The sequence below is a fragment of the Tenebrio molitor genome, chromosome 4 (assembly GCF_963966145.1).
Source record: "Tenebrio molitor chromosome 4, icTenMoli1.1, whole genome shotgun sequence".
NCBI classification, from domain to species: domain Eukaryota; kingdom Metazoa; phylum Arthropoda; class Insecta; order Coleoptera; family Tenebrionidae; genus Tenebrio; species Tenebrio molitor.
The window spans coordinates 1223791-1724594 of record NC_091049.1 but is presented as its reverse complement, the minus strand read 5'-3'; the positions used below and the strand labels follow the sequence as shown (position 1 = coordinate 1724594).

Genomic DNA, 500804 nt, shown 5'->3' with positions numbered 1-500804 from the left:
AAATAAAAAACGCGTGTGCACGTCGAGGAACACCTGTTGGTTCTTGGTCGCCGGTGAAAGCTGAAATTAATAACTCCGAAAGAGGTGGGCCTACTCGTCAAACCCATAATCAAAAAACACTTAATACCGGAGTAGGTAATGAAAATAGGTAGCAACCTACCATTTAGCTAAGTGACAAATTATTATTTAATTTGCTGTTAAGAGATTCGACGTGTTCATCACAGACTCAACGAGCCATTCATTATTACGACGATAACACGCCCCACCCCAATTTACGCACCACCACCTCTCCGGTACTAATCCGGAGCTGACGCCGTGTCCGGAGCTTGGGTTTCAACACTAATACACTTTTCAGGTTCGCAGACTTAAGCTGGGATTACGGTCACTCCGACCATCCTCAAAATGGGGGGTAAATCCGATCAGGGTAAAATGGAACAGTTTCATACAATTTTCTGCGCGTTAAATGATTTGTGGATGTTGGTCGAAATTAAAAGGCCATCGGGAACGGCACAAGAACTGGTCATAATGGCGTGACGAGGGAGATAAGGTTTTCCACAGATTAAGTCCGTGTCGCATTAGCTTAAGTAAGGTTTTTCGATACTGATAAAACTAATCTCGGCAGGTTGTAAATTATAAAGTGGGCTTGGCTTGAGTTGAACAGGTATTAATAAGTGAAATTTACAGACAGGTATTTTTTCAAGTGGAAACAATTGTTTCAAAAACATTTTCAAAAAATCGGACAGTTCTCGAGATTGACTCAAGTGATTTTGATGAAATTTATACCACATATTCTTTATAATATCATCTAGGATGTAGCCTATGATTTTTTTGATTGGACGCCGCGTTCATTTTTTATTAATTTTTTTAAACTCAAAATTTTGGTAAAATCAAAATTTTCTTCACAGCTACCATTTTTAAAAAATAAATGTTTTCCCTGCGCTACACTTTAGCCATTACTTTTCTTTATAACAAAAAATATTTAAATTTTTTTTCGAACACATCTGACAGAAAAAAATTCCACTATCGGCAAGGATTTTCAAAAGAGGGATCTACTGGACGACTTACAGGGTGTCTCAAAATTCGCAAATTCCGAATTCAGAGCGTGGTAGGAAAGGACCCAGTGGAGCTCGAAAAATACTTAGAAAAAAAAATCGCGCTTCCTGAAGAAGATATACTTCAAAGAGTGGACCTTCAGACCAATGTATCTTTGTGGGGGGAGTCCCGATTTTGTTTTAATTTCGATATTTGGACTACTGAAGTGATCCTCAACAACGCTCTGAATTTGGATTCGCGAATTTTGAGACACCCTGTATATATATTTTTTGTTTTTAATTTGTTTATAAAGCTCTAATGTATTTGTGAAAAATACAAATTATTTTATAGTCGCTTGAAAAAAAATAAAACCCAGAAAGAGAGAACGAAGCATTATGATCCTTGGACAAGTCGTACCTGGAGAACACGGTTGTAGATCCTTATCTGTAAATAGTTACATTTTTATGAACTCATTTGGGATTTAAACCTGACACTGACATTTTTCACTCGGAGAATCATCTTCGATTGTCAAATCCCTCCTCCGCGCAGTTTATCTCCCCAAGAAATAATTACCAAATCCACCGTGTATATTCCCCTTGAGACTGCATTACGGCATATTTAAAATATTTGAACCGTAGATCAAGATAGTAACCGGAGATTACTGTTAAACGGCTGGTCGGGCCCGCCCCGGGCGCCCTAATCTTTTTCCCGGTTGACACATGTCATAATTGATGTATTACGAGGGTAGGGGGTGGCATTCTCGTCCGAGAGACGCGTCCGCAATAGTCCCAGTTGTGTTCAGATGTCGCGGCCGCTGACAAATAACGAAATAACAGTCTCGAAGGCAACAAAAGAAGTTTCCGAGAAGCGGCGAGATACGTGCCGACAAAATGGACAGGAAGCGCACATTTCTCATTCGGCGACTATGTGGAGTAGGTACCTAAACGGCGAGGAAGAACGATTTGCGTTCTTTCAGCGCATTCATTGACGTGAACAGGTGTTGGGACCGTTCAGGGGTGTTCCACGGGAGATTACTGTCAATTTGGTAGAAAAATGGCTTGGGTTGGTCGCTTGCGCACACGTTGGGGTCTCTGCCGGTTTTACGTCTCGCATCTGCATACGCGGAATGCAACGTGCTCAAAATTCCTGCCGAATCGTTGTGATAACGCTGTTTAAGTGGTCGATACGAAAATTACTGCTTTAAAAGCAACACTTTTTACATTAAATGGGGAATGGTACAATGCTTTTAGCTACGACTGCGTGGACTATTTGATGAAGCTTATTGTCACACTAGTGAGGTAACGAATAATAATGAGTTATTTGCCCTCCGGGCCTTCGGGTTCCTAATTACAAACATAAAAATAACAGTTCCAACCCATTTCTTTTTCTATTGTTTCCCTCCTCTTCCATATCTCTTTCATCCGTCTTCATTCAATATTTCTTCCCGTTCCTTTCTCTCCCTCTTTCCCATTCCACGTATGCTCGATTGTCTCTCTCTCCTCATTGCACATTCTGTATCTTCTTTCCTCTCCTTCCATCCAATACCTGTTTTCTCCCTCCTCGTTCCCACATCTTTTCTTTCTCTTGCATTCTCTCTCCCCAGGTACTCCGGAACTTCCTCTGTCATACACCTCTCCCACTTTTTGTTATACCTGTATTCTTTGATTTTTTCCTTTCTTTCTTGCTTGTCTGTGTATTTACCCCTTTCACTCAGCTCTACATTCATTCATCGTCCTTTTGCTCTTAATCTTTCCACTTCTTCGCTGACATACCCGTTTCTCTCTCTCCTTCTTCTCCGTGTTCTTTTTTTCTCTCAAGCATTCCGTCAGTATCCTGCACTCTTCTCTTCCATCCATTTTGCCTTCAAACTTTGCCGCTCTCTTTCTCGCTTTCACTCTCAGCCTATTCCTTTTGCACTCTTCACACATTTTGCGAAATTGCTACTTTTATAAACAACCAAATGTAACTATGACACCTGAACATATCATGCAAACGCGATTTCCAACTCGAAAAAACTTTTTTTGTGCTTAACAGGCTTTAAAATAATAATAGGGGTTGCTTTTTGTGGGTGTTAAGCGGCGAAGGTGACGATATACTCAGAGGATGAAATAGGGGTGAAGCGGCGAAGGTGAGGGTATTTCCAACTCGAAAAAACTGTCTTTTTTTTCTTAACAGGGTTGAAAATGGTAGTAGGGGTTGGTTTTTGTAAAATTAAAGTAGACAGTAATTTTCTTCTTGTTTTGAAGATCAAGTGTACAAAATTTCATCAAGATCGGGGTAAAACTGTAGATTTGCATAAAAAATATACAAACAAACAGACATATATAGATTATCAAATGGAAAATCTGTTCTTCTCCAAATGTATGAAAATGATATGCTAACATCTTAGCTTCGTCAGCAAAATTTTTCCATCGTCAGCTTCTTCCAAGAACTTGATGATATCGTGTTAAAATTTTTGATTTCGCAGGTCTGTACCCTTCTGCTTTCCTTTTCAGAAGAGCAATCAAATGACTGCATCTGCTCTTCCCACTTCTTTTGCTGCAACCTTTGAAGAATTTCTCAAGCTTTTTTGTAACGCTTTCTACTTTTTGAACCGAAGAATATTTGCAAATTTCCAATACATATGTTTTCTCACTTTACTTCAATTTCTTAATATCAAAGGAGGGTGTTTCTGTTGTTGTGTAACAATTATTGGTAGATCTTGAGCAATAGTGGGAAACGGTGCGGTGTGGGAGGACAATCGAGGTTTGCAGCTCGTTGGGCTCGGAGATTTTCTATTCAAAGAGATATACCTAAGTAGGAGTAAAAAATTGGGCACGTCTTTATAACGTACTAATACTTTTATGAGGGTTGGAAAGTTTTGGACAGCCCGTTGCTGCCATAAATAACTCAGATTATTGAAGGTTCAGACATGGGCCGTGTCAATCCTCCGCTTCCTTTCATTTTTTTTTGTCTTCTGGGTATGAGCATTAACTGCAACACACTGTAGCATTGTCATGGTTGGGTTACTACGCCACCTAATACTTTTTAAAAGTGTTCGCTGGACACATAATGGGTACCAATGATGCAAACTAACTGTACAAGACATTATCCTCGTGGCTTTAGATTGTTGAATTTTCAAAATACAAACAATTCAATTAATTCCGTACAATGCGATTTAAAACAGAATTACTTATTACTGGAATTACATTTGTACCGAGACCTACTTGTCTTGTTCCAATCGGTATATTACACAAAGCAACTTGTAATTTGTAAAATAACTGAAATTTATTATTGCAGTTGCAACTGGCTGTTTCGATTATGGTGTTGTAACTTTTCTGCTGTAGTATTATGTATATCAAAGACATTTGTAAGACCGTGCTCTACTTATTGGGTTAAAGTAACTTTTAAGAGTAATAAATCATTGTTCTTAATATTATTATCAATGCGTTTCTCGATACACAAAAAAAAATTCATCTCATTGATTTTTCAATCAGCATTTTTATATTATACAGGGTGTCGCAAAATTATCGTATTCCAAGTCGGGGGTCTTGTAGGGAAAAATCTCAGGAATCTCGAAAAAATAAAATAAAAAATATAGGGGGAGGGGGGGCGTCTTTACAAAGATATATGGGTCTGAAGATTCAAACTTTTCATCATGTTTTCTCCAAATAAAAAATATAAATGGTTGACATTCTTTTTGAAATATGGTGAGGATGAATATGTAAAATATTAAAATATAAATTAAAAGACATTTCTTGAAAAAACAGCTTTATCTCGAAAAAACATAGCTAGAATATTAATCAGGTACTTTTGAACAAATATTGGCAACTTTGATATTTTTTTCAAAGTGACAGCAATTTTTTTTTAAACATTTTTACGTGGTCAACAGGATGTCCCCTACTAAGCCCCGAACTCGGAATACGATTATTTTAACACACCCTGTATTCCTCTTTAGATTTTTTGTTTGGCGTCTTCAAGGATATCTTAGAAAATGAATCAAAACCGTAAAATAAACTGTGTATAAAATGCAACCTTGGCAACGGCAAGTGTGCTTACTATTACTCTTAATAAAACATAAAAAGAAGGAAGAAAAGTATATGGATACTGCTGGGGTGAAGCGTCTTCTCCTCCCTTGAAGGAGATCTCACTCGAGGAAGGAAACGATTATGTAGTTTGACTATTCTGAATTTTGACGCATACTAGAAAAGTGATACCAACTATGTATTAAGAACCATCAAAATGACATATATAAGAGAGGTTAGGTTTATCACAGGCAATGAATGACAGAAATGATATTTGACACTTGCCGGCGGCTTGGAGGTTATGTTTGGCGGAGTGTAGTGCGGGACCTTATCGTCGAAAGGTGGCAAACTATTTTTCCGATCCAAGCCCTCTACGTTTTTATTGTCCCACTTAATTTGCTTCTGATTTCCTCAGTTATTAGTGTTTGTTCTTTCCATTAATACTTCCCCTTATTTGTCTTCCATTATTTTCCTTTTCTATTAGTTTTGTTTCGACAGTCCGCAGCTGTCTCATTATCGCGGTTATCTCCATCTGTCAGTTTCTTATCAGTCAGCCATCTTTGGGTCCTTGAGACGTGTGCGTTAGCAAAGAACGACCGCTTCGTTGGCGGATTTATTTGAGAGCATGCATCGAAGTCTCCTTTAATTTTCTATATTTCCACGGAGTAAGCGGCAGTCGCGGTCATAAATCAAGCGATCGGTGTCAGTAAATCGACAATAAACATAGCGTTGCGCCATCGTAAATTGTTTGTGACAACAAAAGCAAATCGCAATTATTTTCTCATTAAGTGAGAATTTTCAATTAGAATTATCAATTTGCGTCGACCGTTCGAGAGGTGAGTCACCCCTCGGCAAAGGTCAAAGAGGGTGCCGCCGCCGCCGCCTCACCGGGCCCCCACGAAATCGACGATGACTAGGTATTTCGACGGACCTTGAAGTGATAAATATTATTACGATATACATCGCCGGTAACAATGTATTTAATTGTTGAGGACTCCTCGAGTCAACATCAAAACTGAAGAGCTGAGTAAATATTGTGTTAAAGTGTTCGGATGTTGAAGGAGTGAAGGAACTTAAATATTCAGCGCTTAAGTAAATAAATAATTTGAGAAATCACCAGTCATTCACATGTGGGAAGCGCGGTACAGTTGCGGCATTTTTTCACATTTAACAACCGTAAGTAAGTCATAAAGGCGAAGAACATTACTAGTGGGCCTGGCTCGTGGATTCATAAACAAACAAAAGACGAATGGAAATCGAGGCGGCGGTGTTAACGAACTCGACTGTCACTTGCGCCACCCCCAAGGATTCGGCTCCAGATGGTCGCTACAATTGACATCTCTTTCAAAGAGATTGACTTGCTGAGTGACGCACTCATTCCCGGAGGAATTCCCCGTACCCCGAGTCCGGTTTAACCGGAAATGTCAAAGGAATTAAACAGCACAAGGTCGGTAGGTCAAGTTTACAAATTATCATATTTTAACCAACTTATCTTCTTTTGTTTTTCAGTTGAACAACAATATACACAGTGAGCATCGAAAGTTTGGAATCATGAAAATATTGTATTATTTTTTTGGTCCATTCATGGCGGAGCTTTTTGTTTTTATTTTCGTTCACAGCAGACCAAAGCGTCCTAGCACCTGACCACGAAATTTCAATTGCCACTAAATCAGGCACATTAAAGTCCCAACCTACTTTTGCCGTAAGTTTTTTATGTCTTTGTTGCCTCCACGGCGACTTCCTGTTGGAGACTTGAACGCGAGCACAATACCCGAACCCGTCCGGTTCGGAATTCTTCCAAACACAATAACCACGAGGCGATCACGGTCGAGATCGGCGTTTTACACTTGTTGTATTTTGTCCTAATCCCGTCTCGATTGAAGGTCCCGGTAAAGGATCCGCTCGTGGGCGCGATCACAAAACTTAACAAACCGTAACAGAATCTGTGATCTCACTCACGATCGCTTTATCCACCGAAAAAATCCTTGTCGCTCGTTTTTCTCTTGGTCCATCGAAAAATGACAACTCTATAGCGCCGGGGTCAGATGGTTTATCCCGTTCTCACGTCCGATCTTGGCAATGGTGTAATTACATCGTCAGCGGGATTGACGTGACTGGGTCAGAGACGCCGAGGTGACCCACTGGTAATGGATTGCACAATCAAAAGAAAAAAAGAAAGAAATTGGTTTTGTACCGACAGAAGAATTAACGAGAACCAGATAGAATGACTTCTTTTGGTTTTGATAGTAGAACACTTCAAAGAACTCTTTGCAACCCATGGAATGACTCCATGGTCGATGGGTTCACTTGGCAACAGTTCACAGGAAGGGAAGATCATTTCTGCTGTTGCCGAAGAAAGTAGAATGATGGAAGATAATAGCCGAGGCACTTGGAAAACTATAAGAAATACCTGGGGCTCTGACAGGGTTTAACAGATGCCCAAGAACAACAAGACACTGAAGAAAGCAATCTATAATATCATAACATCCATTGGACCTGATTCTAGAAGGCACTGTAGATTTTCTAATCAGAACAAAAGAGCTTGAAGAAGAGCTTGGCAACGCCTCTTCTCTTCTTGGAAGTCTCGGGAACGCAACTGCGATGTCTTTTTGTTCTTCGGGTTAAAAGAAAAGAAGCCGTTCAAAGTGGTGTTTTGTTTCTGAAGTGAAAACGTGAAATTTTTTGATGAGTGAAGGTAAAAAACAAAAAATTGAAGTGATTTTGAAGGGAAAACTTTTTTAGGCGCACTGCGACGTTATTCCCGGGCAGTGAATAGTTTCCGCGTCACGCGTCACGTCACACGCTCCGAGGTGAAAGGCTCATTCGAGTCTTTTTTGTTATCGTGTATTATTTATTGTAGTTCTTTTTAATTAAGATGGTTTTCCTTCGTGACTATTTTTGATCGTGCTGTATATGTTTAATTGAATGTGAAATATATTTTTTAAACAAACAATAAACGTTGGTATGATTAATTAAAAGTAAACATCACAAGGAAGTAGAAATCATAAATGTGTAGGTCATAAATCAATAAATATAATTATGTTGTGGGAGTGGATGTCGAAGAAGTGATCCAGTAAAGCATGAGCCCAGTGTGGAACGGAAAGAAACCGGAGAGAAGCTTCCGAGAATGAGAATTCGTCGAAGAGATAAAGCGTCTGAAAACAAACATACAAGGAAAAAAAGGTCCTCGGCCTACACCGATTCCCAATTGGAATAAATTCGTTTGTCCGATCGGTTCCGGTATCGCAGCAGCTTCCAATTACAAGAGGGAATGCATCTCAGGTATACGAGCATCTAGTGTGCCTTGCCTGACGGTGGTCCCGGGTGCATTCTTTGCATAGCCAACTGGTATCGGCTCCCAAGCCCTCTCTCACCCCTCGATCAAAAACCTCCCCCTCGGGCGCCCATTTCACGAAATTATGACGTCGCCCCGGCGACAGTATCACAACAAGCAAACCAAAACCGAAAGAGAGAGACAAGACTACGAAAAAAAAAAACGAAAAACGTGAACGAACGTAAAGTTGGCGTGGTGTTCCGAAGTGCCATCGACGAAATCCAATAATAATAAAGAAAGCGTCGGTACCACGCAGCGCGCCGTCTAAGTAGGCATGGGAAAACATCTGAAGGTGCCCGCGCCCATTTATCATAAACCCACCCCGCTCGTAAACAAACCATCAAAGGACACCAAGGATATTTCGGGCCGTATTCTATCCGTTATCAAGATCTAGTCGGCTTTGATTAATATTAATAGTCGGAGGCTCACCCCGCCGCCGATTGAGATATTCACGGCCTGCGAGGGGTAATTGAATCGCGGCCTCCCCTCCCGCGGCCATTGCCCGGAAAACGGGCCCGGAAGGTACGCAACAGGTCGTAATCCGGTTAATTGAATATGACAGACGGGAGATAATATATCTGACCCCAAATTAGCCGGATACCTGTATGGTAATTAATCGAATTAATGCGCGAGGAGTGGGGGACAAGAACAAACATGGTGGATGGAGGGGGGGCCGAGTAATTACAAGTTAACACCTACTTGATTAGTTTAATTATGTGGCAGAGTTTCCGTTTTGATGAGAAACTACCGAATACGGCTCTGGACTTTAATTCTAAGTTACTGCGGGAGGCGGGGCGACCATTATGTAATGATCAAGAAGGCCGTACAAATAACACTATATTATGGTGACGTCGATACTCCGAAATGAGCCGTTTCCGACCGTTTATTTTATACGCCGTTAAGGTAAATTCACAAACGCTGCAGACTAGGGACTAGGCTACGACAAGTGTGCTCGATGTGCTATACCGGGTGCTGGTTAAAATCGCACTACTATCGATATGTATTTTTTTACTGAGTAATCGTGGTTCACAAAACTGTTTGTTTGTTTGGTTTTTTGAAAAATATTCGAATAAATTTGTGCTAGCGGGATCAGGATTTCGTGTGAAATGGTCGTACACCTGATTGCATCATATGTGAGATCATCGAGGTATCAAATTTCAAAAAGAAGAGATTTTTGACAGGTTTGAAAAAAGCTGTTGTGAAGAAGAGACATTAGAAATGGGGGAAAAAATTAATACGTCCCGATTGATAAGGAATTTCTGGTTGGTCTTGTTTTATCTCCCGATCTGATTTATATCGATATTTGTGTTAACGTGGTTCATTAGATTCGGTGTGTTCTGGATTTGGTTGCCATAAAATGTAATCGGTACCATTCCAGGGGTGCCACAAAAATGGTACCGAGCAATAAATCCGCATTGTACGTTGTTGACCTCCTAAATTCCAATTAAAGCAAGAAAACGGTAATAATTTAAATTACGAGTCGGAATTCGGTCCAACGGCGGAATCGTCTGGAAATCATTTGAAAAAAATGGAGAAAGAATCCGATCAGACAATCCGATAATCTATGAATTTATGTGACGGGCGCAGATCTCGAATCTCGAAGCGACCAGAACGTCGATTGTCAGCCGGCCTTGAGCAATTCGCTTCCCCCGCCGCGATTAACCTAATTGTCCTAACGTTATGGGAACATGTTGAGGATCGCTGGTCGCTCCGGGGGTAGCTGCGGACATCGAGCATAACTATAAGCTATTTAGAAATGTCAAAATCACATTATTCAAAGCGGCATTCCAGCGGATATGTAGCCATAACTCGTGAGCGTCATGGAGATTTCGGGCCGAGTTGTTCCTCGTCTTGGTTGCTTCTGTGGCCGACTCTGATGGGCGTAATAAAAAAATTTATATTATTATATGAGTGAGGCTACCAAATTTGGTGGCGGGAGGGGACATTTTTCACTGGGACGTGCCTACACTCGGATTCCGATTTAGAGAAATTTGACCAGAACCACGACGATAGTGCAACCTTGCTAATTAGCTAGAAAAAGAAATGGAATTTTATCAGGCGGCGACAGCAGGATATTGCTCGAACCTGCTTTCCGATCTTGCGATCCTGCAATTCTTCATATCCAGTGCGTACCTACTTGTTGGGATTTTTTGCAGGAACGTTCACAAACCGTTAGAAAGAATCCGGTTTCATCGGAAATGTTGAAACGGAGAAAAAATATATCTATTTGAATGGAGGAACATATTTTTCACTCAATGAAATCCAATAAAAACCGCTTCCAATCACGGTATTAATTCATTCTAATTAATACGAATTAAAGATGACGAAAGCATCTACTTCATTGTTGAATTTGCTTCAAATTAGGAAGATACTGGATGTCGACGCGGAGGTCCGAGTTTAGGAATTCTCTCGGTTTTGGGACATAAAAACGAATTACATTTTTAACATATTTTAACAATTAAGATTTATGGAATTTACGGGTTTATTTATTTAAGAATTTTGTTTAGAAATGTTTAACTTTGTGTTGGGTTTGTGAATGGAATTGTTGTCTAACGATCCATTAAGATACAGACTAATTCCAATAACTAACTATTTTTCTACAGCTAATTCCCCAAAGAATCTAAGAAGCACAACGGGATTATTACCATTTGAGTTTCTTCAAAATTTGTACTTCCCGGTGCGAGAAAAACGATTTCCCGCACGCGGTTGGTATTTAATGACGCAGACAGACGGAAACGTCAATTGATTTTCAACAACATGGACATCTCATATTGTACCTGACTGTTGCGGGAAGAAATTTCCCGCGTTCGCACTTTCGCTCACGCGGGAAATTTCTCTTCCCGCATACGTTAGGTAAATAACTCTTCCCGCACGTCGATTGGACCATTAAGTGCTATTATCCAGCGCAATATCCATGTCATTATTATCATTGGTGAGTTCACCCTTTTTTTATGAAAAAGTAGTCGTAGATAAATTCAGTCGCGTGTCGTGTCTACTCCGCACTCGGATAATTACAGTGCTCGCCTGCGACTCGTGCCGTCGTGCGTAATAGCCATCATTACGCGCTCGTTAAATAATATACAATTTTTTCCCATTTTTGTTTCGTTTATGACAGCGCTGCCACGTTTCACCATTTGGCATTGTTACGCAACAGCCGATCATTAATAGCAGTCGTCATTACTGCAAAGTTCCAGTTGTTTTTGGTGGTATCACGTGTCAAGCAATTTGCATGATTAATTGTCCCCCCGGTAACATTTTATTTAAACAATTAATCACAACGTTCGGGTCGAATTAATCAATTTGTTGTAACCCCGGAGCCATCGGGAGCGGTGATCGGCCCACCGGAATCCTCTCTCGGCCGGTTCCGCCCCTGTGTCTGTTGCAGGGCCCCATTCAGGAATGAGATGTAGCCATATATAATCCGTGGCGTAGCGCCGCATGCTGAGAATCACTGGTCCCGTTTCCGGCGGTCCCCAAACGTTGTGGGTTTTTCTATAAATTCCTGGGCGTTAGACGAGGACCGACTGGGCGAGGGCAATATTTTAACTTTGTCATATCGGCTATCTCGTGACCCATCTTCGAACAATGTCGTTATCTTCACGGTAGATGTACAGGGACTGCTGTTACGAAAGGTTCTGGTAAAAAATCGTCCTTTTGTCTTTCCGGTTCTTGTCATCTTCGTTATTGTCGGGTTTTTTGTCGGAGGTCCTGACGGTAATTATTACTTTTACTGCTGATTTTATTGCTTATAATTAAGGTAAATTGTCCGAAATGCGATGATCGGACTGTTAAATAAATTCCAACGGTGTGTCTGTTTTTTTTTTATCTTCTCTGCTTTATTCTCTATGCTGAATTTATTATCGAAACCCGAAACAATGTGGGTGATGAACTGGCAAAAACTAAATCCTCGACAAATGAAAAAAAATTACACCGCTTTAATTAAAATATTTACCATACTCTTGTACTCTTTTATGTTCATGTTATTCCGATACCTGTTCCTTGTTCGTGTTTTACAACTTGTCGGTGGAAATACTTCTATGTTTATCTCAAAACACTGTTGTAACCTGCGATCAAAAAGTTTCCCCCCTCACGTGACTGATTTGGACGAATCGCTTTCGATCTCTCAAACCTAACCTCCAAATTTTCAAATTGCCCTTGCTTCGACTTAGCACGATTGTAAAGAGCGTTCAAAACATTTTTATGGTCATTTACTTGTCATACAAGCATTGGTCTGATTTGTTTCTTTTGTTGGCGTTGAAGAGTCGATTGTGAACGCACAATGGATCGCGGATCGGCTGTGTCAATCTTACGTTTTTCACGAGTTGTTCACAATCGACTCTTTGACCGGAAATTTAAGTGAACACCCGATACCTACAATGAGACTTTTAAAATTGTGTGGAAGTGGAAGTATGACAATAAAATCTTCTTTTAACATTGTTTTGTTTTTGCTTCCTTTGTAGAAACAGGATAATGGTCGCCCAAGGACTAAAGAATGTACATTTTCTGAACCTATTCTTTACGTGTGGTCGTTGTCGACTTATTCTAATCCCGCCATTAGTAATCCAATATCCTTAACATTTTACATGAAATTACAGTAGCACAAGAGCTACAAATTACAAGTACCATTTTTTTTATACCGAGTGATCGAGGTTGGGCGTGCCAACTGTTTATCCTTGGTAATATGAACGATACAATTAACAGTTTTTGCAAAGCTAAATTATTACCAATTACAAATTAATAAGCGGTAGTACCATACTGCTTTTGTTTCGACGGAAATGATAACAACTTTTTCTGCCATTATATTTTTTATCTCCGTCATTTTTCCTTTTTTCCGCACATAATTTGCATAGATTTACACAGTTTTCTTTAAAACTGATATTATCATAGAAGAAACGGAAGAATTTGCTAACATACAACGCGGCCGCTAATTCTTCTTCGGATTTGCTTCTTCGACAAGAATCTCAAAAAATATTGTTTGCTTCGAAGGCGAAAGACAATTAGCACGAATGGGCTAGTCAAATATAAAGTCAGCAAGATTGCCTGATTTGACTTCTATTGACTAGTTCTTGGGAAAAACGTATAAGATGTTACCAATGAAATTAAAAGAATTTTTTTAAATACGTAAAAATAATGACAGACATTATTTAATTATTAAAACGACTTGACTTTTGCTGTATCCGGAATAAAAAACAAATAATAATAGTGATAATAATTTAAAAAAAAATAAACTAATAAAGTAGAGGTGTTGGATTTTCTCATGGGCTGTGACCTTGGAAATATCAGCGCGAAGGCGGAGCGATAAACCAGTGAAACATCTATAAATGAAAACTGAAGAAAAGAACTATGAGTGAAAAGAATAAATATTGAAGAAAGCAACGAAAGAAGAAAGCTTGAAAGTAATGCAAGTGTAATAGCAAAAGTGGTTATTGGAGTAGGAAAACTCCAAGAAATGTGTCAAAAGAACGGAAGGGAGAAATATAAGACTTTGTAAGGAATAAAGTGATGAAATATTAGCAAAAGAGTGCAAAATCATAAAAAGATGAATACATGGAGAGTAAAATAAAAAATTATTAAATAAGTGGTTGTAATTGTCAAGTTCAGAAGCAAATATGTAAAAACAGTTTAGTGGATTGAAAAAAAAAATTAAGAAAGGGAAAACAAGGTAAAAAAAGGAGAAAGAAAAATAGCTAAAAAATCTCATTTGAAAAAGAGAGCAAAATAGGATTTCTGTCAGTCGCTACAATACTTACCATCAGCAGGTTTACCAGATTTGCACCTTATCGAAAATCTATAGGGTACAAGGGAGGTACGATTAGAGGTATTGGATTCTCTCGTGGGCTGTGACCTTGGAAATATCTGCGCGAAGGCGGAGCAATAAACCAGTGAAAAATCTGTAAATGAAAACTGAAGAAAAGAACTATGAGTGAAAAGAATAAATATTGAAGAAAGCAATGAAAAAAGAAAGCTTGAAAGTAATGCAAGTGAAGTATAATAGCAAAAATGGTTATTGGAGTAGGAAAAACTCCAAGAAATGTGTCAAAAGAAATGACGGGAGAAATATAAGACTTTGTAAGGAATAAGGTAATGAAAGTTAGAAAGAGCTTATATTAATAACATAATTACATAAAAAAAATTTTTTTATAATACAAAAATGAAATAATAGCAAAAGAGTCGAAAACCATAAAAAGATTAATACAGGGAGAGTAAAGTGGATGATATAATTGTCAAGTTCAGAAGCAAATATGTAAAAACAATTTAGTGGATTGAAAAAAAAATAAGAAAGGGAAAAGAAGGTAAAAAAAGGAGGAAGAAAAATAGCTAAAAAAATCTAATTTGAATGAGAGCAAAATACACTGTAGCTTTTCTTGCGATTTATTTTCTAAAGATTTGTGGCTATAGTATATACAGGTGTCTTAAAATTATCGTATTCCTAGTTAGGAGCTTAGTAGGGGACATGCTGTTGACCAAATAAAAATATTAAAAAAAAAATTGCTGTCACTTTGAAAAAAATATCAAAGTTGCCAATATTTGTTCAAAAGTACCTGATTAATATTTCTAGCTATGTTGTACTTCCTTTTTGAACAAAAATTGGAAAAATAAAACTTATTTTTTCGAGATAAAGCTGTTTTTTCAAGAAATGTCTTCATTTATATTTTAATATTTTACATAATCATCCTCACCATATTTCAAAATGACTGTCAACCATTTATATTTTTTATTTGAAGAAAACATGATGAAAAGTTTGAACATTTAGACCCATATATCTTTGTAAAGACCCCCCCTATATTTTTTATTTTATTTTTTCGAGATTCCTGAGATTTTTCCCTACAAGACCCCCGACTTAGAATACGTTAATTTTGCGACACCCTGTATAGTGCCAGATTTGCTCATAATGAGTACGATTAAAGGTATTGGATTCTCTCGTGGGCTGTGACCTTGGAAATATCTGCGCGAAGGCGGAAAAATCTGTAAATGAAAACTGCGCAGCAGATATGCCTCATAGCCCATGAGAAAATCCAAAACCTCTAGCTGAGACTTTTATTTCGTTCAAAATGTCTGCAGATATGTCTCTCCAATTGTTATCTTCATGAAATTAAATTAAATTAAATTAATTAAAACGCCAAAAAATAATGAGCCAGTCCTAATTGGACACTTGTGTTATAATAGAATTTGTTCGTATAATTTACGCTTGTTAATTACTGTCAGTGTAGAAGATTGGCGAGACTGATGAAAGCCATTTGTTGTCTCAACTGTATAAATTTTAATTGGTAAACTAGCTTTTTAGCGGCAAATAATCCAGATCGGAGACCGGATCGTTGCGAAAGCTCATTTCGTCCTTGCATCTCTCTAACCTCTATTTAACCGAAACAATTTATCGCCATTAGCACCGACAACAGTTTGTCGACGAAATAATTTATGGATTAATTGTTGTTCCGCAATTATCGACTTTCTCTCCATTATGGCATATCTCGGCCCCAGCATTATGAGGTCTATTGTAAAGTTCAAGGCGTTTTATTGAGTTATTAGCGCCGTAAATCCGCCACAACAAACGATTTTATGTACTACTCAACATTGTTGTAAAGTACATTGTTAACGGGCCGGATTCAGGGGGCACTCCTCGAAAAACTACCAGGATCGGGACTCTACTATTTTGGCCCGGGCGATATTTACGAGATTCTTATTGCCGCATAAAAACACTTGCTTGAGTTCTTATTAACTTTATGATTTTTTATTATTTCAGGTTTCCATTGACCTCATCAGAGCGCTAACGAGCCAGGAAAAACGTTTATTAGCCATAATTTTTATTGCCGTCTAAATCTGGACGTGTCAAAATATCAGGTGGTGCTGCAAAAACCGTTTCGATGAAAAACTGGCACCGACAGGAAATCCAATCGATTGCAACGAGATATTTACATTATTTAATTAAATTATTGCAGCTCAGGGCCCCGAGAGGTATGCTCAGAACCAGCACTTTGCTCCTCTCGGGGATTTCTTGATTTTGCTACGTGATTAGCATTTTTTTAATCGATCCGACTCCACAATAATACCACAGACAAGCATTTACGACATATCAAGATGGATTATATTTAAATATTTAAAATAGATACATAAATACAATGGCACAATAGATCTATTGTCTAATAGAAGACTTTACCGGCCACGTGATTGTTAGCGGCTTGTGCTACACGAGCCCCGGGATTTTAATTATTCTCATTTGGAAATCATAATCGTGCCTAGTTTCGGATCTGGACACGTGATCAGGAAGTCGGGAATTAATCCCAGACGGGATCACTAAACTGTGAAAAAATCACAAAGATCAAAGCTCAAGCTTTTCTCAAACGTGCAGATCAAATCGATCAGATTGAACAACATCAATGTTGTTCACAAATTGAAGCTGAGGAACGGTGATTGCGAAGTGTTGATGTCATAATCGCAATCAAGGATGTTCTAAAAAACTGTTGGCGCAAGAAGTGCTCTTCAAGTTTCCTACATCTTCGTTTTGCAACGTCACAAATGTTTGGGCAAATTGTTTGAGCGTGACGTTTTTAACGTGTCGCGAACGATTTTAGCGTGTCGCGTGATGTTTTTAGCGTGTCGCGTGATGTTTTTAGCGTGACGCGTGACGTTTTTAGCGTGTCGCGCGACGATTGTGTCTTTCCAACGATTACAAAGTATCGGTAGACATTTAAATATCATTATGCGTTGGGTAACGGGGGAATGGCGTGTAGCAAGCAACGTGATGATGAAAACTATAATTATCTATCTCTGATAACAGGTAATAAAGTCGTTGCTTGTAATTAGATGTAAACACACATTGAACCGGTTTTAGCATATTCAGCATTAATTAAATTAATATTGCTGCATGGCTGTAAATGCAGTTAAAAAAACCTTGTGTGGTAATGATTGAAATTGTGTCAGTCTGATTTGGATTTGGGAAAAATAGCTTTGGCGTTTTGGTAATGATCCCTCCAGAGCGTTAGCGCGAAGAGAGACGTCTGTGTCACCGTAATAACGTGTTCCCATCGCCGATCAATCAATATCGAATTTCTTCAGCGAATTACCTTGCACTTGTCGGTCGTTTCCTCGATGTCATAATCGCAAGCCAGCAACGAGCTTATGTAAAGAGATTTTTTCCGCCTACCGATTTTCCGAATGCGGTATTTACAAGACTGGAGATTTATATGTCATTGTATTCCGATTTGTTATCCGATGACGCAAAAACAATATGGCGCGGCTCTTGAAAAAAATCCGTATGGTGGGCGTCCAAAAATAATAACGATCATATTTCATAAGAGGATTGATTTAAAAAAAATGGAAATAGTTAAAATATCTACACCCAAACAGAAAACAAAACGAAAACGTTGCACATACATATTTATAGGTGGCCCAGGTACATACGTTTGGAAACTGTTGTGTTTCTATTGTTGTGTGTGCATAAATCTCGCCATAAATAATAATTTTATACAGGAAACGTCGTGTTCTTCGGTGAAAAATGTGCGATCTTTGTTTAAACAAAATTTACATGAATAAAGGTGTTTTACACAAAACTCGTCGATATTGCATTTCAACGAGATAATTCGAATTCGGAAAGAGTGCGCCAAGTATTGTTATGCAGTCTGTGTCTCTTTCTGAATTTTTCCGAATTTCAATCGAGGTAAACAAAGTGAAGTCATTCGATTATTTAATACAGTTGAAAAAAGCGCATTTGGAATTAGATATTTCAAGAGATTTCTGGAAAGTGCCGCCGCACGTCTTGCTGCAAGAGAAATCAACGCGAATTCTCGTTTGTTGCTGCCATGATTGGAATAAATCATGTGTTTCAAACGAGTACCGAAGAGTTCTTTGCGTTTGGTTCAACTGTGACAAATTATACAGTCTCCCATGCATTTTCTACGGGACTTAGATCTGGTTTTCTCGCTGGTCATTATCTGCATTACGATGTACTTCTGTTATTGCACCGCTGCGACGTTTAGTATGCGCTTCATTGAATAAATATTGTTTTGGAAAATTTGGTCGAGAGCAGAAAAGAAGATGTAAAAAGAAAATGTAAAATAAAAATGGCGTAAATATGAAGATTGTTGTTGTTTAATTAAAATTAGATGTAGAGACAGATTTGGAAGAAATGAGTGAAAAAAATAAATATTGAAGAAAACAATGGAAGAAGAAAGCTTGAAAGTAATGCAAGTGAAGTATAATAGCAAAAGTGGTCTTTGGAATAGGAAATTTCCAAGGTCAAAAGACCTGGAGGAAGAAATATAAAACTCTGTAAGAAATAAATTGAGGAAATATTGACAAAACAGTGCAAAATTATTAAAAGATGAGTAGAGAAAGGGAATAAAATGAAAAATTATTAATAATAATAATAATAATAATAATAATAATAATAGCTTTTATTAACCCAAGAACAAAACTGTCCACAAAGGGTAACAAATAATAAGTAATGTATAGAAACATAATATTCATAGGCGTATACATAAATAACAATAAAAGAGAAAAGAAAAGGTAAAAAAAAAACAACTTAGAAAATAATATACCTAATAGAGAAAAATTAAATAAAGAAAAATTAAGGTCAAAACTAAATAAAAATAATTTAATGGATAGAAAAAAAATAAAGAAAGGGAGAAGAAGGTGACAAGAAACTGTCAGAGGAGGAAGAAAAATGGCTAAAAAAAAAGTCATTTGAAAATGAGAGCAAAATGCACTGTAGTTTTTCCTGCGATTTATTTTCAAACGATTTCTGCAGCCGCTGTAGTAGAGGTATTGGATTCTCTCATGGGCTGTGACCTTGGAAATATCTGCGCGAAGGCGGAGCGATAAATCAGTGAAAAATCTGTAAATGAAAACTGAAGAAAAAAACAATGAGTGAAAAGAATAAATATTGAAGAAAGCAATGAAAGAAGAAAGCTTGAAGGTAATGCAAGTGAAGTATAATAGCAAAAGTGGTATTTGGAGTAGGAAACTTCCAAGGAATGTTGTGTCGAAAGATCTGGAGGGAGAAATATAAGACTCTCTAAGGAATAAATTGAGGAAATATTGACAAAACAGTGCAAAATTATAAAAAGATTTGAGAGAAAGGGAGTAAAATGAAAAATTATTATTAAGGTCAGAACCAAATAAAAATAATTTAATGGATAGAAAAAAAAATAAAGAAAGGGAGAAGGTGTAAAGAAATTGTCAGAGGAGGAAGAAAAATGGCTAAAAAAAACTCATTTGAAAACGAGAGCAAAATGCACTGTAGTTTTTCCTGCGATTTATTTTGTAACGATTTCTGTCAGCCGCTGTAGTAGAGGTATTGGATTCTCTCATGGGCTGTGACCTTGGAAATATCTGCGCGAAGGCGGAGCGATAAATCAGTGAAAAATCTGTATATGAAAACTGAAGAAAAGAACTATGAGTGAAAAGAATAAATATTGAAGAAAGCAATAAAAGAAGAAAGCTTGAAAGTAATGCAAGTGAAGCATAATAGCAAAAGTGGTCTTTGGAGTAGGAAACCTCCAAGGAATGTTGTGTCAAAGAACCTGGAGAGAGAAATATAAGACTCTGTAAGGAATAAATTGAGGAAATATTGACAAAACAGTGCAAAATCATAAAAAGATGAGCAGAGAAAGGGAGTAAAATGAAAAATTATTAAGGTCAGAACTAAATAAAAATAATTTAATGGATAAAAAAAAATAAAGAAAGGGAGAAGAAGGTGAAAAGAAACTGTCAGAGGAGGAAGAAAAATGGCTAAAAAAACTCATTTGAAAATGAGAGCAAAATGCACTAGAACAATGGGTGAAAAGAATAAATATTGAAGAAAGCAATGAAGGAAGAAAGCTTGAAGGTAATGCAAGTGAAGTATTATAGCGAAAGTGGTCTTTGAAGTAGGAAACCTCCAAGGAATGTTGTGTCGAAAGACCTGGAGGGAGAAATATAAGACTCTGTAAGGAATAAATTGAGGAAATATTGACAAAACAGTGCAAAATTATAAAAAGATGAGTAGAGAAAGGGAATAAAATAAAAAATTATTAATGTCAGACCCAAATAAAAATAATTTAATGGATAGAAAAAAAAATAAAGAAAGGGAGAAGAAGGTGTAAAGAAACTGTCAGAGGAGGAAGAAAAATGGCTAAAAAAACTCATTTGAAAATGAGAGCAAAATGCACTAGTTTTTTTTGCGATTTATTTTCTAACGGTTTCTGCAGCCGCTGTAGTAGAGGTATTGGATTCTCTCATGGACTCTGACCTTGGAAATATCTGCACGAAGGCGGAGCGATAAATCAGTGAAAAATCTGTACATGAAAACTGAAGAAAAGAACTATGAGTGAAAAGAATAAATATTGAAGAAAGCTTGAAGGTAATGCACGTGAAGTATAATAGCAAAAGTGGTCTTTGGAGTAGGAAACCTCCAAGGAATGTTGTGTCGAAAGACCTGGAGGGAGAAATATAAGACTGTAAGGAATAAATTGAGGAAATATTGACAAAACAGTGAAAAATTATAAAAAGATGAGTAGAGAAAGGGGAGTAAAATAAAAAATTATTAAGGTCAGAACCAAATAAAAATAATTAATGGATAGAAAAAAAATAAAGAAAGGGAGAAGAAGGTGAAAAGAAACTGTCAGAGGAGGAAGAAAAATGGCTAAAAAAACTCATTTGAAAATGAGAGCAAAATGCACTGTAGTTTTTCCTGTGATTTATTTTCTAACAGTTTCTGCAGCCTCTGTAGTAGAGGTATTGGATTTTCTCATGGGCTGCGACCTTGGAAATATCTGCGCGAAGGCGGAGCGATAAACCATTGAAAAATCTGTAAATGAAAACTAAAAACGTCCACTACTTTATAGCCCATGAGAAAATCCAAGACCTATAGTAGTATTATCAGTATATTGCCGAAATCAGTTACTTTCCCATCTAGATCTAGTTCAGCACAACGAACGTAATAATTGTAACTGTTATAATTAAAAACAACGCAAATTTAATTAGCAATTTGCTACGTAAGAAAAATCAGTTCCACGTTGCTCGCATTTCTATATATTTTTTTTGTAATAAAATTGACGTAATCTTATCGGTTCTAATTCAACTAATTCAACATGGACAGACCTGGTGTAGATGATATCTTTATCCTTGTAGGCCATAAATCAAAAGAATGTTTGAAATTTACAATGTAATAAAACGAGAAATATCTTACAAATTAGTGTGACAGAAATAATTTAAGACTTTAAATATAAATAAAATTCAATCGTTAAATTTTGCGCTCACTAAACATGCACTAAACATGTATGGAAGACAGAGGAAGCGTTGAATGCGATGCTCACAGATGTTCGGAATTTACTATACTGGGTGTGGAGTGGAAATGGCTTGCGAGGGGGTGATCCTCATATGCAAATAATGACACGTTCACTAAATGATAGTTGTTAGTTGAAGTATCTAAAGTTACTTTAGTCGTTTCTACGGAACAAAGACAATAGGAGGAAGAAAATGAAGAAAATGTCAAAGAGAGATTGTAAAAAACAATAAGAAATGAGCAAAAAGAAATAATAACTGGAAGAAGATTAACGACAGAAGTGAAAACTTCTATGACAAACTTAGATGATTTGAGCGTGACGATTTTAGCGTGTCGCGTGACGATTTTAGCGTGTCGCATGAAACTAATTCACTGCCTAAATAAGTTTTTACATCAAAAATGAAGACAGTGAGGTGATGGTGATGGTGTCATCCTGGAATAAATTGATTTTGAAGATCGGGAAATGAAGATAAATCGGCAATTGTTTGCAAAGGTGTTGGACACACCACGGGTGGATTCCGTTGATAAAAAGTCGGTGGTTGAATGAAATAAATGACCAAGAAAGAGCTTTGTGTGCTTTAACGATTTAAGATACAACCAATTTGCACTTGGTGAATAGAATTATTGAAGAAATCAATGAACTTGCAACATCTCTTTCCACCGGTTTGTCGAGCGCATTGACGTAAAAGGTGAAGCGATTAAGAATAACAACTTTCAGGAAACAGTTTTTCAATACAGAAAGCATCTGTCTGCGCTGACAAAAACTCAAAAAATCCACATAACAAACACACAATTTGGCTTTAGTAATAAACAGTGACAGCAAACCGGCTGGAATGTTGGTAGTACACTTGAGAGATTTAGTGTGTACTCGTCACACCTCAAATCCTCAACGAGAACGGTGCACCAGAGGTGAGTTCTTTGTTGATAGAGTGATAGTCGAAGTCGGTTTAAAAAACGAAAAAAAAAATGGTGGCACATCCGGTTGGATAAATCGTGAACTGCGAACTTTCGGTGGCAGAAACAGCACTGAAAAAATTTATTTTCGGCAGATCGTAGATATGATCCGTAATTTACGGCGATTAGGACTAGTGGGTAGCGACAGTAAACTCTTGACAAATTGCCGTCGAGTAAAACCGAAATAAATAAAGAAACGATAGAAATTCGTGAAAAACCCATCCTTGGCATTTGATTCGGGGACCGCCCATATTAGAACCAGAGGCTATTGCACTTTTCGGTAGCCGACAGATAGATAAATTTCTATAAAATATTTATTATATTTAAATTAGCAGTAAAACGTCGAGCTTTACTTCCAAGAAAGACACGACTTGGGAAAAAAACATGGATGTGCCGAAGCGAAAAACTCCGATATCATGTGTATGAAAACACGTTCGACGTGTTTAATCGACGATAAAATACATGAATTATGACCGCCGCTAATAGATTAAACAATATGGTGGCCGACGCACCCGTTTTATACTCTAATTGACACTTAGTTTGTCAGCGATTTATTAATTAGACACGTGAAAATCGCACCGTTCCCGTTTTAATCAAATAAACGACACGGATCTTTTATGTCGGGACATATAAAAATTATATTTATGGCCGGGCCGGGTGGGTTACGCGACACCACACAAAATATGGTGGACTCAAATAGGGTCACTCCGACGGACGGAGGGTCGGAAATGTGCGACTTCTGTTCAATAACGACGCCATATTTGATTATGTCATGCTATTTATTTATACCTGTGCAACGTTTTTATTGCGCATTTATTAAACGTTAAACTCTATGATATTTGACAGGTAATATTAATGGCCATTAGATAACAATAATTGCCATCAACATCTCAAAGCCCAAGAGGAACTGAGGAGACATAAATATTACAATAATAGGAGATAATAATAACTTATGGCGTCCTAGAACTTACTCCATTTAAAGGTCACAGCATGGGCAAAATTATGTGCGAAAACGGATTATTTCGTTTTCCTTCGCAAAACATGTTTTCAGTTGATGATCTTGGTTTTGGAAAAATGATTATAATGTCTTTGCGATAGATAGACCTTAATCCAATAAGACTTGGCGGTGCTAATTTATACTATGATGATCCTTCTGGCGCTAATTATGATTTACATATTTAGGACAACTCTCAAGATTTTTCTAGCAGAAGTTTCAAATAATGATCTAGAGATGATATCTTCGCTTGATTAAAACTGGTTTTGCCTAAATGCACAAAACATTACAGACAAATTAGCGACAAATTGCTAAAATGGCGTGAATTCATTCGAACCTTGTTAATTAGTTTGCTTTGCAAAGTCTTGTGCTAAAAAAATCATGAACTTGTAAACACGTCAAAAAGAGTGACGAAGATATAGACACCTAAGGAGTTTTCACAGTTTGTCAAATTTATTTGGTTGAGTGTTGTAGTAGGTGTTCTAATTTACATAGTGTCTGGGGTAATTATGTCACAACTGTTTGCCAAATTGTTAACTGTTACGAAATCTCGAATGGGATATATGTGGCAAATGTGGATGAAATGATAATGAAAGCACAGAGAAAAGAAGAAAAACACGGGGAAGAAAATAGTACCAGTGAAGAAGTGGAAAGATTAATATTGTAGAGCTGAGTGAAAGACTGAAAGGGACAAAGACCCAAGACAAGCAAGAAAGAAGAGAAAGAATTAAAGAATCCAGGAGGAAGTATGAGAGACAGAGGAAATTCCGGAGTATCTGGGGAGAGAAAGTGCAAGAAATGGCAAGACATAGATGTTGGAACGAGGAGAGAGAAAACATGTATTGGGTGGAACGAGAGGAAGGAAAGCGCAAGAGATGGAGAGAAAGGAACGGGGAGAAATACTGAATGAAGAGGAGGGAAAAAATAGAAAAAGAAAGGGGTGGAAGGCATAAATAAAAAATCACAGAGAAGTTCCATGGAATATAATAAAGAAGATTTTAGAATTTCTTATTGTTTTGGTCTTGCTCTTCTACTGGTTGTAGAATCCATTCTAGAAACAAGAAATCTGTCTTATTTGAGGCCACGAAAGACTGAATTCCTTTTTTTTTTTTTTTTTTTTAAATAGCCTTTCCCCTTTCACCACTACGGGCCTATCAGGTACCTTGCGGTCGGATTTTTTTTTCTTCTCTTTTTTTTTTTCCTATGTGGTGCGGCGGGGCTCCGGGGTACTTTCCCCGGCTACCCACGTCCACCCTCTCTTCTCCTTCCTCCTTTTTCTGGACGCCACAACACGAATACAAACACAAACATCCATGGGAGGCCCATCCGGCCTGGGATTCGAACCCTGCTGACCTCGCGGTGGTGTCGGAAGAGTGTCGCTCTTCCTTCCACCACCCTACCGTCAGCCCCTGAAAGACATACACACACATCCATGGCCCGGCGGAGGTTCCTCCCTTGGAAAAAATCCTCCCCCTTCGGTGAGATTCGAACCCACTAGCGCCGGGACCGCGACCTCGGAGCACTGTCTCCGACAGCCATGCGGCCACCGAGCTACCTGAAAGACTGAATTCCTTTTGCATTGAAGTTTTTATCACAAGACAGGATTTTTTGCAACCAAATAATGAGTTGTTTCTTGATTTATGTGCCCATTTTCATCACACTTCACTCCCAAAAATTAGGCAATTAATTTCGAAAAATTCCTCAACGTATTGATGAAAATCCAGATAATATCTGCATGACTAATGGTCACGCAACCCAAATCCTCCACAACACCACCATTCTACACTTCCTATCTCTTCTAATTATCTCGTTGTTGAATCTCCGCCATATTTGATTATGTCACTGGATTACCAATTAGGATTATTAATTTATAACTTCTTCACCGTATTTTTATCGAATGTTTATTTCCTATAGATGGAATTCGTAAAAATATGGCGACTCCGGTTTTCCTTAATTCTTTGACAGTTAATAATGGCCATCAGATAAGATCAGCCATGTTGTCATAATTTCATGGTGATGATGAAAGAGCGCAAAAAATCGCCGTACCTCCTAAACACCGGAAGATTTATGAGTCGCGGTTTAGCCCCGCACCCCCGGATTAAATGTCCCATCGAAAAATTTTAATTGGTGCTTGAACAACCACCAATAAATTAAATTATTCGCGTCATGCTACGCCAATTAATTAGACATTTTTCAAGAATTTTCCGTCGTTAATTGGGGACGGGTCACAGCTGACCCGTTGGGAAAATCGGAAATGACCTCTGGTGGAATTTTCGAGTGTTGTCAACGGAAGCCGTGACATAATTGTAAAAAGGCAACGATGACATCAGGATTTGGAAAAAACATGTAAGCCGAGAAGGACCATTTATCACGGGACAAGCACGAAACAAAATAGCGAAAAGGTTAAATCATTAATAATAATAATTTGAATAAAAACGGAATGATTTGGGTAATGCCACTGATCCAGTTCAGACGCCCACGCTTTCCTCCAAATGGGCAAAAAATTCAGTAATGTACAACAACCCACCATTTCCAGTCCGCAAATCATGCAAAATTATTATTATTAAATTTATAACGTTTTTTATTGGCGACTACTTTTTTCCCAAATACTTCACCTAAATAATACTGTCACATAAAGAATATTTCTCGAGAGAATTATTCGTATTTTATTTATACTTCTCTATTTATCACGCTTTTTGCTTGAATTATTTATAAATACAGTGAGAGGAATAGAAAAAAATTGGAATGTTTGCTAAACCGATTAATTCACTAATGGCGGATTAATGAGCGTCGGTTCTAGTAATCGATGCCAATTATTGTTTTGTTCGATCAATTAAAATTAATTCAATTAGAAAATTGTTGCCTACGCAACCTGTTTAACAGATAAAAGAACAAATTGGAGTTGTTGCATTGCAATGATTGATTGATTGATTGACTTGCGTCACGACGTGGCCTCTCTATACCTGGTGGACACAAAATTATTCCACTGTTCCTGGGAATTTTGAGCTAAAAAAGAGTCAACGTGTAGGAGTCAAATTAACTTGACTAATTAGAAATGAAGAAAGTGGTGAAGAGAAAGAGAAATAAAGGAAGATTAATTGATAAAGATGATAAATTGATAAAATGAAGATTATTATTTTCTAAATGGGTATTCTTGATCTTCACATTTAAAACATTTTTGGGAAACTTGACAAATAAAGTTAATTGTCTTGTTGAAATATTCTGAGAAAGTTTTATTTATTGTTAATTAATGCTAATTCGGTCTTTTAAAATGTAAAATTATAATCGTGTTATATAAAAAAAAATATTTTTTGAATTTCAGTGGTCTTTGCTCACTGAAAATAGTGAGCAAAAATGGCAAATGAATCACTAGTGAGGAAAAATTTTTTTCTCACTAGTGAGCAAAGTGAATGTTTTGCGAGTTTGTCGATAGATGGCGCCAAATATATTGTACTGAAAGTACACTGCAAAGCTGTCACTGTCATGGCGACGTCACTAATATTTGATTTTGGAGGTTAGGTGAGACGTCTCTTGCAGAGTTCTGTATTTTGCTGTTTACAAATCAAATCATCGAATGGTCTGGGATAATAAATGACGCCACCTGACCTTCTGGCCTCAAATTGACCTAAATCCGGTTGCCCAAACCGAAAATATCATTTTTTTTGGTTACAAAACGATTACGCGACTTGACAGAAAGAGCAAACGCGGTGTTGCAAATCTCGTGCACACTTGACCCTAGTTGTCCTAGTTCTGCAAATTTCGCACCTCCCACACCTCCCTTTGTTCGGTCCTCCCTCCGGCGCCATCGTCGTCGTCAGCGCATACTTCGATTGTTCGTGACATTCTTCGATCGAAAAAAAGCGAGCCGATAACATCTCGATCGCGATAGTTCTTAATCTGAAGGCTAATTTACGATGGCCGGATAATTAGCGAAAGTTTTCCGAACTAATTCGGCCCAATCGGGAATGTGGAATATGTGGGTTAAACGGCCGATTTATATGGATGAATATTCCGTTTTATTATTTGGTCGCGCATTAAACGTCCCATAAATTATTTGGGCCCGTGTAAACACGGCTCGCGATGGTATAAACCGGACGTGTCGGGCCCAAATCGCCCCAAAAATATCAGGAGGAACTCGTTAAGTCGACGATCTACACTCACTGTCTGGGTATAAGCGAAATTCTTCTGCTTGCAGGATGTTAAGTTGAATTTAGACGTCGATGTGGTGTCAGGATTCCCATCCCACGTGCAAAGAATTCGCCGCGAGAGTCTGGTTGCAGGGGTGGAATTTTACAGGAAAATTTCAATTTCATGGTCACGTCGCGCTATAATTTAATTATGCCCATAGAAAATCGTTCGACCAATATTTTTTATCTAAATGTACACTTCTCTACAACCATTCAACACGTTTTTCTAATTTTAATGGCATTTTTAGTACAATACAGATACGAAAGATGTCTACAAAAAAAATTAGAGTCTCTAACGAGTGTTCTTGGATGTACAAACACACACAGTAATAGTAAACCTTTAAACCAAAATATGGGGTCATATCTGACCCGTGCGTTAAATGACACAATTTTGTGTGGACCCTGGTTTATTTGGACACAGCAGGATTGTAATTTTTTCTGTTTAATTTTTATCGTTGGGGTCTTATATGACCCGTGCTGTTGTGGTTGTCTCAAATACGGTGTGTTGTCGTGTGGGGTCTTATTTGCGGTAAGAAATAAACTACAAAAAATCTAAATAAAACCATTTGGAAAACAGTTGTTTTTAGCAGAGATAAAACAAATTTTAGATTTTGTGACAATTCCTTGCAACTAATGTAATCTGTCTTACATCTCACTACAATCTGAATTTCAGCTCTATCCATAAATACTAACTATCAAGGAGCAGCTTGCGGAGGTGAAGAGCAGCCGCTTACCGTCGTGGAGGGTGTCGTTCAAGCGCTGCTACAATCATCTTTTTTGACCATATTTTAATAATTTATGCCCTCACAGCTTTTCCTTTCTTTTATCTCCCGATTGTTTCCAATTTTGCCATTAGTACAACAACATTCAAGATATTATTTTTTTTCTGATGAGGCATGGTTTCACCATTATGCTCTCGTCAACTTTTATAATCCCCAGAAGTGTAAACTGCATCCAATTAAATTTGGTATTTGGGTTCCGATGCTAATTATTGTACCAATTTCCTTTGACAAAGACTCTTCTAGGTAGCAAACGACTATTTCCCACAAGATTCAGCTACTGCTCGCGCGACACGCGCAACAAATAATGATTTAGAGGAGTTCTCAGGCGGATTGATTGTGGGATGGTGGCCAAGCCCATCACCTGACTTGCTCCTCGATTTCTTTTCGTTCTTTTTCTTGCGCCGCTAACATCTGAAAAAATGTCCTTTTATGATCACTTGGTATTTACTACCAATCTTCTAGCGCTGATATGTTTCCGATCAGACAAATTAAATGATTCTACACAACGTAACATAATGTATGCAGTGTGAGAGCGTTCATTACGTTGTTAAAGTACAGGATAATAAGATAGGAAAATGAAGTAGGTACATAAATTGTGTGCAACGACGATTAGCTGACTGTCTCATTTGCCATAGTCTTTTTGTTTTATTTTAAATCGCTTACTTCGACACAGTTTTTTATTTTTACCCAGTTTATATTCAATATTTTAGACACAGTCTTTTCTTTTCACCGAAGTCGAGTTAAAACGAGATAAAAAAACTACAAGAAGTGATAGAGAAGTTTCCAAAAAAGAATTTCAATTTTGATTAGTTACTCCCATTTCACTATATCAGGTGTTCATTTAATTTCTCCTCGAAGTAGGCGTTGAAAAGTCGATTGTGAACACACCACGGGTGCAGATCAGCTGTTCAAATCTAACCTCACTTTTTGCGCCAACTTATTTAAATGTACACCTGATTCATGGTTTTAGAAGTAAAAGATTTGAATATTACTACTTTCAAGCTTTCGAAACCTCCTACACTGCCTCCTGGTAGTAAAATTCTTTGTAAACAGTCGAGGAATTTGTTGTTGTTTGTTAGTATTGTTTTGTGGTAACCGCAGTCATAACTGAATGTGTCAGTTCAGTGGTTTCCTACCAGAAACAATCTGTTTCATGTCTTTAGGCTTGATATACTCTTATTACTCTCAATTAATTTATCAAATAAGAAAATTACACTCTACTCTATTTTGTCTCACCGGTTCATTTACTTCACTCTCTTCACAGCTCAACTCTCGCTTCCTCCTTCATTATTTTCTATTCGATAACCTACATTTCTGGTTATGACACGCCATACTTTTTATCATGATTGAATACTTCTCTGACATCTCTATCTTCGATTTTCTTAAGTTGATTCTAATATCGTCAACTCGTTAACTTTTTTATAATGGTTTTATGTTCTTTATTTAACCTCCAAAACCTTTATTATCACAGAAGTTTCACTCCAATTAACTCTTAAAAAGTAACTGATAATGACACACGCGCCACACGATCATTTTTGAAAAGAACTTAAAACACGAAAAGTTCCTAAGGGAACGTTATTAAATAATGCAAAGGACGGTGCTTGTTGAATCATGTTCTGATCTTTGCAACTCACTACCATTTGAGCGCTGCCCCTAATTACAAATAGTGATGTGAACAAAAATAGTTTAGAGTGATTGACAGATAATTTACTATGAATTGAGATGAGTTCTCTTCTAGAAGTTACTTCGATCATTTTTTACTTATTTTAAAAAATTGAAAATAATATTTTTGATATCGTAGGACATGGGGTCATGCATGACCCGTGTATCAAATGTCAAAGGAAATACGATGCGAAGCATCGCTTATTTATACGTTCCAAGATTGTAATCAAATTGTTCTGTTGAGTCTTGGTTGTTTATTCATTGTTTAATTTTTATTTTTGGGGTCTTATATGACCCGTGCTGTTGTGCTTGTCTCAAATGTGGTGTGTTGTCGTGTGGGGCGTTACTTACGGTAAGCAATGAACTACAAAAAATGTAAATAAAATAATTGATGAATATCAGCAGTAATGGAGAAGACAGAAGTAAAAAATTATGGCGTAGAAAGTTGGTTCTATTTCCGATGAAACCGGATGTATGGACATTACTATAATGGGTGAGTGAGTGATTTCTTTCATTTGAAAAGATGAATGGTTGGGACATTGCTTTGGTCTGAATCACCAGGTATACTGTATTCTTCTTTTGTGGAGCTCTAGTGTTTTTACCCCGCACGTGAAGTTTATTGCCAGAGGGCCAATAATCACGTAAGGGGTAAAATATCACTTTAGTTCTGAGACATACACGCTCTTTTTTGCACTTCCCAGTAATATAAATTGAAACAATACTTAATAATTTTGATGACTTTGTTAATTATGAACACGGTGCCATTTGGATTACGCGGTAGGTATCGTCATAGCAACGGTGTCAATAAAATTTTTCAATTTAGTGCCATTTTAAGTTATTGTTGAAACGAATCGTAACTTCACAGAGTTGCCAGCTCTATTTTGGGTGTAAAATGGGGTGTTGGTGGTTCTTTGATAAAAAGCAGACTATATCAAGGGACGAAAGTGAGTGTTTTTATCCGCACGTGAATTTTATTGCTAGAGGGCTCATAGAGGGTCAATTATCACGTAAGGGGTAAAATATCACTTCAGTTCTGAGGCATATACGTTCTTTTTTGCACTTCCCAGTAATAAATTTAAACAATACTTAATAATTTTGATGAGTTTGTTAATTATGAACACGGTGCCATTTGGATTACGCGGTAGGTAACGTCATAGCAACGGTGTCAATAAAATTTTTCAATTTAGTGTCATTTTAAGTTAGTGTTGAAACGAATCGTAACTTCACAGAGTTTTATCGATAAGAAAATGAATGAATCTATAAGTTTCGATATAGATAAGGCCGCTGACGCGATTACGGAAGAATTAATACCAGAAAAATCGAGAAAAATTGACGAACAGCAGTATGAAGGTTTTGGTAAGTGGTGAATGGAGAAACGAGTGGGAAACTAGAATGAAATGTACAATGAATTGCGGAAAAACGTTTTTCTTATGTTTTTACTTTGCAACGGCCAGTTGCTTTGTAAGGTTGGTATTAAATGACGTAAGACAGACGGAAACGTCAATTCACTTTAAACAAAATGGCAGTTTCATCACATTTGGAATTATAACATTAATAACAAAATGTTTAAAGTTAATTGACTGGTAAAAAATTGCAGTTTAAAATAAATTTCGGGAAAAAAAATGTAAATAAAATAGTTTGGAAAAAAGTTGATAAAACAAATTTTATATTATGTTTTTTTTTTTTGACAATGCAACTTACACAACAAAGCTTCAAGTTCGACAGAAGAGAAATAAGATTAATAAAGCGTTTGGAAATTTTTAAAATGAATATCAACATTTATGGAGAAGACAGAAGTAAAAAATTATGGCGTAGAAAGTTGGTTCTATTTCCGATGAAACCGGATGTATGGACATTACTATAATGGGTGAGTGAGTGATTTCTTTCGTTTGAAAAGATGAATGGTTGAGACACTGGTCTGAATCACCAGGTATACTGTATTGTTCTTTTGTGGAGCTCTAGTGCCCACGGCGTTCGCAAGAAAATAACCAGACAGAAAATAGAGATATAAATTTTCCTGAAAATTATTATAATCAAAAGTGAAATAAAATAATTTGTTGTCCCAGGTGTTGGAATAAGATTTCGGCTAGTTTTACGACTCCGTCGACATTCGCAATTTGGCCGAAGAAACGAATGAAGAAAACTGTAAAATCGGACGTGTACGTCAAACCAATCACATAACTTGGTCGGAAATAATGAGTTGCGTCGGCCAGTCCGGCCCTGCAAAGGCCGACCGGTTGTTGGAATTGTGCATATATTAAGTCTCATATTAGAAAAGTGCAGGTTATATAAACACAGTCATTATAATAATTTTAAATGAGACGGGAATAAAATTATAAAGTAATGTCCAAGAGAGACAAATATTGTTTTTAATATATTTTTATGGCCGCATAAAACAATAATTGTAAATAATATTCGTCCGGAATAGAACAAGTTGCAATAACATTTCTCATTCTTCCCCTCTTCGGATTCGCACCGTTCTCCGCCCTTCATCCCCTTCTCCTGGGGATTGTCACGCCGCCTCCTTTGTCACCGGCCATGAATGACTCCAGGTACCTCGTTGAACAGATTTACGGAATTTTTCCGGAGAAACTTCGACAGGAAAGCTCAAGGACACGGCGTGAATGAGTCACAGTCGTAAAAGCCGCGGAAGCTTGTTAAATTTTGATGGCGCGTTTCGACCAACAATAAAACGGAGGGCTGTCTTAATTCGGCCAAAATGACTGAAAAATGTAGTCAGTTTATCGACGTTTTACAGCTGAGTTAGTTGGGGCGGTGCAAAAAGCTTCCCATGAGAATTCAATTGGATTCAGGTCTGGCACCCCGAAAGAAACAGACAAATAGAAGGACGAGATCAGAGACCAGAGGTGCCTGATACCAACCACTCCTCACCAACAGTTAAAACGTTTTCCGATAAAATTCTTGCGCAGGTTTCTGCACGGTTTGTGATAAAGCTGCGGGAGCTTGTTAAATTTGGGCAGTAAAACCTCAATCTTGGGTAAAAATCAGGAGATCTGAACGGTCGATCGCGACCCGAACCCACAGCTCTGGAAAAGTGAAACTTGATCGTGGCTCGGCAATTACCAAATTTATTCCCCAAAAACATAAACAAAATCCGAAAAACCTACATGAACGGTCGAAATCCGCGATTTGAATCAATTCTTTGCGTCCGTCTCGGTCGTAAAGCACAATTAAGATTTCACGTTTGGAGCGTGATTGTTGTTTTAGAGGCTGAGGAGGTGTTTGGGACCCTCGATGGACCCACATTCTTGCGAACTCGCGTGATTTTTTGACGGCTCGTATCGATTTGACGTTTAATTACTCATCTGCCATCGAGAAATTTATTTTACAAGCGCTCACCACTTAACTGTAAATCTGCGTCCGAAACTATTCGGCTGTCGCTGGAACATAAGAAAGCCATCATTCTTGCGTTTATGATATTGGCTAAATGGTTTTTTCTACCCTCGGAACTCAACAAAATGGCCTCGGCTTGACCACTCCACACCAAATTCTTTCCGCGAAGCAGATTGTGAATCTTTGGATCAAACTGTCAATTATATTGATTGGTTTTTTGTTATTACAACTTGTTCTGATCGACACTGCTTCCGGTTTAGTTTAGGAAAAGTTTTAGCAATTTCTTACACCTGTCAAAAAAATTATTACAACACCTTAACCTACAAAAAACTCGACTCGTAGACACACTCATATAAATTGTCTCAGCTGTCAACACACTGGGTCAGATCCGTCAACAAGATCTTCGCCTTTTAAGTCATTTCCTGAAATCAGGTTTTTCAAAATTGAAGTTTACGATCTTGTACTAACCTTGACTCTTCGTTTCGCCATAAATAATGTGTCAAGACCAAACATAGAGTATTCCCAAGAACTAGACTAGTTTCCAAACAATCTGTCGGGTAGATTGAAACCGAAGTGGTCCCAAAATTGTCCCTTGGGGTACGCTTGGAGCAGCGCGTCGCGGTGATTGGTGACACTTTGAAAACGGGAACTGGAGACAAGACCCAAGAAACGTTTTGCTAAGCTATCAAATCCATAAAATTAGAGATTAGAATTTTGATCGATGGTATCGAAAGCTGGGAGAAGTCAAGGACAGCAGTAGCGAGACCTGATCTCTAATAACGTGTTGCTGGAAGATTAGACAAAGATGTGACTGCACAGCAACACGATTTGAAACAGCGAGAATTGTTGTGGAAATTACAGAATGGAAACAGATTTTCCACTTGCTTGAACGTGCTCAAACTAATCAGACGCTCGGCTTCGCCTCGAGCCTGAAACCTAGTTTTCGCGCTGTACCGTACTCTAGTGTAAATAACAATTCCTCTTTGTCTATTTTTTTAATTCCGTCTAGACAGTTTCTCTCTCTTTACTAACAACAGATAGTTACATTACTTATGCATAACTCTACAGTGACAAAAATATTTTTTATTCCTCTCGAAGACGTTTACTTTTCAACTGTGCTATCCATTACCGAATCATTTTTTCCAAACAATATCATTTACAGTTGGTTTAGTTCGTTTTACTGTCTAAAATGATTGATGGAAACAGGGCCGGCTCCGAAAGAATACACAGGTATACTCACCTGGAAGCGGTTTGTGCTTTCTTTGAAATATGACGCGATAACTTAGAATCAATAATCGTAAAATAAAATACCAACGACTGAAACTATTATCCTAAGCAATTAAAATTATCTTAAGTAAAATAAACAGAAAGCATAAATCGTGGTGGATAAGCATAAATAAGTCCAATTTAACCGACATGGAACCTCCACAAATAACAAACAATTGTTCAGGAGAATTAATTGTTAATTAAATTATTTTATCAATTTCCGCGCGAGTTTTAAGAAGTTTTAGATGAAATCAATCGATGTTGAAGTTTAAATAAGTAAAAAAATAAGAAATTTTTGAAATATAGATTTTAGAATGAATTGTTTCAAATTTACGTTGTTTGGATATAATGGGAGGCCATGGAAATTTTGCATTTAACTTAGTAAAGCTGTGTGTTGAATTTGGTTATGTTTTTCTAAATTTGGGGTTATAAATAGCATCAATGTCTAGTGCATTGTTGTCAGTTTTACTAGTTTTCAATAGAATATGTTCGTTTTGATAGGTCCGCACTTTAGTGACGCGACTCAAACAGCATGTCCAACGTTAAAAAATAAATCATGGCCATTATGCCAAAACAACGTGAACGGTCTGTTTTTTAATCAAAAAACCATGATCTGTTGATGTAGGTTTGCAATAATAAAGTTTTACTAAATTTAGGGAATTTAATGATAGCTATTGGTTACATCCGCCAACTCCTGTCATTTACTAAACTCTCAAATTGGTTTTTGTCTATTGTTATTACATAATTTTATTAACATGCTGCGCTTCTAATATTTCTACATAACCTCAATTTTTATATTGTGAAAATTTTCACCCTAGATCAAAAGTATATAATTAATGTTGCCAGCTCTATTTTGGGTGTAAAATGGGGTGTTGGTGGTTCTTTGATAAAAAGCAGACTATATCAAGGAACGAAAGTGAGTGTTTTTATCCGCAGGTGAAGTTTATTGCTAGAGGGCTCCTAGAGGGTCAATAATCACGTAAGGGGTAAAATATCACTTCAGTTCTGAGGCATATACGCTCTTTTTCGCACTTCCCAGTAATAAATTTAAACAATACTTAATCATTTTGATGAGTTTGTTAATTATGAACACGGTGGCATTTGGATTACGCGGTAGGTATCGTCATAGCGACGGTGTCAATAAAATTTTTCAATTTAGTGTCATTTTAAGTTAGTGTTGAAACGAATCGTAACTTCACAGAGTTTTATCGATAAGAAAATAAATGAATCGGTAAGTTTTGATATTGATAAGGCCGCTGACGCGATTACGGAAGAATTAATACCAGAAAAATTGACGAACAGCAGTATGAAGGTTTTGTTAAGTGGTGTATGGTGAAACGAGTGGAAAACTAGAATGAAATGTACAATGAATTGCGGGAAAACGTTTTTCCCGATGCTTTTTACTTAGCAACGGAAACTGCGACCAGTTGCTTTGTAAGGTTGGTATTAAATGACGTAAGACAGACGGAAACGGTAATTCACTTTAAACAAAATGGCAGTTTCATCACATTTGGAATTATAACATTAATAACAAAATGTTTAAAGTTAACTGACTTGTAAAAAATTGCAATTTAAAATCAATTTCGGAAAATACATAACCAGAAAAAAAAATTAAATCCAAAATTTAAATGAGATAAATACAATATATTTTTTGCATATTGATGAAAGTTGATTTTTTAAGGAAAAATCGTAATGAAAGTAGTAGCTTTTTAATCATTTTATTCCATATCCTCAGAGATTATTGTCAAAGAATTTACTGCAAATTCATGAAAAAAAGTATGACTTTCATAACTAGTTGTACAGGGTGAGCGAAACTCGATGTCTCAGCTCTATTAAAAGAAAAGGAAGACGATAGAAAAAATCTGAAAAGAGGTTTTTAAATGGGATTGAATAAGGTCCATTTTAAACCAAATTTGCATATTTTTCCATATTTGGAAACTGAAATAATGACGTCATCGTTTTTTTTTTTCCAGAAACATACCTACATTTTGGCATATTTAAAAAGAGTTAATTTTTCTGAACAAATGTTGGAAAGAAAAAATTTGCTATCTTTTTTAAATCGTGACGATTGCGAATTTTTGATAATACTTTTTTTTTTACAAATTTGCTAATAATTTTTTAACGGAAAAAGAAAGCCAATTTTTTTCTTCACAAAATTTGTTCAGAAAAATTAGCTCTTTTTAAATATGCCAAAATATAGATATGTTTCTGAAAAAAAAAAAATCGATGAGTAGAGCTGAGACATCGAGTTTCGCTCACCCGCTACAATATACTAATTTGTGGAAAATAAACATTTAATTTTCTAATTATAATTCTTTTTTCTACAAACAAAAAAATATCCCACAGACCGACCACCTAATACCGCACAACAAAAAAATTAAGTCCCTTCTTCTTGAGCTTTCTTTTTACTCAGTTCTTTCTGCAAAGGATCAACAAAGATTTATATAATCTTTTTATGTATGAAATACCAGTCCAAGACACATCACTATCGTCTTCATCCACCAGTTTCGCACTAACTCTGGATTGCTTCCAGCCCAGCGACTTCTTCGCCTTCTGCTTTGGATTAAGTTTAATTTGGGCAAAGTACTAGTTCCTGTAACAATTAACAAATACTCAATTCGTATTTGCAACGAATACTTTTCTTTGCAGGCGTTTTCCTTTTTTTTCTCTCTCTCATTGTTCCTTTTTAAAACCACACCAAAGATATTAAGACATAAGAAACGTTTTCACAACAGCTTTCGCGCACTCTTCAATTTTCTATCTCAACAGATCTGTCAATTGGAGTAATGAACCCTCGGAGATGGGAGATGGTGCAATCCCCAACTCCCTTTGCAACTTTGATAACTTTTGTGCCACTAAAATGCCTGACATGCGAACCTATCAAAATGATAAGATGTTCCTGAATGTTCCACGATGTCTGATAACATTGCACTAAACATTGACGCTATTTATAACCTACCAAATTAAATGTAAAATTTCCAAGGCCTCCTATTATGCCAAAACGTGAACGCATTTTAGCGTTGCTTCAAATAAATTCGGAATTCGAGTAGGCTGTGATTTATATATTTTATCTATTTATTAACGGTTTAGCACTGACAGTTGTCACACCATAATTGCAGCAAGATTTTTTTTAAATGTAGAAGTTTTATTTTTTGATTTGCAAATATTCTGCGACTGAACCTAGAACATGTTTGTACATGTTTCTGTGCTACTGCTGAAATAGTTCGTGCCTGTGTCGAGCTTTGCAACAAGTACGCACACGTCATTATTGACATAAAAATTGAATCGTCTTGCATAAACATGTTGTACTGGATGAAGAGAATGATGCGAAGAAGTGTTTGTTTTTTGTGGCGCGTTTTACGCAACGGCCGTGACATGTGATGTACTGTTTTAGAAAAGCGGTGCCAGCGTGAAAACTCCTTCGTGGAAAGTAGGTGTATTTGAACGGTCGATAATTACTGTCAAATTCTTGGAAAAAGTCGCTAATAAATTTTGTATTCCCTAATTAGGCGTAATTAAATTTTCATAAAGATATCCTCGGAGCGTAACGGTGCGTCGGTTTCCACAAAGCTTGGAATTTTTTGGGTTTCGAGCGTCGATCTGAATGGCTTCGGCGTTCGATTCTCGTCCCGTATTATTGTAGTATCATCTTTCGTCTTTATCCCCCAAAAATGCCATATACACACACAATACGGGCCCCCTCGCCGCCGCTCCCGTCCCCGTCTATCATTTCATTGCTGCCGCGTCTCGTTCTAGCTTCAGCTTCGAGCCTCGGTCTCTCTTCAGCAAAATATGTTAGTTATTCTTCCCACTCTCGGTTATTGTTGAGGATCAAGTCGAGACCGGAGCCTCGTCGACTTCAGTGTATAAAAGAGAGGCGAACCGGGCGGACGCGAGTGTAAAAAATGATCTGACAATGTCGCCCTACACTGACCTGGAGGGCCTCGGCCCCAAGAGATCCTGCAAGAACGTGTTTGTCGCGAGCGCGGTGGCCGCCTTCGCGCTCGGCTTAACCCTCGGAGTGCTCATCGCCGTCGTCTGCCTGAAATCCCCCCAAGTGCAAGAACCCGCGTCGAGTGCGCCCCCGAACAACAGCCACGAGTACGTCTCCTTCGTGGACAACCCCCGCGACTCGATCATCTCGGGGGGTGTGTTCTGGGGGCCGCGCGTCGAGCAAGCGCTCCCCGAGGGCTACCGCGACAGGAAGCACCAGCTGTGGGACAAGTACATGGAGAAGACGGTGGCGGTGAAGCTGGAGCACGGCTGCGGCAGGATGCAGAACCGGCTGGTGGTCTTCCAGGACGGCACCAAAGGATGCGTGCGCTACCGCCAGAACACCGACCAGATCCAGGGGGAGCTGTTCAGCTTCTACCTCGCCAGGATCCTCCAGCTGCGCAACTTGGCCCCCAGCAGCGTCAGCGTCGTGGACACGAAGAGCGCGCTGTGGGCCGGCCTCGGCAACGACATCGCCGCCGCGCAGTGGAGCTCCAGCAAGCCGGTGGTGGTGACCCAGTACATCGACAACCTGGGGGTGGCGGGCATCCCCCAAGTGTTCAAACCCACCGGGCGCCACCTCAACAAGTACGACATCCTCAACATGACCTCGCGGCTGGACGAGGACGACTCGGTGAGGAGCTTCGTGGAGCTGGCCCAGTGGTCCGACCTCATCGTCTTCGACTACCTCACGGCCAACCTGGACCGGATCGTCAACAATTTGTACAACTATCAGTGGAATGTGAACATTATGGACGCTCCGGCGCACAATCTGGCCAAAAGAGCCGACTCGGACCTCCTGGTCTTCCTCGACAACGAGAGCGGCCTCCTGCACGGCTACAGACTGCTGAAGAAATACGAGGTCTACCACAACATCCTCCTGGAGAACTTGTGCGTCTTCCGGAAGAGCACGGTGGCGGCGATCAAGCGGCTCAAACAGAAAGGGGACGTGGGCGGCCTCCTGCGGGACATGTTCGAGAAGAACAGCGACGTCGTCAAGGACTTGCTGCCGATGCTGCCGGACAAGAGCGTCAAGATCCTCAACGAGAGGATCGACAAAGTTTACGGACAAATCGTCAAATGTGAGTCGATGTTTTCCGATGAGACGTAACAGTTTGTTATTTATTGTTCGATTAATTTATTCGTGCCGAAATGTGATAGCCAAATCTAGTACTCGGTGAATGTACAGTGTGATGTATAAACTAGACCAAATATTGTAAATATGTACGATAATGTAAATTGTTGTAAATATGCGACGGTCTCAATAAAAAAAAAACAATCCCCAACTGGTGCTTTATTGCTTTGCAACAATTAGAGCTTGTGCGTTGACCTCGCGTCGAAGTCTCCGATAAAATATCGCATTAGAATTAGAAGCTGCGCTCGGATCTCCGATAAATAGGCAAATTGCCTCGTCCCCGGCAATTAAACCACGTGACCCTATAATTACCGGTAATTTTCTGTGTGCTGTGAGTCGAAAGGGCCGAGTTTTCGGTGAGAATCTCCGAGAGGGTCTTCATTATGCGTATGCAAATTCGGATTTCTTTTTGTTTTCTGCAGATTTATGATAACATAACTTGTCAGTTATTTTACCTGCTCCCCGAAAAGTGCACCCACAAAACGACAACGACGACCGTGGTAAAATGATCCGCCGCTCCGGATCGGTTTAGCATAAATCCACTAATTTTATTAGGCTAATTGATTCGATAAGTCGGAGAACACGTAATGGTAATTGTGGGCGCTCCTCTGTAATTTGAAATTAGGCAGCTCGTGTTATTATCGCATTAACGGCTGCGCTCCAAAATAATCGAGCTTTAAATGAAGCCACTAAGCTCGCCGATAGGTGTTGCTTTGCTTTCCTCGATTAATTAGAATTGGCTAATTTGCTCGGGTTAGGTTTTATTATGGCCGACTGTGTCTAATTGAAATTCTTCTCTTCTACTTTGGTCATGGACGATTATGATTTTTACTTTTCGATTATGATTGCTTCGCATCTCGTTGTTACTGATTTACGATCGTGGATTCCTCATGGTTTAACCGCTTTCTCCCGCGATAGCCGTATTTGACTTCGTGATCCAAATTTTCTAATATACCCGGTGTTCCAAATATTTATTTCAAATTTTACGTTACCACAGAGGACGCCGCTCGAACCATACATCCGTGTTAAAATATTTTTAGACACTCACTGTGTATCATGCAATTTTGCAAAATATACCTACAATTCTTTTCTGCCGATTTGACAGCTACAGCTTCTGCCAAAAGAGATACTTTTCCGTCTTGGTCCAACAGAAACAAATGTGGTTTGTTAATGAGTGTTATAGAAATATTTTAAAAATTTATATTTGCATTATAATGACGGATAAACAAGCAATAAAGGTACAAAAATAGAAGAATTTATAAGCAAAATATGCAGAATATGTACAACACGTTGCGTAAAAATACGAATAAAGTTTGTACAGTTATACAGATTTAGAGACAATTTATTTCCTAAAGTTGTTAAGTCTTGTTGTTTATAAATTCATTTCTGATTGAGGAGAAGCAAATACAAAAAAATTAAGGCGGTTCGTTATTAACATAAAATTTAAATAAACTTTGGATGTCTTTATTTTTAATTTGGGCGAGAATATACAAGGTGGTTAAAAGAAAATTAACAATTTCGAGTACTTGGAATGAGAAACATGGTACAGAGTTACGGAGTGTTTCTCGATCATCTTCGAAGCAGTTTTTAGTTTCAATCTGAAAAATAATATATAGAGTGATGCAATTAAAAATATGGATTACTTTGGACCTCATTGTCGTAATACTATTTTGTTGAAGCGCAATACACATTTTTACAATTCCCACCAACTTTCAAATGTGAGTATGATATACAGTGTGATTCAATTAGAATTACAACTTATGTATTGTTTATCACCTCCTTTTTATACCCCCTTTTTTTTTCTAATGACGACATAAAATATTAAATCTGTTATATTTTCAGAGTTACTTTTTGATGCTTTAATTGTTGTTTACAAATGTCACAAAGTGGTTCTTTTTTAATGACCTTGAAGTAATGAAACATTTACATTTTTATTATTTAGGAATCATTTTTAAGATTATTTTGATATTCTGTACAAATTTTGTCGACTTTTTTCTTTGTTTAAGGCTGCCGTATCGTTTTTAGTAGATATATTTCAGATTGACAGACATGAAGTAAAGCAGAAAGAAAAAAAAAAGTAGAAAAAGTAACAGAGAATATACCAAAAAAATCAACTTACGTAATATTATGCATACAAACAATCTTTCTCATAAAATTATTTTATATTTTATTGCTTTTGTTTGTACGTATATCAAGAGTTGTGTGGAATTCGAATATACAGGGTGTCGAAAAATCAACGTATTCCAAGTCGCGGGTCTTTTAGGGAAAAATCTCAGGAATCTCGAAAAAATAAAATAAAAAATGTAGGGAGAGTCTTTACAAAGATATATGGGTCTGAAAGTTCAAACTTTTCATCATGTTTTCTTCAAATAAAAAATATAAATGGTTGACATTCATTTTGAAATCTGGTGAGGATTTTATATAAAATATTAAAATATAAATGAAAAGACATTTCTTGAAAAAACAGCTTTATCTCTAAAAAATACAAGTTTTATTTTTCCAATTTTTGTTCAAAAGGGAAGTACAACATAGCTAGAATATTAATCAGGTACTTTTGAACAAATATTGGCAACTTTGATATTTTTTTTCAAAGTGACAGCAATTTTTTTTTAAACATTCTTGCTTGGTCAACAGGATGTCCCCTACTAAGCCCCGAACTCGGAATACGATAATTTTAAGACATCCTGTATTTAATTTTTGCCGTTCTGTAGCATATTGTGGTATCATTGTATCAAGTAGAAAAATAAAGGTTATGTAAGTCCATTAATGACAGTTTTTAATGCAGACTGTTTTAAGATGAAAAGTAATTCGAAGATTTAATAATTTGAAATCTGACTGTTGACATCTGATTTGACGGCAGCCGCACAGAACTACACAGAATTCTTGATATACCTACGTTCTTTTATAGACACTTTGTAATATTTACTTTTTGTTAGGACATTCTGCTGTAGCTGTTGCTGTTATCAGATACAATAAATAATCTTTGTTATTTTGTGATAAAAATGTTTTTAGAAGCACCTATACATTCCGACTGGTAAGTATATCTTCATCCTTGTCGTGTCATTTTTTTGTTTAAAATCGAACTGCAGTTGTTTGAATTCTTTCCTAGATCCTAGATAATTTTTGAATTTATTTTTTTAACAATAAATAACAATCCAAAAAATAATGTTGCTTTGACTATAAATTTATTGAAACACTGTATAGATTTCGATTTGTGGAAAAATTAAAAAATAAATATCGCTTTTAAAAAAATAAGTGTAGCCTTGGAGACGATTCGTGTTGGTCGTGTTGCGCCACCCTGTATATATATTTGGAAATTGAATACCGTGCGTCCACTCGACGCAGTTAACTACTATTATTAATTAGTGAAGTAGTAGATGAAATAAGATATTTTCGAAAATTTCCGTCGAACTTTCCAGTGACGACGACGTTGAAGAGCGTTGAGAACACCTGACTAGACATGGCCAGCCACGGATGACTAGATCGGTAGAAGAACAAGTTTGGTCGAGTATTTATGATTTTGTCGGATGTCTCCTGTTCACTATTAAATCATCCCAAGGCGACTATGATGCACCTGAAAAATCGCTCGGTCGATTGATAAAGCATCGGCGCACAGCACACACACACAAAACCAACCAACAAGAAAAATGACGTTGGCAATAATAAAAGAGCAACGACATGGCACGGCTTGAAGAATATAACCTATGACACGCATCGACTGTTGCCATTTTACGACTGTACAAACGTAAATCAGCATATTGAAAATTTTATTATGTTTATTCGCCTCTAATCCCTCTTCTTCACCGGTGGAAATCTACCAGGATCGAGGCCTAAACCCATTAAACGTCACGCGATCGTACTAAATCACTAAATCAAAAATATTCCGTTCAGTAACGTCGACTTTATGGTGATTGCGAAGCCGTCTCGTTCTGATGGTGACGAATAAATCACCGAAACGTCGGAAGCGGGGTGTCCCGACGAAAATGGCCGCCGAGCTTTCGTTAAAACACATAGAAGGGGAATAGGTCGGAGCTGGTAAGAATAGGAGGCCATGATATATGGTCGTCATGGGTAAGGGACCTCCTGCTGAACGTCTATGGACGCGCCGCGCACATCGAGAACGCCGCCGACAAATTGCTCGGATTGAGACGGCAACACTCAGGATGCGACGGTTGCTGAAAATATTTAAGAAGACTTCAAAATTGCAACTGGCAAGTTGGGTTTTGCTCAACTCTCAATTTCAAAATTAAAAGAAACATAAAATTTCAGTTTTGGAAAAAAAACGCCAAGTTTTGAGGTTTTAACAATATAAATAAAATATGTATATAATTCGTGTGTTTGTGGTGCTTTTTTATTTTACAGCTTTTAGGCCGTTTTCCAATTCCCATTTTTTTTTTTAAATTGAGAAACACAAATAGAATGTATTTTCATTACAAAAATTACCATAAAAAATATATGGTAGGTCTTTTTAATACACATTTTTCTTTTTTTTGCTCTAAGTAGCTCCATAGATAGTCATAGCCGGCTAGATGTGAAATTTAAAAAAATCACCCTGTATAAAACTTTGAATTTTTTTTAGATATGAATAAAATGTTATGTGGACTGTTTTCACAAAATTAAAATATTTAAAGTAGTAACAATAATTTAAAATACATTTTTAATATAATTATGTACAAGAGTTTGAAAAAAATCCTTCATAATCAAGAAAAAAGGGATTTACGTTACGTTAAATTAATATGTCAGAGTTTTTGAATTTTGTTGTTTACGGAAACAGTTCTTCATTGGACGTTTAACTTAATTTTCTTCACTTTACGTCTGTTCCAGGAAACGTCGTCAGCAGTCAGTTAAAGAAGGGGTAGCAGTTCCAAGAAGCTCCATTAAACTATCATCTACACCTATCAAGCCTATCAATTTAATCCGAGCGAGAGCTAATGGATTTTAGTTTAAAACCAACAGTAAACTAATGATTTTTACGAAGCAATAAAATTCAGCAAAAATCTTCACCTAACAGGTGAACTTGTGATTATTCTGAAAGCGATTAATTGCCCTGGTGATTTTTTAAACTTGCAACAAACACAAATACAAATCTTTACTTCCTGCAACAGTGTGAACACATTGAAAAATACAATTCCATAACCGTTGCCACATTAACATGTATTCAATTTGCACAATAAATGTTTGATGGTCTGTTAAAGCCGCAAATGAAGAGCTTTCTCATTTTCCCATTAAACAGCTTTAAAACGCTGTACTGGAAGTGACATAATCATTTTCTGGAGAAATTCGCGCCACAAATGTGGCGTTCTTGTCCGAATGCGTCGTTAAGGTTAGTTGTTTTGTGACGAAAATTGGCGAAATTAGCGCATTTTTGATCCGAATCTTGAATCATGATAAGCTGCACGGTTCGGAATTTTGTGGAAGTGGTCTCGGACGGCAAGAAAAGTGTAGTCTGGTTGAAACATCTGCAAATATTGCATGCATTAACGGCCAACTTTATAAAATATCCATATTTAAATAGCTTGATGGAGGAAAGATAAATTTAACTCTGTAATAAAGTTTACGACTTGAAACGCGCCTTAAAAGCTCAATCAGAATAAATAAATGAAAAGAAATAATAAGTAAGTCGTAAACTAATTCGAAAAAACAAACGTTTTTTGGGTAAGGGACACGTGTGCGAATACAGGCTGTTCCAAGCAGAGGACTGCGATTCATGAGAATGTGGTTTAGGAAAAGTTTCGCAAAACACAACAAAGAGTATGTAAAAAAATATCCAAAATATGTTTAGACACATTTTTTTGGTTATTTTTTAACCTCAAAACCATGACAAAATTTAATTTGTGTCTGTTTAAACCAGCAAAAACTGATAAAATTTGGAACGGTTTTGAAAAACTTCATCTTTTGTTTTTCTAGATTTGAAATATCTTGCAAATTCGACCTTCTTGCTTCGTATAGTAATCCAAAATTTTAGTATTTTAACAACACATGATTTGATTGCCGCACTAGTGCGGTAATAATTTCATTATCGCACTCGTTGGGATAAGACTATTACTTCTAAAATTAGCGCGATAGATAAAACAATTCTAAAATAACTTTTGATATTCAGTTGGAATGAAATTAAAAGTTTTTATACAAATTTGAGAAAACATTAAGTGATGAAATGAAAATTAATTTATGTTTATTGCAAGAATTTACTCGATCAATAATTTATGCTTAAAATTATTTTAGTCTATTTTAAAATGTGAAACAATTTACAAAAAATCTCATTTCATTAGTTACTTAATCATTTTTAAATAGTTATTTGTACAACTAGTTATGAAAGTCATACTTTTTTTCACGAATTTGCAGATTGATTAACGAAAGGCGTAGCCCGAGTTAATCAAGCAAATAAGTGAAAAAAGGGATTTTCATAACGTGTTGTACACACTATTTTTTTGCATATCGAAAAAACTTGAGAAATTTAGTTTCAAAGGATTATGAAAAATGACAAAAAAAAAAATAGGTATGCTTTGACAATTATCTCCAAGGAGATGAAATAAAATGATGCAAAAAAATAGTACTTTCACTACGATTTTTCGTGTAAAAAAGTGCCACTTTCATTACGATATGCAAAAAAATATAGAAAAGTCTCTATTTTGAGTAGAAAATCATGTAAAAGGACATTCTCTTTTTTCAGTTAATAATGCTTAAAATTAATTAATATTAAAACAAGACCAAAGGAACTGAAGCATTGTGGAAAGACCTGCAAAGGATGTTTTTTGGGTCACTTGAATATTAATAATCTTAAAAATTAGTTCTAGGATTTTAGGATAACAGTCTAGATAAAACTGAATATTATAAAACAGAAAAAAATTCATTTGAAGAATGTTCGAGTCCTGCAACACATTTTTAACGCTAAAAACGACAGAAGATTTATGAGAAAAACCTTCCGGAATTTCTTTGGCTCATAATTTTAAAAATTTCTCATGTGAAAGTGTTGTAGTGGAAGTTTTTTATTTAACAGTTCGCACATTTTTAACTTGAAAATTATTTTTTAACAACTTCAATTTGTAAAATTGGAAAATTGGATTCCGTAAAATTTAGTAAAAAATTGATTTGAAAAAAAGGGGAAGACACCGGAACGTGGAACCGGAACATTTTTACTAACTGAGATAAAGAAGAGAAGGTGAAACGACAAAGGGAGTGAGACAGGGGTGCCCGCTTAGCCTCCTGCTATTTACGATACATGTGGCAGATATGGATGAAATGGTAAAGAAAGCACAAGCCGAAGGGAGTGTGGTAGGTAGAAACTTGGTAATTGTGGCAAAGAGTGAAAGAGAAATGAAAGAAATGATGCATAATCTGTGAAAGTATGTGAGGAAGAAAAAGCTGGAAGTGAATGTTGAGAAGACAAAAATGATGGTGTTCAACAAGAGAAAGAGGAAGAGTGAAGAGAATGAGTGAAACTGGGAAGAAACGGGTTTGCCAGTGAAGAAGCGGAAAGATTGAGAGCAAAAGGAAGATGGATGAATGTATAGCTGAGTGAATGAGACAAAGCCACAGACAAGCAAGAAAGAAGGGAAAGAATCAAAGAATCCCGATACAACAGGGAGTACCTGGGGAGAGAGTGTGCAAGAGAAAGAAAAATGGTGGCGAGATTTAGATGTGGGAACGAGGAGAGAGAAAGTAGGTATTGGAGGAAGGAGAGGAAAGAAGGTGCAGAATGTGCTATGAGGAGAGAGAGACAATTGAGCACATGTGGAATGGATGTAGCGAAATGAGAGAGAAGAGAAAGGAAAGGAGACGGAAGGTAGATAAGATGGAAGAAAGAGATATGGAAGAGGAGGGAAAGAATAGAAAAAGAAAGGGGTGGGAATTGTGATTTTTATGTTTTATATTATGTAACGGGCCAAATAAAGCATTTATACAGGATGGTCCGCGAGTGATAATGAGCCCGACGGAATTAAAAATGCAACAATAGCCAGCTTTTTTCGGAAATGTAGTGTGGGTTGCATTTTCAATTTCGTCCGGCTCTTTATTACTCGTGGACCACCCTGTATAAGTTGCAGAAAGTATTTTGAATAGCTCTGGCTTTCGGACATTTGGTGTGCACGGACAGGACCGTCTCCCGGGGCCCGTCAATTAATTATCCCAGCTCCGGTCCTGTCACTCGAATGATATAAACGCAAACAGTGATAATTGTGTGTGCGAGGTTTATTGGTCGGCCGGACGGCAACGGCCTTAAAAACTTTTGATTGGTACAAAAAGACGCCGTGAAGACACAGTTGGGCTATTATTTTTAACGAATTACAATTTATTTGCGTTCACACCGGCTCACAATCGCTTCACTTTTCACTAACTACGCGAATTTACGACCGACTTGTATTAATAACAGCGTCGTAATGAGCCGACAGTTCGGCGATAATTTGCGCGTCAAAAATCCGATCGTTTCCGCCGAAATTCCGGTAATCGCCCAATTAATCCGGCCCGGAACAATAAAGTCGCTTGTTTGTTGCTCGCTGCATTGTTTATTATGATTGCCGCGGCAGCGAAAAACGATTATTTTCTGAAATAAATGGGAGACTGCGATGCTGGTGCAAGAAACGAACCTTGAACCAGAGATGATCCCCGGAGGCCGCAGGAGACGCTCATATTCGCATTTTTTGCCGCTTGCTGAGCGCTGCGACAGGTTGGAACGTTTCATTGTGTCGCCGATCTGAATAATCCCCAGGATTAACAAACGACAATCAAACTATGAAGGTTTCGACCATGAAGGCCGGAACGAAACGTGCCTCCAAAAACAAATCAAAAAAATCTACTGCACCAGTTTTACCACCAAAAAAAAAAATACTTCACCTACATTCCTAAAACATTAAGAGTAGAAGTGAGTGTTTTGGCGCTGAGCCCAGAGATTGACGACCGAGGCGAAGTCGAGGCGAAAATATTGTTTCACCCTGTGATCTTGTCGTTTGCATTAGATAATGTGATTGAAAGATATTTCCTTGTGTACCTTGGTCGTTCAATTGATTTAGAAAGTTATGCTGTCGGACGTCTTCGGCCACCACTCTGTATAAATAACTGGTGTTAAGTGTGAAGCTTTAATTGTTTGCCAACTCACTTGGGATTCGACGTCGTCGATTAAGTGTGATCCTTCCGATATTTACTGAATGAGTTGGTGATGTTGTGAAGAGGTCGTCCCGGCAACGGCCACAATCGCTCCATAAATACTCGAAGCGAGGTGAGTCTTCGGCAACGGCCCCAACACGTGTATGTTGCTAATTAAACATAAATATCAGGTAAGTATGAGGGAATGACGACAGTATAGCGCTTTCGTGCAGGTTATGGACCGTCCATGTTCCAAAGCCAGTCTCTCTTTATTGCCAATGAGGATTCCTTATGGCCAATTTAGGACACTCGTATATTTAACACGATAAATTGGATTCAATGTTTCACATTGTGGTGCGTAACGTATCGAGAAATTTTGAAAGATGCTTCTTTCCACAGACCAAATTGACTCGAGAGGAAATTATTTTATTTCGAGGCTGATTGCTTTACGCTGCTAAAAATCGACTTAATAAGCCTCCCAATAAACATACACAGACATTACTGTTGGACTTGATGGGGCAATTTTACGAGGGGCTTGCGTAATATTAATCGCTACAAGAAACAAGGTTTATACAGGGTGTCGAAAAATTAACGTATTCCAAGTCGGGGGTCTTGTAGGGAAAAATCTCAGGAATCTCGAAAAAATAAAGTAAAAAATACAGGGGGGGTCTTTACAAAGATATATGGGTCTGAAGGTTCAAACTTTTCATCATGTTTTCTTCAAATAAAAAATATAAATGGTTGAACAAATATTATTGATATTTTTTTCAAAGTGACAGCAATTTTTTTTTAACATTTTTACTTGGTCAACAGGATGTCCCCTACTAAGCCCCGAACTCGGAATACGATAATTTTAAGACACCCTGTATACATAACTTGAGATTGTTCCTGACAAGAAACGTAAACACAACAGAAAATTAATTTTAAAAGAAATCTCTTCATTTTGGAAAATTGAAGAACAATTGAAGCAACACTGTAACAGTATGTAATGTGATAGCAGAATCAAATCCTGACGCTATCGAGGAAGAAGCGCAACGAATATTGCAACATGATAATGCAATCGATACAGCACGACCGCTAAGTGTTTAAAGAAGTCGTTTGTTTTGCAGCGGCATAGTTATTCTTTTGACCTAAAACCGATCGAGTTGGAGTTTACGGAAAGAGTAGAAGTGCGTATTTTTGTGCTGAGCCCAGAGATTGACGACCGAGGCGCAGTTGAGGTCGCCAATTGGGCGAAGCACAAAAAGACCTTCCACTCTGAATGATCACAAAAAAAAGATAATAATAAAAGATAAATTTTTATCTGTGTATTTTTTTCTTAATATTTTGGTTATTTGCACTTTTTGTGTTTCTCTTTCCAGTTCTGTACCAGAGGAAGGGTTCATTTAGTCGTGTTAATATTTTCTGTTTGGAAGTTTTCACGTTTTGGAGGAGCCTCTTCCACCCGGCCGAATTTATGACGTTATCTTAATACCGCTGCCGGAATGCCCAAGAAGTCCATTAATAAAACAAGAGAGCGACTCAGATGGTCGATAAATGCATTGTTTGAAACAAGCACACGGCCATTAACAACGGTCGTATTCCAATAGTCAGTCCGCTCTCATATGTGCCCACTTCGATTACCCTCGTTATGCGGTGTTGCACCATCTTGTCTCGCGATGCGAAGAACCGGCCGAATATTTGTCAGCATTCATTTGTATCCGTTGGGACATTAGTATGCTCGGTGTCGGCTCATTTAGCCCGGACAAAAACCGCGTCGGTACGTCAGATTCCAGTCTGGGTTATCGGCGGCGGCTTTCCCCGAATCACGTGGTGTATGGCCTGCGCCGGCGGTTTTTTTTCCACAGGAATTTTTTAAATCGCCGTCCGCCTGTTCCGCGGAAGGCATCTCGCCGATTCTGTTTTTCGATGCTAATTAACAAACATAAAGGCATTGTTTCGACGGGTTCACATACGTTGTTTCGGCGAGTTATGCATCTGTTCTTCTGCGATGCCACCAATGGCGAGCGTGCGCGACCCTCCGATTTCGCACGGAAAATTACGCCCGGAGTAAGCCCGCCGGCTCCGGGTAATGCAACGCGGCTCGACGGGATTTGACAGGTTCCAGACGATTTTCAAGCTTAATCGACCGTTCAGGTCGCTGAAGTTGCCAATTCGTGGTCGCGGCCGAAGCTTTATCGCGCCGGCATTTTTGCCTTCGGCCAAAAAAACATCGCAGACGACATCTTCCCTTCTTTCGATTTTTTACAAATTTATTTCGCACAAAAGAAACTAAAAATTCAAGTGTGATCATGACACAACATTAGAAACACAAAAATCTGGTGAAAACTTGTCATTTCTGTTCTCCTCGAAAAATAAATTAAAAAGAACACTTTCTTGTATCTCACTACAATTTCATTGCCTATATAATTATAAATACCGACGTGAAGGAAATGCGTTTGAAAAGGCCGATGCACAACGTTCTATGATAGTAGAGCAATTCTCTTCTAGGCGTTGCTTCGATGCCTTTGTTTTATTTTTTAGGTATCCAAATGTTTTTTTCATTTTCTACCACAAACCCGCAAAAAACAAAAGTGAGGTAACAAATTGGAAATACATTTTTCCAAGGAAGAACGAAACTGAACAGTCCACACAATAATTATTTGTGTATCAAGGCTAAAAAGTGCATCTTTTTTGTCCGAGTCTGGGTTTTTTAGTCGAGGCGGAGCCGAGACTTGAAAACAGGGGAAAGGCAAAGGGAATACTAAATAGACCAATAGACCAACAGATGGTGCCACGGTCCATGCCTTGAAAAGTGCGTCCGAAAAAGTGGGTACGAAAAAGTGCGTCCGAAAAAGTGTTACTCTTGTCCGCATGGGAGTACGTAAAATTACCTTTGTCATTAAGGATGCCTAAAAAAACAGAAGCGGGAGTTCCCCAGGGCTCCCTACTAGAACCAACATTATACAATTTATATACAGAGGACAAATCAAGACAAAATGGACACAGCGCTGTACATACAGTAATAAACCAAAGCAGAGCTTCTGTGAAATTGAAAGATCTCGACACTCTAATAACATGACTTTACAACTGATGCTTTGAAACCTCTATTGTGTTCCACTCAAAGAAAATGAATAAGTATCTAGGACATCCATAAAATCGAGACAGTCGTAAAATACCTCTAAACACTATTGTGTAAACGAAGCAAACCAGAAAACAAAATAAAAATGTACTAAATAATGATCTGACGACAAATTGTGTGTGGCGCTGAGATAGGTATCAATACACATTTGCAAAACATACATCAGAAAGATTTTTAAAGATTTCTGTCCAAGTAAAATTGTTTATCAGAAACTCTCAAATACTTCGGGAAGGCAATACCTTAAAGAAACAAGAACTCAGGCACATCAGACAAAATCTCGAACCACACCGACAAGACATTTCAAGCAGTTACGTAACGAACACGCAAAGACACATCCATTAAGAAGTAAAGGGGTGAGAGTATCAGCGCTTTCTGGTAGGTGTTGTGATCCAATCGTTTTTTGTTATGACGTAGAAACGGCCAACGCATATTTCTTGTATCTCACTACAAATTAATTGCACATTTAAGTATAGATAGTGGCGTGAAGGAAAAACGTTGGAAAAGGCCGATGCACAACGTTCTATGATAGTAGAGCAATTCTCTTCTAGGCGTTGCTTCGATGCCTTTTTTTGTCATTTTCTGTGTGTTTGTGATTATTTTCTGAGATTTGTAATATTACTAGGTAAATTACTATTTGTTATAGAGGATATCAATTTAATTTTTTAACACATTGTATGTACTGACAATTTGAACGTAAGTATAAAATGCGAAAAAGGATTTTAGTAGAAAGTTTATGATTATGTACAATTTTTGTCGAGTATTTTGCTGATGCAACAGAGATGTACTGTCCCACACAAAATTCCTTAAATTTAACACAAAAACCCAAATCAATAAAACCTGAAAACCTCCATGCAAGAAATAAAGCAGCTAGAGTTGCAACGTTGTGTGATAACTGATAACTCTTGTTATCAAAGGACGTTTTTTGTTATCACATTGAAACGACGAGCTCATATTTCTTGTATCTCACTACAATTTAATTGCACATTTAAGCATAAATACCGGCGTGAAAGAAAGACGTTCGAAAAGGCCGATGCACAACGTTCTATGATAGTAGAGCAATTCTCTTCTAGGCGTTGCTTCGATGCCTTTTTTTGATAATTTTGTATATGATTTTGACAATTTGCTGATACTCATTTTAGATCAACAATTAACATAATTAATTGTATATTATGCAACAAGAGTTATTAACGGCACTTTAGTCACAAATTTTATGAGGTGAGTGTTTAATAAACGAGAATCTAGAGAAGTTTATAAACGAGTTGCATACTATATTTTTTCTACGACCAAATAAACAAAATAAATAAAACAAGTACCTAATTTCTTTTTCGAATTTGCGTCTCTAATAGGTCTATTATTGTATTCAAGTCGGAGTCGTTTATGGCTATCTATTAAAGTACTCGTGGTTTAACAGATCTCTAAGAACATTTTTATCAATTTTTTAATGTATTATTGTCATTTACACCAAAAAACTTCCAATATTAATGTTCAAACTCTACGTTTTAACATCTGTTGCTGATGTAGTTCAATCCGTTACCTTGAATTACGAATTAATACAAAATTCCGTAGAGAAAAGAGGGTACAAATTTGAAAAAATAAAAAACTCGTTTTATAAGGGCATTGGCCCACTCGTCCCATAGAAAACTCCCCTACGGCTCGTTTTCTACACATGGGACACGTGCGCTTTATCAACCCTTGTAAAACTTGTTCTTTAATGTACCTTAATTTAAACATAAAATTCAAAACTGATAAACGTCAATTGACAAGTGACAGCTAGCTTGATTTTGAGTGTGCCATGATTTTTGTGACTAAAATGGTTGGAGCTAACTTTAGTCCGTGACTAAAAAGCCCGTTGCTAACTTCACCTCGTAACTAAAAAGCACAAAGTCACAGCTTGTCAAGGTGTATTTAAAAGATCACTTAACGTCATGGAAACCTATGCTATAAATGGCATTTTAAACATGGTAGTAGAAAAAAAGTATAAAAAAAAGGCATCGAAGCAACGCCTAGAAGAGAATTGCTCTACTATCATAGAACGTTGTGCATCGGCCTTTTCGAACGTCTTTCTTTCACGCCTGTATTTATGCTTAAATGAGCAATTAATTTGTAGTGAGATATAAGAAATATAAACTCGTCGTTTCTATGTGATAACAAAAAACTCCCTTTGACAATAAAAGTTATCACAGAGCGTGCAACTCTCGCTCATTTATTTCTCGATCGGATGTTTCCCGATTGGCCGATTTTCTTGATTTTGCTTTGTGTCTTAACTTTGAAGTACAAATTGGCCTATCCGAGAAATTTTGCCGAAAATAAACAACAAGAATTTAAGGAATTTTTATTCCTTTGTTTACGCTGGCACTGCGCATTATTTATACACTTTATGTGTTCAGTACATCTCTTTTGCATCACCAAAACACTCGACAAGAATTGAATTGTATATGATTATAAAGTTTCTACTCTTTTTAAAAATTAAAATTTTAAATGCTTAAATAAACAGATATCACAATGTAGAAAAATTGAGATATTTTATATCTCATTTTGAGCTGAAATATGATTTCCAATAGTTTTCTGAAGTCAGTTTATGTATTTGCATTTGTTTAGAATTTATTGGTCTTAGGAAGTTGAAATCCAGGGTCCTTGTCTCTTCTGGGTCCCAAGAAAATTCATTTTTGACAAACTTTCCATTCTGCAGAGTGGTTGAAATAAAAATAATTCATTAGTTCTTTCTCTAATATGTCACCTGCACATATAATATTAGTTTTATAAAGGGTTGATTTGGCGCACGAGTCCCAGATGTAAAAAACGAGCCGTAGGGGAGTTTTCTATGGGACGAGTGCGCCAATGCCCTTATAAAACGAGTTTTTATGTTATTTTTTCGAATTCGCACCCTTTTTTAAATTTCTAAATGAAAAAATTAAATTTTCAAATTCTAGGGAATTTGGTATTAATTGGTAATTCAAGGTAACGAACCTCTGCAACAGATGTAAAAAAGAAGAGTTTGAACGTTAATATTGGAAGTCTTTTGGTGTAAATGACAATGATACACTGAAATATTGATACAAATTTTCTTAGAGATCTATTAAAGCACTTGTGCCATAAACGACTCCAACTTGAATACAATAATAGACCTGTTACTCCTGTTAGAGAGGTAAATTCGAAAAATATATGTTTCTGTATATAAGTTGTAGTGTTGGGCCAAGTAAAGAGCCCTGGAGAACTCCTGCTTTTACCTTTTTTGTGAGGAGCGTTCATTTTTCGTTCTTCCTTGGAAAAATGTATTTCTACTAATTTCTAATTTGTTATCCGACTTTTGTTTTTTGTAGGTTTGTAGTAGACAATTAACAAAACATTTCTGTACCTAGAAAATTGCTAAAAAAGGCATCGAAGCAACGCCTAGAAGAGAATTGCTCTACTATCATAGAACGTTGTGCATCGGCCTTTTCGAACGTCTTTCCTTCACGTGGGTATTTATACTTAAATGTGCAATTAATTTGTAGTGAGATACAAGAAATATGAGCTCGTCGTTTTCACGTGATAACAAAAAGCGCCCTCTGATAACAAGAGTTATCATCACTTAACAGAGAGCGTTCAAACGTTAGCTTTTTACTTCTTGGTAGGATGTTTTCAATTTTTTTTTATTTTATTTTTTATGCTCATTTTGAAATACAAATTGACCTATCCGAGGAGTTTTGCCAAGAATAAACCACATAAATCAAAGAAATTTATATTTTGTATTTGCATATTACACGTTTGAGAGGAAAATTTACAAAAACATTCAACAAAAATTATATACAGGGTGTAATCAAAATATCTCGTATTTGATTAAAAACATTGTATTCTTTTTAAAAATTAAAATTTAAGATATTTATGTAAAACGGTATAACGCAGAAAAAGTAGGATAATAATATATGGCATTTTGTGTAACATTTTGTGCTTAAATATGATTTACAATTCTTTTCCGAATTTAATCTACTCGTTTATATTTAGAACTTGTTATTCATAGGAAGCTGGAGTACTGGATTCTTCTCTGAGTGATGCTCTTGGCGCAGAAAGTCCTGGTCCTTCTAATCTCCTTAAGATATCCTGATCCCTGTAACAGAAAAAAAAATCAGAAACTGAAAATCAGTGCAGTAGATAGATACACAAGGTACAAACTGGAGAAATAGAACAGGGCTTGTTTGTAACTTGGTGTAATTTGGAGCAGCTGTGATTAAAAAAAAAGGAAACAAATTTATATTACATATACAGGGTGTATCTAAAATGTGTGCGTTAATTTTGACATGTAGCAGAGCTCGTTAAATGAAACGTTTTTTCTATTTGATTTTTTTACGAGAAACGAATTTTGAATAAATTATCCATCAAAATGTTTGGGGGGGAAAAATCTTGGAAAACTTGCAAATTTTGTAAAATGTTATAGAGAAAATTTTAATAAATTAGCGAGGTCTTCCACTGGTTAAAATTAACACACGTATTTCAGATTCACCCTGTATATTATATTGTTTTGAAAATATCCGAGAAATACCTTTTTCTTTTTCTACTTTATATTCTGTCTTATAAGTCGCTTCTTTTCTAAGAAGAAAAAATAAATTAAGTAAATACGACCTCAGCATTCTTAAACAAAAAAACCTTGTGACATATTTAGCGAATTTCACTTTGATATTACACAATTTATTTTTCACTCCTGACAAGTCGATCGCGACTGTTACACCACAAACGTGTTCGACCCGGTTTCATTCCTTTGTCTGGAGGGTCGAATAATCTCGTGTGTCTACAAGATGTAACGTGTTCCCACACGGCATGAATTATTGTACGTTGTTCGAAAGAAGTAAACAAGATGACACTTCAATAACCTATCCAGTCACTCGATTAGAATCCAATCGAACATCTCCGGACATGATCGAATTAAGAGTGAATAGTTTGTCCCACATTGCGGACATCGCCGACTGTCAGTTAAAAGCTCAGGACGAGACTCGTAGATTGATTCGTGCCGACGAATCGATCCAAGACTCGCCTTTAGTTTTCCACGGTTGTTTTTGTTTTGTGATGTGCCAGTCTCGAGTTGACGATTTCATTGCAGCGTCCGATCCAGATGGCAGATAGGAGCAGCGACGGTCCAGATCATCGTGAAGAATGCGAAGAAGGAGCGAGCGCATTTTCCGGTGGATCTTGTTCGTCATCCTCCGGTCTCGTGGAACGCTTTAACGCGATTACCTCTCGAAAACCAAACCGATCTTTACACGGCCCATTTATAATTTGTGGCGATTAACGCCGCTTTTTCTTCATTTTAATTTCGTCGAGAGTTTACGATCGAGTCGCCGGTTGTACGCCCGCACCAGCGGCCGCCTGTCAAAAGGAAACAAAACGAAATCGCCTCGCGAGCTTTGCCCACTTATATAAATGTTTGTGCCATTACATACGCGGCTGACATATCCGCAACGGCATGAATTACGGGCCGTATGCACAGCTTAGACGTTAACAACCGAGAGCTTAGGATATTTGCATAGTGGGCTGGGCACCAGGGTGGAAACCAGGACCGGGGCAAGGGATACGCCGTTAACTGGTTCCCGGAATGGGCTTTGTGCGCCCGACTGGCTTTTATTGATTTAGAAATTGTTATGTAAATTTTACAGTACCGACAAGGTTTTTACGACACAATTTCATGACTGATATTTTTATGTTCTCACTTTGTTCTTTGTTCTTCCTTTGTGTATTAAGATCGGCTCGGAGCGACTCCACTCACTCTGACGACCAAACACTGACTTTCCAAACGCGAAAAAACACCACAACTGCATCTGCCACGACACAACTCTCCTTTTAAATAATTATTATCGATCATTCCAACAAAAATACTAATCAAAACAACTCTCATTAGTCATTACTTGATCGAAATACTCGTAACGATAAAATAAAATCCGACCTGGATCTATAAATTGATAGGAAAGTAGTAACTAAGCGCCGAGCACCGTGGCCGCGTGAGATGCGCGCCCGGCGCCCGGTTTTCTTCATTCGAGAGGTTCGGGGTTCAAATCCTTGACCGGACTTTGAAGTTTTTTTCAAAAGTCTATAGTCACGTGGACTCATACACATCAAAACAGCAAATGTTGCAACAGTGACCACATCCTTTGAAACCCCTCAATAGTGTTACACCCGCGACATCTCTCTTCACAAGGAGTCCAGTGTCTTTTTTACACGTGTGTTCCTAATAAATATGTTAAATAAAAAATCGCATTTCCAAATAGTTTTGAATCAATAGACAGTGTTACAATTTTTCCATTTTTCTTGAATATGATTTTTTTACTCAATCTGTCCGATATGATTATATTTTACTGTTAAAGGTCGTGTTATTCCCATTACACTAATTACAAGCATTTTCCACGCTTAGTTTGTTGTACAGTTAAGACTGAATTTATTTTAATCGAAGTTTATCGGTGAAGCCTGGACGATTAAGACAAACCTCGAGTCGACTCAATCATTTCAGTAATTGATTTTATTGAAACAACGGTTAACCTAAACCTCAATTGATACTTAAGGTTTATGTGGTGTCGAACGTTAATTGTCTTGTAGCCGCGTGTTCAATAATGGAATCAATATCTACTCGCGCTCGTAAAATGTTTCTTCTGAAAACAAACGTTGGACACCAAATTAAACAATAGCAACAAATTATAACAGCAATAAAATTTTATAGGGTAAATGTGGGATATGCGCCTCCGGCTCTTCATTAAAAAAAGAAAATGACTGATGAAGTCAGACTCGCTAAACTATTTGTGTACAATAAATTTGTACCAGAGTTTCATAAATTCCGGTGAGAAATGAGTCTGAAACGAGACATTTCGATTGAAGCAATTTACGACCTGAAATGTTTTGTTTAGCAAATCTGAGACTCTCTATTTTCCAAAGCAACATGTTTTTTTCTAATCAGTCGTTACATATGTAGACAAAATATTCCATTTTTAGAAGCCACATATATCAATTTTTAAATTTTAATCAGAAGGGAGAGTTCATACAGGTATCAAAACTGCATATTAAAGTTGCAGTCAATTAAAACAAAACTGAATATATTGTGTAAGGTACAACTTAAGAAGTAATAAGTAATATAAATGAATGATTTTTTCACCCTAGCAAACAGGCGTTGTGGATAAGCGTGCAGCGCGTCCACTTTGCAATCTTAAGGTCCAGGTTCGAATCCCAGAACCGACCTAAGCGGGTGTGGGTTTTTTTCTGGGATTTATTACACCATTTGACATACGCAAATATGCACATATCACAGACAAGCAAATGGTATCAGCTTTGCATTTCTACACGTCGGTACTCCATTTGTTCTCTTCAGGTAGTGACAGTTAGGGAAGTCTATAGCGCGGGTCCACCTAGAGAGAAAATGAAACGTTTTTTAACTCCCTGATGAGTAAGGTCAGAGTGAACGTAGACCAATTCTCTTCTAGAAGTTACTTCCACATGCTTTATCCATCGTTTAAAGTTACATAATGAAGGTAATTGGATTTTTAAGTGCAGGTTCTTTTGCAGGGACAACCTGGAGAAGGACAACGCAAGCACCAAAAGAACAAAGCATTGCGATGGTTCCAGAGACGCAATGTGATTTCTGTCCAGTGCTCTGAACGTCAACGTGAAGAAATTCAAGCAAGCTGGGGTAACTATGACTCTCTCTTAAACTTTGCGAAATGGACGACCTCGACGAAAAGATGTCTAGTGATCCAGTTTGGATTTGGAAGGCCCCTCTGAGTTCCTCAAACAACAAAATAAGGAAATGGCGGGAGTAACTATGACTCTTACAATGTCTGCATAAGATTCATAGGGGCCTGAACGTCCTGTGGGAGGTCGAGGCTTAACCTGCTCTCGTAACCGGGATTTTCTACAGAGATACAGAGATATGGATAAGCCAGAATAGAAGAACGTAGACCAATTCTCTTCTAAAAGTTACTTCGACATGCTTTATCCAGCTTTTAACGTCACATAATCGAGGAAAATTAGCCACTTAAAGAAACGGAGCTCAAAGCAAGGAAGTAAGCGTGCCCTTCAAATTTTTTTCGCTTTTAATTCTGATACACTAGAGAGTCTAAAGTACAAGAAACGATATATTATATTCGGCGATTGCGAAATTGTTCATTCACAAAAACCAATAGAAAACAATTAAGTTCTCAATACGGAAGCGAGACTAGGACAATGCGCCGATTGTATCACAGTCTGCAGTACCATTTAGAATATAATTGGTTTGCATATTTGACAAACAAAGGTCCTGTTTTACATAAAGTAAAAACTGGAGCGTTGTAGGAATTGTTGTAACTGACAAAAAAAAAATACAAATCTGTTTCGGGATTTAGGAAAACTAAAAAAAAACAGTGTGGGTGAAAGGAGTTTCCCTAGGAAGGACATAAAAAATTGAAGTTCCACTCAATCATGAACAGAACAGAGTGAACGTAGACCAATTCTCTTCTAGAAATTACTTCGATATGCTTTATCCAGCTTTTAGTGAAAATTTTTTGCAGAAAGTTCCGCTGCAATCTAAAATCCAAATCTAAAGCTTTTGTTTTGTTGTTTGATAAATGAAAACCTTCTTTTTATCAATTAACCATTAACGAAAAAAACTAGAGCAAGACAATCAAGTTGTAAATAGGGAAAGAAACTAGCGACAAAGCACCATTTGTATCGACGATTGCAGTACCACTTAGTACTTTGTCACTGTTTCGATTTATGATAGGCACAGTCGAACAATGATCTTCTTTTACACCAGGTGAAATGGTAAAAAAGTTAAGTGCCCGGGAGAAGTAATTAAGCAAAGACGTTTGCAAAAATGTGAGAGACTTCGACGCGGGGTGAGGCAACCAACACGCCTGCCTCACGCGGTGTCTAGAATTTTTGAGAGGAAACACAGTGGCCGGTTTTGTACAAATGTGTTGCATTTAAAGTCGGTCCATACCGGTAAAAATCCTTGGAACCGTCCCAAGAGAGACGGTAGGCCAGAAGAGAAGAATAAAAAAACCAGATGAATACAGATATCTCGTAAAGGTCCCGCGGCCACGCCACGTCCCACCAATAATATTTATAGGCGTCTAGTTGGTAAAATTAATTTTTGTGACTGTATTATTAATAATAGGAATAATAAAAAATGACACATCCTCGTCGACCTCGAAATATTTTCCTTATAAACGCGCGTTTACTCTCCTACCAGCCTCGGTAACTTGATCTTTATTATTCATAAGGCCCGAGCATTAATCCGGCGATTTTTCGGCGGAATTATGCAGGTCCCGATCGTTAAATGAATAAATCAGAATTTAAAAAATCGCCTTTTAAGTGGTTTTTATTTATTCACGGCAAAGGCCCACCGTAATTAATTTGTTTAATTAATTTGTTTTAACGAAGCGAATTAATTATTTTTTAATTGCGGGAGGCAGCGACAAAAAGACGAACATCGACGGGTCACGGTTATCAATCACGTTCGCGGCAGCCAGGGCCGGACCGGGGCGGCCGCGGGCCCCCCCTCATTTGCATACTTAATTGATCTCGGACGAAAATATCAAAACAAACAGATAAATCAACGGGAAATAATCGACGCGAATACAATTCGTGCGCGCAGATTCACGAGCTACGTGACCGCGCCGGACACTTCCAACACTCTAATTGTCGACAATTCGAACATGGCTCTTGCATTATTTATGTGTTTGTCCTCTCAGATTAGGATGCCGTTATTATTATTATCTATTAACGGCAGTCTCAAGTTTTAGTGTGGCCAAACTGTTTTCATAAATTTATGACACATTGAATTGAAAATATAGTGAAGTCTTCGGATGGAGAATGTTAAGGATCAACGACAGCCCAGAATTATGAGGTGTTAATAAATAATTTTAATATACATATTTATGCCACTGGAAAGTCGGAGATACAGTAAAATCTTGTAACGTGTACATAACATAGTTGACTAATGGGTTGGAATGGCGATGGGCCAACTGTCTGATGGGTCCCCACGGGACCACCATTATTAAACTAATCATAAAAACAAAACTAAAAAATCCTCCAACGATTTATACACTCGACGACAACGTCCCTAAGATTTTTTCGACGCGATTAACTTGGACACTTTTTTTCTCTTTAATTACCAGACGAAGGTTAAAGCTTGAAATTCAATCTATTTTGTGAGGAAACGTTTAATATTTAAATTAATATTATATTATAATTTAAATATACATTTCGAAAGAATTCGTTTAGACAGAAAAAAAACTGGACTGGAAACTGCGAGTTAAATTATTACGCTTGATGCAAGTAGTAATAGAAGGAACAAAAAATAACGAGAGAGAGAGGTGAGAATTAGCAACAAAATAGCTATTTACGAACCAAGTGCGGGAAGACGAGGTTCCCGCATGAGCGCATTTTTTAAAGCACGAGCGACGAAGGAGCGAGTGCCTTTAATTAATGCGCGAATGAGCGGAAGATGTCTTTACGCAAGTGGCTCGTACAATATTTTTTGTACGAACATTATTTTCAGTGATCAAAGACAGCTGAAATTCAATGATCATGGAAAAAAACGTTTTTGCAAAATTAAATCTCATGGTTAGCACAAGATTAGAACCTTGATAAATAACTTCTAAAGCAGAGGTTTAGCCTGCCTCAAAATCTTTCTTTAAAGATCGAAATACATTCTTCTTGGACGATTTTGTGGATTAATTCATTACTTTGACACAGAATCAAGACACCACTTCAGCAGCAGAAGAGTTATGACAATACTTTTTTGGGATTGCAGTGAAATGTATTGGTGTTATCGATTTACCTAAATAATCTGACTAAATAATTTCTTCTTTGGCTCAAAAGACAAACCACCAAACTGATTAATTCTTTAAGTCTGATTGATATTTTTATGACTCCTTTTGAATTCGAAAGAGTGGGTAATCTAGTGGCTAAAACTGCTACCACTGCCCCAATTTGGGGGGAAATAAGCCCAAAACGAAACAAAAGTAAGTCATCGAAGGACAACAGTGTTATAGATTTTAAGAAATCACCTCTTTAATGAAAGATACAAAGTTCCAAAAGGCAAATAAATCAGAGCAGGCGCTGCAAATTATCGTGTCCTAGCGGAATCGTATACAAATAAGCGTTCAATGCAATGGCGTAGATAATTTGTGGTCTCAAACGGTACTTTATAATAAATCATACCTCATGAATTTTAGACGTTGGAATTATAATTGCCCATTTTTTTATTACTATCTGATAATGGAGAAAATTTATAAAATAAACAATGTCAACGTGAAGAGATTCAAGCAGGCGCGGATAAACGGCGGGAGTAACTATGACTCTCTTATGGGGTACAAGAGACTATTATTACAAAGCATGATTACAAAATATTTTGTAAACTTTGAATATGGAAAAAATGAAAGAAAAAAATAGAAAACTAGACGACAAAAATATCTTGTTGTTGCTGAAAGGAAATGAAAAACTGAATCTCCTTCATCATGAGTAAGATGATGTGAACAGAAATCGTTCAGAGTGATTGATAGGTGAACGTAGACCAATTCTCTTCTAGAAGCTGCTTCGACATGCTTTCCGAATGACAGAAATGTTTGGAGTCGGGCGCAGTCGAGTTCCTCCGGCGGTTAAAAATATTGGGGTTTTGTAACAGGTAGTGAACAGTAATTAGGAATTATATTTCTTGGTAATTAAATGTGGATGTCACAGAGAGTTTTGTTGCAACTAATAAGTAATTAGCACCATCTCTTACCTGATGGAGTGTGGAGGGAAATCCTACTTAATAATAGGCCCATTTCAAGGTAAGAAAGTAATGAAAAAGTTTTTTATATACATATATGTATGTAAATTATATTTTCAGATATGAAAAAATTAGAAAATGCAAGAAAGAAAAATCTCCCAAAATTAGGTGAACGTAGACCAATTCTCTTCTAGAAATTACTTCGACGTGTTTTATCGAGCTACACTAGCTGCAGTGTATAGTGAACATTACGTTTACAAAACATTATAAAATCACCAAATATAATTTTTTCATCATACCAATATGCGAAGATTGTACTACTTAGGTAATATAAAAAAATATTACGTCTTAGCATCCAACATTAATGTATCGAAGGGATGAAATAATTATTTACCTAACCTAAGTTAGGTACCATATTTTTTGTAACGAATAACTCAAAAATACTTAATAATAAATTTAAAAAAGTACATATTTTAACATTAGTAACTTTTTTACTATCAGGTTGGTAGCACCTTCTGCGCTGATTACTAGATTATTAAAATTTAAAGCGTTGGCGGCATCTTCTACGATCACACAACATAATGAACACTTGAAAAACAACAATAATTATTTTCAGGGCCTGTTATAATCCTACCTTTTTGAATTGTATTCTTATTTGTTTTATAATAAAATTACTTATTTATTGTGTTGATTAGAATTAATATTACAATTGCAAATGTGACGAAACGTCCATTTTGTTTTAAGTAATTTGGCGTTTCCGTCTATCTACGTCATCAAATACCAACTTTACAATACAATTTCCCCTAGTTTCTGTTGCAAAGTAAAAAACACAGCATGCGGGAAATCGTTTTTCGCGCACTTCGAGGACAACTGGGAATAGTTATTTACGAACCGAGTGCGAGAAGACATTTTTCGCACATGAGCGCATTATTTGAGGCACAAGCGACGAAAGAGCGAGTGCTTCATTTGCGCGAATGTGCCGAATACGTCTTCGCGCATCGAGGTTTGTACAATATTTTTTGAAACGAACATTAGCATTTTTAAATTATTACCCAATAGTTCCCAATTTAGTGAACAGATGGCGCTTGCCCAAGTGTCAATCGAATTAATAGCGATTTATTTTCATTCTTTCGAAATTTTCAACATCCAAATTGAAGAAATGACGTTTTGTAAACCAGATTTTATTATTATCAAGTCAAATTATTTTCAGAGTGCTCAAAAAGGCCAATGCTTTTTGGATGATTTTGAAGCACTAGTGCGCGAAATTGTCATTTTGAAGTTAGTGAGTTCAAAAAATGTTTTGACTGGTTTTCGTTGAGTAAATCCGAGGCATTATTTCACTTTCTTGGAAGTTATGTTTGGTGTAGTGTAGTGCGGGACCTTATCGGCGAAAGGTGGCAAACTATTTTTTCCGATCCGGGCAACCCACGATACCACAATAATTTTGAAACACTTTGTATATGGAGGATATACCAGTTGATAAATTTGTAAACAATTCTTAAAGTAGGTTATTGAAATTAATAATTGTTTAAACATTTATATTGTTAATGAAAAATCACTTAATGGATACACGGTGTTACCGTTACATTTCATAGAACACCACAGTATAATTTGCAAATGAGATTTTTTTAACGTGTATCTCTTTTTAATAACCTTAGATCGTAAACTCTTGTGAAAGAAACATAATTTTTTTATTTTTCCCACATACTACGCCAGTCTACTTATGATTTTATTCCAAACTATTCGTAGTAATCTTGACATTCATCTCCATCCGTTATGAGAGGTTTCGCTGCAATCCGATACTCAATAGATATTTTTTTCTTCACAAACAGTTACTCACCTACTTTTACAAAGATCAAGCGTTCGTTATTACATTTACATAGATGTATAAAAAATACTACCAAATTTAGATTTTTTAATTTCTTGCCAACCCATTATTATTTTACTGACATTTAACTTTAAAAAAATCAAAGACATCAATCAATGTTGCTTCACGTTTTGTGACAATTTCTTGCGCAGATTTTGCTAAAAAATAACTGCAAACAGATTTGCGATTACATCTCCAATTGGAAACAGGATGTGTCAGTAAGCTATGGCGATGGTAATTGCACGATGCTCCAGAGTTTTGTACTGAGTCCACATTTTATATTTTCATGCGTGTTTTGCTCGTCTAATTGCTGCTCCTTTGTGACAAATCTCAGTTTATTAAACGCAAACACAGCTCCCGCAAGGACTAAATTTAAAGTAGGCGTTCGAGAGTCGATTGTGAACCCACCACGAATTACAGATCACGCAGCTGTTTAAATCTAACCTCACTTTTTGCGTGTTTGTGTTTTTACTCTGCAGACTGACAAGTGGTGCGTTCACAATCGACTCTTCAAGGCCAACTTTGATCTGAACACGCGATATATCACTCTACGTCACGAGAGCTTAGAGGGTCAAAATGGTCATCCTGGATGCATTTAAAGACTGAAAGTTGATAATTATGTCATTATAATGAATAAATAATTTGAAATCAATTTATTCGAAATGTTCACCGCACTCTTCTCTACAGGGTGTCTTAAAATTATCGTATTCCGAGTTCGGGGCTTAGTAGGGGACATCCTGTTGACCAAGTAAAAATGTAAAAAAAAAATTGCTGTCACTTTGAAAAAATATCAAAGTTGCCAATATTTGTTCAAAATTACCTGATTAATATTCTAGCTATGTTGTACTTCCCTTTTGAACAAAAATTGGAAAAATAAAACTTTTATTTTTTCGAGATAAAGCTGTTTTTTCAAGAAATGTCTTTTCATTTATATTTTAATATTTTACATAATCATCCTCATCATATTTCAAAATGAATGTCAACCATTTATATTTTTTATTTCAAGAAAACATGATGAAAAGTTTGAACCTTCAGACCCATATATCTTTGTAAAGACTCCCCCTATATTTTTTATTTGATTTTTTCGAGATTCCTGAGATTTTTCCCTACAAGACCCCCGACTTGGAATACGTTAATTTTTCGACACCCTGTATACATATCTACCTATAATTTTTTTCTTCAACAATTTTTTTTTTTTGAGAAGACATTTAAACAAGAACCTACGCAAGGCATTTTATTTTTTTACACATCAGATCGCAGGAAAAACATACCAAGAAGACAAGATGAATAAAATGAAGAAGATTAAAACAGCATTTCTACTCTTCTCTTGGTTATTTCCCTTCTCCTTGCTATTCATAAAAATTGACAATAAAATCGGACCCAAATGAGACCCATGTGGGATTCCCGACAAAACTGGATCATGCAACTGCATTTTGATTTAAACGATATAGTCGAGAACCTGACACTCCTACAAGCGCCAATTACTCGATTTTCCTTCGTCCGATCGGTTTAACTCTGATTTGGTTTGTCCGGAAACGACAGCAACTTCCCGTTCTGAAGCAATTAGAGCGTTCGAACCTACCCCGGTCGTAATCCTTGCAAATAAACCAGCGCCGCATAATTTATTCAATAAACGGTACAAACCGACTTGTCTCACATTTATTATAACTTGTTTATTTTCCGGGACGTTGGCTTAGCCGTAATTAAGACGTCGTTGTCATCTTTTTCAATAAATAATTGTGAATTCCATACTAGTTTACGCCAGCACGTTTTTCATGCCTTATTATGGTAAGTAACTAGCGATTTATTAAATAAAACCGATCCGATTGATTTATCGCTTTGGCTGTTTTTTCTCTCCAACGTCTTTCCATTTTTCCGTTTGTTGTTTATTTCGTGCAAGGCGCACCGACCTACATTGTGCACACACCGAAACAAGTAGGCTGTGCCGCACCACGTGACTAATGTTCGCTTCAACGCGACATGATTTAAGTTGAGACAATTCGACGCGGCGGACGTTTTTATTCCGGCCGACGTTTAGTAATGGTACGGAAAGTGGCGCCCCCGTACTTAGATATCTGACAATAATTGCCCATTTACAACCGTGACTGATGGACACGAAAGCGCCCGAGACGTTTCACAATCGCTCTTTCGGGACGATGGGCGATTTTCTAACGGGGCGACGTGACAACGCCGGATTGCAGCGTTTGTCATGGCACTTAGCAAATGTCACGTGGCTGACGGCTCGACTGACTTAAGCCACAATGGGCGTTGTCTGCGGCCTGGCGCAACTAACCTGCAATCAAAAAATTTACACAACGCGATTTTTTAACCACAAGGAAAACTCTCTCTCAATAAATTCAGATTTTGAAACCATAATTAAAAAATCCATAACTTTTGCAATTTTTGACCAACCTCAGATTTTCTACCACCATTTTGAACAGAATCTTATTCCTCACGAAAAAAGAAATAGGAAGCGTCAAGTTGGATTTTCTCATGGGCTGTGAGTCATATCTGCGCAAACGACGAATATCGGTCTCAAGTCTCAAGGTCACAGTCCATGAGCCCAAATTTGTTCCAATAAGCTACAAACAACATTCACAGGATTTATTCGTACTGGAATTCGAATTCGAATAAATCCGGCCTCGCTGCCGTGCCCCCTTTTTTGTAATAATAATAATTTATTACCCCAAGGCGTCATGTGTGGATTGAACGTTAAACTGAAACCACTATGATTTGTTTGATGTTGTACGATTTGATGTCGGCATGCCCCAGACAATTACTTTGCGCAGTAAATAGATGTCTTGTGAGGGGGAACCCCAGAAAATGAGTCTATATTTCAAAAGTGACTGCACGTGAGCGTAATAATAAAGTTTTAATACTCGGATGTCAACCAAGTACCAATGTTATTGATTGCGAAACATATTTTAGCCTAGAAGTGACAGTGGGAGCTTTAAAGTTTACTGAACTATCGCTGCTAAAGAATTGTAAGAACGGATTTAGAGCTTAATTTAATTGCGCACAACTGATTTATTTTATTTTTTGGGCAAATTGAGTGTCTAGCGCTGCAATAATTGAGCTCTCATTCGATCTAATCCAATTAGTGTTTTGTCGTTGCTCACAAATAAAAAATGGCGAGACAGGTTGCATAGAATAAAAATAAAAACTTATCTTAGTTTTCCAGGACATCGAAACATCTTTGGACGGAACTGCACTGCACAAGATGATGATGACCCCTCAAGACACTTTTACAGCAAATTGGCTTGAAAAGTGTAAAGGATTCGGTCGTGGCAGTCGAAGGCGATAATTTTTTGTTGGGCGATAAGACCAAGAAAGATTAGCGCTGGAAGGTTGCACACGCTATCTGTCAAAAAAAAGAGTAAACGAATAGTTTTTACAAGTTAGATTTTCTCAAGACGTTATATTGTTTTTGTTGCCATTGCAGAAATATTTCGAAGCGTCAGATTGATTTTCAAAATTTTATTTAAGCTCTGACTGGCAAAAACATCACTAATATCGCCTTAACAAATGTTTAGTAAAGTATTTAATAATTTTTGGACTTGTGATTTACTTCTAAATGGCACATATCTCGATAATATTAATTCAAAAAATATTTCGGAAGCATTTAATTATTTTTGGAACTGTCATTTACCTCTAAATGGCAAAAATCATAATAAAATCATATTGAAAATATTTTGGAAGCGTTCTATAGCTTTTAAAAATTTTATTTGATGTCCAAATGTAATTTTTCTTACTACTAGGTACATGTCACCTTCAAAATATTTTGAAAATATTCAATAATTTTTTTTCTCTATTAAAACACGAAAAAGCAGTATTTTAATTGAGGCTATTATTAAGGTACTGTTTTTAGAAACTTTTATTTTTGTCATATTGCCAGTATCACGCAATTTCTGTTAATGGACCTTGAATATCCAAAAAAATCAAACGTCAGTTGTCAAACAATAACAGAACAGAAGGACCAACCCAAACATCACAGATCAAGAATCCCCCGTGAGAAATGAAATTTCGTTCAAATAGAAATTTTTATAAAACTATCACAGCAAAATAGAAAAAATACTGTATTACACTCGTTTTATAAAACGTTTTGTCGCACTTGCTCCTCGTTATGCTCATCGTGCTTTAAACCCGCGCGTGTGACAATATACCGTCTTATAAAACTTGTATAATAATATGCTATTATAAATGTTATTTCAGTGTAAATGCCAAAAATCTTACTAATACCTATCATTTCAAAAATATTTGGGAAGTATTTAATTATTTGTATAACTGTCATTTACTTCTTAATGGCAAAAATCTTACTAATATTATATTAAAAATATTTTGGAAGCATTCTATGGGTTTTAAAATTTTTATGTGATGTCCAAATGTAATTTTTTTTACTAATATCACCTGAAAAATATTTTGAAAATATCTAATCATTTTTTTATACTTTGCGTCTTTAATGACTCTATTAAAACACCAGTGTTTTAATGAAGATACTGTTTTGGGAAACTTTCATTTTGATCATATCAATTTCTGTTAGTGGACCTTGAATATCCAACCAAATCAAACGTCAGTTGTCAAACAGCAACCCAAACATCACAGACAAAAAATCCCCCGTGTGAAATGAAATTTCGTTTAAATAGAAATGTTCGCAAAACTAACAGAGCAAAATAGAAAAAATACTGTATTACACTCGTTTTATAAAACTTTTTGTCGCACTTGCTCCTCGTTATGCTCATCGTGCTTTAAACCCGCGCGTGTGACAATATACCGTCTTATAAAACTTGTATAATAATATGTTATTATAAATGTTATTTCAGTGTAAATGCCAAAAATACTTGGGAAGCATTTAATCATTTGTATAACTGTCATTTACTTCTTAATGGCAAAAATCTTACTAATATCATATTAAAAATATTTTGGAAGCATTCTATGGGTTTTAAAAAATTTATTTGATGTCCAAATGAATTTTTTTTTTACTAATATCACCTTAAAAATATTTGATAATTTTTCTTATACTTTGCGTCTTTAATGAATCTATTAAAACACCAGTGTAATAATGAAGGCTATTAAGATACTGTTTTTGGAAACTTTTATTTTGATCATATCAATTTCTGTTAGTGGACCTTGAATATCCAACAAAATCAAAAGTCAGTTGTCAAACAATAACAATCAGAACAGAAGGAGCAACCCAAACATCACAGACAAAAAATCCCCCGTGTGAAATGAAATTTCATTTAAATAGAAATGTTCGTAAAACTAACAGAGCAAAATAGAAAAAATACTGTATTACACTCGTTTTATAAAACTTTTTGTCGCACTTGCTCCTCGTTATGCTCATCGTGCTTTAAACCCGCGCGTGTGACAATATACCGTCTTATAAAACTTGTACAATAATATGCTATTATAAATGTTATTTCAGTCTAAATGCCAACAATCTTACTAATATCATTTCAAAAATATTTGGGATTTGGGAAGCATTTAATCATTTGTATAACTGTCATTTACTTCTTAATGGCAAAAATCTTACTTCTTCTGTATCGAAGTTTCGTTATTTTTCTTGTTTTATATTATTATTTTATTACATCTTAATATTGTTTCTTCAATTGTTTCGTTTTAATTTTTTTGTCCCAATATAACAGGTGTTCAATTGAAAAGTTCATCGAATTGGCTTTGACTTTATTTTTTAAAAGACAATAACATCGTAAATTTAGTTGGTTAGATAAAGATAGCGACAAAGATCAAAGCCAATTCGATGGACTTTTCAATTGAACACCTGTTATTTCGTTTCACTAATATTAATCCAACATGATTCTGTCTAAAATTGAATTTTGATTTATATTCTTCTAATTTCAAATTTTTGCCAAATATGGACTACCAGATATTTGCAGCATTCTTATTAGTCATTCCCTTTTTCTTCCTCCGAAATCTGTCCATCTGTACTTGTTACCTCTCTTGCAATTCTTCGTTTTTCTTTTTATACTTAACAACACAATACTTAGACCTAGATGAACCTCTTCGGTGCTTGTTATTTCCGTAAAAACTGGCAACCTCAGGAGTGGTCCGTGCAGAGCACGAGTCCTTTGGCGACGCTCTAGAATCCTTTTTTCAGCCGAAGTAAAAACTTAACACCGCAACTACGTTGCAACCCACACGGTCAGTAAAGTTCCTAATTGAAATTCCAGTCTTCCTCATTCCTGCAATCCGACACGTTCACAGCTAGATTCAAAGATTAAAATTATTTTCCCTTGTGAAATTTTCAAAAATCGATAAATCGAAAGAAGTCCACACAGTTTTCACAAAAAGAGATTTTTTCCCAGTCGTCTATTTACCTCACTTGATTGCATTTCTGTGAAAAGTACAATAAAATCAGTTAACAATTTCCAGGGGGCTAGCATTTTTATGGAAATCACCGTACAATAGAAACCTCTTTACCGGTCGCACTATAGATAATACAAATCACTTTTTAAGGTCTCTACCCAGAAATGTACTTAATTTCTTCTACCTCACTTAGGCTTTGTCTCAATGACGTTTTAACATGTCAGGAAAGATAATTATTTTTACGTGGAAGTTAACAGCTGCAGTAAAAGATGTCTCACTAAAAAATTGTAATTCATATTCGGGGAGAAAATCTTGGTGGTAATATTTTTTACGAAAACTTCCAAAATGTCACCTCAGCTGTTGCCAACATGGCGACAAATACGCCACCTTTGATGTTTTCTGAATGAGCCGATCGGGAAAAAAGCGTCATCGACGTTATGAAAGAAAGCTTTATGGAATTTTTAACGGCAACGTCTTTTTTCGTCGTCCAACTAACAGATGCAATTTTAATGTTGGCGCGACCACAATAATAATAAGTATTCCTGTCCGTCTAGGAAATTTATGTCCATTTAATAGTCTTGGCGGTCGATGACAATTACGACTGGATTCCATAAAATTCTCGGCTAACGCCCAACAACACAGCCTTATTGGCGTAAATCATCCGCAACACCTACCAAACACATTACCTGAGTTAATTGTTTTGCGGCGGGGGGGAAAAATTAGTTTGCAGTCATTTCGCGACAAAGAAGAGCCAGCCGCGTGGCGTAATAGATCAACAAGCGGAAAAAAGGAAAACGAGATTAACACATGTCGCGGATGGAGACTTTGTATCCGATTTCATCAGCTACCAGCATTGCCACCATCTTGGATTGAGCCACCGAACATTTTAAATTACTAATAAAAGGAATGGTTTTTCAAATATCGGGTGTTCATTTAAATTTCTCGTCAAAAATGCAAAAAGTGAGGTTAGATTTAAGCATCTGAGAAATTTAAATGAACACCCGATACATTTGCTTAATTGATTGTGGCAAGAAAAATCGGGTCAAGAGTGCTTTGAACAATTTTAACAACGCACTTTTGGAAGTTTCGCAAGTTGGAAGTTTCACAAGTTTCTCCTTTTTGACAGCTGCAAAGTCACAAGCTACGAAAATGTGCACTCTTGATCAGGTTTTTATTTAGACGCCTGATAACAAAATCAAGTAGGTATACAGTAGTGGACATAAAGATATCTCTTAAGTTTGTTTACTCTAAATCTAGAACATAAAACCAAAGAAGTGACTGCAAGAGATTACAAACTGGCTTATGTATCTACGTCCTACACTGGCCACAAAAAACATGTAAGTATAACAACCTTTTAAAAAATTAATTTAACTGGTTTCGTGAACAGATGCACGCAGAACATTATTTTTATTATTTTTTGGTGCAACTGTTAAATATTATACAGGGTGTCGCAAAATTATCGTATTCCGAGTTCGGGGCTTAGTAGGAGACATCCTGTTGACCAAGTAAAAATTGCTGTCACTTTGAAAAAAATATCAAAGTTGCCAATATTTGTTCAAAAGTACCTGATTAATATTCTAGCTATGTTGTAAGTACTTCCCTTTTGAACAAAAATTGGAAAAATAAAATTTTTTTTTTCGAGATAAAGCTGTTTTTTCAAGAAATGTTTTTTCATTTATATTTTAATATTTTACACAATCATCCTCACCATATTTCAAAATGAATGTCAACCATTTATATTTTTTATTTGAAGAAAACATGATGAAAAGTTTGAACCTTCAGACCCATATATCTTTGTAAAGACCCCCCCCCCCCCTATATTTTTTATTTTATTTTTTTGAGATTCCTGAGATTTTTCCCTACAAGACCCCCGACTTGGAATACGTTAATTTTGCGACACCCTGTATAAAATAATTTTTATTTTTCACCAATACATTATAGTTTTATGAGTAAATTTAAAGAAAAAACAAACAAAGAAAATTAAAAAATGGTGGAGATATACGAGTAAGTCGTCTAGTATGACCTTCTTTTGAAAAAATACTTGAAAAATGGGGAATTTTTTTTCTGAATCAGAGATTGTCCGAAAAATTAAAAAAAATGTTTTCTTGTAAAGAAAGATAATGGCTAACGTGTAGCGCAAAGGAAAAAAAAATATATATTTTTTTGTAGAAATGACAGCCGTTTGAAAAAATCTCTGATTTTACCAAAATTTTGAGTTTTAAAAATTAATAAAAAATGAACGCGGCATCCAATCAGAAAAATCCTCGGGTACATCCTAGATAATATTACAAAGAATAGATGGTATAAATTTCGTCAAAATCGGTTGAGTAAATCTCGAGATATTTTGTCCAAATCAATTAAAACTAGTTTCCCCGGCGATCACCCATCCAAATTCGGACCACACCCGACACTGCTTAACTTCACTGAAGGAATTATAGTAGTGCTTTCATGTTAGTGGGGCCGCTGTATTATTATTATTATTATTACTAAAAAAATTTAATAATGAAAAAATTGTTAATGTACAGTTCGTTAGACGTAAATTGGTGCAGTTTAGATAAAGTAAAAGTGTTTGTAAATATTTTTGGTGCGAAGATGATAAAGTAAAGAGTCCAAGAAGCGAAGCCCTGGCAAAAAGGCAAGACAGAGCCGAAGCAAACGAATAAAAAAATAATAATGCGAAAGAGCTCAGTTATTCGCGTTGTTTTTTCCCACCAGCTCCTCATTTGAAATATTTGACGATGCAGTTTTTGACAGTCGGTATGCACGACCGCTCGGTCCAACGTGCTTGTTTTGATTAATGCCGCCGCGCATTCATTTGTTTCTGCTTATCATAATTAATTAGCGGTTTTTGGCCGTCTTAAGGACCCATTGTCCAATCCGCTCCGACCCGGCAGGGCCCTATCAAATTTTACGAGTGCCAATTTTCGACCAAATAAAGCCGGAGGTGGGAGTTTTTTCGGAAAAGTTGTGCGGGAAAACGTGTTCGGGGGCGGTGTCGTCAGTGGGGTTCGTGCCCGTCCTGTAATTGGGTACGTCTGTCATAAATGGTGGCTGCCGGACCGGCTCTAATTATATAGAAAACTGTCGAAAATATGGCCGGATGGACAAAAACTGGCCGCTCGAAGTAGCGTTGGAACAGATGAATATAGATGATTCGCAATTGTCACCCGTAATTCATTAGTTGATAATGACGGTACCAAGCTCCGCCTTTCTCTGGTCCGACAAGCTGTTGTGTGTTTTTTACAGTTGGTACCACCATTAATGCGACGGACTACAACCTTACAACCTGATCACCGAATTGTACCTACGTCACTTCCCCTTTTGTCGCCGCGAGCTTCTACAACGATTAAATGACGCTCTTATCAATTAATATCGGACCGGCTTATCGGACATGATGTTAGGGAATAGACGGACGTGTAGGGGAGACCCGCCCGAAATGGACGTCACAAGTACATATTGTTGTCGTCGGGCTGCCATTACGAAATGGCAAAACGACAAGATCTCTTATCGCGGATTCCTTATTGTCTAACCGATCGCATACCCACTCGGTGGCGCGGCATTCAGGCCAGATCGATTTAAATGTCATTACAAGTGCGTATCATGGACCACCAACTAATTTCTCTTCATTTTTACTTATTTACACGGCTAAAATACATGACTCTTAAAACGCACCTAACCTAACCTAAAACCTAAGTTGTGTTGTTTAAGTGTGCCAAAAGCCTTCAACGCACTGTTTATGTTCGTCTTTACTACATCTTTGTTAAGAAAACACTTAAATGAGATTTTTCAGTTTTTAAGAGAAGATAAAATTATTTATTGTTGTATTGTTTTGTGTCTGTTTCTAACCTTTCATTTTTAATGGGTTTAAAACCACTACAAACTGATTTATTTCATATTTTTCGATTGATGAACCTAACCTCTCTTATACCTGTCATTTTGACAGTTCTTGATAGTTGGTGTCACTTTTCTAGTATGCGGCAAAACACTCAAATTGTCAAAACCTGCTACGATACCACTTTGTAGTTTGACTGGACATATTTTAAGTTTGCAAAGAGAAGCATCTGGTGTTAAAGCGGAAGTGTTATTCTCACGTTAACGGAATTTTCTAATTAACCGTAAATTGTTGAAAAATTAATGGCCACCAAGAATATGCGGGTACCTGGCCTAGATGACCCTTCAATTTTTCCCTAGATCGTTAATAATGAACATGAAGGTTATTAAATTATAATTTATAATGCAGTTAAAGTGGTGTTACGCGGTTGCAGACGTGCCCCCCTCAATAACCGAATCAGCAACTCTGAACCCTGGAGGAGGAGGTGTTGCCCCAGCTAAAATATGATCAGGAAATTAAATTGAAATTTGCGAGGGAAATTACGACTGACAGTAACAATATTTAAAGCTTTCGCGTTGAATTGGCTATTGTTAGAGCGTGCGGTGGTCAATTCGAATGTTTATTTTATAGTTGCTTATCTTTCAGCGCAACTATTTAATTGCAAGCTTCAAAATGTGCAATTTCTTTGTTCTTTGCAGCGAAACAATTAAAACTTGTGCTCATGCATGTGCATAATACGGATACTCTGGAAGAAAGTGGAGAGCGAGACCCACCTGTTACGATTACCTCGGGTCATGGCGACCGATTATCGAAAAATTTTCTTGTTTGCCTTAAAAAGAGCGGCGAGAGTGGGCGGAAAAAGTCAGCTGGACAAAATGTCCACGTTGCCGTTTAATTAACTGTACTTTTTGGCAATTTATGGTGCAGTTATGAGAGTTGAGCGCACAAGTGCAATTAATTGTGTTGGTAAGGGAAAGTGGAGAAAACTAGACTGATGCAAAATGTTTAATTTAAAGTAGTTAAGTCTTGACTTTGAAAATAATTAAGACAAATATTGTATGTACTGAAGGAAAAATTGTAAAGTGCAATACCCTGGTGGAAATAGTAAATCGCTGACAGATGCTACAGCAATAAGCTTAATGACCCACATGGTCACAATAAATTGCTTGTTTGGTGTCGTAGACATTACATAATTCTAAACGAAAGTCATCATCGTAATAGCTTCAAAGCGCCAAAAAAGACTAGGTATGTGGAGCCCAAAAGAAGCAATAAGAGAAGAAAAAACTAAAAAAACAAAGAAAAAGAAGAGAAGAGAAAAGGCTTTTGTGTTGTTGGGAAATCTTCTGTGTTTCCAAAAGAACTGTTCACACCCGGACCCTATCATGATTGGTTTCACTCTTGCATTTTTTTTTGCATATTTTCAAGCGTTTGACATTTGACACTGCTGTTTCCCCTTCGTATATTTTAAGAATAGTGTGAATCTGTTTACATATTTTCTTTTGTTTATGACAGCTCTTCCGTATTTCTCAATAATTCAACTACAGCGTGATCAACAATGATTGAGTCTGTTGGCAATGAAACAATTGAAAAATATTGGTGTTTTTCTGTTTCGTAATTGGCACTGACCGGATGTTTTAACTTGACACGACATTAAAAAAAAAATACCTAGGTTATGTCGAGTATGTTTATGCTATTACAAAAATTACCCTTTGATGGTAAAGGTCAAATTCGCCTGTCAACTCTGTCAAAGCTGACAACCGGAAATGCGTTTAGATTACATTGCTACCAAAATCATTCAAATTTTCATTGTTACCAACAGATTCCGTCATTCTTTGATCACTTTGTACTACTTCTATGATCTTCTTACTCTCCTCCTTTCTTTTTCTCTTTCCCATTGTTTTTTAAAATTTCTTTAATTAATGTACTTCTCCCTTCATTTTATGTAATTTCCCTAACTCTGTCAACGTTTTCGTTTAAACAAAAGCCGAAAAAGTTTAGCAGGTAGCGTGGCTGATCTAGTGAAATATGTAACTAGCTGTTTCCCCTAGATCACGCACTTACGTTGGTACCTCATTGACAATTTTACTATAGATTTTACGCGAGAATCTAATTTGAATAAAGTCCGAGACTTCAATAATATCGTCTTCGACAATTCTAAACCATTCGTATTAACTTCTCCGACAAGAACTTACTCCACAACAATTTTGAGGTTATATGTATCAACCTTCTGGGGGAACTGAATCGTGTTGTCAACACTGATCGATTAGCTAATTCTGGTTATATGGTGTAAAACATTTTAAGTGTATTTATTTTATCTGGTCCTGCTTTGCATTTTTATAATTTCATTCGAACATTTACTTTTTACTGTATTCAAGTCTTACAAGACTCTCCGTTTTTGTGTCCTTCATTTCCATATTATGGCCTGGCTGGGCCCTTTGTTTTCGGGCCCTTTGTTTTCTCAAAACATTCACTCATATCGTTTAACTTTTGACCGCTTTAATTTGCGTCAATTTGCACAAAACCATCCTCATTTAATACACCGTCATCAGAAACGACTGTTTGAGTTGGCAGTACCGATTTTTTCTTTTAAATGGTATAACTGGAGTAACTTCCGGTTGTTGACGACTTCATACTGACAGTTGACAGTTCAAGTTGTTTCTTTGTACTGTTGATTTATTAAACATACGTACACTGCTGTGCAGAAAAATCGCATACACCTATTTTTTGCTGTATTAAGTCGGTCTGGATTGGTTTTGACGTTTTATTTGTCAGTGTCAAAAAAATGTTTCATTTTCCTAATAACAAATAAAATAGTAACAATCTCAGTGACAGTTTATAACCTATTTACAAATATACTTAATGTCAAAATCCACATTTACAAAGCAAAAAATACTCGAAAACTTGATTGCTTGATAGGTCCATGTTGATTTTTGAAGTAACCTAAAGTCCATTCAAAAATCAAAAAACCACCACCTGCTGCTTTAGGTTGGTAAAACTTAAAAAACCCTATGTAGATATTTTTTCATACTATGTTGGTAACTATAAATTATGACATTTATTTGATTCAAAATAAAGTTCAATTGCTTTGAATTCCGTTCATATTATTTTATCAGCAGCACGTTTCATTTATTTATTGATTCTTATTAATTTTACTAAATCATGTCCAGAAAAACAAGAGATTTAATAAACATTTAACCTCAAAATTACAATTCCCACCAAATCTTACACTAAACAGCGTTGCCGATAGTAATTATCGAGGAAAATGCGACGTTGGTGGTTTTTTGATTTTTAAATGGACTTTACAATATTGTCGCTGTTGATTTCCCGTCAAATATCTGTCAAAAGATGTATCGGTTGCAGTATTGCAAACAGCCGAATAACAAAATGCTTGTATTACCAACTTAAACAGTCATTTTTGATCACCCGGTAGATATTTCGTTTGAAAAAGTTAGTGATATAACCAGCTGTTTCCCCTAGATTACGCACTCAAGTTGGTACCTCATTCGCAACCTTACCATAGATTCTACGCGATAATCTAATTTGAATAGTCTAAGACTTCAATAATGTCGTCTCCGACGATGTCGCATTCTAAAGCATTCGTATTAACTTGTCTGACAAGAATTTGCTGCACAACAGTTTTGAGGTTATGTACGATGTTTGACAGCTAGGGGGATTGAATCGTGTTCTCCGACACTGACCGGTTAGCTAATTCTGGTTAAATGGTGTAAAACATTTTATATGTAGGTATTTATTTTATCTGGTCCTGTTTTGCATTTTTATAATTTCATTCGAACAACTTTACTTCTTACTGTATTCAAGTCATACAAGACTCTCCCTTTTTGCGCCCTTAATTTCCATATTAGGGACAAGAGACTTGCATCCCCGGCTCGGCCCTTTGTTCTGTCAAAACATTCACTCACATCTATTAACTTTTGACCGCTTTAATTTGCGTCGATTTGCACAAAACCATCGTGATTTAATATTTCGTTAAAATAAAAACCGAAAAAATGTCGCGGGTAGGGTGACCGATCTAGTGATATAACTAGCTGTTTCCCCTAGATCGTGCGCCTAAGTTGGTACCTCATTGGCAATTTTACCATAGATTTTACACAATAATCTAATCTGAATAAAGCCCAAGACTTCAGTAATGTCATCTTCGACGATTCAATTAACTTGTCCACCAAGAACTTACTACAAAACAATTTTGAGGTTATGTACGCCCGTTTGACAACTGGGGGACTTAATCGTGTTGTCCAAACTATTTCTGGTGTAAAACATTTTATATTTATTTTATCTAGTTTTGTTTTGCATTTTTATAATATCATTCGAACAACATTTACTTCTTACTGTACAAGACTCTCCCATTTTGCGCCCTTAATTTCCATAGATATTAGTGACAAGAGAATTGCATCCCCGCCTTGGCCCTTTGTTCTCTCAAAACATTCACTCACATCTATTAACTTTTGACCGCTTTAATTTGCGTCGATTTGCACAAAACCATCGTGATTTAATATTTCGTTAAAATAAAAACCGAAAAAGTGTCGCGGGTAGGGTGACCGATCTAGTGATATAACTAGCTGTTTCCCCTAGATCGTGCGCCTAAGTTGGTACCTCTTTGATAGATTTTACACGATAATCTAATCTGAAGACTTCAATAATGTCGTCTTCGACGATTCGAATTAACTTGTCCACCAAGAACTTACTACAAAACAATTTTGAGGTTATGTACGATCGTTTGACAACTTGCATTGTTATAATTTCATTCCAACAACATTTACTTCAAGTACAAGACTCTGCCTTTTTGTGCCCTTAATTTCCATATTAGTGACAAGAGACTTGCATCCCCGGCTCGGCCCTTCGTTCTCTCAAAACATGCACTCTTTCTTCCCTTTCACCTGCGCTCTTCATAAATCTTTTTCGTTCTTTTCGCCGCCGGTTCAGCGACTCATTTTCCCACATTCTCACAACTTGTCTCCGGAATCTGAGTTATGTGCTAAAACAGTTTTTTCCAAAACTTGTACCTAATGTTTTTGTTAATAACGATTCTGTCACGTCTCGTTCTATTTGAATCGTTTTGATCCTATCCCGCGATCCTTAATCCGAGTTCCAGAAGTTACAACATGATTCTGTGTAAATTTATAGTTATAATGGTGTAACGACTACTACTAATTTTATAAATGTGTTTGAAGCAAAAAAACCTATAATTCCTCATAGAACCTGCTCCACCAATACCCATATAAATTAGATAAAACCGTAGACATGACGGCAGGATGTTTTAATGCTCGGCAACACTTCCCAACATTAATTAAGACAAATTGGTGAGATTTTACAGCTTTTGACCATATTTGTTGTATGGTAATGCTCCATTATCAATCAGATTATTATTTTCAATTTGTTGAACAGCGCATTAATTGGGTGCGAGAATAACTAACAAAACTGGCTTCGATTTTATTCCGAATCAGTTGTCGATCTGATGTGGAAAAGTGCATTCCATCGAGGATTCTTGCGCATGCATGAGGTGCGTGTTGATGTTGAAGCTGTTGGCAACGTTTCCAGTAACGCGATAATTCGTAAATTATTCAGAGTGCGTTATTGTCTTGCCCATTTAACACAAACCTGGAGTTTTTTCGTGTTTCGGAATTTCGTTCTTCTGACGTAAGTACAGGCTTGGGCATAATTGACGGCCGCGTACAGTCTTGCACCGAATTAACGTCCGTCTAGTTTTTTGCGAAAAACGTCGTTTAAAATGTACCTACGCTTGGGGCAAAAAATCCGATAGAGATCGGCTCCTCGGGTTCTCTATCTGATCCAGACCTGACACAATTTCTTCGCCTCGTTAACATACATCTAAGTTGGCCGCGACTTGGCGAATATGACAGACAAGCAAGAAAACACACGGCCTCACAAAACAACCGCAAAAACTAGAATGTCGTTTGTCTTTCCGTGATTGGCATACTCGCGAGCAGTGGCGGCGGCGAGGTGCGCCACTGCATCGATTTAAATTGGGCCGGGTGGTGATTTTTTTCAACGCGCTCGCCAAGACCTGATAAAAATTTACGCGGAAATTCGAATAATTTATTCCACTCGTTGGTTCTAATAAATAATTTGATGACAATTTTACGATTTCTTTATGACATTTTTATAATCGGAGTAAGGACATAAAATTAATTATTGCATTCCTGGCTGTCTTGATCATGACCCGGACGCAGTAATGAGCACTGCGCACTCTGGCGCCATCTGGCGCATACTACTCCAAAAGTTTTACAGGGTGCTGTAACCGATGTTGTGTCAGCGCTGTAAAGCTGGTTGCGCAAAAACGTATGAGCGTATTAGAAAAAAATAAACTTTAAAAAATAAAGAAAATAGCAGAAATCTTTACAAAATTATGATTTGCTTAATTGGCAATGTGAATCAAAATATTCTATAACGAAAGAAAATGCTGAAAAGAAAACTTTTATTACGACACATTCACATCACTGAACTATCAAATTCAAGGTCGGCGAAAATGTAGTGACTACACCGTTTTTAATGCATAATTGCACTTTTGCTGAGATTGTGGTGCAAATGATTTATCTGTCACTGTGATAAGTAATAAAAAATGTCATTAAAAATGTGTGTTATTTGCATCACAATGGTTTTTTGATTTTTGAACAGCGTTTAGTAACATAAATGTCAATAAAATAATGTCACTGTGTTTGTGTCAAAATGTGAAGTACAGGTTATGAAACCAATAATAATAATTTGTTTACTCATTGAAGAGTTTCACAGTATGATCTCCACAAGTTTGTAATAATTACTAATTAAATAAGGAAGAGGATTGTGTGCAATTTTAATTTAGAGGAATTATTGCAAAAATAACATACGAAAGAAAAAATCCATTGAGAATGAATCAGTTGACGCGTCATTTGGGATTTTTATTTCTTTTAAGTTGGCGTCACTTAAAACAAATTAAAACGTGCGTCGGCGTGGCTGGCAACTTTATCACTAGTGCCAACCTAAAGGTTTTTTGACAATTCCAATCTGAATATGAAGAATGAACTTTATTGTCTGGAATACTCTAAATGAGACAAACATACAGGGCAAGTCACATAAGGTTTATTTCTGAATTTATTTTGAACGCAACCAATAATACTGATGACGCTGACTCCTTGATACTCTTTATAATGTGATTTAATTTAGTAATCAACGTAGGTATGTAATTTGACTAAAAATGTCAAAATGACGTTTTCCTGTTCTGAATAATGAAATCAAAAATTAAATTCATCAACTGTCATTTTGACATTTTTAGTCAAATTACATACCCACGTTGATTACTAAATTAAAACACATTATAAACGGTATCAAGTGATCAGCGTAATTAGTATTTTTGGTTGCGTACAAAATAAAATCAGAAATAAACCTTACGTGACTTGGCCTGTATATACTTTACGCCTGGACTATAACAGATTCCACTGAAAGCATAAGAAAGAAAGTGAAGGGAAAAAGTGCTGAAGAGGATAACATGGAAGAAGAAGACACAATTATTGCTTAAAGAAAACACAGTAATTACTTAAAGAAGACACCGTCATTGCTTATTTGTTTAATATTCAACTGACTGAATGAAAAAATAAAATCTTATCAATGTCTGGGATGTTCTTGCGCATTAGCAGCTAAAATCCATTCAAAAAACAAAAACCAACACCTGTTGCTTTACGGTGGTAAAATTTAAAAAACCCTAGGTAGATATTTTTTCATACTATGTTGGTAACTATAAATTATGACATTTATTTCATTCAAAATAAAATTCAATTGCTCTGAATTTCGTTCCAATTGTTTTAATATCAGCACGTTTCATTTATTTATTGATTCTTATTATTTTTACTAAAACATGCCCAGAAAAACGCGACATTTTATAAATACTTAACCTCAAAATTACAATTCTCACCAAATTTTACACTAAACGACGATGCGGATAGTTATTATCCAAGAAAATGCGACGTTGGAGGTTTTTTGATTTTTGAATGGACTTTAGGTGAAATAAGTTCTTTTTAGATGTAAAATCGTAACAGTTAAGATGAGAATGAGGTTGTGATAATATTATGTCTAGTATGCAGTTAGGTATTATCCATTCACGTTGGGTAGAAGTAACAAAGACGATTTTTCGTTTTTGTATACTTGCAGCAGTGTGTAATGTTACTATTTTTTTAAAAGTTAGTTACACCATTTCCAGCGGTGCAAAATTCATTGCCATATGTTGCTTAATAAGGGAGCTATGGGCGTTTAAATGATTTTCCGATGTGAAAATTATATAGAAGGGGGGGGTACGTGGTTTTTTTCGGAAATTTTTTTGTCGCCGATTCGAACCAAATTGCTGTCAGTTATTGTATAGGGTCAGTTGAATTCAGGTATAGTAAAAGTTCCGGCCATTGAACCCATTTTTTGCTGTGGGAGCCAAAAATATGGATTTTTTGGTTTTTTGCGATTTTCTCTAAAATGAAAAAATCCATGTAAATTTTTTTCGACTCAGAAGAAGCGCCTTGACAAGGGCAATCCAACGGTGCAAAATTCATTGCCATATGTTGCTTAATAAGGGAGCTATGGGCGTTTAAATGAATTTCCGAAGTGAAAATTATATAGAAGGGGGGGGGGGTACGTGGTTTTTTTCGGAAATTTTTTTGTCGCCGATTCGAACCAAATTGCTGTCAGTTATTGTATAGGGTCAGTTGAATTCAGGTATAGTAAAAGTTCCGGCCATTGAACCCAATTTTTGCTGTGGGAGCCAAAAATATTAATTTTTTGGTTTTTTGCGATTTTCTCTAAAATGAAAAAATCCAGGTAAATTTTTTTCGACTCAGAAGAAGCGCCTTGACAAGGGCAATCCAACGGTGCAAAATTCATTGCCATATGTTGCTTAATAAGGGAGCTATGGGCGTTTAAATGAATTTCCGAAGTGAAAATTATATAGAAGGGGGGGGTACGTGGTTTTTTTCGGAAATTTTTTTGTCGCCGATTCAAACCAAATTGCTGTCAGTTATTGTATAGGGTCAGTTGAATTCAGGTATAGTAAAAGTTCCGGCCATTGAACCCAATTTTTGCTGTGGGAGCCAAAAATATTAATTTTTTGGTTTTTTTGCGATTTTCTCTAAAATGAAAAAATCCAGGTAAATTTTTTTCGACTCAGAAGAAGCGCCTTGACAAGGGCAATCCAACGGTGCAAAATTCATTGCCATATGTTGCTTAATAAGGGAGCTATGGGCGTTTAAATGAATTTCCGAAGTGAAAATTATATAGAAGGGGGGGGTACGTGGTTTTTTTCGGAAATTTTTTTGTCGCCGATTCGAACCAAATTGCTGTCAGTTATTGTATAGGGTCAGTTGAATTCAGGTATAGTAAAAGTTCCGGCCATTGAACCCAATTTTTGCTGTGGGAGCCAAAAATATTAATTTTTTGGTCTTTTGCGATTTTCTCTAAAATGAAAAAATCCAGGTAAATTTTTTTCGACTCAGAAGAAGCGCCTTGACAAGGGCAATCCAACGGTGCAAAATTCATTGCCATATGTTGCTTAATAAGGGAGCTATGGGCGTTTAAATGAATTTCCGAAGTGAAAATTATATAGAAGGGGGGGGTACGTGGTTTTTTTCGGAAATTTTTTTGTCGCCGATTCGAACCAAATTGCTGTCAGTTATTGTATAGGGTCAGTTGAATTCAGGTATAGTAAAAGTTCCGGCCATTGAACCCATTTTTTGCTGTGGGAGCCAAAAATATGGATTTTTTTGTTTTTTTGCGATTTTCTCTAAAATGAAAAAATCCAGGTAAATTTTTTTCGACTCAGAAGAAGCGCCTTGACAAGGGCAATCCAACGGTGCAAAATTCATTGCCATATGTTGCTTAATAAGGGAGCTATGGGCGTTTAAATGAATTTCCGAAGTGAAAATTATATAGAAGGGGGGGTACGTGGTTTTTTTCGGAAATTTTTTTGTCGCCGATTCGAACCAAATTGCTGTCAGTTATTGTATAGGGTCAGTTGAATTCAGGTATAGTAAAAGTTCCGGCCATTGAACCCATTTTTTGCTGTGGGAGCCAAAAATATGGATTTTTTGGTTTTTTGAGATTTTCTCTAAAATGAAAAAATCCAGGTAAATTTTTTTCGACTCAGAAGAAGTGCCTTGACAAGGGCAATCCAACGGTGCAAAATTCATTGCCATATGTTGCTTAATAAGGGAGCTATGGGCGTTTAAATGAATTTCCGAAGTGAAAATTATATAGAAGGGGGGGGTACGTGGTTTTTTTCGGAAATTTTTTTGTCGCCGATTCGAACCAAATTGCTGTCAGTTATTGTATAGGGTCAGTTGAATTCAGGTATAGTAAAAGTTCCGGCCATTGAACCCAATTTTTGCTGTGGGAGCCAAAAATATGGATTTTTTGGTTTTTTGAGATTTTCTCTAAAATGAAAAAATCCAGGTAAATTTTTTTCGACTCAGAAGAAGCGCCTTGACAAGGGCAATCCAACGGTGCAAAATTCATTGCCATATGTTGCTTAATAAGGGAGCTATGGGCGTTTAAATGAATTTCCGAAGTGAAAACTATATAGAAGGGGGGGTACGTGGTTTTTTTCGGAAATTTTTTTGTCGCCGATTCGAACCAAATTGCTGTCAGTTATTGTATAGGGTCAGTTGAATTCAGGTATAGTAAAAGTTCCGGCCATTGAACCCATTTTTTGCTGTGGGAGCCAAAAATATGGATTTTTTGGTTTTTTGCGATTTTCTCTAAAATGAAAAAATCCATGTAAATTTTTTTCGACTCAGAAGAAGCGCCTTGACAAGGGCAATCCAACGGTGCAAAATTCATTGCCATATGTTGCTTAATAAGGGAGCTATGGGCGTTTAAATGAATTTCCGAAGTGAAAATTATATAGAAGGGGGGGGTACGTGGTTTTTTTCGGAAATTTTTTTGTCGCCGATTCGAACCAAATTGCTGTCAGTTATTGTATAGGGTCAGTTGAATTCAGGTATAGTAAAAGTTCCGGCCATTGAACCCAATTTTTGCTGTGGGAGCCAAAAATATGGATTTTTTGGTTTTTTGAGATTTTCTCTAAAATGAAAAAATCCAGGTAAATTTTTTTCGACTCAGAAGAAGCGCCTTGACAAGGGCAATCCAACGGTGCAAAATTCATTGCCATATGTTGCTTAATAAGGGAGCTATGGGCGTTTAAATGAATTTCCGAAGTGAAAACTATATAGAAGGGGGGGTACGTGGTTTTTTTCGGAAATTTTTTTGTCGCCGATTCGAACCAAATTGCTGTCAGTTATTGTATAGGGTCAGTTGAATTCAGGTATAGTAAAAGTTCCGGCCATTGAACCCATTTTTTGCTGTGGGAGCCAAAAATATGGATTTTTTGGTTTTTTGCGATTTTCTCTAAAATGAAAAAATCCATGTAAATTTTTTTCGACTCAGAAGAAGCGCCTTGACAAGGGCAATCCAACGGTGCAAAATTCATTGCCATATGTTGCTTAATAAGGGAGCTATGGGCGTTTAAATGAATTTCCGAAGTGAAAATTATATAGAAGGGGGGGGGTACGTGGTTTTTTTCGGAAATTTTTTTGTCGCCGATTCGAACCAAATTGCTGTCAGTTATTGTATAGAGTCAGTTGAATTCAGGTATAGTAAAAGTTCCGGCCATTGAACCCATTTTTCGCTGTGGGAGCCAAAAATATGGATTTTTTGGTTTTTTGCGATTTTCTCTAAAATGAAAAAATCCAGGTAAATTTTTTTCGACTCAGAAGAAGCGCCTTGACAAGGGCAATCCAACGGTGCAAAATTCATTGCCATATGTTGCTTAATAAGGGAGCTATGGGCGTTTAAATGATTTTCCGAAGTGAAAATTATATAGAAGGGGGCGGTACGTGGTTTTTTTCGGAAATTTTTTTGTCGCCGATTCGAACCAAATTGCTGTCAGTTATTGTATAGGGTCAGTTGAATTCAGGTATAGTAAAAGTTCCGGCCATTGAACCCATTTTTTGCTGTGGGAGCCAAAAATATGGATTTTTTTGTTTTTTTGCGATTTTCTCTAAAATGAAAAAATCCAGGTAAATTTTTTTCGACTCAGAAGAAGCGCCTTGACAAGGGCAATCCAACGGTGCAAAATTCATTGCCATATGTTGCTTAATAAGGGAGCTATGGGCGTTTAAATGAATTTCCGAAGTGAAAATTATTTAGAAGGGGGGGGTACGTGGTTTTTTCGGAAATTTTTTTGTCGCCGATTCGAACCAAATTGCTGTCAGTTATTGTATAGGGTCAGTTGAATGTAGGTATAGTAAAAGTTCCGGCCATTGAACCCATTTTTTGCTGTGGGAGCCAAAAATATGGATTTTTTGGTTTTTTGCGATTTTCTCTAAAATGAAAAAATCCAGGTAAATTTTTTTCGACTCAAAAGAAGCGCCTTGACAAGGGCAATCCAACGGTGCAAAATTCATTGCCATATGTTGCTTAATAAGGGAGCTATGGGCGTTTAAATGATTTTAAGAAGTGAAAATTATATAGAAGGGGGGGGTACGTGGTTTTTTTCGGAAATTTTTTTGTCGCCGATTCGAACCAAATTGCTGTCAGTTATTGTATAGGGTCAGTTGAATTCAGGTATAGTAAAAGTTCCGGCCATTGAACCCATTTTTTGCTGTGGGAGCCAAAAATATGGATTTTTTGGTTTTTTGCGATTTTCTCTAAAATGAAAAAATCCAGGTAAATTTTTTTCGACTCAAAAGAAGCGCCTTGACAAGGGCAATCCAACGGTGCAAAATTCATTGCCATATGTTGCTTAATAAGGGAGCTATGGGCGTTTAAATGATTTTCCGAAGTGAAAATTATATAGAAGGGGGGGTACGTGGTTTTTTTCGGAATTTTTTTTGTCGCCGATTCGAACCAAATTGCTGTCAGTTATTGTATAGGGTCAGTTGAATTCAGGTATAGTAAAAGTTCCGGCCATTGAACCCATTTTTTGCTGTGGGAGCCAAAAATATGGATTTTTTGTTTTTTTTCGATTTTCTCTAAAATGAAAAAATCCAGGTAAATTTTTTTCGACTCAAAAGAAGCGCCTTGACAAGGGCAATCCAACGGTGCAAAATTCATTGCCATATGTTGCTTAATAAGGGAGCTATGGGCGTTTAAATGATTTTCCGAAGTGAAAATTATATAGAAGGGTTTTTTTCGGAAATTTTTTTGTCGCCGATTCGAACCAAATTGCTGTCAGTTATTGTATAGGGTCAGTTGAATTCAGCTATAGTAAAAGTTCCGGCCATTGAACCCATTTTTTGCTGTAGGAGCCAAAAATATGGATTTTTTGGTTTTTTGCGATTTTCTCTAAAATGAAAAAATCCAGGTAAATTTTTTTCGACTCAGAAGAAGCGCCTTGACAAGGGCAATCCAACGGTGCAAAATTCATTGCCATATGTTGCTTAATAAGGGAGCTATGGGCGTTTAAATGATTTTCGGAAGTGAAAATTATATAGAAGGGGGGGGTACGTGGTTTTTTTCGGAAATTTTTTTGTCGCCGATTCGAACCAAATTGCTGTCAGTTATTGTATAGGGTCAGTTGAATTCAGGTATAGTAAAAGTTCCGGCCATTGAACCCATTTTTTGCTGTGGGAGCCAAAAATATGGATTTTTTGGTTTTTTTCGATTTTCTCTAAAATGAAAAAATCCAGGTAAATTTTTTTCGACTCAAAAGAAGCGCCTTGATAAGGGCAATCCAACGGTGCAAAATTCATTGCCATATGTTGCTTAATAAGGGAGCTATGGGCGTTTAAATGATTTTCCGAAGTGAAAATTATATAGAAGGGTTTTTTTCGGAAATTTTTTTGTCGCCGATTCGAACCAAATTGCTGTCAGTTATTGTATAGGGTCAGTTGAATTCAGGTATAGTAAAAGTTCCGGCCATTGAACCCATTTTTTGCTGTAGGAGCCAAAAATATGGATTTTTTGGTTTTTTGCGATTTTCTCTAAAATGAAAAAATCCAGGTAAATTTTTTTCGACTCAGAAGAAGCGCCTTGACAAGGGCAATCCAACGGTGCAAAATTCATTGCCATATGTTGCTTAATAAGGGAGCTATGGGCGTTTAAATGATTTTCGGAAGTGAAAATTATATAGAAGGGGGGGGTACGTGGTTTTTTTCGGAAATTTTTTTGTCGCCGATTCGAACCAAATTGCTGTCAGTTATTGTATAGGGTCAGTTGAATTCAGGTATAGTAAAAGTTCCGGCCATTGAACCCATTTTTTGCTGTGGGAGCCAAAAATATGGATTTTTTGGTTTTTTTCGATTTTCTCTAAAATGAAAAAATCCAGGTAAATTTTTTTCGACTCAAAAGAAGCGCCTTGACAAGGGCAATCCAACGGTGCAAAATTCATTGCCATATGTTGCTTAATAAGGGAGCTATGGGCGTTTAAATGATTTTCCGAAGTGAAAATTATATAGAAGGGTTTTTTTCGGAAATTTTTTTGTCGCCGATTCGAACCAAATTGCTGTCAGTTATTGTATAGGGTCAGTTGAATTCAGGTATAGTAAAAGTTCCGGCCATTGAACCCATTTTTTGCTGTAGGAGCCAAAAATATGGATTTTTTGGTTTTTTGCGATTTTCTCTAAAATGAAAAAATCCAGGTAAATTTTTTTCGACTCAGAAGAAGAGCCTTGACAAGGGCAATCCAACGGTGCAAAATTCATTGCCATATGTTGCTTAATAAGGGAGCTATGGGCGTTTAAATGATTTTCGGAAGTGAAAATTATATAGAAGGGGGGGGTACGTGGTTTTTTTCGGAAATTTTTTTGTCGCCGATTCGAACCAAATTGCTGTCAGTTATTGTATAGGGTCAGTTGAATTCAGGTATAGTAAAAGTTCCGGCCATTGAACCCATTTTTTGCTGTAGGAGCCAAAAATATGGATTTTTTGGTTTTTTGCGATTTTCTCTAAAATGAAAAAATCCAGGTAAATTTTTTTCGACTCAGAAGAAGCGCCTTGACAAGGGCAATCCAACGGTGCAAAATTCATTGCCATATGTTGCTTAATAAGGGAGCTATGGGCGTTTAAATGATTTTCGGAAGTGAAAATTATATAGAAGGGGGGGGTTCGTGGTTTTTTTCGGAAATTTTTTTGTCGCCGATTCGAACCAAATTGCTGTCAGTTATTGTATAGGGTCAGTTGAATTCAGGTATAGTAAAAGTTCCGGCCATTGAACCCATTTTTTGCTGTGGGAGCCAAAAATATGGATTTTTTGTTTTTTTGCGATTTTCTCTAAAATGAAAAAATCCAGGTAAATTTTTTTCGACTCAAAAGAAGCGCCTTGACAAGGGCAATCCAACGGTGCAAAATTCATTGCCATATGTTGCTTAATAAGGGAGCTATGGGCGTTTAAATGATTTTCCGAAGTGAAAATTATATAGAAGGGGGGGTACGTGGTTTTTTTCGGAAATTTTTATGTCGCCGATTCGAACCAAATTGCTGTCAGTTATTGTATAGGGTCAGTTGAATTCAGGTATAGTAAAAGTTCCGGCCATTGAACCCATTTTTTGCTGTGGGAGCCAAAAATATGGATTTTTTGTTTTTTTGCAATTTTCTCTAAAATGAAAAAATGCAGGTAAATTTTTTTCGACTCAGAAGAAGCGCCTTGACAAGGACAATCCAACGGTGCAAAATTCATTGCCATATGTTGCTTAATAAGGGAGCTATGGGCGTTTAAATGATTTTCCGAAGTGAAAATTATATAGAAGGGGGGGGTACGTGGTTTTTTTCGGAAATTTTTTTGTCGCCGATTCGAACCAAATTGCTGTCAGTTATTGTATAGGGTCAGTTGAATTCAGGTATAGTAAAGTTCCGGCCATTGAACCCATTTTTTGCTGTGGGAGCCAAAAATATGGATTTTTTGGTTTTTTGCGATTTTCTCTAAAATGAAAAAATCCAGGTAAATTTTTTTCGACTCAGAAGAAGCGCCTTGACAAGGGCAATCCAACGGTGCAAAATTCATTGCCATATGTTGCTTAATAAGGGAGCTATGGGCGTTTAAATGATGTTCCGAAGTGAAAATTATATAGAAGGGGGGGGTACGTGGTTTTTTTTCGGAAATTTTTTTGTCGCCGATTCGAACCAAATTGCTGTCAGTTATTGTATAGGGTCAGTTGAATTCAGGTATAGTAAAAGTTCCGGCCATTGAACCCATTTTTTGCTGTGGGAGCCAAAAATATGGATTTTTTGGTTTTTTGCGATTTTCTCTAAAATGAAAAAATCCAGGTAAATTTTTTTCGACTCAGAAGAAGCGCCTTGACAAGGGCAATCCAACGGTGCAAAATTCATTGCCATATGTTGCTTAATAAGGGAGCTATGGGCGTTTAAATGATGTTCCGAAGTGAAAATTATATAGAAGGGGGGGGTACGTGGTTTTTTTTCGGAAATTTTTTTGTCGCCGATTCGAACCAAATTGCTGTCAGTTATTGTATAGGGTCAGTTGAATTCAGGTATAGTAAAAGTTCCGGCCATTGAACCCATTTTTTGCTGTGGGAGCCAAAAATATGGATTTTTTGGTTTTTTTCGATTTTCTCTAAAATGAAAAAATACAGGTAAATTTTTTTCGACTCAGAAGAAGCGCCTTGACAAGGGCAATCCAACGGTGCAAAATTCATTGCCATATGTTGCTTAATAAGGGAGCTATGGGCGTTTAAATGATTTTCCGAAGTGAAAATTATATAGAAGGGGGGGTACGTGGTTTTTTTCGGAAATTTTTATGTCGCCGATTCGAACCAAATTGCTGTCAGTTATTGTATAGGGTCAGTTGAATTCAGGTATAGTAAAAGTTCCGGCCATTGAACCCATTTTTTGCTGTTGGAGCCAAAAATATGGATTTTTTGTTTTTTTTCGATTTTCTCTAAAATGAAAAAATGCAGGTAAATTTTTTTCGACTCAGAAGAAGCGCCTTGACAAGGACAATCCAACGGTGCAAAATTCATTGCCATATGTTGCTTAATAAGGGAGCTATGGGCGTTTAAATGATTTTCCGAAGTGAAAATTATATAGAAGGGGGGGGTACGTGGTTTTTTTCGGAAATTTTTTTGTCGCCGATTCGAACCAAATTGCTGTCAGTTATTGTATAGGGTCAGTTGAATTCAGGTATAGTAAAGTTCCGGCCATTGAACCCATTTTTTGCTGTGGGAGCCAAAAATATGGATTTTTTGGTTTTTTGCGATTTTCTCTAAAATGAAAAAATCCAGGTAAATTTTTTTCGACTCAAAAGAAGCGCATTGACAAGGGCAATCCAACGGTGCAAAATTCATTGCCATATGTTGCTTAATAAGGGAGCTATGGGCGTTTAAATGATTTTCCGAAGTGAAAATTATATAGAAGGAGGGGTACGTGGTTTTTTTCGGAAATTTTTTTGTCGCCGATTCGAACCAAATTGCTGTCAGTTATTGTATAGGGTCAGTTGAATTCAGGTATAGTAAAAGTTCCGGCCATTGAACCCATTTTTTGCTGTAGGAGCCAAAAATATGGATTTTTTGGTTTTTTGCGATTTTCTCTAAAATGAAAAAATCCAGGTAAATTTTTTTCGACTCAGAAGAAGCGCCTTGACAAGGGCAATCCAACGGTGCAAAACTCATTGCCATATGTTGCTTAATAAGGGAGCTATGGGCGTTTAAATGATTTTCGGAAGTGAAAATTATATAGAAGGGGGGGGTACGTGGTTTTTTTCGGAAATTTTTTTGTCGCCGATTCGAACCAAATTGCTGTCAGTTATTGTATAGGGTCAGTTGAATTCAGGTATAGTAAAAGTTCCGGCCATTGAACCCATTTTTTGCTGTGGGAGCCAAAAATATGGATTTTTTGGTTTTTTGCGATTTTCTCTAAAATGAAAAAATCCAGGTAAATTTTTTTCGACTCAAAAGAAGCGCCTTGACAAGGGCAATCCAACGGTGCAAAATTCATTGCCATATGTTGCTTAATAAGGGAGCTATGGGCGTTTAAATGATTTTCGGAAGTGAAAATTATATAGAAGGGGGGGGTACGTGGTTTTTTTCGGAAATTTTTTTGTCGCCGATTCGAACCAAATTGCTGTCAGTTATTGTATAGGGTCAGTTGAATTCAGGTATAGTAAAAGTTCCGGCCATTGAACCCATTTTTTGCTGTGGGAGCCAAAAATATGGATTTTTTGGTTTTTTGCGATTTTCTCTAAAATGAAAAAATCCAGGTAAATTTTTTTCGGCTCAGAAGAAGCGCCTTGACAAGGGCAATCCAACGGTGCAAAATTCATTGCCATATGTTGCTTAATAAGGGAGCTATGGGCGTTTAAATGATGTTCCGAAGTGAAAATTATATAGAAGGGGGGGGTACGTGGTTTTTTTTCGGAAATTTTTTTGTCGCCGATTCGAACCAAATTGCTGTCAGTTATTGTATAGGGTCAGTTGAATTCAGGTATAGTAAAAGTTCCGGCCATTGAACCCATTTTTTGCTGTGGGAGCCAAAAATATGGATTTTTTGGTTTTTTGCGATTTTCTCTAAAATGAAAAAATACAGGTAAATTTTTTTCGACTCAGAAGAAGCGCCTTGACAAGGGCAATCCAACGGTGCAAAATTCATTGCCATATGTTGCTTAATAAGGGAGCTATGGGCGTTTAAATGATTTTCCGAAGTGAAAATTATATAGAAGGGTTTTTTTCGGAAATTTTTTTGTCGCCGATTCGAACCAAATTGCTGTCAGTTATTGTATAGGGTCAGTTGAATTCAGGTATAGTAAAAGTTCCGGCCATTGAACCCATTTTTTGCTGTGGGAGCCAAAAATATGGATTTTTTGGTTTTTTGCGATTTTCTCTAAAATGAAAAAATCCAGGTAAATTTTTTTCGACTCAGAAGAAGCGCCTTGACAAGGGCAATCCAACGGTGCAAAATTCATTGCCATATGTTGCTTAATAAGGGAGCTATGGGCGTTTAAATGATTTTCCGAAGTGAAAATTATATAGAAGGGTTTTTTTCGGAAATTTTTTTGTCGCCGATTCGAACCAAATTGCTGTCAGTTATTGTATAGGGTCAGTTGAATTCAGGTATAGTAAAAGTTCCGGCCATTGAACCCATTTTTTGCTGTGGGAGCCAAATATATGGATTTTTTGGTTTTTTGCGATTTTCTCTAAAATGAAAAAATCCAGGTAAATTTTTTTCGACTCAAAAGAAGCGCCTTGACAAGGGCAATCCAACGGTGCAAAATTCATTGCCATATGTTGCTTAATAAGGGAGCTATGGGCGTTTAAATGATTTTCCGAAGTGAAAATTATATAGAAGGGGGGGTACGTGGTTTTTTTCGGAAATTTTTATGTCGCCGATTCGAACCAAATTGCTGTCAGTTATTGTATAGGGTCAGTTGAATTCAGGTATAGTAAAAGTTCCGGCCATTGAACCCATTTTTTGCTGTGGGAGCCAAAAATATGGATTTTTTGTTTTTTTGCAATTTTCTCTAAAATGAAAAAATGCAGGTAAATTTTTTTCGACTCAGAAGAAGCGCCTTGACAAGGACAATCCAACGGTGCAAAATTCATTGCCATATGTTGCTTAATAAGGGAGCTATGGGCGTTTAAATGATTTTCCGAAGTGAAAATTATATAGAAGGGGGGGGTACGTGGTTTTTTTCGGAAATTTTTTTGTCGCCGATTCGAACCAAATTGCTGTCAGTTATTGTATAGGGTCAGTTGAATTCAGGTATAGTAAAGTTCCGGCCATTGAACCCATTTTTTGCTGTGGGAGCCAAAAATATGGATTTTTTGGTTTTTTGCGATTTTCTCTAAAATGAAAAAATCCAGGTAAATTTTTTTCGGCTCAGAAGAAGTGCCTTGACAAGGGCAATCCAACGGTGCAAAATTCATTGCCATATGTTGCTTAATAAGGGAGCTATGGGCGTTTAAATGATTTTCCGAAGTGAAAATTATATAGAAGGGGGGGGTACGTGGTTTTTTTCGGAAATTTTTTTGTCGCCGATTCGAACCAAATTGCTGTCAGTTATTGTATAGGGTCAGTTGAATTCAGGTATAGTAAAAGTTCCGGCCATTGAACCCATTTTTTGCTGTGGGAGCCAAAAATATGGATTTTTTGGTTTTTTGCGATTTTCTCTAAAATGAAAAAATCCAGGTAAATTTTTTTCGACTCAGAAGAAGCGCCTTGACAAGGGCAATCCAACGGTGCAAAATTCATTGCCATATGTTGCTTAATAAGGGAGCTATGGGCGTTTAAATGATGTTCCGAAGTGAAAATTATATAGAAGGGGGGGGTACGTGGTTTTTTTTCGGAAATTTTTTTGTCGCCGATTCGAACCAAATTGCTGTCAGTTATTGTATAGGGTCAGTTGAATTCAGGTATAGTAAAAGTTCCGGCCATTGAACCCATTTTTTGCTGTGGGAGCCAAAAATATGGATTTTTTGGTTTTTTGCGATTTTCTCTAAAATGAAAAAATACAGGTAAATTTTTTTCGACTCAGAAGAAGCGCCTTGACAAGGGCAATCCAACGGTGCAAAATTCATTGCCATATGTTGCTTAATAAGGGAGCTATGGGCGTTTAAATGATTTTCCGAAGTGAAAATTATATAGAAGGGTTTTTTTCGGAAATTTTTTTGTCGCCGATTCGAACCAAATTGCTGTCAGTTATTGTATAGGGTCAGTTGAATTCAGGTATAGTAAAAGTTCCGGCCATTGAACCCATTTTTTGCTGTTGGAGCCAAAAATATGGATTTTTTGGTTTTTTGCGATTTTCTCTAAAATGAAAAAATCCAGGTAAATTTTTTTCGACTCAGAAGAAGCGCCTTGACAAGGGCAATCCAACGGTGCAAAATTCATTGCCATATGTTGCTTAATAAGGGAGCTATGGGCGTTTAAATGATTTTCCGAAGTGAAAATTATATAGAAGGGGGGGTACGTGGTTTTTTTCGGAAATTTTTATGTCGCCGATTCGAACCAAATTGCTGTCAGTTATTGTATAGGGTCAGTTGAATTCAGGTATAGTAAAAGTTCCGGCCATTGAACCCATTTTTTGCTGTGGGAGCCAAAAATATGGATTTTTTGTTTTTTTGCAATTTTCTCTAAAATGAAAAAATGCAGGTAAATTTTTTTCGACTCAGAAGAAGCGCCTTGACAAGGACAATCCAACGGTGCAAAATTCATTGCCATATGTTGCTTAATAAGGGAGCTATGGGCGTTTAAATGATTTTCCGAAGTGAAAATTATATAGAAGGGGGGGGTACGTGGTTTTTTTCGGAAATTTTTTTGTCGCCGATTCGAACCAAATTGCTGTCAGTTATTGTATAGGGTCAGTTGAATTCAGGTATAGTAAAGTTCCGGCCATTGAACCCATTTTTTGCTGTGGGAGCCAAAAATATGGATTTTTTGGTTTTTTGCGATTTTCTCTAAAATGAAAAAATCCAGGTAAATTTTTTTCGACTCAGAAGAAGCGCCTTGACAAGGGCAATCCAACGGTGCAAAATTCATTGCCATATGTTGCTTAATAAGGGAGCTATGGGCGTTTAAATGATTTTCCGAAGTGAAAATTATATAGAAGGGGGGGGGTACGTGGTTTTTTTTCGGAAATTTTTTTGTCGCCGATTCGAACCAAATTGCTGTCAGTTATTGTATAGGGTCAGTTGAATTCAGGTATAGTAAAAGTTCCGGCCATTGAAACCATTTTTTGCTGTGGGAGCCAAAAATATGGATTTTTTGGTTTTTTGCGATTTTCTCTAAAATGAAAAAATCCAGGTAAATTTTTTTCGACTCAGAAGAAGCGCCTTGACAAGGGCAATCCAACGGTGCAAAATTCATTGCCATATGTTGCTTAATAAGGGAGCTATGGGCGTTTAAATGATTTTCCGAAGTGAAAATTATATAGAAGGGGGGGGTACGTGGTTTTTTTCGGAATTTTTTTTGTCGCCGATTCGAACCAAATTGCTGTCAGTTATTGTATAGGGTCAGTTGAATTCAGGTATAGTAAAAGTTCCGGCCATTGAACCCATTTTTTGCTGTAGGAGCCAAAAATATGATTTTTTGGTTTTTTGCGATTTTCTCTAAAATGAAAAAATCCAGGTAATTTTTTTTCGACTCAGAAGAAGCGCCTTGACAAGGACAATCCAACGGTGCAAAATTCATTGCCATATGTTGCTTAATAAGGGAGCTATGGGCGTTTAAATGATTTTCCGAAGTGAAAATTATCTAGAAGGGGGGGGTACGTGGTTTTTTTCGGAAATTTTTTTGTCGCCGATTCGAACCAAATTGCTGTCAGTTATTGTATAGGGTCAGTTGAATTCAGGTATAGTAAAAGTTCCGGCCATTGAACCCATTTTTTGCTGTAGGAGCCAAAAATATGGATTTTTTGGTTTTTTGCGATTTTCTCTAAAATGAAAAAATCCAGGTAATTTTTTTTCGACTCAGAAGAAGCGCCTTGACAAGGACAATCCAACGGTGCAAAATTCATTGCCATATGTTGCTTAATAAGGGAGCTATGGGCGTTTAAATGATTTTCCGAAGTGAAAATTATATAGAAGGGGGGGGTACGTGGTTTTTTTCGGAAATTTTTTTGTCGCCGATTCGAATCAAATTGCTGTCAGTTATTGTATAGGGTCAGTTGAATTCAGGTATAGTAAAGTTCCGGCCATTGAACCCATTTTTTGCTGTGGGAGCCAAAAATATGGATTTTTTGGTTTTTTGCGATTTTCTCTAAAATGAAAAAATCCAGGTAAATTTTTTTCGACTCAGAAGAAGCGCCTTGACAAGGGCAATCCAACGGTGCAAAATTCATTGCCATATGTTGCTTAATAAGGGAGCTATGGGCGTTTAAATGATTTTCCGAAGTGAAAATTATATAGAAGGGGGGGGGTACGTGGTTTTTTTTCGGAAATTTTTTTGTCGCCGATTCGAACCAAATTGCTGTCAGTTATTGTATAGGGTCAGTTGAATTCAGGTATAGTAAAAGTTCCGGCCATTGAAACCATTTTTTGCTGTGGGAGCCAAAAATATGGATTTTTTGGTTTTTTGCGATTTTCTCTAAAATGAAAAAATCCAGGTAAATTTTTTTCGACTCAGAAGAAGCGCCTTGACAAGGGCAATCCAACGGTGCAAAATTCATTGCCATATGTTGCTTAATAAGGGAGCTATGGGCGTTTAAATGATTTTCCGAAGTGAAAATTATATAGAAGGGGGGGGTACGTGGTTTTTTTCGGAATTTTTTTTGTCGCCGATTCGAACCAAATTGCTGTCAGTTATTGTATAGGGTCAGTTGAATTCAGGTATAGTAAAAGTTCCGGCCATTGAACCCATTTTTTGCTGTAGGAGCCAAAAATATGATTTTTTGGTTTTTTGCGATTTTCTCTAAAATGAAAAAATCCAGGTAATTTTTTTTCGACTCAGAAGAAGCGCCTTGACAAGGACAATCCAACGGTGCAAAATTCATTGCCATATGTTGCTTAATAAGGGAGCTATGGGCGTTTAAATGATTTTCCGAAGTGAAAATTATCTAGAAGGGGGGGGTACGTGGTTTTTTTCGGAAATTTTTTTGTCGCCGATTCGAACCAAATTGCTGTCAGTTATTGTATAGGGTCAGTTGAATTCAGGTATAGTAAAAGTTCCGGCCATTGAACCCATTTTTTGCTGTAGGAGCCAAAAATATGGATTTTTTGGTTTTTTGCGATTTTCTCTAAAATGAAAAAATCCAGGTAATTTTTTTTCGACTCAGAAGAAGCGCCTTGACAAGGACAATCCAACGGTGCAAAATTCATTGCCATATGTTGCTTAATAAGGGAGCTATGGGCGTTTAAATGATTTTCCGAAGTGAAAATTATATAGAAGGGGGGGGTACGTGGTTTTTTTCGGAAATTTTTTTGTCGCCGATTCGAACCAAATTGCTGTCAGTTATTGTATAGGGTCAGTTGAATTCAGGTATAGTAAAGTTCCGGCCATTGAACCCATTTTTTGCTGTGGGAGCCAAAAATATGGATTTTTTGGTTTTTTGCGATTTTCTCTAAAATGAAAAAATCCAGGTAAATTTTTTTCGGCTCAGAAGAAGCGCCTTGACAAGGGCAATCCAACGGTGCAAAATTCATTGCCATATGTTGCTTAATAAGGGAGCTATGGGCGTTTAAATGATTTTCCGAAGTGAAAATTATATAGAAGGGGGGGTACGTGGTTTTTTTCGGAAATTTTTATGTCGCCGATTCGAACCAAATTGCTGTCAGTTATTGTATAGGGTCAGTTGAATTCAGGTATAGTAAAAGTTCCGGCCATTGAACCCATTTTTTGCTGTTGGAGCCAAAAATATGGATTTTTTGGTTTTTTTCGATTTTCTCTAAAATGAAAAAATCCAGGTAAATTTTTTTCGACTCAAAAGAAGCGCCTTGACAAGGGCAATCCAACGGTGCAAAATTCATTGCCATATGTTGCTTAATAAGGGAGCTATGGGCGTTTAAATGATTTTCCGAAGTGAAAATTATATAGAAGGGGGGGGTACGTGGTTTTTTTCGGAAATTTTTTTGTCGCCGATTCGAACCAAATTGCTGTCAGTTATTGTATAGGGTCAGTTGAATTCAGGTATAGTAAAAGTTCCGGCCATTGAACCCATTTTTTGCTGTTGGAGCCAAAAATATGGATTTTTTGTTTTTTTTCGATTTTCTCTAAAATGAAAAAATGCAGGTAAATTTTTTTCGACTCAGAAGAAGCGCCTTGACAAGGACAATCCAACGGTGCAAAATTCATTGCCATATGTTGCTTAATAAGGGAGCTATGGGCGTTTAAATGATTTTCCGAAGTGAAAATTATATAGAAGGGGGGGGTACGTGGTTTTTTTCGGAAATTTTTTTGTCGCCGATTCGAACCAAATTGCTGTCAGTTATTGTATAGGGTCAGTTGAATTCAGGTATAGTAAAGTTCCGGCCATTGAACCCATTTTTTGCTGTGGGAGCCAAAAATATGGATTTTTTGGTTTTTTGCGATTTTCTCTAAAATGAAAAAATCCAGGTAAATTTTTTTCGGCTCAGAAGAAGCGCCTTGACAAGGGCAATCCAACGGTGCAAAATTCATTGCCATATGTTGCTTAATAAGGGAGCTATGGGCGTTTAAATGATTTTCCGAAGTGAAAATTATATAGAAGGGGGGGTACGTGGTTTTTTTCGGAAATTTTTATGTCGCCGATTCGAACCAAATTGCTGTCAGTTATTGTATAGGGTCAGTTGAATTCAGGTATAGTAAAAGTTCCGGCCATTGAACCCATTTTTTGCTGTTGGAGCCAAAAATATGGATTTTTTGGTTTTTTGCGATTTTCTCTAAAATGAAAAAATCCAGGTAAATTTTTTTCGGCTCAAAAGAAGCGCCTTGACAAGGGCAATCCAACGGTGCAAAATTCATTGCCATATGTTGCTTAATAAGGGAGCTATGGGCGTTTAAATGATTTTCGGAAGTGAAAATTATATAGAAGGGGGGGGGTACGTGGTTTTTTTCGGAAATTTTTTTGTCGCCGATTCGAACCAAATTGCTGTCAGTTATTGTATAGGGTCAGTTGAATTCAGGTATAGTAAAAGTTCCGGCCATTGAACCCATGTTTTGCTGTGGGAGCCAAAAATATGGATTTTTTGGTTTTTTGCGATTTTCTCTAAAATGAAAAAATACAGGTAAATTTTTTTCGACTCAGAAGAAGCGCCTTGACAAGGGCAATCCAACGGTGCAAAATTCATTGCCATATGTTGCTTAATAAGGGAGTTATGGGCGTTTAAATGATTTTCCGAAGTGAAAATTATATAGAAGGGGGGGGGTACGTAAAAATCCAGGTAAATTTTTTTCGACTCAGAAGAAGCGCCTTGACAAGGGCAATCCAACGGTGCAAAATTCATTGCCATATGTTGCTTAATAAGGGAGCTATGGGCGTTTAAATGATTTTCCGAAGTGAAAATTATATAGAAGGGGGGGGTACGTGGTTTTTTTCGGAAATTTTTTTGTCGCCGATTCGAACCAAATTGCTGTCAGTTATTGTATAGGGTCAGTTGAATTCAGGTATAGTAAAGTTCCGGCCATTGAACCCATTTTTTGCTGTAGGAGCCAAAAATATGATTTTTTGGTTTTTTGCGATTTTCTCTAAAATGAAAAAATCCAGGTAATTTTTTTTCGACTCAGAAGAAGCGCCTTGACAAGGACAATCCAACGGTGCAAAATTCATTGCCATATGTTGCTTAATAAGGGAGCTATGGGCGTTTAAATGATTTTCCGAAGTGAAAATTATCTAGAAGGGGGGGGTACGTGGTTTTTTTCGGAAATTTTTTTGTCGCCGATTCGAACCAAATTGCTGTCAGTTATTGTAAAGGGTCAGTTGAATTCAGGTATAGTAAAAGTTCCGGCCATTGAACCCATTTTTTGCTGTAGGAGCCAAAAATATGGATTTTTTGGTTTTTTGCGATTTTCTCTAAAATGAAAAAATCCAGGTAATTTTTTTTCGACTCAGAAGAAGCGCCTTGACAAGGACAATCCAACGGTGCAAAATTCATTGCCATATGTTGCTTAATAAGGGAGCTATGGGCGTTTAAATGATTTTCCGAAGTGAAAATTATATAGAAGGGGGGGGTACGTGGTTTTTTTCGGAAATTTTTTTGTCGCCGATTCGAATCAAATTGCTGTCAGTTATTGTATAGGGTCAGTTGAATTCAGGTATAGTAAAAGTTCCGGCCATTGAACCCATTTTTTGCTGTGGGAGCCAAAAATATGGATTTTTTTAGTTTTTTGCGATTTTCTCTAAAATGAAAAAATCCAGGTAATTTTTTTTCGACTCAGAAGAAGCGCCTTGACAAGGACAATCCAACGGTGCAAAATTCATTGCCATATGTTGCTTAATAAGGGAGCTATGGGCGTTTAAATGATTTTCCGAAGTGAAAATTATATAGAAGGGGGGGGTACGTGGTTTTTTTCGGAAATTTTTTTGTCGCCGATTCGAATCAAATTCCTGTCAGTTATTGTATAGGGTCAGTTGAATTCAGGTATAGTAAAAGTTCCGGCCATTGAACCCATTTTTTGCTGTGGGAGCCAAAAATATAGATTTTTTTAGTTTTTTGCGATTTTCTCTAAAATGAAAAAATCCAGGTAATTTTTTTTCGACTCAGAAGAAGCGCCTTGACAAGGGCAATCCAACGGTGCAAAATTCATTGCCATATGTTGCTTAATAAGGGAGCTATGGGCGTTTAAATGATTTTCCGAAGTGAAAATTATATAGAAGGGTTTTTTTCGGAAATTTTTTTGTCGCCGATTCGAACCAAATTGCTGTCAGTTATTGTATAGGGTCAGTTGAATTCAGGTATAGTAAAAGTTCCGGCCATTGAACCCATTTTTTGCTGTAGGAGCCAAAAATATGGATTTTTTGGTTTTTTGCGATTTTCTCTAAAATGAAAAAATCCAGGTAAATTTTTTTCGACTCAAATGAAGCGCCTTGACAAGGGCAATCCAACGGTGCAAAATTCATTGCCATATGTTGCTTAATAAGGGAGCTATGGGCGTTTAAATGATTTTCCGAAGTGAAAATTATATAGAAGGGGGGGGTACGTGGTTTTTTTCGGAAATTTTTTTGTCGCCGATTCGAATCAAATTGCTGTCAGTTATTGTATAGGGTCAGTTGAATGTAGGTATAGTAAAAGTTCCGGCCATTGAACCCATTTTTCGCTGTGGGAGCCAAAAATATGGATTTTTTGGTTTTTTGCGATTTTCTCTAAAATGAAAAAATCCAGGTAAATTTTTTTCGACTCAGAAGAAGCGCCTTGACAAGGGCAATCCAACGGTGCAAAATTCATTGCCATATGTTGCTTAATAAGGGAGCTATGGGCGTTTAAATGATTTTCCGAAGTGAAAATTATATATAAGGGGGGGGTACGTGGTTTTTTTCGGAAATTTTTTTGTCGCCGATTCGAACCAAATTGCTGTCAGTTATTGTATAGGGTCAGTTGAATTCAGGTATAGTAAAAGTTCCGGCCATTGAACCCATTTTTTGCTGTTGGAGCCAAAAATATGGATTTTTTGTTTTTTTTCGATTTTCTCTAAAATGAAAAAATGCAGGTAAATTTTTTTCGACTCAGAAGAAGCGCCTTGACAAGGACAATCCAACGGTGCAAAATTCATTGCCATATGTTGCTTAATAAGGGAGCTATGGGCGTTTAAATGATTTTCGGAAGTGAAAATTATATAGAAGGGGGGGGTACGTGGTTTTTTTCGGAAATTTTTTTGTCGCCGATTCGAACCAAATTGCTGTCAGTTATTGTATAGGGTCAGTTGAATTCAGGTATAGTAAAGTTCCGGCCATTGAACCCATTTTTTGCTGTGGGAGCCAAAAATATGGATTTTTTGGTTTTTTGCGATTTTCTCTAAAATGAAAAAATCCAGGTAAATTTTTTTCGGCTCAGAAGAAGCGCCTTGACAAGGGCAATCCAACGGTGCAAAATTCATTGCCATATGTTGCTTAATAAGGGAGCTATGGGCGTTTAAATGATTTTCCGAAGTGAAAATTATATAGAAGGGGGGGTACGTGGTTTTTTTCGGAAATTTTTATGTCGCCGATTCGAACCAAATTGCTGTCAGTTATTGTATAGGGTCAGTTGAATTCAGGTATAGTAAAAGTTCCGGCCATTGAACCCATTTTTTGCTGTTGGAGCCAAAAATATGGATTTTTTGGTTTTTTTCGATTTTCTCTAAAATGAAAAAATCCAGGTAAATTTTTTTCGACTCAAAAGAAGCGCCTTGACAAGGGCAATCCAACGGTGCAAAATTCATTGCCATATGTTGCTTAATAAGGGAGCTATGGGCGTTTAAATGATTTTCGGAAGTGAAAATTATATAGAAGGGGGGGGTACGTGGTTTTTTTCGGAATTTTTTTTGTCGCCGATTCGAACCAAATTGCTGTCAGTTATTGTATAGGGTCAGTTGAATTCAGGTATAGTAAAAGTTCCGGCCATTGAACCCATTTTTTGCTGTGGGAGCCAAAAATATGGATTTTTTGGTTTTTTGCGATTTTCTCTAAAATGAAAAAATCCAGGTAAATTTTTTTCGACTCAAAAGAAGCGCCTTGACAAGGGCAATCCAACGGTGCAAAATTCATTGCCATATGTTGCTTAATAAGGGAGCTATGGGCGTTTAAATGATTTTCCGAAGTGAAAATTATATAGAAGGGGGGGGGTACGTGGTTTTTTTCGGAAATTTTTTTGTCGCCGATTCGAACCAAATTGCTGTCAGTTATTGTATAGGGTCAGTTGAATTCAGGTATAGTAAAAGTTCCGGCCATTGAACCCATTTTTTGCTGTGGGAGCCAAAAATATGGATTTTTTGGTTTTTTGCGATTTTCTCTAAAATGAAAAAATCCAGGTAAATTTTTTTCGACTCAAAAGAAGCGCCTTGACAAGGGCAATCCAACGGTGCAAAATTCATTGCCATATGTTGCTTAATAAGGGAGCTATGGGCGTTTAAATGATTTTCCGAAGTGAAAATTATATAGAAGGGGGGGGGTACGTGGTTTTTTTCGGAAATTTTTTTGTCGCCGATTCGAACCAAATTGCTGTCAGTTATTGTATAGGGTCAGTTGAATTCAGGTATAGTAAAAGTTCCGGCCATTGAACCCATTTTTTGCTGTGGGAGCCAAAAATATGGATTTTTTGGTTTTTTGCGATTTTCTCTAAAATGAAAAAATCCAGGTAAATTTTTTTCGACTCAGAAGAAGCGCCTTGATAAGGGCAATCCAACGGTGCAAAATTCATTGCCATATGTTGCTTAATAAGGGAGTTATGGGCGTTTAAATGATTTTCCGAAGTGAAAATTATATAGAAGGGGGGGGTACGTAAAAATCCAGGTAAATTTTTTTCGACTCAGAAGAAGCGCCTTGACAAGGGCAATCCAACGGTGCAAAATTCATTGCCATATGTTGCTTAATAAGGGAGCTATGGGCGTTTAAATGATTTTCCGAAGTGAAAATTATATAGAAGGGGGGGGTACGTGGTTTTTTTCGGAAATTTTTTTGTCGCCGATTCGAACCAAATTGCTGTCAGTTATTGTATAGGGTCAGTTGAATTCAGGTATAGTAAAAGTTCCGGCCATTGAACCCATGTTTTGCTGTGGGAGCCAAAAATATGGATTTTTTGGTTTTTTGCGATTTTCTCTAAAATGAAAAAATACAGGTAAATTTTTTTCGACTCAGAAGAAGCGCCTTGACAAGGGCAATCCAACGGTGCAAAATTCATTGCCATATGTTGCTTAATAAGGGAGCTATGGACGTTTAAATGATTTTCCGAAGTGAAAATTATATAGAAGGGGGGGGTACGTGGTTTTTTTCGGAAATTTTTTTGTCGCCGATTCGAACCAAATTGCTGTCAGTTATTGTATAGGGTCAGTTGAATTCAGGTATAGTAAAAGTTCCGGCCATTGAACCCATGTTTTGCTGTGGGAGCCAAAAATATGGATTTTTTGGTTTTTTGCGATTTTCTCTAAAATGAAAAAATCCAGGTAAATTTTTTTCGACTCAAAAGAAGCGCCTTGACAAGGGCAATCCAACGGTGCAAAATTCATTGCCATATGTTGCTTAATAAGGGAGCTATGGGCGTTTAAATGATTTTCCGAAGTGAAAATTATATAGAAGGGGGGGGTACGTGGTTTTTTTCGGAAATTTTTTTGTCGCCGATTCGAACCAAATTGCTGTCAGTTATTGTATAGGGTCAGTTGAATTCAGGTATAGTAAAAGTTCCGGCCATTGAACCCATGTTTTGCTGTGGGAGCCAAAAATATGGATTTTTTGGTTTTTTGCGATTTTCTCTAAAATGAAAAAATACAGGTAAATTTTTTTCGACTCAGAAGAAGCGCCTTGACAAGGGCAATCCAACGGTGCAAAATTCATTGCCATATGTTGCTTAATAAGGGAGTTATGGGCGTTTAAATGATTTTCCGAAGTGAAAATTATATAGAAGGGGGGGGGTACGTAAAAATCCAGGTAAATTTTTTTCGACTCAGAAGAAGCGCATTGACAAGGGCAATCCAACGGTGCAAAATTCATTGCCATATGTTGCTTAATAAGGGAGCTATGGGCGTTTAAATGATTTTCCGAAGTGAAAATTATATAGAAGGGGGGGGTACGTAAAAATCCAGGTAAATTTTTTTCGACTCAGAAGAAGCGCCTTGACAAGGGCAATCCAACGGTGCAAAATTCATTGCCATATGTTGCTTAATAAGGGAGCCATGGGCGTTTAAATGATTTTCCGAAGTGAAAATTATATAGAAGGGGGGGGTACGTGGTTTTTTTCGGAAATTTTTTTGTCGCCGATTCGAACCAAATTTCTGTCAGTTATTGTATAGGGTCAGTTGAATTCAGGTATAGTAAAAGTTCCGGCCATTGAACCCATTTTTTGCTGTGGGAGCCAAAAATATGGATTTTCTGGTTTTTTGCGATTCTCTCTAAAATGAAAAAATCCAGGTAAATTTTTTTCGACTCAAAAGAAGCGCCTTGACAAGGGCAATCCAACGGTGCAAAATTCATTGCCATATGTTGCTTAATAAGGGAGCCATGGGCGTTTAAATGATTTTCCGAAGTGAAAATTATATAGAAGGGGGGGGTACGTGGTTTTTTCGGAAATTTTTTTGTCGCCGATTCGAACCAAATTGCTGTCAGTTATTGTATAGGGTCAGTTGAATTCAGGTATAGTAAAAGTTCCGGCCATTGAACCCATTTTTTGCTGTGGCAGCCAAAAATATGGATTTTTTGGTTTTTTGCGATTTTCTCTAAAATGAAAAAATCCAGGGAAATTTGTTTCGACTCAAAAGAAGCGCCTTGACAAGGGCAATCCAACGGTGCAAAATTCATTGCCATATGTTGCTTAATAAGGGAGCTATGGGCATTTAAATGATTTTCCGAAGTGAAAATTATATAGAAGGGGGGGGTACGTGGTTTTTTTCGGAAATTTTTTTGTCGCCGATTCGAACCAAATTGCTGTCAGTTATTGTATAGGGTCAGTTGAATTCAGGTATAGTAAAAGTTCCGGCCATTGAACCCATTTTTTGCTGTGGGAGCCAAAAATATGGATTTTTTGGTTTTTCGCGATTTTCTCTAAAATGAAAAAATCCAGGTAAATTTTTTTCGACTCAAAAGAAGCGCCTTGACAAGGGCAATCCAACGGTGCAAAATTCATTGCCATATGTTGCTTAATAAGGGAGCTATGGGCGTTTAAATGATTTTCCGAAGTGAAAATTATATAGAGGGGGGGGGTACGTGGTTTTTTTCGGAAATTTTTTTGTCGCCGATTCGAACCAAATTGCTGTCAGTTATTGTATAGGGTCAGTTGAATTCAGGTATAGTAAAAGTTCCGGCCATTGAACCCATGTTTTGCTGTGGGAGCCAAAAATATGGATTTTTTGGTTTTTTGCGATTTTCTCTAAAATGAAAAAATACAGGTAAATTTTTTTCGACTCAGAAGAAGCGCCTTGACAAGGGCAATCCAACGGTGCAAAATTCATTGCCATATGTTGCTTAATAAGGGAGTTATGGGCGTTTAAATGATTTTCCGAAGTGAAAATTATATAGAAGGGGGGGGGTACGTAAAAATCCAGGTAAATTTTTTTCGACTCAGAAGAAGCGCCTTGACAAGGGCAATCCAACGGTGCAAAATTCATTGCCATATGTTGCTTAATAAGGGAGCTATGGGCGTTTAAATGATTTTCCGAAGTGAAAATTATATAGAAGGGGGGGGTACGTGGTTTTTTTCGGAAATTTTTTTGTCGCCGATTCGAACCAAATTGCTGTCAGTTATTGTATAGGGTCAGTTGAATTCAGGTATAGTAAAAGTTCCGGCCATTGAACCCATGTTTTGCTGTGGGAGCCAAAAATATGGATTTTTTGGTTTTTTGCGATTTTCTCTAAAATGAAAAAATCCAGGTAAATTTTTTTCGACTCAAAAGAAGCGCCTTGACAAGGGCAATCCAACGGTGCAAAATTCATTGCCATATGTTGCTTAATAAGGGAGTTATGGGCGTTTAAATGATTTTCCGAAGTGAAAATTATATAGAAGGGGGGGGTACGTGGTTTTTTTCGGAAATTTTTTTGTCGCCGATTCGAACCAAATTTCTGTCAGTTATTGTATAGGGTCAGTTGAATTCAGGTATAGTAAAAGTTCCGGCCATTGAACCCATTTTTTGCTGTGGGAGCCAAAAATATGGATTTTTTGGTTTTTTGCGATTTTCTCTAAAATGAAAAAATCCAGGTAAATTTTTTTCGACTCAAAAGAAGCGCCTTGACAAGGGCAATCCAACGGTGCAAAATTCATTGCCATATGTTGCTTAATAAGGGAGCTATGGGCGTTTAAATGATTTTCCGAAGTGAAAATTATATAGAAGGGGGGGGTACGTGGTTTTTTTCGGAAATTTTTTTGTCGCCGATTCGAACCAAATTTCTGTCAGTTATTGTATAGGGTCAGTTGAATTCAGGTATAGTAAAAGTTCCGGCCATTGAACCCATTTTTTGCTGTGGGAGCCAAAAATATGGATTTTTTGGTTTTTTGCGATTTTCTCTAAAATGAAAAAATCCAGGTAAATTTTTTTCGACTCAGAAGAAGCGCCTTGACAAAGGCAATCCAACGGTGCAAAATTCATTGCCATATGTTGCTTAATAAGGGAGCTATGGGCGTTTAAATGATTTTCGGAAGTGAAAATTATATAGAAGGGGGGGGTACGTGGTTTTTTTCGGAAATTTTTTTGTCGCCGATTCGAACCAAATTGCTGTCAGTTATTGTATAGGGTCAGTTGAATTCAGGTATAGTAAAAGTTCCGGCCATTGAACCCATTTTTTGCTGTGGGAGCCAAAAATATGGATTTTTTGGTTTTTTGTGATTTTCTCTAAAATGAAAAAATCCAGGTAAATTTTTTTCGACTCAAAAGAAGCGCCTTGACAAGGGCAATCCAACGGTGCAAAATTCATTGCCATATGTTGCTTAATAAGGGAGCTATGGGCGTTTAAATGATTTTCCGAAGTGAAAATTATATAGAAGGGGGGGGGTACGTGGTTTTTTTCGGAAATTTTTTTGTCGCCGATTCGAACCAAATTGCTGGAAGTTATTGTATAGGGTCAGTTGAATTCAGGTATAGTAAAAGTTCCGGCCATTGAACCCATTTTTTGCTGTGGGAGCCAAAAATATGGATTTTTTGGTTTTTTGTGATTTTCTCTAAAATGAAAAAATCCAGGTAAATTTTTTTCGACTCAAAAGAAGCGCCTTGACAAGGGCAATCCAACGGTGCAAAATTCATTGCCATATGTTGCTTAATAAGGGAGCTATGGGCGTTTAAATGATTTTCCGAAGTGAAAATTATATAGAAGGGGGGGGTACGTGGTTTTTTTCGGAAATTTTTTTGTCGCCGATTCGAACCAAATTGCTGTCAGTTATTGTATAGGGTCAGTTGAATTCAGGTATAGTAAAAGTTCCGGCCATTGAACCCATTTTTTGCTGTGGGAGCCAAAAATATGGATTTTTTGGTTTTTTGCGATTTTCTCTAAAATGAAAAAATCCAGGTAAATTTTTTTCGACTCAGAAGAAGCGCCTTGACAAAGGCAATCCAACGGTGCAAAATTCATTGCCATATGTTGCTTAATAAGGGAGCTATGGGCGTTTAAATGATTTTCGGAAGTGAAAATTATATAGAAGGGGGGGGGTACGTGGTTTTTTTCGGAAATTTTTTTGTCGCCGATTCGAACCAAATTTCTGTCAGTTATTGTATAGGGTCAGTTGAATTCAGGTATAGTAAAAGTTCCGGCCATTGAACCCATTTTTTGCTGTGGGAGCCAAAAATATGGATTTTTTGGTTTTTTGCGATTTTCTCTAAAATGAAAAAATCCAGGTAAATTTTTTTCGACTCAAAAGAAGCGCCTTGACAAGGGCAATCCAACGGTGCAAAATTCATTGCCATATGTTGCTTAATAAGGGAGCTATGGGCGTTTAAATGATTTTCCGAAGTGAAAATTATATAGAAGGGGGGGTACGTGGTTTTTTTCGGAAATTTTTTTGTCGCCGATTCGAACCAAATTGCTGGAAGTTATTGTATAGGGTCAGTTGAATTCAGGTATAGTAAAAGTTCCGGCCATTGAACCCATTTTTTGCTGTGGGAGCCAAAAATATGGATTTTTTGGTTTTTTGCGATTTTCTCTAAAATGAAAAAATCCAGGTAAATTTTTTTCGACTCAAAAGAAGCGCCTTGACAAGGGCAATCCAACGGTGCAAAATTCATTGTCATATGTTGCTTAATAAGGGAGCTATGGGCGTTTGATTTTCCGAAGTGAAAATTATATAGAAGGGGGGGTACGTGGTTTTTTTCGGAAATTTTTTTGTCGCCGATTCGAACCAAATTGCTGTCAGTTATTGTATAGGGTCAGTTGAATTCAGGTATAGTAAAAGTTCCGGCCATTGAACCCATTTTTTGCTGTGGGAGCCAAAAATATGGATTTTTTGGTTTTTTGCGATTTTCTCTAAAATGAAAAAATCCAGGTAAATTTTTTTCGACTCAGAAGAAGCGCCTTGACAAGGGCAATCCAACGGTGCAAAATTCATTGCCATATGTTGCTTAATAAGGGAGCTATGGGCGTTTAAATGATTTTCCGAAGTGAAAATTATATAGAAGGGGGGGGTACGTGGTTTTTTTCGGAAATTTTTTTGTCGCCGATTCGAACCAAATTGCTGTCAGTTATTGTATAGGGTCAGTTGAATTCAGGTATAGTAAAAGTTCCGGCCATTGAACCCATTTTTTGCTGTAGGAGCCAAAAATATGGATTTTTTGGTTTTTTGCGATTTTCTCTAAAATGAAAAAATCCAGGTAAATTTTTTTCGACTCAGAAGAAGCGCCTTGACAAGGGCAATCCAACGGTGCAAAATTCATTGCCATATGTTGCTTAATAAGGGAGCTATGGGCGTTTAAATGATTTTCCGAAGTGAAAATTATATAGAAACAAACACATACCTATAGTCTATTTTTTCCTGGTAGGCGCGTGCGTGCGCATTTACAAAATCCTGCAACGAAATGCGACTTTCCTATTGGTTACTTTATTTTTCTACTTACACTAGAGAAATGTGCAATATTACAGTGTTCTGTACTGTCAATCAGGTCCAAGCTGCCATTTTTGTTTCATAGTGTCTTACTTTTCCGTTCGTGTTTTGTGTCTGTTTTGTTTCTGTTTCGTGTCTGTTTTCTGTTGTGTCCGTTTATTTATTAAAAAAACAGGTTTTAGTTCTTAGAGGTTAAGAAGTTTTTATATGTCAACAAGATGTCTCAATTTCGATCACCAAATAAACGGCGTAAGTTGGATTTATGCTAACAGCAAGTAACAGTTTTTTATTAATGCATAAATTCATATTTATAGCAAATTTCCCACAAGCCGAGAAGATCTAGAAGAGAAGAGAAGAAAGATCGTTTAAGTATTTCGTGGGATCTTCAAGGATTTTGCCGAGTTAACCAAGACGGCTCAAATGGAAAAAACTGCAGATTATACTGGTATTGATTTCAGATTTGTTTTTGTTTTATCACAGCTTAATTACTTTGTGTTGTAGGTTGTGGATTTAGAACCATTCAACGATACTTGGCGGAAGAAAAGGCACCGAAGAAACCTGATAGCAAATGTATGATTCAATTGGATGAACATCAAAAATATCTCCTTTTCTCTTGCAAGATACATGGTTATTATAAATGATTGTAGTCGAAGCAGGCCATGTCCATGTTATGAAATTTTTGCCGCTTTCATGTGAACTGTCAATTTTTGTCGATGTCACTGTAATTTTTTGTATGTGACAATTTAATTCATACACTAAAAATCCCATAAGCAGCGGTGTTTTTGTCACTATGACAGCGAAAAAAGTTTGCCCTAACTTTTCCAGCGACAAAACGGAACCTAACTTTTGAGAGCGTTTGATTCTAGTAGGTCTGCATCATCGTACTTTTCCGTATTCATTAAATTGTCTTACCGAATTACACTCAAGTTTTTGTTTTTTGGGTCGAAGTAAACTTTACATTTATAATTCGAGTTTTGTTGCCTGCAATTAAACTCAAAAAACTGCCAGAGGGAGTTTTTTTCGTTGAATTGCCAGGCAACAAAATTCTCATTGAAATGTCAAGTTTACTTCGGCAAAAAAAAGCTCGTGTAATTATAAGTGAAAAGTGCGCTGATGATTATTTTCTTCTATTTTTGTTTTTTAAATTAACGATTGAATCCAAAAGTATCGAGTTATTTTGTACCCAATTAAACTCCTGTATGTATAAAATATAAATAAAAAATGTTGTACATATAATATTTGTTATCAAATTTTCCACGAGTTTATTCATAAACTTTTTTGTTTACATTTTACAAATTATACAAAAATTAAATCATAAACATGAGTTTTATATGCAACCACAAATACTGATCCCCCTAGATAATATGCAACCAAAAATACTAATAATTCCTGCATCCTGCTAAAAATTTTAGCTATGTGATTCTACCTTTCGGAGATGCGCACGCACGCGCCTACCAGGAAAAAATAGACTTTAGTTCATAGTTCAAAAACAGAAAGGCTGGACAACAACTACGTCTAGGTAGTATAGTTCGGAAAGCACCAAAAATCACACAGTTAGAGCACAGAAAAACACACAGTACTTCTGCACTCCTCTGCAGACAAGGGAAAAGTGTCCCTCAAAAATAACATGGCCGTTCATCCCCTGTCGGCTTCCATCCCGCCTCAACTGGTCGTGGTCGCTGGTTGGTTGACTTTAAAATTAGATTGGCAACACCGTTGACATCTTGATTTGGTTTGTCAAAGTGGTGCTTTAAAAATCAACACAGAATATGAAACTGCAAGTTAATAGTTGTATCAAACACCTGACCTGGATACAACTGTTAACTCCCCATTTCATATTTTGTATTGAATTTTAAAGCGTCATTTTGACAATTCAAATCAAGGTGTCAGCGGTGTTGCCAATATAATTTTAAAGTCATGGTCTCCTCTAATTATAAATTTAAATGATCTCATGGCACATTCATACGACCTCATACAACACCCGTTTGTGGTTAGAACAAAATGGTGAACACTTTCAGCATCTGTTGTAACATTGTTTAATAAAATAAACATTACCATTGTAATTTTTCTCTTAATTCCTCGAATCCTTAATTCGCCATTTTCTGTTTTACAATTGTCATTAAATGTGACGTTTGCCGCGATAGTTCAAAATTAGACACGCGTTGACAGCTCCAGCGCCAACTCTAATAACAAATTCAATGGATCGCACGATAGTTCTTCTCTAAATACGTTTTTTGTTCGACACTGTCAGAATCTGAGAATTTTCTCCTGTGTCAACGGATTTTGATAAATGACACAACTTGTCAAAACGAAACGTCAAACTAATTTTAAATATTTTAAGCGATTTGGAGCCTTTAAGGGGTTCGTCGAACAAAAAAACGTTGTATTCAACTCGTGGGCCTTTAAAACGCTCGTTATATTTTATCTACGCGTTCTAAAATTATTTTTTAAATTTAAACTTTTAATTTATTATTTCCAAAATATAAAAATGTGTATAAACGGTATAATATCATAATAGTTACTTAAGATTTGACAACGATTTTTAGTACAAAGAGTGCCTACTTTTTACACGATCGTAGATAAAATTTAAAAAAAAATAGTAAGTTGCGTTTCAAAAAAATTATAAAACAAGAAATTTTACGTCGCATCATTACTTAAAGTCCATTCAAAAATCAAAAACCACCACCTGTTGCTTTAGGTTGGTAAAATTTAAAAAAATCTAGATAGATATTTTTTATACTATGTTGGTAACAATAAATTATGACATTTATTTGAATCAAAATAAAATTCAATTGCTTTGAATTTCGTTCATATTGTTTTATTATCAGCACGTTTCATTTATTTATTGATTCTTATTATTTTTACTTAAAGATGCCCAGAAAAACAAGACATTTAATAAACATTTAATCTCAAAGTTACAATTCTCACAAAATTTTACACTAAACAGCGTTGCCGATTGTAATTATCGAGGAAAATGCGACGTTGGTACTTTTTTAAATGAACTTTAGCCACTTATTTTCTTATAGGTTAAGCGATCAATTTCTGCTAAGACAATTTTTAGCAGCCATTCCCTCAAGTGCAAAAAAATAAAAAACGAGTTCTACCGGAAAAAATCTTGTACTGTGAACTAACCTTCCACCGCGACCCTCAGGGTAATTAAATTAATAATTATTATTATACAGTTTAGGTCGACAAATCTGACGCATGCGCAAATGAAACTCCGAAATTCTCACTGGAGAAGTGGAGACTCCTTGATAAGTGCAACCTAACCTCACTTTACAATTTCGGTTTTCTTCTTGCATTTATCACATAAAAGCAAATAAGTGTGCACCGAATTGCAAACAATGAGACCACTGTCGAAGTTGAGCAAAGTTTTTTTGGGAGTTTGTGCCGCTTCGGGGGCCGTAACATACTATTATTTAAACAGTTCCGAGAAAAAGGTTTACGCTTCTTGGACCGTCAATTACGAACCCTCGGCACACGCAAAGTGGGACGACAACTGGGATCAGTAAGTCTGACGATTTTAATACATTCTTCCGTACCAAACTGTCTGATTTAGTCGTTCACCAAAATATTTGAAACAACCCAAATTATCTAAAGACGAAAACAACAATCTCATAAATAACGATGTCGAGAAGTCGAAACCTAAATCCTCGCGTCATTTGATTCTGATAAGACACGGCCAGTACAACGTAAGTGGTCAAACTGATGAAGTGAGAACTCTCACGAAACTTGGTCAAATCCAAGCTGATTATACTGGGAAAAGGCTGAAAGAACTGGGCTTCCCTTACACAGTTCTGGTCAAATCCACCATGTCAAGAGCTCAGGAGACTGGCTCTATAATCTCCAACTCCTTAGTAGATGTCCCAGTAAACAACTGTGATTTGTTGAGAGAAGGCGCCCCCATACCCCCGGAACCCCCGATCGGCTCCTGGAAACAAGAAATGCACGTAAGTTGTTTTCATATTTAAGAAACAAGATTAACATCAATGTGTTAGAAGTTCTTCGTGGACGGCGCCCGAATTGAAGCGGCGTTTCGCAAATATTTCCATCGAGCCCCCTTGCAACAGGACCAGGACTCCTACACAGTATTGGTGTGTCACGCCAACGTCATCAGATACTTTGTCTGTCGGTGAGTTGCGCCGGTTCAACGTGGAATCACACTAAATTTCGTTTTTAGCGCTTTGCAACTCCCAGCTGAGGCTTGGCTGAGGATGTCGCTAAACCACGGTAGCATTACCTGGATCTCGATCAGGCCGAGCGGGAGGGTGGTGTTGAGGTGTCTGGGAGATACTGGACATATGCCTCCGGATGTTATCACCAGCTGGTGAGCTGCAGGGTTGGATGGCCACAAAGGAAACTGTGTACCTCTCGAAAGCGTTAAATGTGTGTTTTAATGAGTATTATCTCGTTTTTATTTTATCAGTCCAACTGTTGCCATTTTATTTACACATTTGTAATCATGTTATTATTTAATAATTGTCACATATCACACATACATGATTTAAAAAAAATAATAACGTCACTTTTGATATTGCAAAAATAAATTTTGGAAAAAGCAGATTTGTTGGCCTCATTGCTCATCCCACTAATCCCAAAAGAGAAGTTTAAATTAATAAAATAGTTTGGGGGAAAAGGTGATTTGAGGTTAAGACACTGTCAAATTGCGACGGAGGTGGTAGGATTGCCACTGGCGAAATGGCGCCTCTTTTAAATCTAATCGTTTTGTTATTTATAAAAAATGTTAAATTACAAAAATAAATGTTTGTATCGATGTGTAGCAATCACAAAGAACCTCTAGGTTGCAGTTTTCTTATTGAGATCAACAAAATAGCTGATGAGGTCTATCGGCAGTGGAAAAATCACCGTGGAGTTCTTCTCGGCCGAAATGTTGTTCAGCGTTTGTAGATATCGCAGCTGCGAACAATAAATTAATTATTGCGACGAGATTAAGACAACAAATACCTGCAGAGCCCCCGGTGAATCATGCATGACGTCCGCAGCCTCTTTCAAGGCCCTCGAAGCCTTCATTTCGCCCTCAGCAGCCACGACTTTGGCTCTTGCCTCTCGCGAAGCCTCGGCTTCAGCCGCCATAGCTCTCTGCAACGATTTAGGTAGACTCACGTCCTTACTGGAACGAAAAATGCGATTCACAAGTGTGATCAGCAAAAGCGGAGAAATCACATTTCCACTCTTTCCACTTTGACTCCCCAAGGGTCGGTGGCCACGTCCAGAGATGTCTGCATTATGTGGGAGATTCCTTCACGATCGGCGAGAATCTCGGACAAGTTTCGCGTCCCCAGGATGTTCCTCAGGGTTGTCATCGCGAGTAGTCTCGTAGAATTGCTACATCATATTGTTTTCAATTTTACTTTCATAAAATACATTAATTTTTAACCTGTAGTTGGCAACTTTGGTGACGGCATTTAGAGGGTGTTGGATTTTGTAATACACCACAGCATCGACGGTAACAGTGACGGAGTCTTTGGTCAAGGCCTGCAAACAGAAGAATGAATTGGGGGGAAAATGACAGTCACATCAGATTCTTACTTCTTGTGGAGGTACGTCGAAGGAAATAGTTCTTAGATCGACTTTGATGTATGCGTCCACACACGGTAGGACGAAGAAGATTCCGGGTCCTCTCGCATCTCCAGATCGCAGTCGCCCCAAACGAAATATCACCGCTCTTTCGTATTCTTTCACGACCTAAAACAAACTACTTTAATTCTATTCGATATTTTTAGATGATGTTGTTTACGTTGAAGCACCAAAAGAGGGAAAAAGGAAAAGTGAAAATTACAAGGATCGTGGAACCCAGAATTGCTAAAAACTCTACAGCTCCCATGTTGTTGTTGAATTTCTCGAACGCAGTGTTGTAAAATGAAATATGTAATTAATCTTATCTAAAACGCAACTGATATAGACATACGTAAATACAAATAAACATCAGGCAAGGTTATATTCGTTTACAAGAGTTGAAGGAGCGGCTTCTTTATTTGAAATTTAAATTTCATATTTGGTGTTTACATGTTTTTCTAAAATCCCTAATGAAACAAACATCTGGTAACAGTTATCTTTTTTTATAACTAAATATTGCAGATATGATAAATTTAAAAATAAACTCCCAGACTGTCAAAATTAAATTCTTGGCATTTTTGAATAAAATATTTCCTTTGACTGTACGTGTTTATACGTACAATTTTCTTTCCAGACTGTACTTGCGTCAACTCAGGTAAAAAATAATTTTAGGTTATGTCGCGATTTCGTCAATTTGAAACCTTTTTAAAGTAAAATGCGACTTCGCAACAGCATTGTGCACGTGCACAAGCCGAAGCAATACATTTTTTAACCCCACAATAGTAATAATCTGACATTTTGCTAAAAATCCATTGACCTTGATTTTGGGAAAAATGTGATTTTGGACCACATATTTTTTGATTTTCAAATTATACATTTTTGAAATTGTTAGCGACGCATCTGAAGACGCCTGCCCCGACCTGACACTTCCTGTTTCTTCTTCTTCACGAGGTCAAGAGAGCGATTTTCAAATCATAAAAAGCAGATTTGTGTTTGGATGTTTCAACATACAAATAAAAATGTTTTTGATGAGATAAGATGCGCAGAAACAAAAACAAAACAATAAAAAAGATTTATATTTAACACTCAGCACATAAAAACTTCACATAGAAACTGTAAAAAGTACAGAGGTATTAAATAACTTGGCTCCCATTGTTATAGTTCACGAAGTAACTGATCATGTCAATTGGTAAGGGAAATATGATTGTAGAGTTCTTCTCCGCTGAAATATTGTTGAGGGTTTGTAGATACCGCAGCTGAAAAAACATTGCCATTAAGACGGCGCAAACGTTCACGCCAACAAAGTACTTGCAAAGCCCCCGGCGCCTCGCTAATGACGTCCGCAGCTTCTTTCAAAGCTCTCGAAGCTTTCATTTCCCCCTCGGCCGCGATAACTTTGGCCCTGGCTTCCCTGGAAGCTTCGGCTTCCGCCGCCATCGCCCTCTGCAACTGTTGCGGCAGACTCACGTCTTTTCTGGAAGAAATTGGTCAGCAGCGCGGTCAAGCCAACCGATTGGTCTTACATTTCCACCCTTTCCACCTTGACACCCCACGGGTCGGTCGCCACATCCAGCGATGTCTGCATCGCGTGCGAAATAGCTTCTCGGTCTGAAAGCACCTCGGCCAAGTTTCGCGTCCCTAAGATATTGCGGAGCGTCGTCATCGCCAACAGTCTCGTCGAATTGCTGCAATCACGTTTCCAGAGAAATGAAAATTTGGAAGTTTTGCTGCTCACCTGTAGTTGGTCACTTTGGTGACGGCGTTCAGTGGGTCTTGGATTCTGTAGTAGACGACGGCGTCTACGGTGACTGTTACGGAGTCTTTGGTGAGGGCCTAGAAAATGTGAGTGTTCAGAGGGGTGAAAATACGATCATAATTTGGTAATGTGGACCTCTTGTGGTGGAACATCGAAGGAGACAGTTCTTAAATCAACTTTGCAGTAGCTGTCGACACAGGGGAGGATGAAGAAAATGCCAGGACCTCTGGCTCCTCCTGTGCGAAGTCGCCCCAAGCGAAAAATCACAGCTCTTTCGTATTCTTGCACGACCTGAAAAAATTGTGTTTGTTTCTTGTAACAAATAAAAATACGTACTTTGAAACACCAAAATAGCGAGAATGGTAGAGTCAGGATCAAGAGGATGATGGAGCCGAATGTCGCTGCATATTCAACACAACCCATGTTGTTGGATTTTTCTGCAAAAGGAACAGACATTATTTAAACGAGATCTACTCACTTTGTGTGAGTGTATGAAAAAGTGACAACATTTTTTAACGTAATCTTCAAGAGCTCCCAAATTATCCCAAATAACCACACCAGCAAAACGTGATTCACTCCTTTTACATCAACTTGGCAATTAGAAAAAAGTAAAAATACCATTTTAAATTATTTTTTTAGTGCTTAAACGTTTGTTTATTTTAAAGACTTTTAGTATCCGAATTTCCGGGACTGAATCATTATCTGTTCTCTTTGATTTTTAGTTAAAAGAATACTAAGGAGTTGAGTCAGGGTTTTTTTTTAGAAAAAATGAAAATACAGAATTGAAAGAACCAGGAAGACGACAGTCAAAAGCATCTTGGTAATGGTGTTTATACACGTAAATCAAATAAATCATAAGGCGATAAAGTAGTTAAAATCTTTATTATTTCTCTTTCAAAAAATGTAAATATTAGTGTTATTTGCATTTTACTACATGGGAACAGAAGAAATTGAAAGAACACCTGGACAGTCAAAAACAAAATTATAATTGTCAGGTTGGTTACGTCATTAGTTATTTTAATATTTCCGGGTTGGTATCCCATGTTTTCTCAAATTATTGGTTTGTTTCAATTTGGTGCTAAAGAATTTCATCGTATTTGATCAAAGTGAAAAGTTTTAAATTCCCAAAACGAACTAGAGTGAAAAAAGTTATAAAAACTGGCGTAAATTACAAATCTGTGCTAAAAGAGATTTATTTCGTGATTGGTGCGTCAAAACATAACCTAAGTTTATTTTGTTATTATTAAATTTCAGGTAAGTATACTCCAGAGAGAAACTTTTACAATCAAGTACAGTCGAAATAAACATTTTATTCAAAATTTAATTTTGACAGTAGGAGTTTTTCGAATTTACTACAATAAATTAACTATCCGACAGTTTCTACACCGGTTGCCATTCAGGACCTTTCTAAATTAAATCAATTAGGAAGCTTGGTGCAAACTCCAAGTCAAATTTGAAAAACACAAAATTTTAAATTTACTCAGACAAATAGACATACTTGTTCCAAGTGCCATCTTACCAAGTATTTTAGTCCCTTTTCGGCTTCCCGTTCCTGCAGACTCACCCCCACATCCTAAAATTTACAAATGGTTGTAATATTTTCCGCTAGATCAAGATGGCGACAAAATGTGTTATTTTTTTAATTTTGAAATATTGAAATGAATTTTTATTGTTTTCAACTGTCATAAATTCTCATTTTTCTCTTTTGTAAACTGCCTCTTAACTGCTCTAAAGCAAAAAATAGCAGATAACCAACCGTTGCCCTAGACAACACATTCAAAGTGACATTTCTCGAAAAATTTGTCAAAACTGTCAAAAGCAAATGCGAAATCATTTTTAAAAGATTTGGAAGCTTTAGGGACGTCGTTTCAAACAATAAAAGTTTGCATGAAACTCGTTTCTGTGCAAATTGGGCTTTTCTAATTGCTCTCGAGGCCTTAAAATCCTCGCTACGCTCGTATTTCAATCTGGCCTCTCGGGCAATTAGAAAAGCCCAATTTACACAGAACCTCGTTGCATAAATAACTATTATGTATCTGCTTCACATTTTGAAGTTTCATAAATACTTTTTTTGTTCGACACTGTCAGAATTTGAGAATTTTCTCCTATGTGAACGGATTTTGATAAATATCACAACTTGTCAAAACGAAACGTCAAGCTAATTTTAAAGGTTTTAAGCGATTTGGAGCCTTTAAGGGGCTCGTCGAACAAAAAAACGTTGTATTCAACTCGTTCGTGTGTAAATTGGGCCTTTTTTGGCACTCGTGGGCCTTTAAAACGCTCGTTTCACTCGCGTTTTAAAATGGTGGCCCAATTTACACACAAACTCGTCAAATAAACTACTATTTTGATTCTTTCCCAAACAATTGAAAAATATTGGTGCTTTTTTTGTCTCGTAATTGGCACTGCCCGGATATTTTAGCTTGACATGACGCTAAAAAAATGAGGTTATGTCGGTTATGTGACCAGACATCTGGCACTCTGTGGCAGCCAAGACACAATAAATGTTGAAAATGTAAAGTGTAAAAACCAATGCTGACAACTGGAAATGCATTTTGATTACAGTGGTACCAAAATCATTCAAATTTTCATTGTTACCAACAGATTCAGTCATTATTGATCATGCCGTAGTTTTTAGGATCCTGTAATTGTAAAAAATGATCAGGACAATACCCTCATAATTACGTACTCAACTGTTTTCATGCTCACTCAAGCAGATCAATTTTATTGCATTGCTGTTAACACTGTGCACGAATTCGCACTCCTACACCAAACAGAATTTAACTTAACCCACGATTTTCAGCCAATTGATTTAATTAATCTGCATTTATCCTGTCTTCGCTGTTGGAGAAAGACAAATGTGAACGACTTGCTAATTATGTGAAGCAAATAGAAGAATTTGAAGCAACCAGAAAACGTTTTTGGTGTAATTACGTGATCGTCGAGTTTTCTGGGAAGCCTCACTGCAACACATGTTTTTTAACATTTTTTAATAAAATCAATAAACAATTTTTTGATGTGTTTACGGTTATCAAAACGAAGATCTTAAAATATTGTTTGGGAAAAATAACAAAAGCCCACGTCAATTGTAATTTTCTAAACAAAACAAAAAAAAATGTGTATTTTAATGATGCATCAGTTGACTTTGTGTGTTAGAAGAAGAAAAATAAAATATTTCAAAGAATGACAAAGAAAAAATTACGAAGGACCAAAGACCATCGAAACATTTCAATGTTTTTGGTCCACAATCTGGAGCATCGCGTTAGCTCAAATGACTTGAGGAGTTTGACAAAGATGTCTTGAACACCATGGTGGAGCAAAAATCTCTGGAAGAAATTTATTTGAGAAAATCTGGACCAACGAGTACGTCATGGATCGATAGAAACAAATGCCCAACAAGGAATTTCTGTCTGTGCATCTCTCGTGTTCTTCTGTTTCTCTTTCTGGATTGTGGTAGAAGACAGGAAGATCAATTCAACAGAGAAGAACGGGTGAAACGGAAGAATGCGCCACCACTTCAGTCAAAAAATGACTTGACTCAAAGAGACTCAAAGCAAAGAGGGAACTACCAAAATTTGACAAGTTTTGACAGTTGTTGTTGGTTAAAGTTAGAAAGGAATGTTTGTGTTTTGAACTTACTCAAAAGCTTGAGATGGCAACGTGGACACTCACCGTACTCTAAGAAGCACTCATATCCCCCCGAATCGGTGCGTTTCCACCCGACACTCATCAAACTCTAGCTCTTCAATCAAGATATTGTTGTGAAGCTCCGTCCAATACCGTGCTGTTTACGAGTCGACGAACGAAAAACGGATTACCATCGATGACAGAAATCCGCGGCCAGATCGACGTTCGTTTACCGATAGACTAAATCTCCGGTGGAACAGAGTCGATTTAGAAGCACACTCTTCTGTTTATACTAAAAGTGTGAAAGCAAAACAAACTTTTTGTTCTCCAATAATAAACCATCACAAAAGGAACAAGTAAACAGGTCGGAAATTTCTGTTTAAAATATTACGGCTGGCTATTCTCAAACACAGGAAATGGAAATCATTGGTTCGTAATAAAACCAAAGTGGCTTGAAGCTGTAAAATTTTCGATACGGTTTACAATATCGTCGTTTCCGAGAAGACGGATACAAATTGTGCAAAGTTGAGATTAAATTGTTGCTTTCAAAATGGCGACGTAACAATTTTACTTATGTGGGCAAGCGTTAACCGCGGATCGAGGTGAAACTTTTATTTTGGCTTAATTTAGAACTACGAAAATAAACCGACGTTTCGATTTTTCTTTGGTGTAAATATTATTGATCTTTAGTAGGTTCTTGTAATCGTAAAATGCTAAATATATCATTTGTGGAGTTTCTTCGGATTGTGTCCACATTCGAAGAATTCTTTAGCCGGTTCAAGATAAGATGACAGATTCTTTGAGAGAGAAATTAATTCATAACTGAAAGTATGTTTATTGTCTTTGTCTTTGAGAAATAAAGTCCATATAGGTTCTATGGCGGACAAAAAATTTCGTCCACAACTGTCATTCCACTCACGTATGCTCTAAAGCAGCCTTTAGGAACCCATAACCTCACTTCACATGTTGACATATTGTGTCAATGTTCTTATGGGTGACAGTAATACATTTCAAACTTTAATTTGCAAACGTCAATCATAATGACAATAAAGGTTCAAATACACCCAATTTTTGTGAAATGACAGGAAAAGGGTGGACGAAATTTTTTGGCCGCAATAGTAAAGTCTATTCAAAAATTAAAAAACCACCAACGTCGCATTTTCCTATCGGAACGCTGTTTAGTGTAAAATTTGGTGAGAATTGTCATTTTGAGGTTAAGTGTTTATTAAATGTCTTGTTTTTCTGGGCTTGTTTAAGTAAAAATAATAAGATTCAATAAATAAATGAAACGTGCTGCTAATAAAACAATATGAACGGAATTCAAAGTAATTGAAATTTATTTTGAATCAAATAAATGTCATAATTTATAGTTACCAACATAGTATGAAAAAATAACTACCCAGGGTTTTTTAAATTTTACCAACCTAAAGCAACAGGTGGTGGTTTTTTGATTTTTGAATGGACTTTACAGGGTCATTATAAATGACTCGAAGCCTCTCCGGAAACCACCCGGAGTCGACCCGGAACCCACCCGGAGCCCACGAATACAAATAAAAAGAGGTGCAAAGGCGTAAAAAATACACAAAAACTGAATAATTCCAATTTGTATATTGTCATTAAAATAAAGTAAGAGGGTATACGTTGTATATTGTATACGTGTATAACAGGTTGGAGCAACCCCTCACTTGACCCCTCTCTGATACCGCAACGCATAAGTATTAAAATAACTAGGTTTTTCTGTTTTCACCACATAGTCGCCATCTTGACAAGGCGCCAGTTCCATCTCAATCCGCACTTTGTCATCGCTGGCCATATAAATCTTCTTCGGCGCCAACCCGTACCGATAGAACTTCGGAAAAAGACCTTTTTTCTTCCCGTACCTCTCGTCCACTCTGCTAACAGGCGGATTGTCCATCGGTTTGCCACAAATAATGCAGCGACTTTCACCGAACACGTCTGCGTGCAAAGGTTCTGGCAGGAATCTGTCGTCCAGAGCAAATTTGTGGACGCACGTGTGTTCCGGTACCGACTTGAAGAAGTCTTCAGTTGAGTGGGTGTCGAAGTAGTGGTCTTTGCGAAAGTCGCTCAGTTTCTTCAAGTCTTCTTTCTCGCCAGAGGTGTTGGTGTTGTTTTCGCGCGACGCCGTTTTGTGCGGGTCGTGGTGTGAGGTACTTTTTTGTTTTGCTTGGACTTTTGACAAGTCTATCGGTGAGGATTGTCTGAGATTTCGTCGAGTGTTTTCGTCATGACCTGTTCTAAATTTGTCGTAATCGTGCAGACTTATTCCTATTGGCTCTGATCTCTCCCTTGATAGATGTTGATCAGAAGATAGACCCGTCCTAGAATTCTGACCCATTGTTCCCCTTTTTGACGGATCCTGATCCTTTCTGGAGTATCTTCCACGTTCTTCCTTTTGGTCAAACAACAAACCATTTCTAGAGTATCTCGCACTTTGACCAGTTTCCCCAGAAGCTGAACCATTTCTAACAACTCTTCCGTTTTCTTCACTTTGATCAGAAGTTAGATCCTTTCTTGAATACCTCCCATCCCACATACTTTTATCAGAAGTCAGACCTTCCCCAGAGTACCATCCCGTTTCTTCACTGTAATCCTTGGTCAGATGTTCGCTACCAAAATTTGCAACCTGACTCAATCCTCCCAATTCTTCTGATTCACTTGGTAACACTTCACTAATCTTCCTTCTGCTGTATTCTTCATCACTTTCCGAAACTACATACGTTTCAGTTCTTGCCCCGCCACCAAAAGCTTCTCCTTTTTGATAACTAGAAGTTGTTTCATCGCGATTCTCAGTCATTGGAGAAGAAACACTACTCTTGTCATCGTAATGATCAGATCGATACGTCGCAATTACACTGTCTTTGTTTTTCCGTTTTGATCTTTTCTCCTCATCGCTGAAATATCTGCAGCTTTCGTCAAAATGCGCCGACTTCTGCGTCTTCCTTGCACTCTTATCTTTCTTGAATCTCGATTTCTTTTCATACCTTGCACCTCTACAGTCATCACCAACGTATCCAGATGTTTGTGTCCTAACAGCACGTTTGCTATCCCTCGATTTAGACTTTTTCCGAAAATCTCTCTCACTCTCCGCATTTACAAATTTATCTAATTCCAAGTTAGGCGCGTCGTGGGACGTTATAGCTTTCAATTTTGCAAATCTTGGTCGATTTGTTGTTAAAACGTCGTCTTCGTCGCTGCTCTCATCGAACACACATTCCTCGGGCCTCGAGAAGAGTCGAGGTGGAACCGCTTTTTCCCTGCAATAACACGTGTTACTGCTTAAAATGTAATACTCTTCTTCGTCGTGCGACAAGTGGAGTTTTGGTTGGAGAATTGCGGCGACACGAGTCGAGTTGTTCCGCTTCTGCCAGGACTTACTGGAAAAAATTCACACGTGATACCTGTTAAAAAAATACATGTTTTCTACCAATAACAACACCTTCGTGCTTTGACCATTTTGTTCTTTGCGGCGACAGAACAACCTCTGCTTTGTTATTATCCGGGTTGCCAAGCAACGCTTCAACATTCGAACCTCCCGCCTCGATCTAGGGACTTTCGTCTCGACGCCGGACATTTAAATTTTTGTTTGTTAAATGTCAATTATTTGCGTTTTGTTTACTTTTGGTTTTTTGTGTTAAGTTTTCTTATTTTCTGTTGATGTTGTGTCAGTTTTAATGTACTTGTAACCATATTTGCAGCGCAATGATGGAACAACGTAAATATTGGGTCACCGCTTGGCGGACAAGTTTTTAGGTTATGTTTTAATTTTAGCCACAATCGTCAAAAATGGTAATAAGGGACCAGACTTGAACGGGAACAGCTCGAATTTTCGTCAGAACGCAAAAAAGAGGAAGAATGGAGTTGCAGCAACAATTAAGGATCAAGTTGTCACTTCTGATGGTCGAGTTTTTTATCCTTGCCAGTACTGTAACAAAGTGTTTCCCATCAAGAAATCACGCACATTTCACATTAAAAAGTGTCCTGCCAAGGAGTACATTCTGACAGTTGGAGACAGTCCTGAAGTAAATGAAGATAAGTGGGAGAAGTCTGGAGTTAAAGATGAAGAATCAAGAAAGAAAGGAGTTGTGGAGAGGCCTGAAGTGAATGGAGGTAATGTGGAAAAAGAAGTTGAGGTAAATGGTGAGAGTTCAAGTGAAGAAATTAAAGAGATCTCAGTAGAAAAAGCAGCCGAGTGTGACATTCCTGTTGCAAAGAAACAATCAAGTAAAATTGATATCCAGCAGAATATTGTATTAAACAAACAGATGAACGTTGAGGAGATTTTGTCAAAATCGCAATCGCCGCCCATCAAGCTGACGATCCGCCGAAGCGCCAGCAACGGTAGCGAAGTTTCAAACCATTTTACAGTGTGCAACTCTCTGATACTGAAGGAAAAGAACGAATCAAACGACGTCTTTGACAGCATCGCCAAACGCCTGAAAAGCAACTCGGTCACCATAACAAAACAACCAAAGAAAGAAGAAGTAGAGGAGACCGTCGCCCCTGAAAAAACCGAAAGCACAGAGACAGTCTGCAAGCAATGCAGACAAGAATTCGCCTCACCACTGGAGCTGCTGCGCCACTCCAGAAACTGCCATTCATACCCGAAAATCTTGATGGCGATGAGCGAAGTAAAAAAATTTTATTCAGCAGAAGACAGGTCCGAATGCCCCATTTGCCACAAGCCCCTAAAAACCAACTTCCGGTCGGCGTTCGTCAAACACCTGCACACGCACACGAACGAGATGAAGTATTCCTGCAACGTCTGCAACAGGAAGTTTCGCAGGTCCGACCACATGAAGGCCCACGAGAAGCGGCACGTCGTCGAAGAGGAGAAATGATGGTTGCATAGTACAAGTTTGAATGTTAAGTTTTAAGTTTATGGTGTGCAACGAAACTGCATGCTTTGCCCGTTAGGATTATTTATTATGTTTTTAGTTAATCGCTAAGTTAGTTGAAGAGTAATGTTTTTACTTTATATTGACTCATTTGTTTAATAAATATTTAAGTAAGTAGTTATAGATATATTATGATTCATATCATGGCAAGAATGCTGTCAGGAGTTGTAAGTTGTTAATTGTTACATTTAAAACTCTGTTAACATAGTTTTGAAAAGCTAATTGTAGAAGTTAGTTCTATTAAAATTTTATATGAACTAGATTAAACTGGTTTAAACTGGTTCACTATGTGCCAAAAGCACTGACTGATAGTTTTTGTAAGTTCAAGGAGCCACAACAATTATTTTGAAACGTGATTCTGATGGCATTTTTGTCTACTAGATGTTTAATTTCGCAGAAATGAAAAAGCATTTATTCAGTTACTTATTGATATTTTACAAGTGTGAAACAGTTTTATTATTTTTATAGTAAAGTCTATTGAAAAAACATTTTTAACAATGCATGAGCAAATACTTGGTTGTTTGATTGTTGTTTTTTGTACCATCACAGGTGTCTATAAAAGATTGTCACAATTTTTTGTTAGGTTGGTGACACTTGAAGGATTGCTTTGGTTGATGTAATCAAGAAAAAAAGTCATGTTGCTGTTAATTTAAAACTATTTCCTTTCAAATAAAACAACTGTTATTCTTTGGCACTTTTCACCAGGCGCCATCTTTTATCCGGAAAACATCTGCTTTGGGTATGTACACAGTTGGCTGAGTCTCCAAATCATATCTCTCGAGTTATGTGCGTAATTAGTTCTGCTGTGTAATAAGTTGAATTGTCATTAATTAAAATAGTTTTGCGACCGTGGATCCTGAAGTTTGCCCCTCGCTATTCACCCCGCCCCCTCCGGAATCTTCAAGGATATCAGGGATAATCTGGTGCACGGCCATAATGAAGCCGCTTCACTTGTGCGGAAGTTATAATGCGAAACGTAGTTACGTAACCGCAATGTACAATGTTTAAAATGGCCTCTTATTATGCAACATTAGGGGCAATACTTTACTCACACCGAGTACGTAACGTCTCAGGTCTTAACAGTAAAACTAACAACACACTTAATATCGGCCTTGTTGGGACACTTGCGCATTATTAAACACTAAATCAACGAAACTGTTTCGAGGGGAATTACCTGGGCTCAGGGGTGGCACCTCACAAACAACAAAAACGAAATTTTGTGGACGTGATTATGTTACAGTATAGTACAGTTTTTTTTTTTTGGTTGGTAACACTGTGTATTATTAAACGAAGCCAAATTAAACAACATAATTGGTAAACGTTGAGTTATGTTTTCTCTTACGATGTGGATCATCATTTCGTTCTGAGTTTTTCGGTAATTGTGTAGAAGAGTTGGAATAAATGTTGACAAAATAACACAAATCCCCCTTTTCACGGTATTCCATTAGGTCATACATAACATAACAATCGCAACAGCATACTCCGGTCTTCCCATTATGTACATAACACAATGAAAATAAATCAAAAGAGACCGGAAATCTCGTTGGCTGTGTTGCGGCCATTAATATTGACAAAACAAATGCAAATTCATGCAACAAAACGCCACCTGTCGTCGCTACTAAATTTCCCTCTCTAACTGTCGTTTATTTGGCAAGTTTTCTTAAGCATCCCTCCCATTTACTGCCTACAGGTGCTTCAAAGTTGACAACTCTAATTATCAAAGTGGGCACATAATCGTACTAACCACCCTCTCGCTAATTTAGTAAAGCCACACCAACGACACAAGTATAATTTGCGATTTAATGTCATTATTGTATGTTCTTTACGTCCTCTTATTATGACCACCGTGTATATTTATTACATCTGTGAGGACAAGGTTGTCCGTAAATTTAATTACAAACATGTATAAAACACATCTATTAAACGTTGGAGTTATTTAAAACTGTAAATTATTTGAGTGGAGATGACATCTACGCGAAATAGATGTGGCAACAGTGCATGACGCGATGAAACAGTTCTGTTGTGGACGACGTCAAATCGTCAAAAGTTAAGTGTTTGAAGAAATAGATTCGAAAAATGTGCAATTTCGGCGTTGTGGAAGATTTGCAAAACATAAGATAGACGTGAATCCCACAAGAGAAGAAAAGGTAAGAAACGGAAAGATGTTCGCGCGTCTAGTTTCGCAGTACAACGTTGTCAAACTTCCATGTTGCTGCCAGCTCGGCAAGTTTAGATTTATATCTATGCGCGGCGAATATTCAGACACGGATTGATTCTGACGAGTTGTAACAATTTTTACGTGATTACAAGATTTGACAATTACAAGGCGCATCACAGCTTTGCATCGTATTGACAGACCGAGCGCTCAAACGGTTAAACAACAGAAGAATTTTCAGTTTTGACATTTTATCTCGGGTAAGTCAATTACTTCAAAATTTAACTTCCCAATTCTTCTTACAGTGTGTAAATTTACGTTTTTTAAATGCATTGCTTCAAGTGACCATTTGCATCTGCATAAAATATTTGTTTGAAAGTTATTAAAGACAATAATAGAGTGTCTTTTTATACGAAGTCACATTTTCTACAGTTTAGAAATTACTCCTGGTCTGTCAAAATGATATTGGCACAAAATGTTTGTTTTAACTGTACTTTGCGATAAATTGTTCTCTCCAGAGTGTACTTGCGTCAAATCTAACAAAATAGATTTTGGTTATGTTTTGATTTTAAACATTTTTAAAGAAATAAAGTCATTTAATAATACCATTCTAGTGCGTTTGGAAAACTTTGAATTTTCCTGTTTTAACGAGATATCATTACATTTGCAATTTGTCTGATAATAGCAAATTTAAACGCATAAATAATTTGGAAAATCATGGATACCAACCGGGTAATGTGATAATAACTAGCGAAATAACCAACCACAATTTCGTTTTTGACAGTTCAGACATTTTTTTTTGGATTTATTGCAGACAACAAAGAAATTCTTGTTATTTATTTGTACTGTTACTGTGTTTATCTCTTATTTAAAATACACTTAGTGCTGTATCGATCACTAGACATCCATTAAAAAAATTAATAGAAAAATATGAAATTTTCTTGATAGAAAAGAAAAATTGTAGGACGTGCCATCCTTGAGACAAAACCTACACAAGAACTTACATTAAAGAACTTTTTCTTCTACTCTTAACGAGAAGATACCTTACCACAACCAGTCACCACCACTTATTAAAGAAAGCTTCCACATCGTTTTGTTTAATCACGTGATCGTCATTACTTTGTGACAATACCCATAATGGTAAAATTTACCTTGAATGTCCATTAACTGTCTATTAGTGGAGCTTTAGAAAATACAAATATTTGGACATTTTAACGGAATTACTGTGCTCTAATAATAAAAATGTTTCCTTTGGTCAATCAGCAAACACAAAGCCATTCACAACAGAGTATTTCTAGATAAATACAGTGTTGTTCAAAAATTTGTTTATTGTTTTTCTTGTCAAACCTTATTGTTCATTTTCTCTGTATACTTTGACAGGTTCTTTTGGACTTACGATCTCTTTTTAGTCAGAGGTATTGGATTCTCTCATGGACTGTGACCTTGGAAATATCTGTGCGAATGACGATGTTTTCCGGTTGGTTTATAGCGCCTATTTGAGACCGATATTTGTCATCTCATAGCCCATGAGAAAATCCAACACCTATACCTATGGTTTTAACTTGATTATGACATATGTATTTGCTAAGACTGTTCGATTTGCGTCGAAGATAATCTGTCGATAAAGTCCCCCAGCTTGAGACATTTCACGTAGACGTGTCGGTGTCCACAGAGCAAACACAGGCTGCAGCTGCTTAAACAAGATCGCGGCGTTGAATGCAAACAGGATTAGATTCCACTAACAACGTTTTGAAAATCGTCCCCGACTGTTGAATAAATCTGCGATTCGAAGAGTGAAATTTGTTCATCGCTGATTCAATTAATTCGAATAATCAAACTATCAAAATCTCCCCAACAAACTGAATATAACGCGTTCGAGTTTAGGCTGAGGTGGATTTGGGGTTGAAGAGCCAAGGTATAACGTCTAATCGCGATAAGCAACTTTAGTCCCTGCTTTCAACCGATAACTTAGGCAATTGTGCGAGATTATGATAGCGAGGTCTAGAGGTATATCGCACATTAACATATTCCACCCTCTCTCTGCCAGATGATGGGCCAAGAATCGGATGAGTTACTTTCAATTAAGGGTGGCTTTAAGAGTGAGGGGTTGTTTACGTAGTCGTGATGGCGTCGACGTATTTACACCTGTTACAATGTACACACCGCTCATAACCAGATGATACTGGACCACAGTTTCGGCACAGGATCGATATAATTAATTAAGGGTTGTTAACGAAACACCACAAACTACTCGCGCATCAAATGCACACGTCAATTATTTCCAATAATTCAAATTGAACCGGCAAATAAAAAGTCGAGAGCTTTTTCATATCTCGCCTAGTTGCTTCTCTTTTTTCTCAACTTCCAAACGAGACGAAAATGCTTACGTTTCCTCATTTTTTAATGCACTTCGTTTATTTAATTTTCATCTCAACTACTACTTTTCCTTAAAGCTGCGCTTATTAGACTGTAAAGTATTCGAGGAAACCCCCTCAAGTGCAGCGGGTTTAAATTTTATTTTTGGGGCAATTAAAGAATTTGCAACCGTTTTAGTTCCTCGAAGAATTAATTTTTTTTGCGGGTATTGTGGGTATTCAGACCTGGGACAACATCCAGGTTTGTTTTGAAAATGCAACACACAATACATTTGCAAAACATACCTGGATTTGTCCCAGGTTTGCTGTGCAAATGTATTGTGGATTGCATTTTCAATTCCGTCGGGCTCGTGAAATACCCTGTATATTAATAAAGGAGTATGAATTATTCAATGTTTTATGCTCGAATTGTTACTTCATTCCCGTATAAATTAGTATTCTTGGTAAAAAAATGTCTGACCATTATGGAGCTTTTCGCAGCACGCACGGCTAATTATGTGCTTTCGTATTACCCAATTTTTGCATACAAGTCGTATAAAGCACACCCCTAGAGCACAAAACATTGTAAAGTCCTTTTAATGTTGCGAAACGAATACTTGGCCACATAATTCAAGCGAAAAATGTTTTGTTCGGATTAAATTGATCGCACAAACGCGGTTTTAAAATTTACTCGTGAGAAATGATCTCGCTTGTAAATGTGGCTAGTTGTTACTCGCCGTTAGCGTCTTAAAACAAAGTAAAATAAATGGACGGGGCGGGGTATTAGTCGAGATTGTCCGGTAGATCAGCCCTAATGCCTTTAAGCAGGAGTTATAGAGCTCTTAGTTTTCTATTTCCACCTCTGATTGTGGTGCACTACGATCTCATTCCGAACGAAAGCCTCACGACCAAATTAAAAATAATTTACGCCGATTCACCGGTTGAGATTAAACCGACCCACCAGACTTCCTCTATTGGGTTAGGGTGTGAAGACGCTCAACAATTTACAAGGGATGTGGCCCCTCACGCACCCATAAGTTACCGAAAATGGTGGATGCGCCGGGACAACATCTATAAATTTTAAAACTCAATTAGGAGAAATTTTATGGTAGTTTTGAAATATTTTTATTATGCTGTGATTTACAGGCGGCGCCACCGTACGTTAATACAGTGTTGTTGAAAAGTTTTCAAATCCATTACAATTTTTGGCGGATTACATTTTTGGCTAACCTACAAATCTTTGGTAACTAATTTATACTAATTGAGAGAATTCCAATTAAATTCAATTAATTAGATGATCAATTATTGTGAACACGACCAGCTAGCTGTCAGATGTGTATTTTATACAAGGTGATTCACGAGTAATGATGACCCTGAGGTAATTGAAAATGCAACCCACAATACATTTGTAACGTAAAGCTGGATCCGACGCGGTAAATATCCAGCTTTATGTTCCAAATGTATTGTGGGTTGCATTTTCAATCCCGTCGGGCTCATTATTCCTTGAATTAATTAAAAACAACGCGTCATGGTTTAATTCTTAATTGCAATTAATTTATCCTGTGTATAATATTGCAGTTGACGTTTGCTAATAATTATTATAAATTTTTAATAATACAGACAAATGCGTTATTGATTATTAATTAACTGTGTTGTTATTTACTGAACTGTGAAGTTTAAATTAATTAATTCGGGAAATAATTGATAATTGGATTATTTAGTTGTCAATTAGTACAGAATACATAATTAAGTCGAGCTAATTAAAGGGTAATATTCAAGGAAGCTCTGATTATTACGGACTTTCAGAGATCATTTTGTTTGAAATATTATGACAATAGGGATTGTACCGTGCCTTCAAATAAATTCGGAATTAGAGTAGGCTGTGATTTATATATTTTGTGTATTAACGGTTGGTAGCACTGACAGTCAATAGTTTTATGCCACGTGTACTGCGCTGTCCAAGGTCACTGCTATTGCCAACTTTATAACAAAACCACAGCCTACTCTAATTGGGAATTGATTTTTGAACGGTATTTCAATAAGAATGTTGGTAGCATTTTTTAACAGACAAAATCTCCAGTTCTAAAAAACGTTCTCGTTGAAGTGTTGTGTTTCACGAAGCTTTTGAAAAGGTTCCCGAACGAAATTTATCAAAAGCTCTTTTGTGTTGTGTTCAAGTTGAAAAAGGACACCTATTATCCACTTTTAACTAACTTTCCATTTTAGCTGAAATGTTCCGTAATGAAACAAAATGGAACTAATTTAACTAGCGTCGTTACAAAGTCACACCAACGCTGATAATTTCATTGGAACAAGTTGTGAGTTGTGAATTATGCAGCGCAAGTGCAGATAAAAAAATCGTTCAGTTTCGTTCACGCCGGACTTATAATTTTTTGTTGTTGTTTTTATGAATGGTTGTTGGAAAAAGTGTCCGTGATTTTGTCGCGTCAAATCCGGCATTAAAGCTATATTAGGGAGGAAAGGTCAGCATAAGGTCTAACATATTGACTGGACCGTGTGAAAGAAATCCCGTCCGGCATTATATCTGGAAGAGAAAGAAATCTCCAACGTCAGCGATCTGCGGGAGGGGTGAGGGTGCCGCCACCACCACCGATAATAAAATATGTCATTAGCGCCGAGTTACATTCGAAGAAAATCAATTCGTTTTGGAGATTTTTTTCGTTTTATCTCGCTACGGGAAATTTCGGGCTCCATAAAGCCTGTTTTATAGTTTTATAATAACGTTATTTACCGCCAGGGATAACGCTCAATTTACCACATCCACTGAACCGGTAAACTGTAAACTGAACGGTAGAGCTGCAACACTAGCGATACAGACTGATACCATCGACGATACTGGCTCCGTTGCTCTCTATGGTAATGATCTGACTCCCTATCCAGTGTTGGGTGATTTCCTGATGATTAATCGGGGAGACATTTGTTGGATGTGAAGTGTTCGGGACGTTTGAACGGACCCTAATAAAGTGATTAAGCTCGAGGAACAAGAGGAAACCAAAAGAGACGGAATTGGGCATTATTGCTCGAGATTGACCCCAGAGACGTTACTTTTTTGCTGATTAACTGACTACTTTCAAGTGTAACAAGCAAGTCAGATGTCATAATTCTGGTTTTTCTCTCCACACTTTCCGATTGATGAACAGCGAGATAGCTTCGTGAAGGTTCGATCTAGTTGAAATCATAAAAAAGATTTTGTTATTTTAATTAAAAGCAATATTTTACCATCTCCACCATTGAATTTAAATGCAGATTTTTCGATTAGCTTTAGAATTGAATTAAGCAGGTATTTGCATTTGATTTGTTTCGTAAGAAACAGTTCCGATATGATCTAGCTTAAACAACAAAGAAGGTTTCGTTATTTATATTGAAAAAAATATTTTGGCACCTCCACCATTTCTGTATCGTATTTAAATGCAGATTTCACGACCGGCGTTAAAGATGCAGCAACGAGGCTTCCACCATTCAATTTGTCATTGTTAAACCTAAGCAACACAGTTTTCAGATTGGATCTAGAGCGAAGAATATTTTGGCACCTCCACCATTTTTGAATTGTATTTTTAATGGAAATTTCTCGTCCGCTACTAAAGATAGAGCCATGAGGTTTTTTGCATTCGATTTGTCATTGTTAAATCTACGAGACACAGTTTTTAGATTTCGTCCAACTCAAACCACAAAGAAAATATCGTCACTTTAGTTGAAAATATATTTTGGCACCTCCAACATTTTTGCATTGTACTCGTATATTAATACAAATTTCTCGACTGGCATTGAAGATAGAGTCATGAGGTTTTTTGCATTCGATTTGTCATTGTTAAATCTATGAGACACAGTTTTTAAATTTGGTCCAACTCAAACCACAAAGAAAATATCGTTACTTTAGTTGAAAATATATTTTGGCACCTCCACCATTTTTGCATTATATATTAATACAAATTTCTCGACTTGCATTTAAGATAGAGTCATGAGGTTTTTTGCATTGGATTTGTCATTGTTAAATCTATAAGACACAGTTTTCAGATTTGGTCCAACTCAAACCACAAAGAAAATATCGTTACTTTAGTTGAAAATATATTTTGGCACCTCCACTATTTTTGCATTGTATTTTAATGGAAATTTCTCGACCGGCCTTGAAAATAGGGTCATGAGGTTTTTTGCATTGGATTTGTCATTGTTAAATCTGTGAGACACAGTTTTTACATTTGATCCAACTCAAAACCACAAAGAAAATATCGTTATTTTAGTTGAAAATATATTTTGGCACCTCCACCATTTTTGCATTGTATTTTAATGGACATTTCTCGCCCGCTATTAAAGATAGAGCCATGAGGTTTTTTGCATTCGATTTGTCATTGTTAAATCTACGAGACACAGTTTTTAGATTTCGTCCAACTCAAACCACAAAGAAAATATCGTCACTTTAGTTGAAAATATATTTTGGCACCTCCAACATTTTTGCATTGTACTCGTATATTAATACAAATTTCTCGACTGGCATTGAAGATAGAGTCATGAGGTTTTTTGCATTCGATTTGTCATTGTCAAATCTACGAGACACAGTTTTTAAATTTGGACCAACTCAAACCACAAAGAAAATATCGTTACTTTAGTTGAAAATATATTTTGGCACCTCCACCATTTTTGCATTATATATTAATACAAATTTCTCGACTGGCATTTAAGATAGAGTCATGAGGTTTTTTGCATTGGATTTGTCATTGTTAAATCTATAAGACACAGTTTTCAGATTTGGTCCAACTCAAACCACAAAGAAAATATCGTTACTTTAGTTGAAAATATATTTTGGCACCTCCACCATTTTTGCATTGTATTTTAATGGAAATTTCTCGCCCGCTATTAAAAATAGAGTCATGAGGTTTTTTGCATTCGATTTATCATTGTTAGATCTACAAGACACAGTTCTTAGATTTGGTCCAACTCAAACCACAAAGAAAATATCGTTAGTTTAATTGAAAATATATTTTGGCACCTCCACCATTTTTGCATTGTATATAAATGCAAATTTCTCGACCTGCCTTGAAAATAGGGTCATGAGGTTTTTTGCATTGGATTTGTCATTGTTAAATCTGTGAGACACAGTTTTTACATTTGATCCAACTCAAACCACAAAGAAAATATCGTTATTTTAGTTGAATATATTTTGGCACCTCCACCATTTTTGCATTGTATTTTAATGGAAATTTCTCGCCCGCTATTAAAGATAGAGCCATGAGGTTTTTTGCATTCGATTTGTCATTGTTAAATCTACGAGACACAGTTTTCAGATTTGGTCCAACTCAAACCACAAAGAAAATATCGTTACTTTAGTTGAAAATATATTTTGGCACCTCCACCATTTTTGCATTGTATTTTAATGGAAATATCTCGACCATCATTGAAGATACAGTCATGAGGTTTTTTGCATTAGATTTGTCATTGTTAAGTCTACGAGACACAGTTTTAAGATTTGGTCCAACTCAAACCACAAAGAAAATATCGTCACTTTAGTTGAAAATATATTTTGGCACCTCCACCATTTTTGCATTGTGAAGAGTCGATTGTGAACGCACCACTGATTACAGATCACTGATCAGCTGTTCAAATCTAACCTCACTTTTTGTGTTGGTTGTGTTTTTACTGCGGACTGACGAGTGGCGCGTTCACAATCGACTCTTCAACGCCAACTGTGAGGATAAATTTAAATGAACACCCGATATAATACAGTGTTCTGTGTTGATCTAGCCATATGGAAGATATTCTTATGTTAATTGAAAAAATATTTTTGCGCCTCCACGATTATTGCTTTATATTTGAAGAGAGTAATCAGGTTTTTGTTTTAATATTATTAAAGCTATAAAACGCAGTTGTCAAATGGAATCAAGCTGAAACCATAAAGAAAATATGTAACGTTATTGTTTTGATTTAAATTAAAATTATTGGAAATGTACTTTCCACAATTATTATTCAGTTCTATATTTATTTCATTCGGTTTTGAATGGAATGTTATGCCACAACAACCGCAAATATTAAAAAAAATAATTTGTTGTTGTTTTCATCCATGAAATATTGAATAATTATAGTGGTTTTTTACCCAAATGTCGGGGCAACGAATGTGATCTATCTGAACAAATTATTATAAAATTCTTGTAAAAACTGAATTTTCTTACTTTGTGTGTCCATAACACACTGAAATAATTTTTCCGAAGCGAAGCTATCACAGTATTTAACGACTGTTAATAAAAGCAGAAAGTTGTTGTTTAAGAGCAACGCGAAAAAGCTTCCAAAAGTTTAGTATCTACTGGATTTCGACAGTAAAGATTAAACAGTTGAGATTGTTATTTCAGATAAAAATCTCTAATTGCATTTCAGTCCTATCATAATTTGTTCAGTTTTTATACCAGCTACACAATTCTTGTCTTCTTCAGGTTTCCCTAGTGCAGAGGTGACATTTGCTAAATTGCTGTACTGCCTGAAATTATCTTATTCGCATCGGTGCATCACTTTCGACGGTTCGTGACATCTCATTTCCTGCAGTGCATACACTGTTTCGTTCCTACGTGTACAGATTTTTAAATGATTCACAAACACACGAGTCGAAGCAATTCCGAAATTGGATATATCGGCCAAAAAATTAAATTCATAAAACGATAAAAATAAAGCAAACAGACAAAGAAATGAATAAAACATGAACGTATATTTCCAGAAAAGCGGCCATAAATAAAAACGCTCTCACTCTCTATTTCCTACATCGTCAACGATGTGACCAGAGTCGCCATTTGGGGACTGTAACCATCAGATATCGATTAAGGAAATTGCAGATGGGAGTTTGCGAAACTTTAAAAAAAAATTGACAAAAGTGTTGAAGCAATTTTAGCAAGTAAAAAATAAATACATGAAATAAAAGCAATTTGGAAAGTAGCACAGGTCAGATGAATGTTTTGTCGTAACATCTGGAAATGTTGCTTCGGAAAATCGATGCATCGTCAATGCAGAATATGCTTCCCAAAAGTTATGACTCAATGTCTATAAATGATTGAGCTATAGGGTTTGTAAAAATGGTGGAGGCGCCGGGAAATCTTTTGTAAAGCCCAAATAATTTACGTTTGTTATTTACTAATCTTATTTATCATTTGTTAGTCTACTTTATGGTTAGTGGAGATTGTCTGTGACCCCAAAATTGTAAGTAAAGTATCCAGACATGAGGGTGAGAACAAAGCGACTTACACCGGATTGCTTTTACTCCAAAGCTGCATTATTCGGACGGACCGTCTGAAAGCCGCAGTTCTGAGGTGCTCTGTTTCCCAACTCTGCTTCATAATTGCGGTATTGCTTATCGAAACCATTCTCGAGATCACTTTGCAATTGTCGCTTCGATTTTCTAGCGTCTAGACTCCTCTTTCATGTGTTTTTAATTTTTGCAAAAAGAATGTCCGGGAGAGCTCAATCTGCTACAATCGATACTTTTGTCGGTCAGTCAGGAGGGGAATAACGGAGAAAATGGAAGGAAAATTACAAAAAGAGCTACAACAGACAAACGTGCTGAACGTGTCTGAACAATGACCAGACGTGATTATCGAAAAATACCTGCACCGGGAAACTAACAGGGAATTTATGTCCGTTCGGTGGAAGTGGCAGCCTGCAACATTTCAATATGAAGGATGGACGGAAAGGAAAATCTTGTTTACATCCAACAGCGGCGTCTCGTCGGAATCCGTGCACAGAAATTGGAAATTGAGACTGAACTGGCACTTATTGCAAATCGCCAGTTTGGAGCGTGACGATTTTAGCGTGTCGCTATTGAGCGTGACCATTTTAGCGTGTCGCACGAAACTAATTCACTGCCCACGTGTTCAATAGAGCTTTGAATTTAGTGCAGTGCTGGTCGCCTTTAATTTTTTAGAAATTCTCCGGAGAGTCAAGGATCACCGTCACGAGCAATGGAACATCTCAGATATGCCATAAAATTTTGAGCGCCTGGCACTTATTGCAAATCGCCAGTTTCAAAACTTAAAAATGCGCCCGAGCGTGACAATTTTAGCGTGTCGCTATTGAGCGTGACGATTTTAGCGTGTCGCTATTGAGCGTGACGATTTTCGCGTGTCGCGTGAAACTAATTCACTGCCCACGTGTTCAATAGAGCTTTGAATTTAGTGCAGTGCTGGTCGCCTTTAATTTTTTAGAAATTCTCCGGAGAGTCAAGGATCACCGTCACGAGCAACAGAACATCTCAGATATGCCATAAAATTTTGAGCGCCTGGCACTTATTGCAAATCGCCAGTTTCAAAACTTAAAAATGCGCCCGAGCGTGACAATTTTAGCGTGTCGCTATTGAGCGTGACGATTTTAGCGTGTCGCTATTGAGCGTGACGATTTTCGCGTGTCGCGTGAAACTAATTCACTGCCCACGTGTTCAATAGAGCTTTGAATTTAGTGCAGTGCTGGTCGCCTTTAATTTTTTAGAAATTCTCCGGAGAGTCAAGGATCACCGTCACGAGCAACGTAACATCTCAGATATGCCATAAAATTTTGAGCGCCGCTGGCTTATTGATCCCCATTTAAATATAAAGAAGCGCAAGTTGGGCTACAAAGAAACTTGAAAAGAATTTAGATACTACTTTATTACATTGTTGCAACCTACTGGCTATAAAGAGTTCCCGGCCGAATTCCTCCCATATTCCCCCAAGAATCGGAGAGGAAAGGCTAAGCACCGCTTTAAATAAACAATTCCCGTCCCTCACCCTAATTGATCGAATTTTGGTTGGCACTCGTACCTTCGTCTCCTCCTGACAGCATCAGCGCCGGGATTGCATAAAGAAGTAATAAAATAGCCGAGTGAGAAGCGAGTTTCTGTCTGGAGCGGCCGATATTGGATTCCGGATATATTTTGACAGCTTATGCGTTTGTTACCGCCAAAATTGGCGGACAGGTGCGTTTTATTAGCCACTCACCGACTCGATTTTCCCCATTATATTTTAAATGCTTTGAGAAAATTTCCCCGGATGGAGATGGTCGCCGCGGTTTTATTCCTCCTCCAGAGCGGGGCTCTTCCGGCCATGAGCGACTCCGGAGTTGTAAAATTCTTAATGGCGGTTTTGTACTTGCAATAACGCCAGTTTAGCTCTCTTCTCCCAATTTGGCTTCTCACAATCGAGATGAAACATGTCTCATATTCGTATTTTTTTATTGCTAATATTGACGTAAAAATTTGTTTCTTCAATACAATCATGTCCTAAAGTACTCTCTTCTTGCCCCAGTAGATATTTTACCATTGTTGAAAGTTCGTTATTTCTTGCCTGAAAGTTTGTCGGTCGAATTCGGATAGGTTTTTAATAATCGGAAAGAAATTGTTATCTGACACAAAACCATGGAAATTTTTGTTGCTATTGATTTTTAGTGCAAACTGGGGAAATTCCGTTGTAGTTATTTGCATATCAAGATCGCGAAATCATTTTTTAACGTACCGAGAGAAAAATTGTCGCCGAGGCCGCTTGCGGCCGAGGCATGACAATCTCGAGGACGTTAAAGGTGTACACAATAAATCACTAAACTCTTTTATCTTGGCATTTTTTCTTGATGAGCAACTGAAATCTTACTCATTTATTAATATTTCTTCTGAAGACCTATCTGCTGGATTTGTTTCTTCAATACAATCATGTCCTAAAGTGCCCTATTCTTGCCCAGTAGATATTTTACCATTGTTGAAAGTTACGACTTCAATATCCATTCAATATCCAAACATATCTAGTCATTTTAATTTTCTAGCTCTTGAAAATACCCGACCAAATCCCACCCGTGCTCGAGATTTCCACAATTACATTTTTTGTGGAGATTATGCAAAAGAGTGAAGCCAATTTGCCACCTCCAATCAAATTTGGGGTTGTAGCGGTCCCCCCAGCGCCGTCGCCCCAAAATAAATATATTTTGTAGAGGTTTGTTTTTGTGACGTATGATTTATTCTGCAGGCAAAATAATGGCCGCACATATATCGTGGTGGTGTAATTTTTTATGAGACCACAGTGCCTGGAGGGTTTGTACAGCACGTTAAGTGACAAACGAGCGGGTTGCACTCTTGCGGATCATTTTTTCCGGGCGAAATCCGGTTCACACGTCTATTACTCCGTCGTTTGTAATTAGCGACGGCGAAAAAGACAGGTGAGTTCCCGGAGGAGGGAGACGGCCACTTGTCGACATTCCGGAAGCGTTCCGGGTCCCGGAGGGCGTGCCGCTTTTATACACTCCGGTCGGGATACCGCAGGATCGGTTTAACAATCGCTATTTTACACACGTGACGATAAATCACGGCACCGGAGGAGAATGCACAATTTTTAGACAAAACGTACGAGAATTATTTTGTCTGTTGGGCTCACTCATTAAAACTGACTGCTTTACGATGTCGTTATTCAAATTTATAACTGGCCATAATCCTTCTTGCATTTCCGGCTCAAGCTCAGGTGAGAAACTTTTAACGGCGACGCTCTTTGATTCATTTTGCAACAGAGTCTTCCAACCGTTTGTATTGATCGAAATTTAAATATCGGGGCCAGATATCGGTTTTTAAATGGAAGCTTTAGTTCATTCCGAAAAGGAAATGATCTCGAAACAACTGCATCCTTGGCCGTATGACATCCTTACGCCGGCCCTGAGGGTCGGAAATCAGGTGCCGCAACCGACCGGAAACTGCCTATGCCTAGCCAAATCTCTCTCTACTCCGATCCTGAACCTTAATTGGTCCATTCGTTGTCCAAGGACGCGATAGGAATCAACTGATCCTCGGTCAAGATCTCTTGATAGACGGCTCTGCTGAAGCCGACATTAATAAGACCGGAAAATAAACAGCCCGCACCAATGGAATATCTAATTCGCTCCATTTCTGGACGCGGATGCTACAGTAATTGGGTTATTTGTCAGTAAGATGCTAGCAGCGGGTCTCTATCAAGTGACCAACGGAAATCGACAAGTGCGTAACCGTTTTCAACATCACAAAGGCGTTTTAACAAGTTTTTACTATTTTTGTCTGTCTGCTTGAACCGGCTTAACTCGGAAAGTAACGGATTGGTTTTCTTCAAACAAAGATTACACCAAAGCTGACATTCACGATTGTGTTTTGCACTTTATTTCATCACTGTGTGACGCTAACGAGCTGCGCAGTGACGATAAATCCGGGTCAACATTATCTGAGCGGCTCGCGGGAGCGACGCTCGTGTTTTGTTCTAGCTACGTTCCAAACCTAAACGTCAAAAATTAATTTCTTATTTATCTCTTGGTTTGCTTTCTTTATAGTCTAGAAAGTACATTTTAAAATTGACAGACGCATTTGTGTAATAATAAACTAATTAATAACAACGGGTGTCCAAAAACTGGCTTGTCGTTACTTAACCCATACACCCTAAATTAAGCTTACGTTCAAAAATGCACAGGCTAGTCTAAACAGATTACTTTCTCAACACCCGTTACTTAATTGTCTTTCTAGATACGTTCAAAAATGGACAGGCTGCTCTAAACAGATTACTTTCTGAACACCCGTTACTAATTGTTCTGCTATCCATCTATATTTTTTCAGTGATTTCTTTAGCAAATCATATGGGACAAGGTTCTTGCTTCCCAATTGAGATGTTTTTTGCAGCTGGTTAGTTTTAAAATGTTGTTAATTTCCGATAGGGTGTAATCGTCAAATTAGGCAAGACCTCATAATGGGGTAATAATTGCCAATCTCCAACAATTTAATTGGAAGTTAAACTTGGGAGTTATGGCATGTTATCTACAGTTGGAAGTTTAGTGGAAACTAATAGCAACGATCATGAGCTTTGTCTGCCATATTATAGAGTATTGAACCAGTTATTGACATTTCCGATAAGCACAAGACACAAAGGAATTGTTTTTGCGCCATCGAGATAAATTAGAAGTAGAAGTAGCAGTTTTAAATAATTAGAAATTGATCCTGCGTAGAAAACGGCAGCAGATGCACCGCATTTAGATTCCGGTCGCAGCTCCTGGTTTGATTGAAATTCAAAAGCTATAAACACGATAAAGTCCCGTTTGGTTGTTGGTCAATAGACAGCAAGGAAGTCCATAAAGCGATTCTGCAAGGAGCGTCCTCCATCAAATTAAATTAAATTATGGGTGAGGAGTGGCTCAAAAACAAAGACTCGATAAAAATAAATGGGTTTGATCAAATTTATACGGTCCGTTTTTGACTTTATTCCGACAGTTTTCGTGCCTTTGATGTGCTATCTGCCCACTGGCCAAAGGATTTTGCATCTTGACCAGTGCGCACCAAAATGTTGGACGATTCGATTACTTAATTGGAATTAACAATTCGTGAGGGCATTTTAATTCTCTTAGCGCTCTCTTTCAAGATATCGAGGTACGCGGCCGCGCAAACAAGGATAATTCCATTAAAAGAAACCCATCCTTCTTGCCCGACCATCTCGCCTCGATCTTCTCAATAAACTAAATTAAGTTATTTGTTTTAGAAATCCGAGTTTGATTCACGATCACAGACACTTTCGATTTTGCTCGTTTCAGATTTGTTGTTGTATAGAATGGGTGAAGGGAATAATTAAGGAGGAAACTTGAGAGGGGATGTTAAGGATTCCAACTACAACTTCGCCATTTCGAGGCGATAGACACTTTGGGGGAGCTGCACGTCTGGAAATCAGCGAGAGACGCAAAAAATTCGAGTTTTTGTGATGTGCGCTAGTGTAACCCCATAAAATCCAAGGAATTCAGATCGTAATTGTTTTTAGGTTCTTGTTGATTATCTCGCAAACTAAGCGTTTTTGACCCCATATGTATTAAGAGTTTTATGCTTATTTTTGATCGTACAATCTGCCCTGAAAGTTTTTCGGTCGAATTCGGATACACCCTGTATATTTAAAATACAGGGTGTCTCTGAAATGCGCGGGAAAATTGTAACCACGAGCTACTAGGCTTCATGTAGAACTCGGAAAAAATATTTAAAAAATTCTATGTCAAAAAATAAAATGACATTTATTTTTTTAACTACAATTTTTTAAAATTGCTTTTAGTTTTCTACGTTGTCCTACAACCTCGTAGGTAAAATTTCGGCACATTTTAAAAATACACCCTGTATATCATATTTTATAAAATGTACGCCAATGCGAAGTAACTTCTAGGAAATATGCTTTAAAAGAAGGACCGCAAAATATAATACTGTAAATGCACGTTATAGAATTTAGTAGCTTTGTGCTCGTCCGTCAGTGAAATTAAACAATTTCAAAGCACTTCTTGCAAAAGTGGTTTCATCATTTCAAAATAACAAAATAACATGTAAAGCAAAGCCTTAAAAGTAGATTATATTCCATTTTAGAAAAAGTGCATTAAGTACCTTGAATTATTTGACCTGAAATATGATGCACAAGCTTTTTCATCTCATCTCTTTAGCCGTTCTTCTTTTGTCGCCGAGAAGCCAGCCAATTAGCTTTCACCTTGTCTTATTCCAGCTCGACTCCATCATAAATTCTATAAGTATCCGAAAATTGCAGGTATTGTTGGCGGTATTGTTCTTGAGTCTAATTAAAACTCCGGTCATGGCTTTTAGGTGGCAATTTAAGCGTTGTTAAACAGTTAATTAGAGCTGGTTTTATACGGACGTAATCTGTGCAGACGCGCTCTCTATACACATGTAACAAGTATTATAAGATTTAAATAAAGATATGACCGTTTTTGGTCGTTACTCTAACGATTATTGTCGTTATCTATGCAAATATGGTCGCTCCCGGAGTCGAATTTAATGTGCAAAAACTATGCACTTCGGAATAAGCGTCTCCATGCCCGGAGCCCCGTTGCGAAATTGTTTCACTCGTAAAATATCCAGAGATCCCGGGGGGAAAAATGCGGAAATTACGACAGGTGAACCTGGATAATTATTTCAGGTCCTGGAACTGGATTCCAGGAGAGTCGATAGTTCTTGCTTGGAATACAAGAGTCAAGTCCTAGATTAATTCGCACGGAAATAAAACTTACAAAACTACGTCAAGAAATATTTCAAGTACTGTTTTCTCAATTTCGTTGTAGGTCGTACAATTTTATTGCAGTTATAAAACTTTACGACCTACAACCAAATTGAGAAAACAGTACTGCTGTTGAAGTGTGTAAGAAAATGAAATTATTAATTGAACTGAAACAAATTAAAATCCCATGTTTTTTCTTATGGAGGTCCAAAATACACGTCAAGGTCATTTCTGTACAAAAGTACCAATAGCAGTCATGCATGGGATTCTTGACTATTTATTTTAGACAACTTTTAGACAATTACCATTAGGAGCTTGGTTTTTTTAATTTAAAAAGTTTCCAACAGCTCTCACGTTGCAGTTTTTATTACAAAAAAATCGCCATTTCCTGTGTGAAATTTTTATAATATGCATTTGAACAAGCTCGAGTTCTCTCCCGAATAGAAAGAGCAGAATGAAACGTTTATTAAAAAATGTATCAGATAGACATTTATCTTGACTCGCTCGGCTAGCACCATCTTGGGACCTCAAGGATATAACGGGAATATTCACAATTACATTTTAACACTGTTTTATCTGTGTTTTATTTTCAGTCCTTTCCTATCGAGGGAACGAGTTACCGTAATTTATATTACAATTTGTAGAGTAGATTGTGTTATGGTTTTTGTAAGCTTCTCGTTACGGTTGCCTTTTTAATCTAAATTCCACGTAAAATTATCAGCAACATTTTTTACACTTAAAAGATATATCCATTCATTCGATGCAGAACACAATCAAAGCTTTCCTCGAAATCTCTTTCAAATTAGACAAGAAAAACAAGACATGTTATGCATTGTGAACTAATTTATCTATTAATTACATTTCAGACTTTACAGCACGCCTGGCACAACGGCTTCGCGTGCAAACTTCACTCGCGTGCGGTAATAACGCCTATATCTCACTCGTTGCGTTAATAACTATTACAACCCGATATTTTTAAAAATCGGGTAGAAAATGACTGTTCAGAGTTGTTACTACTAGTTCTGTGCCAGGAAGACGAGAAAAATGGTTACATTCGTCAAAATAATTGATAATTAACGTAAAAATACTTTTTGAATTGTCAGTTCTCCGGCATCGTATTTAGTAGAAATTTAGGAATGAAGCCGTATCCTCGCCATTCAAACGAAGCTGAATTTTAGGTGTAAGGAAGTAGAATAATTCCGAGGTGCTGAGAGTTGATATTGGATATTGGTCGGCATAAATCAAATAATAATGTATTCGGTTTGGGTAACACAAGTGTTCGGATTTGGGGCATTCTGAATGCAATATTGACTCGTCGCCCAGTATTAAATCGGAGAATTGAAATCTGTCGGAAACGGAAGACGAACTTGGCTTAATGTCTCTGTTAAGATGAGACCCATTCCAGAAGCAAAATTACACAAAATCTGCAAATACAGAAGATTTCCACAAATTATACCCAACTATTTGTTCTTGTCGCGATTTTTGTTCGAAGCAAACGTCGTTAAAGTAAAAATTGGATAGTTCGCAGTCATTTGGGAGAACTCTCAGGGATTTTTGTGAGTAGTAAAAGGTAACTAACGTACTTTTTTCAATGTCCACTGGAGATTTCATCCATTTATCAAAGACTTTTAGCCGACGGTGTCAATCAAGTTTTAAGCTTGGACAGGAAAGTCTAGTTTTTAAATATTTTTTTTGTATAAAAGTGCTTTGCGAGCTAAAATCTATATATATAAAACTGAATATCTGTTTGTTTGTATATTTTGTATGCAAATCCACAGTTTTACTCCGATCTTGATGATATTTTGTACACTTGATCTTCAAAACAAGAAGAAAATTACTGTCTACTTTAATTTTACAAAAACCAACCCCTACTACCATTTTCAACCCTGTTAAGAAAAAAAATCAGTTTTTTCGAGTTGGAAATACCCTCACCTTCGCCGCTTCACCCCTATTTCATCCTCTGAGTATATCGTCACCTTCGCCGCTTGACACCCACAAAAAGCAACCCCTATTTTTTAAGCCTGTTAAGCACAAAAAAAGTTTTTTCGAGTTGGAAATCGCGTTTGCATGATATGTTCAGGTGTCATAGTTACATTTGGTTGTTTATAAAAGTAGCAATTTCGCAAAATGTGTTTGAATGATTGTGTTTTACCGGAAGATATCTTAAATGAAGCAGAACAAGCTTCAAACAGCTTAATACCGGAAAAATCAAAAGACAGGTATCTGAAATCAAACGAGACAATCAAACAATAGAAGGATCTAAATAAGGTTACAACTGAAAATAAAAGTGTTATATTGGCGTATTTTCATGAATTGGTAAGTGATCATAGTGTTAGTTTTTTATTGTATTGATCTTTTTGTTTATATAGTCGAAGAAAAAAGTAGTCCACAGTAAAGTTTTAATTATTCTTCGTAAAAAGACAAACTTCATAATGAAATTACTGCGTTTATCACAATACATGAAAGTAGAAACATAATTTTAAAACATTCTGAAATTTGCGGGCAAAGCCGCGGGTAAAAGCTAGTTATTAATAAAATGTCGCTAAAACGATGATACGCTAAGTGTTATAGTAAATAAAATAACAGCGAAAATGATTTTCAATTTTTGATATCTTATCGTTCAGATAATGTATTACATACACTTTCCGATAATCTGAATAATCCAGAATATGACATAAGCAGTTTTATTCACAAGTAATTACGACACAAATGAATAAGGCTTGACAAGGAGGATAGTCCACAGGCTTTTAGAGTGCTTGATAAGATTAAATCGTAATCGTAATAGCATGAATGACACTACATTTTAGAGAACATAAATTATCCAGGTGATATCGATAAATTGCATAAACCATTTGGCAAGCCCAATCGGTCAAACTGTGCATTGCAAGCATGAACTTAGAACAGATCAACAACATAGAGGACCTGGTCCCACTAGGTGAGAATAAGAAGATAGTGGACTGCAAGTTAAAACGCTTGACGGCAGTTGGTGACAATTATGGTAGTTTGATGTTGAGTGTTGACCTCACCATCAAGAGTCCATCTGGAAATGAAGAAATCCGCGCGGTCGCGAAGGCCATCCCACCTAACGAATTCATCCAGAAGATATTCAACACTCCGGTAACGTTCCGCAACGAAATCGCTTTCTACAAGAACATAGTTCCGCTGCTGCAAGACTTCCAAAGAGAACACGGTGTCAAGGAAGTGATCGACTTCGTCCCAAAGTACTACGGAAGCAGACTGAACAAGAACTGTGACGAGGGCGAGGTGGATAAAGACGCAGTCCTGCTTCTGGAAAATCTCAAGGTTGCAAACTACACAACCATGGAACGAAGAGAAGGGTTCGATTTGGACGCGGCCAAACTCATCATCACCAATATGGCAGTGTACCACGCGGTACCTTTGGCTCTCAAGATGGAAAAACCTGATGTTTTCGAAAAGGAAATCAAGCCGTACATGGCTCCGTGGAATCAGACGGAAGAAAATCGCCGAGCTGTCAGGACAAATGTGGAGAAATTGATTGACAACATAGAGGAACTCAAACCGCTCAAAGAACGGATTCTTAAAGGGTTCGATCATATTTTGTCACCGCAGGAAGAAGTTCGAGAACCTTTTGCAGTCATCGTCCATAACGACTGTTGGGTGAATAACTTTATGGTCAAACTGGAAAAGGACAAACCTGTGAAGAGTATGATGGTGGACTTTCAGATATTGTCCTACGGATCACCCGCCAGGGATATAGTTTTCTTTTTGTACAGCAGCGTCAAAAATGATGTTGTGGAAGAACACTACGACGACTTGATCAAGTTATATTACAAGACCTTCACATCAGTACTGGAACAGCTAAAGTGTGATACGACACCTTTCACTTTCAAAGCTCTTCAAAACGAGATCGACCACGAAGCCAAATTTTCACAGTTTGCACACGTGAGCTTCATGCTTTTCCCGATTTTTGCACCGGTAGCAGAAGAGCAAGATATCACCAAAATTGATATTTCAACCATAACACGGCACACAATTTCCGATGCTCACAAACAGAAATATATATTTGTTGTTAAGGAATTTATAAAAAGAAACTGGATTTAAATGTAATAGATTGTTTTTCCACACAATATTGAGTTTTATCTTGTACATTACCATTTTTATTTACTGATAAATGTGACGGTTACTGCGATAGGAATCTATTGCTCCATTCAAAAAATTCCTCTTCTTTACGACTATCATTTCAATTTTTGAACAGAACCTAAATTTGTGTTTGTTCGGATAATCTCAGACAAAATGGTAGTACTGCCTGGGATGGGTCTCGACAACTTGGAACAAGAACCTGAAGGAGGTAAGGCACATGAGAAAGGGACAGGCTTCAAAGGTTCTTGATAAGATTAGATCGTGACATTTCAGATAACTTAAATTATCCAGGTGGGATCAATAAATATCATAAACAATTTGGCGGCGCGTCAGTTAGTCAAACTGTGCATCGCAAGCATGAACTTGGAACACATCAACAACATAGAAGATCTCATCCCGCTAGATGAGACTAAGAAGATAGTGGATCGCAAGATAAAACGCTTGACGGCAGTTGGTGAAAATTATGGTAGTTTGATGCTGAGTGTGGACCTCACCATCAAGACTCCAACTGGAAATGAAGAAATCCACGCGGTCGCGAAGGCCGTCCCACCTAACGAATTCATCCAAAAGGTATTCAACACTCCGGTGACGTTCCGCAACGAGATCGCTTTCTACAAGAAGGTAGTTCCGCTGCTGCAAGGGTTCCAAAGGGAACACGGTGTCAAGAAAGTGATCGACTTCGTCCCAAAGTACTACGGAAGCAGACTGAACAAGAACTGTGACGAGGGCGAGGTGGATAAAGACGCAGTTCTGCTTCTAGAAAATCTCAAGGTGGCAAACTACACAACCATGGAACGCAGAGTAGGATTCGATTTGGACGTGACCAAACTCATCATGACCGATTTGGCACAGTTCCACGCGGTACTTTTGGCCCTCAAGTTGAAAAAACCTGATATTTTCGAAAAGGAAATCAAGCGATGCTTGACTCCGTGGAATCCGCCGGAAGATGCGAACCAAAACACGAAAGCACAAATTGACAAATTGATCGACGACATCGAAGAACTCAAACCGCTCAGAGAACGGATTCTTAAAGTGTTCGACAACAGCATAAGGTCGCAAGAAGCTCGAGAACCTTTCGCAGTCATCACCCATAACGACTGCTGGGTGAATAACTTCTTGGTCAAACTGGAAAATGGCAAACCCGTGAAGAGTATCATGGTGGATTATCAGATAATGTCCTACGGATCACCAGCCGGGGACATAGTTTTCTTTTTGTTCAGCAGCGTCAAAAACGATGTCGTGGAAGAACACTACGACGACTTGATCAAGTTATATTACAAGACCTTCACATCAGTTCTGGAACAGCTAAAGTGTGATACGACACCTTTCACTTTTAAAGCTCTTCAAAAAGAGATCGACCACGAGGCCAAATATTCACAGTTTCAACACCTGAGCTTCATGCTTTACCCAATTTTTGCACCGGTACCAGAAGAGCAAGATATCACCAAAATTGATATTTCAACTATAACAGGTCACACAGTTCCCGATTCACACAAACAGAAATATGCGTTTGTTGTTAAAGAATTTGTAAAAAGAAACTGGATTTAGATGAAATAGATTGTTTTCCTTTACAGCATTGACTTTTATCTCGTACGTTTCCTGATAATTTCCAAAACATTCCGTTTTTACTGATACGTGCGATAGCAATATATTTCTGCATTCAAAAAAATTCCTCCTCTCCACGACTATTATTTATTTTAATCTTTGAACGGAATCTAAATTTGTGTTTACGCGGCTTATCTTAGACAAAGGAACCTGAAGCAAGTAAAACACACGAGAAAGGGAGAATAGTTCACAAGCTTCAAGGGTTCTTGAAAAGATTAGATTAAATTACCCAAGTGGGATCAATAAATATCATAAAAAGTTTGGCGGCGCGCCAATTAGTCAAACTGTGCATCGCAAACATGAACTTGGAACACATCAACAACATAGAAGATCTCATCCCGTTAGGTGAGACTAAGAAGATATTGGACCGCAAGATAAAACGCTTGACGGCAGTTGGTGAAAATTATGGTAGTTTGATGTTGAGTGTTGACCTCACCATCAAGAGTCCAACTGGAAATGAAGAAATCCACGCAGTCGCGAAGACCGTCCCACCTAACGAATTCATCCAAAAGATATTCAACACTCCGGTGACGTTCCGCAACGAAATCGCTTTCTACAAGAACATAGTTCCGCTGCTGCAAGACTTCCAAAGGGAACACGGTGTCAAGGAAGTGATCGATTTCGTCCCGAAGTACTACGGAAGCAGACTGAACAAGAACTGTGACGAGGGCGAGGTGGATAAAGACGCAGTTCTACTTCTGGAAAATCTCAACGTTGCAAACTACACCACCTTGGAACGGAGGGAAGGCTTTGATTTGGATGTGGCCAAACTCATCATCACCGATTTGGCACAGTTCCACGCGGTACCTTTGGCCCTCAAGTTGAAAAAACCTGACGTTTTCGAAAAGGAAATCAAGCCGTACATGGCTTCGTGGAATCCGCCGGAAGAAACGCACCAAAAGAGGAAAGTACTAATTGACAAATTGATCGACGAAATCGAAGAACTCAAACCGCTCAGAGAACGGATTCTTAAAGGGTTCGACAACAGCAGGCTGCCGCAAGAACCTCGAGAACCTTTTGCACTCATCACCCATAACGACTGTTGGGTGAATAACTTCTTGGTCAAACTGGAAAAGGGCAAACCCGTGAAGAGTATGATGGTGGACTATCAGGTATTGTCCTACGGATCACCCGCCAAGGACATTGTTTTCTTTTTGTTCACCAGCGTCAAAAATGATGTTGTGGAAGAACATTACGACGATTTGATCAAGTTATATTACAAGACCTTGATATCAGTTCTGGAACAGCTAAAGTGTGATACGACACCTTTCACTTTTGAAGCTCTTCAAAAAGAGATCGACCACGAGGCCAAATATTCACAGTTTCAACACGTGAGCTTCATGCTTTACCCAATTTTTGCACCGGTACCAAAAGAGCAAGATATCACCAAAATTGATCTTTCAACCATAATGGGTCATACAATTTCCGATGCTCATAAACAGAAATATGCGTTTGTTGTCAAAGAATTTGTAAAAAGAAACTGGATTTAGATGAAATAGATTGTTTTCCTTTACAGTATTGACTTTTATCTCGTACGTTCCCTGATAATTTCCAAAAGATTCCGTTTTTACTGATACGTGCGATAGCAATATATTTCTGCATTCAAAAAAATTCCTCCTCTTCACGACTATTATTTATTTTAATCTATGAAGAGAATCTAAATTTCTGTTCGGTCAGCTTATCTTAGACAAAGGAACCTGAAGGAGGTAAAACACATGAGAAAGGGAGAATAGTTCACAATCTTCAAGGGTTCTTGAAAAGATTAGATTGCGTGATATATAATTTAAATTACCCAAGTGGGATCAATAAATATCATAAGCAATTTGGTGGCGCGTCCATTAGTCAAACTGTGCATCGCAAGCATGAATTTAGAACACATCAACAACATAGAAGATCTCATCCCGTTAGGTGAGACTAAGAAGATAGTGGACCGCAAGATAAAACGCTTGACGGCAGTTGGTGAAAATTATGGTAGTTTGATGTTGAGTGTTGACCTCACCATCAACACTCCAACTGGAAATGAAGAAATCCACGCGGTCGCGAAGACCGTCCCACCCAACGAATACATCCAAAAAATATTCAACACTCCGGTGACGTTCCGCAACGAAATCGCTTTCTACAAGAACATAGTTCCGCTGCTGCAAGACTTCCAAAGGGAACACGGTGTCAAGCAAGTGATCGATTTCGTCCCGAAGTACTACGGAAGCAGACTGAACAAGAACTGTGACGAGGGCGAGGTGGATAAAGACGCAGTTCTGCTTCTGGAAAATCTCAATGTTGCAAACTACACAACCTTGGAACGAAGAGAAGGCTTCGATTTGGACGCGGCCAAACTCATCATCACCGATTTGGCACAGTTCCACGCGGTACCTTTGGCCCTCAAGTTGAAAAAACCTTACGTTTTCGAAAAGGAAATTAAGCCGTATATGGCTTCGTTAAGTGAGCCGGAGGAAGGTCGTCAAACCATGAGGGCACAAATAGAAAAATTGATTGACGACGTAGAAGAACTCAAACCGCTGAAAGAACGGATTCTTAAAAAGTTCAACAATACTTTCACACCGCAAGAAGAAGTTCGAGAACCTTTTGCAATCATCGTCCATAACGACTGTTGGGTGAATAACTTCTTGGTCAAACTGGAAAAGGGCAAACCCGTGAAGAGTATGATGGTGGACTATCAGGTAATGTCCTACGGATCACCCGCCAAGGACATTGTTTTCTTTTTGTTCAGCAGCGTGAAGGATCATGTTGTGAAAGAACACTACGACGACTTGATCCAGTTATATTTTAAAACCTTCACATCAGTACTGGAACAGCTAAAGTGTGATACGACACCTTTCACTTTTAAAGCTCTTCAAGAAGAGATCGACCACGAAGCCAGAAATTCACAGTTTGCACACGTGAGCTTCATGCTTTACCCAATTTTTGCACCTGTACCAGAAGAGCAAGATTTCACCAAAATTGATATTACAACCATAATGGGTCACACAATTTCCGATGCTCATAAACAGAAATATACGTTTGTTGTCAAAGAATTTATCAAAAGAAACTGGCTTTGAATGAAATAAATCGTTTTCCCTCACAGCATTGACTTTTATCTTGTACATTCCCCCATAATTTCCAAAACATTCCGTTTTTATTTACTTCACAACTATCATTTTAATCTTTGAACAGAATCTAAATTTGTGTTCAGTCGGTTTGAACACCTCAAAACTGCGTCATATGCAGAAGGTGCGTTTTGATTGGCCGCATCTGACTTAGTCATAGGACTTAAAAAATTGATTGTAATAAAGCCACACTTGTTATCCACATTATGACTGATCTGATTATTATCAACGATGAGGCACATTGTCTGTTTTATCAAATAACTGTGACCTGTGAAAATTGTAAAATACTTGATAAGATAGTGCAAATAAACCATCAGAAAATGATTTAACTAAAGGATTAAGCACATGAGGTGCTCTTCAGTTCTGGCAAAAGATCAGGAGGGGATGTCAGCACAATTACAAGAAGTTCCTGAAGGACTTGGCACAAGAGGTATTCTTCAGTTTTACTAGAGGGAGAAGCAAGAGCTAGTAGTGACGTCATAACATGGAGTTTTCTTTATGAAGAAATGATAATGAAGAATCTCACCGAGGCATCTTTGTTATGCTTAAAATCCTCGGCCATCTGGTGGTGGTCTGGTAGTATCAATTTGTCAATTGATTTGACAGAAGACAATGATAAGAATCTGACACATCTACACTCACACACACACAGGCACACAACTTCTTTGTTGAAAGAACTTTTTCTTGTGTTTTTTAGAAAATCGCAAAACTCTCCACAATTTGTTGACAACTGTTGTCATGGCCACAAACACGCACCTAGCAACCGTTGTCATGCATGACAATTATGTAAATAAATGGTTTCTGAATAGTGCAATTAGTCCCCAAATGAAAAATACAAAGGAATAAGTATGTAAAAGGTTTTATCTCCGGTTAAAAACAATGTTACTTTTAAAAGCCCGAAGTCTGGAACGGCGCACTCGAAATCAATTACTACACCTAATCCATTTAACGAACAAACTTTGCCCTCCGCTACTAATTTATTACTTGTACTAGTAACGATTCGGAGAGCACGGAATTGTCACATTCTGCACCGTTTTGTCTGCAGTTAAAGCTTCGCAAAAAGAACAAACAATAATTGTACACGATATGACTGCAACCGCTTTGGCGACAGAAGTGGAAGTGCAGAAATCGCTTTCCGTCCAATTTAGATTAAAAATCGTTAAGCTCCAGAGAGTATGAGAGCGAAGTTTTTGTTAAATGGGAAGATTGATGGTTCGGAGTGGTATCTGAATGGAGATATGGCCACTGCAGTGAGTCTACTTTATGTTTGCAAGTTTAAGGAGGTTATCCTATTCGGTTAAAGTTGGAGTGAAATATCGGAAGAGAATTAAATTTAAATGTAAAATTTCAAGATGTTATCCGGGAAATCGCGGTGCTTTGTAATCTGAAAGCGCAGCAAATGGAACAAATCGAAACAAAAATAACGACCTGCCACGGGGTAATTAGTAACCGGAGAAGGAAGGAGGAGGAAATGGTAAAAATGAAAATAAAAGTGGGGGACGAAGGAAACAAACAAATATTGCAAGGGGTGGGTCAACACGGTTATATTTAGTTCTAGGGAAATATTAGTAATTGCAGCAAAGCGATTTGATTTGGTTAAAGAGAATTTTAGTTGAACTTCGTTTGAACACTTTGTGTTGGTCCCAACATGACCCTTAAAACACAAAGCTTATTATTTGACTGTGCACTGATATTTCTGATATTTACAGTTAAAGGAAAACTTGAATGTGTACAAATAAACAAGAGTTTGGAACAGTTAGCTAGTATCAATAAATAACAAGGCGAATCTTTGTCCTTTGTATTTATTTTCATTATTAAACAAAGAAATTTGCATGACTTTTTCGCTTGAAGGTGGTTCCGTCACTGCCCTCTTTTCTTAGGGAAATATTTCTCTTTTTTTCAATTCATTAATCAATGCGAAAATGTTGTTCAAATTTGGTCTCGAAGAAGAGCATTGTCTTTTCGTCCAGCTCGCTTTTACGGAGCCGCAGTCATTTTTGTAGAGAGAGAGGAAAGAGTGAACGGAACGACTATGTTTAGAGCGTGAACGAAAGAGAACGATTTTCGGAAAAGGAAAGGATACATCTTTTATTCCCCCCGAAAAGGGGGCGGGAAGATTCGGGATGGGTACAGAAGGAAGGTGGTAGGTTCTGAGAAGTTGAGACTGACCCAGCATTCTCCTTATCTGTGATACGAGACATACTACAATGTGATGGTGTGGAGAAACTTTTGAAAAAAACCCACACCTGGTCAGGCGTCACCGGGGTTAGAACCCGGGACCTTCCCAATTTAAAGTGGCGCGCTAAGCGCTTGGCCACTGTACCGAGTACAGTAAAAATAGAATTTATTTTCAATACTTGAAACCATTAGAATTTAATCATTACTTTTACAGACTTTATTCAAATTTGGTTAATCGTTTTTGAGGACTAAAATTCTAAGATTATTTAGCAAAAAGCTGTTTTCGTTAGCAGTTTGTGTGAAAATATACGTTGCATTACGGCACATAATTAACGTAGAACTCTCTCGCCTTCCACTTTGGCAACCCATCTTTCACGTAGCAATTTTATGCAGCGCATTCTTGGCCCGAATGAGTGCTAAGTGCTCATTTTTTGTCGAATCTTGTGGAGCGACGGTCCAGATCTCGATGGTAAGTCGGTCGTAAATTAGATCCGTTCCAGGAAAGTAACCGCACAAGTTTCCGTAATCCGCGAGTAAAATCATAAGTGACGTTAGCACACAATGTGTTGGTCCACTCCACTCTATCCCGTCCTCGAATAAATCCCCTAAACGTCCCCAGATTAAAACCAAGTGAAGAGGAATTATCAATTACTCCGGTCGTATTCAGGCGCAATCCGGGCCCGCGACAAATTGAATTTTTCCACAAATTGTTTCATTTTATGCACCATAAATCCGAAAAATCGCGCCGAGTCACGAACAGGCAAAAACGAAAAAATCCAATCAATCCGGACCGCGAATTAATAATAACCGGGGCCCGATTTTAAACTGGCGCGATAAATTCGACAAATTCAAGAACCGGCCTGCGAACACAAGATAAGAATAAGAATACGTATAAAGTCATTACCGGAAACGGCAGAGTAATCCGGCCGCTCCCGGAGTCTCTAATTATTGCTGTGAGGGATCAGGTGGACAATAAGTCAATAGGCGAAGATTTTATTTGCTTGCGCAGCGAAAACATGCAACAACCAAAACCCACTCAGATTTTCGAAAAAGACATTTTGCAAAATGAAACCGCGGGATTTTAATGAAAAAATTATGCTCGCCGCGCTGGAGACTTAACTTTAAACAAACTTGATTAAATTTATTGCCCAAACTGATCTCACCATGTCTCTTATTATTACAGTAGTTACAAATTTTACGAGATTCGCTTATTTCGAGATTAAGCTGTCACAGCAGGGCGTCTAAGCTGAGGTAGTAAAATGTAAAATGGAGACGACTTATTTTGTATTGTCCTCGAGATGCGCCAATAAACTTATTAATTTCTTACCGAGACCTAATCTTATTACTAAAACCGTCGTAAAATATTCAAAAACCTCATTTATAATTTCTCAATACTGCTGACTTCCAGTTTCCTTAATAGTGCTTTCATATTATTTATGAAGCTTCTCCCACAAGGAGATTCTCTATTTCGGAAAGCGCATTAAATAATCGAAAACTAACCAACCAAACTTCGATTATTATTGACTCGATAAGCTTTCTTAACTTCGAAACTTGTTCTTAAATATTACTCCCAGCGCTATCAGCACAATTCGTTAACGCAGTCTGAACTGATTACATCGGTGAGAAGATTAAACAATTAATTTTGAATACAATCAACGGAGATGAAGAAAAAGGACGCTTTGATTTATCAAGGATTTTGTTAATTTAATTTTGCAAAGGTGATGGATTAAGTGTCCGGAGTGGAGAAGGCAAGAAGTCATCCAGATCAATGTGACTTTATTTTTGTTTTATCTCAGCCGAAAAATGACAAAATAATATACAGTGAGGGGCAAAAGTAACGCAACAATTCGATAAATCATAAACTGTTCTATGTCAAAAAATAAAATGACAATTACAATTTTTTTAATTGCTTTTAGTATTCTACGTTGTCAAACAATCTCGTAGGTAAAATTTCGGCACATTTTAAAAATACACCCTGTATATCATATTTTGTAAAACGTACACCAATGCGGTTTCCTTGTTTTAAAGCTTATTTCCTATAGGTTACTTCGCATTGGCGTACATTTTATAAAACATGATATACAGGGTGTATTTTGAAAATGTGCCGAAATTTTACCTACGAGGTTGTAGGACAACGTAGAAAACTAAAAGCAATTTAAAAAAATTTTAGCTCAAAAAATAAATGTCATTTTATATCCAAAGAATGATGTTAGTTAGTGCCACGCCACACGGGCACCATTGTACTCTCGCCGGTTTTTTTTCTTCATCATTATTATTATTATTAGTTTAGTTGTGAGCCAGGAAATGTGTGTTAAGCTTCAGTTTTTATTTAATTAATAACAATAATGATATGCAAAGTATTTACATAATAATTTCAGTCGAGATTGAGTTGTTTGAAAGTGCCGGCAACGCCGAACATCTCGTTGGGTTTGTTGGTTCCCAAGCGTAGATTCTCGTTGGAAACAATTTTGAGATTTTCCTCGAAGACCGGCTGATTGTGCTCGAACACCTTGTCCCACTTGGCTGAAAGAAGCTTTGGTCGTTACGCTGCGGTAATTAAGAATTGTCCTCACCGATTAAGTTGTCGACGGTGTCGAGATCGCCGCCGTAGTCCCGGGGCAGACACTCCTTCGGGATCGCTTTGTGGAACGACTTCAGATCCTTGTGAATGCGGATCTGGAAATGTATTTAACGGTGTCAATCGGAGCGCTGAAAGACCGGACCGACCTACCCTTCCGTACAGCTTAGACGGAAGCAATTTTTTCAGGACTGAAAGCAAGAGGTTGACAAAAGGAGGGGCGTTGATGAAGTCGCAGCCTGCAAAACGGCCTGAATAGGCGCCCTACAATTCAAAGATGTTACAATGGGTCGGTCTAATTGGTCCCCGTACCTGGTACAGGGACAGGAACTTCGATATGATCAGGGGGTTGTTGCGCGCGATGGTGGCGGCGGTGTGGCCGGTGAAGTCCGCGACGAACCTATCACCGACGGCGTAGTCGTTCCTGATCAAGATCTCAAAAAGTAGGAGATTGTACTTGACGATGCTGATGATGTCGTAGTCGTTGGGGTCGGACGTGCGCAGCTTCCAGATGATCACACGCTCCAGATTTGGGGTCAGTTTGGGCAGGGGTAGGGTCGTGCTGGAAGAGGAAGAGTTGTGGTTTAGACGTCTTGGGGGGGTTGGCACTCACGTTAGCTCCCGGGATGGTACGATCGACTTCCAGTCTTCGAACATGTTCAAGTGGACGCCTCGCAACGTGCAGTACCCGTCCAGTTTTTGCTTGGTTTGCTCCACGCGGAATTTGTTGCGCAGAAGGCAACGCTCTATGAAGTTTTCATCTGGAAGAAAATACCAAACATTTTTATTTCTTATCTACTGCCTATTCGCACAGTTTTCTGAATTTCTCGTATAACGAGCGTTCAAAAAATTTCACATGCACAAGTATATTCTTTTCCGGAGTTAACCGAAATTAATACAATTTTCATATTAAAAAAAAACAAACCGTTTAATGAAAGTAAATAAGTGTCCACCAGTTTACTTGATAAGAAAAAGTTTTGTTCATTTTCATCTTTCGCGTTTTGACCAGTTCAAACCAGTGCATGCAAATATTACATTCCAGTTTTAACTAAATAAAACTGCTTTAACCTGACCCTTTGTGCTAACAATTTATCGACGTACCTTCAATTTTAGGCAAATGCTGTTGTTGCTTGAGCCAATCCAAGATGATTTCGACGTCGCGTTTGATGTCGCCTTCTTTCACCTTGAAACTCTTCCTCACCTTCACAATTTCCTCGCCTGTCACTTGTATCGCATCCATTTTAAATGCACTGCGAGGAAATTCTCTAACACACTAATTACAATGACTTAAGTGTCCGAGATCGTTTACCATGTTGAGGTCAGCTGTGTTATCTTTTGAGACCAAACATCGAGATACCGAATGTCTCGACGAATCAAGCCTCACTACAATTATCTTAATACGAATGTCCGAAAGGAGCGCTCCTGACTAACCTTCTTCGCACAAGAAATGATATTTATTTCGTCGGGTGTGATCGAGGGACGTAAATATGAGAATTTTGTTTGTTTTGTTCGTATTTGCGCTCTTTACCCTGTACAGAGATCAACGGAATGTATTCGTTATGATAATTGATTGATAATCGGGTACATGTGTACCGGATTGGCCATGTGAAGTGACCGTGAGAGTATAAATGGAACATGCACGAGTGCAGGGTTGGAGTAATGCAATTATTCAATTGAAGACACTAGAAAAACGTCACTGTTATCTTGTTACTGCTGCTGCAGCGTTTCTTTATTCCATCCATATTGACATTATTATCGTTTTGTTGTGAAAATAATTTTTAATGGCTTTCGAGATAGCTTTGTTTGACGCAAACACAGAAGGAAGAACAAAAAAAAAACTCAAACAACAGAGAGGAAGAAGAAAATAATACAAGCACATTTTTGCTCATCTTTTATTAAGAATGTTGATTAAAAATGTCTTCACAGATTTTTGTTTTTTTTTTTTGGGGGGATGAAGTGAAGAACAATCTCTTTTGCTTTGCTCAGATTTTTTAAAAGTTTATTTTGCAACGAATAAATATGTTAATAAACAAGTAGTCCGGAAAGATAAAATGCTGTTGCGATAACCTTCTCAATCTAGTTGGCTTAATCCGAGAAAGAGCTTTTTTTGTTTTGATTTGGTGTTTTTTTAAATAAAACAGTTTTTGTTCCAAGATGTTTGTTGTCTCGTGGAACTGTTTTGTGATAAAAATGCAATCTGCAAACTATCTCTAAATATTTCCTTGTTATTGTTTTTAATTAAGTCGCTCTCAATGTTTACAATTGAATATTGTTTTTGTTATAGCTACTGTAATTTTGGAAATATATTCATACTAGCTTTTATGTATTGTGATAAACGCAGTAATTTCAATATGAAGTTTGTTTTTTTACGAAGAATAATTAAAACTTTACTGTAGACTACTTTTTTCTTCGACTATATAAACAAAAAGATCAATACGATAACACTATGATCACTTACCAATTCATGAAAATACGCCAACATAACACTTTTATTTTCAGTTGTAACCTTATTTAGATCCTCCTATTGTTTGATTGTCTCGTTTGATTTCAGATACCTCCCTTTTGATTTTTCCGGTATTAAGCTATTTGAAGCTTGTTCTGCTTCATTTAAGACATCTTCCGGTAAAACACAATCATTCAAACAAATTTTGCGAAATTACTACTTTTATAAACAACCAAATGTAACTATGACACCTGAACATATCATGCAAACGCGATTTCCAACTCGAAAAAACTTTTTTTGTGCTTAACAGGCTTAAAAATGATAATAGGGGTTGCTTTTTGTGGGTGTCAAGCGGCGAAGGTGACGATATACTCAGAGGATGAAATAGGGGTGAAGCGGCGAAGGTGAAGGTATTTCCAACTCGAAAAAACTGTCTTTTTTTCTTAACAGGGTTGAAAATGGTAGTAGGGGTTGGTTTTTGTAAAATTAAAGTAGACAGTAATTTTCTTCTTGTTTTGAAGATCAAGTGTACAAAATTTCATCAAGATCGGAGTAAAACTGTAGATTTGCATACAAAATATACAAACAAACAGACATTCAGTTTTATATAGATTTAGTTTTAAAATCAGCATTTCTGGTGCGCAGAAGGCGGGAAGGGTAAAGCAATAAACTTCTTAGTAGTTCTGTTTAAATAAATATTGAGCAAATCAAATTCCCTTGCCATTCAACGTGGAAACGCTGCAAGCATTCGGGGCACTTTTCCAGATTCCGCATTATTATCGGAAATTTTTGCATTGTAATAAAAAATGTTATGTAATTATCTTATCAATTAATTAAAATAGAATTTTCCACTTATAAAAAAAAATAGAATTGAATTGGGTGGTGTCCTGCTTAATAACTCGTAAAACCGAACAAAGCTGATCAGAATTAAAATAAATTGTAAAATTGTTTTGTGCCAAATGTCTTCTAGTGTTACTTAACTGTGTTCTGTTAGTTCAGTGTTTGTTATTTAGTTATTTGTAAATTTCACAGGATTTCCCAGTGACGTTACGTTGTATTAGATAACGAGCGTTCAGAAAAAAAATGACGTTTGATAATTTGACGTTTGACGGTACGCCACACGTTTGGGAACCAAAAGCAAGCACCGAGCTGCTTGATCACAAATTTGAAGACTCTTTCCCACATTTCCAAACGTGTTATCAATTATCAAACTTGTTTACTACTCGTATCATATATTTAGCTTTATCTACGCCCTAGTTTATGCAACTGAATATTCATATGCCCAATCAAGGATAACTGTCATAAAAGCTTTTATATACCGCGAGTTTTTTATTTTACTGAACATGGGATTCATGAATCTGTAAGTTTGGTTGCCTATTTCACATGAATTGACTTGGCCATTTTAGATCTGAACATAGCCATTTTACGTTGTATGTTCAGCGAAATAAAAAACGCAGTGTAGAATTTACACATTTTTTTACACCGTGGAATGCGGTCTTTTTGCATTTAACTTAGTCTTAGCTTTTTATAGTATCACTATCGGTTTCATTGAATTTTTCACCTTTACTTTCCAGACGGAGATGAGTGTTTTTCATTGGATAACAGGATTCATTGAATAATAATTGCAAAACGTCAGTTTCAAACGACAGTTTCAGTTTTTATAATAATATTTATAGAAAAAGTATACTTGCGGATATGGCTATTTCTCGCTCGGATGAATACGGCACTCGCCTGCGGCTCGTGACAAAATCATCCTCACGAGTAATAGCCATCATTATCCGCTCATTGAATAGTATACTATTCTATCATTGCAACAAAGTGAATTATTTAACACAGAAACATTTCAGTTTGTGACAAGTTTATTGACGTTTTAGAATTGAGAAGCAATTTAAAATTAGTGTAGTGTAAATGGAACAATTTTCTTCATATTTTATCACAGTTATCAGCAAGAAAACTAACAACACTTGCATATTTGACTCGAAAAATACTGATTTATTTTGCTACGTTTTTCCAATATTGTCAGTCAATAAGGATAGAAAAAAAGAATTAAACGTGTAGGAATAATTTTTACAAACAATTTTTTTATTGATACTCATTAAAAAAAATCAAGGTAATTCGCTCTTTATTAATTTCAACATGTTATGCCGAGTTGATGGAAAATATTTATAGAAATGATTAGCTAATTTTTGTTCCGTTTTCATATACTTATACAGGGTGTCTCAAAATTCGCGAATTCCTAATTAAGAGCGTGGTAGGGAAGTACCCAGTGGAGCTCGAAAAATACTTAGAAAAAAAAATTCGCTCTTCCTGAAAAAGATATAAGCACTTTAATTTTGTTCAATACATAGCAGCCTTCATATCCACAGTGACAAAATACTATTATAGCTACACCCTGTATATCATATTTTATAAAACGTACACCAATGCGGTTTCCTTGTTTTAAACCATATTTCCTAGAGGTTAGTTCGCATTGGCGTTCATTTTATAAAACATGATATACAGGGTGTATTTTTAAAATGTGCCGAAATTTTACCTGCGAGATTGTAGGATAACGTAGAAAACTAAAAGCAATTTAAAAAAACTGTAGCTCAAAAAATAAATGTCATTTTATTTTTTGACAGAATTTTTTAAATATTTTTTCCGAGTTCTACATGAAGCCAGTAGCTCGTGATTACAATTTCTGCACGCATTTCAAAAACACCTGTATATTGCCTCAAATGTCACTTTGCACTAGGTGTATTTAAATTTCACATGATCTGACGATGATGTAATATACTACAAATATTAATAAACGTTACAATCAATCAATTGATAGAACCCAAATTCCTAAAATTGTGATTATACCTAGATTATTATTAAGATCTCTTTTTTGAAACAAAAAAACTAGTGTTCAGTCTGGATTTACCGCTTAATCAATATTTAGAGATTTAAATGAACCCTGAACTCCAAATGAGCAATCTTCGATTTTACTTCTATCAGCCAGTTCTCTCAAACGGTTGAAAAAGTCTTGCTCTGTTTCGATGATCTTGTCCCAAATTTCTGAAATCGAACGATTTATCATCAAAACTTATTCCCCAAGAAAATTTACTTGTCAGTTCCTCAACACTTTCTAATTCTCCACCGTAATCACTGGTGAGGTATTCCTTGCCAAGTTTCTTTTGCAAAGAAGCTAGATCCTCATGGATTTGTATCTGCAACACCACGAAATGTTCATTTGGTTGGGTCCATCAATAAAGAAATACTTACCCTGGAGATAAGCTTGGGTTTCAAGATCAGTTTGCTCAGCTGAAAAATCAGAGTGGCCAAATGGGGAGCGTGGATAAGGTCCAGACTAGATATTCTAAACTTGAATGCGTTCTAAAACACGTTGATAAATTACCCCTCGCAATATTTTTTGCCTAGATGCATCATACCTCGTACATGTTATAAAGTTTATGAATATTGTTGAGATTCAGTTTTTGAAGATGGCTTATTTTGACTCCTTTGAAGTCGACAAGAAGGTGACATACACTGTTGTAGTCTTTGACATACATGAGTATTGCTGACGAGACTGCGGTCAAAATACAACGTTCGATGTCGATGTAATCTTCCTCCGATGACAATTTGCATATTATTATTCGTTCTAAATTGGGACCGCGTTTTGGTAGCACCACGACGTGGCTAAAACATTGTGTGGAGTAAGACATTTTGCACTCTGTCAAAATCAACTTACCCTATTTCTTGTGACGGTTTGAACGTTCCCAAGGGCCTGTACAGCTCAGGATATCTGCTTATGTAGCCGAAATAGTTTTCGATTTTTGTTTTGGCTTGATCGATATTAAATTTGCCTCTTAGGAGCATTATCTGCAGAAAGTCTTGTTCTGCAACAAATCCCGCGTTTTTTTAATTTTTTTCATGATTATAATGCTTCTAAATTAAATTTGTATTCAATATTTTTACTTTTCTTTATTTTTGTTTTATACAGGGTGTTTCAAAATTCGCGAATTCCGAATTCAGAGCGTTGTAGAGGACCACTTCAGTAGTCCAAATATGGAAATAAAAAAAAATCGGGACCCCCCCCACAAAGATACATTGGTCTGAATGATGTATTGAACAAAATTAAAGTGGTTATATCTTCTTCAGGAAGAGCGAAAATTTTTTTCTAAGTATTTTTCGAGCTCCACTGGGTCCTTCCCTACCACGCTCTGAATTCGGAATTCGCGAATTTTAAGACACCCTGTATATTTTTTTCGGGTTAATTTAGCTAGATTTCGTCTGTTTTTTCCTTCTCTCTCTCTCTCTGATTATCTACTTTCACAGGGGCATAAGGTTGGATTCTGGTCAATGACGTTTTAGCGAATGAACCAATTTTTTTTTCGCACTATTTTCTTACCTTTACTTTCTAGAGGGAGATGAGGAGTGCTTTCAACCCATTCTTTCAACAGTTTAAATTTTTCTGCGATTTCTTCTTCCGTTATGTTAAAGCTGGAATTTATACGTTTTTTCTCCTGTTCCGAAGTGGAATACAATTCCATTTTTCTTCTTACAAATTATTTTTAACTTTCGCAACTCACAAACGTGCACTTAAGGCGATTCACAACACGATTTACACTAAACAAAAAAAAAACGAATCTATATCTGACTTAAGCGAACAAATGCACATTTGACAATGTTGTTTGTGTGGAAAGGTGTTACAAGTTTCTTAAATTTATGTCGTGTTGACCTTCAGTTCCGAGTTAAAATCCAATTGATGAAAATAATTGCGAAGCCAACTAAGAAGTGTTGATATTTTAAACACATTTGCATAAAACGTAGAGTTCTATAATAATTAAAACTGTATAACGGGAAGTTTTGTAAATTATCTTATTTACAATGTATTGTTTTTTTAATTCGCGTATTCTTTTAGGCAGAGAAAGAGAAACAACAAAAGAATACACTCTTTGATTGTTAAATTGGTTACTCATAATTGGAATATTTTATTGGTGAAGAACCTTGAAGCGACTTCAACAATTATTATAATCAAACACAATCATGCTCATGATCTTCTGCTGAGGAAAATAAAGCGTTAGCTTATTATCAATGACCTAATCTAATTTGACTTCATAATGTCATCGCAAATTTGACTTAATCTTGCCCTACTTTGCCAAGGTTGTCTTTGAATTTTGTCTGAGCAGTCTCTTGCTTCACTTCATAACGTTATAAGATCTCTGTCACTGACAGAAAAGGAACAAAAAAATGTATAGAGTGAATCATTATTAACATAAATTAGCTTACGTGTTTTTTGATATACATATTTGTTGCACAGAAATATACAATTGTCGAAATAAATTATTTGTAAATACTGTTAAAAAAAAATTCCGCTTCGACCTTTAGATTGTAATTGGTGAGGAATTGCTTTGATGAATTTTCTAGCCTTGGCCACTCACACCAGAAAGGTGGAGTAATGGAAATGTTTTGAGTAATTATTTATTCACAGGCAAGTTTTAATGATTTTTTTTTTAAATTGCAATTTTTATGCAGATTGAACTGAATAATATTTTGTAAGAGTGGTTAAAGTGAAAAAACGACATTTTATAAAAGTTTAATACATAAGTAAATTATTTATACTATTTGGATATACAAAATACACAAATTTTGCTTGTATCTACACAATTATTAATTTTGTGTAATAAATAATAACGGGCCTTCAAATAAATTTATATTTAGAGCAACCTTTGGAAATTCAATTGTTTGCAACATTTTTCCAGCGTAGAAAATGACACAAGTAACGTCTGACATTTTAACGAAATAAAATTAGGTTAGAAAATATTTTTAATTGTTGTAGTGCATTCTCCCTATTCCCCCTCCACGTAATATGACAATATGAAATTGGGAAAAAGCTTACTATGTAACCTGTATAACTCTGGAGAATAATTGATTGCCTACAAAAACTACTTTACACTGTTAACAGAATTAGAATGTCGCCTACGCCTAATCTAAATATATATTTATTTGAAGGCCCGATATAAATTATGAAGAAAAATTACAACGAAATCTTAATGCAACCATTGTTTGAAAATTTCCTAATAGTAAAATCTTCTTTTGGAAATCTAAACCAATAAGGGCATCGAGGGAACCAGTCATGGCTGCAAATATTTTTCGAACAAGTTTCGAATGAAACGTTAGTTTTATAAATACAGATCATTTACTTTGTACTCCTGAGTTAAAAAAATATTTCAAATTTAAATAAGAAAGAAAAGAATTAATATTTACACTTTTGCTCGTTAAAAGTACTTTTTCAACATTACCTGATTCACAAAATTTTGTTTTGTAAGTAGGATTATTACTCCACGAGTTGTTAACCTTCATTGTGATGCAACTAACGAAATATTTTGCTTATTAAAGACAAAGAGAATTTTTTTCGGTGAGAGAAAAATGAAAGTATTTCATATCGACTGTTCATTTAAATTTCCCGTCCAAGTAGGCGTTGATGAGTCGATTGTGAACGCGCCACGGATCAGTTGTTTAAATCTAACCTCACTTTTTGCGTTGTTTGTGTTTTTACTCTGCAGACTGACGAGTGGTGCGTTCACAATCGACTCTTCAACAAGGAGAATTTTCATTGTTTTGAATCCAAAGATTTCCTAAAACAGTAGCGGAACACTCGTCTTACACAATGTCAACATCGATGTTTTTGGGGTCATATAACTCTATAACATAACGTTTTAAATAAATGGATGTTACTTTGTAGCAAATCGGTACGAAAGAGAAATAAATATTTATGTAATTAATTTTAATTTAATTATTAAGTAAATACTGAATTTATGAAGATTTGAGAAAACGGGAAACGTAAAATTTCAAAAGAGAAAACTTAGTGGATTAATTACCAATGGGCCAAAAAATCAATAATATAAAACAATAATAATTTGAGATAACTAATACACGCGAAGAGGCCGATTTCAGGTTGACTTGCGACGGTCGCAACTTTGAGAAAGATGACGCATATTGGTAATTAATGTGTAGGACAAAGATAGCTACACATTTGCGCTGCACCACCTATTTGCGACCATGACTTGAAATCGGGCCCTAAGGATCCTTTCAAAGTGTGGCAAAAAATGGAAATAAAAAATTTGATTGTAGCATTTAGAATTTTTTTATTTAGAAATTGTTTCTCTTCCGCAACATATGTTATACAAAATTTAAAAAAACACTATTTATTTTGTAATTATGTCACTTTCCTTTTGGATATGCGATAAATACAAATGTTTGAGATTGGACAACATTCAGACAACAATCCCAAAAAAATAACTAAACTGGTGATCGAAGCAATTTTCATTTCGCCAGTTTGACCCAATATTGTTCAAAGGTTTTTAGATCGAAATACTCTTTTCATGCGTGCTTCTAGTGTTGACAAATAAACGTAATCGTATCAATTTGCGCTAATTGTGTCTAGTTTTCTAGGACGGGTGGGAAATTGAATTGCAAATGACTTAACTTTAATCGCTCTTACCACCTAGGTTACTTAATCTACAACTAAACTTTTGAAAGATCCTTGAGTGCCGAATATCCACTGATCCTGACTATGTCTTTGGCAAAGCTGTTCGATCTTCTCCAAGAAACACTTTTTCTTCAAAAACACTTGATCCCAAAGATCTAAAAATTGACTCGTTCAAAACTACGAATTGAAGAAATTGCTCAGACATACTTAGCAGTTCCTCTGAATTTTGCAACTCGCCTCCGTAATCATTCGGAAGATTTTTCCTTGGAATGTTCTTGTGCAACGAACACAAATCCCCGTGGACAGTTATCTAAAATTAAATAGTAACTCGAGATACGTTTTTGAGCAATTACTCACCCTCGAGAATAGCTTTGGTTTTAAGACAACTTTGGCTAGATTTAAGATGACACCTAGAAGATGTGGTGCGTTGATGAGTTCTATTCCAGAGATGCGTATCTTTAGGATATTCTAATGCAAAAATGAGACCTATTGGTTATTTTATTGTAAATTGTAAAGAGTCATTTACCTCATAGATGCTAATTAGTTTAAAGAGATCATTGATATTCACTTGTAAAATGTGATTCATCGTGAAACCTTCAAAATCTAAGATCAAACGGATTTTAGGAGCGTAGTCGTAATTGTACATGATCAAAGCTGCAGCGATACCCACAGTAAAACATCGATGGACATCTAAAACCTTTTCCACTTTTGCAGGGTTTAATTTCAAGATGCCAATTTTTTCCCAGGAAGGAGTCAAATTGGGTAGGATAACGGTCCATCTATAAAATTTTGTCAGGATTTTAGATTTGAAGAGTATTTTGATTCATATTTAGAAAGATAAAAAACAAGGCTCATGACTTAAAAAAATTGTTGGTTTTTTATTACAAAGATCCGGTAAAGAGAAACACGAAAATATGAAACCAAGTATTCGTTTGTTTACTTTACATGTTGTAAAAGTTCTTTCATGATCAGAAAAAAAATCACCCCAAACAAAATAAAATCGATCATAAAGAAATATTTTGACGTACTGATTCAAGGAGAGAAAATGTCATTTTGTCTGTCTGAAGTAAACAAATAGATCGACTTTCGTAAGTAGCAGTGTAGTGGTAGTCGATAAAATCTTGTATGCAACACGGCAGTAAAGTGTCTATCGAACTCGTTTGCTTGCTCGACTCGGCTCCGCCTCGTCTCGCAATCTGCAAACTCGTTCGATAAAGTGTCACTTTACTGCCTTGTTACATAAATAGCTATTGTTGATTATTCAATCTATTCCAATATTATAAAGACATGAAAAATGACACAAGAGGTGTTTACAGACCGACAGACTGACATTAATTGTACATTGTCGTTACGAAAAGTGTATAAAAAAGGAACAAGTAATTTTTTTAACTAATCCCATGGAATAAATGACACTTATCCCACTCATTTGAGTGGGATAAGTAACTTCATTACCGGACGCATTTAATTACCCCACTCAGTGGGATAAGTAAGTTCTTATCCCACTGAGTGATGTAATGAAACTGCGTTAATAAATAATTCAAATGTCAAAAACGGATCTTCAAAAAAATGAAAGAATAGTTTTTCTTTTTAGTTTTTTATGCTGCGGTATAAATCTAACAGAAATGAACGAAATCCATGACCATGATCAAGGTTTTGGGTATTAGTCCACTTAATACACTGTATTGACGTAGACTGACTTTAATGTCCTTGACATTGATAATCTTCTTTAGAGAGGTATTTTGTTATTCTTTAAAAAACAGCAATGGGTGTTAAGTGATTCTGCCAAATATAAATATTGATATAATTAATAATTACAATGGCAATCGTCGTCCTTTTAATTGGCTAAAAGGATGTGCTCAAGGGTTGTTTTGTGACGCGTACGTATTATTAATAGTTGCATAAAGACTGGATTGCATAAACTTTGTATAAAATTTACGTAACTGACGCACAGAGATATTAAAATAACCTATTTCGAAGAAATGGTAAGGTAAATAAATGAACCTGTTATAATCTACGTAAATAAATTGTTTTTTTTTTCAAAATCGATGTACCTAAAGCTCGTTTCAAAACTAGGATTTAAAAAAAAACACCAGAAAGAGCAATGGGCACTCGTAAATTTCTAGAAGTTTTGTTGTCCGAGAACGCAAGGTAAAGTAAGTGTGCAGTCCACCATATTCACCAGATCTTGTGCCGACAGATATCACCTGTTGCGTGTTTTATAGCAAACGGAAAACACGACTTACCCAACTTCATCAGAAGGTTTTATATTCTTCAACCCAACGAAAAATTCAGGATATTTGCAAAGATGTGTAAAATAATTTTGGATCATTTTTGTGACAGTTTCTTCCTGAAATTTCCCTCTCAGTAGCATTATCTTCAGAAACTCTTCATCTAACGGCACAAATGAAAATACACTGATTCACGCCCGTTTTAAGTGACAAATTACCTTTACTTTCCAGTGGCAGATGAGGACACTGCTCAATCCATTTTTTCAAAGATTTTATTTTACTTTCTATTGCCTCTTCAGAAATATTGTGTAAGGCATTTATGATACTTTTTTCTTTTTCGGACACAAAAAATCCCTCCATTGTCACTTGGTCACTACAAGTCTAGTATTTCGGTGTGGATGCAAAGACTGTGCGTTGCGATCTGTTGATCTATTCCTTTTAGAGATAGACAACATGCGTGAGGTGAGGTTCTAGCTGCGTTGACGTAACAACTCAGCATAAAAAAATTAAAATGGTAATTGTGCAAATTCCACTTTCACCGGCTTGACCTCACGATGAGACTGATTCTTGTGGTGGTTTCTAGGCCATCTCTATTGTGAACTGTTTGTTCTTCCGATTTATTGAAGTTTTTATTTAAAGTAATATCTCTATCCAGTAGCAATCGCAAATAAATTCGTTTAGTGAATGCGTGACGGATGTGACACAGTTTCGCAAAGCTATAACGCATGAAATAAATTTTCAAGAACAAATTTGTTTTGAGAGGACAAGGGCGATAAGCTGCTAATCTCGAAACACGACTAACACTAATTAAAATTTGTGATGAACAAACAAGACTATCGAAAAATGCGTGACAACAGTATCTTCATTTTATTGTTGTGATATTTTCGATGTCTGTAAAAACAAAAAATTCAGTGTTGAGAATGGATCTTGAAGGTGTTTCTTATGTCTATGCTTCGAAGAAAAAAAAAATCATCAAAAACTTATTACTTGGTTGTAGTTAAAACAATGATTTATTAGAAGACAAACTCGCAAAATATTCACTTTGCTCACTAGTGAGAAAATATTATTTCCTCACTAGTGATTAAATTGCCATCTTTGCTCACTATTTTCAGTGGGCAAAAACCACAAAAATTCAATGCATTATTTAATCTACAGCTAGAGTTTTGAAAGAACCCTGGATACCAAAACTCCCCTGATCTTCATAATTTCTTTGCGAAAGTTGTTCGATTTTTTCCAAGTAACACTTCTTTTTCGTAAATGTCTGATCCCAAACTTCTAAAAATTGATAAAACGCAACTGAAACAACGAATCGAAGAAATGACTCAGTTATACTTAGCAGTTCCTCCACACTTTGCAACTCGCCTCCATAATCGCTCGGAAGATTTTGCTTTGGGACATTTTTATGCAGAGAAGACAGGTCTTGGTGCGCAAACATCTAAAAGAAAAAACCAGCTCGAGATAACTTTTCGACCAGTAACTTACTCTCGAGAATAACTTGGGTTTCAAGACAACTTTGGCCATATTTAAGAGAGTACCTAAAAGATGCGGTGCGTTGATGAGTTCTATTCCAGAGATTCTAACCTTCAGGATATTCTAGTGTAAAAATGAACACAGATAATTATGTTATATTAAAATACAGGGTGTTTTTGCGAGGTGTGCAGAAATTTTAACCACGAGCTATTGGCTTCATGTAGAACTCGGTAAAAATATTTAAAAAATTCTATGTCAAAAAATAAAATGACATTTATTTTTTGAGCTACAATTGTTTTTAGTCTTCTACGTTGTTCCACAACCTCGTAGATCAGATTTCGGCATATTTTAGAAATACACCCTGTATATCATATTTTATAAAACGTATACCAATGCGGTTTCCTTGTTTTAAAGTATATTTCCTATAGGTTACTTCGCATTGGTGTACATTTTATAAAACATGATATACAGGGTGTATTTTTAAAATGTGCCGAAATTTTACCTACGAGGTTGTAGGACAACGTAGAAAACTAAAAGCAATTAAAAAAAATTGTACCTCAAAAAATAAATGTCATTTTATTTTTTGACAAAGAATTTTTTAAATATTTTTTTCGAGTTCTACATGAAGCCAGTAGCTCGTGGGTAATATTTATGCACAACTTCCAAAAACAGCCTGTATAAGGATTAATGTACCTGGTAGATGTCCATTAGTTTTAAGAGCTCGTTGATATTTACTTGTAAAACGTGACTCATTACCCAACCTTTAAAATCGAGGAAGGAGTCAAAAAAGGTAAGACAAGACCTACCCTATAAGAGTTTAAATCACAATCTTAAATAACTAAAATATTCGAGTTAGTTTGCATTCAGAAGGATCAGACACCAGGAATTTACAACCAAGATAATGTGGTTTCATCTTCATCGTTCTGATGATTCTAAAATCTCGTGTCATCAATTCATAATCCGGTCCACAACTTACCCAACTTCATCTAGAGGTTTTATATTCGACAATCCAGCAAAAAATTCACGATATTGGCAAAGATAACAAAAATAATTTTCGATATTTTTCTTAACAACTTTTTCCTGAAATTTCCCTCTCAGTAACATTATTTGCAGAAACCATTCATCTAACGTGACAAATTAAATTAACTCGTACCATCTGTAAGCAATACACTACCTTTGCTTTCCAATGGCAAATGGGGGCACTGGTCTATCCATTCTTTCAAGGATTTTAGTTTAGTCTCTCACCTATCCTTTTTTGTTAACTACTGCCAGCACCGAATCCCCTTTTATTTTTCTTCTTAAGCGTCGAAAACGTAAATACACATTTCAATTCATTTCTGTTAATGTACCGGGTGAGTTAAGTTTTACCGCCTGAGCGAAAACACCCACTTCTAATCAATTTAAAATTCTCAAAAAATTCAGGAATGATTGTGTATTACTGTAGAACAGTCTGTTGAAATTTCAAAATTTTTAATGAAACAGGTAAAGATTCTGTTTTAATTGAATAACCGTTACATTAATTTACACAATTTTTTACTGAGAGTCCTTTCAAACATTTAGGAGAAATTTGGTGTTATTGAAATCATGAAAACATCACCGGTTTTTGAAAATTTATTATTGTTTTTAATATGTTACGTTAGATAAGTTCTTAATAAATAAATGGAATTTGATATTAAAGTGCAAAATTTAGCTATGATTTATTATTAAATTGGGCGGTCAGTTCCACAAAAGAAGTTGACGTAGGTTGTTTATGGTACTCTTTAGGGACTTAAGAATTACTAGAAAAGTGGTCAACAGATGTTTCCCAACAATGAGATATTTATTTATGACACTGCAGTTGTCATTTTTGGTCATTTTTTGCTCTTAATGTTAAAATTGAAATAATTCAAAAACGAATAATTTTGTTTTGATGCGAATTTAATAAATGTGCTCTTTGAATTAATTGTGAATTACGAGCGTGTACGAAAAAAAAATTTTTTTGCTCAAAATCGATTTTTTTTATTTTATGGCTCTGAGTTAAGTGATAAGGGAAAAATGATTACACACATTTGAAGTCTTGTTACAAGGCAATGTAACCCTAAAGTTTCGTAATTTTTACTAATTTTTAATAGGCTTAATCGTGAGCGCGGTAAAACTTAACTCACCCTGTAAACACAGCACAGTAGAAACTTAACAAATCATTTACCAGTGATGTTTATGGATTTTAAACAATAAATTAATGCAATTATTTTATATTATCTATCCTACCCATACAGTTGCCACATTCATTTTCGTACATAGTTGCCAGATTTATCCAGAATTATTTTCAATCACCCAATATTTATATTTTGATTTCGATTGCAAGATCGATGTTCAAGTAAACAATCCGATTGGTTTGATTCCCAATGTCATAATCAGCTGTCAAATGACATTTGTGCATGTAGGCAAATAAATTAGAAAAGAAATAAAACATCTACATTTGTTGGACAGATCGCCAAACAACACAAAAATAAAAGCAAATGTAATTTTATTTAAATGTACTGGATATTGCGTTTTTCCAGATTTTTCTTCAAATCTTCTGGTTTTTTTTTCAATTGAAAAAAAAGCATGAAGCAAATATGTGGCTCTTCTTGTCAGTTATGATCGAGAGTGCATACAAAAATTATAATTTTTGAAATTTTCCGACTTTCCTTTGTAATTGTCCCGAATTTTGCTTCCGAAAACGTATCCAAAACTTTAATACACCAAAAAAAAATTACGCATAGCCATCGTTCGAATCCTGAGTTATGGTCTGGAGTTCATACAAAAAAACACTTTCAGTTTTTCCCGAATTATTTTAATTTAGTTTTTCCAGATTTTTCTCCAGATCTTATAGATTTTTTTTCTATTAAAAACATTCAGTTGAGTTATTTCTATCTGGGGCATATCGAACAAAAAAAAAAAGAATTAAACAAATATGTTGTTCCTATCGTCAGTTATGATCGAGAATGCATACAAAAATTATAATTTTTGCAGTTTGCCCGAATTTTCCGACTTTCCTTTGTAATTGTCTCGATTTTTTTTCCTGAAAACTTTTTCACGACTATAACGAACAAAACAAAAAAAACAATGCATATCCATCACAAAAATCTCATAGAAAAAAGGACTTTCAGTTTTTCCCGAATTTTCCAATTTTCCGGGCAACTTTTCCACATTTTTTTTTCCATAAAAACCCGATTAGGACTATCACGAACATTTAAAAAAAAGAATTGGCCAAATCGGTTCAGCCGTTCTGAAGTGATGCGCTTACCAAGGAACATCATTTCATTTTTATTATACAGGGAGGGGCAAAAGTAATTCGATAAATCATAAACTGTTGAGTTTTGAAAAAAGAGCAAAAACAGGTCGATTTTTAATTTCAATTTCACGGTTATTGACGTAACATTTTTTTTTATACAGGTGTTCCTTGTAAAGTTATGACGTCATCATCAATTTTTTTAAATAGCAACTTATATTTATTCGTCTTCATTTTGATAGGTCTCTTAACTCTTAACATAAGGGTATACAAATTTTAACCCCTTATACAGGGTGTTTCAAAAATGGCGCCCAACCTCCTAAGGGTCTTAAAGAATAGAAGTCTGGGAAGGTAAATCTCAATACAAAATTTGATCGGACCAACTGATTTTGTATAACTTGCTCTTAAATATGGTAATTTCAAAGAGATGTATCTCCTTTATTACCAAATTTTACAGCTGAATTATAAATTACTTTACAATATTACTTTTTCCAAGACCCCTTTAGGTAGTGGAACAACACCGAAGTAATTCTTTTTAGAGTAATGACCTACCAAAATACGCTAAAATAACAGTGGCAACATTGACCTCAAACGAGAATTGGTTTAGTTGATTGTGCACACCAACCGATGTTGCCAAATTTGCTTATTTTAAAATGAAAATAGTCAAAGGAAAAAAAAATTCACAACGAAATTGAACTCAACTCTTCAAATAGTTTAACCCCTCAAGAGATTGGGCGCCATTTTTGAGACATCTGTATTTAAAAAAACTTGAGAAAAAAGTTGTTGAAAATGACGGATGGGCTGCTTAACTGTTTTAACTGACGGGTGGTGCGTTCACAATCGACTCTTCAATACCAACTTTGAGGATAAATTTAAATGAACACCCACTATTTTTATTTGTGTTCTGTAATAACTCAGTTGTCCAATAACAACACAAATTCTTTCTTACCAGAAATTTCGCAATAATGATAATATGAAGTGTTTTTAATTATCTTCTTTGTCCTTGTAATGTGGCTTTTAAATTAATTTTATTCTGTTCCGCAAAATAAAGAAATAAATTTTCACCTTGCGGATGTCCTTCTTGCACACAATGTTGCTCACTTACGTAATTTTAACTTAATAACATAATGATAAAAATCCCATTAAAATATTATGCTTGCTGCTGGCGATATTAATTAATTACGCTACTTTCTCGGAGGAAAGTCAAATGTTAAAAAAATGTTGTTAATTTGCGATATTTCCTTAATTATAATCTCAGTTTTCTCATTGTTAATCGTCGTATTTTAACTTTTTCGTAAATGTCAGTTGTGACAAATAAAATTATTGGAAACAAAGCCATTATGGATTCATAATTTCAGTTTAAAACAATACGATATTTAAAATAGCCAAGTTAGCTTTGGAAGTGTATTATGGGTTGCATTTTTAATTTCGCCGGGCTCATTATCACTCGTGAAATACCCTGTTACAGAGCTTTGAGGCGCTTCGGGAATATTATCAAAAAAATTGGAGCAAATGACTTTCCAGAGCTATCTCAATAATACAATATATAGGTCCACTCTCCACGGAGCTGACTCGAGATGGTAACAAATTCCAGCACCAGCAGAATATCTTGTACACTATTACAGTCGGGGGTCTTGTAGAGAAAAATCTCAGGAATATCGAAAAAATAAAATAAAAAATATAGGGGGAGTCTTTACAAAGATAAATGGGTCTGAAGGTTCAAACTTTTCATCATGTTTTCTTCAATTAAAAAATATAAATGGTTGACATTCATTTTTAAATATGGTGAGGATGATTATGTAAAATATTAAAAATATAAATCAAAAAACATTTCTTGAAAAAACAGCTTTATCTCGAAAAAATAAAAGTTTTATTTTTCCAATTTTTGTTCAAAAGAGAAGTACAACATAGCTAGAATATTAATCAGGTACTTTTGAATAAATATTGACAACTTTGATATTTTTTTCAGTGACAGCAATTTTTTTTTAACATTTTTTCTTGGTCAACGGGATGTCCCCTACTAAGCCCCGAATTCGGAATACGATAATTTTAAGACACCCTGTATAATAAATATTCCTGTCACCATTACACCTTTGGTTCCTTCCGAATAATGGACTAGTTTATTCACCATTTTCAAAATGAAACAAATTTAAGCATGATCTACGTAAACAATTTCTCTTGGAACGACTGGTACTAATATGCAAAACTAGACTCTATACATACTTACATTCACATCAAGTTTCTTGGATGCACTTGCAATGGGAACGTTAAACTGGGCAGGTTTTAGCTTCCCAACTTGGATTTAAATGGGAAACGTTTTTTACGTTTTTCAACTCATCAAAATTCGTACAGGCAGGACAAACATATTGTTTTATAGAGTCAACATTGATGTATAACATGGTTTCAAAATCGATTTTTTCTCTTTATATGTCTAATAATAACAGGCCTTCAAATAAATTTATATTTAGAGCAACCTATGGAAATTCAATTGTTCGCAACATTTTTCCAGCATAGAAAATGACACAAGAAACGTCTGACATTTTAACGAAATAAGATTAGGTTAGAAAATATTTTTAATTTTTGTAGTGCATTCTCCCTATTCCCTCTCCACGGAATATGACAATGTGAAATTGGGAAAAAGCTTACTACGTAACCTGTGTAACTCCGGACAATAATTGGTAACCTACAAAAATTACTTTACACTGTTAACAGAATTAGAATGTCGTCTACACCTACTCTAAATATATATTTATTTGAAGGCCCGATAGCAGATACAATTAAGTGCTTCAAATGACCTTACATTGGACTCGGTCGAGCCGCCTGTGGACATTTCAACTCCTAGGATTTGAAATGTTACAGAAAATGCCACTTCAACCGTTTCTATAGAGATACACAAAGTTGCGATTTTAGACCTCTTGAAGATAAACACATTTTTGTGCACATAACTTTTTTTAAAGCGGCGGTATAGCAACGATTCTTGCTTTAATGGAATCCTTTCGTCGAATTCTATCGCGTAGGCCACTTTTAGTTTGGACTGATTCACAATGGAGGTGATCGAAAATGTTCTAACTTTCGACCGGTCCGATTTAGACACGATCTCGCTTATTATTGAAGACACAGCAATGATTTTTGTACCATTGGGTCTGCATCGTTCTTCGGATCAATTTTCTGTAAACTATTTGATCCTGCGATGTATAGTTGCCGAGTAGTCTAACTTTAAAGTTGAGTTGCAAATTTTTTTTTTTTTAGCTCCCACATCATAAAGGCGCGTCTGTGGGTGGAACTTTTGGATTTGGATGGGATTCGCCAAAACATTTTTCGAAAAATAACACCTTCTCGCCCCTTTGCAAAAAATTGAAAAATAGATTAACGCTACGTTGTAGCATATCGGTCAAAGAAACCACTAAGTAACAGAAAAAATATTTATTGGTCTTATAACATTGCTCGCAGCGTTTTAACTGACTGCGTACATTTTTAACATTCCCATTTCAAGAAAATTAAATTTCAAATGACTTAACTTTAATCACAGTTACCAGCTAGATCACTTAATCTACAACTAGAGTTTTGAAAGAACCCTGAGGACCAAATATCGACTCCTCCTGACCGTTCCTTTGACAAAGTTGTTCTATATTTTCCAAGAAGCCTCTCTTTTTCGTAAATATCTCATCCCAAACTTCTGAAAGTTGATAAAACACAATTAAGACCTGCGAATTGAAGAGATATGTTCTTTCATACTCAGCAATTCCTTTACGCTCTGCAACTCGCCTCCATAATCACGCGGAAGATTTTGCTTTGGAACCTTCTCGTACAGAGAACGCAGATCTTTGTGTACAGTTATCTAAAAGAAAAAGTAGCTCGAGACAACTTTTGCAGCAGCTACTTACTCTCGAGAATAACTTTGGTTTCAAAACAACTTTGGCTAGATTTAAGACAGCACCTAAAAGATGTGGTGCGTTGATGATTTCTATTCCAGAGATTCGCATCTTAAAGACATTCTAGTGTAAAAATAGGAACCGATAATTATTTCATTTTAAATTACAAGCATCAGTGTACCTCGTAGATGTCCCTTACTTTGAAGAAGTCATTGATATTTCCTTGTAATATGTGACTCATTGTCCAAGATTCAAAATCTAAGATGACACGCACACTAGGAACGTAGTCGTAGTTAAACAAGATCGTGCCTGTGGCTATAGCAAAATAAAGGCACCGATGGACATCTAAAACTTTTTCTAATTTTTCAGAGTCGAGACTTAAGATGACAATTCTTTCCCACGAAGGAGTCAAAGCAGGTGATGTAACGACTACCCTATAAAATTTTATATAGAGTCTTACATTTATAGATTCCAGTTTAAATTAAATTCTAGAAGTTTTCTTGTCCGAGAACGCAAGGTAAGGTCCACCATATTCACCAAATCTTGTGCCAACAGATATCATCTGTTGGGTCTTTTGAAAAATAGGTTGGGTGCTTTACATGCAATTGTCACGGGACTGTACACACAATGTCTGAGTTACCCAACTTACCCAACTTCATTAGAAGGTTTTATATTCTTCAACCCAACGAAAAATTCAGGATATTTACAAAGATGCGTAAAATAATTTTGGACCCTTTTTTTGACATTTCCTTCCTGAAATTTCCCTCTCAGTAGCATTATCTTCAGAAACTCTTCATCTAACGACACAAATTCAATGAAAAAAAAATGCACGCTCGTTTTAAGTGACAGATTACCTTTACTTTCCAGTGGCAGATGAGAACACTGCCCAATCCATTTTTTCAAAGTATTTATTTTAGTCTCTATTGCTTCTTCAGAAACATTTTGTAAGGCGTTTATGACACTTTTTTCTTTTTCGGACACAAAAAATGTCTCCATTGTCACTTGATCACTACAAATTTATTATTTGGGTGTTGATGCGATGATTCTGCGTTGCAGTTTGTTAGTTTGGACGAGATTCACGTATCTGTGATGCAATAATGCATCACAAAAAAAGTGCAGTAGTGATTGGGCAAATTCCACTTTTACCGCCTTGACCTTAGGATACGAATAATTCTTTTGGTGATTTGTTTCTTATTTCATTCAGGTCTTTTTATACTTCGCCCAGTTGCCGTTCAATCTCCGGGCTTAGCACAAAAAACTCACTACTATTATTTGGGTTTTTGTTGCATAATTCAGTGCTCTGTGGTCCGGTCAGGTGACTATTTATGCATTATACATTAAACTTTACCTAATTAGTACATTTTCATTGGTCAAATTTTTATGAGGTGACTATTTAACTCACATCACATTTTCCAAAAAAATAAAATCACTAGTGAAAATTATCGATTATTAGGAAATTTGATTATGTAGCATAAATCACGGATGTAGTACCAAAGCGCCCCGTACTAACCCTTTAGAAGCGCTACCGTCGCCAGCGAGAATCTAATCGCTGGGCCCCTACCATCATCATCAGCTGCGCGCCGTCGGAGCGTGCCGTACCATCCCCAGCCAGGCTATAAAAGGGATGCACGCATGGACAAATCAATCATTATTCATATGATCATCCGAACTCCCTCAAGTGTCTCACTACAAACCTTTATTAACTTTGTTTACCTTTATGTAAATAAACAATTTACAACACAAACACTGTTAAAAGTGGCTCAACAACGTGGGGCATAATGTCAAAATTATAAATTTTGTTCGCTGAATAGTCCCTCGAATACCACTCTTAGTCAAAGTTAAGTAGACTATTTTTGTGGTGTTCTCACTCATGTCCCCACGCTTGAGATTACCACTCGTGCTGCGCACTCGTGATATTCAAATTCAAGCGTGGGTGCGATTCGTGACAGCACCTCAAAAGTAAAATAAAATGGTGGCACCGGGGCTTTGCAATGTTCTATAGGGGGGTGAAGGAACGAACACAATGAAGAACTTCTTAATTCTTCAAAGGGTTATTTCTCTGGAGATATTTACGTATTGTTGCGAAACAATAATTCCTTTGTACTTTTTTTTTAATCTTTTATTGCCAACATGACGGAATAAAGCACATCCTGTGCCACCCAACGGTTAAAATAAAGAAAATGATTTTGAGCATTTGCATTACTTAATCTACAACTAGAGTTTTGAACGAACCCTGGACACCAAAAATTCCCTCATCTTCGTTATTTCTTTGAGAAAGTTGTTCTATTTTTTCCAAGAAACTTTTCTTTTTCGTAAATATCTGATCCCAAATTTCTAAAAATTGATAAAACGCAACGCAAACTATGAGTCGAGGAAATGACTGAATTATACCTAGCAGCTCCTCTGTGCTTTGCAACTCGCCTCCATAATCGCTCGGAAGATTTTGCTTTGGGACATTTTTATGCAGAGAAGACAGGTCTTGGTGCGCAAACACCTACAAGAAAAAACCAGCTCGAGATAACCTTTCGACCAGTAACTTACTCTCGAGAATAACTTCGGTTTCAAGACAACTTTGGCCATATTTAAGACAGTACCTAAAATATGTGGTCCGTTGATGAGTTCTATTCCAGAAATTCTAATCTTCAGGATATTCTAGTGCAAAAATGAGCACAGAGAATTATTTCATATTAAAATATAAGGATTAATGTACCTCGTAGATTCCCATTAGTTTGAAGAGCTCGTTGATATTTACTTGTAAAATGTGACTCATTGTGAAGCCTTTTAAATCTATGATTATGCGGAGTTTAGGAACATAATCGTGATTGAACCCGATGACAGCGGTGGCTAAACAAATGGCAAAACACCGATGAACATCTACATTCATTTCTACTTTTGTAAGGTCCAGTTTAAAGAAACAAATTCTTTCCCACGAAGGAGTCAAACAAGGTAATAAGATGTTGATCCTGGAATCTTAAATAATTAAACTATTCTAGCTCAGTTTGCATTCAGAAGAATCAGAAACCAAGGATTTTTTTAAATTTACAAAACCCTGGATCCTGTTCTAGTTTTGTTTTGTGCACAACTTACCCAACTTCATGGAGAGGATTTATATTGGCCAGTCCAGCAAAAAATTCACGATATCGGCAAAGATAACAAAAATAATTTTCGATATTTTTCTTAACAATTTCTTCCTGAAATTTTCCCCTCAGTAACATTATTTGCAGAAATCCTTCATCTAAGTGACAAATTAAATTAAATTAATTCATAACTTCTCTAACCAATACACTACCTTTACTTTCCAACGGTAATTGGGGGCACTGGTCTATCCATTCTTTCAAGGATTTTACTTTAGTCTCTAGGGTTTCTTCAGATACATTAAATAAAGCATTTATAGCACATTTTTCTTTATCATCCGACACAAGAAATTCCTCCATGGTTATTGCACTCTTACTCTTGTATTACCCTTTTTGGTTAGCTACTGATAGCGTCGAGACCGGTTTTATCTTTCTTCTTGGATGGGGACAACTTAAAATAGAATGCACATATACATTTTAATATACAGGGTGACCTTGAAAGTTGTGCAGATATTTTAACCAGTAATAGAACTCCACAATAGGAAACGATTGAGCCAATAATTCCTTATACAAATGTTGATAGTTTTCGAGAAAAAGGGGGCGAAATTTTTTTCCAAAAATGTGTCAAAAAAAATCATAAACTTGACATTTTATTTTGGTCGTACGTCAAAACTACCCGCCAGATTTAAAAATTTCCAGCGGTTTCCAAACAAACTGATTCCGTTGACTTTTGTATAGGGGAAGTTGGGCTATTTTGCCTTCTTTTAACACTTTTACTACCGCAAAACCTACCTACCTTAAAATATCTGCACAACTTTAAAAATGAGACTGTATTCACACAGAGGAAACTTTTAACAAAGTTAAGTGGTTTATGCATTTTAGGATTACATCATTTTTAATTAAAGTTGCCAATGTCCTGTTAACCTTGATCTTTGAGTCAATGTTCAACAGCCTTTCAAGCGCAGTTTTTGTTTACATCGTAAACTGAAATCCGACGTAAATTGTCTTGATTTTTGGTTGCATCCATTATTGAACATACAGGGTGTAACAAAAATAAGTGCATTAATTTGAACTGGTAATAGAACTCATCAAAAGGAACAACTTTTCTCTCTGCCATTTTGGCGAAAAACGTTGCGTAATGGCTTAAAAAAGTAGGAAAGATTTTCCTAAGCTACCTAAAAACGTGAAACAACCAGATTCCTACGAAGTGGATTTTTTGCTAGATTTGTTTGATTTTCGATTTCGTTTTCTGGATGAAAATGGACGTTTTTTTCATGTTGTCGCTGATCTCAACTAGCCATTGCAGTATTTAGCGGCGTAGGGCTATTTTAGTGAAAAATCTCTCCAATTTTTTTTTGGAATTAAACATCGTTTTTCGACAAAATGGTAGATAGAAAAGTTGTTCCTTTTGACGAGTTCTATTACCAGTTAAAATTAAAGCACCTAGTTCTGTAACACCCTGTATTTACACAATTTGAAGAAATATATTTTTATTTAGAAAGTTCTGCGTAGGTATTTGTCAATTCACTGAATTAAGACCTATATTTTTAACAGTTGTCCAATAACAATCTAAATTCTCGCAATAATGATAATGTGACGCGTCTTTTATCATTTCCTCTAACCTTGTGTGGCTTTTGAATTATTTTTAAGCTGTTTAACAAAATTAAAAAATTAGATTAATGTTACGGACATGTTTCTTGCTCACTTTATGCAATTACAATTTGATAACGTAATGATAAAAGTACCATTAAAATATTGTGGTTGCTGCTGATAATATTAATCAATTATGCTACTTTCTCGAAGAAACACACAGTCATTATGTTGTAAAAATGTGGTGTTGTTAATTTGCGATATTTCCTTACTTACATGTGAAAACTTTTTGCTTTTTTGATGTAAGGGCTTCTTCGTAAACTACTTTTTAATTTTTCAGTTTCACACAATCATACCGAGTTACAGAATGTAAATGCAATTAATTGCAAAAGTAGGTTGCTTGCAACTTTCACTGCACTCGAGGGAAATGATGGACGTAAAGTGTTTCTTTTGAAATTATACAAAGTGATCAGAAAGAAAACAAATCAGGGCAGGCGTTGCACAATATGGGTCACGTCCGTCGTAGCGGAATCATATGCAAATAAGCGTGGGCGTGGTCTCAAACGCTACTTTATAATAAATTAATCGTAACTCACAAAGTTTAGGCGTTGGAATTATAATTGTGCATTTTATTATTATTATCTGATAATTACAAGCTTTATTGCCAAACGCGACGCCACTGGAAAGCAGATTTTTCGGTGAAATGTCAAACAAACGTCAATTTGGTATTGATGTGAACCTTGAAAATAGTATTACCAAACGTTGACTTTGTTGCATAATTCACTGTTCTATGGTCAGGTCAGGTGACCGAGCTTCCATCTTGTCAAAATGGATGTGTGAAAGAACCATTAAGTCACATAAAAAAATATTTATTGCTCGCGGCGTTTTAACTGACTTCATACATTTTTTACATTCGCATTTCAAGAAAATTTAATTTCAAAAAACATAACTTTGATCACGGTTACAGTTGGTTGCAAAAAAAAACGGGAACTGTCAAAATAAAATTGGCACATTTTTACAATTTTTCCATACGAGAGATGGGTTAGAATTAACGTGAAAATTTAATGACATTTAAAAAAATTATTTGATAGGTTTTGTCAAGTAGACAATTAATTGAGGAAGGGGCAAAACCAAATTTACATTTGGAAAATTTTCGTTTCTCGTTTTTTTTGCAACCAACTGTACCACCTAGATCGCTTAATCTACAACTAGAGTTTTGAAAGAACCCTGAGCACCAAATACCGACTGCTCTTGATCGTTCCTTTGACAAAGTTGTTCTATATTTTCCAGGAAACCTCTCTTTTGCGTAAATATCTCACCCCAAACTTCTGAAAATTAACAAAACACAATTAAAAGCTACGAATCGAAGAGATTTGCTCTTGCATACTCAGCAGTTCCTCTTTGCTCTGCAACTCGCCTCCATAATCATTCGGAAGGTTTTGCTTTGGAACCTTCTCGTGCAGAGAACGCAGATCTTTGTGTACAGTTATCTAAAAGAAAAAGTCGCTCGAGACAACTTTTCGCTCAGTTACTCACTCTCGAAAATAACTTGGGGCTCATCACAATTCTAGCCAAATGTAAAACAACACCTATGACGTGTGGTGCGTTGATGATTTCTATTCCAGAAATTCGCATCTTTACGGTATTCTAGTGGAAAAATAGGCACAGATGATTTTATTTTAAATTACAAGAATTATGGTACCTGGTAGATTTCCATTAGTTTGAAGAGGTCGTTGATATTTACTTGTAAAATGTGACTCATTGTCCAAGCTTCAAAATCTAAGATCACACGAAGACTAGGGACGTAGTCGTGGTTGAACAAGATCGTAAGTGTAGCCACAGCAAGACAAACGCAACGGTGAAAATCTAAAACTGTGCCTAATCTTTCAGGGTTGAGTCCTAAGATGAAGACTCTTTCCCATGAAGGAGTCCAACCAGGTACTGCAAGGGAAACCCTATAAAATTTGATATCAGAACCTTACATTCAAAGATTCCATTGGTAGTTATTTTCAAATCAAATTTTTTACTACAATGACTAAATAAATGTGCCAAGGAAAAATCTTAAGAGTAACTGAGAAGAACTGCTTTTTACGTATCTACCAATTAAATTGAAGTTATGTAGCTGCTTGATCTAATTAAATCAGAATTAGTAAGAGTTAATTATGTGCAAATGTAATCTGATTAGTTCGCATAACCAGGTAAGTGACGTCAAAATAACCACCTGTTCAATTTGGTGCGCACTGAATCAAGTATTGGGTGATAGTTTAAAACCAGATGAATAATTTATGAAAAATTGTGCACAAGAGTCGCCTCAGTAGTACATTTCAAGACTTACCCAACTTCATTCGCAGGTTCTAAATTCGCCAGTCCCATAAAAACGTCAGGATGTCGGCAAAGATAATTAAAATAATTTTCAATATTTTTCTTAACAGTTTGTTCCTGAAATTTCCCTCTTAGTAACATTATTTGAAGGAACCAGTCATCTGGGGACAGAAAATTAATGCCCTTGTACCACTCAGTAACCAACAGATTTACGTTTACTTTCCAGTGGTAAATGAGGGCATTGATCTATCCATTTCTTCAAATATTCTATTTTAGCCTGTAGTGTTTGTTCAGATATATTGTGTGAAGCATTTATGGCACTTCTTTTTTTTTCGGACAGAAAGAATTGGTCCATTGTCACTACTTTAGTATTTCTGAATTTCTGTGGTTCGTTGCGATATTTCACGGTTTTTATTAAATTGGCATTGACGTCAAGTCTTTATAAAAAGTGTATAAAATATTTCAAGCTTGTCCATATTGGGAGGTTAAAGCTGGACACGCAACTATTAATTCTGACATTATTTTAAATTTATTTAAGAAACACTTTTGTTTTGTAAATACTTTAACTGGTAAAAATTGATAAAGCACAACCGAAAATTGTCGGAAAAAATATCGACTCAGATAATGTTGAAGTGTTCCAAATTTAAATAAACAAAAATTCTATTAATTAATCAACTTAAGTACATAATATTTTTGTTTTACAATATGTACAAAAATTTCCGATAATAATGCGGAATCGGGAAAAGTGCCCCGAATGCTTGCAGCGTTTCCACGTTGAATAGCAAGGGAAATCCTCTCGAAAAGGAATTTCTTTGATTTTGAATCGCCTGATTACGCGATAAGTCGGTTTCCGATGACATTAATGAAATCGATGGCTTCTTTGCACCAAGGGGCTAAGGTTTCAAGGCTAAACCTTTAAATATGTAATTTGACAAAACAATTGAACTATTTCAGCGGCAAAACCTGAAACTTCAGAAGTTTTCAAAATGTAACTGTCAAAATGATTACAACCCAATTTTAAACCAATGCAAACTTGGAAGGAAGTGTTATCTGAGAGAGTACCAATATTAGGAAAAGGTATTGCATGTAACCAAGATCCTGATTCTCAGCTTTGCAAAGCCTTAAAACGAGCCGAGTCCCTAGATGAATTAAAGATTAAGTCATTGGCAATTATTTGTTTGATATTGATATTATCCCAATTCTTCTGAAATTGTAAGATTGTTGGTCTTTCGTTCTCATTTTCTACATGTCAGACTGCTAAAGCTTCATCATTGTGAATAATAAGCTCATTGTCCTTTGAATTTAGTAATAGAGAAACAAGCTTTTTAACACCATGCATTGAAGATAAGAAAGCAGGGAGGCAAATATCGGAAATGCGACGAATTCCCAGTCCACCAAATATAATCGGTAAAGTGGACTGACGCCATTGTAAATCAGTTAAACGTAAATTAAGTATTCTTTCTAAAGAAGACTTTAAAGAAGAATCAATTGAATTAACATAATTAGAAAATTTCCAAAAAGGAGTTGTTCTTAATAAAAAAATAAATTTTGGTATGAAAAGACAGTTTTTGATTATATATATAAGTATAAGCCACGTGTTTGCTAAGAAGTTCAGCATTGTGTAAAAGATTTTCAACTGTAATGATAGTTTTTTCAATAGTGTTTTTGAAGTCTTGGTCAAAGATTGGAGAGCCTAAAAAAGATAAACCTCCTCGGTTACAAATTTTGATACCTGGTGCTAAATTTTGAAATTCCTTTATGACTTTTAAATTTGTGTCTCCAGAACAGCAAAAGATCTCGCATTTGTTAAAGTTTAATTCAAGACCAATTTTCCTGGATAACTTTCTTAAAGTCGGACAAAACTACTTTTGGAATTATGTATTTCATTTGATGTGTCATTTATTAAAATCAGATAAAAAGTAAGCGCGACACAGCGTCAGGTTTTTCGTCAGTCACTTGGTATAAAGAATTTATAGCACGTTTTTTTGTTTCCGTTACAAGAAATTCCACCATTGTTATTTGACTCTTCTAATAATAATGCTTTATTTGCCGTACGGGCTTTCGGATTCCTGATTACAGTTTTATCTAACTAAACATAAAAATATCATTTTCAAAAAGAAAATAAATAAAACAGATTTTTCTTTCTATCCGTTTCTTCCTCTTCTCTCTCAATTCGCTACATCCATTCCACATGTGCTCGATTGTCTCTCTCTCCTCGTAGCACATTCTGCACCTTCTTTTCTCTTCTTCCATCCAATACCTGTTTCCTTTCTCCTTCTTTTCCACTCTCTCTCCCCAGGTACTCCGAAGTTTCCTCTGTCTTTGATTCTTTCCCCTCTTTCTTGCTTGTCTGTGTTTTTGACTCTTTCCACTACTTCACTGGCATACCCGTTCCTCTCCTTCTTCTCCGTGTTCTTTTTATTTTCTCTCCACCATTCCGTTAGTATCCTGCACTCTTCCCTTCCATCCATTTTGTCTTCAAACTTTGCCGCTCTCTTTCTCCCTTTCACTCTCAGCCACTTGCACTCTTCTCTCACTACGTAACCTGGCGTTTCTCTCGAACATCATCATCATTCTTCTCCTGAAATCACCTCTCCACTTTCTCTTTCCTATTCCCCAAACACATCCCATTACCTTATTTGCTTTCTTCACTATCTCTCTGGTATGTGCCTTATCCGTGGCGCTTTCACTGAATGTGTAACCCAAGTATTTGAACTCGTTTACTCGTTCTGTTTTCCTTCCTTCCCAGTTCCACACATTCTCTTCACTCTTCCTCTTTCTCTTATTGAACACCATCATTTTCGTCTTCTCAACATTCACTTCCAGCTTTTTCATTCTCACATACTTTCCCAGGCCCTTGATCATTTCTTTCATTTCTCTTTCACTCTTTGCCACTATAACCAAGTCATCCGCATATCTGATGATATGATAAAACACAAGGGAAGCCATGAATTGTGGAAATTGTCCAAGAAAATATCAAATCAGATAATCTTGAAGTGTTTTTGGAATTATTTCATTTGATGTGTCGTTTATTTAAATCGGATAAAAAATAAACAAGATACAACGGCCAAAGTTTTTCGTTTTCGTCACCCGCTATAAAGAATGTATTGCACATTTTTTTGCTTCCGATAAAAAAAATTCCTCTATTGTTATTTGACTCTTACTATATTCTCTTTTTTTTGTCAGTATTTGTCTTCTTAAGCGGGGAAAACCTAGAATAAAACACACATTTCAATCCATTTATACAGGTTTTTTTAATAAATGATTGTCCTATCGCAGTTGGCGCTGAAAACCATACAAATGTTAGATGTGCCGCGAGCCTCGCAACATGAGACAGACTAGTAGACCGATTTTCGGCGGTAAAAACTACCGCCAGTATCGCCACCTACCGGCGATACTAGTCTGACTCATGTTATGAGGCTTGCGGCACATTCAGCTACGCCACCAACGCCAACTGCGATGGGACAATCATTTATAATAACCTTGTATCAATGTATACACAGCACAACGGAAACTTTTAACAAAGCATTTACCCGTGCAATTATTTAATAAAATAGCTCGTTACGTGAGAGTTTGAAAAGAGACTAAATAGCACAGGAATTATACAGAAAAAAAGTTGTCGGAAAGGATTTCAGAAAAGAAAATCAGAAGACACTTAATTTTTTTATTACGGGATCTTAGCTATAAAAAATTACTGGTTTTTGTTCTTTCATGCTGCAGTATTTCTGATTGCAGTAGCCAAATACTCAAGACCCACAAAAATGTCATTAAAAAAATCACACATTGTAGAGATAGTCTTGAAACATGTGACCTTGTTTCTGACATTTGGAAACGTTTAGTTTTCTTACTGTGTTACAGATTTTACTTTCATGATGATTCCATGAAAACAAAGCAGATAAGTGCTCTATAAACATAACAATGAGATTACAGATATTTTCTTAAACCAAGTGTTGTAAAACTGGCAACCACAAGTACACCAATGTGTTGCTTACAGCTTAAAACCACAAAGAATTACACCGAAATCTCCAGTAATGCCAACTCTTGAATTTTATTAAAAATCTTTAAATCTTTGGCAAATGATCCACACTCAGTGAGCCAATAACGTCATTAATATATACATCCAGATTTCAACAAGAGTGGACCCAATGGTGACCCTTGAGGGAGAGCTGATGTATATAAAATTTGAAGACGTATTTTTTAAACAAAAACAAATAACTGTCTTTTTCTAATTCTTTGCTAACCATTTCCAAAACCCCACAAAAGAAGATCTTCGTTTTTTGAAACGTTTTTGTTTTGTTTATCGAATGTAGTTGCTAATTGATATCACTGAAGTTTCTTGGATTATCTTAATCTTAGATGAATTTTTTGTCAACTCATTTTTAATCTTTTTTGAAGTTCTCAGAACTGATTTAATCGTTATCTTGTCTGATCACTTCATATACATTCACGTTGGATGACGTATCATGACAGTTATTCAAAATCTATTCTTAGAGAGCTTCACCCAAATTTCTGTCAAAAACAATTTTGCAAGTCTTTTATTATCGTTTGGAAAAGTTGCAGAAACTCCAAGATTTAGAGTCCGGTTGGCATTCTTTTTTAGAGAAATAAAATAATAGTATTAATACGGTTTCTTTATTTAGTAAATTCTTTCGAAACGTGAACACAAATAATAAACGTTCTCTTCAATCCAAAGCTAAACTCTTAAAAGTACCATCCACACCAAAAGCTTCGTTATATTTTACTTCACCGACTCTCAAACTCTCATTGGAAATTTCAGAAACTATAACCTTTTCCAGAGCGTCCACGTTGCTTTCAATCTCTTGATTCCACTTTCCTGGAAAGAATCTGTGTTAAATGCTCCAAAAAAGTATTTTTTCCATGATTATTGAATTTCAGTGGTCTTTGCTCACCGAAAATAGTGAGTAAAGATGGCACTTGAATCACTAGTGAGGAAAATATATTTTCTCACTTTAATCACTCGTACGGTTGGGGTTCTCGCCTTCGGCTCGGACGCCCAACTTCCGTACTCGTGATTAAATGCACTACTTTGCTCACTTGTATCGAAAATAGCTATTTACACACCGAGAAGCTCGTCCATTGAAGTGTCCAAATCGCCCCCATATTCTGGAGGTAGATACGCTTTATCGACATTTTGGTGAAGAGATTCGAAATTTTTGTGCACACTGATCTACAAAAGAAAATGAATCTTCTAATAATCACAGCGAAAAATAAAAATTTGTTTTGAAATAAACGAGTAGTACTTGCTTTGCTGAACATTTTGGCAGTGAGCACAGCTTTGACACCTTTCAAAAAAGCTTCAACGAATGGTGGGACATTCAAGTATTCCACTCCTGCAATCCGTGCAAAGTACGCATTCTGCAAACAAGGATTCGAGCAATCTTGTCGCTAAATCAATTCGCAACTAACACTGTAGGATTTAGGAAACGAACCCAGAGCAATTGCGTACTTCTTGACCTGTTCGTACGTGAGTCCTTCAAAATCCTGGATAATCCTGTACCCCACGCTGTAGTCACAGCGTAACGAATACTCCGACGTACACAGAGTGTATTTGAAGGACCTCATAATGAGCTCCTCGTCGTCCGTTACGCTGTTATTGGTCCTGATCAATATGATCCGCTCCATTTTGTCCGTCAACACAGGCAGAGGTAAAATCGTGCTGAAGGACAAGTAACTACAGGTACCAACTCACTAAAAAATTACTTACAGCCGTGTCTCTATCGGTAAAGCTGACCGAATCCTTCCTATCTCATTGGCAGAGATTGCTTTCAAGCTGTAGTACTTTTCCAGCTTTTCCTTTGTGTGCTCCACCCGAAACTTGTTCCTGAGCAGGCACTTCTCCAGGAAGTCGTCATCTGCGCAAGTTTCGTCAAGTTCTTCACAACAGTCAATCTAGTTTTACCTTGGATATCTTGGGGCAGATGCGACTGCTGCCTGATCCACTCGCGGATGATTTCTATGTCGCGCTTGATTCCATCGGAGTCCACATTGAAGCGCTCGTGGATCCGCGCCCTAACAGTCTCGTCGCACGGGGAATAATTGTTCTTGATCATGATCGCAACTGGACTGGCAGGAATTTTGTTTAGAAACGTTTTAAATAAAACTAAAACGTGATTTTGTGCACCTGTTAAAGATTTGCGCCAGACACGTTTATTTGATTATGAAAAAATAACAAGTGATAGAAAAGGTATAAAAAGTTGAGATAATTTTGGTCCGTTCTTGCTGTTTCATGTTTTTCTTTTGCTGATTTCTGACTGGTGTTTGGCCAAGATTGCGATTTTTTCGAAGAATTGGTGTTGGGTTTCAAGGATGTGGTCCCACAGTTCTAAAAATAAAAAAAAATGATAATCGGAGGAAGTGGGAAAAGTAGAAATGGGACCAAAAGTCTAGTTTCTCTCTTCTAAGAGATCGTGTAAAAATAAGCCAGAAATAAATCATATAAAAAGTAAAAATTAATTTTCGCATATAACAAAGCTATTACAGCATTCAAAGGAATGTGTTAATGGATTATTATTTGAGTGCTGTAATAGATCAGTACAATTTACATTTTCAAGGCAAAACAAACGATGTAACAATAACTTCAAATTGAACTTTCCATTGTAATATTTGTGTTACCAATCGCTGTAAAATTCCCCAAATTTTAAAACTGCTTTTTTCATTTAAAAAGGGCATATAAAGGCGCAAAATAGAAAAACTAGTGTACGAGTGTGATATCTCGTTTATAAGGTATTTTGTAGCACTTGCTCCTCACAAGCTCGTCGTGCCCCAAACCCGTCCGTGCTACAAAATGCTTCTTATAAGACTAGTATCATAATATACTATTTTGTCAATGGATGATCGAGAGATGCCATTACAAAATAATAAATGTGCTTACCTATGAGATTTTCTGAACTTTGAGATCCTCCTCCATAGTCGCTGGGAAGACATTCTTTGGGGATATTATTATACACGGAAGATAAGTCCGAATGAGCAGTTATCTAAAGTAAGAATGTCAAGTTTATTCAACTCGATTAAGTAAACAAACAATATTATCAATTGTCAGACGATAAGATAAATTGGAGATAAGAGATAAGAATTAAGAGATCTAGTGGGGTGAAAATAGAAACGTGAGACAATGAAGAAGAAGCCAAATAACAATTTTCTTCGCATTTGATTGGTGAATTTTGAACAACAAAACTAAAATGGTTTTTTGAAAAATAAATTTTGTTTCAATCAATTGCAGACACATTCGGTCCATCTATACAGTGTGTCCAAAAAATTTGGAAACACCCCAATAAAATAGAAACGAATGATTTTCGAGAAAAACGCAAAAACAAGTGAACTAGCGTTTTCAAAAAGGTTGGTATCTGTTCGCTTTTTTTGATGACCTTGAAAGAGTTATGATGTCATCAGAGGGTTTTTTAAACGGCAACGTGGCATTTTTACTACCGTTTTTAATAGATCTTTTAATTGTCGACCCAACGGTCAAAAAAATTTTCAATTTACATAAGAAATTCCCTGAAAAAACCTATTTTTTTAATATCATAAAAACTTTTTCAAGGTCATCGAAAAGACCGAACAGACACTATCAGCAGAAATCTTTTTTTAAACACTAATTGACCTGTCTTTCGATTTTTTTCAAAAATTGTGCGTTACGTTTTCATTTGGGTGTTTCCAGACTTTTTGGACATACTGTATGTGTCGATGACTATGAGAATTTGTTTCTGTTATGTTAATTATAAATAAAAGTTTTTGTTGATATAAACTTGACGCATTTCTTGCACTAACAACAACAAAAATCCGCTGATAATATTTTGGGGAAAGGACGTTTCTTGCGTAATAATTTTGCGCAACATCTTTTAATCAATGAAGTATTACAACACATACGAAACAACGAACAAATTGTTACCGACAAATTTTATTGGTAGATATCTATTTGTTTCATTAACAAAAATTTTTTTACGCGAAACGAGCACTTCGCGTACCTTGGCCGCGAAATTCTTTAACATCCTTGAGATTGCCGCCTCGGCCGCAAGCGCCTCCCCGTACGTTAAAGAATGATTTCGCGGCCTTGATATACAAATAACTATAATTTGTTGGAATAAATTGATATAAACAAGACAAGGTGATGTGATCTTGAGCCTTTGACTGCACCCTAATTATTTCTATTTTTAAATTGCTTTAACATAATGGTAATACAATTTTTTTAAATTGCTTTTAGTTTCCTACGTTGTCCCACAACCTCGTAGGTAAAATTTCGGCACATTTTAAAAATACACCCTGTATATCATGTTTTATAAAATGTACGCCAATGCGAAGTAACCTATAGGAAATATGCTTTAAAACAAGGAAACCGCATTGGTGTACGTTTTATAAAATATGATATACAGGGTGTATTTTTAAAATGTGCCGACATTTTACCCACGAGGTTGTGGGACAACGTAGAAGACTAAAAGCAATAAAAAAAATTGTAGCTCAAAAAACAAATGTCATTTTATTTTTTGATATAGAATTTTTTAATTTTTTTTCCGAGTTCTACATGAAGCCAGTAGCTCGTGGTTAAAATTTTTGCACACATTTCAAAAACACCCTGTATGTACGTCATTGGCCGTATCAAAACACAAAAAGTTGTCTAGTTCATTATGTTTTAGGATTAATTAATTTACCCTCATAAACATCTTTGGTTTGAGAAGCACTTTGGCGATGGCCAAAATCGCTGTCAAAATCCTTGGTGTGTTGATGAGTTCGAACCCGGATATCCTAATCCTCAGCATTTTCTACACCGAAAAATAAAAATGTAGTACGCTGAGACAGCAACAAAGAATCGAGACAGTTTCATCGTAGTAAGATAAAATTGTAAACAAACTCACCTCGGTGATGTACACGAGCTTGAACATGTCTCTGATGTTTACTTTGAAGACGTCAAAAACCGAAATGCCCTCGAAATCCAAGACAAACCGAATGCTGGGCAGATAGTCGTTGTTGTACATGATCATCGCAGTCGTCACAACAACCAGGATCATCTGGTTGATGTCAAACTTCTTCGTCGCCAAATTTTTGGGAGACAGTTTCAACACAACAATTCTTTCATAGTTTGAGGTAAATTTGGGCGAAACGACAACTACTCTAAAACACACCAAATCAGTAACCGCACTTTTGCACATCGACCTCTCACCCGACTTCTTCAGATGGTTTAAACTTGCCAAGCTTCAGGAAAATATCTGGATGCTTCGCCAAGCATTTGAAATAATTTTCTATGTTTGGTTTGACAAACTCATCTTTGAATTTACCGCGCAGTAGCATGATTTCCAAAAATGCTTCCTCTGAAATTGGTCACGACAAGTTTAGGGTAGATGCGCAATGCTCTTGTTACCTTGGCTTTCTTGAGGCAGGTGAGGCAAGTCTTTGGCCCATTTTTGTAACTGTTTTATTCTCACTTTCACTTCACTTTCGGTCACGTCGAAGGTTTCTCGTATTTTTGTTTTGTCATCTTCGGATATCTGATAACCCTCCATTCTGAACTATCGCAGTCAAATGTTTTGTGAGTGGTCTGGAGGTCGCAGCAGTCGAATCTTATCTAAGCCAATTGAAACGACGATGTCCAATTGAGAGAGAATTAATTGAAAGTTGTCCGAGTAGGTCTGACGTAACGAATGTGTAAATCGCTGCGTGCAGGTTTATTTCTTGTTTATGCAAATTTATCTTGTACATATTTTTAAATGTCTTTATGTTAATCACACACATGGGGAACAAATACGCAGAAATTATTATTACACAAACACCCAAAACATGAAATTATTTTAAAAAAGAACAATCACAAAAAAATCTAAAAAATTGCTTTTAGTTTTCTACGTTGTCTTACAACCTCGTAGGTAACGTTTCGGCACATTTTAAAAATACACCCTGTATATCATGTTTTATAAAATGTACACCAATGCGAAGTAACCTATAGGAAATATGCTTTAAAACAAGGAATCCGCATTGGTGTACGTTTTATAAAATATGATATACAGGGTGTATTTTTAAAATGTGCCGAAATTTTACCTACCAGGTTGTTTTACAAAGTAGAAGACTAAAAGCAATTAAAAAAAATTGTGGCTCAAAAAATAAATGTCATTTCATTTTTTGACATAAAATTTTTTAGATATTTTTTCCGAGTTCTACATGAAGCCAGTAGCTCGTGGTTAAAATTTGTGCACACATTTCAAAAACACCCTGTATATTAGAACATTTTGACAAAGATAATAATTTTACATGATGCGTCAATGTTAATCAAAATCCAGTTGTTTGAAATTGCCATAAAAACCGAAGAAATCATCATTTGGCAATTTTTCCGGACGCAAATCTTCATTTACTTTGAAAGAGTCCAAACGGTTAAAGTATTCCTTGTATTCCATCATCTTACTTTTGAGGATATCTGAAAGATAACGTTACCGCAACTACACCTTCTTGGATTTTCTCATGGGCTATGAGTCATATCTGCGCAAACGACTCAAGTAGGCGCTGCAAACCGATCGAAAAACATCGTCATTCGTTACGTTGGTTCATTTACAGATATTTCCAAGGTCACAGCCCATGAGATAATCCAACACCTCTACTTCTTTATACCGTTCAGTTCTTTTAAAGATTTTTCACCACCTCCATAATCTCTCGGCAAAATGCTCTTCGGCACGCTTTCGTACAACGTATCTAGTGTCTTGTGGACAAAAATCTGCAACAACAACAACAGGAAAGTAGATAAAAACCACCTCGACAAATACTCACTCGGTTCAGAATTTTTGCATTGATTGCAGATTTGACAATCTTCATAAGATAGTCTGTTGCAGGTGGACAATTAATAAAATGTAACGCAGCAGTAAGTTTCGTGGTGTAAATTTTCTACAATACAAATCTCTTACTGGAATTACAATTCTCCTTGACGAGTACCTTGTAAACTTGCACCGCCATTTTAATCATAGTGGGGGTAATTTTCGTAAAATGTTTAAAAGTGCACCCTGACAAGTCCAAAATAAAGACGTCACGGCCACTGACGTCTTCCTGCACTCGCACGAGGAACACATTCAAAGTCCACACAAAAGTCAAAATGGGATTGGCTTCTGCGTCTCTTCCCAGAAACTTGAGAATGCTCACTCTGCAGAACTCGTCTATCTGTTTTGGCAGCGGGATGAAGTAACTGAAACGAAACATCTTCCTCAAGGAAAATCCAAAAATGATTTAGTAAAAGTACTTGATGTCAGCGTAGTCCATTTGTATCGGTGACGTCGGATTCACAGTTTCCAGATGTAGAAGCCCTGGCAGTTTACACCAAATTGTGTAAAACGCATCAATTTTAGTTTTAGCTTTTTCTATGCTAAATTTGCTCATTATCAAAAAACCTCTGATTGTGTTGTCACCTAGAAGGCTAAATGACAGTACTGTCACAGCTATATCTAGTACGTACTTGGTGTTTCTGGAAGATGCGGTTGCGTTTTAATCCACGATTTTATTGCAGATATGTCGTTGTTCAGATTATTTGTGGTCATTCCAAGACGAACCAGAACTTTTGATTTTTGATCATTTGTGGTTTCTTCAAGAAACTGCACCATGATTCTTCTTTATCTTCTTTGTTTTTTCTTTTGTATACTTGATTTAAATGGAATCATCGCTTTCAAAATGTTGTTTATATAACAAAGTAATTGCCTTGCCTGGTCGGTCTACCACGATAAGGTCTTTAGTAAATAGTAAACATAGAAAAGCTCTTTAGAAAATGTATTAATGATGTTTATTCTTCTATTATACTAAGTTTTGTTGTTGTTTGTTGATATGAAAATGTATTCTCTACTAAATCGCTAATAGTTATTTGTGCATCAAGGCCAAAAAGTGCATGTTTTTCGTCCGAGTCTGAGTTTTTTGGCCGAGGCGCAGCCGAGGCTTGAAAACATGTGAGGACAAAAAGGATGGACTTTTTGGCCTTGATACACAAATAACTATTGATACAAATAACTATTGATACACAAATAACTATTAGGACAAAAAGCTTGCCAACAAAACGAGAAATTTACTATTTGCAATACAATTAATTATTTACATAATTTATGGTGACAGGACAATTATCCGTTTTGTCGGTTTCGTTGCTAACTTACTAAACAGACCAACAGATGGCGCCACGGTCAGCGTCCGAAAAAGAGTTACTTTTCGTCCGCTTGTGACTAGGTAAAATTACCGTTTTCATTAAGGATGCCTGAAAAGGTTTATTATGCCAAGATTTATCCCAGCTCGAGCCATGTTTTGCTTATTTCATTATAAATTGTCAAATTGTCTTTCCCACTGAATCATTTACCTTGCTTTGTCAGTCTTAGTGTGCGATAAGACCCTTAGCAAACAACAAACACAAGAAAGCACTTTACAAAATCCGATAAGTTGAAATGCGTCAGTTTTTGTTGCATTAATAAAGAGGCAATTATAGCTTCGGTGTCATCTATTTTTATTCTGATCTGATATTACGACCTTCATCTGTTAATGAATAATAAAGAAAATAAATTCGCAAAATCAACGACTTCAAAAATATCAAATTTTCTTTGGTTAAATGTCATTTCTGATATAGTAATCAAATATCAGGTGGAATTAGATGAAATTTGCTTAGCTAGAGGGTTTTAACTCAATAACTAAATAAAAATAAGAAATAAAGAAAGCTTTTTTATTTCCTTACAATTATGTTATAGTAATATTGTTGTTGAAAATCTATTTTTTTCTGGCTTTGATTCAACAGTATCAAATGTGCTAGTCAATATCTAGATGCTTGAAGGTGCCATAAAATCCAAGAAAGTCGTCGTTTATCAATTTTTCCGGACGCAAATCTTCATTTACTTTGAGAGTGTCCAAACGGTCAAAGTATTCTTTATGTTCCATCATCTTCATTTTCAAAATACCTGAAAGAACAACGTCAACACGTTGGTCTAGTTTCTTCGTTTTTCCTACCATTTAGTTCATTTAAAGATCTTTCGTAACCTCCATAATCGCGTGGTAAAATAGTCTTGGGCACATGTCCGTACAACGTGTCCAGTGTCTTGTGGACAAAAACCTGCAGTACCAAATAGAAAATAAAGAAGAACCGGATCAAAAAAAAATACTTACATTCTTCATCATTTTTGGATTAATTATACTCGTAGATCTTATAATTTTTAACATAGAATCAATAGTAGAAGGACAATTGATGAGATGTATTGCTTCAGTTCTGAGAGTGAATACTTTCTAGGAACGGGTATAAAACTGTTGTTAGAAATGACAATTCTGAATTCTCTCTTATTAGTACCTTGTAAATTTCCACGAACATTTTGATCATTGAGGGCGTAACTTTGGAAAAATGTTTAAAAGCGTAGAATTCCAAATCAAAAATACGTATTTCGCCAACACATACATCTTCAAGTATTCGAAGAACGATCACGTTTAAAGACCAAATGAATGCCAAATCATGATTCACTTCTTCACTCTGCCCTGTAAATTTGATAACGGTCACCCTGTGCAAATCTTCTGTCAGCTTGGGCAGCGAAATGATGTAACTGAAAGGAGAACTCAAAAAAGGGAATTAACTCGTTACAAAAAATACTTGATGTCGGCAAAGGTCATCTGGATCTGTGACGTGGGATTCAGTGTTTCTAGGTGTAGAAGGGATGGCAATCTACACCAAATTGTATAGAACGCATCAATTTTCTTTTTAGCTTTCTCTGTACTCCATTTGCTGAGTTTCAAAAAAGTTAGTATTAACTTTTCGCCTAGAACACAAAGTGTCTGGACAGTAGGAGTTATGTGTAAATTCCAATAAAATTGAAGCAGTTATAGAGGATTCGCGGGTTTCGCGGAATCTCGCGGGTGATCACGCGGCATCAGCTCGTCATCAGTTATATCCGCGGCATCAATTCAATTAATTAAATCCATAACGGAACTAATCGTCCGCGAGATTCCGCGAAAACCGCGAGATTCCGCGAAAACTGCGAGATTCCGCGAAAAACCGCGAGATTCCGCGAAAACCGCGATATCTCTATTTGAGTCTATTGAAAATTGAAAACTACAAAACTTATCAGATTTAATATGGTTTATGGGGTCCTATAACTTTATTCGACGAGGACTAGTACTTACTTGGTATTTCGGGAAGGTGGGGTTGCGTTTTCGCCCACGATTTAAGAGCAGCTACATCCTCGTCCACACGGATTTGCGTAGTTCCTAGACCAGCCATAATTTTTACTCTTTGCTCACTTGTGATTTCTTCAAATAACTGTACCATAATAGATGTTCTGTATTTTATTTAAATATCGTGTTATGTTGTCAAACGGATTTTCTTTAATACAACAGTTCCTAGTTGTCTAGTGCACATTTGTTATCCGACATATTTATACATAGTTGTAGAGGTTACTTCAGTAAACATGATAATGCTTTTGTACATTTTATCAAAACCAGTTGTAGTGCATTTTTGTACTGTATATTTACAAGATTGGCAGTACCAAGCTGCGGTGCGGTCTCTTATTTACCACCAAGACCCATAAAAAACATTTCTTCTACATGAACATGTTAATAAAAGCTCTGGTTTTAAGAGAACCCCTTTCTTTGCACAGAACATCACAGAATGTGGTATATCTCTCCCGGACACTTTTTATTTCTCTTTGAGTGATTCGAAAACCTTTCGCTGTCGCCGGTAACGATATTAAAAAAGTGTTTTGACAGATAATGGAGAGGTATTAAACTTTTCTTTAAATATTACTTCACGTAGCAGAAAAAATGATGGAAAGCCCTACAAGAGCTCTAAATTAATCTTAATCGTGTCTGCAGGTTATAACAAGTTTGCTTCGATACCAGCTTTGATTAATGTATTTGAGAAGAAGATTTATGATGTTTTTTCCAACTGGAAAAAACGAGCCAAACTCCAATTAAGACACAATATATCTTTTATTTACATCAAAATATTGAAATAGTGAAAGCCAATTTCATCTTTCCGGAGAAAATGTAACGCGAGGAAAATACATTTCGCCAAAAATAAAATTAAAACAAACAATATACAAGGTGATTCGCGAGTAAAACGAAATTGAAAATGCAACCCACAATACATTTGGAACGTAAAGCTGGATACGGACGCGGTAAAAATCCAGCTTTACGTGCGAAATGTATTGTGGGTTGCATTTTAGTTCCGTCGGGATCATTATTACACGTGAATCACCATGTATACTGTTGTCCTCATTTATTTATCACAAGAGTTTTGTAAAAATAATCGATTAAAAGTGTGATTGCATTAATAATTCTTGTTTGTTTTATTTTTTTTTTTTGGCAACCACTACTTTGTGTTAATGTGTTGGTTGATGGCAATGAAACCAAAATAGAATAATGATAGTTGTAGAATAAACAACAAATTTAGTTTTGTGATATCAAGAAAAATATGTTGATATATTTAATTAAAGTTAAATTATTTCCTACAAGAAATTTCCATTTAAAGGTTTTATTGATAACTGTGGCTCTAGTATTACATTGAGTGACTAACTAACCAATGTCAATGGAAACTTTTTCCACAATTAGTGTAGCTATTTATTAGAGAATTTATTTATTTATTTATTTCAAAAAACACTTCTTTTATCTGCATTCAAAAATGTTGTTTTCCAAAAAAAATATCATGCTTGATTTGTACTCAGGTTTAAAGTGAGCTTTTGATCGAAGCTCAGGACAAGACTTGTATTTTTCGGTTGTAAAAGTCCTACAAGGAGGGTGCGTGTCGCATCCTTTATGCATAGTTTCCAGATTATTAATGGTGTCTTGTAGGCTGAGGTAAGCAAATTCAATATTTGCATGTGTTTGAGATTAATTAATTATTCCATTTAACTATGTTTGAAGGGATTTACAAGATTAATACTGCTCTACTACTAGGTCAAAATCTAAAATAAATTGTAAATTATTTGTTAAGAACAAAATGACAATTTAGTGAACATAATCAGAGAGGAAAACGCCATTTTGTGTAATCAATTCATGCACAAATGCCCACCGCAACAAATTGAAATCAATTACTGAAAATGACTGAAAAATGAACAACAATATGTTTACTTCAACATGATAAACACGGTCGGCGTTGTTTTAATCTCCCTTTATTTTAGAATAATGATTCAATGACACAATAACAAATTGAACGCAGAAGGAATGAAAAATTGAAACGAGTAGCACTCCGGTTACGACAGACGCAGGACTCAAGTTATATTTTGCCAATTTGTACAACTCGCGATGAAGCATTTCAAATCGATTTTTTAAATAAGCGGGATTTGTTGAACAACGGTTGCCGAAAGTAAACCGATTTACCACGTGCAAATACCAGGCAAGTTTAATTACTTCTGACACCAAAGAGTATTAAAATGCCACAAGCGATAAAGTCAACAGACCCTAATTATAAGCTTGTCAAATAACGCCGACACTGAGTCTAGGTGCTGGATTTTTAACCAAGCGAACTTTCAGATTCAATTCAATTTCATTCGGAAATGTTGTTATCCAACACCTGGCACTTACAAAGTCATAATTGTTCTCATTTCAGACCAGTAAAGTGGTCTACAAGTCATGTGCGTGTTGTAACAAGTCATCCGTGTGTTATAACGTTAGTCGTGGGAGCACTGTGGCCGAGCGCTTAGCGCGCCGCTTTGCATTAGGGAGGTCCCGGGTTCGTATCCCAGGGCCGCTGTCAGACCTGGTTGGGTTTTTTTCAGTGGTTTTTCCACACCACTACATCTTGATATGAGCCCAGGTCTCAAATCAAAGATAAGGCAACTACTGGGTTACTCACCCCCCTCAGTACCTACCACCCCTCACTGAATCTGGCTGAAAAGTCACAGAAAGTCTCAGCAGCCCACCCTCTGTAGGGAGGGAATCAAAAATTGCACCTCTACCCTGTGTACTCAAACAGCACTTCTTGTTGAGAGTTGTAATTTCGGCACACTGAACATGCCTTCGATGAAATTTATTATTTAGCAAATTTTACGCAACGACTGTAATATTTAACCACTTTATTTACCCTCATGTGTAAATGAGGCGCCTCTGAGAACAGAGGAAGTCGGGTAGATAGTCGACAATTATACATTTCCTATTTCCTAGCATCGCTTTGTTCGCGATTCCGGGCTTCCGGCTGACTCCGGTTCCTTTAAATTGTCTTGTAAATGCTCGTAGACTAAACGGTTGTTTAGATAGGTGCAGAGTTCGGATGCAAAAGACAGCGTTTCTATTTTTGCACGTGCCAAAAAGAAAATATGCCAACTACGTGTAGGAGGAGGCTCAGGAAATGTATATATTTCTCACATAAATGTGAGAGAACACGAGGAAAACCGTACAGGTGTAATTAATAAACAGCGGTTTAATATTCTGTTTTGTCAGTTAAATTAAAATTTCAATATGAACAATTTTTTTTTCTAACGCGTCAGGAATAAGGGAAATTTTGTTGGTTCAGCAAATTTGTTTCATTTCAGCAGAGGGAGTAATAATCCGTTAGATTTCAAATTAACAGAAAGAGCTTGCAAGTTGTAAACGGAAAGTTGGCCCCGTTCCATTATTGCACGAGCAATTTTGTTCTCCAACTTGCACATGTGCATACAGGTTTCTGGGCTTACATCCGTAATAAAAGTACTAAAGCTCGTATAAGTTAGTTGGCTTGACTTAATGAAATATATTGCACACGGAGCCAACGAAAACGGGTTAAAGCTCTAAAGCAAGACTGAATTAAAAATAATGTGGAGATGCTTTACGTAAATTTGCAGTGCGAGAGTAGATCTGTGATAGGTGATAGGTACTTGTTGCGTAAACAAGTGCGTCGGGTGTGAAGGTTGCACAACGAGGCCTCAATTTGCAAAATAAAATTCTTGTGTAAAATGGGGCTCGTTTGTCGTTAAGTGTGAACAAATGAGCTATTTACCTGGTTGTTTTAAGTGGAATTCCAGGTGGAAACGGCGCGATTAATTCTAATTCAAACTCGTTTTGTTAGGTAAAAATTCGTGCCGACGATTTTTCTTAATTCCTTTCAACACCTGTTCAGCCCTTATTACGTTACGATGCAAATTACCGTAAAAGTAGAAGTTAGACGGTATTAGCATTTATAATCGCGCCGACTTCATACCGAATTTTTACGATTATGGTCCGTATGAATATGCAGGGGTAGTAAAGGGGTGGATGCAGTTTGAAAAATGAGTCTTGTTGCGAAGACGCTCCTGGCGAATTGTTGCAATAAAACCGCCCCTCCGTGATAAAAACAAATCGAAGTTGGCGCCGCCTCACGCGATTACAACTTCTTCTTCTTCTTAAAAATGCCATCATAATCAATGGTGCAACGACTCCATTATAAGGCGGAAATGGACTGGCTGGAAATTAGAATCGAAATTAAATCCAAGAAAAGGTGATTTAGTCGTCGGGATCGAACGCGGAAAAATAATCGAGTCGCCCTTTCCACCGACGATTTATCGCCGCCCCCGTCGTCATAAACAAAAGCGTTTCGATAATTAAATCGTCCCGGGCGTTTCGTAAAACATCAGACAATAATGATCCTGCCTTCTTACAATTAATTTAGCGACTGCGTCTGAGCTTGTCATCTGGCTCTGTAGTTCGCAGGGTTGCAGTCACCCCACTCTTGATTTTTTCCTGCACGCTTGTCGACTCCAAATAAATTAGTCCGCCGGGGAAAACCGACAACACACTGTTCTAATTATGGGGATGAGAAGATGCCGTCACTCGGTTTGACTTTGGGGGTGCTAACTCCCCACGAATTTATCTCCGCGATTCCCGATTTAATTACGATTAAAACAACGCCGTTTTTAGACGGGGTTGAGGGCGACGGGGTTGAAGGCGACAAGCTGCCACCGGCTGCTCCGCTTTTTTGCCACTGTTTGTTTTATGTCTTGAATATCAAAGGAAAAACTGTAATAAAGAGATTTCTTTGACATTCATAAAAACAACACGACTGAGCTGAAATTGAAAGGCTCCGCCACTCCGAGAGGTGCATTTTCTGTTGCAGTTTCCTCTAGTAATTTTTTCTACGGCAAAAACACTAGAAAATATCTGAAAGCGAAGCAACACTGGTAGCGGTTAAGATTTGGATGGGTGGCCGGGGGTCCGCGTCCATTGGACCCGGAAAGGATGCATCTTTCATTTCCCCCGAGGGAGGGCTCTCCAGAGCCTTTTCAGCCATACTCACGGGGTGGGTACGGTGAGGTGGGTGGTAGGTACTGAGGGGTGAGTACACTGACCCAGGGGTCGCCTGTGTGCTCATATCAAGATGTGTGTGGGGAAAACTCTTGAAAAAAACCCACAACCCTTGATCAGGCGGCACCGGGATTTGAACCCAGCACCTTCCGAATGCAAAGCGGCGCGCCAAGCGCTTGACCACGACGCTCGGTCGTTGGCACCTGTGCCTCATCACTTTTATAGTCATCTGCGAACTGCTTTAGCGATATTTCTGTTTCTATAAATCTGTCAGAAATGTTTTTGTTTTGGTGACAATTAAAGTGACGGTGCCGGCAGTCAATTAAGGGGGTGAAAAAATCCCCAGCTCGTCGCGGCGAACAAAACGAAAAGAGACGCCGATCCGGGAGTTATTCCGGGGTAAATCCTTGCCCTGCGGGACTCCGGAGCCGTTCATCCGTAGCCGCGACAGACAATTTCAAAATAAATTTGTATTTATTTTAATACGTCAACCTAAGAGGCGCTTATATCTTCTCACATTTGGATGGGGATTGTGCCGAGCTGACAGCTTGACAAGCTTCCTAGAGTTATATTGTTTCCCTCTTTGGGTGTGCGACTTGTCGACCTTTCAGTTTCAGCCTGAAATTTTTCGGAGGGGGGAATTTAATTATTATCGACAAATTTCTGAGATGCTCGAAACAGATTCGTGCATTTCCCGCTATGGTTATAAATTATATTTCGTTATTCCTAGTGACGGCCGCAAGCGCCCCTTATTTTCTTCGGGGGAAATAAATTTCTGCGATTCGTGAACATCTATCGACGAGCCAGTGCTAAATAAAATCTTTCTCGGTTGTAAACCATACCTGAACAATGCCCCGGGAACTGATGATCAAAACGGTATATCACCAGCTGAAATGCCTCACTTGCCAGACCAGGATAAAACAATAAAAGGAAATCAAGCGGGTTCGACAAATTGGATTATTTGGATTACGACACACAAGTAATACACTCCACGCAACAATTGCTGCACATTACCACACTTGAAAATATTTTAAATATCAAATTTAGCACAAGATTAATACACGAACGTTTACATTTTTTAAATTCGCGCGCGCACGACACACCAGACGCGGCACGCATTGATTGGTGGTGGCGCCGACCAGTCAGCGCGCGCTCTTCTACACATACGCTTCAAGACTCCTCCCCCTATGAGTCAGGGTTTCCGTTCCAAGCTTTCGTCAAACTTACCGATTGCGTTTATTTTTACAAATATTGAAAGCACTTTCTGAAGCTTGAATGTCCCATTCAACATATTTCTTTTCATTTCGAACACAAAAGAGATCAAACAACTTAGTTATTTAAAGTGAATAAGGACCAGTCGTCACTTTACCTCGAGGAGTTATCGTGGCCAAACAAATTACAACAAAGACTTATATTTTCATTTAGTTGAAATAAATGTTTGCGTTAAAGGAAACGTTCCAATTGATGTATTGTGACTTGCTATTATCAAATAGGATCAACACAGGTTTGCTTTAATCTTCTTTATTTAGAAATATGTAGGTATTTAGAAAACTTCGTTCGAATCGGTTTGATTTTAGTTGAGAGATCCCAACAGTGAAATTTCGCGGTTTGTTTCATGTTTCGAGTATTAAAAGTGCGCCGCGAAATACTCCAATGTCGCCTGACTTGCAAAGAATAAAAAACATTTTCGTTTGTATTTTTTTCAGTGTCAGATAAATTCCTCCGGGTTTTTAAACGTAGCAACCAACAACGTTTCATTTAATGCCCCAAGATATTTATTTTCAACGACTTTGTACAAATAATCGTCAACATTTTATTTCATCCTTCGCGACATTACGAAGATACCCGAGCATTAGCGGAATTTATTGGTCTAGCGCAGGAACTGAATTATCTAACCACTTAGAATGATAAGCAACTGCAATGAATTTCTTTAATGAGGAAAATTGCATTTTGCACGTTTTGCGCGAAACAGACACAACTAAAACTTTCATCAGCTAATAATAAGTGAAATTCCATTTTTATTAAAAGAGAAAATCGCTCCTGACGTCGACGAGAAATAGCTTTCCGGACTTGATTGATCATCGGGATTTATTAGCCGTAAACATTCCGGAATTATTAATTATTACTCGCCGCCATATTCAAATGAGCCAGTGATTATTATGGAAATGCTAATCTGGAAGCTTACGTCGTGTAAAGCAAACAGCGTGAAGGGCCTCCGCGGAAGAACTGTTGAATTAAGTACGTCTTAATCGCGCCGGAGCCACTTTCCGCCCTGCCTCTGCAATTTTTTTCACCACAGAACAAAACTATTTGTATGCAAAGTAATGCGTGACGACGTTCTGCTGGAGGTCTCTTCTTCTCTTTAAATTTTCAAGGCGCTCATCTACGAAACTAACTTACGTGTGTTGCCTGAAATTTTCAGCGCGGATCCGGGAGGAATCTATTTCGTTGTCGCTTTATTCACGGTTTTTTTAACTTCCACCCGTTATTAGGGGTGGCTTTTGTTGCGTCTAAATTATTTATAAATTACGCGCCGTTTATTGGAGCGATTCCGCCGTTCAGGTTCGATTTAAATCGGTTTTTCTTTTTTATAAATTGCTCCCGGAATTTCATTTTCATTTGGGTTTTTCCTGGGATGATTTCTATTTGATTCCTGTCAAAAAAAGAGCGAAAACCGTGAATTTTTCAAAATAATAGAATCGTATCTGAGGCCTACCGCAGACATTCCACCTCTTGAAAAAATTGTAAAATTTCTTTTCTCGCGTCAAATCAAATTTTCCTCCTTCATTTAGTCGAATGCTCGAAAATGCAGTTGCATTGCAGGTGTGGCCAACCCTGGATGGGAGCCCGTCGTAAAATTAATAACAGAATTCCTGGTGCTCTTCGAAACCACAACAGCAAACATACAGCTTCGCACACTTTCAAATATTTGCGCTGCGGTAACATCTTCCGAAATTGATTTTTCCGGGATCTCAACTCGTGCACGCTCCGGATCCGGTCAGCGCCGTTTCCGGGCCGATCGTCTTTCATTCAGTCCGGAGCGGAAGTCGTCCAGGCGATAATTAAGGAGGAGAGGGCGGCGCCCCCAAATGTATAAATATTTTCGCAGCACCCTTCAAATTCAAATACTCAACGTGTGCAAACAGGACGTTGTGTTTCACCTTGAGTAGGAGGAATGGTGGGGGGACGTGTTTGCGCAGGCAGCAATCTCGGTTTCCGTTTCAATCGTTTGCTTAATTTTTTCGACTCGTCTTGTTTTCGTTATCGACGGGGTCCGATTTTCGCGAGACGAGTCGACCCTGTCAGGATGAAATATCACCTAGTCCTGGACGTCTTTCAGCTTATGCTTTTTCCACGGCATCGAAAAAGGAAAATGTTCACATCTAAATCGGGTTTTTCTCTACTTACGGCAACATTCCCCTCCCACGCCCTCCGTGGTTCGTGCTTCCAGCTCTGGAATACTTAGGAAATTGGCACGTTTTTCTTTTGTTTGTTTTGTATCAGGTGGAAAACGGTGACGGCCGAGGGTTGCGAGGTATTAAAGGGTGCAAACAGGAACGCCTCCTGAAAGGTGAACAGGGAGAAGTGTCCCAGCGACTTTACAGTTTTGGGAAATTAGGAAATTCCCGACGTAATTTGACAGGCGATTTGAATTTTTCCCGGTTTCGGTTTCGTATTGTTGGTATTGTTGTCGCGATGACCTTTTCCCCAGGCCCCCCTTAGTCATATCGTCTTGGAGAATCCTCGGAGCGGTCCGACAGCGGCTCCTCGGCAGATATCCTTAATGGAGGCTAAGGCTGATAAGGTTCGGCAAAGAGGGGGATAAGGGTTGGAAAGCTCTCACCACGGCCACTCGGGACAATGCGGCCGTCGGACAACTGTAAAGTTGGAGGCCCTCTTTGTAGTGGCCAGCCTGATTAGTAACTCCATTGTGTTTGTTGCAAATACTTTGTCCCTAACGAACCGCACGCCCTCACCCTCCTCCACTCGACCCGCGTGCAAATAATAAATTCCAAGAAAACTAAAACAAACGCCGCCACTCCGCCAGGTGACAGGTATTTATTGCCCCCGCCGAGGGGTAAACCGGAAGGGGCGAGATTGCGTTATTTTTCTGCCTCTCTAGTTTTGCAATAAATTCTCGTTTCTCTCTTTGGAAATTGTCGCCGCGTTTGTTCTTGAACCCCCGAGAGGGTTGCCGCTACTCTTTTTAATGCCGACGATTTAGACGAGGGGGTTGTTCTGGGCCAATTTTGACTGATCCATTTTTGCGATCCTGCGTCCTGCTCAGACATCGACTCAACAAATTTTAATAACGGTGTCTTGAGAACACGCGGAAGGAATTCGCTATGGGGTGAGGGGGCGCGTCTTACGCACATTTCAGATGTGAAGTGATAAAATCAGATGAAAGACAAGAGGGATCCATTAATATAAAGAATAAGAAAGGTCTATGTAAAGAGGAAGAATTGGTTTTCGGGAGATTTATGTAGGGTTGGGGGCTGATTCACTCGCAAAGATTTTGTGCGTCGCAGGATGTTACAAGAACACGTCTAAATCAGTAAATGTGTGGAGTAAATTCAAAAAGCATCTTGACTGTCAAAACTAATTGGGGCTGTGAAACGGGATCATTCACTAGTTAACTCAGTTTCACTCTGAAACGCGATTAAAATCAAAACATAACCTCAATTTTTTGTTACTAGATTTGACGCGAGTATACTCTAGAGAGAAACTTTTATAACCAAGTACAGTCAAAACAAAACATTTCATTTTGACAGTCCAGGAGTTTCTTTAATCCACTGGGTCTGCAATTTTTTGGTTTGGAATTAAAAAAAAGGGAAAATAGTTTTCCCAATAAAATGGTGTTCCTTCTGTAATATTTTTATTATAGGAAAATAATTTTCCATGATCATTGGATTTTAGTGGTTTTTGCTCACTGAAAACAGTTAGCAGAGATGGCACTAGTGAGCAAAGTGAATGTTTTGAGAGTTTGTGGATAGAGGGCGCCAAATATGTTGTACTGAAAGTTTTTTTAATCTGTTTTTAAAATACTTTCTGAATATTAGTAATTAAAGCTTGTCTTATTTTTGACTTATTAAATTTGTAACCTATTATTTAGATTTCAATTGACGAAAAAACGTGAAATTGCTTGGAATAGACTTCTGGGAAAATTCATGCTAAATGCATTGTGTGTTGGTATCACTGATTAAACTAAAATCAGTCAACCAATCACAGACACGCAACGCTTAACAACATAACCTCTTTTGTTTCTAATTTTGTTGATCCACGTTTTGTTGTGAAAAACTGTTTTCGTGAGTTTCCTTTGGGCTAATTTTGTAGAAGTTATTGTTTCAGTGATTTTAACAGTTATGAAAAATAGTGATGCAGATAGATAATGATAAGTATGCACAGTTTACTATTCCGGACATGGAATCTTGGCCAACATTTTTTTGACATTTCTAAAAAAAAAATATGTAAACCAATCATTAGTGTCATTAATAAATGACAGTTATTAAAAACCACTTTGAAGTTTTTATTCTGACATCAAAAAAGCAAGGAAATGGCATTATAGAGTCAAAAGTTGGGTTATATTCAATAAAGGCCAGTTCACACATATTTGTCAATTAAATGTCAGTTAGGGCCAAGATTCCGTGTCCTGAATAGTACGTTAATATAACCTCATTTTTTACTCTTGTCATGTTTTTGTCATTTTGGTTTATTTACATTAAAAAATCGTGATTTGCGGCATAATAAGGGGTAGGCAGCAGGTGAAAGCGATGATTTAATTACAAACTCACTGCAATTAACTAAAAAAAAAGTGCCAAAAAAAAATGGTGCCCGAAATTTCAATTCCGCGACTCTATTTTATGATCATGGAAAAATCAGATTCAACACGCATGAGCAAACGTGCATTTAATCACGAGTGCGGAAGTTGGGCGTCTGAGCCGAAGGCGAGGACTTGCCTTCTTGTATTGAAAATAGATATTCTATCTAATCAGTGACCGAAAAAAGCTTCACCTGGATTTTTTCAGATTGGATTGATTTTTACGATCTGTTTAATAAAATTTTGTCCTACTTTTCACATAATTTTTTTTATTTAATGACTGTAAAATTTTTACTGTAGGGAGGTTATAGGAATCGACAAATTAATAACGACTTACCTTCAACTTACTAAATTTACAAGCTTTAAATTTTATGAGGGCAATATAATAAAATTTTATGAGACAATAAAATTTTACGATGTCTAGTGCGGATTTGGATTTATAAAACATAACATAATAGGCGGATGTTGGACAATTATATTTCATTTAGTAGACATAAAAAATGGGGAAGTCGCTGGGAAAGAACTAGAGAAAGAACTAGAGAATGTTGTGAACAAATAAATAAACAAAACAAAAATTTTTTCAGCAGTTGAAATTTTGTGATATTGATTCTTTCTATCTGGCTGCACTTGCAAACGAGATCCATTTGTAAATAAATTTTTGGTAAAGGTCAAATCTGAGTTTGCTTCTTTCGTGTGATGAAATGTCGGCAAATATTCAATTTTCTTCTTTTTCTACAGCATTTTCCATCGCAGTCCCACTAGTCCTCCCACTCAAATCCGTAATAATCGAGTTCGTAAGCCTGCACCTTATTAGGAAGGAAATAAAGTCGCCACTTCTGAAAACATCCTCGTCATTAAAATTTTGATCCTTGCCCTAAAGTCGTATTATTTGTACGTTACCATGTTAACATTTCGGCTCGGCTTGAGAGAAATTTAACGAAAGAGCGAGATTGCTTCAGGCTCCTGTGGGACCACCGTTATAAAGAATAACGTGGCGATTTATAAAGAACTGGTAGAACGTAACAATCACGCGGAACTTCCATTAAAAAATAAAATGCCAAAAACGTTCTCCTTGCTTCGGTTATTACCGGTTGGAAAGACAAAAAGGAGTTTTACGAGTTTTGCAGAAAAATGTTGTGCCGGGTCGATTGTGCATCGAGTGCAAACGCGAGATTTATCACTCCCTGTTTCATATTATAAATGAAATTGTCTGCATACGTGAGTAAATATATTTACCGTAACATTAAATCATCGCATGCGACAGGGTTTTGACAATTCAAATGCAACTCTATTTGCCGACAGCCATGGATTGAAATATTCCAATTCGCATAAATGCGATACGTTTAAAATTGATTGTGGGCTTTTGTAGAAATGATGTTTCCACAAAAAAGGATTTTAAATGCATCAGTTCACATCTGATGTGTTTCAAGCCTGCACACATATCCGGCTCGAAGGACCGCTATGCAGCGCCGGCTCACCTTCACATCTTCGAAATAAAAGATCGTTTGATTTACTAAAAGCTGCGCCCCGTACATATTTTAACAGAATGAAATACAAGAAAACACCTTTCTTTCCACGTAGCAGAGTGCATCGCATGCATTTTTTATCAGAGAAGCAAAAATTCCTTCTTTCCTGTACACTACACGCACCCTTCTGGTAATTGTAGATCTAACGAGCTGTACCAAAGGAGATTGTTACTCTGTAATAAATGTTTGTTAAAAAACAATTTGGTCACCAAACCGGTGCGTGACTATTTCTACCTCAACTGGCACGTTTACTTTACCGCATCTTGGGCACGTAACGATGATTATCGCACTCACAACACCGAAACGGTAACATTTACGATAAAATCTTCAAATCGAATAAACTTAACAAACGTACAGATCGTTAATTATGTCCAGTAGCAGCAGACGATTTTACATATTTTTACAACATCTGTTACGGCACAGGTTACATTTTAAACACAATTTCGTATTTTTTTTTAATTACAAGCGGTGATATATTCCATTTACCTCATGCATTTTCGACAGGTAATGACTTACTTTACCGCACGGTAAGTGGTAAAGTATGCATTACCGCACACCGTACGGTAAAGTAAATAATGGAAACAACTCAAGACAAATAAATAAGTTAATTCATGTTTTCAGGGGTAGTTTTAAACGTTCTGGATAAATAAAATTTTGTAGGCAACAAGTGAAATACTGCATCATTATTGCACTCGTGTGATTGTCGCAACTTTTATGAATTCAAACATTTTCTTACATAATAAATAATAAACATATAAAATAAAGTGATCTATCTTTGTAGAAGTGGTAATTGGTCCTGTGAAATATTTTTTTAGAGAACAAAGTGTGATTTGTCACAGGATATTTTACTGGTTTAATAGAAGTTGATAAAAACGCTAGTTAATCATGTAACATGTCAAGTGGTCATTAATACTTGCCACGATCGTGGAAGTTATTAATTTAAAAATTTCATGTTTTATATGTAGTAACTATACTGTTATCATGTTGGTAATCAGTCTAACAGCTGGTGTGTGGTGTTGCCATAGCAGATGGAGCAATACACAAACTTAAAAAAAATATATCACTAGAACATCATAATAAACAATAGTCGGAACGTTACAGATGTGGATTGGGGACTTGTCGTTAAGTTGGCACTACCAGGAAAAGTAACTAGGCGCCCTTACGTACAGTGCAATCATCAGTTTTAAGCGACCTTGAGTTTGACAATCCACATATAAAACGTTTTTACAATAATTTTTTGAATTCATAGATTGTCCATCAATAATTATTATTTGTTTAAACAATTCAAAATAACATAATTTTGGATTCAATTTTATTGCTATTTTCAGTACAAGTGAGCAAAGTACTCGTACGATTGGCGTCCTCGCCTTCGGCTCAGACGCCCAACTTTCAAAATAAGACAAGCTTTAGTTACTAATAAGTATTCAGAAAGTATTTTAAAAACACATTTGGCACCCCCTCTATCCACAAACTCTCAAAACATTCACTTTGCTCACTAGTGAGAAAATATGATTTCCTCACTAGTGATTCAATTGCCATTTTTGCTCACTATTATCAATTTCGCACGGTCTCCTATCTACTAGTTCGTTTCGGTTTATTTCCTTGTTGCGGCTGGTTTATTCTTTGGCAGCCACTAAATGTTTTATAGTCTCGATGGGTCCTATCTCTATATTTTCGTTGCGCAATCTAGCGAGAGCCTTTGAATTATTTTCGCACCGTCCATAGATCAAAAACGTATCTTGCAACCTCCCCCCTAATCAAATCTTACACAAAATAAGTCACTTAGATACCGTGAAATGCACGTCAAAGACGCAATCGTGGATGCGATCGCTCATCGAACTCGTGAATAACGCAAATGACGATCCTTCTGAAATAAAACGAAGCGCACAAAAATGGGCGACTCCTGAATAAGGACGACACGCCAAATAAAGAGAGTGATCGCCGATAAATGAGCGTTGAAAGGGACGCCAGGATAATTTAATGTAGCGAAAGAATTCCGACTCGAAAAGGACGATCTCTGTCGTCTTATCGTGATGGACCGAGACGGAGATGTTGTGGCATTCTATTTAATTAGTTACAGCAATGGTTTCATTAAAGACGAGGCTGTTTTATTTTCGTGCATCAGGTTTTTCACCGTAACTGACTGATACAAGGCGTACAAAAGTAGAACATTCTTTTTCGAAATGAAACGACAAACAAAACGACTCAAACCTTCTGATGCTGTGAGTTCTCAAAACAAACTAAAAGATTTTAATATTTTGTTTAAACAAATTTGAAAATGTGTCCTGCGAAATTAATTGTTCACACTCTTCTTAATTAATTGTTTGGGAGAAATGAACATAAGAGAATATTTTTAGCTTGGGAAATATTTATCTTCCAAGGTAAATTACCCTATATTTATCTTTCAACGGCAAATTACAAATTTTAATGAAACGGGGATAAGTGTGTAACAGGTTGCTTAGTGGAGTTACAGAAGTTAAATTAATGTGAGAAATATCTCCTGCATAATAATTATCTCATTTATACATTCGTACGAAGTTGGTAAAGTCATTTAGTGTACCCATTCGCAGTTCAAAAACAAGACAGTCTCTCTTTCGCCTCGTTACTAGCTGCAAACTGCTTCGAAAAAAACTGAAAACGCTTAGAACTCAACTAAAATGTACTGAAAATATTGCGCTGTGAGTCTGAGAGTAGGCGGAGCCTGTTTGCCACTCGGTCACGCGCTACGCACGTGACCACAACATCGCTCGAGTGAACGCGGTATAGCTTCCAATGTGCATATTAATCTGCGACACTCTTAAGTACCTTTGTACTCGTTATTCTTTAAGTCGCAATTAGAAAGTTTCCCTTTTAGGTGCAATTACCGAAATCTTTACAGCACGATGAATATTGCTTGGCTCTTGAATTTTAATTCGTAAATAAATACAAACCCCCAAAATAATTTACATTTCGTAATTTCGAATAGTTAATGAATCATCAGAATAAAACACAGCTGAATGTACTCTTACAAATAATGGATTCTCCCTCTTTTTAACGAAATGCTTTTGATTAAACCGCCACAAACCTCTTTCCCGCTAAACGAGGGTGATCAGAAACAAGAGGAAAAAAGTCGAATTGGGGATGTCGCAGTGAAAAGATGGTGTTAAGGCTTGTAACTACGAATAAAAATTATGCGAAAGAAATAGAGGGGAGTTTTGTTTGGGTTTCATGTGTGGTGCAATTATTCGATAAATCTTTTGAAACTCATAAAGTTCCAATTACTTGAGGATAATGAATGACTTGGCTTCTCACCAATCTATTCATCAATATGTTGGCACATGGCCAGTGTTATTGCAGAGTCTCTGCTGCACTTAGTCGCCTTCCATTAAATTTGCTCCTAATGAGAGTGACGAAACTTGGTTATTCCAAGAACAAAAAAAAAAGGGTGTGTGCTTAAAAAACCGCACGACAGAAGTGAAAACTTCTATTATATGTATTATTATGGACGATGGACGATTTCAGCGTGACGATTTTAGCGTGTCGCGTGACGATTCCAGCGTGTCGCGTGACGATTTTAGCGTGTCGCATCAAACTAATTGGCTTCCGTGTGGTGCGCCTAAAGGAGTTTTCACTTCAAAATCCGAGCTTGACGACGATTTGAGCGTGACGATTTTAGCGTGTCGCATGAAACTAATTCACTGCCCGTGTGGTGCGCCTAAAGAAGTTTTCACTGCAAGGTTCGAGCCTGAGGACGATTTGAGCGTGACGATTTTAGCGTGTCGCGAACGATTTTAGCGTGTCGCATGAGACTAATTCACTGCCCGTGTGGTGCGCCTAAAGAAGTTTTCAAGGTCCGAGCCTGACGACGATTTGAGCGTGTCGCGTGACGATTTTAGCGTGTCGCGTGACGATTTTAGCGTGTCGCGTGAAACTAATTCACTGCCCGTGTGAAAAATACTGCACAAAACTTTTCAATCGTGAAACAGGGGTGTGCATCAGTTGCATCAATTTCCACATTAAAGTCGTCACCTTGGGCAACAGGACGTCAAGCTTTGATGAAAATATTTCCAGGTTAATGGATTGGAAAGCACGTTGTGGTGGTGGCAACGTTGAAAATGAAATTTCTCCAAATTAGGGAATGTGGCAATATCGAAAATGTTTTCTCGTTAACTCTGCTAAACGATTAATCTATGGACCGTTGCAGAGGTGAGGAGGAGAAAATATTTAATAAATTTAAGTGGCAAACAGCGCAGGGTAGTTTATTTTCGAGTTCGTTAAGTCGCTCCATTCTTTACTTGAATACAATTTTCAAATTCCTCGGGAATATAATAAGAATGCTCGCTCAGTCGGGGCCGTGTTCAAATTAATCAAACGATTAAGGCGGCCTTAATTATAACACCGACTTGGTTCTTCTGGGGGAAATTTTCAATTTTTGCAAAGCGAATTTGACACCTTGATCCCCAATCTTCGCTGAAAATCGAACAAAAAATATTGAAAACACAAATAACAACTATAGTGGGCGCGGCGACTCAATGCTATTGGTTAAAGGACGCGTGTTAAGAAGTATGGTACAGCTTAATGCACCACCGAGGGTCGTGGCCAAGCGCCTAGCGCGCGAGGATGCATGCGGGAGGTCCCGGGTTCAATTCCCGGGGCCGCCTAACCTGGTGTGGCTTTTTTTCAGAGGTTTTTCCACACCATCATATCGTGTCATGAAAGATGTAGCTTTCAGTATTGACATTGACAATACATTACACAGCACTAATGTGAAGTTTGCACACCGAGGCCTTGTTTTTTATTGTTTACTTGATTTTTTAAAACCCTATTCCGCAGATTACTGAAAGGACTGAAACGCCAGTAGAATAAGCAACAGTTTGAATCCGTCCTCTTTATTTTTTCCTATCGGAACCGAATTTCTCTGCGGGTGTCCGTGGAACTCAACGCCCCGCTTAATTCAGCCGTCATGACCCAATCGATTTCCTTGCTAATAACACTCGCAGAATGGCGCTTTAGCCGCCGATTTCTACTTTCAATTCGGCCATTTCCATCAAATATCCACCGAATAAACGATAAAACACAAACCGAAGCTCGTAAAGAAGAAAACTTTACGTCGGGTTTGTCGTTAGCCGAATTCTCGCTCAGCCGATTACGTTTTTTACCAAACAAAATCTGCCTCGCCGAAATTAAGATAAGTCCACTCTCATCATGTTCAGAACCCGCAAGTACCAATTAGTCTTATATTAAAAGATAAAGGGGAGGTACATATCTGTGCAGGCGACCCACGAGTACCTTAACACGGATTAAAGTCGTCCTTTTCATTAACAAACCTCCGAAAAATTATTAAAAAGGACTTATTTATATTCAAAATGTAAGTTTCGCAAGCGACGCCTTCCATTGTGCCAGAAAGATTTTTTTTCTCATATTGAAACAATTTTTTGTCCCCCACCAGTTAACTTAATAAAATTCGACTTTGTCTTTTCGGGGGTGGAGTGAGCTCGACCCCATCTGACGCTAATTAATTCCGAATGCCACCATTATTAACGAGCTGACAACTGGAACAATCACCCCTGCAATTAACATTTGCACAGCTACGACGAACTTTAAAGCGACATCTGACCCAAGACATGCTCGTTAAACACCCTTTTGTTCGATAGATATCGATGGCGTTTTGTCCCGACGCTACAAAGCGGACTGAGAGCTTAATAAGAACTGCAAAGACAATAATTGACTCGGGGAAATTACACAAATGTAGCGCCACTTCGCTCTCCTATATTCGGAGAGTCGCAACATTTTACGTCACTACTCAGCCTTCGAGTGCGATACCATGATGGTACCCAGCTTATGTTACTCCCAAAGAATCATTCCATCTGGGACTGAAAGATTTTTCAAATCGGTCGGGTAGTTTGCGAGTTTATCCGCAACAAACAAACATACGCGAATCGATATATGTGAAAAAGCTCCGTTTTTGTTGTTGATACTTGTATAAATACCCCATCATAACATGTAAAAGTATTCAGAGTCTGCTACAGCTGCTGGCAATTCCTTCTTTCCATTTAGCTTCGTTAATTACCGGATTGTTTGTTTACGAAGCAGCTGGATGCGTTTTGTAGAACCAAATGAAAATTCGTTCTGATCTTGCCAATTTCAATTAAATCCTGGAAAGGGACAGCTTTCGTCAATCAATCAGAGGACGTGACTGGCGGTCGCAACCTTGAGCCCTGAAGGACATTCTACCGTTTTTACAACGACGCTCTCTGGATCTCCTTGTTTGGAAATATTCCCTCCGCACTAGTCTAGTGAATCGGATTAATTAAAAATACCCCTAAGCTTTTTTCCTGTAACACTCAAGCTGACAAACGTGGAAATATTTAAAGAAAACTTTTCCAGGATTAAGTTTTGAAAGGATCGAGTTTGCTTTCTTTTTTTCCAGAACTTTACCTGAATTCGCTCCGAGTTGGCTTTATTATTTTTTAACGAGGGACTGCAGAATTTTCCTAATTAATTTGTTTAAGAGAGATGTAATTAATTTCGACAAGTTTCGCGAGTGATCGATTGAATATTAATTACCAATTTCCTTGGCAATCAGGAAGTGGGATAATATTTTAATACGAGACGAGTGAAAACCTGACCTGTTTTCGACTGGTTGTTTGGCAATGCAAAGACGAGAAATCAAATATATACAAGGTGTTTATAAAAAAAACACGTGTAGTTTTGGGGTCACTGCTCAAAAGCTTCTTTTATTGGGCGCCCCAAGTGCTTATGGCAAATGAGCTTTATTTTACAGCCTTATCGCGACGTAACCATACGATTTAGATTTAATTTTTTAACTCCTTTGTTGCGCCACCATTTGTCTCCCTCATTTACGGAATTAATGCCGTCATTATTTTAAGTATACGCGAATTACGCCAGATAACACAAAACTTGACGAGAAAATAAAATAAACGAAAGCTTCCGCTGTAAATACCTGAAGATTTTTATTTTTAGTTGAAAGCTCACTAATGTTGTATTTTACCCAACGTTGTCAAAAATGCTTCAGACTTATAAATTTGGAAAGCTTTTGTTCGACAAATCGATGAATGTGTTCGCTTTTATTATACAGTCGAATTGATACGTTGCCGCCATAATCGCAGATTTAACAGTAAGGGCTTTGTTTCGACAGGAACAGAACAAAAGTGCGAAGCTTTGCGTTTCGCCAATAACAAATTAAAAACGTATGAGACGTATTTTTCAACGAGGGACTGATGGATTTTCAGAACAAAACAATGCACGCTGAAATTGTTGCTTTATTTGAGAATTCCAGCAATTTTTCGTGTTTGATGTGGTTAAAATACAATTCGTGCCTTCGTTGTTGCAAAATAAACTTTCTCTTTTATCAGAAACTTTTTCAAAATAGACTGGTATTTTTGTCGCGGATGACACAACTGTTAAGTGTAATGCAAATAATGTTTACAAATGAAATGTATCAAGCGTCGCTTAATTGTTCTTACTCAAATTTACATAAACCCAGTTTGGAAAGTTACCAAAAGCACTGATTAAATATAAACAGGAATTTGTAAACAACATTTCCTGGATACATTTTTATTCGGTAAATGATCTTCGCATTTATTCAAAGTTTTGATTCGCTTTCGCCAAAGCTAATCAATAATTTCGCTGAACAAACAAACACTGTCAAGCATTATAAACTTGACTCCACGTGGGCAATCTTGCATTTGTAGATTTGATTTGACGTTTTTTGGAGGATCAGGGCCCGTTGTCTTTTGTAAAGTCGGGGCCCGTTGTCGATTTTTGGAAGGTCCGGGCCCGTTGTCTTTTAGCAAAATCCAGGCCCGTTGTCGATTCTTGGAGGGTCAGGACCCGTTGTCTTTTTGGAAAATCCGGGCCCGATTTTTAGGTCCGGGCCCGTTAACTTTTGGAAGATCAGGACCCGTAATCGAGGCTCGTTGTCGATTTTTGGAAGGTCCGGGCCCGTTGTCTTTTTGGAAAGCCGGGGCCCGTTGTCGATTTTTTGCAAAAATACGGGCCCGTTGTCGTTGACGTTTCCACCACTTCTGCAAAATACATAATTTAATTTTTTCTTAGCAATTTTTAGAGATCGACTGACGCGGTTTTTCGCATTGGATTCGCCACATTTAGATCTGTGAAGTACAGTTTTCAGATATGATTTAGCTTGACCAGCAATGAACGTGTCTCTGTCTTTGTAATAAAAATTCCTGGCGCCTCCATCATTTGCACAAAATATACCTATATTTAAAGATTTCAGGAGATATTTAGGTGAATTAAAGAATCTTCTTGATCTCCAAAGTCACACTAGATTGTTTTTTATTATTTAAGCGTTTTAATTTTATGCTGTTACCTGTTTTATCGTTGAATAGAAAATAAAACACGTGCCGAAATAGAAAAACCTTGCTTTTGGAATGGAAGTATTGTATCCGCAAATGAATAATAAGATGAATCACCCCATCGCGAATGTAAATCGGTGTTATTCGGATGCAGGTTGACTTTTGTTGGACTTTTTGGCAAAAGTCTGTATCGTCATAGTTGTTGCATAATGTAAGAGTTCCTGCAAGGAAACTACCCCAAGGAAACTTGAAGATTTATACGAATCCGAATTTCATTGGAATTTTTATGTCAGTTTTATTGCAACGACATCGCTAAGTACATAATTCCGCCCCATTAAGAACACGAACCCGAGATCTTGTCCCATCGTTTATGAACCGCATCGGCGGCAAAACCTGCGCAACATTATTGGCCGAAATATCAATATCGAGTAAGGTAGAGTGAGTTAATTAACTAATTAAGTATATAAGATGGCTTAGGGTTGTCTGGTTTCGCCACAACGCCTGCTTCATTCTCTACAAAATGAAATAACTTACCAACACCCTTTCCCTTATTATCGCAGCGCCTAGGACAATCCGTTCACGATAGGTAATTAAATTTTAAGTTTAACGCTCCAACAAAATTATAATAATTCTCCCCTGCCAGATTCGTCGAATTTCTTCGCTGTTTTGGGGGTTGTATCCTAATTAAATAATTAAATCTGATGAGTCCCGCCACCTTTGTTACCGACAAGTTTTTGCCCAAACGAGCCAAGTTCGAAGAACTCCAGATTGAGGTAAGTGAGTTCGGTACCACCTCAAATTAAATTTGGAGCCGGGCCTGGACGGGGCGCCCCGATGTGAGTAATTGGCCCCCGCGCCACAAAAAGACAATTACTACAATAACTTAGGCCGCAAAACCACTTAATCCGGGCGGGCGCCGCCACAAACACTATTTTACATATTCATATAAGAGGCGGGTTTAGGGGGCTCCTTTGGAATGGCTTCGCGCGGCTTATCTCTGACTTACGGCGCGCACTTTTATATTTCTGAAACGGCACTGTCGAGATAACAATCTGATACGCGTTTCGCCAAAAATCAAGCGCAAATGAATTTAAGGTGGCGTTAATGCGGCCGTTTGGGCCCCACGAATCGGAGATAATTGTTATCAGAAATGATTTGTAGATGCGGTGCAACATAAAAGTTCGAGCAGATAACGACGCCCAACCCTAATTCAACGCGTTTCAGCTTTATTGTACGAAATTAAAACGTAAAATTAAATAAACAACGGATAAAAACAAGGCGACGGGAGAAATAAAAACTTTGTCGCCGTGTTCCACATCCAGAATAAAACATGTTCTGGAAAATGTGATAGACTTGTTTACCTCGCTAAGTATTAAAGCTGCTGCTGCTGGAAGTTCAAGGGAAGGCATTTTTTCCGCTTGTAATACTCGCCGTGCTCTCTTTAATGCGACAACAAATTAAATGGCGAAGGTTTCCTTTCAAGCTGAAAAAATAATGTACCAATAATCGGATTCAATTTTTATGGCGATCAATAACGTCAAATGTAATACAAAATGCTTTTTCAGGGGTATAATTTTTTTACTGGAGTGAAACATTCAAAGTAAAAGGCATTCATCGATTTTACTCTTTAAAACGTTCTCTTGGAAGTAGATTCCATTCGACGTATTCGCGCTAAAAAATTGTAGAAGCATCGAGGAGATGATTGATTTTTTTTTAAAGGGGTTAAGCAGTTTCTGTAGAATGTAAGAACCGCCTAAGTATTTTCCAGATCTGAATCCCATTGAACATCTTTGGAACAGTTTATACAGGCAAGGTTGATAATGAGACTTGAGAGCAAAAAATCGATATGGAAATTCTGTAAAGTGGATGAAGAGATTCTTTCTATATCATTTCATAGAAAGAAAGACAATGAAAAGTGGGCAATAGTAGTATAAAAGATAAAAAATGGAAAGTGAAGAGGAAAATGAATTTAAAAAGTAAAAGTAATTGTACAGGAATAAGGTATGACAATGTGAATGTAAAAATCACGACAGTAGGATATAAAAAGACTTGAGTAAAATAAAAAAAATATAGAAATAGAGATGTGGTCATGTACACGAAGTGTAGAATGATGATTGAACCAATGGTGAAGAAATACAGGGTATTTCATGAGTATTTTTGAGCCCGACGGAATTGAAAATGCAACCCACAATACATTTGGAAAGCAAAACTGGATATTGACGTGGAAAACATCCAAGTTTGCTTTCCACATGTATTGTGGGTTGCATTTTCAATTGCGTCGAGGCTCATTATCAGTTATCACTCGTGAAATACCCGGTATATGGGAAAAGAAGAAAAATCAATGAAATCATTAAGTAATGTACATTTTCTGTTGTATTACATTTATTCAATCTGTGCACTTGATTTTCTGTTTAATTCAAAAATATAATTTAAAGTAAAAGACATGTGTGATTTTTGTCTCGACCCAAACATTAGCAACAAGCCAATCTGGCTTATTTTTGGTCATTTACGGTTTAATGAAACTTACCTACATTGTATGAGGTATAAAGTTTTTTTATGCTAGAAAAAATTAAAAAAACCGGTGTCAGGATGACATCGCTTGGTGCAAATTAATGTCATACAGCGTAATGAGTTTTTATGTTGCCATAAACCGGGCTAAATTACAGTGTTGTATGTTAATAAATAAACAGGTTTTATATTTTCATCCGGATAAATTTCATATAATGGGCTTTTGTATCAAACATAAACTTTGTTCAAATTATGTAACTGGGATTAAGCTGATACCTCTGTTAATCTTGATATCGTTTATTTATTAATCGCTGATACAATTTTAGGAGGCGTTTTTCATTTAAGAGACGCATTTTCAATCAATTATTTATTTTTTAATAAAGTCATCCGGGTGCTTAACACAAATATAAATAAATTATGGATTTTGGCCGCTATTTCCAGGTACAAAACGCCCTGATTAAATGAATTAATTACTCCGATACATTCTTGTTTATTGTTCATAGAAATAAAAAATTTAATGCAATAACCTTGCCTTGAACGTTAAGGAAATACTCTACAAAGCGAAATCGATTACCTAGATGGAAATGCAGTTTGAAATAAATCCTATCAAAGAACGAGTTTCCCTCTGATATGAATATAAACAAAGTTATTTTATTTTTAATTTGTTTTTCTCGTTGAGGATGGAATAGGTTGAAGAATTTTGTGAAAAAAAGAAAATGTTTTGCTTCTTGTCTCACTTTTTGTCAAGGTAGCATTGCCATTATTTTTTGTGTGTTATTACATGTGCCCCCCTAGGAAATTGAGTAACTAAAATACTCGACCTTGGGCGTTGATGTTTACATTAAATGGTCATAAATGAAATTAAAACTTTGTAATCCCTTGTTTCCAATCACTTATAATTATAAATAATAATTACGAATTATAATTAACAAAGTTTGGTCCATAGTTGTGAATGACGGTGTGCACAATAAAATTATACTTAACAAATTGTGCTTCATTTGTGTTTCACTTATAATTATCAAATTCCTGCAAACTCCAAGGTTTTTACGTATAATTAGATAATTTGACCAATCAGATCATTAGCTGTGTTTAACCTCAAATCTCTGAGGTCGGTTTTTTGCCAAATGGACGTATTCGATGAAAAATGGGCGAGAATTAGTTTCAATATCCATTACGCTTACCTTCGTGGCACTTACTGTAACTATTTATTGGGTATATCTAATTCCACCAAACTGAAACTAGTAAAATGTCAAAACTAGTGACAGTTGTTTGGCAAATTTTCTCTAGTTTTTCATTGGTCTGTAGGTTTTATTAATTATGATTGTGAACAGCAAAAGTGAAAGTATTTTTTGTAAAGTATAATTTTCTAAGTATAATTTATAATTATAATTTCTTAAGTGATTGGAAACAAGGGGTAAGAACAGTTAAATTTGCTCAATCACGAGCATTCGTTGATTTTTTTTATTTTGCTATTTTCTTCTACTCCTTTTTGTGACAATTCGTAGGTTTTACTGTGTTTGTTTGATTTCATATGAAATAATTCTAACCCACCTTTTTTGTTTACATTTTGGTAATCGACAGTTGCGTAATGGGTAATAAAGTATCTGATATTATCGACAGTACATCAATTCGTCAATTTTTTTCTTTTGCCATTTTATTCTACATAGTTCTTCCTGTGACAATTCTTAGGTTTTAATGTGTTTATTTGATTTAGTAATTATTAAATAATCTTAACCTATCTTTTTTGTTTACATTTTGGTATTCTAATTGACCGAAGTCGGTAATAAAGGATTTGATATTATCTACAGTACAGCGAACGAAGATGCAAATCACAAAGCGGAGATTTAAAATTTCTGTTTAACAGGACATATAATTAGTGTTTATGTTTTATCCCAGCAAATTTGTGGGAATTAAATGTTAATGTGGAAGTGGTGTTAGTGACAATCATGTTTCAAGTTTATATGAAATAAATGAAACGCGATGAGTCAACGTCAATCTAGAAATGTCTCGATGTAATTAACATTTTTCGGAAATTTTCTGGCATTCACAAAGCCATAGTTAGTGTCAATATTAGTGCCCAGGAGTTCAATTCACTCAACGCAAGCTGATCAATAAAATAAAGGTAAAATTGTTGAAAAGTTCAACATAAAGATTATTTCCGTGTAATGTTGGTTGTCTACCCACCAGTTTTGACAAATTTTTTAATTTATTAATTTCATTGATCCTTTTACAAGCTAATTTATTTATGTTCCATATAAAATTTTCAATTATTTACACAACGTTTTTTCACAAAACATTTTAATTTTTCTGTGACTAAATCAGGGTGTGTGAAAAACACTCAAGTTAACACATTGTTGTGGCTTTTGAGCCTGTGCTAAATCAGGAGGCCCCAATGTCAGTGATAACAGCGATTTTAGTACACAAGTCATTTAATTCTGCAGGACACTCTATTATTGCTGGAAAAGCGATTATGCTTCTTCAGAAATTGCTCTTTCTTCACAAAAAGTGTGGCGATGCGCGAAGTTCCTTCAAACTACAATTCGTTATAGCAATTGTAAATAGGTGATTCTTTACTTCGCTAACAGCGAATGGGGTCCTGTTTTTGCGGTGTAAAGGAACTGTTAAAATCATAACAAACCACTTAATAATAATTGAACATTGTATCTCAGTACTTTGAAATTGTCCAAAACAGGAGATTGGTTTATGCGAAATCGTAAATGGAGTTTTTGCGGAACTACAAAAACTAGTTTAAATCCAACATAACTGTTACCAAACCAATCGTCTCATCAATTGGAAAAATACGACAAAAACTCAATTAAATAAGAAAATGGCGATATGCAACTACAATTTACTAGTTTCTTCGTTTTTATTCAGACATTCTTGTTAGCGAGTGATGTAAATTTTGGAACAAACATTTTCTACTTTCGTTCAGCCACATTTTAATTATAGTTTTCACGCCTCATTATTAAATTACATTCCGAATAAATCAGAATTTAATTTATCAGCCAACAGAGACAATACATTCGTAATGAAACCTCACACTAAAATATTAATCAGTAAATTAAATTAATAATACTGAAGATAATCAAATATTTTAATTAGCAGCTACCACTCTGTGTTATTCCATATCTATGGTAGTGGTATTTGCGTTTGGTAATTTTGCATTCTTTATTCACTCAATTTAAAAATGTTTGTGGAAAAATGGCTTTAATATACAGGGTGTTTCTGAAATAAGTGCCTTAATTTTAACTGGTAATAGAACTCATCAAAAGGAAGAACTTTTCTCTCTGCCATTTTGGCGAAAAACGTTGCGTAATGGCTTAAAAAACTAGGAAAGATTTTCCTAAAACCGTTCATATCTCCAAAACGGGTAGATTTATTTGAATTTCGATTTCGGCGTTAAAACAAGTTTTCTGGATGAAAATGAATGTTTTTTTCATATTAGCGCTGATCTCAATTAGCCACTGCAGTATTTAGTGGCGTAGGGCTATTTTAGTGAAAAATCTCTCGAATTTTTTTTTGGAATTAAACATCGTTTTTCGGCAAAATGGTAGATAAAAAAGTTGTTCCTTTTGACGAGTTCTATTACCAGTTAAAATTAACACACGTATTTCAGAAACACCCTGTATATTAATCATTTTTTCTGTCATTCTAGGTTTGTAAATATTACCACTGTAGTTTTTAGGGGTTTCATTTTATTAGCAGTGCCACTACTGTCCATTCAATTTTTATCTGCTGTTCTACAAAGTAATTAACACTTTGTTGATGGCCACTTTATTTACTGCCGTATTTAATCTATGTGGCTGATTTAGCTATTAGTAACGCAGTAATGGACACTGATGGCGCTTCAATGCTGGTGTGCTAATGTAGTGTATATGACCAAAGCAAATATTATGTGTCAGATATCAGATTCAGGGAAATAATGGTGGTTTTACGCACTTTAGGCAATAAATAAAATCAATAAAACTGAACATTTTTTACTTGTTGTATTGTCCAGATTTTTTATTTTCTCTTTCTTTTTCTTGTTGAAATTGAATTGAAATTTGAAGCTTAGACCTTTGAAGATTCTGTTTTAGTTCTAATCGTATCTAAACTCTGGCGAAGAGAGTAATAGAAGTTGGTACATCAAGGTGTTAGCAAACACTCCAGTTGTTGTTCTTGTCTGCAGCATTCTCCTGAGCATTGAATGTTTATCCAATTGAGGTGTGCCAATGTAAACCTCCCGTGTTTATAAATCCATATCTAATGCAGAGTTTGTGGGCTGTTACTTTTCGAGATTGCTAAACTGATCCAGTTTTAAGTCGAATTCAATCCGATCTCTTCGTCGGGACGTGCCGGAATTATATTCGTTTTTTGTTTATCTTCCTGCGAGAGTCCGTGTTTTGATAGTTGATGCGGCGTCCGCCACCTCCCGGTTAAAAAACAAGAAGTGACAACGCTGTCGTCTCCGAAATTGAACAGGGAATACCGGTGACGTCCTCCGAGCGCATCCTGGCCTCCGCCGCACAATATCTTTTATAGTCAAATATTAATGATGAAAATGGAAATGTGAAATATGAAGTGTGCCATGCTTGCGCCGTCCCCGACTACCGACTACAAGATTGGATCCGTTTTTACGGCCCTTAAATTTTGTATACTGCCCCCGCGAGACCCGCCCCGTCTCCTTCCTCCCAATTAGTCTCGGAACTTAAGGAGGAAGCGGTGGGAAATTTTTCGCCGCCACCGATGTGTTTGTGTGGCACTAAGTTATATATGCACAACGCCGCCTAGGGCAACAGCATTTAAAGAAAGCTCGACTCTATAACGTTTGTTCTCGAATCGATCTTTCCCCCACTACGGCCCCCACCACTACACTGTCCCCACTCCCGCCGGCCACGCTAACGCCCGAGTCTGGCACCGAGCTTTGCACGGTCGGGAGGCGACGGTCTACGTGGAGTTTTCCCGGAAAGAAATTTGCGTGCTTTCGCGGACTCGCGGGCGCAGCACTTGATGAATATTTTACTAACTCTGTTTAAATAATTGTTCTTCAACAATTTCTGTGTGAAGTGTGAGTGAATCTAATCATATATTCTTGTAAAAAAAATTGTAAATAATATAGTGTTGTCTATTTTGGATTACGCAGAACATTAGTGAGTATCTACGACGACTACGAATTGTGATAAAATTTTTACAAACGTTTCCACAAACACCTAAATATTTTTCTTTCATATTCTATAAAACTACAAAACACCACGAAAATAATATCTGCACATTATTTTTCCAGCTTGTTTCTACATTTTCGCCGACCTAGCGCAATTGCTAAAAAAGATAAATACTTTCACATTATCTTAAGCAGCTTTACTTGAATGTGCTTTTTGTACATAACTGGCAGAATTTATCACAGTTTCACCTAAAATATGGTGTAGCGCCTCGAGGAGTAAAGAAGTTTAACAAATTATTCTTTTGGGAAAGAAACAGCAAGATTCGTCCAAATGAAAGTTTAAAGACTCTACAATTAATTGTGTTGTTGATGGTGAAAGCTCCATTTGTTGAAGGACTCTTCGAAATATTTTTCGGTTGAGCTTTAAGCTCATTCTACAATCGCGCCAATCACACGTTATGAAATTATTTACCAGAGCTAAATTGATTATAATGAGTAGATAACGTTACAGGAGCGCTTTCGCGACCCCAACGTCGCCGAGCTTTTAACATTTGTAGAGCAAAGCACGAGGTGGAGTTGCACAATAAATTATGCGGAAATAGGGGCAAAAATAGTTTATCATCGGTGGTGATAAATATCAAGATCAGCTCATGTATTTGGTGCTTTTGTAATTGAGTAATCTAGCAGGCGTCGTAAAAGTGTTTTATTGAATAATAAAAAGCGATTTTAACGGAGGGTACACAAGGAATTTTTTTGCATTATGTCCATCATTAAATCTGGAGATAAAAATATTTTCTTGGGAACGAGGGGCAATTTCAAATAATACATTTTTAATAACGCCGTCGCAGTTATTAAAATGGCGGCTCTTGGAGGACTTTTTAATGAAACTTGTTTTTGTTTTGCGCCCGGATTGGTAATTTTTTAGTTGAATTCGACAGTTTCCTCTTTGATTATCGTTTTCATTGCGTTTTTTCCTGCTTTACTTTTTCCTTTTAATTGTGCCAATTAAATAATTATGACGAGGGTCTCTCGAAAGAAAAACCTCGAAAGCTTCATTTACCCAGATTTTACTTGCACGTTTCTGTTTTTACCTCTCTGCTCGCTGATCCTTCACATCCTCCGATTAATGAAAAAATGATTCCTCCTTATTTTACCATTTTTACCACATATTTCTGGAGCCAGGTTTCCATGATAATTTTATTAACTCGTCCAGTCTTACCCACTCGTTCATTTTCACGTCACGTCCTCTTTTTTCCTTCCACAGCAATTACTTTATTTTAAATTTGCGCAAAACTTTTACGCCGCTCCATGTTTTTTAAAAGCAATAATTTAATAAAATGAAAATTATATTTACCGATTTTTTACTTCCTTAAAATCGCTTCATTGTGAAACACCGCGACGTTTTAATCTAATTTTTTAACGCACTATTATTATTCATCAGTGGACTTTCCTGAAGCGCATTTTCCTCTCACGACACAAAAGGCAGAAATATAAAACCAGTCAACCAGTACGTGCACGACAATAAAAGTGTACAGGTCTTTTATAAAAAATCCTAGTTGCTCTAGTTCTAACGTAAATCGCTTTTGCATACGTGTAATATCCCGAATTTTCCGGTTTTATTGTCGAGTTTATTCCATAGCTTAAGGGGAGACTGCACCGTGAAGCTCGCGTATCGTAAATTGAAGCTTGAAGCTTTCGCCGTGCCGAATTGGGATTTTATTGCTTGTGCGTATGATGCATGCGGGTCCAAATTAGCAGTATTATAACGGTGCCTTTGTCTTTGGTTCATTACGCACAAGTGCGGGGATGGGGGGGTGACAGTTTTCCGGGAGCCAATTCCCGGTCCAGGTAAATGGAAAAAAGCGAAACTCGTCGATGGCAAATAGGCCAGCCGGAAATTAATCGGAATTGTCTTTGTGGAGTAATGGAGTACGCTTACCTAATTAGAAATTTGATTTATTCCCTGGGGAAGTCTCAGGTTTATTTGTGTCGGGTCGGGGGTCCTTGATGGAAAGCAAATTCCGGCTAATAATGAGTAAGCCAACTTACCGGCAGCCACAATGGTCGGTGGCTTAACCGCAACAATGGCCATTTGCTGTTGCAAACGGGGAAAAATGATGGACCTTAGAAGAGGGAGGCGACGTGGCTTTCGAAGGAGTTTCGTGTAATATTCTATGCACTTTGAATTTCCATTTTCTGATTGGGGGGATTAACAACTAGATTCCGAAGTGTGACCGCAACAATGGCCATTTCGAGGTACAAACGGATTGTTTAGTCAAAAATAATGAAGTGTAGATGGGACAACAGTGGAGCGGGTGCTTTGCGCTTGGGTGCGAGCTTTGAATCGTGCGAAAAGCTTCATCTTTATTTTTAGTTTAGCAGAATCATTAGGACGTTTTCCTGTGGTACATATACCACACTTACGCATTCGTGTTGCGTTGACCGATAAAAGTGTTAGAGCTTAAAGCTCATTTTACTAATTACAAAAATTCTACATATTACGAGATAGCTCACCCACGTGATTTCATCGTGATTGACAAGATAGGAAGCTCGGAACCTTCCAACACAGTTCCAACCTTCATCACGCCCTTATGTGTTTCATTGACAAATTAAATTATTTCTGATGACGGTGATTTTCTTTGAATAACTCTTTTTGGGTTGGTTTGAAAAGAAGACATTTTAACAGTCTTTTGAATTATAACTGAATTCATTTGTTTCATCTGTTTTTGTTTTTTTTTCTTAATTACACTGAATAATTCTAACATATTTCTGTTGCTGGAACAAATAGGAAGGAGTTATTGTCTACTTCTTCTCTAAACTGATTTCTTTCCTGTTCTATTTAATTACATCATTTTTCTTTATTGTTTGTGGTCCAGGTCTTTTCTTGATCACACGATATTTCTTTGTGTTGTTTTTATCTGCTTTTGTGACTTTTATAAATATTTTGGGCGTTCAAATGAAATCCTGGACTGTTCATAGAAATAAAAATTTAATGCAATAACCTTGCCTTGAATATTAAGGAAATACTCTACAAAGCGAAATCGATTAGATGGAAATGTGGTTTGAAATAAATCCTATCAAAGAACGAGTTTCCCACTGATATGAATATAAACAAAGTTATTTTATTTTTAATTTGTTTTCCTCATTGAGGATGGAATAGGTTGAAGAATTTAGTTTTGGAAATTTACCAAGCTTGAAGTTTATCATACGCAGACATGCGTGTATTTGCTTTCAGAAAATGTTTTGCTTCTTGTCTCACTTTTTGTCAAGATAGCATTGCCATTACTTTTTGTGTGTTATTACATGTGGCCTCCTAGGAAATTGAGTATCTGAAATACTCGACCTTGGGCGTTGATGTTTACATTAAATGGTTATAAATGAAATTAAAACTTTCTAAGAACAGTTAAATTTGCTCAATCAGGAGCATTCGTCAATTTTTTTATTTTGCTATTTTCTTCTACTCCTTTTTGTGACAATTCATAGGTTTTACTGTGTTTGTTTGATTTCATATGAAATAATCCTAACCCATATTTTTTGTTTACATTTTGGTAATCGACAGTTGCGTAGTTGGTAATAAAGTATCTGATATTGTTGACAGTACATCAAATCGTCAATTTTTTTCTTTTGCCATTTTATTCTACATAGTTCTTCCTGTGACAATTCTTAGGTTTTAATGTGTTTATTTGATTTAGTAATTAATTACGCAATAATCTTAACCTACCTTTTTTGTTTACATTTTGGTATTCTAATTGACCGAAGTCGGTAATAAAGCATTTGATATTATCTACAGTACAGCGAACGAAGATGCAAATCACAAAGCGGAGATTTAAAATTTCTGTTTAAAAGGACATATAATTAGTGTTTATGTTTTATTCCTGCAAATTTGTGGAATTCAATGTTAATGTGGAAGTGGTGTTAGTGACAATCATGTTTCAAGTTTATATGAAATAAATGAAACGCGATGAGTTAACGTCAATCTAGAAATGTCTCCATGTAATTAACATTTTTCGTAAATTTTCTGGCATTCACAAAGCCATAGTTAGTGTCAATATTAGTGCCCAGGAGTTCAATTCACTCAACACAAGCTGATCAATAAACTAAAGGTAAAATTGTTGAAGAGTTCAACATAAGATTATTTCCGTGTAATGTTGGTTGTCTACCCACCAGTTTTAACTCATTTCTTAATTTATTATTAATTTCATTGCTCCTTTCACAAGCTAATTTATTTATGTTCCATATCAAATTTTCAATTATTTAAACAACGTTTTTTCACAAAACATTTCCTTGAAAAATAATGGACCTTAGAAGAGGGACGCGAAGTGGCTTTCGAAGGAGTTTCGTGTAATATTCTATGCGCTTTGAATTTCCATTTTCAGATTGGGAGGATTAACAACTAGATTCCGAAGTGTGACCGCAACAATGGCTATTTCGAGGTACAAACGGATTGTTTAGTCAAAAATAATGAAGCGTAGATGGAACGGGTGCTTTGCGCTTGGGGTGCGAGCTTTGAATCATGCGAAAAGCTTCATCTTTATTTTAGTATAGCAGAATCATTAGGACGTTTTCTTGTGGTACATATACCACAGACCCATGAAAGTGTTAAGAGCTTGGAGGTCATTTTACTAATTACAAAAATTCTACGTATTACGAGATAGCTCACCCACGTGATTTCATCGTGATTGACAAGATACAAAGCTCGAAACCTTCATCACGCCCTTATGTGTTTCATCGACAAATTAAATTATTTCTGATGACGGTGATTTTCTTTGAATAATTCTATTTTGGGTTGCTTTGAAAAGAAGACATTTATAATTAAAGTTGACAGTTTTTTGAATTATAACTGAATTCATTTGTTTCACCTGTTTTTTTTATTCTTAATTACACTGAATACTTCTACATATTTCTGTTACTGGAATCAATAGGAAGGAGTTATTGTCTACTTCTTCTCTAAACGGATTTCTTTCATGTTCTATTTTTTATTACATTATTTTTCTTTATTGTTTGTGCTCCAGGTTTTTTCTTGATCACACGATATTTATTTGTGTTGTTTTTATCTGCTTTTATAACTTTTATAAATATTTTGGACCACCTGTAATATCGGGCGTTCAAATCAAATCCTAGGCTGGGAAGGCGTTGAAAACCGTCAATTGTTTTGCTTTTCTAAAGTGTAGATTGACAGTTGTAATTAGAACATGTTGACAGCTAACCTAAAATTCATAAACAAAAAATCTTCCTGTTTTTCTTTCTTTCTTTGCAATGTTTTACTACTAACTGACGATTCCTACTCTCGAAGCAAATATCTAAGAGCACCCTTTGCTGAAAACAAACATTCGTGTCATTCGGTCCAGGTTTTCATTTGAACGCATAATATCGGGTGTTCATTTAAATTTCCTGTCAAAGTTGGCCTTGAAGAGTCGATTGTGAACGCACTGCGGATTACGGATCACGGATCAGTGTTGTTTAATCTTACGTTTTTACACGGATGGTGCGTTCACAATCGACTCTTCTACGCCAACTTCGACCGGAAATTTAACTGAACACCCGATACTTTCCAACATTTCCTTTTTGATTTGTGTTAAGTTACAAAGTTCTTTTAACCTAACTGACAACCATTTAACAACCGATGTATTCCAATTACCTTACATCTTATTTTGCATACTAAAAGGTCTACATCCCTCCCTGTTCCGGGATTTCATCTTGCTCGAGATTCCAATTATAATCATCCGGGCTGATGATCTAAGCTTTTAGTGTCAATTAAGTTTGTCTACGAATATGTTATCCAAACAATTATTTCTTCATGTTGATAGATTTTAAACAGTACAATTCTTAGACAAGAAATCTTCACCAACCAGTTTAGTCATGAAGATATTTACTTCAGAAATCATCTATTAGACAAATACGTAATGTAATACAGACATATGATATAATTAAAAAGAGTGGTGGCTCGATTATCGATAAAAATCAAAATTAATCCGCTGGTTGCTTCCTACGGGCGTAATTATCAAATTAAAAGGGGATCAGATCTGTCAATAACAATTATGTTTGCTCGTTAATTTAATTTTTTCGAGTTATAAAGTTACACCAAACTTGACTGCAATTACTGTTGCTCATTCAGCGAAGCTATTAAAATAGCATTTAACTTTCTGAGACTGACTTGAAAAAAGATCAGTGTGTTTGTTTGCTCTACAACAATATTAGTAAATCGTCTGATAGTTATTACAGCGTGTTCATTCGTAATTTTAGCTTTTTTTGAGGTGTTGGATTCTCTCATGGGCTGTGACCTTGGAAATATCAGCGCGAAGGCAGGGCGACAGACCAGTGAAAAATCTGTAAGTGAAAACTGAAAACATCGACTACTTAACATACAAATAGACGAGACAATGTTTTTCGGTCGGTTTGTAGCGCTTACTTGAGACCTGTATTCGTCGTTTGCGCAGATATGACTCATAGCCCATGAGAAAATCCAGGACATCTACCTTCTTAACCAAAATTTTGATTTCAATAATCAAAAACTTATTCCCGTTCGTCGATATGGAAACATTTCAGTTTTCAATTGAATGAAGGCTTCTCGTAAAGTTTTTGCCTAATAAGCAGGATATAACTACCGAGTGACTATAAATGATTGAAAATTATTTTGTTATGTTGGTGACACATTTGAAATCTTTAGTTGGCAACATCGTTGGCATGACACACGCAATTTTTAAAATTGAAACAAACGTCAAAAAAATCTAAATCGACAATGTACTTCGTGACTTAACTTAACCTAAATAGAAATGATTGACAGATGATGCACGAGAAGACTTCCACCACCAACTGCATCAGTGCTGCCAATCCACTATTTTCCTTCAATCATTTATAGTCACTCGGTACATCTTGAGTAACGTCCTGTAAGTAATATTAACAAGTGTAGAAAGTAATGGCATCTTCTGCTTAACTTAAAAAATCAGAACACAATTAAATACACAATGAAATGATTTTTAAAAATTATTCGAAGCAATAATAGTGAGCAAGCGAATTAAAAATTAACACTTTCAATCAACAGTAATTGGTTTACGGAAGTTCCTCGATTTTGTCACAAATTTCCCCCATTAAATGAAATTAGCTTCTCTTATTTGAAGAGTTATAAAGCTCGATTAATTTTGTCCTGTCACATTTATCCAAATATACTTAGCTTTAAATCGATCGATGTAACTATTGGGAGTTAAAGGTTGTTAAAATTGCCCTGTCAATTATTGAAATTAAATCGCCATATATGTAAATATTGACATACTGAAATTGCGATTACAAAATTTTACTGATTTTCCTTCACATCGAGCCACATTTGCATTCTGGTTTGCCTAGAGCAAAAGTAATATTGCAAAAAATTTGTTAAAAAAATATTGTGTTAAAGCGATGTTATATGTAATTTACAAATTTTTATAACATTAATATATCGGGTCTTCATTTAAATTTCTCCTCAAAGTAGGCGTTGAAGAGTCGATTGTGAACGCACCACGGATTACAGATGACGGATCAGCTGTTCAAATCTAACCTCACTGTTTGCCTTGTTTGTTTTTTACTCTGCAGACTGACGAGTGGTGCGTTCACAAACGACTCTTGAGGAGAAATTTAAATGAACACCTGATATTTAATTCAGTATTGAAATCACAAGATCAATCCGGCAGTTGCTTATTATTATAATGTAATAAAAAAAATGAAGCACATTTGTTATGATGCTAACAATTTTTTTTGTGAAAAATAATTTTGTTAGTAGTTTTTATCGTTGGAAAAGGATCAATAAATCTTTAAATCAAAAGTAAATCTCCAGATACAACTACCTTGCAAGTAAGCAATGAAATGTAATCACTAAAATATTCCCGTAAATATGTAGTAGATTACGGTACGAGTCCAGTAAAATCACTTTTCTGACGAGGAGCGTAAAAAGTTAAATATGTATAACTCAAAATCGTACAGAAATGGTTGCTATGCTGTAAAGTGACCTATTACTGTACGATTTTGAGTACAGTAATATAGTTCATTACTGTACAAAATGCGGAAAAAATATTTAGAGCTTCTTTATAATAATTACAAGGCAAAAAATCATTATTTTCGACATGAAGACCTCTTCATCCCTCAGAAATGAAGTAATCTTAAGTTAATAATAATACCTAATAATACGGCGATTCAAACTGAAAGTAATTTCTTCGTTTGATCAGTGAAGTTAAGCAACGGTGGGTGTAATCGGTGTTTGGATGGGCGGCCGGCTGGAAAAATAAATGATAAAAAAATCCGACCTCGATGCCGTGCCCCCTTTTGTAAGAATGATAAAATAATTTGTTTGGAAAAACCACGTTTGATAAAATGAGGAGAGGTGACAGTTTTTTGCGGAATTTTTTTGGAGTTTTTTTTTCATCCCAGACACTAAATAATAAAGGTGGAGTTACAAGAGTTCCGTCGAAGACCGGAATAATTCGGTTCCATCCAGTTTTGATTTGTTCTTTGCCGATTTTGTCCACCATCACAAAAGAATGATCAGCGATCCATCCTGCGTGAAACTTTCTTCTGCGATTATTCACGCTGTGACAGAAAGTGTGTTTCACAACGTTACTTTTCCAATTTGGTGTCCGCTGATTTCGAAACATTCCATCCGATGCCATCTATTATTAAGATTGACATAGTTCTCTCTTAAATCCAACCGGAAGCCTCACCAGAAGCTGAACGGGTTATTTGAACTGTCCCGTCCGGAGCGCCTTTGATAAATGACTTTTAAAAAATAAATTTTCTTCACATCGCGGCGACGTACACTGATATATCTCGTCCGATTCCGGCCGAAAAAAAACTCCCACGGAATAAACTTTCCTCTTCGCGCTCATCTTCTTGTAACGTCTGACGCTTTGTTATTCATGGAAAGCGACCCCGGCGAAGACGCAGCCGCGGTAAAAATCCCAATTCAACGGCCAAAGAAATGCAAATCTTCTCTAAGTGTGAGACCGGAGAACTTAGGCCCTTCGCAAATAATATTAGCTCTCTATAAATAGATTTTATGTTGGTGTTTTTCAAAGTTGAGGCACCATTGTTGCCGTGGAGACGACCTGCGTTGTCTTCGATAAAGTGTGAAATAATGTGACGACATCCTCGTATCGTGCTCACTGATTAAATTTAAGAGTCCGTTCGCAGTAAATAACAATTTTCATTTTATCCAACATAAATGGAAACTTAGGGACATGGAGCATGTCATTATTGTGTGCTCGTCTGAAAATATCACGTCACTATAAAAGCTATTTGTGTATCGAGGCCAAAAAGTATCGGTTTTGTCGGTGTCGTTGATAACTGACTAAACAGACCAACAGCGTCCGAAAAAGTGCGTCCGAAAAAGTGCGTCCGAAAAAGTGCGTCCGAAAAAGAGTTACTTTTCGTCCGTTTTCATTAAAGGTGCCTAAAGGAGCTTTTTACCTCAGAATTTGCAATAATTGTGTCCGAGTAATATTTTTAGGCGGCAAAGGGAAATCGAGTGTACTTGTTGAGTTAATATTTTTTTTCTCGGCACAATTTCAGTGAGAATTAAAAGTAAGAAGGCAAAGCTTGTGCAGTTTGTGTCAATAAAGCTGGCACCCTTTGTGCTATCTAAGAGTCCCTAATATAAAATCATGTTTATGTTACTGCAGGAATCATAAAATTTTTATCTTTTCGACTGGCTCGAAAACAGTGAAGTTCAATTACTGGTGAAAACAACAAAAGGCCGTCGAGGCAAATTGAAAAAAAGCACAAAATATATAAAGCAGAAGGCGATAGATTACGTCGGCGGGCTCCGGCTAACGTAAAAACTTGAAAAAAAGGCGTAAAAATCACCGAAAACTTTTATAAAAGTGCTGGTGCACCAGAAAACTTTGCTTTTCTCATTTAATGCTCCAGATTTACAACTTTCCTAAGATAACTCCTCTTTATGTCCATAATAAAATGCTGCCGGTGTGTTTTTTCCTAACCCCGCTGAAGAAATACAGTCGCAATAATTACTTCCGGTGTTAGCGCCCCTTAGATGGTCCATCACAAGTCGCTGGATTAATTGGAAAAAGTGAATTTTTCTGGATGACACCATAAACGTCTTCCCGATTAATCCGTTTAGGATAACCGTCTTTAATTTTGTTATGTTGGCATTTATGAAAAAACGAAGGGCGTCATCGTAAAATCTTGTGCTAAGAAAGCTCAGGACGTCCTTCCTATAAAATCGTTCAGATATTCACGTAGATTTTTATAACGCCGTAAAAGTCCATCCGTTAATTTATTTCTGGGGATGATCGAAGCACCTAAAGAGATTTGTTCCGGAGTGGTGGAGGGGATTAAAAACCGACTAGACAAATACACAAACGGTGTAAATAAGGTTATCTGTCACGTCGTGAAGTTCGTTTAACAACAAGCTTCTTTTTTTTGCAGGTCGATCGCCAACAAGTGGAGGGCATCGATCACCCCCTTAACACCACCCAGAACGATTAACGGTGAGTGATTTTGTTAATTGGCATGTTTTGTCTTTGTCTTGATTTCGTATTCGATGCGGCGTAAGATACCTTGTACGCTGTTTCATTAATTCCATCCATCTTGGATCCTATTTGTTTCTTCCCACTTTTAACTTGGAAAAACTCCTAGTTCTGCTACCACGCGCTTACTTTTTTGATACGAGCTAGGCTTCTCTCAATATATCAGAAAATATAAGATTTGTACGTATGTATGTATCACTTGTACGCTTATAACCAATGAAGTACTGAACCGATTTTGATGAGGTCTTCACCAATAGTTAAACTGTTCTTTAACTCAAGTTACAACACACAAAACCATTGGCTACTTTGCGAGGGGGCTCAGGAAAGATGGATTATGTAGTTGCGTTTCGTGTAAAGAATACTGGAACCAACACGACTTGTTAACTTTTCCTTTCTCTCCGAAGTAAACTCAGAACAGACGCAAATTATTTTTGCGAAGTGAAATTTATTCAATTTCGGTGATGTCACAGACGTGGACATTTTGTTTTGAACTATCTCGTCGAAGTTTCCTGGAGAAAAGGGTATTCAAGGATTCTGCACATAACGCTCGGTCGTAAACTTTGCAACCGAAAGTTCTTGCACAATTATTCAATGTATGCCCCCGGCAAGCCAATACGACAGGAAGACTGCCATTTTTCACAATTGTAACGTACCATACATTTTACAGAAAACTTTGACTGGAATTGACCGATAACGAAGAAAACAGAGGAAAAGTCTGGCTAATATCGTTGGCAATTTATAATACTTTTGGCTTTGATCAAAATCTTGCAGTTTTTTTCTAAACGCATGTGAAATTAATATTCACTGATGCAGAATTTTTAATTTTACACGACACGATCAAATTACTGACGCCACACTGTATAAAGAAGCAAATTCGGCATTTGCATACTTTGTGTGTAATTAACGACATTCTGCCAACCACAACGCCCACGAGGATAAAAGACGACCGCTACATTATCCTGTAATGTTGTTTCATCAGCTGTGGCAAGGAAAAATTTGTGGAGGTTCCAAAAAAAAAACTAATTTAATACGATTAGAAAATTATTCATATAAAAAATATCACTTTTTTGTGGAAATAATTGCAGCAAATGATAATTAAAATTTTAAATATGCATAAAGGAAATGTGAGACCTTGTTGCAATATGTTGGTGGTGGAAGCTCTGCGTCAAAATAATTAAATACTTACTCTAGATTCCATAGAGTAAATAAGGTCGCGCAAGTTTGCAAATGTGTGCAGTGTCACTGCTAATAAAGCTAAAAGTTACACGGTTCTTAGTTACTTTGAATAATTTTAATTAAAGTGAGATGCATATCATTTGTGAAAGAGGGTTTCATATTTTTTAAAAAATTACTCTTCATCGGATAACCAGTGTGCAGTTCTTTATACAAGAGCTTTGGATTAAGCTTTAGCTTATTATTTGGAGCTACTGTTGTTGGCAGAATAATATTTAGGCAGTTTTTGGCCAGAGCTAAATTGAATAAACCTTGTAATTTTAAAGCGTCTCTAATTGTTAGAACAACTTCAGGAGGGAATAAATTTTCTGCTTGCGCAGCTTGAAGATAACTTATTTATAGATTTAATCCCTGATGTATGATAATGTGACCTGTTTTTGGAGAGATATCTAGAATGGCCTACGATGTGATCAAAAAGAAAACAAATCAGAGCAGGCGTTGCAAATTATCTGGCATGTCGTAGCGGAATTCTGTGCAAATGTCAAAGAAACGCCAACGATGTGCTGTTGTTAACCTAGAAAACAACTTTTCGATTTCGCCAAAGTTATGACTTAATAAGAGATTTGTCGAAAGGTAGGCAACCAATAAAACGATTGCGCACAGGAAGCATAGTTATCGCTACAAAAAAAACAAAAGATGAGGTGGCACTCTTGATTTATTTTTTTTTGATCACTTTATAGATGGTCCTTCAACCAACTTTCTCCTGGATTAGAATGTCGTGACCAAAAGACTCTTTATTCTTTTTTTTTTGTTCACCTTGACACGTCAGTTCAATATTAGAATTTTTGAGCGACGTACAACGTCGATAAATCGGCTAAAGGTCGAGGGTAGGGTTCAGAGGAACCCTAATCATGTGTTAAGGTGTCATCGGAATTATCCTGTAAATGTCAGTATCCGGGTCCTTGTACAACGTAGGCGGTCGTGAATCACAGGTGTAATGGCTGCGATTAAGATGTATTTGGTCGTGAACAAAGAGAATTGTCGAATAACGCCTGGGAGATAGCTAATTCGGGGAGAAATCCGGCTCGATTGGTAAACAAATCTTTCACAGGTAAATTGCCATGTCTGGCCACTGAAAAATTAATGAATATTCTTGGCACGAAAGCGGAAAATTTAAAGTTCCCATTTGGTTTTAAAAGTTTCACAACTTTGCCATTCACACGTGCAGGAGGTATTTCTCGGGGTGCACAGTCAGCACGGTTTACTTGGGGGAAAAGATGGAACCAAAGTGTCCTGGAAAATGCTTATTCTTTCTTTTGAATGTTTATTGATTCTTGGAGCGACTGCTGCGAGGACACCTTGGATATCGGCCAAAGATTAATTCAAAACCGAAGCGATACTGATTATAAAATGGTGAAATTACTGCAGTGGGTGCTGGAAAATCACATTTTGAAAGATATGTTTCGTTGACATGTAATTTTTTGAAACATTACCACAGTAAATGTTGCTCGACGCAGAGCACACAAGAGCCACCTCACGACATACGTACTGCTGACACGAGAAGAACGAGCTACCGATTTGAGATTTTTGCAGAAATGATGTCTTGATGAAGATTATGGTTTTCCTTCTTTATCTGAATTCCGTTTGTAATTATTTACTTCCTTATTTATCTGTCCTTGTAAAGTTTTTGGTACTTTCGTTTCTGTTTTCCCTCCATTCGTTTTATCCATTTATTTAAAGTGTATTACCGTGTCGGTAGTTCAATACAGTTTCAATAAATTAGTGATAAATGCCGGGCGTTAATTGCCATTGGCAAATTTTCCGGTGGTAAAAGACACCTGGGGACAAATATTCTACTGAAAATAACCTGGGACCAGTTCAATAAACATTTTGTTGCGTTGGACAAATGTAAAAAAGACATCCCAGCAGTAAATTGCCTCGTCGGCGAGTTTAAAGCATCTTGGTCCCTTTTTGGGTAATTTTTGAGATTTTTCACCCCGTGCCAATTAACGGCCCTTCAAAAGCAACAGGATCAGATTAACGACCCGAAATTGGCTTAGTCTCGTAAGAGTTGATTCAATTTATCCGTTGTCGGCGGCAAAGGTGAAAGATATATCCGGGGGCGGCGGCAGGAACGCCAACGACAATGCATTACCTTTCACCGAAACTAATGTATTCTCATTTGCGTCGAGCGCAAATTATTTGTTCGTTTGTTTCGACGTGGAAGTTTTACCGTTACCCCTCCGATGTAGCACCCCGTTACTGTTTTGTTCGAATTAATCAGTTTCGGTATTGTTTGCGTGATACTTTATCTACCCCGTTTCGTGTTCAGATTTACGATACATTGCATCCTGCCTAATGGCACATTATGATGCAGCTTCGAATCTGTTTCGCAGAGAACAACGCTTCCTTCAGAATTCGATAACGTCAAACGAGATAATGGGACGTATCGCGTCTTAAGACGGTTAATTGGACGAGATGTTTTTGTCGGAACATCTGATAAAGCTAATGCCGACGATAATTGTGATCGCGGACGGCGCGGATGGAACGAAGGGTTGGAAAAAAACAAGATCAAATTTTGTTGCAAAAAGTAACATCTGGAATACTCCAAGAAGGTTTGATTGTGCGGACAGAAGAGGTATCAAAACGGAACCTTGAGGGAGACATCGCTTCACTAGAAAAAGTGTCTCACTACAAAAATAACATCCAGAATAGTCAAAGAAGATTTGGTTATGGGAAAGAAGAGGTATCAAAGTGGAACCTTGGGGGACACATCGATTCGCAGATTTTTCACTGGTCTATCGCTCCGCCTTCGCGCAGATATTTCCAAGGTCACAGCCCAAGAGAGAAGAATTTCACACTAATATAAAGCTAATGCCGACGATAATTGTGAACGCGGACGGCGCGGATGCAACGAAGGGTTGGAAAAAAACAAGATCAACTTTTGTTGCAAAAAGTAACATCTGGAATACTCCAAGAAGGTTTGATTGTGCGGACAGAAGAGGTATCAAAACGGAACCTTGAGGGAGACATCGCTTCACTAGAAAGAGTGTCTCACTACAAAAATAACATCCAGAATAGTCAAAGAAGATTTGGTTATGGGAAAGAAGAGGTTTCAAAATGGAACCTTGGGGGACACATCGATTCGCAGATTTTTCACTGGTCTATCGCTCCGCCTTCGCGCAGAGATTTTCAAGGTCACAGCCCAAGAGAGAAGAATTTCACACTAATATAAAGCTAATGCCGACGATAATTGTGAACGCGGACGGCGCGGATGCAACGAAGGGTTGGAAAAAAACAAGATCAACTTTTGTTGCAAAAAGTAACATCTGGAATACTCCAAGAAGGTTTGATTGTGCGGACAGAAGAGGTATCAAAACGGAACCTTGAGGGAGACATCGCTTCACTAGAAAGAGTGTCTCACTACAAAAATAACATCCAGAATAGTCAAAGAAGATTTGGTTATGGGAAAGAAGAGGTATCAAAATGGAACCTTGGGGGACACATCGATTCGCAGATTTTTCACTGGTCTATCGCTCCGCCTTCGCGCAGATATTTTCAAGATCACAGCCCAAGAGAGAAGAATTTCACACTAATATAAAGCTAATGCCGACGATAATTGTGAACGCGGACGGCGCGGATGCAACAAAGGGTTGGAAAAAAACAAGATCAACTTTTGTTGCAAAAAGTAACAACTGGAATACTCCAAGAAGGTTTGATTGTGCGGACAGAAGAGGTATCAAAACGGAACCTTGAGGGAGACATCGCTTCACTAGAAAGAGTGTCTCACTACAAAAATAACATCCAGAATAGTCAAAGAAGATTTGGTTATGGGAAAGAAGAGGTTTCAAAATGGAACCTTGGGGGACACATCGATTCGCAGATTTTTCACTGGTCTATCGCTCCGCCTTCGCGCAGAGATTTTCAAGGTCACAGCCCAAGAGAGAAGAATTTCACACTAATATAAAGCTAATGCCGACGATAATTGTGAACGCGGACGGCGCGGATGCAACAAAGGGTTGGAAAAAAACAAGATCAACTTTTGTTGCAAAAAGTAACATCTGGAATACTCCAAGAAGGTTTGATTGTGCGGACAGAAGAGGTATCAAAACGGAACCTTGAGGGAGACATCGCTTCACTAGAAAGAGTGTCTCACTACAAAAATAACATCCAGAATAGTCAAAGAAGATTTGGTTATGGGAAAGAAGAGGTATCAAAGTGGAACCTTGGGGGACACATCGATTCGCAGATTTTTCACTGGTCTATCGCTCCGCCTTCGCGCAGATATTTTCAAGGTCACAGCCCAAGAGAGAAGAATTTCACACTAATATAAAGCTAATGCCGACGATAATTGTGAACGCGGACGGCGCGGATGCAACAAAGGGTTGGAAAAAAACAAGATCAACTTTTGTTGCAAAAAGTAACATCTGGAATACTCCAAGAAGGTTTGATTGTGCGGACAGAAGAGGTATCAAAACGGAACCTTGAGGGAGACATCGCTTCACTAGAAAGAGTGTCTCACTACAAAAATAACATCCAGAATAGTCAAAGAAGATTTGGTTATGGGAAAGAAGAGGTATCAAAGTGGAACCTTGGGGGACACATCGATTCGCAGATTTTTCACTGGTCTATCGCTCCGCCTTCGCGCAGATATTTTCAAGGTCACAGCCCAAGAGAGAAGAATTTCACACTAATATAAAGCTAATGCCGACGATAATTGTGAACGCGGACGGCGCGGATGCAACAAAGGGTTGGAAAAAAACAAGATCAACTTTTGTTGCAAAAAGTAACATCTGGAATATTCCAAGAAGGTTTGATTGTGCGGACAGAAGAGGTATCAAAACGGAACCTTGAGGGAGACATCGCTTCACTAGAAAGAGTGTCTCACTACAAAAATAACATCCAGAATAGTCAAAGAAGATTTGGTTATGGGAAAGAAGAGGTATCAAAGTGGAACCTTGGGGGACACATCGATTCGCAGATTTTTCACTGGTCTATCTCTCCGCCTTCGCGCAGATATTTCCAAGGTCACAGCCCAAGAGAGAATCCAATTTCACACTAATTTCATCTGTGGTGCTGTGGTAATTATTGGTTTTGTTTTATTATTTGGGTTATTTAGCAACGAGGAGTAATGGTAATACGTTGTCAGAATAAATGTTTATTTGTTGTTTGTGGAAACGGTAGAAGCGCTCGATCAGAGAGAGCAACAAAATTATCAATTGTGTAAACGGCAACAGGGGGATTTAATAATGTTTAACAAAACTACGGAACTAAAATAGCTCTCTGAGGTCTAAGCAATGTGTAAACTAAAATAACAAGGCGGTTATTTGCACAAGCCGAATGAAAACGAAACGTATAGAATTAAATTGATCCGAGAAGAATTTTTATACAAATAAAACGATCAAAGATGACCTTTTTAAGATGTTTGCAGCTAAAGCTTAGACGTAATTTACGCCTGGATGGAATTGATGTGACCTGTCCTAAGTCCTACACCATCAATCAAATGATTTCCAATTCGATAAACTTGGCTAGGGTCTTGTTGGAGAGAGGGTTTTTATTTGAAACACGAAGAGAAATTTAGAGAGTGTACTGTATCAATCGGGGATTTCACAATAGAAGAAGAGTAATTTCTCTAAAGGGGAAAGAATCGTTGTGGGAAAGAGGTGGGATAGAGATGTGGTGGAAGGACAAATCCATAACTAGAATCTAATTAGACGGTTTCATCATGAAACAAAATTCATTTGCGTACTTTCACACCAACTCCTAAGCTAATTGTCGAAGTTGCTCTCCAACTTTAAATACGAAAAGTAGGTAACTGAACTAACAGGGAACACTCCCTTCTTTCAAACAACCGAAACCTTTACTATTGTGCAGCGGCGGCGTTCATTTCAGCAGGAGACCTCTGTGTGGATTATTAAATTTAGGGATAGCTTTTAACGTGGGCACATAATGAATTTTGCCACCCTCCCACAAGGCCCGGACGATAATAGATTTTTGTAGATTTTTTTTCCCCAAAAATAGGACGCGTGTATAATTAACGAACAACCGATACGTTTATAAAAAGATTGGGGAATTTTACACTTTGCGATGTAGCCAATCAGTGATGCATCGATGGCGTCAGAACCGTTCCGTTCTATTGGAAATTAGCGAGGAATATTTTTCGATGTGACATTTTGGCCGGTTCTGCATCACAACGCTTACGCAATTTGATGACGATCGTGTTGACGTTCAAATTGAATTTATGAATTTTAACACAAACAAATAATTCAGCGATGTATTTAAGGTTTTACGTTCAATATTTTTTTTGCCTTTTCTGTTTCATGACATCAATACACATTCTTATTCTCATCTACAGCTGCAGCATTTGCTTTTCAATACATTTCATTTGCTTTGCCTCATTAGAATAGACAAGCTATTAGTACCGGCTGTATAGTTGGTTGCCTACTTTGGACTTTACGTCAAACGCTCCTGTCAAAAGACTTATTTGAGCTGTGATAAAAACCAAATTACGAAGTGAATGCAGAAACATTACAAGCGACATCTTTATATTGTTCACAGAAACCTGTGCTATCGGGTCTTCAAATAAATATATATTTAGAGTAGGCGTAGGCGACATTCTAATTCTGGTAACAGTGTAAAGTAATTTTTGTAGGTTACCAATTATTGTCCGGAGTTACACAGGTTACATAGTAAGCTTTTTCCCAATTTTATATTCATATTCCGTGGAGGGGGAATAGGGAGAATGCACTACAAAAATTAAAAATATTTTCTAACCTAATTTTATTTCGTTAAAATGTCAGACGTTTCTTGTGTCATTTTCTACGCAGGAAAAATGTTGCAAACAATTGAATTTCCATAGGTTGCTCTAAATATAAATTTATTTGAAGGCCCGTTATGTATTATCTATGGCTCAGACTGCATTATTTATTAGCTGTTTAAATAATTAGAAATTTGTCCTCCTGGCAACGTCGTCGTGCAACATTTTCTTATTAAATATTGACGTTATCGAAGATGCGTGAGATGTTTTTTCCCAGGAAATTAACAGGCGATAACGAACGATTCGCATTTGAATTTGTGAATTTTTCCTCGGGTCTCGTCGCCGAGCTTTTTCACCGTCAAAAGAAAGCGATAATAATCTCCACAAAAATAACATATGTATTTTATATACTGCTGGTTACGCCGCATTTGGAAATAGTCCGGAGCCGGATCAAGAGGGTGAGCTAAGGCGAGAGAAAGCTTTTTTTGCGCGGAAGCTCTATAACGGGCGAACAACTCAAAGTTCCGATTTACAATTTTCCGGAAGGTTCATTTTTACGTTTCTGTCGCCCGGACAATACATATTTCATAGATATAGTGGCTTAAATGAATGCACAAGTGGCAAAAAATTATTCGGGGAGCTTTTGTGTCGTGAAATATCGCGGAGTTGTTTAATCGGAAAGAATGGAATACGATGAATTGCTTATTTCGAAATGCAAGTAAACAAGTCGTTTGTTTAGACGCATTCGCTTTCACTTGCGCTTTGTTTATTTTCGTGTGCTTGCAGCGCTTAAAGCTCACGAGACAAGTTTCTTGGTGTATTTTTGCACTCACTTGTGGCACAGGATTTCTACAGTAAAAATTATATATGTATTCCAGGTGTCCTGATTTATATTTTCCACCCCTTTTGTCTACGCGAGCTTTTACTGAAAAGTAGATTTTCGCGTGATTAGCTTTGCACATATCGATTTATACGTCTGACCGATGTGGTGGACAATAACCTGAGGTGATTAATCTATTAAGGACGCGTTGGCCGTCATAACCAAGTGTGCGGCGACCGGAGGCGGCGACGTCGACAGGCGGGTTTTGTTTGTGACGGCGAGCGTGAATGCCTCGTCTGTCAGCTCAAATTTGAAGAGTTATTTTCGCCAGAAAAGAACACTCAAAACACAATTAGCTGATTGGACGGATTTTAAGAATTGATAGGAGGGAGAGAAACGGAGGATGAACAAGAGGTGAGCCGTAATTTGCTTGCGACATAACTTCTGCCATAACTTCCCAGAAGTACACATATTTCTGTATCTCTGGGGCGAACTATGCCAAGCTCGCGGTCAACCCCAACAATACGAGATCACAACTATTCGATTAACAAGACAATAAAGCACCACTTGAAAGCGAAGAACTTGTCCGAAAATGACGATGCGGTCACGTTTTCAGATATTCTGGCACAACATTCAGTATGTTTTGCACTTGAAGAGACAGCGAAAGGCTGAAAAAACCAATTGCTATTCGATAAGAGAGGTTAAGCAACGCTGTATTCGACCAACATTTGGATGGGTGGCCGCCGACACATATGCATAATAAATCTTGTGTGATTTTTTACTCCTCAGATGTTTACTTTACGTTTTGTTACGTGTGGAAAAATAATTTGTTGGTAGAGGGTGGGTTGGGGATTTAAAAAACGAAATACAATTTTAATGATGTCAGAACCTGGAGGTTTTGCAGAGTATGGAGAAATCCTAAGCAAACAACAAAAATAAGATAATTTACTGTTCCAGGAGATCTGCTTTACCGAAGCCGTAAATAACGCGAAAAATGTACGTACAGGTTTCTATTAAGGGAAATTTGTTCAGGCGGTTTCCGATAAAAAATTTCCCATTTTCCGCGAAAATTCCTACACTCACTTAACGTAATCTGTCCTAATCCAAACAGATTTTTTAGAACCTGCGGCGATTTATCGAATATCTTATTGCGCCAGATTAAAGATAAATGGATTATTAAACGTTCTTTTCAAAACAGGTGCTCTTGGAAAACTTCTAAATTTAAAATTAAGATTTATTTTTGGACGCATTAATATAGCTCAAGAATTAAATTTGTGGAATTGTTTTCATGTTTAATTAAGTTGTAACGATAAAAATACGTTGCTTTGGGGAAATTCTGAACGAATGAAGTAAAATATTTAAATTAATTTAAAGCGTAAAAAATACTTTGGGTTCCAGAAAGTGAAAATTATAGAGTATAGAGCATGTTGATTAGCCAACTAGTCTAATTGAGAACTTTGTCCACTTCCAGTTAAATAGTTTTTGGTGTACGGCCGAAAAGTGCATCGTTTTCGACCGCGTTTGGGTTTTCTAGCCGAGGCGCAGCCGAGGCTAGACACAAGGTACTTTTTTGGCAAAAGTGTACATTGAATTTTTTAGGCAACCACACGAACTTCAAAGCAAAAGATATTGGAAGAATTACAAGAATTACTTTTTCAAATAGATACATTTATTAAATATTTTAACAAATTTTTTATGGTATTTGTTATCAGCTTGCTAACAAAACTAGAAATTTACTATTTGCAAAACAATTACATACTTATTTACATAATTTATGGTCACAGGACCATAACTAACCGTTGTTAACTTACTAAACCAATAGATTCGGAAAAGTGCGTCCGAAAAAGAGTTACTTTTCGTCCGCTTATGAGTACGTAAAATTACCGTTTTCATTAAGGGTGCCTAAAAATATAATTTTCTCTTAAAATGTCGTACTAAGAAAATGGTAAAGTAGTGGAAATTGACAGTCTAACCTGTAGATGAATGAAAAAACTGCCACAACACCAAAATGTTTATATACATTTCAAGTAGAGTGCAAATTGTTGTAGTTTCTCTAAACAGATTTTGTTAATTGTACATTTGAAGCATTGCGAGTCCATAAAGTAGCAATTTAAATTTTTTCACTACTCCATTGTGATGGCACACGCCGAAAACAATGAATTCTGCGAGAAGAGATATTGATTTTCCGTCAAACTTTCAATTCCGCTGTTGGAGGTCTCTCTGCTGCGATTTTGTTTTTGCAACAACATCTAATTTAAACATTTTCATTCATAGTTTTAATATCATGAAAATATTCCATTAAGTTTCTCTGCTGACACATTGATTTTATTATAAAAAAATAAATCAAACACATCGCGTACATTGAATGAAATTGAAATAAATTGAGTTAGTCAAGTCTAGCTCCAACATTAACACAAAAAAAGTTTGCTATCGCTGTTGGAATTTTTTTCTTAGGCGAGAAAAAGAGCAATGGTGAATTTTTTCGAGAAACTTTTTATCGCAAATCCGAAGCAAATCGGATGTATTTCGACGAGGTATAGGAAATGTTTTTGTGGTGAGGAGCAAAAAAAGATAACCTCAAAATTGACTTCAAGGTCATTTCACTCGGCAACTGTAGGTTCTAGACTGGATTAGTTTGCAAAAAATTAATGAGGAGAACAAGAGCAGTGCAAGAATCATTGCCGTATCTTTAATCATAAGCGAGTTCCTGGGCTGATTTGGACCGGTCCAAAATTCGAAAATTTTCAATAACCTAAAAAGTGAATCAGACCAAAGCAAAAGTGATCTACATAATAGAACTCGACGAAGGGATTCCATTGCCGTGAAAATCATCGTCCTAGACCCATTTTAAAGAAAGTTATTGGCAAAAAATGAGTTTTTTCTAGTTTTGTGGGAATTTCTTGAAAATTAAAGAAGCAAGGTATAATTCTTTCAACTCAGAAGAAGCGTCTTGACGAGAGGAATCCAATGATGCAAGGTTTATCGAGATACCTTGCTTAATAAGGCAGCTATAGCCGTTCAAAATTTTTCATAGCCGAAAAAAAAGAGTGAAGGGGTAGATGGTTTTTTCCGCTCAAAAGAAGCGTCTTGACGAAAGGAAACCAATGGTGTAAGATTTATGTGCAAAAAAAAAAAAATTTGCGAATATACAACGTGATCTACGAGTAATAATGAGCCCGACGGAATTGAAAATGCAACCCACAATACATTTGGAACGTAAAGCGGGATACAGACGCGGTAAATATCCAGCTTTACCTTCCAAATGTATTGTGGGTTGCATTTTCAATTCCGTCGGGGTCACTATTACTCACTTACACTTTGTATATCACATTTACCTCCTACAATACATAGTGTACTTATACTATTTAAATGATTGATTCGATTAGTTGGTTGCCTACGAACAAGGGGCTTCTTCTACTGAAATAAAAAATTGTAAACTGTTATATAAATAACAACTAATATCCTGCACGAAGTACATTATGGCCAAGGAAAATTATCAAAAAAGAATAAAACTGACTTGTCCGAGCTTTTTTCGAAAAGCTCTAAGAGAAAGAAAATACATATTTCCGTTATTCCAAACTTTTCGTGGGCAGTGTATTATAATCTTTTTGTTTTTCAATTTGGCGCTGTGATGTTTTTAGTAAAAATATTTGTTTTCTCTGGTTCTTTATTGAGAAGTTTTACCTATCACATCCCAGCTAGATAGACATGAAATAACAATTACGAGAAAATCAAATATGTAGGTTAGAACTGATGACACATTATTGGCAGAAAAACGTCCACTTCTATATAAAAAATTAACAGTTTTATTGATTTCTTAAAAAATATATGCAGCACTATATTTTAATGTGACCTCAAACAACGCACACCTAGTCAAGTTCCCGTAAAATCGATGAATTTGGTTACTCTTTCATTTAAAAAAAAACACCACACTATTGTACTGTGTTGTCTCAGTAGAAAGACTTTTTGTGCTTCGCCTAGTTGTCGACTCTCGGTCTTCAATATCTGGGCTTGGCAAAAAAACTCACTTCTATTCTTAATGATACAGGCTGTCCCAAAAGTACCGCCTTTCCTTGAAGGAGTACTGACAAATAGTTTACAAAATTGAATATCTACTCATCAACATGGTTGACTAGGTATTCAATAATACATTGGTATTACGTATTTCTAGGTAGAGGTAATGCTCAAGTTACAGCGTTGCCTTTTTTATATTTTAAAATTGCCTATATTTCCTAAATGGGGGGTCAGGATTTTTTAAAAATATTTTTCCAGCACTCTACTGCATCCCTAAATGACGTACCTTCAAAGTAAGGCGATTATGTTGGAACACCCTGTATAATCTACTATTTATTGTGTTTACGGAAACTGTCTTGGATCAAACATTTTCAAAGTGAGACTCACCTACCTGAGTGAGTAAAATCCAGGTGCCACCACATTAATTCCAGCAGTGGTAGTACCCAATTAAATTCCCACCAGAGCTCTATAAATTAGTTTAATTCCAGACGAGAAACCATTATAAACAAATTGTTTGGAAAGCAGAGATACCGTCGACAAATAAATAACGGACCAAAACATTTTGACGTTGTCGGACAATGTAATTGATTGTACGAATGTTCGTCGGTTCAGTCTGGCCGCGTGAACAAAAATTAATGAGATAGTAATGAAATCTTACGGAATAAATCAGTAGCTCGGCAAGACGCGATTGCGGTTACATTTTAGAAACATAAGGCCATCAAGAGACGCCATAAATTTCCCAGAGGCATTACCCTAATGATATATGATGAATATTACGAACGCACGCCATAATTCATCTTAATCTTCAAGAGTCGAAACTGGAAACTGATAAGTGCTGTAATTCCGATGCTGTTTCATTTTGCTAGCTTGGCGAACTTGTCACCATCACTATTATTAGCTATTCGGGTTCGATGATTAAAATGACGTCGCACACAGCTGCCTCGATTATTAATTACCTGATGCACCGGTTTTCGATCACAGACACCGCATTAAATAAATTCCAACATGTCGCGTTTTTCTGGACCAGTTCCGAAATAGACAATTTAATTAACAATGAATCCAATAAAAAAAATCACAATTAGTGGAACGATGGCAGTCGGATTATAACGAATTCATTGCGATACAGCTTAGTTAAAAGTGTAGACAATAATCGAAGGAGTTTGACAGAGCAAAACTAGCGCTTTAACTAGTTGGGGTAGGATGCGGGGAAGCCCCGGTGGCTGTCTCGTTATCTTGGGAAACCTTTGAACGTCAAGTACAAGATACGTCACAATAGAATTTCAGACAGTATAGTTTACTGTGTAAACAATATCCGGCAAGGTTTATCTACGTCAATAGGGGATGAGTTTAGGTTGCTTTTTTAGATCTATAATGAGGAAAAGCTCAGTACGTGACTAAGCTATTGAAGATGTACATTTTGCAATAATTTGATTTTGATTGAAACTAGAAAAAAAATCATGATAAAGATACATTCTCAGTCATCACTGTCATACTATTTGATAGCGTTTGTTTGTCATAAAGTGTTATATCGGGTGTAAATTTTCCGTCAGACTTGGAGTCGATTGTGAACGCACCACTCGTCAGTCTGTGGAGTAAAGACACGAACAACGCAAAAAGTGAGGTTAGATTTGAACAGCTGATCTGTGATCCGTAAATTGTGGTGCGTTCACAATCGACTCTTCCACGGCAACTTCGACGGGAAATTTAATTGAATACCCTATACAGGGTGTCTTAAAATTATCGTATTCCGAGTTCGGGGCTTAGTAGGGGACATCCTGTAAAAAAATTGCTGTCACTTTGAAAAAATATCAAAGTTGCCAATATTTGTTGTACCTGATTAATATTTTAGCTATGTTGTACTTCCCTTTTGAACAAAAATTGGAAAAATAAAACTTATTTTTTCGAGATACAGCTGTTTTTTCAAGAAATGTCTTTTCATTTATATTTTAATATTTTACATAATCATCCTCACCATATTTCAAAATGAATGTCAACCATTTATATTTTTTATTTGAAGAAAACATGATGAAAAGTTTGAACCTTCAGACCCATATATCTTTGTAAAGACCCCCCCTATATTTTTTATTTTATTTTTTCGAAATTCCTGAGATTTTTCCCTACAAGACCCCCGACTTGGAATACGTTAATTTTGCGACACCCTGTATAATACCGGACGGTCTATTTAGTTTTGATAGACCGAAAACCCATAAATTGTTAACTGCTAATTATTGTGTAAAATAACGCAAACAAATTCTAATTAACCATTTGATTATCTCCTGGGGCGTATTCCATCGAATTTTGTAATTTTTGTTAAATGTATATTTGTTTATAACATTCATTCAAATTAATTGACATAGAGTCGGATCATTAAGTAGACGTAAAAATTTTTTCTCTTCTGACAACAATAATGTTCCGTCGCAAACGTCACTTACCAAATTTGTATGAAGTAAAATTCGATAATCATTAATTTAATTTAAGGAAAAAAGTTTGTTCACCGAACGTCAACATCATTACTCATGTTTTGATTCGAAATTTGTTTTTGTACAGTTTAATTCAAACTGCCGTAAAGCTAACTTTCGGGTCGTTTAAAATAAAAAAGAGAAACATGAAAAGAAACTGAAAACGAACGAAGAAATTTATTGATTTTAATTAGTCCTTTCTGATCAAGACCAATAAGGTGTTTGTTTCGAACTTTGTTTTACGACTAGCTTTATTAAAAGGAATAAACTATTCTTTAATACGTGTTCGTGTTAATTAAAAACAAAAAAGTTAGATTTATCTCTACTTTACTAGAGTTAAACGACAATTAAAAATCGCGTTAAATGTTTTCATGTTTAACGTTGTTCCTTATAGAAAGAAACTTACGCTGTAAACGGTGTGAAGCGTCAGTTTTAACTCTTCAAATTAAAATTGACTAAAAATCAAATTTCTCTTCAAAAATTATTGCAGAATTGTTTGTCAAAGCAATTAAAAATGATGTGTGAAATTTTCTAGTAAAACAAGAAATTTCTCGGACACTGCAAATATTTTATTTTACCCAATCAAAGTGAAGAATCCGCGAATGCAGCTTCATAATGTTTTTCCAAGATATCAAATTAACCCTACATAATACTACAAAAAGTATTTTTTGGGGAAATATTGTGGGAAGTTATAATATATTATTCAACCAGCGTGTAATGCTGCCTATTACCCACGAGTACGAAGTAGGTAATGATCATTTTGATTATCAGGATCACGTATAAATTTCTTTTCAATAAAAACCTACTCGCCAATAAGGTGATTTGTAAATGCTATGACAACCCGTGCAGTAATGAGTCATTACTCACGATCATGGGAAATGACATTACTTGAGAGGAAACGTATATGTAATCAATGTATTACTTAATTGCAGTAGAAAAATAATAATTATATTCCGCTTTCAGATATTGAAAAATGTTTTGAGAACAAATGGAAATGAAAAAATTTCTTGTGAAGTTATTTTTGTTTGAATGGCGCGGTAGTAATATGAATAGAATGTGCTAATGATGCCACACGTGTGCTTGTTGAATGGAGTTCGTAACTGAATCGATTTGCATTCAAAACATGAGATGATGGGTAATTTGGAAGTGAAGTTTTTAATGAGCAATTTATGCTGGTTAAGTCAATTTGGAGTATTCTTAAAACCAGTCTAGGAAGAAAAACGATATTATTGTGAAACCCTGCACTAATAAGACAGAAGAAATGATTTGTAAAATAGTTATTTGTGTATCAAGGCCAAAAAGTGCATCTTTTTCATCCGAGTCTGGGTTTTCTAGCCGAGGCGCAGCCGAGGCTTAAAAACAGGCGAGGACCAAAAGGCAATTTTTGGCACACATTAAATTTTTTAGGCATCCGCACGAACTACAAAGCAAAAAATATCATTGGAAAAATTACAAATTTATTTTCTATCTACTTTTTTCATAGATAAATTTATTAATACTTACATATTAACAATCTTTTGATAGTATTTTTTATCAATTTGCCAACAAAACGAGAAATTTACTAAACTGATCGAAAAAAGTTAGGGATACTGCTGAATATTAAAATTAACTTTATTAAAATGCATCAGTAAGTTTTTTTAAGAAGAATTATTGAAATGGTTTTTTAATAAACGTTTTCACACATATAATGAATTTTGACTTATCTCAAACTTTTTCTTAATATCTTCTTGTGATACGTTATAAAATATCAATATCCCTAACTTTTTTCGATCAGTTTATTTGCAATTTGCAATACAATTACATACTTATTTATATACATAATTTATTGTGACAGAACCATTTTGCGATTACCATCTGCGATGTCCGGCGGCGTATTGGACAGTATTATTCATGAATTTCACTGTTGTATTAGACATTTCTTCATCATGTTATTGCGAACGATACTACACTTTTTCGAGCAAAATTAAATTTAGCGTCCGAAAAAGAATTACTTTTCGTCCGCTTGGGAGTACGTAAAATTAAATTTTTCATTAAGGGTGCCTAAAAAGATATTTATTCTGTTTCCAATATTATAATAACCATTTAATACATTGGTTTTCTTTGACTGTACCATGCAGTTGGACACGAAAGTCCTGAATAAGGTTGGTTAAATTTAAATTTAAATCAATATAAGTCGAGTTTAACTCCAAACACAGTTCAATGTCGGCCAAGTTGCTACAACTCGCTTCGGAATAGTTTACTGGATAGTTTTTGAAGAAAAAGAAAATAATCAAACTAAGTGGTTAATTGCAAACGGCAAATTAAGTTGGTGTGATTAACGTCGAAAGCCAATCGAGTTAACTCTCAGTTTCTCTGTAAAATTGTTTTTTGACGTAAAGTTTTGTTGCCGACGTTGAGATAAGTTTGTTTTATCAGATGTGTTAAGTTAGTTAAATGATTCGGTTCCATTTCAGTGAATTTCGTGTGAAAATTCCGACTTGGTGCTCGCCAAACTTAAAACTAATAATATTTCAAAAGTTCCATGACAGTTTCTACTTCGTGTGTTGTTATTAAAACTTAGACTATGTTAGTCTCATTACGTGGATAGAAAAGTTTTGATATATTGCGGCGAGGCTATAATATCACTTATGTGATTTAACGGAATAAAATCCACCGAAAACACAAATTGTTCGGCTTCAAACTGCAGTAAAATGTGATTGGGGGACATCAGTATGAGATCATTTTTTAGGCACCCATAATGAAAACGGTAATTTTACAAGCGGACGAAAAATAACTTTTTTCGGACGCACTTTTTTGGACGCTCTTTTTCGGACGCACTTTTTCGGACGCTGACCGTGGCGCCATCTCTTGATCTGTTTAGTAAATTAGCAACGAAACAAATAACTGTTATGCGCTCTTCCAAGAAATTAACACACCCGCTGATATCACTGGTGACGGAGCTGTAAAATAGATTTTTTTTTCTTTTTTTCCACGGAAATAAATTTCGTTCGAGTGTATTTCAGTTCGTGCAGAAGTAATCTATTATTTGCAAGTGGTAATTCAGTAAAATTTCCATTTGAAAAATCTAATTAGTGGAACTTCCGTGGCAAAGCATCGATTTTAATTGGTGATTTATGCGATAGTTAAACCGAGTTGCGATAATAAAACACGAACAGGATCGAGTTAAGAAGACAAAACATAAATAAATGTTAAAGCTCACATCTACATTTTCAGACACCTTGATCCGCACTCCCTCAATTAAGCCATTAAGAGATGATTTATGAATTCCGTTGTTGTTATATAGAGTATTTAATAAAAGCTGTCCAACAGCGGCGTTTTAATCCTGCTGCACCCTACTCCTGACGCTAAAAAGTGCTTATCTTTAAGGTGGATTTAGATTGATCACTCTGCCGCCTTCCTGTAATTCTATAAAAGGTATTTATATTCATTTGCAAAAGCAAGCGTGATTTACGAACGGCAATTAGGAGGGAAAAAGCTCTATTACTCAATTATAATGTATAACGATGGAATTTTGGACAAGACTTTCCAAATGCTCTCGTTTTCACTAAACTACAAGATCTTGTCGATAACTACTAGAACATCTAATTTGTGACACTCGATCATATCACCTCCGTTCGCGACACAGGCGCGTATTCGGAAGAGCTGCCCCTGGAGCCGTTACAATCCCATTATTTAACTCAACAAATAATTTAGTTTTATCAAGTCAGCACATGTTTGTATTATGCTGTTATCTCAGTAGTAGTAATTTGTTTGTTAAATGTCAGACAATTTTTCTAAAAATAGGATAATTTTATCCTTTCATTAATTTCTTCTTTTTAGTGTCGTTACTAAGTAGCTCAAGTCGCAGAAAGCATTTGTCTAATTGCAAAAGTTTTAAGACGACAGCGACATCGTAGGCGACACTGTCATTTAAAGCCGCCTCTGCAGTGATAAAATTATGTCAGCCAAGATTAAAAAAGAACAAATATTCTTTTAACAGACATTTTATGTTTCTAGAATTATCTGCACAGAAGAAGTAACCAATGACGATTAAATAATGTAACGTGTGTTCAAAAATATTCGTTAACGTATTTATTACGACGATCGAAGTGAGGTTATGTATGTGAAAGAAACGTCAAAGCGTACCAACACACAGCGCATATAAAGTAACTGTTTGTCGCGAATGTCAAGAAAAGTACCAGGTACAGCTCGACTCTCGCAATGTTTTATAAGTTGCCGCCGTGTATGACGTATGAATGTTTAACGCCCAAGTACGCCCCACGGTTCGCCAATAATTAATATCCCTTGTCGTAGGCGGCCATCCAGAGCGCGCCCAATTTAAATACGGAATCGCGTCGCTCCCTTCAAATTTTAATTATACGGCTTCTGCAGACATCCTCGCCGGACTCTTTCTCGTTCACGGTTTAATTCGACGTCGATTTTCTTATCTGATTGCGGCCTCGCAGTTCAATCACGACCTGTGCAAGTGTCGACTTAAAAAACGCGACCCTCTTTAATATCTCACGGTCGGACAGCTCGGTTTTCCTTCACGATTCGTTTAATCCCATCGAACGGTACGCACATGTCCGGAGTTATTTTTTCCTGCGGACTTTGGTCGCGGAAGCCCTTCCGCTGGATTTATCGAAAGCCCTCGCAATTCTCTTAATTGTCGGCTGTTTGTCAGGACGAATGTGCACGAGTTCGACTGTTGAAATTTCCATTGGGGCATTCGTCTTTTAAATTTAGTCTCGAGTTTGGAAATTTTGGTGCAACAGCTAAACCCCAATCGACGCTATTCAAGAACAATCACTTTCATAATTTCAATATTTTAACATGTCGAGGAATCAACTATCGAATTTAAATATTTCATCTTGGACGTTGCCATTCCAAGGATTTATCGTTGAAATTTAGTAGACCAGCAAGTGTGACCCTAATGTTTGGCCATTCGTTGTGGTGGTCCTTTTGGTCTGTCACCGGAAGCAAAGCTAACACACCATTGCCTATAAAACACTCTCCCTTCACATTCACACCTTACGTTGAAAAGGTGAAGTCGTTTAGATCTCCGACTGTTGTTCTCCCAAAGGAACCGCTTTTTCGAATTTATATAACCTTAAACTTGCGACTGAGTTATTTATCTTTTACAGTTAAAAACTACTCTGATGTAAAATCTGCCAAAAAAAGAGTGCTTAAGATCGCCCGGCAACTTCTATGACGCTCGTAATTGATTTTAAGTAAAATATATTATATAGCATGTATTTAGCGTGTCGCGTGACGATTTTAGCGTGTCGCGTGACGAGTTTAGCGTGTTGCATGAAAGTACTAAAGAAGTTTTCACTTCAATATTTATTTTTATTTATTTATTTATTAATCCCACCAGTTGATGATGATCAGAAGGAATAGAATAAAAAGCATAACAATCTTAGGATGATTTAATGACAGAGTTTAAAAACCACAAGGGTAATCCTTTTTCTTCAAAAGTCCAATTTACTGCACCAGTACCGTCTTTTGTGGAACTAGGAAGGTTCTTCGTGCTTGTGAATTCTTCTTTTAATTTATCTTCAAATCTACAGCAGTTTCTTCCTACCGGGAGTGAAGTTTGGATGAACCGACGGGGAAGAAAAATCAGGTTTAATTGAATATTGAAAGGGAAATTATAACCGCAGGTAACTTAATTTGGAAGTCTTGTTTTGGAAATCCCACTTGGAAAAGTTGTATCGACATTAATGGTATAGATTCGGGTCTGAAACAATATTTTAATATTCCAATTACTTACCGTAAAGTATCACTTGCAGAACTTTGTTTTTGAAATAGTCCATTTGCATCAACTTGCTTCCACCACAGTTTCAATAAACTCATGCCCACGTATTTTATTGATCGGACTCACGAATACGGATATAAAATATGTCTTGACTGATGAACACAGATGTACCGTGAGATCGAAAAAAAAAAAAAATAGAGTAGGCGCTGGCCAAAAATATCAGTTGGCAATTCGTTGACATTTCAATTATCTGATGTCAGTCTTAAAAGTTAGGTTAGTGATTTTGAGAATGTTGAAATCTTGATTTTCGTAAAGAATTTTGTGTGACCTGTCGGTTGTAAAAAAATTTCCTCAGCTAGTGCAATGAAACAATGAGATTTAAAACTCCCGCGCCTTTATTTAACGTCAACGGTGAGCACGGAGCACGCGCACGCCGCTTGTTTATAGATCGATCCAAGATCCAACGATCATCGATCAATCAATATTGTCCAGAGAGGTTGTTGTTGGTTGTGGGGGTTCTTATTGCCAAGGGGTCATTTCATGCACAACAGACACACGATAGAGAAAAAAGTGCAAATCTTTTTTAAAAGGATAAGCTGAACTGTACCCAAGGATAGGTTAGTTTCTTGGGTTAATCTCTGCAATAATTCTTTGTTCACCCTTTTCAATATTTTCAGCTGATCTTTTTGTCGGTCGTCTACTGACTTTTTTGCACAGAACACTACCTGTTTCCAAAAACATGTTTAGGTACGCATTTGTAGACTTTCTGGGCAAGTTGTTGGTTAAGTGCTTTGAAAAACCGGGAAACTTTTGTTGAAATTCCTCAAAAACTGGAGGTGTCGAATAGGACCAAGCCTTTCTCCATTGCTGAAGAAACACCGGACAATGCAAATTTGTTGCTCTAAAGTGAACATATTGTAATTGCAAATTTTAATAGTGAACAATTAATAATGACAATTACCATGAAATGACATTTGAATTAAATTTTTACATGCTGCCAACTGAAGTGTATTAATCACGATACTTGTATTGGTCCTAAATGTTGCCAATTCGGTCTGTCTATTTTTTTTCTTTGTGTCGGATTACGTAAAGCAACGTTTCCTCGGTGAATCGAATCTCGATGAAGCTGAGGTGTAATTAATGTAGTGACCAACAGGAATTCTGAAACTGAATGCACCAGACCACTACAGCGTGTATGGAACTTGTTAGGAAACATCTAAGGATCCTTCAACTTCACCTGAAAACTTTCAAGAGATAAGACAACGATTAATTTAAAGTTGGACTAACTTCAATCGGAGAGGCGAAGGGTCCAATCTGGAATATGCATCTTGTCAACGTCTTCATAAAACATACTGTGACGCTTTACCATTGTAGTTGGACGATTCAAAAATGATAAAACTAATTAACTGCAGTATAACACCTTCGAGAGCTCTTTCTTCCGAATGATGAGTCTCTTCGACATCACCTTCGTTCGCGACACAGGATTTTAATTATGTAATTATGCAGCGTACAGTTTGCGATTTCGCAAAGATAAAATGAAAGGTGTTTTTGGCCTACTAAGCTGTGCAAAATATTCTTGCTTAACATATTTCAAGATTTAATAGGAATTATTTTTTACGTTCTGTTCCTGACGTCTCATAAATTCGATGGATGTGAATTTTTTTTGTTCACATCTCGTTACGTATAAATGGAAAAGTAATTGGAATCGTCTGTGACCAAAAGTTGGCCAGTGACAGCTCCGGGCTCCCAGGGGGTTTTTCGGGGCAGAGGGCGTGGGTTCGGATTTTTAAAAAAATGGGCGCCAGGCAGCTATTGTCTTGAGCTGGTTGTTGCTTGTCCAGCTGCCGGGACAAGTGCTCAGATCTTACTCGTCGAAGGTAAGTAAAAGCAAACGCTTTCTGATCGTTAAACAAATTTTGGTTTATTCGGTTACTGCAAAATTATCCACAGAACAGTATTTGGTGGTTCGGTACTGGTTCACACGAATGCGATAATGGTTCGCTTGTAACTACTAGATGAAAATTGAAAGATGCGGAACCAGTACTTTTTGGTGGCCTTAATATCTACTTTGGTCGTAACCAGAAAAGCTTTTCTTTCACATGTGACCGAATCTTAAACTAAACATGATATTCTTCGACGAAATAAAAGATGTTTTGATTCCTGATGAGGAACCTCCCGAACTTAGACTTCCTTCTGATCGAGCTAATTATTAAATGTAAACTTAATGAAACCCAAGGTCAAGATTGGGGTGTCACCTTGACAAAAAATTAAAATTGATCCTGATAGGAAAGTTTAAATCGGTGAAGTTCCGAAACGTTAAATTTGACTGAAATTTCTTTAAGTTGACACTGGAGATTGAATGAAAAGGTTCTTGCAAAAAAATTCTAAACATTTGCAAAGTTTCAAAAAAATTTAGTGAACATACAAAAATTATGAAAGCGAGAAGCGAGAAATTCGAGGCGTTCCTAAATTTTGCAATGCCGCGGTAAAAAAATATGGCGACTTAGCTTTATGACGGGTCTGTTGTCTCCTCGAATAGCGTCCTTTTGACTTGCGGTGTGACCTTGGCGATACGGTGCTCAAAATAAACGATCGCCTCTGCGAACGATGTTCTCCAAAATGGTCGCCTCTGCGAACGATCTGGCTACGAATCGCCCTGCGAACGATCTGGCTACGAATCGCCCTGCGAACGATCTGGCTACGAATCGCCCTGCGAACGATCTGGCTACGAATCGCCCTGCGAACGATCTGGCTACGAATCGCCCTGCGAACGACCCCTAACGAATTGTCGTTAGTGTTGTGAAAATCGGAAGATTCGGTAATTACCTTTCAGCGAAAAAGGGGGTTCTTGGCGCTAAATCGAAGTCCTTCCGGCACTCCTTTACTCAAAAATTTTCGGTACTCTAAAGTTGCGATACGGTACTGGATCAATTCATCCAAACGGGATTGACTCTAAACTGGATCGAACCACCCCTAATACATGGTCTTAGTGAAATGAATTCAAAATTGAACGATAATTACCTCTATAGTGCGAGGGGTCACTCGACCACGAACTCTAAAAGGCGCTTCGCTGGCGTCGCTTCGACGGCTCTCGACGAAGTGTCCGACTTCCGCATTTTTAATCTCGGTACCGCAGTCCCATAAATCGCGAAAATCGTCACGCGCGCGATTCTCGACCTTATTCAGTTGTGCTATAAGGCGGGCTGCGCTTGCGTGGTACTGCGCAATCAAAAATGTGCATTTCCGGTGGTACTACACGTGCGCGTGTCATGACAGGTGGACCGTCATGGCGTCGGTTTGTTTACCTCGAAATTATACCGAGCGGGAGAATTCAGATTTTGGACGGTATTGTGTCGGTAAGTCGTGCACGTCTATCCTGATGTTAATTGCCGTAACTCGCAGGTCAAAAAAAGGACAGGAAGAAAGATGGGGTTGAAAAGAAGGAGATGACTTTCCGGCAAGTTACTAAAGAGGAAAAGGGACCCAACATTACCGTACGGTCACCTATCGCTGAGAAGAGAAGAAGAGAAAGTGAAGAGAAAGAGAAAGTGAAAGTGGGGTTCTGAAAGATAGGTTGCAGCTCGCCAACCTAGAGGCGTGAGGCCACCTCAGCCTGACATTTGCGGGGGTAACATGTGTTCTTCCAGCCCCCCCCGTGGTGGCTGGCACAAATGACTCTAAATTGAAACTTTCCGCTTCCGGAATGAGCGACGTAAAAAACTTGAAGGCAGGGTGGGCGCGTCGCGTTGCCAAATGCCGTGCGTTAACTGCTAGTTCCGGGTCTTCGAACTGCGATCTATTAGCCCCGCGAGCATAAGTAGGACCTCGTGGCCTCCTACTCCGGCCAATCGCCATTGTGGCGTTTCGTAACGCTACACTACCCCCCTCCTCAAAAAGAAAAAGGAAAAGGTAACTCAGTTGCCTTTTACTTTTTACAAAAAAACGAAGATGAAGTCTTCACAAAAAAAAAACGTCAAAATTTGATCACTGGAAAAGTTTTGGTTTCGCCACGAAAATGGCTTGTCGATATCTGCGCGTATCAAACGATTGAAAACTGAATCTCAATGTCAATTAGTACTTGAGTACTGCGGTATGATGTAAGTCAAGTCCGGTTAAATGTCATAATTTGGGGTTCTTAAATAAACTTTTCCTGAACAAACTCCACGGTAAAATTTTACTGTCGTCAACATTCCAAAGGAGGACAAAAGAATTAATCGAAAAATTGAACGGTACGAAAAAGTGAAATGCAAAGCTCGCTACGGTTCTTCGGCTTCTGCCAGAGATCCTCTGAATTCTTTCAAATCTTTCATGTGCCAAACACCTAGATCTGCGCGGTTCTCATCTTCGAGAGCGTACGCGAGTTTCGATAGTTTTCTCGTTATCGTGCACAGCACGTAGCGTGGCGCTAATTTTTGCGCAAAGTCTTTCGCAGCGCTGGAAAGTACTTTGTTGCGTTTCCAAACTTTGTCGCCTACAAAAAATTCAGCGTCGCGCTTCCGAAGATTGTACGAGCGTTCGTTGCGTTCGTGCGCTTTGTGAAGGTGCTGGGTTACATCCTGCAAGATGGTCTTGAGGTGTTCTAAATTTTTCGCGTGATCTTCGCGATCAGCTGTCGTCAAGGTTTCCGGATTTTCCGCTACTTTGCCGTAAAATTCACCGGTACAGGGTACTACCCTACCAAAATTGAGAAATGCTGGACTGAATCCGGTTACTTCGTTGACCGCTGTGCGAATCGCGTACCCGATCTTTGCCACCTCGGCATCCCACTTTTTGTGAGCGCCTTTGACGTAACTTCGTATGGCAGTGCCAACTGTGCGGTTGTATCGCTCCACAGGGTTGCTCTGAGGGTGATACTTGGCTGTGAACCAGATCTTTTGAACTTTGTAGTTCTCGCAAGTCTTTACAAATTCGTTTCCGACAAACTGCTTGCCGTTGTCGACCAAAATGAATTGCGGTACACCATACACAAGAAAAATTCCGTTCTCGATACATTCTGTAACTTTTGAGCTCGTAGCTTTTCGTAACGGAAATAGTACAACGTACTTCGTGAACCAATCTACGATCACTAAGAGATACGAATATCCTTTCGTGGACGTCGGTAATGGACCAATCAAATCAACGGAAATCATTTGCCACGGAAACTGAACCTTTTTTTCTTTTCCCATAAGCCCTGCGCGAGCGGTGTTCGGTGCTTTTTGCTCATTGCAAACCTTGCAGTTTCGAACGTAACGAATGACGGAACGACGCATTTTCGGCCAAAAGTGATTGATGGATAACCTTGAAAGTGTCTTGTAGTACCCGAAATGAGCTGATGTCGGTGCATCATGACATGATTCTAAAATTTTTGTTCTTTGATTTCGCGGTACTAAAAGCTTCCACTCCGGGACGTTGCCGGGTAGTACAATTTTGTTCGGTACGAATCGATACACGAAACCGTTCTCGACTTTCCATGATGGATTTCTTTGAGGATTGGCGATTATGTTGTCGCGAAGTCGCGTGTACGACTCGTCCAAATCATTCAAGTTCACGCCGAGAAAGCTGTCAATGTCTACCGCAGCAATTTCTGCAGGTAGTCTCGATAGTGCGTCCGGTACTACATTGAGCTTGCCCTTACGATGGACCAAATCGAATGAAAATTGATTGAGCTTGACACTCCATCGCGCTAACTTGCCTGCTGGGTCCTTCATTCGGTTTAACCAGAGCAATGAATAATGGTCCGTCACGATCGTGAAATGGGTGCCCTCAACGCAAGGTCTGAACTTTTCCAACGCGAACAAAACGGCTAAACATTCTCGTTCCGTAACGCTATAATTTCGCTCGGCTTTTGTTAGCGAACGGCTGGCGTACGCGATCACTCTCTCATCTCCGTCTAAATCTTGCGTTAAAACTGCTCCTAGACCGGTGTTTGAAGCGTCAGTTTGGATCACGAAAGGTTTCGAGAAATCAGGACTTGACAATACGGGTGCTGAAACAAGTGCATCCTTGATTTTCTGAAAAGCTTCCTGAGCTTCAGGAGTCCACTCCGTTTTCTGTCGCTTTCGCTTTCCGGTAAGTAACGCGTTTATCGGGGACATGAGGGTCGAAAAATGAGGGATGAAACGCCTATACCAAGAACACATGCCTACGAAACGTTTGATTTCGGTACTAGTCTTCGGGACTGGATAGCTCACCATGGCCGCTACTTTGTCTGGATCGGTACCTAGACCATGTTCATCGACAATGAAACCCAAATATTTCAAACTTGAGCGGAAAAGTTGACACTTTTTCGCATTCACGGTGAGTTTCGCGTCTCGAAGACGTCGTATCACCTCCCTCAAAACTTGTACGTGTTTCTCGAATGTCGGGGCGATAATGATTAGATCGTCCAGGTAAACAAAGACGTGAGGTTCTAGTTCAGGTCCGAAAATTCTGTCCATGAGACACTGCTGCCTCTGGGCTGCGTTTGTCAGTCCGAACGGTAATACGTTAAAATGAAAAAGACCTCTGCCGGGAATCGCAAAAGCTGTCTTCGGCCTAGACTCTGAATCTAACGGGATTTGCCAAAAAGCGTTCTTGAGATCGATCGAACTGATGTACTTTGCTCCTCGCAACATACTGAGAATCCTGTCGACACGCGGTAATGGGTAACTGTCACGTTTTGTCACGGCATTGAGCCTGCGACCGTCAAAGCAAAGTCGGTATTCACCGGAAGATTTCTTTACTAACAAAATTGGAGAAGACCACGGACTGTCAGAAGGCGATATGACATTGTTCTCGAGCATGCGGTCAATTTCTTTGTTGACTTCCGCAAGCATGTACGGAGACCACCAATACGGACGTTGTTTGATCGGCAATGCTTCTCCCGTGTCGATTGTGACTGTCATTTTGTGTGTCCTCCCTAACTTTCCGTCGTTGCTCAACAAATCTAAATTTTTCCGGATGATCTCGGTGATCTCATGCCGATCCGCGCCACACTCCGTCACCGCGTCACATTCTGGTACTCTTACGATATCCGACGCTACTTCAATTTTGTGACCCGCGAAATCTATCTTGAGTCCGAATAATCTACAAAAGTCGCACCCTAATATGACGCTATGCTGAAGATCTGGCACGTAGTAGACACGAATTCGCCGTCTCGACGAGTCTAACACTGCTTCTAGTTCGATAGCTTTGGTTACCGGATGTTGTTTTCCGTCGGCAGTTCTGATGGTTTTTAGCCGAGATGGGAAAGTTTTTCCACCTGCGCGAAAATGAATTAAATCGGCTCCTTTTCCACCAACTATAGTGCAATTCGAACCGGAATCCACGAGTCCTTCAGTTTCCTTATTGTTTAGACGCAGTCTGATAAATGGCCTATTGTCATTGGTTTTGCTGACGAAAATGGAAGCGGAATTTGCCCGAGAAGGCTTGCAAAACTCTTTGACTTCGTCTAACCAAGCGTTCCACTGGGTGTCCGTACGTTTCGCGATGATCGATGCGTTTACATCGGCCTTGGGATGTTTTAGGAACGTAGCACGGCCGCAAGTCTGCCGCGTCCCTACTGCGCGTTTCCCGACGGATTACACTTTTTGCAGGTCGCCAAGGTGACGTCTGGCTCCCCACAACGGTAGCAAAACTGCTTTCTTTTCAGTCGACAGTTCATGAACGAATGATTCGGCTGTTGACAATTCCAGCACTTGAACGACCTGGAGGACGAACTCGCGGGTTCACTCCGTCTGGCTGAATTGCCTGAGGGTTCCTTCACGACGATGGCGCGTGGACTCGCTTTCGCGGGTTCGCTCGCCCGAACATATGCCAACTCTGGCTCCAACACGCAAGATGACTTGGGTGCAGCGCGATGTTTCTGCCGCAAAGCCGATAACTCCTCCACTTTTTTGCACAACTTAATCAACTCCGGTACGGTGACAACTTCGGTGATGCTAAGCTGGTTAAGGTAACATGGAAGCAAATTCCTCCGAATCGTCTTTACCTTGGTTATCTCCGCCGGTGGTCGACTAAGTCTAGCAAAAAGCGTCTCCATAACCGCAACGTAAATGGTTATCGACTCGCTTTTGCCCTGAAGCCTGCCCTTGATTTCGTCCCACAACAATTCATCGAAATCCGGTGGAAGAAATTCCTGTTTCAACAACTGAACCACTTCGTCCCAATCGCTCAATCTGCTCCGAACAGAACGATACCAAATCAGCGCTTTGCCGCTAAAGAGATCAATGGCCGCGTTAAAAAGGTCCCTGTTGGTTGCGTTTCGCGCTACCGACAGTTCCTCTACCCGTTCCAAGAACTGGTTCACCGTCATTCCATTTTCCTCCCCGTTGAAAGATACGCCCCAGGTGTGAATTGGCACTAGTTTCGGTTCCGGAGATCTCGCGTGAGGGTGCACGTAAATGGGAGTAGTCGCGACGACTGGTGGCGCTTCCACCGTAACCGGGCTCGCTTCTGCTGCCTTGTCGTGAAGATCAGCTTCGAGCAACAAACATGTCGCGTACGCCTCATTTCTATACTCCGCATCTCGCTCGCGTCTCATTCGCCGAATGCGAAATGAAAGGTGCGTTAGACGGGTCTTCAACCGTTTGAAGATCATGTCTTCCGCCGTTCCTTCAAATTCTGTCAAAATCGTGCGTATGCTCTCAAGGGTGTCCTCAATGGCCTGGACCTCGGTGTCGTGATCATACTCTGCGTCATGAAGTGACAGAAAGTATTCGTCCGGTCGACCTAGTTCTTTGGACAGAGCTCTCGCTAACAGTTTCCTCTTATCGTCCTGGTTTCGGCTAGTCGTGATGCCGCGTATACGCAATTCATACGTCAGCTCGTCAGCTAGTAAATGCTTGACCTTGAATTGTTCGTCCATTTTGACGAAGACTCACCGCGATTCCACGGGTCGGTAACGCAATAAAAACGCCGGTCAAAACACTACCAAAAAACAGCGCGCAACACGATAGTCGATTCCGAGAAAAGGTTTTTGTCGTCGAGGGTACAAGATAAGACCGCTACTCAAACAATGAATTCGCCGCTAAATTTCCGCTTCTCATTAACACACAATCAAAAAATTCAACTTTCAATAAACCTTTACCAACTCCCTTTGCTCCGATTGAAAAAAGTGACTGAGCCTCAATGAAGATGAACGATAAACGAAAATTTGTGGTTGCTCCAAAAAATCGGGCCCCACGTTCTGGGCGTCAAAATTTGTGTGACCAAAAGTTGGCCAGTGACAGCTCCGGGCTCCCAGGGGGTTTTTCGGGGCAGAGGGCGTGGGTTCGGATTTTTAAAAAAATGGGCGCCAGGCAGCTATTGTCTTGAGCTGGTTGTTGCTTGTCCAGCTGCCGGGACAAGTGCTCAGATCTTACTCGTCGAAGGTAAGTAAAAGCAAACGCTTTCTGATCGTTAAACAAATTTTGGTTTATTCGGTTACTGCAAAATTATCCACAGAACAGTATTTGGTGGTTCGGTACTGGTTCACACGAATGCGATAATGGTTCGCTTGTAACTACTAGATGAAAATTGAAAGATGCGGAACCAGTACTTTTTGGTGGCCTTAATATCTACTTTGGTCGTAACCAGAAAAGCTTTTCTTTCACATGTGACCGAATCTTAAACTAAACATGATATTCTTCGACGAAATAAAAGATGTTTTGATTCCTGATGAGGAACCTCCCGAACTTAGACTTCCTTCTGATCGAGCTAATTATTAAATGTAAACTTAATGAAACCCAAGGTCAAGATTGGGGTGTCACCTTGACAAAAAATTAAAATTGATCCTGATAGGAAAGTTTAAATCGGTGAAGTTCCGAAACGTTAAATTTGACTGAAATTTCTTTAAGTTGACACTGGAGATTGAATGAAAAGGTTCTTGCAAAAAAATTCTAAACATTTGCAAAGTTTCAAAAAAATTTAGTGAACATACAAAAATTATGAAAGCGAGAAGCGAGAAATTCGAGGCGTTCCTAAATTTTGCAATGCCGCGGTAAAAAAATATGGCGACTTAGCTTTATGACGGGTCTGTTGTCTCCTCGAATAGCGTCCTTTTGACTTGCGGTGTGACCTTGGCGATACGGTGCTCAAAATAAACGATCGCCTCTGCGAACGATGTTCTCCAAAATGGTCGCCTCTGCGAACGATCTGGCTACGAATCGCCCTGCGAACGATCTGGCTACGAATCGCCCTGCGAACGATCTGGCTACGAATCGCCCTGCGAACGATCTGGCTACGAATCGCCCTGCGAACGATCTGGCTACGAATCGCCCTGCGAACGACCCCTAACGAATTGTCGTTAGTGTTGTGAAAATCGGAAGATTCGGTAATTACCTTTCAGCGAAAAAGGGGGTTCTTGGCGCTAAATCGAAGTCCTTCCGGCACTCCTTTACTCAAAAATTTTCGGTACTCTAAAGTTGCGATACGGTACTGGATCAATTCATCCAAACGGGATTGACTCTAAACTGGATCGAACCACCCCTAATACATGGTCTTAGTGAAATGAATTCAAAATTGAACGATAATTACCTCTATAGTGCGAGGGGTCACTCGACCACGAACTCTAAAAGGCGCTTCGCTGGCGTCGCTTCGACGGCTCTCGACGAAGTGTCCGACTTCCGCATTTTTAATCTCGGTACCGCAGTCCCATAAATCGCGAAAATCGTCACGCGCGCGATTCTCGACCTTATTCAGTTGTGCTATAAGGCGGGCTGCGCTTGCGTGGTACTGCGCAATCAAAAATGTGCATTTCCGGTGGTACTACACGTGCGCGTGTCATGACAGGTGGACCGTCATGGCGTCGGTTTGTTTACCTCGAAATTATACCGAGCGGGAGAATTCAGATTTTGGACGGTATTGTGTCGGTAAGTCGTGCACGTCTATCCTGATGTTAATTGCCGTAACTCGCAGGTCAAAAAAAGGACAGGAAGAAAGATGGGGTTGAAAAGAAGGAGATGACTTTCCGGCAAGTTACTAAAGAGGAAAAGGGACCCAACATTACCGTACGGTCACCTATCGCTGAGAAGAGAAGAAGAGAAAGTGAAGAGAAAGAGAAAGTGAAAGTGGGGTTCTGAAAGATAGGTTGCAGCTCGCCAACCTAGAGGCGTGAGGCCACCTCAGCCTGACATTTGCGGGGGTAACATGTGTTCTTCCAGCCCCCCCCGTGGTGGCTGGCACAAATGACTCTAAATTGAAACTTTCCGCTTCCGGAATGAGCGACGTAAAAAACTTGAAGGCAGGGTGGGCGCGTCGCGTTGCCAAATGCCGTGCGTTAACTGCTAGTTCCGGGTCTTCGAACTGCGATCTATTAGCCCCGCGAGCATAAGTAGGACCTCGTGGCCTCCTACTCCGGCCAATCGCCATTGTGGCGTTTCGTAACGCTACACGTCTAACAAAAAAAATTCAAGCAAGTATTTTATCCTCAACAAAACATGAGATTTGCCTCTTTGATAGGCATTTGTTCCAATCTTCGGAGTTCGAGTTTGTTTTGACAACAAAAATACCCTGTCCTAGTAATTCTCTTAAGAATCACAAACTTTGCATTTCTTATTAAATTTCCAATTAAAATGTTTCTTTTTTATGATGCATACCTAGATTTTTTTCTACTATGAGCTCTTATCTGTACTCTCCATACCACGCTCATGCATTTACATTATGTAAAACGAAAATTTAACCAAGAATAATATTTTAATAATCTTTTTAACAAAACCGTTTTGGTTAGTTAAATTTGCAACGTCTAAACTAAACGTAATTTTCTTTGATAATTAGGAGAAAAAGTGCAACAAAGTAGTTTCCAGCGTCTGTGATTACGTCTTTTACTGCAGCTTTCATCAAGAAATTAATTTTCATTTTCGTTGAAAAAATATACTAATTAATGTAAATTTAATGGTATTTCATTTTTGTAATGAAGAGGAAGGATAATGTAAATGTCGGCATCTGTTACGCCTCTGACTGTGGTCCCACAGGATTTGCTGGTGGTTAAATCGACAGGACAAACTTTAAATTGGAAACGTCCACTGTGTTAAAGTTTGCTTTAGTTTCAAATGGAATTTTTCTGCCAGATTTTGGCACAAGTCATCTGTGAAACACGTGTTCAAAGAGTCAACAAATTAAATTATATTTAATATGAATAAAATAAAATAAAAACAAAATTATATTATATTAATTTAATAGCATAGAAAGTTCAGAAATCCTTGATGCGCCAGAAAGTAGGAAGTGCTATTGTCTAACTAGACAATAGCAGAGCCTATATTGTTTTCTTCATGACAAGTAATCTGCGTCTGCTAAATTGTTCTGTTTTGAATGAGCGAATAGGTCCGACTCTCCAACAATTGCCCCGCCCACCATAAACATGCTTGGAACAGCTTACTACAGTCATTGAAACATGTTCCGCGGGTGATAAAATAAAGAAATGTCAATTTAAATGATGTCTTTGAATTAAATATGTACCTAGTGTAGAACTTGGGAGTGCTTTTGATTTGGAAAAATAAAAGTTAGCAACGTCTGGTCCATTAGAGAAACTAGTCCTAATGAAAGATCGCTTAAATATTTTATCCCTCGCGTGAAAGTTATATTCTTGTGGGAAATTAGTTGGAAACCATAGATTTGTGACGTGACAGAAGTTATATCCCATATTTATTTCAAATATTGATTGAAAAACCGTAAACATCCAATTTAAAGTTCATGAAACTGGTGATCCCCAAGGAGCGAGCTTTAACACTGGTTGTTTCCCGGCGGGACACCGATCGACTAACCCATTTCACGCTGTCATTTTAAAACTTACCCCACGTCCGTCCCAACAGTTTTGTTTGCAAACCACCACGAGCTTAGAAAAAATTATTCGGCCCGGTCACGAAATTAATCACGTGATTGATGGACGATCAGCCACGCATAAAAGAAGACCAAATTAAGTGGGCCGGATTAATGATTCGGTATGATTGATCGAGGGACTCCGGGCAATAATCCTGGCTCCCATTCATATTTTGATTCAATTGAAACTGGAACTTAAGCCGCATAACTTTAAAACTAATTGGTCCTGTGTTGCTAACTCCGGGAACATGATCAAACTGCATAAGTAATGTGTTCGGAGTTCATAATAGATATGGTGGTTGTTTTGGTGGTTGCTAATTAATGAACAAACTTCGCCTGCTTACTGCAACAGAATTATTGTCAGGTTTGCGTAAATTGCAAACGAGCTTTTGCAATCGTGGCCTTAATTTGGTCGTTCAAGACTTCAAAAATGCGTCTGAGGAAGTTTTCCGTTTGAGAAAATTGATGATAGATAACCTGTTTGGGAAGACTATTTCCTTCGAGAAATTTAAGCCAATCAAAAAGCTGTGAGGAATCCAGCGGTGTAGAATTCATTGTCATATTATGTTCAATAAGGGAGCTGTGGCCGTTTAAATGTTTTTTCGAAGTGCAAATTCGATAGAAGGTAGGGTTTTTTTCGAAACATTTCCTGTCGCCGATTTGAACCAAATTGCTGTAAGTTATTGTATAGGTAAATTTTTTTCGGCTCAGAAGAAGCGCCTTGACAAGAGCAATCCAACGGTGCAAAATTCATTACCATATGTGGCTTAATAAGGGAGCTATGGGCGTTTAAATGATTTTCCGAAGTGAAAATTAGATAGAAGGAGGGGTACATGGTTTTCTTCCAAAAATTTTTTGTCGCCGATTCGGTCCAAATTGCTGTCAGTTATTGTATACGATGAGTTGAATTCAGGTATAGTAAAAGTTCCGGCCATTGAACCCATTTTTTGCTGTGGGAGCCAAAAATATGGATTTTTTGTTTTTTTGCGAATTTCTCTAAAACGGAAACATCCAGGTACATTTTTTTCGGCTCAGAAGAAGCGCCTTGACAAGAGCAATCCAACGGTGCAAAATTCATTACCATATGTGGCTTAATAAGGGAGCTGTGGGCGTTTAAATGATTTTCCGAAGTGAAAATTAGATAGAAGGTACATGGTTTTCTTCCAAAATTTTTTTGTCGCCGATTCGAACCAAATTGCTGTCAGTTATTGTATAGGATGAGTTGAATTCAGGTATAGTAAAAGTTCCGGCCATTGAACCCATTTTTTGCTGTGGGAGCCAAAAATATGGATTTTTTGGTTTTTTGCGAATTTCTCTAAAACGGAAAAATCCAGGTAAATTTTTTTCGGCTCAGAAGAAGCGCCTTGACAAGAGCAATCCAACGGTGCAAAATTCATTACCATATGTGGCTTAATAAGGGATCTATGGGCGTTTAAATGATTTTCCGAAGTGAAAATTAGATAGAGGGGGGGGGGTACATGGTTTTCTTCCAAAAAATTTTTGTCGCCGATTCGAACCAAATTGCTGTCAGTTATTGTATAGGATGAGTTGAATTCAGGTATAGTAAAAGTTCCGGTCATTGAACCCATTTTCTGCTGTGGGAGCCAAAAATATGGATTTTTTGTTTTTTTGCGAATTTCTCTAAAACGAAAAGATCCAGGTAAATTTTTTTCGGCTCAGAAGAAGCGCCTTGACAAGAGCAATCCAACGGTGCAAAATTCATTACCATATGTGGCTTAATAAGGGAGCTATGGGCGTTTAAATGATTTTCCGTAGTGAAAATTAGATAGAAGGGGGGGGTACATGGTTTTCTTCCAAAAATTTTTTGTCGCCGATTCGAACCAAATTGCTGTCAGTTATTGTATAGGATGAGTTGAATTCAGGTATAGTAAAAGTTCCGGTCATTGAACCCATTTTTTGCTGTGGGAGCCAAAAATATGGATTTTTTGGTTTTTTGCGAATTTCTCTAAAACGGAAAAATCCAGGTACATTTTTTTCGGCTCAGAAGAAGCGCCTTGACAAGAGCAATGCAACGGTGCAAAATTCATTGCCATATGTGGCTTAATAAGGGAGCTATGGGCGTTTAAATGATTTTCCGTAGTGAAAATTAGATAGAAGGGGGGGGGTACATGGTTTTCTTCCAAAAAATTTTTGTCGCCGATTCGAACCAAATTGCTGTCAGTTATTGTATAGGATGAGTTGAATTCAGGTATAGTAAAAGTTCCGGTCATTGAACCCATTTTCTGCTGTGGGAGCCAAAAATATGGATTTTTTGTTTTTTTGCGAATTTCTCTAAAACGAAAAGATCCAGGTAAATTTTTTTCGGCTCAGAAGAAGCGCCTTGACAAGAGCAATCCAACGGTGCAAAATTCATTACCATATGTGGCTTAATAAGGGAGCTATGGGCGTTTAAATGATTTTCCGAAGTGAAAATTAGATAGAAAGGGGGGGGTACATGGTTTTCTTCCAAAATTTTTTTGTCGCCGATTCGAACCAAATTGCTGTCAGTTATTGTATAGGATGAGTTGAATTCAGGTATAGTAAAAGTTCCGGTCATTGAACCCATTTTCTGCTGTGGGAGCCAAAAATATGGATTTTTTGTTTTTTTGCGAATTTCTCTAAAACGAAAAGATCCAGGTAAATTTTTTTCGGCTCAGAAGAAGCGCCTTGACAAGAGCAATCCAACGGTGCAAAATTCATTACCATATGTGGCTTAATAAGGGAGCTATGGGCGTTTAAATGATTTTCCGTAGTGAAAATTAGATAGAAGGGGGGGGTACATGGTTTTCTTCCAAAAATTTTTTGTCGCCGATTCGAACCAAATTGCTGTCAGTTATTGTATAGGATGAGTTGAATTCAGGTATAGTAAAAGTTCCGGTCATTGAACCCATTTTTTGCTGTGGGAGCCAAAAATATGGATTTTTTGGTTTTTTGCGAATTTCTCTAAAACGGAAAAATCCAGGTACATTTTTTTCGGCTCAGAAGAAGCGCCTTGACAAGAGCAATGCAACGGTGCAAAATTCATTGCCATATGTGGCTTAATAAGGGAGCTATGGGCGTTTAAATGATTTTCCGTAGTGAAAATTAGATAGAAGGGGGGGGGTACATGGTTTTCTTCCAAAAAATTTTTGTCGCCGATTCGAACCAAATTGCTGTCAGTTATTGTATAGGATGAGTTGAATTCAGGTATAGTAAAAGTTCCGGTCATTGAACCCATTTTCTGCTGTGGGAGCCAAAAATATGGATTTTTTGTTTTTTTGCGAATTTCTCTAAAACGAAAAGATCCAGGTAAATTTTTTTCGGCTCAGAAGAAGCGCCTTGACAAGAGCAATCCAACGGTGCAAAATTCATTACCATATGTGGCTTAATAAGGGAGCTATGGGCGTTTAAATGATTTTCCGAAGTGAAAATTAGATAGAAAGGGGGGGGTACATGGTTTTCTTCCAAAATTTTTTTGTCGCCGATTCGAACCAAATTGCTGTCAGTTATTGTATAGGATGAGTTGAATTCAGGTATAGTAAAAGTTCCGGCCATTGAACCCATTTTTTCCTGTGGGAGCCAAAAATATGGATTTTTTGGTTTTTTGCGAATTTCTCTAAAACGGAAAGATCCAGGTAAATTTTTTTCGACTCAGAAGAAGCGCATTGAAAAGCGGTGTAGAATTCATTATCATATTATTTATGTTTAATAAGGGAGCTATGGCCGTTTAAATGTTTTTTCGGGGTGCAAATTCGATAGAAATTGGAAATGGATTTTTTTTTGTGAATTTCTCTAAAATGAAAAAAGCAAGGTACAGTTTGATAGAAGGTAGGGGTTCATTGTTATTAATTATTTTTTTAAATAAGTGTAATAATTAATTTGTAATTAATAAAAACCCGAATTTTTTTTGGGGATTTTCTTTGCTATGGAACGTTTTTTCGCGGTAAGTAAACACTCATTTGATAGATAATTAAATTAAGGAGGTCCATAACATTTTGTTTTTCTGTTTACTGTCATAGTTTTTTTTTTTTATATTTACAAAAAATAAATGCGAGTATGGGCAACCAAACTATGCTCACTGTGTTGCTTAAACATGTGGAGACGACTTATGCATGTTTTTATGACGTACCAATACCTTTATATGGGTTGGGTGGAACGGTCTTCTTTTTCATCATGTCAGTCAAAACAATCAAGAAAATTTATTAAAAAAATCGAAACATTTTTTCAAAAAGCAAGATAGGAAAACCAGGTCCTCTGAGTAAATATGCAGGGTTTTAAACCTACGCAATATGAATAAAATATTAACGATACTTTCATTATTTCAAATGAAGCTTGAAGCAACTCCGAAAGTAAAGTTTTCTTATTTCAATAAAACATTGTTCAGCTTTTTCAGGCATATTATACCGTACGACAGAAAAACACAACAGAACTGAAGCCATATCAGAAGTAAAGAATCCTTTATAACGTCACATTGTGAGAGTGAAGTAATTAACATATGCCATTTTCTCTTCAAACCTTCATAACAAATTATTTAAGACATGTTAAGAAACCAGGTAGGAATTTCAAATGATTTAGCTAGTTTACTTTACTGCCGCTCATCAGCGGAGATAATAACTTTATCTGCCGCTCGTCAGCTCGTTAGATGCCATGACCAATGAAGTGACACTTTAGCATTATCAATGCAGCAGGATAATGTCATAATTTACGAACGTTTGAAGAAAAAAATATTTACATCATATTGATTTCAGCATTATAGAAAATATGTGTGTAGTGTGTCCGTTTGAAAGAGATGAAAGGAAATTATTAGGTATTCTTTTTTGAACGAAATCTACCTTTGTGAGATTTGTAATCTTCCTTTCCAACAACAAAAAAGACGTAGATAAGAACATCTATATGGATTTTGTTTGAATCCGTTTAAAAATATATTTATCTATGACGAAACGATAACGAAAAGAATCAAATGGACGAGATGTGAAGGTAAGTCCGTCACAGAGACCAGTTTTGGGGGCTTTGAGTATATAATGAATGCAAAAAAAAAGAAGAGTATAAAAATCCAAATCAATAACAGTCTTTGTTTATTTATTTCTTTGAATGTAGATTGCTGTAAGAGTTTGAAAACGGTTTCAAATATTATTTTTAAAAATAAAGCGTGACAGGAACAAATCATGTTTGGATTAGAAAATTGAACATTAACAAAGTAATGAGCTTCGATTAGTTGATCTTTGTGAGCTTTGGGGCGTAGAGAACGTGTAGCAATATTTTTATTCTCGTTACATGCAATATCTGACGCGATTGATCCTTTTGAAAAGTCGATTCGTCAGATCCGGGGTAGTAAAATAAAAGTAAAAACTTGATGAATGTTCCCACAAAGAAATTCCGGTCGAGAATCCCGACAAATGATCCTTGAACAGTGGAAGGATTATACAGAATCCACTCTTGTCGCTCGAAGGAAGAGTGCAGGATTAGAACGTAAGTATCGGGAGTCCTGTCGTCAATTTTCCATGCGCTACTAAAAATTCAATAAAAATCCCCCTCGTCAACCCGATATATATGTAGGAGATGAAAGGGACGTCACCGACGTACTATATAGATTCCCGAAACTCGCCCCCACCCTCGTCTGCTTCGGCGGCTTTTTTTCGCATGTTGTTCTCCCGTCCCGGATTTCACTTGATTATTCCGGAATTCGGTTTTATTTCATCGTATCGCCTCGTTATCCTTTCTAATGAAAAGGGGCGATAATGCCGATTTCCACCCACGAACCTGCCGACGAGTCACGCCATCTTAACAACGAGCGAACGGAGTGCTTTCGAGGTGTGGCCCCCGATTGACAGATTGTTTCCCCACTGAGAACCAATTTTATTAACAAGTTTTTTCCGTTTGTGTTCGACTTTTGCACGTCTATTTCGTGTCATAAAATAAAACACTATTGCACGGGAAACAAAGCGGTGCGGTAAAAGCGACTGCGTTTAGTTGATGGTTGAAGATTTGTCAGCGTTTTGTAAATTGCATTTGACTGAAGCGAAGCACCAAGTCAAAGTTGGTTTTCGTGGAAAAATCCAATTTTATTTTGTTTTAAGGAAAATCGCTTTCTCCAATCTTGTAATCTGCATAGGGCTCCACGTTTTACTTACGGAGCTTTCGTGCTTTTATTTTGCCTGAGACTTCGAGGAGGGCTTTAATTCCTAAAAATGTGCATCCCACAGCTGTTATCTGCACAAGCCAAAATGGCGCACCTAGGCGACGACCCCCATAAAAATAACAATTAAAGTGGTACGATTTAAATTTCCCGCACAAAACTCAAATTTGGCGAGGCAGTGTAAATCAGGCTACAAACTATCACGTGATCACCTCGTGACTACTCCACCGGTTCGCCGCGCCAACTATAGTACATATATGGTCCAGTGTGCTCTTGTTGGTTGTACCGAGCACTGTGACCAAGCGCTTAGCGCGCCACTTTGCATTCGGGAGGTCCCGGGTTCTAACCCTGATCAGGTGTGGGTTTTTTTTCAGAGGTTTCCCCACACCATCACATCGTGGTATGTCTCATATTACAGATAAGGCGAATGCTGGGTGGTATCAACCTCTCAGTACCTACCACCCTCCTTCCGCACCCATTCTCACCGTACCCATCCCGATTCTTCCCGTCAGTGTGGCTGAAAAAGCTCTGGAAAGCCTCAGCAGTCCGCCCCCCTTCGGGGGGTTGTTGGTTTACTTAAAATAAAAAGTTCTCAGTGTTTGGAACAGTTTAATGTGGCCTGAAATTTTACGTTCGGGTCCGGCAACATGTTTAAGTGGAGGTAGGTCCGGTTAGGAGAGATAATGTGACTAAATTTGAACGTAACGCATCGGGGATTATTTTTTTATGACTTTGTTTAACCCGTAAAATGACGCGCAAATTTTACCCTAAACCGACTCAAGCATCTAGAGACATAAAACAGAATTAAACTTCGGACACAAGCTGACCCAATCTGCGGTAACACGGCTCTTGCTCCCTGAGCCCCCAAGTTATTCATTTTATGTTTGAGTTAGCCAAATCGAGAGCTCTAATGGTTCTTTTTTACGCCCTTTATCAAATCAAAATTCTCCATGACAATAATGATAATTTTTTCACTCTCGCAGCTAAACCTTGCCCCGGAAGGACAATAACAGAACACGCGAATTCTCTTTTCCCCTTTTGCAAACATTTTTTAAGTGAAAACTTCTTTAGGCGCACCACGACGTTATTCCCGGGCTGTGAATTAGTTTCAGCGTGACGCGTCACGTCACACGCTCTGAGGTGAAAGGCACATTACAAAGTATTTATTTCGGGTTTTAGCTATCACAAGCCCGTTGTTGATGATTCCAGGTGCTATCATCCATACACACTCATTTTTTTTACAAACTTTTTAATGAGCATGCATGGCCACGATCGTTGTACGGGTTTACGATCGAGCTTGTCGGAGTAAATAAAAACACAAATCTACCAAAAAAAGATTAATATGAAAAAGTTTCATTGGACGTAAGTGGAACCCCGGGGGTGTTACGTTCACAACTGGAATGACAATATTCCGTCGAGACTATGCAAAGTTAAAGACGCACTTGTACATTTATGGGAACTGTGTCAGCATGGAAGTTAATAATAATTTATTGTCGGGGGACGCAACTGTTGGTAGTAAAATATTTAAATGATTCCTCCTAAGCGGAAAAGAAGAGAGGAAAATTCACAGCAGAATCAGTTGGGCCTTTTTAGTGCAAGCTTTGAAACATGTCCAGGGCCAGTGAGAGTGCAGAGCGCCTAAAACAAAACCGGGACGCGAACGTCGTTAGTGTACCGAGTATTGTGGCCAAGCGCCTAGCGCGCCACTTTACATTCGGGAGGTCCCGGGTTCTAACCCGGACCAGGTGTGGGTTTTTTTCAGAGGTTTCCCCACACCATCACATCGTGGTATGTCTCATATAACAGATAAGGCGAATGCTGGGTCAGTACCTCTCAGTACTTACCATCTTCCTTCCGCACCCATCCTCACCGTACCTATCCCCAATCTTCCCGTCAGTGTGGCTGAAAACGCTCTGGAAAGCCTCAGCAGCCCCCGCCTCTCTTCGGGGGGGAATGAAAGATGTAAGGTCGGCAGAGATTTCAGTATTTGAAACACTTTGATAGTATTTAAGCTCATAAAACGGATAGGAACGACTTCAGGTGTGGATTTTATTCAGAAGAGTATTTCGTAAATATGAATTTTGAATAAAAAGTAAATTGAATATTTAGAGTTTCTCTTTTTGGACTTTAGTATAATGTCCTGTATAACATCACTCCTAATATCTTTGCCTTATCAATTTTTATGAAATTCCAAGAGGCGCAAGAATCAAAGCGAGTCCTCTGGAAGACTCCTCTCTTGAGTTTAGCGTCGAGGAGTTGTGTTTATATGTCGGTGGTGATTCGATAAATCCGCCTCTACCATAACACAGGGTCGGAATAAAAGTCATTTCTGACAAAGATAATGCCCGAAAGTAGACAATCGGATGGGGATAATAGTGGCGATAGCTATAAAGATAAGATTATAGCACTTATTTGAACTGCAGAAGGGGTTAGTTTTATGACGGATACGGAAACGTGGACGGTTTATTGTTGGCCAATCAGACCCCGGCAAATTACAATTTAATTGTGTCACCTCTCGCCCAACGAAACTAAGGGTTGTGCTCGTTCCTCCCTTATTTATTCGCCAATATTTGTCTGATAAAGGTCAAATATTTGTTGGGACGGATTTACGAGAGTGTATTCTTGTATGGAATTACATTATCGTCATTTTTATTGAGTTCGTGTTTTCAGAATGCCATAAAAGCGAAACGACTCTGATAAAACTTAAACGCGTCGTGTTTATTAAAACAGATAGTCGGACAGTTCTGATTGGTCCAAAGTCTTCGGGCGAGTAGTGTGCGCGCCACTGCACCCCCTCCACTCGCATGACAATCGACAATAGTGCCATTGTTTACGGAGATGGCTTGATTACCCATCATCCATCATTTTTAGTGGGAGAGGGCACAGGTGCGTTTTAATACCCGTTGTTCTACTGACGTTTAAATTAGCATTTCGCCAAGGGGTCCGTGGTTAATCGTCTATGATATATCCATAAATTTAGCGGGATTACACACATCTCGCGATATTACTTCGGGGTATTTATTTTCTGGGCTCTTTCCAGGCGTTCCGGGGGAGTACTAATCTACGCACGGTGGTAAATTCACAAATAACACCCCCGACCGTCTCGTAACGTATTCCGCGTGCTTTTTGACACGTCCATTTAAAAAACATTGAAGGTGAACAGATATTTGGAAATATCGAAGCCACGAGAGCTGAATCCTAGTGCGACGAGGGTCGACTCCCGAAAACTCATAAGCAGCTGCTGATACCGAACGGGACACACGTCCTGATTTTTTTATCATCCCTGGAAACGCCCCCTCCTCGAGATTTTCGCGTCAAAGTGACGCAGCACAATAGCAACGTCACTCAGGAATGTCCATGTCCGGTTCAAGCGCATCAGGGGATTTCTATCGTTGCATAAAGAAAATGCACTGCGTCGGGGTGAAACAATGCAATTAAATTTGTTTCATCAAGTGCGGTTTCCTGTTTCACAAATTTACACCAACCCACTTTATTCGAAACGTTGCGCGGCGGTACCATAGCATGGAAGCAGTAACAACACTGAGTGATGATGAATATATTATTGTGAGGAGTTCTGGAGTGTGCGAGGTTTTCCTCAGGAGAAATTCATAAAATGGACCACAAATGGAGGCTTTTAGTCTCTAACGAATCTAACAAACAGGAATATCGAAAATGTTCTGCAACACAAGTCAGCGTGATGGTGCTTGGTTGGCAATTTACTGCTCTACTAATACAGAACATTCATTATTGCTAAAAAAACTTCTCAGGGATTTATTTATTGAACTCCAATACGAGTTGTCTTGTGTTTCACAAGAACCTCAATTAATATAAAAAGTTTCTTCATGAAGACGTATTAGTTTGTATCTTGTACTTAGATCTAGCCCAAAACGACGCCGAAATTAATGAATCGTCTGGTTTCATTCGTCAATTATCTAACAATACATTGTCTATTCTTTTTGTGCCGTAAAAGTTTTATTGTTCGGTCTGTGCTTTCAGGAAGACAATTTGTTAGACAGTTTATTCAACTTAAGAGCTCGGTAAACGTTAAAGTGAAAAATTAAGACCGGTGGCCTAGAAGCCTCTAAAACTTTTAATGGATAGTGGCGTTACGAAACATACAAAATTTACGAACTGCCGCTACGAAATTGCAAATATTTCTTTCTCAGTATGGTCAAAAGTCATTTAAAAAGCGTCAGTTGAAAGCTGAGATGTGGCGGAATCGAGGCTTGGTACGGAGGATGGGTACGGTGAGGATGGAAGGAAGGAAGGTGGTAAGTACTGAGAAGCTGGTACTGACCCAGTATTCGCCTTATCTGTGATATGAGACATACCACGATGTGATGGTGTGGGGAAAACTTTGAAAAAAACCCACACGTGGTCAGGCGGCACTGGGGTTAGAACCCGGGACCTCCCTAGTGCAAAGTGGTGCGCTAGGCGCTTGGCCACAGTACTCAGTTCTGTAGAACTAGATTTAGCTTCTTATAAATACATAAACGGTACAAATCAATACTGTTGGATACTTTAGAGTTGATGTAAAATTCTAAGGTTTTATGGCTAGAACTAAAAAAATATTTTTTTGACTATTAATAACTAAAGCTTGTCTTATTTTTGACATTCTTTGACATATATGACATTCTTGGGAGTTACAGAGTACCTAATAAAAATGAATAAGGCATTCTGCTTTGCAATTTTCACAACAAAATCAATAACCAACGCTGAGGCACCATATTTTGATCTCACATTGTCCCACATTTCGCATTTATCTAAGTGATTTATGTTTGTTCGATCCAGTTGAATTTTTGTCCTGAAAGTATGAAACGAAATTCCGGCGCAAATAAACGATCAAAGGACCTTTTCGGCATTGCAGATGAGAAAAATAATAGCGAGGTGTTTTTGACGGCAACGAATTACACGTGAAAGCAAAATCACCAGTAAGATAGGCCATATTATATCGTACACTGTAAATTTTTTAAACTTCCAGCTCGGAAATCGTCAAAGGAAGGTTAATGCTGCGCAACGTTCCCAAACAGCGCGGAATATAAACACATTATTTAATATAAAGCAGGAATTGTGCTTTTGTACACGGAAACCGACTCTAAACCTATGTTTTTATAGGGACGGAGGGAAAACGTAATCAACGAATAGATATCTGCGTGGAGGAGTCTCCGGGAGAGAGACGGCAACATTAGCACACTATGCCGGCCAATTTACATGTTGCGGTAAATTCAGAAATTCCCCCTCGACTTACCACCATTAAGGATGTCATTAACGTTGTAAAAACTAGACGCGCGGATTCCGACGGGACGGCAATTTCAATGATACAATGAGGTTGTGTCCGAAATTTAGTGGGTCCTAAAGTTGTCACAATCCTTGCGTTATTACGTCTGAAAAATATGTGGGTGTTTGGGGGAAGTAAAAGTGGTTTAATCTGGAAGTAAATGACAACCCTAAATGGGAAATTCCGGCAATAAGGGCGGTCTTCGCCATCAAGCCAGCTGTCCATACTGTATTAATTATCCGACGGTGGGGGCTGCCGACCTACACTTAATTATTATCCCTTATTCTTCTTTGTTCTTCTTGTTCTGTTGTTATTGGAACCGGATATTCTCCCGATTGTTTGCACAAAATCCGGCGACGACATATCGGTATTGATTGGCCGTGACACTTCTGGTAATTACACGAGAGAAAAACAGAAGGTCGAAGAGTCCGAGCTTTCATGATTTCTACCAGAATTCAAGCTATAAAGCGTGTTTTCTTTAAATGTGGCGTTGAAAAGTCGATTGTGAATGAACCACTCGTCTTAAAACACTGATTTTTCAAACTGCAGAGTAAAAACACAAACAACGCAGAAAGTGAGGTTAGATTTAAACAGCTGATCAGAGTTGGAATCCGGGAAAGTGAGGTTAGATTTCAACAGCTGATCAAAGTTGGAATCCGGTGGAGCGTTCACAATCGACTCTTCAACATTCAACGCCAACTTCGACGCCCAATTAAAAAAAAAACGTTATAACGGAATTACTATGCGTAATAAGGGTGGAAAAAATAACTAAAATATGACGAAAACGTAGTTTTTTCCATGATCATTGGATTTTGGTGGTTTTTAATCACTGAAAATAGTAGAAATGGCAATTGAATCACTAGTGAGGAAATGATATTTTCTCACTAGTGAGCAAAGTGAATGTTTTTAGAGTTTGTGGATACAGATGTTGTACTGAAAGTTATTGTTTCAGTGATTTTAACAGTTATGAAAAATAGTGATGCAGCTAGCACATAAAACTTCATTTTTGCTCTTAATAACATAATATACTATTAGTTCTGTAACTAAAATTGGTTTTCATCCCTTCGGAAATTTTTAAAATGTATCAAAATTCCCAACCGGTCCGTCATCATCGCCACGCCGCCGATTTTCTTTTTGCTCCCATATTCCCTTGAGCCAATCTTTTTCAATCGTCTATTTCTATCCCGTGTTTGTTTTCATTGTTTATAAAACAAGTTACGTGACCCATTCAGAAACCAACAAAAACCGGCGGCAACGAGCGGTTTGCCTCAGACATACCCAGCAAGATATATTTTTCTGTTTCCACGAAATTAGAAGCGACCCCATTTCTCTCCCGGTTATTATTAATCAAAAGCAATAAGTGCAACTGACCGGCAGCGAAACAAACCGAAGAAGAACCAACGGGGGAAACGATCCGGGACGACATACAACAACAAAGAAATTGAATTTCCTCCAACAGTGATGTAGAAAACACGCTCGTAACGACCTATCAAACAATAACGACGACGATTTTTTCTCTTCTTCTCCATCGTGCACTTAACTTATTCACATTAACACCTGTTGAAGGATCGTTTGTTCCGGTGTGAATCATCCGGGATCTGGAGGAAGTTCCGTAGCAGAGTCGATTGTTAATTTATTGCAGGAGGGGCTAATCGTGGGGACGTCTTTTCAAAAATTTCCAGAAAGAGCACGAATATATCACTATTATAACTAGCTAAAGGGGTGGCGACGATATAAATCGTCGAGTTTCAGATAATAATTTCACCACGGGGCGGGACTTGGACCACATAAAAGCCTCCTGCGACCTACTTGAAAATGTCGCAACGAAATTTATCCAGAGAAAAGGAAAAATTTACATTACAGTCTTACAAATGTAGATGTGTTGGGTGTAGATTCTGACCATCGATCGAGTCAAGTTCTGCAGGTCTTGGTGGAAAGCGTTCAAAAAATTTTTTTTTTCCATGATCATTGAATTTCAGTGCTTGGCAATTGAAACACTAGTGAAGAATTAGTATATTTCAAACCAAGGTAAGAAAGTGGTTTCTTGCAGACCGCAGGCAAAGATTATAAACCGAGTCGTAGACGAGGTTTGTAAGTGCCTAAGGTCTGCAAGGACACTTTCTTAACAAGGTTTGAATACAATTTTTTTCCCTACCGGCACAACTTTGTTGAAAAAAGTCAAAAAAGATGGTTATATTCGTGATTAAAACGAAAATTTTGAGAATTGAATAGTAGGCTGTGTTATTTGTTTAATTAACTTGTCATCGCATTTGAAGATTTGAGGTTTGTTCGAAAATTTGATATAAACAGGGTAAAGTAATCTACCTACCTAGCTTATCTGTTTATTTTCCAGATTATATGATTGACCTACCAACTTACTTCATTGAATTGGCTTTCATTTATCAATAACTTATTTCACTTTTGACACTTTTGACATTTGTATTTTGGTACAGTTTTACCATAAACATTTCATGATTAACTTTCTTACCTTAGCGAGAAAGTTGAATTTTCTCACCTCAAATGAGGTATCCACAGCCTACATTTCTAACCGGTAGGGAGAAAAAATATTTTCTCACTAGTTAGCAAAGTGAATGTTTTGCGAGTTTGTCGATAGAGAGCGCCAAATATGTTGTACAGAAAGTTTTTTAAATCTGATTTAAAATACTTCTGACTATTAATAACTAAAGCCTGTATTATTTTTGACTTATTTAAACTTTTAACCTGTTATTTAGATTTCAATTGACGAAAAAACGGGAAATTGCTTGGAGTAAATTTCTAGAAAAATTCATGCTAAATTGTCCGGTTGGTACCCTCGCCTACGGCTCGGATGCCCAACTTCCGTCCTCGTGATTAAATGCGCTACTTTGCTCACTTGTATTGAAAATAGCTATTATTAGCATCTAATAATTTACACCTTCGATGATGAGTCGTTCGTCTTGGGCATCACGTACGTTCGCAACGGATCTGGAAGAGTTCCAGGCGCTTGTCAATTATTCCTCGTCTGTTGAAATATTTATTCACCGATCCGACCCTGTTCAGAATATCCTTCGGGACTTTTCTTGGTGATGAGAGAGGCCAAACAATTAAACCATTGACAATTACCTTCTCTAATATACTTTTGATTGCTACTTTTACAGTCTTCAAATCATTCTGATATAACAATATTTTCTCCCCAGAATCTAATCTTTCAAGTTATTATTTAGTAACATTTTAACACCTACAAATAAAACAAATAAATTGTGGACAATACTTCATTTTGACACAGTACAATTTCATCCAAATTCACTTGCTTTTGCATGAACATGCGAACAAGTTTAGTGTAACTACTTTAAGTGCACTTATAACGATAATCTCTTAAACTAAGCCCCATTCCTATTTACTTTGCTGCATGTATTGTTTGAAGAGATAATTCACTTCTCAACAACACAGTATTATGTCATGTACAGTGACAAGACTTAAAAGTAGCTGACTGTATACAATGTAATCAAAAAGAAAACAAATCAGAGCAGGCGTTGCAAATTATCGGTCATCTCGCAACGGAATCCTATGCAAATAAGCATTCAGTGGGTAATTTACGAGCTTTATTGGCAAACGCGTCGCCACTGGTAAGTATATTTTTCCCGGAAATGTCAAAGAAACGTCAACGATCTGCTGTTGTTAACCTAGAAAACAACTTTTCGATTTCGGCACAGACGTTTACTGCAATTATTTAGCATGCAGTAATCTTGTAACTAAACAGTACTAGAATTACTTAATTAAATTACGTCTCTCCAATGAGCATTTATTTGGTTGAACTGGTTTCCGCAAACATAAATTTCAGTTTATAGAAGCATTGTTGAGATGTACAAGGATGTTCTTGATCTATTTTGACGTTTCATGTTTTACCCTTTCAACATTTCGAACATTCGAGTGCACCAGAAATGTTTCAATGTTTATGAAATTTACAGGTTCGCAAATGTGTTTCCTCATGAAATGCCGAGGCTAGTTTTATTTTAAACAGTGAATCATTAATTCGTCTTTGTCGACGTGAGGTCATTGCTACTGACCTTTTGTCTTCATTAAGAGATTGGATTTGTGTAATAACTAGTATATTATATCATTAAGAGTAGAAGTGAGTCTTTTTGTGGCTAGCCCAGAGATTGAAGGCCGAAACGCAGTTGAGGCCGACAACTGGGCGAAGCACAAAAAGACTTTCTACTCTGAATCTTTAATCTTAGAAGAGTACAAGAACAATGACTCGATGATGAATTTTTGAGCTCCTTAACAAGTGGTTTATGTTGACATTACAAAGTTAAAGAAAAGAAAAGAAATTTTGAGTGACGGTACAAATTGTTGCGACGATGTGATTGTTTTGTGTTTATTTTTAGGCTGTTGGAAACTTTGGAAACGTAAGATTTTGAACGTGGAAATCTCTTAATATCATGTTCTCCTTTGGGGGAGTCAGAAAGCGACAACATAATTTAAAAGTCGGCTTTTGATCACGCAGCTGTAAATATAATAACCATTTTAATGCGTGCGGCGCCAAGCAACGCAAAGCCAGATTGAATTTTTTCCCATATTCCTGGAGCTTTCCTCCTTAATAACAACACGAAATTATTTATAGTCGTCTTCTGGCTTAATAACGAGAAGGCGGCCATCGCGCAAAGTTCAATTTTAAAACAATTAAACTTTTTGCTTATCTGCCGTGAACGCGCCATAAATTCCCCCGACAAGCTCTTCGGCAGGATGAAGCCGAGTGTGAAACAGTCTTCAGACGAAAATTAAATATCAGCTCTCATAACGTTCGAGTGGTTTAACCGGGGCTGGGATTTTCATACGCTATTGACCAAAAACAGGAGGACGAAACGATGGAGTGCTCCCGCCCCTCGACGAATCTATAAAAATCATTTTCTTATGTTGGCGGCGTGTTTTAACAGGATGAAAAATCGACGGGTCTCTAGAAGTGATAAAAAGCTCCGGGATCAATCGTTGTCGACCTCCATTTTATCTGTTCAAGGAGGGGTTGAGACATGTAAAGAGAAATGGGGTTAAAGCGTGTTTTTCGCGTACGACGTGAAGATAAAAAATGTGTCGGCGCTTTTTTCCATTTTTTACCAGCGCCAAATCGGTCCCAAATCGAACTCCCGGCCCGGACCCTAAAAAATAATCCTTTCAAATAATTTCAAAGTAAAAGTTACGGCAAAGGAGGACGATCATTTTCGCAAATTCCCAGCTATATTTTTTATTGGCGACCCAATATACTAAATGGTATGCTTTGGGACTTTCATGACCATCTATTTATGCTACTGGTACCATCCTCTTCTACTCAGCCTAATCATTCAAATCTAGTAACTTCTTACTAAAGTAATTTTTTAAACTACACTGTGTTCACTTAACTTGCTCAGTAAAGTAAAAAAGACATGGAGCACCCTCAAACAACACTCGGGCATGTTTATTTTTTTTATTATCATCAAAAAAAAGACGGTACATTTTTATTAGGGACTGTCTGATGTCCACGTGATTACTATGTTGCTCAAGTGAACGGAGTATAGTGACAACAAAATTTACTGCCGAGAAGTGAAAAAAATCCGAATATTTTTTTATCACACCCTTTTACCCTGCGTTGCACCATCCAGGTGAATCCATATTTTATATTTCTTCTCTCGCTTTATTTCTCAAGAGATTATTTCGTAGAAGCTAAAAGGGCCGGATTATGTACTACTCAATAATTCTTGCCCACACATTTGCTCTCTGGGGATTTGGAATGTGTATTTCGCTTTCCGGCACGAAATTATTTCTCTAATATCGACCATTCGGTCTATTTAATGCACCAGTTAATCTTGAAATATGACGTAATTAGCCAAACTTTGCTTATTTGCTTTCGAAATTCTGATTTTCACTCAAAATAATTCACGTTAAATTGAAACACTTTAGAAAGAACATTTTAGAAGAGGATATTGTAAAAAAAATATTATACTGTTTTAACAAAACCGAAATTTTTCAAATTGTCAAGTGAATAAACGTGGCCTGTAAATAAGAGAATAAATAAAACACATTACAGGTATCATTTCAGTACTAAAATAGTTATTTGTGTATCAAGATGGCGCCACGGTCCAAGCCTTGAAAAGTGCGTCCGAAAAAGTGCGTACGAAAAAGTGCGTCCAAAAAAGAGTTACTTCTTGTCCCTTGTTGTCCTTGTTGTGTCCCTTTCAAACTTGCTACCTCTTTTTTTTGGGCGTGAGTAACTCCTGCAATATGTAGACTTAATAATTGCAACAATTCTGTGAAAGGGCCTGTGTAATCTTGGCTCCGGCATCACCTGTGCAGCAGTGGCACGTTTTAACTTTTAATATTAATAATCAGAGATTGCGATGAAAGTTTAAGCAGGAAACATGCAGCAAATAATAGAAATTTACGAGGACGCCGCCACCGCCGCCTCTAAATATTTAACAATCAATCTACAGTTTCACTCTGTAACCATTTCCGTGTGTTTATTGCGCATTACCGTGAAGATTACTGGATGTGTTCAAGTTATGGTCAGGCAACGCCCCCGGATTAAGTCCGGATTAACTCCGGTACGCTACATTAGCGCCGATGCAGGTTGCGTTTTTACCGGCCGGTCCTCCGGACACGTGACCGCTATGATGCCCTAATTTACGGTCGCCGGGTAATCCCCCCGATTTATTCAACATTCGCGCACTAATGCTGTGTGTAATTTGTCGTAATCCTGTATTGTAATCCTGGCAGTTTCGCAGCAGGAGAGATTATATTTCTTTGCTTCAGGTGATGTCGGATTTATTTCACTAGACAAAATGGTGGATGGGAAGTGTCTGGGGGAGCTTTCGGAATTCCGCCCGACTATGCCAAGTATCTGACACCGAAATTTATCGTTTGCGGCATCGAATTTTGGACAACAACTAACAAAGAGAAAATTTGAAAGGGGAAAAAACATTGCTTTGATTTTTTTTTCGGGTGTAAAGTAATTGACATCGGAGCGGCGCGGCGTCGCAGAAGGCGCAGTTGCTCACCGGTGCAAGGAGTATTAATCAATTTCAACATACCTTTCAGAAAGGAAAAATCTGAGTAACCATTAATAAAATCTCGAAGCGGCAACGGCATTTCCCGTCGGCCAAAAAGAAAGACGAGGTCTAAGGTCTTTCGGTGCGTGGGATAGTTGGAATTAGACACCGTTCACCGAACTCGAAAAATAAGTAGACACGTCTTTGCGGTTCTCTATAAGAGAATTCCGAATGTGTTCAAAGCTAATGACAAACGAGACAAACCCGAGGAAATAAAGTGAAACGTGTGGCTTTAAAGTGGTGCAAAAAATAAATATCGGGTCGGTGAGGATGATGCAAGGTTTTCAAAGAAGTGAAGCGTGTTGAGACGGAGTCTTTCACCTAGGAGCGTGTAACGTGACGCGTGACGAAAAATAAATAAGTGAGTTTATGTTCGATTTTTTTTTGTGATCCGCTTGAAGATAAAATAGTATATACAGGGTGTTTTTGAAATGCGTGCAGAAATTTTAACCACGAGCTACTGGCTTCATGTAGAACTCGGAAAAAATATTTAAAAAATTCTGTCAAAAAATAAAATGACATTTATTTTTTGAGTTACAATTTTTTTAAATTGCTTTTAGTTTTCTACGTTGTCAAACAACCTCGTAGGTAAAATTTCGGCACATTTTAAAAATACACCCTGTATATCATATTTTATAAAACGTACACAGGTTTTTGGAGGATGAATTTTTGTTGTTGTCAAAATAATAACAAATATAATACAATTTCTAAATTTATAATTAATTATTTGTTATTTTTCTGATATGTATCCACGTAGAGCAGCAAAACAAATCAGTTTCTTCTTCAATTTTGCTTGCTTTTTCTTTGGTTTTCAATTTCATCGTGATATTTCTTACTAGCTCCTTGCAATAAATTTTTGCAAAGAAACGAGCAAATGCGCCTCCTTGCCGCCTTCATTTCGCGTATCCGCAAAACAAAATAAACAAACTCGAGAAGATTGTAACCCTTTGTTTACGAGAAGTCTGTGAAAAAAAATTGTAAACGTTTTCCGAGTCTGTAACCCTCTATATCAAATTTCCCGTACGATGGTAGCAGGTGCACTATAAAATCCACTGCAGTTATACTTACGGTGGACTCTTATAAAGAGTCGCATAAAATATCAGGGAAGACTCTAAATTGCCGCCAAATATTACCGCCGTAAAATATTCCAAGAAAGCCGCGTCTCCGCTTTCGTAATTATTTCCTTTCCGAATTTTATACGTTCGCGGCGGATTTCCGAAAATTTAGCGGCGACAAAGCGAGTTTCCTCGCGATTTTTTTCGCCCGGAGGAGTTGCACAAGCAAGTACGCAATCGAGGTGACCGCAATCCGGGGAGTTGACCTCCGGAAGTGCTGCAAACTCCGCGGCCGCGTCTGCGGCCAGTTCCGTGAATGTCCGTTTGCAGAAAATATCATTTTATATGATGCATGTACAGCATGCGATTTTATTTCGTCGTTTCGACCATTTTACAGCTCGTGTGTGCTTGTTTGTTGGGTCATAAAATGACCACAGATCACATTGGAGACAACACCCAAAAGGGAGAAAACGAACTGCTTTGCAACGAGATTTTTTATGGGGCATCAAAGTGTATCGTATATTTGAGTTTATTAAACCGGGAGATGTTTCAGAGAAATAATAATTGCGCTCGATTGAAGCTCTGAATGTTCTGAATAACATGTTTATTCTGTGCTGCCTGAAAGTGTTTCGAAATTGTGGTTTTCGGGATTGTAATCACACAAAAACATTGTTTGTTGTAAAAATCAATAAACAATAAAATATAAGAACGGTTCTTGCGAAGAAGAATTTATAAGTGGTGTCTACAGGGTCTTACGTGGGGGGGGAAATTTAAGGGACAAGGAAGATCGGTGAAAAACTTATTCCAATAATGATAAAAGACAGAGGTGACAGTTAAATTTATTGAAAACCTTCCTGGCGAAAACCAAGGAATTAGAATAAAGTGCCGAAGCCACATTTTTCTTGATATTACGAGATATGAATGCACTCTCGTGAAAGCTTCTTATTGACAGCATCTGCACATCCTGTGATCAATAGTGCATGCATTTTATGATATGCAACTTACTTACCGCTAAAAATGTTTTAGTGCACTTTGAATACCATCACATAAATAAAGACACCGGATGGAGGAATGAATTTGGATGTATTTCAATACAACACTAAAAAAATACATTTAATTATGCAGGTATTATCCACGACCGTGCGATATATCCTGTTTATTCCACGTTTTCGGACAGGTAATTAATGACTTACTTTACAGCACGTTGGGCGGTCAAATAATAAAGAAAGGAATTAAAAATAATGAAACAAAGTGATATTTCACCGTCATTCATTCTCTCTTCCTACACTTTTACCACCATTCGTTGTACCGGGTGAGTCAAGTTTTACCGCCCGAGCGAAAACACCCACTTCTAATCGATTTAAACTTCTCAAAAAATCTGTAAAAATTTCAAAATTTTTAATGAAACAGCTGAAGATTTCGTTTTAATTCAATAACCGCTACATTAATATACATAATTTTTCATTTTCAAACATTTAGGAAAAATTTGGTGTCATTAAAATCATGAAAACATCACAGGTTTTTGAAATAAATGGAATATGATATTAAAGTGCAAAATTTAGCTATGATTTATTATTAAATTGGGCGGTCAGTTCCACAAAAGAAGTTGACGTAGGTTGTTTATGGTGCCCTTAAGGGGCTTAAGAATTACTAGAAAAGTTGTCAACAGATGTTTCCCAACAATGAGATATTTATTTATGACACTGTAGTTATAAATCTAGGTCATTTTTCGCTCTTGATGTTAGAATTGGAATTATTCAAAAAGGAATGATTTTCTTTTGATGCGAATTTCATAAATGTGTTCTTTGAATTAATTGAGAATTATGAGCGTGTACGAAAAAACATTTTTTTGCTCAAAATCGATTTTTTTAATTTTATGGCTCTGAATGAAGTGATAATGGAAAATTAATTGCACACATTTTAAGTCTTATATTAAGGGAATGTAACCCTAAAGTTTCGTAATTTTTTATTAATTTTTTACTAGGGTTAATCGTGCGGGCAGTAAAACTCGACTTTGACTTGCGTGCGATAATAATGTGGATATCCCACTTGTTGCGTAAATACTTATTTCTTAATTATTATTGAAAAAGTGTATCACATGAAAATCACTTGTAAAATTATCGCTCAATGTAACAACTAATATTATTGTAATTAATTCAGAATTTCTTTTTCAGGACTGACTGCACTCTTAAGTTCATGGGATTACGTGGTATGTAGATATTTAATCATTTATGTTACGACTTGATTGTTAGAAAATTTTTCGCTTTTGTTTCTGTTAAAACAAATACCTGCAAGACCAGATTAACCAGTATTTAAACAAATAACAAAATGAGTACCTGCATCAGAGATAAACATTTAATTTTCGATTTTTCTCGACGCTAAATGAAGAGCCAAGACTTTAGTTAATTGTCCTCTTTCATTGAAAGCTAAAGCTGGTCCAAAATAAGTAAAAACACTCTTTTGAACCTGTGCTAGTTTATTCTTGGACCTTTTTATTGTTTCCGGTAAAGCAAGAGGAGTCCATTGTTTTGTATCGTAATTACGAGAATATTTGAACAATGAGTTGGGTTTTTTATTTTATACGAAATGCGTCCTATTCTCTTGATTCCAGACAGAAATGATAGTCCTTCTATTTTAGTCTATCACGCAAAAATTCTACAAAATAAACACCAATGAAAATTTTAATACAAACAACTTATACAGGGTGTCGCAAAATTAACGTATTCCAAGTGGGGGGTCTTGTAGGGAAAAATCTCAGGAATCTCGAAAAAATAAAATAAAAAATATAGGGGGAGTCTTTACGTTTGAAGGTTCAAACTTTTCATCATGTTTTCTTCAAATAAAAAATATAAATGGTTGACATTCATTTTGAAATATAGTGAGGATGATTATGTAAAATATTAAAATATAAATGAAAAGACATTTCCTGAAAAAACAGCTTTATAATTTTTGTTCAAAAAGGAAGTACAACATAGCTAGAATATTAATCAGGTACTTTTGAACAAATATTGGCAACTTTGATATTTTTATCAAAGTGACAGCTTTTTTTTTAACATTTTTACTTGGTCAACAGAATGTCCCCTACTAAGCCCCGAACTCGGAATACGATAATTTTAAGACACCCTGTATGTAATAAATGCTCTATTGCCCTCCGGATTTTCGGATTCCTAATTACACACATAAAAATAACAATTCCAAAAATTAACATGTTTTCCTAACCCTTCCTCCTTTCTATTTCTATTCTTTCCCTGTTCCTTTCTGTCCCACTCTCTCATGTGCTCAATTGTCTCTCTCTCCTCACATCACATTCTGCACCTTCTTTCTTCTCCTTCCATCCAATACCTGTAAATCTCGCCATCATTTTTCTTTCTCTTGCATTTTCTCTCCCCAGGGACTCCGGAATTTCCTCTGTCATCATAAATCTCTCATACTTCCTGTTGGATCTGGATTATTTGATTCTTTCCCTTCCTTTTTGCTTGTCCGTGTCTTTGTCCCTTTCACTCCATCTTCCTTTTGCTCTTAATCTTTCCATTTCTTCACTGAGACACCCGTTCCTCTGGTAGTATTTCTTTCTCTCCTTCTTCTCCGTGTTTTCTTTTCTCTCTACCAGCATCCTGCACTCTTCCCTTCCATCCTCCAGCTTTTTCTTCCTCACATTCTTTCCCAGGTTCTTCATCAACAACTTTTAAATATTTATTTATTTTTTATTGCATCACAAAGGATAAAATTAATAATTAATAATAATTCACCAGCGAATTCTATACAGAACATTTAATTCGACATTTTGTTATTCAGAACACACCAATAAAATTACAATTCGCAATTAATTGTTTATGTATTTTTCAATTATTTCAATTTATCGTCTGGCAAAGCATATATCGGTCAAATTTACAAATTATAATCAAATTTATTGTTTGTCGGATTGTTGATTCGTTTCATGCACTCTTTTTCAATTCATGCAAAATTTCACAGTTACCTGCACGTCAAGTTCCATTAAAACTCTATTTATTTCAAATTCGTTGTTAAATATCAATAAAAATAAACGAAGCTTCCGATTCATCCTCTGTTAAAATCTTCAGAACCGTAGATCAATTGGATCTATTATGCAGAAAGCGAATGTGGTCAAATGCGCAGATTATCAGATCAAAACACACCATAAAGCATTCTCTCGCTGTCGAAACACGGATTAATTTGCAGGGCACATGCAATTTGTAGTTATACCTGCCAGAATGTTTAATTATTCAGACTTCATCGCGGTAAGACCACGCTGCATTCTCCCACAACGTGTTAATAATTCCATTTCACCTAAATTATCCCTTTTGTTTGGAGTGTCGCAACTATTGCGGCCATAAATAAAATCGTGCCTGTTCAAAATTTCAAATTCTCTTACAGAAGACTCCGTACGTTTCCAAAAAATACAAAAGAGTGGAAAACGTGTGGCTTTACTGGATTAATCCAGGAGTAAACGTCGAAAAATGAAAATTGTTCTGGTTTGAGAAGGGTTCCTATGTGAATGAGTTCTCAAAGTATCAATTCTTTTGGTTCTGAAAAACGTTTCTGCCCCAACACACTGTATAATGTCACTGCACGTCCGATGGGACTTATTTTCTCTCTGTTCCACAGCAATTTCGTTAGTTACGTCTTCGCCGAGTACCATAACGAGCATGGATTCTCTTCATTTTTGTTTTTTAACGTTCTCGACTACTAATGCTAATACAGAATATTGATAAACTCGCGTTGTGTCGCAATCCGATCTCGCAGGGCGTAGATTTTCCGGCGGCATCCAATAAATCACGAATTTTATCAATTTTCATCCGTTGACATGACGTTCCAGTGAAATAGCTTTCATTATTTTGTAATTTTCAGCGTCTGGTTCAGACGTCTGGTATTAACCTGATGCCGGATCGTACGGTTTAATATAATCATTTAACGGAACGAAATTGCTATCTGGTGAATTTAAGACTAGTGAAATATCGATGAGGAAATATTAAATTGAAAATGCGTCGAATTTAGTAGGGTCGAGGAAAAATAAGGGGCGGTAAAGTATAAAAAACACTTCGAATGCGGTTCAAATGTCTTTTGAAGTTGTGTTTTAATTTAAAATGTTTGGAAATTATGAAATAAAAATGATGCACGGCACTACTACTTCCAGAGGGATGAGTCTCTCGAGGAACTTTCTAAGAAAACGTGTTTCGCTTTTTATTTTATGGGTTTTCATCCAACGTGATGTAGAAAAAATAACTGAATAAAACATTCTCGTGGACCTGGTCGAGACAGTTGTCCAAGAAATCTACCGATCAGATTTTTAAATAATTTAATCTTGATTTCATTTGAAAATTATAAACGTAAAATAACTAATGGAGTAGATTTTTACAAAATAATTTGCATTAACAATCAATATTGTTTTGTTCGATATCTTCTTAGAAAGTGAGTCTCTGTATCCATAGTTACCAGTGAGTGAAGGTTTCTCTTTCGTTCACTTCACTTTCACTCATCGTTTTTCGCTCACTGTCTTTCACTCACTGGTTTTCATTCGCTCCAAGCTTTAACGATTACGTGTTGATCAATATAAATAGACAATATTTTTTTGAACTTACTACCTTCAAAATTACATTTCGCGGCCACATAGTAGTGCGCGAAATCGAAATCGAAGCACTCGCTCCTTCGTCGCTCGTGCCTCAAATAATGCGCTCATGGTCGAAAAATGTCTTCTCGCTCTCATTTTGTAAATAACCATTCCAAAAATTGTGCAATAATTGTCCTTTGCCAAATCAGGATTTTTAGATAAATTAGTCAAGAAAAAAAGACATCGATTTTTTGTGATAGATTTAATTGAATATAAAATGTTAACGCCAAACAAGGAACGTGTATAAAATGTGAGAAACTAAAGCTCACGTCATCTTCATATTGTTGTCTGGAAGTGTATTAAGTTTACACTTTACATGTCTCGACGTAATGAGAGTTGTTTTGTTGTTTTCTCTGAGTAGAATATGTCTTTAAACTTAGCAAATGATAGAGCACAAACTTGCAAAATTTGGTTTATGTGTCTACGTTGCCTTGCTGCTAAAACAAGTAAGTTTAGTTTAGAGTGCTGTCTGAAGTGCATTTGTTCAGTTTCACAAAAAAAAATACATTTGTCAAAATTAAATACATAAGATGAGCAAAACAACAAGTTTGCAAAAATTGAGTTGAATTTAGTGGAATTAAATTGTGAAGGACAAGTTGTGTCATCCAGGAGAGACTCAAGTGGTCGTTCCTACGGTCCAAATAAAAATATTTTCTTGAGGTGACGTGGCTCTTTGTGCTCTGCACCGGTCCTAACTAAATCATGATATTCACTACGCAGTTTTCTGACGTAAAGAAAGTTTAAAGCATTTGGAAAATTTAGTTTGTTTGTAGTCATTGGTGATACCTACAATGTGGGGTGTCTCAGGGAGGTGTACCTGGACCGCCTACTTTTGTAGATTAAGCATTAAAAGAAGGTTTTAAAAAAGATAAAATGATGCAGTTTTCAAGAGCAGCTTTGAAAAATGTCGAGTTTTTGTCTGAAGGCGATTAAATAGCGTCGTAACCGACACAACTCGACATGTTTAATATCGCCCCGTGCCCTGCAATATTTCACTTGGGGCGAAAAGTTTCGTGTATTACAGTACATAAAGAAGGCCAAAGTGTTGTCTTCATGCGAAAATTATGCGAAAATTCGGGTTCCAGGTGCATAAAGAAGAAAACCAGAATATAAAATAAGCAAGCGTCAAAGTGTTTTTCCTCGACTTTTTTAAAACGCCCGTTAAACCTCCATAACTCGGTTTAATGTCGGATTAAGCAGTGTCGCGGCGTCCATCTTTCGTTGTTACATGGGTCGGCGAGTGAGAAATGTTGCGTGCCGGCTAAAGCCAGAGAGAAAAGGAGCTGCAGCAGGATTCATGCGACGTTAATAATGTGACAAATTATTGTGTACACGGAGAAAAAAGAAGGGAAAACACAAATGAGAGGACGAGTGAATTCGGACGTGTTTACATTAGTCGCGTTTTACGAGTTTTTCCCCGTCATAAAGTGCGTCGGTGATCATTTCGGAAAATGATGATGGGATGCGCTCTCTAACGGCATTTTCCGAAATTGATGGCGCTCGATTCCTTTCAGCGGACATCAAACATAACCTTAAATAAAGTATGAAACGTTTTGGCGGTGAACTCGATCCGGGATGGGGTCCCGGAATCCAGGAGCAGCAGCGATTAATGATTTGCTGGACGGCCTTCATTATCAGAGATCAAAAGGACACTCGACCGGCGTTTGTTTGTGTCGTTGCCAATAACTGTTATCAGCCGTCGAGTGGCCGATAACATCGTTTTGATTAATCATCGGAGGTCCACCTGACGGCTACAAATCACCCGCGCCTCTCCCTTTGGCTAAACCGGCCCCAGATTAAAAAGTTTGCGGTCCGCAACATAAATCGAACGGAACCAATTATCCCCGGATTTAATATCAATGGAGGCAGTCTGTCTTTTTTCCCCGACCCTCCGTCGTGGATTGAAGGCGAAATAATAAATGACCCCGCAGCAGAGCCTGTCAAATACAGCCTCCTAAGCCACCCCCGGCACTGAACTCCGATGTCAGCTGAATTTTGGATCGGGATTTCGCTAGTAGTAAAGTGATTACGTTGTCAATGAGGCGAAAATTGCCTTCTTTTATGCGAGATACTCCCTAAACGTCGAACGTATGCAGGAGAGAAAGGGAGAACATACAGACGGGATGATACAGAACGCATCCTTTATGTCTAAGGATTTATTTAAATATGTTGCGATTCGGAGGACGAGATGATGGTTGCTCGGATGTGGGACCGGATGAAAGATTTGCTCGAGGAGCGATTTTATTGCTCCATTCGATGTTGTGACCTGGAGCTCTTACATTTTACTCTGACACTTGCATAATTATCTGTCCAGATTTTTTGCTCAAGTCGCGTTAGCTGAGCTGATTTAAAAACAACACTTTTTGCGATGCACTGAATTACGAAACACGTTTCAAAGCTGTTTGTGGCTAAACCACGTAACTATCTCTATTTCTCCGCATTTTCACACTTCCACCGCAGCGAACTTTGTTTTTCTCTTTTTGCTTCTGCTTGAACTCAATCCGGAATTGCACCACCGGAAACAGGTGAAATTCTTAGTTTTCGTTAAATAGCTATTTGTCTATCAGGGCCAAAAAGTGCATCTTTTTCGTCCGAGTCTCAGTTTTCTGGCCGAGGCGCAGCCGAGGCGAAGCAAAAGCCACTTTTTGCCAGAGGTGCACATTAAATGTATTACTGTTGTTAACTTACGAATCAGACCAACAGATAGCGCCACGGTCAGCGTCCGAAAAAGAGTTACTTTTCGTCCGCGTCTGAGTACGTAAAATTACCGTTTTCATTAAGGGTCTCTAAAAATATGTCTCTTCACTACTTAGAGAGAATCTGTGATGACTTAATGAGATATTGTTGTCCGTTGAGGTGCAGCCATTTTGTCTGAATCAAGCAAGAGCAAGGCGTAGAGAAAGAAATGAAAATAATGACGACAAGGATAATGAAGGAAAGCTTGACCCGTTGAGTGAAAGGGAAAGAAAAGAAATCAGCATAATAGGTCGAATTAAGGAATTAAAGATGGTTTCCGTACATGCCAAGCTGGTCTTCCTTCCAATTAATATTTCCTGTGGTATTTCTCCTGAAACGTTCTCGAATATCATTTACGTTGTGTCAGACACGTTCAGTTGGATACACAGAGGAAGGAAGGATTAGTGTGTTTGTCTCTTCCAAACAACACAGTGTAACTCGTGTGGTGACGCGCATTATATTGTTGATACACAGAATTATTTAACCTTTGAAGACAGAGAAATGCCGCAGACGTGCAATATATTTGGTTGGTAACTATGAAATCCAGATCACAAGATTTTTTTCCTAAACTGGATAAAAGACGTATGTTCCAAGAGTTTTTATCCAACAGGTTTACCCTGGCGAGCTAACAAGTCGTGAAAAATTAATCATCATCTATTCAACTGTTACGAAACCATTGAGTTTCACGGTCTGAACCGATTGGAGATATTTTTGAGAGGACTAATTACGACAGTTTGTAATGTAAAAATTCGCACATTTTTTGCACCCTGTATACTTTGCCGAAATCGAAAAATTGACGTTTCTTTGACATTTCACCGAAAACTCTGCTTCCACTGGCGTGTCTAATGTCTAGTAGCTTAGAGTGCTAATTAGTAGAGGTGTTGGATTTTCTCATGGGCTATGAGTCATATCTGCACAAACGACGAGTATTGGTCTCAAGTAGGCGCTACAAACCGACCGGAAAACATCGTCATTCGTTAGTGTCGTCTCTCTCGTCATGTCCTTCGCGTAGATACTTCCAAGGTCACAGCCCATGAGAGAATCCAATACCCCTAACAGTTTTGTAGTCCTGCAAAGACTACAAGTCCGGCTGAACCATTTTGGAGTGAATTTCCCCAAGATATGGATTGTGCCTGGTCGTGTATTTCTGAAACCATTGACGCTTAAAACTTCAACTTAATTAACCCGAAGCAAAAAGCTCGTTGCTCAACACGTTACCCTATTCAATCTTAATGAGATAAGTTTTCTTTTGGGCATAACTAATCGCGTCGCTTTAATTTGTTGCGCAAAGAGATTTTCAATAAGAAAACTGGCACTCGGAAACTCCTCCATATCTAATCGTGTGACCTTTTCAGAGAGAAGACATTTTAAGAGTGTGTCGACGAGACCGGAGCGAAAATCGTGTTCGGAATCCTTCTCCCGGAGTGGCTTATAATTTGGGGGATAAACCCAGGCGGCGACCTTGGAGTTGTTCGATTGAAATATTAGATTATTGAGGAGCAAAGTGGAGTGAAAGGGGGACGATTTCGTCTTTGAATGGGTGGTGGAGTTAAAGTGCTCGGCAACACTATCGACCGTGGGATTTAATGTTGCATGGAATTTCAGTTTGGACGTTAGTCGTATTTTAAACTACCTATTAAAGATTTCGCAACGTCCCTAAAAACATTCCAGACTGACTTAGTGTTAGTCGCAACGGCCGTTTCATTGTTAACGCTCGACGAATTAAATTAATCGCGTCGACATTGTCGACTGTTAAATCTTGTGGTACTTTGTTGCCAGGTAGGGCTTCCTCGTGGACGTCGGTTTAATCAAGGCGAGAAAAAGTTTCCTGCTATTATTCCCGTTCTGGGGTTAACTCACCGACGGATTATCAGAACAGGGATTCGGGATAATTGTTAATTTCGGAAGACAGTTATGGTGACAAAAACCTATTGTGAAGGAGCTCTTATCCCGCCGGAATTGTTACAAACGGACCTCTAAACACCAAAATAGTCATTGCTGGAGAATTCGCACGCAGAAAAATGGAGTCGCAGTGATCTCGCCGAATCAAATCACGATTCTAAACGTCTTTACGAGTTTCATTTACAAATGCTGCGTCCAATTTAAACTACCCAGATGAAGAAATAAAGAGAATCTACCACGTAGATCTGGGAAGCTTTTGTAACGGTTGTTCAAATAATTGAAGCAGGCCGAGGTTTTCTCTCGCTTTTCCAAACGTAGATCGTCTCTCTTTCGTTCACGCAAACACTATACATTTTTTGAACACACGTTACTTCACGATTGTGATCGCACCACGGATCATCTGTTTATATCTAACCTCACTTTTTGCGTTGTTTGTGTTCTTACTGTGCAGACTGACGAGTGGTGCGTTCACAATCACCAACTTTGAAGGGAAATTGAAACGAACACCCGATACTTTATTTTTATATATTTTTCCAATCAAAAATCTCATTTCGCCTAATTTCAAAAGTGAAATTATATTTGGTGCAACTGTAAAGTATTGCGAAACCCTCAATCACTTAATTTCCAGGTTTTGATTAGAAATTTTTTACGGCGAGACAAATTTCACTTTAATTTTACCGTAAATCACATGATCAAAGGATACACTTTCCAGAATATGTTTAATATTAGTCTAGACTGTTCGAAGTGAAAATGGCATTTCGCCATCACGATGTAATATAATTTTTTTTGAGATGATGAAACTTTTCTTATTTACTTCAAATTAAATTCGTAATTTTTTTTTTTTCATCATCTTGTAGAGCAAGGCGTTATAAGTTATATTACGCATTCAAACGTTCAATGTCATATTTTCACAAAAGTTAATAAATATATCAGGCGTTCATTTAAATTTCTCCTCAAAGTTGGCGTTGAATAGTCAATTGTGAACGCACCACGGATCACGGATCAACTGCTTAAATCTAACTTCACTTTTTGCGTTGTTTGTGTTTTTACTCTGCAGGCTGATGAGTGGAGGAGAAATTTAAGTCAACACCCGATATAATAATCCTGACAATATTCCTGTTTAAATAAGTCAGAAATTTTAAATGACTTTTTTAATTATGTTAATTTTTATACGTCAGAAATACGAGTAAGTGAGAACCTATTTCTTTATCGTTTTCATTTCAAATAAAAGATCAGCGAAAGCTGAAGAAACTTCTAAAGCCCAACTTTTTCTACTCCCAAAAAAAACATCTCCTTTATCCGTTATATTCTGCACAATTTGCAAGTTATGTACCTGATGATAGAGTTCCCTCGCACAAAGTATTTTTATATTTTATATCATAATAAAATAAACGTTTTGCATAAAACGACCTGCACGATATAGTCTATCAAGTTTTATGGCCTGTGAGAGTTATTTTATTTGCTCACTAGCTAATAAATAACTACATCCAACGTTTATATGCTTGGTTGTCTGTCTAACTAGATTATCCCTCAATTGCAGCAAAAATGCACTAAAATTAATGAATTCAACTCTTTACCACCGATACGCAATGCCCTTGTTTAATTTTTAGCACTACACGATTTAAAAGTAGATATTTACATTACAAGTGCGGTAGGCTAGATTTTACAGCGCGAGGTTTTTAGATTGAAACACGACCGCGAAGCCGGAGTGTTTTAAAAAAAACCGAGCGATGTAAAATGCGTGCAGCATTAGTAATGTATTAATCTTTTTACCCGACGACCCATTATTACTCGTTTTCTCAAATTTGAAATTTCTTGTAACCAATCATTTTGCAAAACCTGTCGAAAACAGTTTTTTTGGAGGTTCCTGGAAGTTTAAAATGTTCGTGTTATTTTACACTCTCCGTGCGGTAAAATGACAAGATAGTTTTGTTAGTGTGTAAAAATCGAGATACCGTGGCTGTTCAAAATGTGTAAACATGTCATTTACAGTTGAGGAGGCCAAAAAATAATAAAAACGAACCAACAACTCATTTTAATTATTGTTAAATGTCTTTGGTTTATTAAAAAAAAAACAACAATTTGTTCTGCATAACTGGTTGAATCATTTGTTTCAGGAATGCATTTAAAATATTGCATTGGCAATGCTATTCCCCGTTATTTAATGTTTTCAAATTATTTAACCACCGAATATAATTGCAACTGCATATTGTTTTGAAACAATGGGTAAATGTATATTGCATTTTCACTGCAACAAATAATAAAGCGCATCAAATAAGTTGCCAGTTTGCAACATCACTAAATAACTGGTCAGAGTTAATTAGTTTCGTCTCATTATAACTTTATGGCAGCAATTTACTGTAGACACCACCATTGCTTAAAATGTTGCTAATTAACGCGTCACAGCTTTGTTTCTAATTTTGCTTTCAATTTTTTTCTCTGCTGTCTTGTGTAATTGAAATTGCTCTGGGAAGTGACAGCTGAATTGAGACACGCTGTATATCATTTTGGGATTATCGTGACAGTACAGTTTGCAGAAACAACGGGCGTGAGTTTACGGCGCAAAGTGAGATTATGTGAATAAACATTTACTAGGGAGATTAACCCTTGGAAAGATCGTTGTCCGGTTTTCGGTGAGTGCACTTTGTAGTTTTGTACAATGTAAGAGCACTTTTATCGGAATTTTATCGACAGCTTTAATAGCGACAGAAACAGTATAAATGGGAGTTTGTGATCGATCATCGACATTGACAGCGTGGGATAAAACTTCCTGCTTACAAAGCGGAATAAAATACAAAAAGTGGTGTTTGTATTTTTTTCTCAAAACAAATACAAAGAAGATGACGATTTTGTGACAATTTAATTAAACACAACGGCTAATTTTTATAGCGAAATTGTGAGGTGGCTCTTGGGTGCTCTGCGCCGGTCAATCATTGATGGACACGGGTCAGATGTAATGTAATAAGACTGGCAACAAATTGAAACAGTGAATTTTTATGACAGAAACGATAATACAGTTTGAGAAACGTCGGAATAATTTGGAGTGAATAAATACAAAACCTCACGTATTTGTGTTGAGATAACGCTTCAGATTTTCCGTTTTCTGTCAAATTATGAATGTTGACGTTCCGCCGGCGGCACAAAATTAACACGGCACTTCTGCATTACGCAAAGTGGAAATCGTCAAGAATCCGACTCATTTCGGGTCGGAAATGGGCGCGTTTACAACAACAAAGCGATTTGATTGGTCGAAATGGGGATAATTAGCTAATGTAAAGTGACAGTGGTTGTCAATAAAGAGTTGAGATACTCCCAAGGTCAACAAACAAATACTCCCGCCGGGAGAGACCAATACTAATCTAAAACCTACTTTCCATCAGAGTGAGCATAAAGAGTATTCCTTTTGGTAGCGGAACGGTGATCCGTTTATTGGAGAAGTGCACGTTCCGATATCCGGCAAGAAATCTTCAATAAAACTTTGTCCTTTAACAGCTTGTTGAATGAAAGTTGTCAGAATCACCGGAGACATCTGCACCCCTCGTCTCGTGCCGTGTGTCTTTTTTAACATCAAGTTCGTCGAGTTATTGCAAAGAAGCTTCTTTCAACCATAAACAAGATATAAAGTGTCGTTAAACTGTGCTTTAGGTGACGTGATCTCGCAAGCACCAACTTTGCGGTCGGTCCGCATCAATCGATGCTGCACCGCCAAAGAAACCACACAAGAGGGTTCAAGATTTTATAATGAAAACAACAAAAGCATGAACGGTGGGGGTGTTTTATTTTCTTATGCACAACTGCGATTCCTCATTTATTCTCCTGAATCTTAGAATTTTGCAGTTTTACGATTTTTTTTGTTGAAGCTTTGAAAAAGCACTCTTATTATACCCAAAGCAACTCTTCTAGTCGCTGTTTTAAATTATTTTCATTTTTCTTTTCGTCTGAGGAATATCTAGCGCAGAGCACACAAGACCACCTCACCAATTACATAACACATATCTGCGAAAAATTTCATAAATAAATTATACAGGGTGTTTTTGAAATGCGTGCTGAAATTTTAACCACGAGCTACTGGCTTCATGTAGAACTCGGAAAAAATATCTAAAAAATGCTATGTCAAAAAATAAAATGACATTTATTTTTTGAGCTACAATTTTTTTTAATTGCTTTTAGTCTTCTACGTTGTCAAACAACCTCGTAGGTAAAATTTCGGCAAATTTTAGAAATACACCCTGTATATCATATTTTATAAAACGTACACCAATGCGGTTTCCATGTTTTAAAGCATATTTCCTATAGGTTACTTCGCATTGGCCTACATTTTACAAAACATGATATACAGGGTGTAGTTTTAAAATGTGCCGAAATTTTACCTACAAAGTTGTAGGACAACGTAGAAAACTAAAAGCAATTTATTTTTTTTTTGACATAGAATTTTTTAAATATTTTTTCCGAGTTTTACATGAAGCCAGTAGCTCGTGGTTAAACTATCCGTACAACTTTCAAAAACACCCTGTATAAACGTATTACAATGTAACGACTCCAGGACAATATAATTCAAGTTTCAAACTTGACTAGAATTGCTTTTTCAATTTGTCTTTTTTTTTCTTTGGTCCAAAATCTCTCGGGCATCTTAGAGACTCGAAATCAGACCAGACAGATTGTTAATTATCTGCGCATTACGCATTTCACATTCTCTCGTGCAACAATCCCTCATATTTTATTTACGACTTGCGCTGCCATTTTCGGCTTTGCTCTTCGCTCCCCTAATCCCCGAAAAAAATCTAATTCTCTTTATATGTGCAGGATAAGGGGTCGTAGTATGTGGCCGCAATACTGTTGTAGCTCGTTTTGTTTTTTGCTGATTTCTCTTAAATCCGCAGTTATATGGCGGAGCAGAGGCAAATAGTGGTCGGCTCGTGGCTAAGGATAACAAGCTGTTTCAATTTTTTTATCGGGCACTAACTTACACTTTGTCTCGGAATTGAATTACTTTCCGGATGCAATTGATAGCGTCTGCAGCATCGGGAGATGCATTAGAGCGTCTTGAAATGCAAAGCTTGTTGTGCAAATATTGCAGCCAATCAATCTTTCCATGATGAGAAACAGATTGGATTGTTCCAGCTCACTGCACAGACCGATTGCACCATAAAAGTGCAACTGTCTTGCCAATGAAATGCACCAAACACGTTTTCCTGAAAACAGTGAGCAAAGATGGCAATTGAATCACTAGTGAGGAAAAAATATTTTCTCACTAGTGAGCAAAGTGAATGTTTTTAACCGATTTTTATTTTCCGCAGTTGTTTCAACGCGGCCAAAACTAACTAGTCTACGGCGCGGTAAATCGATAATCAATTTATTTTTAATGTGGTGAAGGACTGCACCGGATTGTATTTTGCGAACACATTTGCCAAACACCACGTAATAACGTATTTCGCTGTAGACCATTTGCGCCGAGTGTATTGGTTATGTTCAGGTTTGAACGACACTAAAAAAACAAAAAAAAAAAACGAGTCCAGCTTTTCATAAAAAATCTTAACAAGAAAACGTGTAATTTCGCACCCCCAATTGTATTTTTTTTTTTTTTTTTGTAAAGCGTCACCCAATAAAGTTGTCGAGTTTTGGGGTGAATGTGAAATCGACGGTTCCGGTTCCTCGTCGGAGCCGTTACAGGGTTGTTACATCGACTTACCTAATTTAGATTGAGGATAGTCTGCAGAGGAGGGTTGAAGTAGTGATAGTAATAAACTATGCCATTACCGTAGGAAAATATGAAATCAGGAAAGGTTCGTCCTCTGCGCGGCTATTTCGTCGATCCTTGTGCGGCTTAGCCGGGGTGGAGCACCTGCACCAGCAGGAAAATAAATGTGGCCTATTTCTCTTCAGGTTTTGTGTTTCTCGGTCTCTTAAAATAGAAAGCAAGTGATGCGATCTTGGCGGGGCGCGCCATTAACTATTAAAAATGTTTTTCGATTTGGTTAAGAAGGGTGGAAATAAAACATTAGGTCTGTTGCATGATTCATGGTAAGATGGTGGTATTTTTGCGTCGTCTTGTTATTCATGGCCTCTTTATTGATTATGAATTCGCGTTGCGTTGACAAATGAGAATTTATCATAATCTCCCCTCCGACTCGAAAATCGAGTTATTCTGGGACAATAACAAAACCCCGTACAGAGTCGAACTCGATGTAATTCAATATAAGTAATCTGCTAACTTGGCGCAATTTATCAATTCTAATTGGTCGCCGCATAGTTCGAAATTGAGCCATTATGGGCCCGATTCAAAGACTGGGTAAATAAATCCCTGCCTCTTTTGTATTTATTTAAAGCGCGGCTAATATCGTTTTATTCCCAATGGTTAAATTTAAAAGCCACTGTCCTTTTATCCGTTAATTGCGAGACTTCACAGGGAACTCTTGCTCCAGGCGAGGGTTCAACTTTCACCGGCTCTCTTGGTGAAATATCTATTTCATTATACTTTGTGGCGTAGTGCTTCACCACACACCATCAGGCTTCTATTTTGAAATCTTCCCAGAAGTGATAACGCAATACAGCAAACTTGTGCGTTGCAGCAACTGAATTATTAAGACAAGAGCTCGCCAATCTGCACTAGTTTGTATTCTCGATGTGTCTTACTGAACAGTTTCTGATGCAATTAAGCGATATCCAGGATTAAATTATTCTGAGGGTGACCCAGCAAGGAAAGAAACGCACCGCTGTGACGCATCGTAACCGCAAAATCATTTAACAAGAAGGTTTCTGGAAAAAAATTTGGGGGAAAAACGGAAATGGAGTCAAAATTCTATTCAATATGCAAAAATTGTGACAATATAATAAAATAATAGCTATTTAGGCAACAAGTGCGATATGGACATTATTATGGCACGGATGTGAAGTCACAAGTGCGATAATAACCTTGTAACGCACGTGTTGCGTACAAGTTTTTTTTATAGATTCAAGCCTCTACCTTGGGATATAACATATGATTCAAGGTTTCTTGAACTGAAATGGAGTCAAAATTCTATTCAATACACAAAAAATGTGCAAACATAGTGATGATACAGTTGTGACAATACGCGACGTAAAATAATAGTTATTTAGGCAACGAGTGCGATATGGATATTATTATTGCACGGATGTGAAGTCACAAGTGCGATAATAACCTTGTAACGCACGTGTTGCGTACAAACATTTTTTATTCGATTCGAGACCTTTGGATATAACGTATGATTCAAATCGCGATCACAAATTATTTGTGAATGCCGTAACATGTTTACTGTAGACAACTCTCCAATATCTACTTGTTACATTCAGCAATCAATTGTGCAATTGTGATGGTCAGTTGGGCAGCAATATAGATAGGCCTGTTGGAGTAATCGCTTGGAAAATAATCGGAAGTGTAATATATTTGGTATTTCATCTAATAAACGTAATTTCTAACAGAATACGAATCGATATTGAGTAACGGGGGTGAAGAATGAATTCAACTAAATTATAATAGAAACGTTTTCGATCATGTAGTTATTTTCACATCAGAAATGGTTTTGCGATAAGTTTATTTAACTTACACTGAATAAACGGAAATTGTAGATATAAAACTTTGCCTGTTGCTTTTAAATTTAGTTTCAAGGAAAACAATAATTTTAAAATAACTTGAAATGTCACTATTATTTCAGACTAAAAAAAGATTCATAGAGTCAGACATTCTTGCAAAATGCACACGATAAAAGCATAAAAACTTTGCTCTTTTCCTCCACAAAAATATGAAATTAATGAGAAACATTCCCGAATCAACGTTCTTGGGAAGTTGTATTTCCATTTGTTCTCTACCAGCGTTGTCCATTACTGGCGCAGAGCACGCAACAACCATCTCAGTATATCACATTAGCACCAAAAAAGTACTAGTTGATTTAATTAATGTTTCCCAACCATATTTTAATTACTTAGAAAATTTATTAGACGTTGTGAAAAGCATCGGTAGCAGAGTTATCAGTTGGAAATTATTTTAATCTAACTTGCAGCTCCGTAAATCTTCATGAATTGCTGCAAATGCAACCCCAAACAAAATTTCAGAGGGTTGGAATGTCTCAGTCTCATAAATTACAATTGCATAGAATTGTCTCCCGCAGGAAGTGTTGCTACTTTCTGCAGCGCTTTTATTAGATCAGAAGTGGAGTATGCAGTCAGCAGATGGCGCCGTTGTTGTGCTACTCAAATAGTAAGTTGTGAGCGAAGTTTAAGTGGATTATATAAACACTCACGGTGCTTAGATTCTCGTAATATCTTATTCTATTATCCAGCAGGCGAATCTATCTGACAGGTTGTAGAACGCGTCACACAATTCTATTTTAAAATCTTGCATTACATATTTTTTGTCGAAGAAGATAAATGTGTAATCCGTTAAATAGATGAGACTAATACCTGCGTCTCGTTCGGGACGAAATCCTGCATAACTAAAATCCAAGTTGGTCGGGGTCGGCTCAGACCCACGCTCTATGTATATTTTCGCAGCGTGTAGCGGAAAATCGTGTGAAAGCACCCTAAGCTCCTCCCATAAATAATTCAGGGCTGCTTTCCTCGGGCTAGTGTTTGAATCATAGATGGCTCCGGGTCCGTCTGTAAAATATGGTGCGGCGCTGATTGTTAATACATCCGGTCAGAGAGATAACCCCGTTTCCGTTTCCAGTGGTGCTGAATGGACGGCGAGGCGGCTATGCCACTCCGAATGGGGAAAACGAAGGACTTTGACGACTATAGGTGCGGTGAGTTATGACCGAAGGGGTCGTTATTATATGGCTCTGATGCGGATTCCCGAATTTTGTAAGGATAAACGCTCCGCTCCGGTTTACTCCGGAGGCTGAATTAATTGAACATGGACGAAAAAGATGTGCCCTTCAATAACTGTTTCCAAAGGATTCGCCTAATTCACAGGACTGAGACGTTGCCACTTGACAAACTGACTCCATCAGCGACACTGTCAAACTCCAAATTGAAGATGTCCTCCAAAGAAAACAAAACACAATCATTAAAAAGAACTCGCGTGTTGCAAGAAATAAAACTCCCAAACGAATGAATTATCGCCAATGGTTTGAAGAAAATATGAATGATGGGATAACGGAAAACAACAAAGCAAAGAATTGTGAAAATAGTAGATTATACAGGGTGTTATTGAAAGTTGTAGAGATATTTTAACCACGAGCTACTGGCTTCATGTAGAACTCGGAAAAAATATCTAAAAAATTCTGTCTCAAAATAAAATGACATTTATTTTTTTGAGCTGCAATTTTTTTAAATTTCTTTTAGTCTTCTACGTTGTCAAACAACCTCGTAGGTAAAATTTCGGCGCATTTTGAAAATACACCCTGTATATCATATTTTATAAAACGTACACCAATGCGGTTTCCTTGTTTTAAAGCATATTTCCTATAGGTTATTTCGCATTGGAGTACATTTTATAAAACATGATATACAGGGTGTATTTTTAAAATGTGCCGAAATTTTACCTACGAGGTTGTAGGATAACGTAGAGTAAGGCCGCGCTGAGATATGACATTTGGTGGGAGTGTGCATAGATGGAAAATAGTCGGACGAGTCCATCCTTCGCAAAATAGGGGTGTTCAACAAATTAACAATCAGCTGATTGTAACTGTGACCGCTATTCTCTGCTGTGACTGGTTTCGTCAGGCCACTGGAATATTTTGTCCGCGCAGATTTCCCCCACCAAATGTCATATCTCAGACCGGCCTTACTCTAGAAAACTAAAAGCAATTTAAAAAAATTGTAGCTCAAAAAATAAATGTCATTTTATTTTTTGACATAGAATTTTTTAGTTATTTTTTCCGAGTTCTACATCAAGCCAGTAGCTCGTGGTTAAAATATCTGTACAACTTTCAATAACACCCTGTATAATTAAGAGTAGAAGTGAGTCTTTTTGTGCTAAGCTCAGACCGAGACGCAGTTGAGGCGACTAAAACGTTTCGATAAAACAAAAGATAAGGCAGCACTCTTGATTTGTTTCCTTTTTGAACTGAAATCGCGAAACCGTCAGGGACAGTAAATATGTTTTATTTGAAATATTAATTTGGAAAATTGTATTTATCACAAATAAATTCGCTGGGGTGTGCTCTATTTTGATTTCGTCAAAGAGCACTTCGCACATCATTTTTGCCATAACTGCAGAATTTTATGACCGGCTGAACACTGCAAACGGCACATTTAAATATTTTACATCGAGCGACGCGATAAAATGTTCAATTTCAATCATACAACAACCGAAACGTTCACATTTTCCTATTCTCTCGTTAATTTATTATTATTGTGCCCTAGGTGTTGCGAAAAAATTTCATCCCACTTTTAACCCATTTATCCAACGCCATTTTGCTTTTAAAATTAATTGCTCATTACAAAGCTGGCCTGGCGCTAAATATTTTCGACCCTCTTTTTACGGCCAAGTTCTACCTGTTTTTGCAATGGTAATGACCTTTTCCCTTTATCCAGCATGTGATGCTTCTTTTGTTGTACTTTTTCTCGTTCTGTGACCTGTTTATCATGTTCATTTTTCGTCGGTAATGAGATTGTAATGTTTTGTGTTGAAAACACGGCAAATCTGCGCCGACTTTGATGTAAGTACATGCACAGTTGCTCGGCTCTGTTGCCGAAGACACCGAGTGGGCGTGTCCACGGACGAGGCGACATCTGTCCGTAACCGACTAGCATTACGGAGGGTTTAATTCCGGGACCGGAGTTAATTGAAACAGTCGATAAATGCGCCCGGAAAAATTGCAACTCGGCCGCGTTTGGAATTTCCCGACGAGTCGAAGGTGCGGACGCGATATTTTTTCTCGGGTGGTGATATTTAAATTTTGACCGGGACTTTCACGTTGCTTATGATAATTTCGTTTATGAAACATTCATGATTTTTTTTTCTATAAAATAAATTTTCTTCGAACACAAGGACCGTGTCAAGTTTTATTGCCAATTTTCTGAGGATTTTGCGGGAATTTATTGTCAACACACGTCCTGTTATCGCAAAAATGTCTTTCAATAAAACTTTTCTCTTTCGGGGCGATAAAACATTTTTGGATTCGTGTACGGCAAGACTTCGTCTCTTAACGAGCTTGTTTGAATTTTTTTTATTCTTTCTGTTCACTCTGACGAGTTGGTTTGTTGCGAATGAAAACAGGTATTTGTATATCAAGGCCGCGAAATCATTCTTTAACGTACCGGGAGAAAAATTGTCGCCGAGGCGCTGGCAGCCGAGGCAGCCAATCTCAAGGACGTTAAAGAATTTCGCGGCGAAGGTGTACACAACATTTTTTGTGCATTTTTTTAACACAAGCGCACCATGACCAAACTGTTAAATAAGTAGGTTGGTAGTTAATACGTTTTGTGCCGCTCGTATCAGTACCGTGACTTAACTATAAAGTTGTTGTATCCGCTTTTACTACGCCAATATTTTTTTATAACTCTTTTCATAGTTTCAACCTCTCATAAAAGATTCATTTAATTTACTAGATTATCCAGGTCGCCCTATTTTTTATTGGCTTGGAATAATTTCTAGGGGGTAATAAAAGTCCAAGACATCAACGATTTTATTCATCGGAAAAATTCCGCGCCATTCCGATCCGTTTAATTGATTTTAATTGTTGAACAATTTTCTGGTAATCTGACAATGGACAAATTAAAAGTGCAGATTTGAAGGGGTGTTTTCCTGAGGTAAAAGTTCGAAACGTGTCGGGACAAAACCGCTGATTAAAACCCGTCAAAATAATGAAACCTTGCACCATCAGGCGTAATAAAAAACGCAAAGGGACAGAAAAAGGGGTTGGCCGCGGTGTATCGTTTATATCTGGGTGAGCTTTTCAGAAAATTAATTTTCATATCTCTTTGAGCGACCTCGAAACTTTGCTTTAAAAGATTAATTAGGAAGCCTCTCCCCCACTTATCTCGTCCTTTGTAGGACGCGGATCCTTAAATATTAAGGTCGTACCTAGGACGTGGTACACGCGACATCTCACTAAATTTGATAACAAAGGTAAGGGATGTTTTTAATTTAAAACGACAGGAACAAGACGGAGATAAGTCTCGCGCCCCCGGGCGAGCCCTCTCGCGATAACAAAGCCGCAGTTGATTCAAATGCGGGATTTTCTTCGTCTTCTTCCTTCTTCTGGTATAAATTCGACTGTTCCTACCCCTTTCGGCCGACTCAGCGAGCGTGCGGGGCTAATGTTCCTAATGTTGTATCGACATTTACGTCAAGGGGCGGCGTCTTCGGAGGAATGTCGCAGATAAACACCGGAGATAACCTCGATGTGCATTAGCAGACGTGCGGTTTTACGGTTTTATGGGGGAGGGAGGGACAAGGAACTCAAGAATAAATTTCCAGTGTTTTGACGGAGGAATTTAATTAGTCAAGCCGAAGGACAGCGAATGACCACGGTGAGCCGCTTTGCTGCGGCTTTGCAAACTCGCCAAAAATATAAAGAACTTTTACATTGTTCAGAATAGGCGGCGACCTCGAGCTTTTTTCTGCTCCCACAGAATGGCACCAAAAAATCTACACAAGTTGGAAATCAAAATGACATGAAATTTTCTTGTTGCTCCAATTCTCAAATGAAGGAATCTTGAAAGACGACGTATGTGATGTTTTGAGGAGTCGGAAGGAGGGACGAGTCCGGACACAAAAGAAAACTTTGTTGTGCAAGAAAAAATCTGATTTAGTGATTTACGTATTAGATCAATTAGAGAATGTAGACTTACTTTGTGAAAAGTAGAAAATTAAAGAACTACTTTCCGTTGAGTCTTCTCATTACGATTTCATATTGAAGAGGAGGAGGAGAAAGCTCTAATAGGTGATGCTGTACTACATAATTAAAAGGATTTAAAAGTTTAATGAGAAAAGTGTAAATTTTATAACTGTTAACAGCTTTTAAAAAATAATTATCAAACTTTTCACACAAAGTACAAATAATTAAACCTGAAAATGCCTAGAAAAAAAATTTAGACACCGGTAACGAAAACGGTAATTTTACGTACTCACTAGCGGACGAAAAGTAACTCTTTTTCGGACGCACTTTTTCGGACGCTGACCGTGGCGCCATCTGTTGATCTGTTTCGTAAGTTAGCGACAAAACCGGCAATTGTCCTGTCACCATAAATTATGTAAATAAATAATTGTATCGCAAATTGTAAATTTCTAGTTTTGTTGGCAAGCTAATAACAAATACATACTATAAAAAATTTGTTAATATGTATTAATAAATGTTTCTCTTTGATACAAAATAAATTTGTAATTTTTCCAATGATGTCTTTTGCGTTTTGTTCTCTCCTGTTTTCACGCCTCGGTTGCGCCTCGGCCAAAAAACTCAGACTCGGAGGAAAAAGATGCACCTTTTGGCCTTGATACACAAATAACTATTACGAATCACTAATATTTCGATCAATAATTTAAATCATTTTTGGTGTTCATTTAAATTTCTCCTCAAATTAGGGGTCGAAGAGTCGATTGTGAACGCACCACGGATTAGCTTCTTCATTTCGATTGGAACTGTTGGTTGTCCCTCGTTTGTGCGATTACAACTTAATTGACGCCACTTTTTACGAGACCCCAAAATTTTTCATAACTCTTTTATATCCACCGACCCTCATTGCAGAGTCGTATTGAACTTGTTTTACATTCAATATTGAAATCGGTTTGTTTTATGGTATTCTGTAACAGCCACATCGTAAAATACACTAAAAGACAAAGTAGCATTCGTAACAGATCTATGGACATTTTTATTGCATCATCTGTGTCAAAATTCTTTACGTATTTTGGGATTAAGTACACAGTACAATCTTTTGGAGAAAAATTGCAGAGAATTATATTATAATCATGTTAAAATTTTAATGGGATATTGTAAAAGCAAATGTTATTACCAAGTAGGGTTAGTTGTGTTACTAAAGCAAATGTACCGCATGAAATTTTCACTACGAAATTTGAAACACTCCGTAATTCTGTTTTTAGGTCCATCATTAGAGAAAATATTTTGTAATTTACCTTGGTCTAGTAGAAAATACTAGTGAGATAATTTTGGGGAGTATTACAAAATAAGATAATTAATTTATCCAACACCTGTTTATTATGAAGTCATAATAATGTCGTTTTTAATATATTATGAGGTCTATAAACCACTAGTGGACTTATGAACCCATAATTAAACTGTTTTTCAAAAAATGTAATACATACATAAAATTAGAATTATAGAAATAGGAATCTCAGATGAAATAATTTGTTATTAAAAGGTAAAATAAATTTTTGGGTTTGGATGATGTTTTAAGAACTGTTACAGAAGGCGGTGTTGGATAAAACTATGTATTATACTCGTAATAAGTCACTCAAGGAAAATTACCCCACTCGAACAAGCTCTCGTGGCTAAATATTTCTTTCGTGACTTATTTGCCTTATAAGACACTTGTATAATAAATAGCTATTACACAACGACCACAAACACGTTTGCTCAAAAATAAACTCGAATTGTGTTCTCTCGAAATGTTGGTATAAAATCTTTGCACCGATGTAGAGATATTGGATTTTGTCATGGGCTGTGACCTTGGAAATATCTGCGCGAAGGCACTGAAAATCCGTAAATGAAAACGTCGACTAGTTTACAAATAGACGAGAGAGAGACCACACTAACGTAACGAATGACGACGTTTTCCGATCGGTTTGTAGCGCCTACTTGATATTCGTCGTTTGCGCAGATGTGACTCATAGCCCATGAGAAAATCCAACACCTCTACCACGTTGTCTCCTTTTATTTAATCCGGTCCTGTCCCTAGAACGTCATAACGAATCGTTCGTCTTCAAGATCCGACCACATCACCACCGTTCGCGACGCAGGTGGCGAATTTTTTTTAGAGATCTCTTCTTGGCACTGACGTTAACATCTTGAAGCACTGTTGACCAATTAGTACAGCGTTCGGTAAATGAGAAATCAATTGATTCTAACCTGTTGAAATTTGTAGTTTCCTGTTTTATCCTTACTTCCATTTAAAACGACAAACAAATTGCCAACATCTTGTTTCACGAGCCACAATCTTTTTGTCTAATTGGAAAAGGATAAGGGACAAACTAGTTTGATGCTGGTTTAAAAATCAGACGTCTCGAGCTTGTTCTGATACTGGAAAGGAGAAGTCAGCGATTTAATGAGAGAGCGGCGCAGAACCTCGCCGGTTCCTTCCTAATTGACTAATTAAATTCCGTTGTCAAAGGATTTATTCAGATTCCTTCCGAAAATTGTCCAACTGGACTACTTGAGCACGTTACCAAGACGACCAATCCGCGATTTATCAAGGTTTGAGTACGTCGACTGCCTACACGACCAATTCGAAGAGAGAAAATTTATAGTTGGGCGTAATTAAAAGAGGCCCCTTTTGTAATTGATGCACTAATTAACGACGGAGATTTTACGATATTAATAATTCAAGGTTAATTGTAAGAGACGGGGAAATCCCGTGATGAATGCTTGATCGAACCAAGGGTGGCATTTCATCACCGAACGAACACAAATTAACAGTCACTTTTAATCACCGTTTCCTATTAATTTACTGTTTACTTTGCAGTTCCACGTTTAATAACTAACGCCCCCCTGCTGCACACCGACTCCGCTCATTTTTCCTCCAGACAAATGTTCGTCTTGAGAGACAACTCATTTTTTATTTTTAATAATTCATTATTCCTAAGAGCCGACGCTGCTCGACGACCAATTAACATTTTTTCTCTTGGAGCAATCTGCAAAGTGGAAGGCGAACAATTTGGCCGCGAAAAAAATCTACAACAACTGGTAGTTTCTGACCTGTAGGACGTCAGTTAACGCCACGCCACGCGGGCACCCACCCGGATTTTTTATTTTATTTTTTCTTGCGTGCTGAGATTTATGGACTTCTCTCGAGTGGCTGTAAACTGTTTTTACTGTTCTCTCTTAATATTATTTACAGATTTTGTAGAGTTTCGTTCGGTTTCAATTACCACTCCGGTTCGTCAAAACCCATTAGTTTTTTTTTAGTACGATGTGGTGATATCCATTTCGCGAAAAAATGACGGAATAATTTTAGAAAGTAACGAACTAAAAGCAGTCTTTTATCATGTTACCACAAAGCACCCTGAAATAAAAATATAAAATTAGATTCATGCACGCGCTTTGACTTACATTTCATGCGAAATAAGATTTCCGCTTCAAGTAGAAAGACATTTTTTCTCTCCAATTTACGTTGCCGAACAAACCCGAACAACATTAATGCGTTTTATCTTCAGAGTCTATCGTTTTACCTCACTTTCTAGTAACAATCTTACGTCCTTTCTCGTACAGGTAATGTACGGCTTCCAGGCAACACTTTTACTTCGATAAGTCGCTTCATTAGTTCATTACATCTCTTCCAAGATGTTAAACATGCAGCTAACGAATCCACATGCAAGATTCGCCGAGGAAGTTTGTTTCTCCCCAGGGGTGTTCAAAGCGTGCTCCTCCCTTTGACGAATGCCAAATTAGAAGTCTTCTTTTTTATTATTCATTCGAGATTACTCGGCGGGAAATTTATACCGCAGAATTATTGCAATTAATCTCAGAAGGATGGTTTTAAACTTTGCCCTCATTATTTCTTTCAGTATTGTGGCGCGTTTTATTTGAAACAAGACAAGCAACGTCGAAACGAATTTCAACTTGTGTAAATGTTGTCATGTTTGAACGAAAAAATTTCTTTTGTGTAGAGGCGACCTCCTGCAAGACGTATTTAACTTGGGAATAATTTAAAAAGTTCAGGGGTCATTGTCATGACTCCTGCTTTACAAATGGTTCGGTTTATGGCCGCAGCGCGAGGGGCGCCACTTACATATTTCCAAGGTCTCGTCGATCGCAGATTATCATGTTAGAGTGGAGCGTCGCTCTCGTACTGTCGTACTATCCGATACATCCCCTAGATGTAGAAAGTGCGCCCTAAGCTGGGCTGACGGGGATAAATTAAGGGTGCGCAATCCTCCGTTTTCGGTAGTTTTCTTGAAGGGGACAAGACCGGTGCCGGAAAATTAACAATTCAACGAGACACTTCTTCGGGTAACGCACAATACACGCCGCGTCGATAATTCATCATCGGCGATAAAAATATTTGCCCCCGCTTTTATTCTCCTGGTGCGGTTGAATTTTAAAGAGTTTTCCACACACCACACGTATCAACTTAAGCCGGCTCAATACCGTTAATGCGAAAAACGCAAAGTTATGCCGTTCTATCATAAATCACGAGACAAATAATGTCGTCGGTAGAATGATTTATGTCGTCACGCCATTGATAAAATCCAAATAAATTAAAATCCAAGTCGGTGATGTATGTTCGATGGGTTTGTTTTCGGGGGGAGAGTGACGGGACGTAAATATCCGGAGGAGAATTTTTCCGGCTGAGGTTCGGGTGCAAGTTTCAATCCCGTCGCAAATTCAATAAAACTGATTTATCGAAGAGATTATCTTTTAATCAAAGCGGAATCGGTGGAGAATTAGAAAATAAATGCGCGCGGCGGAATCTTTGTCGAGAGGGATAAGACAACGCAAATGACATAAATTTTCGTCACGGAAAATTCCCAGCTTCTCGGTAATTGTCAGTGGCGGCTCGTAAGGTGGGCGGCGTCCCCCAGAAATTTATAAAAATATCGTGTGCAAAGATTGCAGTAATCGAACTTATCAGCGGTAAGTTTCATATTATTCATTCTCCTTTCTTAGGCGAGGGCGGCCAGCACGGAGCCCGCGATCTCGTATACCGCGTAGAGTTGCGTTGCCATGACAACGAAACGTTTCACCAGACGATTCTTGGGCGGAGAAACCAGAGCCCCAACGTCCATAGGCTACGTTGTAAACGAGATTTTGACGCACCTCGGCAGTTTTTACAAAATTAAAGCCAGTGATTTAAAAAACTTAATTTTGCTGTTTTTGCTATAGAAGCGAACTAGCGGCCGACCAGTGCCGAATTTAAATATTGTTCATGAACAGAAATAATACAAAAACACTTCCACTCAATATTTTGATTATGTTTTGAAGTGTCTATAGTTATATACTTGTACTTACATGTGACAGAGCCCCCCCTCGTCAACGAGTCACGAGCCGCCACTGGTAATTGTCCTGCATCAACCTCATCCTGAAATGATAAATGAGTCAACATTTACGGTTCGGCAGCTAAAACCTGCTATGGATTACTACAAATTAAACACAACACGGCTAGCATATAAACTGAATCCATCCATAATAATATTGATATGAATGTTTACTGTTTCTATAGATACAACGCAGTTTCGACAACTGTCTCGACTAATTTGTCTCTAATTTATAAACCAAGTTGTGTTATTGCTGGTGTGGTTTCCGCACCGCAGAATATTTGCTGCTGAGATTGTGACGTTTAAATTTTCAAGTTTTGACCTCCACTAACCTTTGGGTGAACGATGTGGGCAAATTTGCCCTCGTTCATTTGGCGACTAGTAAAATAGGAATAGATTTGCGAATCTGGATTCAAGGGAATCGTCACTAAAGGGATTTGCAAATTGAGATTCAAAGGAAGTTATGGGTAAATTGCTAAAGGGAATGAATGAGTTACCGTCCAGTCACGCTAAAATTTTGCTTTCATTAATTGTTATAATACAAAGTTATCAAAAAGAAAACAAATCAAGGGTTGTTGCTTCCAATTACTGTAAACGAAATCAAAAAGTTGTTTTCTAAGTTAACATAGCACACCGCTGCTTAAAAATTGACGTTTCTTTGACATTTCAGCGAAAAATCTGCCTACCAGTGGTATCGCGTTTGACAATAGACCTGGTAAATAATAATAATAAAATGCACAACTATATTTCCAACTTGCATATTTGCATAGAATTCCGCTACGACATGACCGATAATTTGCGATACCTGCTCCGGTTTGTTTTCTTTTTGATCACCTTGTAGAAAAAACTCGGATCGTCGCATCAGACAAAATAATTTGATTATTATCAGAAAGGGTTTTAACGTATCTAGTAGTGGAAAAAATAGTATATAAACCACGGTGAAGAAGTCCCTTATAGCCTTCGCGCCTTAGAACCCTGGGCACGCCTCGGGCTCTAATCTTGGCGCTCTGGCTATAATCATGAACTTCTTCACCTTGGTGTATAATATACTATTATGGGATAAAAAAAAACAAGGAACAAAGAGACAAATGTGAAAATAAGGTCATTGCATAAAATTAAAAAAAAAATATTAGAAAGTGGATCTCTGTTTTTTTGTTCCATTATCACTTTGTAAATAAATTACTTCAGTTTCCATAAATAAAATAAATGTTTAGGGAAAACAGCCAAATATGTTTGAATGTTAGCGCATTATTTTCAAAAACATTTACGTGAAAATTTTTTATGACAAATTATAAAAAGTCTTTAACAATAAATAAACATATTTTTCTATTGAGTTGTCTTTGGTAATATTTTTTTTCACTTTCTAAATTGACTACATAAATATATACACTATGTCCAAAAAGTCTGAAAACACCCAAATGAAAACGTAAACGAAAAAAATATAAAGGTAGGTCAACTAGTGTTTTAAAAAGATTTCTGCTGATATTTTCTTTTTGGTCTTTTCGATGACTTTGAACAAGTTATTATGTAATTTAAAAAAAAATAGTATTTTTCAGGAAATTTCTTATGTAAATTGAAAATTTTTTTGGCCGTCGGGTAGACAATTAAAAGATCTATTAAAAACGGTAGTAAAAATGCGACGTTGCCATTTTAAAAAAACCTCTGATGACATCATAACTCTTTCAAGGTCATCAAAAACAGTAAACAGACACCATCGGCAGAAAGCTTTTTGAAAACGCTAGTTCACCTGTTTTTGCGTTTTTCTCGAAAATCATTCATTTCTATTTTATTGGAGTGTTGCCAGACTTTTTGGACACACTGTATAGTTTTTTTTTTATAAAGAAGAGGCCAGTATACCAACGTTTAGAGAATTGAAAAAATCAAAAATGACTGGAATTTACTTCTACATGGCATAAAAATTATCTTTTTAGTTTCAGGGCATGATGGGAATTTTTTCAGACTTTTTAGAAAGCATTTGGAATGTTTTAACCGATTGTTAGAAGTGTTGGATTTTCTCATGGGCTATGAGTCATATCTGCGGCAACGACGAATATTGGCAGGCACTACAAACCGGCCAGAAAAGATCGTCATTCATTACGTTAGTGCCCTCTCTGTCTCTCTCTCTCTCCCCCTCTCTCTCTCTCTCCCTCTCCCTCTCTCTCTCTCCCTCTCTCTCTCTCTCTCTTTTGCCTGTTTTCCTGTAAAGTAGTGACGTTTTCAGTTTTCGTTGACAGATTTTTCACTGGTTTATCGCTCCCCCTTCGCACAGATATTTTCAAGGCCACAGCCCATGAGAGAATCCAACACCTCTACTAAGCCCGCACAGACACTATAAATCACGCCAAATTGGAGTATTTCGCGGTGTGCTTTTGAACACTTCTAAACTGTAACAGCTGCACTAAAGCCTTCGATTGCTTCTTGTAGGAAATTTTGTGTTCCACGTAATGTTCCTGTGTCTGCGATAATTTTCAATAGAGAAGCGAATTAACGCTCAAAAACGTAATTTTCAAAACTTTCGTATTATTTAATTTAATTTTTCTTTTCCCATCCGGTGCAAGAATTTTTTCCTCGAGTTTTCATTTCCATTCAAATCTGACGGTCGATAAAATAGCACTTTTGTTTGCGTCAGGTTTCGATAGTTTGTAACTCTGGTCGTCTGGCAATACTAATGAGCGTTTTACAACTTTTGGTCAGTAGGAGTTATAGAATTAAGTTGCGAATTAGAGACGACAGTTTCAACGTGGAGATCAAACATAAGCCGACCATTGAATGTAACTCTGTTCAAATCATAATTAATAGAGAGTTGTAATAATTTCATCTTTTCCATCAAGATTTTTCGCTAAAATGTCAAAGCAACGTCAAGGATGTGCTGTTGTTAACCTAGAAAACAACTTTTCGATTTTGGTTAAGTTTCCAGACGTTTCCGGTAATTGTAATCTTTTTTTCACATTTGTTCGTTTAACGCCGTCGCATTTATGGTTGTAACAATCTGTAAAAACAAAATAGTACGATGACGTCAGTAAAAATGTAGTGTAATTGCACTTTACGAACTCGGCTACATCAGATATCCCATTAAGCTGGCGTGTATGCGATGGTTAATGAATTCATTGCTGGCTTTATGAAAGATGGGGAATTAGAGTGTGCAGGAGCTTACGAGGAGGGGGTCCTCGAGAGCCCTCTTTTCATTATATTTATAGTATGTCCACATTAAAATTCAAAGGTGGAGGCGTTGACACATCCCATTCGGGTGTAATTCGGTGATGGTGGTTTGGCGAACAATGGAGCGACGATTTTTCTTGGAAATTCTCGGCGAGATTCGGCGTTAATTTGACGGTTTCCTCTATTGAAATTAATGATCAGCCGAAGAGGACGTCATCCGAGGGCATTGTTGTAGGCGCAAACTTTTGCATTAGTACTTAGACTCCGCGATGCAAATCCATTTATTCGTCGAAAAAGAAGAAAGTTTACGTTCTTTGTACGTGTTTAATAAAAGCAAAGGGAAAGTTTCCAAACTCGCTCAAATAAATAAGAATGGACACTTTTATTTGGTCTTCCCCTATTCTTTTATTTTATGGGGTAAGTTTATTCATGCGTATCACAGACTTTTAGCACGTCCAACTTTCTTTATTGATGACTTTATTTGGACTTTTTCCGGTACACACACTCAAACACACTGTTTGGAGTGGTGGCCTTCAAGTGGTCGACGCGTCCTGAGTGTTAACTGTTGATTGGCCAAGGACCACTTCCTCTCTGCAACAATTTTCGACAGATCGATGAACGTCTGTCAACAATCACAAACACAAACCCTATTATTAATCCCCGAAGGGGGTCGGTGTTACTTGAACTCTACCACCTCCACCACCCATAAAAGCGAAGCCACTCCAGTGATTGGACAGGAGTCCGATAAAGAAGTGCGCTCTTTCAGGCCCCCACTAATCTACTTACTGAAAACATATCACCAAGATTACTATTTTAATCAAATCTAAGTCTTCCTAATAGTTGGAAAGGGAACTTTGGGGTCTGACCAGAATTCAAAAGGAGGGAGGAAAGCCTGCAAAGTAAAAAGTAGCAAAAACGAAAAATCTGGAAGAGTTAGCAAGATGCAAACTCATAAAAAAACGAAAGAGAGAATTTCAGTGAAAATAGTGAGCAAAGATGGCAATTGAATCACTAGTGAGGAAAAACTATTTTCTCACTAGTGAGCAAAGTGAATGTTTTGCGAGTTTGTCGATAGAGGGCGCCAAATATGTTGTACTGAAAGTTTTTTTAATCTGTTTTTGAAATATTTTCTGAATATTAATAACTAAAGCCTGTCTTATTTTTGACTTTTAATTTTTAACCTCGCCTTCGGCTCAGACGCCCAACTTCCGTCCTCGTGATTAAATGCCCTACTTTCCTCACTTGTGTTGAAAATACCTATTGTTTTTTCAAGTTGTGTCGAATCTTTACACCTTGCGTTTGAGTATCTGTAAAAATGTATTTCTTTTTAGTCTTTGCCGTCAATTTGTTGGCAATTAATTTCGCTGTATTAAAATAAAAAATCTGAGCACAGTACGGAGAGATGAATGCAGAGCGTACAAAAGCGTTCAGATTGGATGGAAAATCTCTAAAACAACATAATAATGCTAGACCGCACTCTACTCGTGGAATATTGCAGAAGCTTACGGAATTATATTGAAGGGTCATACTTTGCCCACCCCTACTTCTCTCCTTATTATCTTTTCAAAAGACTGCAGAGAATTTTAAAAGGAATGAAATCCCGAAACAGAAGTGAACTCTCTTCAAAGCAATTTCACAATATTTCGCCTCAAAATTGTTCCCTTTACGCAGATTAAAAAAATTCCATCAACCAAAACATTGCAGAGCCTTTAATGACCAGTGAATAATTTGTCGGTCTATCAGAATTTTTCCCGAATTGTGAAGCTTAAACCAGATTTTTTTAACTGGAGAAACAGTTGTTTCAAAACCTGAAGACAGTCTTTTTCAACACCTATTTCACCAAACACGACCACAGCATGTTAATTGATGAGGAAACTCTTCGGGAAATGCATCTAGTTTACAAACGTGTGACGAAATTTGATTTGTTGATGTTACAATTTAAATCTGAATTAGTGTTTATTGTCGATTGCGTTTTCGTAGTTCTCCTCTTTGAGATAAATAGGTTTCATTTTACCTGTTCGCGCTTTGTTCAGAACTGCTAATAAGTCTGTGAGCGTCGGCAATGCCGCAACCACTAGCAGCACCTCCGCTCCAACTGATGTTATCACATGCGGAAGATTCTATCAAGTAAATTGAGCCCCGACGAGGGGGTGGCCGAGGAAAGTAGCAAGTTGATCGTGTCATTAGCGCCGAGGTAACTAGAATGTTGCCACCCCCACCTCCGATCCAATTCCGGGGCGAAAACAAAAGTTTCAACATCTGTCACCGGATTAGTGTGAACCTGTCGGTGGTCGATAACGCCGAGATTATAATTTAGGTCCGTTTATTAAGTGAGAGGCGGCGAGACGCATTTCAAAGGCAAATGTGCCAAGAAATTAGTGTTGGGAGCTCGCCCAAGATGGCCGATATCTAAAAAATTCGATCGATCTTAATTTGAGATCAAGGCCGAAAAACGATTAATCAGCAAGAGCAGATTTCTTGTGATAAGATCCAGTCTTTTTGCGCTCTTTAAATCCGAGGAATGACATTTGCGAGGAAGCAGCCGCGACGTATGAATAAAGATGGAGGCGTCGAGTTTGGAAAATATCGCATCTGAACGTGTTTACAAAGAGGTCCTCAACGGAGTTCAGGTTTGGAAATGTCGTTTTCTGCACCGCCAAACCCATTCGTTCACACTTCGTGTGTACACAATAATTGTGACCAGAAGTGATTTTATTCGCAACTTCAAAGAACATGGTTTGAATCATTTTGTGGGCTTCAAACGAATTTATATTTCAATCTTGTCGAAAATACCTCAACGAAATTGTTTTCACATTGTCTGTTTTGGAGATTTTCGAAAAAAAGTCAACATTCTGGGTGGAAGTAACGACTGTTCAAGTAAATTCGAGTGGTTTTCCCTCTCTTTTCCAAACGTGGGTCGTCTTTTAGTTGACAAATCCTTCAGAAACATTTCCAGCATTGCAAAATACTTGACAGCTGATGAAGCTACGCCATACGTTAACCAGACCACGTGACCACAAGTTTTTTTGAACGCTCGTTACCAACAACTTGCCTAAATCCAACGGTACTTGAGAACAGGATCTTTCAAATGACAATTGTGTCATCAGGTTTTTAAATTATTTCTGAAAAATATGAATCCGGAGACGCTTAAAACCAAATAAAAATAAAAATATTGGAACTTTACCAAGCTACTGAATGACTAAAACGTACGTTTTATAAGTTGTTTGTGGGTTTATCACGCCATATTATTTTGTATTGTATTGAGACAAGAAAAAAAATCAAAATTTGAAATTGCCTCCTCGAGGTCCAGATTTGACCACCGTTGAATTTCTGTAGAAATTAAATATTTCCTGTGGGGTCAGAAATCTGTGATTTGCGTAATTTCTGCTGTCCCCAAAGATTAGATTAAGTAAAATCCAAACAAAAATACATCATGGTAATAATATAATCAGTTTAATAATTTATTTTGTGAAGAATCGATTAAATTAAATTTCACTTCAGAGCCCTGGTTAAAATAAATCTTGTCCCTAACAAGAGAAACACAGTATTACAAAACTGTTTTCATCGGTTTCCGCACCATTAAAAAATAAAGAACTTGCTCTCGTGACAAGACTTAATCCTCTGGAAACATTAAAAAGAAAACATGCGATTTAATATTTTACTTGACATTTTATGCGATCATGGGACTCGATTCTCGTGGTCTTTTTGTGAATTTCCAATTTTCTCGACCGTTGCCACTAAAATTTTCTATTTCTATGTGAGCGTTATCTTCTACGCCAGCGATATTTTCTTTATCTAAAGAACGAAACAATATGTTATTTATTTTTATTGCACTTTTATACTACCATCCACTTTTATTCACAAATTTACTCGATCCCATTACGATATTTTATTTATTTTCGATGCCCCAACAACAAGCACCTCTTTATTTAACATTCAGAAGATGTTCAATTCGGAATCTGCAAGAATACTTGTCGATAACACACTCGCACCTCTCAAAACACAACTCATCATTCAAAAAATTCCAACACATTCACCTGCCTGATGATGTGTTTGAGGTACTGGATTCTCTCGTGGGCTGTGACCTTCGAAACATCTACACCAGTGAAAAATCTGTAAGTGAAAACTGAAAACGTTTGTAGCGCCTGCTTCGTCATTTGCGCAGATATGACTCACAGCCCATGAGAAAATCCAACACCTACACTTCTTGCGATTCAGAATCGTCGTATCATTCACATCTCCTGCGCTGCAACATCTTATTAATTTCCGCTCGACGACATTAAAAACAAAAAATCTTGTAATCCCAAGAACCGACGTCTTTGCAGAGATGTCGGATGGAGGCTTACACAGTCGAGTTAAAAATAAGCTTCTCGATAGCAGAAAATGAAATCAATTTCCCTAGTTGACGGTACTCGAGCTCACCGTTTCTTTCACTCCCAACCCTTATTGTGTTTGTATTGCATGCCCTATCGATTTACGGCTATCAAACACTCGATGACGTCAATATTGTAACTTAACACTCGTCGGCTGAGCTGATAGCCCAAAGGTTCTATAGAGCTTATACATCCTAATTGGATATCCGCAACGACTTCAAATTGACCCCTTCTGTTTACTGTCGGTCCTACAATTAAATCATGCGACAAACAGGTCGATGCCGAAGAGGGGCGGCGGTAGACGGAGGCGGCGTCCAATTTGAATTTTTTTATCACGCCCTAGGATGTACTTGGATCAAACTCGACAAAGTTACGCTGAATGCAGACAATACTAAAAAAAATAAATTGTTTTTAGTATTGTCTGCATTCAGCGTCATAGTGCCATGTATTCATTTTCATTCGATCAAAGAGGTCAAGCAACGCTGGGTGCGGTTGGTGTTTGGATGGGTGGTCGCCGAAAAATACAAAAAATAAAAAATCATTGCAGATCAAGAAATGAAGCTTCTCGTTCAAGAAAAAATTGTTTTGCGAGTTATTAAACCGGGTGAGATCTTGTATGACTTGGGAGCTGAGAACGAATGAATAATTAATGTGAAATCTTGCGAATGTGCCAGTTGCGAATCATAAGTTTCCTTGATGGGAATTATCCGTAAACCGAAATCCTTAAACCTCCCCCGCTGGGTGTAAAATTACGGTTCTGCAAAGAGCGTCGTAGTTTATCTACCCCCACTAGGAGCGTTACGCATGTACTATTTTACTGCCTCCATTGGGATGTCTTCTGGTCCACATCCATCTCTCCGGCAACGTCTTCAAGTCTCTCCGTGCATACATCACGTAGTCGCAAGTGTAAATGAAGCTTTAGGCGTATCTCCGTAAATAAGTCAACGTATGCTGTGTGCAGATGTGTCGCCGCATCCACCAAAAGATCTCTTGGCACGTCACAGGGGCCGGCACAGTTTAGCAGCGCTCCGGAAATTATGGCTCAGCTCCGATTTGTACGTAATTAAGCGACGTCCTCTTTTTTGGCGGTTGCGGGGGTCGTATTAACGGTTTTCCTGGACGTGTGGCCGCGCTTTGAGACTTTTCAATCATATTAAGTGGAATGGAAAGAGGGGCAAAAAAATCACGACCCATTTAGATAATTTGAAATCCATAAAGCTACCAATTACATTAAGTTTGCAAAGTCTTTGATACAGCAATCATCGAGCAAGTGCTTCGGTATCATAATTAAAAAGTTCATTTTGCTCGTATTTCACGAGGGTTTTTTACTCGCGATACAAGTTCAAAGCGATCCCGCGACGTCCTCTTTTTACGGGAATTTACTTGGATTTAATTAAGGACAGTCGGGATTTAGACTTGGACGAGATTCACTTAAAACAACAGGTTTTCAGTGGAATTGATACAAAATAAAAATAAACAGTTCAAATTTATGTCTGGTTTATCAGTACAACGTCTTGCCAGACATTTTTTAAAGGAGGGCGTTGTTTTGCAGTGGTGTCTTGTTCCAAAAGTTCTTGACATCCGATTTAATCTGATCTAAAGAGTCCAAAAACTATTCAGGACATTTAAGACTGCAAGAACACATTTCTTATTATCTCTAGATGGCATCTGCTAGTCTATCCACACAATAGCATTGATAATGAAATTTCGTCCTGTGAGCAACGTCAGCAAGTTATAATTCACACTAAAGCATTGTAAAATTATCTAGAATACAGTTGAAGAAGTAGTTGTTGAAGGAAAAAATCTTTCAACGAATTGTTATTCGCCGCTACGAACCATCACGTGAACAACTCGTGACTACTCCACTGGTTCGCCGCGCCTACTATAGCATTAAAGAACGAGACAAATTGAATAACTCAATATTACAAAAGAAATTAGTGCAGTGTCAGGAAAGTGGGGACGATTTCAAAATCTCTGCGTGGCTACAATACAGGGTGATTCACGTAACCCGTTCGTTAGAAACTTTGTGATTTCCCAAAATCGTATTAATATGAAAATTGGTAGCCGACTATAATCGACTGCTCCAAGTTCAAATAAAATATTTTCAAAATAGTGACACTTCCGGAAATCAACGTCATCTTTGTTTTTTAAACCAATGTTATCTTTTTCAAAAAAAAGCAGGGTTGCAGGACTTCATAAAAAAAATTATAACTCCTGAACCATTGGAAATACTAAACTGATTTTTTTAAATTGAATTCTTAAAGGTTTGGCCGATCTTCTACGACACTAGCGACATTTTTTTATGTTTCATATGCCTGCTGCAATTTTTCAAATTTGATAATCAAAAAATGTCTTTTGAGCAACTGAAGGAGTATCCGAGGAGTATCATGACGTTGGCAATGTACTAGTTTTGTTCCTACAAGAAAGTAAAAGCAGTTCCAAAAAAAACTACAGAAGAAATAATCTCATCAAGTGTTTTGCTTTAATCAAAAAACATACAAAAATAACTAAATATAACCGAGACAACAGATTTTTTTTTCTTTAAACGATGAAACTTTGAATGTTGCTTTTCATACTTTCATTGCTTAAAGGAATCAAATCCGACTCCGCCACCTTTTATAAAACACTTTACTTGATTAAGTACTGTACTGTTTTCTCGATTTGGTTGTAGGTCGTAAAATTTTATGATACTTTAAGTTAAAGATCTTGCGGGGCTTATGAATCCTAGTTTACCACTAGCAGATAGTATTTTAAGCAGGGTTGTACAGGGTGATTCAAGTTTTACCGCACGCACGATAAACCCTATTAAAAAATTAATAAAAATTATGAAACGTTGGGGTTACATTCCCTTCATATAAGGCTTCAAATGCGTGCAATCAATTTTCCCATATCACTTCATTCAGAGCCATAAAATTTAAAAAATCGATCTTGATCCAAAAAAAAAAATTCGTACAGGCTCATAATTCACAATTAATTCAAAAAACACATTCATGAAATTCGCATCAAAAGAAAATTGTTAGTTTTTGAATTATTCCAATTTTAACATTAAGAGGGAAAAATGACCAAGATTTATTTACAACTACAGTGTCATAAATAAATACCTCATTGTTGGGTAGACATCTGTTGACAACTTTTCTAGTAATTGTTAAGTCGCTAAAGGGTATCATAAACAAGCCATGTCAAACTTTTGTGGAAGTGACCGCACAATTTAATAATAAATTTCAACGACACCAAATTTTTCCTAAATGTTTGAAAGGACTCTCATTGAAAAATTATGTAAATTAATCTAGCGGTTATTGAATTAAAACAAAATATTTATCTGTTTCATTAAAAAAGTTTAAATTTTTACAGAATGTTCTACAGCGATACACAATCATTCCTGAATTTTTTGAGAATTTTAAATCAATTAAAGTGGGTGTTTTCGCTCGGGCGGAAAAACTTGAACCACCCTGTATTGTACATTTTGCAGATTTGCATTGTACAGCAAATGGCACGCCGCTTCCCAACCTTTTCAAACCCAACCATTGTGCCTGTTAATCGGTCATAACAAGCAATACAATTTTACGACCTACAACGATTTTGAGAAAACAGTATTAGAAATTCTTTGTATTGCTAAGAAAAAAGCACGAGTTTATTCAAGCTTGAAATTTGCACAGCTCGTGAATAATGAATGGTCAACAATATTTTTCGATGCCAATAATTTTGCTTTGCCCTAAAATAATTCTGAAAATCGCCGAATCCACCAAGCTTCAATAATTAGAGTGTGTAAAATGTAAAACGGAAGAACGGTGAGAGAAAACGCATAATAATGGACGCCGACGCCATGTAATAGTGAAATAAAAAAAAAATCATTTTCAATTTGGAGACTATACAGTTAGGTTTCCATTAAAAAGGAGGAGCTTGACGTTCTCTCAACTAATAGGAAATTAATTTATTCTGTGAGAAATATTTGCACACCACACGAGACTCGCCCTCATTTTAAAAACTGTGAATGCAAATTTACAAAATCAGTTTAGTGGATCCTCACACACCTCGGGGCTTTGTACAGCGTTATTAAATATATATTTTTTTATTATGTCGTGGTCGTTAGGAGGCTTGAATTCGGTCCGGATTGCAAATGGACAGTTACAAAACACCAATCGTGTAATCTTTACAATTGAAAGATTCTTGAAAGACCATTTGTATATCGTTTGTTTAACAAATATGGACTTGTGAGGTGGATTCAACAATTTAGTTAGTTTCGAATGTGAAGCCCACTTCAGGAATTAGTTGCGCGCTTTACCAACGTTGCAAAATAAATATAACAGAACAGTGAGCACAACTAAACCAACAACTAACTGATAATAAACAAAGTTAGTAAATCAATATGAAGAACAATTCGCCAACAATCAAACGGAACGAGTTCAAAGTTGGTTTTCAGGTGCTGCGAAGAGGAAAAATAATTGTTTGTTAAATGAGGCATCAAAGGAGATTGTCTATAATACCATTATCGCGTTATGCAAACAAAACTTCTTAATTTTCAAGTGAAAACTTCATGATTCCCAGGGAGAGAATTAGTTTCACCGTCACGCGTCACGTCACACGCTCCAAGGTGAAAGGCTCGGTCGAGTTAGTTCCGGGGCGCCGAGTTTAGCCGAGCAAGCGAGAAAGAGTTACACATTTTAACTCGAATTTTGGAAACGACCCAGTGATGTCCCTCAAAGGTCCGTGTTTGGGCCACTCTTAATCACACATTTTTGTTTAGTTTTAGAGGTATGAGAGGAACAACTCCAGAGTAGTAGCTTTGAAAACATCTTCTCCAGTTTGTGCCGTCTGTGGTGATGTTAAAGGAAGTTGATTGGAGAGTTTAGCGGAGACCGCATTGACGAATTGTTAAGGTGTCTCCCCCGGGGTCGGATGTACAAACGGCTCACAGTACGCGGCGAACTTTATGTCGTTTGTTAGTTTGCGAGTCAGAGAACTTTAAGTAGTGGAGTTTTAATGGAGGGAAATGGCAAAGTACGATCGTCTCGCACTCAACTCGCAACGTTATTAAGAAAATAATGAGAGAGCTGGTAAAGCGCTTCCGACTAATTCTATCTAATGCCAGACGTATTGATTAAGACGATGACTTTTTCGTGCGAGTGAAACTTGATCAAGTCTGTGCAAGGGCCACTTTTGCTTGAATTGGTTCTTCGCAGTGGTAAAGAGAACCAGAGTCGCTTTTATAGTTATACGACATGATAAATTTTGATTACAACTATGCGAACCTAGTGTAATAACGAGGGATTTTGCCGGAGTGAAATTTATACAAAAACCGAATGGCGGAGGAAGAAGCGCAAACGTAATCTTGCGTACGGAAAAATGGCCGCCCTAATAAGTTTGCGGCTTCGTTATTAAAAATTTATACATGAGCATTGGGCGTATTTAATATTTATTTGCATTTCGGGGGGTTCGCGGCCATTGATGTTTTCAACCGACGTCAGCGTTGTCTTTCTAATTCAATTTGCTCAAGAGAATAAGCCCGCAGATCGATAGCTCTGTATGGAACTCATCAACAATTTACTGCTCCAGTAAACTGAAACAACAAATGTATGATTTAGACCGCCGCAGATTCTTTTCAAATTCAAATAAAAACTGAAAGGCTCTCTGATTTTTCCGCCAAAATTCGTTCCACTCATTCATTCTTGACAATCAAACCACTTTGTTCGTTGAAAACACCTCCAAGCAGAAGGATCTCAAACATTTTCTCTTGCATAATTTTCCTACAAATATGTTTCTACTAATAATTATAGTTTTGAAGCGAAAACTTCGCGTCACGCGTCACATCACACGCTCCGAGGTGAAAGGCTGATTCGAGTAAGTTCGGAGAAGCCGAGTTTAGCCGAGCGAACCGCTGTGCGTCACAACACAAATTTTCATTGTGTTGCTTGCCACAGATTTCTTCTATGTGCTTATACAGGGTGTAACAAAAATAAGTGCATTAATTTTGACTGGTAATAGAACTCATCAAAAGGAACAACTTTTCTCTTTGTCATTTTGGCGAAAAACGTTGCGTAACGACTTGAAAAAATAGGAAAGATTTTCCTAAAACCCTTCATATCTCCAAAACTAAGCTACCTAAAAACGTGAAACAATCAGATTCTTACGAAGTGGATTTTTTGCTATGCGGGTAGATTTCTTTGAATTTCGATTTCGGCGTTTTCTGCATTCATTGCAGTATTTAGTGAAAAATCTCTCCAATTTTTTTTGTAATTAAACATCGTTTTTCGGCAAAATGGTAGATAGAAAAGTTGTTCCTCTTGACGAGTTCTATTACCAGTTAAAATTAATGCACCTATTTTTGCTACACCCTGTATAAATCATGGAAGCGTTACTATTGGTGTTTTTTAAAACCAGTGATTTCCATTTTTTATTTTTGCCATGAATACTTCAGAACCTATAAATGAAAACGTCATTAGCTCTCAGCAAGAAAATTTGCGACACAGTAGATTGCCGGTGCCATCTGTTATCGATTTAACAATTAGTGGGAGGTTAGAGCTCTGCAACTATCAACAAGCAATTCCGTTGTAAAATCTTTACACAGAAATCGAATTTGAAACAATTTGATTGGTGCATCGAGATCGCAACAATTAAGTATCTTTCTGGAGACTCGGGGGATTTGCAAGAAGCGCAACTAAACTTGTGCATACAAAGTCTCGTCGGAGGTTATTGGGAAGTTCTTAGAAGATTGACTGTAAGTAATGCAGAAGTTTGCATCGAAAAATACAGCCTGAGCAGGAAATTAAAAAACTTCTTAATTAGTTTCCTACAAATTTTAATATTTATTAATAACAAAATGAATCTGTGTTGGCTTGTCTTATCTCTCATGAAGCGTGATGAAATTATCAAGCGTGACGTTTCAGAAGCAAATGTTTAACAGATCGCTTGTCAGAAGCTGAAGAAACTTTGTTTGAATGAACTGCAAGGAACAGGTGGGGTACTTTGTACCCTTTAAAATGTACTTGGTATTTACAAGTTTGTTAATTAACTATCTTCCCCAATCACGAGTAGCGAGCTCTACAAAAACATGTTATTTGTTTGGTAAATATTTTGCACCGACTCGCTCATAATTCTAAATCATGTCGAGCAGTCGAGGAAATCATTAGATTCCCTACTTTGGCCTGTTCCTTCTTCATTTCTTGTCTTTTATTTAAGCGGATGACGTTTTTAAGTCGTAAACTGGTGTACGTGGGGGATGTTACTCGAAGACTTAATTAACAGCGATGCGATCTTTTCTCTTGTAAATATGTTAGTAAAGTAATTGTGGTTTGTCAATTTCATCTTAACTGCGGGTTTGCCTGTGGCTAAACCCGGGACCTTTTTGATGTAAGAAACTTCCCGGAAATTGTGTGGTCGCTTCTGGTTTGTGCAGACGATCGATAGGGCCACCACGTCCCTCTGAAAAATTGTCGCCGAGTTTGTTATAATTCATTGAGTGGGTAATGCAATTTTGCAACTTCTCTTTTTCGTGCACGAAATTGCAAACTTTACGCAAATAAGAAGAAGATACAAATTCTTTCTGATCTAGAAAGTACCAATTCAGCAATAAAGCTCATCTGCGTATTTGGAACTCTTCTTTGGTGATAGTAGTAAGACAGAAGATTCTTCTGAATTAAAGAAGCAAATCCATTCTCTTGGTTTACGTCGTAATTTCACTCAGAATATCTTAATATTCCATCTGCTTTTAATTCTTCTTCTTCTATTTTGAAGTTTTTGATGATACGTTCGATGCTCATGTGTTGAGAGTCTTGAAAAGGAATTGCGCTACAAGCAATTTTTTGGGTCAGCTTAGAAATGTATTTCTTTTTGGACAAATGTGTGAAATTAATATCTAAAAAATAATTTACAATAGGGCAAAAAGGTGTCCATTTTTAATTCTGTTCATGATATTACTATCCAATATACAGGGTGTTATTGAAAGTTGTACAGATATTTTAACCACGAGCTACTGGCTTCTTGTAGAACTCGGAAAAAATATCTAAAAAAATTCTATGTCAAAAAATAAAATGACATTTATTTTTTGAGCTACAATTTTTTTTAATTGCTTTTAGTCTTCTACGTTGTCAAACAACCTCGTAGGTAAATGCGGTTTCCTTGCTTTAAAGCATATTTCCCATAGGTTACTTCGCATTGGCGTACATTTTATAAAACATGGTATACAGGGTGTATTTTTAAAATGTACCGAAATTTTACCTACGAGGTTGTAGGACAACGTAGAAGACTAAAAGCAATTAAAAAAAAATTGTAGGTCAAAAAAATAAATGTCATTTTATTTTTTGACAGAATTTTTTAGAAATTTTTTCCGATTTCTACAAGAAGCCAGTAGCTCGTGGTTAAAATATCTGTAATAATGTAAAAAGTCGCCATCGTTTTGCGCGGAACTATGTCCTATTGAACTCTCGTAGAGAACACTATTCAACACTTAAGCTCTTAGTTAAAGCTCAGTAATTTAAAATATACAATATTTTACTGTTATACATTACTGAAACTGGTAATGCACAACTAGGACAAAGCAGGATTATAATTTTTTAGTTTCTCCGGGGCAAAAGTTCCGCTTTTATTATCTGCCGACCAAGAGGTAACTTCATTGATTAATAAAATTCTCTCCATTTTCACTGCACTTTTCGCCAGACACTTTAAAACTTTATAACATCAAATTACCAACTTTATTCGAGTGCATCGCATGAAGGTCTCAATTCAATTAAATTCACTTAACTGTCTTTCACTGAAGCAAAATAAAATCTTAATCATTTTCAACGTTAGGTAATTTTTATTTCTCGTCGTTACGTTTCTTTAAATAGTTCAAAGACGATTTTATTCATATTTAAATGTATCTAAAAAAATCCCAAGTATCGAGTGATCAAAAAGAAAACAAATCAAAAGTGCTACCTCATATATTTTTTCTATCGAAAGGTTTGTCTTAGCTTGACATACACATACATATGTATACTTGCTATACACAGTTGTTTTATTGGTTCTGTTACATCTATTATTAATTAATTCATAATTAATAATTGATACATACTTTATCTTCGGGGACAATTGTTGCTTACAATTATCGTAAAGGTTTGTCTACTTTGCCGAAATCGAAAAGTTGTTTTCTAGGTTAACAACAGCACATCGTTGACGTTTCTTTGACATTTCCGCGAATTCCGCTACGACATGACCGATAACTTGCAACGCCTGCTCTGATTTGTTTTCAGTCTTTGCAGCTTTTATTGCTCGCTCCTGCTAATGCGTCTTTTTCATTATCCTGCTAAATGTAAGTGACAATAGTACATTCGGTAATTTTCTGCAAGATAAGAGAAACCATTAGCAAAACTCACAAAATTTAACTTGCAAGTTACACCTATAAATTCGCCGAATGCACATCGGATAATACTCCCGCGAAATTTATGACAGTACATTTACATTTTACATAATTAAATATTTAATCAGACGAACTCTGACGAATATTTTAACGTTCAGTTAATTAGAGCCGCCGGTCATACGCTTTGTCTGATAATTAACGCACCATCATTGTTCATTTCTTTTTGGTAAGTTCTGAACCACGAATACATCTGACCTTTTCTCATTTGTACAATTTCTCTTGGCCTCTTTTTCGATAAGACGAAGAGATTACACCGCGGAAGACCCGACTGTGCCAAACATCAACCGAAAACTTTAAAAATATAGTTCATAGTTTAGGGAATTTTAAATGGAACACTTGAAGCTTTGGCAACCGGAAAACCATTCGCGTCACAACTTCACAACATTAAATATCCACGAGATTCCTTTGTCTCCATTTTTAATCTGCTTTGCAATCTTCAAAAGCCGTTTTTATGGCCCTTCTTTTTCATAGGATTCGAGTCATTAACGCTCTTAACTTAATAAATGTATAGGCAGATAAAATTTACTTTTGTAACGCGGAAAAACCAGAAATACAAAGTGAAAATTGCCTGTGAAGCTTTGACGCAACAACAGAAACGAAACGTTTTAGATTCTGGGCTTTAATTATTTCACTTTGATTCCAGGAAAGAGCACTTCTTTAAAAGAAACTTTTATTCATATCGGATTAAATAGGATATTACCTCTTTCAAGTACAAAAACGTAAAAACAAATACAAAGAGAAACTGGAGTGGAGAAGAAGAAAAGGTGAAGAATAGTGCTATAAAAAAATCAAAATGTGACCGGATTTATTGCAGATATTTGAAGGCAGTATTTTATATTATATTATCAATATATCTTATTCATCGGCAAGTGGCAACGAGGAAGTCTCTTTCGCGCAATTGGTCGGTTGACCCTAGGGGCGGTCCTACCGTGGGTACTAAAGATTAGCCAATCGCACTGGACCTCGCGGTATTTTATTTTTGTATTATTATCTGAGTATTAACCGAGCATCGTGGCCAAGCGCCTAGCGCGCCACTTTGCACTCGAGAGGTTCCGGGTTCTAATCCCGGGGCCGTCTGACCTGGTGTGGCTTTTTTTCAGGGGTTTTTAGCACAGGTCTCATACTGTGTCAGTATTACAGTTTCTCTGGCGACTGCCCATCCAAATACTGACCGAACCTGGTGTTGCTTAACTTCAATGATCGCATTAATCGATGTTAAATGAAAAAGTAAATATGATAAAAGAAATAGAATGTTACTGTTACATTGTTGGAGCTTGGAAATGAATTGTTTCGGCGTAAACAAGTCGTAAAATGGAATTTGGATTAAAATGTGGTTAAACAAAATCCACCCTGCCACAAATAATGAAAGCCTTTGGTCAGAAAAAAGTGCGGTGGCATTTTTGCAGAGCTTCGCATTCGTTTGATAACGTTCTCGTTGCGGAAGTAAAAATTGAAAAAAAGTCGGTTTTATTCGGCCACAAACTCGGAATATTACCCGGATTATATTAACCGAGAACATGCTATTCGTTAAGGGTGAAACATGAGGCAAAACAAGACGAAATTAAAAGAGAACTTCTCCACTGCAACGAAGAGTTCTTTCGTTAAAGATATCCGACTTTCTTAATTATAAAGTTTAGAGAGAACATGTGTTGTCTACGTTTCCGGAGCCCGAATCCGGTCAACTCGGCTCTCATGCGAAACTTTTTCCCCCACATCGACCGGAATTTTTTCCGGCCGCCGCCGCTAATTTGTAATAAAACGAGATAATAATTCTGGGGCCGCACAATTCCTGAATATTCGAATTTTTTCGGAGGCCTCCGAGGTGGAATAAATCAATAATAATTGGGAGGGATTATGTATGGATGTCTAATATTGTTTTGCGGGACCTTGGACTATAAATTTTGCCAGGACCGTGTTTCACGAACAATTTGAACCCAGTTAGGTACGCCCCTGCCCCCACTTATTATTATTTACGATCGAACGGGCCTGGGGGTGTCGTTTTCCATCCCCGAGACGTTTCGCCGAAACAATTACTTCCGCATCAGAGACGCAACAATAGAACGGTGACTGGAACACCACCCCCGCAGTCTCTTAGGGACGAACTGTGTTAAACTCGTTTTAATTGCTGCAATTCGTATTTGAAAATGTGCCATCCAGTCTTCGTCCGCCCTATTAACTGCCACCTCATAACCGAAGTTTATGGAGTCATTACCTAGACGACGACGCTGTGGAGACGGACATGACGTCTCCTCCTTTTGGGAGGACCCCTTTGGGTTTCCGCAAAGAAAGAGGAGAGACAACGGGGGGAACTCCTGCTGCTATTCAAACAAACAAAAGTAGACGAGCTCTTGCAAACATGACATCATTAACAGGTCTATCTGTGACTGATGATAAGATCAAATAGCATATTTTTCTAACAAAATGTTGCAACAACTCACAACAGTGTCTCGACAAGACAAGACAAACGACTGGTTGGGAGCTTTTTAATACAATTTGAAGATTTACTGGGGTTCATTTGATAAAATGTATTTGGCTACGTCTACGATAATTTCAGAAGGTTGAGTTATTGATCTCTAATAGAAAATGTACAATTTTGGAGCTGTAAATGTCTTACTGGATAAAAATGATCACATTACATTAGATTTTCACCGTTACTGCTCACCAAAGCCATTAAGTAACAGTCAATTGTAGCCAGTCAACAGTTAAAACAAATCGATTGACTTTTATTGAACAAACGACCTGACATTATAATGCGTTAATGACCTACAAGTTATAAAACCATAAGGTAGAATGTTTGGCAAATATTTTCTGGAAGTTAGTAATGAATGAGTTATATCATCAACAATAAGAAAAGTTAGAAGAAAAAAAGAAAGATTCTGTCTACAAAATTTATGTGTTGAATATGTTAAATCAACAGTTACAAAATGTATTTTCAATATCTTTGGAATTCATTAATATATTTTGTTTCGTATTACAAATTTAATTGTAACATCAGCAATCAGTAGAAAAACTCTAGAAATGGAGAACAAAGAAAGGGATATGAAGATGATCTAGATAAATAACTTCCATACATTTTTTTTCTTACAAAAATGTCTACTTCTTTCTTCTTTTTACTACAAAGTTAATTGTAACTTCACCAATCAGTAAAAAAAATCTAGAAATGGAGAGCAAAGCAAGCCATATGATGCATGCAAAGTTAATAACATCACCAATCAGTAGAAGAGTTAAAAAAATGAAGAACAAAGAAAGGAATATGAAAATGCTCCAGATAAATAACTCCCATAGATTTTTGTTCTCCTTTTTATTACAAAGTTAATTGTAACATCATTCACTAATCAGTAAAAAAAACTCTAGAAATGAAGAAGAAAGAAAGGGATATGAAGATGCTCTAGATAAATAGCTTCCATAGATTGTTTTCTTCATTTTATTGCGGTATTATTGGTTTCTTCAAAAAAATCCTACTTTCTTCTTTTTATTACAAAGTTAATTGTAACATTACCAATAAGTAGAAAAGATCTAGAAATGGAGAATAAAGAAAACGATGTGAAGACACTCTAGATAAATAACTTCCATAGATTTGGTTTCTTCCAAAATTTTCTACTTTCTTTTTATTGCAAAGTTAATCGTAACATCAGCGATCAGTAGGAAAGCTCTGGAAATGGAGAGCAATGAAGGCGATATGAAGATGCTCTAGTCTAGATAAATAGCTTCTATAGATTTTTTCTTCGAAAAATTTTTACTTTCTTTTTATTACAAAGATAATTGTAAAATCACCAATCAGGAGAAGAGCTCTAGAAATGAAGAACAAAGAACGGATATGAAAATGCTCCAGATAAATAACTTCCATACGTTTTTTTCTTCTTTTTATTAGAACATTAATTGTAACATCAGCGATCAGTAGAAAAGCTTTAGAAATGGAGTACAAAGAAAGCGATATTAAGATGCTCTAGATAAATAACTTCCATAGATTTGGTTTCTTCAAGAATTTTCTACTTTCTTCTTTTTATTACAAAGTTAATTGTAACATCACCAATCAAGAGAAGAGCTCTAGAGATGAAGAACAAGGAAAGCGACATGAAGATGCTCCAGATAAATAACTCCCATAGATTTTTTTTCTTCTTTTTATTACAAAGTTAATTGTAACATCATTCACCAATCAGTAGAGAAACTCTAGAAATGGAGACCAAAGCAAGCGATATGATGCATGCAAAGTTAATTACATCACCAATCAGTAGAAGAATTGTAAAAATGAAGAACAAAAAAGGGATTAAGGGATATGAAGATGCTCTAGATAAATAGCTTCCATAGATTGTTTTCTTCTTTTTATTACGAAATTAATTGTAACATCACCAATCAAAAGAAGAGCTCTAGAAATGGAGAACAACGAAAGCGACATGAAGATGCTCCAGACAAATAACTCCCATAGATTTTTGTTCTTCTTTTTATTACAAAGTTAATTGTAACATCATTCACCAATCAGTAAAAAAAAAACTCTAGAAATGAAGAACAAAGAACGGGATATGAAAATGCTCCAGATAAATAACTTCCATACATTTTTTTCTTCAAAAAGTGTACTTTTTTTCCATTTATTACAAAGTTAATTGTAACTTCACCAATCAATAGAAAAACTCTAGAAATGGAGAACAAAGAAAGCGATATGAAGATGCTTAAGATAAATAACTTCCATAGATTTAAGTTTTCTCCAAAAAAATGTTACATTCTTCTTTTTATTACAAAGTTAATAATTGTAACATCACCAATCAGCAGAAGAGTTATAAAAATGAAGAACACAGAAAGGAATATGAAGATGCTCTAGAATTCTAGATAAATAGCTTCCATAGATTATTTTCTTCTTTTTATTACGATATTTTGTAACATCACCAATCACCAATCAGTAAAAAAGATCTGGAAATGGAGAACAAAGAAAGGGATGTGAAGATATTCTAGATAAATAACTTCCATAGATGTGTTTTCTTCAAAAAAATTCTACTTTCTTCTTTTTATTACAAAGTTAATCGTAACATCAGCGATCAGTAGAAAAGCTCTAGAAATGGAGGACAATGAAAGCGATATGAAGATGCTCTAGATAAATAATTTCCATAGATTTTTTTTTCTTAGAAAAATGTCTACTGTCTTCTTTTTATTACAAAGATGATTGTAAAATTACCAATCAAGAGAAAAGCTCTAGAAATGAAGAACAAAGAACGAGATATGAAAATGCTCCAGATAAATAACTTCCATACATTTTTTTCTTTAAAGAGTTTCTACTTTTTTCCATTTATTACAAAGTTAATTGTAACTTCACCAATCACTAGAAAAACTCTAGAGATGGAGAACAAAGAAAACGATATGAAGATGCTCCAGATAAATAACTTACATACATTTTTTTCTTCTTTTTATTACAAAGTAATTGTAACATCACTAATTACTAATTAGTACAAAAGCTGTAAAAATGAAGATGCTCTAAAATCTAGATAAAAAACTTCCATAGATTTTTTTCCTTAAAAAAACTGTCTACTTCATTCTACTTAATTACTTATTTTCTCAATTATTAATTTAGGTTGTACACACAAAAACGGCGTATTCCGGACAATGACACCAACACTGTTCCTTGTCCTGAACACCCTTTTCTGAGAACTACTCTCTTTGGAGAAACTGTTTTTACTAAATGGTTCTTCTTTTTGGTATCCTTTAAGCAACGATTAATTTTGTTACAAAATCTATGACATGATGGTGATGATACCACTAGGAAATTTGTCTAAAATCCTAAAAAAATAATTGCTGGAAGGTATTAGTTTCAAGAATGTTTCCGCCAAGACATTTTGTATTCCAACAAATTCCTCATGGTTGTTGTAAACAACTAACAAAAGATGATTTCAACAACAAATTTAGCACAGTCGACACCACTTCGTAACCTTTATTACATCATCTCTGGTGGTTGTTGCTCCTTTGGGGGTCATCTTGAACGCTCTCAAGGCCACCTCTGATTAAACACTCTTACCAGACTGTTTGTTGCGTTTTGAAAACGTAACAAACACTATTACATTAAATTCATTTGCCAAGTGCTCAGTCCTTCCGGTTTCCAAACATTGAACAATCGTATTGTCCAGATCTAGACCTTCAATAGTCAATACTTTCGTGGTACTCACTGGACTTTTTGATTCAAACACAATTAATAACGTAAGACTCAACAAGCACAACCGTTCAATTAGTTTCATATTTACGTAAGTAATTCTTCGAAATGATTTAAAATATACATTTAAAAGCGGTCCGTAAATTGCTGATAAACACATTTGCACATTTTAACGGCAAAGATAAACACTAAGCAATTAACAATTCCCACCAGAGGCATTATTTCTAGTGAATAAACAAAAAGCAACTTATACAAAATGTTTGTACGAGATAGAAAAAAATTGTTTTGCTTATTAGCCTTTCCATGAGGCAATGAAATCGGAATTGAAGCAACCAGTAGAGTTTTCGTCATGTTTTGGTATTCAGGAGTTTCCAGGAAAATAAAACAAACTTCTTATCTTGATGGTATTTAAAAATGCGCCATCCAGCTGCAGCAACTGCCAACTCATATCCCAAGTTTATGTAGTCGTTACCTAGACGGCGTCGCAACGGCCAGGACGTCTTCCCGGGAGCGAGTCCCTTTTTGCCTCCTGCAGGAGAACGGATAATAAACTGTCTTCCAAACGACAGTAATTAAACATGGTCTTGACTGGTTAAATGGGGGCGAGTCGTCGGAACTAACGTTATAACCTAAGTCTGGAGGGCTGGGAGGAATGCGCGTCTGTAACGCCGTATATGGGAAAATATTCCGGATTCCGGGCGCGAGTTCCTGCATTTAATGATCCGTTTATTAACACGAGGAGACGATCGTGTTGCGAGATTTTTCTCCACCGAAAAGGACGAATCGGTTTTGCGCAGGTCGGACGTTCGGCTCGTAAATCAAGCGCACTTTTGAAAAAGCTACCAAGTTTTTCCTTGCGAAATTTGTCGGCGGCGCTCTGAAAGATGCGGAGGGAAATAAGATGGTTATCTGTCTCTCTGCTCGAACAATGCGTTCGCCGTCTCGCTCCCACACCCTCTTCTTAGCTTCTGGACGTTAATCAATGTTGACTTAGGGAGGTTGTTTCGTGACGGAGGAGCGGCGGGTGGATTTTTGATCAATTATACCACGGGTCCGGCCCGTCCTTCACAACTTCCAATGGAAGACAGATTTTCCAAAATTATAACGGGCATTCTATTGGAAAGTCAAGCACACGACGGAGGTGGCGAAACTCAATCAATAAACGTATTTGCAGTTGCTCCTCAATGATCTCAGCAAGAAACAGTACCAAGACACAAATGGGATCAAATCTGGAGAATCTAGAGGACTTTCCAAAGTCAAAGTTGTTGAATTAATTTAATTTTGAAAAGGCGTAGATGCAGAACTGGAGGTGAAATGCGAAGCAGCATTGAATACATTTTTACCAGGCACGAGTTCACCCTCAGTGCAACCCCAAACACACGATGAAAATATTTTCAAAGCATAAATCGAGAGCTTTGCGTGCATACCGATGAAATGAATGTAAAAAATGTGGAAAATTTTCGAATAATGTATTTAAAAAGCTTTACTAACGAGGCATATTTTCTAGCGGTGGCCAGAATGGAATTAAATAATTAAGCGAAAATTGTATTTGTTTTGTTTACAGAGCTTTTAAACAGCGCTGTTTGTTGATCTGGATTTATTTTTTTGTATGAAATTCCAAATGAACAATTTATTTTGACGAATTTTAACCAAACATTGAAAAGTAAACAAAACGTGTTTGTTGCATTAAATGAAGCTGGATCTATAGCAATTTGAATTCTTATTCTTTGTTTTTGTATTATTTCTGTTCATGAACAAAATTTAAATTCGGCACTGGTCGCCGCTAGTTTTTTAAATCACTGGCTTTAATTTTGTTCAAAATTAAAAGCGTAAAAACTGCCGAGGCGCCTCAAAATCTCGTTTACAACGAAGCCTGTAAACGCTGGGGCTCTGACGTCTCCGCCCAAGAATCGTCTGGTGAAACGTTTCGTTGTCATGGCAACGCTGCATTGACGCGGTATACGCGATCACGGGCTCCGTGCTGGCCGCCCTCGCCTAAGAAAAAGGAATAAATAATATGAAACTTACCGCTGATAAGTTCTATTACTGCAACCTTTGCATACGATAAATTTATATTTTTATAAAATAAATAAATCAACTAATCCAATAGGTATCTTCAATAAAAAAATTGAACACATTTAAAAAAAATCTTATTTCTTTATAAATTTCTCTTACGAGCCCCCACTGATCTTTATCACTTCATCCATATCTGCCACATGTGTATGTGAATATCGTAAATAGCAGGGGGCTAAGCGGGCAGCCCTGCCTCATTCCCTTTGTCGTCTCAAACCAAACAAATTTGAGAGATATCTTTGATGCTATCTTTATGTCGACTAATGTAATTAATCTGGAGAATTCTATATAGAGCCACATCAATTTCTGTAATTTTTGCGTCGTAAAAAGCACCATAAATGGATTCTTTCGTCCCTTAAAGCTCTTAACTGAAACTACATACTCAATTGCAGTTTAAACTAAACTTTCATAAAATTTTCCGGCGATATTGTTAAATTAAAATTAACGAAGCGCACGTTACGAGGGGAAGTTTCATCACACTCAAGTAAGTTACATTTTCAGCACAAACTATATGAGAAAAATAACGCTGAATGTGAAGTTTAAATATCGCAATATTCGTTTTCCTAATAACTGAGATATTTAGAATATCCTTTCCAGCTGACTCATCTCGTGACACCGAGAGAAAAATTCTTGTTCAGCGAAAACGTGGCGCGTCGCTTTTTGATGCCCCTCGCCCCAGATTTTCGCGTATTTTTTCAAAACGAAAAAAAAACCGGCACGCCCCATTTAAACAGCGCCGCGATTTCCGCCGGCCCCTGAAAAAATTCCGCCACAATTGGAGCCTATCCGGGACGATAAAATAAAAATGACACGTCCGGACTGGCAAAAAGGCGGACCCGGAACGGTCCTCCGGGGACCTGTCACGTGACCGCACTCGCACGTAAAATGACACCGCCGAATTAAAATTAATGTCGACACGCCAACTAATTAATGCATTAACTCGTCGACGGAGGGAGAAAAACGCAAACAAAACCGGCCGGAGGCGGCGCGCGGCGCGTCCCGGGGACGGCGATTGAAATTCCGCCGACGTCGCCTTGTAAAGTGCATTTTTATTTCGAGCGCCATTAAATAGTCCATTTATAAAGTAAACCATCTATTATGTGGGGGACGTTGCGATATGGTCACGAGGGGGCCGTATAATTTCCCCGTTAAAATCAATTGCCAAGAGCAATTCACAATAAATTGATATTAAAAAAAATACTAAAAAGTGGAAAACGTACGAATGCACCTTAACGAAAATTAATTTGCGTTATGTTAATTGCAGTTTGTTTTTTGTTGGGTTTAAGGAGTGGTTCTCGTGTTTGGCTCCGTGCCCAAACGAGATATTTTCCAGGGATATTTTATTCTCCTGAGAAAAGAGGTCATCTAGATGCATTACAGTTACATCCTGTACCTACATACTCGTGTGAAATAATATAAATAATTTGGGGCCCCCACCACGACACTACATGCTTTTCCAACAAATTAAAATGTACAGATGGAGGAAAAGAGTTGTGGGGCTAACAAATTTATTACACTGCAGCCCCTGGCAAGTTACCATTTGATTCATCGTTTCCGTTCTCGTTGCTGTCACAGTCAACGTTTCTCGACAAAAATTTTACTTTTTACTTCGCAAAAAGCTCACGAGATACTTTTTACGGTGTTTAACGCAATGACACTTGACTCCAGATGATACATAGAAATTTTTCTGCTACTTTTTTAGAAGAAATTTAGGTTAAAGTTTCTCAAGGTCGCGCATCAGAGTAAGCACACTTGCCGTGACCAAACTTACTTAGAATCTTATTTTTGAAAAGTAATCGATAAATATCGATCTGACGTTTGTACTTTTACTCCCAATGGAGAAAATACATAGTTTCCACCCTAAAACGAGCGAGGAAATAGCTTTTTTCTGTCGAGATCGTAAAAAAAAAATATTGCTTCAACATCCACGAAAGACAGAACATTTGCGTTCTAATTGTAATTAGAATTAAGCTTCCTCTTATTTTCCAGTAACCTGGGTTAATTCAAACTTGAAATTACAAACATACATACATTCGCAGGATGTTTTACTCCGACATTACAGTGCATATTTTCCTAGTAGAGGAATCTCAGCTCTAAGGATTTTGAACACAATATTCATTATTTTGTAATTTAGTGATAAAAACAAGAGTTACAATTAGAAAATGTGGCTCATCCGTGCTCTGCAGATGTCTGGTTAATTAAATTTTTCGGTAATTAGTTAATTTGCAGCGAAAACGTCGACTTATTTTCCCCAAACACATGAATTCGCGTAATTAATAACAAAATTGTTTCGTTCCAGGTCGAGAAATGAAGTAAACATCGTAAAATCCGCCGACCTCACCTTGAGGATTTGCAACATATTTCAACAGTGGTAAGTACAGTTTAATCAAGCATCGACTACGCCCATTTATATTGTGCCAGGAGCAGTTGATTGTAAAAAATTCTTTGCTACCGAGCTAGGGAAAAAATTAATTAAACCTGCGCCATACAAAGCTACTAACGTCACAGGGAGTTATTTATAATGCTTTGACCCTTTAATCTAACACAAAATGCTAAAAATAAAGGTTGTTGATCCGTAGCATTGATTCCATGTCAGTGAACATGAACCCCGTCCGACGCATTTCAAATGCTCGCTGGTTTTCACCACTTATTCCAATAAAAAGCTGCATGCATAAATGAAAAGCACTTTAACATCGAATTCGGTGTAGCAACCTTGGCAAAATACGGTCACGTTAATTGAATTTTTTGATACGAAAATATATTTTTCTTTGTGATTTTCATTTCAAAAGAACTTTTTATAATAGCTCTTGTTTAACTATACATATATACGCACGTGCACAAGCTTTAATAAAAACTGACCCTACGGGAAAATATCTTTTTCTACTCCTATTGGATAATACTGTAATTATTAAAGTGTTTTCTGTTAGATAACAGGGTTCATTACCCACGGTCCGTTGAAAACTCACCCCAAATATCATAGCAACTAGTTTATGAAGTCCAATAGCAAATTTAATGCAATGGTATGAAGTATGCAGAGTAATAATTGTAAAACGTCAGTCTCAGTTTGTCTAATTGAAACATATTTGTCAATTTCTTTTCATAGTCGTGGAAAAAGTATAGTATTTTACTCGCGGGTAATGGCCTTACTCATGAGCACAATTCATCGGAGTGAGTATAGCCATTACCCGCGAATGTAATAATATACTATTACATATTTATGTTTCTAATCGATAACGATTTTGGGATGATCAAACAATGTAATAAGAACTGTTCAAGTAAGTTTAAAAAATTAATTGCTGAATGCAAATAAAAAAAACATTCTTCATGGAACAGAATCTCTAGATTGGAATGTTACATAAATCCTCAAATTAATGGAGGGAAATGTTTCCCGAGTAAACGCTACGAAGGTTTTGTTAAATTATTTGTGTATCTGACAACCTAGTCGGTACCAAAATCGCACTCATTTTTATCTCTCAGGATTAAAAAAACGCTTTGATCGAGTAAACTCCACTAATATTTGCGGAAGTTATTTTGAACATAAAACCGGGATCGTCGCAGCTTCCTTTTTAAAAAATAAAAAATGTACAATGTTGACGGAGTTCTTGAGATACATTTTGCCGACAAGCAACTTCCAAACACCAACTGCACTGTAAACAAAATCACCAGAGTACAATAGCTGCACGCGATAGACTCCAATGTTGCTCCTTTACGTTTGAAGTTTTCTAAGTTTTACGGCGAAAACTTGAAACCTGAATAAAATATCGGTCACCAGAAACTCCACCTACCTTCGGGGGAGTTCATAAAACATTCATGTTCCATCGACGTAATGCGGTGCACTAAACCAACAAACATTTATTTACGAAATTCTATACTTCGTTCATGTGAGCTGTACCTATAGTAATAAAATCACGTGGTTTCCAGGAGGCAAGACTAAGATGATAAGATGAATTTGTATTAATCTGGAATTTCTGAGTACGCCACTGAAGTCTATGATGTCTTTCGGAGGCGGAGCCTCTTCGTCAAAGACTGCGTGGTGTGCACGTGATTGCTGTAGCGCTCAAGTGAACGAAGTATAGTTTTAATTGAGACATAGGGATTGTAATATTGTGTTTTGACATTTATTCAATTTTCCCATCAATAAAGGTCAAGAAAAGTTTTTTAATTACGCAGACGTTAAGAGTCGAGCAGAGATAATGATTTCTCCAAATACGACAAACGCAATGTATTTCCAGCAAATTTAGCGGAGTGAAAAGCAAGAATCACGTGGAATAGCAATCTCATTATAGCTCTCGTAATGAAAATAAATTACTTTAATAATTATCAATTTTGCTCCCTCCGAATTCTTACGACGGATTTTTGTCGTCGTTACATTTTTATTTAAGCATTATTAAATGGAATTTACCAACAAATTAATATAAATTGTACCAAAAATTTGTTTCGATTATAACGAACGTTGAAAAAAGTGTGGTCAAGCAAGCCCTGGCGTCTTTCCTTTACAAACGCCCGTTGTCTTTTAGATACCAACATAACCACACCAAATTATTCTTCCAAAGAAACTTGTTGAATACCTGATGTTTGACATCTATAGTTGATTAAGCTGCGCCATACGTTACCGAAAACAAAAGGTAAAAATAAAATAATAAAAACGCAAGTTTTTCTAAAAATACTTTAAATGCAGGGCACAATCATCAGGAACGAATTCGAATTTTTTGTGTGCGTAAAAAATGACATCGACGGTTCTCTCCCGTGACAAATCTGTTCGGCAGCTATCTCGCCCCCGCCGCCCCATTCGAAATGCCCATTTCCGCCCCACGAACCACCGACCATAAATCAAATAAAACTTGTTTGCGATATAAATAACTTTGGGTAATAGACGTCCGCGTTGCATTTTCCTGGAAATTAGCTCGGCGGCATTAGCATAATGAAGTTTTGAGAGTGTCCCGTTGCCGCCTCCGGAGTCTTAAATATGAAATCCCTCAAGTCCCCGCCCCCGAGTGGCAATCTCATGCAAATTCCCTTTCTTAGATTCCTCTTTACTACATTGTACATAACACGGGGAAAAACCTCAATTCTGCAACGGATAAAGTGCAAAACGGGGGCGAAATTGTATTTGTTGGTCGGGGGGCAAACAGCCCCCCCTCACCACGACTTTATTAAATTATATATGTGGAGGCGGCGCGGCTAAACGCAATAGTTACGTGTCGAGAATGTTTATGTCTTTATTACGGCTACTCGAGAAAGAACGTCGCTTTCCTAGATTGAGCTTTCGGAAAAAGCTCCACAAGACACACCAACTTTCTGATTCGGCGTCCACATCACTGGGAAAATATGAGAAAAATTATATCTCTCGTTATTAGCGTCGTCGTTTGCTTTATTTTGATTCGGCAAGCGCTGATTTTTATTTCGTTGTAACTGGGCGAGTTTTCAATCTTGCCGCTTAGCAAAGTGGAAGATTCGGGCGGCAACTTTTATTTTATCCGACGAATTGGTGGAAACTTCGCTGAAATTATTTCGCCACAACATACCGACGGCCGCATTTCCTCACACGTAATAAAGAGAATTCGTGCTGGATTTCTCTAATGTTTGCCATCAGTAACTTTATTTTTACGTCATCTGCTCAAATCGAGTCAAACTTCAAACGCTCCAACAGAAATATTTCTTTGCTTGTCTTTAACACAATACAACAATTATTGCCACGAATTGCGGAACACGAAACTAATTGATTTTTTCCAATCTCAATCAGTTCAAAGAGTTCCTCGCGTACGTTGCGCAGTACCCCAAAGGTCCATTTCTGGACCAACTTTATTCCTGCTATATACAGGGTGTTTAAAAATTCGCAAATTCCGAATTCAGAGCGTGGTAGGGAAGGACCCAGTGGAGCTCGAAAAATACTTAGACAAAAAAATCGCCCTTCCTGAAGAAGATATACTTCAAAAAAATATACTTCAGACCCGATTTTTTTTTATTTCCACATTTGGACTACTGGAGTGATCCCCTACAACGCTCTGTACGCGGAATTCGCGAATTTTGAGACACCCTGTATATCATTAAATTGAAAACTATTGTTACCGGATCCAAAAATAGAAGAAGTAGAATGTCGCGTCACTGAATAATTTGCAGAATGAAAAAGAATGGAAAAAATTGCAATTCTTTTGGGAAAATACGAGAGCAACGTCAACACGTTTCCGTGATTTTCTCTCCAATTAAACTCCCATTTTTGCTCTTCCATTTATTCCCTCAAAGAACTAAAGCACTCCAACTGATATTTGAACATCGATAAGACCCTTATTGACAAACTCCCTCTTTTAGTAAGCAAGGAGCTTCTACAAGTTTCTCCCGCTCTCCACGCTTTTCTTAAATAAATCTCAGGTGGCCGACCGAGTGGACTCGTATTTTGTTACTTCACCCCGGAAGTTTTTCACGCTTTCCCAACTGTTAAGAGCAGCCGGAAGTCCAACTTAGTTCTCAATTATTACCATTTTGTTCCACACTATCAGCACCGACATCCTCCAGTCCATTTGGGATTTTTAATCGATGATTCCACGCACAAACAATTTAAATCTTGTTGCGTCACATTCTTCGGACGATCCAACAAACGACTTTCCGTCATGTTCAAGCGTTTTTCTTTATAGCAGTTATTAAAGAAATGGGAAACGCTACATAAAGAAACCTCATCTCCATCCAATCATGAGCGAGGTCGGCGATATCGGATGTAGGCGCGAAAAAATTTCGAAACAAGTGGAATTCCAGCAAACAATGATGGAAATTGCTGCAGGAATTTCAGATTTCCGGGGACGCTGTTTACAACGAACATGCAAACTACTGTGACGGATTGTTATTCGATGCACGTCTGCCGGGGGTGGATATGCTCACGTGAAAAATTGCAGCAGCGGGGAATTTGAGTGCAGTTCACGAGTACATTTTTAAGTGGTTTAGCTAAACGTTCTCTGCGAAAGCTCTGCCAAGAACTGCACAGCCGCGCTGCATTTTAATTGATCCCGAGAACCGAATCAATTTCCTGGGGGGAAAGAGCAGTCGATGCAAACATTTGCGGATCTGAATAAAATTGTCTTCGGGATTAGATCCCATCAGATTTGTTGCCGCTGTGATTGGATCATTTTTAATGAAAGGGATAAAATTCAAGGTGGAATCTGATTTAAAGATGAAACACCTCCACCCGCACGGCTTAATCATTAAGCAATTTATTTTTGCTCCGGAATTACGTTGACGGAACGTTAAGTACCTGTTTTACAGCCAGTTTCGTTTTTAAATGTAATCGCATTTTGCACAAGAGCAGTTCAAGAGATTGGATGTTTAACTAAACCGGCAGCACAAGCGAAAATAAATCTTTATTAGAATCATCATTTCAGCCGTCAGATCGAGCACTCCTGCAAGAGTAGAACACCAATTAGCTGTGTGGTCTCTGGAATAAAACGGAAATTTGAATGTAATTGTTGCAAAGTCTTTGATAAAAAGCTCAAACGGGCGCTTGAAAGCTTCGTCCTTTGTCTATAAAGTGCACAAGCACAGTTCGTTGTTTCAGTTATCACAAACATTTCATTTGAGGAAAGCTCGTTCCAGAAGTACTACCCAATTCACAAATTTAAAAAAATGAACAATTCATCAGAAAATGTTCAAAGAGGTTGTTTGAATTGAATCCTAGACCAGATCAGCCTCTGGAAGGTGTCCTCCAAAATGAGTACAGTCAGTACCAGTTTTCTTCTAAGTGGTTCCATCCAGCTTGGCAACAAGCACTGGCTTAACTCTTAAAACCAGTGCTTGTCCTTCATTGGAAGGCCAACTCCTAAAACTTCATGGTGCTACTACAAGAGTAGTACCTTTTAGAATATCAAAAGCGTAAGCTCGTTCCAGAAGTACTAATGATTTCAGAAATAAAAACATTGAACAATTCATCAGAAAATGTTCAAGTTGATTGTTTGAACTGATTCCTAGAGCAGATCAGCCTCTGGAGTGTATCCTCCAAAATGAGTACCGTCAGTACCGGTTTACTCCAAAGTGATTCAATCAAAGATTGTAGATTGCATTGGCAACAAACCCAGTTTTAAGAGTCCTTCATTGGAAGGCCAACTCTCCAAACTTTATGCTGCTTGTAGTAAATGGTACTACAGGAGTAGTACCCTTTGGAGTATCAAAAATGTAAGGTAAGCTCCCAGCACAGATGTGTCTAAAATGTTTGTTTTTCATTTGAGGAAAACTGGTTCAAGAAGTACTAACGTACTCAGAAATAAAAAAAAAATTGGACAATTCATCAGAAAATATCAAGTTGATTGTTGGAATTGATTCCTAGATCAGATCAGCCTCTGGAGTGTGTCCTCCAAAATGGTACCGTCAGTACCGGTTTACTCCAAAGTGATTCAATCAAAGATTTTAGATTGCATTGGCAACAAACCCTGGTTTTAAGAGTTGTCTTTCATTGAGAGCCCAACTCTTCAAACTTCATTGTACTACTCCTGTAGTACCATTTGGAGTATCAAAAATGTAAGATAAGCTCCCAAAGCAGATGTATCTAAAATGTTTGTCCTGTTGTTTTGTGGTCTTTGGAGAGGTACTCCTCGTCCCGGCTCGCTCCTTTCGGCATTGGGCATGGCAACGTGGCATTAATTCAAAGTTATGCAAGAGCGAGCATTAATCAGGTTCTCCTCCATCTGTGCAGTGCAAGATGAAACTCCGCAAGAGCAAATGGACGTCGAGCATGTAACACAAGATGACAATTCTCCAAGCCGTTGCTGGTTTCATTACACGAGAGGCTCGCCGTTAGTTTCAAATTATCAGTGTTGCCAACACCAACAAATCCATTAATTAAACAACACCCCGGCACCCTGCAGTAGATTTTTCCGGTGCACCAGATTTGACAATGCAGTAGGTTCCTGGAGAAAGCGTCCTCTCACCCCATTAATAAGCTAATTAGGTCGACTGGTGAGGGCGAGCGGAAAAGAAATCCGGGAGGACTTGATCAAAATTTGTTTTAATTCCCGAAGTCAAATCCAATTATAAAAGAGATTTCACGGTTGACCGTGCAAAAATGTCGAAAAGATTTAGCGGTAATTTGGGAAGTTGGCGGCGGCGGGGTTCGGCATCATACGCAGAGTAAATAAGCTACTTAAAAAATTAACTTCCCGAGAAGCCAGAAACAAATTAACAACCCCCTCAGCGTCGGGAGCGGTAATTATTATTTTTATATTTGTAAAGCGCCGCCCCAAGGACTCCATTCCGGGTCAAGACGGAACTTTCAGTAACATTCCCCACACGGATTATATTTCCTGAATATAATTTCTTTTTCGGCAATGCATCAAAGGAATGGAAAAAATATGTTTCGGGGGCGGCGACCGGTTTTGATCGATGCGTGTTCCACCCCCTGCGGTTGAATTTTTAACGTCGGGAATCACTCCGCCACCGTTTTAATAATAAATAAGAGGACGCTGTTAAACGTCGACCCGGTTGCACTTCCTTATTTGGCTCCTCCACGTTTCTACCCCGCCCGTCATCAGACTCTCCAACTTATTACTCCACTCCAATGTGCGATATGATGAACTCGGCTTTAATTAAACCTGGAACGCTTAATTTACCTTTTGCCTTATAGGACACGTGGGCGGGAACGTGGTCATTATTTCGGCGAAATAACGCCGGCTTCTCCTGCCCCCGGCGAGTAGATCTCTGTGTTACCGACCCGCTTGACAAGTGGGACAAGACACACGTTCCTAAATTATCCAACACGTACACTTAACTTCGAAGGTTGCCAACCCACCAGGGTAAGCTAAAAACTGTACCATCACCAGAAATAGGTATCTTTCAAAACTCTCCAGACGTCTAAAATCATTTTTACATTTAAACTCTACAACAAAATTGATGACGTGTCAACTTGTGTAAGTGGAGCAAGGGTCATTTCCGGCGGAAGTACAATCAATTTATTTTTACTCAACAACGAGTATGAATAATTTTCATCATTTTTTCTTGCTCGAGACTTGTTTCAAATTTTTGAATAAATCGATTGCTTTCAGAGTTTTTCTGTGACTGGTAGAGCAGATCTCTCTGTCTTAATTCATCATCATTGGACCGTTTTATTTGATATCTTTCATACATTCTCTTTTTAAATTTTATCCGCTGTGAGCCCCTTCAGGATCGGAATCCTCTTGAGATGGTTTCTGTTTTGTTGAGCTTTATTGGCAATCACGTAAGTATTGTTAAAATTTTGATTACAATTTAAGGGATCTAAATTAATTTAAATTCGTTAAAAGAGATGTGAATGAAACCGTGATGTGATTAAACAGGCGAAATGTTTTAAATATTTTTCGGACATTCCAGGTAGGCCTTTCGAGACTCCTTGAAAATGACTCACCTTCGTTCGCGACACAGGATTCTACGCGCTCCTAATTAACGAATTTAAACTGACATACAATAATTTACACTAAATTAACATTAACTAGAGACTATAGAAATTAACTTAAATTTGGACTCTTGCACTTCACTCTTATTCGCTGTCTTCCTTCACCAATAATTCTCTGTCACTACTAACCAACTCTCCTTTTATTTCGATACGATCCTGCCCTGGACATTCCAGGTAAGCCTTCCGATGGCTCACCTCCGTTCGCGACACAGGTACGGAGATTTTTATACATACAACAGTTCATTATTCAAATATTGTAAATAGAACAACTAGCAACACCAATATTTGCTTCAAACAGAGGACCAGATGGCTAGGCGAGTGGACTAGCCCCACAAAAGCATTTATCTTTTGGAACTGGAAGCTCTTGGAATGTTTGAAAGAGACAAAGTTGTGTAAATCATCACATAGCTCAGGGCTAGTCTTGGAAGCTTCCGGAACAAGTTACATTCTTCGTAATCGAGCAGTTGGTGATGATTCAACAGTTTTGTTTGATTTTGGAAGTTTTTTGTCGTTTTTTGCATCGGCCGCAAACCCCTCGTCGATGTGCTAATCATCATTGGACCCCAACAACTGGAAAATTCTCATCGGCTGTTGAAAGTTGGCGTTGATTTTTTCCGGGAAATTGCGTTTGCTCCATTTAATAAATTCTAACGACGAAATTGCATGTGTAAAATAGCTGATTCATCACCGCACAGAGATTAAACCGCCGCTTCCAGCCGAACTTTAGTCTAATTGTAATCAGTTTATTTCCCTTCCGAATGTTCGCAATATTTAACTCTCTCGCCGCCTCTCTGGACCCTGCGACAGCCCCCGGCCGCCGCGGGTCGTTATGCATACTATCGATTCCCTTAAAACTCGCAAGGTCACATATGTCATAATGGATAAGACATAAAGCGGTCGTCGGGGCGTCGCCGAAGTAACTCGATCAACATCCCCAGGTCTTGTTCACCGGAACCCGGGGGAAATTCGGCGGTGGCGTGAAATGGGCTGCCCCTTTCACCGTTGTTATTATTATTGCCGAAGGAGGACGCGAGGGGACGAAATGATTGCTCACTAACAGTTTCTCTCTTAGCCAATTATTCCGGACTGTAGTATCGTAATGCATTTATTAATTTGATCTATCACTTAGCAATGCAAAGGAGGACGGGGCACGCCTCCAGAAATGGATCATTTAAATTGGTAATTGTTCGCGACTTAAATTGACACAACGACCAAATTTGTCAAAGCGCAGACACAATCACAGAGGCCACATTGTCTAAGAAGTGGAAACAGAGACCACTGAAGTTTGTAAACTCAGAAGTAACCCGCTGGAAGTCTCCGGGAGAGGTGTTGGATTCTCTCATGGGCTGTGACCTTGGAAATATCTGCGCGAAGGCGGAGCGACAAGTACATCTGAGCACGTTCTAAGTTGACGCGTACTTCTCTTGAAGTACTTCTAGTGCAACTCTTACAGTTGTACCAATTAAAAATAAAAGTCAGTATTGCCAACTGTCCTTCTTGATCGCCTTGTGCGGACACATATTTCCCTCCATCACTTTTATTGCATCTTCCATTTATAAGGCAAGTCAATTCCTCCAACTCGCTCGATGCTCAGTATTGACGTTAATTTGGTACACTGACAAGATAAACCGACTAGAGAATAAAGAATATAGTCTATTATTTTTCTTTATTGCGCGTTGTCGATCCATCATCATTTACGTCACTTCCATTTTCAGTAAGTTTGTGAAGCTGATGTAACACAAGTTTGGCGGGGACGATGATTTCGTGGAATTTACGGAGATGTTATTGAAATTTACTTAACCCACGTAACTGTCTGACACAAAAGATTCATTAAACGAAAAAAGGATTGTGTTGTGGAGTTGTTTGAATGAAATGAAGCTTGGTGGCGGCGTTAGGAGGACAATTGCAGTTGTGAAGATGCAGCTGCATACTCTACAATCCAGTTCAAACCAATTTATTGTCCTACCACGCGTTTCCAATGGGAGTTAGATCTGGTGACTCGGCCGCACAAATCGACTCGCACTGGGCTCCGGTGATTAAATTTTTGGCGCAGCTACATACTCTACAATTTATTGTCCGACCACGCATTTCCAGTGGGTGACGCGGCCAATCAAACCGACTTGTACTGGTCGACTGCGATAAATTTTTGTATTCCCTAAAAAGTGTAAGTCTTTCAGGCGATTTGCGTGACCAAATAGGGAATTAATTTCGGGATGAGTTTTATTAATTGCGCCGATCATTTACCGTCCCCTGCCAGACCACATACTCTTGACATTTATTAATTATTTTTCATTGTATTAGCGAACCGATATAGATTTTGTTTTAATTTCCGGACAAAGACCTCCCAACAAACCCAATTATTGCTTTCATGAAGAGCCCCGACACAACTTTTCAGCGAGATTTTGTGACAAAAGCATCTGCTGTTGCGGTATGTTTACCCAAATAAGGGACGACGTCTATCATACATTTTGTTTCGCATGGCAATTTATCAAGTTTTAATAAAACATTTCACCGGCTTTGTCCAATACCTTCGGAAAAGAGACGCATCATCTGGACCTCACAGAAAAAATTGCTTGAATTACAAATATATCAAGTCTTGCCCTATTGAAAGAATGAATAATGACCATAACTACTGAACAACTGTCTTGAAAGAAATTCCATTGGGAGACGATCGTGGCCAGCGCCAACGCCAGATCTATACCTCATCGAACGTCCGTGGACCATACTCTTTGCGTTTTCCTGTTTTTAACGTCCAACTTGTTTGGAAAATCCTCGCAACGACTTCACCTAACAAATCCACCAAGTGTTCGTATTTGCTCTGGCTAATTGATCTCAGAAAGCGGACATTTCCCTCCAGTGGTGGTCTTGAGAGTCAAGATAATGACCATAACTATTGAACAACTGTCTTGAATGAAATTCCATTGGGAGACGATCGTGGCCAGCGCCAACGCCAGATCTATACCTCATCGAAAGTCCGTGGACCATACTCTTTGTATTTTCCTATTTTTAACGTCCAACTTGTTTGGAAAATCCTCGCAAGGACTTCACCTAACAAATCCACCAAGTGTTCGTAGTTGCTCTGGCTAATTGAACCCAGAAAGCGGACACTCCTGCCAGTGGTGGTCTTGAGAGTCAAGATAACGACCATAACTATTGAACAACTGTCTTGAAGGAAATTCCCTTGGGAGACGATCGTGGCCAGCGCCAACGCCAGATCTATACCTCATCGAACGTCCGTGGACCATACTCTTTGCATTTTCCTGCTTTTAACGTCCAATTTGTTTGAAAAATCGTCGCAAGGACTTCACCTAACAAATCCACCAAGTGTTCGTATTTGCTCTGGCTAATTGATCTCAGAAAGCGGACATTTCCCTCCAGTGGTGGTCTTGAGAGTCAAGATAATGACCATAACTATTGAACAACTGTCTTGAAAGAAATTCCATTGGGAGACGATCGTGGCCAGCGCCAACGCCAGATCTATACCTCATCGAACGTCCGTGGACCATACTCTTTGCATTTTCCTGCTTTTAACGTCCAATTTGTTTGGAAAATCCTCGCCAGGACTTCACCTAACAAATCCACCAATTGTTTGCTCTGGCTAATCGAACTCAGAAAGCGGACACTCCCGTTTCAAGATTAAAATTGGAAGACCTCCGCGTTCGATTAAACAAAACAAATCCACTTCCAATCTCACTCAGACTTACTCTAATTAAACATTAAATTTAACACGACTTGGTGTAATAGCACACGGCATGAAAAGAGAGAATTTATGAGGGACGACGAGGGAAATAAATGTTTTATTGCATAAAACTTTACAGTTTATGAAGTCTTTATTACGGAATTTTATCCAGCGGAATCTTTAACGACGTTTGATCGTTTAACGGAGTGGTAATTCGCCGGCTCCGGGTCACGAACTCCGGTGCTTTATTTGCATTGGATTAGTTTAATTGCTCCGGGACATATTTTCTTCTGCATTTTTCATGTTCGCCGCGATACAGAATCTTAATGTATGACGGAGCCACGTCTCATTACGATGTCTTTGAAAAGATCTGAAAGGAAGATGCTTCCAAAGCTTCTTTGGTGCTGGATTTGCGTTTATGCAGACCATAGTGTATTATATCATTAAGAGTAGAAGCGAGTCTTTTGTGGCTAGCCCAGAGATTGGGACAACTGGGCGAAGCACAAAAAGACCTACTTCACAAAGTGAAAATTGAGTAAAGTTCGGAGAAAGTAAAACAGTAGTTAAAAATAAAAGAGACTCCCACAACAGCGCTTGTATTCTTAATGCTCTGTTGATTTTTTTTATTGCTACATTTATTAAATGTTGGGGAGCGGCGTCCGCTGCGGCGAGAACATCAATGTACACACTTTGATGGCATTAATTAAAGTTAGGAAGGTGGCTGATGGCCCATAATAAAGACTACCTATATTTGTTATTGCATTGTAAGGTTATTACGACGGTCCCCGGAACGCAAGATCTCCGTTGGCTTTCGTTATTACCCGTTGTAAATTCGTTTCATTATCCGTCACTTAAGCGTCCATCTCGTCGTCGCGATGAAATGTAAATATGCATTAAAAATAATCGAGTTATCTTTTGTTCCAGCGAGGAGGCGACCGGAGTCGTCCGGTGATTTCCCGCCACGAATTAAGACGCAAAGAGAGTACCGAGAGTCGATTAAAAAAAATCACGCCCGCCGAGAGAGCTCGCCGAAGACGAACCCAATCGGAATTCGTGATCAGATCGAATTAAAAGATGTGACGGCGTGAAGGTCCCCGTGCTAGGTCTCCCGCGACCATGGAGAAGGACTCGGGTCGCTACTGCTACGAACCCTACCAAAGCAAAAACTCCACCAATTCGCTCAAGAGGGACGCCAAGACGAAGAAGAGCAACGAGTCGTGCCGCTGCTTCGGCAAGTCGCGCAAGTCGAGGACCAAGGCGTTCTTCACCGGCCTGGCCACGAATCTGGGCATCTGCATCCTGCTCTTCGGGTACACGCTGATCGGCTCCGTCATCTTTCTGGCGATAGAGGGCGGCAATACGTTCCAACACTCGACCACGCAGATTCTCGCCACCACGTCGATGGCGTCGGACAACAACAAGAAGTTCCTCAATCACAGCGCAGAGTTCAAGGCGAGGAACGACGAGGCCAGGGCTAGGACCGTCGAGAACATCTGGGACATCACAGTCAGTCTCAATATTTTGTACAGGGATAACTGGACGAGGCTGGCGGCCCAGGAGATCACCAGGTTTCAGGACGAATTGCTCAAGTCGTTGGGGGAGGAGTTGGCGCAGCAGCCGGTGCAGGAGAAGAAGACGGCGGGGAGGGTGACGGGGGAGAACTACGAGTGGACGTTTGCCAAGGCGTTTCTCTACTCGTTGACGGTTCTGACGACAATAGGTGAGTTTTTGGTGAACGAATTGGCTCAAATTCTAATTTGTCAGCGATCTCGTTGGAGTATTTTCCTCAAGGAAATTGTCACTTGTACAGTTCGATTTCTCTCTTCAACGCGCTACTTTTGTCTTAAATTTAAACTGCACCGGGTAGTTTTTGAGAGAATCCCAAAAGAGCAAAAAATTGCTTTTTACGCAAGTATTTTTTTCCGAAGTGACCGCAGAGCAATGATTTTTGCTTCTTTGTGATCCTTTCGTCGTACTACTTTTGGCGAGGACTCATTCATATTGGAAATGATTTAAAAAAATCAATTTTGGACCTCTCCGAAGAAGCTTCCACATGCAGATGATTTAGCTTATTCTTGAAGCTACGGAAATTATTTTGGACTCGTTGGATTCCTCTCACTCTCCTGAGTAGTCTTATGTAAAATAAGTGACCATGCGATCTAAAGCAACCGAATAGTACAGCCTTAAAGTTGACTTCGGGACTACCTTTTTGGACTTCCAGTCCAGAAAATGGCCTCTGTAGACTGAACTGTTCCTATTATTGAATTCAAATCGTCTACTACATTAAATCAATACCGATTCGGTCGAGATTTACGACAAAATATCTGCAAAAAAACACGTCCCCCTCCATTTGAGCTTTTTTGACTTAAACAAATATTTTAAACGGCCATAGCTCCTTTGTTGAGCCACACGTGGCGATGAATCTATCACAGTTCCCTTCCTCTCTTCAACGCGCTCCTTTGAGCCTACAAATTTAGACTCCACCGTGTACTTTTCGAAAGAATCTCAAAGGACTAGAAAAACTGCTTTTTTCGCAAATAATTTCTTTCAAAATGACCGCAGACCAATGATTTTTGCTTCCGTGGGATCCTTTCGTCGAATTTGATCACGTTTTACTTTTGGTTAGGACGCATTCATATTGAAAATGATTTTTAAAATTTCAATTTTTGACCTGTGCAAGTCAGTTTCCACCCTCACGCGATTTCGCTTATTCTTCGAGGTACAGAAACAATTCTGGGACCATTGGATTCCTCTTGCTCTCCTGATCAATCCTATCTAAAATAACTGACCATGCGATCTAAAGCAACCGAATAGTGCAGCCTCAAAGTTGCCTTCGAGATTTCTTTTTTGGGTTTCCAATCCACAAACTGGCTTCTGTAGACGGAACTGTTCTTATTTTTGAATTCAAATCGCCTACTGTATTAAATTAACGCCGATTCGGTTCGTATCAACGACAAAACATTTTCAAAAAAACACGAGCACCTCCATTTGAGTTTTTTCACCTAAACCCATCTTTTCTACTTCCTTATTAAGCCACACGTGGCGATGAATCTTTCACAGTTCCCTTCCTCTCTTCAACGCGTTCCTTTGAGCCAAAACAATTTAGACTTCACGGTGTACTTTTCGGGAAAATCGCAAAGGATTTGAAAAACTGCTTTTTCGCACATTATTTATTTCAAAATGACCGCAGAGCAATGATTTTTACTTCTACACAATCCCTTCGTCTAATTCGATCACGTAGACCACTTTTAGTTTGAATCGATTCACATTGAATACGATCAGAAATTTTTGAATTTGTCCAAGTCAGTTTTAATTTGCACACGATTTCGCTTATTCTTGGACCTACAGAAATGATTCTGGGCTCGTTGGATTCCTCTCGCTCTCCTGATCAATACAGTGTAAAATAACTGACCATGCGATCTAAAGCAACCGAATAGTACAGCCTTAAAGTTGACTGAGAGACCTCTTTTTGGGCTTCCAGTCCACAAAATGGCCTCTGTAGGAACTATTTGTATTGTTGAATTCAAATCGCCTACTAAGATTATTAAATTAACGCCGATTCCGTTCACATTAACGACAAAACATTTAGAAAAACACAAGCACCTCCTTTTTTTTTCACCTAAACTAATATTTTCTAATTCCCTATTTAGCCAGACGTGACGATGAATCTTTCACTGTTCCCTTCCTCTCTTCCTCTCTCCTTTAGAGTCTAAAAAATTCCACCATGTACTTTTCGAGAAAATCGCAACGGACTAGAAAAGCTGCTTTTTCGCAAATAATTTCTTTCCAAATGGCCGCAGATCAATGATTTTTGCTTCTATGGAATCCTTCCGTCTAATTCGATCACGTAGACCACTTCTAGTTTGAATCGATTCACATTGAATATGATCAGAAATGTTTGAAATTGACCCTGTCCAAGTCAGTTTTGATTTGCACACGATTTCGCTTATTCTTGGACCTACAGAAATGATTCTGGGCTCGTTGGATTCCTCTCGCTCTCCTGATCAATACAGTGTAAAATAACTGACCATGCGATCTAAAGCAACCGAATAGTGCAGCCTGAAAGTTGACTTCGAGACTTCTATTTTGGACTGCCGCTCCACAAAATGGCCTCTGTAGACGTAACTGTTTCTATTTTTGAATTCAAATCGTCTATTACATTACTACTTCCTTATTAAACCACAGGTGGCGATGAATCTTTCACAGTTCCTTCCTCTCTTCGACGCGGTCCTTTTGACCCAAAACTATTTAGACTCCATGGTGTACTTTTTGAGAAAATTGCAAAGGACTAGAAAAACTGCTTTTTTTGGCAAATAATTTCTTTCAAAATGACCGCTTCTCTGGAACCCTTTCGTCAAAAATCGACCATTTTTGGGTTGAATCGATTCACATGGAATACGATTAGAAATTTTTGAATTTGAACCTTTCCAAGTACAATCTGGTCAAAAAGAAAACAAATCAAAGCAAGCGTTGCAAATTATCAGTCATGTCGTAGCGGAATTCAATGCAAATAAGCGTTCAATGCATGAGCGTAGACAATTTGTGAATTTTAAACGTTGTTATGATCGTGCAGTTTATCTTATCTTATAATGAAGAAAATGTATAAAATAAACAAAGACATTATTTTACATTTGTAAGAATGTGTAATTTACCAGCTTTATTGTCAAACGCGACACCACTGGTAAGCAGATTTTTCGCTGAAATGTCAAAGAAACGTCAACGTTGTGCTGTTGTCAACCTTGAAAACAACTTTTCGACTTCTTTCACAAACAAAATTCGCTTTTACCACCCATTTGACTTTTTAACACCCTTTACCCCTAAATAATAGTGTGTTGAACGAGTAATTTCTGTGTTATATTCGCGGCAGAATGAATATTTACACCCCGTACACATTCCCTTCGCATTAAGCGTACTGGATTTTTCTTTTTCGGCAATATTTTGTCCCTTCATGAATCACGAGTTTAATTTTTTAATTTTATTTAGCCATTTTCACACAAATTACCGTGATGCACTTCCGGCTGTTATAATAATCGTTTGGGTAAACACTGGCGCAATAAAATACGGGGCGCACTTTTTCCTCGATATTTAACATGCAAATACAGAAAATATACGGCTTTTGTTGGCCGGGGCAGCACACATTTGTAAAAAAAACACACTCGCATTACCGAATATCCACACAACCGGATTAATTAAATCGCTCTCATTAATCCACGGCCGAACTACAAAATGACGCCGTTCCGCCGAAACCGTTCCATTTTTGGAACTACTCGTTGCGCGCCGCCCCCAGCACGGTTAATTCAAATTAACCCCTCACTTTCACGGGGTTTAATTTTTAGTTGCGGTCGAAACGATTTTAGCACCGCGATTTGTGTTGCTCCCGAACACTATCTGTGACACGTAAATTGGGGTGAAATGTGATTATCTGCGTGCCACCGGCACAATGGATTGTTGAATGATTGCATTATGGCTGTTTTATTGATAACGCACGCGATGTACGGGGTGCATCGTTTAATTCGCTTTGATCCAAATTGGCTTATTCGCGGAGACGAATCGTCAAGTGGGGGCTCAATTAGATCGGGGGGGTTGGCGCGAGCAGCCGGAATTATTTTCAGTGTAAATTAGATTTTCGGCTCAAAGACGAGTATTTCTTTGAGGGGGGTGTTGCGCTTTTGAAGCGCAGGTAAAAGTGGCGTCAAGGTGAAATTGCGGCGCCGAGCTAATTTTATTTTTTTCGCGTTTTAATTATACAGGGGAGGTTTTTGTTGCGCCGTTTCTAAACAAGAAACGGACCAAGAAAAAAAAAACACTACACTACACATAACACACTTTCAGAAACAATATTTTAAACAGTATAAATAAAAAAACATTTAAAAATAAACGAGAAAAAATTAGTGGGGTCAAAAATGACCCGTTCCACAGTCGCAATGTTGTTTTGTTGATTAAGAGGAACCGAATTCTTTAAGAATAATGAGGAAAGAGTAAAATATGTTCTAAATTCTTTGAGGGGGGTGTTGTGCTTTTGAAGTGCAGGTAAAAGTGGCGTCAAGGTGAAATTGCGGCGCCAAGCTAATTTTTTTTCGCGTTTTAATTATACAGGGGAAGTTTTTGTTGCGCCGTTTCTAAACAAGAGACGGACCAGGAAATTTTCTGCATTTTTTATACAAAGTAAACTTCCAAATGGAATTTATAACGTTCGGGGCTGCTCACTTCGCAACTTTCCATTGTACGACTTTGTGTTTTTGTTTTTGAAGTTCAAATCCACTTTGGAAACATTTCGACTGGCCTTGTTTACTTTTCGGGTCTTTTGCAAGTATGATGATCTTTTAATAAAGGAAAACGTTTCAGTTCTTTCAGTAGCGCTTCCACTGCACAACAGTTTTCATTGGAAAATAATATAACATTTCACAAAAGGAAAAACGATCAAATATAAATAAAACAAGTCATCAATAGCTCAAATTTTGATTTGTAATAATTTTATGTACGCAACATGTGTGTAATCACTCTTATTACGTGCACGCAACTCGTGTGTAAACACTCTTATTACGCGTACTTGTCAAAAAAGTACTGCTTTATACACGTGTTACAAAAACAATCATTATTCGATCCATTTTTTTACACTCTGTATATTCTGCAACCGACTTCCAACCACGAACTCTCTTCACACATATTTCCACATTTTTCACGGCGAAAACAATTTCCTATTTCAACATAACAAAATATAATTGTGCTCTGGAACGAGATATGTTAATTTATATCTCGATAACTTTGAATTCCCTCCATAAATTCCAAAGACGAGACTACCCACACGCGATAGCACACATTACCGCATACGGGCGACTGTTACGTCTCAAAAACTCTCCTCCAGGAATCGTCACAGTTTCTTAATGCATCCTCTGCAGTGACATTTTTCTTCTTATCTCCTTATTTTTGAAGTGCGGGTTAACGGCAGTGGTACTCTCAGGGACCATCTCCTTGTGTAGTACAACATTCTGGTGCAATTACGTCACGAGATAAACGCAACAGGAGTTGCCTTACAAAGGATGATTGCGGTAATACCTGTGGCGTTAAGCTTAATTACGTCTGAATCGCACTTGACTTCGTATTAACTTGTATTAAATGTTTAAATCGTCATTACGATTGCGGTAGCGCTGCGGTACTCGCTCGGGGCGGTGAAATTCTTTATTAATAAAATGAGATAGGGAGATAAAATTTTCTCGCAAAAACGCAAACATCTCTCTTAAGAGAATTTAAAAATCATCAAACTCACGCATTTTAGAGAGGTAATGGCTACATTAGTGCACGCTGTGCACAAATAAATATCTTACCGCACGCCGTGCGGTAAAGGAAATAATGGAAACAATCAAAGAGAAATACACTACACTACACATAATACACTTTTAGAAAGCATATTTTAAAGAGTAACGTAAAAATTGTGCCAAATTGTGTCAAAAATGACCCGTTCCATAGTCGCAGTGTTGTTTTTTTGATTAAGAGGAACCGAATTCTTTAAGAATAATGAGGAAAGAGTAAAATAAGTATGTTCTAAATTCTTTTCATAACACAATGTTTCTACAGGGTGTTTTTGAAATGCGTGCAGAAATTTTAATCACGAGCTACTGGCTTCATGTAGAACTCGGAAAAAATATTTTAAAAATTCTGTCATTTATTTTTTGAGCTATAATTTTTTTAAATTGCTTTTAGTTTTCTACGTTGTCCTAAAACCTCGTAGGTAAAATTTCGGCACATTTTAAAAATACGTTTTATAAAATATGATATACAGGGTGTATTTTTAAAATGTGCCAAAATTTTACCTACGAAGTTGTTTGACAACGTAGAAGACTAAAAGCAGTTAAAAAATTGTAGCTCAAAAAATAAATGTCATTTTATTTTTTGACATAGAATTTTTTAAATATCTTTTGCGAGTTCTACATGAACCCAGTAGCTCGTGGTTAAAATTTCTGCACGCATTTCAAAAACACCCTGTATAAATGAAATGTGTATGTAATTCTGGTGCAGCTGTAATGATTCATTTCCTAATCGACAGCATTCGTGTCCCACTTTGGTCTACATCCCACCGATATTCCATCTAATCATGTACGAGCGGTACCAAACCCGTCATCATCCATTTATGCAACTGGAATAATTCATTGTATTAATTACTTTTATCAGTAAATCAGCGCCGTCCCTTATTCAGCCATTCGGCGACGATAATCGAATTGAATTTCCGCACCGTGAATTTTTCCTCCGGCACCCCAATTACGCCTAATAACAATTTTCACATTGTTTACGTGCAAACAAGAAGATGTCGTTGTAATATTAAAGGGAAGGCGCACGTCGCTGCTTGTAGGGGAGCGAGACATGAATTTTAAATTGTTAAGGCGGCAGTATTTCATTCCGGCTTCGATTTATACCGGAGTTTTTACGAGATTCGTCGATACCCCATAATGTATAAAGAAAACAAAACAAAATTCTTGCAAGTCCGGATTTATGAGGCCGGTAATAATTTTTTGTTCGAATCGCACGAGCGCCGACGTTGCTGGGACGAAAGGGGCCACTCCCTAGACGCTCATTTCAAAAGGAACATTTGAATAATTGAGTCTAAATATGACTTTAACGTTTGCGGAAATTAAGTAATTGCAACCAAAAAGGAAAATCACCATAAAACTCAAGTCTGCGAAGATTCTTGTCTGTCTGTGCATCTCTTTGTTTTCAGTTAACTCAAAAACTAATGGATATATTTTCTTGAATCAAAATTTCTTAGAAGAGGAAGATTTGTGATTACGTTATGCACTTTGTTTCGTTGCAATGCGACGTCAATGAGCTGCGCAATCGCGATAAATCTGTGTGTTGCGGTGTAGTGTGCTCGCCTCACACTCGTGTCACTTTGCACGTGGGTAAAAGCTTGTACAACAAAATATGTTGATGGTAAATTGTTTCTGGGTGAGGCAATTCCTCCGGGTAGTTTAATTCTTTCCCGTCTTGTCAATGTGACTTCGGTATTTGTGCTGTCGCCACACGAGCTCCCCGAATGCCGACGTCCGCATGTTGATTTAATCCGGAAGTGAAGATTCCGGCCGTGTTTTTCGCGACGTTTAAATGAAAAATATTTGCGAATTTCCGAGATTCGTCCGGAATGCGCGATATTATTAGAATCTACAGAATGTTTTCGTCTCGTACGTATAGAAAGGAGTATGTGTGCAAGTTATCGATTGGGGGGAAATTCCGAAAGGGACAGGAACGCAATACGTCCCGGAGTTGGTCCGGCGTCTCCCGGAATTTTAAAATTCAAGACGGAAAATTGAATCGGAACGATGATATTACACTAATAAGCTGTCAGGGGGGCCTGATTAATGAAGCGCCAGCAGCGACCTATAGACAATCTGTCAAAAGCCGGCACCCTTCGAATTCATTAAAAAAATATCCATCATGCGAATTTATCCGAAACACTCGACGTTTTCCCACAAAAATAAACGCGAATAAATCTGGTAGCGGTATCGCCCCCGGAACGTTACGAATTTATTCCGGATCGCAGATGCTCGCCTGATTTAAGAGCCACTTAAGTAGGCGTCGTATGCGCCATCATACACCTACCTCCCCTATCGGCGCGTCCCAAAAATTAATCGCTCCAATCGTTTTTCAAATTTGCGCTGAGTGATTTGTGGGGGATGAATTTTAAGCCGAAATAAAATTTCCCCGGCGTCCTCATTCAAATAAACAGATGAAGCGGGGCGCCTCTTGAATTTTAAGTTTGTTTCTCTTCCTTGGTATTTTTCTGGTTACTTCGCAGGGTTTTTTTTTCTTTGCAACAAATGGAAGTTGTTTTCAGGTCTGCTACCCATTTAAGCTAGTTTGTGGACCTTTTTTTTTCTTGCTTCCGGTTTTATTGTACCGCTGCGTTCGCACAACTTTTCTGTTGACATATTTTTCAGCAGCGAATACCGAGTGATCTTGCATTCTCTTCGCAACAAATCAATTAAAAAAAAATCATGAATAGTACTTTTTTATTTTCTGTATGTTGCAGCTCATGAAAAGTTGTGGCTGTTGGCTGTGACCAAGAATTTCAGTTGGCAATTCGTTAAAATTTCAATTATCAAATGTCAGTCTTAGAAGTTAGATTAGTGATTTTGAGAACGGTGAAATCTTGATTTTCATAAAGGTGTGCATTATGTGTGACCTGTCGGTTGTAAAAGAATCATGGGGAGCTCCAATCGTATTTACGAACTGGAGTAAATGTTCGAAATGTTTGCCTTCAGCTTCCAAACATAATGCATTAATTCGGGAATTGTACCAGACCTGTTTTCGAACACGTTGTTTTTTGAATTAAATTTTTACGTGCTGCCAACTGAAGTATATTCATCATGGCCATCTCGATTTTTTTTTTATTTTCGATCGCACGCTATTTTCACAACAGGTGCAACGGTGACTGGTTTGTTAGAGGTGCTGGATTCTCTCATGGGCGGTGACCTTGGAAATATCTGCGCAAAAGCGGAGCAATGAACCAGTGAAAAATCTGTAAATGAAAACATCGACTACTTTCAAATGCAAATGCATACCTGCAAATAGACTATAGAGAGATTTCACTTATAGCCCATGAGAAAATCAACGACCTTGTATCCGGCTAACTGAAACAAATTATGCTAGACGTACGTTCGTAGAATTTTTCAAAATACTCTAGAATTCTCGATCAGATATTTATCCAGCCGAAATAATTTTCACAAACCACAATGAAACTTTACATAGTATTGCTGTCGCATATTCAAACGCATAATATATTATCATTGCACAAATTGCTCTACTCATATTTAATTAAATATATTGCACATGATGTGATCGCTATTGCTATTAATAATTTTATAGAAATTTCCTGCCAATATAATTCTTTGTACAATATATTACAAAATTATATATTCATGGCAATAATGCGATAAAATATGTTGCAACCGCGAACGTTTAACCAGATTGCCAAAGTGCATATTGATAATAAAATCCGAAAATTGTATTGTCACATTTTGAGGATTTCACAATATAGGGAGAACGGTCTAGGGCTTAGTAAGAATCTTTTTGGCCTCCTCAACTCTAAATCACATGTTTACACCTTTTGAACAGCTACGGTATCTTGATTTTTACACACTTATCAAACTATCTGTCATTTTACCGCACGGAGTGTGTAAAATACCACGAAAATTTTAAGCTTTCAGGGACCTCCAAAAAACTGTTAGCTTATCATAAATAAAGTCCAAATGTCAGTCTTTGACAGGTTTTGCAAAATTATTGGTTTCAACGAATTTCAAATTTGAGAAAAGCAGTTGTCGACCAAAAAGATTAATACATTACTAATGCGTTGGGCATTTTACATCGCTCGGTTTTTGTTAAAACACTCCCGCTGCGCGGTCGTGTTTCAAGCTAAAAACCTCGCGCTGTAAAATGTCGCCTACCGCATTTGTAATGTAAATAACTATGTCTGACACCTTGAAATAATTTTAAACGGAAAAATCTTACTCTAGAGCGGTTACCTAATAAAGTCAAAGGTTGCACAAGCTCCCCACGTGGTATGAGGAAAGCTCCGCATAATAGCAGTTCCGTATAAATAATGCAACAAAAGATCCAAGTGACATAAAGTACACAAGTCTTTGCAAGATATGCAAGGTATATTCCGAGTTTCCGTCGACTTCGGTAAGTTATGTCGTATTAATATGGTATGGGCAAGTGTGGATAAATATCTAAAAGCCTTAAAAGCTTCCGAACTCCTTTTAACCACGACTAAGCTCTCCTTCCAAATAAAAACATAAATAATCGACGATATTTATCGCCGCCTGTCATTCGAGAGAACCAGCCTCACTTAGCGATTTAACAAGAGCAAGATGGCGTTGAGTGCGTCCTGAAATAATAATCCTTTGTGGGGAATTTTTCCAAAAGGCACATCTCGATTACATCCGGTCCGATTCCGGACCAACTTCATATGTAAATAGCGACGTCGTCGCTTAGAGAAAAGTCGAAGGACCATAAGCACGTTTTGCAAAAAGGATAAACAAAATCGAACGTGCACTTTACCCGATGAAAGGATGCAAGTGACGACTGTCGGAAGGATATTCCTATTCTGGAATGGGGTGATTTTATAATGACTGGTCTAGTAATTAATAGGAGTCGAGTTTTTATCGCCAATTTTCCGGAAACTTTAATGAACCTTTAACCAGTCCTTAAATTTAATTACGAATTTTTCGCTGAGAGCATTTTTTAATTAATGTCCTTGTTTACAAACTAAAGCAGAACGTCGGTAGTGTTGTTAGAAAAGAAAACCGACATGGATTTTCTTATGGAGGTTCGTTTTGCAATTCAAGGTCAAACAATACTATAGTGACGAAATCTTTTTTTTTACAAATCAGTGACATCAAATCTTAACCTTGACGTGCAAAACGAAGCTCCATAAGAAAAGACATGAGATTTTGGGCAAGTGTCACACTTTAGATTATTTTTTGTCCTGCGTGGATGAATAGGAAGCAAGTCCAAATTAAGAGAAACATTTTCTGCAGATATAAAATATGTTGCCGCGCCTCCCTACAAAGGGATGGCAAAGAGAGCAACATAATAAAATGCGAAATCCAAACTCCGATATTTCTGGTGAAAAGGACGAATGATACACATGGAGAACGTTCTTTTGCAAATAAAACGTAAACAAACACACTAAAAAGCGCATCTTTTCTGCTACATAGAAAAACTGGAGCGCTGACAGTTAAAAATGACACTTCTTAATCCGAATCCCACATTATCAGCTCTGGAGCACGAAAAGGATACATCATAATAATTTATATCGTTGTTGGAACTTCCGCCCTATTTCCTTTATTAACTAAAATGAATTTTGTAAACGTGGGGTTATCTTTCGTCGGTCGATTTTAATTTAGAACTTGCTCGACTTGTCCTTTATAAATATCCACACGTTGAAGCCCTCGTGCAAAAATTAACTCCTCCAGTTGAACTTTCATTTTCATCTGATACTCCGCACACGTTTTATTTTCCAAGATCCAGCCCAGGCCTTATTTATGAGGGGATCTTGATCTAATCGAAGTAAAAATTAATCTACATTAAGCTCGAAGATACAAAACCTATAAATTACACTAACAAAAGGATACCGACGCAAAAACCGCTTTATCTGGTAACCTCCATTATTCATTGTTCGCGTTTTTTTATTGATGAATGGAGTCCCTCGACAAAGGAGTAAAAAATTAATAAATACGTCGCTATTGTTTACAACAAATAAAAACACAACCGCCGATTCTGATACCCTTCACTGTAAATATTTGCAAAGCGTCTCCAAATTTCCTCCCCTCTCGATTACTGTCGCTTATCCGCGCCCCGAAATAGCCAAATTAACTTAAGCAATCCTTTTAAGAAAATGGTGATTAACTGTATTGTGAATGTTTTCGCAGCAAAATCGCCAAATTGCTTTAATACATCCGACTAAATAAACTAATAACGCTAAATTAGCGCGCAGTCCCGAAATTGTTCAATAGATTAGTTGATTTAATTAAAATTCTTCACCGAAGCACCCAGGGCTGCATTAAAAACGCACAATTAACAGAGATGGGAGTTAACAATCCAATTGTTTCGCTAAATGACGCGAACAGCGACTTTGTTTCACAAATGCAAACGTTTGTTATACAGGGTGTTTTTGAAATGCGTGCACAAATTTTAATCACGAGCTACTGGCTTCATGTAGAACTCGGGAAAAATATTTAAAAAATTCTATCTCAAAAAATAAAATGACATTTATTTTTTGAGCTACAATTTTTTTTAATTGCTTTTAGTGTTCTACGTTGTCAAACAACCTCGTAGGTAAAATTTCGGCACATTTTAAAAGTACACCCTGTACATTTTATAAAACATGTACAGGGTGTATTTTTAAAATGTGCCGAAATTTTACGTACGAGGTTGTAGGATTACGTAGAAAACAAAAATTTAAAAAAAAATGTAGCTCAAAAAATAAATGTCATTTTATTTTTTGACATAGAATTTTTTAAATATTTTTTCCGAGTTCTACATGAAGCCAGTAGCTCGTGGTTAAAATTTCTGCATACATTTCAAAAACACCCTGTATAGTGCAAAGAGCGCGTGAGTAAGTGGGGACCCCTGTGTATGTGAAATGCAGTTTCGAAACATGAGATTTTGCTTTGATTTTCTCTTCGAGTGTAAGAAATCACGCGCGGAACTTATGAAATGGAGTCGTGATGAGTGCATTGAAGAATTATGTGAGAAAAAACCCGTAAATTTCTCTCTTGTGTGGACTGCACTGGGATGCAATCCACACTCTTCGTTTTTATTCATGAAGGCGAAGTTACAAGTTTTACACAAATAAGGTCAATACGATAGGGATCGAATAAGTCTGTTTCGTGCGCCGAAAACCGAAATGCATTTTAAAATATTCGGAAAGTTTCTCCAATGCTAACTGTTTCACCGGGTCGAATAATATCTGACATAAATCTGACATTTTTCCCCAAATTGAATACTTCAATACGCGACGACCCTTATCTCCGTTCGAATGAAGAAAGATCCAGAATCCCTAATAAAGCACAACTGAGGGGGCAAGATAACCGAACGCGGTCTCAGCTTTTTTAACAACAAACACTTTTATACTTGAAACTTTCTTCAAATCGGGAAAGTCAATATCAATTTGCATTAAGTAACGTCAACGGGATTGATCGACTATGCAAATCTGCGGCCAGACGGAAAATGATACAAACGCAACAGTTTTGGAAGAGACAAAGCGGGATGAGAGTGGACGATAGCGATAGCGATAGCATCATTCGTCTGTTACACCGGTGAAGCAGGAAAGAAATGAATGCACTGACAGAGAATTGTACATTAGGAAGAAATTAGTAAGAAATATTTAATTCTCCGAAACTCATGTTATTTTCAGACAAGTTTATCGTAAAAATTCAAGTCACCTCGTGCAAAGATTACTGGCGCCAGCAGTACGCCATTTTCATGGCGCCAGTATTAGTGGCGCCAGTTTGTATTTCAGCAGTTAAACTCAAGTTTATCATCAAAATTATGAAAGTCACCACGTGCAAAGATTACTGGCGCCGGGAGTATGACATTTTCATGACGCCAATATTAGTAGCGCCAGTACATCCAATCAATTTTTCACATTTAAGTGTATTTTTCTGTTTGCATAATTTTCCGCCACCTCTGTCTGGCACCCACTTTTTATGATATGCAAAATGGTGGGTTCTTCCACAACTGACGGCTGTCACACTCGTGCAAATGTGGTTGCAAATGCCCCGAAAATGTTGTGACGGCTCGAGGCACACTTGCAACATCATTTCGACCCTCTCGCTTCCATTTTAATGCACGATATTAGATTTTCCTACTTGAGTTTGCTTTGTTAATGATACGTAACGGACTAATTACGGATTTATGACGTTTCGGTGCGGTCGTAAATGCAGTTTACGGCTCGTACAAAGTTTCAAGAGATTGTTATTTGAAAAAAATAAACAAATGACCACGTGACAGCAGCCGCGCTGGCGACTGTCGGACGAAAAACTGGCACGTCATTAAAACGCTCGTAAACGAGATGCTCACGGCGCTGCTGCTATTTGCATCTTAATAATAATTTAAAATTTAATCATCCACTCTATCGAAATGAACGGCTCAGAAATGAATTTAATTTAATCCCACCCCTCGTCACAATAAAATGAATGTTATGATGCAATAATCGAAAAAGCTCCATGGTGGAGTTTCCGGTATGGGGCGTTCCGGAAACGAGGTCCCGATTGTTTCTCGTCGCCTTCCACGATCCGCATCAAGCTCGTTTCCATTCCGCTCCAATCATGGCTGTCTGGATCTGAGAATATCGATGGTAATTGTCAGTTTATCTGTCGCAGTCGGCTGGGGGCGATTTTCCGCGGCGGTACTGATTTTGTTTCTTCTTCTTCTTTGTGTTTTCTTCTTTCCTGTGCTCCTCGGCTCGTTACTGTTATTGTAACAAGTCCACGGGACAAAGCGACCGCGTTTTTCCACCTCAGACGATGAAAAAAGGATCTGCCAGTTTAAACTTTGTCAAAAATTACGTAAATATTTTCTTTATGCCTGCGGGCCGCCAGGGGGAGCCATTGTTTCACTGCCGCGCAGAGAAAGAATCAACAATGCAAAGAAAACAATAATATTAACAGTGTAAACAAGACAGAAAAAGCGGAAATCCTTCGGTAATAACAAATAAAAACGGAATTATGCTAAACCGTAAAACAATTATGTCGAACAAGCGGATGAGCTTATCGAGCCGCGCAAAAGTGTCTTTTGTTTCTTGCGGGGTTAGGGCTTTTTGTGAATACCGCAAAATTCCTGAAACGGCTGCAATTTCGGTCGTACACGCCGCCCCCGTTCTTGCCGCCAAATCCGCTGGGATATCGCCATTTGACGTTGTGTTCTTTGCCGGGGCGATGAGAAAACTGTTGCATTTATATGGCGGCATCAGCAGGTCTTAACGGTTTTTCTGGAATTATTTAATATAAATTCGGCTGACCTTTGGGGCTAAAGAAACGCTACACATTAAACACCGAGAATTTCTTCAAGCGTGAAACTGGCATATTTGATTCGTTAGGGAAAAAAAGTATCCTAAACGGGGCGAAAATGGCGTTTTTGCAAATATTTTGCAAACAAAACAACGGAGTTGTCTCAAAGAGATCAATCGAGAAAGCTCCATTAAAATTTTTGCCGCAAAATATTTATGCAAAGGTAGGAAATAGATGGGTGATGTCTTTTATAAATAAAATTAAAAGAGGAAGATTTCACACTTGCTCAAAACTACACAAAACTATTTTTTATTTGAACGAAAAAAATAAAATGAAACTATAAAGTCATCTAGAAGCCTGCAAATTACTCAATGTTATTAAAAAAAAAATGTTCAAAAACGTATTAAATAAAAGAGATGCAAGATTTCAACTTTACCGTCTTCATAAGCTAAAAAATAAAAATGAAACTATTTTTTAATTGATGTAGTTTCAGTAATTACGAGGCGAAAATATAAAAGGAGGCACAGCATCGAGGCCGGATTTATTTATCAGCCACGTCGAAGTGTGTTCACACAACATATTGTCATTATTATTTTTTCTTTATTAAACAAACAAAAAAAAAACTACATGAATATCTAAATTTGTGGTTTGTTTAGATTTTAGACCATAAAAAAACTACTTTAACTGATTTTCAAACATACAAAAAACATTCTCATTCATGATCAAAAATCATACTTTTCGATTGTCATTTCAGTTGGAAAAGCGTCACTTTAACGCACTAGTACGAAAACAACTTTTCTTTTCACACTAGTGTGGAAAGGAATTTATATTATAAACAATTAAATTAAATTATGACGTTGCTTACAAAGAAACAGTAAAAACAAACAAGTAGAAACCAATTAATATTTTGAAGTATTATTTATTACTGTTAGAGAGATCACGATGTTGTAAAAAATTATTACGCAACTCATGTAGAAAGCACTTTTTTATTCGTTGGATTACAACATTCGCTGCTCTCGTGTGTATAAATTTCCCACTGGTACAAAAAGTAGTACTTTGCACACATGTTGCGTAAACTTTATAGGGATTTTAGATATGTAATAAATCTATTTTAAACGATCCAAAAGTCAAAATTAGAATTGTTTTTAGATCTGTTGTTTGAAATTTAAAACGAATTTATCAATAAAGTGTTTACTTAAAATTCACAATATCTGATCCACGTCAGAACTTTGAAAGCTGTGACGTAGGTCTGTGATAACAATTAATATATCAGTCTGTAGTGAAAGCTCAGCTTTAACGCTATCGTTCCAAGATCATTTTACAATTATTCTTGAGTAAGTAAGAGTGTCTCTTCCAATCAATACGCGAAGGCTTTACATAAGATTTAGTCCCAGGAATAGTATTAATTTCAAATCCACATAATAATAATGTAGCTTTATTTATTTTAGCGAAACTTTACACAATATTCTAAGCTCGTGTAATTGTATTTACCTGTCTATAGATCTCGAGTTTCTCTTGTGTTACTCGAAATTCCATTATGAAATAATTCACTCCGAACCTCTCCGGCGAATTATAGTGAGAGGGCGAATTTATTTACACAAAATAATTTCTTTTATTGGTGTAATATTTCCTTAAAAATTGTGTTGTCGGACAATTAATCGACTACACAGCGGTTCGCAATTAGAGCTCGCTTTAAAATTAGCCTTCGGGGATTGCTCCAAAGCGACTCGCTGGTAATGCAACTTTTTTCTTTTTTTTCCCGAGCGCATGCAAAATCGTTTCCGGTCGCGAACCAAACCCCCAAACGGGAAGGTTGACGCTTGTATAATTCTTAACAAAGAATCATTATTTATTTACAGTAAGAGTGAGGAAGGCAAAGCTTTCGTTCACGCGAATTGCGTGTTCGTCCACGAAGCGGAGCTGAGTGAAAGACAGTGAGCGAAAAACGATGAGCGAAAGTGAAAGAGAAATAGATACAGACTCACTTTCTTGAGAGGTATCGAACAATAGCTATTTTCAATACAAGTGAGCAAAGTAGTGCATTTAATCACGAGTACGGAAGTTGGGCGTCTGAGCCGAAGGCGAGGACCCCAACGGTACGAATCAGTGATACCTAATGCATTTAGCACGAATGAGAAGTTTACCCCAAGCAGTTTCACGTTTTTTCGTCAATTGAATTATAAATAACAGGTTAAAAACTGAAAAATAAGACAAGCTTTAGTTATGATTTATGAATATTCAGATATTAAAACCAGATTTTAAAAAATTTCAGTACAACATATTTGTTGATAAACTCGCAAAACATTCACTTTGCTCACTAGTGAGAAAATATTATTTCCTCACTAGTGATTCAATTGCCATCTTTTCAGTGAGCCAAGACCCCTGTTTCTTGCTCCGCTGCTCCCTGAAAAAAATTGTAAAACAAAACTGACAGGTACAATATGTTTACTTTCGGTTTAGTTTGAGAACGTGCACCTCATCGTTTAAACTGGGGGAAAGGAACTGTCAAAAACTTGTGTTTATTTCAAAATACCTATTCCTCGTACGCGCTTGTAGTAAAACGTCGGCATAATAAAATACCCTGTACGCGTTATTAACGCAAATGCGGAACAAAGGGGGCAACGTATATTAAGACATTATTCACGACACGTGGGGGCGGTAAGCTGCAGCGGACGTAGGTTAAGGGCACGCCATCTCAAAATGAACGAACGCAACGTCGGACGTCTAATTGGCCAACAAAACGAAGGGAAATCGTTTCAGGAAGAGGTAACAAACACTCCATTTAAAAAAATTAAAAGCCGGGAGACGCATATCGAGAGCATGGGAAGCAATTAGGGGGTATCAAAGAAAATCCGGAGCTGTCTTCTTCAATAGTTAATTTATCAGTTCGTTTTAATTAAAATGTAAAGGTTGAGTTTACCTTGCTCTATTTTAATAAAATTTTAATTTGCCTGCAATAAGAACTGCATCCGAGCGAGGTAAATTTAATTTAGTTAGCTTTGATTAAATATCGCGAACGATATTCGAATTTTCGCTGGAGTAAACCAGAAATGTATAACATTAAGGCGTACGTATTAGGCCTATTAAAATTGCTTCCACCACTTCAACATTTCAAAGCTCTATCCTAAAAGCTCTCCTATGCATTAATATTCATAAGTGACAATAGTGGAATATTAACACAGATTACCTGTTATACAGCGATTATAGCTGTGTTGTGAATTGTGTTCTGGAAATTTTTACCTGGAAGGTTTCAGGAAGCTCCAGGAATTTAATTAGGTCAGGAGGTACAACCAACCGTAAATAATTATCTTATCATGTTATATTAAAACGTATTGTTCTGTTGTATTTTATCGTATTACTTAATGCAGATATCACATTTTCATTAGGTCGGATTCGCGATTCCATTAAGAACGAAGGGGAGCTTTTAAAATTGAACGTCAAATAATGAATAATTCTAATGGAGTTTACGGCAAGATCGTAATTCCAATAATTTAGAATAAGAATAATGAAGGAAACAAACAAGACACGGAGTAAATTCTTGTTAGGGGGTGCTTCCCCGGATTCTTTTGCTAAATTTCTCAACTGAATAAGTATCTCGAGAAAACAAAACATTACTTTGCCAAAAAAGTGGTTTTTTAGGTTAACAATAGCACATCGTTGACGTTTCTTTGACATTTCAATGCAAAATCTGCTTACCAGTGGCGTCGCGATCTCCATTATCAGATAATGATAATAAAATGCACAATTATAATTCCATATTCCGTTCCTATAATTGAACGCTTATTTGCATAGAGTTCCGCTACGACATGACCGATAATTTAATTTGCAACGCTTGCTCTGATTTGTTTTCTTTTTGATCACCTTCTATAACGAGCGTTCAGAAAGTTTGTAGATAAGCAGGCCTTCTATTTTACAAATGCAGGTCGTCTACTGGTTGGTATCTTTTGATATTTCTTTGAGATACATAACCTCACTTTGGTACATTGAATCATCCATCACGTAGCACTAAGAAAACGAGGAGAACCCTGGTTGGTCGGTTCTAAAAAGAACTGTCTCTCCAAAAGAAATAATTCACACTACTGCCTGTTCATGACGGATATCTACGGTTTGACAGCTGACCAAGCCACGCCCACCACACATTTTTGAAAGCTCTGTAGTTTTTACAGATAAACAGTTCCAACAATTTTAGATGGCACAAATCTTTTCTCCAACTAATAGAAATCAAGCAGTTGCATAAAAGAAATTGATTTTCTTCCTTACTCCCTCATATTTTCACTTTGGAATTTCTCTTTTTTAGTTTCTCTGTTATCATTTCTTTTCTTCTCCCTTTCCTACTTGTCGCTTCCATTCATTTTCACCTGGTCAAAACAGAATAAAAAAAAATTGATGTTCGGAAACACTTTTTTGATTTTCTTTTTGTAAAATAAATTTTCACCGTTTCATCCAAAAGTGCATTTCAGTTTAGCTCGTTTCTCTTTTTCTCATTCGACTTTCCTTCATTTTGTATCCATTTTTTTGTCCCAATGAATTTAGATCCTATAGTTGGCGCGGCGAACCAGTGGGGCAGTCACGAGGTGTTCACGTGATAGTTAGTAGCGACGTCCATCCCCCGATGATCACGCCAGTTTATTATTCCATCGGGCCACCGCGTCGACTGTAGTAACGTGAAAAGAATTTTTACATTTTCTCCACTTTGTAGGGTCGAAGAACTTAACATTCCCTCATGGTGTGTAAACAAGTAATTCAGCAAATGCACCCCCGATTTTATCGCGTAATTCTAACCGGATCGCTTTGTGCAGCAACGCGATAGTTTCATGAACTCCCAACTAAAATTGAAACTTACTTTAAGCCTTTGAAATTGCCCCGACATTCGTAAATTGGTACATTTTATTAGCCCGGCTCGGTACATTTCTGGATGAGATTCCCTCAGCAGTATAGAACAGAAAACTCACATTGAATCCCGTTTCCATTTAAAATGATTTTCAGAAAACTGGAATAGTCCAATTACGCTGGCACTGCTGAATTTTCATTTACATACAATTACGACCCGAACCACCAATACATTTTATCTCTCCGCCCCCCGAATAAAGTTATTAAAATTTGCACCCTTACACGTAGTTTCAAATATTAAATTGCCCGATTAAACTAATTGCTGAGTAAATTCCGTTTCCGCTAAATTCGTGTCGCATCCTTGCCGCGTTTGTTTTTCCCTTCCCGTTTTGTATTTGGGGACGTGACACACATTCCCGAGAACGAATGTTCTGAATAAACAGATATCGGTCTGCGGTATTAATGATTGTCTTCAATTCCGGAAAACTCGCTTGGAAACTCGATTGGATGGATAAGTGTATAAAAGAAGTTAATAGGATTTAAATTAGATCGGCCGAGCTACAAAAAGAAGTTTTCTCATTGTGAATTTATATAATGCCTTGAAATCGTGAAAATTCTCCGGAGACACTTTAGAATCCATTACGGACAAAAATGGATACGGACTTTTAAATTAGGAGGTCAACATTTGAATCCTGCAAGTTATTGGAGATAACGAACGGAATTATATTGCGAAAGTTCCGGGGGTTTTACGACCCTTTCAGAACTACTTGTACGGGGTGTCTGACAATAATTTCGAGAAGCATTAGGTGCAGTTTAAGACCGAACAATGAAAAAGTTGTTGCTCCAACAACACAAATTATTCAAGATAATTTGAAAGTGCAGAAATGTAGTTTCCATAAGGAGAATGTAGGAAAATTTAAGGGAACGATTCTGGATTGTGCACATTAAAAACTATTCATCATAGAGGAAACTGTCATAATGTAAATGGACTCGCCGAGGATATCTGTGTAAAGCGGGTGCACCATAGTTCTATGGTAATTAATTTTCACATGTTGGTCTCGTCAAAGTGATAATTTGAACGATGTCATGTCCAGTTTGGTGGAGATGTTTTTGTATTATGCCCAAACAGCAGAGGTGACCGCTTTATCACCAAACATTTTTATTCTAACTAGTGTGACAGAAATCCGGAATAAACATGAATTGAACTGAAATAGTTTTATGCGAAAACTTCAAATAACAAATATTTTACTGAATAAAAATATAGATTTGAAGAATTTGATGAAATGAAAATGTATTTATTTATTCAGTAAGTCCAATGAACCGTTAGGTGTAGGTCTGTTTTTAATGAAAATTAAACAAAAACATTGCCTGTGATGTTTTTACAAAACTTGGGTGAACTATTTTACAGTATATTATTCAACGAGCGTGCCATGGATGATTTACAGCACTCGCCCACGGCTCGTGCCGCAACTACTTCGTGAGAAAGTCATTACACGCAAGTTGAATATGATACTTTTTCTCTGACATAAAATACGTTAATTTTAACAACCAAAATTCATTTGTTGCTTTTTTTTATTACAAACAGCAATAACAAACTGGGGAATTATGACATAAGAAATTATTGTGACGTATAAATGTTGGGCTGTATCACAGCAACGTTGCAATTTTGCGATAAGCGAAATAATGAGTTATTCTTATTAGTCACCTAGTGAGTGAAGCCATTCATTACAGGACAGTTGAATATAATCCCTACTTTTTCTATTGCGTATAAATTGCATTATTTTCACTATCCAGATTCATTTGTTGCTTTTTTTGTTGCAAAAAATATTAACAAACTGGAGAATTATGACATAAGAAATTATTATGATGTATAAATATCGCCCTGTATTATAGCAACGTTGCAATTTTACGATACGCGGAATAATGAGCTATTACGCACAGCCGGGGGTAATGAACTACCTCGTGAGTGAAGCCATTAGACGAGAGTTGAATATGATACTTTTTCTATGACGTATAAATTGCATTATTTTCACTATCAAAATTCATTTGTTACCTTTTTTATTGCAAAAAATAATAACAAACTGGTGAATTATCAGATAAAAAAATTATTATGACGTATAAATATTGCGCCGTATCATAGCAATGTTGCAATTTTGCGATGCGCGGAATAATGAGTTATTACTCACGGCCGGAGGTAACAACTAATAAACCACCTCGTGAGTAGCCATGACAGGATAGTTAAATATTATACATTTTCTATGACGTATAAAATACATTATTAAAAAAATTATTATGACGTATAAATATTGCGTTGTATCATAACAACGTTGCAGTTTTGCGATACGAGGAATAATGAATCATTAGTCATTAACTCATTACTCACGGCCGTTACTTAACAGTTAGCGGACATATAACGAATCTTTTTTAACAGGAATTGAAAAATTAGATTAATTTGTAGAATGCAATAAATAGAAGAAAGACCAAACTTTTTTTTTGGTATTATTTTCGTATAAATAATTAAGTTTACCAAAGTTTGCAACATTTCCAAAAACACTATTCCTTCATCATTTTATTCGCCACGTAAATTACATTGTAGTAAACTATAGAAAATATGAAATTTATTTTGGTTTTTGTTACAAATTAATTAGCCAATATTATTCTATTTAAAAAAAAGACGACGAATTTATAAAAAAGTGATTCATAAAATCTATCAAGGTAAAACACATTCCTCTACTAGAAGTAAAACTTTATTACTCAATTTTAGATACTAATAGAAATAGTTTTGGTAAAAATTGATGATTTTGTCAATTCTTCAAAACAAGTTAAGTGTATAAAAATATTTTTTTAGGCATCAAACGGTAATTTTACGTGCTCACAAGCGGACGAAAAGTAACTTTTTCGGGCGCTGACCGTGGCGCCATCTGTTGGTCTGTTTAGTAAGTTAGCAACGAAATCGATAATGACGATAATAATTATTGTCCTGTCACCGTAAATTGTGTAAATATATAATTGTATTGCAAATACAAAATTTCTAGTTTTGTTGGCAAGCTGATAACAGATACTATAAAAAAAATTGTTAATGTATTAATAAATTTATCTATTTGAAAAAGGTAGTAGATACAAAATAGATTTGTAATTTTTCCAATGATGTCTTTTGCTTTGTAGTTCGTGCGGTCGCCTAAAAAATTTAATGTGCGCCACCACCTCGCTCGGCTGCGCCTCGGCAAGAAAACTCAGACTCAAATAACTATTGTCTCTAAATTTTTTACTTTTACATTTATATTGACAGTCGTTTGTTTGTAACACTATTACACATATTTTTGTAGAGAACTAATTGTGTTGTCCATTTATTTTTGTGGAAATACCAGACAAATCAATTTTAGTGAATATTTGACAGCCCTCTCAAATCATGTAGCTATAAAAGCTTTATGCGCTTTTATTGAAGGAATTATCACTGAATAGTTTTGCCTCGAATTGAAATTTGTCGCTTGGAGATGAAAAGGTCGCCGTTTCAATTTATTTTTTTTTATTGACATGTTATACAGTGCGTTCGTAAAGTTCGGAATAAATTCGATAAAATTGTAAGTATTAAATTCTGAGAAAAATCCTCGAAGAGGTCAAGTTTGTTTTTAAAAAGTGCATGTTGTTATTTAAGTTGAGAGCTTGTCGTCTCCTAATAATGACGTCATCAATAATTTTTTTAAATGACAACCTTCACTTTTTTCATCTTTTTCTGGTAGACCTTCTTAGTACTTAAACGACTAATGAAAAAAATTGATACCTTACATAACAATTTTTTTGAGAAAATGACAACAAATTTTACTTAAAAAATGTAACTTAATTTTGAATGTAAAAATTTTAATTGACCTCAAACAAAAACAAACAAACATTTCAAGTTAACAATAAAATTTAACGCAAATGTTGAAATTGCCTCCCGCCAACTATTTGGCACTCACCGACACTTTGTACACTGCGCTCAATAATGTCAGGGCTTATTTGTCCAATTTCAGTGCGAATTCTCTACCGCAAATCGTTCTAAATTGTTTGATCTATTAAAATAAACCTTCCAATGTAACTAAATCTATTGAAAAAAAATTTAAATTAAAAATTAAATTAAATTTTTTTATGTAAAATTTGTCATTTGCTCAAAAAAATTGTTATGTAAGGTGTCAATTTTTTTCATTGATCGTTTAGCTAGTACGAAGGCGTACCTACCAGAAAAATAAGAAAAAATTGGGGGTTGTCATTTAAAAAAATTATTGATAACGTCATTATTAGGAGATGACATAAGCAAAGTACTGAACAATATGCACTTTTTAAAAACGAAGTTAACCTGTTCAAGGATTTTTCTCAGAAATTAATACTTACGACAGTTTTATCGAATTTATTCCGAACTTTACGAACGCACTGTATAAAATTAGGTACAACTGTAGACCCAAGTAGGTATGTACTTAATAGTTTGACCTCATAATTGACAAAATTATCAAAATAAGAGTTTCCTTTATGTTGAATTATTAACAGAAAAAATCAATTTTTTCTAATTCAGTTACGAGAAGTAACCATTGTGATATGTCATTTTAGTTGTCAAACGTGCTTCATTTAATAACTAGTCAAAAAAGTGACATTATATTATCACTAGTGTTAAAAAGTGACATTATATTATCACTAGTATTAAAAATTATTGAAATAGCAAATTTAAACAGGATTTTAATTAGAATGTGTGCTTTTCGTAACTAAATTAGAAAACATCTTGTATGAAACTCGTAGCAAAATGGCTATTTTTTTGCAACTCTTTGCATAAATAGCTATAGCTATTTATTACCAAATTTGTCTCTATCATCGTTTCACTTCTTTTTCAATTAATTCCAATTCCAATCAAAACAGAACTTTTATTTTTCATTGTGTTAACAATTTCCCCCGCCTGCTCAGTTCTTTTTACAACACGCGAACCATCGGGTTGTTACGTAAAACGACATATTTCAAAATAATCAAAAATAACGAGAGCTCTTTGCCCTTGTACGAACGCTAACAAAAAAATCTAAACATTTTCCAGAACGTGAAAAACACATCCCAAATTTATTCTAACTAGACAAAATGTTTAACAAATTTAACGACCTTTGGGAAGCAATTCGATAAAATAAAATTTGCCTACCGCAGCTACTGCATGAAATAAATGATGAAATTATTAAACTACTACTGCAAAATATTGCTTTAATTACAACAAGAAAAGTAAAATATGTAAAAGCATTAACGAGAGAAATAGTGAATAACTCGTTCTGAAGCACGTTTTGCGAACAAAATATTTCATTTTTCCGTCGTTCAAAAATGTCAGATTGTGTTTCCAACCGAGAATTCAATATTCTGCAGCAAGACCCAGAATTCTGGTAGTAAACGTCAAACCTGCGCCAAGAAGCAATGTTTAGCTGCTTAATGAAATTTGTTTATCCAATTACAGAATTTTACGACTAATGCTAGCTCAGGTAATAAGTAGCGATAATTCTGGCTGAGGAGACGTTAAGTGAAATACTTCAGGAAGTTTCAGTGTTTCATTTAGTCATTCGGGCAAAATATCGAAGTTATATTTTAGGCGATGGTATGTTTATAGAGCGAAATGCGCCGGACGCTTTATTTTATGGCTCGATATATTTCAACTAGGAAAAAAGTAATTTAAATAAGAGGTTATATCTGCGAAACTATGCAAGCCAGCCAAGTCAGATGTGTTTATTCGCAATTCTCTCTCACAAAACAACAACGAAATGCAAAACCGAGATAATGTAGGCAACCGGTAATGCACACCAATGTTATGTGTCTGTCACAATAGTGTTAATGGTAATGTTAATGTTAGTGTTAGTCAGAATGTTAATCTTCAGAACATTGGTGAAATGTTAAGAGATCCAGAAAATGTCTGGTTCTTTAACATCTTCGTTAACATCTACCAATCACCATCGAGAATTTCACGCACGCGCAGGCGCAGTGACAGTTCACACCACGTTGCCAGCTGTAAGAGTAACATTCCGTTAACATTATTGTGAACACTGGACTACTAACATCACCATTGCCATCTCCACTAACATTATAACATTACCACTAACACTAACACTATTGTGACAGACCCATTAGAATCAACAAACTGACACAGAATTTTTTTTTCTTGCAGGATACGGAAGCATAGCCCCTCGGACCACCCTCGGCAAGGCCGTCACCATGGGCTACGCCATGCTGGGCATCCCCTTGACCTTGCTGTACCTGTCGAGCATCGGTTCGATCTTGAGCCGCGTGGCCAGAGGGGTGTTCTCGCGCGCCCTCTGCTGCTGCTTGTGCTCCAACTGCGGCTACTGCTGCTACGACGAGAAGCGCATGGCGGAGAAGGAGCGTCGGATGAAGAAGAAGCGTCAACAGCTCGAGATGCAGCAGCAGATGGCCCTCCAGGAGCCGTTCTACGTCAGATCGAACTCCATTCACAACAGCCTCCACTCGCCGTTGCGCGACGGCCCCATCAAAGAAATGGACAGCCTCAGCTGCACCGACAACGAGTCCAAGTCGTCGATGCACGGGCTCAGCATCCTGGCCCCCATTCTTCTCTGCCTGGCCATGATGTTCATCTACATCTGCTTGGGAACGTTCGCCTTGTACAAGCTGGAAAACTGGTCGCTCCTCGACGGCTTCTACTTCTGCTTCATGAGTCTGACGACGATCGGGTTCGGGAACATGGTGCCGGGCACCGACCCCTTCAGGAACCACGACTCCAACACCACGATATGGTTCTGCTCGATTTACATCATGTCGGGGATGGCGCTGACGGCGATGTGCTTCAACGTCGTCCACGACGAGATCGTCCACAGGCTGAAGCACCAGGAGAAGGCCATGCCCAAGCTGAACTCGGCGAGCTTCACCGACGACTTGAACTCGGCCGATCCGTACAACATGACCTCATGACAGTTCAACCCCCAGATCAAGAACGCGACCTTCTACCACAGGAATCTGACGGAGGAGACCTTGCTCAGCACGGGCACTCCCACTCTGGAGTTGGGCAGCGGGCACGACTTGACCCCGGCGAAGATACCCGAAGTGTTGGAGGGGCCGGTCATCACGGGGGTATACACGGTGCCGGAGTTGCCCGAGAACGACGACAATTCCGAAGACAACACAGAAATGTAAACATATCGACGTAACGAAATCCCCCAAATGTGATACACCATACATTGGTTATGCGCAAATCGACCAAAAGGACACTTATTGTAAATTTGTAGACAGTTCCCAATATCTAAATCGCATTACTACCATCATACAGGGTGGCTCAAAATTCGCGAATTCTGAATTCAGAGCGTTGTAGGGGATCACTTCAGTAGTCCAAATATGGAAATAAAAAACAAATCGGGACTCCCCCCACAAAGACACATTGGTCTGAAGGTGCACTCTTTGAAGTATACAGGGTGTTATTGAAAGTTGTACAGATATTTTAACCACGAGCTACTGGTTTCATGTAGAACTCGGAAAAAATATTTAAAAAATTGTTTTAATTGCTTTTAGTCTTCTACGTTGTCAAACAACCTCGTAGGTAAAATTTCGGCACATTTTAAAAATACACCCTGTATATCATATTTTCTAAAACGTACACCAATGCGGTTTCCTTGTTTTAAAGCATATTTCGTATAGGTTACTTCGCATTGGAGTACGTTTTATAAAACATGATATACAGGGTGTATTTTTAAAATGTGCCGAAATTTTACCTACATGGTTGTAGGACAACGTAGAAAACCAAAAGCAATTTTAAAAAATTGTAGTTCAAATTTTTTTATTTTTTGACAGAATTTTTTAAATATTTTTTCGGTGTTCTACGTGAAGCCAGTAGCTCGTTGTTAAAATATCTGTACAACTTTCAATATCACCCTGTATCTTCTTCAGGAAGGGCAATTTTTTTTCTAAGTATATTTCGAGCCCCACTGGGTCCTTCCCTACCACGCTCTGGATTCGGAATTCGCGAATTTTGAGACACCCTGTATAGTACCCGGCGAGGGTGCGCCATAAATTTAATTATTGTTACTAAGCATTACGATTATTGTTAATTGGTCTCGACCTGAATCATTGTAAATAACTATGTGAACTTTACTGTTTAGATAAAGAATAAGAAATGTCGCCACAAATGCTCCAGACAATTTCCGATTTGTACATAATTTTAGCGGGAACGACAGGATTTAAAGAGGACACTCTTTGTACTCTGATGATGGATTCCTATGTTGTACGAAACGCTCCACTGTTTAGATCGTTTATAATTTAATAATAAATTCTATGTACAATTGTAAGACTGCGTGGGATGAGTGTATAATTTGTATAAATGATAATAAAATTCTTTAATACAGTTGCGTGTTTATTTAAAGGTCAATACACAAGGTCATATCAATTATAATTCTAAGGTCCAACTGAAACGTAAAAATTAACAAACAAGTAAGCTGTGAGCAAAAAAGCGTATGTCGTAACTTATTTCTTTATTGGCCCAATGACGACACGACCTTGAATAGATGTGAATGAAGTGGCTTTCGTAATTTCCCTCGCATTATCTACTGGATTGTTCTTTTCTTTCAAGACTTCCGTTTTTTTAAATCATTCTCAATTTTCATTACAACTTGGTAAGGTCGTCATAGAAATGGTCACCTGCTTTGTCTTCCTTTTCCTCTTTTTTTTATTTATCCACTTTAACTCTACCTGTTCTCTAAATACAAATTTCTTTTATTCTGTTGGTATTACGCTTTCAAAGACGCTCACAACAAATTGTTACGTTTCGGTCTCCTTGTTTGCATCTTCTGGTCTCTCATTTCTTTTATCCAAAATCTAGTGCCTATCCTTACAACAGTTTTTTTGTTTCACTAAAAAAAAAAACACTTGGCAGTATCATATAAACATGATTACTATTACACATTTCATTTTTTAACGAAAGACGTATTAAAAAATTCATTTTCGAAAAAAGCAAAGAGGAAGTGGCGCAAAGTCGTTGGAACGACTTCAAAGAACTTAAAAAAATAAATCGCTTATTTTGACAGTTCTATGTGCTGCATTTTGAGAAACTACCTACGTAAAAAATAAAAAATAGCTATTTTCAATACAAGTGAGCAAAGTAGTGCATTTAATCATGAGGACGGAAGTTGGGCGTCCGAGCCGTAGGCGAGGGCCCCAACCGGACAAGTGATTAAATGCACATTTGCTCATGCGTGTTGAATCTGATTTTTTCCGTGATCGCTGAGTCGAAATTTCGGGCACCTTTTTTTGTCACTACGCATGCAGTTTCGGTATCCTTGTATTGAGACTTTTACACCTTCGTTTAGCAACCTTGCTAGTAATGTTGCAATTTGCATTCACTCTTTCTCACTAATTTACTTAACCTCACCTCTGATTTTCCAACCACAGGCGGAAGCAGTTCTAGGTAATTCCACCATTTTGCAATCGTCTCCAATGAACGATTTTAATCTAAAAAATTGTGTTTTGAACAGACGAATGGGGGGAAAATACTGGACATGAGCTAAATGTATAGGTTTTTTTTCTGGCAGTATAAACGATGAACATGAAATTTCAAAGCAACTTTGCGATTTAATATCTTTCCCTGCCCAATAAGAAAAATTTCACATGTAAGAGGCTTCCGATAGGATTGCAACGTTGCCCGAAGCTATCGCTTCCTCCAATCTTTGCAGAATAGACTGATTATTATCTTTATTAACCGGATAATCAATATAGTCCTCCCTTGTGACCTTTTTTAGGTACTAACCTAAATTAAACTTAACAAAAAGAAGAAGCGACCAAATGATCAATGAAACGGAGTTTTATGGATTTGCACTCGGAATATAAACAGACACTTTAAATCCATTATAAATATATTTCCAGCCAGGAATTTATACTAAGATTACACTAAGCTCGCAGGAAGGAAGTGAAAATTCCACAAAGTGATAATAACGAAACAAGACTGTTTGGCGTAAATAATTACTTCTTTAAAATGCACTTCCGTCGTCGAGAAACGCAAGTGACGTTTGAAAAAAAAAACCAATTGAATAAATTGTATCTACTTTATGGCGGTGTAAATAAGCGGACAAAGAAGACAGAATTTCAGAAGTATTTAATTATTCAGAATTTCCATTCCGTCATCGTTGCGATGTAATCGCCAAGTTTACACCGTTTTGCACTACACGTAATGTCATTAAGTGAGACGTTTATAACAAGAAAATCGAGAACAGTGCACCAAGAACGACTTATTTAATATCGGACATTTTTCACGAGACGTGACGTAACGAAAAAAAATTCGTTTCAAATGTAAATGTCACAGTAAATAAATTATTAGGTTCTGTAGCTAAAATTGCGGGTTTCTTTTTACAAGAACATTTCGCATTCAGCCAATTTAGCCGATTCGCGCATAAGGAAAACTGAACAAATTTTGACAGAGCCTGGAAAGTGCTTTTTAAAGTCACTACGCATTGACATGTGTTTACTGTTTTCTGTTTGTTTATTAAGGACTCTTCTTTGCTTTTCTTTCTTTCCTATTTTGGAAATACTTTAGGCGAAGCAAGCCATGCCCATGTCATGAAATTTTTGCCGCTCTATACAAACATACTCTAATATGCCCTGAACTGTCAATAGTGTCAATTGTGTGAACGGTGTGTCTTCACTTATTCGCATAATTTTGATCATTTTCATATGGAGCGGCAACCATGAATTTTACATTCACTTTTCACGCCAAATTGGACTAGTCATTTATAAATTAGCCTGTATAAAATACAAAGCTTTGGAACGACCCAATTTTGAAACGTTTTGAATATTCTACCTTACGGCTTGACAATTAGCACTAAAATTGGTGCAAATAGTCCCCAAATAATCTCAAAACACAACAAAATAAAATAAATGTGCGAAACAGAGTAAAATTTTGTGTGTGAGGTTACTTACCTACGGCTGGTAGTTTCGCAAACTCTGCGCTCTTGGGAATGGGACAAAAACGAAACATTCTGGACGTGTAGTTTTACTAAGCAACTTTAGAGAGACAAAACAACTTCTTTTTAGTTTTGTACTTAACAAAACTAAAAAGAAGTGGCGTCATTTTGAACTGTTCTCGTGAAGCTTCCACCAGGGGTCGCTTTACTTTTTGCCGCGACCATTTAAACCTGTGTCTGCTGTTTCGCCAAGAAATGCGTATTATTTTTGGAAAAGTACAATCGAGAGGTTCTATCTATTGTACGAATAACATTGATTGAATCAGCTTTCAATTTACACTTCGTTATCGATAAAATACGGTTCTGCGATTAAATCTTCTGATAAGTGTGAAAGGCGCAATCAGAATGCAAATATATTTGGTGATTGGATGCATCAGTTTGGGTTTCACTTGTTTAAAGAAGAATATTTGTTTATTTCGAAGCGTGCGGGCATCAACCAATCGCTTCGTGACGAGATAGTTGTCATAAAAAAAAAATAGTGTTTACTTCAAGTTCAAAATTCCATATTGTTGATACAAAGCAGTCACTGTCAAAAGCCGTTTTGTCAAAATCCTTCCGAAGTTTCGAATAAAGCGCGTTTTCAACGAACTATTCCAATCTCCCACCCGAGACCAGCACCTGTCAGAGAGCGACCAATCCCGGGTACGAACCTTCACGGATATAACATATGTTTTAGGTGACTCAAATGATCCAATGCGGTCCTATTTGCTAGTAACACCGGCCATCTTTTCGCTGAAACAGTGTTTGTTTGGTAATTTAGATCAAAATTAAATTTGTAATTAATGTCAGAACCACAGTCAGCCCTTCTACTGAGAAAACAGCTAGCAGGTAAGCCCTCAAAAGAATATTTCTCGCACACGAAAAACCAACACAATTACAAGAAATCCGATACTCCCCGTCGACACCAAACCACCCCGAAATCGCCCCATTCGCGCGGGATCAGCCCCAAAACACCCCGCCAACTCGATCCGGCCCCGGCCAGCCCGGGCCAAAAAAGGCGAAATCCTAAAAAATCCGCGCCCGGGACGGAGCGCCCCGGCCCGCAGCGGTTGGCGGCGGAGCGTGGGGGCCGCCTTCGGGGGGAAGCACCCCGACTCTCGCATTTTCAGTTTTCACCCAACTGTCAAAAAAAATTTGACATTTGCGGAGGTACAAAGCGATTTTCGCGTCCGAAACGTGCGGAATCGCCGCCCCCGGCGGCCCAACGCCGCGCGGTCGGTCGAAATCCGTCGATTTTGAGCGGCCTGCCCCGGCCCTGAGCGCTCCCAAACCGTCTTTGTTCAACCCAAGACCGATGACCTTAAGGTTGTGTTATTTTAATAATGAAGTTTTGGTTCGTTTCCAGAATTAAATAAAAACCCCGTCGAGGGATTTTCTGCTGGGCTAATTGATGACAATGACATTTACAGATGGGAAGTATTAATAATTGGGCCCCCAGACACCCTCTAGTAAGTCGGTCGCATTTCTAGGTTATGTTCTCTCGTAAAAACGTGTGTTTGCAGCGAAGGAGGTTTTTTCAAATGCCACCTGTATTTTCCCAAAGAGTACCCACTAAGACCGCCCAAGATGAAATTCGTCACAGAAATCTGGCATCCGAACAGTGAGTGCCCCCACGATCGCTCCATTCTCGAGCGTGACTCGTTTTTTTTTCCAGTCGATAAAAACGGCGACGTGTGTATATCGATCCTGCACGAGCCCGGAGACGACAAATTTGGTTACGAAAAGGCGTCAGAAAGGTGGCTGCCAGTACATACAGTAGAAACTATTTTAATATCCGTAATTTCAATGTTAGCCGATCCGAACGATGAATCCCCGGCGAATGTCGACGCGGCAGTAAGTAGCACGCACCCTGCCCCGCACGTTTTCACTATGTTGTCTCTCTTTGCAGAAAGAGTGGCGAGAGATGTACGGCGAGTTCAAACGAAAAGTAGCGCGGTGTGTCAGGAAGTCCCAAGAGGAATGTTAGTACATTAAACCAATTAATTAAAAAATAACCACCAATAAAACGGTTTGATTCTTGATTTTTTAAAATTCGCATTTTTCTATGTCAGTTTTTTTATATCGCGTCAGATGCTGAGAAATTTTAACAACTCTCGAATCGAATCGGTTGCTTTTTCTTTTCAAGATCTCAAAGAGATTTCAGATTCTTTTCAAAACCTTTAAAATAAATATCATTTATCGGTTGCTACTTTTATTTTGATGTCTTGATTACTGGGAGTAACTTTAAAATATATTTCAGCGTGAATGTGGTATTGTAAGCGAAATACGATGATTCATTGTTTGTCTCTGAACGACCGTCAGAGTCAAATGTTGTCTTAACTGTAATACTTAAGACATTTGTCGAAAATACACTACTTGTAACTGCTACTAGATTATGTAAATTTCAACTGTAACACTGTAGGTATCATAAGTTAAGTAAATTTTATTAATAAATCTATCGTTATTAATAACATAATTCAAAATCACTCAGGCAAACGGAACCTAACCTAACTTTCTTTCGAAACACATTTCACGCTAATCCAAAACTCAGCCGTTCCATTAATACGAATATTTTGATTTCAATTTTCGAAATTTTGGCGTTTTTTCAAATCTAGTAATTTTTATCCGTCATGTTGACACATCTAGTGACAAAAACGTCAAACTGATTTAAAATTTTTGCATGACAAAATTGTTCCCATGAATCAAAAATAGTTCAGAAACTAGTGTTCGTTACCGACTGCGACCCAGACCGTATTCTTTTTCGACTCGCCACCATCTACGGTAAGTACTTTCCACATTACTTTTCTCTCCCCGTACCCCGAGTCGCAACAAAACACAATCATTCAAAATATTTTATTAAAAAATTAACAACAATCACGCCTCCCACTTCACCCTTTTACTTTCTTCTTCGACCCCCTCCCAATCGATCTTCCTTTTACCGAACCCTTCCGACAAGCTCTGCATCCTCAACTCCTTGGACTCTTTCTTCAACTTCAAGTTGTCTTTATTGCGCCCCTTCTTTTTCTTCTTCTTGTCCTGTTTCTTCGTCAACTCGTCGTCGTCGTCGTCGTCCACGTGATTCAACTTCACCGTCTTCTGCTTCAATTCGACGACATTCGAAACGTTCAGACTTTTGCACAATTTGTTGAAGGCTAATTTCGTGTCTCTCGAGAACGTCAATTGCGCGCGACAGTCGCGCACCGTCTCTGCTAGGAGCCCCCAGCCGTCAAACCCCTTCCCCAAAACGGAATTCTTGACGCTGTTCAGCAACTCGAACAAGCTGCAGATGAACTTTTCTTTGACTTTCCTCTCGCTGGGGTTGGCGCAGAACTCCCTGAAGAAATCGACGCAGTCTCGGAGAAAATTCACCGTGATGTCTTCGACGCTCTTCGTTTGGTCCGCGTGCGAACCGATGAATCTCTGATTGGTGTAGAACATCTTCAACAACTCGATCCCTTGAGTCCTGCGGAACGGCCGCACAGAGCTGGCGAATACGAACCCGGTGAGGAGGGGCACCAACTCGACGATGCCCTCCCAGTTCAGCTGCAAAACGTTCTTGAACAGGACGTACGGGGTTATGCAGTCGCGTCGCTTGAAGAAATCTTCCAAACTCTCTTTGATCACGTCGTTGACGCAACTCTTTTTCTTCTTCTTCTTCACGGGTGTTCCAGTCTGATTGGCAACGATCTGCGAACAACTGACGACGAAGATGCAACTCTCGGCCATCTTCTCGCCCATTTCTTGGACGATGATGGCGTTTTTGGTCCCTTTGTCGAGCAGACTCTTCAGCAGATCCACCAACACCTCTTCGGTCACTCCTTCGCAATCGCTGAATTTCTTCAAAGCGGAGAGTTTCTTCAGACACGCCTTCACCCGATTCAGGAGAGGGCGCTGATGGTCGTCCCTCACGCAAAACTCCAACGTTTGGAGCAAAGGCAACATGATCTCCAGCGTCAGCAACATCGAAGGATTCGAATTCAAGTACATCTCGATCAAGTCCAGGACTCGTATCCTGAAGTGAGTCAAAGTTTCTTCGTCCTTGTTCTGCTTCTTCTTCCGTCCCAAGTTCGGTCTGAACTGTTTGAAAGCTTGACCCAAAGCTTCGTCCAACTTGTCGCCTTCTTCGTCGTCCAAATTGTCCAGGTCTACGCTTTCGGCGTCACTCGCCGCGTCAGCTCCCAACGCTTGTTGCAAAGCCATCCGGAGCTTGTCGCTCACGTTTTCGTCTTCGTCCTCCTCCTCGTCTTCGCTCTCGGACGACTGCTCTTCCCCTGAAGACTCTTCCCCCTCTTCGTCTTCGCTCTCGTCGGGTTTCGACAACGGATTGGTCTCGTTCTTGGGGTCCAAAACCGACAAGATCTGGTGGATCGCCGTGGCGTTCATGTACTTGCACAGGTGCGGGAAGACGTAGTTGATGACGCTCCTCAAGAGGTGCGAACTGTGCGAGAGCAGATTCAAGAACAGATCCACGACCACCTCGATCCACAACGGATCGTCGGACTCTGCTTCCGGACTCTTCGGTTTCTTCGTCCTCTTGTAGCAGCTGAACAGCTCGGTCAGAGATTCCGTCGCCAACTTCGGGTTGTTGAAGAGCTGAAGACCCAAATGCAAGAAGAGCGTGTGGAAAACCGCTTTCTTTTTCTTGGGGTCGGCGTCGAGTTTCGCGACGAGTTCGACTGTGCGCCTCCAGGTGTCGTAGTTGTCGCCGGTGAGAGGGTGCCTCAGTACTGTCCCGATGTTGTCCTCGTTGACCGTCGCGTCCAGTTCGTGCACGACTTTGGACAAGATCGATCTCAAGTCGTCCAGTTTTATGTGCTTGAGGTCGAGCGACGAATAGAAGGTTTCTTTGAAGGAGTCGGCGAGTTCTTGGCCGCCGTTGTCGGACTGGTCCCTCAACAGCCCCAGCTTCATGAGGAAGATCAACTGGTCGGTCTTCCACTCGCCCTCTTCGGACATCGAGGGGTGGTTCACCAGTTTGGCCAACAAGTGCGACGCGTACACCCTGTCCATGTTCCACCATCTCTCGCTGAGGTTCTCGTTCACCACCCTCTCGCTCGTCGCCAACACGACCTCGCGATAAATCCCTCCGAGTTTCTTGACACCCTCCGCGTTCAAGGTCCCCGTGATGTTCTGCACCAGCTTGCTTTTCGTCACCTTCTCGAAAATAAACGTCCCGGGGTAGAAGAGCAACTTCTTCAACACTTTGATCTTGATCTTGTGCTTCACCCCGTCTTGCTTCAAACTGTTCAGCAGCGCCTCGAACAGCTTCTGGGTCGTCTCCTGGAACTCCTTGTCCTTGAGTCTTCCCACAGCCGTCTTGTACGTGCTTATGGTGTGTTGGAGGTAGTTTTTCGTCAGCAGGTCCGGCACGAGGGTCGGATCTTTCAAGTTTTTCAAAACCCCCGTCAAGAGTTTCGTCGCGACCAGGTGTTTGTTGCGATTCGGTCTCGACAGCGTGCGGTCCAGTTCGTCGAAAAATTGCACAATCAAGTCCGATTCGGAAATATTTTCGATGAACAGTTCAAAGATTGGATGTCTCAAGGCCGCAACCCGGGGAATCGTCTAAAAATAATGGAGATTTCACAATTTCACGTCAGTCGTTTGGTGCGACGTCATTTAAATAAAAAATTATCATTAGGAAATCATTTTGTGGCGACACGGGTTGTACTGCGTCAGCGGGAATTTTGCTTGGTCGACAATGAGCGATTTAATTGTGTAAATAAAATATTTATAACAACATTTATGGTCAACCTTCACGCTGTGTAGATTTGCAGGTTGGTATTACTGATTTAGAGCTTCCAGCGCCACTGTACTAGAACGGAAGAACGCTCAAAGTACTAATGATACATTTTACTCTCAAATATTAAATCTGATATTGATATTGCAATCTAAGATACAACCTCAAGGTCCACTACAGCAACATTTTATCATTGCGTTCACGTTACATGACCTTTCTAAAAATGAATTTAAATATTTAACTTTACTATTAACTACGTACAATGTAAAATATAAACATTGACACATAATAAATAATTCAAAAATGTTTACATTAAATATTCTTCATTTCCCGATTTGATTAGATTGAAACACATTTTGTTTTAGTAAGATCTGTCAGTCTAATATACCGTCTGATCTAATAAAAATGGTGCAGAATTGGTATTGAAATTAAAAACGTATGTCTTAGATCTTAAAATACCGACAATGTTTTTAAGTACACAAAAATTGAGATTATAAGTTGTAGCCTAAAATAATTAACATGTTATCCATGTTATTCTGTCTCGTTTTTATTCGATCACACGGTATAACTCCCCCTAAAAAATTTTTTGACAAGTTCAGCGTAAAAATGAAAAATCAAGTGTTAGCTAGGGTTTCATAAATTTAGTGAAGAGTTTTTAACCAGATTAATTCAACGTTGTTAAGTTTTTGCACCTGCAAGGTCATGATACAATTTAGTATCATTTTACTTTTGGCAATAAAAAGAAAAATAGCGTTTCAGGTAACAAGTTCTTCTGGAAATCAAAAATTTTTAACCAAATGGCGCTCTTTCTTGTGTGACTTCTAGTTTTGTCAAACTTGGAATTTTCAGAGAACTTAACAAAAAGTAGAAACCTCACTGGCTCAGCAATCTTACTTGTTCAGTTCTGAAAAATTAACTTTATCAGTAACTAACACTTACAGTTAAAGTACTACAAATGTGTTGTAGATTTTCTTTGCACAATATTTCTGCAGTCCCTAGATTGTTTTTCAAAAATTTTGAATGAAGGGATTTGGGGAAATGTCTCTTAATCTCAAACAATAAATAAAGACTATCTAAATCTTGTTCCTGCCATGGCTTAGAGAGATGGCTTTTTACAAGAGGAAAAATCAATTTTTCAAATTCCTTAGCATCAACCTGCAAAATAGAGACATGAGAAATGTTATAAATCAATGTTGATCAATTACTTTTCCAAACAAATCTGTCAAGAATTTGTATGAAGCCAAATTTAAGTAAGTCCTTTCCTTGCCAGCATTAAGTAATAATTCCAAAACTTTAGTCTTGTCACTGTCTGTACAACTCTCATACAAATTTGATCGCAAGATTGCCCCAACAATGAGAATCTGTCCTGAACAGATGTCTGCATTTTCCTAAAACGTGAGTTAGTAAAATATGACCGATTTTGTAGTTTTTGAACTCACGCTTTTGCTGTTGCCGCCGCCTGTGTGCAACTCTTTGTCCACGTGTTCGAAAATCTCGTCAATCGTCACGTTTTTGAAGTTAAGTAACCCGACAAGAGCGGCGAAGAAACCGGACTTGCCGTGAACTTTCGACGAGCCCAGCCCGCGTATCAAACGCCCCAAAGCGTACTTCAACTCGTCGTCGCCCTACGAAATCACAACACGTTATTTTCGAGTGTTCTCACCGCAGATAACCTCACTTTTTCCGCAGTCTTGTCTTCCGTCAAGTGTCGCAGCAAGTCGACGCCAGCTTTGACCCGTTTCTTCTCCTGGCCGTTGGTCAACTTTGTAAAATTATCCAAGACCGAGGGTTCGCGCTTTCTCTTCACACTTTTCTCGGGGTTTTCGCCGTTTTCCACGTGCTGCTCGGCGGCCATGATGTAAACATTCGCACGATGACAGTTGACGGAGCGAGTGCAGCGCCGTCGGTGTTGAGTGTTGCAAGCTCTGTCCGGCGGCAGATTTGAAATTCACTTTCCGGTGGGTTCTTCCTGGGGGGAACAATTCGAATGTAGGTGACCCCGATCCGGGGTGTCGTTTTGGGAAACCGGGTCAGAAAGGCGCACCTGCAAGTGCGTTAATATTCGCAAAAATACAACGCGGTTAATATTCGTCTTGATCGGCGTTGGCCCCGCTCCAAATCGCTTCACCTGGTGACCTATTTCCACCGGTAATTTGAAAGGTGCTAGACGATCTGTTTATTTTTTTCGCCGGCGCGCACTTAATCTTTGCGCCTCTGGAACTGTCGATAATTCAAGCGCGATGCGGCCGTGAACGAAAACTTCTCGTCTCGCCTCGTTTCGGTAATTTGGGTCGCTGCAGCGATTTTTTTCTTTGCATTTTCAGCGGCGATTGTAATTTTGGAACGGGAAGATTTGCGGTTTTTCTCGGGCTTTCCCACCAAAGCGTGCACCTCTTGGTGACGTTTCGGCGAACTAGTAAATTTTGTTGTGAGTACGGTTTAAAATTAGTTTTAGTGGGAGATGAACGAACTAAAGTTTTCGCACTAGACACGGGGTCTAAAATTGATGCGGCCGAAGAGATTTTCTGCCAGAACGACACCGGATCGCTCGACAATCGCTGCTAGCGCAGGATAATCCGCAAGGACGAGAGGTGTTGTGGTTTTGTGCGAAGGACTGTTTTCACGGGCCCATGCGGTCTTTCCGCGCCGCCGTTTTTTCCATTTTTTGATCGTTTCGCTTCTCGAAGGACGACACCATGAAGTGGTAAGTCCTTTGCCTCTCCATCTATTTATTTATTTATTTGTTTTCCCGTCGCCGGTTTAAATCTGCTAACCGTGGATCATCTACCGAGATCAAAGAAAAAATCTACTGCCGGCATTAATCTCGTTAAATTATCGATCCGGTGACGTATTTTATTAATTTTCGTATCCCACCTCCACCCGTCGGCACGGCAATTTTGCCGGAGTACATACACTATTACGGATATTACTATCAAGTAATAGTGCAGTGCTTATTATTATTATTTTACCAGTCTTTACTTTCGTTTCTTTGCGATTGGCCCTGCTTTGATGATAATTAATAAATTGATAAAAACATTTTAAGGCACAAATATTATCGTCGAATATTTGGTCAGCTTTGTTTATATGTTTTTCCCCGCGACTACAATTTTATCCATGCGGCTGGCACGGTGCTGTAAATTATACAAGACCTGAGAAAACATTTCGTCAATCGTTGGAATGTAAAGATTTTTTTTTGCTTTTACGTAAACACAATAACGCTCCACTACGAATTACTATTAGAGATTTTTATGGGACACGTTCCTCACATGTCCGTTCGAAATATTATTATTAGTCTTCTGGAAAGTATTTTATTGTGGAATTTAAATGTAAATAGGTGGGAATTTTGTGGAAATTTATAATGCACCGGTCCAGTATCGGTGCGGTGTATTTTTTTAAACCGCAATAAAACACGCTTCTGTTTTATTTTACCTGTCTGTGGTTCGAATACGATCGAGATTTTTGTTGGCGGAATTATGTTTTTTGGGAATTTATTGCGGCGAGTTAATAATAGCGCGTCTTATTTATTAAAATGGATTTCTGTTTTGAATAGAGTAAGTGGCGCGTGAGGTCCAAAAATTGTGAAAATCGTTCGGACAAATACCACGGTGTGGACAAGACTGATTAAAATTAATCAATTTGGAAATATTTTTGTTTGTTTAATGCACTTTTCGGAATTAAAGAAATCAGAAAAGCGGCCTGAAACGCGGAATTTGTAAATTGTCAGGACCAAAATTAATTTTGTTTCTAGTTGAAAATTAGTTTTTTGATTCATGATGAAAAAGCAGTATTTTAGAGTACATACAGAGTGTTATTGAAAGTTGTACAGATATTTTAACCACGAGCTACTGGCTTCATGTAGAACTCGGAAAAAAATATATAAAAAATTCTATGTCAAAAAATAAAATGAAATTTATTTTTTGAGCTACAATTTTTTTTAATTGATTTCAGTCTTCTACGATGTCCTACAACCTCGTAGGTAAAATTTCGGCACATTTTAAAAATACACCCTGTATATCATGTTTTATAAAATGGACGCCATTGCGAAGTACCTAACCTCTAGGAAATATGCTTTAAAACAAGGAAACTGCAATTAATGCAATTTAAAAAAATTGTAGCTCAAAAAATAAATTTCATTTTATTTTTTAACAATGAAAGGTGACGATAAAAAATAAATGTTTTATTTTTTGACATAAAATTTTTTAGATATTTTTTTCGAGTTCTACATGAAGCCAGTATTTCGTGGTTAAAATATCTGTAAAACTTTCAATAACACCCTGTATATTTAAAAAGTACATAAGTAAAACAAAATGAAATATGTATACACATATTTCTGAGGAAATTAGAAAATAATACACGATAAAAATTTTATTAAGGCTTTAAACTTGTAAAAAGCTACAGTTTCTTAGGTGTAATCAAAATCAAAAACCCACCAACGTCGCATTTTCCTCGATAATTACTATCGGCAACGCTGTCTAGTGGGTTTATTAAGTGTCTTGTTTTTCGGGGCATGTTTAAGCAAAAATAATAAAAATTATTAAATAACTGAATCGTACTGAGTAATAATAAAACAATTTGAACGAAATTCCAAGCAATTGAATTTTATTTTGAATCAAATGTCCTAATTTATACTTACAAACATTGCCGGAAAAAATAACTACCTAGGGTTTTTTAAATTTTACCAACCTAAAGCAACAGATGGTGGTTTTTTGATTTTTGAATGGACCTGATTTCGGTCGCTTCGGCATTTCCTTGTCTTCTATCTATCGCCTCAATTGGGACTTTTTATTGCACTATTTTGCATCGCTTCTTCACATCAAAATATTTAGATTCTTAAATGTCTTAAGAGAAAATAAGATGATCTGATAATTATGAACAGTGAGTCAGAAGTTGTTATTGAAAATGAAAAAATAAGATTCTCTGAAAAAGGTGTTTACAGCAGTTGATAATTAACTCTGCTTAAATGTTAACAATGAAAGGTGGCGATAACCGTGAATGATTCAACGCATTTCAGGAAATAACCATTTCAGAGCACAGGAAATGAATAATTATGGTTGGTCTCGTTAAAGCAACATCGTAGAGTGAATTTTTGACTAGTATTATTATTGCGCTTTCCAAAATAATTTTAAATTTGTGTTGGAGAATTTTGTTGAAAGCACCGGTACAAGGTTTGGCACACAGACCACATGCGTTTTCTATAATAAAGTGCATCACAGGTTGCAACGCTTATTTGAAGTTGTTGACACTGTCAAGCTCCAAGTTGCATTTCTGGAATAAGTTTATTGTAAAAAAAAACCGGTGAATTTTTTCGGTAGGTGATATAAATTGAATAAAACAAGTTGATTTTTCAAGGAGAAAACAAAATTAGATTCTCAATTAGATATAAAAAGAAAACAAAGAATGTTACATCAGCGGACGATAAAACAATTAGCTTGGATTGCTTTCACGACTCACTTGGCAAAATGTTGAAACAAGATTTATGAAAGCAAACACCACGATTATTATGATTATCAATCTTTATCCTTTGGTGAAGGTTTGCTCGTAATATATTGTAAACTGTCATCGACTGTCGTTAGCAAATCGACAAATCAAAGCAGAAACAAGACACCTGTCTCTGTATTTCCTGTATCGCATTTGGAGCCAAGTTATTTTCAATGAGGATTTTCAGAAGGTCAGATCGGATTTATAAGACTGAAGGTTTACTTGTTTTACATATTTTTGTTTGTTTTCGTTTACTTTGTCTCCAGATCAGTACCGAAATATTTATTGAAATTGGTTTTGCAAGGTGTAGCTTATTCGTCAGTTACAAAAATCCTCACATTGCACTTTGACCTCACAACACTAAAATAACACCTTTCTCAACTCCGTTTCACTTTAACTACTCACTTATTCTTTTTTTTTTTCTTTATTGTTATCGCATTACAAACGGGAATCCGTTCGCCGCATTTATTTTTACGCCTTTCTATTATTTCAATACGTCGCCGGCATGTTTTACGAGTGTTTTTGCTCTCTGCCAATATCCAAAATTTGAAAGTTTACGTCTAGGACCGTCTATAAATATGTACATTTTCGATTATTTTTAAACCGCTAGATTTATTTTTCGCATTGTATTCACCCAAAAATACAGTCTCGGGTTATTTTCGACAATAAAACGTTAACACCGGGGATCCTGGCTATTCAATACATTATCCTGCGAGGAGCAGTGGCAGCCCATCTCATTTATGGATAGGGGGCACGGTAATATACGCGAATCTGGATCGAAAGGGACACAACGCGGAGTGTGTCCCAAAACCCGCCCAATTCAGCTGCGTTGCCATGGAAACACTGTCAACGTTACGCCCTCGATGACGCGTTTCAAGACCGCCGCTCTCCAATCTTACGGTTGCTTCGCAAGTTTGTGCCATCTGGTCCAAAATACCATCGGAAAAAACTTGAAAAGCCGTCACGATTCATAAGTAACGATCCAGCAACAAATTATTGTAAATTTATAAGTCCCGCCGACAGATTTACGTCCGCAGACCTGGCGTTAACTAATTTTGTCGAGTTGATGCACGAGAGCACAAGAGAAAAATTATAATAGTTCTGTGGGGTGACGTAGAATGTTAATAAGAAGAAAATGAGTTGTGTAGATTGATGATAGGTGATGATGGGTTAAGATTATGGGCGTGGCAAGATCACAAATTAACGTTAAGATGTTCCAGAGAAAGTGACTTATTACAATGTTTACACAGTGGAAAACATAAAGAAACAATGTATTATGTCAGGAAATTAATGCATAAAAAATCATTGGGTTATTTTTGGAAGGAAATGGTCAAGATTGTGGTAAAAAAGACCAAACTGGTAAAATTCAAGTCGTTCTGGCTTCGTGTCAAAAATTTTTGATTATATGAAAATCGATTTCTTTTAGTTTTTACCTCTGTTGGCGTTCTTTCTGTATTTTTCCCTATTTTCTATTTCTTCTGAAAAAATTAAAGAACTTAAACACTTGACATCAAGGATTTGTCAAAAAAATTAGATATACAGGGTGTCTTAAAATTATCGTATTCCGAGTTCGGGGCTTAGTAGGGGACATCCTGTTGACCAAGTAAAAATGTTAAAAAAAAAAATTAGCTTTCACTTTGAAAAAAATATATCCCATATAAATTTGTAAAGACTCCCCCCCTATATTTTTTATTTTATTTTTTCGAGATTCCTGAGATTTTTCCCTACAAGACCCCCGACTTGAATACGTTAATTTTGCGACACCCTGTATGTATTGCTTTTCAAGGTCACTGTGGTGTAAGCTAAAAAATGCTTGATTTAATAATAGAATCACAGCAAAAAAAACAGACAGAGTGAAAGTAAATCATCTTGTTTTCCAGTGCGGAGTACACAGATTACTCTCGACTCCTTTTACCAACTCCTCCGGCTGATAAGTAGCGAACGGCTGCAGAATTACGAGGTACTCAGCCGCGAAGTAGGTGTTTAAGGGGCGCTCCTCGTAAAATCTGCCATAAATTTTTCTTCATATTCAGAGGAAAGTGTGGAATTTGCGCGGCGCATTTCCACTTTTAAAATTGGAAAGTGCTTGAGGAGAAGTCAATGAGAACGATTTAAAAAAAAAATCGAAATAACACTTCGGACGACCTTGGTACGTCAGGTGAGATTGCCGCGCCCCATAATTCAAATTGCAGTACGAGTGCTTCTATTTTTGCGTGTTTTCTGGCAAACCTCTTGACTCTCTGTTCAAATAAGCTTTCGACACTGCGAATTCGAACGCTGAAACGTCGAGAGGACGTCGCGATAGGAAAGCGTACTGTTTTCCAAAAAATACACCAGGAGCAAAAGTAACGTGCGTTCGAAAAGTTACGCAATTAAGTCATACAGAAAATGGACAAGTGTTTCGTTTGGGGTTGGTCCAAAACGCGATTTGCTCCAAATACGTCGTGACGATTCATTTTTCATTTCAGTTAAAAAGTATCACTTTCAAACATTCCTTTTTCTCTATGTTTTAACATTTTCTCTTTACCACCGTTCACTTATGTCATACCTCACCCGATTTCTTTCTTTCTTTATAAATTTCTCTTTTGTTGTTCATCTAGGTAAACAAAAAATTGTCCACGATGATAAATAAATCCGGCCTGGATGCCGCGCCCGCCTCTATTAACCACTAATAAAAGTAGTACACGAGGACAAGATTGATGCAGAAGGTCTTGAAAGCAGCGAGTTCGTGGCGCAATTACCTAATTTACTGTAAACTAACATAAACCATCGGGAAAGTGTTCAAAACAGATGCAAGAGCCGGAGATCGGTCAAATTTTCCGTGGATCTATTTGTGCATCTGCGTAAATCGCTCGACGCCGACCTGCAAGACTGGAAAGTCTTTCAGGAGGTGAAAACGAAAGTGACTGCAGAGTCGTCCTGAAACGTGAAGATTTCAGGAGCGCGCGTTTTATTTTCATCGAAACACGACACGGTTTAGGTCGACGAACCAAGAATCAACGGAATGAGTTAATGTCGCAACATTTATGACGGTGCAGACTGTACAACATATCCGCGTTCTTTATTTAGACCGGTGCTACCTGTTCGAGATCGTTGGGCTTTTTTAATCCGTTCAGCTGATGAAAGTCTTCTAATTCCAGCGAAGAAAGGACAACAGGAATGGATTTTACAAATATATATCGAAGGCGGGGGCGGTCAGGCGAGGTGCTAATAAATGAAATTCAAAGCTTGGCGTGGTATTTTTTCAGATCGCGTCGTTTCACAATTTTGACGTGTTATCGAACTGTTTGCGAATTTCAAACGGTCGTTGCATACAGAGGCCAACGTTCTGTTTACTGTGGATACTCAGGAAGTGACTGCAGATTTATTACTCAAGAAAATAGTATTGATAAACATGTTGGATGAGGAAGCGCCGTTAAAAAAAATTTTTTGGCGGTATTGTTGGAAATGAGTGTGTCGACTCTTAAACATCCGAAACGTTGGGCCAGGAATAATATTTATGCTGCTGCAGTGGTGCAGTAGATGATTTTTGCGTACACCTAGGTAATCTATTAATCACACACGGGTGACTTGATTTTTGCTGGTGATGATCCGGCTCGAAGGACCAAAATGTTCGCGAAGGACCAGAAAACACGAGATTATACATGTTAGGAAAAAATTGATGAAAATTCGCTTTGTGAAGTGCCTCTCCATGATAAATGAATATTGTATAATCACCTCGTGTCTATATTTTTGATAAAATAAATTCAGCGATTTTGGAAACCGTCCAAAACAACAAAAAATTGACGTTTCGCTATAGACGCAACACACATAAACAAAAGACGTATCAAGTTGCCAATGTTACAAAACAGAAAAAGCTTTTGTGTGCTTTATCGTCACAATACGTCCAACGTTAAGCCTTGAAAAAATTTTCACGGTTTTTTCATTGCAACTTGGAAAGCTCAAGTATTTTAATATGCGCCGCCGTAAATTTAATCGACGATTTCAAAACAAACTTTTGCAAAAAGCCCCCATAAAACGTTTTTTACGGCGACCAAAGTTCACAAGTGTGCCATGTTTATGTGTAATAATGATAACGATTTCTTTGACCGGTGAGTCTTTATTGAAACGCGGCTATTAATACATCGGGATTGAGACGTGGAGTTTTTTCTGTAAATCAAGTCGTCTAATTGTGATGCTAAAAAGTGAATTTACTCAAAGGAATATTTTTGAATAAAGCACGAATCTTGAATTATCGATTCTTTTTGGTCTGAAAAACAAGTGATAAATCAATTCTGACTGAAAATTGGGAAATTTGGGAGAAAAAGTATCGCAAAGACGCGCGTGTGATGGCTATCACTCACTTCATCTCGTGAGTAAGAAGTCATGACACGCTCTTTGAATAATTTACTATTATCCCTTTTACAAACAAGATGTACAAAAAAAATAACAGTGAAAATTATACAGGGTGTCTCAGCTAAGATTTTCGAGCCTAATATCTCGGTTATTTGCCAACGGATTTTTATGAAATTTAAAATGCAGATATTTTAGACCGTGAAGGTTCAATTAGTAATAATAAAATTACCTCAAGTTAAAAAATGTAATTTTAACACATGTTTCCTTTATCGAAAATTATGCGCGATTATTATTAGATTGTTAAACATTAAAAAATAGGGGTCTACACAAACAATTAAGTAAATCACTTGTGTGATTCAACGAAAAAATTAGATTTTGTCATCAAAAATTTAATGTAAAATTTGAAGGTATTTGAGCAGTCACCTTTTGAAACAATTGATGATTAATTGCCAAGCAACATTTTGTACACACTTTCAAGTCTGTCAAAATTGGACGCGCTTTATTAGAAACGTCAAATTGTGAAAATTTATTGAAAATACTCTAAAAATAGACACAAGCGGCAGAAATTTCAATATTGTTGAACAAGGAAAAAAAATTTGCCTATGGAGAGTGTCGTAAGAACTTCAATGACACAGTTCGTTTTCTCGTGGAACACTATCCAAATGTAGGCTTTACAAAATGTAAGGTTAAGAGAGTCGTCAATTTATTTGAAGACACAGGAAGCGTACGTGAACTAAATTACCTTGCTAAAATATCCCGATCGTGTTTTAATCCTTTATGGAAGAATTAAAGCATCCAGTATAATAAATTACGTCAAAATGTTGTCTTTAACTTTGTAAGTGTTTGTAAGGTTAGCAAGATAAACGTCAAATATGTCATCTGCGCTTCTGCGAAAAGGGATGACCAAAATTCTGCAAAATTGCGCGTTTGTTTCATACGCGGCTACGTTTTTGCATTTGCAGCCACGTTTAACACAGTTTTTTGCTTTTTTCTTGCAAACCAGACGTCTTTCAAGGACGAGTTTTTCCCTACAGCATTTTTATTGACGATCAATTTTTTTATGTAAATCTTAATTGATTCAACATTTTAAAAAGGCATGTAAAAATTACGGTTTTAAGACTTGGGTGATTGCATTAATGGGATTTTATTCTTCACCGTCTAAAATATCTGCATTTTAAATTTCACAAAAATCCCCTGGAAAATAACTGAGTTATTAGGCACGAAAGTCTTAGCTGAGACACCCTGTATAGAACAAACGAATAGGTATTTTAAGAGAAATGTCAAAAACTGACAAAACACAATTTCGCTTGATTTTTGTCCTCGCCGTGTATATTTTTTTTTAATGAAATACAATTTATTGTTGCAGTAAAAATGAATCCGACAGTAGTACTGTGTAAAAGTATAGAACAAAATCATAAAACCAATATCTATTAATAATAATAATAATAATAATAATCGTAACAATAATATTTCAGGCGTAATTTCCAGGTTTCTTATTTACTCAAAATAAAAATAGAAAAAATATTTTCGAAACGTATAATTTACAGCGTCAGGATGTCCCTTTGTGCGCGTGTGTGTTATAATTGTCCGTTTTGGAGCCAAGACGGTCAAGTATATCAAAAAGCAGGTCCGTACTGTGCACCATTTCCGAAAACAACACAAGCACCGATTTGTTTCCGTTCCGAGCGCGTCTGTCAGTTTATTTTGGGAAAGTGTCGCGTGCGAAAAAATTTCGCGTTATGCACCACGAAACCAGGTTAAATTTTTTCCCTGGGCACATCTGTCACATATCCAGCCCCCATAAATTTAATTTAACGATCGGGCTTGTAACACCGACACAAGCACAATAAAAGCTGTTGGAGAAGTTCGGCCATTTGTAATGGTCCAGTCTGAATTGATAACAACATAAAACGGATCGACGAAAATAAAAGTTGTCCTAGGAAAAAAGTTGTAAACGTCGGATCTACCTATGCTTTATGACCTAAATTCGAAAGGGGGCACCAATTTCTATAAAAAAAATTGCAGCGATCTTTTGCATTTTTCGACGGAACTGGGACATTTTTAGTTTTATTTGTGGCCGTCCCTGTGACCGTGTTTTCGAGAGAAAAGATCCTATCGGTTTGTTTTCTTGACAGGCGTCCAGTAATTACCAACATTTTCGCAACAATCAGGTACGACACCGAAATAAAACCCGAGTCCTGTTCGATATGGACGTTCTTCACTTAATTGTTGTTTATTTTAGAGCGACATTTTAATTTTAAAAATTTCGAGTCTTGCCAAACGGATTTAGACGGTTGTCGGAGTAAATAAACACTTCGTTCTTATCTGGAAGAACAATTAATAATATCGGAGGGTCGGGTGCCAAAAAAATTATTTATAGAGAAACACGCGGTTTTATGGTATAGTAAAAATGCGATCGCTTCCCTAAACCGATTTTTAGGTTAATTACCGGACTCTTGTGCCGTTGTTCTGGAAATAAAATGGCCATTAGGGGCGACGTTCGATCGAAATGGCTCAATTAATATCGTTTCTGGTTGTAAACATGTTTAGTTGTTGGTGGCAGTAAAAAATGGTGGACGGGGTGGTTAGTGGTAATATTTTAGCCAATTAGAAGCGAGGACTATCGTAAATCATGCAAATAATTGTTGGGTCGCGTCCAAAGATATTGTTGGTGGAGGATAATTATATTTCAGGTTTTTAAAAATGACAAGAGAAAAAGAGACACGAGAAACAAATAATATAATAATGGTAGTAAATTTATGCAACAAGTGGGATATAGACATCATAATCACACGATTGTGGAGTGCGATAATAATATATTATGAAATTCAATATTGAAAGTCAAAGTACAATAAATAGGCGCTGATTGTTTTCAAAATCGGCTTGGCATAAACAGCGACATTTTGATTTTCGTTTTTGTGAAAGTTTTCGAAGGAGAATGAGTTGTTGAGGCGAGAATTTGCTTCCAGACAAAGGAATAATTAATTTAACTTGTTTTGGCTTTTTTTGTGAGTTTTTTTTGTTAGATACTTTGGCGCGCGGTGTGCCGTAAAATGTTCATTACGGTACGGCGTGCTGTAAAGTAAGTCATTACTTGTCTGAAATAAGTGTCGAAAAAGGAAAGAATAAGGAAGTTTTTTGTTGAGAAAAGGAAAATAGGATCGAAAAGCATACAACGACAGATTGTTTTTGGTGATGCGTGAAAAAAAAATGAAATTGTACGTAAGAAAATGTGTTGTGGGATATAAGAAAGTAAAGCCTTATTTGTGAAAAATAAAACGAGAGTTGAAAAATTCTGAACAATTTTTTTGGCTTCTGGCAAAGTTAAAATAAATAATATGGAGTGAGATATAATTTTAGATGTAAATGACAGAACGTCAAGTTCAAAAATGTTAGTGCATCTGATCATTTTGGCACGAATTCCGATCAATTAGGTTTTCCACGAAATTTAGTTCGGGTTTCAGATACCGGGTGATTTTTAATAATTGAATTTATTTTTGTTCGGTTGGCAATACATTTACGATTTTATGTTGGTACACTTGACTGTCAGATTCAAATGTGACAGTTCTAAAGTCAAAATAAATCAAATTTCTTTTATCTCAACGTAGAAAGCGAATCAATAGACAACTCTTTGACAAATAAATGACTAGCCGTACCAATTATTCGGGAGTGCCAACCCACTAAATTTGTCTCAATCATTAAAAGTCACCAGATAATTGTCCAACCGATCTTCAATTTACTGTCGAAATCAATTTACTCTTTAGCACGCCTGAAAACTGAATTTTTTCCAATAAATCCAAATCGAATTATTTCCTCGAAGCGAGTTGGCATTTTCTGACCGTCCCGACTTACGTATTTTTAAATTTCAGTCGATTTAATTTAAGAGTGAACGTTTTAGAAGCATGTTTATCTGTCGACGGTTTATTTTCTAATTAAAATCCCACTGAGACTTTATTAATTCGTGGATTTTGTCGCACCGGGTGAGCACACTAGGGCAGTCTATTTTTACAACAAAGAACAAAAAAAATCGTTTAGTGATTTTTTACATATCAGTATCATTGCAGATGTTAGTTCCGGCCAAAAAAAATTTGGGAAAGTGATTGTTACGACAAGATCACAAAAAGGGGTCAAGTCAATGTAAAACTCTTTTTTCCACAGTGGTCCTTCCTCGCTGAAAATAGTGAGCAAAGATGGCAATTAAATCACTAGTGAGGAAAAATATTTTCTCACTAGTGAGCAAAGTTCCCTGTTGGGCTAATTTTGTATAAGTTATTATTTCAGTAATTTTTAACAGTTATGAAAAATAGTGATGCAGATGGATAATGATAAACTCCGTTCAGCGAGAGATTGGGAGATTTTAAATTGTAGACTTGTAACCCAACACTACAAAATGCACTAGAATACATTAATTAGAGCATAATTTTAGGGTAAAAAATGTTACTGCTTGAAGGTAAATAAATAAATAATTTACGCTAGGTAGTATTTTCTCTGCGTAGAATTTAGTGATTTTTATGTCAACCAATCTCTCGCTGGACAAACTATAGGTATGTACAGTTTACGTTAATATAACCTCATTTTTTATTCTTGTCATGTTTATGTCATTTTGATTTATTTACATAAAAAAATAGTGATTCGCGGCATAATAAGGGGTAAGCATCAGGTTAAAGCGATGATAATTACACTCACTGTAATTAGGTAACTGAAAATTAAAAAAGTGACAAAAAAATGCTGCCCGAAATTTCGATTCCGCGACTGTATTTTATGATCATGGAAAAAATCAGATTCAACAGGCATGAGCAAATGTGCGTTTGTTTAATCACTTATCAGGTTTAGGCCCTCGCCTACGGCTCGGTCGCCCAACTTCCGTCCTCGTGATTAATGCACTACTTTGCTCACTTGTATTGAAAATAGCTATTAAAATGCTTCAGGAAATGTGATTGTTCTTATGAATATTGTGCAAATTTCAAATATCAATGATTCCACCACCTGTCGATTCATGTTGGTTAAACAATAAATTTCCCCATAAGCCCGTAAGTATGTAAGAAGTTGGCACCACTTTAATGACAGTTTAATTTGACGTTTAATCTGACGGATATGTAGGATATAAGAAGTTGGCACCACTGAAATGACAGTTTAATTTGACGTTTAATCTGACGGATATGGTAGGTTATTACAAAAATTTTAATTCAATGTTAGAAGAAAATTGGAAGAAAATAATAAAAAATTTGTTACACAGTCTAGGACTGGTTTAATAATTAATTTAAAACTGTCTCAATACGGTGTGTAGAAGAAATAAAGAGCTAAATCTAACATTTCATTTTCCCCAAAAAATAAAAAGCTTAACCTAACATTTGATTTTCCCCTAGATCAAAATTTTACAGCGTTGCCACTTCTATTTTCGATGTAAATTCCGGTGATCCTTGAGATTTCAACAACAGACATTTTATTTTTTGTTGTGTCAAAAAAGTGTCATATTTTCAATAAATTGAATTTTTTCTGCAAATAAAGGATTACATATTTGTTTTTACCCACGCACCAATACCGAGCTGAAGAAATAAGTCTGCGTATGCACTAGATGCAACGGAATCAATACGTAACCTGCATAATTGCATACCTCGCATGGCCAATCGCACAATTTACAATTTCCCATGTTTGCGCTGTTATTACAATCACGCAGAATGAAATAATTGTTGCGAACCTCCATTTTGTACTTTTTGTTGTTACAAAACGGCGTCAACAACAGCTGCAACGATAAACACAACATACATTCCTGTTTATCTGTCTGTTTTATGGACCTTTTTCGAACGGGGAAGTAAAAGTGGCCAAGAATTCTTCGCAATTCGGTTTTTATTACACACGCACAGAAATAACCATCGAAAATCATTTGTTTTGTTTTTGACATACAGTTCCGCGAACTCCAACAAAACTTCTTCCGGGCGAAAAATAGGTAAAACGCCGGAGATCATTTTCCGGAATGCCTGTCACCATGCGTGTCAGGCGGCCCACGGCGACACATCAAAGAGACGTCATTTACGTCCGCGCGATGGTGACACATTTTATACTGTCAGGGAAAGTGATCACAGTCCAAAGACCTTTTGTTACAGTTCCGTGTTTCTAAAACTGGTCTCGGTTTTGACGACACAGGTGCTTAAACGACCAATCAATATTTTACGGCGAAAATTATCGTTTGAAGGTTTTCCGAAGGGACCAATGAAAAGTCAAGTCTGGAGTGTACATATGCAACCAACTCTGCATGTTTTGATCTTCATTTGTTATCATCGATGCCCGCTTGATTTATTTGTACAACATCGACAATAAACATTGAAATCGCACGCAACTTGACTCTTATCCTGCAGTAATAATAATAATAATGCGGATGCACTATTTATGCTAAGGTCGCGTTTATATTTAGCCGGAGGACGAAAACAACATTTATTTTAAAATACTCTCTCGTTAAACATTTTCCTCGGGATGATTTTTAAAGGAGCAAGTTCAGGTGCACCGCCGCGACAAAATAAAAAACCCTAGATGTTCGAATGGTGGCGCGAATCCACCCACCCGCTGCTATGTTCACGGTCGTGTCAAAGATGGCGTCCGTATCGATTCACACATCTTCAAACCGTAAGAAACGTCAAATAATCAGTTTAATCGGCTTGATTTATGATTTCAAACGATGCGTTTAACAAATTAATGCATGTTTTGTTTTGATTAATCACCAGCAGTAGGGTTGAAACCGTTGTCTCGACCTCACCGCCGCACGGCCCCACGAACGTCAAAATTTGGAACAGGGGGGCCGTCGCCCCGTAACTGTGCATGTGGATTTGGTTGTTTGCGCCCCGCGGAGGGACCCGGATGGCGTGAGAAGTGGTCGGTAGAGTTCGGTGGCGAAGCGGTAACGTTGTGAGGTTAGGGATCAAGGTGCACCCTACCTGTCACGCTCATCGCCTTGTACTATTTTCGTTCGGTTCTAAATTTATCCGTATTGTATTTTCGGTGTGATAACGGATGAAAAATCGCGAACAAGTGTCGACGGCATCGAGGGGAAAAGCGCGGTGTGGCGTGCGAGAACGGAAAAGTCGATCGCGTCCTCCGGTTAGATCAGGTGTTGATGATTTCCCGTCGGGTTCGTATTTTCGATGGAAGTTGTCCCCACAAAGGAAAATCAATAATGTCCGGGCGTTTCTGCACGTAGAAGGCCGTGCGGAGTAGTTTTCCGGCGTGCGCACGCGCACTAGGGACTAGGCGATCAGCTGGTCGAGCGTTAGGCAAAACCACTGACAAGGTTGACGGTCTGGTTGCCGTCACCTTATCAACCCGGAAAAGTCCGGAAAGTGCGTCGGAATGATGACCGGAATCGTGTGTTCTCTTCCAGGCCGAAAAAACTGAGCTGGGAGGGCCAACTAGATTCGACCGACCAAAATAACAACATCACGATGACTTCCGAGGATCTGCTGCAGCCGGGACATGTGGTCAAGGAACGATGGAAGGTAGGATATTGGCGACGGGGTCGCGACGTTCTCCCTCAAATCGACACTTCCAGGTTGTCAAGAAGATCGGAGGCGGAGGTTTCGGCGAGATATACGAAGGACTGGACCTGATAACGAGGGAACAAGTCGCGCTCAAGGTGGAATCAGCTCGCCAACCCAAACAAGTGCTGAAGATGGAGGTGGCGGTCTTGAAGAAACTTCAAGGAAAGGAGCACATCTGCAGGTAAACAACGCGGCACTAGTGGTCAAGGTCGTGTACCAGATCACCCAGATAAATAATTCACTCTTCCAAATGACTCAGAGACTTAAATCAAGACATATTGTGAGTAGTGAAAGTCATGTCTGAGCTTGACTCGACGCCGCGACAAATGTCAAAGGTGACAGTTCGTCTGTACATAACAGACTCCCGTGACGGTACATATAAATGTCAAATCTGTATTGATTAAGGATAAATGCGGGTACAAAAAATAATCATGTTGAGAGGGAGTGTCGTTTCTTTTATTTACCACTCGAGATACAAGTGGTGGATATTTATAAATCAGTCTGTGATAGATTCGAAATAGTTGTCGTCTCGGAAAAAAAAAGTTTGGGTGTTTCTGGTGTCGCAACGAGTGTGCGTCACATATAAATCCTGTTTACTGTATTATTAAACAGTTGACAACACAATTATGCAAATAAATCACACGATTAACATGTCGTTGTGCTGAGCCTATCGGTCGTGGTTTTGATAAATTTATAAACAGTTCCGGCACAGTTAATCTGGGTCCGGGATCGTGCACAGATGGAGTGTCGCCCATGCGGGTGCAGTTCGCAAGGATCTATCGGAAAGTCGTGACGATTACTCGCGGAAGATGAATGGAAGATTTGCATGCAAACTGCCGTTTAAACCCGAAACCGGCGACTCTTATCGAAAGGAATTTTATTGAACCTAAAACAAGCGGTCTTCGTTGCATTAATGTATGCGTCGTAAAACGAGACCGTTTCGGGTGATTGTCCTGAGTAATTGAAGCATCGAGTATCGGATCTTGATTGAATTGAGTAATAATGGAATGTCGCAAACAGCGAAACGTTTAAATTTGAACAGTTCCCGGTGCGAATCGGGCAGAAATGAAGGATTTGGTGGAACGTGAAGTTGCGAATTTTTCGTCGTGCGGGAGCAGAGACGAGGGGAGTTTTGGAAGTTTGCGAAGGTGGTCGGAAATGTGGTGAAGCTCCATCTTGTCGGCATGTTTCACTTTAATTTATTCAGAATTATAAGCAGGGGCGTCGTAGACGGCTCAGACATCTTGATGGGAAATTATTTGACGTCACTAATCGAAATCACGTGACAGGGGAACGAAATGCACCACCGAAAAGGAAATTGAACGGTTTAAAGTTTTGCGGTGAGTGCAAAAAAAATCTTTGGCTTCGAATTTTTGTTTTCTCAAGATTTCAACTGGGTTTTCAGATGTGACGTTGATTCATTATTTTCTTGTAGAGATTGATGCTTAAGACAGTTATTTTGAAGCAAACAAATATATTTACATATATTTATTGAGTTAAAACATTTCACACGAGATATAAAAGATGAAATTATTTCATTCATTGTATAATAGAAAATAGTTCATAAAAAATGTTCCTAAATGTACTCGATTCAATTTGTTTTCTTTATTATGTTTTTATTTAAATTTTTTACATACATATAAATTCTATAATTTTTGCACAGTAACTAAAAAACTTGATTCAATCATAAAAAGCACTTAATTAATAATTGATTCCAAAAAACAAAGTTGCATAAATGTTTTTTAACATCCAGTTTTATTTCTTTTTCTATTTCTTGTTTTACATATTTGAAAGGAGACTTTTTTTAGCTCCTCATCAAAAATTCCATGAATTTTCTATGGAGCTGAAATGCGGTGTCCAGCTGGCCACGGCAAACCTTCAGTTTTTTCTTTCTCTCGCAGTCGTCCGATTTTTGGGGAAAATAAAGATGCTTCATCATCTGGAACAAAATGCAAATCAATTTAATCACATATTATATCACAAGTGCAAAAATTTTTATCGGAATTTTTTTTGCAAATGAACGAAAACATCCATAAATGAGGTCAGAAGACCAATTATTAGCAAATAAGAGCACGAGACGAAGTCGAGGGCTTTCATTTGATAATAATTGGTCTTCTGACCGAATAATTTATGGATGTTTGAGTTAATTGGCAAAAAAATTGCCGATATTAAAATTTTGCACGAGGGGTATACGGCTGATTATTTCCTGAATAGAATGAAACCAAACGCATTATTTCCAATCTTTTTTATTCAAAATAATTACAAAAAAAAATCAGGTACCGACATTTTTTATCAGATTATTGCACATGTGCATTTTAGAGAAATTTTATCGGGTTATTTTTTGTTTTCTCGTTTTGATTGGTCAATATTTGTCACGCAATTGGTTGCTAAACACATGAAGGAAATAATCGTCTTTATAGCATTGAACATTTTTTTTTTAGCGGGGATAGCATAGAATTTAAATTAGCTCGAGCAATATTAGAATGCTGAAGGACTAGGTGGCTAAAGGGCAAACCATTTGATGTTTTAGTATGACCAACCACATCGTCCAATTTCAAATCTCTAGGAAATTTATGGGATTTAATAACAGTCAGTGGCAGTCAAGAATCATGTAATAATCGAGCCAAATGTAATCGAAAGTCTCGTTTCAGTTTTATTCTTTGAAATATGTTTATATTGCTACCATTGGCTTTAATAGAAAAAAAATCTAATATACTGCATGAAATGTAAAAACAAATAGTTAAAATGAAATGCGGACCGAGGTCGCACGTCCTTCTTTAAATTTAATTTTCTTGCTTGTTATAAAGAATTTAAAGAACATTTCCCTACCGAAGCGGCCGACCATTCTTATGACGACGTTCACCCAGTCGTACACTTTTTTTTATCGGACCATACTAAAAGATGATTTTCTAAACGAATTTTTCAAAAGTATAGGGAGCTGTTACAAAAGAATTGAATAAAATAAAATTAGAAAGGAAGAAAGAGGAAAGAATATTCAAAAAAGGCAAAGAAAAAAGAGATGAAAGCGCTACAGAACAATTGTATAAAAAAAATTAAAAGGCTGAAAGAAAAGGATTTTCGAAAAAGAGAAAAATTGAGTGGTTACAAAAAAAAAGAATAAAAAAAATAGAAATGAAGGAAAGGATTTTTACAGAAGTGCAGAAAACACAGTTGAGAGCGTTACAAAATATACAGATGGAAAAGCAAGTATGAAATACAGAAGATGGTGCGAACGAAAAAGAAAATCGCTAGGATCATGGTCATTTCATTTCCAAATCTGGTTCGACAAATTTCTGTATTTCCCCCCAACAAATCGTCCGATCCCAACACCGTTTTCTTTCTGCACTCGCACATTTTTCTTCGTCAGTTCTGCTTCGAACGTTGTCCGCGAAATCCATTCGATTTCAATTATAGATATTTATTTCTCTTGCCGACCTCTCGCATCTCCCATTTATTCTGAAGCAGCGTTGAACGGCAAAGTTAACAAAAGCCCTCCTTGTCCTAATCCGTTTTCGTCTCGGACGTGCTCGATATGTGATCACGCATCCTTGCAGAGCTTACGTGGACCGGCTCTTGTTATTTTCACTGCCGATTCTTTCGTCATTTGTGCAACGTTTTCTTTTCTTTCCTTAATTATTTCGTCGTTTTTCATCCTGATACGAATTTCTTTGAAACTTTCTGCAGTTAAAGCAACGTTCCACGACATTTAAACAAATCAGTCTAGTAAGTTTGAATTATCCAACACAAACTAATTTGTGGTGGCGTGTTCGACGACAGTTTGATTTTTTTTCCTTCATTCCGTCGTTAACGTAACTTTCTTAGTTGTATTGATATTTTTCGACGGGAAAACATTGCGGGAGGAGAAGAACACAATTGAAAGGAGATCTTCGAGACATGTGGTGGGCTACAATTGAGTTCTAAAAAAGAACTGCTGTCAAATTATTTCGATCACGCGAACTTCTCTCGGAAACCTCTTATCTCATCTTTTTTTTTGTAATATACTTACAAAACCCACATTTTGGCATATCTATATTGGGACCAACATAAATAATGACATATTCATTTCAGCGAGTGAAAGATCTTCGGCATAAAAACGTTTCAAACAACACAAATTCCTTGTTTTTGAAATGATTTCAATTTCTTTTTTGTGCAACCGTACGCGAAACGACCATTTCGGGTAACTAAAACAGGCCGCGAAATCCAATTTCGCGGCCGTTGCTCTTAAAATATTTGATACAAATTAAAGTTTCCATGTGAGACTGTCGTTTAGATTAGAAACTGCAGGATTTATAATACTTACTTTTTAACTCTGAAGGACACTGAAACATCCCTATCACTGCAATTCTCTTCCGACATTTTTACGATTATTTACAAAATGAATCGTTTTATTTATGTCATTTCATTACTCTCAGTACATTAAACAAAGATTTCGCGGCCTTGTTATACAAATAACTGTTGCGATACTTGACATTTTCTTTTTTTTTTTGCCTACAAAACATCGTTTCGTACCGATTTGAAGCGGCTGTACAAAAAACAAATATAACTTAACGTCAAGGGGTAACACGCGAACGAATCCCAAAACAAAATAAATAATTAATCGCTGTTCACTTTGGATTAAGTGAAACCACCCTCCCTTTCTTGAAGTCGAAACCTGCCACGGCAAAATCTCTCATCGATTAAACATTCACGTGACCGAGAACACTTAACAAGTGAACCATCTTGTTCGGGACATGATATTCGATGTTGGCTTTTCGATACACGACGCAAAAATTTTAATCGACGTTGAAAGCGTGGAAAGCGACATGTCGGAAAACAACAATCCTTCGGTCCGGACAGCTCTTCGCTTCGATGCAAAACGAGTGTGAAAGTGGTTGCATTATTGAGAAGGTCGTCTGTACGGTTGACAGAAAAGACCGCAAACTTGTTGAACGTTGTAAATTTTTGATTAAAGCACTCAATGTCTCCAGGGTAATTGTCCACAAATCGACCTCGGTGATTGTTTTTACAACCAGAACAATAAAGAGTGGAATCGTTTCCACAACGACAATAATTTGAGATTTATCCGCTGTTGAAAACACGACAATGTCTGCGTCTAAATTTAGGTGGGACGTCGATAGTGATCGAGCTTTGAAAAAAGCTCGTCGCAAGATTGCGTTTTCGCAATTAGTCCGGATCTTTTTTTGATTCGATTAAAAGTTTCATATTCTTCCCACAGAACGGCAACATTAACATTTCTGCGTGGGTCGAGTAATTAAAGCACAGCTGGTAAATGTGAGCCCTGCCCAAGCAACGACGATTAATTGATAAATAAACTCCGACCAGAATCATTGTGGAATAATAAAACAAAACAAACAAAAAACGTTAAATTAATAAAGCTTCCCACGTTCAAATTTGCGAGTAAGATGAGACAATTTAGAAAAAAAATATTCATCGCATTGTTTTGGGTCTGATTTTTTGAGTTTTGCGTGGGAGGATGAAAAAAATATTGAAGAGTTCGTTTACAAATAGGTTTTAAAAAAGTGCTAAAAAATTCATTGAGCACCAAAGTTAGACACATGGCTGATATAATAAAAAATGAAACTAAACTTAAAATGCATTCACGTTGTTTTGGCATGGCAGGACATGGAAATTTGGCATTTAATTTGGTAGTCAAGCTGTCTGTTTTTCTAAGTTTGAGGTTATAAATAGCGTCAATGTCTAGTGCATTGTTGTCAGTTCTACTAGTTTGCAATAGAAGAATACTGAGACATCGCGGGAAATTCGGCAACATGTTATGTTCATTTTGATAGGTCCGCATATCAGGCACTTTGGTGACGGAAATCAGTGTGTCCAACGTTAAAAAAAATTAATCATGGCCTTCCATTGTGCCAAAACAACGACAACCGTGTTTAGGTACAATGAGACTTTATTCAATAAACTGTATTCTTCGGATTGTTCTTAAAGACAAGAATATCTCTACCTTTTTGTGCGCAGTGTAATTGTTCCCTTTTTCGAATATCCCTTCCTTTCTTCATTTCTAATTTTTATTTAATTCTTTTGAAAGCGCTGTCAACGCTGTTTTCATTCATTTTCTGCTTTTTTTAAATATCCTTTCCTTTCTTCCTTTCTAATTTTATTTTATTCAATTCTTTTGTACCCGCTCTCAAAACTTTTCTTTACTTTTTCGAATGTCCCTTTTCTATTATTTTTTTAATTCATTTGAAAGCGCTGTTTTAACTCTGTTTTCTTTCTTTTTTTACCTTTTTTTGAATATCCTTTCTTCTTTTCTAATTTAATTTTATTCAATTCTTTTGAAAGCGCTGTCAACTCTGTTTTTGTTTCCCTTTTTTGCCCTTTTTTGAATATTCTTTCCTTTCTTCCTTTCTAATTTTATTTTATTCATTTCTTTTGTAACCGCTCTCAATATACTTTTCTTAGCTTTTTCGAATGTCCCTTTTTTTCTATTTTTTTAAATTCTTTTGAAAGCACTGTTAACTCTGTTTTCTTTCTTTTTTTTTACCTTTTTTTTTCAATATCCTTTCTTCCTTTCTAATTTAATTTTATTCAATTCTTTTGTAACTGCTCTCAAAACTTTTCTTTACTTTTTCGAATGCCCCTTTTCTATTTTTTTTTAAATTCTTTTGAAAGCGCTGTTTTAACTCTTGTTTTCTTTCTTTTTTTACCTTTTTTTGAATATTCTTTCCTTTCTTCCTTTCTAATTTTATTTTATTCAATTCTTTTGTAACCCCTCTCTAAACTTTTCTTTACTTTTTCGAATGTCCCTTTTCTATTTCTTTTTAAATTCTTTTGAAAGCGCTGTTTTAACTCTGTTTTCTTTCTTTTTTTACCTTTTTTTGAATACCCTTTCCTTTCTTCCTTCCTAATTTAATTTTATTCAATTCTTTTGTAACCGTTCTCAATACTTTTCTTTGCTTTTTCGAATATCCCTTCTTTTCTATTAAAAAAAAAAAATTGAAAGCGATGTCAACTCTATTTTCTTTATTTTTTTCCCCTTTTTTGATTATTCTTTCCTTTCTTCCTTTCTAATTTTATTTTATTCAATTCTTTTGTAACCGCTCTCAAAACTTTTCTTTACTTTTTCGAATGTCCCTTTTCTATTTTTGTAAAATTCTTTTGAAAGCGCTGTTTTAACTCTGTTTTCTTTCTTTTTTTACCTTTTTTGAATATCCTTTCCTTTCTTCCTTTCTAATTTAATTTTATTCAATTCTTTTGTAACCGTTCTCAATACTTTTCTTTACTTTTTTCGAATATCCCATCTTTTTTCTTCCTTCTGTTTTCTTTCCTTTTTTCCTTTTTTTAAATATCTTTTCCTTTCTTCCTTTCTAATTTTATTTTGTTCAATTCTTTTGTAACCGTTCTCAAATCTTTTCTTTGTTTTTTTCCAATATTCTTTCCTTCTTATCTAATTTTTTTTATTCATTCCTTTTTTAACCGATCTCAACTCTGTTTTCTTTGACGTTTTATTTATACCCTTTCCTTTCGCTTTAATCTTTTAAATTAGATTATTTTGTAACGCTTTTACTATTTTTTTTTTCGAATCTCCTTTTCTTTCTTCTTTACTTCTTTTCTCTCTACTTACTCTTTCGACACATTGTCATTTTTCCATTTTTCACAAATCAGGGATTTATGACGAAATACCAGATTCTGTTTTTCGGATTAGGACTAGCAATAAATGAACAATTGAAGCAATGCATTGTTAATTACAAGAAAATGTCTACTTGAGGTAAAAAAAAACACGTAAAATGTAGCAAACGAAGAAAAAAGAACAAATATTGGAAACAACCCCCAGGGGTGGATAAACTACAAGCAAAGCCTTCAACATTAAAACAAGCAAATATTTGTTATGTAAATTGCAAATTCGCAGGATGCGATTTAATCCTCTCGTGTCAGATATTTAACAACAGTTATTGAATAAAATATGGCGAAACGAGAAACTAAGAAAAGAAGCGTGTACGGAATAGGTGTTCCAATCAAAGTGGTAAATTTAAAATCGATAAATATTTAGCCGATATTATAAATATTTTATCGTTTTATTGTGGCTATTATTGAGAATATATGGGCCAAGTAAATGAATCGCTTTTGTTTAAAAAAAAATGGAACATTAAGCAATCATCGAGGGTAAAATTTAATGTATCGGTCGTGAAATAACAGTTGCCAATTGTTTTTGTTGAGCGTCATTACTCAAAAAATGGGAAAGGTGCAAGGCCGTCGATAATTTTTTCGGCGCAACGTGTTCTCACCCGTTATTTTGATACGATCAAAGCACATTTCTCAGACAACTCTTTATCAAAGAAACCAATTAAGATCTCGCAAAACGCGCCACGCAATTTCATAAATATTTAAATGTTTTGGTCTGAAGAGTGCTTTGACCAACCCTGTCGTCCTGACGAGCCAGTTTAAACCCGGTAAACCACCGAAAGGAGTTAATCTAAATAAACTGCAAAGTTATGGCTTCTGTTAATCGTAATAAAATTAAAAGTAGTAATGACGACTCACTAATTTAGCTTTATTGCATTTCCGTTTCATTAGTTTTTGTAATATCAAATAAACTTTTTAAGTATGCAGTTGATTCCGACCAGAGACGCAGTAATAAAAGTCTGCAGTATTTTAACACGAGCCGTAGTAATTAGAATGTTTAAGGAATTAACGTTAAAAAAATGACAAGATAAGTTTTTCTGAGTATCAAGCGTATTACATATTGTATCGGGCGTTCAAATCTAAATCCTGGGCTGGGAAGGCGTTGAAAACCGTCAATTGTCTTGTAAATTGACAGTTGTCATTAGACAGCAGCTAACCTAAAATTTATAAACAAAAACCTTTTTTTTTTTCTAATGTTTTACATTAAAAGTAGAATAACCAACGATTTCTATTCTCGAAGCAAACACCTTTTGCTGAAAACAAACATGTTCAATCATGTGCCGATTAAAGTAAACAAATGGGTTACTTTTTTCAACGCTCACTCAGCCCAGATTTTCATTTGAACGTATGATACATATGACGTACGTTGGAGCTTGATTCGTACAGATTTTCTAGGACATAACCTCAATTAGATTAGAAGTGACTTCCGTAGCAGTAAAGGCGGATTTAAGTACAATAAAAATTAGAGTAATGACAAGCTCATTTGTACTCAAAAAATAAGAAAGACTTTGTAGTGTTGTCTGGAGATATTGTTAGCAAAATATTTTCAAAATAAAAGTTCCTAAATCTCCCCAAAATAAATTTTGACAGTTGAGTTGACGTAACCAAAAATTTGGTTGATCAAATGCGTCGCATAAATAATAGCATCTTGCTTCATCATTTTTTTTTTTTAAATTGTGGGATCTGGAGTTTTTTTGTTAACACTTTAGCCTTCAACCAAAGACACTGACATTATAAATGCTTGTAAAAAAATATGTCAGGTAACGTTAGACGTGTAAAATGTGCATCTAAAAATATATTCCAATTAGACAGTGGAGGTGTGAAACTGCTCTGTTGGTATTTGGTGTCGCCTCGTTAACCTTCAGTTGGAATTTTCTTCCGCAGATTCATCGGCTGTGGTAGGAATGATAGGTTCAATTACGTAGTGATGCAGCTTCAAGGCCGCAACTTGGCAGAACTCAGAAGGGCACAGCCTCGAGCCGCCTTCAGCCTATCCACAACGTTACGTTTAGGTTTACAGATACTTAAAGCCATTGAAAGCATACACTCCGTCGGCTTCTTGCATCGTGATATTAAGCCCGTAAGTTGACGACGACCTATTCAACAACTTATTTTGTTCACGGTAACTGTTGCGTCCAGAGCAATTTTTCCATGGGCAGACTGCAATACAACTGTAGGAAAGTGTACATGTTGGACTTCGGACTCGCCAGGCAGTACACGACGGCGACGGGCGAAGTCCGGGCCCCCAGAGCGGCGGCGGGCTTCAGGGGCACCGTCCGTTACGCCAGCATCAACGCGCACAAAAACAGAGGTGGGTTGCTCCGTTGTTACTGTCTCCGTCGATGCTCAAAGTGTGTTGGTAGAGATGGGACGTCACGACGACCTCTGGAGCTTGTTCTACATGCTGGTGGAGTTCGTCAACGGACAGCTGCCGTGGCGCAAGGTCAAGGACAAGGAACAGGTGGGACTGATGAAGGAGAAGTACGATCACAGGTTGCTGCTCAAACATTTGCCGTCCGATTTGAAGCAGTTCCTCGATCACATCCAGAGTCTGGAGTACGCGGACAAGCCTGACTATCAAGTGGGTATTGTTGTTGTGATGAAGGGATCGTTGAAGGGTGGGTTTTAGATGTTGATCAACTTGTTCGAGCGCTGCATGAAGAGGAGAGGCGTCAAACCGACAGATCCCTACGACTGGGAGAAGACTCCCGCCGGTGATAACGTAACGGTGACGCAGACGACGGAAGCGCAACCTCCTACAGCTCCTACGACGCTTCCAAGACACACCAAACACACCACCACCGACAACAACCAGGAGAATATCGAGCCCACGGACAACAAAGAGGTGAGCGGGCCAAAAAGTGATACAGTTGAGCCGAGTGTACTCGTGAACGAAAGCGAATTGAGCTGGGTGTACTCGTGAACGAAAGCGGCCGAGTTTTTGAGTGTGTTTTTTGACGTTTCAGGCACAACTCGAGGCCAGACGTCGGCGTATCGAGACGGAAAACACCGTCCCCCTCGGAACCGACGTCCAGACCAACGCCGTCGTCCGGCCGGTGGTGGACAAGAACTGCAACGCCACCCCCGTGGAACAAGTCCAACAGCAAGGTTGGTGGTCCAAGCGTTGTTGACGACAAATTGTTATTGTGTTGTTATTTTTTGGCAGCGCCGCGTCGCCGCGCCACGTCCCACCTGGAGCAGCCCCCCGAGCGTCTCGACAACGAGGCCGTAGCCTCCGCGAAGTCGACGTCCGACGCCAACCAGAAGCCGGCACCGTTGAGGAAGAGCCAGTCCGGAGTGGCCACTCTGGGACGGTTGCGGGTGGTGACGCCGGCCCAGGTGCAAGGCGGCGGCAGCCTGGTCGAATCGCCGGCCACCCCCGAACAGGAGAGACCGAGGAGGCGGCAGCCGTCGGCGGCGAGGAGCTCGCGTTCCGGCCTCAGGGACCAGAGTTTGACGCAGTTCGCCGTCATCGACGACGAGAACGTCAGCCAGCAGGTGACGAGAGGTGGCGCCCTCACGCTCGCCAGCCAGTGGAAGTCGCAATTCGACGACAGCGAGGAGACGACGGATAACGAGTGGAAACCGGAAAGTCCCGAGCACAGGGCGACGTTAGTTCCTAACGAGGGGGCGGCGCCGGGTGCGCCGCCGCCTCTCAGCAGGATCAGCGAGGATTCGAGGACCAGCCACAAGAAGTATATTAATATTGCCGGCATCGAGGATTATCCGGAGCTCATGGGTGAGTACGGGGGGTTTTCAAAAAGTTTTAAGACCGTTACCAGTAATGGTAGAAGAAAGAAAGAAAGAAGGAAGAAAGAAGTTGCTACAAATAACAATCACCATCACCAACAATAATAATAAAATATTAAAATATGTAAGATGAAGTAAAAACGTTTGAGTGAAGGTTTTAACAAATCAAAGCAATTAGACATTTTTTGCAGAACAAATACAAATTAAAAAAAAAAACAAAAAACACTATTAATAAGACCTATTAATAATAATTAGCATCACTAATAATAATAATGATACATATTAAAAAATGTAATACAAAATAAAAAGCTTCAGAGAAGGTTTTAACACTTTCAAGAATTCACAGCAATTAAAACTTACCACAAATAAAAAAAGAAAAAAAAAACATTCAGTGTGTATTCAGAGTTTTTTGGCCGAGGCGCAGCCGAGGTTGGAAACTGGCGAGGCGCAGCCGAGGCTTGAAAACTGGCGAGGATATAATTTGTTGATAAAGAAACGAATTTAGCGTTTTTTTGGATATTTAACGACTCGCGGTCTGGCAAAACGTCATTTTGAAAATTTGAAATTATCGTTTGTTACGTAGAACTCTTAAAAATTGCAATTTCTGCGTCGGGAAAAAATTAAATTAGCTCCGAAACGTAATCGAGCGACGTGTTCCTTTTTTTACGAGCGTGGCGGAAAAAAAGTTTTCTTTTTTAAAATCGCCCGTTAATAGATTCGGCGTTGTGCCGGCGGGAACAGAGCTTCGGAGGTTTTTTTCCAGTGGCTTTGCCACTTCCAAGTGGTTAGATCGATTAAACCAACATTACGCGAGGGATGAACACGAATTTCGCCGAACAAGTAAACATCCCACGCGAAACTGGAAGCTTTTTGATCGGGCCTGAAAAGGCCAAATCAAAAAATGAAAGTGTAAATTCCGAACTTGAATGGAATTGGAAAATTGAAGGACGTGGGCGGATTAATTATGTATTTACACGGTGATCGATAAAATTTGTCAACATTGAAGTAAGTAATTAAAACGTTATGAAATCCTCCCACGTGCACTCGAGCCTCGACCATGCCGCTCTCGAGGTGTATCGATCGCGCTTCGGTAGGGAATTTTGTTCAATCTTACGGCCTCATCTATTTCCAGCCTGTTTATATCTAATTCACCATCGCGAATCACTCCCAGGTCTGGATGATGTCGAACTCTGCTGGGTCACGAAGTTCATAAAACAAACGCAAATTAAAATCTGTCGTTACAATTGAGGGTGATTTATCGTGTGGGGTTAGAATGAAATGGAAAGTTCGGGGTCGCGTGGATAAATATGGAAGCGCGTCGGGACGAGAGGGTTCGTGTAATTTTACAAAAGCTGTACAAATTTGAATTGTGCTTATCAACATCAATTTACGGTGGTTTATGTAAAATAGGTGAGGAGGAGGGTGTGTTGTCAGCAGATTTAGTATGCGGAGTTTGGACCAAACTTTCTCTCCCTCTGCTAAATTTAAATGAACGTGGAGTTTTTATCAGCGCTGGATGATTTTTGTGAACGTCTCGACGAAAGAAGAATTTTTCGTCACGTCCACATGTTTTCCGATGGGTTTAAATCGGGCGATCGCGGAGCCCAGCACACTATATGGGCTCCTTTTGTTGCGTCTTTTATCTGTAAATTGTGCCAACTTTGATTTAATTCTTCTCTGGATCCAAACAAAAAACACGATTAGGTCACTATCTAATATACAGGGTGTCTCAGCTAAGACTTTCGAGCCTAATAACTCAGTTATTTTCCAGCGGATTTTTGTGAAATTTAAAATGCAGATATTTTAGACGGTGAAGAATAAAATGCCATTAATGCAATCACCCAAGTCTTAAAAACGTAATTTTTACATGCCTTTTTAAAATGTTGAATCAATTAAGATTTACGTAAAAAATTGATCGTCAATAAAAAATGCTGTAGGGAAAAACTCGGCCTTGAAAGACGTCTGGTTTGCAAGAAAAAAGCAAAAAACTGTGTTAAACGTTGCTGCAAATGCAAAAACGTAGACGCGTATGAAACAAACGCGCAATTTTGCAGAATTTTGGTCATCCCTTTTCGCAGAAGCGCAGGTGACATATTTGACGTTTATCTTGCTAACCTTACAAACACTTATAAAGTTAAAGACAACATTTGGACGTAATTTATTATACTGGATGCTTTAATTCTTCCATAAAGGACTAAAACACGATCGGGATATTTTAGCAAGGTAATTTAGTTCACGTACGCTTCCTGTGTCTTCAAATAAATTGACGACTCTCTTAACCTTACATTTTGTAAAGCCTTACATTTGGATAGTGTTCCACGAGAAAACGAACTGTGTCATTGAAGTTCTTACGACACTCTCCATAGGCAAATTTTTTTTCCTTTTTCAACAATATTGAAATTTCTGCCGCTGTAGTCTGTTTTTAGAGTATTTTCAATAAATTTTCACAATTTGACGTTTCTAATAAAGCGTGCCCAATTTTGACAGACTTTAAAGGGTGTACAAAATGTTGCTTGGCAATTAATCATCAATTGTTTCAAAAGGTAACTGCTCAAATACCTTCAAATTTTACATTAAATTTTTAACGACAAAATCTAATCTTTTCGTTGAATCAGACAAATGATTTATTTAATTGTTTGTGTAGACCCCTATTTTTTAATGTTTAACAATCTAATAATAATCGCGCATAATTTTCGATATTCACGGTCTAAAATATCTGCATTTTAAATTTCGTAAAAATCCGTTGGCAAATAACCGAGATATTGGGCTCTAAAATCTTAGCTGAGACACCCTGTATAAATAAAAACAATTCGTTATTGAACACAAAACTACGTACTTTTGTTCTATACCTCCCTAGAAAGTCAGTCTGTATCCATAGTTACCAGTGGGTGAAGGTTTCACTTTCGCTCACTGGTTTTCAGCTGGGCTTCGTTGACGAACACGCAATTCGCGTGAACGAAAGCTTTGCGTTCCTCTCTCGTACTGCACAAGAGAAGCAAAAAAAACCTTGCATATCGTTTTAATTTGATACATTTCAATTTGCTTCACAAAGTAAAAGTTTTCTTATAGAAATTTGAGAAACTACAATTTTGAAGCGCATTTTCTTTTAAATTATCCAGTTTCTGATTTAGTAGTGTATTGTTTTGTGAGAACTATTTTTAAATGATACGTCTTTACGATCGAAGACATAAAACGTTGATGGTTTTTTAAAACGTAATACATTTTCAGTGCGCATAAAAGTTTGATTAACAAAATACATTTTATTTCGTGATTGAATTTGTTTTTATTCGAAATCGAACGTTCATGGGTCAGGATTAACATTAGCAACTTGACGAATGATGCGAAAGCACAGAAAAAAATTCTTGCGCTGGTTAGAGACGACGTAAAACGTCTCGATCTCCTCAAGACTGCAATGTTTTTTGGTCATTGACATCGGATAAATTTATAAAGAAAAAAAAACACATTCGATAAACCAGCTCGGTACAAAATGTCATGTTAGAAAAAGATCTGACTTGCGTTTCCTCATAAATAAAATTATTTAACTCATATCTCCGTTTTCCAATAATCGTTCTAAAAATATCTATCGAAAAAGAACAATTCGGAACGGTCTTGTTTATCCGTTTCGTCCTTCCCAAATAGAAAATTTATATCTGCCGACTCTTCTGCGAATCCGGCTTTATTTCGAGTGTTATTTACAAAATCGTTCGATAAAAAGATGTGCAAATCTGCAGTTTTTGATTGTTATATGTCCTAAATGAAAAACAAATTAAAATTACAACCAATCAAAACTGTTTCTTTTTGTATTAATTTTTCTCCACCAACCCAATTTATTTGCAAAGTAAACCACTTGTCTTGTAAGAAGCATTTTGTAGCACGCACGGCTGTAGGGCACGACGAGCTTGCGAGGAGTGCCATGAAGGAATAAGTACCCCATAATGCCTTGTAACGAGATATCATATTAGGCCATTTTTAAATGAAAAATCGCAGTTTTAAAATTTGGGGAATTTTATGGTGGTTGGTAACACAAATGTTGCAGTGAAACATTTGAAAGTTCAATGTGAAGTTATTGTGGAATCGTTTGTTCAGCGTGATTTGACGTTTGACATTGAATATTACCAACCTTGAAAATGTAAATTGTACTGTCTATAATAGCACTCAAATCAGCCATTAACGCACCCTTTTGAGTAATAGGTTTGTTACAAACGCAAAATAGAACAAAAAACGTTTTAACTTCCGAAACAACTAATTGATTACATTTTTCAATTTGGCGGTCGTAAACAAGGACATTTATTTATTATGTTTGTCACATCTAAAATGTGATGACTTTGCAGGTGGACTACCCCGGGCTTGGTCCACTCCGTCGCTGGGCCCCTACGTCAGAACGGGTCTGAAGCCTCCCCTGTTGCAGCAAGCCGCCTTCGACGATCTCATATTCAGGGTGGACGTGATGCGGAACGTTGCCTCGCGCCACCTCCAAGAGGAGGATGAAGAACCGAAGCTGAACGAAGCGTCGAAGTGGGGCAGCCTGCCGATTCTCAATCTGGTCGACAAAGAAGAACTGAAGAGTACCGAGGTGGAAGACCAGAACGGCGAAGAGGGACTGCAGGAGGCGAGTTTTTGTAGGTTTTCGAAAGTGTCGAGGTGTAATGGTGTTTTTGCAGGTGGCAGGAAAGTTAGAAATTCGCGTAGTGCCAAAAGAAAATGTTCCTAGGCCGGCGCAGACGTCGCCGTCGAATAATGCGGTGGAAGGAGAGAGCGTCGAGCAGAACAAGGAGCAGCAGCAGCCACCACCACCGGAAAGACCCAAGGTGAAGCTGGAGAGGACGAAGAGCATATTGAAGCAGAGCAGTAAAGAGAGGAACGAGAACCAGGAGGTCCACAGTCCGAAACGGGAGCAGATCACGTTCGCCCCCGACGTCAACGACCCCCCCGAGAAGACCGTGAAGAAGAGGGTGAGTCTGGAGATGGACGAGGCGACGAAGAAAGAGCCGGAGGAAGAGAAAAAGTCGAAGTCGCCCAGTCCGGAGAAGGTGAAAGTCGAGCCGGAGCAGAAGAGCGAAGAGTCATCGTCGAGCAGCTCCGAGACGGAGCAGAAGAACTCGGAGAAGAAGGAGAAAGTGCGGCTGAAGTCGCCGCCCAGCGGCTCCAACTCGCACGTCAACGTCCCACCCACCGAGTCGTTGAGCCGCAGCAACTCCCAAAAAGCGGTGTCGAAGCCGCTGGAAAAAATCAAAAACAACCTGGGCCACTCGGCGTCCGAGAGCAGTTCCAGCACGCAAGACAAGCTCGAACAGAACCTGAAGAACGCGAGGAACGCGCTCGACAAGAAGAACAACGAAACGAAGCAACAGGACAGGGTGCAGTGCTCGCCCTCGGTGGATCTCACCACGAATCCGGCCGTCACGTTCGTCTCCGCCACGTCGGAACCGAAGTACGCGCGGTAACCGAGTGGAGAGTTTGGCGCGCTCACGTCGCATCTATGTTGCAGGGAGAAGCGGGTGATGGCGAACGGGCTCAGTCCCGGACTCGACGAACAGTCGGAGTACTTCGACGCCACCGAGAATCCCTTGTTCAGGGACAAGCAAAGGCACGAGCAGGACGACGAGGATAGTGGAGTGGACAACGCCAGTCAGATCCTGAGGGAGTCGTCGGTAAGTGGGGCGAAGTTTGTGCTGTTGATCGATTACAAGTTGATTCAATGGTCGACGAAAAGTTAAATCAACTGTCAAGTTGACCAACTCTTTTCTTATGTTAAATGTTAAAAAAAAAATCAATCGGTTTTGATTTATTTCAAGTTTTCTGCAAAGAATTGTAATTGTTTTGACGTGTTTTTGTAATTTTCATTACGATACATCTTTCACAAGTTGTTTAAGGTGGCCCGTTTTCGTTGGAACACTCTGTATTATACACTGTAAGAGTACAATTTTCTTTTAGTTTTTAATTATTTTCATTTACCGTTAGTTGCGCCTTATTGGATATCTTATAGCAACGAGTTTTTTTTCTGTTTAGTTTCGTAAAATCAATAAAAACAATATTGTTTTTTTATTTATTTTTTTCATATTTCCAGTATAAATTGTGTGAAAGAAAAGGAGACATTTTGGGAAGTGATTTTTTTGTTTTTGGTGTAACAACACGTGACGGTGGTAGTGTAACAATGTGGAAGTGTTTTGAAAGCTAGACATGTAATTAAAAAAGAAGGAATTTTACGAAAATCAGGATGTTTGAAGATTCCACAGTACCGTACAATACCGTCTGAGCAGAAATGCTCTGAAAAATCTTGAAAAAGAGCTATTTCCGCAGTATTAATAGTTGTTACGCAACTAGTGTGATAAAGCTATTATTACCGCACGCATGTGAGGTCTGCGCGCACAAGTGCGATAACAAGCCAGTATCCCAGAATATTTTAAAATCGACACATTTTTGTTCAATAATCATTTTTTTCAGTTAAAATAAAATAATTGTTGCGTGTTCGCCCTTAACGTCATTTCGAAGGAAGTTAAATTAACGGATCCGTAATTGTGAGAGTAAATAATGAGGTATTATTAATTGCAGACCAGTCCGGCGATGGATCCCGGAAGGATCTCTAAAATTCCGGTCGCGGTTGGCGGGCAAAGGTTGGCGAAGTGCATGTCCTGGTCCGGCGATCTGACGCCAGGATTGCGCAGACGTCGCCAGGCTGAGAAGTACGTCACAGATCCGAGCCAGTTGAATCTCAGGTTTAAAAGACACTCAACGGCAGGAGGTGAGTCCTACGTCTTAATGGTCTGTTAGGTGACGGTGGAGTCTTTGAATTAGATGTATTTCAATTTTGTTTTTTAAATTTTTTAATAAAACGATCATTCACAACATTCGTTAGAAATGCACAGGAATATTGTTTCGTTTGTTTTTTTTTTTAATTTCAGTTTTCGTTTCAAGTCCACACAAAATTATGTCTTCGCAGGAAGAACTCAGGAGAGTGACTGGTTAACATTAAAGTGTGTTAATTCCTTTCAGTTCTTCATTGAAAACCCTGTAACAGCCTCGAGATTGGTCTCTCGGTACGTTAAAGAATGATTTCGCGGCCTTGATATACAAAAAAGCCGTTAAGCATTCGTGTTTTCTAATTTTTTTTATTATAAAAACTTGAGTTTTAAAGAAGAAACAAATGAACAGTCAGTGGAAAATATAATTTAAGACTAAGACAGTGTGAAGGTACTGTAAAACAGTGTATTGAAAGAGACAACAATGGGATAAATAATGATGAGAAAAAATTATTAATAAATTAAGAATTATTAGAAGAAAGAAAATATGATGTAACAAGGAAACAAAAAAGAAAAATGAACGGCAAGTTTTCCTGACAAAAGTGATCCAAGTATAAAATACATAAAAATAGAAGAATGCAAAGAATGTAAAAAATGAATGCAAAACAACCTTAAAAGTAAAAGAGAAAAAAAAACGGGACAAAGGAGATAACGTGGATTCTATTTATAAGATGAATGTCATATTTTACCTATTATGTTGTTAATAAAATACATCCTTGATAAATGTTCCCGCACGATTGAAATAAATCCTTTCAGGACTGTTAGAAACATTCGAGACAACAATGAAATCGCAATTTTCAACCAGTCCGAGCACATCACGGTATTTTATTACTATTCCTGTTGCGGAAATGAAATGTAACAGGACTGAACTGAAGGAAGCCAATTAAGTTTGCGTTAATTTAATTCCAGAAGATTCGTAGTTTATTTAGATTGGAAAAACACTCGACAGACGAAACGTACGTCTGTGATTGGATGACGTAATTTTGTGTGGACTCGCCCAGTAGCAGTAGTATTAATGTCGGCACATTGACAATCTAATTTGTTGGCTCTTCACGCGACACGCCCCAATTATTTTTTTTGTTAATTTTTTAATTTGCTACCTGTATGACCTCGTCGTAGGGTATTTGTTATGGCGATTGGTGTAAGGGGGTGATGGTTTGTAGGTGTGAGGCCGGCCCGAGGCATCCCCACTTGTCTTATAGGTGCCCCCGAGAGTTCGCCGGACACGTCGGAGGGTCCCCCGCCCCCTCCCCCGGCCGGCGAGCCCCCATCGGAAAGCCAAGTCCGGTGCCGGCGATTCAGGCCCGTCACATAGTAAAAAATATTTACCCAAAACAACCACACACACATACATAACACACACACACACACAACGCACGATCTTCGAACTTCGTGTACATAATTTGAAGGTGAAGGTGAAAAAGAAAAAGAGAACAATTGAACATAGGATATATTTACATTGAGATTAATGGGAGTTTTTAAACGCTGTTCAGAACGTGTTGCCTTTTCGTAGCTTGTCTGTTAAACCTCTGGGGAGTATCAGCGGTGGGGAGGGGGGGTTCGTTTGTTTTTATCGAATTCTCGTTCTGATTTGCTCTCTCTGTAGATGATATTCACTGTCGGTTCTTTTGGATGACTATTATTGTGATTTTATTTTAGGGATGAGAAATTTTTATATTGCGGTTGCGTTTGTTTGTTTGTTTATTTATTTATTTATTGATTGTTGCCGTCGGCTTCCCCGATCGGTCGGGTTATTTTCGTTATGATTTCTCGATGGGGGAAGTCCGACCGGGTATTAATTACATAGTAACGTACTTTTTTTTTCTTTCTCGTCAGGATGAAAATGTCGATTTTAAATTAATTCAAAACAGGTTACTTAAGTAATGAATGAGTCGAAATCTAGTCATAACAAGTACGATATTTTTTTAAAGTACTTGAAGTATCTAGTCATAGATCTGAAGTAATAATATTAATTAAAAACAGAAATACTTGAACAGTAATGCTCTGTATAAAATGATATTATGCGAAAAAAAATAGCTATTATGAACAAAAAAATGTACTGTTATTTCATAATTTTTAGACTGCTAATATATTGTTTTTATTTTTTTCCTGTTTTACTGTACATTTTTGTGTCGATTCTAGTGCTGTATTTATAAATTATTATTATAGTTGATAATTAAATTAAATTATGATACTTTTACTTTTATTATCCTTTGACCTTCCTCCGACACTACATTCCCTATACCAAGAGTAGAGAAAAACAAAACAATAGGATTCCTTGAGGTCCAAGAACTTGTCACACATAATGGACGACGAGACTGCAATCTCTACGGAACAAACAAATTATTGGTTTGAGGCTACCAAATTATTTAGAAAAAAGGAAAAGAAAACCAAAGGGAAAGTAACGTTAAAGAAAAAAAAGGAGTGGAAGAAACTTCAACTTACGTTTAACATTTTTTATACAGGTTGTAAATGTTTTTTACATCGTAGCTGGTTGTGAAATTTGCCGCTTACCATGCATAGCGTGACTGTATTATACAAACAAAAGAAAAAATGATCTGATTAAGTGGTTGCCTAAAGCCAAGGGGTTTGAAAGCGCGAAAAAAACGGGAACTAAGATTTTTTCAATATTCCTGAACCAAATAAAGGGATAAAGGGACCAGAAAATCATAGTTTGGATCCATATACCATATACGGTTGGCTTCAAAAAAAAAACGGGAACTCTCAGAAAAAGTTCTGTCAGATTTTATTAAATTTTTATAGTTTGAAACGGCCTTTTAGAATTTAGGTTAAAAAACTGCACTTATGTATTCTATCAGAAATACTACTGTCAAACAGACACAAATTGACATAAATTGACAAATTAAATTACCAATTCACATAAGGTCAAATTTCATTTCTCGTTTTTTTGAAGCCAACTGTAAGTAGAGGTAATTTGAATAGAGAAGAACCTGTCACGTGACCTTTGCTGCGCGTTGAAGGCACACCGAGTGCAGTGGCGTAGCAAATTATTTTTCTCCAGCTGTTTGACGTTCGACATAGTTTGATTTATGTGATAATATTTAATTGATACTAAAAATTGTTAAATATATTTTAATAGTTTGCATACGTCACTTTAACAGACATTATTAGATATAACAATACCTATTTCAGAACCTGTTAACTGAAATTAAATGACGCTACCTCCCTCTGCAGAAAGAAATGGACTAGTCCGCCCGAGTCCGACCAAATTTCGTCTCTTACGCATATCATGTGACAGGTTCTTCTCTATTCAAATTACCTCTACCTACAGTTTTAAAGTAATTTCAAATGACTAATGCTATAAAAGCGCTGTTGCAAAGGCAAAGTGGTTTTTTGCAACTTGAGTCAATTTTTATGTTCAAGTGTTTCGTACATATTACTTATCATTTGAAAAAATGGTAAACAATGAAAATTCCAAATCAATGACATACCTATGTGAGCTGCCAAATTTAAATACCTGTACGATTATTCACAACCAACCACGACGGCGACGTAAGAAACATTTATAATGACTTTTTACAACTTAATAATAATAATAATAACAATTTTGTGAGGGTGTTTGTCATGTTTAAATAACAAGTTTTTTAAATTAAAAAAAAAAAAACAGTTTCTATGGTTCTGCATAGCGGACTGTATTAGTGAACGCACTCCAATATTTTACTTTTGACAGTTCGTAAACTTCATTGCTTTTCGGTATTCGGTAGCCTAAATAGACAAAAATCAAAGAGATTACAAAAAAAAAACCGTAAAATACGATAACTCAACAATAAAATACATGATTTTTTTTATCAAGACTTTTGAATTCTCCAAGCTTCGGTAAGTACGACACATCATCTTAAAAAAGCTCAACGTTCTACGTTGAACGGTGTTTGTGCTAGATTTGGCCGTAAAGCCAAAATTTAGAATAAAACAACCCAAACTGACCAAAGATATAACAAATAAAGAGGCACTGAACTAATTTATGTGGAAATAAAAATGAAGTTAAACGGCTTGCGCATTGTATCTTTCGAACTTGTTTTGTAATTTTTACTTTGAGAAGGAATTTTGATCTAAAAATAAATGACTTTTTTTTACTGCCTTTTCGTATCTACAAATTTTGAAGGTACTCCATAACTTGGTCAAGGTCATCTTAGGTTTGATTAATTTTTATTCATTATTACGACTACAGTTCAACAAATCTTCGAGGTTGACTCGAATGGAAATTCCAGAGTCCATCAGATGGTCAGTTTCCTTCATTTCCATTGCACAAAATTAATACCAAAACGAGAGTTTAATGGTTTAAGCTAGAACCCTGAAATTTTAAACACTTAGGATTCATTTTGAAAGTTACTTTTCAAATGTTTAAAAAAAATATATCCGTAAGATTTCAAAATATACTCAATTTCATATAAATGTGCATCTAAGCAAGCCATGAAAATCAGATTTTCTGTTGGTAGTAAAGCTAAAGCTAGTGACTTTGACTTTCAAAGTTGCTTGCTCTGCGCGAACCCGATTTGACTAATTTTTTAGTTTTTGTCCATTTTAACATTGCCGATTTCAAAAGCAATGTTACGTCTTTTTACTGACTAAATTAAAGTAATTCTTATTTGTTTTTGTCTTTGTATTTTTACCAAGTAAAGATTTATTGGACATGACCTTCATAAATGTGACTTTTGTAATGTAACTAAATTAAAGGTGCTTTTACAAATGCACAGCTCACTTGATGAACATTTATATGAAATCAATTATACAAAACCAACTTGATTTTTTTTTATGTATCCGTAAAAAGCTTAGGTATTTGTTTTTAGAATCAAATGATGGTGGTTTGGTGGTTTCTTCCATAGAATCTTAGAAAAAAATGTTTTTAATAAATTTGAAACATACCTATTGTTCAAATATTAATTGAAACATTTAATTAAATTTTCCTTGCTTCGTTTAGTTTTGTCATTTTAGTTTCATTTGTTGGAAGGTGTGTGAAACGATATCAAATTTTAAGAGCACAAAACTTAGAAAACAATTACTGTATAGTTAATTGAATTATAAAGTTTCAAATATCAAACTTATGTACCCAACTACATAGGTACAGTTGCGGCCGTTGAAATCTCAGACAGGAAAGATTTAAACACTCTGTATAAATTCCGAAATTTGATTAGCGTAAACAGGATTTTCATGAAAGATTATAAAGTCAGTGTCAGTATTTGACATATTAGGTCAGAATCGTGCTTACCTTTGGAAATGCCGCAATTATCTGAATTGCAAAAATGTGTTTGACTGAGGGACGGTGTGACTATAAGAGCCATTGCGAGAGAAATTAATGTGGATAATGTTTGAGTGACATTTTGAGAAACGTCACTTTCAATACCATTTACAAAGCTAAAAGTTTGGCGTTGTCAAAGTGTCTGAGTTTTCAACGGCCGCAACTGTACTCCTGTTATTTACAAAATTTTAATACATATTCTCAATTAGATGTTTCAATGAAAAACGAAATAATCGAATTGCGACATTCACTTTTGACGTATTTTAACTGCTGGTTCATTTACATGTTTTCATTTTGTTTAATTAAGTTTTAATTTTTTTCTAAGATTCTGTCAAACAAATCACGAAACCTATTATACCTATCATTTAATTCTAAATTCTAAAAAAAAATAAGCAAGTTGGCTTTGTATTTTGAAAACTTATGGATATTTTTTGTTTTGTTTTTAATTTGATAAGTAGCTTTTACTGAGTCCTAAGTACATTTAAAATTTCAAGGTTCTAACTATAATAGCATAAACTATTTTAGCAGGACGGAGCCGGTTCCGTACATAATCGCAACCCTGTATACATGTTTAAAATGCACAAAACAATCAATGTAGCATGATTGTATCAAAAAAAAAAAAAAATTGTCATTAAAAGTCACCATTTATTGAACAATAATACACCAATACCTACTTAATTGCAGTCATTCTCAAATGGTTGGTCGTCGGTGCAGTTGTCAAATTTAAAACAAAGTAAAATATAAAGTACTAAAAGGTACGGTGCGATCAATTAAAAAATAAATCGAGTCGGCGTGTTACCTATGGCAACCCATGCTATAGCATAGGCTCCAAAGCAAACTCGATTTATTTTTTAAATGATCGCTCGGTACTTTGCCAACTTTATTCTTTATTTGGTGGACGCACTTCCATATTTTGCAGTCGTTGTGATCGATTTGAAATCTAATTTTCAGATTGTAATATCAAAATGGCAAATCGGGAATATACAGAGAGCATCCTGAAATGTGAATGCGGAAGGATTCACGATTACGACACATGTCCTTACGTGAGCAGATCACGTTTTTTTCACCAGTTTCCATTATTCAGTTGCGAAACAAACTCTCTAGAAAACTACAACTGCAAAGACTGCGATTTCGAAAGTGATCTTGTGATAATTTTGAATCAACACGTCAGAGAACATCACAGAAAGAGGATCGACGAACCGAAAAATGACGTTGAAGTAAAAAGCTACATCTGTCGAGAGTGCTCGTTCGAAACATATTCAGCGTTAGTGTGGATCAAACACTTGAATACTTTGTGTTTTACGACGAAAGAAGATTTCGAGAAAGTAACGTTTGGTAACGATGCAAAACTGCATCTCTCCAGAGAAGACGTTCAACGGTTCAGGTGTGATAAATGCAACTATAAGACAAATCGGGAATACAATTTTAAACGTCACATAATAACTCGACATAAATCAGATGAAGAAGAGATCCAATCAGGATCAGGATTGAGGTGTGACAAGTGCGACTTCACAGCAAAACACAGATACAAAATGAAGCATCACAAACTGATGAAACACACATCAGATGAAGAAGCGTTGTGGCTGCAGTGCGAACAATGCTCTTACAAAACAAAACTGAAATACTCTCTTAGAAGTCACATGACTATGCACAAATCCGACGAAGAAACAAAGTGGTTTGACTGCTTCAACTGTGAGTACAGGACTCGAAGGAAAGGAAACTTGAGACGTCACATGTTGCTGAAACACACCTTATCCGAATTTGTGCAGTGGTTTGCTTGTGACAAGTGTAATTACCAGTGCAAAACCAAAGACGTGTTGCACAAACACGTAAAACAGCACGATTCGGATGTAAAGACCGAAGACGACATCGAATGGTTGAAATGCGACAAATGTGACTTCACAGCAAAACACAGATACAAAATGAACCATCACAAACTAATCAAACACGCAACAGACGAAGAAGTGTCGTGGCTGCGGTGCGAACAGTGCTCTTACAAAACAAAAGTGAAAGACTCTCTTAAACGTCACATAATTGCTTTACACAAATCCGACGAAGAAGCAAAGTGGTTTTACTGCTACAACTGTGAGTACAGAACTCTGAGGAAAGAAAACTTAAGACGTCACATGTTGCTGAAACACACCTCTTCCGAAGCTTTGCAGTGGTTTGCTTGTGACAAGTGTTACTTCCAGACCAAAACCAAATACTACTTGTACAGACACACACAACTGCGCCATCCGGACGTAGCGGTGAACATCAAAGAGGACATCGAATGGTTGAAGTGCCACAAATGCGACTTCAAGGCACGGCAAAGGTGCCGAATGCGGCAACACGATCGGGACAAGCACATACCGAACGAAGAAGCGGCGTGGTTTCATTGTGAACGCTGCTCGTACCAAACAAAACGGAAATACAGCCTGAAATGTCACTTGACCTTGCACAAACCCGACGAAGAAGCGTAATGGTTCTACTGATTCGCGAGTAGAGGACGCAGAGGGAGAAGAATTTGAAACATCACATCCTGCTCAGGCACACCACGCGATGGTTCACTTGTGACAAGTGCCAGTGCAAATTTAAGACGAAATTTTGCCTGAATAGGCACCAAAAACTCTTGCATTCTTCCAAAGAAGTTCAGGTGTGATAGTAAACGAGCCGAAGACGAGTGCTTTGAATGTGGACACCTGCCATTAAAAATAGTGGGTTAAGTTAGGGAGGATGGGCATGGTGACGTTCCATCCGCAAGGACACGTCGATGAAGGACGCCACAAGGTTATACGATGCAACGAAAAAACAAAGTATCCAATTAAAAGAAGATTAAAAAAAATAAACAAAGGAAAGTTTTTTTTTCTTGGAAAAAAGATAATGCTGTGAAGGTTAAATTTATATGGTTAACAGAAAACACACAAGGGACTGGTGTGGAAAACAAAACTTTTGAAAACATGTGATGTAGATTCAGTCATACCAACAGCAATTATGAAGAAAGGTTTTGCTGAAAGTTCAATAAAAAAAAGGTTGGGAATGGTAAAGGCAGTCAGTTTTATTCGTTCCTTCAAAAAGAGGATTCAGTCATGAATATTTTGTTTTTAACTTGAGCAACTGTAACTTGTCTATTTTGAAATTTGCGTCAATGACAGTTGTTTCAGTTACGCGACACGATTTCAGAAATTTTGTTTTGGATAGCGACTCCTTATATTTTGTTCATATTGTATTAGTTTTTATATTTTTTAAAATGTTTTCTTTCTTCTGTTCGATATAGGTAAATCTCTTCAGCACATTTCATTTTTAGAATGTTACTAAAAGTGAAGTTTTCGAGTTGTGTCAAGGCGTATTGCTATATTGATCAATCTAGAAATCTAGGCCTTCAGTTGGTTATCCGTAGAGATCAATAAAAATTTATAAATTGTAAAAGCAACATTTTGATAACAATAGTTTCATATTTTAATACAAATAGAAATGAGAAACAGTTTCTGTGGTTGTGGATTGCGGACTGTATTAGTATTAGTGAACGCACTCCAACAGCTGACTTTTGACAGATCGTAAACAACGTTCTACCGTTGTTTCTTTGGCCTAAATAGACAACAATCACGGAGAAGATTACAAAAAACCTCGTTAAATACGATAATTCAACAATAAAATATGTGATTTTTTAATCAAGACTTTTGAATTCTCCAAACTTCGGTAAGTACGACATATTATCAAAAAAAAACACGCAAACTTGAACAATGAACATTCTAAATACATACGTTGAACGGTGATTGTGCCAGATTTAGAGGTAAAGCGAAGATTCAGAATAATACAACAAGAACTGTCTAAAGATACAACAAACAGAAAGGCATTGAACTAATTTATGTGCAAATAAAAATGAAGTTAAATGGGGTGCTTATTGTTCAGTGTCAATAATCACATATAATACCCCGAGTGTGTTGATTGTTTCCGGAAATTGTTTCGAGTGATTGTCAAAAACGTGATTAATTAGTTCGAGCGGGACGCGGTAAGAAAATTGCATGACATTACGATTTCAAGAAAAAACTAAATTATTAAAGCAAATAGAGAAATTAAAAAATCTGGACAACTCTAAAACAAAAGTTTATATAAACAAATTTTTGTACCTAAAACATCTGCAGATATGGTATCCTCAACCAGTATGCAGTCTAGGTCCACATCAAACTCTACTGCCAGTGCAACTAACATAATTATACTGGGAGCCCCAAAATTCGCGGAACCGAATGAGGCAATGTCAACTTATGTTACAAAATATGAGAAAATAGTAGTTTATTTGACGAGTTGGTGTGTAAATTGGGCCTTTTTTGGCACGCGTGGGCCATTTTAAAACGCGGGTGAAACGACTGAAACGAGCCTTTTAAAGGCCCACGAGTGCCAAAAAAGGCCCAATTTACACACGAACGAGTTGAATACAACGTTTTTTTGTTCGACGAGCCCCTTAAAGGCTCCAAATCGCTTAAAACCTTTAACATTGGCTTGACGTTTCGTTTTGACAAGTTGTGACATTTATCAAAATCCGTTCACATAGGAGAAAATTCTCAAATTCTGACAGTGTCGAACAAAAAATACTAAAACAATTCTATACCTCTTAAATTTGAAGATATGCGGGCTCAAAAGGTGCAGCTTTGATCTCATTTATTTTAAATACAGGGTGTTTTCTAAGTTGAGGCGTTTCTTTCAACATGTGATAGTGTGCGTTATTCTAAAGAATTTTAGCCAAAATCACCTTAGTAAAATGTGTACGGCAATGAACATACAATAAGTTATTATTTTTTATTGGTAACCTATTTTGCTTTAAAGTCAAAGCACGCCTTAGCGTGTATAAATCCAACTTTCAAAAACGCGCGTTTTTTAAAGTTTCCATGGCAACATCAACAACCCGAGAGGACCTGAAAAACGTGAAGTCTAAATGTTAACTTTTTAGTGATCTGACAGGAGTACCTTTTAACGTCAAATAAAATACTACTAACAAATGTTTCAAAAGCTTTAATCAAATATTCAACCACCTTAATCTTTTAAATGAATGTAAATAATACAGTTGGGTTTAAGTCTACGGGTTTAAGTGACAGATTGCAAATTCATTTTGGTTTTTTTCATTTTCCATGACAACGAAAGGTATATTCATTTCACATCACTAATGTATTCACGTTCTTATTTCCATTTTTTGTAATAATAATAGCAGTATTTATGATTTCAAAGTGTACTTACCAATAAAAAAAAAATAGCGTAAAGTATTCGTGGATAACTGGTCTTTAAAACACTTGCTCTATTTCGTGCCCGAAAAATCGCGCGTGTTTTAAAAACCTTAATATCCACTTATACTTTAATATACTATTTTTTGAAACCAGTCCTGCTCAAATTTGCGCTGATTTGTTAGAAAATAGAATTAACAAAAAAAAATCAAATGAGCATGGACATTAATCAAAAATACTGTCAGAGTTGTCATCTAATTAGTCGGAATGGCTTATGAAAATAAAGAGCTCACAGATACGTTGCTAATGTATGGCCAATGCTATCAGAATGCAGTTGCGGCGTCCAGAGAGTACACAGAGCGATTTTCGGAAAGACATCATCCTGGGCCACGTCAGTTTATTAATCTAGTACAGCCGAGAAATAGACAGGACCGGACTCAGAATTTTAGAAAACTATGAAAATATACAATGAATTATATCCGTTAATACAAACATTTTACTGAGAAGATTTAGGCTAAAAATTTTAAGAATAATGTATAGTAATGTATAGGTACTATTGGGGACAAATTACTTTGGTCGTCAAAGTCAGTTGACTGACATAAAGTTGTAAAGCAAGCATTAGGGCGGTTAACCTTATTTTTTACAACTGTCAACCACTGTCACTGTCAAACTCATTATTGCAAAATGTTAAATACCGAAAAATGGACAACTGAAGGAGATATTCCTAGGAGGAAAAATTGAAAAGGTTTCCACAAGGCAATTTGGCCCATGGACAATCCCCCAGAAACAAGGGAGATGATTCTAAATTTTTGAATGGTGGAAGGTGCCATATTTTTGACAAGAGAAAAGTCAATAATTTGAAATTGTCATCACTATTGACTTGACGTTAATGCTTGGTTTACATTAACTTGTTTTGAAGTGACAGAAGAATGACGACCAAAGTATTTTGTCCTCAATAGTACCTCATGTTACAAGGAACGCCTCAACTTCGAAAACACCCTGTATAAAAACAAGTTTATAACCTATTTAAAAATACAATGTCAAAATCCACACAAAATAATCGAAAACTTGATTGTTTGACTTTTGAAGTTTACGCGATTTTTCTGCACAGCAGTAAATCAGAAATATTTAATGTAAATAATTCAACAATACCTGGGGTAATTCCCAAACATTCAAAAATTGGTTGGTCGTCGGAGTGTTGTCAAATGTAAAACAAAGATGCCAACCAAATAAAGTATAAAGTATAATTTGTCCAACGAGAGATTGGTTGACATAAAAATTCTACGTCGAGAAAGTAGTACCTACCTAACGCACGTAAAATTTGAAATATATCATTCCAGCAGTAACATTTTTGCCGTGAAATTATGCTCTAATTAATGTATTCTAATGCATTTTGTAGTGTTGGATTAAGGGCCAATTTCATAATAAAATTAAAGTGTCTTTAAATTTTTAAATTCCCTTTATGTATAAGAAACAGTTTCATAATCGTAGGCTTTATTTTAATGGCGCGTTAACGTACCTTTAACTTAAAGTGACATTGTAGTGCCTTTAAATAATTTAAAGGAACTTTAAGTAAGCACACTGTGGAGCAGACATGACAGTTCGCCGTCTTGGATGTGCAGTCTGCAGTGTTAAAATTTGTGATTAGTATAAAAAGTATGGACGTAATAAACAATTCATTAAGTTCATCATCATCAGAAGATCAAGAATTTTTGTTTGTCAGAAGAACGAAAGTCTACAGACAAAGGAAAAATTACTTTGAACACTATGATGATCTCGATTTCTTTGACAGATTTCGGATTACAAAAGCAACTGTGATGGCTTTGTTAAATTTGCTAATTTCTTCTAGCAATAACAATTCTTCCTCTTTTCTATAATTATTAGAGCGCATTCTCTTGGCACTAGCCATAATCATTGAAAAATATAAATAGAAAAACGCAAAAACCCGCAAAACCGACAATGTAGCTAACAATAACCCATGGCCAACTGTATCGATATACACTAGACGTGTATACATGGCCGTTTCATTTTGCAATTTCTCCATAAGAGAAAAATTCCGATGAAACAATTGAAATTTCCCGGAAAGTAGCGACGCCATACGACTATAATTTTAACCAATCTTCAATCTACGAGTAGGTCAAATTGTCAAATTTATATTCTTGGTTAGGTAACGGTTAGTTGTCGTATGTTATTTGTCTGTTAATTTGCTTCTCACTCGAAATTAATAAATTAAAATGAACACAACGAAACTAAACACGACAATCATCAACTCAACAATAAATGTTATAATTGACAATGAGCACAGAAAGGTAAGAAAATACTTCCAAAATCTGACGTTTGGGACGTTCAATTTGACAATTTCAAATTAAAAACATTATTATGAAAGGATCCAACAGATGTCGCTACTTTACGGTAGTTCCATGACCAACTTCATTAAACTATGTTATGGCCATTCCAATTCCATTAAAATGCGCTTCGTATAAAGTATGTTGTGGATAGTGATGAAGTGGTGCCATCTGTTTGTTAGACATCAAGGTAAAATTGCCGTCAAATTTGAAATTTTGTCAATCAAAAAACTCTGAAAATGCTCATTAAATGCATTATTTGTGGCAATTCTGAAAAACCTTTATTTCAATTTCCCAGCGACAGTGGAGTTAGAGCTAAATGGTTTGAGGTTCTTCGGGAAATTTGTGGTACTAGAAAAGAAATTCATTAACATAGTTTAATGAAGTTGGTCATGTGATCGAGATGAAGTGGCGATATCTAGAGAAAATTTAGAATAACCACACATTTAAAAAGTTAAATATCAGGTTATGTTATATGCCATTTCATTGCCAAAAACTGTCAGTTTATACTTTTATGACGACGAAAACGTATAAGCTGACAGTTTTTGACAATGAAATGGCATATAACATAACCTGATATTTAACTTTTTAAATGTGTAGTTATTCTAAATTTCACTAGATATCGCCACTTCATCTCCATCATCAAGGTTGGTAGAACTGACTAATTTGTATAATAGGTTGCCTCGTTAAAAATTGCGGGGCGGGGGGGAAAGTAACTCGTGACGTAAAATCAACCCAGAAATTTTGGGTGTTCGAATAGAACCTAAGGTTTATAAGCTCCGTGGAGTTTATTGGGTGGCTTTTTGGGATTTATTCTAGCGAAGGAACACCTAATGCATGATCGACAGACTCTGTAGTAAAAGTTTAGTACACTGTGACGTCACGAGTAACTTTTGCGGGGGGAAAAAATTCAGACTATTGCTTTAAATGGAAACGAGGCAACCTATTATACAAATTAGTCAGTTCTACCAACCTTGCTCCATCATCGACTTGTCATTTGGTTTACTTTTTTTCGACATTTGGGATGGCCATAACATAGTTTAATGAAGTTGATCATGGTAGTTCATGGTTTGCTTTCTACGAACACTTTTATTTTGAAATTGAAACGGCCATGTATACACGTCTAGTGTATATCGATACAGTTGGCCATGCAATAACCACACAAAACAGAACCTTACTTTCTCACGTGGTTAACACGAAACAAAGACGCGTAGAAGTGGATACAGTAACAACGGAAGATTCAGGCATACCAACATAATGCTCGACGGTTGTCGGAATCGATAAAGGTTACTTTAGTTAAAAAATGCTGCTATCGTTTTATGAAATGCATTTGACTTTAGTGCTTACTTAAAGTGGACTTTATTTTAAAGTTCACTTTAACAAACAGGCCGTTAACGGCCTGATTATGAAATTGGGCCTAACTTAATAAAATTTAAAATCTCCCAATCTCTCGCTGGACGAAGTTTACTAGAAATTCTCTTTGTTTTGTCTGGTGAACGCACACTACTTTTACATAAACCAAAACTTGCATATTTGGAGCCATCGTGATTAAGTTAAAATGCAATTTTCAGACTGTAACATCAAAATGGCAAATTTGGAACATACAGGGATCATCCTGAAATATGAACGCGGAAGGATTCACGACTGCGACGGACGTCCTTACGTGAGCAGATCGCTTTTTTTTCACCCAATCCCAACATTCATTTGCGAAACAAACTCTCTAGAAAAGTACAACTGCAAAGACTGCGATTTTGAAAGTGATCTTGTGATAGTTTTCAATCAACACATCAGACAACATCACAGAAAGAGGATCAACAAACCGAAAACTGACGTCGAAGTAAAAAGCTACATCTGTCGAGAGTGCTCGTTCGAAACATATTCAGCGTTAGTGTGGATCAAACACTTGGATACTTTGTGTTTTAAGACGAAAGAACATTTTGAGAAAGTAACGTTTGGTAACGACGCAAAACTGCGTCTCTCCAGAGATGACGTTCAACGGTTCAGGTGCGATAAATGCAACTATAAGACAAATCGAAGAAACAGATTAAAACATCACCACATGATGATGCACACGTCAAATAAAGAAACGTGGTTTCAATGTGAAAAATGCCCTTACTTAACAAATCGGGAATACAGTTTTAAACGTCACATATCTCGACACAAATCTGATGAAGAAGAGTTCAAATCAGGATTAGGATTCAGGTGTGACAAGTGCGACTTCACAGCGACACACATATACAAAATAAAGCGTCACAAACTGATGAAACATACATCAGATGAAGAAGCGTTGTGGCTGCAGTGCGAACAGTGCTCTTACAAAACAAAACTGAAACACTCCCTTAAATGTCACATGACTATGCACAAATCCGACAAAGAAACAAAATGGTTTTACTGCTTCAATTGTGAGTACAGGACTCGGAGGAAAGGAAACCTGAGACGTCATATGTTGGTGAAACACACCGCACTCGAAGCTGTGCAGTGGCTTGCTTGTGACAAGTGTCAGTACCAGTGCAAAACCAAAGACGACTTGAAAAAACACGTAAAACAGCACCATTCGGACGTAAAGATCGAAGACGATATCGGATGGTTGAAATGCGACAAATGCGACTTCAAAGTAAAACACAACTACAGAATGAAGAATCACAAACTAATCAAACATGCAACAGACGAAGAAGTGTTGTGGCTCCAGTGCGAACAGTGCTCTTACAAAACAAAACTGAAAGACTCTCTTAAACGTCACATAATTGCTCTGCACAAATCCGACGAAGAAGCAAACTGGTTTCACTGCTTCAATTGTGAATACAGGTCTCTGAAGAAAGATAACTTGAGACGTCACATGTTGGTGAAACACACCACACCCGAAGCTGTGCAGTGGTTTGCTTGTGACAAGTGTCACTTCCAGACCAAAACCAAATACGACTTGTACAGACACGCAAAACTGCGACATTCGGACGGAAAGATCGAAAAGGACATCGAATGTTTGAAATGCGACAAATGCGACTACAAGGCACGGCAAAGGTGCCGACTGCGGCAACACGATCGGGACAAGCACACGCCCAAAAAAGAGGTGGTGTGGTTTCAATGTGAACAGTGCTCCTACAAAACAAAATGGAAATACAGCCTGAAATGTCACGCGAACCTGCACAAACCCGACGAAGAAGCGGAATGGTTCTACTGCTTCAACTGCGAGCACAGGGCGAAGAGTAAGAACAATCTGAAACATCACGTGTTGCTCAAACACACCGCCCCGGAAGCCGTGCGATGGTTCACTTGTGACAAGTGCCAGAGCAAATTTAAGACGAAATCTTACCTGAACAGGCACCAAAAACTCTTGCATTCTTCCAAAGAAGTTCAAATATGATTGTAAACGAGCCGAAGATGAGGGGTCATTAAAAATACCTAGTAGGTTAAAATAAGGAGGATTAACGTGGTGACGTTCTATCCGCAAGAACACGTCGATGAAGGACGCTACAAGGTTGTACGTTGCGAAACAAGGAAAAGAAAAACATCGTATTCGTTTGAAGGAAGATTTTTAAAAAATAAACGAAAGGCTTTTTTTTTCTCGCAAAAAAGATAAGATGTGAAAGTTAAATGCATATGGTTAACACAAGACACAAGGGGCGGCTGTGGAAAACAAAACTTTTGAAAACGTGTGGCGTAGCTGCAGTCGTATCATCAGCGACGATGAAGAAAGGTTTTGCGACTCAATAAAAAAAGGTTGTGAATGGTAAGAAGGGCAGTCACAGTTTTCTTCGTTTCCATTTCAGCAAGAGGATCACATCACGAATATTTTGTCTTGTCGAGTGAAAGCCATTTTTTAACTTGAACTGTCACTTGTCAATTTTGACATTTGCGTCATGACAGTTGTTTAAGTTAGCGACACGTTGTCAGAAATTTTGGTGTGCCTAGCCACCCCTTATCTTTTTTTTGTCGATCGACCATATTGTATTAGTTTTAATATTTTGTAAAGTGTTATGTTCGATTTACTTAAGTCTCTTCAGTACAACATTTTTAGAGTCCCGTAAGATGACGAGCCTGACCAGGTAAAAATGCAACCCAAAAGACAATTCACAAAGCAATCTCGATCCCTATTACATTATCCGGCGTTATTATAATGCACATAAAACACACATAGCTTTTAACGTCAGCCTAATGAATCTCAAGTTCTCACAGAAAAATACCTCTCTCAACAAGGTATGATTTAATAACAATAATAAAGAATTAAAATCACAAAAGTAATGGGTAATTAGGATCATATCGGTTCTGTCATGGTCCGAAAACCTTTTCAAATAATAAATATAAACGAAAAATGCAATGACAGATATACCTTTCAAATTAATAGAATGCCTACTTGGATTCCTGATTTTTATTTTAAATACTAAAACACTGAATGCTTTGTAAAGTGTATTTTGGGTTGCATTTTTACCTGGTCAGGCTCATCATCTCACGTGAATAACCCTGTATATTGACCATTAGACCTTAAAGAGAAAAATCTAGGTCTTCAGTTGGTAATCCATTGAGACCAATAAATATTTATGAATTGTAAAAGCAACATTTTGATAACAATTGTTTCATATTTTAATAAAAATAAGAGCAAAGTAATAAGATAACTTGTTATTTTAGCATTACCATAATATACCGGGTGACTGACGAAAAACCTTTGATGCTGTATCTTGTTTATTTTTTATCCGATTTGAATAAATGTCGCATCAAATGAAATAATTTTGAAAACACTTCAATACCAACTAAATAAAAAAAAACCTTGCGTCCAGTTTTTGATAAATGAACATATTTTTTTCAAATGGCACTACATTTTTTTTTTATTCAGTATTGCAGAGATTTGTTTTCTGAATATAAAAATGCAAAAAACTATACCCATTCATAAAAAAAAGTCAAGAAATTAAAGAGCCAATGTACTTACAAAATTTAAAAATCAAGTGACCAAAATGAACAAGAGAGAAGTTTGTTCTCAATGCTCGAAATGACTAAGTAAGCTCTGGATATTTGTCAGTCACGTCATGTGTCAAAACAGGTTAATAACAATAATAATAATCATGTGAAAGAAAATTGCCAAGACGATGTAGTGTGTGGTACATACCTATATCATTTTTTTTTACTGAATGCAAAGATGGACATTTCTAGGTGTCGACAGTGTCTGCAACAACATTGAGGAAATTTTGAGCATATAGAATAGATTTTGTATTGTTTACAAATTTAGTTACTGGATTTTTAATTTTAATTTTTTTTTCAATGAAAATATATTTTTTTAAAATTAAAAAAAAAAACAGTTTCTATGGTTTTGCATTGCGGAGTGTATTAGTGAACGCACTCGCACTCCAACATCTGACTTTTGACAGATCGTAAACAACGTTCTACCTGTTTTCTTTGGCCTAAATAGACAAGAATCATGGAGAAGATTACAAAAAACCCCGTTAAATACGATAATTCAACAATAAAATATGTGATTTTTTAATCAAGACTTTTGAATTCTCCAAACTTCGGTAAGTACGACATATTATCTTTAAAAACAAGCAAACTTGAACAATGAACATTCTAAATCCATACGTTGAACGGTGATTGTCCCAGATTTAGAAGTAAAGCAAAGATTCAGAATAATACAACACAAATTGTCTAAAGATACAACAAACAAAAAGGCATTGAACTAATTTATGTGCAAATAAAAATGAAGTTAAATGGCTTGCTTATTTTCAGTGTAAATACTTACTTATAATACCTACCCCGAGTGTGTTGATTGTTTCCGGAAATTGTTTCGAGTGATTGTCAAAAACGTGATTAATTAATTCGAGCGGAACGCGGTAAGAAAATTGCATGACATCACGATTTCAAGAAAAAACTCTAATTTATTAAAGCAAATAGAGAAATTAAAAAATCTGGACAACTCTAAAACAAAAGTTTGTATAAACAAGTTTTTGTACCTAAAACGTATCTGCAGATATGGTATCCTCAACCAGTATGCAGTTTACGTCCAGATCAAACTCTACTGCCAGTGCAACTAACATAATTATACTGGGTGCCCCAAAATTCGCAGAACAACTAAATGGGGCAGTGTCAACTTACGTTAGAAAATAATGAGAAAAATAATAAAATAACTCTATACCTCTTAAGTTTGAGGATTTGGGGGCCCAAAAGGTGCAGCTTTGATCTCATTTATTTTAAATACAGTTTTCGAAGTTAGGCGTTTCGGTAATTGTTTACTTTAGCTACTTGTGGAATTTTCCTGATAACAAATCAAATAGTGACAATCTCACTGACAGTTTATAACCTATTTAAAAATACAATGTCAAAATCCACATTTACAAAGCACAAAATAATCGAAAACTGGATTGTTTGACTTCTGAAGTTTACGCGATTTTTCTGCACAGCAGTGAATCAGAAATATTTTATGTAAATAATACAACAATCAACAATACTTGGGGTAATTCCCAAACATTCAAAAATTGGTTGGTCGTCGGCGTGTTGTCAAATTTAAAACAAAGATGCCAACCAAATAAAGTATAAAGTATAGTTTGTCCAACGAGAGATTGGTTGACATAAAAGTGACTAAATTCTACGTAGAGAAAGTATAGTCTTTGCCAAAACCAAATAACCACCAACACTGCATTCTACCCAGAAAATCAACCGGCAACGTTGTGTACTTAGATTTGATTGTTCTAGCGTCCTAGTAATATCAAAATTGCTATTATACACTTAGTGCAATTTTGTTTTCACCAACTGAATTCAACAGGTGGTGGTTATTTGGGTTTGGCACGGCCTAGAGTGGTATATAAGAGACAATAAAAACGTCCTTAGTTGCATGGCTATCACAGCGATAATAAAAAACAAAAAAAAAATTATCTTATTTACTTTCGTCGTTACGATTTTTGATTGAGATAAATTTGTCAGTTTGACAAATATGTAAATGAATAATTTTGTATTTCATTCATTATATTGTCTCATCGAATATAACACGTGGTATGATTAATCATCGATGCTATTAAATTCGTGAAATTGAAGCAGGACATTTCAGTCGTCCTTCGGACTCGTGAAATCTCCAGCTCAATTTCACTCATAATATCATCGATAATAATCATACCACTAGTTATATTATAGCCGAAAGTAGGCTCGATCCTGGTTTCTAGGGGAGTGTTTGAGAGTTAGATTTGAGTTGGCAGCCTGGTTTTCATAAAATTTGTGAAGTTAATTTAAGCAAATTTAAATAGTTAACATAATATGTACTTATATACATTTTTGGCGTGAAATTATGCTCTAATTAATGTATTCTAATGCATTTTGTAGTGTTGGATTAACTTAGTAAAATTTAAAACCTCCCAATCTCCCGCTGGACGAAGTTTACTAGAAATTCTCTTTGTTTTGTCTGGTGAACGCACACTACCTTTACATAAACCAAAACTTGCATACATATTTGGAGCCATCGTGATTGAGTTAAAATGCAATTTTCAGACTGTAACATCAAAATGGCAAATTTGGAACATACAGGGATCATCCTGAAATATGAACGCGGAAGAATTCACGACTGCGACGGACGTCCTTACGTGAGCAGATCGCTTTTTTTTCACCAAGTCCCATCATTCATTTGCGAAACAAGCTCTCTAGAAAAGTACAACTGCAAAGACTGCGATTTTGAAAGTGATCTTGTGATAGTTTTCAATCAACACATCAGACAACATCACAGAAAGAGGATCGACGAACCGAAAACTGACGTCGAAGTAAAAAGCTACATCTGTCGAGAGTGCTCGTTCGAAACATATTCAGCGTTAGTGTGGATCAAACACTTGGATACTTTGTGTATTAAGACGAAAGAAGATTTCGAGACAGTAACGTTTGGTAACGATGCAAAACTGCGTCTCTCCAGAGATGACGTTCAACGGTTCAGGTGCGATAAATGCAACTATAAGACAAATCGAAGAAACAGATTAAAACATCACGACATGATGATGCACACGTCAAATGAAGAAACGTGGTTTCAATGTGAAAAGTGCGCTTACATAACAAAGCGGGAATACAATTTTAAACGTCACATATCTCGACACAAATCTGATGAAGAAGAGTTCAAATCAGGATTAGGATTCAGATGTGACAAGTGCGATTTCACAGCGACACACAGATACAAAATAAAGCGTCACAAACTGATGAAACATACATCAGATGAAGAAGCGTTGTGGTTGCAGTGCGAACAGTGCTCTTACAAAACAAAACTGAAACACTCTCTTAAACGTCACATGACTATGCACAAATCCGACGAAGAAACAAAGTGGTTTTACTGCTTCAATTGTGAGTACAGGACTCGGAGGAAAGGAAACCTGAGACGTCATATGTTGGTGAAACACACCGCACTCGAAGCTGTGCAGTGGCTTGCTTGTGACAAGTGTCAGTACCAGTGCAAAACCAAAGGCGACTTGAAAAAACACGTAAAACAGCACCATTCGGACGTAAAGAGCGAAGACGATATCGAATGGTTGAAATGCGACAAATGCGACTTCAAAGTAAAACAAAACTACAGAATGAAGAATCACATACTAATCAAACACGCAACAGACGAAGAAGTGTTGTGGCTGCGGTGCGAACAGTGCTCTTACAAAACAAAATTGAAAGACTCTCTTAAACGTCACATAATTGCTCTGCACAAATCCGACGAAGAAGCCAACTGGTTTCACTGCTTTAATTGTGAGTACAGGTCTCTGAAGAAAGATAATTTGAGACGGCACATGTTGGTGAAACACACCACACCCGAAGCTGTACAGTGGTTTGCTTGTGACAAGTGTCACTTCCAGACCAAAATCAAATACGACTTGTACAGACACGCAAAACTGCGCCATTCGGACGGAAATATCGAAGAGGACATCGAATGGTTGAAATGCGACAAATGCAATTTCAAGGCACGGCAAAGGTGCCGACTGCGGCAACACGAGCGGACCAAGCACATGCCGAAAGAAGAGGCGGTGTGGTTCCAATGTGAGCAGTGCTCCTACAAAACAAAATGGAAATACAGCCTGAAATGTCACGCGAACCTGCACAAACCCGATGAAGAAGCGGAATGGTTCTACTGCTTCAACTGCGAGTTCAGGACGAAGATGAAGCAGAGTCTGAATAATCATGTGCTGCTCAAGCACACGACCTCGGAAGCTGTGCGATGCTTCACTTGTGACAAGTGCCAGTGCAAATTTAAGACGAAATCTTACCTGAACAGGCACCAAGAACGCTTGCATTCTTCCAAAGAAGTTCAAGTATGATTGTAAACGAGCCGAAGATGAGTGGTCATTGAAAATAGTAGGTTAAGATAAGGAGGATTAGCGTGGTGACGTTCTATCCGCAAGAACACGTCGATGAAGCCATTTTTTAACTTGAATGTCACTTGTCAATTTTGACATGTACGTCAGTGACAGTTGTTTAAGTTATGCGACACGATTTCAGAAATTTTGTTGTTCATAGCCACCCCTTATCTTTTTTTTTATCGATGGATCATATCCTATTGGTTTTAATATTTTGTAAATGTTTCCTTTCTTCTGTTCCATTTAAGTCTCTTCAGTACAACATTTTATTTTTAGATTGTTGCTAAAAGTGATTGTCTCCGAGTTATGTCAAGGCGTATTACAATACAGTATGTTATTGAAATGCGTTAAGAAAATTTATCTAATCCCGTGGGATAAATGACACTTATCCCACTCATTTGAGTGGAATAAGGAACTTCATTACCGGACGCATTTCATTACTCCATTCAGTGGGATAAGTGAGCTTCATTACCCCACTCAGTGGGATAAGTAAGTTACTATTCCACTGAGTGGTGTAATGAAACTGGCGGAAATAAATAAGATTTACCTTTTTTTTTAACTCGGGGCGGTCTTAGATAAAATTTTGTACATAACACGTGGGCTAAAGCATATTACAGGAAACACACTCGAATCCTGTAATATTGCTTTTATCCCACTAATTGTGTAAATAACTATTAAACGGTGATAGAACTCATCAAAACAAATTACTTTTCTATTTACCATTTTTTCGAAAAATCTTTCTAAACCCAGATAAAATTTTAATTAGTTTGATCGTAAATTCTAGTAGCCGCCAACGTCTCCGCGCGTATATTAAAAGCGAAAGAAGATAAAAACTTAGATAGTCAAGCAAAAACCAATTCTTTATTCGTAGTAAGTGAGAGTGACATTGAAGTTAAGCACCACACTTGATCAAGGGCACCAGCCTATAAATTAAATGATCGAAATGACGCCCTCCGTAATCGTTGCACGCTCTTGTGTGCCTTTCGAGCCACAGAAACTTGAGTTCTCATCAACATGTCAGAATTTTATCGCATTGCCTCGGTGTCAACTGGAGTCTCATGCACAATCTGTTTTAAATGGCCCCATAAAAAAAAGTCACAAGGGTTTAAGTCCGGTGAACGAGCTGGCGATTAAACTGGTCAATTACGACCTATTGAAGAAGCCATTAACAAAATGCAATTAGACGTGGTAGATCTTCTGGTTTTAAGTGTTGGACGCGTTGAAGATGATAAGGATGTAATTCCTGTTCGTGCAGCGTTCTCCAAATTGTAAAACTGGAAATATCAATTCGTAATACAAGTCGTCGGCAACTAACATTCGGTTCTTCGTCAACAGGACAGGACAGGACTAAAAGTCCCATAATGCCTTAAATGCTGGACAACATTTACAAAGGTACGTGGACAGGGAACTTGGCGACCGGGAAATCTCTTCATGTACCTACGTACAAACGCCTGGTTGCATCAGCATTTGATAAAGCTTCCCCGTAGATGAGCACCATGTCTGTTAACTCCGGATTAGTGTACTTCACCATTTTTAACGATAATTACGGGAAATTCACTTTTCAATAAATTGTAAACACGGTCGCATGCCGGTGAAGGACGTACCTACCTAACTAAATTGTGTCAGTAAGTTTTTGCAAGACCTATCCTATTTACTTTTTTTGCGTTAACGTTTTTCGTACGAAGTCGTTGTTCTTTCACCGTCCCATCCATAAACGACTCGATGACACGGAATACGGTGAAAATAAATTCGAGCATAAATTTGAGTTTTCGAAAAAATGGTAAATAGAAAAGCAATTTGTTTTGATAAGTTCTATCACCGTTTAAATTTTCCTAACGCATTTTAATAATACGCTGTAGCTAAGTCTCTTCAGCACAACGTTTCATTTTTAGAATGTTACTAAAAGTGAAGTCTTCGAGTTGTGTCAAGGCGTATTGCTATAACATCACAGAACAACTCTCAGCAACATTTTGGTAACAATTCTTTCATGTTTTAATACAAATAGAAATCAGATTAAAAAAAAGGAACAGTTTCTATGGTTTTGCATTGCGGAGTGTATTAGTGAACGCACTCCAACATCTGACTTTTGACAGATCGTAAACAACGTTCTACCTGTTATCTTTGGCCTAAATAGACAAGAATCACGGAGAAGATTACAAAAAACCCCGTTAAATACGATAATTCAACAATAAAATATGTGATTTTTTAATCAAGACTTTTGAATTCTCCAAACTTCGGTAAGTACGACATATTATCTTTAAAAACAAGCAAACTTGAACAATGAACGTTCTAAATCCATACATTGAACGGTGATTGTCCCAGATTTAGAGGTAAAGCAAAGATTCAGAATAATACAACACAAATTGTCTAAAGATACAACAAACAAAAAGGCATTGAACTAATTTATGTGCAAATAAAAATGAAGTTAAATGGCTTGCTTATTGTCAGTGTAAATACTCACTTATAATACCTACCCTGAGTGTGTTCATTGTTTCCGGAAATTGTTTCGAGTGATTGTCAAAAACGTGACTAATTAGTTCAAACGGGACGCGGTAAGAAAATTATACTGGGTGCCCCAAAATTCGCGGAACAACTCAATGGGGCAGTGTCAACTTATGTTAGAAAATAATAAAATAATTCTATACCTCTTAAGTTTGAAGATATGGGGGCTCAAAAGGTGCAGCTTTGATCTCATTTATTTTAAATACAGTTTTCGAAGTTAGGCGTTTCGGTAATTGTTTACTTTAGCTACTGGAATTTTCCTAATAACAAATCAAATAGTGACAATCTCACTGACAGTTTATAACCTATTTAAAAATACAATGTCAAAATCCACATTTACAAAGCACAAAATAATCGAAAACTGGATTGTTTGACTTTTGAAGTTTACGCGATTTTTCTGCACAGCAGTGAATCAGAAATATTTTATATAAATAATACAACAATCAACAATACCTGGGGTAATTCCCAAACATCAAAAATTGGTTGGTGGTCGGCGTGTTGTCAAATTTAAAACAAAGATGCCAACCAAATAAAGTATAAAGTATAATTTGTCCAACGAGAGATTGGTTGACATAAAAATGACTAAATTCTATGTAGAAAAAGTATAGTCTTTGCCAAAACCAAATAACCACCAACACTGCATTCTACCCAAAAAATCAACCGGCAACGTTGTACTTAGATTTGATTGGTCTAGCGTCCTAGTAATATCAAAATTGCCATTATACACTTAGTGCAATTTTGTTTTCACCAACTGAATTCAACAGGTGGTGGTTATTTGGGTTTGGCACGGCCTAGAGTGGTATATAAGAGACAATATAATTCATGTATTACGTGATCATGAATGATCCAATGAAAACGCGTAAAGTCCTTAGTTGCATGGCTATCACAGCGATAATAAAAAACCAAAAAAAAAATTATCTTATTTACTTTCGTCGTTACGATTTTGTATTTCATTCATTATATTGTCTCATCGAATATAACACGTGGTATGATTAATCATCGATGCTATTAAATTCGTGAAATTGAAGCAGGACATTTCACTCGTCCTTCGGACTCGTGAAATCTCCAGCTCAATTTCACTCATAATATCATCGATAATAATCATACCACTAGTTATATTATAACCGAAAATAGGCTCGATCCTGGTTTCTAGGGGAGTGTTTGAGAGTTAGATTTTATTTAAACGCAGATAACGACAATTTTGACAATAAAAGTGCAGCCAATTATCATCGAAAAATGCCCCAAGGAACCAGGATGGAGCCAAATCTATTTAATATACTAACTTTAGCGCGGCCTATGGCACCTAACGCACGTAAAATTTGAAATATGTCATTCCAGCAGTAACATTTTTGTCTTGAAATTATGCTCTAATTAATTTATTCTAATGCATTTTGTAGTGTTGGAGTAACTTAGTAAAATTTAAAATCTCCCAATCTCCCGCTGGACGAAGTTTACTAGAAATTCTCTTTGTTTTGTCTGGTGAACGCACACTACCTTTACATAAACCAAAACTTGCATATTTGGAGCCATCGTGATTGAGTTAAAATGCAATTTTCAGACTGTAACATCAAAATGGCAAATTTGGAATATACAGGGATCATCCTGAAATATGAATGCGGAAGAATTCACGACTGCGACGGACGTCCTTACGTGAGCAGATCGCTTTTTTTTCACCAAATCCCATCATTCATTTGCGAAACAAACTCTCTAAAAAAGTACAACTGCAAAGACTGCGATTTTGAAAGTGATCTTGTGATAGTTTTCAATCAACACATCAGACAACATCACAGAAAGAGGATCGACGAACCGAAAACTGACGTCGAAGTAAAAAGCTACATCTGTCGAGAGTGCTCGTTCGAAACATATTCAGCGTTAGTGTGGATCAAACACTTGGATACTTTGTGTATTAAGACGAAAGAAGATTTCGAGACAGTAACGTTTGGTAACGATGCAAAACTTCGTCTCTCCAGAGATGACGTTCAACGGTTCAAGTGCGATAAATGCAACTATAAGACAAATCGAAGAAACAGATTAAAACATCACGACATGATGATGCACACGTCAAATGAAGAAACGTGGTTTCAATGTGAAAAGTGCGCTTACATAACAAAGCGGGAATACAATTTTAAACGTCACATATCTCGACACAAATCTGATGAAGAAGAGTTCAAATCAGGATTAGGATTCAGATGTGACAAGTGCGACTTCACAGCGACACACAGATACAAAATAAAGCGTCACAAACTGATGAAACATACATCAGATGAAGAAGCGTTGTGGTTGCAGTGCGAACAGTGCTCTTACAAAACAAAACTGAAACATTCTCTTAAACGTCACATGACTATGCACAAATCCGACGAAGAAACAAAGTGGTTTTACTGCTTCAATTGTGAGTACAGGACTCGGAGGAAAGGAAACCTGAGACGTCATATGTTGGTGAAACACACCGCACTCGAAGCTGTGCAGTGGCTTGCTTGTGACAAGTGTCAGTACCAGTGCAAAACCAAAGGCGACTTGAAAAAACACGTAAAACAGCACCATTCGGACGTAAAGAGCGAAGACGATATCGAATGGTTGAAATGCGACAAATGCGACTTCAAAGTAAAACAAAACTACAGAATGAAGAATCACATACTAATCAAACACGCAACAGACGAAGAAGTGTTGTGGCTGCGGTGCGAACAGTGCTCTTACAAAACAAAATTGAAAGACTCTCTTAAACGTCACATAATTGCTCTGCACAAATCCGACGAAGAAGCCAACTGGTTTCACTGCTTTAATTGTGAGTACAGGTCTCTGAAGAAAGATAATTTGAGACGGCACATGTTGGTGAAACACACCACACCCGAAGCTGTACAGTGGTTTGCTTGTGACAAGTGTCACTTCCAGACCAAAATCAAATACGACTTGTACAGACACGCAAAACTGCGCCATTCGGACGGAAATATCGAAGAGGACATCGAATGGTTGAAATGCGACAAATGCAATTTCAAGGCACGGCAAAGGTGCCGACTGCGGCAACACGAGCGGACCAAGCACATGCCGAAAGAAGAGGCGGTGTGGTTCCAATGTGAGCAGTGCTCCTACAAAACAAAATGGAAATACAGCCTGAAATGTCACGCGAACCTGCACAAACCCGATGAAGAAGCGGAATGGTTCTACTGCTTCAACTGCGAGTTCAGGACGAAGATGAAGCAGAGTCTGAATAATCATGTGCTGCTCAAGCACACGACCTCGGAAGCCGTGCGATGCTTCACTTGTGACAAGTGCCAGTGCAAATTTAAGACGAAATCTTACCTGAACAGGCACCAAGAACGCTTGCATTCTTCCAAAGAAGTTCAAGTATGATTGTAAACGAGCCGAAGATGAGTGGTCATTGAAAATAGTAGGTTAAGATAAGGAGGATTAGCGTGGTGACGTTCTATCCGCAAGAACACGTCGATGAAGCCATTTTTTAACTTGAATGTCACTTGTCAATTTTGACATGTACGTCAGTGACAGTTGTTTAAGTTATGCGACACGATTTCAGAAATTTTGTTGTTCATAGCCACCCCTTATCTTTTTTTTTATCGATGGATCATATCCTATTGGTTTTAATATTTTGTAAATGTTTCCTTTCTTCTGTTCCATTTAAGTCTCTTCAGTACAACATTTTATTTTTAGATTGTTGCTAAAAGTGATTGTCTCCGAGTTATGTCAAGGCGTATTACAATACAGTATGTTATTGAAATGCGTTAAGAAAATTTATCTAATCCCGTGGGATAAATGACACTTATCCCACTCATTTGAGTGGAATAAGGAACTTCATTACCGGACGCATTTCATTACTCCATTCAGTGGGATAAGTGAGCTTCATTACCCCACTCAGTGGGATAAGTAAGTTACTATTCCACTGAGTGGTGTAATGAAACTGGCGGAAATAAATAAGATTTACCTTTTTTTTTAACTCGGGGCGGTCTTAGATAAAATTTTGTACATAACACGTGGGCTAAAGCATATTACAGGAAACACACTCGAATCCTGTAATATTGCTTTTATCCCACTAATTGTGTAAATAACTATTAAACGGTGATAGAACTCATCAAAACAAATTACTTTTCTATTTACAATTTTTTCGAAAAATCTTTCTAAACCCAGATAAAATTTTAATTAGTTTGATCGTAAATTCTAGTAGCCGCCAATGTCTCCGCGCGTATATTAAAAGTGAAAGAAGATAAAAACTTAGATAGTCAAGCAAAAACCAATTCTTTATTCGTAGTAAGTGGGAGTGACATTGAAGTTAAGCACCACACTTGATCAAGGGCACCAGCCTATAAATTAAATGTTCGAAATGACGCCCTCCGTAATCGTTGCACGCTCTTGTGTGCCTTTCGAGCCACAGAAACTTGAGTTCTCATCAACATGTCAGAATTTTATCGCATTGCCTCGGTGTCAACTGGAGTCTCATGCACAATCTGTTTTAAATGGCCCCATAAAAAAAAGTCACAAGGGTTTAAGTCCGGTGAACGAGCTGGCGATAAAACTGGTCAATTACGACCTATTGAAGAAGCCATTGACAAAATGCAATTAGACGTGGTAGATCATCTGATTTTAAGTGTTGGACGCGTTGAAGATGATAAGGATGTAATTCCTGTTCGTGCAGCGTTCTCCAAATTGTAAAACTGGAAATATCAATTCGTCAACAGGACAGGACAGGACAGGACTAAAAGTCCCATAATGCCTTAAATGCTGGACAACATTCACAAAGGTACCTGGACAGGGAACTTGGCGACCGGGAAATTTCTTCATGTACCTACATACAAACGCCTGGTTGCATCAGCATTTGATAAAGCTTCCCCGTAGATGAGCACCATGTCTGTTAACTCCGGATTAGTGTACTTCACCATTTTTAACGATAATTACGGGAAATTCACTTTTCAATAAATTGTAAACACGGCCGCATGCCGGTGAAGGACGTACCTACCTAACTAAATTGTGTCAGTAAGTTTTTGCAAGACCTATCCGCCTAGGTTTTTGCCGTATTTACTTTTTTTGCGTTAACGTTTTTCGTACGAAGTCGTTGTTCTTTCACCGTCCCATCCATAAACGACTCGATGACACGGAATACGGTGAAAATAAATTCGAGCATAAATTTGAGTTTTCGAAAAAATGGTAAATAGAAAAGCAATTTGTTTTGATAAGTTCCATCACCGTTTAAATTTTCCTAACGCATTTTAATAATACGCTGTAGCTAAGTCTCTTCAGCACAACGTTTCTTTTTTAGAATGTTACTAAAAGTGAAGTCTTCGAGTTGTGTCAAGGCTATAACATCACAGAACAACTCTCAGCAACATTTTGGTAACAATTCTTTCATGTTTTAATACAAATAGAAATCAGATTAAAAAAAAAGGAACAGTTTCTATGGTTCTGTATCGCGGGCTGTATTAGTGAACGCACTCCAACATCTGACTTTTGACACTTTGACAGATCGTAAACAACGTTCTACCTGTTATCTTTGGCCTAAATAGACAAGAATCACGGAGAAGATTACAAAAAACCCCGTTAATACGATAATTCAACAATAAAATATGTGATTTTTTAATCAAGACTTTTGAATTCTCCAAACTTCGGTAAGTACGACATATTATCTTTAAAAACAAGCAAACTTGAACAATGAACGTTCTAAATCCATACATTGAACGGTGATTGTCCCAGATTTAGAGGTAAAGTAAAGATTCAGAATAATACAACAGAAATTGTCTAAAGATACAACAAACAAAAAGACATTGAGCTAATTTATGTGCAAATAAAAATGAAGTTAAATGGCTTGGTTATTGTCAGTGTAAATACTCACTTATAATACCTACCCTGAGTGTGTTCATTGTTTCCGGAAATTGTTTCGAGTGATTGTCAAAAACGTGACTAATTAGTTCGAACGGGACGCGGTAAGAAAATTATACTGGGTGCCCCAAAATTCGCGGAACAACTCAATGGGGCAGTGTCAACTTATGTTAGAAAATAATAAAATAATTCTATACCTCTTAAGTTTGAAGATATGAGGGCTCAAAAGGTGCAGCTTTCATCTCATTTATTTTAAATACAGTTTTCGAAGTTAGGCGTTTCGGTAATTGTTTACTTTAGCTACTTGTGGAATTTTTCTAATAACAAATCAAATAGTGACAATCTCACTGACAGTTTATAACCTATTTAAAAATACAATATCAAAATCCACATTTACAAAGCACAAAATAATCGTAAACTGGATTGTTTGACTTTTGAAGTTTACGCGATTTTTCTGAACAGCAGTGAATCAGAAATATTTTATATAAATAATACAACAATCAACAATACCTGGGGTAATTCCCAAACATCAAATATTGGTTGGTCGTCGGCATGTTGTCAAATTTAAAACAAAGATGCCAACCAAATAAAGTATAAAGTATAATTTGTCCAACGAGAGATTGGTTGACATAAAAATGACTAAATTCTATGTAGAAAAAGTATAGTCTTTGCCAAAACCAAATAACCACCAACACTGCATTCTACCCAAAAAATCAACCGGCAACGTTGTACTTAGATTTGATTGGTCTAGCGTCCTAGTAATATCAAAATTGCCATTATACACTTAGTGCAATTTTGTTTTCACCAACTGAATTCAACAGGTGGTGGTTATTTGGGTTTGGCACGGCCTAGAGTGGTATATAAGAGACAATATAATTCATGTATTACGTGATCATGAATGATCCAATGAAAACGCGTAAAGTCCTTAGTTGCATGGCTATCACAGCGATAATAAAAAACCAAAAAAAAAAAAATTATCTTATTTACTTTCGTCGTTACGATTTTGTATTTCATTCATTATATTGTCTCATCGAATATAACACGTGGTATGATTAATCATCGATGCTATTAAATTCGTGAAATTGAAGCAGGACATTTCACTCGTCCTTCGGACTCGTGAAATCTCCAGCTCAATTTCACTCATAATATCATCGATAATAATCATACCACTAGTTATATTATAGCCGAAAGTAGGCTCGATCCTGGTGTCTAGGGGAGTGTTTGAGAGTTAGATTTGAGTTGGCAGCCTGGTTTTCATAAAATTTGTGAAGTTAATGTAAGCAAATTTAAATAGTTAACATAATATGTACTTATATTTGATTTTCACTTTAGAAACATTTTGATAATGAGCAATTTTATTTAAACGCAGATAACGACAATTTTGACAATAAAAGTGCAGCCAATTATCATCGAAAAATGCCCCTAGGAACCAGGATGGAGCCAAATCTATTTAATATACTAACTTTAGCACGGCCTATGGTACCTAACGCACGTAAAATTTGAAATATGTCATTCCAGCAGTAACATTTTTGTCTTGAAATTATGCTCTAATTAATTTATTCTAATGCATTTTGTAGTGTTGGATTAACTTAGTAAAATTTAAAATCTCCCAATCTCCCGCTGGACGAAGTTTACTAGAAATTCTCTTTGTTTTGTCTGGTGAACGCACACTACCTTTACATAAACCAAAACTTGCATATTTGGAGCCATCGTGATTGAGTTAAAATGCAATTTTCAGACTGTAACATCAAAATGGCAAATTTGGAATATACAGGGATCATCCTGAAATATGAATGCGGAAGAATTCACGACTGCGACGGACGTCCTTACGTGAGCAGATCGCTTTTTTTTCACCAAATCCCATCATTCATTTGCGAAACAAACTCTCTAAAAAAGTACAACTGCAAAGACTGCGATTTTGAAAGTGATCTTGTGATAGTTTTCAATCAACACATCAGACAACATCACAGAAAGAGGATCGACGAACCGAAAACTGACGTCGAAGTAAAAAGCTACATCTGTCGAGAGTGCTCGTTCGAAACATATTCAGCATTAGTGTGGATCAAACACTTGGATACTTTGTGTTTTAAGACGAAAGAAGATTTCGAGAAAGTAACGTTTAGTAACGATGCAAAACTTCGTCTCTCCAGAGATGACGTTCAACGGTTCAAGTGCGATAAATGCAACTATAAGACAAATCGAAGAAACAGATTAAAACATCACGACATGATGATGCACACGTCAAATGAAGAAACGTGGTTTCAATGTGAAAAGTGCGCTTACATAACAAAGCGGGAATACAATTTTAAACGTCACATATCTCGACACAAATCTGATGAAGAAGAGTTCAAATCAGGATTAGGATTCAGATGTGACAAGTGCGACTTCACAGCGACACACAGATACAAAATAAAGCGTCACAAACTGATGAAACATACATCAGATGAAGAAGCGTTGTGGTTGCAGTGCGAACAGTGCTCTTACAAAACAAAACTGAAACATTCTCTTAAACGTCACATGACTATGCACAAATCCGACGAAGAAACAAAGTGGTTTTACTGCTTCAATTGTGAGTACAGGACTCGGAGGAAAGGAGACCTGAGACGTCATATGTTGGTGAAACACACCGCACTCGAAGCTGTGCAGTGGCTTGCTTGTGACAAGTGTCAGTACCAGTGCAAAACCAAAGGCGACTTGAAAAAACACGTAAAACAGCACCATTCGGACGTAAAGAGCGAAGACGATATCGAATGGTTGAAATGCGACAAATGCGACTTCAAAGTAAAACAAAACTACAGAATGAAGAATCACATACTAATCAAACACGCAACAGACGAAGAAGTGTTGTGGCTGCGGTGCGAACAGTGCTCTTACAAAACAAAACTGAAAGATTCTCTTAAACGTCACATAATTGCTCTGCACAAATCCGACGAAGAAGCAAACTGGTTTCACTGCTTTAATTGTGAGTACAGGTCTCTGAAGAAAGATAACTTGAGACGGCACATGTTGGTGAAACACACCACACCCGAAGCCGTGCAGTGGTTTGCTTGTGACAAGTGTCACTTCCAGACCAAAACCAAATACTACTTGTACAGACACGCAAAACTGCGTCATTCGGACGGAAAGATCGAAAAGGACATCGAATGGTTGAAATGCGACAAATGCGACTACAAGGCACGGCAAAGGTGCCGACTGCGGCAACACGAGCGGGTCAAGCACATGCCCAAAAAAAAGGTGGTGTGGTTTCAATGTGAACAGTGCTCCTATAAAACAAAATGGAAATACAGCCTGAAATGTCACGCGAACCTGCACAAACCCGACGAAGAAGCGGAATGGTTCTACTGCTTCAACTGCGAGTTCAGGACGAAGATGAAGCAGAGTCTGAATAATCATGTGCTACTCAAGCACACGACCTCGGAAGCCGTGCGATGCTTCACTTGTGACAAGTGCCAGTGCAAATTTAAGACGAAATCTTACCTGAACAGGCACCAAGAACGCTTGCATTCTTCCAAAGAAGTTCAAGTGTGATAGTAAACGAGCCGAAGATGAGTGGTTTGAATGTTACACATGTCATCAAAAATAGTAGGTTAAGATAAGGAGGGTTAGCGTGGTGACGTTCTATCCGCAAGAACACGTCGATGAAGGACGCTACAAGGTTGTACGTTGCGAAACAAGGAAAAGAAAAACATCGTATTCGTTTGAAGGAAGATTTAAAAAAAAAATAAACGAAAGTTTTTTTTTCTTGCAAAAAAGATAATGATGTGAAAGTTAAATTAACACAAACCACAAGGGGCGGCTGTGGAAAACAAAACTTTTGAAAACTTGTGGCGTAGCTGCAGTCGTATCAACAGCGATGATGAAGAAAGGTTTTGCCGCTCAATAAAAAAAGGTTGTGAATGGTAAGAAGGGTAGTCACAGTTTTCTTCGTTCCCATTTCGGCAAGAGGATTCCATCACGAATATTTTGTCTTCTCGAGTGAAAACCATTTTTTAACTTGAACTGTCACTTGTCAATTTTGACATTTACGTCAGTGACAGTTGTTTAAGTTACGCGACACGATTTCAGAAATTTTGTTGTTCATAGCCACCCCTTATCTTTTTTTTTTGTCGATCGATTATATTGTATTAGTTTTAATATTTTGTAAATGGTTCCTTTCTTCTGTTCGATTTAAGTCTCTTCAGTACAACATTTTATTTTTTGATTGTTGCTAAAAGTGATTGTCTCCGAGTTATGTCAAGGCGTATTACAATACAGTATGTTATTGAAATGCGTTAAGAAAATTTAAACGGTGATAGAACTCATCAAAACAAATTACATGTCTATTTAAAAGCAACATTTTGATTACAATTGTTTCATATTTTAATAAAAATAATTTCGATTATATTCAATATTTACGTCATAGCAGTGGGGTAATTGAACTGCAGGAAAACGTACACTTGTCATTGTCAATTATGCATAACTTCACTTTTTTATGATGCACAATTTGTGAAGATTATTGCTGAACGTTTGGATTATATTTTGCCATACATTTTCACTTTGCTCCATTTCACCTTGTTTGAGCTTATGCCACAAAAAAACCCGCGAAATGACGCATACTTACATAAGCTCGTGGCTGTAAGTTTTGGACTTCAATGTTCTCGAGGATTATAGAAATTCAAGCCCAGTGACTTGGAATCCATTTGTCTGTGACGTCATGGATTGATCACGAAAATGTTATACAGGGTGAGCAACAATAACTGTTACAGTTGGCAAAAAAAAATTTTACATAAAATTTTCAATTGTACCTATTTCGGTTTGTTTTATTGACAATATTGACACCTGGTATACATTTCAAATTTAAACGTCTTGGTTTTTGTAATCTTTTATTAATAAAATGGTTTTCTCGTTGGAACATGACATAAAAGTCACCAAAAATCACCAGAATTTATTGCCAACTCAATCAGTACTTGTTCGGTAGCATTCTAATTCAATAATACCGGGTGATTTTAAATGATTGTGACTTTTTTTCTTAAGTTGGGAACATTTTTCATAAATTATTTTGGCAAACTTGATACCTTAATCAATACATTGGCGTCCGTACGTCATTTTGACATTTTATGTATTAATAAATTGTGTCAAATAGGCGAGGACGCCTATGTTTATGTCAACTATTACATTAAGAAGCAGAATAACCAAAAATAATATTACCAACTTATGAAAAAAAGTCACATTCATTTAAAATCAACCGGTAATAACCTTGCCTCAAGGAAAAACACCTTATCTGTTTTAAATAAAAAAAAAAAACAGGTTGTATGGTTCTGCATTGCGGACTGTATTAGAGAACGCACTCCAACATCTGACTTTTGACAGCTGACAGCTCGTAAACAACGTTCTGCCATTAGTGCCATTGTTTTCAGTGGCCTAAATAAACAAAACTCACGGAGATTACAAAAAATACCGTAAAATACGATAATTCCACAATAAAATATGTGATTTTTTTAATCAAGACCTTTGAATTCCCTGAACTTCGGTAAGTAGGTGTGTACGACACATTATCTTAAAAAATACGCAAACGTGAGAATTCTACGTTGAACGGTGTTTGTGCTAGATTTAGAGGTAAAGCAAAGATTCAGAATAAAATAACGCGAATTGCCTAAAGATACAATAAAAAGAAAAAGCATGGAACTAATTTATGTGCAAATAAAAATGAACTGGCTTCCTTATTGTCAGTGTAAATGCTCAGCAAAAGCAAAAGACCACAAGGACATATCTTGTCAAAACAAGAAATGTATACTCCGTCCAGCGAGAGATTGGGAGATTTTAAATTATAGAGTTGTAACCCAACACTACAAAATCCACTAGAATACATTAATTTAAGCATCATTTCAGGGCAAAACATGTTACTGCTTGAAAGTAAATAAATAAATAATTTACGCTAGGTAGTATTTTCTCTGCGTAGAATTTAGCGAGTTGAATGCAATGTTTTTTTTTTTTTTCGACGAACCCTTTAAAGGCTCCAAATCGCTTATAGTATATTAAAAGACAAGTTTTATAACACCAGTCTTAAACACGAATTCAAGATTTAAAGAATGAGTGCTTCAAGGTCTTATGAAACGAGTTTTTATTACAATTTTTTTGTTCGACACTCAGAATTTGAGAATTTTCTCCTATGTGAACGGATTTTGATAAATGTCACAACTTGTCAAAACGAAACATCAAGCTAATTTTAAAGGTTTTAAGCGATTTAGAGCCTTTAAGGGGTTCGTCGAACAAAAAAACGTTGTACTCAACTCGTTCGTGTGTAAAACGGCCCACGCGTGCCAAAAAAGGTCCAATTTACACAAAAACTCGTCAAATAAACTACTATTTTGTAATTTGCCCTTTCTAAATCGTTTTTAAACAAAAATTCCTTGATTTAGGGATTTTTATGGCGGTTGGTAATGTCTTAATTTCAGAAGTGAAAATTTGATCAAGTCTTCAAAGTCGCCTTTTGTTTTATCCAAATTCTGTCACAAAACACGAATATCGAAGATAATCTTTCATGTACGCCCGCTGAAATACGTGAAATTGCCAAAAATACGGTCGCGAATTTGTTGCCTGATAAATCCTGATAAATAATTCATTCTTTGCACATTTTGTAATTTAAAATGACACGCATGATCGAGCTTTGCCAACCTAAAAATTTTCGTAAAATGTTCCGTGAAATAATGGCTATAAGGACATCCCAGATGATGACGACGCGTTCGTTAATATGTCTATTAGAGAATCAAAATGGAGGCAAATTACAAAAATGTATATTATGCTATTACAAAAATGAACCTTTGGTGGTAAATTTCACATTTGCCAAATTTCATTGTTAAGAAGAGATTCAATCATTCTTGAGCACACCGTATAAAGTACTAGAAGTACTTTACATAAACTAAAACTTACTTATTTTGCAGCCATCGTGATTGAGTTAGAATCTAATTTTCAGACTGCAACATCAATATGGCAAATTTGGAACATACAGGGAGCATCCTGAAATTTGAATGCGGAAGGATTTACGATTACGACAGATGTCCTTACATGAGCAGATCACCTTTTTCTCAGCAGTTCCCATCATTCAGTTGCGAAACAAATTTTCTAGAAAAGTACAATTGCAAAGATTGCGATTTTGAAAGCGATCTTGTGATAATTTTGAATCAACACATCAGAGAACATCACATAAAGAGAATCGACGAACCGAACAATTACATTGAAGTAAAAAGCTACATCTGTCGAGAGTGCTCATTTGAAACATATTCAGCGTTAATGTGGATCAAACACTTGGATACTTTATGTATTAAGACGAAAGAAGATTTTGAGAAAGTAACGTTTGGTAACGATGCAAAACTGCATCTCTCCAGAGATGACGTTCAACGGTTCAGCTGTGATAAATGTAACTATAAGACAAATCGAAGCTACAGCTTAAAACATCACGACCTGATGATGCACACGTCAAATAAAAAAACGTCCTGGTTTCAATGTGAAAAGTGCGCTTACATAACAAACCGAGAATACAATTATAAACGTCACATAACAACTCAACACAAATCTGATGAAGAAGAGATCAGAAAATCAGGATTTGGATTCAGGTGTGACAAGTGCGACTTTACAGCAAAACACAGATACAGAGTGAAGCGTCATAAACTGATCAAACACACATCAGATGAAGAAGCGTTGTGGCTGCGGTGCGAACAGTGCTCTTACAAAACAAAACTGAAACACTGTCTTAAACGTCACATGACTATGCACAAATCCGACGAAGAAACAAAGTGGTTTGACTGCTTCAATTGTGAGTACAGGACTCGTAGTAAAGGAAGCTTGAGACGTCACATGTTGGTGAAACACACCTTGTCGGAATTTGTGCAGTGGTTTGCTTGTGACAAGTGTCAGTACCAATGCAAAACCAAAGACCTCTTGTACAAACACGTAAAACAGCACCATTCGGACGTAAAAATCGAATGGTTGAAATGCGACAAATGCGACTTCAAAGCAAAACAAAGGTACAGAATGAAGCATCACAAACTGATCAAACACACACCAGACGAAGAAGTGTTGTGGCTGCGGTGCGAACAGTGCTCTTACAAAACAAAACTGAAAGACTCTCTTAAACGTCACATAATAGTTATGCACAAATCTGACGAAGAAGGAAATTGGTTTTACTGCTTCAATTGTGAGTACAGGACTCTGAAGAAAGAAAACTTGAGACGTCACATGTACCTGAAACACACCACACCCGAAGCTGTGCACTGGTTTGCTTGTGACAAGTGTCACTTCCAGACCAAAACCAAATACGACTTGTACAGACACGCAAAACTGCGCCATTCGGACGGAAAGATCGAAAAGGACATCGAATGGTTGAAATGCGACAAATGCGACTACAAGGCACGGCAAAGGTGCCGACTGCGGCAACACGATCGGGACAAGCACACGCCCAAAAAAGAGGTGGTGTGGTTTCAATGTGAACAGTGCCCCTACAAAGCAAAATGGAAATACCGCCTGAAATGTCACGTGAACGTGCACAAACCCGACGAAGAAGCGGAATGGTTCTACTGCTTCAACTGCGAGTTCAGGGCGAAGAGAAAGCAGAGTGTGAATAATCATATGCGACTCAAGCACACACCTCAGAAGCCGTGCGATGGTTCACTTGTGACAAGTGCCAGTGCAAATCTTACCTGAACAGGCACCAAACACTCTTACATTCTTCCAAAGAAATTCAAATGTGCCGATGGTTCACTTGTAACAAGTGCCAGTGCAAATTTAAGACGAAATCTTACCTGAACAGGCACGAAAAACTCTTGCATTCTTTCAAAGAAATTCAAATGTGACAGGAAAAGAGCCGAAGATGAGTGGTTTGAAGGTGACACGTGTCATTAAAAATAGTAGGTTAAGATAAGGAGGCTTAGCGTGGTGACGTTCCATTCACAAGGACACGTCGATGGAGGATGCCACAAGGTTATACGACGCAATGAAAAAAAAATCGTATTCGATTGAAAGAAGATTTTAAAAAAGTAAACAAAGGAAAGTTTTTTTTTTCTTGGATAAAAGATAATGATGTGAAAGTTAAATCCATATGGTCAACAGAAAAGACACAAGGGCGGCTGTGGAAAACAAAACTTGTAAAAACGTGTGGCGTAGCTTCAGTCGTACCAACAGCATTGCCGAAAGTCCAATAAAAAAAGGTTATGAATGGTAAAGGCAGTCACAGTTTTTTTCGTTCCCATTTCAGCAAGAGGATCCTGTCACGAATATTTTGTCTTCTCGAGTGAAAACCATTTTTTAACTTGAACAACTGTCACTTGTCAACTTTGGCATTTGCGTTAGTGACAGTTGTTTTTTTTTATCGATCATATTGTATTAGTAATAATATTTTTTTAATGTTTCCTTGTGTTCGATTTAAGTCTCTTCAGTACCTATAACATTTTGTTTTTAGACAAACATTTAAAAAAAAAATGTTTGTCTCCGAGTGGTGTCAAGGCGAATAGCTATACTGACCATTAGAGCCATTAAACCATAAAGAAAGAAATGTAGGTCTTCAGTTGGTATTTGGTAATAAATTAATATCAATAAAAATGTATGCAAGTGTTTGATAACAATTAATTTATATTTATACAAATAAGAACAAAGTAATAAGATACATTGTTATTTTAGCATTATCATAATGTATATCCTGTTCACGTTGGATTGAACATCAATGGTGCAAATCGCACACATTTGGCTTTAAATTTCATATGAGTTGTCATAGTAACAGGTCAGGTCATTTGCACCACTGATGTTCATTCCAACAGCTTATAATCTGTTTCAAAATCAAAAATCCACCACCTGTTTTATTATGTTGGCAGAAAAAAAGAAATCCCTAGAATAAGTTTCAATTTTTGGGTTGGCTTAACCTGTCGCCAAAATTTGACATTGAACTGTTGAGTTTTAGAATGAGAATAAAAAAACACGATGAATTATGACCTAAACAACTGCCAACAGTTTTCTTTCATAATCCCACTTTTTTCTGACACTTGCAAACACACTAAAAACAAAAGTTGGCGACGTTGTCGATTGTATTTTCCAGGTAGTGTTGATGGATTTTTGATTTTGAAACAGATTTATATCTATTTTAATCGTTTTTTAAATAATTAAAAAAAAACAGTTTCTATGGTTCTGTATTGCGGACTGTATTATAGTGAACGCACTCCAAACTCTAACATCTGACTTTTGACAGCTCTTAAGAACGTTCTGCAATTGCTTTTCTGTGGCCTAAATAGACAAAAATATCAGAGAAAATCACAAAAACACCATAAAATATTATATTCAACAATTAAATATGTGATGTTTTTTGTCAAGACTTGAATTCTCCAAACCTGGGTAAGTACTATTACCAGCTATTAGGATCATTAAATTTTGGACATCATTCTTCTGTCACATAAAAAAATACTCTAAATCATGCTTTATTGAAATTGTCACATGAATGATGAAATTGTTGTCAAATTTGTCTATAATTTATCAGTATGCCACACGTTTAAAATAAGTATTAAGTTTTTAACTTTTATTTATTTATCTTATAGTATTTTTTTATTAATTAAAACCTCGTTCTATCCCATTTGTCTGATTTTTAAAACTTCTTAAATGTTTTCTCGGTAAAACTGGCATTCACATTTTCAAAATTGACACAACAATCAAAATTGAGGTTATTAATACATTAGGGTCGTTTTAGAATGTATGACAGCACGATGGCACTAATGTGAATGTTCAAAATTTATTGATTGACACGCAAACGTGAACATTCTACATTGAACCAAATTGAACTGTGTTTGTGCCAGATTTAGGGGTAAAGGAAAGATTCAAAATAAAACAACACGAACTGCCCAAAGATACAACAAACAAAAAGGAATTGAACTAATTTATGCGCAAATAAAAGTATAGTTACTTAAATGGCTCGCTTATTTTCAATGTACCTACTATGGCGGTCAAAAAATTTTAGCCGTCACTATCTTGACATTCCCATAAATTGTAAATAAACCTTTAGAAACCGTAACCCCACTTTAGATTCTTGTCATTTTGACAATCAATTTATAATTATACTAATTATAGTTATTTAATAAACTAGTTTGTTAATGAAGGCGATTAATAATCGAAACTGTTTAAAGCACGAACGAGTGTAGCGAGTGAGTGCCTTTAATAGTTGAGATTATTAATCGCCCATTAACAAACGAGTTGATTACAAAATTTTTTCGTTGACCGCAAACTTTTTTTTTTGTCCTAAAATTTCAAATTAAAGCCAAATCGAAACCAATTTCATCTTTTTCGATAAAGATGAGACCTTATAAAATACCGAATGGAAATTCCATTTCTATTGCACGGAAATAATAAACCAAAACGGGAGTTTGATTAAATATTTAAATCAAAACGTGCGAAATTTGGAAGTATTTATGTTTTTATATCGTCTAATATACAGGGTGATTCAAGTTTTACCGCCCGCACGATAAACCCTATTAAAAAATTTGTAAAAATTATGAAACGTTGGGGTTACATTCCCTTCATATAAGGTTTCAAATGTGTACAATCAATTGTCCTGTATCACTTCATTCAGAGACATAAAATTTAAAAAATCGATTTTGTCGACAAAAAAAATGTTTTTCGTATACGCTCATAATTCACAATTAATTCAAACACATTTATGAAATTCGCATCAAAAGAAAATTGTTAGTTTTTGAATTATTCCAATTTTAACATTAAGAGCGAAAAATGACCAAGATTTACAACTGAAGTGTCAATAGTGTCATAAATAAATACCTCATTGTTGGGTTGACAATTTTTCTAGTAATTCTTAAGTCCCTAAAGGGTGCCATTAACAAGTATGTCAACCTCTTTTGTGGAAGTGACCGCCCAATTTAATAATAAATCATAGCTAAATCAGGTGCTTTAATATCAAATTCCATTTATTTCGGAAACCCGTGATGTTTTCATGATTTTAATGACACCAAATTTTTCGTAAATGTTTGAGAAAACTACTCATTTTAACGAAAAACTTTATTTAGGTTTTAAACCACATTTTTCCTAAGGAATTCACCCTGAAATTTATTCCCAACCATTTACTAACACGCTGTATAAATAATACAACAATATCTGGGGTAATTCTGAAACAAACAAAAATTGGTTGGTCGTCGGTGCATTGTCAAATTTAAAACAATGGTGCCAACCACCAAATAAAGTATACGAGAAGTAAAGTCCTCGTCGAAAAATAGTCAATTTTGACTTAAATTGTAAATCATTTTACAATAGGAGAGAAAATCGTCTTATAACTACCATAAATAATTCCATAAATAAATAGGGACTGTTACTTTACCTGATGTTTGCTCTTTCTTGAGTCGGCACTGCACAACAAAGGGGCAATAAAGTTAGAGGGTATTATGGTAGTTATAAGACGGTTTGCTGCCCGATTGTAAAATGATTTACAATTTAAGTCAAAATTGACTATTTCTAGACGAGGACTTTACTGTTTGTCTGGTGAACGCACATTACCTTTATTTACATAAACCAAAACTTGTGTAATTATTTGGAGCCATCGTGATTGAGTTAAAATCTAATTTTCAGACTATAACATCAAAATGGCAAATTTGGAACATACAGAGAGCATCCACCAGTTCCCATCATTCAGTTGCGAAACAAACTCTTTAGAAAAGTACCACTGCAAAGACTGCGGTTTTGAAAGTGATCTTGTAATAATTTTCAATCAACACATCAGAGAACATCACAGAAAGAGGATCGACGAACCGAAAAATTACGTTGAACTAAAAAGCTACATCTGTCGAGAGTGCTCGTTCGAAACATGTTCAGCGTTATTGTGGATCAAACACTTGGATACTTTATGTATTAAGACGAAAGAAGATTTCGAGACAGTAACGTTTGGTAACGATGCAAAACTTCATCTCAGCTGCGATAAATGTAGCTATAAGACAAATCGCAGATACAGCTTAAAACGTCACGACCTGATGATGCACACGTCAAATGAAGAAACATCGTGGTTTGAATGTGAAAAATGCGCTTACATAACAAACCGGGAATACAATCTTAAACGTCACATAACAACTCGACACAAATCTGATGAAAAAGAGATCAAATCAGGATTAGGATTCAGGTGTGATAAGTGCGACTTCACAGCGACACACAGATACAAAATAAAGCGTCACAAACTGATGAAACATACATCAGATGAAGAAGCGTTGTGGTTGCAGTGCGAACAGTGCTCTTACAAAACAAAACTGAAATCCTCTCTTAGGCGTCACATTACTATGCACAAATCCGACGAAGAAACAAAGTGGTTGTACTGCTTCAATTGTGAGTACAGGACTCGGCGGAAAGGAAACTTGAAACGTCACATGTTGGTGAAACACACCTTATCCGAATTTGTGCAGTGGATTGCTTGTGACAAGTGTCTGTACCAATGCAAAACCAAAGATGACTTGCACAAACACGTAAAACTGCGCCATTCGGACGTAAAGATCGAAGAGGACAGCAGCGGATGGTTGCAATGCGACGAATGCGACTTCAAAGTGAAACAAAGGTACAGAATGAAGAATCACAAATTGATCAAACACACGCCAGACGAAGAAGTTTTGTGGCTGCGGTGCGAACAGTGCTCTTACAAAACAAAACTGAAATCCTCTCTTAAACGTCACATAATGACTGTGCACGAATCCCACAAAGAAGCAAACTGGTTTTACTGCTTTAATTGTGAGTACAGGACTCTGAAGAAAGAAAACTTGAGACGTCACATGTACCTGATACACACCACACCCGAAGCTGTGCACTGGTTTGCTTGTGACAAGTGTCACTTCCAGACCAAAACCAAATACGACTTGTACAGACACGCAAAACTGCGCCATTCGGAAGGAAAATCAGAAGAAGACATCGAATGGTTGAAATGCGACAAATGCGACTTCAAGGCACGGCAAAGGTGCCGACTGCGGCAACACGAGCGGGTCAAGCACACGCCGAAAGAAGAGACGCCGTGGTTTCATTGTGAACAGTGCTCCTACAAAACAAAATGGAAATACTGCCTGAAATGTCACGTGATCCTGCACAAACCCGACGAAGAAGCGGAATGGTTCTGCTGCTTCAGCTGCGAGTTCAGGACGAAGAGGAAGCAGAGTCTGAATAATCATGTACGGCTCAAGCACACCCCCTGGAAAGCCGTGCAATGGTTCACTTGTGACAAGTGCCAGTGCCAATTTAAGACGAAAACTTACCTGAACAGGCACAAAAAACTCTTGCATTCTTTCAAAGAGGTTCAAGTGTAATAGTAAACGAGCCGAAGATGAGTGGTTTGAATGTGACACATATCATTAAAAGTACATAGTAGGTTAAGGATTGGCGTGGCGAGGTTCCATCCGCAACGACAGGTCGATGAAGGATGCCACAAAGTTTTACGAGGCAACGAAAAGAAAAAATCGTATTCGTGTGGAAGATTAAAAAAAATAAACAAAGGAAAGTTTTTTTTTTCTTGGAAAAAAGTTAATGATGAACCTTCACATCATCAAATGCATTTGGTCAACAGAAAAAACACAAGGGGCGGCCGTGGAAAACAAAACTTTTAAAAACGTGTGGCGTAGCTTTAGTCGTACGAACAGCGAAGATGAAGAAAGGTTTTACTGAAAGTCCAATAAAAAAAGGTTGTGAATTGTAAAGGCAGTCACAGTTTTTTACGTTCCCATTTCAGAATATTCTGTAACAAGATTAGAATAAAAATTCGATCTACGAGTGGAAGATTCCGAGGGCGAGCGTTAGGGAGCGTGAGGAACCACGAGTAGATGGAATTTTCATTCTAACTGAGTAACAGACTGTATTTTCTCCACGACCATGTGATAATTCTTCACGACCAGAAAGTATGAATCAAAAACAATTAAATCTGCACAATTTTTGTCTGTTTCAATTAAAACTTGTCACAAAACAATTAGGACGGCGCATTGACATCTGATACTGACAGTTTTGAAATCAATGGCAATCTATGTATTTCGTTGAGCATAATTATAGAATATTCATTCAGTCACTTGTTATAGAATGAAAATACATAAACAGCAAGTGTTTCAGAATAAAAATATTCTATCTCAAGAGTGAGAATTTTTACTTTCTATTATTAAAAATGATTTCGGAATTATTATATTCACTAACGGTCGTGGAGAAAGAGGATTCTATCATGAATATTTTGTCTTCTCGAGCGAAAGCAATTTTCTAACTTGAACAACTATCACTTGCCAGTTTTGGCATGTGCGTCAGTGACGCGACGTTTTCAGAAATTTTGTTTTGCATAGCCACCCCTTATCTTTTTTTTTTTGTTAATCCATCATATTGCGTAGTTATAATATTTTTTTAATTAATGTTTCCTTCTGTTCGATTTAAGTCTTTAGTAAAATATTTTATTTTTAAATTGTTATTCAAAGTGATTGGCTTGTCTCGGAGTTGTATTAAAGCGTATTGCTATCTTGACCATTAGACCATAAAGAGAGAAATCCAGGTCTTCAGTTGGTAAATCCATTGACACCAATAAAAATAAAAAATGTATGAATTGTAGAAGCAACATTTTGATAATATTTGTTTTATATGTTAATACGAATAAGAACAAAGTAATAAGATAAATTGTTATTTTGGCATTACCATAATAAATAAATAAAAATAAACATCTATCGGGAAAGGTAAATCCAACACATATTTTTTATTTAACTTTACACAAGCAGCACTTGTGAGAGCATTTTGAAAAAGGGTATCCACCTGTATCCCTAATGTCTGCAGACGGTGCAGCAACTTCTTCAAGCTGATTATCCTGTACGTGTTGAATACTGCCCTTGGTTTATAAACGAGAATTTGCTGTACTTGAGTTTTTTTACTGATGAATCTTGGTTTTACTTGGACGGTTATATCAACTCACAAAACATGTGGTGGTGGAGATTCAGTCATGAATATCTTTTGTTCAGGAGTGAAAACCATTTTCATAAATAAACACTGACACTTCAATTATTTGACAAGCCGAGCCATCCATAGATACGTTTTTAATGCTTTTGTTTTTCATGAGCTACTTGGTTGACGTCATGGATTGACACGAAAATGTTAGTATTCTAATTTAATAATAATACTTGCCCTGCGAAAAAACACCTTATCTGTTTTCATCCTTTTTAAAATAATTATAATTAAAAAAAACAGTTTCTATGGTTCTGCATTGAGGAATGTATTAGTGAACGAACGGCGAACGCACTCCAACTGACTTTTGACAGCTCGTAAACAACGCCATTGTTTTCGGTGGCCTAAATAGACAAAAACCACGGAGAAGATTACAAAAAACACCGTAAAATACGATAATTCAACAATAAAATATGTGATTTTTTTAATCAAGACTTGAATTCTCAGAACTTCGGTAAGTACGACACATTATCTTGAAAAGTACGCAAACTTGAACGGTGTTTGTGCAGATTTAGACGTAAAGACTCAGAATAAAATAACACGAACGGTGTAAATACTAAGCAAAAGACCACAGGGACATATCTTGTCAAAATAAGAAATGTAATATTGCGGTCATAAAATTTTGATCGCCAAAATTGAGGTTAAGGAACTTTAATAGTATATTAAAAGGCAAGTTTCATAAGACCAGTTTTGAAGCACGAATTCAAAATTAAAAAACGAGTGGCGTCGCTACGAGTTATTTTAGAGAAAGAGTGCTTCAAGGTCTTATGAAACGAGTTTTTTTATACTATTTTTTGTAATTTGCCCTTTTTAAGCCATTTAACCAAAAATGTTTACTTTCCTCGATTTAGGGATTTTTGTGGCGGTTGGTAATATCTTAATTTTAAGTGAAAATTTGATCGAGTCTTCAAAGTCGCCTTTTGTTTTATCCAAATTGTCACAAAACACGAATATGGAAGATAATCTTTCATGTATGTACTTACGCCCGCTCAAATATGTGAAATTGCCAAAAATACGGTCGCGAATTTGTTGCCTGATAAATCCTGATAAATAATTCTTTGTACATTTTGTAATTTATACTGACACGCATGACGGATCAAGCTTTGCCAACCTAAAAATTTTCGGAAAATATTCCGTGAAATAATGGCTATAAGGAGATCCCAGATGATGACGTCGCGTTCATTAATATGTCTATTAGAGAATCAAAATGGAGGCAAATTACAAAAAGCCTATTTTTTACGGATAACGTCAACTGATTGACAGAAGGTGCTCAAAATGTTTTGGCCGAAATTGTACAGTGCAAGCATTTACTAGATAAGGGGAAAAAGTAAACTGAAATTGTGTCTTTCGAACTTGTTTTGTAATTTTTACTTTGGGTGGGAATTTTGAACTAAAACTGCTTTTTCGTATTGTTTCAAATCTACAAAATTTGAACGTATTTTATTAATTATTACGACTGCAGTTCAACAAATCTTCGACGTTGACTCGAATGGAAGTTCCAGAGTCGATCAGATGGTCAGTTTCCTCCATTTCTCTTGCACAGAAATAGTAAATCAAAACGAGAGTTTGACAATGCACAAAGCAGTCAATGCAGAATATAAAGCGTAATTAAAACCAGAACAGGACAAGGACGGAGCTTAAGATGCGCATCGTTAAAGTGACCATTGGTGTATCACACAATCTATATATTAATACGTGAAGGAAAACCTTTGTACCCCTTTTTAAGCAAATTGCCCGCACGGAGGGTTGTGAGATTTGGCATAGTTAAAGTTAATGTGGAGAAGGAGTGCAGAAAGATAAAATTTATGTATAATATACAGGGCGTCCCCAAAAAAAGAGACAAATCCATAGCTCCCTTATTTATCGGACGATGTCAATTATCTATACACCAAATTAAATGGTTGTGAATAAGCTATAAAACGGCGTACTAAATTCACGTAAAACCCAAAGTGCTTCAAGGTTAAACTGTCAAAATATTTTTTTCAAATACGGACACATACCTACTTTTTTTTACTAATTCTGATAGAGATTTTTATTCTGAAAACAACAATGTATGACATGTGTAACCTGATATAAGAATTTTTTTTTTTAAATAACACTACATTTTGAAACAAATGACGAGCACCAAGCGAGAAGCTATCAAAATTCATTGGGTTACAATGTAATAAATTAACCAAATTAAGTTAGTTGGAAAAACAAATGACAAATATGTAATAACATTTGGAATTGCACGTACAGAGCGCAGTTTAAGCATCGACGATAGTAGCATTTTTTAACTTTTTTTTTGGTTTTTGGGTAAGTAAGTGTACACTTGTGATACACTGTTCTTTTTAGAATAAAAAATCTTTATCAGAAGTGTTAAAAAAATTATGTGTTCGCATTTGAAAAAAAATATTTTGACAGTTTAGCCCTGAAGTCCTTGGACCTATATGTGCATTTATTAGGGCTTTTTGTAGCCTATTTAAGGCCATTTAATTTGGTGTATCAATAATTAAAATCCTCCGATAAATAAAGGAGTTATGGACTCAAATTCTTTTTCGGGGACACCTGTGTATTACGTCATACACTGTAAACAATTAGCGGAGTAAATACAGAGTGAATTTGGAGCGAATACGGAGTGGATGATTTGTAATTGATTTAATCCCCCCCGCAGTGAAATCCACTCCAAGAGGGAGTTTATTTAGAGTATTCATAAAAAAAAACTCTTCGGAGTGAAATATAAAATTCTTTGACTATGAGTGGTTTGCCACCACATAAGTTAGTATTGAAAGTTAATTGCACGTTTTACCGATCAGAAAATTAAATACAAAGGAAGCATTAGTCTACGGAACAAGAATGCGCATCAAGTTTATGCATCGCAATGCTATTGATTGCGAAGTTTTAACTGGAACCGAACGCAATAAGAGAATTTTGATTCCACGTATAAATTTAACATATTCAGGTACTATTTTACCATTTAATTTTCAAAGAAGTCAATTTCCAATTATAACTGCATTTGCGATGATAATAAATAAGTCTCAAAAACAAACATTCGAAAAAATTGCAATTTTATTGAGGCAGCCAGTTTTCAATTGTACGTCGCAGCAAGTAGCATTTAGCAAACGATGAAATTTTATTTTAAGTTCAATGGACATTTTATTTTTTTAACCGCCCGGGTTTTTTGTTTCAATAAAAAATATAGGCATAAAAAATACGAAACCCATGTTTTTTATTTCATTTTTCATTTTTTGTATTAATTTTTTATTTCAATTTTATATAATTTGAAAAAGATATGCAAATTAACTGTGTAGCCTTGGCGAAACTTGGTCAGTATAGCAATAAAAAACCTAACGAAATGTCAAAAAACGCGTTATTGTTTTTTAAATATGGCACAGCCAAACTATACCTCATTTTTCCTATCCTTTGTATTTTACAAATAACTCGAAAATTAGTGCATAATGACGTATTTGTAAACGCTCGCAGTTGACGTAATAGAACAAAATTCAAAAAAATTATATGCGATAATTATAGAGGTATACTCTTTGATAAAAAAAAACCTCAGTAAAGCTTGTTTGACACGGTGCTAAATTTCGTAGTAAATTTGTTAGAAAATGAGAGAGACCCTTGACAGGACCAGTGAACGATCAGGATCATAGTCTGTCTTTGTCAGATCCTGATCGTTCATTGGTCCTCTCACATTTACTAGTAAATTTTCTCAAAAAGTTAGTATCGTGTCAAACAAGCTTTACATTCAAACTTAACAATTCAATGAAAACGGTCGAATTTCGACCGCTGGGCGACCTCTAGTTCCTATTAATCTGCCTTACCTGTAAACCACAATTTAAGTAGGTATTTAGAAATTTGTACAGTGAAAACAGGTTTTTTTTTTTAATTTTATACAACACAAGTATAGTACACAAGCCAGTGACAGACAACAATAAGCGTAAAAGCGGGAAAAGTTTTACTTTTTAACGCCGCCACTGTCATACACATCCTTCCCTTTTAAAATAGTGGACTAAGCCGACGTGCCGACGTCTGAAATTGCCCTTCTACGCAGATTACCTGATGTCTTTAGTATATGATGATGTCTTGTTCTGGTTTGAATCATTCTCTACAAAGTGTTGATCGTATTTTATGGTGAGATAACTCAAAAAGTCATGTCAGTTTATGTTCGGTTCTTTATGGACCGTAATATTAAATAGGCACTACTTCGTAGTGTAAAATTTTGTGGTGTACTTAAATTTGTGTGTTTGGGGGAAAATCCAATTGAGATTAGAACGCTGTCAAGTTGTGTCACATATCAATAGCGATAATTGAGGTCACGCGTAAAACATGAATCAGAAATATTATATGTAAATAATACAACAATACCTGGGGTAATTCTCAAACATGCAAAAATTGGTTGGTCGTTGGTGCGTTGTCAAATTTAAAACAAAGGTGCCAACCAAATAAAGTATCAAGTACTAGAGGTTACTCATTGTCTGGTGGAGGCACACTACCTTTAGATAAACTAAAATTTGCATATTTTGCAGCCATTGTGATTGAGTTAAAATCTAATTTTCAGACTGTAACATCAAAATGGAAAATTTGGAACGTATAGGGAGCATCCTGAAATGTGAGTGCGGAGAGATTCACGAACGCGACAGATGTCCTTACGTGAACAGATCACTTTTTTTCCACCAGTCCCCATCATTCAGTTGCGAAACAAATTCTTTAGAAAAGTACTATTGCAAAGACTGCGATTTTGGAAGCGATCTTGTGATAATTTTATATCAACATATCAGAGAACATCACAGAAAGACGGTCGACGAACCGAAAAATGACGTTGAAGTAAAAAGCTACATCTGTCGAGAGTGCTCGTTCGAAACATATTCAGCGTTAGTGTGGATCAAACACTTGGATACTTTGTGTTTTAAGACGAAAGAAGATTTTGAGAAAGTAACGTTTGGTAACGCTGCAGAACTGCATCTCTCCAGAGAAGATGTTCAACGGTTCAGCTGCGATAAATGTAACTACAAGACAAATCGAAGATACAGCTTAAACCGTCACAACCTGATGATGCACACGTCAAATGAAGAAACATCGTGGTTTCAGTCTGATGAAAAAAAGATCAAATCAGGATTAGGATTAAAGTGTGACAAGTGCGACTTCACAGCAAAACACAAACACACAATGAAGCATCACAAACTGATCAAACATACATCAGACGACAAAGCGTTGTTGCTGCAGTGCGAACAGTGTCCTTACAAAACAAAACTGAAACATTCTCTTAGACGTCACATGAATCTGCACAAATCCGACGAAGAAACAAAGTGGTTTGACTGCTCCAATTGTGAGTACAGGACTCGGAGGAAAGGAAACCTGAGACGTCACATGTTGGTGAAACACACCGCACTGGAAGCTCTGCAGTGGTTTACTTGTGACAAGTGTCAGTACAAGACCAAAATCAAATACGATTTGTGCAAACACGCAAAACTGCACCATTCGGACGTAGCGGTGAAACACGCAAAACTGCACCATTCGGACGTCGCGGTGAAGATCGAAGAGGACATCGAATGGTTGAAGTGCGACAAATGCGACTTCAAAGCAACACAAAGGTACAAAATGGAGTATCACAAACTGATCAAACACACATCAAACGAAGAAGTGTTGTGGCTGCAGTGCGAACAGTGCTCTTACAAAACAAAACGCAAAAACTCACTTAGACGTCACATATTGGGTGTGCACAGATCCAACGAAGAAGGAAACTGGTTTCACTGCTTCAATTGTGAGTACAGGACTCTGAAGAAAGAAAACTTGAGACGCCACATGTTGGTGAAACACACCACACCCGAAGCTGTGCAGTGGTTTGCTTGTGACAAGTGTCAGTACAAGTCCAAAATCAAATACGACTTGTACAAACACGCAAAACTGCGCCATTCGGACGGAAAAACCGAAGAGGACATCGAATGGTTTAAATGCGACAAATGCGACTACAAGGCACGGCAAAGGTACCGACTGCGGGAACACGAGCGGTCCAAGCACACGCCCAACGAAGAGGCGGCGTGGTTTCAATGTGAACAGTGCTCCTACAAAACAAAATGGAAATACAGCCTGAAATGTCACGTGAACCTGCACAAACCCGATGAAGAAGTGGAATGGTTCTACTGCTTCAACTGCGAGTACAGGGCGAAGAGTAAGCAGAGTCTGAATTATCATATGCTACTCAAGCACACCGCCCCGGAAGCCGTGCGATGGTTCACTTGTGACAAGTGCCAGTGCAAATTTAGAAAGAAATCTTGCCTGAACAGGCACCAAAAATACTTGCATCCTTTTGAAGAAGTTCAAGTGTGATAGTAAACGAGCCGAAGATGAGTGGTTTGTATGTAACAGGTGTCATTAAAAATAGTAGGTTAAGATAAGGAGGTTTAGCGCGGTGACGTTCCATTATACAAGGACACGTCAATGAAGGACGCCACAAGGTTATACGATCTAACGAAACAAAAAGAGAAAATCGTATTCGATTTAAAGAAGATTTTAAAAAACTAAACAAACGAAAGGTTTTTTTTTTCTTGGAAAAAAGATGATGATGTGAAGGTTAAATACATGTGGTCAACAGAAAAGACACAAGGGGCAGCTGTGGAAAACAAAACTTTTGTCGTACGGTGGCGATCAATAAATTTTTGATACTCACTTCACTAGTGTCATCGTGCTGTCATACATTCTGAAACGACATTTTTAATAACCTTAATATTGATTGTTGTGTCAATTTTGAAAAGGTGAATGTCAGATTTACGGACAAAACATTCAAAAAGTTTTTAAAATCAGACAAATGGAATGGAACGAGATTTTAATTAATAAAAAATAGAAAATAAATAAATAAAAACTATAAATTTAATATTTTGTAGATCAATTTGACAACAATTTCATCATTCGTATGTGACAATTTCAATAAAGCATGATTTAAAGTAGTTTTTTTTATGCCAGAAAAATGACGTCCGAAATTTAATGATCGCAATGGTAGGTACTAACAGCCGTGATGAAGAGAAGAAAGATTTTGCCGAAAATCTAATCAAAAAAAGTTTGTAAATGGGAAAGGCAGTCACAGTTTTCTCGTTTGACTCGCGTTTTAAACAGGCTCACTCGTGTCAAAAGAAACCCAATTTACACAATAACTCGCGTCATATAAACCACTATTCCACTCTTGCCAACATACCTCTATTACTGCGAAATGTTGTGGCAGCATTTTCCAGCCGTTCTCTTAGAACTTCAATTGGGGAAATGGGATCGAATATACCGTCGAAAGCAATACATTTTGGTCGTCAAGGTCATTCTCTGACGCAACGAAAAGTGCTCTAATGTGAAACGGGCATAATTCTAATAAATTCTATTTGTCTTGTCTTGTAAACTTTTTGGAAATCCCAACTGGGTTGCCACCCTAGCTTCTGACACATCCGTCTTTATCAGCGAAATAATTTTTACTCTGTTAAAATACGATATTGGGGCCATAATTTTGAATGTTTAGAATAAAATTTTAACAATTTTTTTTTTTATTGACGTTTTATTGACATAGGTCCTAAGCAGGGAAAATTTTTCATTTGTGACAGTAGCGAAAAATTTCAAAATAACCTTGACGACCAAAATTTAATGCTCGCGACTGTATATCTACCAAGTCCTTCATGACCTTCACAAGAAGTCGCACGGAAATTCTCTGGACTCAAGGAGCACTCCCGCACGCTTCACATACAATACATATCTGTGTATTCAATATTCGAAAATAAACGTTCGTTTTTCACAAAATTTTAGCTCAAATCACAGAATCAACACGTAAACACCTGCCTTGTGGAGTCGGCGAAAAAACTTTATTCTAAAAACATAATGTTTTGCGATGATTTTACAAAAACTTTTATATCACGGTCACGGTCATCGGGTTAAATAACTAGAAAATAGACAAGTCGTTAATTTATGATACATAAAAATTTTGTTCTTGACGAGAACTGTCACTGGTTAAAATTAATGTAGGTACTTATTTCTGAGACACGTTGTATACGTGTGATACATCGTTTTCAGAATAAAAATCTATCAAAATTACTAAAAAAAGTATGTGTTCCCGTTTGAATTTTTTTTACGTGAATTTATTAGGTCCTTTTGTACCCTAATCATAACCATTTAATTTGGTGTATAAATAATTACAATCCTCCAATTAATAAGGGAGTTATGGACTCGTCTTTTTTTGGGGACCACTGTATAAAAGAACAAAATTCAGTTAATCTAGCAGAGATACGTTTAGTATGTAGTTGCCCGTTTCATCCAAAATTCTTATGTTAGACTCCCTTGGGGTATTACATGGACTTCAGTATTTAATTCAATAATAATAATAATAGTTCCCTCGCGGAAAAACAAGTTCTAACCTATCTTTTTTTAAACAATTTCTATTTCTATGGTTCTGGTTAGTGAACGCACTCCAACATCTGACTTTTGACAGCTCGTAAACAACGTATTGTCATTGTTTTTCTGTGGCTTAAGTAGACAAAAACTGCAGAGAAAATTACAAAAACGTCATAATTCAACAATTAAATATGTGATTTTTTTGTCAAGACTTTTGATTTCTCAGAACTTCGGTAAGTGCGACACGTTATCTTAAAAAACACGCAAACATGAACATTCTACGCTGAACGGTGTTTGTGCCAGATTTAGAGGTAAAGCAAAGATTCAGAATAAAAGAACACTCACTAACTGCCCAAACCTAAAAATACAACAAACAAAAAGGCATTGAACTAATTTATATGCAAATAAAAGTGAAGTAAAAGGCTTGGTTATTGTCAGTGTAAATACTCAACAAGACAAGGACAATCTTGTCAAAACAAGGCAAGCGTTTACTAGATAAGGAGAACAAGTAAATTTTCGAACTTGTTTTTTAATTTTTATTTTGAGTGGGAATTTTGAACTAAGACTGCTTTTTCCATGGCCTCCTAGATCGCTTGGAGGGTTGCCTATCTTCAATAATATAACCTCAAATAATTGACAGTGTAAGGCGTGGAGGGAGAAAAGACTGGAGATGGCACTAATTCAAATAAGTGTACCCGCCCGCGAAAACTACAGAGTCATAAAAGGTTTCTGAATATAGACGCTAGGCCAATGGTTTCCTTCGCCTTCCTTCCAGGCGCATTTTGCTTCTTTATCTAGCGCATGGTGGACTGGGTCATAAAAGGTTGTTGCACGTGCTTTTAGAGGGTTCGCATTTTTAACATGGGCAGCATAGGAAATGCCATCTCCAGTCTTTTCTCCCTCCACGGTGTAAGGTTAGAGTGGTAAGAATGTTAAATTTTGGGATTCTAATGTGAGAACGATAAAATCTTTTTTTTTTATTATTACAATTAGGAAGCCTGTTATCAAAAATTATTTATTGAACAATAACAATGTAACAATAATCAGGATAATATAATTCTAAATTATTTTCTTAATTGATTTAATTTCATAAGCTTTCTTTTCTGGTAATAATAGGTACTATTCCGGAGACGGAATCTTGGCCAACATTTTTTAGACATTTCTAAAAAAAAAAAAATGATGTAAACCAGTGTCATTAATAAATGACAATTATTAAAAATCACTTTGAAGTTTTTCTTGTGACATCAAAAAAGCAGGGAAATGGCATTATCGAGTCAAAAGTTGGGTTACATTCAATAAAGGCCAGTTCACACATATTTGTCAGTTAAATGTCAGTCGTGGCCAAGATTCCGTGTCCGGAATAGTACAGTGGCGGCCATTAATTTGGAAACACCAAGATTTTTCTACTGTAAATTGTTTGTCACTTTGACAATGTTATTGACATATCAATTTCGGCTGCGACAGTCTATTGAATGCGCTCAACGATGACATGAGTTCATGACATAACGCTTACACTATCAAATATTAGAAATATCAAGTAAACTAGTTTAGGCCGGTGTTTCCAAATTAATGGCCGCCAGTGTACCTATTTGTCTTTTTAAAAAATTGTGTCTTCGAATTATAGTCCGGACAAAATAAATGTGAATCCTGACTTTATTAAGTCAAATTATTTAACAACATGATAACGATAATAAAGATGCTTTTTGCAGTGAATTTTAGAGCTTCAGCCGTTTCCTTTGTTAAACCTTTCATATTTGTCCTGCCGAAGTTATTTGAATATCATTAATAAATTTTGGAAAATCTTTATTTAACCAAATAAGTCTCACGTCTTGAATGTCGGTATATGGGGCCGTGTTTGGACCACTTTTATGAATATACTGTGTTCTATTGCTAATAATTAAATTTTCTTGTACATATAGGTATCTAATAAAATTTTCAAATAATTTGCTGAGATTATTGCATCAGACGCAGTCATATCAAGATCCAAAATAGTAGTTTATTTAATGAGTTCGTGTGTAAATTGGGCCTTTTTTTACACAAGGCCCACGAGTGCCAAAAAGGCCAAATTTAGACAAGAACGAGTTGTAAAATTAGCTTGACGTTTCGTTTTGACAAGTTGTGACATTTATCAAAATCCGTTCACACAGGAGAAAATTCTCAAATTCTGACAGTGTCGAACAAAAAATATATTTCTTACATTTTTTATTGGATGACAATAATCGAAACTCAAGAAGAAATGTAGACCGGGATTAAACAAAGCTGCTACATGACTTTTGTGATTGTCTCCGACAATTCTGATGACTTTAAATCCACATTCTGCTAGTTACTTCAAAACATCTAATGTAAGCTGATAAAAATTTTTGCTATTCAAATCTTTATGAAAATGATAACTTGCAGGTATAGTTTGTTTTTTAATTAAAGAACCACGACCTGTTGATTTAGGTTTGCAAATATAAAATTTTACTAAATTTAGGGAATTTAATGATATCTATTGGCTATTCCAGTCAACGCCTGTCATTTTTAATGTCCTTGAAAGTACGCAAACTCGCAATTAAAATTTGAACGTGTTATTAAAAATGCCTTGCAAAGTAAGACATTTATTAAACTCTCAAATTAGTTGTTATTAACTTTATTAACATGCCGCGCTACAAATATCTCTAATAACCTCAATTTTTATATGATGAGATTTTTCACCCTATGTCAAAAGTGTACAATGTTGTCAGCTCTATTTTGGGTGTAAATTGCGGTGTTGTGGTTCTTTGATTAAAAAATAGACTGTAGGTATAATACATTTTGTTGAAAGTCCATGAATAAGAAAACAAAGAAGTTGATTAGCAGCAACAACGTCCAATTGTTTCCGATTTAACTGTATCTAAACCATACAGCGTGAATTCGAAATACGTCACAATTTTAAAACCTCGGGATCTTAAGGAAGTAAATAAACCGAAAATGTGGTTAAACATTTTAAATTCATAAAGTCCAATTTATAGTTATTTACATTACAAGCTGCGAAAGTTTACTTTTATGTGCGAGGTGTTTTTAAATGGCCGAGGCGAAGCGTAAGCGTAGCCGAGGTTATTTAAAAACTCCAAGCACGTGAAAGAGCTTTCACAGCGTGTAATGTATTAAACTTTTCATTCCCCCATCGACATTTAATAAAATACAATGATTCAGTGATTATAATAAAATTAGTATAAGCTGGCTTGTTGTTAACGTTACTTTAGTAACAATACAAAAACATTATTTTCAGATTGTAACATCAAAATGGCAAATTTGGAACATACAAGGATCATCCTGAAATGTGAATGCGGAAGGATTCACGACTGCGACAGATGTCCTTACGTGAGCAGATCACTTTTTTTTCACCAAATCTCATCATTCAGTTGCGAAACAAACTCTCTAAAAAAGTATCACTGCAAAGACTGCGATTTTGGAAGCAATCTTTTGATAATTTTGAATCAACACATCAGAGAACATCACAGAAAGAGGATTGACGAAGCGAAAAATTACGTTGAAGTAAAAACTTACATCTGTCGAGAGTGCTCGTTCGAAACATGTTCAGCGTTAGTGTGGATCAAACACTTGAATACTTTGTGTTTTCAGACGAAAGAAGATTTCGAGAAAGTAAGGTTTCGTAACGATGCAAAACTGCATCTCTCCAAAGAAGACATTCAAAGGTTCAGCTGCGATAAGTGCAATTACAAGACAAATCGAAGATACAGCTTAAAACGTCACGACCTAATAATGCACACGTCAAATGAAGAAAGATCGTGGTTTGAATGTGAAAAGTGCGCTTACCTAACAAAGCGGGAATACAATCTTAAACGTCACATAATGACTCGACACAAATCAGGATTAGGATTTAGGTGTGACAAGTGCGACTTCACAGCAAAACACAAACACACAATGAAGCATCATAAACTGATCAAACATACATCAGACGAAGAAGCGTTGTGGCTGCAGTGCAAACAGTGTTCTTACAAAACAAGACTGAAACACTCTCTTAGACGTCACATGACTATGCACAAATCCGACGAAGAAACAAAGTGGTTTGACTGTTTCAATTGTGAGTACAGGACTCGGAGGAAAGGAAACCTGAGACGTCACATGTTGGTGAAACACACCGCACTCGAAGCTGTGCAGTGGTTTACTTGTGACATGTGTCAGTACCAGTGCAAAATCAAAGACGACTTGAAGAAACACACAAAACTGCAGCATTCGGACGTAACAGTGAAGATCAAAGAGGACATCGAATGGTTGAAGTGCAACAAATGCGACTTCAAAGCAAAACAAAGGTACAAAATGGAGTATCACAAACTGATCAAACACAGATTCAAGGAAGAATTGTTGTGGCTGCAGTGCGAACAGTGCTCTTACAAAACAAAACGGAAAGAATCTCTTAAACGTCACATATTGGGTGTGCACAAATCCGACGAGGAAGGAAACTGGTTTTACTGCTTCAATTGTGAGTACAGGACTCTGAAGAAAGGAAACTTGAGACGCCACATGTTGGTGAAACACACCACACCTGAAGCTGTGCAGTGGTTTGCTTGTGACAAGTGTCACTACCAGTGCAAAATCAAATACGACTTGTACAAACACGCAAAACTGCGCCATTCGGACGGAAAGATCGAAGAGCACATCGAATGGTTTAAATGCGACAAATGCGACTACAAGGCACGGCAAAGGTGCCGACTGCGGCAACACGAGTGGTTCAAACACACGCCCATCGATGAGGCGGCGTGGTTTCAATGTGAACAGTGCCCTTACAAAACAAAATGGAAATACAGCTTGAAATGTCACGTAGTCCTGCACAAACCCGACGAAGAAGCGGAATGGTTCTGCTGCTTCAACTGCGAGTTCAGGACGAAGAGGAAGCAGAGCCTCAATAATCATATGCGGCTCAAGCACACCATCGCGGAAGCCGTGCTATGGTTCGCTTGTGACAAGTGCCAGAGCAAATTTAAGACGAAATCTCACCTGAACAGGCACCAAAAACTCTTGCATTCTTCCGAAGAAGTTCAAGTGTGATAGTAGACGAGCCGCAGATGGTGGTTTGTATGTGACAGGTGTCATTAAAAATAGTCCCTAGGTTAAGATAAGGAGGCTTAGCGTTGATGAAGGATACCACAAGGTTATACGATGCAACGAAACAAAAAGAGAAAATCGTATTCGATTGAAAGAAGATTTTAAAAAAGTAAACGAAGGATAGTTTTTTTTTTCTTGGGAAAAAGATAATGATGTGAACGTTAAATGCATAAGGTCAACAGAAAAAAGACAAGGGGCGGCTGTGAAAACAAAACATTTGAAAACGTGTGACGTAGCTTTAGTGGTACCAACAGCGATGATGAAAAGAAAGGTTTTGCCGAAAATCCAGTAAAAAAAAAGGTTGTGAATGGTAAAGGCAGTCACAGCTTTCTTCGTGCCCGTTTCAGAAAGAGGATTCTATCATGAATATTTTGACTTCTCGAGTGAAAACCATTTTTTAGCTTGAACAACTGTTACTTGTCAACTTTAACATTGGCGTCAATGACAGTTGTTTAAATTACACGACACGATTTCAGAAATTTTGTTCTGCACAGCCACTCCTTATCTTTTTTTTTTTGTTGATCAGTCATATTGCATTAGTTATAATTTGTTTTAATTAATGTTTCCTTCTGTTCGATTTAAGTCTCTTCAGTAAAAGAGTTTATTTTTAGAATGTTATTAAAAGTGATTGTCTCCGAGTTGTGTCCAGTCGTATTGACCATTATACCATAAAGAGAGAAATCTAGGTCTTTAGTTAGTAATCCGTTGAAATTAATAATAGTAGTTTATTTAACGAGTTTGTGTGTAAATTGGGCATTTTTTGGCATGAGTGGGTCAGTTTAAAACGCGAATGAAACGAGCGTTTTAAAGGCCCACGAGTGCCAAAAAAGGCACAATTTCACACGAACAAGTAGAATACGTTTTTTTGTTTGACAAGCTCGTTAAAGGCTCCAAATCGCTTAAAATCTTTAAAATTAGCTTGACGTTTCGTTTTGACAAGTTGTGACATTTATCAAAATCCGTTCACACAGGAGAAAATTCTCAAATTCTGACAGTGTCGAACAAAAAAATGTATAAATTATAAAAGCAACTTTTTGATAACAATTGTTTTATATTTTAATACAAATAAGAACAAAGTAATAAGATATGTTGTTATTTTAGCAATACCATAATACACAGACCGATTCGCATAATTTTCCGACCCTAAGGAAATTTAAATGCAGTCAGCACTACGTTTTCGATTCGTAACTTGATTCACAAACATGAATAATTTTAACTTTTGCATGGTTTGGACATCCCTCACAAAAGTCTCAATTATAAAAATGGCAGTAATCGACAATATTTTTTTTTTATTTAATAAACTGACTCATCGATATCATATCAACCCTTTCGTCATTGGATCGCATTTTAATTAGGTAACAAAAAAGATTTCAAAATTATACAAAAAAGGATTGTCAATAATGCCAGGATCATAGGAAATAAACTGTAAAACGTATTACTGACTGCATTTAAATTTTTTTAGGGTCCGTAGAGGGTGGCGCATTTAAATAAAGCGCACAGCCACCTACGATGAAGAAACATAATTTTAATAACCCTATAGTATTCTAATTCAATAATAATACTTGACTCGTGGAAAATCACCTTATCTATTTTAACGCGGAAGTTTAGTTTAACTTCCTTAGTTTTAATCGTTAAATTAAAAAAAAAGACACTTTCTATGGTTCTGGTTTGCGGACTGAATTTCGTATTTGTGAACGCACTCCAACATCTGACTTTTGACAGCTCGTAAACAATGTTCTGCCATTGTTTTCGGTGGCCTAAATAGACAAAAATCGCGGATAAGATTACAAAAAAACACCGTACAATACAATAATTCAACAATAAAATATGTGATTTTTTTTTAGACTTGAATTCCCCCCAATTTCGGTAAGTACGAAACATTTTCTTAAAAAATACGCAAACGTGAACATTCTACGTTGAACCGTATTTGTGCCAGATTTAGAGGTAAAGCAAAGGTTCAGAATAAAATAACACGAACTGCTTAAAGATACAATAAAAAAAAGGCATGGAACTAATTTATGTGCAAATAAAATAGTAGTTTATTTGACGAGTTCTTGTGTAAATTGGGTTTTTTTTGGCACGAGTGGGATCACGAGTGCGAAAAAAGCCCAATTTACACACGAACGAGTTGAATACAACTTTTTTTTGTTCGACGAGCCCCTTAAAGGCTCCAAATCGCTTAAAATCTTTAAAATTAGCTTGACGTTTCGTTTTGACAATTTGTGACGTTTATCAAAATCCGTTCACATAGGAGAAAATTCTCAAATTCTGACAGTGCCCAACAAAAAATTAAGTTAAATGGCTTGCTTGTAAATACTCAGCAAAAGACCACAAGGACATATTTTGTCAAAACAAGAAATGTACAATGAAAGCGTTAAACCATTTTAGCAGGACGGAGCCAGTTTCATACATAATGGCAACCTTTACCTTATTGGACTATTCAAAATGATTTATGTGGCAATTGTCTGGGTGGGTTAGAGTTGACAGTTGTATCACATTTCATATGCGTGCATTTGATTTTTTTTATACCACTATTGCACATTGACTTGATAATTTTCAAAATTCCGTGACTATGCACTGTCAATGAAATGTCAACTGACTCTATCCTACCCACACAGTTGTCACATACATTTTTGTACATAGTTGCCATACACAATCATTTTGAATCACCCAACAGTTGGGGTCTCAAATATACAAAAATTGGTTGGTCATCGGTGCGTTGTCAAATTTAAAACAAAGGTGCCAACCAAATAAAGTATAAAATGCTAGAAGGTACTTTACTCTTTATCTATCTAGATCTAATTTTCAGACTGTAGTATCAAAATGGCAAATTTGGAACATGCGGGGAGCATCTTGAAATGTGAATGCGGAAGGATTCACGACTGCGACAGATGTCCTTACGTGAGCAGATCACTTGTTTTTCACTTGTTCCCATCATTCAGATGCGAAACAAACTCCCTAGAAAAGTACAATTGCAAAAACTGCGATTTTGAAAGTGATCTTGCGATAATTTTCAATCAACACATCAGAGAACATCACAGAAAGAGAATCGACGAACCGAAAAATGACGTTGACGCAGTAAAAAGCTACATCTGTCGAGAGTGCGCGTTCGAAACACATTCAGCGTTAGTGTGGATCAAACACTTGGATATTTTGTGTTTTAAGACAAAAAAAGATTTCGAGAAACTAACGTTTGGTAACGATGCAAAACAGCATTTCTCCAGAGAAGAGGTTCAGTGGTTCAGGTGCGATAAATGCAACTATAAGACAAATCGAAAATACAGATTAAAACGTCACGACCTTATGAAACACACGTCAAATGAAGAAACATCGTGGTTTCAATGTGAACAGTGCGCTTACAAAACAAAACTGGAATGCTATCTTAAACGTCACATTACAATTCGACACAAATCCGATGAAGAAGATATCCAATGGTTTACGTGTGACAAGTGTGACTTCAAAGCAAAACAAAGATACAGAGTGAAGCATCACAAACTGATCAAACACACATCAGACGAAGAAGCGTTGTGGCTGCAGTGCGAACAGTGTTCTTACAAAACAAAACTGAAATGCTCTCTCAGACGTCACATAATGACTCTGCACAAATCCGATGAAGAAGCAAAATGGTTCTACTGCTTCAATTGCGAGTACAGGACTAGGAGGAAAGGAAACCTGAGACGTCACATGTTGCTGAAACACACCACATCCGAAGCTGTGCAATGGTTTGCTTGTGACAAGTGTCAGTACCACTCCAAAACCAAATACGACTTGCACAAACACGCAACATTGCACCATTCAGACGTACCGGTGAAGATCAAAGAGGATATCGAATGGTTGAAGTGCGACAAATGCGACTTCAAGGCGCGGCAAAGGTGCCGACTGCGGCAACACGAGCGGTTCAAGCACACGCCGAACGAAGAGGCGCTGTGGTTTCAATGTGAGCAGTGTTCTTACAAAACAAAACGCAAATACAACCTGAAATGTCACGTGATCCTGCACAAACCCGACGAAGAAGCGGAATGGTTCTACTGCTTCAACTGCGAGTACAGGACGAAGAGGAAAAAGAATCTGAAACATCACATGCTGCTCAAGCACACCACCTCGGAAGCCGTGCGATGGTTCGTTTGTGACCAGTGCCAGTGCAAATTTAAGACGAAATTTTGCCTGAACAGGCACCAAAAACTCTTGCATTCTTCCAAAGAAGTTCAAGTGTGATAGCAAACGAGCCGAAGATGAGTGGTTTGAATGTAACACATGTCATTAAAAGTACATAGTAGGTTAAAATAAGGAATTCAATTGGTGCGAAACAACTCAATATTTTTAGAATTGGTTGCAAAACAACTCAGTATTTTTGGATTCAATCGTTAATTTAAAAATAATAAATAAAATCCTCATCACCGCACTTTTCACCTAAAAAATGACAGTGACAGCGACAAAAATTGACAGTTCACATCAAAGCGGCAAAAATGTCATAACATGGGCAATAATTTAGAATAAACGAATAAGCCTGTATATGGGTTAACAGAAACGACAGAAGGGGCGGCTATCGAAAACAAAAACTTTTGAAAACGTGTGGCATAGCTTCAATCGTACTAACAGCGATGATGAAGAAAGGTTTTGCCGAAAGTCCAATAAAAAAAAGGTTGTGAATGGTAAAAGCCACGACCTTCTAAATAGTCGAGACTCTTGGCTCTCTCCGGCCTGTTCATTTGCCAGTTTTCGGCGTTCGCCGTTTGGCGCTACTTTGCCGGCGCTGAAATTGGCGCGAAACGTTAAATGTCAAAAAGATGACATGTAAAATGCTATTTGGAGACGTGTAAGGATTATAAAAAGACAAAAACATTCAATGAATTGGCTTCAGAAAGTTTAAATATTTGCCCAGATAGGGATTTCAAAAATCTTTTAATCAGTAATAGACTTGCAATAATTTAAAATGTACTTTAAAAATATTCTTCACTAACATAATGTTGTAGGCAAGCCTTTCCAATAGTGCTGCTAATGTACCGATCCCGACTGAAACATTCTCTGTCACCGCAAACAGTTCTTTGCCTGCTTAAATCTCCATTTTCTTTTCCTTCGTCTACTTCCAATGTTGTGGGTATTATAACAAGTACTGAATTCCGTGAATTCATACTCACATCTCCATAAATTTCGTTGTATTTAAGAATAGGTATATTAGGAATGATTATCTATGTAATTAATATGCTTAACTAACCGAAAATTTAGATTAAAATGTAGTAATCATGTCTTTATCCGACAGTGACAACACAATGACAGAAAGCCCAGTTTCAAACCGCATGGTTCCGAACTCAAATCGCCCGTTCGCTAGCGCCAAACGGCTTACAAGTGCATAATGGTATTTTGCTCAAATGAACAGGCCGGAGAGAGCCAAGCGTCTCGACTATTTAGAAGGTCGTGGTAAAAGCAGTCACAGTTTTTTTCGTTCCCATTTCAGAAAGAGGATTACAACTTGTCCATTTAACATTTGCGTCAGTAACAGTTGTTTAAGTTATTAACCGTTCACGATTGTTTTAAACACGCAGCAGCCAAGATATTTTTTGTTAGACTGGCGTCAGGTCCTGTCATATGACGTTTCCTTATTAAATATTCGTTTTGTTGTCAATTCCGTAATTGATTTAGTGCAATTCAATTAAAATGTCAGATTTTCATAGACACTTCGAATTTGAAACAATCGTGAATGCTACGTTTTAAGAAATTTTATTTTGCGTAGCCACCCCTTATCTTTTTTTTTTTTTCTTGATCGATCATATTGTATTACTCTTTAATATAACATTTTATTTTTAGAATGTTATTAAAAGTGATTGTCTCCGAGTTGTATCAAGGCCTACCGATTGCTATATTGACCATTAGACTATAAGGAAAGAAATGTAGGTATTCAGTTGGTAATCCAATGAGATCAATAAAAATTTATACATTTTAAGAACAAGTTTTTGATAACAATTAATTTATATTTTAATACAAATAAGAACAAACATAATTTGTTATTTTAACATTACCGCAGTACCTATACAGGGTTAGTCACGAGAGACTACCGATG

At 37.2% G+C, this 500804-nt stretch overlaps 27 protein-coding genes and 4 long non-coding RNA genes across 63 annotated transcripts; 17 read left to right on the top strand and 14 right to left on the bottom strand.

The window, feature by feature from the left end:
* The first annotated feature begins 31061 nt into the window (after positions 1-31061).
* On the top strand, positions 31062-32619 carry LOC138129548 (uncharacterized). The gene is made up of 3 exons (XR_011159248.1): positions 31062-31566; positions 31921-32077; positions 32277-32619. It is a non-coding gene; the product is annotated as an uncharacterized lncRNA (long non-coding RNA).
* Positions 32620-38656: 6037 nt separating this feature from the next.
* Positions 38657-40109, top strand: fj (four-jointed). Its single transcript, XM_069045009.1, has one exon. It carries the CDS (start codon positions 38747-38749, stop codon positions 39932-39934), a length of 1188 nt encoding a protein of 395 aa, XP_068901110.1. The 5' UTR covers positions 38657-38746; the 3' UTR covers positions 39935-40109.
* A 15753-nt stretch (positions 40110-55862) lies between these two features.
* Positions 55863-58996, bottom strand: LOC138129017 (uncharacterized). Its single transcript, XR_011159015.1, has 2 exons — positions 57839-58996; positions 55863-56244 (listed from the first exon to the last, which is right to left on the bottom strand). It is a non-coding gene; the product is annotated as an uncharacterized lncRNA (long non-coding RNA).
* A 52844-nt stretch (positions 58997-111840) lies between these two features.
* LOC138128787 (uncharacterized) lies at positions 111841-113253 on the top strand. Its single transcript, XR_011158905.1, has 3 exons — positions 111841-112183; positions 112249-112379; positions 112436-113253. It is a non-coding gene; the product is annotated as an uncharacterized lncRNA (long non-coding RNA).
* Positions 113254-115145: 1892 nt separating this feature from the next.
* On the top strand, positions 115146-116497 carry Pgam5 (Phosphoglycerate mutase 5). 2 transcript variants are annotated; one of them, XM_069044996.1, is made up of 4 exons: positions 115146-115442; positions 115494-115884; positions 115936-116066; positions 116115-116497. In XM_069044996.1, the coding sequence occupies exons 1-4, from the start codon at positions 115279-115281 to the stop codon at positions 116263-116265; spliced, it is 837 nt and encodes a 278-aa protein (XP_068901097.1). In that variant the 5' UTR covers positions 115146-115278; the 3' UTR covers positions 116266-116497. The 2 variants fall into 2 exon arrangements, with proteins under 2 accessions (XP_068901097.1, XP_068901096.1); XM_069044995.1 differs by having other exon boundaries at positions 115147-115442; positions 115933-116066.
* Positions 116498-116642: 145 nt separating this feature from the next.
* On the bottom strand, positions 116643-117887 carry LOC138128785 (band 7 protein AGAP004871-like). Its single transcript, XM_069044998.1, has 6 exons — positions 117693-117887; positions 117485-117640; positions 117333-117430; positions 117119-117280; positions 116900-117065; positions 116643-116851 (listed from the first exon to the last, which is right to left on the bottom strand). The coding sequence occupies exons 1-6, from the start codon at positions 117777-117779 to the stop codon at positions 116732-116734; spliced, it is 789 nt and encodes a 262-aa protein (XP_068901099.1). The 5' UTR covers positions 117780-117887; the 3' UTR covers positions 116643-116731.
* A 685-nt stretch (positions 117888-118572) lies between these two features.
* On the bottom strand, positions 118573-123082 carry LOC138128779 (band 7 protein AGAP004871-like). Of its 7 annotated transcripts, XM_069044988.1 has the most exons (8): positions 122907-123043; positions 120787-120840; positions 119604-119704; positions 119403-119558; positions 119247-119344; positions 119035-119196; positions 118820-118985; positions 118573-118767 (listed from the first exon to the last, which is right to left on the bottom strand). In XM_069044988.1, the coding sequence occupies exons 1-8, from the start codon at positions 122995-122997 to the stop codon at positions 118645-118647; spliced, it is 951 nt and encodes a 316-aa protein (XP_068901089.1). In that variant the 5' UTR covers positions 122998-123043; the 3' UTR covers positions 118573-118644. The 7 variants fall into 7 exon arrangements, with proteins under 7 accessions (XP_068901089.1, XP_068901093.1, XP_068901088.1 ...); XM_069044992.1 differs by lacking the exon at positions 120787-120840 and having other exon boundaries at positions 122940-123082; XM_069044987.1 differs by having other exon boundaries at positions 119403-119704; positions 122940-123081.
* LOC138128773 (uncharacterized) lies at positions 122940-126470 on the bottom strand. Of its 2 annotated transcripts, none has more exons than XM_069044968.1 (2): positions 126340-126470; positions 122940-126289 (listed from the first exon to the last, which is right to left on the bottom strand). In XM_069044968.1, exons 1-2 carry the CDS (start codon positions 126366-126368, stop codon positions 124576-124578), a joined length of 1743 nt encoding a protein of 580 aa, XP_068901069.1. In that variant the 5' UTR covers positions 126369-126470; the 3' UTR covers positions 122940-124575. The 2 variants fall into 2 exon arrangements, with proteins under 2 accessions (XP_068901069.1, XP_068901070.1); XM_069044969.1 differs by having other exon boundaries at positions 126352-126392.
* A 15-nt stretch (positions 126471-126485) lies between these two features.
* LOC138128778 (myoneurin-like) lies at positions 126486-128322 on the top strand. The gene is made up of 2 exons (XM_069044985.1): positions 126486-126627; positions 126684-128322. The coding sequence occupies exons 1-2, from the start codon at positions 126615-126617 to the stop codon at positions 127751-127753; spliced, it is 1083 nt and encodes a 360-aa protein (XP_068901086.1). The 5' UTR covers positions 126486-126614; the 3' UTR covers positions 127754-128322.
* A 1700-nt stretch (positions 128323-130022) lies between these two features.
* On the top strand, positions 130023-391104 carry LOC138128776 (TWiK family of potassium channels protein 7-like). 9 transcript variants are annotated; one of them, XM_069044984.1, is made up of 7 exons: positions 130023-130225; positions 240502-240563; positions 295996-296030; positions 312769-312839; positions 349626-349697; positions 362335-363130; positions 388903-391104. In XM_069044984.1, exons 6-7 carry the CDS (start codon positions 362527-362529, stop codon positions 389679-389681), a joined length of 1383 nt encoding a protein of 460 aa, XP_068901085.1. In that variant the 5' UTR covers positions 130023-130225; positions 240502-240563; positions 295996-296030; positions 312769-312839; positions 349626-349697; positions 362335-362526; the 3' UTR covers positions 389682-391104. The 9 variants fall into 9 exon arrangements, with proteins under 9 accessions (XP_068901085.1, XP_068901080.1, XP_068901079.1 ...); XM_069044983.1 differs by lacking the exon at positions 130023-130225 and adding an exon at positions 226922-227073; XM_069044981.1 differs by lacking the exon at positions 130023-130225 and adding an exon at positions 229841-230080.
* LOC138128142 (uncharacterized) lies at positions 149141-150416 on the top strand. Its single transcript, XM_069044324.1, has one exon. The coding sequence runs from the start codon at positions 149197-149199 to the stop codon at positions 150388-150390; it is 1194 nt and encodes a 397-aa protein (XP_068900425.1). The 5' UTR covers positions 149141-149196; the 3' UTR covers positions 150391-150416.
* Positions 150679-152002, top strand: LOC138128143 (uncharacterized). The gene has a single exon (XM_069044325.1). The coding sequence runs from the start codon at positions 150787-150789 to the stop codon at positions 151975-151977; it is 1191 nt and encodes a 396-aa protein (XP_068900426.1). The 5' UTR covers positions 150679-150786; the 3' UTR covers positions 151978-152002.
* On the top strand, positions 152157-153549 carry LOC138128144 (uncharacterized). The gene has a single exon (XM_069044326.1). It carries the CDS (start codon positions 152334-152336, stop codon positions 153522-153524), a length of 1191 nt encoding a protein of 396 aa, XP_068900427.1. The 5' UTR covers positions 152157-152333; the 3' UTR covers positions 153525-153549.
* On the top strand, positions 153700-155115 carry LOC138128141 (uncharacterized). The gene has a single exon (XM_069044323.1). It carries the CDS (start codon positions 153897-153899, stop codon positions 155088-155090), a length of 1194 nt encoding a protein of 397 aa, XP_068900424.1. The 5' UTR covers positions 153700-153896; the 3' UTR covers positions 155091-155115.
* Positions 159622-161351, bottom strand: LOC138128034 (clavesin-1-like). 2 transcript variants are annotated; one of them, XM_069044236.1, is made up of 7 exons: positions 161204-161351; positions 160996-161144; positions 160508-160655; positions 160207-160456; positions 160048-160158; positions 159890-159992; positions 159622-159839 (listed from the first exon to the last, which is right to left on the bottom strand). In XM_069044236.1, the coding sequence occupies exons 2-7, from the start codon at positions 161132-161134 to the stop codon at positions 159691-159693; spliced, it is 900 nt and encodes a 299-aa protein (XP_068900337.1). In that variant the 5' UTR covers positions 161135-161144; positions 161204-161351; the 3' UTR covers positions 159622-159690. The 2 variants fall into 2 exon arrangements, with proteins under 2 accessions (XP_068900337.1, XP_068900336.1); XM_069044235.1 differs by having other exon boundaries at positions 160996-161346.
* On the bottom strand, positions 164642-167268 carry LOC138128036 (alpha-tocopherol transfer protein-like). 2 transcript variants are annotated; one of them, XR_011158495.1, is made up of 7 exons: positions 166710-167268; positions 166050-166197; positions 165751-165997; positions 165584-165694; positions 165426-165528; positions 165182-165376; positions 164642-165112 (listed from the first exon to the last, which is right to left on the bottom strand). XR_011158495.1 is itself a non-coding variant. In XM_069044238.1 (6 exons), exons 1-6 carry the CDS (start codon positions 166849-166851, stop codon positions 165246-165248), a joined length of 882 nt encoding a protein of 293 aa, XP_068900339.1. In that variant the 5' UTR covers positions 166852-167268; the 3' UTR covers positions 164642-165245. The 2 variants fall into 2 exon arrangements, 1 of the variants encoding a protein (XP_068900339.1); XM_069044238.1 differs by having other exon boundaries at positions 164642-165376.
* On the bottom strand, positions 169425-172822 carry LOC138128035 (alpha-tocopherol transfer protein-like). The gene is made up of 6 exons (XM_069044237.1): positions 172240-172822; positions 172037-172184; positions 170320-170572; positions 170151-170261; positions 170001-170103; positions 169425-169948 (listed from the first exon to the last, which is right to left on the bottom strand). The coding sequence occupies exons 1-6, from the start codon at positions 172379-172381 to the stop codon at positions 169818-169820; spliced, it is 888 nt and encodes a 295-aa protein (XP_068900338.1). The 5' UTR covers positions 172382-172822; the 3' UTR covers positions 169425-169817.
* LOC138128096 (alpha-tocopherol transfer protein-like) lies at positions 180153-188107 on the bottom strand. Of its 4 annotated transcripts, XM_069044286.1 has the most exons (12): positions 184487-184645; positions 183906-184141; positions 183704-183851; positions 183327-183579; positions 183158-183268; positions 183008-183110; positions 181471-182950; positions 181266-181413; positions 180798-181050; positions 180629-180739; positions 180480-180582; positions 180153-180420 (listed from the first exon to the last, which is right to left on the bottom strand). In XM_069044286.1, the coding sequence occupies exons 7-12, from the start codon at positions 181610-181612 to the stop codon at positions 180290-180292; spliced, it is 888 nt and encodes a 295-aa protein (XP_068900387.1). In that variant the 5' UTR covers positions 181613-182950; positions 183008-183110; positions 183158-183268; positions 183327-183579; positions 183704-183851; positions 183906-184141; positions 184487-184645; the 3' UTR covers positions 180153-180289. The 4 variants fall into 4 exon arrangements, 2 of the variants coding, with proteins under 2 accessions (XP_068900387.1, XP_068900388.1); XR_011158534.1 differs by lacking the exons at positions 180153-180420; positions 180480-180582; positions 180629-180739; positions 180798-181050; positions 181266-181413 and having other exon boundaries at positions 181617-181964; positions 182019-182950; positions 184487-184646; XR_011158535.1 differs by lacking the exons at positions 180153-180420; positions 180480-180582; positions 180629-180739; positions 180798-181050; positions 181266-181413 and having other exon boundaries at positions 182714-182950; positions 184483-184505.
* LOC138128095 (clavesin-1-like) lies at positions 192206-193675 on the bottom strand. Its single transcript, XM_069044284.1, has 6 exons — positions 193523-193675; positions 193328-193475; positions 193030-193279; positions 192868-192978; positions 192685-192790; positions 192206-192436 (listed from the first exon to the last, which is right to left on the bottom strand). Exons 1-6 carry the CDS (start codon positions 193671-193673, stop codon positions 192285-192287), a joined length of 918 nt encoding a protein of 305 aa, XP_068900385.1. The 5' UTR covers positions 193674-193675; the 3' UTR covers positions 192206-192284.
* On the bottom strand, positions 193732-197218 carry LOC138128097 (alpha-tocopherol transfer protein-like). Its single transcript, XM_069044288.1, has 6 exons — positions 196973-197218; positions 196775-196922; positions 196470-196725; positions 196266-196376; positions 194495-194597; positions 193732-193945 (listed from the first exon to the last, which is right to left on the bottom strand). The coding sequence occupies exons 1-6, from the start codon at positions 197112-197114 to the stop codon at positions 193848-193850; spliced, it is 858 nt and encodes a 285-aa protein (XP_068900389.1). The 5' UTR covers positions 197115-197218; the 3' UTR covers positions 193732-193847.
* On the bottom strand, positions 197802-199277 carry LOC138128781 (retinol-binding protein pinta-like). Its single transcript, XM_069044994.1, has 6 exons — positions 199040-199277; positions 198827-198992; positions 198526-198772; positions 198364-198477; positions 198208-198310; positions 197802-198016 (listed from the first exon to the last, which is right to left on the bottom strand). The coding sequence occupies exons 1-6, from the start codon at positions 199182-199184 to the stop codon at positions 197868-197870; spliced, it is 924 nt and encodes a 307-aa protein (XP_068901095.1). The 5' UTR covers positions 199185-199277; the 3' UTR covers positions 197802-197867.
* On the bottom strand, positions 200262-204409 carry LOC138128780 (alpha-tocopherol transfer protein-like). Its single transcript, XM_069044993.1, has 6 exons — positions 201715-204409; positions 201185-201350; positions 200891-201137; positions 200713-200829; positions 200557-200659; positions 200262-200507 (listed from the first exon to the last, which is right to left on the bottom strand). Exons 1-6 carry the CDS (start codon positions 201857-201859, stop codon positions 200359-200361), a joined length of 927 nt encoding a protein of 308 aa, XP_068901094.1. The 5' UTR covers positions 201860-204409; the 3' UTR covers positions 200262-200358.
* On the bottom strand, positions 221126-226754 carry LOC138128792 (uncharacterized). Its single transcript, XR_011158911.1, has 3 exons — positions 226133-226754; positions 223805-223926; positions 221126-222152 (listed from the first exon to the last, which is right to left on the bottom strand). It is a non-coding gene; the product is annotated as an uncharacterized lncRNA (long non-coding RNA).
* Positions 391105-394160: 3056 nt separating the features above from the next.
* Positions 394161-395896, top strand: LOC138128786 (ubiquitin-conjugating enzyme E2 G1). Of its 2 annotated transcripts, XM_069045000.1 has the most exons (6): positions 394161-394332; positions 394389-394540; positions 395058-395160; positions 395215-395312; positions 395367-395545; positions 395601-395896. In XM_069045000.1, the coding sequence occupies exons 2-6, from the start codon at positions 394495-394497 to the stop codon at positions 395676-395678; spliced, it is 504 nt and encodes a 167-aa protein (XP_068901101.1). In that variant the 5' UTR covers positions 394161-394332; positions 394389-394494; the 3' UTR covers positions 395679-395896. The 2 variants fall into 2 exon arrangements, with proteins under 2 accessions (XP_068901101.1, XP_068901100.1); XM_069044999.1 differs by having other exon boundaries at positions 394161-394540.
* Positions 395897-396341: 445 nt separating this feature from the next.
* On the top strand, positions 396342-437152 carry Asator (tau-tubulin kinase asator). Of its 4 annotated transcripts, none has more exons than XM_069044945.1 (14): positions 396342-396472; positions 416614-416728; positions 416782-416951; positions 426293-426488; positions 426548-426719; positions 426772-426989; positions 427038-427253; positions 427375-427516; positions 427575-428147; positions 432490-432767; positions 432820-433589; positions 433647-433809; positions 434711-434900; positions 436122-437152. In XM_069044945.1, exons 2-14 carry the CDS (start codon positions 416675-416677, stop codon positions 436271-436273), a joined length of 3294 nt encoding a protein of 1097 aa, XP_068901046.1. In that variant the 5' UTR covers positions 396342-396472; positions 416614-416674; the 3' UTR covers positions 436274-437152. The 4 variants fall into 4 exon arrangements, with proteins under 4 accessions (XP_068901046.1, XP_068901044.1, XP_068901047.1 ...); XM_069044943.1 differs by lacking the exon at positions 396342-396472 and adding an exon at positions 401895-402132; XM_069044946.1 differs by lacking the exon at positions 396342-396472 and adding an exon at positions 401896-402132 and having other exon boundaries at positions 436078-436265.
* On the bottom strand, positions 396530-401324 carry Mybbp1A (MYB binding protein 1a). The gene is made up of 5 exons (XM_069044942.1): positions 401107-401324; positions 400868-401053; positions 400634-400816; positions 400368-400583; positions 396530-399253 (listed from the first exon to the last, which is right to left on the bottom strand). The coding sequence occupies exons 1-5, from the start codon at positions 401281-401283 to the stop codon at positions 396566-396568; spliced, it is 3450 nt and encodes a 1149-aa protein (XP_068901043.1). The 5' UTR covers positions 401284-401324; the 3' UTR covers positions 396530-396565.
* A 1456-nt stretch (positions 437153-438608) lies between the features above and the next one.
* On the top strand, positions 438609-452618 carry LOC138128771 (zinc finger protein 64-like). 3 transcript variants are annotated; one of them, XM_069044964.1, is made up of 2 exons: positions 438609-438795; positions 449327-452618. In XM_069044964.1, exon 2 carries the CDS (start codon positions 449341-449343, stop codon positions 451114-451116), a length of 1776 nt encoding a protein of 591 aa, XP_068901065.1. In that variant the 5' UTR covers positions 438609-438795; positions 449327-449340; the 3' UTR covers positions 451117-452618. The 3 variants fall into 3 exon arrangements, with proteins under 3 accessions (XP_068901065.1, XP_068901066.1, XP_068901063.1); XM_069044965.1 differs by lacking the exon at positions 449327-452618 and adding an exon at positions 441167-443680 and having other exon boundaries at positions 438614-438795; XM_069044962.1 differs by lacking the exon at positions 438609-438795 and adding an exon at positions 443910-444206.
* A 411-nt stretch (positions 452619-453029) lies between these two features.
* Positions 453030-488109, top strand: LOC138128769 (zinc finger protein 711-like). Of its 5 annotated transcripts, none has more exons than XM_069044959.1 (4): positions 453030-453256; positions 455217-459282; positions 472320-475723; positions 485856-488109. In XM_069044959.1, exon 4 carries the CDS (start codon positions 485870-485872, stop codon positions 487622-487624), a length of 1755 nt encoding a protein of 584 aa, XP_068901060.1. In that variant the 5' UTR covers positions 453030-453256; positions 455217-459282; positions 472320-475723; positions 485856-485869; the 3' UTR covers positions 487625-488109. The 5 variants fall into 5 exon arrangements, 4 of the variants coding, with proteins under 4 accessions (XP_068901060.1, XP_068901058.1, XP_068901061.1 ...); XM_069044957.1 differs by lacking the exon at positions 485856-488109 and adding an exon at positions 461106-462936 and having other exon boundaries at positions 453044-453256; positions 468954-475017; XM_069044960.1 differs by lacking the exon at positions 485856-488109 and adding an exon at positions 477953-481060 and having other exon boundaries at positions 453047-453256.
* Positions 465100-474458, top strand: LOC138128770 (zinc finger protein 64-like). Its single transcript, XM_069044961.1, has 2 exons — positions 465100-465156; positions 467106-474458. Exon 2 carries the CDS (start codon positions 467120-467122, stop codon positions 468893-468895), a length of 1776 nt encoding a protein of 591 aa, XP_068901062.1. The 5' UTR covers positions 465100-465156; positions 467106-467119; the 3' UTR covers positions 468896-474458.
* On the top strand, positions 481623-499143 carry LOC138128772 (zinc finger protein 142-like). Of its 2 annotated transcripts, none has more exons than XM_069044967.1 (3): positions 481623-481766; positions 492909-496612; positions 497556-499143. In XM_069044967.1, the coding sequence occupies exon 2, from the start codon at positions 492923-492925 to the stop codon at positions 494687-494689; it is 1767 nt and encodes a 588-aa protein (XP_068901068.1). In that variant the 5' UTR covers positions 481623-481766; positions 492909-492922; the 3' UTR covers positions 494690-496612; positions 497556-499143. The 2 variants fall into 2 exon arrangements, with proteins under 2 accessions (XP_068901068.1, XP_068901067.1); XM_069044966.1 differs by lacking the exon at positions 481623-481766 and adding an exon at positions 489267-489891.
* LOC138128197 (zinc finger protein 64-like) lies at positions 498338-498961 on the top strand. The gene has a single exon (XM_069044385.1). It carries the CDS (start codon positions 498338-498340, stop codon positions 498959-498961), a length of 624 nt encoding a protein of 207 aa, XP_068900486.1.
* Positions 499144-500804: the final 1661 nt, after the last annotated feature.

Coding starts and splice junctions, on each gene's coding strand:
- fj (XM_069045009.1), top strand. CDS start 38,747: ATGTCGCCCTACACTGACCTGGAGGGCCTCGGCCCCAAGAGATCCTGC.
- Pgam5 (XM_069044995.1), top strand. CDS start 115,279: ATGAGACCACTGTCGAAGTTGAGCAAAGTTTTTTTGGGAGTTTGTGCC. Junction 115,443..115,493: donor TGGGACGACAACTGGGATCA/GTAAGTCTGACG, acceptor TGTCTGATTTAG/TCGTTCACCAAAATATTTGA. Junction 115,885..115,932: donor CCTGGAAACAAGAAATGCAC/GTAAGTTGTTTT, acceptor TCAATGTGTTAG/AAGTTCTTCGTGGACGGCGC.
- LOC138128785 (XM_069044998.1), bottom strand. CDS start 117,779: ATGGGAGCTGTAGAGTTTTTAGCAATTCTGGGTTCCACGATCCTTGTA. Junction 117,431..117,484: donor TCGACGTACCTCCACAAGAA/GTAAGAATCTGA, acceptor TTCTGTTTGCAG/GCCTTGACCAAAGACTCCGT. Junction 117,066..117,118: donor AAAGTGGAAAGAGTGGAAAT/GTGATTTCTCCG, acceptor TTTTCGTTCCAG/TAAGGACGTGAGTCTACCTA.
- LOC138128779 (XM_069044986.1), bottom strand. CDS start 122,997: ATGAGTGTCGGGTGGAAACGCACCGATTCGGGGGGATATGAGTGCTTC. Junction 119,345..119,402: donor TCGATGTTCCACCACAAGAG/GTCCACATTACC, acceptor CACATTTTCTAG/GCCCTCACCAAAGACTCCGT. Junction 118,986..119,034: donor AAGGTGGAAAGGGTGGAAAT/GTAAGACCAATC, acceptor AATTTCTTCCAG/AAAAGACGTGAGTCTGCCGC.
- LOC138128773 (XM_069044968.1), bottom strand. CDS start 126,368: ATGGTCAAAGCACGAAGGTGTTGTTATTG. Junction 126,290..126,339: donor GCACGAAGGTGTTGTTATTG/GTAGAAAACATG, acceptor AATTTTTTCCAG/TAAGTCCTGGCAGAAGCGGA.
- LOC138128142 (XM_069044324.1), top strand. CDS start 149,197: ATGAACTTAGAACAGATCAACAACATAGAGGACCTGGTCCCACTAGGT.
- LOC138128143 (XM_069044325.1), top strand. CDS start 150,787: ATGAACTTGGAACACATCAACAACATAGAAGATCTCATCCCGCTAGAT.
- LOC138128144 (XM_069044326.1), top strand. CDS start 152,334: ATGAACTTGGAACACATCAACAACATAGAAGATCTCATCCCGTTAGGT.
- LOC138128141 (XM_069044323.1), top strand. CDS start 153,897: ATGAATTTAGAACACATCAACAACATAGAAGATCTCATCCCGTTAGGT.
- LOC138128034 (XM_069044236.1), bottom strand. CDS start 161,134: ATGGATGCGATACAAGTGACAGGCGAGGAAATTGTGAAGGTGAGGAAG. Junction 160,457..160,507: donor GTACCATCCCGGGAGCTAAC/GTGAGTGCCAAC, acceptor TTCCTCTTCCAG/CACGACCCTACCCCTGCCCA. Junction 159,840..159,889: donor CACCGTCGACAACTTAATCG/GTGAGGACAATT, acceptor AGCTTCTTTCAG/CCAAGTGGGACAAGGTGTTC.
- LOC138128036 (XM_069044238.1), bottom strand. CDS start 166,851: ATGGAATTGTATTCCACTTCGGAACAGGAGAAAAAACGTATAAATTCC. Junction 165,998..166,049: donor AAACCGTCACAAGAAATAGG/GTAAGTTGATTT, acceptor ACAATGTTTTAG/CCACGTCGTGGTGCTACCAA. Junction 165,377..165,425: donor AAGTGTTGAGGAACTGACAA/GTAAATTTTCTT, acceptor GTTCGATTTCAG/AAATTTGGGACAAGATCATC.
- LOC138128035 (XM_069044237.1), bottom strand. CDS start 172,381: ATGGAGGGATTTTTTGTGTCCGAAAAAGAAAAAAGTATCATAAATGCC. Junction 170,262..170,319: donor AACTAATTAGCATCTATGAG/GTAAATGACTCT, acceptor TTTTTGCATTAG/AATATCCTAAAGATACGCAT. Junction 169,949..170,000: donor AAATTCAGAGGAACTGCTAA/GTATGTCTGAGC, acceptor GTCAATTTTTAG/ATCTTTGGGATCAAGTGTTT.
- LOC138128096 (XM_069044287.1), bottom strand. CDS start 187,957: ATGGACCAATTCTTTCTGTCCGAAAAAAAAAGAAGTGCCATAAATGCT. Junction 186,928..186,982: donor AACTAATGGAAATCTACCAG/GTACCATAATTC, acceptor TTTTTCCACTAG/AATACCGTAAAGATGCGAAT. Junction 186,609..186,667: donor GAGCAAAGAGGAACTGCTGA/GTATGCAAGAGC, acceptor GTTAATTTTCAG/AAGTTTGGGGTGAGATATTT.
- LOC138128095 (XM_069044284.1), bottom strand. CDS start 193,673: ATGATCAAGAACAATTATTCCCCGTGCGACGAGACTGTTAGGGCGCGG. Junction 193,476..193,522: donor TCTGCCCCAAGATATCCAAG/GTAAAACTAGAT, acceptor AAACTTGCGCAG/ATGACGACTTCCTGGAGAAG. Junction 192,979..193,029: donor CGTTTCCTAAATCCTACAGT/GTTAGTTGCGAA, acceptor CCTTGTTTGCAG/AATGCGTACTTTGCACGGAT.
- LOC138128097 (XM_069044288.1), bottom strand. CDS start 197,114: ATGGAGGGTTATCAGATATCCGAAGATGACAAAACAAAAATACGAGAA. Junction 196,923..196,972: donor CCTGCCTCAAGAAAGCCAAG/GTAACAAGAGCA, acceptor GACCAATTTCAG/AGGAAGCATTTTTGGAAATC. Junction 196,726..196,774: donor AAACCATCTGAAGAAGTCGG/GTGAGAGGTCGA, acceptor GGTGTGTTTTAG/AGTAGTTGTCGTTTCGCCCA.
- LOC138128781 (XM_069044994.1), bottom strand. CDS start 199,184: ATGGTGCAGTTTCTTGAAGAAACCACAAATGATCAAAAATCAAAAGTT. Junction 198,773..198,826: donor ATGGACTACGCTGACATCAA/GTACTTTTACTA, acceptor GTTTCGTTTCAG/TTACTTCATCCCGCTGCCAA. Junction 198,311..198,363: donor ATGCAAAAATTCTGAACCGA/GTGAGTATTTGT, acceptor TTGTTGTTGCAG/ATTTTTGTCCACAAGACACT.
- LOC138128780 (XM_069044993.1), bottom strand. CDS start 201,859: ATGGTACAGTTATTTGAAGAAATCACAAGTGAGCAAAGAGTAAAAATT. Junction 201,138..201,184: donor ATGACCTTTGCCGACATCAA/GTATTTTTTGTA, acceptor TTCTCCTTTCAG/TTACATCATTTCGCTGCCCA. Junction 200,660..200,712: donor ATCCAAAAATGATGAAGAAT/GTAAGTATTTTT, acceptor TTGGTACTGCAG/GTTTTTGTCCACAAGACACT.
- LOC138128776 (XM_069044979.1), top strand. CDS start 362,527: ATGGAGAAGGACTCGGGTCGCTACTGCTACGAACCCTACCAAAGCAAA. Junction 363,131..388,902: donor GACGGTTCTGACGACAATAG/GTGAGTTTTTGG, acceptor TTTTTCTTGCAG/GATACGGAAGCATAGCCCCT.
- LOC138128786 (XM_069045000.1), top strand. CDS start 394,495: ATGTCAGAACCACAGTCAGCCCTTCTACTGAGAAAACAGCTAGCAG. Junction 395,161..395,214: donor GGGCCCCCAGACACCCTCTA/GTAAGTCGGTCG, acceptor GTGTGTTTGCAG/CGAAGGAGGTTTTTTCAAAT. Junction 395,313..395,366: donor AGAAATCTGGCATCCGAACA/GTGAGTGCCCCC, acceptor TTTTTTTTCCAG/TCGATAAAAACGGCGACGTG.
- Mybbp1A (XM_069044942.1), bottom strand. CDS start 401,283: ATGGCCGCCGAGCAGCACGTGGAAAACGGCGAAAACCCCGAGAAAAGT. Junction 401,054..401,106: donor AAGACAAGACTGCGGAAAAA/GTGAGGTTATCT, acceptor GTGATTTCGTAG/GGCGACGACGAGTTGAAGTA. Junction 400,584..400,633: donor TGACAGATTTGTTTGGAAAA/GTAATTGATCAA, acceptor TCTATTTTGCAG/GTTGATGCTAAGGAATTTGA.
- Asator (XM_069044943.1), top strand. Junction 426,720..426,771: donor CAACGCGCACAAAAACAGAG/GTGGGTTGCTCC, acceptor GTGTGTTGGTAG/AGATGGGACGTCACGACGAC. Junction 433,810..434,710: donor AGATCCTGAGGGAGTCGTCG/GTAAGTGGGGCG, acceptor TATTAATTGCAG/ACCAGTCCGGCGATGGATCC.
- LOC138128771 (XM_069044964.1), top strand. CDS start 449,341: ATGGCAAATTTGGAACATACAGGGATCATCCTGAAATATGAACGCGGA.
- LOC138128769 (XM_069044957.1), top strand. CDS start 461,120: ATGGCAAATTTGGAATATACAGGGATCATCCTGAAATATGAATGCGGA.
- LOC138128770 (XM_069044961.1), top strand. CDS start 467,120: ATGGCAAATTTGGAATATACAGGGATCATCCTGAAATATGAATGCGGA.
- LOC138128772 (XM_069044967.1), top strand. CDS start 492,923: ATGGCAAATTTGGAACATACAAGGATCATCCTGAAATGTGAATGCGGA.
- LOC138128197 (XM_069044385.1), top strand. CDS start 498,338: ATGACTCTGCACAAATCCGATGAAGAAGCAAAATGGTTCTACTGCTTC.